Source organism: Triturus cristatus, chromosome 3_2, assembly GCF_964204655.1.
Source record: "Triturus cristatus chromosome 3_2, aTriCri1.1, whole genome shotgun sequence".
Classification (NCBI taxonomy): domain Eukaryota; kingdom Metazoa; phylum Chordata; class Amphibia; order Caudata; family Salamandridae; genus Triturus; species Triturus cristatus.
This window is the reverse complement of record NC_140584.1, coordinates 254,920,425-255,497,140: the sequence shown is the minus strand read 5'-3', so window position 1 is coordinate 255,497,140 and position 576,716 is coordinate 254,920,425.

Below are 576,716 nucleotides of genomic sequence, written 5' to 3'. Positions count from 1 at the left end.
ACTTGTTTGTTAGTAAATGGCATGCCCTGAACCATACATAGTAAATGCCTCTTCTGTCTAACACAGAACGAATCCTTAATAAATATTTTATTTGTATGCCCAGTTTACAAAATCCCTAGGAACAAATGGCTCAAACCAATTTGTTTGATTTTGGGCATTAGTTCTAGCAACGAAGCATTCAGGATCCTAAAAACAGACACCAATGAATCCATAGTGATTGCTGTTGCCAAATTTCTATGTTGGATATGGGCCATACGAGCTAAGAAGATGAGGCTACGATAACACGTTTTTAGGGTACACACCTGGTTATTTATTTTACATATATGCTGATATTACTGCTACTGATTTTTGCGGCACAATCTTTGTGGATCTACTTTCTACCTTTTGATCGCTATTTTAATGTATAATTTTGCAAACACCTACGTAAATGAATTTGACTATTATGTTTTAAATGTAAATGATTTTTAATCGAAATAAAGACTTGTTGAATTGAATTGTAAACTTACCATATTTATATATTTTTTTAAAACACAAAAATTATTTCAGCGGAGCTGCTGTGTGGTTGTATACAATAGTAAAAACATTTTCATCTTCATTACATTTTGTTCTAATGTTATATGCTCAAATTTTGGCATGTTATGTTGGCTGAGAGCCTTATTATTGTAGAACCAATCATTTCATTTTATACAATTTTCAAATATCATTCTAAACAACCATATAAACTGCAAGATATTATATCTGGTATGTTCAAGAGGTGAGCACCCAATTTATGAATTGCAAAGTTTTTACTTCCTGTAAATGAATGGTTTCATGGTTCACTGTAATCCCAATTAAAAAGAATGTTGCAGTCTTTTTTACAGATGTACATACATTTCTTAATTTCCATTAAGAACAAAAGTAAACTTGGTATGTAGTCTCGTTATAAACTTTGATTCCAGATGGCAGAGTTTATGTACCCTGTCTCCCCCTCTCTCATTTTTCAAAGATGCTAGCCATGCCATATTATGTCGTTATCTGCTAATTGTTGGTGTGGTTTCGGCTGTAATGTTTTGCTATTGCATTGCTCATGTCATTATTCTGGACAGCTTTTATATGTTCCAATATTCTCTTTTTAAGAGAGCATATGGTGCTCCCCGCATATTTTGAGCCGCACTCACATTCAATACCATAGACTACAAATTGGGTGTTGTATGTTATTTGTTTGTTGATAATAAACATTTTATTCTTGAAATCACAAAACCTTTTGGTGTTCTTGCCAATTTTTCAGGCCTTACATTTAATGCATTTGACAAACCCTGTTCTCTCTTTTTCCAACCAGGATGATTTTGTTTTGTAACTGAAGTGACTCCTGAACAATCTATCTTTGATTGACTGTACTTTCCTGTATGTCACTTGAGGTTTCAACGCAATTTATCTTGAAATGTCAGAGTCATTGCTGGTCAAATTCCAATGTTTGTTGAATACCTTGATGATATCTTTACTTTCCTTACTGTATGTTAGTATAAATCTGATCATATAATTCTTTTCAGTGTGGACATTCTTATTTTTTTCCAGCTAGAATTTCTGTTGGTGTTTTTAACTTAGTTCTTTCTTCACCTTGTTTAAGGTACGACCCAAAATATTATCTATTACAGAATCTTTGTTGGATCTTTTCAAATTGTTGTTCCATGTCTGAGTCAGCAGAATAGTTTTTTCTTGTCGTACATGTGATCAAACAAAAGTTTTTAAATCTGGGGTTTGCTCTATTGTGGTGTGTATCCCATTGTGTACTTTCAGCTCTCTCCTTATTGTGTTTCTGTTTGGAGAAATGTAGGGCCAATTTGATCATACATACACATTTATATGTATCTATTTTGGTCTCAAAGTGCTATTCTGGACAGAAAGAATTAATTTTGTGCAATTTCATTATTAGATAGGTTCACTACTAGATTCTCATCAAAGTTTGCACCTACATTTATGTTGTTTGTTGTCTGCAGAGGGGGTATATTCTTTTTCCAACTACCTATTCTGATTTTCCAGTTTGTTTTTTGGCCTCGGCTACAACCACATCTTCAATCCCTTGTTTTTAATGTTCTTTTATCGATATATATCTCCTCTAGAAAAGTAGTTTTAACTTGGTCCTCTGACGTACCTTCACCTTCACTAATAACAGTGTCTGATTCACTTACATACTTATTATATGGTGGCAGCCTCACCTTTTCACCTGTTGAATATTGTTTTTTAGAGGACCAAAATGTTTTGCAAAAGTAGATATGGTACAGTTATTGTAATCTTTTTCATCTCTAATTATTTTTCTCGTTTGCACACCTCTATTTCGGCCTCATGTTTTGCCAACCATCTTATCCATATTTTTTCTCAATGTATCAATCTCTTCTTTTGGGGTCATTGTTAGAATTTTATTTTCCAGTTCTTTGATTGATTCCAATAGATTATCAATACCTATCTTCACATATTTTATAACAATGAGCATCATATTTTTTGAACATCACATGCAATTATCCCATCATTCAACAAGTATTTCATTTCATGCTTGGTATCAGGATGATTTGGCAATGTAAATAGAAACAGAACCCTTGTGACTCTTCCTACTTTGATGTATTTTTCAAGTGCTAGACTTTCCCAGATTTTGGTGATGTCTTTATGATGTATTTTTTCAAGTTGATGAAACAACTATATTAATGTCTGTTCACTTTATTACTGTTTGTGATTTCTCTTATCTTTGCAAAACTTGCATTTGGACCAATAGAAAAGAGTTCCTCTGATTTTTGCATACTTTTTGCTGCTCTCGCTTCTATTGTTAGTTTTAATTATACAACTCACACATTTTCCAGAAATCTGCTTGCTGTTATTTCTTAGCCTAGAGTTCACTGGCCTTTAATGAATTATTCAAATTTGGGCTGCATGGATACTAATTGTTGTTCTAACAAAGCTGAAACCCAAATCTGTTACCTTGGGAAGAGTCCTGAGTGGGCAGCGTCCTCCAACTCCATTCATTTGGTGCTCAACGCGCCACATGGCTTACTGGTTTTTATAAGCGTTAGCGATTTCACTTTTATGTGGCACAGCTGAATGCATTCAATCTTGTCTCATTCCCATTGTCATTGTTGTTGGTGATACTGCTGGAGCAGGATTTTCTAAATGAAATCTATAGGGTTTTGAAGCTCTGGTTTGCCTATTTGTCATAATTTAATCTATTAATTATTAATTATTTGTTTTGTGTAAGTGTTTTTATACTGATCAACATGTGTGTTTTAACAAGAGAGAAATACACGTGGGAATGCATATGTGTGCTAACTAATAATGATGTGCATGTTTTATTAAATAAACGTTGCTGAGTGCTGTTTATTTTTAAGCACGAAACGCTTTTGAATTAATGTTTTTTCTGTGTTGCTAAAGCTAGATAATTACATACACATAAGGGTATTAGTGGGGTTAACACTGTTCAATCACTATGCTGTGGTAACGTTGTTTTTGTCTCTTTCAATTAAGATGGTCTATTGTGGCCTATTGTGGCCTAATCAAAGATGGCTGACTTTTGAAGCCAGGTTTCGAGTGAGAATTTGTGATGGAAAAGGCCTTGCTGAATATGGATGCGAGTCATCTGTCCACAGTCCTTGCCTGGTTAAAACTTTCCGTGAGGACAGCAGCAGATCTGGGCAAGTCTCCAGATGCATTGGGACAGCAGCCTTGGCAGCCTTGGAAAACAAAGGAGCTTTAAAGAAAGACTCTAAACTCTGAGCTCACCAGAGGAAATGTGTGGAAGTTGAGAAGATACATTTAATATTTAGTTCCTGTTCTGTTTTTTTATTTTTGTGACTTTTTCTGAGCGGAGATTTTTCAAAATGTAGCGATGCTACATCCTTTTCCTTCTCGCTCTGCTCAGCGGTTCGGCGGATGAAGTAATATTAAATGTTTCTTTCTTTTGTTTGAATTATTATAAATATACTAGACTAGAGAGGGTTTCCATCCATTGCGTTTTTGCCACTTTGCCATTTTTCTTCCCAAACCTGCGTTGGTGAGGATCGATGCTGTGAAGACGGTGACTTGGGAGATTTCTACTGAGAGACTTGTCCTGATGACCCATTCTGACATTTAGCTAGAATAGGTAATTATGAGAAAATGATTTATTCTGATTAATTTCTTTTGACTAATTTAGATAAAGAATCATAATTTTAAATACGGTGTTGGTGATTATTCCTTGTCAATTATTGAGTACTCTATTTGATTATTGATGTATAGATTGTTTAGATTATGACAATTGCAATAGCTAGGTCTTATCGACCTCGGTGTAGGTGTGGGGTTTAGGAGTTTAAGAAGGTTTCTTTCCACAGGTTCAGTGCTGATAGAGTATTTGAGTGTATGTTAGTGAAATGGGCCCTAGTGTATGGTGAGTGTATGTGCGTGTAACTGTGAAATTACTCTATCCGTGGAAGTAGGGAGATTTTGTACACCCCAATCTGCATCAAGTTCCTGGTAGCAGAGGATGGTTATTGATGATTGTCTTGATCTGATTAGATTGCTTGTACATTAAGCTTATTGATTATTGATTATTGATTGATGTTGGTATATGTACTAATACTATATGTTGGAGTTGTCATGTTGAGTTATATGTAGTGCTTCTGGAACTTGGGAGCTAGTAGCAGTTCCGTAGTAGGGCAGAGGGAAGTATATGCTGCTCTCGGGAAAGACGGGATTGTTGGTCCTGTACGTATGCAGGAAAATTCACATTGTCTGGATTCGGAATCAGTGACATTGTTATATGTTACTATTAGAGATATTTCTGGTATATAAGGAGTGCGTATGGTAGTGAAGGTTATCTATGAAACTCTGGTTTTAAGTCCCAGGGATCCGTAAGGTTCGCCGTTAAAGCTTATCGCGGGAGAAGTAATAGGTATTCTCTGAGCTTGTTTGAGAAACTGGGTAGAAGTAAGCTGCTTGGTTGATGTGTGTTATAATTCTGTAGTGGAGCAGATTGTTCGCTGTTCTCGGGAAAAGCAGGATTCTGTGTGTATGTATTATATTTTCTTGTATGAATGTGCGTGAATGTTTGTATACATTTAGTTGATTGTAAGACTCTTTGGACAAGTCCTAGAGGAAACAGTTAATGAATGTATGTTAGAAGGGCAGAGTAGAGGGATGTGCTACTGTGTCAACGAGAGGTTTCTTGTGAAATAGATTTTCTTTATTATTCTTTGGTTAGCGAAGCAGACAATGGAGATGTTTATATGTTGTAACTAATAGATTTTGTAGAAATTTGACACGGAGTCTACTGAGAAATTTTGTAAAGGAGGGGTAGACGACTGACAGGAGACAGGAGCGAGAAACTGCAGCGACTGCTGACGTCAAACAGACCGCGCTCTCATTGGATATTAGATCAGAATAGTGCTCGCGCTGAGATTGGTGCGTTGGTGTGAGCCGCGCAAGGATTGGTGGAGCTATTCTAGTGACGTAACGTTCCAGGATTGGTGCGTTAGTGTGAGTCGCGCTGTTATTGGTTGAAAAATCATATTGTGTAGTTGTATTACGGAAGGGATTAGAAAGTTTTGGTAAGCGTTAAAATGTATTACCAAGAGGAGAAAAAGAAAAAATCTTTGTTCAGAGAGGGTGAATTGTTACCTCCATCGAAAACGCCTGCATCCTTCATGGCTGCGAGATATGGGTATCATACCTGTATATGGTTGGAGAATTGGGTTAGGTATACCAAAGAAGATGGAGTTTTGGCATTTCCAGAACATGGTTCATTTAATCTGGCCGTGTTGAAAAATTTACGGGAAAAGATGTTATGTCTTGACCCAAGACCAAGGCCGACACAATTCGAGGCTTTAGTGGAATGGGAAGAGGAAGTACATGAGCGAGAGAAACAGAGGTCTGGAGGCAACTATAGGTATATGTTCGGGAGGAGACATGGTCGTGAAACTCATCATGATCGAATGACGAGCTGGCGAGATGCTAGTATGTCAGAGGGATTATATCCTGTGAGAACAGTTGAAGAGGGAGCAGAAAGGGTTCCTGAGGCAGAAGTGAGAAGATATGGAGTTAATGAATATGAGGATGAGGTCTTAAATGACATGATTTACAAAAGACCACCTCCATATAGACCGGAACCAGAAGAGAGTACACCAATTGTTTCTCCGATAAGAGATACGCATCGTATCATTGAGACAGAAAATGTGACACCTGAGTTAAGAAGTGGTAATCCTTTCAGGGAGAGAGAGAATAGAAGCAGTGGCGAAAATATGAGAGAATTAGCCAGAACTACATCGGAGTTGACTGAAAAGATCAAGGAGCTGACAAAAAATCTAGACGCTGTTACGGTACCCGTAACCATAGGTCCGGTTATGCCTGTTTTTGATAAGCAGAGGAAGGGTGAGAATGGTTTGGTTATTCCATATGTTGGGAATAGATTGACAAGTTTGGCTGGTCCTTCAGGAGATTCAGGAAAAAGGGCAGGAAAATTCAGACATGACACCTGTAATGAAGGATTAGAGGAGTCTAATTCAGGACTGGATGCTGGTGAAGCTAGTTGTTCAGGGATGCCGATTTTAGAACCGCAGAAGAAAGTGGTTCCAGTGAGAAAATCTACTGAAATAACAGCTGAGGATCTGAATGAATGGATGAAAGTTCAAAAGAGGGATAAAGATTCACAAGCAATTGATGTTGCTAGGTTACGTGTAGAATTAGAAGAGCTTGTTGCAGGGACAGTTCCAACCGAAATTCTAAAAAATCATCATGATGGTGAATTATTGTTTATGTGTAAGAACATCACCTGGAGAGCGAGAAATACTCATGACAGATTAAGAGCGATAGCAAATGACTATGGAGTTGACATTGATAAAGTGAAAGTTTTGCAGAAGTCTTACAGGATGGATTTCACAGACAAGGATATTGAAAATTTGAATGGTACTGGTAGAACAGGACAGATTAAAGAGATGATCGCTTTATTGCGAAAATGGGGTGATGTTGAAAAGTGGAAGGATAGATGGTACAAAAAGAGAGAAGAATCAGGGGATAGGACTTATTCAGCATTTCCTGTGAGAGAAAAGGAAAAACCAGTGGATATTTATCCTATGAGAGAAATACCTGGAGGAGGATATGTACATGTTCCATGGACCAGACAGGATATTTTATCATTTACGAATGATTTCCCTCGATTGAGAGAAAAGCCCGTCGAGTGGTACAGGCAGGTAGACAGGTTTGTGAAATTGTCAAAAGTGCTGTGGATTGACCTGAATAGTCTGTTTGATATAATTGTTCCAGCAGACTTGTGGGCTGAGTGTAAAATAGTTGTGAGTTGGCCTACTGAGGAATATCCAAGAGATCAGAGAACAGGAGCACCAGATCCAGAAGTAATGAGAAAGTATGAGCAGGTGATTGTATACCTGAAAAATAAAGTACCTCCAAAAGAAACAGACTGGGTTAAAATAGATCGAACACATCAGGAAGCAAAAGAATCAGTTCATGCTTTTTACGAGAGGCTGATACTGGCATTTAAACAATTCAGTGGAGATGAACATCTGGGTGACAAGGATTTGAGTCATTTTGTATACAGATTTGTATATGGCCTGAGACCTGAGATTAGTGAAAGAATTCGTGAGCATACTGTGGATTGGCAGAGTAAGAAAATAGATGAGATTCTGAGACATGCAAAATACTTCAGTGATGAGATTGAAGCAAAACAGAGAAAGCTGAAAGAGAAAGCAATGTGGGCACAGGTGAAAGTTGCGGAAAGACAAGAAGCACAGTTGGTGGAACAGGCGAATAATCCAGGAAATAATGCAGGGAATAGACCTAGGTATGCAGGGAAAGGAAAGGGGAATCTTGAGGAAGCTAAGAAAAAGTTCCCATGTCACAACTGTGGCCAACTGGGACATTGGAGATCAGAATGTACCAATCCACCATTAGTGAATAATGAGGGAAACTCCTTAAATCAACAGGTGCAGAACGAGGGGAAAAATCAACAGCAGCAACAGCAGAAAGTTGTGAGACAGCAGAGTCAAGAGCCAAAACCGCCCTTGCCTCAGAATAGAGGAGCACAAAAGTATAATCCGGATTCGGGATTCTACAATGATGAGCAGGTAAACAAACCAAGGCGTTCTAACCAGGTACAACAGTACTTGTTAAAGAATGAAGGGAGTGAGTCTGAGGGTGATTATTGACGGTGCCGAAGAGAGGAGGAAGAGTGCATACTTGGTGCAACTCTAGAAATAGACCAGGCAGGACCATTTGTGGATGGAAAAATAAATGAAGAAGGTGTTACTTTTTTAGTAGACACAGGTGCGACAAGATCAACTGTCAGGTCAACAGATATTAGAAATCTTCCTCTCTCGGATGAAGCAATCCAAGTAGTTGGTGTAGCCAATACACAAATCAGAACACGTCTTACTGAACCAGTAAGAGTACAAATAGGGAAATTTTCAGATATGCACAGATTTATCGTCTGTGACACAAGTCCAGTGAACCTGTTAGGTAGGGATCTACTCTGTAAAATGAACTGTACAATTTTTTGTACACCAGATGGAATAGCTTTTGAAACACCAGATGAGGATGTTTTGTACCGAATGACTCTAGAAAATAGAGAAAGTGAGTTAATTGGTGCATATGCTGTGTTTGATCCAGAGGATTTGCCTCAAGAGCTGAGAGACACAGTGAAAAGGACAGTTTGGGATTTTACTGGAGAGGATGTGGGATTGATGAATAATGTGGATCCTGTGAAAATTTCAGTGAAAGAGGGAATTACTTATCCTAACATTCCTCAGTACAAAATGACACCAGAAATAATTGAGGGAATAACTCCTATAATTGAGAAAATGATTCAGCAGGGAGTTCTGAGAGAACTACTGAGTAGTCCGTGTAATTCACCGATAATGGGGCTAAAGAAGCCTAATGGGAAATTCAGGATCGTACAGGATTTGAGAAAAGTTAATCAAATTGTGGTGGCATGTTGTCCTATTGTGCCAAATCCATCAGTGATTTTGTATCAGATTCCACATGATGCTGAGTGGTATACAGTGATTGATTTGTGTCATGTTTTCTTTTCAATTCCATTGCATCATGACAGCCAGCCGATTTTTGCATTTAGATTTGGCCAGCGTATTTTAGCATGGTGTCGTATCCCACAGGGGTATACAGAGAGTCCTTCAATATTCAATCAGTTATTGAAAAAGTCATTGGAGAGTTTGATCATGCCTGAAAACTCAGTATTAGTGCAGTATATTGATGACCTACTTGTGGCATCAAAGACACGTGAAGCTTGTGAAGTAGATACTATAGCTTTACTGAAACATCTGGCAGATGGAGGGTTAAAAGTATCTCCAGCTAAATTACAATTCTGCAAGAAAGAAGTGCATTATCTTGGACACAATATTGAGAAAGGTCTGAGAAAAGTGACTGGTGACAGAATCAAAATTATCAGGGAAATGAAAGCCCCAAAGACCCAGAGGGAAGTGAGAATGTTCCTGGGAATGGTGGGTTATTGTCGTCAGTGGATAATTAATTTTTCGCTGATAGCAAAGCCATTGATTAAGCTGACTAAAAGTGAGATGACAGACCCATTGGAACTAGATGGAGAACAAATGGCAGCATTCGAAGAGCTGAAAAGCAGAATGTGTGAAGCCCCTGCTTTGGGTATGCCAGATTATGAAAAAGAGTTTGAATTGTACTGTAGTGAGAGAAATGGATGTGCACTTTCAGTGTTAATTCAGAAGCATGGATTACTGAGAAGGCCTATTGCGTACTTCTCATCGACACTTGACCCTGTAGCTGTGGGTTTACCAGGTTGTCTGAAATCTGTGGCTGCAACATGCAGAAGCCTAGAACAGAATGAGGGAATCATAATGGGATATCCTGTAAGGGTATTCGTACCTCATAATGTGGCAATTCTTTTGACAAGAAGCAGAACTCAGTACATGTCACATAGTCGGTTGACTAAATATGAAAAAGTCATTCTGGGAGCATCAAATGTGACTCTTGAGAGATGTGTGAATGTGAATCCAGCGACATTGTTGCCGGATATTGAAAATGTAGGTGTGAAAACAGAAGATGATCACAATTGTTTGGATGTGCTTGATTACTGTACAAAACCGAGACCAGACATAAGGGATCTTCCCTTGCATGAGAGTGATCATGTGTTGTTTGTGGATGGATCATGCCTGAGGAATGATGAGGGTGTGCTATGTGCAGCATATGCAGTGTGTAAGGTTTCAGAAGTAATGGAAGCATCATCATTGAAAGGAGTGAAATCTGCGCAAGTTGCTGAATTAATTGCATTGACAAAAGCTTGTGAAATTGGGAAAGATTTGAGAACGACTGTGATGACTGATAGTCAGTATGGATTTGCAATTGTGTATGACTTTGGCCAACTTTGGCTACAAAGAGGTTTCTTGACGTCGAGTGGGACTCCAATAAAGAATGCTGAAGTGATTGGGAAATTGCTTGAGGCGATACAGCTGCCTAAAGAATTAGCAGTTGTGAAATGTGCTGCTCATGGACAAGGAGATGATTTTGTGACAGTTGGCAACCGATATGCTAACGACATTGCACAATATTGTGCAAAGAATAACCAATCTATTAATCGGGAACGAGAGAGTGAAATGTCTTTTTGTTCTGTGATGTTTACTAATGTCTTAGAGACATGGGATGAAGGGAAACAGTTGCAGGATGAGGCAGAGGAGGAAGAAAAGAAAGATTGGATTAAGGCAGGTTGTGCCCCGAGAGAGACAGACCATGTTTGGGTCTATAGAGATGGCAGACCAGTAATGCCGAACTCCATGCTGTCAGCAATGGCAAGAATGTATCATGGCCAGGGACATTTGGGAAGGGATTCAATGATTAGGTCTTTTAAGCAGACCTGGTACAATGCAAAGTTCAGGACAATTGCAGAAAGTATCTGTCAAAGATGTTTGATTTGCCAGCAATTTAACACTGGGAAGAAGACAGTGGTGAGTCTGGGAACAATAGGCAGAGAAGGAGGTCCTTTTACAAGAATGCAGATTGATTTCATTGAAATGCCCCAAGTGAACAGACTGAGATATGTACTAGTGGTAGTCTGTTTGTTTTCAAGATGGGTTGAGGCCTATCCGACTAGGAGAAATGATGGAGTAACAGTGGCAAAGTTACTGTTAAGAGAGTTGATTCCTAGGTACGGGTTTCCAGTAACGATTGAGTCTGATAGAGGTGGACACTTCTATAATGAACTCATGAGTTTGATTTGTGAAGCATTAAGCATACAGCAGAAGCTACATTGTGCATACAGACCAGAGGCTTCTGGTGTTGTTGAGCAGATAAACGGCACAATTAAGAACAGGATTGGTAAGATGTGCTTAGCCACTAGCATGAAATGGCCAGATGTCTTGCCTCTAGTGCTAATGACTATTAGATCTACTCCAGATAGAACTACTGGTTTAAGTCCGCACGAAATCATAATGGGACGTGCAATGCGACATGCATATGCACCTGTCAATAAGTTGATGACAATAACTGATGACATGATTTTGGATTACTGTAAAGGCCTGGCTGACGCAGTTCATTCTGTGTTTCACCAGATTGGAGAAGAAGCTACTACACTTGAGAAGAAGCAAGCTCATGATCTGAGTCCAGGGGACTGGGTGAGGATTAAAGTGCACAGAAGAAGAAATTGCTTGGTTCCAAGGTGGGGAAGACCAAGACAAGTCATTCTAACTACGACGACTGCAGTGAAGTGTGCTGGTGTGAAAAACTGGGTGCACACGAGTCATACTCTGAGAGTTCCAAACCCAAAGGATGGGACTGGTAGAGAGTATTTTGAAGAGTCAGATTCCAGTGATGATGAAGACCCAGAACCAGTGAGAAAGAATCAAAGTTCAGGAAAAGAAGCAGAAAAGGCTTCAAGTTCAAGAGAATCATTGAGAATTTCAGAAAGGAGATCTGATTCTGAAAGAGAGCCTGAAGTTCCAAAAAGCAGTGGAGGAAAAAGAAAAGAAAAGAGCAGTTCCACAGAAATTACTCCTGAATCAGAAGAGGAGGAGATTGCAGAACCACTTGAGATTATATCTGAAGAAGTAGGGTCAGAAGAAGATAGAGAGGGACAGATTGCGGAAGACCCCCGAGGAGGTGTAGGGAACACTTCTAATAAGCTAGGTGAAGGGACAAGTAGACAGCAAGAAGATTGCGTGTCGGAGACCCGAGGAGGGAAAGAAGTAGGGAAGTCTCAAATAGTGGTGAAAAAGACTGTGGAGCGAAAGAAAACTGCTGAAGAACAAGAGGCATTTGAAACAGAATCGGATGAAAGTGAAAGTGAAAAATCAAAGGGTCGAGTTCTGAGAAAGAGAACTTGGATTGGAGAAAGAAATAATACAGAAATAAGACCGAAAAAGGTCGAAAGAGGAGATTTTTGGCCTAACAAGAGAGTAAAGAGGCTGAGATACAGACTGATAAGAGGAAATACATCGAAAGCTGAACAAGTAAATGAAGTATCGAGTCAAAACGAAGTAAAAAGGAAAAGAGCAAAAGGAGTCAAGAGAACCTGAGGCAATAAAGAGAATTAGAAGACCCAACCAAAAGTACAGATCACCGGAATGGTCTTATGTGGCACTGTCTGAAGAAGGAGAAGAAGAAACAGTGACTCGAGATAATCCGGAGGGGATCTTGAGAAAAGTGGTTGAGGAAAAGGAAGAATCTGTTGGAATCTTAAAAGTTATTCTGACTGACATTGGAGAAGAGTCAGATGCACAGGATGTTGTTGATGATCTGATACAATTTGATGTTGCTGAAGAAGAAGGAGTGAAAAGTGATGAATATCCAAATTGAGTGAACTGAAGAAATCACTTGGAAAAAGTGAAAAGGAGAAAGTCTGAAATTCAGCTGTCTGAAGTAATCCAAAGTTGGAGAAATGACAGTAGTGGAGTAGTAGAGGCTAAGTCAAAAGACAAGGTCAAAGTAGTAAAATGGCTAACATAGAGAATAATCTAAGTAGATGTGCTTTCTTAAGAAGATGGTGTAGAATGTGCTGCTGCTGTACTGGATTATTAATGCTACTATGGGGTATTTTAGCTTTATTAGTTACATTTAGAGTTTCAATAGGTACATTTGAAATACATACTGAGAATGAGACAAATGTAGAAAAGAATTCGCAAAAAGTAGTTCCAACTAGAATTAGTAATACTTACATGCATAAAGATAGGTCAATTAATGATTTTTCTAGTAATGTTTTTTCAAAGTTGTTATACGAATATGTGAAAACAATGGAAGTAAGGGATTGCTACGTTTGTATGCAATTACCTGCATCCGTTTCAGAGGGTGTTACTTATCACCATTTACCAGCTACGTATGGAATTTTTTGTAGTGTATTAAGTAGTGTTTTTTATTTGTTAGGGAAAATAGATTATAAGATGTCTAACAAAGATAGTATTTTTGGGCACTTGCCAATGAACAAAGAGCTGAATCCAGCTAAAGAAGCTAACATTTTTGGTGAGATTTTTATTGAAAAAGAAGAATTAACATTAGATTACATTTTTAAGAATAATTTAACTTGTAGTTTGGAAGAAGAGGAGAAAGCTTTCCTGAACATGGTGGAGGAAAGGAGATTGAGTATGCATGAAAAGGCAGGGAAATATAAAGTGAGTGAGACAATTTGGGACATTGAGATGGGAAAAGAATTGAGAAATGGAGCTAGTCCAACTTTAGCTTTAGATGCACCACAGAAGGGTAAGCTGTGCATTACAAGAGGGAAATCCCAATATGATACATATTTTGTTGGGACTAGTGAATGTCATGATACATACTTCATTGCAACAGGATGGGGTTTCAGAGGTGGAGAAGATACAATTTTTCCAGGAGTGTATTATGTTTGTGGGAACAAGGCTTATTACAAGTTGCCTGACCATTGGTATGGCACGTGTTATGTGGGCCTGGTTTTTCCAAAGATTTTTCATATAGATAGAATAGAAGATGTAGAACATATTAATTTACTAATGCGCTTCAAGAGGGAAACTTGGTTTGAAATTGTGGGTGACATTTTTGGAGCTTTAATTCCAGCAGTGGGAATTTCTTTAAATGCTAATGGGATTCGGAAACTGTCAACAGTGGTGGATCGCTTATCGACAAATACCGCTGGAGGGTTTCTTTTGGTGAATACGGAATTAATTGCCGTGCGTGCTATGTCTATGCAAAATAGACTTGCTCTTGATATATTATTGGCTAAGGAGGGTGGAGTTTGTGGAATGCTGAAAGTTCAACATTGTTGCACTTACATTCCAGACGAAAGCAAAGACCTGAAGGTCTATATCAAAAATATTACTGATTTGCATGAAGAATTAGTACCACTTGAAGCTGAAAGTATCTGGACTAAAATAGCTAATAAGGTGATAGCTGTTAAGAGTTTTATTGCAAAAATAGGTAGTACTATTATAGGTAAGATATTGTTTCCTTTAACTTGTATAATTGTTGCTTTATTGATATTGAGATTAGTGTGTTTGTGTTGTAAAAACAGGGGAGGGAAAAAGAAGTTAATTAAAAGAAATAATGAAAAGAGAAATAAAAGGTTGAAAAGAGAACCACAAGAAATTGAATTAGAAGAATTAAGGGAGAGTGTCTACTTAGAAACAAAGAGGGATGATGAAAGAGTGTCTGGTGTGTAGTGTTGTGTAAGGAGGAAAAAGACATTTCAAATTTCTCCTAAAATGGGACTAAATTTCACTAAAAAATTTTTTTGGGGTTATTTGGTGATACAATCACCAAAGGGGGGATTGCTGGAGCAGGATTTTCTAAATGAAATCTATAGGGTTTTGAAGCTCTGGTTTGTCTATTTGTCATAATTTAATCTATTAATTATTAATTATTAATTATTTGTTTTGTGTAAGTGTTTTTATACTGATCAACATGTGTGTTTTAACAAGAGAGAAATACACGTGGGAATGCATATGTGTGCTAACTAATAATGATGTGCATGTTTTATTAAATAAACGTTGCTGAGTGCTGTTTATTTTTAAGCACGAAACGCTTTTGAATTAATGTTTTTTCTGTGTTGCTAAAGCTAGATAATTACATACACATAAGGGTATTAGTGGGGTTAACACTGTTCAATCACTATGCTGTGGTAACGTTGTTTTTGTCTCTTTCAATTAAGATGGTCTATTGTGGCCTATTGTGGCCTAATCAAAGATGGCTGACTTTTGAAGCCAGGTTTCGAGTGAGAATTTGTGATGGAAAAGGCCTTGCTGAATATGGATGCGAGTCATCTGTCCACAGTCCTTGCCTGGTTAAAACTTTCCGTGAGGACAGCAGCAGATCTGGGCAAGTCTCCAGATGCATTGGGACAGCAGCCTTGGCAGCCTTGGAAAACAAAGGAGCTTTAAAGAAAGACTCTAAACTCTGAGCTCACCAGAGGAAATGTGTGGAAGTTGAGAAGATACATTTAATATTTAGTTCCTGTTCTGTTTTTTTATTTTTGTGACTTTTTCTGAGCGGAGATTTTTCAAAATGTAGCGATGTTACATCCTTTTCCTTCTCGCTCTGCTCAGCGGTTCGGCGGATGAAGTAATATTAAATGTTTCTTTCTTTTGTTTGAATTATTATAAATATACTAGACTAGAGAGGGTTTCCATCCATTGCGTTTTTGCCACTTTGCCATTTTTCTTCCCAAACCTGCGTTGGTGAGGATCGATGCTGTGAAGACGGTGACTTGGGAGATTTCTACTGAGAGACTTGTCCTGATGACCCATTCTGACATTTAGCTAGAATAGGTAATTATGAGAAAATGATTTATTCTGATTAATTTCTTTTGACTAATTTAGATAAAGAATCATAATTTTAAATACGGTGTTGGTGATTATTCCTTGTCAATTATTGAGTACTCTATTTGATTATTGATGTATAGATTGTTTAGATTATGACAATTGCAATAGCTAGGTCTTATCGACCTCGGTGTAGGTGTGGGGTTTAGGAGTTTAAGAAGGTTTCTTTCCACAGGTTCAGTGCTGATAGAGTATTTGAGTGTATGTTAGTGAAATGGGCCCTAGTGTATGGTGAGTGTATGTGCGTGTAACTGTGAAATTACTCTATCCGTGGAAGTAGGGAGATTTTGTACACCCCAATCTGCATCAATACCACTTCATGGGACATGCCTTTTCGGTGTCAGCACATTCACTTAAATGCCTTTGGAAACAATTCAAACATGTCTGCTCCACATGCGGACCACAACCATAGCCGGTATCTTAAAGCGAACACTGCTGCAGGACTTCAAACATGGCTGTTCGCTATTGTGTATACTGTTTAGCAGTTTTTAATATTAGAAAGTATTCCTTCCCAACAGCTATCTTTGGTGGCACAAGCTGCATATAAGACGAAGTTGATTATAGTTCTTGACACATATAGTTATTATCAAGCGGGATATCACGTTTTCCACTTGAAGTGTCTTTGAAGGTTTGATACAGAGTAGCGGTGTCTTTCAAGATGAGTAAGGCTGTTGGATATCCACTCCACGAGACACGTCTTTGGGATATAAAAGTTCACTTTTACAACTTCAGAAACAGTTTAAACATATCCGCTCCACATGCTGTCCACAATCATAGTCGGTGTATTTTAAAGCAAACAAAGCTGTGGGAGCTGATGCAACTGTTCGCTATCGTGAACAGTGCTCCACAGTTTAAGGCATTAATAAGGATTCCTTCACAGCTTCATAACAAAAACTGAATATAAAACATAGTCGCTTGTAATCTGCGACACATATGGTCCTCATCATACGGGTAATAACTGTTACCGCTCAAAGTATCTTTGCTGGTTTGATATAATGTATTGGGTGCTGCCACTTTCAATGTAATTTCAAAAGCACAGCGGTCGAAGGATATGTAGTGCCATCGTAGAGGAGCACTGATCCTCTCTATATATCTCCAAGTCTTTCTCATTGTAAACGAGTACTTCTTTACTTTCACTTATATGCATACTGCCCATACTGCAAATCATAAAGCAATCTGGGCAGTATATATAGTTGTGTAGAATGATATCTGAAAAATGTATAAAATGAAATGATCGGTTCTACAATAATATGGCATTGAGCCAATTTAACATGCCAAAATTCAAGCTTATAATATTAGAACAAAATGTATATGAGATGAAAATGTTGTTTGCTATTGTATTTAATCACACAGCAGCTCCGCTGAAATAATTAGTTTTCTTCCAATATAAACTTTAAGTTTACCAGTGGCGGCTTGCATAGGGCGTGCTGCATTCCACCCCCAAATGTGACTGAAATAAAAGTAAGGTAAATATTGCAGGATATAAGAGAGGAAAGCACTTACTCCCAGGAACCCAGAACCAAAATCCTTAAAGATATAGGGCCAGATGTACGAGCATTAGCTTTTGTGACTCGCAAATTGCGTAAAATTGCGAATCGCAATTTGCGAGTCGCAAAAGCCAATGTACAACAGTGTCAGAGATTAGGGACAGTTAGGGATTCCCAATGGGGATTCCCAATGGGGTCGCAAAATGCGAGGCTCATGAATATTAATGAGCCACTCACAATTTGCGACCCCATTGGGAATTGCTGGGCCTCCCAGGAAAGGTTGTTTCATTTTTTAAGGGCAGGCAGTGGTCCCTGGGACTCCTGCCTGCCCTTAAAAAATATTTTCCCATGCATTCTCAAAGGGGAAGGGTTCTCCTGGGGACCCCTTCCCGTTTGCGACTGCTTTACTACCTACTTGAAGTAGGTGGTAAATTGTGACTGTTTTGCAACCGTAATTGCGGTCACAAAACAGTCATGCATAGGGCTCTAACTCAATATTAGGAAGGGACGCCATTGAAATGCCCCTTCCTAATAGCGAGTCGTAAATCTTAATTAGCGAGTCACAAATAAATTGCGACTCGCTAATTAGGGTTTGTACATGGCCCTTAGGTATTTTTGCATGCGCTAACGGGTCGCAAACCCATTTGCGCATGCAAAAATACGTCGTACATCTGGCCCATAGTACCTTAAGTCCCTGAACACATAAGAGGGCAACTACCACCTATCCCCACTTTAAAACGTTTAATTGCATGAACTGAAAAGTCCACCAGTGATATCCCACCTGCCCCTAGAAGATATACTCATACCCGAGCATTTAACAATCACACATTATGAGAAACCTTTCCTTTTACATGCTAACCTAATGAATGAAAAACAAATCCTAATATTCTCTACAGCAGACTCTTAGTAAAACTTAGCCAATGTCAAACATGGATTATGGATGGGACCTTTAAAATGTGTCCCAAACCTTAGACTCAGATATACACCTGACATGGTGAATATCAAAACACAAATATCCCTTTTAAATATTCCCTACTACCAAATAAACAAAGCAACACTTACTATGGCTTCTTAAAACATATAAAACATAAAACAAATAATTTCTACCTCCCAAAAAACAGGAAATGTATTAAATATTATTCTAATGCATGCTATGGGAGGACAACTACAAAAGATGGTGTAATTTACCTAAGGGAGCACAACCACCCCCAAATGTGACAGAAATAGGAGTAAAGGATATATTGCAGGATGTAATAGAGGCAAGCACTAGCTCCCAGGAGCCCTCAACCAAATGATATATTACCTACAGTCCTCAAACACATAATAGGGCAGCTTCCACCTATTCCCACTTTAAAACGTTTGATTGCATGAACTAAAAAAGCCACCAGAGATACCCCACCTGCCCCAGAAGATACTAAGACATACACATACATGATCGTTTAACAGTTACACAGAATGAGGAACCTTTCCTTTTAGATGACAACTTAAATAATGAGAAACAAATCCTAATATTGTCTAAGGCAGATAACGTAGTAAAACGCAGTCAATGTCAAACATGGATGATGGATGGGAGCTTCAAAATGTGTCACAAACCATTAACTCAGAGATACACCATACATGGTGATTATCAAAACACAAACATTCCTTTTATATATGCTTTACTACTAAATAAAGCAGCACTAACTACAATCTCTGAAACCATATAAAACATAAAACAAATAACTACTACCCCCCAGAAATATTCATAGACTTTGACCATGCCACGATCCAAACCATTCTAAAATGTATCCTCACACAGCCAGACAAGGCTGTTACTATCATTTCAATTAAAGTATATACAGACAGCTCCAAAAATTGCACTAAGGGCCTAATTATGAGTAAGATGGTCTGGAAACTGCTGTGCCTGCGGTGGCAGTTCAACTGCCGCTACTTCGACTGACTGACCGCTGTATTACAAGCCACGTAGTTATGTGAACGAAACTCCGCTGCGGTCCCGCCACCACAGCCAGCCAAATCCAGGCATGGCAGCCACGGAATAGGCCAATGAGCCAGTGGAACCTCCGGCCCAATTACAAGTTGCTTAACAGCTGGTGTGACCATAGCGGTCCAACAACCACATCTGAGCTGGCGGTAAGGGAGGTATCTAAGGGCGAATCTCACCTCTACTCGCCTATACACATCCTGTGCCACTATGGAGCCGATCGTACACATCCTGCTTTATCACATCCAAAACTCACACCGTAATGGACACAACTGGCAATAAGTCATACTACAACCTGTTTCCATACACTTCTCAACAAAACGATGTTCCGCCATGGTCCAGGAAAGGGTTGTGGGGTAGCATGATCAAGCATATTTACTGGGGCACTGTGTGGGATTCATTTTAATGTATTACTCAAACACATCTGTATGATGTCCTCTGTCCCCAAATCACTGTTACAGCACATGCACATTGGACTCAGCTATGGTGATGTGTGCAATTAATTGTGTCACACAACAGCACCTCCTCATCAATATCACACCTATCAATCTCCCTAACACCTTCACCTTTCACACATCCTAGGTCCTGTTGTGATATCAACTATACAACTTTATGGATGTGTCACTAAACTGAAATACACCTTCTCTGCTACAACTTGGTATTGTACTCTCACACAGCACTCACATGAAAAGGCAATCTCAGTGAATGGGATTACACAGAAGCAGTGTGAGAAGCATCCTGAGGGCACAATGGAATCATTTGCTGCAGTATAGGTGTGCCTCTATCATGGGGAACCGTGAAAGGCTGGGGCCCTGGTGCACAGACCATTTTGCACATGCCTGAAAAGCTTAATGCGCACAGGACCTGGGGATTGAAGTATATCAGGGACAGACAATAGCATAACCAAGTGTCAAGCATGTGTCGGGAATGTGTAAGTGCAAGTCGTGAAAGCACACACAGCACTAACAGAGGTTGTCATACATCTAGATAAAGTAGGTGTAAGGTACACCCTGGAAAATGGACACATTTCCAGACAAAACTCAACAAGTGTATGACCATTCTATCTATCTACCTATCTAAGATATTTAACCAAATGATAGAGCAAGGATCCTTTCCCATTGTGTGGAAGCAGGCTTGTATCTTGCCCCTACTAAAAAAAAGCAACTTGGATGCAACTGATACAGCCAACTATCGGCCCATTGCGAGAATTCCACTTACGGCCAAGATAATTGAGAAACCCATGAATGCGGAACTCTCCACTTTTATTGCAACTAATCAGATTCTAGATCACTGCCTATTGGACCCGGCCCTTCTGGCAGGTTCACCCCGAAACATTTTGCTTTTTATTGGTGACTTGATGTAGTGATTTTTGGTTTCTGCACACTTTACCACTGTATCCCAGGGTAAAGTGCGTGCGTGTTGTGAGGTTGGCCTGCCCTCCCATAGGAATGCATGGGGGAATGTATGTGTCCTGGTAGTTCCTGATGCGTGGGGTGTGCAGGCCCGAGTTTGGTATGTGCGGACTCGTGTGATTGAATGCTGCGCGATGATGTGTGCGGCGTGCATGTACCTAGTGTGGAAGTGCCACTTCTAGAAGTGGGCACTTCAGTGTGCAGTATGAAATGTGTGGCTTGTCTGGCGATTGGCTGGTGGAGGTCATGTGACGGACTAGGGAAATCCCCAGAGTCAGGAGGAGTCACCCAGTGGTGAATGGGGAGTTTAGCATACTGATGGCTGGGGAGGAGTACACCTGGGCCCTGAATTGGACAGGGCTTTCCCCACACAATGCTGGCTCCGGCCCCTGTGGTGCGTCTAATGACCCTAGCCCTGCCAGTGAATAGGGAGAGGGGCTGAGCAAAACAAAGTGCTCAGGAACCTGTTGTAACTGGTTCGCCCCTTCCCTGCACCTTCAGACAAAGACTTTTACTGTATAAAAAGGGGCTGTGTCCCCTTACAATTTGTTCTCTTGCAGGATCCACCGGAGGGGGGGCCTGCTGCTGCTGGGCGCCAGGAGAGACCGCCACTGGGGACTGCCTCCCTGCTGGAGGGCCCTGTGAGCTGGCTCTGGGTCCAGTCTTGGCCCCCCTGCTCTTTGAAGACTTTGGCTGGACTTGCTTTCTTGCCCAAGGGCCTGGAAGCGCTTTTTACATATAGCACTAGGAGCGCTCCATTTGTGGCCCCAGCAGCGCTGAGCTGCGATCCCTGCCAGGGGAACCCCGACGTAGGGATTCCCCCGCTTGCCGATTTGAAGCGGGTGCCCACCCCGCATTGCCGTGGTCGTTGGCGGGTGCCCACCCCGCTTATTGGTTTATTTCGTTGGCGGGTGCCCACCCCGCTTATTCGTTTTGCTTGCGAGGGAGCCTGCCCCTCTGACGGCCGAGAATCACCGCTGCAGCCCGGACCGGAAGTAAGGCGGATGAGGACGGGCCTCCGGGACAACCGGAACTGAGAATAGGAGGGCGGGAGCCTACCCCGCCTCCTACGAAGTGTCGCGGCTGCTCAGGGCCCCGGATAAGGCAGGAGCCTACCCTGCGCCCCAGGGCGCTCGGCCCAAGAGAGGAGTGCGGGAGGAGCTGGTGCGGAGGGGGCGCGAGGCACATTGTCGGTGCCTGCCCCTCCGCGTTAAGAGGAAGCCTTCCCCCCTCCCCTGGAGCGGAGAGAGAAGACGACGCGGGAGTCCCCAGAGGCAGCCCGGTAAGTGCAAAGGGCTGGGGGACTCCGCGCATGTGTTGAGGGGGCATTGTCTGGTGCTCAGAGCCCCGAGGCTCCAACGTGGGGGACATTGTAGTTTTTGGGCGCGTGGCGCTCCAACGTGGGGGACATTGTTCTTGGTTTCTGAGCGCGAGACGCTCCAACGTGCTGACAGTGGTTCCGAGCCCACGAGGCTCCAACGAGGCCAGCAGTGGTTGCGCAGAGCGCTCGGAGCGCTCCAACGATGGGGCAAATATTTGTTCAGAGCCACGAAGGCCCAGGAGAGGCTCCACGAGAGCAGCAGATTGGTCTTGAGGGGCACAGTGGTGCCCACGCTCAGTTCTACAGCTGCCCAGCACTTAGTGGGCAGCTGCAACGTTTAGGTTGGGAACCTTTTACGCTTTTTGCTTGCGCAGCTTGACTGGGACAGAGCGTCCTAGCCTGGACAAGGCCAGTTGGCCTAGGGACTGCCACAGGTGGTGGCGTATGTGAGTTATTGCTCATGTGTTTTCCTTCCTTGCACCTCTGAATGTGTTTTTATGCGTCATGTGCCATTGCTTTACACCTCTGAATGTGTTTTTATGCATCATGTGTTTTCCTTCCTTGCACCTCTGAATGTGTTTTTATGCGTCATGTGCCATTGCTTTACACCTTCTGAATGTGTTTTTATGCATCATGTGTTTTCCTTCCTTGCACCTCTGAATGTGTTTTTATGCGTCATGTGCCATTGCTTTACACCTCTGAATGTGTTTTTATGCATCATGTGTTTTCCTTCCCTACACCTCTGAATGTGATGCATCATGTGTAATGTGCTTATACCCCTACAGGTATTGTGATACTTAGGTGGTTGTTTGCTTTCTCCTAGTACAGGTGGTGCTAGTGAGGTTCTAGTTCCCTGCGTGACATTCTCCTAAGGTGGTTAGGGTTGCGTAGGTGGTACTTACCTGATACCAGTAAGTACTGGTTGTGTGCTATATATGTTTTTGTACTACAATTTTATTCCTATGTTCTAAGTGTATTTCTAAAAAGTGCTAATTCCTGACAGTGGTCCATGTGGCCCTGTCCCCTGTACATATAATCCCTTGTAAATTCTGCCCGTGCCTGTTGGCACATTGTAAAGTGTGTGTTTTTATCTAATGTGTTGTGTATAATACAAAGGCTATTTTTATAGAATACCTTGTGTGGAGTTTCCTTTGTGGTGGGCCTTGGGTGTTGTTGCTGGGTGTGCGCAAAAACGCTTTACACCTTGCCTCAGAGATAAGCCTGACTGCTCGTGCCAAGCTACCAAGGGGGTGAGCAGGGGTTATCTTTGGCGTGTAACTTCCTTGCCCTGACTAGAGTGGTGGTTTCTGCCTGACTTTGGCGCAAGCCTTAGCCAACCAGAAATCCCAGTTCTAACACTGCCAGTTTGGCTTCAGAGCTAACCATAGTACAGAGTCAGCTCTGATTAAGACTACAGAAGAAATCCGTTCCTCATTAGACAGCAGTGGGTCAGCAGCCTTGGTGCTGCTTGACCTCTCCGCTGCATTTGATATGGTAGACCATACTCTTCTGGTCTATCGTCTACAAGCAATTGGGATAAAAGGTAAAGCCCTCGCCCTGCTAGCATCGTTTTTATCAGAGAGGACCCAATCAGTTCATCTGAGCAAATTTAAGTCGGCACCTTTTACCCTTCAATGCGGTGTTCCGCAGGGCTCATCGTTGAGCCCCACACTTTTTAATATTTATGTAGCAGAATTAGCACCACTGATAATTTGATTCCCACTTCCTATGCTGACGACACCCAGCTGGTGATCTCGACAGTAGACAAGGACATCAACTACTCATCAAAACTTTATGACTGCATGCTTTCCTTGAGTCATTGGATGAGTACTCACTGCTTGAGGTTAAACTCGAGCAAAACTGAGGTGATTATGTTCGGAAACCTCTTTCCACCTTGGTCCCCAGCTTGGTGGCCAGATAATCTTGGTCCTCCTCCTACCCCGGTGGATAAAGCTAAAACTGTCGGGGTTATCATAGACGAGAAACTCAGTTTTAAAGCTCAAGTCTCTAAGGTTGTGTCTTCTTCGTATTTTACGATTAAGACCATAAGGAAAATGTTACATTTTATTCCTAAATCCTGCAGAAAGTTGGTTGTAACCTCCTTAGTCTTGTCTAAACTTGACTACTGTAATGGACTGTACATTAATGTGCAATCCACCCTCCTCAGGAAGTTACTGGCAGTACAAAGTGCTGCCGCAAGACTAATTCTGGACACACCTAAATATCAGTCTGTCAGATCAGCATTGCGAGACCTCCACTGGCTGCCAGCTGGTAAGCGGATAAAGTTCAAGGCACTTTGCATGGCCCATAAGTCTTTGCACAAAGAAGGGCCAAAATTTCTAAAGGACCTCTTCAGATGTTATTCTCCAAATAGACCTCTGCGTTCGGCTAATGCCCATCTGATGCCGGTGGTCAGGAGAAAAAAGATGAACTGGGGGGGGGGAGGAGTTTCACAGATAACACCACCAAAGAATGGAATTCCCTTCCACTATATCTTAGAAATATTTCCTCCCTTCTTGAGTTCAGAAAACAACTGAAGACTTGGCTCTTTTAGTAGTAGTAGCACTGAGTACAGTATGTAGAACTGGTAGCGCCAAGACACCCGAGGGTATTAGTGCGCTGTATACATTTTATTAACATAACATAACCATTTAACACCCTCCATGTGTAGATAAACAAATATCTAACTTTAACACTTCAAACACATATCCAAACTCCATCATAGAGAGAAGCGCAACCTAAATGAGGTAGACAGTTGCCAGGCCAAGCTGAAATACTTACCACATAACATGTCACTCAATGCAATGTCTGCCCCGTTTGCTTTAACATCCCACATGGGCATCCATCCAACATTTCTCCCTTGTACTGTGTAACTCCTGCACTGGGTCCAAGGTCACATCATACTAACCTCAACAACTGTAGCAGCAGTCAAGGATGAAAGAAACACAACTGTTGTCACAAATCACTAACTGTACAATATCAGTAAGTCATCAGAAAATAAATGGCAGGTTTAATGAACATTATTAGCAAAACATATTGCACAACTAAGTCCAATGGCCAGTCCATGATATTATAAAGTGCCACAGCACAATGCTGTGCCAACACACTTGCCCTGTCTGACACTACCAGGGAACCGCCTCACAAAAGGGGATCAATTGAGCATAGCAGACACCTCGAAGCTGATATTTCGGAGGGAGATTCTAGGTTAGGGAGGGTGGGTTAGTCTTTGGGAGGATTTATCTTTTTATTTTTGTGGCTCTTGGGCTGGTATCAGTGGGGTGGGGTGGGAAGGCACTTTCTCTGGGATGAAGTGGGATGTGGAAGGGATCGGTTGGGTTGGTCTTTGCGAGGAGTTTTTTTTGGCTTTGGGGCTGGGATCAGTGTGGTGAGGAGGCACTTTCTCTGCAGTGGAGTGGGATTTGTAGGGCTTGGGTAGTTTTTTTGTAATTTTGGCTTTAGGGCTGGGATCAGTGGGGGGTGGCCCTTTCTCTGGGGTGGAGTGGGATGTGGAAGGGCTTTGGGAGTTTTTTTTTTTACTATGGAAGTGGTGTGCTGGGGTGTCACAGGGCTAAGGGCAAGGGCAAACAAGTTATCTGCCCAGGGAAACTGGGTAGGATGTTCAGGATGGAGTTCGGGTTGGGATGTACAGGGAGTGAAAGTATGAGCAGTGTCCGCTGTTTGAACTATGTGTTGTGTGGGTGACTGTGAATTTTTATGTTTCTGGCCTGTGTGCTGTGGACATCTTGGGTGTTGTGGAGGGGTCCGGGTCTGTTGCTGTGCTGCCTGGAGCTATGGTTGTGGGTGTGGAGTGGTCTGGGTCTGTTGCTGTGGTGCCTGGGTGTATGGTTGTGGGTGTGGAGGGATCTGGGTCTGTTGCTTTGGTGCCTGGCAGTATAGTTGTGGGTGTGGAGGGTTCTGTCTCTGCTGCCGTGGCGCCTGGAGGTATGCTAAGGGTGGTGGGGTGATGAGTGTGTCTGGTGAGTACTTGCATGTCTGTGTTTTTATGTGATTTTTGTTTGTGTGTAGTACTTGGGACTGTTGAAGAGTGTGCTTGTTTAGGTGTGCTTGGGACAGGGATGGGAATTTGGAAGGGGAAGGGGCAGGAGGTGGGATGGAAGGTTGGGATGGGTGGAAAGCTGCTGAGAGGAAGAAGGTCAGAGCATGAAAAGATCTATGTAGGCCAAACACTGCAGTGTGAATGCCTTCCAGGTAGGCCACCATCTGTGTCAGCTGGTGGCATTGCTCCTGGATGGCATTCAGGACTGTTTTCTGACACACAGAGATGGTCCTTAGGAAGTCAATAGCCTCCTCACTCAGAGCAGCAGGGATGATAGGGGCAGGAGCGATGGAGACTGTTCCTCTCTTAGGGGAGTGGGATTAGGCAACGTAGTTGGCGGACAACGGAGGCACCCTCTCTGTTGTCTACTGTTATGAAACTGGGCGTTGCGGACAAGGATGAAAGTGGTAATGATCCTTTGGGGTCCACCACCACTCAGGATGGTCCACCGAAGGATGATTCACACCTGACCATCACAAACAGAAAACATAGGAGAATTCCACACAGCACACCACCTTCATGATTCACTTTATAGGCTTCAAATTTAGCATGAGCACATGCGTGCATGCTACATAACCAGAAAAGTATTGGATCAACTCATGTCATAATCCCAGTCAGGGCCAAATGCATTGATGGAGTTGGATATACTACACCCTTATGTCCATGTTAGGATAATTGATCACCTTGCATACTTTGGCACGTGTATTATAACATTGTAAAATGATGTAACCAAGTAGGATGGATACAAATCTGAGATTTACCCTAGAGTCTAACAGATCCACATATCCCTCATAGCACATCATGATGTCATGAAGGTCAAGTTGAACACCGAAGTAGCGTCAATTTGTTTTGTGACACACATCATGTCACATGCAGCACACATGGAAAAAGGAAAATACGGGGAAAAATTAAAACAGTTCTCCTCGTTGCGCCTCCTTAACACCACTCCTGGGGTGGCGTTAGATTCTGACGCATTTCCAAGGTTTATGATTTCTTGGAAATCTGGGAATGTTTCAGATTCCATGAGTGTTGTGTGGAAACATCCACTGCAACACCTATGAAACTCCTCTTTCATGTAGAGTTCTGCATGAAAGGGTCACATATTTAAAAGGCCAGGAGAAGCCACATAGAGTGGCTTTAAATGGCCTTGTAAATATACTTGGGTGCATTGTGCCACCAAAACGTAAATAAAGTGACGTTACGGTGTCACCAGGGGCCTCATAAATGAAGTCCTCAGAATTCACACAGCACAAGTCTTCATATAGCCATATGAACATCCACAATCCTGCTTGGTACAGGTGAGAACACCATTCATAGATTGTAAACCTACAAGCCAATGCACCTTTGAAGGGATTGGGTGTCCCTGAATATCAATATCAATGACATGAAGATGTAGGATCACTACAGTCCCAATGGGCTGGCATATCACAGCACTCCTTTGTATTCCAAACTCACACTTCCTTGTAAAGATCAGTGTAGACACTCACAAATTATCTATACAGTTCTACATCATACTCTCTTATGCATGTCACCAGTCAGTGATTGAGAATTTGTGAAACACTATTACAGATGATCCATCAACTGGCAAATGCACAGTGGTCAACATGTAGGCACTAATTCAGATGGCATCAGTAATGTTTGCACACTCATTTCACTGGATTGCCAGTTCTTACCAATGGGAACTGTTGTACTGTCACTGGGCCCGATTCACAGAACTAACTTAAGACAAAATCCTAAACTTACTACCATTTTGGTATTCACAGAAGGCACTTACTCATTTGGGTATTCACAGAAGTTAGGAGTCCTAACTTTAGGACTCCTAAATGCCTTCTGTGAATACCGAAAGTCTTAAAGTTAGGATTTTTCTCAGTTTAGGAGTAGTAAAGTTAGGACTCCTAACTTTAGGACTCCTAAATGCCTTCTGTGAATACCGAAAGTCTTAAAGATAGGATTTTTCTCAGTTTAGGAGTAGTAAAGTTAGGACTCCTAACTTTAGGACTCCTAAACTGAGAAAAATTCTAACTTTAAGACTTTCGGTATTCACAGAAGGCATTTAGGAGTCCTAAAGTTAGGACTTCTAACTTCTGTGAATACCGAAATGAGAAAGTGCCATCTGTGAATACCAAAATGAGTAAGTGCCTTCTGTGAATACCAAAATGAGAAAGTGCCTTCTGTGAATACCAAAATGGTAGTAAGTTTAGGATTTTGTTTTAAGTTAGTCCTGTGAATCAGTCCCACTGTATATACAGTACACTCACGTCATGGTACATGTAATAGTGCCACCACCACATGAGAGACAGTAGTTATGGAACAGCACTCTTCACACACTGAAAACAAGGTGTCTGTGTGGTATCATTGTCACCCAGAACAACTTACAACATGAGATGATCCCTCACTTTACTCAGCCAGGTGTCTGCTCCAAAAATAGAAATTGAAATTGGATGTGGACTGGGCTCAGCCATGTTCCTTGTCAGACAGACAATAAGGACTGCACTGCAGCAAACACCTACTACCAGACCTACACACACAATGACTCATCTTGTGTGTGGTATATGGTTCACCTCCAATCTTGGTTTGGAAATGCCTGCCGGTAACTAGGCCTGGGTGTGAAATCCTGCTCCCCTCGAAGAGCTTGCGGAGTTTTTCCCACTCCCTGCTCCACATAGCGTGTGGAGTTCTGAAAAACATCTGCAGAGCAGAGTGTTTTCCTCACTCGCGATCACCAAAGTTAAGTTGGCGAATGCGAGCAAGGAAAATCTTACTCCAGACCACGTCCCGGGTGGTCGTAGATGGTCGCTACCTCTCATGTTGAGAAAGCTTCCTTTCACATACAAAGTTGGCAGAAGTTACATGTATTCCTCTGGCCAGGACTCACTCCTGTGTAGCTGCTGTTGGGCCCTTAATGGCCCATCAAGCTCTGGGTAGGCCACCGCCAGTATGCGGGCCTATAGGGGGTCAGGGTCCAGCACGTGCCCCTTCCACATTGGGAGGACTTCCCCAGCAGGATCTCCACGATCTTCCAGATCCAGTGCCTCAGGTCGTCCCACCTCTTCCTGCAGTGGATGCTACGCTGGTTGATGACTTACAGGGTCCGCACCTTCTGAGAGATGACTCTCAAAATGGCTTTCTTCTGATGGGTGTTGACTTGTATAGATGCAAAAGATGTAGAAACAGATTGTAACTGGAAGTTTAAGGATATCAGTATGGCTGATATACATATTGTTAACACCTAGCACATATATTCATCAAGAGTCAGCACAATACATGTGTAAATTTCACATGCTAAGCACTACTAAAGCAATAATACACACTTTTGTAGTCATCTTCTGACTCACCTCTACCCTGGCCATCACCTACACTGAGCCAGCCCACTAACATCATGTAGGCCAGGGCCATTTTACATGTAATGTAATGTGAGGTACCATTACAGACAACACATCATTTTTGCCTTCTGAAGGATGAACTACTTGTGCATGACTGTACACACACCTTCACTGCCAGAATCATTGACTTGATGTAGATGGTCCAAAGAGCCCAGTACCATAAGGGCTGCAATGTGTGTCCCTGAGAGATTCCTCTCTGGGGGATGTGTGGACAAGTGGACTACTCTTTGGGAAATCTAACTCTGTCACAATAGGTTTGTGTGGTATGTACTGCCATCACAGGACACACCTTTTGACATATGTGGCAATGTAACAGGGATGACATTCAATATGCCATTGTATGTGTTGTGTGAGTGGATGTAATCTGACAAAGCTGAGGAATCGCATTTTTAAAATATATTCAGAACTTACAATCTATGTATACTGTTCATGTTTCAGATGTGCAATAGGCCTGTACAGTGGAAGCATGACTTATGGAAAAGTCAAAACAGACCTGTGTGAGTTAGGGGAGTGCCGTAAGTGAACACTACACACTGACAAAGTGAGTCATTGATAAGTATCAGGTCAGGGGGTTATCTCAATCACCATTCCAAATAGGGTTCATGGAACAGCTGTCAGGGCTTCTAGTGCTTAAGAAAACTCCATTTAGGAACATCCATGGATCTGCAGGGACATTTATATGTATGTCTTGCCACACTCCACAGAGTAATGTGACTCATAATTCATTGCATGATTGGTCTATGTAGGGACTACTTCATTTCACCAAACAACACAATATGGTTTCAGCCTGGAACTCAGAGCCACATTGTAGCCTAGGTGAACAGAAAGGAATTATTTGAACATAGTAAATAACTTTGAGATAGTTACCTGTTCCTCGGGTGAGCCATAGAACTGGCCATACAGGGGAAGGACCTCATCAACCAAGGTATCCAGCTCTTCTAGACAGAAATGATGGGCCCTCACACATGCTTGGCCTGGCATGATTACCCACAGAGGTGGCAAACAGCAGCTAAAGTGGAGGAGGTGTTGATGGCAGCAGTGTCAGGAGGCAAGTACGTTTTTTTCAAACTGCGGCCATCAACGTAGGTGCACACAGCCATCGGACCATGACTGTCATTGTCACCAACGTTAGCCTATGGCTGTGTCCACTATGGTGGAAACTGCCCACTGTGCAGTCGGCTTCCGCCGGTGGCGACCGTCCCCAATGTCCGAAATGTGAGGTCAGGCATCCACCATTTTAGCGGTAGGAAAGACAGTAGTTGTTACTGTTAAGAGTGTCGCCACCTCTACAAATCAGGTCTAACATTTTGACATTTGAAATACTCCCTTCACATGTCATGTCCAATACAAGTCATCATCTGTGTAGTGCATTGCTGGTCATATGCCAAAATGTGCACTGAGTACTGTACACTGCGGTCAACGGTTTTTTCACATGAAATGTCAAGAAAACCTTGGTATTGTGCAAATTTAACTTGTCTGAAGTGATGACGTACACAGTTCTGTTACAGACAAGCTACATCCTGTTCCTCATACATGAGGATTTGGCCACTGTGAAGGCTGATTTCTATAGTTTTGTTGCATCCCACATGTTATTGGATTCATTGATGGCACTCATATTGCCTTAGTACCACCGCAAACCAGGGAACAAGTGTACCGCAACAGGAAGCACTTCCATTCTAGCAACGTGCAAGTTGTCTGCTTACTGGATTTGTACATCTCAAATGTCTGGGCCCTGTTCCCAGGATCTGCACATGATTCCTTCATACTGCAGCACCATACCCTAGCTAATGTCACAACTACTGGCTTGTAGGTAAGTGCGATCTGTCTTAACTTTGTGTGGATAATGTCAGGTAGAATCATCTGAAAGTGTGTAACACTTTGTTGCACTTCTGTCTGTCTCCCATCTAGGAGACTAAGCGTTTCCCAACTGGCCAGGTTGTTGGTACTGCTAAGGAATCATACTACGCCAGGGGAAATTCGATTCAATAGGGCCCAGAGAAGAACACAGCAGCCAGTGGAGCGTGCTTTTGGGCTCCTGAAAGACAGATTCAGATGTCTGGACAAGACTGGGGAGCCCTCCTCTACTCACCGATGAAGGTGTGTAAGATCACCATGGCCTGCTGCATGCGGCACAACATTGCTGTGCAACGGAACATCACTTACATTACAGAGGATACAGGCCATGAAGATCCACTGGGTGTGGAAGCTGAAATGCCAAATAATGATTATGATGATAGTGGTGAAGAGGAATGAATGGACTTGCCTCAAAATGTCATCGGAAACTTCTTCTCCTGAGTGTGAAATGAGATGACATTGACTATTAGTGCAACTGTTGTTGTGATGTTGTGAGAAGGATGATAATGCTACATACTAGGAATATATGGCTCTGACGATATGTGGGAAAAGGTGTCTGTTTTGTAAGTGTAGCTTTGTTTAGCTGTATATGTTTTCTGGGACTGTGTTCTCTAGGAGTTGACAATGTGATGTATGCCATATGTATGGTGTCTTAGCAAATCTCTCTGTGTTGGTCTGTGTTAGATTCCTTCAACCTGGTATCTTCATTTGGACATTTCAGAGTTGTGACATTAGCAGGTATATGATGCCGTTCAGACATACAAAGTGGGAATGTCTGTCAAAGAGTTTGGATGTACAAAGCCAGTACCAAGACAGCTTGTACAGTGATAGGATGGAAGCTACATGGCTTCCATTGGACGCGTTCCATGTGGTGTGTTGGTCCTAATGCAATATGTGTGCCATCCTCTGATCCAACGCAATGTTGTCTTGGGCCCAATTCAAGCTAGTCTCCCTTCACATTGGCTAAATCCTCAATGTGTATGAACTGTATGTAGCTGCTGATATGTCTCCTGATGTTGGCACATCACTGGCATTTGCTTGCAACATTCCACCAGATGCAAGCAACACTGGATTGGAATGACCCTTTGGTCAGAAACTGCTGCACTGACATGTGTCTCTTTCTTTGTTTATTCGATGTGGGATTCCTTTTGTGAGGTAAGTAATATGGCTCCGGCTGATGATGTAGACCTGATTTAATCTTTGTCTATTGTAGAGGATATTGTCAGATTTATTTCCTCCTCCCATGTTGTGAAAGTGTTCAACTGAATATGTGATTACTGACACAGAAGAATTAAGTCATGTCTTATTTGCTAAGTTTCTGACATTATGTCAGCCTATGATTTGAACAATGGAATAAATATGTTGTCAGACCAGACACTGGAATGTATGTGGTGTTGTGACATGGTAGTGATCCTGCATTGAACATTGTTTACATACAACATACCCATGCTTCCAGAAGTACCTCGTTTTGACATTGCAAAGTTCACATGGTAGTACATTTACATTGTTAGATGAGAGAATTGCAACAGGAGACAATGTTTTTGGTGATGTGTAGTTAATGAAGTGAACAAGGATAAAATTAAGAAATACACTATAAATTACACAATGAAAACTAAAAGTGAAGTATTCAGTCCTGGTGAAGGAAACCATCGCTGTAGAGTCCCAATTGACTGGAGTACAAAAGTCCAACATACTACTCCCATCAGATATGGAAACGTGTGCAGGAATAGCCTACAAAGTGAATGTGTTGCACACACAAGAAGAAATTTGGGTTGAGGTCTCTTACTAGCAGTGGTGGGAGTCTTGCCGTCCTCACCTTCTGGATATTTGCATGGATTCCCCTTCGTTTTGCCAGAGGGGGGATCCGCAGCTGCTGAAACTGGCGTGTATGCAGCCATGTTCTCCTCTGACAGGGATACCTTCCACTGGCAGTGGCAGATGTAGATGGCCTTGGTGTATTTTAACCACAGGAAGGGGTAGATGCAGAGGGTGGTGTTCCTGCCTCGCAGCTCCGGAACCAGGGAAGCCATATTCGGGTTGATGCCGGACACCTCGGTGTGGATGCCAGCAACCTCCTGGTATTCCTCTCCAGTTGCTTAATTTTCCAGATTTTAGTAAGTACCTGGCCCATCACAATTTGGGAATCCTGGTAGACTAACAGGATTTGGGTGATGGCAGCCTAGGTGTCCGTGGCTGTGATGGGTTCACTCTGTGGGCCCACAGTTACCCTCCTGTGACCCCTAGCTCACGGGCCTGTGCCCTTGGCACAGACTGTACCCTCTCACTGGGTCCTGGTTACTCAGTTACTGGGGTGGTGATAGCCACCTCAGAATCCAGGACTGGGGGTGGCACAGGATGGTACTGACTGTGCTAGGAACACAGGTTGGGGGTGCAGGGGTTGGCTGTGTTTTTGCAGTGGGGTGGGAGGTGTTATTATGGGTATAGTGAGCCCACTCCTGCCATCTGCCCAGGCTGATCAGGTGGGCCAGAACCGTCATTCACATCCACATCTTCAGGAGTATTGTCATCGCTGAGGGGTTCATCCTAGGGTATAGCGGAACTCTGTTCGGTGTCTAACCTCTGGACAAGTGCTGTGGTCGATCAATCTGTTGAAAAATAGAGAACATTGTTATTGATTGAAGTGAGGTGTCTACATCCACATTATTTGTGTCAAAGAAAATAGGGACCTAGAATAGAACAAAATAGATAGAGATTAGTATCGTCATCTATCTCCGTAGAGTTGATGTTGGTTACTAGACATTTGAAGGCATTCAATACATATAGTAGATTTCATCAGCTCATTAGATGAACTGATATATGACATTCTGGTTTTAGGAATAAACATGACATCTCCAAAACATTCCAACCAACACAGTGTAGTGGTAATGTGTGTAGTTGACCATTCCAAGGCCTAGTTGTGAATAATAGAGAAAAACACAGACCTTGGTTATATATTTAGAATTGTTCATCATGTGAGGAGTGCAGAGTCAACGGGTCACCTGCCTCTGCTAATCAGCTAAGTTTCCTACATGGCATACATATACTAGCGGTGCACAGTTGGTATGGTGTCACTCATGCCATCAGTAGTTTCAGTTGATGAGACCAGGACACCATCAAGCAAAGTCTTCAGTCATATATCTGAGTGGAGCATTGTATGTACATTGCACAGTCCATGATGAGGGAACATCAAGTGAGCAGGGGCAAAAGGAGTCTTGCATCTTGGTTAGAGTTCCAGTCACAGGGCCTCATGGTAGTAGATGTAGTGCAATCTATCGAAACATATCAACACTTGGCAAGTGGTAACCTGCATGGTGAGTGAACATCAATTATGACATTGCACACAAGTGAGAAGGGGCAAAAGGAGTCTAGCATCTTGGTTAGAGTTCCTGTCACAGGGCCTCATGGTAGATGTAGTTACTTCACTCTCACTTTACCAACACTTGACAAATGGTTAGTGTAACATACATGTTGGCAACTTGCATTTGGGATGGACCATGGATTTACATATTCACACATATCATGCGTCTTGGGATGATATTTGTATGGTAATCCACTTACCGACACTATTCCAACATCTGGCATGTCATGGAGTTTAATACATGTGCTCTTATATGCAACAATATACATTGACACAGACAAACCAACATCTCTGTTAGTTTGAATATTGCATGTTAGGAAAGTAGATAGACAACACAATAGCAAAAGCAGAGTTGAGAGCAAACAGGACATTGTGGTATTGTGACAGTTATTGTAGTGTAACTTACCAGAATCCACTCCCCTAGGTATTCCTGTCAAGCTCCCAGAATGTAGGATTGCCAAGACCTTCTCCTTCCAGGGAAAGAATTGTAATGGGGCACTGGGAAGGCAACCGCAAGTCCTGTGGACCTCCAGGTGGTGATTTATGTGTCAGGTTCGCACCCTAAACCTGAGTTCGGTCAACCTCCTTCTAATTTCCAGTTGTGTGCACAGGGTGGTACCAACAGCAATCACTCTGTTGAGTATCCTGTCTCACAATTTCGTTTTACTATTGAGAGGATTATGCTGGAATTGGGAACCAAAAATTTGGGGCTGTACTCTAATGATTTTATCCACCATGACTGTCAACTCTGAGTGACCATATGAAAGGAAAAACAAACAAGTGGTACTGGTAAAAGCATGCAAAAATAAAATTACAGGTGGTGGAGAGTACTAAATGGTGAGATGGAAAATGAAAGGGGGCTGCCTTCGGTCACAATGGTGTCTCCTAACTTTTGTGCTGTCGGTAAGAAGCATGGGATCCTGGTCAGGGATGTTGTGTGTTTTTTATTGTGATTTGCAGGCCTGTCCACTTGGCAAAAACACATCAGCTGTGTATTTTTTAAATCATTCAGTGGTCACTTTTGCAGTGATTTGTTGCACACGACTGCGGCGGTCTACTGCCATTGGATAACCACCGCTGTGAGACCACCAGTATGACTGTGTAGTTTTAATACGCTTGGTAGGTTCACCGCAGGCCTGATGGCGTTGCAGACCGCCGTGGTCCCAGAGGGAACAGCACCATCACTACGGTCGGCATTTCAGACAGCACAGCTTGTAATATGGTGGGCAATAATCGGCCCCTAAGTATAGAATATGCTACAAACCGACAAGTGGCCTTTGAAATTTAAAACAAATATAGTGCTAGCCTATGTCCCTGTTACCCTACATTTACTAATAGAAAACTTCTCTACCAACAAAATTAAGACAAACTTAGTCCCCTAATGAACTACTTTGAAGACACTTGGTTTGGCAGACTGTATTGCTCCAGACACAGACGCCAACCAAATTCCAAATACCTTGGTGGAATGTCTATGACAGCACCTTGTCACCGGATGCCAAAACAAACAACACAGTGGAAGGATGGCTTAACAGCTTCCAACCCACACCAGGCAGAACCCAACCTACACTCTACAAAATTATAGAAGCATTACAAAAAGAGCAAAGCTACCAAGAACTACGAATAAACTACGAGTGGAACAATCTATTAGTCAAACTGCCCCTAAACTTAGTAAACAAACCAAAACAATGTATAAGATGTTACAGTTTAAACACACTCTTCATAAATGACAAAGGAGTAGATTATTTTGAAATCATACCCAAAAGCATTTTATAAAATACATAGTAAACTACCAAAGTCCAAAAACCTATGACAAATTCTAAACCAACACACCAAATCTTTTTTATTTGAAAAAATAAATACATTATTTCATTACATCAGTCAAAAGATTAATTTAAATGACAATGCCAATTTTTTTGCCAATTAGAAACTTTATTGCATGATTTGTTAAAAACCTTTGCAAACACTTCAGATAACAATTTTACAATATTAAAATTTTATAAAAATCCCCGGTTCCTGTGGGTAAAAGCACCAGACAAACCAATTTATAAAACTCTCTTGTAGGTGCACTGTCCATAATTCCTATAATACTGTTCCCTTAATAAAAACAAACTATAGTCCAAGATTAAAATAGCGTTTGAGACCCGGATTAGCTAACCTATAGGCTGCTCCCCTTCTGCTGAACATTCTATTTTATTTTTCGAAAAACTGTCCATGTGCCTAACTGCTCGAAAAAGGAGTTTGTCCAACCGCTATTACGGTAAGCAGGGGGTCTGAGTCTCAGGCCAAGAAAGCGTTGAACAGTTCCCCTCCGCTAGTTTTTTTACAGAGCCATCCATGAACCTAACCAGTACACAATATAGGGTAATTTTCCGGGGATCAAAGCAGGCCAACACAGTGCCTCTACACGATCGGACCTCCTTGTCGATCCACCCCCTTCGTAGAAGAGCCCTTCTTTCCTTCATGAGGTTTGGGCACAAACACAGTACATGCAGTAGATCTTCCCTATGTCGGCCGCAAAGCCGGCATGTTTTCAGTGCACAATCTCTTTTCCATTTGGGCAGATGGCAAATAAATGGAATCACCCCCATTCTCAATTTTAAAAAGCGGAGCTTGGTGCGTGCACTGAAAGTAACAGTTAAATAACTCTGAGGTTTAAGCTGTGCATAGGTGCTGAGAGACATCTAACTGTGACTTTTAACTGAGAGGTTAGCCCTGTCTTCTGCTGAGGAAAGCCTTTTCGCGCTGAGTTTTGCTAGCCTCTTGAATTCACTTTGGCTTGCATGTAAGTCCCAGAGCTCACTCAGGCCTAGGATGCTGAGCCCACTGGACAAATAGCGGTATCCCACAGCCATCGTCTTGTGTTCAGCTGTGCCCATAGATGGTGTGCCAGGCTGACCCTTCTTTGACGCTCTCAGCTTGTGACAGCTTATTAAAAAAGTCATCCTTCAGCCCAAATGACGATGCTAAAAAAAGTGATCTAATAAAATAATATATTAATTATTATTTTTTCAAATGTAACCGTCACTAACCAAGAAAGTTAACAACAAACTCAATCCATCACATCAAATATTTACAACACAAAAACCAAACAATTCCAGATGACAAGCGCATGATGTTTGATCTGCAGATCTTTCTCTGTATCCACGAAGAAAAGAACTCCACCAAAAATGGGAAAAATCTTTACAAAAAACCCCCCCAAAATGCAAAAATAAAGTGAATCCAATAGAAATCCCTCGGAGCAATCCAAAGTACATAGGAACCATAAAAAACCCCAAACATTGCTTGAAAAACAGAAACGCTCCAGGAAACCCGAAAAAAAGGAAATAAAAATAAAAATAAAAAATATTGGTTTATAAACCAAAAATGCTATCCTTAAAAAAATGTAAACCCCCAATGCCCATAAGACACACTCATAGACAAAAACCTGTAAAGTAAATAATAAACACCACGCACAAAATGCATTACATGTCCAAAAATACATATACTTAACAGTTAATAATCAAAATATAGCTAACCTAACACAATTTCACACAACATAGTGATACCAGACTAAAACAGTGAGCGAAAAGCCAAAACGGCAAGATAGTGAAAAACAGTAAGGGTTTGTGATTGGTGAAAGGCAGCGGCTATAGGGCACTACAGGGTAGCTGCACTGCAGTGTGTATTAGAAGTTGCCTGTTCCTCGAGCGGACCATGGCAGTCCAAACACCTGCTTCAAGGTGGGGGTGACAAAGGTTTTGGGGTGTGTACTTACCCCTTTCTTCTTCTCCCAGGCATATTCCAATGTGGATCACTTTCTCCAGGTTCCCCCTTCCTCATCCAGTGGATTACGACCCTGTGTGCGGTTGTGTCTACAGGTGAGTTCTTTTCGTACCATATACCCTTTACCAGGACTGCCCACATCTGGGCCAAACACAAGTAATGGGTATATGGTATTGTCCCACATTTATTTTGTATATGTGTGCATATGACACATATGCAGTTGAAATGCACACACAGGCATCAATATATTTGGTTATAGTACTCACTACCATTGAAAGATTGCTGCCTCCACACCACCGGCCTGTGGTCGACTTGCAATACAGCGGTTTTTGGTCCGCCAGCTCAATGGGTTGATGGCAGCGGTGGACATGGTCCTACAGCGATTGGACGGCCAAACTTGTAATTAAGTCCTTAATATATACTGGAAAGTTGTATGTTAACATAATGTTAAAAAAATGCATTGAAAAAAGTTAAGAAATGGTGAGAATCTGTTAAACAATGGAAAATAAATGTTGAAAATATACAACATACAATAATATTGAAATATAATCTACATGCTTTTTATTAAAAAAATTAAATGTTGCATTTACTGAACTTTATATGAATGATGATTTTTAACTTGAAGCATGTATGATTAGAAACGTAAAAATATACAATAAATGAGCTTTGAAAGCATAAATAAAATTAGACAAATGTGTCAAAAATATAATTAATATTATTGGCTATAGACATACAATACTATTTTTTTATTACAATTTTAATCACCAACAGTACTGCTAAAATAACACAAACTATTTATACTATAGAAATATTAAAGTAAGAATAAGTTTCAGGAAATAAATCTAAACTTAAATAATCCCTCTCCAACATGAATCAATCTAAGAAAATGTTAGCCACTAAAGGGGTGACATTTAGTAGTTTCACTCCAATCAAAACCAATTTAAGGAAGGTGCCGGACACTAGGGGGGCATTTACTTCCCACTCTATTATAAAACAATTTGGGTAAGGTGTTGGACACTACAAGCGTTGACATTCACTATTCCTCCTCCTATCCCAACCAATTTGGGGAAGGTGTGGGACACTAAAGGGATGACATTTACCATACCTACCCTAATCTAAACCAATTTTAAAAAGTTGTTGGACCCTAAACGGGTGACATTTACTATTCGCACACTCCAATTTAAACCAATTTGGTGAATGCATTGGTGACTAAAGGGTTGACAATTATTATTCGCACTCCAATCTAAACCAATTTTTGGAAGGTGTTGGACACTAAAGAGTTGTAATTTACTACTCCCACTCTAAAGTAACTAATTTGGGGAAGGTGTTAGACACTAAAGGGATGACATTTACTGTTTCCACTCCAATCTAAACCAATTTGGGAAAGGTGTTGGACACTAAAGGGGGGACATTTACTATTCCCACTCCAATCTAAAACAATTTGGGGAATAAGTTGGACACTACAAGGGCAACCTTTACTATGTCCACTCCATTCTAAACCATATTGAGAGATAACGGACACTAAAGGGTGAAGATTACAATATCCACTTAAAAATATAACATTTTACACAAGATAATACAAATCAAACATTTCAAATATGCAATCAATACTCCATACTCGCAAACACTTTTTTTACTATAAAATTAAAAAACATTTCTCTATAATCCCACTACCCAAAACTACAAACCCGTGTATACATATTTAAATATCAAAATATAATTTTTTTTAATTATTAATAGTATTTCATATAATTTTCAAAATATTACTGCCATGAAATTTAAATCATAAAATAACAAACAAAATTTGAATACAAAATTTACAAGCATGAAAGAAAATCTATTTAAATAAAGTTTATAATTTAAAAAAATTACAAAATAGTTATTAATTAAAATTAAAATCTTAAAACTCAAAAAAATAAGATATTTATACAAAATTAAGAAATAGAAATTGAATATAAAAGTATTCTTAAAATTATCCATCTAAAATGTATTTTTAAATCTAGATTTTCTTTTTTAATCTCACCACCTTTATTCCCTACAAACCCAATAGCTCGCTACTAAAAAATAATTATACCATTATTTATGTGCATTATTAAAATAAAAAAATACACATTTCAACAGATTCAAAATAATTAAATACCATCATCAAATTATATGACTAAAAACACAATTTAATAAAACTAATATACATATAAAATTGTTATATATACATATAAATCAAACACATTACATGACATAATTTACTAATTAGAACTTACAAATTTTATTACATACAACAATATTTTCTACATCGATATTTATTACAACAACAATAAAAACAACAGTAAAAACTAAATATTTTTGCCTTCGATATTCCAGTTGATGATATCTTTGAAACTCTGATATTCTTGACACAATATTTTTGTCTCACAGTAATTTTTTTCCTGATATTTTGTCCAACTACCAAAGTACACATCTGCTCACGCATCCCAGGCAGATAATAAATCAATATTTGGCAGAGCAAATAAAGTAAAATCTTTGTATGATTTACTGTATTCTAAAAGCTTTAAACTAAATCTAGCAAGAGGACCTTGATTATATACCTCAAAATGGCATAAGCAGAAGGTATAATATAAGGGCATTAATTCTGAAAGCTTCCTTGAATTGCCCCTGCATAAACATCTCTTTGCCCATGGATCACACTTACAATTGGTGTGATAAAATTCCTATCCTCTGGAGATTTTCTGTTTTAAAATCTGGTCTGTCAAACCTGCTAAAATGTAAAAGATGAAAAAGGCCTGGTAAGTACTGTAACATGGACTTTGGTATTTCTACACTAATATGCACCTGTAATTTCCCATTGTCAGGTCCAAATTTATAATTGCTGCTTTTAGACACACCTGGTGAATTACGAAGCCTCGATATAGAATTTCACCATCTGCGAAAAATAGCACCAAATCCTCTGAGCACTGTAATCAATGCTGTTGTCAAAGGACTACATCCCTAGACAGAATGCATGTAGAAAATAAACTACATGAACCGCAGAAGCCTAAAACAACAACTTTAGCATACTGGATGAAGTCTGTTACCTAAAGTAAAACTAAAATAACGATTTACAGTTTAGGTGTACAAAGACAATACACTGAGTGGCATTAATTAGCTTAAAATAACACCTCTTAATACAACACTTTGAAGCATCAAAAATATGTCAGTAAACATTGTGTAAAACATTTTTTTAAAGAAGAAAACTATTGAACACACAACCAAAGACACCAATTTAGGAAACATATTCAACACCTTTGGAAAGCTTACTTAAACAATGAAGCAATGAAAAACCTCTAAGAAAAAGCTATGATAGGTCAACAGTGTTATGATAAAACCACAAAACTGGGGACTCCACACACTTAGGGCTTCATCAAGTGGTACACAAAACACAACAGAAAGCATGCACCCATTTTTCTGTAATTAAGTGCTGAAGGCCCAAATGAATGCTCACAACAACACCCTTCAAGCACAACAGCCACTTTCCACTTTGTCTCCAAATAGGATTTTCAAATGTATTTCTTCACCAGCACCAAGTCATCAAGCTGGATCTCCTGACATAGACCTTTTTTTGCTGGTGGTGCCAAATTCACATGATGAGAATCAGATCAGTACGTGAACAAGACCTTTGTAGTAATCTAACACAATGTCATCACCTAGTGACACAAGAACGGCTGAGGGAATGCAAAGAGTTCTCATAATCTTTCCAATGAGCACCCATTGGAGAAAGGTCAGTCTTTCTATCTAGGGTACTCAAAATGTTCATTAGAAATAGTGGAAGTGCATCTGGCTATTTTAAAGACATTGATGCACACACATTGACCAGCTTTGATTTTATAGTGCTGGTAATTCTTTTAACCACCCCTCATACTTTTGGTCTCTAACTGCACTGGAACTTCTATTCAGTTTGAAAAGCTGTGCTGAACAACTTTATTAACTCATTTAAAAATGAGGTCCCATGTCTGTCTCAATAGAAGTAGGCATATCAAATCTAGGGATAAATTCCTTTGGTAGTAGTTTGGCCACTGTCATGCTGTCGCACCTCCTAGTTCCGTAAGCTTCCAGCTACCTTGCGAACAAGCAATCAATTACTAAACTGTACATAAGACCATTATGAATAGGTATCTCGTTTCAATTCAATTCAATTAATCTTTATTCAATTTTTCAAAAAAACAAAACAGAATGCTGTACCATTTTCACAACAGCAGCATAAAAGCAGCAACCGTGCTAGCAATAATGTAAGAAAGATTAAGATACATACTAAAAAAAAACATCTTCGTAATTCTGCTATAAATAACAAACTGGGATACTAACAATCAAGCAGATAAAGTGCAGCAAGGCAGATGATTCCATGCCCTTCATCCCAAAGAACCAGATTTCATAATGTGCACTCTAAATAGGGGCTACTATAAAATAAAAGAAATATAAATCATAAAGCAATGCTCAGATAACATAAAAAATATATAAGGTCTAGACTGCACATGACTCATACTTGGAATAAACTGTTGGTCCCATGACTCATTTCTCCATCGATTTTCAACACCTTACTGTCACTTTGAGAAATGAAAAGACTATGCATCAGGCATCAGGGCCAGTGGCGGCTGCTTCCTTTAGACAGTGGTAAGGCACTAAATTACTTTCAAACTATTAAAATTATAAATAAACGTACCTCTCTGCCGGCTGCAGCACACTTTCGGCTCATGCCTTGCGCTGCTTGCTGGATAAAAGCATTGAGCCAAACCAAGCACTGCTCCCTTGGTGCTTACAATGCTAAGCAGCACAGTAGAAGTGCTAGGACTGGCTAGATCCTGCGATCCCTGCTGAAGGAAAAGCCTGAATTGTGCATGTCAGGCTGGTGAGTGTGAAAACACTGGCCAATCTGACATGCGCAGTTCAGTTAAAACAGCTTGAACTGCTGCAGTCACTTAGAGAGAGAGGGCTCTGTCATAGCCCTGCCCCCTAAGAAGGTGAGAGTGGAAAGCGTGAGAAGGGACATGTGTGTGTGTCCCACTTGCTGCTTTTTCAGCCATGTCTGAATTAGCTGAATCATCACCCCTTTGATAGACTGAATCCACTCTCAGGGGAGGCAATTGTGAGCCGGAAAGTAAGTCAGGCCCCTGCGCCTGATATACAAGACTAATGCAAATCCTTCACAACAACAGTGTTCCCCTGGGCTCTCCAGAAAAATTGGAGGAAGGGGGTTAGGCTGTCAACCAAATGTAGGATGGGTGACCTCAGAAGCAGCTTTCATCACATAGGAATTTTGGGATATCTTTCAGGGAAGGACCACAAGCTGTAGCACAATGGCACCTAGTCAGTTCATAAGGGGAGTTCAGCCTGTAAAAACTCCTTAAATTTAATGAGACAGATCTCCATAAAGCGCTCACAACTAATGGAGCTTGATTTTAGTTCACCCAAGGCACCTACAGTGGTTGAGGGAGGAACATGCATCAATACCTGATTTGTGGGTTGACATGTTTAGCTAGAAGCCTCTTTCTGTTTTTTGCGAGGTCCCCACTTAACACCCTTGTTGACTGGGACCTGACAGTATCAGTAAGGGCTGCATTCACTGTATATGTGGCATCTGTAAATGATGTATGAGGGGTAGAGTCTTATATCAGGCCAAGAGGCAATGTTTCCACAGAGGAGGCGGTAGCAGGACCAGTGCTCAAGGAAAGTCTTCTTTTAGTTAGGGCAATTTCAGTACTGATAACCCTCATGCCCCTTTCCAGCATCCTATCGATATAGGTACATTTCCCAGGGGGAGTAGGTGTTAGTTGATCACCAGCAATTTTCTTTTACCCCATTTGAATAATACATATGCAGCCAAAATGAAATCAAATTGCCCCAGTTGCACCCAGAAGGAGCCTGGTAACACACAAGCCTTAAAAGAACAAGACCAGCTTTGAAAAATGAAACCAAGGGGGGTGGCCCAGCCCAGCCTCCTTTGTGCTCTGAGGGGCACAAACCAGCCATCCCTTGGTCCGGGCACGGTTCATGCATGCTCTGCATAGTGGGTAGAGTAGTAGCCTTAGATAGAGCCTGCTCAGCATGCTGTAGAAGCTCCCTACCTCGAGTGAGCAAAGCACTCTGGGTCTTCACTCCCACTGATTGATCCAAGTTTGTTTCCCACTCTGCGGGGAGAGTAGTAGCCTTAAATAGTGCCCTCCCGGAGCTCTGCAGATGCCCCCGCCTACTCTGAACAAGGTACTCTGGGGCTTGAAGCACTAGCCCCCACCAAGTTCATGTTCTGTGCTGTGGAGAGAGTAATAGCCTTAAATAGCACCACCTAGCACACTGTAGAGGCTCTCTGCCTCCTGTGAGCAAGGCACTCTGGGGTTGGAAGTCCTAGATTCACCAAGAGCTCAAAGTTCATGTCCGGCGCCGTGGGGAGAGTAGCAGCCTTAAATAGCGCCCACCTGGCACAATATAGATATTCCCCACCTACTGTCAGCAGGGCACTGTGGGACTTGAAGTCCTCACCTTCACCAAGAGATCCAAGTTTGTGTCCCGTGGGGAGAGTATTAGTCTTAAATAATGCCCACCTAGTGTGCTGTAGAAGCTCCCTACCTTCTGTCAGCAAGGCACTCTGGGGCTTGAGGTCCTTGCCCCCACAAAGATATTCAAGTTTGTGTCCCAATGTAATCAGCCTGAATTCTGGTAAATGGACCCTCATGGTTACCATTGTTCTCTTCCCGGACTTGATCTTCTAAGAAGTAATGTAGCACTGATATAAATCTTTGGCTAAAGCCCTGAAGTATTTTGATAATATTTTTTAACCATAGCATCTCTGCTTACATGAGTGGAGCCGTGAATCAACCTACCCACTCCTGGTAATGTTGAGTTAGCAAGATCATATTGATTATTAGCAATTAACCACACATCACTGAAATCCTTTCTACAAGCAATTCCAATTTCTTTCTTTCATTTTCTGGTACATCTATCTAAATCTCTGAGCTCACTCAATGTTGTCTGAACTGGATTTGACAAAAAACAGTTTACATTGTCAGTCTGATCAGTTTCAGTTTCACATTGTTTTTGCTTTTTTGATTTATTGTTACAGTTCAAAGAGCACAATATCTTGCAACCTTGACATCATAACAGTTGCCATGGTAGCCATGTTATCATTACTTACTTTAATGATAAACACACTTTATAACTGACATTTCTTTAGGTTGCTGCAAGGCCTCCAATAAATTCAAAATGTATGTACGTTTACGTATATGGCTACAATAAGATGTCATAAACCAGTTTGCGACCATAATTTCCCACAATCATGGACCACACTAAATCATACTGGTTGTCTGTGTAGGTTGTGACACTCATTTTATTGGCTAGACAACATGCTCTTGTGAGGGCAATTAACTCTGCTACTTGTGCTGAGTTTACATTGCCCAAGTATGATGCTTTAACAATTTCTGAAATGGACTGCAAATACTGCTTTCAACTTTCTATCACGTCCTCACAGACATGAACAATCCACAAAGTTTAGTACACAATCAGATCACATCTATACAGGCATAGTCACAATTCTCATGTTCCTAATCTTTACTTGGAATTGGCAGCAGTGCTACTGGGTTCAATGTATTGCACCTACTAATTGAAATGTTGTCAACCACCAATAATGTTGGCTCACTTAGTCAGGTGACTGTTTATCATGTGATGATTTTGTGCACGAGTCATCAAAATTTCAACTGAACCAATAACCCATCACTCAATATTTTCAACACAATTCATAAAACTTCAACCTTTTAAGGATAGCACACAGATATATTCAAATTGAGCATTGACTGTCTAACTCACAAGTATAACAAAATTGTCAAAATCACAGTAATCGCCCGCTCTAAATAAACCACAAATCAAAGCACATAACAACAAAGCTTGCACACAGTATAATTCATGTCACCACATTAATCTACACTCTCCAACTACAAATCCCACAATGCACTAGCATTGGCACTAGCATTGTCACTCTGCTCAGGAATGCCATAATCAATAACAACTAATTCTGCTCTACTAATACACACACTCCTTCATTCAGGAGCAGCTCTGGGATGCCAGAACTCTCAAAATAATCCAAGTTGTCCAGACCATGGAAACAGACGGATCAGATCGCAGATTGAGGAAAATATCAACTCTGGTTAGATCTTTTATTTTATCTTGAATCTGACCACATTCTCCACCAAAACTGTTCACACTATCTCAGATAAGAGATAACAGACCTACGCAGTATTGGGGAATGATGTTGTCCTCACGAATAGATGAGGAAATGTGCCCCTGAACATAAAAGTCAAAACAGCATTTCAAACAGCAGTTAGTAAACTTTGAGACTCAAAAAGCTCAAGATCAGTAAGTTATAAACCATGAAGGTTTATAAATCCTATTAAAGTGCAATACAGAAAGCAAAATATTGTTAGTCAGTCAAAAGGCATAATTAGCAATGATAGTGAATTTGCAAAAAGTCTCCAAAATCATATGCCTTCAATAACTGGCAGCAATAAAAATAGATGCAGCATGGGCAAAATCTTGAAAATAGTCTACGTCCAAAATATGCAGCAAACCAGTAAGATATTAGTCAGCATGCCTAGAGGTCACCCAGGAGCTTTTATAGACAAATTCACAATTTAAAAAAATGGAAACTGAACAGTCAGCATAAGGTGAGCAATTGTATCACATGTTGATTAATCAAAATAAAGAATAAACACACATCATATAAGGCCACCATCTTAGTACTACCCCCTAAATGAATTATTATAAATTCCACTCTGACGTAATGTCATCAGAAGCAACAGTACAAATCTGGTTACATAAACAATGAAAGTTACATAAATTAATGAATACAATGTGTTTAAGGCAGAAAGAGACTTTAGAGAGAAATAAATAAACAAAAGAACTTCCTTCGAGGCTCTCAAAGTGTCACTACACATTTTGCTGCATGTGGTGTCAATGAAAAATAAAAACATGATGAAAACATGGCTATTCTAAAAATTAATATGGAGACAAGGCTTAATTGAGGCCTAGTTCAGACTAAGCCACGAAAACATAGTTATGTACATTGTAGCATTATTGTTTCAAAATCAAAATGTTAATTTCCCTAAGCAAATATGATTTTAACCTAAGATAACTCCATCAGGTGCTTGTGGAACCATGGTGGGGATAACACCCATGACTCCAAAAATAATCATTGTACTTCTCAATGTATGAACTACATATCAAATTGGTCCAATTACTGTGTTGCATTGGCATACAGGGTTTGGCCACACACAGTGAATACTTGGTTTGCACTTTATCTGACGATAATACATTACTGGTTAACTTGGATCGGGGCAAGTGAAGTAAGAAATTCCCACTTTGAAATTGCAGTGCTCCTATCAGAGGAAACTTTAGAGGGACCCTGAGGGAGACTATACAGACTTCTGTCAAGGAAAATAAAAGTATTGATTTGAATTTGTCATGGAAATGGGAGTCTTTCAAGGTGGTAGTTAGAGGTCGCTGCATTATGTCATTACCAATGTCTGGAAGATGCTGGAATCCAATCTGAATAAAGTAGATGAATCGATTAGGGCTCTGGACCTATCGTTGATCAGTAATGCCACTGCACGTCAATGACTTCTGTCTAAAAGGGAAAAATATCCCATGATACTGGAACATCATTGGAGCCTTAATTATATGATAAGCACATACTAATAAGTACTTATTATAATTGAATACTTAGTTAGACCACAATCAATGGGGGTAAGGCAGGGGTACTAGCATGGTTGACAATTTCTATCCAAATGGGTTATCCAGTAGAACAGGTCAAGTATGCGAGGGGGGAAATGATTTTTACCCAGGCAGAAATTAATGATGCATTTTTTAATAGTACACTGGCCTATTCAGACATACAGCTTCAGTATCTCACACAACCATAGATGCTTAATTGAACAGAATGGCATTGCACCATGCATTGTCAGGCCACATGAAAGAAACTAAGAAACCTGTATCAGAAGCTGAAGTCACAGAAGCCATTATAGATATGGCCCTAGGTAAAATCTCAGGTTTACAGGGACTTTTGGCATATTATTGTTTAGCCTAAGGGTCCTGCAATTGGCAAGCCTGTATATAGAGGCACTAGCGAAGTGAAACATTCCCGAAGCAACCAAAGAGGTATTACTTGTTTTCCCCCTAAACCTAGATCGGACCCCTTGGAAAGTTTATCAAAAAGAGAAACTTAATGTTGAACTTGGAAAAAAAGTGAGTAAACTCTTATAGAAGAGGCTGTACCCCTTATTGCCACTATTGGTTTATCCAGACCAACATGGGTTCATACATAAATGTAATATGATGCTGATCATCAAACACCTGTTTAGGATTCTAGTAGAGGCTCACAGAACCTTACAATTCCCCATAGTCCTGTTTATTGACCTTGAGAAGACATTTGGCATGCTTAGATGGTAGTATTTGTTGCCAGTACTGGGGCAGATGGGCTTATGAGAAGGGGGGCTCCTTTGAATTTCCTTACTGTAGTTCACTCCCACAGCAAGGGTCCATACAGGCAAGCTAATCTCCATCTTGTTTGGTATAAAAAGAGGAACATGAAAGGGGTATCCTGAGTTCACAATGCTATTTGCACTGGTTATAGAAAAGGTATCTGACATTATGAGGGCAGAGGTCAGGGAAAGGGGCATAGCTCCTGAGGATAATATACATGTCATATCCATGTACTACCTCACTCAAGGACTCTTCCACGAAGTTCTCAAGACTTCCCAGATCCACCCACTCCTAAGAAACCTACACTAGATGCTGATGACCATGCCAGCTAGCGGCCCATCCCTCACCTACCATTCATTGGCAAGATCATTGAAAAAGCAGTCTATGTTCAAGTCCAAGACCACATCAATGCTAACCATCTCCTGCATGGCTATCATTCTGGCTTAAGTTCATGCTGCAGCAGAGATCATCACCTTACAGATCATGAACGATGCCCTCTTGACCACGAATGAAGTTGACCCCTACCTCTTGATATTGCTGGACCTCTCAGGTGTCTTCCACACAGTCGACCATCCCACTGTCTTACGCACCCTTGATTCGTGAATGGGATTCCTCAATAATGTCCTTAACTTGTTCTCCTCCTACCTTTCCAACCAATACCTTTCAAACCTCCAGCTCAAAAAGATTCCTATCACAAGTAGAGTCCCCCAGGGTTCCAAACTTTCTCCTGTCATCTTCAGTCTTTACATGGAGCCACTTGGGGCACTACTCACAGATAACAGCATCAAGATTCACCAATATGTCAATGACACACAACTCTGCTTAAAAGTCTCCTCTGCTTCAGACATCCAATGCCGCAAACACAGAATGTCCAGTGTCTAACTAAAGTTCAACGTAACCAAGGCGAAATTACTTTTATTTGATAAGAACAACAACAAGATACAGTACAAACCTGGTTCAATGACATGATGCTTGTTTCCGGTTCAGGAAAGACCTGGCTTGGCAGTTCGGGCTGGACTGTTCCCATGAGGCACAGGGTCAAGATTGATTTGCATAAAGCTGGGTCTGAACTGAGGTGGCAAAGTGAGCCAAAGAAGGATGATGGATTCAAACCAGATCTGTGACTGGGGGTGAGTGTTTGAAAAGTTTCAGCACTCTGTCCATCATCTCTTTGTGTTTGCTTTCTTCGCCCTAAGTTGGCAGGGTATGCCCAGACGTGGGTCCCCTGCTCACTTTGCCACTGGATTCAAGCTAGCCTGGCTGAAGAGGGGTGTTACCCAGAAACCGGTCCCAGGATGCTTGTTTCCGGTTCAGGGAAGGCCTGGATTGGCAGTTCGGGCTGGACTGTTCCCATGAGGCACTGGGTCAAGACTGATTTGCATATAGCTGGGTCTGAATTGAGGGGGTGAAGTGAGCTAAAGAAGGATGCTGGATTCAACCCAGATCTGTGACTGGGGGTGAGTGTTTGAAAAGTTTCAGCACTCCGTGCATCATCTCTTTGTGGTTGCTTCATTCAAGGAACGTTTGGGGCCTGAGGAGGAAGCCATTCATAGATCTTACTTATCATAACTGACAAAGAAGTGCTGGCACTCCGTACCGGACAGTACCGGCCCATTTAAAGCACTGGTCAAGAACAATGATGACGTTCAGTCATACCTGGGCTCCATGCACTCAACACAGTCATAGCACCTGACAACACACAAGACGGCACAAAAATGGTCCATACAAGGAGAGATTAGAATTGCAGCAGGACAAAAAGTTACTTCTGCTGAACCTCCCACTCTAAAAATTGGTGAAAGACTTTTCTCCAGGAATTATATTTCTCCCCTACCGAGCGGGAGATATAATTCTGCTCTATATCCCCTATATTTAAGCACTGCTTTTGATATACACAGTAGGAAGGTTTATTGTATACATTGAGGTTGATTGTTGTATGCAATATTCAGTTCCTTCAGAACAACATTGAGGTTGATTGTGTTATACCATATTCGGCTCCATGTGTTTGTCCCACGCATGGCTATATCCTGAAATATATAGAAATCACTTTAACCTTTGGTATACACTGAGACCTAGGGGGTACTGGCAGGGCTTTAATTGGGATGAAAAAACTGGGGGGGTCTTTCAAAGGGGCTTGACCGATGTAATTAAGGGCGTGTTTTAAAAGCATCTAACCTGAAAATCTAAGCTTAGCCTAGTGTGCCGCCCGACTGGTATTGTGCTACTTCTGTCATTAGATCCAGATATATTATACAGTAAGTGACATTACACTTACAACAATCGAGTACTATTGGCTTTGTCAATGGGAGTTAGTTGCATAACATGAATAAGCAACATCCATGGCTTCGAAATATAGCATATTGAAAATGCTTCAGTTCTGAAATGGTGAGACTGTGAAAGAACTGTAACAAGTGTCTTTTGAAGCTACACCAAATAGGCAGTGAAGGGTGGCACTGCTGCAGAGTTAAGTATTCCTGCAAATTGGCCGAAAACCGGTTTTAAAGAGCACAAAGTCGCCTTTTACGGAAAGTTATGCACCTTCAGCTTAACCCTGCCTAATCTCCTCCAGCTCTTCCAATAACCCCACCAAACATCTCTGAGAACTCAAATATCCCTCTTTCCCCACTAATTTCACCTAACTTCAATTACTTTAATCTGCCACAAAGAAACTGAAGTGAATGCAAGGACTGGTTTGCTTGAGTGCACAAGACTAATCCCTGTAACCAACAATACTGTGTAACACTGGACTAACCACTAACCTTGGATCCCGATGTATTGTGCTCCCTGTTCTAAAGCCCTTCAACTCCTTGTCAGAGGTGGTAAGTGGCATATACATGCAACATAAATGGAATTGCATTACACTACAATGCCAGTCCCATGTGCGTTTACCATTGCCCACTGCAGTCTGAGGGGAGCTATTTTTAACATTTAATGGTGACTTTTTAAATACTGCAGACACCTTATACAGTTTAGCTGTTCTTGTGAGCCAGGACATAGAGGCAGCTTTATTCCCAAAGTTGCACGACCAAATCAGCAAACAGTGCTTCCTTTTTAAAACTAAAAATACCTTGTTTGTCACCATGCAGTGAGTGACAGCTGAGTCATTGATACCGACCACATCCTGCTGAGGTGTCCTCTGGAGGTCATGTGACTGGCAGCCGAACGAGAGGAAAACAATGAACAGTAACCAATGCTGTGTGGTAGGATTACTGTGTTTGTTTGGAAATAATTCTTTCAATTGAACGTCTAGCAATGCTAAGAGAGATGGTTGACCCGGAAGGCATTCCTGGGGCTGTGCCTGTGATTAGGCAGCAACTGGGATCAGGTGCTGTGCAGATACACAGTACCATCATTGAATTTGACCTATAATGTAGTTCAGATTGTCACTGCCATTTCAAGGCCAATTCTCAATACGATTATGATAAATAATAAACTCAGAAAAATTGCATTCATGAAATCGACTCACACAGGTAGTGCGATCAGGAAATCGAAATGGAGGTGGTGAGTATTACGGATCCTCGTAAGGCTCTGCGTGCTCCTGTTTGCAGTCACAAACCTTGCAGTTGCTGTGGCTGACACACCAGTAGTATTCGTTGCTTAACGCTGAGTGGTGACCTGAGAGTGGGCACGCCTGTTTGACTTTGTGGATCAGTAAACAGCTGGAGAAGACATCGTTCTGCATTCACTCGAGGGCCACAGACCGGTGGGCGTTGTAGTCTCCCGACGCCCTGTTGCAGCGGCTGTGTGTGCCACCCTTACGCAGTGGAGGTCAGGAATAAAGCGTGTTAGGTGCTGAAAGTAGCCAAAACACTCATTTGCAGAGGATTTTTCCACTTATGGAACCGAAAATATTGACGTCGGGTTCGCTAAAGTTTGCACCTTCCCTACGGAACTGCTCCCTACCGGAATCCACAGCACAACCCACCCTGACCTTCCTCAGCAGAACACGTATGTTCCTCCCCACCCCCAAGTAACTCAACTACCTTGTTAATTCTTTCCATCTCCGCATGGCCCCTCTAATCTGAATCCCAGAACAGTTCAGATTGTAGTTTGCTCATTATAAACCGCATACATAGAATACATGTATTTACATAGTTACGAGTTGTTTATAGCTCTGTTGTGTTGTTCAATGTTCTGGTACCTCACCGGGGCAACCTTTCAGCATCAAGAAATGCTTGTGTTCGACTGCCTACGTGCATGACGTAGCTTGTAATTGGAACACGTCTGTGTTCATTGATGTATCTAATGTGCCGGAACAACTACCTTTTCATTGCTGATTTATCTATTTTTGCTTAGAAATTGCGCGCTGTTTAGATGCCCGAAGCCGACTATAAAGTGACTGGTAATCACTAATCACCCTTGCTCTCTCGTTTTGCCTTGCTGTCCTGATAATAAGTCGTGGCATTTGCAGGTTTTTTGTTCACAAAGTGAAAATGCGTGGCCAGATAGGCTTTCTTAAAGAAGCAAAGAAAACACTGTCCCCTTTTCGCAAGAAGGCTCTGCAGTCGAGTGGGAGAACTCAGCACATATAATGATAGGACATGCCTATCTTTCTTTGTGCAGAATCTCCGCCAGAAGGGTGGACTCTCTGCAGTCTATTAGTAAAATTAAATTCGTAGCTTATGAATATAAAAAAAATAGTAAACTTACACAAAAGTGTAAGTTTACCTCTGTGAACCAGCCCCTTAATCTTCTAACTCATTTTCTTAACATTTTTCTTTGAGAGTTCAGCCTAACTCTGTCAATGCTGCTTGCTTTAATAGCTGCATGTGTGGGACTTTGGCGTGCCAATGTTTTTTTGGAGACTCTGCTATGTTCTGGTGGCTCTCATGTTGAATTATACCAGGAAAATATGCATATGATGAGGATGTGCCTGCTATTGTCGGGAGTGGCTCTGCGCTTCTACTCTGCCAGCTGGTAAAAGGAATGAGAGATCAGGTGCATTGTATTGTTTTGTGTCTTGTAATGGTGTGATGTGCAGGCCCAGTGACCAGTGATGTCATCAGTGATGTCCTTTGAGATGTCATTAGAGATGCCATGAATGATGTCATTTAACATGTCATGAATATTGTAATATGTGAGTTCATAAGCAGTGTAAGTTATAGTTAGGTCAGTAAAGTATAACTAGTGAATTTCAATTTGTTTTCTTTTTAAATGTTAGCTTTTACATTATTGCAAGACCTAACTATGATGCCACTTTAACCTTTGTGTTTTTTAGAGTGTATATCTTGTTTTTTTTTAAATATAAGCTAAAATCTTATTATCTCACCTAAGTATAACCCCACTTTAACCTTTGTTTTTCTTCAGTGTTTTTCTGTTTTTGTATACATTCCCACCCAAACTCCAGCACTAAGCATAGCTTTAAGCCATGCATGGCATGGGGTTGGCCACAGGGCCAGGCCTGTGGCAGTCCCTATGTCCAATACCCCTAAAAGGATCAACCCACCCTTCTGTGTATGGCCTTTGGCCAGGCAGCATGGGGTTGGCTGCAGGGTCTGGCCTATGACCAGTGGAGTTGTGAACCCTCCCCCCCTTTATCAGCTGAAACAGGGATGGTGTTAATTGGTCTCACTGGTTTGAAGACAGTGGGTGACAAACTGACCAGTACTCATTTGTCAGATTTCAGACTAACAGACAGCACTGGCTCGGTTTGCTCATAACTGGTAACTTCTTGGGATGGCAGTCCATAGGCCCATTCTTCTTTGTGATGATCGCCCACCCTTGGACTGCAACCACTACAGAGACAGTAGCAGTAGCGGCTGGTAGGGAACAGTGGTGGGGGGAAGGGAGTATTGGGGGGTAAAAAAAAGAAGAGAAAAAATAAACTTATCTGCTCGTCCTGCCGGTCGCCAGCCGACACCTTTACTCCACACAGGAACCAGGAGGCAAGCATCCAGGCTCCCAGCCAATCACAACACTGCAATGCAGCATTGTGATTGGTTTGAGCGCCATGGTTCAGATAGGGGATGGAAGCCTGGGCATGTTCTCCACCCAGGTTGTAATGCAGATTGAGTGGTGAACATGCAAAATGCGCATGTAGGTTTGGCCAACCCGTGAGGGCCGGCCAAACCTACATGTGCACTTAAGGTGTAGCCACCAGTCCTCCCTGTGACACGGGAAGCCCAGCACTGCCACCTGAACTGCGAACACAATACAAACAATAAAATGATAACAGAGCGCTAGTAGCATTTCATTTTTTGTATCGAGATCGCACTTAAAGAAGTGGGGCGACGTTCCTCTGTCTTAGCGGTGGGGCGCCGCTGTACAGAGCATTTCCAGGCCTTGTTTCTTAAGCATATGATTCAAGGCACTGACGTTTATTAGACGCTCATCGGATGCAGTCTCAGTCAATGTTACAAGGAGAGGCTCAGTCACTCTGGACCATTTGTCATCATGATCTTCTCTGTATTTCTTTGAGTTATGGACACCAGAGCAGTATTTACAAACCATAAGCATTTAGCACAGAGCAGGACAAGTCAACAAATTAACAGAGAAAGCTGAGCCATGGGTCTGCTCTAGTTGTAAGAGTTCATGCGAGAGCTGAGCCCTAAAATATTTGGTACAGAAATCATGCAACAAACATCATGTTACAATATGGTAAGGTGTCTTCAAATTTCAAAAACCTGTTTTTCTGAAGCTTGTGAAAGATTGGATTTCTGCATTAGAAACGTTAATAAAAACAAGAATTTTTAAACATGAACTGAGAAACATTCCTTTCCGTTATGACAATGCTATCAGTGAACTAAGAAGCAAGTTAGTTTTCCTGTGAACCCTATATGTGGGCTACATTCTTTTTATACACAGAGCAACATGATAGTTTTTTAACTCAACCATGATAGGTTTTTGAGCAGCACACATCTCGAACTCATGTATGTGAAGATGCTCTTATATGTGAAAAAGAACAAAAAAGAGACTGGATGAAATAAAGTGTTTATCTACGATTCAACAATTTGTTAAAGCAGGGGATCACACAATTTGGTAAAGCAGATTTTCCAGTTTCATACTGCGCATTTGGGCCATTAGATAGTATTTTTGTTCGTTTAATGGCAGTGATATATATGACCAGAGTATGTAGGATTAAGGGTTTTTTGAGATGAGGACAGTTCTGGTGGTTCAGGGCGGTTACTGGTGCTTTTCCTTCTTCTTCTAGGTCATTCCTGAGGTCCTCGCACTGGCACCCTCAAAAGGAAAAAAACAAGCCACAGGTAAGTTCACAACCAATACATTATTCTTTTCCTTCTCTATGACTGGTAGAACATTCTTTCTTCCAGCCTCTTCCTTCTGCCTTTTCTGCCTATGAGATCCACTTCCTCCCTTCTTGTTCTTGGTTTATGATTCTTTACATAAAAGAAACTAGTCTTACCATTGTCATAGGAAATTACCAGAGAATTAATATCCAAATTAAAATAAATCACTCAGCGATGACTACGTCCTTGGCTGAACACCAAATAAAAACCATTATGGAAACATACTAAATCGCCGTGGTCCTCATGCAGAGAAGATTAGCTAATACTTCACTCCTTAAGGTCAAACACTACAACCCTTTGGGCATTGTTGGTGTTATTCTATTCCCACTGTCAAAACGGCATAAGTTCACGCACCAGGGTATAACATGTATCCGGCAGGTCTCTCGGTTCTCCTATTGTATTGTAGCCTGGTCCTTCCCTCCCAGATGTCAGGATCTCTTGACAGGTTCTCTCTGCTGTTCTGGGTTGTGGTGCTGGTCCTCCTCATAAGTCTATTTCCCTCCCCAGTCTCAGAGTCTTCTGTGCAGGTACCTCTAGGTGGCTCACTCTCCTCCTCCTTCCTCGGGTTGGACTCAAGTCCGTATTCACTTTCTTCAGCTTCCTTCTTATCTCCATATCCTGGGCCTATCCTTCTTCTGTCTCTGCATCTTTTGGTATGGTGCCCTGCAAAATTCCCTTAGTTGCGGATCCTACCCAAGAACTCCTGAGTATCATTTACGAGTTGGTCGAGGACGCAGAACTCCAGGGTTTTATCACTAAACAGGAAGCAACTTTCCTCCTAACTAGTGAGGGCACCATCCCTTACTTCTATACGCTACCAAAAACGCACAAGAACAGAATACCCCCTCCTGGACGTCCCATAGTGTCTGGGATTGGTTCACTGCTGGAACCCCTGTCACGTTACTGTGATTTTTTCTTAAAACCGCTTATCCAGTCAACTAGTACCTACCTCAAGGATACAAAAAGTTTATTGGCACTTCTCCAGGAGATCACACTCCCTGATGGAGTCGTTTTCCTGGTGACCATGGACATTGAAAGTCTCTATATCTGCATTCCCCAGGACGACACCATTGATGTAATCAGGAGCACTCTAGAGTCTAGCACTTGGAACCACACAACTCCACGTGAATTTGTGATTGCATGTGCTGCCCTCGCATTAAAAAGGAATTTCTTTGAATACAAGGGCGATCTGTTCTTACAGTCAACTGGCACATCGATGGGCAGCACTTTTGCGCCTTCGGTAGCCGGGTTGTATGTGTTCAATTTCGAATGCAAATTCATCCTAGCTCCACAAAACCCTTTTTCGTCAAATATCTTCTTTTGGAAAAGATATATTGATGATGTCTTGATCATTTGGCAGGGTTCAGAGGAATCCCTCCTGGAATTTTTCAACTGGGTGAACGCATGCGATCCTCACCTCAAGTTCACACATACTCATGACAAAGATGAGATGATTTTCCTGGATGTGGTCATCACTAGGGTAGGCAATACTCTCCAAACCAAAACCCACCATAAACCGACGGCAAAAAACAACCTGCTACATTTCACAAGTTACCACCCACGGCCACTGAGGGAAAACCTCCCTTTTGGCCAATACCTTCGTCTCCGTCGTAATTGCAGTGATGTCTCTACATACAAAAAACAAGCCAATGAACTTACTGGGAAATTGAAAGATCGTGGCTACCCTGATAAAATACTTTCAAGGAGTAACAAACGAGCACGCAACCAAAACAGGGAGGCTCTTTTGGAAGTTCATGTGAAAGACGATCAGGACTCTATACCTCTCACTTGCATTACAACCTACAACGCAGCATCCAACGCAGTAAGCAAGTCCATCAGGAAACATTGGAATATCCTGACAAGCAACAAACATGACTGGGAGAAACCCTTGTTTTCTTATAAAAGAGCAAGAAGCCTTAAGGACTCTTTGGTACATACCCGTCCGAAAGTCCAGGATAAGAATCAAGACCAGTCCATTGTCAGTGCGTGGGGCCTTCCCCCCATTGTTGGCCACTACCCCTGTGGCTCATGTGGTGTCTGCCATCTGACATCCCCCTCGAAATATCTAATACTCGAACAAGGTAAACAATGGATGCAGAAAATGCACACTAATTGCAATTCCACTGATGTGGTTTACTTAATCACTTGCCCATGCGGACTGAAATACGTCGGCATGACAAGTAGAAAAATCAAACAGCGCATCTGCGAACATCGCAGCACCAAATTGAGCACAAAACTGACGGAACACTTTTTGCTGTTAAACCACACAACAAATGACATGAAGTGGTCAATCATTGAAAAACTGAAGCCTGGACCAAATACCCAACAGTTACTATTCGAAAAAGAACAACGTTGGGTTTATCGTTTATCTACTCATCTTATTGGTCTGAATGACAGTATCCCATGGGGTTCCATATTAATACACTGATTTGCTGACCCAGCCTAGCCAGTTTGGCTAAATACCTAAATAGCCTCCGTGTAGCTTAATTCTTAACAGTTTCTGATTTGCCACTTTCCCTTGTCAACCCCCAACATCAGGGTGACAAGGTTTGCCTTTGATTGAGACTCTCCATAGACAGGTAAAATATTTGGCATATGCACCTTGCGTATCATGTTCCCTTCTAAACGGCGTGTTTTCTTATAAATGCACCTCCACTAACCTAACGCACTATTTAGTTCTCTCGTGCAAACACCATGGTTATCCCGAGCAATGTAAGCTCGTTGGATAAAGCACGCCAGTTCAAATTCCCCATTACGAAGGTAGAACCAATACGAACGCACACACTAACTTTCTAAACACACGCCCCTTTGGACTGCATCACACGCATACGCGCGTCGAAACAATCACGTGACGGGAATCACGGAGTATTTACTTCCGCGTTCCCCATTCACTCACTAATATCCGGGCCGAGGAGGACAGATCGAGGTTGATCGCGGGAGTGTGCGAGCATGGAAGTAAGTTGGCGAACCATTCCTTGATACAGCACTAGGTTCCTTTCAACTTGTGTTGATTATCTTAACAGATTAAAACAATTTATTGTTTGTCTTCCATCCTGGCAGATACTATAGCTCACTACCCACCTCTCGGACCCATGATGTTAGTAGCACCAAGTACATAAGTAAGAGGATCAAATCGTTTATCCATGCAGCTGCTTTTAACAATTGTTAATGCTAGACATGCTCTGGAGCAACGGCGCCTGGCAAACACCTCAGACGCTTGTTTATAGCATGCCTACCACCTCACGAGTCCGCTATTTCTTCGGCATACACAGCGGCTAAATAGCCACTACGATTGCACTTTGTCTGCTGACTTGACACCACACAATGTAATCGAACGCAGGCACAATGAGTGTATAGGGTCTTATGGAAACACCTTGATATTTCTATAAGTCCTTTGCTTGCGACGAGTAATTACTCGTGTTTGGACGTTTTGGCTATAATTGCTATTTTGACACCCACTCCCGCTCCACAGCACGGGATTATCAAATTATTTGTTCACTCAATCACGTAAAGAAGAATAAATGCAATCAACAAAGTTATGTCTCTTTATGTGTGTTATGTCTGTTTTTTTCTCTTACAGACATTCTTAGCCCCGGAATAATAGGATGGCTTTTCGGTAGAACTGTGAGTTTTACCATTTGATCTCCACAGGTTAGGGTGCGCCTTAGCGTGCGCATACCGCCGTGGAGGCTCTTGTGGTCCTGATGAAAGCTTAGCCAACTGGGCATGATAAGCAGAAACATGTCGACCTTATTGCAAATTGGTTGAGCTCTGGTTAACCTAACCAACCGGCTCTTGTCCAACTCACGCTTTTATTGGTCTTTGGTTTGCCATGATTAAATTTGTTGTTGGTTAAAATCATTTACCTTTTAACTTCACTTCCTTTCACATTCAAAAACCAGCTCCGCTGTAATTCAGGCGTCGCAGCACACCAGAGAGGCACTCGGCCTCTCTGGTGGGAACCCGATGATGAAGCATGTCACCAACTAGGTTGGTGAGTGAGGGTTCTTTTAACAAATCTTTTTGGTTTTTGCCCGTGCTCTTTTGCTCCTTTTTCCCTTGTCACTCTTTTGTTATTTAACTGCCCTGCAAAATTGAACATCTTTTTTTTCTTTCTGTTGCAGGCATAGTGTTCGGATCGGCCCAGCAACGGATGTCAGGTAGGTGTTCCCCCAAGTATAGGTCTTACCTCGAGTCTTGCTCAACCCCTTCAGGGGGGCAGATAGGTATCTATTTCTGACATCAGAGGTTAATTAATGCGTTGTCCTTGATTGTTGGAAGAGGAGATTGGAGTGACAGGCAGAATCCACATTTTATTTTTGTCAGTTTTACATAGTGCAGACCATGCCCAGTGCCCTATGAGCACTTCACAGTAAGTGCAGACTACTTTACATCCTCACATGCATGCACTCCCATTTCTTTCGCCACTCTATCTCTCCCCAAGTGTCTGCTTTTTTATCAAAGTTTTTAATCATAGGATTAGCACATTGCCATCCAAACTAGATAGAAAGGGACAAAGTCTTTTGTCACTTTACTGCTCATCATGGATGGCACTGTGGTAATCCTGTTCTTAAAGATGCTGCTGTAGAAATGGCAAAAGGCATTGTTCCTTGGTACCTCAGCATGGATGGCAATTTGCTAATCCTGTGCTTAAAAACTTTGACAGAAAAGCAGACATTTGAGGTGAGCAAATTCAAAGTGTCGTTGGTGTTGTAGTAGGGTGCTCTATACAGGAGCTGCTCTATACCTAAACTTGGGAACTTCCCAGAGTTCTCTGCTTCCTTTTTACGAAGGAGCCCCATTAAAGATTGTTTTGGCATACCAGATAATTAGTTTTAGCTCACTTACATTTCCTGTCTTACTCCCGCCACACCCTGCTCATTTTAAGGTTTTAGGATACCTCTCCTCTACACAAAATAATTCCATGAACTCCTCCCTCTCAGAAAGGGGGTTGTAGCCTGCATGGTGACTAGGTTTACAGCGCGAGGAGGTTCCTCTCTGATGAAGCATGCCACCTATGGGTGGGTGAGGGAAACCATCCTATGAAAAGGACTCCCCAGTACTCTCTCTGCTATTTAGACCCAGGGGCCTATTTTTGTGTTGTCTGATAGTGATAGAGTGGAGTCACTCCCTGCTGGTCTCTAAACCTCCTCAGGACTCCTTTGTGTGTTTTGTTATTCCTGTGTGCACTGTGTTACTGCAACCAAGCTATACCCAACTGGTGAACCCTAATAAGGGCTAAAATGGTCTTGGGTTGCTTGACGTCTGGTTCAGGGAGGACCTGGACTGTCAGTTATGGCTGGACTGCTCCTATTGGAGCAGAGTCATGACTGATTTGCATATCACTGGGTCTAAACTGAGGAGGCATGGTGTGAAAAGTAACGTCGGTCTGGGATGTGGCCCTGAGTAATTACCAGAGACTGAGATTTTTTCAAGCATTCCTTCCATTACCTTTAAAAGTCAGAAGCAAATATGCAAGATCCAACTTTATCCAACAAACTTTTTTCAAAGAAAGTCAAAACCATTTCTTCCAGTAGACAATCTTGTTTGGTCTCTCAGAGTTTGTCCAATACTTTGGCCAAAGTCTCCAAGAACCTGACAATTCCTGTTACACTTATTCTGTGCCCTTCAGCGAAGATAATGCTTGACTCGGGATGACAGGGAATTTATTGGATATGTCATTAGCTAAAGATCTAGAAATCTCACTGAGTAAAAAGCAAATCCCAGAACATGTGAGGTCAGTTGATGGTTCAGAATTATTTCCTGGACTGCTCACCTACCAAACTGAAAACATAACCATGCTGTGTGACAATGGTCATCCTGAGATTGTCAGCTTTGATTTGATTGACTCTTCCTTATTTGGGGCCATTTTAGTATTTTCTTTGCTCCAATTAAATAATCCTTGGGTAGATTGGCGAAGAAGTTCTACCTATTGTGTTCATTCTTGTTATCAAGGGTCACCTAGCATTTCCTTGCCCATGTCGTGTGCTGTGGTTGATCACTGCACTTAGGGTCAACTCCAAGACTGTTACCACAAGTACATTGATGTTTTGACCTAGTCCAAGCTTCCATTCTCCTACCTCATCGAATCTACGACTGTTGAATAGACCTGTTGCGAGGGCAAATTTGCCATGCAGTATAATTTATGGTCTAACCAAACAGGAAATGCAACACTTCAAGAATTACCTAAAAGCACTAAATAGAATTTATTAGGCTCTTGATAGATCCTGTTTCGTTTCCACTCTTCTTCATGCCTAAGAAGAGTGGAGAGCTCAGGGTGTACATCAAATATTGTGCCTTGAATCAGGAATCAGGAGGGCCTGAGGAAGTTTCTTGACGACTGTGTAGTAGTATATATTGACAACATTCTGATTTACTGCTGCAAAAAGGAAAAACATTTAAAAGACATACAAGCAGTCCTTCAGTGTCTATGTGACAACCATTTATTAGCCAAATTAGAGCAGTGCATTTGCCATCCTACTTCAGTAGAGGTTTTTGGATTCCATTTGATGTCTGAGGGAATTAAAATGGATAGTTGCAGGGTAGAAACAATCCTGAACTGGCCCACTCCAACCAATATTATAGAAATCCAGAGCTTTCTGGGTTTCGCTAACTTCTACATGTGACTTATTTCTCGATTCTCAGAAATATTCACCATAATTAACTCTTTACTCGAAAAAGTTATGGTCTTTGCTTTTAGCAATGAAACCGGGAATGCCCATGTTTCCTAAAAAAAGAGTTTCATGTCTGCTCCCGTCTTACGACATCCGGACCCAACTATACCTTCCGAGGTAGAAGTTGATGCTTCTCAAATTACCGTTTGGGAAGCTCTCTCTGAAATAAATATTGATTCGGGACAGATTAATCCATTAGCATTCTTCTAAAAAACCCAGCCTGCAGATCAGAATTTACAATAGCTGAATGTGGGTTGCTAGCAATTAATAAGGCTTTTCAAGAGTGGTGCTGCTATTTGCTTGGCTTACCATACTGTCACCATTTACTCTGATGATAGGAACCTACAGTTTTTACAATCTCCAAGAGACTTGACCCCTTGTTAAATGAGTTGGATGCCATTTTTTGATTTTGTCATTACCTTTCAACCACTAAGAACGCCAAAGTTGATGCTCTGTCCTGAACTGGGGTTCCTGATGTGATTGACTCCGAAATTAATCCACTCAAAAGAATTCCAGATGATAAGATTGTAGCTCTAGGAGATATTTCTATGTACAGAAGTGAACACACTAATGGTTGTAGATTGGTTAAAACAAGAAAAGCTATGTGTTCTAGGAATTAGGGGGTCATTATGATGGCGGTCGGACTTTTTCCGGCCGCCACCGTAGCGGTGATAGGGTCCGACCGCCATGCATGTGGCGGTCCCGACCATGGTATTATGATGTGATACGCATTGCGGTGATTGGGTCCATCCGCCATGCTTCCAGCGGTCTCAACCGTTGTATTATGATGGGTCCGCCACCGCAGCGGTTGGATTCCGCAGCTTTAACATTGTGATGAGCGGTTCTGGCAGCAGCACCACTGCAACGCAAAAACGAGCATGTTGTGCACTTCACTGCTCTACGTGGCAGGCACTGCACTGTGCCTGCCACTTGGTGCAGTGAAATGCCCCAGTGCCAACACACCCCCAACACAAGGGGGGCCCGCAACGGGCCCCCAAACGCAATCCCCACCAGCCTTTCCATTGCAGAGAGCCCGCCGTGGAAAAACTTGCTTCCGCATGCATCCTAATCCGGACGGCGGAGAAAGCTAGGCCCGGCACCATTTTGGCAGTCCAGCTCTGCCCGCAAGGCCAGCGGGTGGATTGATACCGGCGGGAAAGCGGTGGACGGATTTTCACACCGCCGCGGTCACCACCGCCATCATAATCTGACCGGCACTTTTCAAGGTTACGATCGCGGTGCGTTTCCCATTTGTGCCCAGTAGGGCAACTACGACTGATACCCATCCAAACTACCGCCAAGCATATGATCGTTCAGGGTATTATCACAGACATGCCCCCAAATAAAGACTACATCACCATTTTAGCTAATCATAGAATTGTGACCAAAATGGCTCATTTTATGGCACTGAAAAAGATCCCAACTGCCCTAAAGTAGTGGAAATCTTAATTCATAATGTGCTAATATTACACAGACTCCCCTTCTGTGATCATCTCCGATAGACGTCCACAACTTGTCTCTATTTCATGGCATCATTTTTGTGTAGCCCTGGAAATGGACACTGGTTTTTCACCTTTTTTTCAATTTTTTTTTTTAACTGTAAACAAAAATTAAACCAATTAAAATTAACTCTATACATAAAGTGTAATAACATGTAATACATAGTAAATAAATATTAGCATTTTACTTTAGGTAGGTATTTCTTTTTAAGTAAATTCTTAAAAAAGAACTTTGCTTTAACTGTAATATACCTAAATATTGTTAATAGTGCAGTAGCATTTTATTTTACAAATTATTCAACATTTAAAAAAATTCATATATAAAATGTATTACATACACTTTAATTAACTTTTCAGAATGTATCTGTACTTTATAGAGAGATTTCCAGACCAATATCTGAGGTCTCCGCCAGGTGTGAGGAATTCCAAATACGTTTGTAAAATCACTACTAGTAGTAACTTTAACTTTATTGATGTTAATGTTGTTTTTACTGACCACACTCCCTATTTCAGAGGGTGGGGACATGCACGTCTACACTTTTAGACTTTTAGACTTTTACCACATGTAAATGGTGAATAGTAAAGTTACAGAAATGTGGAAAAGTAAACTTACATGGGTAGATTTAGTCACTTGAAAGTTTACCTTTGTGAGTGGGCCTCATCATCTGTCCAGAGCAGCAACATGTGCATGCTGCCAGCTATGTATTCCCATTATAAAATAAGCAATTCTTGACAACACTGATAGGTTTTGCTAGAAGTGCTTCTCTTATTGGCTGGTCAGTGAGTGTGTGTGGGAAGGGTGGGTTTGTGAATCAATGTGAGACTGGGTCATTTAATTCATGAAATGATGATGGGTGAGTGAGGGCACAGATGGGTGAATTAATGTGTGGGTGAGTTTTTTGGAGTGGATAAATGAATGAGTAGATGATTAATGGCTAAAGCTCTCTCTCCCTTACGAGCAATTGATGGATGCCTGCAGATGAAAAGTGTTTCCTACAGGTAAAGTACAATAAACTCTTTGCAACAGACCCATCACAAATGGAGAATGGTGGTGGCATCTGATAGAGGCTCAGTTTTAGGGTGCACACCAAATGCCCAGCGCACAGCGGGATGAACAATGTCAGATAAGGAAAGACAAAGCACAACACTACAGAAGGGTTCAAGGCAGTGCAGCAGCTTACTCCTGCATAGAGCTCAAACAATCACTATGTTTGTAGTTATTGCTGCAGTTTTCTCTTCTCCTGAGGGCTTGCACACCCTTTGAGTGCTCTCACTGCTGTAGGTTCATGTAACTCACTCTGTTTACTGCTACTGCTGTAGCCATCCAAAGTACACACACTCATTCTATATGGTGCCATTGGGATAGGTTTCTTTTTTTGAAAGCGAGTAATGTGCACACACTCTGTGTGCTGTCACTGCTGCAGTTATTTCTGGTTGAGAGCATCGAATGTGCACATACTCTGTGTACTGTCATGCTGCAGCTTCAGAGTAGTACCACACATGATGCACTTGCACACATTCTGGATGCAGAGTATTTCCTCCTGTCAAGCTTACTTGAACACACTGCCTTCTGTCATTCCAGAAGTTCCTCTTGTTCCGATAACTTGCTCACACTGCATACTGTCACTGCACCAGTTCCATAGTGCTTACACACACTGCATACTGTCACTGCAACACATTTCTGTAGTTCAAAGCAATTGCTCATTTTTGCACACTGCAGTAATGTCCTCCAGTGCAAAGTAATTACACATTCAGTGTGTTGTCATTTCAGCAGTTTCATAGTACTTGCACATATAGTGTGTGCTGTCTCCTCTGCAGGTTCCTACTGTCCAGAGTCCTTGCATTCACTGCATGCTGTCAGTGCAGCAGCTTCCCCAGTCCAGAGCCCATGTACACACTGTGTGCTGCCACTGCATCAGTTTCCTCCAACTTCCGCCTGTCCCAATCCCTTGAATGCACTGTGTGCTGTCACTGCATTAGCTTTCTCCTATCCAGGACCCTTGCACACAATGCATGCTGTCACTGTAGCAGTTTCCTCCTGACCAGAGCACTTGCACACACTGTGAGCTGACACTGTAGTAGTTTCCCCTGTCAAGAGCATTTATACACACTGCGTGCTGTCACTGCAGCAGTTTCCTCCTGTCCAGAGACCTTACACACTCTGTGTACAGTCACAAGTCCCCTTGTCCAGAGCACTCGCACATATTATATGCTGTTGCAGCAACAGTTTAATTCTATCCAAAGCACTTGCATGCAGTTACTGGTCAAGATCATTCGCATGCACTGTGTGCTGTCACTGCAGCAGTTTCGTCCTGTACACAGCACTTGCACACACTGCGTGCTGTCACTTCAGCAGTTTCCCTCAGTCCAGAGCACTTGCACACACTGTGTGCTGTCACTGCAGTAGTTTCCCTATGTCCAGGGCCCTTGCACACACTATGTGTTGTCACTGAAGCGTTTTCCTCCTGTCCAGAGCCCTTACACACATTGATTGCTGTCACTGAAACAGTTTCCCATTCTGAGCACTTGCACACACTGCGTGCTGTAACCTATCCAGTTTCCTCCTGTCCAGAGCACTTGCACACATTGAGCGGTCACTTGTCAAGAACCCTTGCACACACTGTGCACTGTCACTGCAGCCATTTCCTCCTATCTAGAGCTGTTGCACACACTGTGTGCAGTAATTTCCTCCATCCAAAGCATTTAAAGACACTGCTCACTATCACTGAGGCAGTTTACTCCTGTCCATAGCACTTACACATATTATGTGTGTTGTCAATGTAGCAGTTTCCCCCATCCAGAGTACTTGCACACACAGCTTGCTGTCACTGCTGCAGTTTCTCCATGAGGAACACTTTCACACACTGCATGCAGTCAGTTGTTGTGGGCATTTGCACGCACTGAGATGTCACTGCAGCATTTTCCGCATTCCTAGCACTTGCACACACTGCGTGCTGTCACCTCTGCAGTTTCCTCCTGTCCAGAGCACGTGCACACATTGTGCAGTCACTTGTCGAGAACACTTGCACAGACTGTGTGCAGTCACTGCAGCAGTTTCCTCCTATCCAGAGCTCTTGCACACACTGCTCACTGTCACTGAAGCAGTTTACTCCTGTCCATAGCACTTACAGATAAACTGCGTGCTGTCAATGTAGCAGTTTCCCCCGTCCAGAGCACTTGCACACACTGCTTGCTATCACTGCTGCAGTTTCTCCATGCAGAGCACTTGCACACTCTGCATGCAGTCATGTGTTGAGAGCACTTGCACACTCTGCATGTTGTAACTGCAGCACTTCCCCCTCCCAGAACACTTGCACTCACTGTGTGCTGTCACTTGTCGAGAGCACTTGCACACACTGCATGCAGTCACTTGTTGGGAGTACTTGTACACACTGAGTTGTCACTGCAGCATTTTCCCCATCTGGAGCACTTGCACACACTGCATGCAGTCAAGTGTCGAGAGCACTTGCACAATGTGCGTGCTGTCACTGCAGCATTTCCCTCCATCTAGGCACTTGCCCATACTGTGGGGAGTCACTTGTTGAGAGCACTTGCACATGCTGCGTGCTGTTACTGAAGCAGTGTCCCCCATCCAGAGCACTTATACACATTGTGTGCTGTGAATGCAGCAGTTTTCTGTTCCAGAACACTTGCACACACTGCATGCTGTCACTGCAGTAGTTTCCCTGTCCAGAGCACTTGCACACACTGCATGCAGTCACTTATCGAGAGCACTTGCACACACTGTGTGGTTACTGCAGCATTTTTTCCCTATTTCCCTATCCAGAGCAATGCAGACACTGCTTGCAATAACTTGTCAAGAGCACGTACACACACTGTGTGCTGTCAGTGCAGCAGATTCCCCTAGTCCAGAGCCTTTGTACACACTGCACGCTGTCACTGCAGCAGGTTCCTCCTGTCCAGAGTACTTACACACACTGCGTGCAGTCACAAGTCCCCTTGTCCAGAGCACTCACACATATTATATGCTGTCACAGCTACAGTTAATTCTATAGAAAGCACTTGAATGCAGTTACTGGCTGAGATCATTCCCTGCACTGTCTGCTGTCACTGCAGCAGTTTAGTCCTGTACACAGCACTTGCACACACTGCATGCTGTCACTTCAGGAGTTCCCCTCAGTCCAGGGCACTTGCACACACTGTGCACTGTCACTGCAGCAGTTTCCTCCTATCCAGAGCTGTTGCACATCTGTGTGCTGTCACTCAGCAATTTCCTCCATCCAGAGCATTTACAGACACTGCTCACTGTCACTGAAGCAGTTTATTCCTGTCCATAGCACTTACACATAAACTGTGTGCTGTCAATGTAGCAGTTTCTCTCATCCAGAGCACTTGCGCACACAGCTTGCTGTCACTGCTTCAGTTTCTCCATGCAGAGCACTTTCACACACTAGATGCAGTCACTTGTTGAGGGCATTTGCACGCACTGAGATGTCACTGCAGCATTTTCCCCATTCAGAGCACTTGCACACACTGAGTGCTGTCACCTCTGCAGTTTCCTCCTGTCCAGAGCACTTGTACACATTGTGCAGTCACTGATCGAGAACACTTGCACACACGGTGCGCTGTCACTGCAGCAGATTTCCCCCGTCCAGAGCACTTGCACACACTGCTTGCTGTCACTGCTGCAGTTTCTCCATTCAGAGCACTTGCACACACTGCATGCAGTCATGTGTTGAGAGCACATGCACACTCTGCGTGTTGTACCTGCAGCACTTCCACCACCCAGAACACTTGCACACACTGTGTGCAGTCACTTGTCAAGAGCACTTGCACACACCACATGTCACTGCAGCATTTTCCCCATCCAGAGCACTTGCAGACACTGCGTGCAGTCGTGTCGAGAGCACTTGCACAATGTGCCTGCTGTCACTGCAGCATTTCCATCCATCTAGAGCACTTGCCCACACTGTGGGCAGTCACTTGTCGAGAGCACTCGCACATGCTGCGTGCTGTTACTGAAGCAGTTTCCCTGTCCAGAGCACTTGAACACACTGCATGCAGTCACTTATCGAGAGCACTTGCACACACTGCGTGGTTACTGCAGCATTTATTCCCTATCCAGAGCACTTGCACACACTGCTTGCAATAACTTGTCAAGGGCACTTGTACACATTGTGTGTTATCACTGCAGCAGTTTTTACTTGTCTAGAGCTCTTGTACACACTGCGGGCAGTCATATGTTAAGAGCAATTGTACGCTGTGCGTGCTGTCACTGTAGCATTTCCCTCTGTCTAGAGCACTTGTACACACTGTGTGCAGTCCCTTGTTGAGAGCACTTACACGTACAGCGCGCCCTGTCCTGAACACTTGCACACACTGCTTGCTGTTACCGCAGCAGTTCCCCTCGTCCAGAGCACTTGCACACACTATATGATGTCACTGCAGCATTTTACCCCGTCCAAAGCACTGCATACACTGCATACAGTTACTTGTCAAGAGTACTTGCATGCACTCCGTGCTGTTACTACAGAAGTTTTCCCCTGTCCAGAGCACTTACACACACTGCATGCAGTCACTTGTCGAGAGCACTTGTACACACTGCTTGTTGTCGCTGCAGCATTTTCCGCCGTCCAGAGCACTTGCACACACTCGGTGCAGTCACTTATCGAGAGCACTTGCATGTAGTTACTGCAGCAATTTCCAGCATCCAGATCACTAGCACACACTGCGTGCAGTCACTTGTTGAGAGCACTTGCACACACTGCATGCAGTCACTTATCGAGAGCACTTGCACACACTGCATGCAGTCACTTGTTGAGAGCACTTGCACACACTGCGTGCAGTCACTTGTTGAGAGCACTTGCACACACTGCATGCATTCTCTTGTCCAGAGCACTTGCACACACTGCGTGCAGTCATTTGTCGAGAGCACTTGCACACACTGGGTGTAGTCACTTGTCGAGAGCACTTGCACACACTGCGTGCACTCACTTGTTGAGAGCACTTGCACACACTGCGTGCAGTCACTTGCCGAGAGCACTTGCACACACTGCGTGCAGTCTCTTGTCGAGAGCACTTGCACACACTGCGTGTAGTCACTTGTCAAGAGCACTTGCACACACTGCGTGCACTCACTTGTTGAGAGCACTTGCACACACTGCGTGCAGTCACTTGCTGAGAGCACTTGCACACACTGCGTGCAGTCTCTTGTCGAGAGCACTTGCACACACTGCGTGCAGTCACTTGTCAAGAGCACTTGCACACTGCGTGGTGTTACTGCAGCAATTTCCAGCATCCAGAACACTTGCACACTCTCTAAATGTGTCAGTCGCAGTCACGGTAGATCTGGGATGGGAAACGAGAGCTTTATTTTGGCATTGTTTGACCGAAGGGCTAAAGTGATTTCCATGAATATTTGAAGGGCTCTGAATAATTTATAGCCTTCCAGCAGTACAAAAGAAGAATAAAATCAGCCATGTCTTCCTTGAATTTTCCAGATGAGTTAGTTAAAAAACGCTCCAGGTTATTTACTCGGGTCAGGTTTCTTTTAGTGCTGGAAATATCCAAGCAGGCAGTCGATACACAAATCCCCCTGTTTATCTGTCTTCATCTCCAAGGCAGTAAGTGAGCATTCTCTGCTGGAGATTACCCAGGAGCACTGTAATTGGAATTCTTTGTCATGCAAATTGTGGCAGGCAGAGAAGAATAGGAGGAGAGGGGAAGCTCAGCGTTTGGTTCACAGAGGATGCTGTTGCTAATTCATATATAATGCTCAGCAAAGAATGGATGGAGCTTCTGAATATTTTGTTACATACTTTCCACGAGCAAGACATAGAATTTTGCATTGCATGGCGAATATTGTCTGCTCCTGCCAATAGAAAAAAACTCTCTGTAGGAAATTTAATAATGCAGAATTTAAAAAAAAATGTAAGTTTTCATAAGAAACAATCTTCTGATGTTTATTCAAGAGTTACTGAGGTGAAAAAAACCGACAGATCAGTAATATTAGTGGAGATTTTAAAATGAAGAAGGTGTCTGATTGTAGGCAGTGATAGGAGAACGCCAGGACCCCGGGAACTGCTTAGATATCTTCATAAGCACCAAGTGGGGAAAGCATTTTGTGCCATCTTAAACTGAAATAAGAGCGTTCTTGATAGGCGTTTCTATGATTTGTTTGGTTAGGTTTTTCTGTGGTTTTAATATGTTCTCAATAGGCACAGCTCACTTACATGAGACGTATGTCAAATAGGTGATTACCATTAGATGCAATTCTGATTTAGCCGAACATATTGAATGTTGGAAAATGTCAATTAAAGATTTAAACTATAAAAATAAAGACGTCCTACCCAGTAGCCAAATGGAATTCCTGACCAGCCACAGAACAAGAGAACTCATTTACATGCCGTATTAATGACCTTTGACTAAATATTTTCCCTCATTTTATCTTAACTCTCCAACTAACAGGCGCACATGTCAACCACCCCCAATAACATCTCACTTCTTTCCTTTACTAATCCGCTTCCATTAATCTATTCCTATTCATAACACATCAGGAAATTCACGAAATCTCAGAGCACAGACTGACCACAACTAATCCCCAGGGAAAACGGAAGCGCATGTTACTAATCTACCACCTATTTACCTGTAATCTTGGGCCCCGGAGTAGCGTACCACGTGTTGCAAAGTGCTTCAACAGCTCATCGCGGTTAATACGCGCTATATAAATATAGTTTACAATTGCAATAACAATCTGACATGCAGGAGTCTTCCTAAAATAAAAGTGGTGCACTTAGAATATTACGTTCCAACACCAGCCCAGTGCTGGTTTGCGGTGTGGCAAAATTCTTTGGGTGGACTTCGAACATTAGGGCTAAATCTTTACGTCTACCAATATGAATTCTTCTTTATTAATTTTTCTTTTTTTTTTTTATATGTTCTTATTGCACAAAAGTTTTAGGGAAACTGTCTTTTTATCATTGAAATATAACATCTTTTTTTAGCAATTTTTAATGAATATACTTCAAATTGATTTTTAATGCACATTCTTAAAACTGTTATATTCTGCACGTTGGTGTTAAGAAGACTAGTTGACCAGCCTACACTTCTGTTTTTATCTATAGTTCTTTATATCCTAAATTCAATGTTTCCACTTCGATATATTGTATCTTGTATGTTTGTATGTCAATGCTTTTATGATGCAATCTTTATCGAAATAAAGCTTTTTGACTGACTGACTAAAAGTGGTGCAGGGAAAGGGCACACAACATAATTAAAGCACGTGCCTTCAAATAAAATGGTGCATGGAAATTCGAAACAATACAAGGCAGTTTCAAACGTGAGCGAGGAACGGGAAAGGGATGCTGCCCAAGGCCAATTTTAGCTAACATGCTCATAACATAGAATCGCATTAAAAGAACCACAGGCTTCTGAATTACACACTGATGATACAAAGACAAGCTGCGTGCTGTATGCAAATAGCTTTCACCAGCAGAATGAGGTCTACAAAAAATACTCAGGATACTGTACACACTACTGTGACCCCATAGAACATGAAAACAAACAAAACAAGAGCTAAATAGTAAATACACGGGGGCAGATTCACAGAACTAACTTAAGACAAAATCCTAAACGTACTGCATGTGGTCTTCACAGAAGTTAGGATTTTGTCTTAAGTTTGTCTTAAGACAAACTTAAGTTGTCTTAAGAAAAACTTAAGACAAAATCCTAACTTCCGTGAATACCAAAAGTAGTAAGTTTAGGATTTTGTCTTAAGTTAGTTCTGTGAATCGGGCCCACGATCTTCCAGAACAACTCCAATGTAAGACAGCACTAACAACAGTTTATGATACAATGAGAGTTTATCAGACACACAAGTACAGCTATCTATTTAGGAATAGTATTCAACAGATCTGGGCTATACAGTCGAGAAATACCTCCAAGAGAAGGTCCTGCGAGCGTCCTACACTGTGAAATCCAAGCCCTCAGGTATGAATGTGCTACTGAAACTCTGGAGGAAGGTATTTGAGGACATTTTCAAACCAATACTTCTGTGCGACAGTAATGTACTCACAGCTATTACACCAGGTGATAACTTAGTCCAACAGATTCCATGCACGTTCTGTTCTGTTGACAGTTAATGCTGGCCAACAGGAATGTCCCAGTTATGGCCGCCAAGCAGAATTAGGAAAATACCAGTACTTCTTAACATGTAAAATTAGCCTGCAAAATCCATGAAAACACCTCAAAAGAAAAAACAAACATTTCCATTGCAAAACCCTAGGTAGAAAATTGAAAAATAAAGGGGCATATTTACAAAGAAGTTACGGAGCGCGATGTTAGCCTTATTGTCTTAACGCCGCGCTGTGCCACTTCTGAAACGCAGGGCTGTTTCGTATTTACAACAATGTGGTGCAGCCCTGGGTTTCCCCCTGTGCAGGCGCTAATTTCAGCTGCCTAGCTCCATAGTGCAAGGGTGCCTGTGTTGGGGGGAATTATTGTTCATGTGCAGGAAGGTGTCCCTTACAGCACATAAACAATCTAAAATGGCGATTTGTGACTTCTATGTGTGCTGCTTTGTGCAGCACACATAGAAGTTGCAACTCGTCCTTTTCAAAATTATTGTTCATGTGCAGGAAGGGACACCCTCCTGTACCTAAACCATCATGCGTTTTGCTGTTTCTATGTGATAGAAACAGCAAAAACGAGGAGAAATAAAGCATGAAAGGATATGCCGTAATTCTTACACTAACGATTAGCAGGAAATTCTTGTCATTGATCAGTTGCTTCAATATTGCCATCACAATACCAAAGATACAATCTGACCCTCCAACAAATCTTTCCAGCAAATGTAAAATAGAGGATAGGAGTGTCTCTAAGCAGAGTAAAGAGACAGAGACTTTTACTTCTTGAGCTGTGGGATGACACAGCAGATTGTCACTTCCTTCCAAATTGGGCGCCTCAGACAGGTGAGATAACAGAGATGGATGATTTGAGGGTGTACTACTGAAAAGCTGGAGCCCCGCAGGTAAAATACGGGGAGGAGTCACCACGGCTGCAATTTATGATCCTTGTCTTGTGGCCCATATCTCCTGCATAGATCTATATCCAGATCTTGCAATGTGAAATCCTCATACCGAGACCATGAATCTACTCTTTGGGGGAAACCCTCGAGAGGTGCTATAGGAAACCCGCAACATCAGACGCTAGTACTGGAATATACAAAATAAGGTGGAAGGTAGAACAGAGCATAGAAGGAAGTACGGGGATCGCCCTATGAGGACCACGTGAAGCATTGTAGTTACCATGTCCTCCTCACACGGTATTGTGGTTAAGATAATTCCCAAAGATCTTGTCCCACATGGCTTTCAGTCCGTGTAGCTCTGTTTGACACCCCTACCCCCCCTCCATGGGAGTTTGTGTTAGTTTACGGATCCTCTTGAATTACCTTCCCTTTTCCCCTACAATAAAGATTAGATTTTTGCCTGTCAATGCTGTGACTAAAGGGTCTCTGTTCCGTAAAGGGTTGGATTTGTTTTTTGCATATGCCCTCCCCAAAAGCAGATGCCCAGATCTCAGCTTCTTTGCTGTGATTGTGCTCCTCTGGAGCCTCAGTTGCCTGTATTTAAAGCATGTTTCTTATATTCGACATGATACATGACTCCTCATGTCCCTTTATAACTTAGGGCCTTGGGCAGAATACCAGCTGGGGAGCGCCCTGTTCCATCCTCTTTCTATTCCAGCTGCTGCCACTTGCAACCTCCACTGATCTCAGGAATGCATCTCCAACCTGCAGATCCCCATACAGGTGTGTTACAATGTCTTCCAGACAGGGGGCATAGGCACAATTACTTCAAAATGCCCAAGATATAGGAACAACTTTAGCCTTTTGGAGAGTTACCACCTCACAAATGGCTCAAGTTTAATTGATAGTCTGCTATCTATACTGCCCCTTTACACAGTTTTATTTCTAGCTGATGCAGGATCAAGACTGATTTGCATATGCATGGGTCTGACCTAGGGTTGCGAAGTGAGCAAACGAACGATGGTGGATTCAACCCAGATCTACTAGTGACTGGGGGTGAGTGCCTAAACAATTTCGCTCCGTCCATCATCTTATTGTGTTTGCTTTGAGCACTCATACTGTCAGAGCTGTCCCAGGCAAATTTATAACTCAATGTCAGTTTCCAACTTTACAGAAATCCAAGTCTTTTTTTTCCCATAACTGAGTTCAGACTTACATCTAAAACAAACAATTTGATAGCGATTTCTCAAATGTTGCAATGCATGCCAAGCTATATCATTCTCCATATATAAGAAAGTATCATAGCCTATCTCTGTGTTGAAGATTGGCTTGGGCAACATGCGTGTAACTATCAGGTCTCCAATATATTTCTAGCTAGTCATTGTAAAAGTTGGCAGAAAATTACAGTGAGAGGAAGTGGTGGTTATATAAATAGTTAATATTGTTAGCTGTAAATAAGGTTGTAAAACAACTGAGACCAATTTTCCTACAAGTGTTTCACAATTTGCTCTTCAGCAGATGCTTAGTGGTAAAGAGTAATTTTGAGTGGATGCCAGTCCTTACCAAACTGACTATAACTCAAGAATGCCTGTTTCAGCAAATGTTCACCAATTGTTTGAGCTTTGATTGCTTTAATGTATTGCTACTTATCTGAATGATAGATCTAACTCTCAGTGTATCAAAATTGAAGGATCTCCTTTTCCTGATGTTTATTATTCAAGACTATATTATGGATCCACACAATTTTAGCTGGAGGTACTATTAAAATATATAATTTTAGTGCTCATTTTAAAAATGTCTTCTAGGTCTTAATTGTGGGGCACTGGCATCACTGGCCATGTGTTATTTGAATTTAGAAATCTCTGTATCCAATGCCATAACACTGTTAATAAGGATCATTTTAGCAAAGATTCTAATGATATTTAAAATTTGATGTTTTCCACTTCTATCAGTTCAGTAATAGAGAGAATAAAATGTTTCTGCCTAGTAAAAACCATTTCCGGTAGTTAGCCTCATGCAATTTGGTCCTAGCACAAGTTCAATAACCTGGCTGACCCAGATTTTCAAGAAAATCATATGGTCCACATTCACTATATATGTACCATGTATATAAATCTGTGAGCAGAAAGGTTTTTGCTGTTTTCTTTTTTATTATTTATCTCACCAGGAGAGCAATAATAAGCCATCCTCTATAACGTTTTGCATTTTTAAAACAAATGGGAATAGACTTTTCAAAAATTGTTTGTAAAATTCAAGTAGCAAGCCATTGCAACCCCCTGTTTTACTGTTTACTAGTTTATTGATGAAACTTCAAACAACCAAAAGGAAATTGGTGTTAACATAGATATCGCCTGACCCAAAGTCAGCTGGGTATAGCATTATTGAGGGCTTTCAATGATATTTTTATAGAGTAATATTCTTTGAATTTTCATTGCACTTATTATGATTTTCACTCTGATAAACTCATAAAAAGTCTCATGAAGTTCTTTGTGTATTTTCAAGAGCTACTCATATCTCACTTCTTTCTTCATGTACGTACATTGAAGGAAGGTATTGTTGTATCCCATGGGTACTATCTTTGTTCATTTGTGTTATTTTGTGTAGTTTACACATTTTGGTGGCTAGTTGGTATGTTTTCTTTGGTTCATGTTGTTCCCTTGTCATAAGACTTGCTTCGTATTAATTTTTCAAGTTTCAGTGTTTCAGGTTCAATCTTCACAGGTTAGGCAATTAGGACAATTGGACCTGTGTGAAGGATGCTGCGTGCATTCTCATTTATATATTAAGCTTGGAGTAAAATAATTTCTGATCGAGTCTCTGATTCAACGCTGTATATCAATAGAATGCTACAATGAACAATCAGAAATTAGGCAACAAAAGGTGATTTTAAGGGGAGGGAGGTCTCACCACTTATGTTTGGAGCATAGACAGTCTACTACATAAGGTGCTTCTGTGATTGAAAAGGTTTCTGATATTAATTTTTGTGAACGTTGTATGATCATCAGCTTACAGAAGCAACAGGCAAATTGACCATGTAGTTTTTACATATTAATCATGGTAATAGGGAAAATAAAAAACAGTGGAAACAAAAAGACAGATTTGGGCTTGGACCATGCTGTACATGTGGTTCCAAATCACATTTAGGAAATAATTGCGAGTGCCTAACTCTGGGTATGAAGTGCAACAAATGAAAAATACTTGCTCAATTTTATAAAAGTATGTAAACATGCAGACTATCTTTGGTGGGTTAGTACTATGGTTGAGAGTAACTAAGATGGTTGGGATAGTTGGGATTGATGTTGACAATAGAGTAGAATAATAACAAAGGGGTTGTTGACAGTAAGGCAAGACTTTATGTAATTTAGAAATAGCCAAGTAAATGTTAATATTATGGCTATTTTAGAGTCATCCATTATATTTTGTTATTTGTAACATTTTACAAGTTGTCTTCTAAAAGACATTTGCTAGTAATCCATTGCCTTTTGAAGGAAACAGAATGAATACATTAGGCTACTGATTTATGGATTGTTTAAAGTTTAAATATACAGTTATTTTCAAATAGGATTTTTGAGCTAGAGTAGGGGAGTGATATCATAGTTAGACAAAGACATGTTTGGCATTAGACTAAGACCTGGTGCTGACAGGACCAGTTGTGCTTGTGAGTGTGATGGACGTAAGTGCATAATTTTCGAGGAGTATGAATACATTTATAAAAGTAGAGTGGGGTGTGTGCATAGTTTCAAACACAAAATTCTTTAAAAAGTTTCAATTGCGGAAAAGGTTAAACAGGTGCTGCTCAGTAAATGGAATGATTTATAACTGTTGGTGGGTGAATTGTGCTGTGATAACAGTATTGAACCGGGGAACTCGTCATAATGGATTGTATTGTAGAAAGTTGAGGAGCTTTGTTTGTGTGTGTATCTTTGATATTTGAACAGAATCCCTGCAGTGGATTGCCATTCATCACCCAAAAATCAGGAAATGCTTGGAAAAGCAAAGTTCTTTACCACAATTAATCTCTAGGCAGAAAACAATTAGGTTGCATTGGGCGGGCCACGTTCTCAGGCACTAACCACTGGTGTAACACATTTTGTAGCATATAAGTATTTGAGATTCATGTATGTTCTAGCTCCTGCTGCTAATATGGTTCAGAGGCTTATATTTCAGAAATTCAGGATGACATCTTGATTTATGTTTTGAAACTGGAAAAACATGATGTTATATTGACAAAAGTCTTGCCTGTGTTGATAGAGAAGGGTCTGACAGGAACAGAAGACAAGTCTAATTGTCTTACTATGACATCACACCCCAAGGTAATAGATCAATCAATGATCTTGTCAAAGTTAATGTACAAGCTTGACCACCTTCTGAGAGAGATAAATGTATACTTTGTGAGATTTGTTGAGGGGCATGCATTGTTGACAGAACTTCTTAAGAATCACTTAAAAATGTGAAAACTTCCTGGGTGTGGGCAGTAACAAAGTATTGTAAAGAAAAACATTTTAGCAGCTTCTGGTTTGTAAATGTTTGTGGCTGGTGTCAAGAGTATGGTAGCTGCTGATGCCTGAGCTATTGATATGGGTAACATGTCCACTCAAAAGATCAATGAGAAGGAAAAAATAGTTGCATTTATTTGACCTATTTTGACAGAGGCTAAGAAACACTATCACACCATTGTGACAGAAATGCTTGCATGTTTATAGTCTGTGGATGTTGAGAATTTCCTGATGGGGCACGTCATTCATCTTGTGTGTATATTACAAACCTTTGATCTAAATGTTGGAACAAAATTAAATGGACAAGGCTATTTCGAAAATACTCAGACTAATCTCACATCTGTCAGAATATTATGCAGATAGTTTGCTAAGGATACTTAATCTTGAATCATTAGGTGAAGGTATGAATTGGAAGTGGTTGCGTGTGCAGATGCTGTGGAATCTGTTAATCTTAATCTCACTTCACAGGAATGGATTGGGAAATATTTTGGAATGTTTTGTATTTTCTGATTGGGCAATATTCTAAACCTAAAAAGTGAAGAGAAATGTTTAAGCCATGTGACTGATGAACTAAGTGTGGCAGGGAGGGTTTTATTAAGATTGTATAAATGGATTCTACCCTGGTTTTGTGAGAGAGATTGATCTGAAAGTTTTAAAGTTGCATTTCTGGTGGACTGGAGTGTATGGTCTATTGGAGAATTATATCAATATGCATGAAGAGAGTTTGTTTTCAGATAATTGTTGGAAATTCAAAAGGACTTATACTTAAATGGTCCCTCTGCCTGGTGTTCATGAGTGAAAATTGCTATAGACTTCGTTGTACTATTGATTATCTTACAAGAACTTTGATATAGACTCCTTTGACTATTGGTAAGGATCTTGTGTCTTCAGTGCTTCTCAAGATGTGAAGTTGTCCTAAAACTCCTCATGCACCTACAAGGGGAAACACCTATTCAATAAAAACAGGGGTTGATTTATAAGCTGGTGCATTGAAGGTTCTTCGATGTCATGGGTCATTTTGAAAAAAAAGAGAGTTGAGTACATTGTATTGTAATTGCATTTACATAGCGCTTACTACCCCTGACGAGGCTACTCCGGAACCCATAAAGGATTAGTGGTGAATTAGTATAGTGAAATATGAAAATAATTTGAGTGGTGAATATGTTAGTCAGTTATTTGGATTGAGAAGGATAGTGGAGGGATAGAAGAGGGAAGACTTTAGAAGTCTTTTTTTGGGTGCTAATAGCATTAGGAGGAGGCTTAGGATGAGTGAAAGGGAGGTGTAGGGGGCAGAGTCAGAGGGAAGGGTTTAGAAAGGCTTGTTTTGGAGATCAGAATTGAAAAAGAGGAATGAGATGATGCAAGGAGGGGTAGATTAGCGAAGAGTCTAGAAAGGGCTATTTTGGGGTTCATAGTAGTGGTATGGGGTTTGGTATGAATAAGAGAGTGGAGGTAGAAGATATAGTGATAGAGATATAAGGGGTGAGAAATAGGGTAGTGCATTGGAAAGAGTAGTAGAAAGAGGTTTGCGATGAGTCAGAGAGCTGAGGTAGAGGATATATTTAGAGTGGTATAGGGTGAAAAATAGGGTAGTGCATTGGATATGCTGAATTAGAAGAAAAGTAATAAATATATAGATACATAAGTACATGGAAGGTATATAGATGCATAAGGAAGGTAGTATATGTAGATTAAAGATGCATGTAATAAACTCTGGCTTCCAAGTGTTGTTGTAATTTTAATTTATTTATTTTGTAATTTAATAGTAAAGCAATTGTAGATAAATAGTTCTGATAATAGATTTACTTATTTATGCAGTCACTTATGCACATATTAAAAAAACATAGCATAATGTAACTATCAGTAATATGTATATTTGTCAAGCAGAACTAATGAATATATTTTTCCAGGTACATATCTATAGTACAAATAAATGCTTATATACAGAGGGATATGCTGTATATTTCTGTTTGTGTATGGTGGTTATTTGGGGAAGAGCTACTTTTTTGAAGAAAACAAGTGGTTATCCGTGGATCTTATGTTGGGGATAAAGCGTACCATAGTTTGGCTTCTTGAACAGAGAAGGATGTGCCACCCATGCTTTTTTCTTGTATGGTAGGATTTTGAGGTGGGTGCCACTCTAGACCGAAGGTACCTTTGTTGAATGTGTTGGGTGATTTTATTCCTGATGAAGAGCGGTCCTGTTCCATGTATTGGTTTATGGGTGATACAAAGCAGCTTGAATGTGGATCTTCTGGCAATCAGTAACCAATGCAGGGCTTTCAAGGCAGGGTAGAAGTGGTTTTGTGGTTCTATATGTAAAAGCAGTCTGGCAGCCGAGTTCTAAATCCGTTGTTATCTTTTCATAGTTGTTAAAGGTGATCCGTGGTAGAGGCTATTGGCCTAATCGAGTTTGGACAAACCAAGAGAGATAGTAGCCTGGATCTTGCATGGAAATCACAAATGGGGGAAGATTTGTTGCAGAGTTTTTGTAGTAACAAAGTTTGATCTTGCTAGTTTGTTGACTTGGGCATTCATTGATAGCTTGGAGTCTATTGTCATTCCGAGGTTTCTTACTTCCTTCGGTACTTTAGGTGGTGTTCCCAGATCATTAGGCCACACGGTGAGCTGGTCATAATGTTTCCAATTGCCACACGTGAGTATTTCCATTTTGGAGGCATCCACGTCATCCATTGATCCACGGCTCTTGAGACAACTGAAAATTGGCAAGTTTCTAATGTCTTTGGGGCATTCCAGATGTATTAGTTTGTCATCTGCATAGTTATAGCATGTGAGGTGAAATTGATTGATCAGTTCCGGTAATTACTTTATGTAGATGTTGAAAAGCATGGGCAAGATGATAGAGCCTGAGGGACCTCTGTGTTTGTGAAGTACGGTTTGGACGAGAAAGGGGGGTTAGGGATGACATTAGTTCTGTCGCGAAGGTAGGATGAGATCCAGTCTAGAGTAGTCCCCTCTATGCCGGATTCATAGAGCATTTGTATCAGAGTGTCATGGTCAACCATTTCAAATGCAGCTGAGAGATCCAAGAGAAGTAGTGCAGCAACCCCGTTGTGGTCAAGTGTGTTCTTCAGGTAATCCCAGATGGCAACAAGGGCAGATTCTGTGCCTCTTCCTGGACCAAATTCCGTTTGGAAGTCTGAAAGTATGGCATTATCTTCAATGAATTGTGGCATCTGGGGCAATGCTGCTCTTTCTATCAGTTTGCCCAGGAAAGGTCCATTTGTAAGCGGTCTGTAGTTGTCAGGGTTCAACAGGTTCACGTTTTTTTTCTTCAGTAATGGGCATATGTATGACTTTTTGAGTCCTTATGGAAATATTCCGGTAGTTAGGAATTGTTGATGATTCTTCTTACTGGTGTGGCAGCAGAGGTTGTTTTTTTGGATTGTGGTTTTGGAAAAGGGTCAGTGTTGGTGCTTTGTCTATGTTTTAGGTATGAGTCTAACGTGTCTGCTTTGGCCATGTAATGATTTTCCAGTTTATCTGTGAAATCTTGTGTAACGGGATGAGCTCCTTCTAGACAATTTGGTTTCTGAAATGCATTGTAAATTTTATAGAATTCTTTATTTGCACTTTCAACATTTTGCGTGGTATGGGAAGCTTTTACCAAAAATAGCATTTGTTTGTCAAGTTGACAAACAAATGCTTTTTTTTGTAACAGCGCCCCATGCCACGTTTCACTTTAATAGCAGCCGCGGACCTTTCTTTAAACAAGGCTCGTTTAAATAAAGGGGCGTAGCCTCTATTAATGTGAAAGCGCAGCATGGGGTGCTTGAACACAACGAAAAAGTGAATAGTAGAAAAAAAACATGCCGCTGCATTCAGCGTGGCAAATAAACCAAAGGCTCAGCCGCCAATGTGGTGTGCCGTGCTATAAAAAAAATACATTACTAATAAAATAGAAGCATGCAAGTGCTGCGATGTCATGGGTGGAATAGGGTTTAGATCATTATAGAAAATAGTGCTCACCTACCACATAACGCAGACCGTGTACCAACACAAATAAAAAGTACAGTCATTATGGAAGGTTACAAATGCAGAAAAGGATGTACCAAGGAGGAACTACTAAGCCTATTCACAAAGCAACAGCATTGATTTCGCAAAGACAGTAACAGGAGCCAATTGAAAAGATGGGCAGGAAATGGGCGGGTTTCTATGCCCTACCTCAATACAACATGCCTCGCAGCGCATGCGCTGCCCACGCTCAACCTAAAAATTAAATAATACCACATTGTAAACAACTTATCATTTTTCATTACCTTCACTATATTAAAAAGTACCTACTTTGAACAGAACCAACACGTTTGTGCTTAGCAACAGTGACAATGTCTTTAAAGTTATCATAAATCAAAACGATTTTAGAATGAGGAGGAACACTGTAAGTCAATAGCATATTTCATTTTAAACATATGGCCATTATAAGTTAATGGCTGTGGACATAATAATTCAGCATATCGTTTTAAAACAATTCCTGTGATGAATTGATATATTTCTACCTTTTTGGTGTACACTACAAAAACAATTTCATCATGGCCGTTTGTGGCCGAAATAATTTTGCTTCCTAGGTTTTGTTCTATGTTTCGTGACCCTTTAGTGTTCAAATGAAAATACATGCTTAGGGGCAGATCTATGTTGCAGATGCGCCACTTTTACGCCGCCGTTGCGTCACTTTTGTGATGCAGCGGCGGCGTAAACCCTGCGCCGCGTTGCGCCCAATTTACATCGTGACGCATCTATGGAGATGCGTCACGGTGTAAAGCCCTGCGCCACGTAAAACCTGCGTCAGGTTTCACGTGGGCGTGTCGACATAGGGGGGGGCGTTCCGTCGAAGGAACGCCCCTGAAAAGTGACTCAGTCAAATCTATAAGATTTGACTGAGTCACTTTCCCAACGCTGATGCGCCAAAACCCTGCGCCTGCTTGAAGCAGGCGTAAGGCTTGACGCACCATGTGAGGGATAGGGTTGGTTGGAACAGTGCTGGAGTTGCGTCGCGCTTGCGACGCAACTGAAGCACTGTGCCAACCTTACGCCATTAGATGCGTCACGCATCTGTTTATTCCTGCGCCATGATGCGCCGCATATAAATGCGGCGCATCATGTGTGGCGCAAGGGTAAACTTGCGTGACGCATCATTCCTGGCGCATCCTTGCTGATTTGCAGGGATGCGCCAGGCAACATAAATCTGCCCCAGAGTGTTTAATTAACACATCATGTCAGCATTCTTATTAAAATGCAGGTGGTATCAAAAATAGATATTTATTTGTGTTAGCAGTAATATTATAGTAACTCCGCTATTACAGTGGCGTCAAAGGTCATATGGCAATTCCTTGTGATGTCATTGAGGTTGAAGTATATGTGATGTCACTTCCTCTGTAGCAGTCATTTTGGTAAATCGACATCTGCTGGGACGATGTCAAGTATTTTTGTTAGTTGATAGCAGTTTTATAATTGAGATATTTCTGTGAACAATATGTATGGTTTCTTTGACTTGTGGTATTCCATTTTGAAAAGAGATGCTTTGTATTCATGGCTTACTTATGAATGCTCTCTGTACTACAGTCCCCAGTTCTGAAACCAGGCAGTTAGGTTAGTTGGTACTTGGAGCCATGTGTGGAGGATGCTGTGTGGGAAGCCCTTTTCATTTACTCATTAAATGTGGGGTAAAAGATTTTTTTAAATTAGCTTACAGGGTGTTACAACAAGCACACAGTTATGCCCGAGAAGTAGTCTTAAAAGCTTTTGAAAACTACTATTGGTTTCAAATATGATGCATTATAAAAAATAAACTCCTTGTCCATACTTTACCAAAATCACTACATAGAGATCTTTACAAGATCTAATGGAAAGCTCCTTTTGTTTAATTAATGATGCTCTGATCATAACTGTTAGTGATGCAACAAGAAACTATATAGCATCTCTGCTTCATACTCCACTTCCATTTGCATAGGCCCAGCATTCAACCAATCAACAAAATTGTACTCGTTTTCATGAAATTTTGTTCCAGCGGTGATCTTCAATACATCCTTTTTGCAGCATTTATTTAGAACTACTTAAGATATTTTCTTCCACGGGGATTGCTCAGGTATAACATGTTTTGTACTAGCTTTATCTATCTTAACATTTGGGGAATGGTTAAAATGATAACATGTGGTTTACAACATTTTAAAGAAAGTACCTGGTTGAACAATAAAGACATCATAATTAAATTACATTTCTCCACGTTTTGCAAGATGATCTTGAGGTATGCTAGGTCAAGCTGTCACTGCTCTTAAAAAACAAAGTTAGGAATATTAGTAATACTGATATTGAAAATCTCTAATTTTCATGCATTGTTTATGGAAGTAGAGTGTAAAGTAAATGGTTGTCTAACTTCAAGGCATCAATACGATTCTACAAATATCATTCGACAAATCAAGTACACATTCAATATTTATATATACTTTATTTTATGTCTCTTAATTAATCCCAGCCTTTTCACTCTTGGTTACAAAAGGCACAACTCATTTTGCAATTTTTTGTCTATTCACAGCTTTTGAATACAATCCTACTTTAAGACATCCTAATCTGGTGAAAGCACACAAAATAAAAAACTAAACTTTTAAACATACAAACTGAAAAAATGCAACAAAAACTCCAACAAACTAAAGCTAATTCCATATTGTAAGGCAATCTGAATGTTTGAAAGACCAGAATATACTGTTATGTAATTGATACAAAGTAATGAGAATCTGAAAAAACTGGCAAGGAAACTTAAACTAAGCTATTTGTGCTAGAGATGTTAACATTTTGAAGACTCATAAAGTACCCTTTAAAACGAATACTAAATTGAAAACACAAACCATAAGAACACCTTACAGACTTAAACTGATATCTTATTTTCCTTGGTAATAGGCACTCAGTGAACATTTGGCGAGTGACGAGGTTGCATATGTTAGGCAGTGATGCATGCCAATTTTGATTTGCGCTATGACAAAGTATACATAAGGCAATAATCTAGCAAACAGGCGCTTTAGTCATGAGTGGGGAGTGAGACTTGGGATTGGCCACAAAGAAAGTGTGCAATAATAGTGAATGGGAAATAGCTGTGCTGGGTGTGATAGCTGGGAGAGGTCACACCGGCAGCCAGGTGCCCAAGAAGTGGCAGAGAAAAACAGCGCAGAAGGGGGACACCAGTACCAATGATGGAAAGAGGGGTCCTTGGCAAGCCATATGTGGCTATTGTACACACTGTTGAGGTGGCATTCATCATATATGGCCGTAAGAAGGAAAATGTATTTTAGTATTTCAAGACCACTGCCAGCTGACCTTGAACAGGCATAGTCAGTTTGTCTAAGAATGACCCACAGGCAGAGTAAGTCATCAATCAGATTCTAAGAGCATCCATAGCAATTCAGGCCATTATTACAGTGTTCATTGGCCTGTCCCAGCCTTCAGACCATGACTTACTAAGACCCTTAAACACTTATGCCCCAAATACGAGGTGACCGGATTTATGTTAGGGGATGCTATGGGGCTAGAAATAATGTTTTTGGACAGTATTCCCACACATTAATTCAGCTACTATGAGTAGGGTGTCCCTGAAATGGGGAATAACATATGGACATGAAATTACAAGGTCCAAATCTCAATTTGCCAGGTGGTAAATGGAAGCAGGAGTTTGGTCTGGGGCAAGAGTGCGGAGAGTGCCAAAGACACCAGATACTATGGGCCAGCAAGGGTAGGTTCTATCCTTCCATTTGCTATGGGAGAGGTTTGGGTAGGAATCCGGGTCAAGGCCGAGCTGTGTTTGCAGCCTGAGCATCATGTGACTTTACAGACTGGAATTTCCAGCTTGTACTATTGGCTTTTGTGTTCTCGCACCCCAAGAATTTCTGGTGCAGGAAAAATAGGCTGATCATAATTGAACAAAGCAGCTTCCGATCTGGGAATTCCGCTCTGCCCAACTTATAAGTGGGTCCTTAGACTTTTAATCTTACACCGTTGTTCCATGGTTAGTAATGTGGTGGGACTTGCAGTTTTAATGTTATTTAGTTAACACTAATTTATTTCAGCCTTTATCTGAACCTTACAATATAAGGGATATCTTAAAGAGTCTTTGACCCACTTTTTACAGAAACTAGCTGATTCTGGTGTTGCAGAAGCTTGGCACCAGCACCTTAAGCCCCTCTGTGTGAGTGGCTGGACTTAGGTATGATGGAGGCTTGGCTGCAGCCAATAACACCTCTAGTTCTTCCTTTCTTACTCTCTCAAAAGGTAAGTTTGAGTACCTTAAAGGCTCTTCTAAATCACCTTTAGCCTCTCTTAGTTAAATGATCTATTTCTGTACTGTGGAAGCTCTCCTGCAGAGCTTTATGTAATTAGTTAATCCACACCTCTCGCTGTGAATAGCTAGATGTGAGGATTGTGGAGGCTTGGTGGCAACAAACTATGTCTCTAATTAATTTTCACATCATATGTAATTAGTTGGATTTGGGTTCTGTGGGGGCTTGGATGCAGCTCATTACACCTCAAGCTAACCTTCATCGCTCTCTGTGAATCGATGGCCTTAGATACTATGGGAGCTCGATCGATATGTATTTGTTCACTCTCTGTGAATAGCTGGATCATCTGGTGCTGTGTAAGGTTGGCACCTTTAATTTCTCACCACCTCTCACAGCGAATGGCTGGATTTGGTGCTTTGTGAAGAACGGCAGAAGCAGATAAAAACTCTGTTCTCCCCACTGCGAATAAATGAATTTGGTTAAATTATTCTGGTGACACAACCTTTCCTACCTGTGGCACCCTCACTCTAGCAAATACTATGTAACTGGAAAAAGTCACAAAAAATGTGGAATTGGAGTAGCAAAACATAATGGTATCACATCAGTGACAACCTTACAAATGTAAACTGGGGGGCTTATTTACAAGCCCATTGTGCTGCTGGTGCGTCAAAAAAAGTGTGCCTGCCCATATTTAAAAGGCCATGTAAAGCCACCCTGCATAGCTTTTTCTGGCCTTGTAAAAATGCCCCCCTTTCATGCATTACTCTGCGTGAAAGGGGCGTTCAGAGGGTGTTGATGTGGGTGTTCCCATGCAACATCCTTCGAACCTGACGCATTCCCAGATTTACAAGTATTCGTAAACCTGGGAATGTGTCAGATTCCTATGCCACCCCAGAAGAGACGTAAGGGAGGTGCAACAAGGAGAAATACATTTATTTCTCCTCATTTTTCCTTTTTCTATGTGCGCTACATTATGCAGACACCCTTGCACCTTGGCACAAGGGTGCCTGCACTAGTGCATGGCAGCCCGTTGTGCAACAGAACAGGGGAAAAGGACAGGAAGGTGCCATATCTTGTAGATATGGTGCATTCCTGCCCTTTTCTTTTGACGTACAGCAGCGCACAAGGAAGGCTTGCTGTGCTGCTGTGCATCAAAATATTGTAAATGAGGCCCTGGGGGCCTAACTACTCACTATGATTCACGAAGAACTGACCTTGACTCCTAGTTTCACAACTTGACCAAGTTTTGAACCTGGACAAATCTGTTATATTCCATAACTTGTTTTAGTGAACGAAATCATCTACCTATACTTTTGTCAGATGCATGAGGGTGTTTGATGCGCCTCTACGTACCACACATGCACAGCAAGGCTTTCCCAGTGATTTATCTATAAGGGGGTTTAACTGAGCCAGATGTATTTGTAGGTCCTAGTGTGCCTGCAGGCTTTTGAGTGTCAAGTGTGTCTAAAGAGAATGTGCTCCCACTGGTAAGATTTCTGAGACCGTTGAATCTCAGTGGTTGTGCGATTGGTTGAGCTGTGTGGTGAATTTCCTGCAGCAGTGAGACTTTGTTCATGGCCTGACTGGAATACCTGAAAATGAAATATTTAGCCTAGGAATGAGGTGGGCCAGTCTTTTTTGTCTGTGATGTTATGGTTTGTTGTTCTTAAAATATTTTTTCATGAGCAGATTTGTTCTGCTGGGGTCATTTGCTGCCGCAAGGCTGACCCACTACAGCCCCTTTTGAATGTTTTTTGATCTGTCCCATAGCTCAGGTAGGTTACTGACTCATCTCCAGCACTGGCACTGCCAAACAAGATGTCCACATACAGTCTGGTACTCTTTCTCTGATTTATCGGACAGTAGGGGCGCAAACCCACTGGCTTCATTTAAGCTACAGAAACATGAAGATGTTGAGGTGATCACATGCTGCTCCACACTTTCTTTTGATTGGCTCCTGCAAGCTTTAGGAGGCTACACATGTTTATCACCTTGCTGTCACCTTGGGCTTGATGGAGAGTGGTATTTAGCTTATTTATGCATGGTAGGCTTTGCATCTCACCAGTTAGTACATTGTTAAAGTATCTTCCCTGATCAGAAGCACCCTTTTACTTAATCATTACCTTTTTTGGAACATATTCTACATTACCCATTATTCCTAAGTTCGCTACTTAACGGGGAATTACAATACTCCTGTGAAAACTGAGACTCCAAACACTTTTGCCCACTGATACTTTCACAGCTAACAGCAAGTGATCTGTGCAGGTGATAAAAGGCCAATGAATCGGAAAAAACATGCAGGAAATGGTCCAGAAATATTGTTATTCCTATAACACCTGTGTTTAGAGCAGTGCTGAGAACTTTCCAGTGACTATATGCACTGAGGCACGGACGGAATGTTCCATTGCACTTCTGGGCAGCATGTGGGTGGATGCCACATTCAGATGAAGCAGGAATGGGCCACAAACTGCTAGGGAACAGCATGTAGGTAAACACTATGCTTGTGTCCACCTGAAGGGGTGTTCCATGAGCTGCTTGGAGTGTCATGCATAAAGGGTGGTGACAGGAATACAGTGCTGGGCAAAAAATGTAAAAATTGGGATTATTCCTTACTAAACTAATGCCAATACTTTCAAGAATACCGCGTGGTCAAGCCATATGCCTTGCCCTGCCCTTCCCAAGATAGTAGCCTGTGTATAGGATGTTATAAGAGGTTCTCAATCCAAGATGAAGTACAGCCTTTCCTTTGATGTCAGTTCCTGATTAAATAATATGGGGCAGATTTACAAGCCCCTTGCGCCTCTTTTACGCCGCCGTTGCGTCACTTTTGTGACGCAGCGGCGGCGCAAATCCTGCGCCATGGTGCGGGATACTTACAACGTGACGCATCTGGGAGATGCGTCAAGTTGTAAAGCCCTGCGCCACATGTAGGCGTTCCACCGCAGGAACGCCTCCTAAAAGTGGCTGAGTGAAATCTACAAGATTTCACTCAGTCACTTTTAGGCCCATGCTGCGTCAAAATCCTGCACCTGCCTGAAGCAGGCGTAAGGATTGACGCAGCATTAACAAGATAGGGCCCCCCAGAGCATTGCTGGAGCTGCGTCGCGCTTGCGACGCAACTCCAGCAATGCGCCACTTTTACAGCACAGATGCGTCACGCATCTGTGCCGTTTTTGCCCCATGGTGCGCCGCATTGTAAATCCGGCGCATCCATGGTGACGGAGCCGTGACGCACAATAACTGGCGCATCCCTGCTGAAATGCAGGGATGCGCCAGTTATTGTAAATATGCCCCTATGTGAGGAGGCATTTCCAAGTAAAGGATACTTTCAGCAACGACTCTTTATCAGGGGCTAAGGGTGTAGCCCTACCTTTTGTGAAGCGCCTCTTGTTGCCCTTTGCCACTACTGCTAAGTATTTAACTGAACAGCGTTCATGAAAACACATGTGTTTTCAACACCACTGTCAGTGCACAGGTCAGCCCTTTCGTCCACCTCTCCAGGCCCCTGATTACAGAGGAGAAGGGGGGCTGAGTGAATTGAGGCATGATCCAGCTACAGAGTGGTGTTTCTAGCAGGACTAGAAACACCACTCTGAACTCCACAAAGTGCTGAAAATACTCTGCCGTGCTCTGTGAAGTTCTGCAAGCGTGTGATAAGTCATGTTGCTCACACAGTTTTTTTGCGCAAGGAGTTTGTCCTGTGCTGTAAAATCACCATGAAAGGCACTAAGCAGAAAATTCTTTTTGCTGCTCGAGTATATATTTTACTTGAGCGGCAGCTTCCTCAACGTGTGTGGCAGATTTCTCAACTGGCGCGACCACCCTTGTTGAGAAATCTCGTTGGGAGGAGGTCTAGCGCATTATTTTTCTTGCTCTGCAACTTAACGTTGGTGAGCCACAAGAGAAAAAAAAACTCCACTCCACATCACCTTGTAGAGTTTTGCTAAACTCTGTGCTGCTCCGCGCACTCCGCCGTCAGAGCGGAATTCTTCGCCCACTCCTAGTTGTTTCAAAATACAGCACTCTGTACCTGGATGTCTGGATTGCGCATGTGAAGGATGTAGTTTAACTACAATCCCCCACACAGGTGAAATCCATTTTATTTAGCAGACCTATTGCGCATTCCTCAGGCAGTATGGTATATCTGCTAAAATGTAGCTTTCGGTGCACACCAGTGCATCTCAGAGGCCAATGAGCAGCCACGCAGAGCAGCAGCGGCAGGGTCCCAAGCTCTGTCCCAGCTTCTTAGAGGGGTGTGTTTGTAGTCCTTTCAAGAAGCTGGCAGAGGGATTGAGATTGGTCTTTTCTTTTCAAACCTGGCCTTGCTGCTGTGTCTGGTTCCTCGTTAGAAATCATGGCTTGCTTGTTCTATTGCTCCTCACCAGAATCCTGCTCTGGTATTGGCATGGAGCCTCTGAGTTGCCATCTAAGGAAGCAAGGTAAGTAAAACAAAAAATATGGTTTCTCTGTGGATGTGTGAGTGTGTTTGTGAGTGACTGAGTTTAAATTAGAGTGTGTGAGTGGGTGTGTTTAAGAGTGTCAATAAGAGTGATAGTAAGTTGTAATCTGAGGTTAGGAGAGTGAATGAATAAGTGTAAGTTAGTGCAGGGGAGTAGGTGAAGGAGCGTGAGTGACTTATCAGGAGTGATTAATTAGATATTGTGAGAGGGTGTGGAAAGGCATTAGGCATGTTGCTTTCCATAGTGCAGTAGGTGCTTTTGCACTGGGCCCCGGTATCAGTGAGTGTTAATGGGTGAGTGTGTGTGTTTGTGAGAGTGAGAACCAGTGACTATAAGTACATTTGTGTGTGAGTAACTGGGAGTGAGTATGAGTGAGAGAGTATGAGTTACAGTATGAGAGGGGAAATAAAGTAATTGTGAGATGGAATGAGTATAAGTGAGAGAGAGTGAGTGAGTATGAGTGTGTTTGTTTGCGTGCTTATGATTGGGAGTCTCCTGTTGGCCATGGCTTTCTCAAAATAATTCTGGGCTTATGGCGACACACACGTTAAAATGCTGCTGCTGGCCTATCGGAGATAATTCTTGCTATAAGAAAGGGCACCCGCGACAAAATGCAGGGCCTGACATACTTGAAGTAATTCTTGGCATGACCCCTGTGTAAAAATGCTGGTGCTTGCATACTGGAAGAAATTCTTGGCATTGGTGCACCTGTGAAAAAATACTTTTCCCGGGAATGTAGAGGTAACTCTTGGCATAAGGGAGGGCACATAAAACAAAATGCAGACCCTCAAATACTGAAATAAGTTCTTCACATAAAGGGAGATATATGGCAAAATGCTGGTGCTAGCACAGTGTAGACAATTCTCTGCCTTAGAGATGGCAGCTATGGCATATTGAGGCCAAGGAGGATGGTTGGAGGAAGCAAACCATGACAAAATGCAGCCTCTGAAATACTGGTGGATAATTTTTGACATACAGGCCATCCGTGGCATTTGGGCAATACCAGTGGCAAGAGTCTGGTACTGGGATATGTTATGTAATTATTGGCACAAGGGGTATCCACAACATAATACTACTATTGGCACATTTTTCCTTGCATTCTTCACCTGATTTTTACTATTTTTCTTCATGAGTTTTAGGTCTCACCTGGGACAGTTCATGTGCTGTTGCTTGCAAGACATTTTGCCAACTTACAGTGGGCTTAGAGCCCACCTATTGCTTACCATTGGGTGGCTTTATTATCACTGTCATCTGCTTGCTTCTTGTTTGTCAGCACATGCAGGCTTCACTTGTATGTGGCTCTACCCAGTGGCATAACAATTGCCCCTGCAGGATCCACAGTGCGGGTGGGCCCAGGTTTCAGGGGGCCTCCTTTGGCACTCTGCACGGGAGGTGGCTGAGAGCTCCTGACTGGATCTGGAGCATGGGGGCCCCATCTATGTACTTTGCAGGGGGGCCCCCCCAAGATTCGTTACGACACTGGCCCTCCCCTGGAGCATGGATCAAGTAATTGTGTCCTTCCATTTCATTTTAGGAGTTACTTTTTCTGTTTTCGTGGAGTGCATGTGTTCGCAAGCTACCTTCCAAATGGCGTCATCTCTACCCACTCTGTGTCACTCTCCCTTACCTTAGTCCTTTTGTCCCATCTACTGGATTCCACTCCTGGATACTTTTGCTTGAATTGATCCTGAATTTAGAGTGCTTAGCACTTTCCATAGAAACGTTGTTGCAACAACATGAACATTCACAGGGCAGAAGTATACCTGGCTATGCACAGTAACTGTAACTAGTAACAGTGAATACTGACCACATCTGAAACCTGTGAACATAATTATTGTACATACATTTTCAATCCAATCTTGCGGCAGCCCTGCACACAAAGTTTCTGTAGCACCCAGTCTTCAGAAAAACCCATGGGGGTTGACTTTTTTTGTCTATAGCCTATCACATTTTGCAAAAGAACTCATATCTAAGAAAAAATCTAAATTCTGTTGACTCTAGAATTCATACTGAATATAAATAATCTAAAAGAATCAGCAACTCTACAGCTCAAGCACTAGTATCTCCTACAGTGGGAATAGTACTGCTTATTTGTTTAACCAAATTAAAAAAAAGTAATAAGGGGGCCATTTTCATAGAATTCTAGCCATAATATTGAGGTGTTTTATAGTAAAAGCTTTGGGCAAAGATACTTTCAGCTGTGAATTAAAATGATTTCCTCGTGCACCACAAACGTTCACCATAAAGTGCAATAATATGATTCAGCTTTTTTCACCATTTGACGTTTACTCTTCATAATTTCCATTGTTTGATATGTTTTGTTTATTTATACTGTAGCGTAAATGTGTTGGGCCCCAAATGACCTTTTACTACTGAATACATTTTCCCAATACAACCTCGGCTACCAATTTCTGCTCCCCTTAGGTCCTCCGATTAATCTAGTTCTGTGCCGAAAGAGACTAGATTATTTAGAAGATTAACTATTATCATGTGAGGACCTGACATAAGATAATAGTTAGCATTTATTCATTACCAAATGGACATGTTCAGACAGAAACTGTTCAGGTCAAATGAATTTGGAAACGGATAAAATTACCACAACAAATTAATGAAACAGAATTAGCAGAATAGTTATCCAGTTGCTATCTTTATCACATCTAAAGAAATTCTCATGCCAAAATTATCTTATGATCTATAGAATTTTAATAAGCATTTATAAAACTGTAAGAATCAAGCTAAAAGGAAATTCTTCCTCTGCTGAGGGAGATTGTATCATGAGAAATGAGTCTTTTAAAACATATAACCCTCATACAAACCATATAGATGTAAGTTCAGAAATCACCAAAATGTTCAGTTCCAGTACATGAACAGGTTTGGCCACCCCTGTCCGCATTGCAGCATCAAATGCCACAGCTGTTGTCGGTAAACTTTTCAGCCGAAAAGGTCTCACTCATGCAAGCATGACAGCTGGCAGCCAACGTAGTAATATGTCCCAGTTCGCGTTAGTCTCTAGAACTCCAAATCATCAGTCTCTGAACCACAAGATGGGTTGAGAAGGTGGGCAAAATAGGACCCCTGTCCTTACTTTAGGAAATTATACTCCATCAATTTCAAGTTGACACCCCTTGACATCACAAATTTGATCGTACCATTCTGTCCCCTTGTTCAGTTTCAATAGGATGAGATGATGTAGTAGGTAGGAAGATTAAGTAATCCATTACTTTGCATTTTCCATAAAACCACTGATTTTTATTCATCCGATTTGTTATGACATCTAGAAAGTAGGCGAGTCCATGCTGTCATACTTTGTCAGTCCTTTCCCAAGCAGGGAAGTAACACATTTGTTGTAAATCTGGTCAAGTAAGCTACAAGCGTGAAAGGAATTTTTGAGTGTTAGAGCACAAGCAGAAACTTTACAAAAAGTTCTCATAGGCTTCAGACTATTCAGTTCATTAGTTCATGCTAGGATGGAAAAGAAGCTTGAGGCCCGTACAAAACGCAGCCTATGCGCACTGAGTTGTGCTAAATTATGAACATCACATTATTGAATACAATCCATTAGTTCTTCATTTATGTTAATTAATAATTGCATCTACATTATGTAAATAGAGAAATGCCTATAAAAAAGTTTTATAACACTTTATAGCTAGCTCGTATATTTATTTTTCAATACTCTTTTTATGTTACAACCTTATTACATTATTCAGTAATTATAAGCATCAATTAATTTTAACCTTTACAAAGTACAAATTATTGTAGCATTTTTCTTCTCATCAATATCAGTGCTTCATGTTACACATTCTAATGTTAATGTCCCTTTTCTTAATAACTAAAACAACTTTGTTCAAACACGTTTAAGGAAATTCATGTTATCGTTTCTCTGTTATTGTTAATTTATGCATAAAGTAAATATACACCAATAGCTTAATTTACTTCTCATTAGTTTTATCTGTGGTTAGGTATCATTACTAATCTACGTCTAACATTCTGCATGCTTTTACGATGCAGTATCTAAATCAAATTTCATTTTGTGCATGTTCTCAAAACATGATAACTCGACACTCATTTGTCATATCAGTAAATTACTGTCACAATCAATTTTCCCAGGGTGAATTTATAGAGATCAGATGAGCAATCGAATCCAGGCTCTATCATTTAATTGCATTATTACTTAAATCGCAACCTGCATTTGAGAAATAGATGAACAGTATTAAAAAATGGGTTTACAAAACATTAAAGTAGTATCACAAACATAAAATCATCCTGAAATATCTCCTTACCTGTTGAACTAAGTTAATATTTTGACATGAAACAGCACCATTAAATAGTCCTGCCTGTGGAATGCAAATATTCAACAGATAACCCTCGTGATAGGATTTCACAGTAGCAGAGAGTTTTGAATGAAGGTGATAGCAACTGTCATCAGACCTTCTTATATGCTCATCTCTTAAATACTGATTTTGATTTGTTTACACTTTCAAAAACAGAGCAGAAATCTATACATACAAGGTACATGGAAATGCTTTTGCAGACCGTGTACTTAACCACTGGAAGACAGAGATCAATATACAGCATGGCCACTCAGGCTCTCTATGTAACAGTCTGCTTTTGTGACATCCATGCCTCCAGGAGGTACAGCAGTATGCTACAGAAAACCTTAGAGTCAGAGGGAACAAGTGCCTTTTTAAGTAAGTGCCTTACTTAAAAATCAGTATGATTGCTGCCTTTCAACAGTTCAATGAGAGCCTGGAAAATTCAAGCAGGACATTGAAACCCCTAGTTAGCACTCATTCATGTCTCTTTCAGTTCCTTAAATACATCGATCAACACGCTACGCATGCCTGGGACTTTTTAGCGTTCTGCTGCATTTTGTTATGCGTTGTCTTGTAAGTAGTATGCATATCCTTTTTGTGACCATAATATATGCTGAACAATTAGTCTTCCTAAATGTCACCAATTTTATTCAGGCCCTAAAATAATAATTGAACCAATGTTTCCTCGCTCTCAGATATATATATATATATATTTTCAATTTTTTATTTTTGCAGCACAATTATTACAGTTACAATTGATGCATGAGGAATTATCATTCGCTCTCATATTTGTAGAGCTCCTTGCCTAGGGTGAAGATGACTTTAGAAGTGAAGAAGGGGTCCGCTGCACCCCAGTTATGGGTGTCTTTTACTACTTAATTGGGGGACACACCGGGCATATTCCTTGCTTTCATTGTGACCTATGCCACCAGTTCTGGTAAATAAGGAATGGTGAACTTGCTTTAGATATTTAGGATTCCAAATGCCTTAAAATTTTTCCAGTTAATAGCTGTCTGAGACGAATAAACTCTGATGTCATTCAAGGCACCCAATGTGATCCAGAGAACAAAGCCAGCAGCTCACCCACATGATTCAAAGCAACACCTGCTGCAGACTAGGCAATCAAAAGACACACAGATGATGGACGGAATGCATAGCAAATCAAACAATCACCCCCAGTCAATAGATATGGGTTAAATCCATTGTTCTCTTCCTCACCATGCCACCCCAGTTTAGACCCAGCCATATGCAAATCAGTCTTGACCCTGTGCCTCGTGGGAACAGTCTAGCCCGAACTCTCAAGCCAGGTCCTCCTTGGACCAGAAACAAGCATCTGTGGGGCAGCCTACATGAAGAGAGTTATAATAATCAATCCTAAATAGAACTGTTACCATAATAAGGGCCAAATGTTCATGCAAGTTAAACAAATGGAAAGGTGCTCTTGGCCAAGAGCAGAAGTTACATAAATTCTGAAATGCTCACACATGAGTAGAATTCATGTTTGATGGAAAAATCCAGGTTTTTCAGATTCTTAGACGTGGTAATGCAGACCTCGGCAAGGGATGTTACAGAAAGAGTGAATGAGTATCACCTTTGTCTGTTACTCATTCAAGGACAGAATGTGGTGCAGCACAAATCTCTGGATTTAGCCCTGTCTTTTTTTATGTTACCTATGTCACCCTGATCACCCAAACCACCATTTAGGGATCTCCTCTGCTAGGGATCAGTCACATATATGCTTTGCACACTGGACCAGTGGGTGTGGGATATTTTCTTCTGCTGTTTTTTCATAGGATGGGTGTTATGGTTGTAAACTTTAAGTGCATATGTGATGTGTCAGGTTACATGTATTGCCAGGGTAGGCATGACATGGGCAAGGTTCTACTGTCCAGCATTCTGTGTTGAGAGTTGCTGATGCAGTGGAGCTGAGCAGACCTGTTTCCTGGTTGAGCGGAGCTTGAATACATCTGATTATTCCCACAACACTCCGTTGGTGTTTCTGTATGGAGAACTGAGGCACACTACAATGGGGCTCCGAGTAAAGTTGTTTTTCTCTGGTACTTAAACCATTTTTCTTCATTGTTTCCGTCTCTGTAGATGATGCTGCTGTTATGGACTGCAGGGTTGTCCTGCTAGTCCAGAGTGTCTCTATCACTAACTAGTAGTTCCTTCCTTGTCATAGCTCTGAAGAGGAGCTAGGACTGGTTTGGAGATGACAGATGCATAACATTTTTTTTTGATGAGTTGAGAATAACAAATAAAAAAAAAAGCAATTTACCAATCACAAAATAGTATATACAAAAGTTAACCATTTTGAAACAGTTATTTATCATTATATTCTGTTTCTAAATAACGAGTTCCCAATTACAATGTGGTGTTCATCACAAATACTTAAGCATCATACAAATTGCAAACTTCACTGTGGCGGGGAAACACGACATTACGCACCCTGGAAGTGTCTTAGAACCATTCATTGAGAGCCTCGGACAGGATGAGACCTTCTGATTTCACCTAATATCTCTGAAGGAAAAAGAAAATGTCAACCCAGGAGCAACAGGAGGATTTTTCAAGGAAGAGGAAAAGAAAATGTTATGACAAGAAACTGGAAGTCTTAGTGGAGGAGTATGTGGCAGAAAATGGTTCATTTTTTGGAAAGACATCCCTAGCATTACCTGAAGTAAAAAAAAAGACACATTTGGCGAAAAATTTAAATTAGAATCAATGCCATTGGAGGAAATTACAGAAAGGTGGAATACCTTTGGTCGAGAACAAAGGAATATCTGCTGTAACAGGTGGAGGACTAGCTCACGGAAAATAGTGTCACCTTTGGAACAATAATTTTAATCCACTCTCCAGCCTGAGGCTGTGGCAGCAGCTTCATCTCTAGACTCATCTTCTCCAAGAAGGCAAGCAGAGATATATTTTTATTGAATTATTGTTATCAGTGGTGGCCGGTAATTTTAACAGGGATCGGGGTGGGTGGGCAGGCCACACACCCACATATACACTCACTCACATGCACCCATCCATTCACAAACCCACACACACACCCATTCACAATACTCACTAACAGCAAATATTACATTTACACAGCTAAAAACATAGGGCCTCATTTACAATAAAATTGTGCTGCCCTGCAAGCCATTTTGCTGCGCCGACATTTTAAAAGCGCAAGGAAGCATCGTATTTACAACAATACGACACATCCCTTTGCTTTCCCCTGCGCTGGCGTACAATTGGCTGTCATGCGCCAACACAGGCATCCTTGCACCATGGTGCAAGGGTGCCTGTGTAGCGGGAATTTTTGTTGTGCAGGTAGGGACACCTTCCTGCACAAAAACAATTGTTTAATGGTGTTTTCCTCTTTCAACGTGTGCTGCAGAATGCAGCATGCATAGAAAGAGGAAAAAACTAGGAGAACAAAAAGTATTTCTCCTCGTTGCGCCTACTTACGCCTCCCCTGGGAAGGCGTAGGATTCTGATGCATTCTCCGGTTTATAAAACATTGTAAATCTGGGAATGAGGCAGAATCCATGCGTTTTACATGGGAACACCCACAGCAACACCCATGGCATGCCCCTGTCACGCAAAGTAAAGCATGAAAAGGGGCCGTATTTACAAGGTCATGAAAAGCCATGCAGTGTGACTTTACGTGACCTTGTAAATATGGGCCAGCACACAGTGCCCCTTGTGCATCAAAATAAATGACTCACTGGGGGCACAAGGGGCTTGTAAATCAGCACTATAAAACTTACCTGCCCTGTACTTTCCAGAGAGGGTAGCCTCGGAGGTCCCAGAAAGGATGGAACTGCTGCCTTCTCTCATTGCCAATGAGGGGAGGCAGCAGTCTCTCACTCATTACAGAGTGGGATGGGGTCAGTAAAACTACTGACCCCCACCCCACTCTGTGATGATGTGTCACTGATTGACACTCAGCATTGGGTACTTCAGGGCTCAAAACTGAACCTTTCAGGTCCGAGGCAATCAGAGACGCTCTCCCTCATCATGAGGGGCAGGAGCTCAAAGCACTTTTGCCAGGCTGAGGAGGTCACACACATAGGGCTGTGAAATCCTCAGTCTGGCAAAGTTCAGCTCAGGCAGGCTGAAGCCTATGCATTTAGCTCATGTATATCTCCTGGCTGCCTGATGTGAACAATTAGAGTGTCTGTCAGGCTGACATTTGTTCAGCCTGGCAGACACTCTTTTTTTCGGTAGGTAGATGAGGGGGAGTGACCCCTTCACCCATATGGACGGGACATGGCTGATTGGTATTAAAATTTAAAAAAATAGTAGATGTCAGGTTTTACATCAACCTCAAACAAGAAATTATGGGGATTGCAATCCAGCTAATTTTTGTATTGAAAAACCACAAATAAAATTATCGAAGGCATCAGAAAAATATAGTAAATAATGTACAAATATTTAAAATCCTTTGAGCATTTTTTTAAATTACCAGTTTAAAATGGAATTTTGTTTTTTTGAACTTGATAAATCCATGAGCATTCATTCTGAAGCACTACACTTATTAAAATCATATAGGTCCACATCCCCAGACAACACAAACGCAATGTCAGCTCTCACCTTAGTTTCTGCAGGAGCTATAGCATTTCCACGAGATACATTCCCAACGTTCCCCACAACCCAGACAGCCCAACAGTAGTCAAAGCCAATCCAGGTGAAATGGGGGAAGAGGGGATGGAAAGAAAAAAAACACAGGTCCCACAGACTCAGTGCAGTGAAGAATGTGGTACCCAGATATGAATTCTATACGTCTCCAGAGCAAAACAGAAAAGAAAGAAGGAATCAATGACTCTGGTGTTATGTGTAGGCAATGATAGTGCATATATTAATGACTAATAGTAGTGGATGAATTCCTGAGTAGCTCCCCTCTTCCATTTATGTGGAGTGATGGACTGCATTTGCCGATATATAATGCAATCTAAGGAAGTAATAGAGAGTGAAAGGATTATGTAGCGATAGAAGTTCTAAAGATCTCAGGTGATGCATATACCTATGTGAGTGTAGCACCCACCTTATACTTTAGGGTACTGGACTGAAGGCTCACTATAGATTAGACTAGTAAATATCAGGAAACAAAGTTACAATATCCAATTGTATATCGATACTAGTCGAGAAATTAGATTAACAAAATAAAAGTTGAAGAAAAATTAACTATGTCCTTATTTCTTAAAATCAGCAGATACAAGATTTACATATTTTTACATTTGTCCATAGGTATGTCAACACAAAGCATCAAAAGGCAAATAATTCAATCATCAGTCTATATCAGATAAGTATAGCCTTTAAGCAGAGGCACATATCACACAAGCGCAGAGCGTGTTGCCACCAATATGATTGTCAACTTTGGTCCTTTAAATATTCATGTTTTCTCCTTGTTTATCTATGCAAGAATATCAGAAGCAGGAACACAGACTGCAGGACGCCAAGAAAGCCATGAAGATCAAAGGAGGGCTGATGATGCAAACGACTAAAATGCCAAATCGTGTAGAGAACAGTGACCCGGAAACGGAAGTTAGGTAGTTTGACGGCAGCAAGCTGCAGGCACGAAGACAGCTTCCTGCCGGGTGAGCCGAGCTTTATGCTGGAAGCACTCCGCACGCTACATCCAGCAGTGAGGTCCCCGCAGGTACAATACTCAAAGAATCATCAAACATAGATGATCCTTATGTTGCTGAACCTGTGTTAATGCTCCAACCTAATTTACATTTCGGAAGGTCACTTTGCGGGAAAGGGAGAATCCTGTATTCAAATGTATTGCCAAGACCATTAAAGAAAAGCGTACACAACTGTGCTTTTCCAGTTCTCGATTTTGTAGATGTATTCAAATATCATTACTGGAAAGTAAAAAGTTAATTAGAATCAACCAACTCATCAATAATGCTAAAGCAAAATGCCATTAGAAATTTTTTTACCCACAGAGCACTGCTAGCAAAATAATAGAAAAGGACCATGTGTGGGGGCAAAAGAGCAAACAAGCAAAAATGATCTAAATGCCTGACAACCTGAATTAGAGTTTGGCAGAGAGGGTACTCAATTGCAACGGTGGCAGAGTACGCTCTCCACCAAACTGAAGTTCTACCGCCCTCATTTAGAGAAGAAAAGAACTTAAGTATGTCAGCAATGGAGATTACTCTATCTCCACTGCTGTCATCTTCGGCAGCCTGATAGAGGAAGGGCAGTTTGAGGTTTGGCCATTTGTCCGCCTGCCCAATTTAGAGAGGTGCTGCCAGCGCCATGCAGTGCACAGCGGAGGGTCGGCCGGCCTCGCCACGCACTGCTTATGATTTCACATATTACAAAACTCATGACATGTTCTATGACATCATTAATAACATCAATAATGACAACTAAAATGACATCATTGAAGACATCACTGTGCATGGCTAGGGTGCAAGTTATAATTACTTGAGTTAAATGTAACTGGTGAATGTTTCTTATTTTTTTAGTTCAAAATGTTATGTTGTAACTGAAATTTTAATCTGCCTTTAACATACCTTTAACCTTCATTTATATATATATACAAATATATGTATTTTACCCAGTGGCTGTCTCCATTGTGTAGTTATAGTTAGGCTTGTGTTTTGATGTAGAAATGCCTTTTTTGTGGCTCTAATAACTTTGGTGGCGTTTGACGAATATCAACAAAACTGGTTTGCGCCTGGAAAGTTTTGGGGTGATCCATCTTTTAAGAATTATGATGCTTCAAGCGATATATGTGAAGTACTTCCATTTGTTTTAGAAGACGTGATCAACCCATGGCAAAGCTCCTCACAACTGCCCCTCCCTGAACCCTTGTACTACATTCTGATGTCAGATGGCAACCATGAGCATCTGTCATCAGATAGGAACATTACAACATATCTCCTTTTCATACTAAAATTTAAAAGAACAGGGTTATGAAGAATAAACTCTGAATCACAAGAAGACATACGGAATATACAAAACAATAATAATACAGGAGAAATCGAATAATGCCCGAGAAATGTTATGCACATTACACAACTATATACATCCAGAATTGAGAAACTAGGTAATGGCATAATCCTCCAAATACTTGGGTGATCTTCTGGTGCGTCTATGAAGATCTCTAGTAGTGTACTGAATGGCCGTCGACTAACCTCCACTCCTAGTTTGACTATTGTCTTGGGGTTCCTCATTATGACAATCAATACCATTCTTGGTCTGACTATCCTTTCCACACAAACCAGATTCCACACCATGACACTTTACCAACATCCTTCCATTCAACCATTTATCACCAACCAGAACCTGCATCCATTTCACATCATTGGCAACTTCTGGACAAGGCCATCTGGAAGAACCCTTTTTATGGCTTTCCCTAAGAGTTCTGAGCCATTCTCCCTTCCTAAAAACCAGTGACTTGGATATCCTATCATTATGTCTATGTATATATATCGAACTTGGTAATCACTGACTTTATTTATCAATGACTTCAAGTCCACCTTATGCTTTGTCGTCTTTTCCATCCATTCAAAAAACACACATGGGGGCAGGGTAGGAATACCAAGACCCCTAAGCCTGGTAGTAGGGTAAAAAATGTTGTTGTTTTTTAATATTGCCACAAATTCAAGGAGGATCCGTGAGTACGTGGCAACATTTAAAAAAACAAAACAAGCACGGTCTTCCACGCTTGTTTTTAAAAAGCCTACTGGGTGGGTCAGGTCCCAGGGAAAATCAATATTATTATTTTGGGGTTGGCGGTGCAAGTGGCCCCCTCCCCAGGCCGATTATTTTTTGCCCTCAGGACCCCATCTCCTTGGCCTCAACTGTGTTGTAAAGAGGGAGAGAGCAGGCACCTACCCTTCCCCAGGCCAATTTGGGCCCCAAGGATCCATTATACCGCGTCCAGCCAAATATGCAGAGAAGACTCCATCCTCAGTGCCTGGACGTATTTGGAAAAGGGACCACATCCCCCAGGGCCAGCACATATGCTATTTCCCAGGACGCCCACCCCCGGTACATAGCAGTTTCCCTGCCTGTGCGGGCAGAGAAACCTGTGTTGGAACAATTTAAAATCTCCTGCCAAGTGGGGGCAAACACCAAATCTGCTACCAGTGGGCAGGTGCTTGAAAAATGCTCCTACCAGCTGGGAGCCGACTGTAGATCTGTTTCCCTGCTCCCAGCGATGTGGGCAGAGAAATAGATCCGAATATTGCTCCCGCCCACTGGGAGCAGCATTTTTAGATACTCCCTGTGGGCGAGAGCAATGCTGACTCCTGCTTGATACAGGAGCCGGCTGGGGCCATGGGGGCCTTGGGCCACCCCTGTGGCCCCCAATGAAATTGTGGTGGATGCCCTGGGTTGTTGGCCAGGCCCCAGGGCGTGTGGCTTCAGGGCAGAAATTGACCCAGGAAGGGGGGCTGGGTGCCCCTTCACCTTCACATATGCAGCCAGGCTTCGCAGGATGGAGTCCCTGGAGTCAAAATCGGCCCAGGGAGGAGGGCCGTGTGCCTCCTCCCCCTTAAATATGTTGGCAGGACCTGAGGGAATAGGGTCCCTGAAGCCACAAAAGGCCAGTGGATGGGGGCCCCGTGCCCCCTCCCCTCAAAAGATGCACTGGGCCCTGGGGGGGGGCACATGCAGGCCAGGCTTGTAGACAATGCCCACAGGCCACGGCCAAAGGTTGTGTGCAGCGTATGCTTGGCTGCATGCAGGGTATTGGCCACATGGCCTGGCTGCAGACCAGGCCCTGTGGCCAACCCTCGCTATGCATGACCACCTGTGAGCAGTGGGGATTGGATTAACGTATGGTAATTAAATATTACTTTGAGTTAAAAAAGCACTAAAAATTCACTGAAAAAACGAAGGTTAAAGCAAATTAATAGGTCAAATGTTCAGATTTATACAAAAAAACCCACTGAAATTCAACAGTTCAAGTTAGAGGTATCTCAAGTAACTACAACTTGTGCCCTAAGGTAACTAGGTGATATGGGTGATTTAAGAAAATAGAAAACAATGTCACAGATGTTACTACAGATATATTAAATACATTCTCAACATTTATTTTATATTTGGCGACTGCCACTGGGTAGTTATAGGTAGGACCACATTTCCACAGGAAAAGCATTTTTTGGTTTGCATTATAACTTTGGCGCTATTTGACGAATCTTCACAAACCTGTTCAACAAATGTCTCATCCACCTCAGCTTGTTCCTAGAAATTTTTGGAGCTTTGTCTATTTCACTCTACAGCTACCTGATATATAGAGAAGATCAGATTGGTTGAGTGGCACCACATCAAGAAAGATGCAGTGGCAGCCATTTTAGGACTCGGGGACTCAGTCCCCTGTCCAAGGAAAAAGTTAAAAAACATTTAGGGGGCAGGATACAGATACCCTGGGACTAGGACTGGGGGCCACCAGATGGACCACCATGGGGTCAACTGGGGCCAAAAAGAACTATTGTTTTTTACTGCAACGTGGATCCGCAGCTCCAAAGAAAACAAAAATGGCAGTCTCCCGCCTTGTATTAAAATACAAGCTGGGGTGGTACAGGGCCTGGGGTGGCGCATACCTGTTTTTGGGAGGAGTGGCCACACGGCCCCTTTCCCAAGCCTTTTAGAGTCCTCGGAGACCCCATCCTCTAGTTGTTCAAAACTTGGGGAGTGAGACCACATCCTCTTGTCCGGATTCAAACAGTGTTAAACAATGTCACGGGGACCCCATCCCCTGGGACACTGGAGTTTCCTGTCCAGGAGAATGCAGGCATTCCTTGCTCTCACTCTCCTGGGCAGGAAACACAAGTGTGCGTTCGCCCAGGCAGGAGCGGTGAAATCAGTGGGTGCTCATTGGGGAGCCAGCTGGTGGCTGAGCACTAGTAGCTGATTAGCGCAGGGCCAGGCTGCAGGCCAGGCCCTGCACCGAAATCCACGCTGCACACAGCCAAAGGCCATAGGTGCGGGGGTTGGGTACCAGCAGGGTTTGAGGGCCGGGCTGAAGGGCAAGGCCTGCGCCAGGCCACACGCTGCACATGGCAATGAACATCTTACTCTATGTTAAAAGTTCACTGAAAAAAACAAAGCTCAAAGTGGCATTATAGGAAGGACATAATATTTAACTTTACAATTTAAAAATCCTTAGAAATTAACTGAAAAAAACCAAAGGTTAAAGGGGCATTATATTTGGGTAAAAATGTCAGTTAGAACATACTGTTTCAAACTAGAAAACCACTGAAATTCACCAGTTATAGTTATCTCAAGTAACTATAACTCATGCCCTAAAGTAACTATAAATGACGCCCTCGCCATGCATTGATAATTACCTCCCATATTACATCACGCATGACATGTTCTAAGACATCATTGATAACATCCCTACACATTTGAAATGACATCATTGATGACAACACTGAGTATGAACATTTTCTTACCATGCCTTTCATTCATTTTTTATAACACATTAAAATGATGATTTAGATGTTAAATTTTCGCTTGAGAAATAAAATATTTTATGTTTCAAAATTTACTACTGTTCAGGCAGTAGACAGAAACAGCAATGCATACCTACTTCGCCCCCAGCTATGCAAATCTTTTCATGGGCTTGGGGAGGAGTAGGTGGTTTGTGCTGAGGAATTGTCTAGGTATACCTATGTCCCTGGTATTAATCAAATCAAATATTCTTTATTCGATGAAATTTCATCATAAAAGAGCAAAATAACAACACAATACAATGTAAAATTCCAAGCATAAGATTAAATAAAAACACAATTGATCACTACACCACTTAAGGGTAAACACAGTCACATATCAACATGGTAGAAATCCTAACCAAGTACTCTTAACTAGTAAGTGGACCAGAGTAGGTTTTGCAACGCCTCATGCGGGATCGCCAGGCACTGCCCAAAAATTTTGCGACTCCACAAACCATAGCAATCGAGGAAGTATCAGTGCTAAGTATCCGCAGGGCCGATACGTGACATCTAAGGCCCAAATTCTTACATAACGGCTTTAACCAGATCCTCCTGGCAACCCTGTAAGCTGGGCAAGCAAAAAAGAAATGTGCCACTGACTCTGTAGGGGCTGCACAGCCCGGACATGTATTCATTTTGCCGACATGCTTTTTCCACCCCGAGGTATAATCGTTTACTGGGAGGATCCCGAGCCTAACCTTTAAGTAAAGAGCTCTATCCAAAGGCTGCTCAATGTAGTCCAAGAATGGTTCAAAGCTCCTAATCCACTTAAAGGACAAGAATCGCTCAGTGAGTGAGCCCACAGAACTACTAGAAAATGTCTTCTGCTGTACTAGATCCCAGTAGAGCTGTTTAATCACCGTCTTGGGCGGAGGTGATTGGTTTGCCCAAGAGTCGCTCAAACCCAAGAGTACCACCAACCGCTTCAAGTTGCTCAGCCACTTAATCCTATTATTGGTATTTAGCTGGATTAATTCATCTAGGGCAGCGGCATAATCCTGAAGCTCCCTTGTCCTACGCATGCGAACCCAGAAAAGTAACGGGCGTAAGCGCACTAGATCCTTAAGAGGGCGCCTACCCATGTCAGCCCGTAAAGGAATTAGGGGGGTGGAGACTGGGAGGGCTACTGCATCTCTCAAGAACTTATTTTCAGCTCTGTCCAGCTCTACAGTATTTTCAAACCCCCATAATTCTGAGCCATATAGAGCGGATGGGAGAACTTGGCCTTCATAAATAGTTAGGAGCGGTGAGAGGGGCTTGCTCTTAGATTTGCGGTATTCTCTCATAACCGCCCCCGAAGTTCTTTTATAATTTAACATCATTTTAGCCAAGTGATCCTTCCAGCTCATGCGATTATTGACCCTAATACCCAAATAGTCATATGAGTCTACCAGCTCCAAGGGCTCTCCATTAAGTAAAAGGTTGTTTCTAAATCTGGGTGAAGGCGCTAGAACCATGAGCTTGGTTTTTAGAGTGTTGATAGTGAGACCTCTGTCAGAGCAAAATGCACTGAAGCGATTCAAAAGCTTTTGTAAGCCAGACGGCGACTTAGAAATCAAAATGGTGTCGTCCGCGAAGAGGAGTGTGGGGATTTTTACACCTGCCAGGGATGGAGCATCAGCTGGTTCTTCTCTTAAGTAATCCACCACTCCATTCACAAAAAGAGAGAACAGCGTTGGAGCCATGACACATCCCTGGCGTACACCCCTCTTCACGGGGATCTTCTCAGTTAATTCCCCTTGGGTACCCCACCTGATCCTGGCATAGTTCCCCTCATGGAGATGCACAATTAAACTCAAGAGGGGACCAGGAAACCCCATATTCTCCAAAACCTCCCACAGCCTCTCACGAGGGACCAGGTCGAAGGCCATCCTAAGATCTATGAAAGCCAGGTATAAGCTACCTTTGTTGATAGTAACCGACTTCTAATAGATCGCGGAAAAGCGAAAGACCTGGTCCATCGTGCCCACCTTTTGTCGGAACCCTGCTTGGAGATGAGACAACACATGCATCTCTTCCATCCAGGTGCCAACCCTAGATATAATTACCCTGCCAACCACCTTCTGCAGCACATCAATCAAACTGATTGGTCTATAGTTGGCAGGGTCGTCTCTGGCACCCTTCTTAAAGACCGTGATTACCTCCGCTCCCTTCCACGAAACTGGGACAGGGTATCCATGGGAGATGAGGTTCATTATTTTTGCAATGAGTTTAGCCCATAACTCTGGGGCCTCCATAAGGAGATCTCCAGGTATCCCATCTGGGCCTGCTGCTTTCTTTGGGGTAAGATGACTAATAGCTAGCATCACCTCAGATGGCAAAAAGGGTTCCCTGACCGGGAGTATGGGATGGACGCTGGGGGCATAAACAGAAGGGGCAAGAGGCATTTCTGACCCACCATAAATTGAAGAAAAATGGGATTGCCATTGCTGACCTGTTATGTGGCTATCCAATGGGCGAGAACTAGTCAACCTGGCTTTGTTAATCAGATCCCAAAACAGCGAAGAATTCTTTCCTTTGGAAGCTGTCTTGAGGTCTTGCCAGCGTTGTTCTTCCCATTCACGTTTTGCTTGCTCCAAGGCCCTTGCGTATTCTTTCCTGGCTACACTAACCCGGAATTGGTTCTTTTGACGCAAGGCAATTCTAATCTCGTTTCTTGTAGCTTTACAATGGGCCGTATACCAGGGATTGTTTGTTATAGCTGTATTGTTAACCCTACCACCACTCTTGTCCTTATTGTTTCCTTTTAAAAGGAAAAATTCCCCAACTTTCTCCGTTAAGCTATTGTACGCCTGTACAAAAAACGTACCCTGTACAGATGCTAGATCCTGATCAAACACCACCATTTCTGTACTCAGGTCTTCGACAATCGCCCTGATCTTTGTCAAATTATGAGCCTGCGGTTGGACCTTCTCCCACTTCAGTCTGCGATTTCCCTGAAAAGGTATCACCTCCTTAGTAGATCTCGGGTGCGATATCCTCCCTGCGTTATTCCGCTGCCCCCATCTTATCGACATGCATAAGGGATTGTGGTCACTATCCTGTAAAGGAGTCACCACCATATCTACTAAATCGCACCATAGTGTCACGTCTAATAAGATGTAATCGATTCTTGACGGGCTGCTTAACCTATTAAAGGTCATTGCCCCATCAGGGTCAGAAGGAGTCCTACCATTGAGAGCTCTAAGGTTATGTTCCACAGTAAGGGAGTTAATCTGTATAACCTTGGATGACCATTTCTTAATTGGGGCCAAAGACAAAGTCGGAATACCCCATCTAGAGTCCACCTCCTCTAGGCCCAAGGGGTCGTCGCCTTCCAATGGTTCGAAAGTACAATTAAAATCCCCTCCCACTATAATTTTGGAGGAGGGGGGGGCAAATAGCCAATGCCTGGTCTAAAATAGATATGGTACTTGAGTTTAAGTCCCCTGTGATACCTCTTGCGTAAACGTTAAATAGATCTATCCTACTGTGTCCCCCCTCAAATGAGATATGTTGGATGTCACAACATTCAGAGTCATGAGAGGTTACTTTCCAGTTCAGGGCAATCTTAATCCATACATGCAGACCCCCAGCTGGTCTACCCCTACCCTTACTCAGGGCTGGTATGGAAAAAGTAGTATATCCCGATTTATATAATGGGGAAATACTCCAAGTTTCTTGAAATAAACATACATCGAATTGATCGATGAAGACATTCCATTCAGGTGAGACCAACTTTCTTTGCAGACCCGCCACATTCCAAGAAACTAGGTGTAAGACTTTATTATCTATCAAGTGCAGATCTGGGGGGGTCGCTGCAGGCCTATCCAAATCCAACCTGGTTTGGGTACCTATAGGTTCTAGTTGGACTGGGTGGTCTATCGTCCTGGGGATTGCAACACTGTTGTCCAAGGGAGTAGAGAGGGGGGTGGATACAATCCCGCCACTAACAGATCCGATTATAGTTGGTAGTCCTGTAATTACAGGAACAGCTCCATTGGCTTCCAAACTCCTCTCACGAGCGGTGTACTTGGGGCTAAATGAACCTAGTGGCCCCCCTCGGCCCTGATGAGGCTTTAACCTTCAATCACAATCAGCCAAGCTAGAGAGGGCTTCGAACCGATTCATTAACATTAAAGGAGTAGAAGGCTTCACATTGGCACCTCCTCTAATAAGGTTCCTAGTAGATCTAGGAGGAATATAGTTCCACCTTAAAAGATCAGCAGCATAGGAGGTGTGTGAGGGGCCTGACAAATGGTTCGGCCTAAATATACCTGGTGGGATAGGCAGCAGAGAGGCTTGCTTGGATATATCGAAAAGGGGGAACACCGATGATCTAGGGTAAAAGTAGGTTAGCGCATGTGGAATAATGCCATTAGTACCTATTTCAGGAGGCCACTCCAGAATATACTTAACTACACGTGGGTCTCTAAAATTTACTACCACGATGTCTCCCACGATGTTTTTCGACGTACCACCCAACCATGGGAGACGTCTCACATGTAAAATCTCACCATTGATGTTCTCCTCAATAGGTCTATAACTACTGAGCCAGAACATGGTTTTGTTTTTTAACTCGGTAAACCCTTCTCTTTTGTTAACCGATAAAGGTGGGACCCCCGTCAAAACAACCACCAAGGGTACAGCTTCGGGGGGCAGATCAACTTGTGGCATGTACTTTGATACAGGCTGTCCATTACTGGAACTTTCCCTATTTTCCCGCAAAGTGGTTGGGGCAAGGTTAATCCCCCCTCCCTCTGCGTCGTCCCGTATATGCACACTCTGAGAACCCCCAGTCGACAACGGCACAGACACACACTGAGACGCCGCTAGCTGATTAGACGGCTCACCTGTAGCCTGTGGAAAAGTAGAAAGGTGAGGATAGCAGATAGGTACCACCGCTGTAAAGTCAGTACCACTACCAACACCCGCCTTCCCCTGTCCTGTTATTAGGTCAGTTTTCTTACTTATTATAACTTCTAGGTCCGCGAGTTTTTTCTCTACTCTTAATAAGCCTTCAATTAGTGGAGAAATGAGGGACTTAATCACCTGGCCCAAAACCTCCTGACAAGCAACCGAAAGGGAAAGTGATGGCAAAGGGACGACAGGAATAAAGCCTGATGTTGTGAGGGGCAATTCAGGTTCAGGAGCAACAGATGTCGTTGGAGGAGGAGGGTTAGGAGTAATAGTTGGTTCAACTCCTGACCCTTTAGATAAATTTAAACCTTTCAGTGCGTGTTTCCCAAACTCAGAATGATTATACTTAGGTTTAGCTATGACTCCCCCTTTCTTACATCTTCTCTTAATCGGGGGGGGCCCATAAATCTTAACTGCTTTAAGCGGCTTAATGAACTTCTTAACCTGTTTACCAAGTACTGGCACACTTTTAGTTATGTCTATAGGAGGACCAGGATGAGCACTAGCATTGTTCTCTTGAATGGCCTGCTCTATAGGTGAAGAAGCTGGAATAAGAGCAGGTTCCCTTAGCAAGCGAGAATCACACGGTGGTGCAGAAAGATCAACTATGGCACCACCGCTATCGGCAATCCGGGGAGCAACCTGCAAATTCAGGTTATCAGAAGACCTAAGCTTCAAGCTTTCTATTGAGCGGCGACTCTCAGACCTCCGTTTGTCCATGTTATTATCCGTTACCTCCACTCTTAGCGCCTTTTTAAAGTAGGTGTCCAGTGGGCCAGCTGTCATAACTCTCGTCTTCTCCTCTACGGTGTTAATAGGGATATTAGACATATTGGTTATTAAACATTAAGCGCACGCGTGTACAAGCGCTACCAGAACCAACAGGTCAATAGCCGAGCCCAGCCCGGCCTCACTCGGCCTCTGAGGGCCTAAGAGGGCCCACCCTTTGCCCAGGCTTAGCCCCGGGCTACGCCCCGCGCGCGTCCCGCTTGCGCGTGGATGGGGGTTACAACTTTATGGGTGGAGGATGTTGAGGGGGAGGGGCCGGGAAGAGGAGACAGCTGCTGAGGCCGCCAAGCAGCCTGGTCCTCGCAGTCCCGGACTAGAAAGTACGAAGATAAAAATCACCCCCACTCAGCACAGCGTCCACAATGTCCACGGTAAGATATGCAGGATAGCCTCCAGTGATCAGCAGCAAGAGCCCAGGTGTGGTGAAGACAAAGGCGAGCCTACGAGCGGCTCCCGCGAAGCGGGGGCCGCGAGGCGTTATATGCCTGCGGGGGGAGGGGCCGGGAAGAGGAGACAGCTGCTGAGGCCGCCAAGCAGCCTGGTCCTCGCAGTCCCGGACTAGAAAGTACGAAGATAAAAGTCACCCCCACTCAGCACAGCGTCCACAATGTCCACGGTAAGATATTCAGGATAGCCTCCAGTGATCAGCAGCAAGAGCCCAGGTGTGGTGAAGACAAAGGCGAGCCTACGAGCGGCACCTGCGAAGCGGGGGCCGCGAGGCGTTATGTGCCTGCGGGGGGAGGGGCCGGGAAGAGGAGACAGCTGCTGAGGCCACCAAGCAGCCTGGTCCTCGCAGTCCCGGACTAGAAAGTACGAAGATAAAAATCACCCCCACTCAGCACAGCGTCCACAATGTCCACGGTAAGATATGCAGGATAGCCTCCAGTGATCAGCAGCAAGAGCCCAGGTGTGGTGAAGACAAAGGCGAGCCTACGAGTGGTATTATGACTCTGGGATATCTGGTATATCAATGACATTTTTGTCTTATGAAGTGGAGGTATACAGAAGGCTAAGGAGTACATGTGGAGAATGAATATCAATGAATTCCAACTACAACTGCAATATCAGATTCGCACTTCAGCTGTTACCTATTTGAATATCAGGCTGAAGGTGGAGGGGGATAGATTGAGCACTAGCCTTTTCTGAATACCTACAGCAGGAAATAGTATACTGCATGCTAAGAGCTTCCATACCACCTGCACCAAATGGAGTATTACTTATGGTGAATTTGGTAGAATTAGACACAATTGTAGTGATGATGGTGACTTTCAGAAAGAAAGAACTACCTTTGTCTAGATTCAGATGGAAGCCAGAAGGAAGATCCGTTCTGTGAAGAGAGAGCATTTGTTGGTACCCAAAGGTCAGAATAAAAGAGCAGACAGAGTGAGGTTTATAATTAAGTAAAGTTCTCAGGTGCCCAGTATTAGATGCATTCTGAGGAAACATGGAGGTTTGTTGAAAGCAGATTTGAGGTTGAGTGAGCTAGTGGGTTGTGAACCGGCTGGTATGTAGAAGAGATGCATCACTCTGAAGGACAGAATGGTTCACATCTATCTGCAATGTGACAAAGTGAGAAATACAGTTGCTAATATGTATATCTTTAAAAGATGCAGTAATTGTAAGGCTTGTAGGGGCACACGTGATAAAAAATGCTTCATTACACCAGATACCAAGGAGAAAAGTAAGGTCCTACAACTAATCACATGCACTACAATGTATGTGGTGCATTTTTCAGTATATCTGTGTGGCTTATGGTATGTGGACAGTACCACATTTCCAGGTTAAAAAAAGGATCTTGGAGGATAGAAGAGCTATAATATAGAATAAAAAATCTTAACTAGCTACCAGACACTTTCATGAAAAACACATGGAATAGAGTGATGGGTTATCATATTTTGGCATTGACCATGTTAAGTTGAACCCTAGGAATGGGAACTGACTTTACAAATATTAGAATACATATAAATCATAGATTTAGGGACCTGTGGAAGTATGGCCTGAGTACTGATGAAGAGTTGGTTACCCACTGGAAATTAAATTGTATGTAATGTACGCATGTTGCCTTTATCAAAATGCTTCACTTGCAGTGGCTTTTTAATTGGTTTTAGAGTGATAGTTAAGGGGGACTTAAAACCAATAATGATTCTTGTACTTTTCATTTTCAGATAGCATAGAAATCTTCTCTTTGGAATATATTAAACACCCAAATGGGTTAATAGTTTAGTTGAGATATTTGGTACATGCAAATTAACGATGCGACTATGAGCCATGAAGAAGATGTTATGTGATTTCTCATTAGGATCATCTGAAGGAGTTCTTTTTGATCTCATATTCAGTGGATATAAATTGGTTTATTAATTCACAATGTCCACTGGGCTCAATTTTGGATTATGAAATACTTGATTTTTGTGTCATTGAGATGAATCTGGCTATTATGATTTATTATGTTTGCATGCAATAGTGGATCAGTAAGTATGACAGAATGAGAGATTGCCAGTGGATGAGAAAGAAGGAAAGGAAGCATCACTTTCTTATCTAATGTACATAAATGATTGCCCATTTGTGCCTTACTAGGAGGAAAAATGTTTATTTTTTTAAAATATGATATTATCTGATAGGTTGATTTTCATCCACCCGTGATGTAGAATTTGAATGGCACAATGGTATGTTTCTGGTAAATGATCTTTATTACAATGGTTCAAATCTCTCAGTTGAATGGAACTATTATTTCAATTGTACTTTTTTCTTCTTTTTCACATTTTCACTCTTTGATATTGTCTGTTTTCAGTGTATAAAATAAATGACGTTCTGCTGTGACACTTGTTTGAGAAAGGCAAGTTTTTCCTAAACACGTTACCACTGTGTATGTTTATGCCATAATAAATCAAATATGAAGCAAATTCAGCCACAGAGAAGTGGCGACTTATTTATCTGTTGAGGAGACGGAGGTTTTCTTTGTAATATTTGCATACCTGGACGCTGCCGTGCACTGGGTGTGAGAGGGCAACACGGAAATGATTACTAAACATTTATTTACTACTCTGTACTAAAAATATGAAGGTCTTGCCTAGGCTGTTCATGCACTGTCTTCTCGAGACATGCTCTATCTGGAAAATGGGCTTCAAGCACCGCCCTTCTTTCTAATTGGCTCCCTTTACTGTCCTTCTTAAATGGGTGCTTTACATTGGTTAATAAGCTCAGTAGTCCCTCCTTTTCTATGTTTGTAACCTCTCATGATGACTGCCCCTGTTACATGTGCTATTACTCGTTATGTTATTTAATAGTTTCGAAGCACTCTTTTTTCCTTGTTTAAGCTCAGGACCTGCACGCACCCACGCTTGCTCTCTCTCCCTGGTGGCAGCTAACTTCTCATTCTACCCGTTCACTCCCTCTTTGGCTTCAGCTGCCTCCTCCTCCCTGCTGATTTTCAAAAGCACGGTCATCAATACGCTTATGTTTAGGATTTACGGCTTTTTATTTTGTGGCTTGCACTTCTGCTCTTTAAATGCATGGTCAACAATAAGCTGATCATCTTTAGTCATATTTGGTATCTACAGCTTTTTATTTTGTGGGTTGACAGCTTGTTATGGCTGCTATGGGTGCCACTCCACGCTGCTCCCCCCACCACCTCGCAGCACACGTGTACATAAGGCAGGACCAGAAACACTGTACGCACACCGAGGGGGATCAACTGCCATCACATGGCATAAACATCATGTGTCCCGCCGCCTCCCTGCGCAATGCCGCGCTTTAACATTAACAATGGTGGCCGCAAGCCTTTCTTTTCTTCTGCACGGCTTGCCAAACTCAACTTTCTCCACCATCCATTTAACTTGTGTCGTGTCCTCTCACCTGCTTCTCCAATTGGCCGGTGCCTGCACCTTTCCACACCCACCATCCAGCCTCCAGAGAGCACAGCTCATCAAGACGTGTATAGAGACCTGTGTCTACTCAACCAGCCTTGCCGCGCACTGGCATGGTGGCACCTGCTGTGGGGCAGTATCCATGCCCGCTGCTCCTGGACATGGATCAGCAGTGTTTCCTTCAGAACCAGGTGCTAAATAGCTTCCTCGTCTTTTAAGCAGTGCTGCACGCCACAGGTTATCTTATTTTTTTTAAGCAGCTTCAGCTTCAGCTTCAAAATGGCTGCCACACCCTTATTTTCTTCTGCGTGGCTCGCCCATGTCACAGCCCTCATTCCCCAAGTCATCCCCATCTGACCCCATTCCCTGTCCTGCTCCCTTACCCTGACCCCCACCCATGCACTAATCATGATTCCTTGCAAGTTTCCTTGCACAGCTTTTTTTTGCCATCTCCATTTCAGTGGAGCTGGGTTGTGCTGTACTCCGGCTACAGGTCCAGACATGGTCAGAGCACTCCCCCCGGGCTTTCATATCGTGCATCTTGATAGACCTAAGGGGAGGGGAGGAGGTATTGCAGTTCTCTATAGAGACACTCTTGCCTGTAAGATTCAGAATGGAGGGGTGACTGACTGTGAGAGCTTACAGTTCTCCCTTCGGTTGTCACCGACAGTGTCCCTGGTAGGTTTGCTGATTTACCGTCCTCCTGGACCCCTGGGTAGCTTCTCCAATTCTCTCCTCGAAACGACTGCACTCCTTGCCTCCTCAACTGCTAACTTTGTTGTCCTCGGGGACTTCAATATGCATCTTGAGGACCTCACCTATGCCGCGGGAGTGGATCTGCTCGATGATTTTAAATCCTTTGGAATTAACTTGGCCAACTTGGGCATGACACATGAGAAGGGCCACTTGCTTGATCCCATACTTTCCAATTTGGATCACCTTATTTCATCTCCGGCACTCGCCTTGCCTTGGACAGACCACTTTTTGGTGTCCGCGGCATGGCAATTCAATAGCCCAACCGCTGTGGCCTCACGGGTGTACACTCTGGAGAGAGCTTGGTCGAGGCTCCCAGTCGACACCTGGGTGGCTCACTTAGAGGCCACGCAGCCCCCTTTGGGAGTTAATCCAATAGCTGCCGATGCTATTTTTCACACCTGGCTCGTGGAATCTTTGGATACTCTCTTACCCAGAAAGAAACAACTTACGAAGGGGAAGCGAATGGGCTCTGCACCCTGGTATTCGCCTGAACTCAGAACCCTGAGGAAGGGATGCAAGAGGCTAGAGCGGTCCTGGAGGAGAGACTGGAGTGAAGCAAGTCGTACAGAATATCGTGTGGCCCTGAGCAGTTATAAAGCCGCTATTCGGGCCGCAAAATCAAGATTCTTTGAAGAGCGCATAGGCTCGGCGGCTAACTCGTCTAAAGAGTCATTCAGGGTCATTAAGGAGCTACTGAATGCCCCCGACCCTCAGGTTATCCACGAGGACCCTCGGAAAAAATGTACAGAACTGGCCTCGTTTTTCAAAAGCAAAATTGACAGTATACTGGCCTCCCTTCCCCGGCTAGACGAGGTCACATCCTCGGGGGATAATTCTAATTCTACCTCCCAACTTAGGTTGCAATCGGCGGAGCTGGCCTCCCTGGGTCCGGTCACTGAGGAGGAAGTCTTGATGGCTTTGGGGTCTATGAAGAGTGGCTCTCCGAAAGACCCAGTACCTATTAAATATCTTAAACTGGTGTCACCTGTAATAGGTGGCCCTGTGACGGACCTGATAAATTTGTCTCTTGTTCAGGGGGTAGTTCCCCCTAGTTGGAAAGGGGCGGTGGTTAAGGCCCTTTTGAAAAAACCTAACCTTGATCCCGCCGACCTCGCCAACTTTCGGCCTATCTCCTTGCTACCGGGTATCAGTAAGGTGGCTGAGAAGCTGGTGAACCGCCGCCTTTCTGACTTCTTGGAAACCAACTCCCTTCTGGGCGACTCCCAAACGGGTTTTCGCCCTGGCCAGGGGACTGACACCGCCCTGCTGGCCGTTGTGGAGAATGCTAGGAGCATGCTGGATTCGGGAGGCTCAGTGGCAGTGATCCTCCTGGATCTCAGCGCTGCTTTTGACACCGTGGACCATCAGGTGCTTCTCCAACGGCTTTCGGGGGTAGGGATTACGGGTTTGGCCCTCAAGTGGTTCGCCTCCTTTTTGGAAGGTCGCTCATTTGAGGTCTGGGAAGGCCAGGAAAAATCATCTCCATCACCTCTCCAGTGTGGTGTGCCACAGGGCTCTTCATTGAGCCCCACCTTATTTAACGTCTATATGGCCCCCCTGGAGAGTGTGGTACTGCCGCTGGGTATTAAAATCATCAGCTATGCTGATGATACTCAGCTGGTGGTCGGCCTCTCCCAGTTGGCGCACCATCCCGACCGGCTGCACACGTGTCTTGGTAAGATCTACACGTGGATGTGCAGCTCAGCCCTAAAGTTAAATGGTTCCAAGACGGAACTGATGCTGCTCGGGAACTCTTCTCCATCTTTGTCCCCCAGCAGCTGGCCTGACTGTCTGGGACCGGTACCCCCCCCCAAGCAGGAGATCAAGAGCCTGGGGGTATGGCTGGAGCAGGACCTGTCGTTTAAAACCCATGCCAAAAAAACTGCTGGCGTGTGCTTCGGCCTGCTCCGCTCAGCCCAGAAGATTCTGCCTTTGCTCCCAGTAGCCACTCGTAGGCTTCTCATCCAGGGACTTATCATCTCGCGACTGGATTTCAGTAATGCGCTCTTCCTGGGTGCTCCCGAGGCTACTCTGAACAAACTTCAGCAAGTGCAGAACGCGGCTGCTAGGCTCCTGACGGGTCTCCCTAGACGTCAATCTGCCCGCCCGGCGTTGAGGGCATTGCATTGGCTCCCGGTGAGGGACAGGGTAAAATTTAAGTCACTCTGTATTGCCCATAAAGTTCTGCATGGGGTAGGCCCACCGATTCTGGAGGAATTGGTCCAGCCCTACAAAGCCCCTCGTTCTCTCCGCTCTGATCATCAGCATCTCCTCCAGGTTGGCAGAGTGAAAAAGGCAAGAACCGGTGGCAGAAGATTTTCTATAAATGTGGCCTCTCTGTGGAACTCATTGCCCCTACAGCTCCGCTCGGAAGCCAGTCTCCTTCGGTTCCGTAAACTTCTAAAAACTTTTCTGTTTGCTGTGTAATCCCCTCTTCTTTGCGGTAGCATCATGTGCTGGCAAGCGCTGGGATGCCGTTTGGTAACCAGGCGCTATATAAAACTCGGTAATAAATAATAATAATAAATAATAATAACATGACTGTGCCGTGCTGTGTGGGACATGTAAGGAGAAACAGGGCTGCTGTATTTATAAACAACAAGTGTGGACAACTTGGAGTGGCTGAGCAGCCACTCTCAGCTTTGCCTAATGGTGGAGTCAGCTAGCGTTCCCACCCACTGGTGTCTCCCTGATTCCAGCTTTTGCACCCACTTAAGTCTCCTGATTCCACAGCGATCATACATAGTATGAAGGAAAAAGGCAGCCTATGATGCTGTGCAGCTACCTCCATATCTGTAAGGGCCCTGCATGCCCTCTGACTGCAGCGTTGCTTTGCAGGGTTTTCAGGGGCCATTCCTGTAGGCTTCTGACCATTTCCTTCCTATAATTACACTGCTGATGCTCTGCCAGAATGATTGAGCTTTGCAGACCCTTTATCGCATTGAACAACTGATTGGACGATTCAGCAGCTGCAGTACAGCTTTAAAGACACAGGCCGGAATTTTGAATTTCTACGTAGTTCACATAAAGCCCATGGTGTCTGCCCTCACTTTGTGTAGCACCTGACTTTCGACACTGTGCTCCCTGGTCGGGAGCTGGTGTGCGAGTGCAGGGACGTGTGTTTGTGTAGGTTTGAAAGGGTTTGTTTCTTTCTCGTCACTTTAGGTACTAGACTTTGTGCACATCGTTAAAGAAAAACCCGTTGCACTGACACATATTTCTGCTATGATGCATTGATACGTAATATAGTGTATTTTAAGAATGCATTTCGAAGATTCCCAAAACAACTGTCTTGTTTACAAGGACCAATTGCTTGGTGGTATAAACGTGTTGACCCGGTGCCAACCGATCAGAGACCTAAGATCTACTGCCCAGAGCAGCCTGTCACTCCACATGAACTGTTCTTGTGACTGTGGGTCTCATGATGGCTTAGGTAAGTGCCTTGATGATTTTTTAAGTGCTAAGCTGATACAGTGAGCTTCCTTTCCAGTGGTGCTACATGACTCACTAAGTAATGATCACAATGGAGTTCTTTATTTTAATAAGGTGGGGATGGTATATCCTTACCAAGTGCATTAATGTTTGCCCGTTTACATCATATATTTAAAAAGTATTATTTATAGGCATTTGTGTGCCATGGAAGGAAGCCTTCAACAGTTCACCACGTCATTAAACTCCACTACATACCACTCCTCAACACAAAATACCATTCCACATAATTACACACCAAAACACACAGTCCCACTCCACATAATTCCAGTGCACACAATACAACATAATTAATGTCCACATAATTCCACAGCACACAATGCCACATTATTTCAAAACACAAATCCACTCCACACCACACAATTCCAATCCACAAAATTACACAACTAACTAATCCAATCTAACCCACATAATTACAGAACACACCACATACATACAGTTGATAATACATAAGTAAACAACATTGCATTTACAATGCCAATAGCTCCAACAAATACAAGGCCTATTGCATAAGTAAAATAAAAAACCTTGCCAATTACAATGCCAATAGCTCCAACTCCAACAAATGTGTGACCTATTGCATTTACAATGCTTGTTAATTTTGAAATGTATATACTTGACTAAAAGATTCAACCTAACCAAGCAACTGTCCATCTCCAAACTCTCCTGTATCTTGTTAATTATACAAAGCACAATGTCTAAAAATGTAGGAGACGTGTTTCCTAGAAAGCGTGCTACGAATTTCGCAGTGAGGTTTGATGCATGACAAACCACCTGGATATTTAGAGAGAGGTCACTTTGCATATCCTATAAATGCACTCTGCCTCTGAAAGTGAACAAATGAGAATATGTGACACAGCAACAAATCCAATTGCAGTTAGAAAATGGGCAATTAAATGAAATGCTTATTTGTAAATCAGCTGGGGTGTTAGAAAAAATATGGGCATGTAATCTGTAAAACATGACAGCTAAAATGTTTTTGAAAATTCCAGACTGAGCACTCTGTGATATTCCCCTCCCTCCCTCACCCCACAACTGCAGTGCAGTGGCAAGTACAAGTTGTAAGGAGATAAAGGCTGCGAAAAACGTTAATACATGTAGGTATAGTCACACTTTCTAAAACAAGCTCCAACTCTAAAATTTAATTTTAAATTACCTCCTTACTTAATCTGTAGCTACCATAAACCTCTTCACTTGTTGCTTCAAACAAAATCCCCTTCCAGCAAAACTTTTTCCTCCTCCTCCTTTGCTAGGCTAGGCTCCTAGGATGCACATATTCGTCTCCATATCATAGAATGATGCCATTGTGCATTTTGGGTGAGCTTTTATATTCAATTCAATTCAATTCAATAGATCTTTATTCGATTCACAGAATCATAAAAGCATTACACATAAAAAACAAAAGAAATATAAAAAATATAAGATCTATTTACAATAATAGGGGAGATCCTTCGTGGGAAAACGCCTATTGACAATTTAAAAGCCCATGATAATACAAGGTACAATGAACTGGGACCCTAACATGACTTATAAGATACTTATTACCTGCTTCTAGGCTTAGCGTTAATATATAAACAGGATTAACTTTCATAGAATGCAGAGTGCAAAGTGCAAAGTGCTTTATCATAAAGTGCAAAGTTTTTTTTAAAAGAGAGTGTAAACATGACTTCCCTAAAAATAATTACATTCAGTCGAAAACTTTAAATACACACTAGTTACAAAATTTAAAAAAATCCCATAGATCACAATAAAATAATTTAAAAATCTAAGTCCCCTTTTAGTCCTAATGAAGTAGGCTGACAATAAAAATCTGCTAATACCAAACACAATGAGTCTTGAAGAGTCAGTTTTTAGAATACGCAACATTTCGAGGTATCTTCCAACACATAATTTTCTGGCCAGGGGTTTTATCCATTTGGATCTAGGTGTTCTGTAAAGAGGGCAGAAAAATAAAACATGTGCATCATCCTCTTTAGTCCCTGCATTGCATTGAGAACACCTATCTTCCGCTACTCCTCTCTCTCTCTGGACAGGCCCCCATTTAGATGTGAACGACTTAATTTGAAGAGTTCCATACCTAAATTTAAGGTATAGCACTTTAGCGAGCTGTGGCTCGATCTCGTCCAAAAATTGCTCAAAACGGGGGATTGTTTTAAACATCATAAATTGGGAGGTGAGGGGACCAGCATCACAGTTCAGGCTGACATTGTGCGTGATAAAGTTCCAATAGATACTTTTTATTTCCTGTTTTGAGTCAGAATTGAGCAGGCTTGGGTTAGCCCAGAACCTGCTCAGACCCAAATCCAGCAGCCATTTGCGAATATGTCCCAACCACGGGAAACTGAGGTTAGTATCTAGGGCCAAAAGTTCAGTTAAAGATTGTTTATACATGTAGAGTTCCTCTGTCGTCCAAATTCTTATCCAATAAGACAGGGACATCCACACAGCTCTGTGGCCCAGGCGTTTAATACCTAAATCCATCATAAGGGGGGTTAATGGTGTGTTTTGTGGGAGGGTAACAAATCTCCTCAGTATCTTATTTTCCCCCTTAGTTAAGGCATTAAGCGGGGCCCCCCCCCAAAGCTCTGATCCATACAGCGCAGCAGATTGGGCCCTTGCCTTGTAGACTTCCAGTGCTGGGGTAATTGCCCTGGACGTGGTTGCGTGCAATTTTTTTAAGATTGGGGCTGAATTTTGCATTAAAATTGTACTTGATTTAGTGATCTGTGGCTTCCAAGAAAGTTTGGAGTCAATGTTCACACCCAGATAAATAAAATTGTGGACACACTCTAAACTCATTCCATTTAATTTAAGATTACGCTTAAAACATTTGTGGGGTCTAATTGACATGTATTTTGTCTTTGCGGGATTAATTTCCAGACCCTTTAATGTGCAAGTTCAAAAGATTTTGCAGGCCCTTTGGAGTTTGCGATAGTAATATTGTATCATCTGCAAATGTTAAAGCGCAAACATGATTCCCCCCCCAGCTTCGGGGCATCGTGACTAGATTTTAGGAGGAACTCAACCATGTCATTGACATAAAGAAGAAAGAGTGTTGGCGCCAGGACGCATCCCTGGCGCACTCCTCTGTTCACTACTATTTCTTCGGTGAGTTCACCCGCCTGGCCCCAGCGTACTCTGGCATAATTGTTCTCATGGAGCCTGATCAACTGGATTAGAATATTTTTAGGGACTCCCTGTTGCAACAAGTTTGACCACAAGAGCTCTCTGGGGATTGAGTCAAAAGCGGCCTTTAGATCTATAAAGGCCACGTATAGATGGCCATCTCTTAGCCTGGTGTATTTCCAGGCTATTACTATCAGACGAAACACCTGGTCTATAGTGCTTGTCCGTTCCCTGAATCCTGCTTGATAAGGAGAAATAATATTATTTGCAGATATCCAATCTTTTAAACTTTCCAAAATTTGTTTTGCGTACAGTTTTTGTAGTATGTCCAACAAGCTAATTGGCCTATAATTAGCCGGGTCGTCCCTACCGCCCTTTTTGTATATTGGCACAATCTCTGCCCCCTTCCAGGAATCAGGGATTGGCTGGCCTCCTGCGATTGCATTGCTTAGCAGATTGATGTATGGGACCCATACCTCTGGTGCGTGTTTAAAAAGGTCACCTGGTATTTTGTCAGGTCCCGGAGCTTTTGAGGGCTTGATTGAGTTCAGGGCCAGTCTAGTGTCTTCGATGCTAAAACACAATGGGGCAATCGTGGTTGATGATATAAAACTACCAGTAGCACTACTCTGGCCATCCATCACAGGGACTTGTGAGGCGTATAGATGGGTGAAATGTCTGTGCCAGGTGCCTGGGTCCAAGTTAAGATCAGGAGCCGGGGCACCTGGATTCTTACTCTTTGCAATAATCTGCCAAAATGTAAATTGGTCGCCCAATTTTGCTGCCTTTACTAATTCTCCCCAGCTTGAATCTTCCCAACTTCTACGGGCTACATTCAAAGTTTTGTTGTATGATATCCTTGCTTCTCTAATGAGCAAGGGATCCTTAGCGTGGAGAGCCTTCATTAGGAGTTGTTTTTTTCCACACAATCATTATCAAACCAGGGATTTGGTTTCACAGCCTTTGCGCGGTTTTTTAACTTGGCATGCCCAGGTTTTGTCAGGTCTGATTCAATTCTTTTTACCAGTTTTGAATGGATCTGTGTTATCAGGATTGACCCTGAAGGTTCATTTAAATACAACGACACAAGATCACTAAAGCTGTTGTAAATGTGGGTAAGTGATTGGACGTTACCCATTATGGACGGCCATTTTACTGCCCTTCTGTTATTGCTTACTGTGGGCTGGATCAATTCGTGGCCAGATCGCAAGTGTATAGTTGGATGTTTTTGAAATGATTCTTCTGCGAGTTCTAAACAGAGTGGGAAGTGGTCACTTTCTCTTCTGGTATCTATTTTAAAATCTTTAACGTAAGCCCAGTAAGTCGTGCTTAACATTATATAGTCGATCCTGGATGTCGCGGACCCCCTTGAGAAAGTATTTGATCCATGGGGGTCCGAAGGTGTTCGACCATTGCAAGATCTCAACCCATTTGTTATGGTAAAATTCAGTAACTGTAATGCAGATTGGGAACTTCTACAGGAATTAACTATTCCCAGAAGAGGTATACCCATAGCAGTATCTTCATCTTCAAAGATGTCTTTCAGGCCTGGCAGGGGTTCATAGCAGCAATTGAAATCACCGGCAATTAGAATGGGGCCAACAGGGAGTAAGGGGGCTAGGACTTCTTCCAATAACTGTACTATCATTGATTCTTTGGTATTGTCTCTGGGCCTGATATAAACATTAAATAATGATAGCCTCAAGTCATTTTTAAATTTTAAGCTTAAGCCCAGGATGTCCTCTGAGTCTGATTGTATTATTCCTATGGACGCGTAGATGCTATTTGCAACCCAAATAAGGAGACCTCCTGATGGTCTACCCCTAGCTGATTGCCGCGCCTCTACACTGTAAGTTCTATAGCCCACCTTATACAAAGGTTCCCTGGCCCACGTTTCTTGAAACAGACAAAGATCGAAAGTGTCTATATATTCATGCCAGTCTGGTTCCTGCAACTTCCTTGTGAGGCCGGCTATGTTCCAGCTTACTATCTTCACAGCATTTGAGGTGGTATGAGTGATGGTGGGGGGGCTACAGACTACTACTGGTTGGGTTGTCTGAATATGGCACAATAGTGTCTCAATGGTGTTGTCCAAGTTGCCCCCTTCCTCTACTTCTGAGCCTAGTCCTCCCACCGAATGGGATTTTTCACAGTGTTTATCGTTCTCAGGTACGGGAGGGGATGCAGTGGGAATTTTTTGTGCCAGATGTAATAAGTTGCCAGTCCATTCTTGAGTCAGTCAGTCCGGATCTGATAAATTCGAGAGGCCCCCGATGTGTGGTGTACTGTGTCCCTACCAACTAGACAGGTTCTTTTCTGTCTAATGCCAATGCTGGAGTTGAAAAAGGAGTGAGATCTCAGGTTCATAGTTATTAAATTTTCTGCGATGTTTTTATAGTGGAAGGTTAGCTTGATATCGTCCAGGTCACCCCTGTCTTGTTGGATCCTTTCAACGTTTTTTAAGTCAGATCTTATTATGGATAAACACTGCCTATCCTTTCTGATCCAATGGATTGCTTTATTTAGTAGGGAATCCTTGTCTTCCCTTTTGCCCTCCTTTAGTCTTGGAACATTTGTAAGGAATACACAGTGTAGCTCTGGGTCTTCCCTTGTTACAGTATAATTGGCCTGATCTAGGTATCGGTTGTGCACTGGCGCATTATCCATGGTCCCTCTCCAGGAGGTAGTGTGGGGAGGTGTGTCTTTATGGTAGGTACTCGGATTTGCCTGGGTGTGTCTAGCCTGGTGTTGGGGGATAAAGTTATTGGGATTTTCAATGTAATTGGGCTGTGCTCTATCCTCATTGGTCTGGACGAATGTATGTGTACTTGGGTTTTTACACTGCAAAGGTTTCTGATGCTCACACTGGCTATAGGGTGCTCGCGGCAATGATTGTGCAATTTGGCTACCCCTGGGCGTGTCTACTAGTTTGGTTCCGGGAGCATCGATTTCGCCCGTAGTTGGGGATGAGGCCCCTTTGTAAATCGGTGAATGGGACATTAAGATCTCGAGCATTTTTTTAATTGAGCTGACCTCCTCTTGGAGAACATCCAGTTTGGTATGTAAAGTGGTTACCAAACGGTGTGTATCCAGTACTGTTGGGTTTGTTGGTAAGTGTCCCTGGGAATTATCCCCCGTCACATCTGGATGTTTAGGAATTATTTCATCGCTACTTCTCGCGGAGGACCAAATGTCAGGGACCGTGTTCTCACACAGGGGTGCAAATCTATTAGAGCACTCAACTGTGATTACCTCTCTACATATAGGACTGTTTGTCTGCCTAGCCACGACCTCAGGTATCAGGTATTTCAGGGCCGGAGGGAGGCTTTGTAGTGGGCCCCCTTCCTTGCTTTGGGGATAGGGGAGTTAAGGATTGGGATTGTGTCTGGAACTGTGGGGGGGAATGGGGTTCATGTACTATGACGATGGGTTCTGGGGGCGTTGCCCTTGGCGCCTTCTCTTTTTTGGCGTAGTAGGAAGAGATTTTATTACCCTTGCTACTAACCACCTTGTCGCTAGACAACATAATCTCTACCTCTTCTATTAAATTATCGATCTCAGCCAATGTACAATTATTTACTACTGTTTTAGCTTGTTTGTGCATTTTGGCTAATTTCTTTTTGCCAGTCATGGGTTCAGTAGCTTTCCGCTTACCCATCGCCGCCCTGATAATCGAGCTACACTGTTTGCCCCTCAGCGACAGTGACTCTTTGACCAGTTTCCAAGGGATTAATAAAGCCACAGGATATAGGGGAAAGCTGGGCAAACACTTTATCTTGTATAACAGTTTACTCCGTGAGTCCCGGGCAATTGTTAGGTGTCCACTCAGTTTCTCAGGACTCCCGATTGCGCACACCACCTAGGAAGGAGTGACTACCTTTGGTTACAAGTCAGGTCGCTACAATCATCAAGGGTACAGGCATGGCAAAACATAGACACATGAAGATTGCACACTTCTGCAATTGATTTCTCCCAGAATCTTACTTGAAGTGCAAGGGGGGTGGTCCAGTCCAGTCTTGTCCGGTCTTTGACGGGCAAGGACGGGCCCGCCCTTGGCCCGGGCTTCGCCCGGGCGCGTCCCGCGCTGCGGTAGGCGCGCTGCGTTGATGTAGGCAGGTGACGCCTGCCACTGACGTCACCTGCGAGCGCCGACCAGGGGAGTCTGGGTGCTGTAGTTTTGATTTATGCCGTTGCCCTCACGGCGGACCTGAGGGTCGATTAGGCTGATGGGTGCTGGCTGTGTGGGCCCCTTCTGAAGATTGCGAGCCTGCCGTTGCCCTCACGGCGCTGGTAAGGTAGCCTGCCTCGAGTCCCCTCCAAGAGCTTTTATACTGTGCATCTGGTTACCACTTACTTCAGTTTGATGATAATGTGCATGTGTTATTTGCTGTTTTTGCGACTATTTGAAATTTGTGAATGTTTGTTACATTCAATTTGAGATTTAGTCATTAGAAATCACAAAAAACAATTAAATTTCAATTCAATTTTATTTATTATTTACGTTTCTGAACTCAACTGAGATCCACATAAAAATACAGAATTACAGAAATACATCCTTAAAACAATCATAATTACATCCCAATTAAAACATTTTCAAGAAGAGCAAAATCACAGTGTAGTTTAATGCACGCCATAATAAAATTCCGAACCTTACAATGTGCAAATGCGCAAAACCAGTACAAAATGCAGTACACTCTAAAATAAAGTGCTAAAGACCTAAAGAGTGTAAATGGACAGAACAGTGTAATTGAGACAGATAAATGCGTAAATGCACAACAACAATGCCAAATACAGTACACTTTATGTTAAACTACAGAAGGCCTAAAGAGCGCAATTGTGGCAAGCTATCTAATTGAGGTACATAAGACAAATGACTGCAGGAAAGAAATATAGGGGCAGATTTATAACGGACTTGCGCCACTTTTACGCCACTTTTGCGTCACTTTTGTGACGCAACGGCGGCGTAAACCCTGCGCCATGTTGCGCCCCATTTACAACGTGACGCATCTAGGGAGATGCGTCACGTTGTAAAGCTTGCGCCACATGTGGGCGTACCTGCACAGGGGGGGGGCATTCCGACGCAGGAATGCCTCCGAAAAGTGGCTGAGTGAAATCTACAAGATTTCACTCAGTCACTTTTCCGGCCATGCTGCGTCAAAACCCTGCGCCTGCTTGTAGCAGGCGTAAGGATTGACGCAGCATTGTAACGATAGGGCACCCCCGAGCCTAGCTGGAGCTGCGTCGCGCTTGCGACGCAACTCCAGCAATGCGCCAACCTTCCGCCATCAGATGCGTCACGCATCTGTTTATCCTTGCGCCACGATGCGCTGCATTGTAAATGCGGCGCATCTATTGTGGCGCAAGGGTAAACTTTTGTGACGCATCTTCCCTGGCGCATCCATGCTGATTTGCAGGGATGCGCCAGGGAACATAAATCTGCCCCATACAGTTTAGTCAACTCAAAAAGTGGAGTGCAATAAACTAATATATGTGGCAAACATCCAAAAAAGTCACAGCCTATAGACTGCATAATAGAATGTACAATTCCCTGCAAATCAAAAATAGAGCGAAGGGCTATTGCACATATACATGGAAAATTAAAACACATTTAAAAACATTTTTAAAAGTTGAACATTGATGCTTAAGCCATTTCAGTTGGGGGTACGAACAAACATGGCAAGCATCAACTGCCAAAGTTATATTATGTTTCATAAAGATTGTCGGTCTCAAAAAGTGGCTTACAGAATGAAGGTATGGGCATGCAAAAATCACATGATTTAAATCATGAACATGGTTAAAACACAGATCACAAAACAGCTCATCCTCGGGATACCTTCACATGTTCCTGCGATAAATCGTAAGGGGACCAATTTAACCTTAATAACAAGATGATTCTCCGTACACCATGTGGGAGATTCCAGAGGAGATAGGGTTGGGTTTTTTTACAGATGCTACTTTCCATTATAATCTCATTCTTACCATACTGTACACTGAGCAAAATATCCCTTTTCCTACTCACTATGTACAGTGATTTTTAAATTAAACATTTTAAGGAAGGTTATGGAAACGTAGAATCCACATTCTAGACATCTCCTAAGCTTTTGTGTATGTGGAATAAAGAGCACTTCTTTCTTTCATGCAATGAAAAATTTCGTTCCCAGCAAACTGTTCTCCCTTCTCAAAACAGCTGCCATAGAGAGCACAACTGTAGAAGGTACCCCAAATTCAAGTGGAAGAGCTGGTAGGGAAGCAAAAGAATTTAAATTACAAATTTGATGCCATATATGCCCGTCTACTATCTCAAGGTAAGATCAATGCCCCACGTCCATCACTTCACAGGCATAACTCATTGTGAAGTGTTTTTTTTTCTTGTAAACCAATACAACAGGTGCAAAATGCCTTTTCCTATCAGTCAGTCAGTCAGTCATACAAAAGTTTATTTGGACTAGTTAGTCCTTAAACATTTAAAACCTCCATACATACAGACTCTTATAATCTCAAATCTTGAATAAAATCTATCATAAAGTATTCATACATTTAAAATTCATTAAACCTTTTGTTGATCCATATAAAATACTGTATATCTGTTAATATTTAAAAACAAGTATTTCAGTACTATTCACATTTAAGGATTTGTTTTTACTTTTTAAATTAACTTCCCCATAGCGCAAGCTATATCTAAGTTACTCATTTCAGTTAAAAGATGTGCTGCGTGTACCCTATTCTTAATACCATACTTTTTAAAAATTGGACATAAAAACACTTTCTGTATATCCAACATTTTCTGACAGACCAATAAAATATGTAACATGTCGCAAGTGGTACCCAGCATGCAAACACACCTTACTGTCAATCATAGCTTTCTTTACCCCGTTGTTTGCATAGCAAGGGTTAACACCGATTCTTAGTCTTAGCAATTCTCTTCTTATCTGCTGACACAGTAGTCTATCAATATATAGGAAATATTGCACATTTTGTCACGTGTTGGCCATAAAGCGTACTGATTTTTTCCCCTTAAGATAATCTTAATCATTAGCTCGAGAGATTTCTTTCCCCCGGGCCTTGAGTTCCCTCTTATCAGCCTCAATTTGTAAGGTCTGAGGCCACAGCTTAATCCTCATTAATCTACAAGCTTTATTTAAAGTTTCTCTTATCACTTTTGCCCATCTTAACTCGCTATTCAATATCTACACCACTGCAAGATTTTGAGTATTTCTCCATCGCCCAGGCACTGCCAAAATCTTAATAGCGCTGTACATGCAAGGTATCCCAAGACGTCATTCCTGTTTCTAATCTTATTGCTTGGACCATTGAGGACATGGGCAGCGATAATACGTTTTTCAAACATTTCCCCTCTTCCACATGCCAACTGTTTTTGCTACTTAAATATAACAATTCGACTCCAGATACGAATTGTGGTGGTACCATGGCTGCATAGGCTTTTTGAACCGGTCTGTCAGACTTTTTACCGTATACTCTATTACATTTTTTTAGACCACTAACTGAGGCTGATGCCCTCAGTTTGAATGCATCCAAATGCGTACGCCAATTAAAAATTTTCTCAAACCACATTCCTAGGTACCTATATTCATTTACATTTTCCAGCTTTGTGGAGCCCAAATACCAGTTAAACTTTATTTTCCTTCTACCAAAGCTTAATACCTTTGTCTTGTCTATATTTACTACTAGTTTTTTATGATTGCAATATTCATTGAACATATTCATCTTTCTTTGCAGACCGATCTCTGTTTCATCTATTATTACAAGATCGTCTGCATATAATAGACAAGCAATGTGTTTTCCGTTTAGCTTTGGGCTAGCCACTCTTGCAGTGCCTAAGACTGAAGGTAAGTCTGCTATGAATAGGGAAAAAAGTAGGGGGGCCAATACACACCACTGTCTTAACCCGTTTTCAATTAGGATTTTCTGCGATAGGCTCCCCTCTATATCCAAAATTATCTGCGCCCACTTATAAGTATGTAGAGTTTGTATTAACCTTAGCAGATCCACTGGGATGTTATAACCGAGCAACGTCTCCCAAAGTGTTTCACGGTCTCCCAGGTCAATCGCTGCGCGGATGTCTACGAAGCAGCAGAACAAACTGCTCCTCTGCACAATATACTTCTACGCGACGGTGGTCGACTGTAGAGTGCCCCTCCTTAAACCACCCTGTTCCGGGGGCACCACTTGGTTTACTTCAGCCCAGTCCTTGAGTCTTTCCAGAATTATTTTTGCAAATACTTTTTCTCCTACATCTAGTGGGTTGATTAATCTATAGTTCTTTGGGGCTTTGATGTCACCTCGTTTATGGATGGGCCTTATAATTGCTCCTTTCCAATTTTCTGGTATAAGGCCAGTATTAAGGATCCCAAGGAACTTTTTAGAAAAAAATTCTGCCCACCACTCTGGCCTATTTTTATGATCACTGCAGGGAGGTTGTCTGGTCATGCAGCTCTAGACAAGATATGGTTAGATATGATTTCTTTTAAATATTTCTCGGTGTGAAGTATTCCTTGATCTCCTCTCTCACACCTGGTCACAATATAGTTCACAATCTCTCTTTTGCTGGCCATTTCCCATAAATTTCCTCCAAATACCTTACCCAATCATCTTCTGGTACTACACAGTTCAAGAACCCTAATGTTTTTCTGAACTCTCTTGGACCAGCTTCCAATATCCTTTTATGTCTTTGGATTTTATTGCAGACAGTAGTTTTATCCAGCAGCTCTCTTTATATATTATTTTTTTATATCTGATCATCATTTTATATTTTATCCTTAATTTCTGGAGGTTGTGGAGTGATTCTACATTATACTTTCCCCTGAGTCTTCTTTCTCTTTGTCTGATGTTTGCTTTATTTTACGACATTCTTCTTTGAACTAGGTCTTTTCTTTGAATTGGGTTCTATTTTTCCTACCCTCACCAGATCTTCTTTATTTTATTTTAACCCTTAGGCAATCAACCACTTGGCTAATCATATTTTCATACCAGTCATTATCCTCATTATTCGGAGTGTTTCCTAATGTTTGATTCTGTTGTGCCGCCGATAATTTTACAATATGCTCCTCAGATATACGTGTTGTTAGGCGCCTTTTTTTAGTCAATATTGACCTGGAGAGCTTTATCTCCTTGTTTTTTCCTTGCTCCACATATTTCGAGCTTTAGTGGATAATGATCACTTCCCTCCACTCTTGCCACTTCAAAGTTCGTAATTCATTAGAAATACTAAGCCTGTAGAAAGACATAGTCAATTGGACAGGGTTGCTGGCCTATTTTAAATGTACGATTTGCTGGTAGATCTGACTCCACTCTGCCATTCATACAGACTAACCCCATTGAGCCCATAATTTGCCCTAGGACCATATCTTGTGTTGACATATCCACCATCGGGAAGATGGCATGATTTATTTACATCATGGGTCAATCCTCCGAGGATCTAATTTATGAGTGTAATCACCCAGCACAATAAGTACATGCTTATAATAATTGTCAGTTAAGGACAGCACATCTTCTTTAAATTTGGCCAGTTCTGACTTGTAGTCATTCTCTTTACCCCTTTGTATATACACATTTATTATGACAATGCCTTCGTATCGTGGGTCTGGGTTCATCAACAACACTCACAACCCATTACCCATTTGCATTTTACTTCCAAGGGGATTACCTTCCTGGGGATTTTTGTAGAAACCAACGTCATTTGCCCACCCGAGGGACAGTCGGTTGGATAAACCCTTCAATCAATGGGGGTTGGTGCCACAGCCAGGTCTCCTGCAAACACACAATCTCGTTACTGTCGATGACTTCTTTAAAACTTTCCAAGTTCGATATTCTATTATACCCATTTATATTCCAGGATAATATAGCCAGGCTGTGCGACGACCCTAACTCCTATTCGATGTCACTTAGCCCTCCATCTTCCTCCTATGCCGGGGATGGGAGAGCTCTTTATCTATTTCTCGCCAGTATATCTTCCTTAGCTCTCTCTGTTTCCTTACATCTTATTGTGATTTTAAGATCTTCCTTAGTATATCTCAGGTCACTCAGCCTAACCTGTCTTAGTCCCAACCCTGCATAATTCATCAGAAATGGTCTTGTACTCTGACATTTCTGTCCACTGTACTAATCTTATACCTTTGTTATGTAACTCCTGCTCTGCCTTTACTAATGCTTTTACTAACCAAGAGTATAGGAGAACATTGGTTACTTCATTCCCTCTAATATTTACAGTAAATCCGACTTCTCTGAGGTCCTCTGTGCCAATATTTTGTAGACCTATACATTGAGAAGAACAATTGTGATCGATTTAGTGGGTTTAATTTCCTCCGTGTTTTTCCTCCTAAACCTTGTTCAACAGGTTCAGAGTATAGCCACAGATCCTGTCTATCTTTATTTTCTACATTTTGGGGTCCCCCCTGTAAGTCCTCCTCCCATCTTTCTAGATGTTCTGTTTCTTTACCTTTCTCCATATGCCCTATATACCTTGTTGTTGCTCCTTGCACTCTCTTCTCCATCCTTGTTTCCTCGCCACCCTCTTCTTTTTTCGTAGAATTTTTGAACAAATGACTAAGTCCAACATCTTTGAAATTGAACCAATTTCAGTACCCTTCAGGCCGTCTTTTGGATTCTTGGGCTTTACCTCGGGCCCATACGGAAGATTCTGCAACTGAGGAAAAAAGGTTGTGCCTCCTAATTAAGGGGTCTATCAGGCCTTAGTTCATGTCGTTTAGGCATTTCCCCGGAAGGAATGACTAATGGTAGCAATTCTGAATTCCACCTCACCACTTGGGAACCCATGTGTTTTACTTTGGCCCCCAAGGAGCCATGATTCCCAAGCTCTCTCCCACAACCAACATCTTGACAAACCTCATCTTTAAAATCATTTTTTTCTCAGAGTTTTATATAGCGTGAACTTGACCCGAAGGTGTCGTGTAGCGCTTTACATAGCAACAGTTGCGTTACATGAGGACACCTTTTTTTGTTTTTGTTTTTAGGCACGGGGAGATTAAGTGATTTGCCCAGAATCACAGGATGTTTAGCGTCATTGCCGAGACTCAAACCCAGTTACCCAAATCCGAGGACGACCGCCCTAGCCATTCGGCCAACTCCTCTCCCATCATAAGGCTCATAAGTAATTTCTCCATTATGGGGAACGGGTCCCAATTCTGAAATGAGATGTTGGAGCCTTGCTTCTCTAACGCATTAAATATTGTAGGTATGATGGGAATTTCCTGGATGTGAAGGACCATTATTCAACATTTCAGTATTAATAGGATCAGGAAGTACAGATTCCACATGAATACTTGCAAACCATAGATTTTTAACTGATATTTCATAATGCAACAGTTCTTTTTCCTCTTCTCCTTGGGCAAACTTATGCTGGGACTCCCTGAGGTGGCTCCTTTGTTAAAAATCAGAAAGACAGGACTTTTTTTCCCCTTCAACTTGGACTCCAGTTTGCACACTTGAAATAAAGACTTTAATGAATACACATTATCCTCCGCTTGTTATACTATTGATTTTTGAATGGATGTTTTAGAAGGTGAGTTTCCTAGCAAGAAGGGCTTCCCACTTGGATACCGCTGTCTTTAGATCCATCATTGGCCATATTGACAACTTGAGTAACCTGTGATTTCAACTCTTTTGCCTTTTGCCCCTGCATTGGACACAAAAGAATTGGAGACAGTACATCCGTACATCCATCACATAATCAGAATTAGAAACTGATCTTTAGAACAAAGATAAAATAGAAGACAAAACTTTCTCAGTACATGGCAGAACTTCAGATGAGGCACCTCCCCAATCGTCCCCTTCTAAATTAAGCAGCTGCACAGTCCATAGTGCCTTTAGGGACATAAATGATTCACAGGTCATTGACTTCAACGATGTTAACAAGCCCCTTAAGGAGTGTGTACTACTGTACAAAGCAGGCATAGACAGACAAGCATTGTGAGTGCAGGGCTGGCCCAAATTGCCCCCAACCAAGGCAGCAGACGATTTAAAAAATACCACCCTCAACCGATTCTTATTGTTGAACAAACCTAAGTCTGGCAAGGGGAAGTACTCCAACAAAGTGGGCATCTCACCATAGGACTCGGGAATATTTTGCATAGAAATCATATTGTTTAAACCTGGAGAAACATCCACTGGCCCAGTAACCAAGTAAAGAATTCATAGGATCTTCCAGAGCTGGACTTAAGTCCTGCCCCTGACTATCAAGTAGGTCGCTTGCAGGGTTCGATGCAATGTAGTTGTTTGGTACAGGACCCGATGGAGCAACATCCTACTCCATGGGGCCCAACTTTAGGTCAATGCTTTCATATTTTGAAGCACTCATCTGAGAATCATCCTCTTTAGGGCCACCACCTGCTTCTTCTAAGCTGAGAGAACTACATACTGGACTTAACTTTGATGAAGAGCGACCCTTGACCCTGTTCTCAGGCATGTCGCTCCCACGCCGCACAGCTTCACTTGTGTGCCCGTGTCCCGCTCGCTGCTGCTGCCGTGAGTTCGAGGCCCTCCTCCACCCGCAGGCTTCCACCTGTGCCTCATCCCTGGTGGCCCAGTAGGGAGCCGAAAGTGTCTGTGTGACCCCTGTGCCCCCTTCTGCCTGTCTGCCTCTGTTATTGCCTGTCTGCCTCTGTTTTTATTTTCTGTATTTCGGTTTTCTGGTGTAATTCTTCTGTTGTAGCATTGTATTGTGCCTCGCACTTCCCGCCCGTTTCTGCTCTCCCTTTCCAGCCGCTGCATCCCCTGCAGTTCCACCCCGCGCGCCCATTCGTCCCGCTCCCACCTCCCAGCTGCTCCTCCCTCCCACCTCTCCTTCTTATGCCAGCCGCTGCGCGGTGAGGAGAGTGACCCTTGACTCTGTTTTCAGACAGGCCGCTCCTTACGCCGCACAGCACCACCTGTGTGCCCGTGTCCCGCTCGCTGCTGCTGCTGTGAGTTCGAGGCCCTCCTCCACCCACAGGCTTCCACCTGCGCCTCATCCCTGGTGGCCCAGTGGGGAGCCGTAAGTATCTGTGTGCCCTCTGTGCCCCCTTAGCCTGTTTGCCTCTGTTATTGCCTGTCTGCCTTCTGTTTTATTTTCTGTATTTCGGTTTTCTGGTGTAATTCTTCTGTTTTAGCATTATATTGTGCCTCGCATTTCCCGCCTGTTTCCGCTCTCCCTTTCCCGCCGCTGCGTCCCCAGTGGCTCCACCCCCCGCGTGCCCATTCGTCCCGCTCCCGCCTCCCAGCTGCTCCTCCCTCCCACCTCCCCTTCTTATGGAAGGCGCTGCGCGGCCGGTGCACCTAAGTCAAAGCCCATCTGCGTCCGTCCACGCCTGGACAACGCCCAGTGCCAGACCCCCTGGCCCTCGAAAACACCACGACACCCGACCCTGCTACGATGCCAGCACCCTCCATGCACTGGCCGATCACACACCTGCTTCCGGGCCACCCCGTAACGCACCCATGCACCCTTCTCCTGCCAGAACTGCAGCTACACCAGCCTCCAAACCACCACCACGTCCACTGGTGTAGGACGCAACAGCCTCTGATGCATTCTACTCAACGCCCGCTCCACCCGCAAGCACGACATCAAACTCTGGGACCAACTCGACTCCTCCTCCCCAAACGTCGCCTTCCTGATGGAGACCTGGATGAACCCCTACTCGGCACCCGACATCGCCATAGCCATCCCTGACGGCTACAAGATCACTCGCAGGGACCGCACCAATGGAACAGGAGGCGGAATCGCCATCATCCACAGAAACACCCTCAGAATCTCGACCAGCACCGACAACATGCTTTTCGCCGCCAAACACCTGCACTTTCAGATCCACACCGACCCCAACATCACCCTCAGAGGAACCCTCATCTACAGACCACCCGGCTGCAGTTCAGCGACTCCATCGTCGACGTCGTCAGCATGCATTCATCCACAGATTACATCCTCCTCGGAGACCTGAACTTCCACCTCAAGAACACCAACAATAGCAACTCCACCACCCTGCTCGACAACCTCGCCAACCTCGGACTCAAACAGCTTGTCACGACTCCCACCCACTCCGCCGGACACACGCTCGACCCCATCTTCTCCACCAGTAACTACGTCACCTTCAGCCACACCACCGAACTCCACTGGATTGACCACAGCTGCGTCCACTTCACCTTCGAGAAGCCTACCACGAGCCACCGCACACAACGGGCCCCCCACCGCAGCTGGAGCAACGTCACCAAAGACCAGCTAGCCACCACCCTGGCCCGAAACCCACCAGCAGACACTACCGACACCGACTCCGCCGCCCTCAACCTCAGGCAATAGATCGACGACTGCGCCAACACTCTCGCCCTGATCAAGAAACCCTCGAACAGCCGCACCGACAGAAAAGCCATCTGGTTCACTGCTGAAATCCAGGCATCCAAGCAGGCCTGCCGTAGGCTCGAGAAGAAGTGGCACCACGAACAGACACCAGACAGCAACACAGCCTACAAGAGCGCCATCCGCAGACACCACCAAATCATCCAAACCACCAAAAGGACCTCCTTCAAAGAGCGCATTGACAATAACGCACACAACAGCAAGGAGCTCTTCAACATCGTGAAGGAACTCTCCAACCCCCGCTCCAACTCCAACGGCATCCAGCCATCACAAGACCTCTGCGACTCCCTAGCCACCTTCTTCCACCGCAAGATCGCAGACATCCACGACAGCTTCAGCAACCAGGCCCCCCCGACAGAAACAGATACCTCAGACTCTCCGCCCCCCAGCCACATTGACCCCCTGCTCTCCTGGACCCACGTCAACGATGAAGACACCATCAAAATCATGAACACCATCCACTCCGGCTCACCATCTGACCCCTGCCCGCACCACATCTTCAACAAAGCAAGCTCCACCATCACACCCCATCTGCGCAAGATCATCAAAAGCTCCTTCGAGACTACCACCTTCCCGGAGAGCAGGAAGCACTCCGAGATCAACGCCCTACTCAAGAAACCCAAGGCAGACCCCAAGGACCTCAAGAACTTCCGGCCCATCTCCCTCCTCCCGTTCCTGGCGAAAGTCATCGAGAAGATTGTCAACAGGCAACTGACCTCCTTCCTCGAAAAGAACAACATCCTGGACCCATCCCAATCTGGATTCCGCAGCAACCACAGCACCGAAACAGCCCTCATCGCCACCACCGACGAGATCAGGGCCATGCTGGACAACGGAAAAAACGCGACCCTCATCCTCCTGGACCTCTCGGCCGCCTTCGACACCGTCTGCCACCACACCCTCCGCACACGCCTCCACAACGCAGGGATCTGCGACTAAGCACAGGACTGAACCACCTCCTTCCTCACCAGCAGAACCCAGAGTGTCCGCCTCCCCCCATTCCGCTCTAAGGATACCAAGATCATCTGCGGCGTACCCCAAGGATCGTCCCTCAGCCCGACACTCTTCAACGTCTACATGGCACCGCTTGCCAACATCATTCGATCGCACAACCTCAACATCATCTCCTATGCCGACGACACCCAGCTGATCCTCTCCCTCACCAAGGCCCCCACCACTGCCAAATCCAACCTCCACGAAGGGATGAAGGCCATCGCTGAATGGATGAAGAACAGCTCCCTGAAACTGAACTCGGACAAGATGGAGGTCCTCATCATCGGATCCACCCCCTCTGTCTGAGACAACTCATGCTTCAATGCCCTCTGCATACTCTGCAAGATCTACAGATGGATCCCCACCGGAACCAGAAGAACGGTCACCCAGGCCCTCGTCAGCAGCAGACTGGACTACGGCAACGCTCTCTACGCAGGAACCTCAGCCAAACTCCAGAAACGACTACAACGCATACAGAACGCCTCTGCACGCCTCATCCTCGACATCATCCGCCACAGCCACATCACAGCCCACCTCAAAGACCTGCACTGGCTCCGTGTCAAGAAGAGGATCACCTTAAAGCTCCTCACCCATGTTCACAAAGCACTCCACAACACCGGACCAGCGTACCTCAACAAACGACTCACCTTCTACACCCCTAACCGCCAGCTTCACTCCACTGACCTCGCCCTTGCCACTGTCTCCCGTATCCGTCGAGCGACCGCCGGCGACAGATCGTTCTCCCACCTCGCCGCAAAAACCTGGAACACCCTCCCCATCCGCCTACGACAGAGCCAGCACCTGCTGGCCTTCAGGAGACTCCTCAAGACCTGGCTGTTCGAGCAGTAGCAGCACCCCCACCCCCCCAGCGCCATGAGACCCTCACGGGTAAGTAGTGCACTCTAAAAATTATCTGAGTGATTGATTGATTGAAGAGAGAGAGCTTTGGCCAGCATGAACTCCCTGGCATATGGAGACAGAGGTAGAGGGTAAAAGATCCATGTGTTCATCGAAGGCCTGATCCATGTTGGTAGTCGCCTTCATTTTATCCCAGTCTTTGCCACTCGTAGAAAATAAAAGTTCAAAATGAGAGGATGAGACTTCAGATGAGACAACTGGGACTTCTGCCGACAAATACATTTTTTTTTATTTCAGGAGGTTATTGGGTGGATTAGTTGCAGCAATCAATTGACCAGAGTGTAATTTCCTTAATGCCATTTTTACCAGCCCAACCATTAAAGAAAATCTATGCGCTCTCAGCGTTCTCCTCAACTCGTCTCCAGTTTGCTTTCTCTAATATGTGACGACAGCTGGGACTGCAACTGCTACCTCAAAGGCATGGTGGCATGGGGCTGCTCCGGAGGTGCTCCGGCATCCGATGCTCCAGCATCGTCGCCTCACAAGTATCCTTGACTTCTGCATGCCTTAGCGTGCATTAAATTAGCATCCTCCCCCTCCGGTCACTCTGTCTTAAAAGGTACATAGAACATTAAAAAAAACAATTACTAAATAAGATATTGATAAAATTTCAATAAATTATGCTGTTAGGGGACCTACGTTTACAGACACAATAGATACATCGCAGTAGGCCCATTTAATAGTTGCAAACCATTTTGGAAATTTCGCTGCTTGCGAAACTTTTGGCCATCAGGCCAACTGTATGATGGAAGTTCACCAACAAAAATCAACAACAAAAATATAGCCAAATATCAACTTTAAATACAGAGGGCATGATTCAGAAACTGCACTTTTTTTTACTATTGCAGTTCTAATGTAGTACTATATTAGTGCTACGTTACTAATGTACTACAAAATATTATTGCTTGAAAACAAAATTGGAAATATTTGCATGTTAAATATTAATGTAGATTAATTGTATATATTAATTTCTAAATATAGAACAAAAGCACTATTAACATACTTTTGAATGTATTATTTAATTAATTTAAATATATTAATTTAAAATTATTTTTATTTAGTTGAAATTTAATTATGATTTTGAACCTAAAGAAAAAATATATCATTTTTATTATGCTTAAATAATTATTAAAAAAGATATATAGAATTGAAAGTAATTTAATTATATTTTAATAAAATGTTTTACATTAATGTTTAAAGTCAAAAAAGATTGTTAAAATATATTTTAAGTACATAATAGATACAAGTACTATTTAATATTTTGTCTTAAAATTAAATTAAATGTATTTATAGTTATAACTACTTTAAAAGACTCTTCCTCCATTATTGACTATGAAAGGGTATGCAGGACCAGTGGTTGGCCATGTGTAGTGCTGGACTTACTATGGGTGTACAGTTATACTTGCATTTGGTGAATAGTAATAGCATATTCTAGTACTACAATAGCACTGCAAAGTAGAGCGGTTATATGTAATATTTCCACTCCACCTTAAGAAATAGCTGGAAAAGTAAAGGACTTTGATTTGGTTAGATTTTGTATTCTCACACTCATGTGAGCAGCTGAGTAGCAGTAGAGGGAGTGTTGGACTTTGCTATTCCCACTCGAAAATAAGCAAAGATAGGGAAGCTATCAGACCATGGACACATCAGATTTACTATTTTCACTCCAACCTGAGCAACACTAGGTAAAGTGTCAGACTTTGGAGGGATCAAATGTACTATACTCACACTCTAACATAAGCAACGATAAAGAAAGTGTTTGTTTTTGGAGGGATTACATTTACTATTTTCACTCCAACTTGACCATCAGTAGGGAAAGTTGTTGGATTTTTTAGGGATCTCATTACTGTTCCTACTCCAATGTAAGCAACATTAGGGAAGGTGTTAGAATTTGAAGGGGTCCTATTTACTATTCCCACTCCAATCTGAGCAACAGTCGGGAAAGTTTTGGAATTTGGATGGATTAGAATTACTATTCTAACTCCAGTCTGAGCAACAGTAGGGAAAATGTTGGACTTTGGGGGATTCAGATTTACTATTCCCACTTCAACCTGAGCAATAGGAGGGGAAAAGTGTAGGATTTTGAATGGGGTCAGATATGCTATTCATACTCCAGCATAAGCATCAGTAGGGAACATATTAAACTTTATAAAGGCCAGAAGAAATATTTCCTATCCCAAAGTACTACAATATAAATTACATATATATAACTTAAATAAACATAAAATATTTACCTAAAAACTTTTAAACATTATATAATTTATATATGGTAAAAACACAAAATGAACATATCAAATGATACACAGAATTACATTTAAATGTAATTCAAAAAATTTCCAACGCTGTTAACCTTAACTTCCATTAGTCACTAAATTAAATTAAGAACAGAAAAAATAACTTCACACATTGTTTAAAATATAATAATCCTATCAAATTACTTATGATACAAAAAACTTAAGCAAGATATAATGAACTAATCCTCAACTTATTGAAAGCAGTTGAACAATTATCACTATCAACTATCTAATTAACCAATTAACAACATTATTTTACCATAGTGTTAAAATTATATATTAAATAACTAAACAAAATTACATACTTATCTAATAACCAAATTAAAACTTGTAAAAATAAAATGTTATAATCCAAAAAAATTATAAAACTTCCCTCCCTTTTCCCCTACAAACCCAAATACCTGCAAGGAAATTGACATAAACAAAAAATAATTACTACATCAAAACAAAAACACACTAAAAAATAATTAAACATGTACAACTATACTTTAAAAAAAAGAGACAACTCACACAGACTGGCTATATAAACTTTGGGACCTCTTTGGTATAGAGAAATTGACGGCCTTTGTGGAAAATAAGATTCCCTTATTTGAGAAAATATTGGGTCTGTGCCTTCGGTTGCTGACGCTGAGCTCTTGGGAGTTGACTTACCCGGCATACCAGCGAGTTCTACTTCTTACAACGGTGACCCCCAACTAGACTTGATCGTCCCATGTTGTGATTTCCTGCCTAGAATATGTTGGGAGAGAACAGTCATTGCGAGCATCTACCCCTCCTCCTTTCCTCTTCCCCCCACTTTTTACTGTCCCTAAGGACACTTGATTTCACCCCCTGCTTCCCACCTCTCTCCTCCCTCATTTCCCCTCCTAATTGTGAGTCATTTTGGTTAATTTTTCTCACCGGCTGGTGGATGTAGGCTAGGTTACATGTATATGAAAAACAATAGAAGCAATTTCATCCTAAAAAAAGATACAAAGGACTTAACAAATGACATTCTTACCTTCTATATTCTGTCACTCTACATTTTGTCAGAAAAGCCGTCAGGCCTGTGGTGCCTTATATGGTGCTTTTACTGAGCCATCTACATGCAAAACGATCAGCTACCAGACTCCGCAGCATGAATGTGATAATTCAGATTGTATTTCTTCAGTGGCCCATCCATCTGCTGTGCATAGAAGTTGAACCACAGCAGAGTAATCGCCGACCCCTGGGGCATACCATGCTTCTACTCTCTAAGGAAAGTATACTGTTGCCCAAGAAAGGCCTACTGTTCCATACCCATTGGGACCTTAGGAGTTTTTAAAAGTTAAACCCCTCTCACTAGTCTTTCAAGCAAGCAAAAGTTAGTGTTCCATAGCATCAAAAATAGCCAAAAGTGGGGGTGGCTTCTGCACCGAAGGAACTTGAGGCACAGAGCGTGAGCTTCCGCTGGTAAAGGTAAAGGTTGTTCTCAGAAGTAACCCTGTGCTCCCGGGGATAGATTTGAAAGCCTGCCAGTTGTTGATGCTGTGGGGAGGCAATTGGCATGGTGGGGAGCCCCGGGAGCAGCAGCCCCATCGTGATCAGCTGCCTGATAATGTAATTGGTGACGTGGCCAAGATGGCGACCACCATCAGACAGGGGCACCGACCCCTGTAATTATCTCCCACCCCCCAAGGTGACACAAACAATCTGACACTGTGCACTTACCCTGAGTGGATTGAGTGCAGGCATTTCGGGACTCTGTGGTTTTGAGCTGGCGAGCCCCGCTCTGGGGCAGAGCTCCTGAGACAACTCTGACAGCTGTGGAGGACATTGAGCAGCACGCTGACCCATGGCTGCCCCGATGAGTGCGTGGCTGGCTTGACCTCAACTGCACTGACCCACATTACAGGAGATGTCATCCCTCCCAATTCAGACAGTTCCAGAGAGTAAAGGAAGAAAAGGTCAGTCATTTGCAAAAGCAGTGCACTCAAAGATACGCATCTGTTCGAAGGAGCATTGGTTAGAGGTCATGGAGCCCGCCACCCACTTTTCCCACCTCTTCTTGGTACATTCTGAGGAGTGGAGGAGCCATCTGTGACTTGCAGACATCTTGAAAAGACCCAGAGGTGATGCCTGGTGGAGAGAGCACACATAGCTCACTATGGTGCGGGAAAAAAGTCACAAGATGACTTCATCCAACGAGCTAGAGAAGTATGTCTTCAGAATGACAGGGGAAGCTAGTGGAGGGGATCCACGACTGGGATGTGCCAACCCGGAGACTAAGGACCCACCCTTAAAGAACTTATCCAAGCCATTATGGATTCTTGCATGATGTTAGAAAAAGAAATTTGCATGGTGGCAGTCAATGTCATTTTAATTTGTAATCACAAAGAGAAACTTAATGAGAATGTCTACTGCTGAGGCAACATTGCAGGACCATGAGACCTCCATCAAAACCCTTTAAGACGAACTCCGTCAACTTAAAAATACTATGCATTTGTTACATGCCAGGGCAGAAGACGCTGAAGGCAGATCTCACCACAACAACTTATGCTTTGTGGCCATCCCTGAAAAAGCTGAGGGATCTAAGGTGGAGAAATTCATCGAAGAATTTGTGATGTCCTATTTACCAGCTAGTGAACTATCTTCAGTAGATACTATGCGCAGCGGTTGAAGCTGCTGTTGGGGTGTGGAGCACGAAGGTACACATGCTGCAATACTGCAGCTTTTAAAGGGAAATAATTTTTGAGAGGCTTTTATCTTTTTAAAAACTATCAGTTACCTTGCGCCGGGGCGGTTGCATACTGCTCCTGCAGCCTTCTGTCAGTTGAGGCTTGAGTTTACGACTCCCCGGTCTGCCACAATTTCGTTTGAGCAGAGGGAGCTGGAACTCACTTGCCTCCATCAGGGCACTTCCTGGCACTTCTGGCTAGGTTAGCAGCCTAGTGCACTGCCCATAAATGCCACCAATGGGCCGGACGCGCGCAATGGGAAGGCCGCTGGCACGCTGAAGGTGCCAGAAACCCTGGCTCTCACCACCTAAAACAATCCCAAGCCCTCAGCTAAACGAAAAGACAACTTCTTGCTTCGAGGGAACGTGAATAAAGAATGCACACTTCCCATGAACTTTGATACACCTACTAAAGAGGGTAGGTTTACTTGTACGGGCTGCCGTCATCAATTTACCTCCTCTCAGTTAGATAACCCTCATGTTTTGATCCCCCCTCTCTCCAAATCAATGTGAGACAACACACACATGGTTCCTGGTTAATGTCAGATCATTAATTAAAATGAAATTGAATTCTTTGAATTCGTCTCCCAACATATGCCAGACTGGGTATTCATCACAGAAACCTGGGCCAAGGAGTCCTTTGGTCCTGGCCTGGTTGAAGCAGTCCCACCGAATAATAACCTTTTGAGGCTTGATAGATTAGGGGAAATTAGAGGGGATTTGGCAATAATTTTTAAGGATTTTTTCCCCTCCATATAAAAGCCCTGTCAACAGCCTCTGACGTGTGCAAAGCATTAACCTTTACTATTAAAATTTATTTTACTGAATCTTTTGCAGGAATTTTAACCTATCGACCTACAGGGCCTAGATCTGCCTTTATCATGGAATTTGCTGACCTCATTGAGCCCTATTTGGCCAAAAATAATTTTACCTTACTGGGAGACTTTAACTATCACATTGATAATGATTCTTGCAAGGTTTCTCAGACATTCAAAGAGGCTATGTCGAGTTATAGTTACTCTCAATTAGTAGATTCTGCCACCCACTGTGCTGGACATATTTTGTATTGTATCTTCACCAACGATCTGCATATTAGGGTAGGGAAATCCCTTCCTTTGTTGTGGTCAGATCATCATGCCATACAGTTCTTTTTAATGCTCCCAATAACAAAAAAGCTGCTTTAAATGGAAACAATAAGGTGTTCAAAAGAAGCCTTAAAAACATCAACACAGAAACCTTCATTCAGGCCCCAAAACAAAAACAGTGGACAGAATGTAGTGAACCCAATCAGGTGGCAATATAGTATTTCAACTGGTTAGATGCAGCCTTTGACTCTCTAGCCCCCCCTTAAAGAAACTTATGTGGGAAGAAAAAAAAAACACGTCCCCCTGGTTCTTGGAAAGACTCAAGCTACTTAAGCAATCCTGTAATCACCAAGAACGCATCTCGCATAAACAGTATGCCATAGCAGAAAAAACAAAGTACAAAGCCAAGCTTGCAGAATATAAATTAGCCATCAGAGTAGAAAAAACAGCCTTCTATACCCAGGTGACATCAACTCTCAAGTCCACTAGAGACCTCTTCAGGATGGTCGACAAATTATCAATCCCCTTCTCCTCGAGCCATCAGGAGAGCACACAGGCTTCCTGTGATGGTTTGGCTGACTACTTTAACACTAAGATTGCTAAAATATACTCCTCATTGAAGAAGAGTAATGCCATGGCCCCCATCGAGGACCAACATACTAACCCTTCATCTGCTAGCCTTCCCCAGTGTCTGGGAAGCGACCACCCCCATATGGGCTTTCTTCCCCTCTCTAATGACCAGACCGACCATCTTCTGGAAGGGATTAAATCTGGCTCCCCTCTAGAGTCATGCTCTCCCAAGTGGATGAGGAAAGGTAGGGAGATTATTATTCTCCATCTAACAGAAACTCTAAACCTAGCCATTAATTCGGGATGCTTCCCACTTGCTTGGAGAACTGCAGTCATTAAGCCTTTATTAAAAAAAGACAATCTTGACCCCACAGACTTTAAAAACTGTCGACCAATCTCCCTACTCCCTGTACCAGCTAAGATTTGGGAGAAACATCTTAACTCCCAATTAAATACATACTTGGAGCAACATCATCTTCTTGATCCTTCCCAGTATGAATTTAGATCCTGCCATGGAGCGGAAACAGCCTTAATAACTGCAATCAATAACATACGCATGCTTGTCAATGCTGAACAATCCGCCATGTTGATCCTTTTGGATCTGTCCTCAGCCTTTGATACCATCGCCCCCAATAAGTTGATCAATAGGCTGCAACAAATAGCTATCTCTGGATGTGCACTGAAGATGCTGTACTCCTTCTTGGCTGACAAATCTCAAAGGGTTAAGATGGATCAATTTATTTCTGACCCTGTCTTAAACTATTGTGGGGTTCCTCAGGGGTCCTCCCTGAGCCCCACACTGTTTAATATATATGTCTCCCCTCTTGCACAATTGGTCAGATCATTCGGGCTTGAGGTAATATCTTAGTCAGATGACACACAGCTAATAGTGTCATTCACTCAAGATGTGGAAGCCTCACCCACCAACTTTAATAACTGTATAAAGTCAGTGGCTCTCTAGATGAGGGAAAACTATCTTCAATTAAATAGCGATAAGACAGAGGTTCTGAGGTTTGGTAATCATCACTCGGAATGGACCCACTCTCGGTGGCCAGAAACACTGGGATCATGCCCCGCGCCGGTTCAATCTGCAAGAAACCTTGGTGTCATAGTTGACACCAGTTTATCCTTCAACCTCCAGGTTAATAGGACGTTATCCTCTTGCTTTTGGGTCATAAGGACCCTTAGGAAGATATTTCCATTTCTTTCCCTTGATTCACGGAAACAAGTTGCTGTCTCACTAATTCTATCTAAGTTGGATTATTGTAATGCCCTCCTTCTGGCATCCAACAGGGCTACTGTCAATAAACTCCAGCTGGTACAGAATGCTACAACTAGACTAATACTGGGCATTCCTAAGTACCACTCAATTTCTGCCACCATCAAGAATTTGCATTGGCTGTCAGCACGAAAAAGAATTCTATTAAAAACATTGTGCATTGTTCATATGGCACTACTCAATATAGGATCAGCAGGAATCAGAAACATCTTCGACCGGTATGTCCCTAATAGACAATTACGATCAACCAATAAAAATCTGCCTGTAGTTCCGAGATACAGAAGAGCAGGATGGGGAGGAAGAGCCTTCTAGGTCGCGGCAGCTAAGCTCTGGAATACTCTTCCTTTATCCATATCCGGTTTAGAGTTACACCTTCCTTTCCGTAAAGCTTTGAAGACCTGGCTTTTTGCCTTGGAAATCTAACCTTTATAATCTGCCCACCAGTTAGCTACAACTGCACCAGCGCCTAGACTCCTTAGGGTATATGTACGCGCTTTAAAAATACCTCATTCATTCATTTAGAAATACCTCATTCATTCATCATAGTACTTCTTGGTGGAGATTGCCCATAGGGTGCCGGAGTTAAAACCGAAACTGGACAGAAGATCTAGACCAATTGTAGCCTGATTCCTACACTTCTGAGACCATGATGCTGTCCTTAGAGGGGCATGACAACACACACCACTGCATTTTGAAAACTAGTCAGTAATAATCTTCCTGGACTGGGAAAATCCTTGTTCTGATCATCTTCAGAACAGACATGGAACTGGTTGGAGTATTGGTGATTGGCGATGGCCCACAGCCCCAGGGTGCCTCTGATCTTCTCTAGTGCGAACGACTGGAGACCGGCACCATCGCCGGGTGGCAAGTGGCCTGGGGATGCGATGGAGCAACCTGAGTTGGACATGGAGGACAATAGCTGTGGCGTCCGGAGGTGAGGGTCATGCTGAGACTGGAGATTGCACAGACAACATTGGACTACTAATCCCCCCCTATGAGGCGTAAGGAGTGAATAAAGTAATCAAAACAGGTTTTTGATGTTGGGTGTGGGAGGCAACAGGCCCCAGGCATTGAGGAGGCAGGCCGTTCTACTTTCGCAGCCTGAGGGGGGATGAGAGTTGGGTAGGGAATTCCAACACTTCAGCAGACACACAGAAGGGTATGCAGAGTAGCACATAGACCGAATAAATACAAGGGCCCAAATGATCTACATAGGGACAGACCCAATCATGTCTCGTCAGGAGCTCACAATCCTCAGTGGAACGTGAGTGGCGTGGAGAGCAAATTGAAGCGAGAGGTGGTATCACGGTTTTTAAACTGACCCAACCTAGACATAATCCTGCATCAGGAGATTCACCTATTGGGGAATAACTGTTCCTTTCTGTGGAGAAGTAGGTACATAGTCCTTCTACACTTGGGATTAACGACTAGCTCAAGGGAAGTGGGGATTCTGGTTCAAAGATCTCTCAGCTGATGGTGCTCCGTTGCTCTTGCAACACCTGGACCACATATTCCAATACTGGGATTTTTGGTTCATTCCTGGAGCTGTAGACTTTACTTTATCTGGTTTAACCTTGCAGAAAAGAATGATATGTAAAGGTTAATGACTACAATATGTTGTTCCTAGTGAGGGACGAAACTTCCACTGTTGCAGCAGGTGCATTGCCCCCTAACCCAAAGGCCGGATTTATTGTTGTACTTCACAGTACAAACAGCAGCCAGGAGGCCCATTCCTTTCTTGCACTAGGGCCCATGACACATTGGCTGCAACACAGCTCCCAGTGAGAGTGTATTTCTTGTAATAGGACAAGGGATGGAGGTCAGGAATTGCTGTTCATTGAAAGAGTTGTTTGTGAGGGAAGCGGATTTTCATTATTTTGCTGGCTGTCCCTTGGCTATGTGTGATATTAGGCATGTGAGCAATTAAATGTGTGTGAACATGAAGGTTGTGTCTCAGTGTCTCAACAGAGGCATGTATGCAAATAGTTATTCCGTCTGTTCTTTCGGGACAATAAACCATTAGACTGAAAAAATGGTAGGGTGGCAATTTATCTGGTTCTCTTTCATTTAGAAAACAAAAAAAAAAAGAAAGAAAACAAAACAGGTCACATATTTTTAGGTAAGTGAGTGCTCTGTTGGGGTGGGAATTGAGTGCTTGATGGTAAATTGGTGGCGGTATAGAGTCTATTGCACTGTTGAACTAACAATTGTCCCTCCTATGGAGGAGACAATACAATCTATTTGTTCGTTTCCTATTCGCTGTTCCACTTGGTTTATTCAAAATGCCTTATGTTATTGCTTGTTCCATGGGTGCGCATCATGCCCGTCTTATCTTCCCTTCCAGGTGGCCGCTGATTAATTTTGCCCCAACTAGTCAATCTCTTGGTAGGAACCTTGGTCCTTATGTACAAAACTTCAAATCGCAAAGCAAAGCAGTCAGTATTTCTGCACAATGCCTGATTTACACCTCAAGGCTTGTTTTGATCTGCGAAGGAAGTACTAATCCATGGGAGTGCAAAAATGGACTTTAGGCAGGATTTGAAACTATCCTGCCTCATGTACATAAATGAGGTAATACCTCCTTTGTTTGTCCCAGCGAAAGGACCGTGAATGGAGTGATGGAGGCCTTTGAGAAGTAGCAGACAGCTACTACTGCATATAAATTCATAAGATGCTGAAATTACAGCTCCTGTCCTATAAAGGAACAGTGGTCGTGATTTAAGCAAGCATTGGCAAAGCCAGTAGGTCTCACCTGTAGGTGAGTGCTGAGCTATTGGATTTGCCAATGCTTGTTTGCATAGGCACTCACATTTTTCTGGTGCGAAGTGATACATAGTGCACATGGTTTGCTTCCCATACATACTCTGATGCATGCACACACATGTGTGTACAAGGTGTCCATCTTATAAATCATTCCGAGATGTGTGGGCATATGTGCATGCATGAGCCATGTTGTATGTGCATGTATAAGTCACAATGCCTGTGCATGTATAAGTCCTGCTATAAAGGCAGCAAAGTAAGTACCTTAAGCTAAAACCTTTTCAAACTGCATGGGAGCACTTAGGAGTAAAGCAAGTGGCTCCATAGCAGTTTGTAGCCACTGAAATCACAACGAAATAAAAAAAAATAAAGGTAAGGCAACCAGGGAATGTGGTGAATTAGTATAGCGAAATATGAAAGTAATCTGAGTGGTGGATATCAGTTATTTGGAGTTAGAAGAATAGTGGAGGGATAGAAGAGGGAGAAAGGTTTTGCATTTATATAGTGCTTGCTACCCCTGAAGGGGTGTTGAAGTGCTTTTTCGGCGAGTAGCACGCTACTCCGGATCCCATAAAGGATTAGTGGTGAATTAGTATAGTGAAATATGAAAGTCATTTGAGTGGTGGATAGGTTAGTCAGTTATTTGGATTGAGAGGAATAGCGGAGGGACTGAAGAGTGAAAAAGATTTGCATTTGTATAGCGCTTGCTATCCCTGATGAGGTGTTGAAGCGCTTTTTTTGCAAGTATCACGTTACTTCAGAACCCATAAAGGATTAGTGGGGAATAAGTATAGTGAAATATGAAATTATTTTGAGAGGTGGACATGTTAGTCTGTTATTTGGAGGAAGGATAGAAGAAGGAAGCATTTTGAATTTTTTTTCGTTCTGGAGGTCATAGCAGTAGAAGGAGGCTTGGGATGAGTAAAAGGAATGTGGAGGTGAAGATTCAGAGGGAAGGGTTTCGAAAGGCTTGTTTTGTGGGATCAGAATTGTGAAAGAGGTATGAGATGATGCAAGGAGGGGTAGAGTAGGGAAGCGTCTAGAAAGGTTTATTTGGGGATCATAGTAACTTTTCCAAAGTATTCATATTTGTGAAATTCTATGGCTGATACCAATGCTGTTGGACAACCCGGTAAGCTAATATTAAAAGGCAGCTGAACAACAGTAGTGGGTGACTGAAAGGGACTGATCACAATCCTCTTTTTGTATGTATATGCATGTATATGTTGTTTGTGGTGTGTGTTGAGTGCGTGTGTAGATGTGTAGTGTGTGACATGAGCTCTCTTGCAGACCGCTAAAACTAGCCGTTGGCGAGACCCACAAATACATAAAATTGCCATGATGTGAATGACATTTTGGGAGTGTACAGTAGTTCCTTGGTCCACTGTGTGCTGCCTGATGCCAATTGCCCATTTCATACAATGAAGCTTCCACTTTGTGAAACATGGAGATGTCAGGTGGGAACTTATCACGGTTTTGGATATTGACTGCCTTCAACAATCGAAACTCTATTATAATTTCAAATGGAGAACAGATCATTGTCTGAGTTTATTATTATATAAAGCAAAACGTGTGTTAAACTGGATTATGCTCTAAAGAAAAAGGAAGGCTAGTAGAATACTTATTCAGAAATTATAACAGGTTTGTCACCACAGCGGCATTTATCAGAAATTATCCCATGGGATTTACGATAACTTGTGCTAAGATAATTGAAGCATTAGATGGGTAGTAAATTGCATGGAATTGCTTAGAGATTTGTGTGTTAAACAGTAACAGGTATGGAAATTGGGAAAAAAGTATGCAAGCCCCCATTTTAAGGCGATCACTCATGAGACCGGTTTTTAAGCCCCATTAGGTCCCATGTGCATCCCATCGCAATGATGTTGCGCAGTCACGCAGACTTGCAGATGGGCCTGGCAGCATTGCCCCCTAGTGATGCCCTCCGATGCACTGTGTTTTTGCTGGAGTAGTGGTTCCCTCTACATGGTAGAATACCTGTTTCCACGCTGATGCCCGCCTTCCCCGGCCCAGGTGTTGGACCACCGGTTTTGAGTTACAATTGGCACACTGAAGCCAACCCTATGCCAGACCCGGATGTGGGAAATGGTTTTGGGAACTATTTTTCTTTTCTTGTGCTTGGCATTTTACAGCAGCAGGTGCATCTTGGGCAGAAGGTCTCTGTCAGGTCTGGATCCTGCCTTTGGCAATAATTGCATTGATAGACAGTCTAATTAATGCATTTCTAAAAAGTGCAGCTGTGTATGTAATTATATTGCAGGTCTGCAGAAGTGGCTGAATTCCGTCACCTGACAGCATGTGAGGGGTCTAGTTACCTTTTGCTCTCCCTTCAATCATGCTCAAAGAAGGGGTGTCCTCCCCCCTTTCTTCCTCTTCTTGTGACGAGAAAACGATTCCTCAGCCTCCCTTTGTGAAGAGGCATGAGCAGGCCACAAACTAACTGCAAGCTGTGCTATTAAACTAAATTCATTAAAAGCGAATTACATATCCTGCACATAGGAAAAAACAGACAAGGGATGTAATTTCCAAACCCCTAAGCACATAAAATAACCAGGCTATGTAAATAAACATTTCCCAGAACAAGGGTCATAAAACACAGATATGCACCTCAACAGGATAAAGCAGGGAGATTCTCCCTTGTTTCAAAACATGTGTCACTGTTGATTAACATTGTGGAATATGTTCGCTGGGAGCATCAGTAAATTCTTGTTGAAGCGTTGCTGGGTTTTTTTCTCTCTTGTTGTTTTTAAACGCCAACCTGTACTGTGCACTTTTGCCTAATATCCTCGACCAGAAGGTCAGTCAGTACGTATTATGTTATTGGGTTCCTTGAGAAGAGCTAAGAATCATTTTTTGGCTTTAGGAACGTTGTGGAAAAGCAGGCCTTCATTGAAAGTTAAAACCCTTTCTAAGCAGGTGATAGGCTGGCAGCATCCTAACATTTAACACCATTTCCAATCATTCTTATGTTACTTTTATACTTCTTTATGTTTTTTAGTATTAGGCCCTCTGTCCTTGCCATTAAATGTTCATTCTAGCGTCATTCTCAAGTGTCATTAGCAAGGGAGTGGAGATGTAATGGCCATTATAACTTGTTCGTGTCAGCTATATGGCTCTTGCACTGTCCCAACATGCCAGGGCAGAATGCCCCTTTACCACAAAAGCCTGGCCATGAGACTCCAGATATGTAAAATACTACTATGGCTCTGCGGGAGTCTCACCCCCTCTGTTCCTCCTCTTGCAGCTCGTGCTGTGAATGAATGACAGCTCTCAGAGTAGCCAAGCATGCATGCTGGTATCACCCCCCCCCCCCCACCACCACCACAGACTATCCTTCAGTCACATAGGGGAACAGTGAAGTAAGCAGCTACAGTTATGTTATCACGCTCAGTAGGCTGAAATGTAGAGTGGATCTGCTGCGACTCAAACCTTGGACCAGGAGAGTCAACATTGCAGCGATAAGTCAATGCCCCCACCACTTCAGGGTTCGCGACGGCTTCATTCATGATAATGCAGAAATCTGAATTAACCTCTTCTCTACACACCAAGAAGAGATTCAGCTGCCTAATATTTACATACTGTTTGATAGGTCACACCACCAACACCACTTGACATAGAATAAAGAGCTACCCGCACTGTTCCATACACGCTAACCATCCCTTCGGTCCTCTCTTTATTAAAATTGACTTGTAGGCTTTCCTTTGTCTGTCATGAGTTGAAATTGGCATTAATGTCCCACCATTAGACTATACATGAGTGCACAACCTCTTGTAAATTGAACCTGTGCTTCTATGCTACTCTGACCAGTTGATGAATCTTTTGTCTAAAAGCTGGTATCTGAAAATATCTATATCGTATCTTTATTGATGATAGAATTTCTCCTGCGAAAGTCACTAAGTTGTATATTACAGCCTCTTCGAATGCAGATGGCTGACCACCTTTTTAAATTACAATTTTGTAAGGAAATAGTTGCACTCAATTTATCATGCTATGTAGCTATTACTTTGACAATTTTATAATATGTGTCCTTTGCTGACCTCCACATAGGTTATGAAACAAATACACTGAAATGGAACTTGAATCTTTTTGCAGTTCTCTGCTTAGATTGCTGATTTGCCAAGGCTTTCTCATGAAACTGTGATCTCTGTCTCTTAGTGCACCTTTTTTTTTTTTAGTTTAAGTTTATTGAGACCAACAAGAAAATACAATATACAATCAAAATCCGTTCAGAAAACATAAGTAATTATGATATATTCAATAGAGGATATTAAGCATATTGGTGGCAATAAACACGGTAACCTAGAACAAGAAAAGGAAAAAAAGGAAAAATGGGGTGGGGGAGGGAAGCAATATAAAGATCATTGGGAAGAGTTCAGAGCAAACTATGACAATAAAAGAGATAAAATGGAGCACTGCATTGCATGTAACTTAAGACTAAAAAGAATATAATGATATAATTGTACGAATATAGTATGTAAAGCAGTAGAAGATTATTCAAACAAAAGACAACGAAAACCAGATCAAGGTGGTTTACGAACATCATCCGACGTTCTCACAGTAGGAGTAATTGAAGTACTTGAAGAGGCAGAGGCAGATAAATATGTAGTAAGAGGGAGCCATAACAAATCCCTTTTGATTGCTAATGATACAGGGGTAACATAATTAGTATCAAGGCTTTGATGAAAGCAGATGGCGTTCCACCAGGCTCTGTAAGTAACTTTATCTGCATGTTTCCAATTCGAGGTGATTAGATGTAAGGCTATAGCAAGTAACAAATCAATTAACTGAAAATGTGACGGAGGTTGAGGCCATGAAGGGGATAAAGAACCTAGAAAAATATTTGAGAGGGAAAACGGAACTTTAGTGTTAAAAATTTTGTTAATTTGAGACCAAACTAAATGCCAAAATTTAGCAATATTGGGACACTCAAATAACATGTGTTTTAAGTCAGCCTTTAAACATGGACAGGACCAGCAGTGTGATGAAGTGGTAGAAGAGAAGGAAGCTAAGTGTGCGGGTGAATATAATGAGCGTTGATATACAAAATATAGAGTCTGAGTAGTATTGGCCGCCCGTGAAGTTTTATGGATCTTTAACCATAATTTATCCCACAAAGAGATAGGCCAGGATTGTAATAAGTCATTCTCCCATGCCAATTCAGTCTTTGTTTTGCACCGCGTCGAAAGATATAAAAGACCTTTGTATAGGGAAGATGCAGAAGGGGAGGCGTTTAATAATGCAAATAATGTAGAACATGTTGTAGGAAAATTTGGAGAAGGTGGAAGTAATGAAAGATATTGGTGAAGAGAAGGGAGTAGAAGGTCATATTGTTTCTTAAAGGAATTAGGAAGGGCAAAGTTAGATTTGAGGACTGGGAAGGATAAAGGTTTATTATCAATCAAGAGTTGAGAAATCCACTTCAACCCCTTGGAGTGCCACGCCTTCCAATAGAAAGAACGATTTTTAATGCGCAGTAATTTGTTATGCCAAATAGGCTGTTGAGAAAGTGAGTTAAGCGAAGGGTAGGAAGATGGTAGAAGAGGAGTTAAGAGCTTACAAGTATAAGAAATAACATGATGACGTAAAGAAGAGGTGTGTGCAGAGAAAGCAAGGGATACCATAAAGGCGAAGGGGGAAGTAAAAGACTTTTCGACACTGAGCCAAATCGGAGGATAAGTAGGAGAATCTAAGGAGAGCCAAGAAGAGGCTTGTTTTAGGGAAAACGCATGATGATAAGATTTAAAGTCAGGAAACTTAAGCCCACCATTTGACTTATCTTTTTTGAGAGTAGTAAAAGCTATCCGAGGGGGTTTACCTTTCCAGGGAAATTTTAATAAAATGCAATCTAATCTCTTAAAATAATAATCTGGAATATGTACAGAAATCATTGAAAGAGAATATAAAATAATGGGAGCAAGCATCATCTTAATAGAGTCTAATCTACCCCACCAAGAGAGAAAAAGAGGGTGCCACTTAGTAATAGAATCATTTAGTTTCTTAGCAATGTAATCAAAATTTTGTTTTAAAGTTTCGGAAATAGACGGGGAGAACCATAATCCTAAATATTTTAATTTGGAGGATTGCCAGGAAAAACCGGTGTGAACAAAATAGTGTTTAAGACATAAGACATTAAGGGGCAAAACTTCACATTTATCGCGATTTAGGCGATACCCTGAAGGTTTCGAAAACGTATCTACCTGGGAGAAGAAAGGGGGAAGAGAAGTATCTGGATTGGAACAATATAAAAGAATATCATCTGCATAAACAGACATTTTGACTTGACAGGGACCCAAATGGAACCCTGTAATTTGAGAATCCTGTCTAATTTTGGTGAGGAAAGGCTCTAATGCCACTACAAATAGGAGAGTGGAGAGGGGATAGGGCGCAACCCTGACGTACCCCTCTAGAGAGAGAGAAATAATCGGAAGCCTTACCATTAGCAAAAATAGATGCTTTGGGACCAGAATACAAGAGGGAAATCAAGGAAATTAATTTAGAGGGGAACCCTATCCACTTAAGAGCATGGAACATAAAGTCCCAAACAATCCTATCAAAAGCTTTCTCAGCGTCTAAAGCTATGGCAGCAAGCGGGTAATCCAAGGAAGAGGCCTTACTGAGAATGTTAAAAAAGACTCTAGAATTATCAGAAGATAAACAACCTTTTACAAAGCCCGATTGCTCCGAACCAAGAATCTCAGGTAAGATTGGTTCAATACGTAAGGCAAGGATTTTAGCAAAAATTTTGTAATCCGTATTCACTAAAGATATCGGGCGATAATTTTTACAAAAAGAAGGGTCTTTGCCTTCTTTAGGAATTAAGCAAATCATAGCATCCTGAAAGGTGCCTTGAGACGCTCCATTATTGATAAAAGAGGTAAATAAAAGAAGAAGTTGTGGAAGAAGAAGTTTCGAAAAGTGTTCATAAAATTCAATGGTAAATCCGTCAGGGCCAGGAGTTTTTCCTCGTCTTAAAACCGATACGGCATGGGAAATTTCTGGCAATGTAATATCTAGCTGTAGTGAATCTAAATCAATGTGTTTGCGAGGGGGGAGGAGTAATGGATTGGAAGTAGGAAGAAATATCAGAGTGAAGTGGTTGGGTCTCAGGAGTATAAAGAGTTTTATAGAAGGAGAAAAACTCATTTAAGATATCTTCATCTTTGAGAAGAACATCACCATTAGAATCAGTCAAAGAATCTATCCTAATTCTATCCCAACGTGTTTTTAGATAATTAGCCAATAATTTCCCCATTTTATTCTGACCTCCATAGTAACTACTCTTCAGAAGATAAGAAGAAGCCGCTTCCGTGGATACTTTGTTAAAGGTGATCTTAGCAGTAATAAGATCTTTCAAAGAAGCTTCATAGTACGAATGGTAAGAAGCGTATTCTAATTTTTTAATTTTGGCAAGCAATTCAGCCGAGTGTTTCTCAAAAGCTTTTTTCTTCTGAGAAACAAAATTAACAATGAAGCCTCTGGCAGCTGCTTTAAAAGAATCCCAAACCATAGCAGAAGAGGAATCGTGAGTTGTATTTATGGTGAAGAATTCCGAAGCAAAAGAACTGAACTGGCCAGAAAAATTAGGATCCACGAGCAATGAGTTATTAAAACGCCAACGTCCAGTAAACGGGGTATAAGGAAGTAGGTCAAAGTCAACAGAAACCGGGGCATGGTCAGAAATTAAAATGGACCCTATTTCTGAGTGGAGTACATGTTGCGTTAAGGGTTTACTTAAAAAGGGATAGTCAATACAAGATTGTGATTTATGTGGGGGAGAGAAAAAGCTGTATTTTCGAAGATCAGGATGACACAGTCTCCAAATGTTAACTAAAGATTTTTGACGAATGGTGGAAGTAAATTGTGAGTGCATTTTGTTGTTTACAAATCTGACTGGGGAGTTCCTACCTAAAATGGAGTCACAAATTTGATTACAATCACCACCAAAAACAATATAATAGTCTTCAAGTGAGAGCAAATTATCAGAGATATGCAACCAAAAAACATCATCAACAGAAACTGGAGCATAAACATTAAAGAAAACCAATGGTATTTTGTCAAAAAGTAATTTAACAATTATCCATCGACCCTCAGAGTCAGTCTCTTGAGAAATCACCGAGACATTAAACTTTTTATGAGAAAGAATGAGAACACCATTCTTCTTGCCTAAAGCTGGAGAAAAAAACACATTGCCCACCCAACATTTTTTTAATTTAGATGCTTCAGCCTCAGAAAGGTGGGTTTCCTGAAGAAAAGCAACATCAGTTTTTAATCTTGCTAAATGGGATAGAACTCGTTGTCTTTTAATAGGGTTGTTCAATCCTTTAACGTTCCATGTGATAATTCTGAACTTGACTGGATGAGTTTAAAATCAAAAAACCATGAACATACAATGCGATAAACAGAGCTGAGATTGAGAAGAGCAAATAATTGAGAATTTAAGAATGTACTAAGAAAAAGATAAAAGAGGAGAAAATTAAAAACAGTAATTTTAAAAAATTCGATAGGGGAAAAGAACAATAAACAAGGAGTATGAATTTGCGAATGATCAAAGAGAGGAAAAAGAGACTAGAATGAGGGAAGCGTAGGGGGGAAGAAAAGAAAGGGAGAAAAGGAAAAGAAAAAGAAAAAGAGGAAAAGAGGAACAATGGTAAAAAACAGCAAAAAAGACATAAAAAGAAAGTGTGAACAGGAGACATACTTACATGAAGAGGATCCAAGGGAACAAGGGGGTAGGGTTGAGGCCACACGAGACAGACAGCTCATCCAGGCTGACCAGACGGAGGACGAGGGGCTGAACGCCAAAAATATAGGATATTTACGAATGCTAGAGGGAACAAAAACATAAAAACTATTTAGCACACTGAGTGATGAAAAATAGGAGATGTAAAATAAAACAAAACGATTAGATATCAACTCAAACTAAGAGACAAACCAAGCCGGGAAAGAACACCAGAAATTACATGAAGAACGATAATGAAGAGAAGCAGTGAATGAAAGAACCATCAGAAAAAACATCATAACATCAAGTAGCATTTGAAGACAAAGGTCCTGAAGCTTCCATGGTCTCCGTCCTGTGAAAGTTTATGAAACTCTGTAACTGCTGCGGATCTTCATAGGATGTCGTCTTGTTATTGAACGTGACCTTAAATAGGCAGGGGTGAAAGAGTCCATAGCGTGCACCCATGGAGCAGAGAGTAGGTCTCATATCAAGAAAGGCCTTACGTCTGTTAGCAGTAGACTTGGCATAATCTTGAGCAAAAAACAAAGTGGAACCGGACCAGGTGATGCCCTGAGAGGATTTAGCCGCTGACAAAACCTTTAGTAAATTCGTGTACTCCAAGAAGTACAAAATACCACCTCTCGGTCTCTGTGAAGATGACGCATTCGAAGGGAGACGTCCTAACCTATGGGCCCGTTGAATGTTAAGAGTAGTACCCTCTGGCATGTGGAGAATCTTGGGTAGAAAAGTTTTAAAGAAGGCAGGAGGATCCGATCCCTCCGATCCCTCCACCAGACCATAAATGCGCAGATTGTTCCGCCTATTACGATTTTCAAGATCCTCGACTTGGCGCTGGAGGACAGATACTTGAGAATGAAGGTGAGATACATTGGCGTTAGTATCTGTAAAAGAAGACATGTGACTTTCAACTGCAGTAATTTGTGAGTCAAGTTGAGCCCAAGTATCAGTGAGGACTTGTAATGTATTATTTGTTTCCTACATAAAGGGACAAAGGGCCCTAATCTCTTCCAGGAGTGTCTCCATGGAAACAGGCGAGGTAGATTTAGGTGGAGAAGGCGGGTTTTGCTTTAAACGCTTGGTAACAGATTTCGCAGGAGGCACTGGTGAGGGAGAGGGATCCATATTCACCGCGGGATCTTGTGATGGTGACAAAGAATCCTCTAGTTTGGAAAAGGCAGCAAAAATTTGTGAATTTTTAATGAGGATATGCTTAGGCGCGGGCTGTTTAGAAAGAGAGCCTTTCGTCTCCCCATAGGTGGCAAGTCCAACACTCTAAGTGAGAGGGGGGGCGTAGAAACGTGGCCCATAAGTAGAATAACACTGGTTAAATGTTTAACATCATAGTCAGATCCAGTAAGTATCAAGCGAACATAGCAGGCATCATTGAAGCGGGTGCTCAAAACAGAATTGAAAATTTAGCCATCAAATTTACATATCCGAAAAAAAATGAGGCAGGACCATAAAAACAAGTTCAATATCCGAAACGAAAATACTTGTGAAGAATAATCATCAGTGAAAGGAGAACTGTTTCATGTGAGGAAAACAGCATAGGAGAGCACTCCTGTGAGGTGCATGCATAAAATGGCGGCTGATTCAGTGGAAAAAACGCTGTACAATTAACGCACCTTCCATAATTTACAGGGATGCAGCAATGAAATATCAGAAGTTGGTGAGTAACTGAAGAAAAAGTGCCAACAGGAAAAGCCAGAAATACCCCAGGGGGTAAAAAAACACTTTTGTAGCACGTCTCTTCAATTGCACCTTTTTGATAACAGATGAAGGGGCATATTTACAAGCCACTATCGCCACAGGAACATCACTTTTAGTGACGTTCCTGTGGCGATATGGGCTTCGCCTTATTTACAGGGCAGCGTTAAGCCACTTAACGTGGCTTAAAGCTGCCTTGTAAATAAGGCCCCCTTTCACGCTATACTTAGCGTGGAAGGGGCAGGCAATGGGTGTTGTGGTGGGTGTTCCACCGCAGGACCCATTGATTTTGACGCTGCCCCATATTTACAAGGCTAGCGTAAATATGGGGCAGCACCAAAATTAAGACCAGGGAAAATCTGGTCTTAAACAGGTGCAACGACGAGAAATGTTTCATTTTTCTTCATTTTTGCTGTTTCTATGTGTGCTATGTTGTGCAGCACACATAGAAACAGCAAAAGGCCATTGATTGTTTATGTGCAGGAAGGTGAACCTTCCTGCACATAAATAATCAATGAAATAAATTATGTTTTGCAACTTCTATGTGTGCTGCACTAAGCAGCACACATAGAAGTTTAAAAAAATGTTATGTGCAGGAACAACACCTTAATGCACTTAAGCAATCCCCCCTTACAACGCTGGCACCCTTGCACTATGGTGCAGGGTGTCTGCCTTGGCGCTAGGAAGCTAAAATTAGCACCAGTGCAGGGGGAAAAGCAGGGCTACACTATATCCTTGTAAATATGGTGCAGCCCTGCATTTTGGAAGTGGAGGAGCACGGCGTTAAGCCAAGGTGGCTAACGCCGCGCTTCGCCACTTCCTAGTAAATATGCCCCATAGTTCCATAATATACTGATCTGTTAGTATGTCAGCCAATAGTCTGGACAACTGGTGACCCAATTGTCTATTGGTGCAGCTATCCTTCAAGGTGGAACCATTCACGATCTCCAAGACCACAAGAAGATCACAGAAAATCCTCCATAGTAGTCAATTAGGCTTTAAACATGACAGATACAACACACCCACTGGAGATGACAGAGAAGAGGACATACCATCGTTATAGGGTAACCTAAAGGCTTTATTCTCCATAACCAGTCATCAACATATTTTATATATGTAAGAAACGTTTCCCCTCTTTATACTTAATCAAGGAGGGACCCTTTTCTATTAGGCATACTCTTTCTGTAAAAAAGTCTGTTAGTGTGAGCAAAGGTGTCTCGCTCTCTTAGCTACCTGATGCTAAGATGATCTGAGTTCTTGTTGACCCTAATACCTAGAAAAAAAGAACCTTTTTAATGCAATGTGACACATTTTTCAAATTTCCCTAGTAACGGATCAATATAACTTCCAAACTGCTTAATTACAGAGGCTGGGTGTGACAAGCTGAGATATTTACATGTTTCCCTTTAAAGTTAAAAAAACTGTCTGGGCAAATTGGTTGATAAGCAGTATAATATATCAATTGATAGTACGTGCATTAGCAACCGTTAAAGTAAAACTAAAACATAAATATGTAACTAAAGGATACGTTTAAATCGTTTAGTTCTTGACAGTTCGATTTAAAAGAAAAATACTTGCGTGAACGAAGTGTGGTTTAATAGTTTATTCTACCATGAATATTATCCATGCACATCATGTTCCTAAAACCAAGTTTCTCGTTTAGTCTCATTAAGTAAACCAGCTCTGTGGTGTCTCCGGCGGTGTGTGTTTGAACTTTGAACGTGCAGCATTATACCTGATTCTGCAGGTGCAATGTGACTTATTGGCAGTTAATGTTTCCAAATGTTTATTTAGCTCCTCTAATAAAGTTTGGTGGGCAGTGTGGCAGCTCACCAGAGTAGCAGAGGCTAAGGCCTCTTCTGGTGGAGGACTGAGTCAATCAATCAATCAATCAATCAATCAATCAATAAGGGGTTTGTAAAGCACGGCTACTCACCCGTGAGGGTCTCAAAGCGCTGACGTGGGGGGGAGTGGTGCTGCTGATCCATCTGGGTGTCTACGTTCAGTGGAAGAGCTAGGCCTTGAGGTCCTTCCTGAACTGGGTCAATGACATGGATTGCCTTAGGTGGCGGGCCAGGGTGTTCCAGGTCATGGCTGCGAGGTAGGAGAAGGATCTTCCTTCGGTTCTAGTCTGGTTGATCCGTGGGACGGAGGCCAAGGTAAGTTGGGCAGAGCGGAGTTGTCTGGCTGGTGTCTGGTAAACAAGGCGAGGAGATATTCCGGTTCTGTGTCGTGGAGGGCCTTGTAGGCATGTGTGAGGAGATTGAAGGTGATTCTCTTGTTGATAGGGAGCCAGTAGAGTTGTTGGAGGTGTTGTGTCATGTGGCTACGGCAGGGAATGTCGAGGACCAGTCGGGCTGTGGCTTTTTGGACATTCTGTAGTTTCCTGAGCTGTTTCCGGGTGACGCCGACCAAATACCACCAGCCTGGCAGTGATCTCTGAGCTTTCAGTGGAATCGCTGCTAAGGCAGCTTCACTGAGGTAACACTCCTTGTTGACCAAGCACATTGTTTGATGCACCCACTCAGCAATGTATTTTGTTCTGCAAGAGCAAACTCCAAAGGAAGAGTATGGGGCACAGCGGACAGAGCTGCTGAGTTGGGAGCTGGGGATCCGTGTTCGAGTCTCGGCGTCGGGTAAACAACCTGTGATTCTGCCCAAATCACTTAATCTCCCCGTGCCCAAGGACAGCTTCTGGATACCCTCATGGGTGATAAGCAGCGTGCTATATAAATCTACAAATTTAATTAAGCCCTGGAGATTGTGCTTGCAGATCAAAATAGCAATATCCTGATGCAAAAGAGCATCCTGCAATTTCCCTACATGACTGATTTGTCGCGCCTGATGCTTCCGGTATGGAAAATGAGTGATGGGTCATTATGTCTAAATGGGAGGGACAAACTTATAGCCCTGTGCTGGATGGGCCATCAGGCTTCGGACAGCAAAGCCAGCTGAGGCTCCACCACCGGAAACCCATCAGTTCCCCCACCTCTTAATAGGTTGTGGCAAATGCAAGATTTCTGAAACAGCGCATCCACCGTTGTACGTGCACCATTACAACAAATGCTAAAGGATCACCTTAGTCTAAAGAAACATTAATGCTATCTGCACACAAATACTTTTGTACCGTAAAACGATCTTTGAGTTTGAAATATGTAAAACAATAATACCATCTCTCTTCTTGTAGCTTTAAATAAGTTAATTACACTTTTGAAAAATAGATAGCTTGAAACTAAAATCAATGCTTCGAGAATTTAGGATCAAATCTACTTCCTTGCTGTTGCAATATGGTATTGTTGTGACATATATTTCAGGCGTCTGAGCGGCTAAAAATGTATACTCAACCTATGCACTCAACTTGTAAATCCCTTTTGCCGCTCACTACGATACCATCTAGTCTGAAGACCTATTCAAATTTCCAAATGTATGCCACAAGAGGGAGATGGAATTATAGCCCTCAAAGCATTGATCATGTGCTATCTTCTCTATGGCTCGTAATCACTTTTGTTTAATCTTACAGTGGGGTGATTAAACACCTCTTGTGCACATCTGTCACTGTTGGTTACTATTCCACTCACACCTGCTCACTACTGGATACATCTTTCTGAAGCATGGAGTGCCATACAATTCTATCTGCTCTCTTACTGGTAATCCTCTGCATTCTTCCACATTTCTCTTTACATTGCCACTTTTCTATAGCAACCTTTATCCAATGTGTTATGTCACTAGGAACAGTCAAAATTGAAGGGCAACCCCACTTTCCACTCGGCCTTTCTACTCTAAACTGCTACTAATGCCATGGTAAAGCCTATGAGCCTAGTGAATCCTTATGATTTTTTTTTATTTCAAATGACAATATCTCAGTATAGACTTTACCCTGACATACAATACACGTATCTCTGTTCAGCAAGGCCAGAAAACTGCAAAATTATGCATGGACCATTACAAAAACTGCTGTGTTAGAATACATGTAACAATATATAAAGGCCTGAAAACATAGCCACTAACTCTAGAACATGCATACTGCAGTAACACTTTATATATTGTGTGTAGGTGCTGTATATTTATGATGCTACACAGAGAACCACAACATTCTTCTAGATCACCATAAAAAAGAAGTAAGGGTCTCGGGCCCAGCTGTATGTAACTATCACCTCAATGTCTACTGTCTAAATACATCCCTCTGTGGATGCAATTGTGATACACCAACTACCTTTTCAAATGCATGTGGGTTATGCACAAGTCTAAACACAGCTAAGGGCAACCTCGCAACACAGACAACAAAATCATGAGGTGGCTAATGCACAGAATTTAGCTGTATAAAATAGGTTAAAACTGATATAAACGTTACCAGTGAGCCCTCCAAACAAGCTCCCATGGTCATGGCTCCAAAACTGATTTGGTCTGTGGAAGACAAAATAGATGGACTGGGATGCAGACAGAGTAATTACCAGAGGCAGAGATTATTCCAAGCATTCCATCCATTACTTTCCTGTAGTCTTTATTGTGATGCCCCAAGTGGGACCGGTAGGCCAAGACATGGATCCAGGGTTCACTGTGTCACTGGAACCAAGCTGCACCCTACTGAAGAGGCCTATATCTGATTTTAGGTGTCTCATTCTGGTTCAGAGAGGACCGGACTTGGCAATAATTCAGACTAGACTGTTCCTACTGGAGCAGGACCAAGGCTGATTCGTATATGGCTGGGTCTAATCTGAGGTGACATGGTGGCCAAAAAAACAAACGATGGACTAGGAAGCTCCCCTGAGTAATTGCCAGTGACTGTAATTAACTCAAGTATTACAACCATCATTTGTTTGTATTCTTTAAAAACATGAGCATCTCTCCCCCCTGCATCATAAGTAAACATTTTGGGTCAGATCAATCTGGGTTTCTCCTCCCCAAAACCGACTACAGATGAAAAAAAATAAATGCTCCAGCATCCAACTCAGAATTACAGATTGGACCACTTACTTGTTTTGACAAGACAATGAATCAAAGTCACCAAAGAGCAGGTGCTCTCCAGGTTGCATTATGGCAACATGGTCTCACCATACGAAGAAAGAGATCCTGAAGCCACAGAGGATCCAAAATTAATCAGCGTGTTTATGGATAACCCTAAAGAAGTTGTGCACCATATGGACCATAGACAGACAATATGGATGGAAATTTCCACAAAATCTAGAGAAGCTCATGTCCCATTACATCCTCGACCAAAACATAAGATCAGTTGCCATTCAATCAAATTTACCTACACGAATCACAGGGGGAAACTGTCAAAGTACTCAGCTCACAGCTTGCAACTGCTCTAATCCAGTCTGAGGGAATTGCCCAGCCTGTTGTATTTTAAGGGAACCTTAAAATGAAGGCCCCTACCCATGATTGGGGCAAGTACCTTCTTGAAGAAATCACTTTACTTCATATTCAAGACAACTCCTTTCTGTATTGAGACCAAGACCAGGCTTGCATACTCATTCTTCCAGATCCCACAGCAGCATTCAACATCAATGATCACACATTTTTGGTCATACTACTTAAATCTTATGTTGTTGTGAATACCAGAAATCATCCACACCAGGTTTGTATTGCTTCCAGATCCTATACAATAGGTTATTTTATCTCTTCTGTTTATTACTCCTGACTTGTTTGCCGCTGCTGACCATGTCTGGCAACCCCTATTCAAGAATTCATATCAGGACTTCCAACATGCATTCTGAAATGACTCAAACATTTCATCTCCCCTGGTCCACTCAACACTCATCGCTTTCTCTCATTGTGTCATCAGTTCTACCATATATTTCTTCATGTCCCCACTCCTTCTACCAATCTCATCATACTCCTATTCCACTGTTGCCATCCCCGTTACTGGGCTCTCTGCCCACCTCGCTCTCTTCTCAGTAACCTCTCTCCTCTCTAGTACTCTTCTGTGTGACAGCTTCCTCTTCTCTCTTCCCTGCACTACTCCATACCTCTGCAGGCTATGCCTCACCACCTTTCTCCCTCTTCTGTCTCTCCTAACCTCTGGTGCCTCCTCGACATTGCACCTACCCGTCCACCATGGGACTGCCACTTCCCATGACATCACTCCTTTTCTTTTACACTACTTTATACTCCTCTGATTGGTTCTCTTCCTCCACTGAGGACACCTCCAGGTCCTCAAGTCTGTGAATCTCCATTGCCTCGCAGCCCATTCACTGCCTTTTGGATCATCCAATGTTAATTGGCCCCTGACCTAGGTCTTGCAGTCCATCCAGTATTTCTCCACCTGTCTGCCCTCCCCATCTTGTCTCTTCCTCCCACATCCAGTCACAAACTTGACACCCTGTCCCCTGTCTTTCAGAACCAAACTTCTTGTAACTAGGGGTGCTCTATCCACCTCCTCCCTTTCTTTCCCTTCCTGGATTACTGTTGTTTGCCTCACCTCTATTCCCCTCGCACTGGAAGAAGACATTGTGGTAAATCTGCCTCTCCTAACTGGTATACTGAACCTAAACAGAGTGCATTCTTGCCCAGAAGAACCTGGCCTTACCATTTTCACTTCAGTCCCATCAGTCTACCCGTCACTGGGATTCATGGCTGCCATGCCACTTGTCCCTGTTTAAAGTGAGGCCAAAGACATTTACTGGAGCTGCAGATGCTATGCATTACTCTGGCAGTATCATGTCATCTTTGCTGATATTCTCTTGAGAGCACACTATTCTTGTTCTCCTCTTACATCTTTGGCCCCTGTCCGTGTGACTGTTACCACCTTTGAGGCCCATAGCCTTTTCTGTTTTGGGACCAGCATGCTCTGGGCCTCTACTGCCTTGTATGAGCTGACATTGAGGGTCTATGGCTACCAAAATTCAGAGCCGGAGCTGAATTTCCTGTTATCACTGAAGTGGATCCATCTCCTGCCCTAGAGGCATCCCCACTTCTCGTCCTTTTTGAAAGAGAAGCAGACACTGGCACCACAGCTGAGAACCCTGTAGACACTGCCCTACTTGACCTACATCTCTCTTCAGGCATCAAAGTGATCTGCTTCAGCAAAGGCGATAGTGTCCAGCTGCCCGCAGCCCTAAAACCAAGCTATCCCTTTCATCCTATTAACGAACACTGGCAGGAGCCACCATTTTGTTATCAACATGTGTGGGGATTTTCATGCAAATGCGCAGCTTTAAGATGACGTGCGGCTCTATGGGCACCAGCAGCTGATGTTGCCATGTGCCCATATTTCAACGCATTGAGAGGGTAGGTTCTTCCCTTCTGTGTGGAGCCGACCATTGTCTGTTCCCGTTCAACTGACTACCATCCATTAGGAATGTGATCTTTGGGGCACGATTCAAGATTTGCTGTGACTCTCTCCATGCATGAAGCATTTGCACTGTCCAACCAGTGAAAAATGTTTCATTTGTGCATGCTCACATAGGTTACTCCAAATCTAATTTTGCAGTGATCTGTCAATACAAAAGCCGGCATAAAACTGCCTGATTGCCACTGGACAATTGCTTGCCCACTGATGCTATGCATGTAATCCATTCCATTGTGTCCATCACATGCTGACCAAACAATAGCATATTGCGTCTCATACTGCACATTTGTGCATTTTAATCTTGCTGAGCTCATCCTGGCCAGTGGGTCTCACATTTTGTAACATATGGAGTGAAAATCTGAGGGCCTGATTTCGAGTGTGGCAGTCTTACCGCCACACTGCCGTGATGGCGGTCCCAAGTACTCTGTGGAGTGGGCAATATTTTGCCCGCCCTATTACGATGCATTCATCCCTTTTACCACTCTCCACACACTTTTGCAGCACATTTTCTTGTCAGCCCTTGGTGTATTTTTGGTTGTATTGCCACTGACTTTAATTTGGGGATATGGCCAGACAAAATAAACTCACAAGAGTAGAGTCACAATTCTTTGGAGACCAAGACCAACATACTACTATTAGACAGAAAAGGGCCATGTGGTCCAGAATAGTAGACAAAGTGAATGCTATAGGTATCACCCTGCACACACAGAAGGAAATTAGGAAGAGATGGAATGACCCGAGGAGGAAGGTGCTTGCCCTGGCCTCCAAGCAACATCTGGAGGCACAGAGGATTGGTGGCTGTCCTCCCAGTACCCCCATCAGAAATTTCCCTGCGAGTAGATGGTATTGCAGATTCTGATGGCTTGACAGGCGTACCTGGGGGAGTGGAGTCTGGTAGGTTACACCTCACAAACTGCTGCAATATCTCAATGTCCTGTTTGCTCTCAACTCAGCTTTTGCCATTGTGTTGAGTACCTAGTTTCCTAATGTGCAATCCTCAAAGTATCATAGAAGTTGGATTGTCTGTGTTAATGTGTATTGTTGCATATAAGATCCCATGTATTATTCTCCATTACATACCATATGTTGTAATGGTGTCTGCAATTGCATGTCTATGAAAATGTCATTCCAGGACACAGGATATGTAAATGTATGGTCCATCCCAATTATATTTTATCAACAGTTACTTTCAACTAACCATTTTGCAAGTGTTGGCAAGTAGAGACTGAAAAAACAAGATACAATTGTGATGTTGCCCACTCTCACTTGTCTGACCTAACAACTGATGTTCATTTCTCATGGAGTGAGCAATCTACATACACTGCTCTACTCAGTGACATTTCTGCCTACTTTGCTTTATGTTGTCCTGGTTTCCTCAGCTGAAACAGTTAATAGAATGAGTGACAACATACCAAGTGTTTGGCTCAAATATTTGTCAAATATCTTTAAGGCATGAAGTTGACTCAGCTGATTGGAAGTGGCAGGTGACCCATCTAATCTGCACTGATCACATGATGACTAATGCTAAATATACAAACAAGTTGTGTGGTCGCCGGTTTTGTACACATGTAGGCATTGGAATGGTTAAATACACATGCTACATCTCCACAGGGTTGACTTGAATAATTGGGAGATGTCATGTTTATTCCTTAATCTAAAATGCAACATCTCAGGAAATCTAATGAGCTGCTTAATTCAAGTACATGTATTTAAAGTCTACAAATGTCTTGTTAACAAGTTCAATACAACTGAAGTAATTCACATTAGTAATCTCTACCTATTTTGTTTTTCCTAGGTTTCTACTTACTGTGTCACAAAAGATTTGGATGTACACACCACACTTCCACCAATAACAATGTTCTGTATTTCACTACAGGGCTATCTAGCAGAGCTCCTGCGAAGAGCTGGGCCACAGAAGAGACACAAAGGGCACTGATTTTTGGTGTGCTGGATTCACCAGCAAATTTTGATCAATAAAGTTTTCCAAACTTGAAGTTGCTCTTCATTGCAGTGTTTTATTCATACTTATGAAGATATATTCATGGAAGTATTCAATAGTTTATACTTGGTATTCAATTCCTTTTACAACAATCCATATGTTCCCAACAATCCTTATATTCCTATTCCAGTGCATTTCGGCCTGCTGGCCTTCATCTGGGAAATCTATGAAACAAAGAGTGGTATCTATCACTAATAATTCTTCAAAAACAAACAATGTTTAACTCACTAAATCTTTGTCACATATTATCTGACACCATCAAGTGATGTACATACTATGCTACGTTCGACAATTGAAGTAGCCATTTACATTTACGCGTGCGGATTATTTTCCGATGTTAAAACCAAATGCATGCGTGTTTTTTCTGCTGTTAACTGGAGCCTAGTAACATTACAAATTAATCTCGCAGTCAGATTGGCTAGCGCAGCGCGTTAACTAACAAGCGTTCGTTGACGCTTTAAACCAATGTTAGCAGTTCTAATGTTAAAAAGATTCAAGTTGCCTCGAGTGGGCTGCAAGCATTAAACGTAACGTGGTAACGTTACTATTTCAACTTACAGGCAGGTTAAGTGGCGTGGCACATTAGCCGACAAATGTTTGTAAGGGCTTAAAGCAAATGCTCGCGGTTCCGATATTAAATGAGTGCAAGCTGCTTCGGGTGGGTTACAAGCATTTAAACGTAATTCCTTCTTACCGAATATGCAGGAGACTGAATTCTATCAGCGCTGTAAGCAGAACGTTCTCAGCGCGATGCAAGTTGGCGTGTGACGCGTGTGGGCTGTACTACGATGTTTTAAAGTCGCGCATGTATCAGTTAAAGGGCCAGTGTCTATATGTGTGTTTCATACTAAGCAATACTAACACTTAATGGCAATGATGATAGTTACAATATATTATACCACGGAAACAGTGTATCATAATGTACAATTAACATAATCATGACAGAATATTAATAGATTTATAAATAACAACTAAATTCAGTTCTTTCATTTATCCCCTGAGGACGCAGGGTTTGCAAGTGGAATATCCAGTGATTTTCACGTGTCAATAAAGTCTTTCTATTATCTCTCTCTTCATTTTTTTCCACAATTTCCAATATACATGCTCTGATCTGGTTAATCTGATGATTTTGTTCAATGAAATGGTTGGCAACCGCTGATTTAAACACTTTTGTTCTTATATTACTTTTGTGTTCAGTTAATCTTGTTTTTAGTTTACGTTCAGTTTGTCCCACATAGGCTTTTCCGCATGGGCATTTTAGCATATAAATAATGTTTTTTGTGTCGCAGGTACCATTAACCTGTAGCTTGATTTTGTTGCCCCGCATGGGGTGAGTGATGGTGAGTGATGGTGTTACCCTCCATGATATTGTTGCAATTACTACAGTTACTACAGTTTCTGCATGGGATAGTGCCTTTAAAGGTTATTAAAGGTTTTGTGAGAGTAGGTTTCTTTATGATTTCACCGAGATTTTTAGCTCTGGTAAATGCAAATGTGGGTTCATCCTGGAAGATGTTATTGAAGTCCAGTTCTGTTTTGAGCATACACCAATGTCTTTTGATGATTTTCTTGAATTGTGGAGTGATAGTAGAATATTTACTCACGCATGTAATTTTAGTTGTTTTTACACTTTTTTGAGAAGAGAGTAACATCTGCCTGTTCTTGGCTGTGGCTCTTTTGTGGGCATCCTGTAACACCTCATTTGGGTATCCTCGTTTCTTAAATTTGTCAATCATGATTAATGCTTGTGTCTTTGATTCCTTCGGGTCTGAGACAATCCTTTGTACGCGGAGTAATTGTGAATATGGTAAGTGTTGTTTGAGAGGGGTAGGGTGGAAACTTTGGTAGGCAAGCAAATTGTTTCGATCAGTTGTCTTGGTGTATAGAGTAGTTTCAAACTTATCACCTATTTTAAGGATGGTTACATCCAGGTAATTAATTTGTTTCTCATGCACTACATGAGTAAATTGAATCCTTGGATCAATCAGGTTTAGTAGTTGGATGTTGTTGATCAATTGGTCTTCTGTATCTTTCCACAAGATAAAGATATCGTCTATATATCGCAGATATAGACGTAACCCTTGTTGCCATTGGGGATTTTGTAGAATGTATTTATTCTCATACTGGTGCATGAAAATGTTCGCGTATGCTGGGGCTGCTGGATTTCCCATGGCGGTGCCAGACTTTTGTAGGAACCATTTATCCTCCCATTTAAAGAAGCTGTGCATCAATGTGAAATTGAGTAATTCCAGTAGAAATATTTTCATATTTTCGTCATATTCCATCTGAAGTAAGGCAGTTTCCACGGCCTCTATCCCTAATGTGTGGGGTATAGAGGTGTACAGTGCTTGTACATCAATGGTACACATGAGTATCTTTTCGTTGGAGTCCAATTTCACGTTATCCAACTTATTTAAAAAATCTGTAGTGTCTTTAATGAAAGAGTTCATGTTGATGACGTAAGGTTGGAGGTATTTGTCAATTAGTTTGCCAATAGGTTCCTGTATGCTGCCACAGGTTGATACTATGGGGCGACAAGGTGGTTGTAGGGGGTTCTTGTGGATTTTTGGTGTGAGGTAAAACCTTGGTGTTTTAGGATGATCCATAGTCAGATATTTTTTCATCTTGTCATCCACGCGTCCTTTATTGATGCCTTCTATGATGATGGTTTGTAGTACCACTTGTATTTCCTTGGTGGGGTTTTTATCGAGTTCCATGTAGGTATTCTCATCATTAAGATGAGCTTGAGCTTGTGAAATGTAGTAATCTTTATTCATGATGACCAGAGCGCCACCCTTGTCCGCTCTCTGACAAATGATATTGGGATTGGATGCTATGTTTTTGAGAATAGCTAGTTCTTTCTGGGTAAGGTTTTTACTTTTAGTTTTTTTGCGATAGTTGATCTTACCTAAGTCTTGTTTAACCAGTTGTTCGAACAAATCCAAAGTCTTATGGCTGATGGGAGCCATGTAGGTGCTGGTGGTAGTGAGACCTTTAAGGGAATCCTCCTTACTTTGTTGTTGGTCCTGTTGTTCTCCTACTATGTTAGAGAAAAAATGACGCAATCTGAGTTTTCTCATCAGTTTAAAAAGGCTTATATTGACTTCTAGGTGGTTAGTATGGGCAGTGGGGACGAATGACGTACCTTTTTGCAGAATTTTCATTTGTAATCTGTTTAGGTGGATATCAGAAATATTGATGACTAGGTTGTCTTGGTCTTCTTCTTGTCTTTCTTGGACATCATATGTCTGGTCTGTGGGGGGTCTTTCTCCTTCACTTGTTCTAGATTTTCGTCTTGACCTCCTCGGTCGTCCCCTTCGCTGGGGCCTTCTCCTAAAAAAGGCTGAGCTGAAGTGATTGCAGTAGCTGTAGGTGCTGCTCTAGTAGGTCTTTTTCCGGACGCATCTGATGTGCCATCTGTATCAGAGGAAGAAGTATCAGTTTGTTGTGTATATGGGCGGTTTTGTCTTTTTCTAGCATATACCTCTGCCCAATTATATACTTCATTTAACTTATAGTCGATGGTATCGCGGCGGTATTTGCGCAGTTTTCTTTCATTGACCTCCTCAGTGTGTTTTGCCAGTTGTGTTTTGGTGTCCTCTAGTATTTTATTGAGTTCCTCAGTTGTCATCATTTTACCTAATTCTTCTTTTACTGTGGTTAAATCATTCTCAAGCTCCTCCAGTATTTGAGACAATTCTTCAATAACATCTTCCAGGATGAACCCACATTTGCATTTACCAGAGCTAAAAATCTCGGTGAAATCATAAAGAAACCTACTCTCACAAAACCTTTAATAACCTTTAAAGGCACTATCCCATGCAGAAACTGTAGTAATTGCAACAATATCATGGAGGGTAACACCATCACTCACCCCATGCGGGGCAACAAAATCAAGCTACAGGTTAATGGTACCTGCGACACAAAAAACATTATTTATATGCTAAAATGCCCATGCGGAAAAGCCTATGTGGGACAAACTGAACGTAAACTAAAAACAAGATTAACTGAACACAAAAGTAATATAAGAACAAAAGTGTTTAAATCAGCGGTTGCCAACCATTTCATTGAACAAAATCATCAGATTAACCAGATCAGAGCATGTATATTGGAAATTGTGGAAAAAAATGAAGAGAGAGATAATAGAAAGACTTTATTGACACGTGAAAATCACTGGATATTCCACTTGCAAACCCTGCGTCCTCAGGGGATAAATGAAAGAACTGAATTTAGTTGTTATTTATAAATCTATTAATATTCTGTCATGATTATGTTAATTGTACATTATGATACACTGTTTCCGTGGTATAATATATTGTAACTATCATCATTGCCATTAAGTGTTAGTATTGCTTAGTATGAAACACACATATAGACACTGGCCCTTTAACTGATACATGCGCGACTTTAAAACATCGTAGTACTGCCCACACGCGTCACACGCCAACTTGCATCGCGCTGAGAACGTTCTGCTTACAGCGCTGATAGAATTCAGTCTCCTGCATATTCGGTAAGAAGGAATTACGTTTAAATGCTTGTAACCCACCCGAAGCAGCTTGCACTCATTTAATATCGGAACCGCGAGCATTTGCTTTAAGCGCTTACAAACATTTGTCGGCTAATGTGCCACGCCACTTAACCTGCCTGTAAGTTGAAATAGTAACGTTACCACGTTACGTTTAATGCTTGCAGCCCACTCGAGGCAACTTGAATCTTTTTAACATTAGAACTGCTAACATTGGTTTAAAGAGTCAACGAACGCTTGTTAGTTAACGCGCTGCGCTAGCCAATCTGACTGCGAGATTAATTTGTAATGTTACTAGGCTCCAGTTAACAGCAGAAAAAACACGCATGCATTTGGTTTTAACATCGGAAAATAATCCGCACGCGTAAATGTAAATGGCTACTTCAATTGTCGAACGTAGCATAGTATGTACATCACTTGATGGTGTCAGATAATATGTGACAAAGATTTAGTGAGTTAAACATTGTTTGTTTTTGAAGAATTATTAGTGATAGATACCACTCTTTGTTTCATAGATTTCCCAGATGAAGGCCAGCAGGCCGAAATGCATTGGAATAGGAATATAAGGATTGTTGGGAACATATGGATTGTTGTAAAATGAATTGAATACCAAGTATAAACTATTGAATACTTCCATGAATATATCTTCATAAGTATGAATAAAACACTGCAATGAAGAGCAACTTCAAGTTTGGAAAACTTTATTGATCAAAATTTGCTGGTGAATCCAGCACACCAAAAATCAGTGCCCTTTGTGACACTAGCACTGATCAGCGCTAGTGCTTTCCTCAGTTCATAGCACATACTCCAAAGCAGGGAGTAAACGAAGGAGCACGATTTACGCCTTTAACCTAAAGATTACCTTGGAGCTGTGCACGACTATCATCTAAACCACAGAAGAGACACCCACTCTACCCCAGGACCAAGCCTTCAGTGATGACAACACTCCTTGTGATCTGGATGAGGATGGCAGTGCTGTCCATCTAGTTTGCCTGGGCAGACGGCAACAGTTAGTCTCATTTGGCCCAAAACACCTCCCACCCAAGCTGCAACACCTCAGCCAAATTTAGGATCCTCACTCAGTGCCACTTCATGGTCTCCATCTTCTGCAATATAAGGGGGTTCTGTCAGAGGACGCTATTGTGGCGCATGCAGTAGGTCACAGTAATTTGACACACCTTCCCGGGTGAGTGGAGAAAGGCTCCCACAGTTTTGTTCAGATATCTAAATCTGGCCTTTAGGTGTTCAAAAGTCCGCTCTATTGACCACTGTGTCCTTCCATGGGCCTCACTGAAGCGGACTTCCCTGGTGTTTTTGCATTCCTCAGCAGTGCCAACAACCATGGCCGGTTGGGATAGGCTGAGTCTCATAGATGAAAGACAGACGTAAGTGCAGCAATAAGTTGCACACTTTCTGATTATGCTACCTGACACTATCCACACAAAGTTAAGATAGCTCATACTTACAAACAAGCCAGGCCCTCTCCGGTAGTAGTTGTGGCATTAGGTGGGGTATGGTGCTGTTCCGCAGTACAAAGGAATCATGGGCTGATCAAGAGAAACAGGCACAGATGTTTGAGATTTACAAATCTGGTAAGCAGGTGACCGGCACCTCGATAGAATGGAAGTGCTTCCTGTTACTGTAAACTTATACTCTGGCTCTTGCGGTGGTACTAAGGCAATATGGGAGCCAAAAATGGCTCTAATCACATCTGGGAGCAGAGAAAATCCATAGAAGTCAACCTTCACATTGGCGAAATCCACACTTCTTGAGAACTGGATGTAGCTGTCAATGTGTCTCGTCATTGCTGAAAGCAAGTTTTGTAGTTCCCCACTGAACACTGGTTGTGAATTACCTCCAGATATTGCCACAGTGTATTGAAAGGAACTTGTGGCCAGAAAATGCTTTACAGCCATATGTTTCACAATCGGTGGGTGACATATGGGATTAGTGTTGTGAGGAAGTCAATCAGGCTCCAACTGATTACATGAATCAAGTATAGTTTGCCTATTCAAATGAAACTTCTTGATGATATCCCTATCTTCCATGATCTGAAGGTCTGGAAATGAGTGCTATACTGGAGGCTGTTGTCTCCTCCCTCTCCTAGGGTACCTATGTGTGAATTTAAAACTGTTTTTGAACGTTGGTCACAATGTCCACAGTAACATATGGGAAGAGTAAGCCAGAGGTCATATGACAGTGCATAAATGTTTCAGATTGCAGTATACACATATTACTTTAAAATAGTATATTGTGCAACATCCATCACAAATCCCAATTGTGGCCTTTACATGTGTCTTAACCATTAATGTGTAAATAATACATCTGAGATGATGCTGTGATGTGCCATCCCATTAGGACTAAAGTGATCCCACCTCTTCATGTCATAGATAGTCACTGACACACAACAACCTTCAAAGGTGTATTGGTGTTTAGGAATGTAATCTAAGAATGGTGTTGTCACCTGCACCAAGCAGGATTGGGGATGTTCATAGGGCTATATGCACTCTTATGCTGTGTGCATTAGGATTATCTATCTTCCAATACTTTGGCCATGAATATCTCGAGGCTACTTTTCTGTGCTACATTTGATACGTAGCAAAGCTACTTCAGTACTGCTTTCATTTCTTTTTTTGACAGAGGACATATGATGACGTTTCAAGTAAAAAGTGACATCAGTGTGAAATGAGCATTTGCATGTGACAAGAGTGCTCTTTAACTTAACCTTCATGACATCATGATGTTGTTTAAGGCAAATGAACATTTGCTGAATTCTGTGGCTTATGTGAACACTGTGTAAATGTATATGTTGTAGCCATCCTATTTGGGGACATCAGTTTACTATGGTATACTACAAGGGCCAAAGTATACAAAGAAAATCAATTATCCTAGTATAGACATAAGGATGGAGTGTAGAGAAGTTCATTAATGGTATTGGAGCTGTCTGGGTTTATGACATCACTGTGACCAACTGTTTTCAGGTAATGTCCCATATATGCACATGCTCATGCTAATGTTGAAGTCTATATAGTGAACCATGAATCTGGTATAATCTGTGCACTTTTGAAATGTTTTGTATTGAAATCTGATGGTCAGGTGTGTTAACAGTTACAATAAAGCAATTTTATATGTCATTTCAGATTCATTCCGGGCAAGTGAAGGAGAAAGGGCCAACATTGTTGGAGAGGCAGCTGGTCACAGTGGTTCCGGTCATGACAGTATGGACATGAAAGGACCCAGTGACCGAGAGGGTGTAGGGAGTGCCACGGAGGACGTAAGCTCTACTTTGTCATCCTCCAGTGGACACTCCTGAGTGGTGGCAGACCCCACAGGATTTGTTTCAACTTCATCCTTGTATGCCCCCTGGTTCCACCACCACCCTCCCTGTTGCTCCCCAACCAGTTGGCCGGACCCGCTTCCCTAAGAGGGGAGCCATCTCCTTCCCTCCAGGCACCACAGCCCCTGCCCCTGTCCCTGTCCCCCGCTGCTCATAGTGAGGAGGCTATTCAACCCCCTGAGAAACATCTCTGTGGGTCAGATTGCACTACTGAATGCCATCCTGGGACAAGGCAGCCATCACCAGCAGATGGTGGCCTATCTGGAAGGAATTCACAGTGCAATGTCTGTCCTTCAGAGATCATTTCAGGCTCTGGCCTCCTACATCAGCTCAGCCTCCCATCCCCCCTAACCTACTTGTCACTCCGCAAGTCCCTTACCCATACCAATACCCCATTCCCAAACCTATCCAAAGCACATGCAAACATTTGCACACACACACTTATACAGACCCAAGCAGCACATTCACACATAAGTAAAAACCTTACAAAAAAGCAGGCATTCATCCAAACAGACATATACCGCACCCACCACCACAACCACAGGAACCACCACCACCATCACATCCACAACTACCACTGACAACACCACACCCACATACTCACATCACTGCCCCATCATATCCACACACAGCACAGATGACAGCACACATGCATGCACACACCACACCCCCACCACCACACCCACAGCCAGCTCAGACTACACCACACACCACCCCAACCACCATCACTTCCATACATTCACCACAACCACACACACTGTCACCACCAGAACAGCATCCACAACATCCACACTAAGCACTTCCACTGCAGCAACATCTACAGATACACCAGTCACATTCTACACACATAAGACATACACACACACACAATCAAGCACCCAACAGACACCAGCGAAGCAAGACACACCCCTACTTGCAGCACATACACCTGACACATATGCGCCTGTACCCACAACAGACTCAAGCATATCACACACAGTCACTACCTCTACCTCCAAGATCCCACTCCTTACCATTCCCACAACTAAGTACCCTATTGAAGATCCCTCATTTTCCCACTTCCAAGGATCTTACTACCCCTACCACACTCAACACCACCCCTTCCACCTCCAAATCCACCCCCCTTTCTGACCCATCCACCCCTTCTACTTCCCAAGGCACCCCTGCCAAACACTCTTCAACTTCACATTCCCAAAGCCCTCCTTCTAAACGTAAGTCTCCCCTTTCCTCTTCAAAAGCCACCACTTCCCAACCCAAGGACACCCCTCCCATAACCAAATGTCCCCATCCCAAATAACATCTTTGAGGGGCTTGCTCTGCCTAATGGATCCCCCTTTGTGAGGAGGTTACCCTAACAGTGTAATTCGGGGCAGGTTTTGTGGTATTGCAGTGTGCTAAGCCACACCATTTCTCTATGGACTGGCCATTGGCTTTTTGTTATGTTTTGACCCTGTAGTCTATTTGTACAAATTAAAATCTGATTTTACATTAGTCCTGGCATTACTTTTCCCTAGCTATTTTTGGGAACCTATCAATGTTGCAGAGGTTAAATTTTGACACAATGTTGCTGTGTTTACACATTATGGCAGGTTATACTACATATATTATAGTGTGCTTTGTTTTGTACATGCATAATTTGAAATGGTATGTAATGGTGATTAATTTTTATGGGCAGGCCTTCATCATGGTGTTGACCACTTGCACCACCTAATCGATTTGATTTATACGTTTGAATATATAACTAAAGGTGTGTTTGTTTCACCCTGATCGGTGATCCATATGAACAGGTTTGCATATTTACAGCTTGAAACCAGTGCAGGAGTCACACAGGACAAGGGGGAAATGTTCCATGGATGGCTATGTGGAATGAATCCTAATTGGGCCAGAAATTGATTTGGGTGGTATTTCATATGGCAAAGTTTTCAGCTTGTCTTGAGCAATGTCAACATCATTTTGCTTGCTCTTCTCTCTATGATGTATGTTGGATATGTGTTTAATGTGAGCAAGTTCGTTATTTGTTTATTCACACCTGGAGGCTGGTTAGTTGTCATACATTTTTGTGTTATGTTTTTGGACATGTGTCCATTATTTTGTGTGTACCTTACACCTACTTTGGTTATATGAGAAGAATGCTGTTACTGTTGTGTTTGTTTTTATATCTTGCACTTACACTACACACACATCCATTTCACTTGGTTATGCTATTGTTTGTTCCTAATACACTTAAAATCAGGGGGCCTTTACACAGAGATGTTTAGAGACATGGATAAAGTGGCCTCTGGCCGAGGGAGCCATACTTTCAGGGTGTCCCCTGATCGAGTCAACCCTGCTGTATTTAGAGACTTTCCATAATGACTTTGAAATACTTCTTGGACAGATTGTTTAAATTAACATTTTCTAAAAATCATTTTTTATGTTGTTGCTGTGTGAGAGTCTATTAAAGAAATTTTGCAGAGAAGGTGTGTTGGCGGGCGGGTTATCTGATACCGCTTCGATGGTGGGACTCTTTCTGCCAAACTAGCAATCAGGCCTTTAGACTTTCAAATCTTGTGACTGGGTCAATGGACAGCGCCTATGAAAGAGAAACATTGAAGCCTCCATTGTTCCACTTACCAGTCTATCTTAAGATTCCCAACTGAGGTGTGGAGGTTTTGCTGCCAAATTCACGTCAGCAGGAATGGTCATTGTGATTGGGCCAGTGGGGATACTGGCGGTCCCACCTCTGACAGACACATTGGCCTATACCGCCGCAGTCAAGATTTCCTGGTGACAACAGCAGTGCTGCAGCAGTTTTTAGTCTAGGAACCCACTTGCTGGGTCAGTGGACAGCACCTATGAAAGAAAACATTGAGGCCTCCATTGTTCTGCTTACCAGTCTAGCTTAGGATTCCCAGATGTCCTTCCCAGATTTTACCCATCTAGCAATCTTGTCTGTGCCAAAATAGTTCCATCTTTGCCTTTTTCTGAGAGATTAAGGGGGGCAGCAAGGAATCTCCATTGTGATATTCTATTAAATGGAAAGGCAACATAAAGTGACTTCTTTCCAGGGGGTGTGCTGCTTGCATAATACTACCACTGGACACAGGAAGGGCTCAAATGGCCATAATGGTAGGTGTAAGACCTGCTCACTACATGTGATCATTCTTAATAGTGGAGACCGTCTCCAAATCGGTCACTGAAAATCTGCTGAAATATTTTCCAATGTCCGCCATAATATAGCTATAAAATATACGGGCAAGCATGAGAACTCTACGGAATCAGTAGTGAAAAATCATACTAATGCTTCACAGGTAAAATCCAAAATAAAATAAAACATCAAACTGCACTCAAGGTATTCATTTTCAACATTGCTGAATGTTTAGAAGGCAAAACACATTAAATACGAAGGGTCTCTGCTCCAATTGTACACATCTCTCTTCAACTACAGCCATCATACAGCACACAACCCTCAATAACCTCATTGCTGCAGAGAATCTGAAGCCAAGATATTGTCACCCTCACATTTTCCTCGGGATCCTTTTGCAAAGCTGCCAATTTTTCAATTTGCTTATCTGTGATATGTTGCTTCTGCAGTGTGATTGTTTGACATTTCAATACTCTAAGTGTGATACTTTGAGTGACATCCATGGCGAATAAAGTAGTTGTGCCCATGTATATTTTCAAAAATATCGTGACATGAATATTGTGTCACAAAATGGTTGAACAAAATATCTAAGGTAGCAATATTGATTTTTGTATACAAAATATATTTTAGGAATATCATTGTATTCAATATAGTTTACTTTAATAAATTGTAATACATATTGTTATTAATTAATTTAATATATTTTAGTTACTATGCTAATTTTATGTGCTAGTATTCTTGGTATAATTGTTATATATATTTTTTTAAGATAGTTTATAATTTAAATATGTACTTTTTAAAGTTAATTATTAATATATAATATAGTAAAGTTATTAATTATGTACAGTTTATTTTATATGCTTATTTTATTTAACTTTAATTGAATTTTAATACATATTTTATTTTTTGTGGTTCAATTAGTGAATTGTATTTCAGTAACGGGTTATTGGGTTTTTAGGGGAATAGGAAGGGATATTATTTAAGTATAATTGTTTTTATTAATTTATATTTATGCAATTACATTATTTATACAAAATTAGTCATGAAATGTTTTAATTGATTATTTATTGTCTGAAGTATGTGTTGAAATGTTTAATAATTTATTACTAAATACTATTTAGTAATATTTATAAAACGTAATATATTTATTATTGTTTTTTATGATATGTGTTTTATTTAGGTAATTATTGTTTATATATTTTATTTTTAGGTATCAGGAGGGTAGCAAATTTTATTTACATTTATTTAAATATGTAATTTGTTGGATAACTTATTTCACATTTTTTTAAATGTAAATTTGCTAACATATATATAGTTTGTATTTTTTTTTATTCAAGCATGATTTCATCACTGTAGGTTGCTAGGTATTTCAATCTTTTTAGAAAACTGTTCTGAATTGGAATGGTATATGGAACCCATTCCGTACCTTTACTTAGATTGGGGTGGTAATAGTGAATAGTGAATCTAACGCCTCTAAAGTCCAGCGCTTTCCCTACATTTGCTTAGATGGGAGCGGTAATAGTGAATCTAAATTTTCCAAAGTCTAACTTCCTTGCTTTTGGAGTCAGAGTCATAAATGTAATGCATGCAAGGTGTGACACTTTTCCTATTTTTGCTTAAATTGGAGTTATATTAATTATTTTTACTGCTGTTGTTCAATTTTAATTGTAAGATTTTTTTCAATATTTAGTTATATATAATGTTTATATCATTTGTAGATAGATTAACTTTATTTAAAATTATTTTTATATTAATTTTGTTTATATTTAAATTAGGTTAGATATTTTTGTTGGTTATAAAGGAGGTTTTTTAATTTTAATTTTATGTTATTAATAATGTTTTACATTTGATGTATCTTCAAGTTGTTTAATTATTGTTTTTATATTTTTTAAATAATTTATATTTAAGTATTTATATATCTTTTTAATATACCTTTTCAAAACTATTTATATTTTTTTCTAATGTATTATATTAATTATAAGTCAACATTTATTAAATATTACGGTATTCTAGCTGGATATTCTGTTACACAATATTTTGACACAATGATTTAGCAGTTTACAAACAAAATATTAAAATACTTTGGGCCTCATTTCGATGTCGGTCTGTAAACCTCCGACTGCTCGTCGGAGGCTTACCGGCTGACATTGTAAGTTTACATTCCGATCGCCGAATTACATTGTCGGTGGTTGGAGTGTAAACCGGCTGGCCAATCCGTCACAGTTCCAACGGGCTCAAGGAGCCCATCGGCCAGTCCGAAACGGCTCATAATCTTTTAAGGAGCGCTGTTCCGCCATCGCGTATATGATGACTGTTTCAGACATTCTTTCCATGTTAGACTTTCTGACATGGGAAGTCTGTCGAAAAGCCACATTGGGGGGCCCTAGTAGGCCCCTACGGTTTTGGTCCTGCCCCCCTGAAAGTACCTGCACCGTGTTGCAGGCACCATGAGGTGCCTGCAACACGGTGCAGGGATTTACACACACTCCCATTTCTCAATGGGAGCTTGTGCTGCGGTCTGTTCAGGGAAATGGGAGTTTGCGACCGCACCATGTGCGGTCACATCCTAATTAGATGTGCGGAACTGCCGACCTATGGTCATACGGTTCGTGCACCGAGATGGTGTTGGTCGGAGGCAACTCTGACCAACATCGAAATTAGGCCCTTTATTTTTAGGCAATATTTTTGACGTGATATTCATGACAAGACAGTTTTAGAATCATCTGTGGTGCCACAGAAAATAACACTTGTCATTTGTAGGCATTATGACCAAGGTGTAAAGACAGACCCTGTCACACTAGCATTACCTTCTCCCACTTTGCAGTCTAAGGTGAGACCATTTGTGAAATGATCTCCTCAAACATTGTCTGTCCTTTTCACAGAGACCTTTGGTCTATTTCAGGTACTTACTGTATCAGCACTTGTCTGGCTTATCATATCAAAAGCACCTCTTGGACTGTACTGGAATTTCCGCCAGAGATAGGTCAGTGACATGGTATCCTATCTACCATTCTTACAAACCATGCCTCTTTCTATACAGATGCCTCTGACACTTTCTACCAAAATGCACACATTTTTTGCATATCCTCTGTCCTCCCCACATCTGTAAAGATGACTAGCATGCATCTTCTTCCTTGCCTCCTGCTCCACAGACTATTGACATGTCCTCTAATTTCAAATCTGAAACTATTTAAGTTTAGAGGGCAAAACATTTACACACAAAGGGGCATATTAACAAAGAAGTGACAGAGCGTGGCGTTAGCCTTCTTGGCTTAACGCCACCCTCCGCCACTTGTGAAACGCAGGGCCGCACTGTATTTACAAAAATACAGTGCAGTCCTGCGTTTCCCCCTGCGCTGGCACTAATTTCAGCTGCCTAGCGTCAATTTGTATTAAACCATAAAGGCAGATAAAAAATAAATAAATAATAATACAAAGGTAGGCCCAGACGTGGGTCCCTTGCTCACTTTGCCACTGGATTCAAGATAGCCTTGCTGATGAGGGGTGTTACCCCGAAACTGGTCCCAGGATGCTTGTTTCCGGTCCAGGGAAGACCTGGTTAGGCAGTTCAGGCTGGATTGTTCCCATGAGGTGCAGGATCAAGACTGATTTGAATATAACCGGGTCTGAACTGGGGTGGCGAAGTGAGCTACAGAAGGATGATGGATCTGTGACTGGGGGTGAGTGTCTGAAAAGTTTGTGCGCTCTGTCCATGATCTCCTGGTGTTTGCTCTGGGCAACTGAATAGACATTATATATACTTTAATTAACATCTTTATTCGATTTCTATTAAACCATAAAGACAGATACAAAATAAATAAATGATAATAAAAAATAATGAAGATACAGTCAATTGCCAGAAGTGAAATCTTTCAAACTCGAGCAATTAAAAGTAAAGTGGCCCTGTGCATACAAAAAGAATCAGTGCAAATGTGTTCATTCCCTAGTTACATATATCATATAGCAGTTGAACAGTAAATATTAATCATAAACATCTGTAAAAAATATAAAACAATTCATTTGCCCACCCCTCGAAACCCAAGAAACATCATACAGATATGCACCTATGTATACAGTTTGAATATTTATAAATAAACTACATATTCATGCCTGTATGTTTCCTGTCGCTGTACTTAATGTCTTAGTCAACGCAAAGCCTAGATGTTAATGTAATCCATTAATTTTTAAGTATTAATTTAGCAACATAATCTAACGAACAAGATGTAATACCCATCATGCAATGAAACACGAATTATGGAATGCAGAGATTGCTGTACACTGTCTTGTAATTATGTTTTATAATTAATTTGGAAGGCTTCAACTTGGGATCAGGAATAACTTAGGAAGGTAAAATCAATTTCTTTTAATGTACTAAAATTGTGACATGAGACATAAAGTGAATCAATCATAAAGTGTCCAATTAAACTGGAGTGCAATAGCTTGGTGATACATTTAAGATTACAAAGGGCTATTTTCATGAACTATATATAAAGAGATGAGAGTTTCTAAAGCTCTGAATTGGCGCTATCAATTTTGGTGTGGTGTTAGCTAAGACCTTTTGATTTATATATATACACATAATGTATATTACATATAGAAAAGCCGCAATAGGAAAAGGGATGTTTTTGAACATCCATGCACCGTGTGCCAGGGACAATGTGGTGCCTGCCACACAGTGCATGGATGTTTGGGGGTGGGCACCACATGTGCCCACCAGGCCACATCACGGAGGCCTACAAGGGACCAGAGCCCTGCTAGGGACCCCCAAAGACCATTTCTGACAGTCTCTCCATGGTGGTCGGACAGCCATGAAAAGGCTGTCGAAAACTGACATCCTAATCCCTACATCGGTGCCTCTGCAGGCACTGCCTCTATTGTAGGAATTAGGCTCTGACCGCCGCCCCAAAGGGCTCCTTGAGCGTGCCAGAGGAGGCAGTGTTTTACCATCGCCCGCTGCGGTCTGACAACTAGTAACATAATCCGTCAGTCGGACCACTGCCCTAGATATTGGGCGGACTGCCACCAACGGCTTGTCGGTGACGATCCGCCCGACATTGTAATCGGGACCTAAGTTTTCTTTATTAAATCAGGATTTTCAGAATGGAGTGAGTAATGCATTAGAATAAGAGGCCACTGTAAAGGTTAGAGGCGCCCCAGACTGGAGTTATTGTATGCTGGTGGGGGGTGAGGGGTGAGATTTCATTTGATTTTCCATTCTTTGTTTACTTGAAAATTGAGACATTTCAGGAAATGGTGAGGATTATATAGTCATCTAACAGATTAATGTAGCATACTTATTGATTAATTTTGTATGGTGTATTGTGCATGAATGCCAATAAAAAATAACGTATCCCCAAAAAAGATGCAGAGGTTCCATTTCCTCTTTTTTATGAATTGTTTGAAGCTTTTTTATCTATTTTTCAAAATGTTTCATTTTCTTCGAGATTGAGAATATGATCCCAGTACCAAGATTTGTTTAGCATTTTAATTTCAATTGTGTGACTTCTCAGTAACAGATTTCCCAACAAAACAACTTTTGTCTTTTTGAATTCTCAAATGTGTGTTCACAAAGCATTTTTGTCTATCAAATCAGCTGGCATGAGTCTGAGCTTCAATCCGATTCTGCAATGCAAGCGCTTCATTCACTTTCCTAATGAGAAAGGCAGGATCATTTCAATCGCACTCTTAGGGCCATATTTCGATGTCAGTCAGACCGCCACTGACAGGCTGTCGGTGGCGGTCCAACCAACCAACAGGCCATCTGTCCAAACACCGCATTATAATGTAGGGGGTCGGGTGCAGAAGTCGGTGGGAAAAACCGGCCCTCCAACAGGATCTAGGATCTTGTTGTGCCAGCGGTCAAATCGTATCTCTTAGATGGAGGCGGGGCCTGTGCAGACCCCGCCATAGGGATTTCAATCTCCCTTTCCGATAGCCTTTTCATGGTGGTCTGACAGCCATTGAAAGGCTGTCAGAAATGAACTTTGGGGGCCCAAAGCACGGTACCTGTCCCTCGTGGGCCACTGTAAAGTGGAGGTGCACAAAGTGCTCTTTTACACTTCAGCTTGTGCTGCAGTCCCTTTCCTGAGCTGCAGTGCAAGCGTAATGTAAAAGAGCACTTTTCCGACTGCCAGCACGGCAGTCTCATCCTAATTGGATGGTTCTTTTTAAAGTGCACATTGTTTCACCTGCTGCAGCAATCTATGTGAAATCAGCACATGGCAGGTTTGAAACCAGACAGTTCATGCCATTGCAAATTCATTCACTGAGACCCCTTACGTTAATATTTACAGATATTAGGGGGCATATTTACAAGCCCCTTGTATCGTTTGTGCGCCGCCATTGTGTCACTTTTTGTGACGCAGCGGCGGCGTAAAATTGCGGCCCATATACTAAGTGATGCATCTAGGGAGATGCATCACGTTGCGAAGCCCTGCGTCACTTCATACCTGCATCAGGTATGATGCATGCAGGGTAGGCATTCCCATGCAGGAAAGCCTTGTGAAAGTGACACAGTAAAATCTACAAGATTTCACTGCACCACTTCTAGGACACCACTGCATCAAAACCTGACGTCGGCTTGAAGCAGGCGTAAGGAGTGATGCAGCACAATGAGGATAGGCCTCCCCATGCATTGCTGGAGTTGCGTCATGCTTGCCACACAACTCCAGCAATGCGTGACTTTTGCGCCAAAAGATGCGTCAGAATTTCTGACGCATCTGTCAATCCTTGCGCCATGGTGTGCCGTATTATAAATACGGCACATCCATGGTGACGCAAGGGTTTCTCAGGGTGATGCAGGGAAAATTACGCATCTGTACAGATGCGTCACTTTCTTGTAAATCTGCCTCATGGTGTATCAAGAGACATTCAATTGTCCAAACTCTTTAAATGGCCTGCAGATTGCAGGCAGGGTTCAGCAGCATGTGTTTATTCCATCCAGCTATTCGAAGCATTCTTCTTTCCTGGAAAATGAGAATAAAGTATTTTTGGCACTTAGTTTCATTTCTTGAATGTTTCAACATTTATAGTGATCTCCTTCCTGTAAACAGCTCCAGGCAGGAACTGTTGTGTACTTTCCACCTCATGTTCTGTAGAACTCTCAAACTCGGGCCAAATGCCGGGAATCTGTCTCCGGAGCGCCCACTCTCAGCTCCAGAAACAAGAGGAATAACTCTAGAGGAAGAGAAAGATTGGAGACAAGAACTAGCAAGGAAAGAGAATAAGGAAGTTAGAACTGTTAGGGGAAATAAATGGGGAAGAAGAAATGAGAAAGAAATGAAACAGTAGGAAAAAGGAGAACATTGAGAAGCTTAACGCAAGAAAGTACAAGAAAGAAGCTTTTATGGTGAAAGGAAAAAAAGGCAAATGAATGAAGATGTCAGGAAAATATGGAAAGCTCCTCAGGTCTTTTCTTCTCACTCCACTTGTCCTTCTTCCCACTACTTTTGAAAGTCCACAAGGTGCAGACACTTTTCTGGTGTGTAATGTAAAGTGCACTGTCACACACCTGGGTAAGACCAGCTCCGTATCCCTACGAGAGGTGTGTAAAATTTGTAGGTCTTATTTATTAGGCCCTATGTCACTTTTATGTCGCCGGTGCGTCACTTTTTATGACGCACCAGCGACGTAAAAATACGCCATGCTGCGCCCTATTTACAAAGTCCCTTTGTAAACCCCTGAGCCACATTATACCTGTGTCAGGTATAATGTATGCAGAGTGGGCTTGCCCCATGTGACAGGAACATTGCTGGAGTTGCGTCACGCTTTCGACACAACTCCAGCAGTGCGTCAGTTTTGCGCCAACAGATACGTCAGTAATTCTGACGTATCTGTCATTCCTTGCGACATTATGCATCATACAGTAAATATGACAAATCCATCATGTTGCAAGGAAGGCGCACTGAGAAGTAACGCATCGCTGTTTTTATGCAGCGATGTGTCACTTCTCATAAATAAGGCCCTGTGTTTATTGCTTGCGAATGCTTACGCAAAAGTGAAACCCAAAACCAGCACTTGGGACTATATTTTAGCATGTAAAGCGTCCTCTTGTCTAGTTTGGACGCTGGGTATGTTTTGTTCTAAAAAAACAAAAATATCAAATACCACAAGCCCAGCAAACAGCAGCTCCTCACTTCGGGCCCGATTCACAGAACTAACTTAAGACAAAATCCTAAACTTACTACCATTTTGGTATTCACAGAAGACACTTACTCATTTTGGTATTCACAGAAGGCACTTACTCATTTCGGTATTCACAGAAGTTAGGAATCCTAACTTTAGGACTCCTAAATGCCTTCTGTGAATACCGAAAGTCTTAAAATTAGGATTTTTCTCAGTTTAGTAGTAGTATAGTTGGGACACCTAACTTTAGGACTCCTAAATGCCTTCTGCGAATACCGAAAGTCTTAAAATTAGGATTTTTCTCAATTTAGTAGTAGTAAAGTTAGGACTCCTAACTTTAGGACTCCTAAATGCCTTCTGTGAATACCGAAAGCCTTAAAATTAGGATTTTTCTCAGTTTAGTAGTAGTATAGTTAGGACACCTAACTTTAGGACTCCTAAATGCCTTTTGCGAATACCGAAAGTCTTAAAATTAGGATTGTTCTCAATTTAGTAGTAGTAAAGTTAGGACTCCTAACTTTAGGACTCCTAAATGCCTTCTGTGAATACCGAAAGCCTTAAAATTAGGATTTTTCTGAGTTTAGTAGTAGTAAAGTTAGGAGTCCTAACTTTAGGACTCCTAAACTGAGAAAAATCCTAATTTTAAGACTTTCGGTATTCACAGAAGGCATTTAGGAGTCCTAAAGTTAGGACTCTTAACTTCTGTGAATACCGAAGTGAGTAAGTGTCTTCTGTGAATACCAAAATGAGTAAGTGCCTTCTGTGAATACGAAAATGGTAGTAAGTTTAGGATTTTTTCTTAAGTTAGTTCTGTGAATCGGGCCCTTCTAGTTATTTGCGTTCTTTCCATGCACGCATGTTAATATTTGCTGCAAACGGTATGTAATTATGCAACATGGCTTAATAGCACAAGTTCAGGAATTTCACATAACAATCATAATGCAAAATTAGACTAATTGAGAAATAAAGTGTTGTAGAACTTTGAATGGTGTCTTTTAGGGGAAGAGAGAAGGTAAAAGGAATGTGACAACACAAAACCACTGTTAAAGGGACCGTGTTAATTGTACAATGGCATAAATGTTTTCCCTGGTGTATTCCCAATGGAGTAAAAGAATATCCATGTTCATACCGCATTCATTCACGTACATCATTTCGGCCCTGATAGTCCTCTATGATATCGTAAATGCTGTTACCTTTATGCCATTGTTGTCCTGATCATTGTCACTATCTGTGAAAGAAATGTAACATTTTTGCTGTGCATCGTCCTCAGGCTTGGTTGCGTCCTGTGGCATCCAAAAGCGGAGAGAAAACAGCATTTGAGGTACATGGAGCAGAGGCCATCTAGTGCAAGATATTTTGCTTACATTTACAATTACGTATATATAACTATAAAGATATATCTTAATGCATTAATATACAGCCAAACACCATTTATTTGATACTGATCAATTAAAGATCCCAATTCTTTACATTTTGCTTATTTCATGAGACGCTCCATGGAAAATCGCAACATCCATCTCCAAGGTCATCCAACCACCTTGAAGCTTACCAGATGCCTAAGCACAGCTACCCTGAACCATGTAGCCATCCAGACATTATGATACAATTGGTCAATTAGAACGTCATTTCACACAGAAATTTCCACCCTCTAGAACTTCTTCCCACTTCTCTACGACTCAAATTATATTTCCTGGGCTTCCCTTTGGGCCTGAAAACTCACCAGATCATCCTTATCCACTTCCTATGTATCCTGTAATAGGATAAAGAACATGCACTCTTTGAACAGCGCTTCATCAGTACAGCCACCGCTTATCTTGCAACGCTTTGAAATGGATGCTTATTGGATCTAGCAACCATCATACCAGAAAGTGACATTAATGCATTTCTCAGGATCCACTTCAACAGGATATATTTTATGTCTACTATCTACATCAATCAACTCCATGTGAGTCTATTTAGGACAGGAAGAGCCAGAGGCAAGAATCCCTTCTTCACTGAAAACTATAAGATGAAATATAATCATGTGCCTCACAAAGAACACCACACAAATTTCCCCCACAATGACCCACACCTACACCACATGGACACTTAGATAGCATTCTCAAAACACATATACCCAACACCTCAGAATTCCCATAACCACTATGCTCACTCAAACTAACAAACAAAAGCTCATATGCTCATTAATGCACATTCTGTAGTACTCAATGATCTAGACATTATAGACCACATCACCTATCACAACTTCGATGTACTCTTCATCACAGAAATGTGTCTAACTCCTACATTCTAGACATCTTTATTCCTATAGATTACAACATCTAGCATGCAGACATTGCTCATAAGAAGGGAAGGGACCTCACTATAATCCACAAGTCCTCTGGGTCTTTCATTGTAGGCAAGGAAGCAACACTCCGCTCCCTGAAGAACATTGCATACCACTTCCCACTCTCCACAGCAAAATCAGTAACCTTTCACCTCATCTGCAGGCCTCCTTGGCAGAACAAGGACCTCAAAGAAGTATTCTCTGAACTTCTCACCACCTCATTCATCCAATACACCAACATCACCATCCTCAGTGACTTCAACATTCCAGACAACTCAAGCATGAAAACACACACACCTCAACCTCATCAACACACTGAACGTGATACAGCATGTAATCCAATCAACACATGGTAAAGGACATATCCCGGACCTGGTCTTGTCAACATCACCAACCATCTCGACAACCTTATCACCATGCTCAGTATCCAACCAACAAGTTGAGCTCAAACCACAGGAGTACAACAAAGCTTCACATTGCTCTAAGACTTCTCCATGGACAACCTAAAGCTTGTGCTCATCTCCCACCCTGCCACCTCCACATTTCAAGTCAAAACCCTTCTAAACAACTTCACCAAATTTATGGAAAACCATGTGAACATCCATGCTCCAACTAAAACACGAAGGTTCAAGTCAAACTTTTCAGCACCCTAGGACTCACCAGACCTCACCAACAACAAACATTCCATCCATAGAGAGAAAATTATATGTAAGAAAACCAGGGCCACTCATGTGTTCAGGCCGCCGCTGAAGTTTCTCGACTCAACACGCAGTCAATTCATCAAATCAGCCACACCAAGTACTTTACCAACACCATCGCCGAGGTTACCAATAAAAGCAGAATCACCCCCATCCTTGACTCTAACATACCACACTACATGGGCAAATACAATGTCATCAATCCCTTCTTCAATGAATGTAAACTATCCAACAGCACTGACAATACCAAAATATTTTCTGTCACACCCACTCCTCTGCATTGAATCACACAATGGTAATCCAACAAACCCCTGTCTCTCAAAGACCTTGCCAACATTCTCAACTCTGTGTAAGCCACCACCTATGAGAATGAAGTCTTATCCTCATACTTTATCAAAGCTCACTCTGGAGAAGGTCTCTCCCCTGTATGCTCTGGAGAAGGTCTCTCCACCCTACTAACAATCGTCAAAGGTTTCCTCACACCAGGTATCTTCCCGGATCTCTCAAGATAGGACAGGTCCTCCCACTCCTGAAGAGACCCTGGTGGCCTCACCAACTGCAGGCCAATAACTCATTAATTCTTCATATGCATGACCTTCTAAAAAGAAGCCTATGCACAACTTCAAGATCACATCAATGCCAATAATATCCGGCAGGATTATCAATCTTGCTTCAGATCACACTGCACCCCAGAAACCGATATATTACAAACCTTTTACAGTGCCCTCTTGCATACAGATAAAGATTAACCCTGCCCTTTGATATTACTGGACCTCTCAGCCTCATTCCTCATGGTTGACCACACCACCTTCACTCACGCCCTGAAGTCCTGAAAGAGATTCAGTGGAAATGTCCTTCACTGGTTCACCTCATTTCCATTCAACCAACATCAGTCCATTCCTAACGTCATGTCTAGGTCCCAACAGATCCCAATTATCTGTAGAGATCCCCAGGGTACCATTTCCCCCCCATAATCTTCAAACTTACCAAAGAGCACTTCAGGTCTGTTTCACAGATAACATAAAAATTCACAAATATGTAACTATATGTGAAAGTTTCCTCTGCTTCAGACTTGCGATGCTTCAAATACTGCCTGCACCTCACCCAGACCTGGATGCTCAGCAGCTAACTGAATCTTACCCACACCAAAACCGAATTCCTGCCGTTTGTCACTGTAAGAAATTGAGCTATTGGTTGAGGGAGGTGGAAGCACCACTAAGGCAACAACCACAATCCTTGTCAAGGTGAGCCACAAAAATCACAAAATAAACCGGTGCTTATCCTTGCGGTAGTTTGGCACAAAGCAGTCAGGCTTAACTTCGAGGTAATTCGTAACATATTTATGCAGCACACAAACAGCAATAAAGTAAAAACACAACACCAGAAAAGCCTAAATCCAATTTAGAAAGTAAAGTAAATTTTAATAAATAAAATGATACTATAATGACAAAAATTCAATCATTAGAACCGGAGATATGCAATTTCAAAGTTTTAATTAGATATAGGCTCTAAAAGCACAAAGCACCGGTCGTGGTTATCAGGTCATGCTAGACTGGGGAAATGTCACAAGTTAAGGCCGGCCACAACAGATTGCAAGCCAAATACAAGGACCAGGTTAGACACACCGAAAAAATTACATTCTCAAAGTCCATGGCAAAGAGTTCTATTTGGGGTGGAGGAGACCGCGTGGAACAGGGATAGCATTACAGATGGTTGTCGCAGTACCACAAAAAGCAGTCCAGGGGGTGCAGGCTGTTGACGCTGTAGCATGAAGAGCCAGTCGGGCATCGGGGTGGTCTTTGCTAGAGATTCACATTGATGGTCACCTCAGGTTGTCGTTGCTGTAGTGCGAAGTGCAGATCCCATGTTGCCAATTGATGACTGCAATCGCTGCAGTGAAACAGTCAGTTTCCCAGGGGCTTCATGTTGGCAGCGGTGGCGGGCGTGGAGTCCCAGCATGAATGGGCCTGTTCACAGTTGTAAAGAGCCAAAATGTAAGGATTTCACCTTTCTTCACAAGAGGAACTCAACTGATGCCAGTCAAGGGTCCAGGACCTGGGGAGGCACCTCTTGGGATCCAGACCACACTCCAGCTTAGGCTGCAGCGTTCAGGCAGGTCCAGTTGCAGGTGCAGACATGTCCCTTGCTGCAGGTCAGCTGGGCAGTTGCAAGGAGGTCTACGGAGCTTGTGTCCCTATAGCTAAGACAGGAGGTCAGACAACTGACTCTTGGAGTCGCTCAAGTTAGCCTCGGATGAAAGGATCAAGTCCAGTCTTCCTTCTCAAAGAACAAGGCAGTCCTCAATCATCAGGACAGTCCTCTGGTAGCAGCAGGGCAGTCCTCTGGGGGGGGGGGGGGGGGGGTCAGGCAGTCTTTCTTCTGCAGTTGCCATAGGTTTGAATTGAACTAATGAGTGGCTCTGGAGGTCCGATATTGATACATGATGCCAGCCTCCGAAGTGGGGTTTCCCTATACTACCCCCACATCTGGTTCTGGAAAGGTCTTCCTTTCCCCTGTACAATCTCCAAGATGTCTGTGTTGACAAAAGATTAGTGTATGATTCCTTTGTGTGTCAGTTTCCTTTGTGTTTCCGCCCCCAACCATCCTGGCAGAAAGGCTCATCCTGTCTGCATCTAGTCCCCTTTGTGTCACTGTCTGGAAAGAATATACAAACCCAAACAGCAGAGCCATTCACTGTCATATGAACCAGGACACTGCAAGTAGGCACAAATTGTTAGGACAAGAAAATGCCAACTTTATAAAGTGGCATTTTCAGAATTGTGACTTAAAATCTGATTTAATCATTAAAGAGGATTTTAAATTACAATTCATTGGAGTGTGTACAGCATATCTTTCTCTGCTCCTCATCAAACGTTATCACTTATTAAATGTATTAAGGTAACACAGTCTTAGTCAATAGGAGAGACAGGCCTTACAGCATTAAAAAACTATTTTAGGCGTTATTAACTACCAGTCAATAAATCAATCAAGTGTTTATTGAGTGCAGCTACTCACCCGGAAGGGTCTCAAGGTGCTAGGGGGGGCGTGCGCAGCTCCTTGGCACTAACAGGGATGCATCAAGAGGCCAAGCAGGTCCTGAGGCCTTCCAGGGCTCGTGCCAGTCCACCAGGGTTCGTGCTGTTGTCGGATGCTCCTGGTGATTCTTCGTAGAGCCGGGTCTTGGGCCCTCCAGGAACTTGGAGAGGGATGTTGTCTGGCGGAGGTGTAGAGGGAGGGTGTTCCATGCCTTGGCTGTGAGGAGGGAGAAGGAGCGGCCTCCTGTCCTGGTCTTCTTGAGGCGCAGCACCATCGTGTGGAAGAGCTGGGCTGAATGGAGAGATCTTTGGGGTGTGTTGAATGAGAGGTGGTGGTTCATGTAGGCAGGGCTGGTGTTGTGGAGGGCTTTGTGGGCGTGGGTGAGAAGCTTGAAGGTGATTCTCTTCTCGACGGGGAGACAGTGTGGTTCCCGCAGGTGTTAGGTGATGTGGCAGTGGGGCAGTAGCTTAAAGAACTGGTTGGCAGAGGCATTCTGGATGTCCTGGAGTTTGCGGGTGAGGTTCTTGTTGATTCCAGCATAGAGCCCGTTGCTGTAGTCCAACCTGCTGCTGATGAGGGTGTGGGTTACGGTTTTCCTGTGTTCGAGGGGAATCCAGTTGACAGTTTTTCATAGGAGACAGAGGGTGAGGAAACAGGAAGAGGTGATGGCATTGATGGCATTGATCTGATGGTCCATTTTGAGTTCTGAGTCCAGGATGTTTCTGAGGTTGCGTGCATGGTCCGTGGGTGGGGGTGGGTTTCTGAGGCGGAGGGCCACCAGGAGTCGTTCCAGGCTTCGGGGTGTGGGCCTATGATGAGTACTTCGGTTTTGGCTGTATTCAGTTGTAGGCAGCTGTTCTTCATCCACCTGACAACAGTTTCCATTCCTTCTTGAAATTTGTGTTTCAAGGTGTTGGGTTCCGTTGTTAGGGAGAGGATGAGTTGAGTGTCGTCTGCGTACGCTACGATGTTGAGTCTGTGTCATCTGACGATGGATGCGAGCAGGGCCATGTAGACGTTGAACTGAGTGGGGCTGATGGAGGATTCATGGGGTACTCCACAGGTGGTTGGTGTGGGTTACGAGAGGAAAGGAGGGAGTCTGACCCCCTGTGTTCTGCCGGAGATGAAAGAGCGGATCCAGTTGAGGGCTTTGTTCCAGATTCCTGCATTGTGGAGTCTGGGGGCTAGGGTGCGGTGTGAGACTGTGTCGAAGGGTTCAGAGAGGTCCAGGAGGATGAAGGTCACAGTCTCTCCTCTGTTGATGCAGTCCGTCGCGGCGATGAGCGCGGTTTGGTGCTGTGGTTGTTCTTGAAGTCTGATTGGGAGGGGTCGAGGATGTTGTCCTCATCGATGAAGGAGGCAAGTTGGCAGTTGACAGCTTTTTCAATTACTTTTTCCGGGTACGAAAGTTAGGAGATTGGTCTGAAGTTCTTGAGGTCGGTGGGGTCTGCTGAGGGGTTTTTCAGGAGGGGGTTGAACTCGGCATGTTTCCAGTCATCGGGGAAGGAGGCGGTCTCGAAGGAGTGGTTGATGATTTTCTGTAGCTCAGGGACAATGATGTCTGTGGCTCTGTGGTAGATGTGGTGGGAGCAGGGGTCCATTGGGGCCCAGGAGTGGGTGGTCTTCATAGTCTTTAGGGTGTCTTCGCAGCTGAGGGCTGTCCAGTGTCAGCTGTGTGGTGCAAGTAGCGGTGGAGGTTGTTGTCGTTGAAGTTGTCATAGATGGTCTTGATTTTGTGATGGCAGAAGGTGCTAAGTTTGTCGCAGGGGTCCTGGGAGTGTGGGATGTCGATGGTCTCACTGTTGGGTTGGGCGAACTCTTTGATGATGCTGAAGAGTTCTTTGCTGTTGTGTGCGTGGGTGGGGATTCTGTCCTGGAGTGCTCTCTTCCTTGAGTGTCTGATGAGTTTGTGGTGGGCGGTGGTGGCTGTTTTGTAGTTGTCAATGTCCGCTGGGGTTTTGGATTTCCTCCTTAGTTTTTCGAGCCGTCTGCAGGTTCGTCTGGATTCCCGGAGTTCTGTGGAGAACCAGCTGGGCTTCTTGGCATGGAGGTTGGAGGATTTCTTGAGGGAGGTGACTGTGTTAGCGCAGTCGGTGATCAATTTGTGTAGGGTGCGGGCGGCGGTGGTGGGGTTGTCGGAGCTGCTGAAGGTGAGGTGAGCTTGTCTTCGGAGATCTTGTTCCAATTCCTGCATTGGAGTGGGGGCGGGCGTCTGTGGGAGATGTTTGCCATGAAGGTGAAGTGTATGTAGCGGTGGTCCGTCCATGGGTGTTCGGAGGTGTGGCTGAAGGAGATGCTGTTTCCTGCTGTGAAGATTGGGTCGAGTGTGTCCTGCTGAGTGCGTTGGTCCTGGTATGATCTGAGTGAGTCCGATGATGTGGAAGCTTTGCCAGGAAGGAGGTGGAGTTGGGGTCCTGGCTGTTGTCCAGGTGGAAGTTGAGATCTCCCAGTATGGTGTAGTCGGTGGAGGTGATGATGTCTGTGATGGAGTCGGAGAAATGTGCGTGGGGTCTGGGAGGTATGTAGATGAGAGTGCCTCGGAAGGTGGTGGTTGGGTTGACCTGTATCTTGAAGTGGAGTTGTTCCATTAGGTCTGTGGTCCCATCAATGTAGGTGCTCAGGCGAAGGCTAACTTTGTGGCCGATGGCGATGCTGCCTCCGGGGCGGTTTGGGCGGTCTTTCCGCATGATTTTGGATCCTTCAGGGATGGCGATTGCGATGTCAGGTCCCGAGGTGGCGCTTGTCCAGGTTTCGGTGAGAAAGGCGATGCCAGGCGTGGTACTGTCGAGGAGCTCCCAGATTTTGGTGGCATGACTGTGGAGGGAGCAGACGTTGAGGAGGATGCATTGCAGGGTTTGGGCTGCGGTGGGGTTGTTGCTGGACGGTGGAGGTGGGTCCTGGTCTCAGCGAGGTTGAAGGAGTGGCGGCAAATTCAGGAGGTGAAAGGACCGTGGGTGTCGAGAGGTGAGGAGAGATTGCAGTTGTTATTCTTGCCGCCGTTGAGTGCGTGGAGAGCTGCTGAGCTGTAGCGTTGGCAGATCGGAGGACCAAGACTCCTGGTGCTGTTTGCAGTCGAGTCACTGATGGGCGCAGACGGGCTTGCAGTTGGCGCTGCTTTGGCGCGCTGCCGGCGCCGCCACGCAGCGACCTCCATTAAGCAGAGGTCAGGGAGGGTAGGACAGCTGGGAGGCGGGCGCGGGTAAAACGCTGGAGCGGGAGGGGCCGCAGGGGCAGCAGCGGCGGGAAAGCAGCAGAAGGGGCTGGCCGCAGGGAATTAAGAATTAAGAAAAGAAGACCCCAGAGGACCGAGAGGCTAAACTTAAAAAATGACTAAACTAAACTTAAAGGCAAGATCAAAGCTGACTAAACTAAACTTAAAGGCAAGAGCAGTCCAGGGGCGAGGGACCGGGCCATGAACTGTGGTCTATAGCTTTCAGGCTGCTAACAGAGGCAGAGCACTGCCTGGGTGAGCTGCAGAGCTACGCACTGGGAGAGCAGGAACCCAAGGGGTACAGTACATGTAAAACTTAAACCCACATGTGCTGTTTTTTAAATACTATGCACCCTGCCTTAAGGGCTTTAAGTGCCTACCTTAGAGATGACTTATAAGTATAAAAAAAGGAAAGGTTTACTCCTGGTAAAAGGTTTATTTGATAACAGCCACAAACAACAAGTAAAGACTAGTGTAAATATATCAAAAAACACCTACTTTCACCCCACGCCAAGTCACTCGATTTAATCCTGAAAACCAATCTTCTCTTTATGGAAAACACATCACCAACTAAACCAAAATGGCCTGGTATAGTAATCCATTCATCCCAAAAAGTGACTTCAGCATTGCCATCCAAGCCCTCATACTCTTGCATGAGAATGGTAGCAAGGTCCTACTCCATGCCTCGCAGGCACCAAGGAGGCCTCTGCTAAGAGACCCTACATGGTACAGCATGCCTCATTAGGGGCCTGAAGAAATGTGATCACATCACCCCCACGATGATGGAACTCCACTGGGTCTACTTGCAGCTCACATCATCCTCAAAACCAGCTGCATCATATACAAACCTGTCACAACTAGCACCTCCGCCTATCTGGCTGACAAACTTGCCATCTCTGGTGGCTCCAGGTGCACCTGCAGCCAGAACACCATCAGAATCGAGGCTAATTAGTGCAAAAAAAAAAAAATCAACAGGCCTTGCCTGTCTATGCACCAAAGATCTGCAACAATATCCCTGTACACACCAGCAACAAACCAAACCTGTTCCAATTTAGGAAAGAGCGGACAACTCACTTCTTTAAAGAACATGAAGGAGAAACAATCCATAAACCAGCTACCAATTCCTATGGTATGTTGATTGCACTTTGCCTTTGACCCTGTACAGAGTTCTGCTGCGTTTTGGCTAGATATGCTCCATGTAAATACCACATACATATACACATCTCAGCAGCCTGTACACTAACCCACTAGATTCAAATCTGTGATTTCTAAACAAGGCTCACATGTTGAGACGATCCACCGAATTAAATCTGAGCCACAGAGGAAGGGGGCAGAAGGGTACAAAAGGCTTTGCAGTTTTAAGAAATAATCCCATACAAAGCAGCCTAACAGAATTGCCATAGCAATAGAAAAAAGCACTCAGAGCAAATGCACTACCCTTCTTACCCACACAATTATCAAATTCACAGCAAGTGCACTATTCTCTTCACAAAAAATAGCCATCTTTTCTTCTCATTAAAAACACTTCATTGCAATCAAACCCTCGTGGAAAACGCACTGCCCCTCTTCAACATACACAGCATTAGAAAGCAATTCACATCCCCAAATCACACCCAAAAAAACCTTTTAACATTAAAACAGCCAGACCTACTGGCCTTGTAAATGCTTTTTCAGCTTTTTATAAAAATTAAAAGAGACAAAAGGGCGAATAATTTTAAAGCCCCCATGACTGAACAATATATTAATTAAATCAGACAGAAGGCACAGATTAGCCATCAATAGAAGAACAGATGGGTGAAGGAGAGGTGTTTTACCTAATATCTTTGGAAATGTTGTTTATCTACTGTAGGGCGATTGTGTGTTCTTGAGATGAATGCAAACCACTCAGATGCCCTCATTAAAGGTGCGGCGATAATTGGAAAGCTGTGCTATGGTGGATTACTGCGTATTTATCCCGTTCCGCTCATGTACAGTAAGGCGGCACTGCCACATCAATTTTATGCGTTAATATTCGCGTCGTATCACTGGAAAAATGAAAGTTGGCACCAACAAAAAGCTGACACCAACTACTCTGCACATTAGTGAGTGAAGCTAGCAGGGTCTGACTGGCCTATAAGGCACTCAGACAGGGCTCGGCGGGCCGGTCTGGAAGGCCTGTGTGGGCACATTTATTGGCTGCCTTTGGGGGTGTTTTACGGTCGGCTGGGCCGGTTTTTAATGTTAATTTCCCTGACATTAAAACAAACATTGGCTGCAGCAAGATTAAACTCATGCAGTCTTCCATACCTTGCAAAACAGTTCTACAACATGGGGCAGATTTATGTTGCACTTGCGCCACTTTTGCGCCGCCGTTGCGTCACTTTTGTGACGCAGCAGCGGCGCAAATCCTGCGCCATGGTGCGGGGTATTTACAACGTGACGCATCTGGGAGATGCGTCACATTGTAAAGCCCTGCGCCACATGTAGGCGTTCCAGGGCAGGTGGGGGCGTTCCGGCGCAGGAACGCCTCCTAAAAGTGGCTGAGTGAAATCTACAAGATTTCACTCAGTCACTTTTAGGCCCATGCTGCGTCAAAACCCTGCGCCTGCTTGAAGCAGGCGTAAGGATTGACGCAGCATTGTACAGATAGGGCCCCCCAGAACATTGCTGGAGCTGCGTCGCGCTTGCGACGCAACTCCAGCAATGCGCCACTTTTACGGCACAGATGCGTCACGCATCTGTGCCGTTTTTGCCTCATGGTGTGCCGCATTATAAATGCGGCGCATCCATGGTGGCGCAGCTGTGGCGCTTAATAATTGGCGCATCCCTGCTGATATGCAGGGATGCGCCAGTTAACATAAATCTGACCCCATGTTTTTAAAAGTTCAAAACAGCCTCAATCTGCAAACTTTTGCCACTTTTTGTAGCTATCAAATGCACGAATGGGGACCATTTTTTGGGTCCGGGCCTATATTCTGTCCCAGTCCGACACTAGAATCTAGCATTGCTGCTAAGACCCTCTATCCTAAATTGGGAGTAAACAGTGCCTCTCAACAACAATAGCAAATTTCCTTCTTTTGGGTAGTACCCCGGCTTTAGCAACACCCAGTGAATGAGGGCCAAAAGAGAAATATTTGAACAATATGAAATTCAGTTTAAAATAAGGAAAAGGGGCAGCTGATCTTAACAGTGCTTAAATTGGAACATTATCAAGTACAGGTGCGCAATTCTTTTAGGAGGCCACACCCATTTCCTCTACTGACCCCACACACTCTATTGGCTCCACCCACATCCTCAACTGGCACTGCTGAAAGTCAGATGTAATAGCCGCAAGGGAGACTTCCTCAAGTAAGGTTTTGATAGGCGTTTCCCCCCGCCCCCAAAAGCAATATTGAAATAAATAAAAGCAAAAGTGCATTTAAACGACAAATCTGGAGTAAATTGGCTAAAATGACTAATGCAACGAATGCAACTTCTGCAACATAACACAGTGGTTGGGGTTGACTTTACCAATACCAATATATTTATACCCATACAAACCCTTTTTAGTAAAATGTCGATAGTCAAAGACTGGGAAAAGAACATACATTTCTAACCTGTACCATGCTGTTTGCATCTAACGCTTTGATGGCAGTTCATAGCTCATTGTGCTAGATTGTGATTGTAACTTACGAACTGCATAGTAACAAAAGGATCTCTGTGACAAAAGCAGCATTGCACATGAAATACTGTTCTGTAGTCTGCATATTGCAGGTTCTTTGCAGCTGGCATATTAACCCTCTGTGCTACCTTAGATGAGTCAAAACTGCCACTAGATGAAACTCCGATCTCTCTCCAGCAGGTTCATGAATCAGCAGAGTTATTATGGCACATTTATTCTTTCCTGAACACTGATGGATATTCAAGGAACTCTGCAGTGCTTTTAAAACTGCTGCACTGCTACAAAAGATCCCCCCCCCACCCTTCCATCCTCCCGGTAGGGCCTCTCCGGCCTTGATGTACATGTAGTGTTTGTTTCTGTAGCATGAAGCTCTTTCACTAAGGTCATGTTTCACATTGAGGGAATGTGATGTGAGCGCACCTGTAATACAAATATAACCTCAGAAACACGTATGCAGTATTTAAACATTCTGGGGCTCATTTATGAGCCCCTGCGTCACTTTTGCGCCATTGGTGCGTCACTTTTTGTGACGCACCAGTGGCGTAAAACATGCGCCATGATGCGCCATATTTACAAAGTGACGCATCTACCTAGATGCGTCACTTTGTAAACCCCTGCGCTACATCATACCTGCGTCAGGTATAATGTATGCAGGGTGGGCGTTCACACGTAAGTAAGCATCGTAGAAGTGACGCAGTGAAATCTACGAGATCGCACTGCGCCACTTCTAGGGTGCAAATGCGTCAATATCTTGCGCCTGCCTCACAGCAGGCGTAAGACTGACGCAGGCCCTTTCACATGGGGCTTGCCCCATGTGAAAGGACATATTGCTGGAGTTGCGTCACTTTTGTTACACACTCCAGCAATGCGTCACTTTTGCGCCTACAGATACGTCAGAAATACTGACGTATCTGTGACTCCTTGCGACATGATGCGTCATACTGTAAATATGACGCATCATTGGAGTTGCAGGGAGGGCGCAGTGAAAAGTGACGCATCACTGTTTTCACGCAGTGATGCGTCACTTTTCATAAATGAGGCCCTCTGTGTCTTCCCAACAATTCTGTTTTGCTGAACTATGTACACAAAATGTCATTTTCATGGGCCTAAAGGGTAATTAGTATGATCATATTCGCAGATTGATCATCTGTTTTTATCAGAAAACTGCACTGCTCCTTAATGAATACATCAATCTCTGCCTGTCACGGTGCAAAGGTTGTGAATAAAACGTACCTTTTCGTTCTATGCTCGTCCCTTGCTTGGTGGGAACGAGAAGATAAGTCTGCTTAATCAAGACACCTGTCTGGCTGTGGCAACCCTAAATACCTAAACGCAGCAGCCTCTACCCCACCACAGTGAAGAGCGAACAAGACGTCATTGTGATATAGCGAGTACTTCTCGTCTCGTTTCACTCTCATCTGTGACCTGCAGCTTCCTGAGCTGCGGTGGCAGGTGCACTGCGCAGACGGCAGACAGCTGGAAAATGATGGTCCCACACGGGCCGCGGTATGTGCAGTTTACACTGCGCAAGTGTGTATGACACAATGCAGTTGCACCCGTCCTGCCCCAGCAAGTGCCCCTCCCTGAAGACCATGCAGCGGCGCACGCAGCATGCATGCACCATGTGTAATATGGTGAACATTCACGCAAGCGTATCTATAAAACTAACCAGTCCCAGACCCGGTTAGTGAGTCAGTGAGTGTACTAAGCTAAGGGGGCCCTGGAGCCCGGGCCCCTCCCCACCGCGAGGATTGCGGTCCCAGGGCTTATGTTACACCTGTGTGTGTGCATTCATCTTTGAAAAATTAGCTGTACTGCATGAAGAAAGCTGTAGTGCCAGCCCTATAAAATCAGTGCCAGTGCTGAGCACAAGAAACCACCTACACAAATTAAGCACTGGATGTTAATGCACTTGGGGCCTACTTCAACATGCCTACAGATGCTGGTGCACCGAGATTTTACATCACTGACCAACTTTAACCCTTTCTATTCAGATTGCTTTTTATGGCCATTTGCCAGCAATTCATGTGACACCAATGTGCAGCTAGATTTTTACCTCAAATTAGGTCCTTTACACACAGATGTGTATAACGTTGTGCATGTTTTGAGATTACATATTTTAATTATGTTTATTTAGTGTGTAGATTGTGATGCTTAATATGTCTTTTGTACAGCATAAAACATATCTGAATATCAAGTAAAGATGTAATCTTTATTTGGGCAAGAAGATGAGTAGTTGACAAGCATCTTTTAGAGTTGAGCCCTTAGTACCTCTGCCTCCCTTGTCCTCAATCAAGCCATTACTCATGAAGCGATTGCACTAGGGGTGGGCAACGAACTCTACTCTGACGGCGGAGTGTCCAGAGTTTTGCTCACTCCACGCGGAGTTCAGCAAAACTCCACGAAGTGGCTCTGAGTTTTTCCTCTTGAGTGACTCGCCAATATTAAGTTGGCGAGCACGAGCAAGAAAGATTATATGCTAGACCACCTCCCGATGAGATTTCCCAACATGGGCAGTCGCAGCAAATTGCTACCGATCATGTTGAGAAACCTGCCGCTTGCATTGAGGAAGCTGCTGCTCGAGTAGAACATCTACTTGAGCTGCAGAAAGAAGCAGGGCCCTCTTGTGCTGCACACGGGCCAAACTCCTGATGCTAAAGAGCAGCACAACTTAGCGCACTCTGCCGCTCGCAGAACTCCGCGGAGCACGGCTGGGTTTTCCGGCACTTTGCAGAACTCTGCAAACTCGTTCAGGCCTGAATCACATATTGAAATAGGAATAAAATGTAAAGGCATAGTAAAAGGCAAGCCTAACCCACCCTGCTAGGAGCTGCGATAGGTGAGGGTTCCCATCATTCTGTTTTTTCTTCTCTCTTGGACTGTGACGAGTCAGCCTAGTTTGGGCTGCATCTCTGTAGTCCATTGGTCCTACTGCGCAGGGCGTGGGGGTCAGGTTGTATTCAGAGGGATTCTGGAGAGGAGCAGTGAAGTCATTCCTATTTTATGGAGTGTTGGATGCCCAGAGCTTGCTGCTTTGTGTCCACCCTTGGTTGTGGTAAGGTATGGAGAGGCGTTTCAAAAATATCGAAAAATAAGGGTACATAATGTGCAAAGCTAATGAGACTTTAAACATAAATTTAGTGCAAAATTGCACTAGACATTCATACTTAAAAGTGCTAGGCCTAATGCGCTGAGACACTGCCTTATTAAAGTTAGCATAGCTAAGAAATTGTAAATTCAGCATTTAAACTTGATCTTGATCATTTTAACATACTTGTTTTTTTCCGATGAATGGTTGTTGTGCAAAAAAAAAATCTTTTCGCTTACACAGATGTTTCAACTTCTATATAGGCCATTGTTAGCAAATTAATAGACTTATTATTTAGACGGTTAGAACTGTTGTTTCGCACATAGAAACGTAGACTTGAATTGGAGAATGACTCATGAAAAAAGTATATATAAATGAAAAAACTTAGTTGCAGTCTTAGAAGTTGTTGTCTGAAGAATGCTGTGTTCCTGTGAAAAGACGGGGAGTTAATGCGTTTCCATATGTGCATCAGGAGTGATTGGTCCACAGAAGAAAGAAGAAGCTACATGAAGATTGAAACCATATTTTTGTTTGTCTATAATAGTGCGTGTTCCTAGAGTAGGCTACCACTGCCACTAACACTCCATCCTTCTTACCTTATACCATTCTATGCTGCTCTGAGATTCTACTGAGTTTCTTGAGCTTCTCTTTATGAGAAGTTCTGCTTTGATTGATTATTGATTTATTGAGCTGACTTTTGATGCTGAAGCTTTATGCTTTTGATACGATATCAGAACTCCTTATGGGTTGCTGAGACTGGCACCTTTTTCTTCCCATTCATAGATTAAGGATTTTCTTTCCGTTATGGAACATGCCTAATACATTTTATTGTGATTTATTGATTACTTATTGGTTACTTGACTTCTAATGAGATTCTAATGATTGAGATTGATAAATCTAACATGTGATTTAATAAGGATAACTTAGTGAAGATTTTGGAAACCCTTTTAACTCATAAGAAATTCTCTTTATTGAAAAAATCCAGTATTTGTAAAGCATAAACAATTACCCAAGGGTGTCAAGGCGCTGGGGGCCATCGGAAGATTAAGATTAAGCGAGCTAGTGCCCAGAGTCACATGGTGCTGGGCTTACCTGCCGCCGGGGATCGAAGCGTGAGCCCCTGTGGTCCGGAGTCAGGCGCCCTGGCTGCTGCGACACACCTCTCCCCTCCCCTTGACTGTTATAGATAGTGATTGTGATAATTTAATGTGATGTATAGCTCTGATCTTCTCTAAAACAAAGGCAAACATCCATCAACCTGAGCTGAGAAAAAGTAGCAGGGATTAGCCGTTGATAGAAAGCCGCAACTTTGTTATACCACCCCTGCTACAGCAGGTGTTTTCTCCTTGTCATTTCTGCCCCTGTCTTCTCCCATGGGGCAGGATGTTGGTCCTTGGTGCCTCTGCAGATCTTTGATGGATGTGTGTCCTCCAATGTGTTTTCATTTTCAGCTAGTGGTCAACGGCCACTCTTTGCACATGTTCGGTTAGCTCCTGGTAGGGGCTTTATGGTGGTGCCGCGTCTGATGTATTTACTGGTCAGGGCAAAACTTACCCAAAAGCATGTCTTTTAGAGGATTCCTCCTCCTCAGGCCTGTGGTCTCCTGCACCAGCAAGCTTGCTAGGAGGCCTTTTGGAAGTGATGATGATGCTCTGGAGCCCCAGCTCTGTCACCTGCTAGTTGAAGCAGTAGTAGCTTTCCATGCTCCTACTTCCCTCCTCCTTTTTCCGATAAAGCTGCTTATCCTGAGGAGAACTCTGTTGCTGGCTCTTCTACTGAGGCTGGAGGAGGCTGGATTGAGGAGGTTATGCCTACAGATCAGAAAGGCAAAATGCTGGGAACATGGGAGCTGCTGCCTATGATTCTGGCCAGGATTCAAATGAACATGATATTTTCTGTCTCTGCAGCTATGGCCGTTCTCCAATCCAGTTCTTATGTCTTCCAGTGCTCTCCTCATCAGAGGATTCGCCCTTCTTAAGCAGGTACATATGGTTTTTCTGAGGGAATCGAAGGATCCTGACCACATTGATCTGCCCTGGTTCATGGAAAGGCTGTACCTCACTGGAGCATAAAGAAGACTGATCTGACTCTACCTGTAGATTCACTGGAGGCCAGTCTAATGGGTGAGAACGCCATTCTCAAAGATCCGGCAGAAAGGAAGAAGATCTAGAGCGGCTCTCGTCTGGCACTACATGCTGGGATCTATGGCACTTACAGCTTGCAAACTTTGTTTTGAGGCTATAAATCACACTTTCAACATGCGAAAGAGAGGTATGAAGGCTATACTCTATTGGAGTACATGGAGCTTTAGTTTGAATTCTGTGTTTAATTTCTTTCAATGTGGTCTACACTGCTGACTGGCAGTGGCTGTACTGCATTTTGTTTTTAAGAACTGGCAAGCTGATACTTCCCAGAACTAGAAGTCTGCTGTTTCCTGCCACCATTTTGAAGGTACTAGATTGTCTAGAACTTAACAAGAAGATAAGCTGCATTGGCTGTTTAAGGAGCAAGTAGTCCTCATTCTTATACCAGCAGCACTTGTCACCATCTTTTCTGGTGCTTAATCTTAAGTCTCCTTTCCTCAGCCTTCCAAGGGACCCCCTCCTCTGATGAGATGGCAACAAGAAAGGGTTTCCCTGGACTCTATGCACTGGAAGCCAAAATCACTGATTGGAGAAAGAATACTACATTTTGTGGCAGCTTGAAAACTGGCTAATTCAGATGTTGGGGCCAATTATGTGATGAAGGGGGTATAGTGTGTTTACGTCTGACAGACTCTAAAGTAATTCCAACTTCTTTGCCTCATTGTCTAGTCAAGAAGTGGGCAGTGTCACAAGCTGTCCAGTCTTTGTGCAGAAACTGTTGGATTGCAGTTTGAAAGGAGAGCAGAGGGCTGGCGCTTTACTTCATTGTAGTTCTGGTGTCTAGAGTGACAAGGGGAATCTTTGATTTGAGCGGAGTCAACCACTGAATCCAGAAAATCCTCTGTAACATGGAGACTCTGCAGTTGATCATTCCACTGCTTGTGGAGGGGGTGTAGATGATGACCATCAACCTCCTGGATGCCTGCTTTAATATCCTTCTTCTACTTTCTTGTCAGACATTCTGCGAAATCTGTACCCAGAGGGCCACATTGAATTCATGGCAACGCCATTTGGATACCGATTTCCCCCAAGCCTCATCACTAAAATGGTGGAATTCCCTATTGCCCTTTTTCCTGAGTATGTCTGGCTGCTGTTCTCTTGCCTGGGTGAATGGCTGCTTCATACCTCCTCTAAATAAAGACGCCTTGAGAGTGTTAGAGGTTCCATTCATTTCTGACTTAGTATGGGGTTCTTCTCTTCCTTCAAAAATCAGCTGGCACCTTCCCTGGAGAGGAATTTAATGGGGACGCATTTCTGGACCTTTCTGGATATGGTGTTTCTGCCTGAAGATCCAAGTAATTATATGGGGTAAACTTTGTCTTCAAGGTTGTCTTACCCTCGATGCTGGCCCACCTAAGCTTGTGAGTTGATGGCCACATGCCCCTATGTCTTAAAGGTCTCTTGGGGATCTCTTAGGGGACCTTGGTCTAGGTCTCTCAGCTTAGAGGAACTGTAGATGGGACATTTTGATATTGTTCCATGTGTGGTAACTCAGGTGTCACACTTTAGAGGCTAGAGTAATGCATGGTTGGATATGTATTTCTCACCTCTAAGGTCTGGCCTTGTGTCACACCACTTCCTGGTGCTCACACTTCCTTGTTCTGGTGTTTAGATGTTAGATGTTTTGGCATAACCTTGGCTGCATAGCATTTTGGATGCATTTCCTCATTTACCCTGATCCCTCGATTGGGGTTGTGGATTGAGATGAGGCAGTAGGAGGCAACCAACATGATTGGGGCCTTATGGCTTCACCGGTTACTGTTGCCTCTTCTTCATTACATCAATTTGTAGCCATTTTGGTGGCTTCCCCTGGTTCCCTCCCTGCACCTGTCTTTGGGTTGCCTACCAATAGGGTGGTTCTTCCTCTCTGTAGTTAGTTGAATTAGTCAGGTTGCAGAATCGGCTTAAAAACATGTTGAGAATATCCAGAAATATTGGCACCCCTCAACATTGAATTCCTATTTTAGCCATTGGGGAGGTCTTTCACTTGTGGTGCACAGGCCATTCTGCTCACCTATGGAGTATGGTTTTCATGTTAAGCTTCAGTTTCTCTGAGTGTTTGTAAGATGAACTTTCTGTGTCAACCTTCTGGGCGCAGTGGGGGTGAATTAGGATTTTAGGATTTTAGGATTTTTGCTCTAAGCAACCTTGGTGCGGGTGACCTGCTTGCTTCTTCCCTTCTGAGGTGTTTTTCCTTGTCTCAACATGTAGGTTTACCTCTTATACTCTTGTGGAGAATGCCTTTTGTTCTGCTTCCTCTGTAGGTTTCTCCCTTAGAACCAATCAATTCAGTGAGCTTTAACTTCTTCACCCTTAAGGTTGCATGTTTGGGTCACAGTTACTTTGAATAGTCATATTGGCAAGCTAAGAGCCCAGTTGTGCATGCCTCTTTTTGTTAGGATCCTTGCAGATGTGGTAGCATTGCAGCCCGAATTCCTGCACACGGCTACCACTATGGTTCATAGAGATCAAGAGACTGTTTGCCTGTGTTTGACCCATCGCTTTTTTCCCCGGAAGAAGGTTTGTTGCATTTTTTGGATGTGTGGGAGGCAATCTTTGTTTATCTGAACTGTTCTCAGCACTTTTGTAATTCTGAGCATTTGCTTGTCACATTTGGGGAAGCTGAGCAGGGTTGCATGACCACTGCTTTGATGAACAGTAATTGGATTCACTCCATGATTGCCCTGGTGTAGTCCTTGTTTCTAATCCATTTCCTGAGGGAATTTAGTGTACCTCCTATTAGGGTCTGGCTGATTCCTGAGCAGGGACCATGGGAGTTCCTCTAGCTGAGATTTATAGAACAGCAACTTGGGCTTTCGCTCATAATTTGGTGCACCTTTACATGCTTAAGAGTCTGGAGTCAAAAGGTCTTTCATGTGTTCAGAGAGTGCTAGGTTTCAACAGTGATGGCTTCTTGGCGTGATCTGTTTGGTGTTGAAAGGCCAGTGTAAGGTATTGGTATTTCTCAAGAAAAATGGCTGAGATAAGGAGATCTGGGTAAAGTCCTGATTGCTTACAATCTTGATTACAATGAATCCTACTCGTCCTCATCGCAGTCATTACAACTATCCAGGCCTTCCTTGACTGTCAGCCTTTAAGGTGGCTGGAATATGTCAGGAAGAACTATGGGAATGCTGGCATAAATTAGTGCTAGAGCAGGGGTGGCAAGTCTGCATTTTAGCATGCCTTTAAGTTTTCTTCCTGTCCCAAGGTGCTCACCTGATTAGTAATTACTATGACGAGGACAAATAGCACAAACAGTAGTCAGAGGTTAAGCGACGAAAACACAGCTGGCTTACAGTGATACATTCCCCATTCAGGGCCAGGGATGTAATATATGATCATGCACTATGGGGCTTATTTACAAGCCCCTTGCGCCGCCGGTGCGTCACTTTTAAAATGGGAAAAAGTGACGTAACAGCGGCGCAATGGGCTTGTAAATAAGCCCCTATGTTTTCAAATAATACATGGTGAAATGTTTCATTTTTCGATTACAAGTTCGTCGGGGTCAAAATTTATACATGAAGTATTTTCTTCCAGCTAAAGGTTAGGGTTCACTTATCTGACTTACACTGATCACATGCCTGGCCAGATAAGCAGTTGTTTTACTGGCACACCCTTTCCGATTCACACATAACTCTTGCACCTCGCCCACTCCAAACATTTCCATTATGTAGCACCTTAATGTTATGGAGACATGAGGCTTGCTACTGTTTAGCTTTATTGGTCACAGTTTTTATTATCATGTATGATTGTCAACTCCTTGCCCTACATCTGGAAGTCATAAATTACTTTGACAAGCACATAAATCATCTCTGACATGGGTCATACATCACGCCCAGTCATAAACCAATCACAGTTGACGATAAACATGTCATAGTTGTCACAATTCATATCACACTTCAATTGTTGCTATGTCATTGATCATACATGTTACTTGGGAGTAAAATCGAGTTTCTGTGTTGGAATTGTCCTCTGACTGCGAGGAGAGTAGCCTCTCACTGCTGTTAGGCTCAACTCGCTACCTTGTCTGTCAATTTGTGCCCGGCTGTCCGGCAGGTCTGGGCTGCAAGTACCTTGCTCCATGTACCCCCCCTGTTGGCCAACTTACCCTGCCATAAGCCATCCCCAGGTAAGAAGCCTCCATCCGCTACCCCGCCATGCCGGGGTGTGTCCTTTTACCAACACTTGTTCCTTGCTTATCACCATGCCGCCTGTGGGGCTCACGTCCTCAGGTCGCTGTGTAGCGCGCTGTACCCGCTCCATGTAGCGATCCGGGCAAAGGGGGCAGGACTATTTAGAACCCCTTCTAACACCATTCTTTGGGGCGGGGCTGAAGCAGACCCCCATGGGTAGATTTGTAACACAACTTGGCCCTGATTGGCCCTTGGGTATGGCGCCCTTACACCTCATTTTTGGTGCTCAATTGCTGACCCCAACCCTCCATTACTTGGACAGTTGGTGAAGGAGCGCCTTTTCCTGTTGCACACTGGTGCGAGAAAAAAAAATCACCACCTTAGGTGGCAGTTTATGCACTCTACAAGGGCGGCCTCTGCCATTTTTACTCCACTGTGGATTAGGAACATGGAATGCCAACTGCCTTTCGCTGTGGTAGCTGCCGCTTGTTGTTTTCGAGTCGACCTATGTCTCTGCTTTTACAAAAGGTAAACCAGTGTTTAGCCATCTCTCATGCTGTCCAACAGGCTGGTGGTGGGTGTTTTCAAGTCTAACGCCCTAATGAAAGTCAATTTCATGTGCAGTAGATTGAGGGGGTCATTGCCACAGCTCTACCAACCTCATCTTAATGTAGAGGGCTATCCTTCTTCCTCCATCACACACACAGGATTAGAAGAGGGGCGTCAGCTATCGTTATCTATAAAGTGCCTGTGCACCAAGATGTCCTATCTTGCTGACCACTGCTTTCGACATTTTGGGGTAGATTTATGATCATGTCGTGCAGCGCAGCAAGTCACCATGGGGCACCGCACTGCGTGACATGGAAAGGGCAGGACTGCACCACATTTAAGTTAGTACAGCGCATTCCTGCCTTTCCCCCTGTGCTGGCGACCTTTTGGCAGCCTAGCGCGAATGCATGCATCCTTGCAGCATGGTGCAAGGGTGTCTGCATTGCATGCAGGATTGTTTTTGTGCAGCAAGGGGCACCTTCCTGCACAAAAGAACAATCCTGAGAAGCGTATTCCTCTTTCTATGTATGTTGCAGAGTACAGCACACGTAGAAAGAGGACGTAACGAGAAGAAATACATTTATTTTCCCATGTTACGCTTCCCCTGGGAAGGCGTATCTTTTTGGCACATTCCCAGGTTTACCAGTTCTGGCATATCTGGGAATGCGGAATGCTGCGTAATCCATCCCAAGAGATAAAAGAAAAGAGAAAGAGAAGGACCTATGTATAAATGGGGACTCTGGCGGATGCGTGGACAGGGCAGGTACTCCAAGGCCCGCTCCCTACATTACTTTTGAGAAGGAGCGGGTGTCCATCGTCGTAGGCCATAGGAGTGACCCTCCCAAAAATGTAGGGTATTCCTCAGGAGCTTTCATTATCTTTAGCCACCCTGTATGGGAAACAGGATGTTGGCGGGCCCTGACTGATCATGAGGGTATTTGTTTTTAACAATTCACTTCACGTGCACTTCACCACATTCCATCTTTTGATCCTGAATAAGCGCCAATGACCATAGTGGCAAAAGGGGCGCGAAACATGTTGGTCTATCGCAGACATATTTATGACTGCTGGGGTAACTTCGCATCCTAGGGGTTCTAATTCCATTTTAGATGGGCATAATTCCCGCCTCAGTTTCCCGGTTTAGTAACCCCTGATTGAATTTTCACTATCTTGCACGCACTTTTTTACCCTCCCTAAGGGTCTCATACCCCACACACCCACAGGCACCATCCGGCATTTCCCCAAAAAGATCTCCGCTAAAGTGACCCTTCGGGGGACCCATAGGGCATTGCAGCGCTGGGCTAAACGAGGAGCAAATGCCCGATGATGAAGCATGACACCCTTCGGGTGTGTGAGGGCAGCAGGGGATAAGACCTGTTCTTTCTCCTTCATGGGGAGTCCCCATTTATACCTAGGTCCTTCTCTTTCTCTTTTCTTTTATCTCTTGGTATGGATTACGCGGCTGTCCTCGTTACCCTACCTTTGGAACAGTGTCCCTTTTTTGTTAGTTTAGGTAATGCTAGAGGAGCATGGACACTGGACCATAACTCGCTCCTCGGTCCCCCCCTCTCTTATGTTGATTTAATATCTGGGAATGCATCAAAAACCGGAACCCACGCAAATCCCATGGAACTCCACCCTTGCACAGAGTAAGGCAACGCAGCGATTTGCGCTGCATTTCTTTACTTCAGATTTAGTGAGCCACTCAGGCTACCCAAAGTGCCCTTTATAAATCTCATTTAGGATTTGCGTCAGTCTTGCACCACCTCACTGGGTGCAAGAGCAACGCAACTCCGCTTGTAAATATGCAGCTTCTTTGTTGCCGTTACCGGACCTGGCTGTCCTTACCTGGCGTTTGGCACCCGTTGCTGGCTGTCTTGCAGGAGCTTCCCTTTCCGCCGTCGCCGTCGCTGTAGTGGTGTGGGCGGCCGCTGTGTGGAGGGACCGGTGGGCCGCGGCTGCCGGGCTCCTTTGCCACTGCACCCGGAACCGGACACCGGACCCGACATTTCGCGCCCGAAGGCGCTTTAAAAATCACCCCGCCCTCGGCTGAGCGGGCTTCTTTGTTGCCGTTACCGGACCTGGCTGTCCTTACCTGGCGTTTGGCACCCGTTGCTGGCTGTCTTGCAGGAGCTTCCCCTTCCGCCGTCGCCGTCGCTGTAGTGGTGTGGGCGGCCGCTGTGTGGAGGGACTGGTGGACCACAACTACCAGGCTCCTTTGCCACTGCACCCGGAACCGGACACCGGACACCTGACATTTCGCGCCCGAAGGCGCTTTAAAAATCACCCCGCCCTCGGCTGAGCGGGCTTCTTTGTTGCCGTTACCGGACCTGGCTGTCCTTACCTGGCGTTTGGCACCCGTTGCTGGCTGTCTTGCAGGAGCTTCCCCTTCCGCCGTCACCGTCGCTGTAGTGGTGTGGGCGGCCGCTGTGTGGAGGGACTGGTGGACCACAACTACCAGGCTCCTTTGCCACTGCACCCGGAACCGGACATCGGACACCTGACATTTCGCGCCCGAAGGCGCTTTAAAAATCACCCCGCCCTCGGCTGAGCGGGCTTCTTTGTTGCCGTTACCGGACCTGGCTGTCCTTACCTGGCGTTTGGCACCCGTTGCTGGCTGTCTTGCAGGAGCGTCCCCTTCCGCCGTCGCCGTCGCTGTAGTGGTGTGGGCGGCCGCTGTGTGGAGGGACTGGTGGGCCGCGGCTGCCGGGCTCCTTTGCCACTGCACCCGGAACCGGACACCGGACACCTGACATTTCGCACCCGAAGGCGCTTTAAAAATCACGCCGCCCTCGGCTGAGCGGGCTTCTTTGTTGCCGTTACCGGACCTGGCTGTCCTTACTTGGCGTTTGGCACCCGTTGCTGGCTGTCTTGCAGGAGCTTCCCCTTCCGCCGTCGCCGTCGCTGTAGTGGTGTGGGCGGCCGCTGTGTGGAGGGACTGGTGGACCACAACTACCAGGCTCCTTTGCCACTGCACCCGGAACCGGACACCGGACACCTGACATTTAGCGCCCGAAGGCGCTTTAAAAATCACCCCGCCCTCCGCATCGCGGGACCGCGCGCGGGCGGCGCCGGGCTAAGCCCGGGCAAAGGGCGGGCCGTCTGTGGCCGACGAGGGCCGGGCTGGGCCAGCCCCCTAACTGGCACACCAAACTGTGAGTATCGCTATACTTAACCTCGAAATATAACATCTGTGCATTATGACCGCTAGAAGGGGAGCCAAACCGACACCTATAGGAATGGTTGCAGGGACTCTCGATCAATTTATAACGAGAGCGTCATCGGTCCTTGAAAGAGAAATTGCACTGACTCAGCGTCATTTGTCTCAAGACCCTATCTTTTCGAGGAGATCCTCTCTGGGCCGTATTGCTCAGGTATGCTCACCAGCTCCTATTCAGCCAAAGAGAGCTACTTTGGATTCTCTCGCAGTTGAGGTTGAGAGCGGTTTGGGTACCCAGGGCGACGCTCCAAATCGATTGAACCAATCATTATCTAGCCAGGGTACAAACACACCTCCTGTTATAACGGTAACGAGCCCAAATAAACAGAAGAACCTACGATCCAAGGAAGGTGCAATTCCTAAAAAGAAGAAGGCTGCCACTGCCCCTCGGGTCAGAAAATCTAAACTGCCTAAACAGCCTAAATCCAATAGTTCTCTGGTACCTCAGCCCACAGAACAATGCACCTTTGAGCTCTTAATAGACACTCCTCCTAAGGCCGGCGGAGACCCTGAAATTATATGCCCCCCCTATTTAGACTCCTTGGTGGGGAAATTGAGTCGGGCCTTATCCTCTTTTATTCAGCCTGTTTAGATGAAATATGCCCTTGCATTTGTAACACGCCTGGAGTCAGTCGAGGGAGGGGCCTAGAGGACTTGCCGGGGCCTGGGTAATGAAAAGCAGAATGTGTGACAAGTCATGGAAGTAGGGGGCAGATAATGCAAACTTCATAACCCTCTTGGACACTGTTTCTCAACACTGCGCGCTGGGGCGCTGCAAAGCGTGGTGCTCTTTGGGGAGCCGTGTGTTTACAGGGAGGTTTACTACTGCAGCAGGCTGCTGAGACACCTCACACATGAGTCAGCAGTTATTTATAGCTGCGCTCCACGTCCCAGTAAACAGGGTGGAAATGAGCTGTGTGTTTGGCTGTGAATGCTCTCGACGGGAGGCCGAAAACAGGCCACTTGCCTCGGAGCTGGTGCAATGTCACAAGGGCCTCTGGAGCTGCTTTCTGCTTTTAATGCTGCGTCGTGGGAAGGGTTTCTTTTTTCTCAAGAGGCCCGTTCTCTCCTCCTTCGCGTGAATGCATACGGCTGCCGTCTGTCCCCAGTCTCCCACTATACAATGCAAACCGTGCAAATCGAAAGTCTGCCGGGGGTTGCTGCCTCCCAGAGGAAGGGAACAGGCCATTCCCACTGCAGTCTCATGTTTTCTGACTTTTCAAAATATGATGAGCAATTACCACAGGCCACAGACCCATCACTGTTGATAACTACATCCTTGAAATCATGAAGTGCATGGCACTTCCTAAGGACTCTGTCCTAAAGCCCTCTGGTACCCTCTGTGGTGAAATGAGAAATACTTTTCCCGCCAAGATGCCTCAGTGAATTAAATGCTCAATGCTGTCAGCTAGTACTTTGCTGGTAATTAATTTGAATCCAGTCAGGGCAATCCAGGCTTCACCACCTCCTAAATCGGTAAAATGAGGACCATTAAATTGGATAATACCTACACCTGTTTTTCCATCGCAGAGAATTTACAGCAGTGTGGTACGAATCACTACATAAAAAGGCTATTATTTTCAGTTAACACGCGCAGAAACAAATTTTCTTCGGTCCACGTTATGAAAAGGTTTCTTCATAATGGCGAATTCGAGGTAATTGATAAATTAATTGTTGAATAGGAAAACGAAACGTTTTCTGCCTATATATCGCTCGTTTAAGAAATACATCAATGTCACAAACAATCTTTGGTCCGAAATATTGAGAAAAAATGTATTTGCGCTATTTTTGTTAGCGAATACAGCAAAGTTGTAGAATGTTAGTTCACTGTTAAAAGTGACAAAATGATGTACCCATTTCTTGTTATGCAAGAACATTGTTTAATTTTTGAGAGAAGCTTGTGTGTGTCCCATTCCAATCTGTGGAAGCACCAGCAACCATGCATCATGGGAAGATGATGTGGGGTAACAACCAGAGCTCCGACTTTTAGGAATTGGGGAACAGGGTCTCGAGTCGGCGTCGGCTCAACATCCTGATATTTTGGGCAAATCACTTAGGGGCATATTATCAAGCCAGGCGATAAAATTATCGCCGCTTTAGCGGCAGAAAACTGCCGCTTAAACGGTGATAATGGGCTTGATAATATGCTCTATGGAATTCCAATTGAAGCCCATGTTAGATGTCCTTCACATCTAACATGGGCTTCAATTGGAATTCCATAGAGGATATTATCAAGCCCATTATCGCCGTTTCGCTAAAGCGGCGATAATTTTATCGCCTGGCTTGATAATATGCCCCTAAATCTCCCCGTGCCTACAAAATATGAATCTGTTATTGTGTAATGTAACTGGTGCTGTGCTCATGCAAAGCGCTCCAATACCTGCGGGTCGAGATCCTGCCAATTTTAAACTGCAAAAAACAGTCTCAGTTGCATTCAAACACATGGATGCGTCATAGCAAGGCTTTTCTTCACCCTGGTCATTTCTGAAGATGATTTGTAATTTGTGACCTCCCCCCCCCACCTCCCCCCTCCACACACAAACGCCCCGCCCGCCCGCCCCGTACAACTTCTGAGAGGTGTTGTTATGCAAATCGTAAACGGGTATAGCGAGCCGCTGAGCGTGGCATATTGACTAGCAAAGGCGTCACAGCATACCCATTGGTAATTCCAAACATCATTAGTAAGGACAGACTGGTTACTCTAGCGACAACGCCTTGAATACAAACACACAACGTCATTCGCCACCTGTCTTATCGTGGCAGCACTGGGAGGATGGCAGGCGCGTGCAAACAGAAACACACATCGATGAGACTAGGCAGATAGCGCCACTATTCAGGCTCCTAAAAAGAGACATGCAAGTCACACCCTGAAGATTGTCAAAATTCCAAAGCTGGACCAACCTATTTGCTTGAAGATCTGTATTTACATCTGATTTACTTTTCAGAGGCCATTTTGGCAATCCGTGACTTTGGCCAGTTAACACCCAGCAGAGTCCAGAGCCTGATTACCCACACTAGGCAGGTGGCGCTGTTTTTGTTTGGTCTGAGCTGAATTGCACAGTTTTTATATTTAGCAGTATATTACATATTTGAAACTGTGAGCTATTTTGTTCTCTTTTTATCTCCAATGATCAGTGCTGGGAAGCAGCAGAAAAAATAGTGCTCGTATTTGGTCTATGGTTCATCAAATATAAGAATAATGTATTATGCAACCGCAAAAAGACGGTGTCCTAAAACTAGCTGGTATCTTTAAAATGAATAAATGAACAGTAAAAGGAAGGACATTGTCAGTCACCTCATTTAGAAGGAGGCAGAGAGAAGAAGGGACGGAGAATGATGGAAAGTAGATTAAAAAGGCCTTCTATGCTCTGGCTATATACCTGAAGGCTGAACATGCCTATGGAGAGCCATTTTGAATTATGCTACCTATGCGCCTGGTCCGGATCACAATGTATATTTGCACTCTAGTGTTAGCTACCTGGCCAACATTGTCTAAATAGGTAGATATGGCTTTAAAAAAATCTATTTTTCATTGCCTGCATTTCAAAATGTCTGCATACTTTCTGCACCAGTTAGAAAATGACAACAAAGTAATGCCCAGGAGTATGATGGCCTGCTCTTATAAGTGGAAATAACTCTTCTGATGGCCATGGATAAAAGTCTGTTTCTTCCTAAAGTTACTTCCCCAACTTTTCAAACAAGACACTTGTTGCATTTTGTAAATTCAGTAATAGCTTTCGTTGTCTTAGGATAATTGGTGCTAGGGTATGTGAAACATTTAACTCGGATCACAAACCAGTGACAAATACATTGTTGTCTGACTGATGTAGGTGAGGAATTATCTGGGCATCGACCACATTTATGAATATTCGATTTCAGAAAATACCACAGATATAAATTCACCAGACCCACAACTCTGGAGACTGCAGCTTGATATCTCGTTAGCAGGTGGAGGCTAAAACGTGTTAGATTTTGTTATGCTCCTCTTCATACTAAGAGGGTCAGGCAAATAAAGCGCCTAAGACTTGCAGATGCCAAACTTGCTGAATTTGACCAAAATCTGGTACTGCCCACAAATGAAATCACATGGCAGTTTAGTCTTTTATTTCTTATGCTTAAAATCCTGGATTTAGCATTTCACATTTTTTACAGCTGATAATTCTGCAAATATGAGGGGATGACCTGGAAATTAGCCCCGGCAAAAATGGTCAGACCACCCCCACCACTCAGGATTCCACAGCTAAAGTGGGAGGAATGTGGGCATGGGGGCATGTGTCAGTTATTAGAGTCCCCCCTGCACTGAAACCAGCCACTAGCCAGCAGCCCACAGACTGCCAGCGTTGCCAGTCCTGATTACCATATCTACGAGTATTGGCATAGCCAATAGGTCTCGCCTTTGGGACCTTATAAGTGCTTAGTTATCCAGCACAATAGCCTTCGTGCAACAACATCAACTGTTGCATGGCTAAACACTTATGAGGTCCCAAAGGCGAGACCTATTGGCTATGCGAATGCTTGTTTTTAATGCTGAAGTCGATTTATGTATTTGGTCTGAATTAACCGGACGCTCAACTATTAATTCTGAAACATTCATTTAATAAATAAATAAGCTGCTTGGAGGGAAGGCATCAATCACACACTGATGAACACCACAGGCCTGAGCTCAAGTGGGTTGTAAACTATCTGTAATTGGAGACGCCTGTCCGAGGCTTGATGAAAAGGCCAGCTGGGGCTCCAATTGTCTTTCATTGACAACAGGGGGCTGCTTAGAGTGTTTTAATTGCCCCTCTCTGACTGCTGCCGCGAACACCCGCTCCTGCTTTGTACAAAAACATTAGGCCATTAAGGGACAACAAAAGGTTAATGCGGTGAAATAGCGCCTTCAAAGGTGGTCGTAAATGACGCTTCTCCACAGTGAAGGATCGGCCTACTAATTTGGCAGGAAACGCAAAGTAAGCACCCTGTGACGTCATCGCAATATTTTTTTCACTGGAAAACATTGGTTCACACCAAACCACACAGCGTCTAGAGACCAGACAGATGGTCCAATGCGCTATATATTGTATGTTAGCATGTCGCACGGCAAAGATGTAGCATTGGTAATTGGCGTGCTAATGGCCAGGAAATAATTAACCTTGACAAACACTCGGGTATTCCGATTTACTGAAAGATAAAACAGCCTGTGAACGCCACTGAATGCGTAACTTACAATGCTTTGTGATGGAGTAATAAAAACTCAGAAGTGCATTTTGCACTTGGGACTGTTTAGGATTTTAAAGTCGGCCATTGCTATAGTTCAAAAAGCCTCCCGCCGAAACACAAATGTTTTGCATCTAAATGCGAGAATACGTGTATACAGCTAGGGCTTAAAACGGAGGAGTGAATTACGTCTGCCTAATACATCAAAGGATTCCTTCTCCTACATGAGAGCAGAGGCGAGCAATATGTTTTTCGCTGCAGGCACGCGATGCTGGGAAGATGTCTGGCAGCAGGGCCCTCCAGGCTACCATAAAATCAGGTAACGTGCACTGGCGTGGCGGCCGAAAGGCAAATAACACATGTTAAGGGAAACAATGGACTTCAAAAAAGGAACTCACTGCCATTTAATTTACAGTCCTACTGATCAAAAAGTAGAGAACTATCAATGCATCCTTAAAATCACCACTGATATCACAGCTTGTACAGTTGTTGGAACACAATAGAGGTGTTTATGACAGCCCCTTGCACTAAACATTGCACTAAAACCTTAAGTGTCTGTTAAAAAGATAAAACAAAACCAAACGGACAACCTGGGGACTAAAACATAAAGGAAGTCTAAAACAAGCAGGAAGTGGGATAAGGGAGGGGGGTAGGGCACGTCGCGCGCACTAAGGCGGAGAGAGGCACGCAGGCTGGCAAATGGTGTGCACTTTCGCGGCCGCTTTGATGTTCTCAGTGGCCGCGCGGCTCACTGAGAACATCAAAGCGGCCGCCAACGTGAGCACGCAGTATGACAAATGGTGCGCGCGCCTGGCGCACATGCACTGTAGCTGGAGTTAGCACTTCCAAAACCGGCTTACTAAAACTCTTGCCAGGGCAGCGCTAAAGCGCTGGCTTAGGCGAGACCTAAAAAGGGCAGACATGCCTACGAAAATCTTAACTTTATGTATTAACTGAGAGCCAAATTTATGAAAACTGTTGCATCGATGTGTGAAAACAGTGACGCAACTGTATTCACTGTGCCCTCCTTGCGACAGGATGGATGCGCCGTGTTTAAAATACAGAAAAACCACAGGAGTTTTACCCATAGACCAAACTGAGATCTGGGTGAGTACAGTATAAAAGCAACAATATCTCAGCAGGATATAATGTAATTACTTAAATCTGTATGTACAAGACATTACAGTTTAGCGAACAAAAGAGAGGAGACTTCAAATAGTTCAATCCATGCGCCCGTAGGCGTCATATATTATATGAAGATCAGTAAACATACAGATTTAAGTAATTACATTATATCCTGCTGTGTTTAAAATACAGCACTCAATGTCACAACGAGTTACAGATATGTCAGTATTTCTGACGTATCTGTAGGCGCAAAAGTGGTGCATTGCTGGGGTGTGTCGGAAAACAAACGCAACTCCAGCAAGGTGTCCTTTCACATGGAGCAAGCCCCATGTGAAAGGGCCTACGTCAGTCTTACGCCTGCTGTGAGGCAGGTGTAAGATATTGATGCAGTAGCGTCCTAGAAGTGGCAACTGAAATCTTATAGATTTCAATGCGCCACTTCTACGAGGCTTTTTGCGGGTTAACGCCCACCCTGCATACATTATACCTGGCTCAGGTATAATGTGGCGCAGGAGTTTCCAAAGTGACTCATCTGCCTAGAAGCGTCACTTTGTAAATAGGGCGCAACATGGCACATTTTTTATGCAACCACTGCATCACAAACAGTGACGCAACGGGGGTGGAAAAGTGTCACAAGGCCTCATAAATAAGGCCCTGAAAATTCAGTATCATAATGCAGTGCATCTTTGACACCTGTATTCAAGTTAAAAAAAAAAACTTCACCCTAGCCCATTTTGTTGAAAGTAGTCCAAACTAAGAGACAGTGCACCCTATGAATGGACTTCTCCTCAACATAGCTACAGGTCATAAATGGGATAGTCATACAGGATATACCTCAAACGTGTTAGGGAGAAAGAGTCCCTTCTTAGTAAGAATCCTTAACATATTGAATGTATTGAAGCCTGGATAATGTTTCTCAGCCCACTTGCCAATACTTTCTTTGATAGCTTAAGGGCAACATTGAACAATTAAGTCAGTTGATATGAGAGCAGTGGACCTATCTATATTTATGGTCTCCCTTCCTGCACATAAACAATCATTAAAAAAAAAAGTTTAGCAACTTCTATGTGTGATGCACTAAGCAGAACACATAGAAGTTACAGACCAGCATTTAAATATTGTTTATGTGCAGGAAGGGGGACCATCAAATAAGTTATATTAAACACCCAATGCATCATCTGAAAGGCAAGACATCCTAAAGCCCCCACATACCTCTCAGACATATTTACTCAGGACAGGTCTGGAAGAAAGCTTGTTCTGGAAAGGACAGTAAGATCACCAAGGACAATAAGATCTCCATCACCAAATGGAGATGATAAAGACTAAGAGGGAAACAGCTCACCAGAGTGGCTATTGAGCTATGGAACAAACCACATACCTCACACAAAAACACCTGACTCTACCAACCTTCAAAACCAACTAAAAAAAGCTTCTGAAGAGCGGACTCTCACCGGATGCCCCCTAAACTCCCGGTCAGTTGTAATGTTCGTTCTTGCATTGTGTTACTCACTGCACGTGTCATTACTTCCTTCACCTCCCATGTTTGCCTTTTGCTCCCCTGTTGTTTCAAACTAGATTATTCAGTGTTCCACATGATAAATACATACAATCCGATTCTATGAAAATGCAATAATTATTTCTAGCTCACATATAATCTGTTCCAAATCTGTCTTGGTTACTGTTGCCTTCATATTTTAAGTAACACCATTCACCACCTCCTTCCTTATAAAGCCCCACCACTTGTCATTCACATTCCCATGGGAAGCCTTTAATTAATTCAGCTGTACAAGTACTCCTTATTTTGTCCTTAGACTCCTCTTTACCCCTTTTGATTTCAATTATTGTAAAAGACGTGTTAAAAATATATGAAGTACATATTTGAAGTTTCTACTAAACAAAGGAAAATGTTTAATGATATTATGTATGCTTTTTCCCTAGATTAGTGTCTGTAAATCTTACACATTAATAACATAACTGGATTTAAGCTAGCCTGGCTGATGAGGGGGTTTTACCCCGAAACCGGTCCTTGGATGCTTGATTCCTGTCCAGGGAAGACATGGCCTGGCAGTTCGGTCTGGACTGTTCCCATGAGGCACAGGGTCAAGACTTATTTGCATATGGCTATGTCTGAACTGGGGTGGCGGAGTGAGCAATATAACGATGGATTAAACCCAGATCTGTGACTGGGGGTGAATGTTTGACAATGTTCAACAATCTGTCCATCATCTTTTTGTGTTGCATTTTCACCCTAAGTGGGAAGGGTATGCCCAGACGTGGGTCCCGTGCTCACTACACCACTGGAGTCAAGCTATCCTGGCTGATGAGGGCTGCAAGCCCGAAACCGGTCCTAGGATGCTTGATTCCTGTCCAGGGAAGACATGGCCTGGCAGTTCGGTCTGGACTGTTCCCATGAGGCACAGGGTCAAGACTGATTTGCATATGGCTATGTCTGAACTGGGGTGGTGTAGTAAGCAAAATAACAATGGATTAAACCCAGATCTGTGACTCGGGGTGAATGTGTGACAATATTCAACATTCCGGCCATCATCTTTTTGTGTTGTCTTTTTGTGTTGCATAACTAAATTTGAGCCACAGTCAAGCCTTTCAGTTTTGCTGAATGAAGAAGAAATACTCTTGCAGCAGGTGCCTCGAATATAGAGATTCATTATAAATCTCAAAGCTAAACAATTCCCATACAGATAATACAACTTGTGGTGGCTGCATACCAGAACACCACCTAATAGAGGTCACATATGAAATCACTTCTCATTGGTGGGTAGTGACTTCTATGACATCTTCAGACGTATCTTGATTGGCTAGTCATAGTTGCACTGGCCCTCCACACCCATAGGATGTCCATACCCAGCAGCAACATAGTGAGAGTGCAGACACTCTGGAGCATCTTTCTTCCACCACTTGTCATCAGCCAACTTCACTACACTCTCTTAAACTTCCACAACCTTTCTAGGGGAATACACATTGTCAATGCACAGAGACCAGAAAGGGGCCAGATTTATTTTGACAAACTCCTCAGGTAGAACCCATAACCATTGTCCAGGCAAACATGAATATTTCTGTTGGGCATGATAGCATTTACCTGTAACATCTGACAACCTACTTTCTGGTACAGTCTTATTTCCCATCCACAGTCTTTTCAGTTTGTAACTGGGGGCTCTGCGCCAGAACAAAACAAAAGGAGGCACACTTTTGACCAGTCTAAACCACTTGCATGGGAAAGCTGGATATCCTCTTTAAAAATGTGTGCACCTCTCCATCAGACTGTTACTCCTAGGGTTGTATAAAGAAGTACTCACATGTTTTATGCCAAATTAGAATGGACCCAGCACGTTCACCAGAGATGTATTGAGAAACACTGTCAGTAACAATCTCATTAGGACCTACTTTTCTTCCAAACCAGCCTTGCAGAACGTTTTTAACACTAACATTGTCAGCATCAGACACAAATTTAGCCTCTGGCCAACTAGAATAATAATCTATGCCCACAATACCAAATTTCATAGAACCCTTCAATGTTTTAAGGGTTCTGATCACATCCAAGCCCAACTTGGGTCATGTTTTATCTAGTACATGACCCAATTCAGCGGGACCGGACACAGTCACCTTTGACTTGCTATTACCTGGACATGAGGCACACAGGCTAACATGTTGTCAACTGCCTTCTCTGAAACCCACCACCAAAAGTGCTTCCTGATTTTCTCCTCATTGCCCTTATGCCAATGTGGCCTTCCTGTGCCACCTATATCAATTTACTGCTCAAGTTGTAAAGCACAACGAAAATATTCAGCCCCCACCAATGTTCCCTCCCAGAATGTTTGCGTGCACACGTTTCGAGCTTGTGTGCGCAAACGAGTGATGAGATGTGCAACTAGGAAAATCGACTAGCTACCACTGGATGGTTGATAAGCACTGACAATGTCAATAGGTCTGGCATATATATAAAAGGGCCTCCTTAGTCATGGATGAGTTTAGGTACAAAGTAAGTTATCATACATGCATTCTGATACTCATGCATCTATTGATCACTGAGTAACTCTTATATTCACTCATTTACACGACCACAATAAAGTGCATGGACAAACTCAGCAACAGGAAATTAAAAGAATAAAAACAGAAAAAAGAAAACTTAATATCGCCTAATCATGACAGACGTATGCTCAGTGTAACAAAATTAAACAAAGCAGCAAGAGGTCATCTTGCAATGATACTGTACATAGTGTATTGTTTTATAGTTGCATCGCATTGCCACATTTAGTACCAACATGTTGACCATTTTGCAATGTTAAAAGCAATGAAACCCGTCAATATTCTTCCAGTGTGGTCAGCTGGTTTAGATGCAGTGGTTGTACATGCTGCAGTACACTGCACTGAGTTTCAAGCAAGCTGCGAGTTAGAACTATTTCTGGAGGTGTAGCAGGCTTTAATCATGAAAATAAAGAGAAGAGGGAAAGAAATGAAAGGGCCATATAACTAGAACATGGAAAACGAAAGGACTGGCCCACCATCCTTGGCACTTAAATGCACTCATTTTCAGGTGGCTGTGCACATGTGGTCAAACAAATGCCACTCACAGGGCAAGAGAGTCAATGACTGAAGTGGTTTATAAACCATTGGTATATATAGCAGTGGTATATATGTTTTTATTACATGGTCCTGGCAGACAATTAAGCCTGTCAAACCTTCTGAAGAAATTCTAGAAAGAATTATTTCAGTGCAAATTGTGTACCTTTTAAGGTTTGTCCAAAGGGTAATAAACACAAAGTCTTGCCTGAAAATGATTCTGTGAGATTTCATGTAACAAATTTTTTCTACAGCCTTTAACAGGGTGCAATAACAATTCACCCATAAAGGCCTATTGTCTTTCATAGGTGTGTTTCATAATAAATAGATCAGGCCTATAATCTATGTCAGAACTTTTCCTAAGAGATAGATCTGACCTATGGCATATGAAATAACTTTTCCCATTGAACCAATCAGGTCTATAGCATTTGTCATTGGCTCATCACTGTAATAGAGGCAGGCTTACTGTACTGTGCCTAAAACTTTACTACAAGCCGACCATCAGTAAAATTGCAAATATATACAACATTTAAACTGTCTAGAATTTTTTTTAAATCCCCCCAAAGAAGGCCTCACAAGGATTATTTTAGTGCAAATCTTCTATGCCCACAGTTTATTCGAGTAAGTCACGAATACCAAAACCCTTGCCTACTACAGTATTCTGTGAAATTCCATGTAAGTGCCATAACAATCCCCAGTATAGTCCTATTGACTTTAAAACATGCTTTTCACAATAATCAAGATGGGCTACTGCCTTTGTCATATCTTTTTATAATAAACAGATCAGACGTATTGCATCAAGACATAACTTTTCCCAGTAAGTGAATCAGGTGTATAGTCATTGTCCTTGGCTTCACACCATTTTCGATACAGTGTGCAAAGGCTCATAACCAGTGTGCATAAAGTTATAGAATTACAAATGTGATTAAAATATCCGATTCTCTCTCACAGTAGTCAATTTTATTAGAAATCAGAAAGACCACTGCAAAGGATTCTGGTACTTTGGGTTTTCCTAAGCATTTGCAGACTACAAGCAGGGCCACTGAAATTATGCAATTTTACGGTTGTAGCATTTTCTGAATATTTATGGATTTTCCACATTTGCTACATAATCCATCATCTGCTGCATAATTTGCAGAGTTTAGCAAAATAAATTGTTTATTGCGCAAACAGATAATAAGTTACTAGAAATGCGACGACGTATGTTGTCACACAGCGTAAGGCCCTTTAGGTTGATGGTCCTCTTCTGTTGTTTATTGCTGTATTTTGGTGTTGAACTGGTACTGATAAGGTGATCCCTTTTTCAAGACAGTGTTAACCTGTGCAAAAATGCCAAAATAAAGGAAGCAATACTATCACGAAATGTGCTGCATTGTGCAGAATAATTTGCCTTTTATTGCTGCATAATTTAGTCCACCCTGACACATAATTTGTACTTGGCCACAATTCCAGTGGCCCTGACTATAAGAAAATAGTTATGTGGTACTCCTCCCTGTAACCTATCTGTTAGTTTGGATAGAAGGCCATGAAAACAATATTGCCTAAGAAATAGGATTGTGAGGGTTAATTTTACGGATTCTTTTTTAAAGTATGAAAATCTGCAGCAGTGAAAATCAGAGGAGTTTTAAATCGCAAATTAAATTAGGAGCTACCAGATGTTACTTTGCAGACTTGATACCTTGTGCCACTGCACCTGCTGCACAATTTCTATCAATGTCACTCTTTAAAACAAGAGAAGTTTGAGCAATGAAAATACACAGTCCTGTCAGCTAGTGAGGTTAAAAAGTATAAGCGTCCAAAACTGATGGCTCTCATTTAGTTATGAAGTTTCAGCCTCTGGAATGTTACCGGTGGCTAACACCTGAAAGGTGAATGTGTGCCCCAACTTCCAGAGTATGTTAATATCTGAGAACTGCCACAATTCCACATGAATACTTCAGACTGAACTCTTGGGCTGCAGTGAAGGCTCTGTGCCTGCTCTCCTGCTGCTTCTGGACTGCCCGACATTGCAGGTGTTGAAACTTTTCTATTAGCATTTTTAAAGACAAAAACATGTCATTAAAAATGCATTGAGCAGCGCAGCTTAATCACTACGGCCGCATTTCAAAGGCTTGGATTAAGCACTTTACAAGTGCAGAGGAATCCTTTATGGTGCGCGGTGTTTGAAGGTCTCTGCACGGAGCAAAATGTAAGTGTGCCCGCTCAGGCACGCAGCTTATAGTGAACTATGGCCCCCATACAAACCAACCACCAAGAGAGGCCTCACCTGCAAGATGACGATAACCCTGTACACCTTTGTCAGCATCCTTGGACAATGCCTAACCCATGTGCACATGGTCTAACACTTTCTTGAGGACTTGCAACCACTCAGACTCAGACATGGTATTCTGAGTGGCACTCAACCCCAGACTGACAAGCACTTCATTTTCAAATTGACCCGCCTTGTGTTCATTTGAATGTTACAAAGGTAGTAAACACAAAAAGCCTACAGTGACATTTGGTTTACCCGAAATGTATGCCATCTGACACCTGAATTCCTGTGGTTTATACTGCCACATTTCAATTCTGGTGTCACCCTAGTAGCCACGGTAAATAAATGTAAATGTTGTAGACTTGTAAAGCACACAGCTGCCCCAGCAACGGGGCGTCCCGGCGCTGTAGACCGCTGGGGAACCCGTCCTGGCTATCCCTGTGAGATGGTCCCTTTTTGGGTATCTCCAAGGTGAAACCAGGCATCCCCAGCGTCTGTGGGGGGCTGTTGTAGAGATGAGGCAAGCTTATTGCCCAGAGTTGCAGAGTGTGTTCCTGGTTAGAGTAGGTACCGAGGCGAGAATTATCGAGTCCATTTTGACCCTGGTCCACGACCCTGCCGCGTCGGGAATTGAACCCTGGTCCCTGGCCGATTCTCTGCTTACGGGTCTGCTGCCTCTAACTAGTGAGCCACACCTCTCCACTCTCAACTAGTCGTTTGTGATCTACCTACCCCTGAACTCAGTACTCTAAAGGTAATACTGGAAATGATCCACTCTTCACCAACATACTAACGCTTCATGCTTCACCACAGAATATGTGACCTCAGCTCCCCTTAAACTTCATGATGCAAAGACCACCACCTCTTCTCTACCTTTGTGGCTTTCAGTAAAACCACACCAAGTCCATGTAGACTGGCATCAGTGATCCATATGCTGGGATCCCATGTATCAAAAGGTTTGAGTAGAATGGCACCAGAAATGTCCCTCTTTGCCTGACCAAATTCCTCCTCGTTGCCAACTGAAAAGATCCACCACCAGCTGGATATTTCTAGGTAGCTTATTCAGTACAAACTCACACAACTGGCAGAGTCTCAGGGCTCAGAGCAACCACCCTGCGGAACCATAACTATTCAAATCTGCACATTCTAAAACCTTGATACCTCCACTAAGGATCCGCAGGCATGAGGTGAACGAGACGTGAAACCCAACAGTTCTCAATGCAATAACTCTGTCTTCTAACTTAATTACCCAGGCAGTCATATGACCAATTTGACTTGAGATCCCTGGAGATTATAATAGTTCTTTTCATGTATGGTTTGCTCACACATAGATTCTTTTTGCATATTAGCTAGCAAGGGCCAGATGTGTGTAGCTTTATTAAGCTTGCAAACGGCCCGATTTGCCACCACAAAAAAAGCATTTTTATATGTGCCAAACCCTATTCAGCGATTCGGTAACCTATTGCCAAATTGCAAAATGGCTTTGCGATTTGGTATTAGAAAGGGGTGTTAAGGGCGCCCCTTCCTAATAGCGACTAGCAGTGGTATGTGTGAATGTTTTGTGACCGAAATGCGGTCGCAGAACATTCGCATTTTATCGTCAACTCCGAGTTGGTGGTAACCCATTCGCAAACAGGATGGAGTCTGTAAGGGACCCCTTCCTCTTTGTAAATATAAGCAAAAAAAATTTAAGAGCAGGCAGTGGTCCTACGGACCACTGCATACTCTTTAAAAAATGAAAATAAAACTTTTCATTTTACATTTTGAAACTCATCCCAGTTTCCTTTAAAGAAAACAGGCTGCATAAAAAATGCTTTATTTAAATGCAATCACAGACATTGAGGTCTGTAGACCCCAACAGTCCACCATCCCTGTGATTTTAGCAGTTCCCAATAAGTCACAAACTGAGGCCTACCTCATGAATATTAATGAGATAGGTCTTTTTGTGACCCACTGACGATCACAAACAGTATAAAATACACTTTAGTACATTACTATTTGCGATTGCCAAAGAGCGATTCGCAAAAATTCGCTATTTGGTAATCACAAACAGTAAAGTTAGTGCATCTGGCCCCTAAATTCTTACAGAGGTGGCTCCACATATCTTGATCTTATGAAGTTTGAATGGCATGCTTTAATTGACATATTTTAAGGTTCAGTTAGTACCCTTTAGCTCCTATTCAGAATCTCATCCTAATTTGAAATGGAGGGCTCCAACTTTTCACACTAGGTTAAATATTGCTATCAATTTGGGAAGCCCTTACTTATCTGTCTTTAATTACTAAGAATTGATTTTATCTGAGGTTACTGTTGCCCTCTGAAGCTCATGATGTTCCTTTATTAACCATAACCCATAACTAAATGGATTACAGTGATCTCAATAGCTATTCAGCTTGTGCATTTAATGTTGCTGAAGAACACTTTAGGTAGGTTATGCTGTTCATTGAGTGTCTATGAATGAGATATGTTTAAGCGCTTTCATTTGACTTCTATCCCAGTCATCATTAGAGTCGCATCAAGAGTATCACACAACCTGTCAATGTCATTGATGCTGCTATACAGGACTTGTTTTTGTTGATTGGAACAAATCAATCACTAAGCATACTAACTTTTACCGCCTCCCCTTCCACCCCCTTGTGTCTCTGCTCAGGGTGATAAATGCATCTATTTGTAGTAATGGCATTGCTGGTGTGTTGTCCATTCTATGTGTTACTACTTGTTTGAAGTTTAACTCTGTTGTGTTTTTCACCTGGTAGGTGTTTTTTGTTGGTTCTTGGCAGAAGTTAATCTCTGATGTGGTTTTGCTTCAGTACTGGCATGGTATTTCTATCAGTAGTGGTGACAATGCTTATTTATTTTACACTCTTTGTAATGTGTTCCTTTAATCAGTAGTGATAATATTGCTAGTACATTTTCCCATATGTTTGTCATTGCTCAGGGACATATACCTATTGGTCGTTATGACAATGCCGGTGTGGTTTCCATTCTTTTTTGTTTGAAACAATACTTTATTGGTATTTCAATGATATTTCAATGGTGCCAAGCGCCTAGAACACTTTATGTTGAACAGAAACAAAGCACACATTTTAGCAGAAGTATATTACAAAGCATCATACACTCGACCCAAAGAGCTGCAAGTAGCGTCAAGATTACAGTAAAACAATATACAGCATTCTAACAGGGCAAAAACAGGTGAAGGCTGTCACCTATTTTACAGAGTGTCAGCTGTGAGATGTGTAGTTCAATGAGCTATAATCCCAGTGTAATCAGTAAACTCCACTCTCCATCATGGCGTGAAATGGTAACCACGATCCCCTTCTATATGAGTCCCGGGACACCCGAGACAACCACGTGTGATGATGTATAGCAGTCGAGTGAGTTCCTGCTGGCAGTCTCAGTGTGTGCTGTGGGTGAAGAAAGGGTTCCAGGCCTTGGAATATGTGTTGATTTGATCATTCCTCTTGTATATAATGCATTTATTCACATTTTGCAATTTTAGCCATTTCAGAGAGCCAGTCGGTTCCACTAGGCACCAAAGCTTTCCTCCAATGGTGGAAAATTCAGAGTTTGGCTGTAGCCAGACCTCTCGCCAGCCCCAGTTTCATTTGCTTTGTCGGGATTTCACAGCCAAACATGTTGTGTAGAAGGGCCAACCAGGATGTGGGTATCAGATGGACCATCCTTGAGAAACCGAGAGCTACCTATACCGCAGTAGCTGGTGAGTACCCGGCAGGACCACAAGATGTGTACCATGTCACCCCCTCCATCCGGTTCTCCAGAAGTCGTGGTGCACCAACAGACCCATCCTGTGCAGTCACACTGGGGACCAGTACCAATTGTACAGCAGTCTAAAATAAGACTGTTTCAACCTGGCTTTGCAGAGAAGTTAATCATGGGTCTCAAGAACTGAAGTCCTGGCTTTTAGGGAGTATGACCCTTCTTTCTACACGTGTTGGCTATGACATCCTCAACTTCCTTTAGGGAAATGTCCCCTGCTGACAGGGCTCTCCTTTTCATCCCACAACACCAGAAGGCAAACAGAAGCCATGAACTGTTCCTCTGGAGGTGTGGGATCGATAGGTGTACAAAGAAGGGTCATCAAAACTACCCATACTTTCTACATTTATTCCTTTTTTAACCATACCGTCTGGAGGACGGAATAAAGCATAGCTTTCCTACCAGGCAGGTATTTTAAATTCACATGAAAATAAACCATCAACTCCTATTCTACCTTCTTCTACTGTATACCATTCAGTGCTCCCACGTATTTTGCAGGTAGCAGCATGCCAAGTTCCTCAGTGGAAAGGAAAGGACCCTATTATGAAGCACTCCACCAAAGGGCAACCCTGGTGAATGAGGGTTATGTAAGAAAGCCCAGTGCTATTTTCTCCCTGTAGGAGGTTTAGCACACACTATGGAGTAGGACTCTATTTTTCTTGATATATATTCAACTAGGAGGACGAGTCCCTCTGGGAAACTCCTCTTATCTCCCCATTTATTTTTATATGAACATTTGACCACTGAGCCACAGACTTGCATCTCTGCATTATTCCAGATAGGGGCCACTGTATGGATCCACGGTTCCACCTTGAAGGACATGTGTACCTGCTTCCAGTCATGGTACATGTGTGCAATGATACGGTTGGTAATCACCCGTGTCTCTGGTTGTGTAGCATAAAGGGCATCAACGGTGGGCCCAGCACTGCAGTGTAGTACTTTCAATCCTGTGCCAGATTGGGGGATCCGCATTCGTCCCCTTCCAGCTAGCCATTTGCGAGAGTTGGTTAGCCGTGTAGTATGTGCTAATGTGTGGCAGGCGTAGTCCAGCTGCTTCTCTACAGGCGTATGTTTGCAAATTCAAAGATTTGACTGTCCCCCATTTGAAGCCCTCCATCGCGAGTCCATGGAGTCCAAGAGTGGGCTGCGTACGCGGATTAGTAGCAACTCCACCATGGAGTTGAACTGTGCAGCCATTACCATCTTCAAGGCCTGTATGTGGCCTCACAGGGACAGTGGACATGAGACCATTTTGCAAAGTCCAGGCGGGTAGAGGCCAATAAAAAGGACAGATTCTCCTGTGCCAGATGGCAGTCCCCTAGATGGGAAACAGCCATTACAACGCGGCATTTTCCCCTCAATGCCATTACATCGCAAGCATAACAACGCATGCGATGTAACAACGTGTAGCCATTACTACGTGTGTTTTTACATCGCATGTGCTATTACAACGCATGCGATGTAATGCCGATCCACCTCGTTGTGAGGAAACAGAGGCTCTTCCGTTTCCTCACAATGACGTGCACTGCCCCTCGACGTGAAGCAGGAAGCAGGAACCGGGAGCAGAGACCTCGATGCTGGAGAGGAACCACGAGGAAAGAGAGGTAAGGGTGATTGTGCTTGGGGTTGGAGTAGTGTGGGTAGTGGTTTAGGGTAGTGTTGTAGTGTCATAGTACTTTAGGGTTTAGGGTAGTGTAGTGGTGTTTGGGTAGTGTAGGGGGTCGTGCTAGGGGTAGTGTTTTAGGGTTAGCGGTGGTGTAGGGGTGGGAGTAGTGTGGGTAGTGGTTTAGGGTAGTGTTGTAGTGTTTTAGGGTTTAGGGTAGTGTAGGGGTGGGAGTAGTGTGGGTTGTGGTTTAGGGTAGTGTTGTAGTGTTTGTGTAGTGTAGTGGTTTAGGGTTTAGTGTAGTGTTGTAGTGTAGTGTTTTAGGGTTTAGGGTAGTGTTTATGTGTGTAGTGTTTTAGGGTTTAGGCTAGGTTTGTTTGTGCAGTGTTTTATGGTTTAGGGTAGTTTTGTAGTGTTTGTTTGTGTAGTGTTTTAGGTTTTAGGGTAGTGTTGTAGTGTTTGTGTAGTGTAGTGTTTTAGGGTTTAGGGTAGTGTTTGTTTGTGTAGTGTTTTAGGGTTTAGGGTAGTGTTGTAGTGTTTGTGTAGTGTAGTGTTTTAGGGTTTAGGGTAGTGTTGTAGTGTTTGTGTAGTGTAGTGTTTTAGGGTTTAGGGTAGTGTTGTAGTGTTTGTGTAGTGTTTTAGGTTTTAGGGTACTGTTGTAGTGTTTGTGTTGTGTAGTGTTTTAGGGTAGTGTTGTAGTGTTTGTGTAGTGTTTTAGGTTTTAGGGTAGTGTTGTAGTGTTTGTGTTGTGTAGTGTAGTGTTTTAGGGTTTAGTGTAGTGTTTGTATAGTGTAGTGTTTTAGGGTTTAGGGTAGTTTTGTAGTGTTTGTGTAGTGTAGTGTAGTCTTTTAGGTTTTAGGGTAGTGTTGTAGTGTTTGTGTAGTGTAGTGTTTAAGGATTTAGGGTAGTGTTGTAGTGTTTGTGTAGTGCAGTGTCTTAGGGTTTAGGGTAGTGTTGTAGTGTTTGTGTAGTGTTTTAGGGTTTCGGGTAGTGTTGTAGTGTTTGTGTAGTGTAGTGATTTAGGGTTTAGGGTAGTGTTGTAGTGTTTGTGTAGTGTTTGTGTAGTGTAGTGATTTAGGGTTTAGGGTAGTGTTGTAGTGTTTGTGTAGTGTAGTGTTTTAGGGTTTAGGGTAGTGTTGGGGGTCATGCAGGGTAGTGTAGTGATATTGTAAGGAGAGGACTGGGGGTCGGGGAAGGGTTGTGCAGGGATAGGGTAGAGTCACTTACCTTGCAAACTTTAACCACGAGTATAGCTTTACCACGCATGCCTTTGCGTTGTAATGGCATGCGTGGCAAAAGCATAGTTGTGGTAAAATTTTGCGATGTAATGGGATGTCGTTGTCATTAACATCGCGTAGTAATACCCACGTTGTAATGGCACACGTGGTATTGGTATGTGATGTAATGACATACATCCCCCTAGATTGATATATGCTTAGGTATTTCAGTATCTATTTCCCTTCCACTCCCTGTATGCCGGCTTAGGTTGTGACTACCGACATTAGCATTGCCTCACATTTACCCCAAGTTACCCAGTAGCAGGGATGGACGTCTGTGGTTGGGAAACCATTGTTAAAATGTCATTCGCATAGAGGAATGAGTTGATGAGCCCGCCGTGGTTGATACACCCTGTATGAAGGGTAATGCCCTGGCGGCGATGGCTAACGGCTCAAGGGCCAGGACAAAGAGTAAGGGGGAAAGCGGGCAGCCCCGTCATGTACAAAGCTTAATTCGAATCGTGCAGGCTAGGTGGCCTCCAGAATGACCTTACTCAGGTTACCCTGTCATCGAGCGACTCAACTTTAGTGATAAATTCTCAGCACAGACCAAAGTATTACATGACTCGGAAGAGATAGGGCCATTTGACGCAATCAAACACTTTCTTTACGCCCAATGACAGTGTCACCCGTTCATCATCTGCATACTGTGAATCCCACAGAAGATGGGCCAATGTACCCATGTGATTCCGAGAGGAACGTCCCTCATGCAGTTCACCTGTGATGTGTGGATCAGGGAGGGTATCACCCTCCGAAGCCTGTTAGCAAAGATCTTGGCCAGAATCTTATTATCCACATTCAATAAGGAAGTGGGACAGTAGGATCCACATTCAAGAGGATCCTTACTATCTTTAGTTAGTAAAGTAATGATAGCCTTAATACCAACCATTGGCATAGCCAATAGGTCTTGCTTTTGGGACCTTATTAGTGTTTAGCCATGCAACAGTTGATGTTGTTGCACCAAGGATATTGTGCTGCATAACTAAATACTGAATTACTTCATTCATATATATCTTAACATGACATCATGGTGCTTCACCCTAGCTGCGTTCCTCGCTGAATTACCACGCGCACAGATGTCGCCCAAAATTGGCAGTTGATAGTAAGAACAACAAAATCAAATGTATCATGTTAGTGTTTGTAACATGCTTTGCGAAGAACATTTTTGCATGTGATGCAGGGCCAAAGTGCCATTTAATCTTGCCTGGGTTGATAAAAGTACTACCTTTAAGGCAGGTGGTGGTAATGCAACTACAAAACTGCAGATGCAAGCACTGTATGAAAACAAACAATTATTCTTGTGCACCTAGATTTGCGCTACAAAAAAGACCCCGCACACAAGTACAATAGGTGAGGAAAACCAGGGGCATATGTAAACCAACAAATGTTAGAGCTTCGTGTTTGGTCCTGCGGTAAGGTGTGAAATTCAACGCAAACTCTCGAGGTTTTTACATGTGAAATTTTATCCAGGTAGTACTTGCAGGAAATTGTGTAAAGGTGACAGTGTGCAAAAACGACAAATGTGTCCTTGTGTAACGTAACTGGTGCTCATGTAAAGCGCTCCAATACCTTCGGGTCGAGTTTGCGCTATATAAATCAGCAAAAAAAAAATGATAATCCGCAGCGGGCCACATAATTCCCCATTGCATAATGCAAAAGTTGGAGCCAGATACAAAAAATGACCATAAAATGAATTGACGCAACAATTTTTGTACTTGAAAATACCTGTGCACGTGAAACACTAGTCTAAACGTGTAAATGTGGAAGCAGAAGTTGAGTGCAGGAGTGGCGAGACCTTGGCCAAGGGGCGCTGAGTCTGACCATGACCAGAAGAGCTTGTTTGCCAGAGAGGTGAGAAGTGAAACCTGGAGTTGGAACAGTTTGAGTGAGGTGCATGGTCGGAGTTAAAAAAAAGAAAAAAAGTAAGAGGTGATTGGGAGCTCTGTCGGGCTACATTTAAAAGTGGAGTTTGTGGGAAAGAGCGACACGAATGAAGAAAGGGCTGAAAGGGTTAATGGGAAGGTCACTGAGGTGGAAAAGGGGAGGGGGCAAAGGGTAAAGAGAATGTGGGGGGAAGGGTATGGGAGAGGCGAGAGCTGGGGGAGCCCTGCAAGGAAGGACGGAGATGGGGGTAAAGGGAAGGTGGAGTAAGTGGTAAATAATATTAACTCTTTTTTTACATTGGGCTTCAAACAGTACCTCCGCAGTTTCGAAGCTCTAAACAGAGAGGATATAAACGTTACCCAAAGTAAGGTACCTCACTTACCGCCCACTGGAGGCTAGAAGAGATTCGAACTTGTGACGTGCCGTTCACCAGAGGAAGGGATGAGGTGGCAAATTAAAACGGCAGGTTTAAGGTCGAGGGTGGCATAGAGGAAACGCGAAAAACCAGATCGCCCCCGTGTTTTGCATATGTGCAGTGCAGAGCAGCGCTACGCACAAGCCTAACGTGTGAGTTTATAAAACTTCAAAAAGTTGTTTCATTCATTTTCCATCTCTATATTGTTTTAGTTATATCACTTGCCTCTGCAAAATGCCACATTGAAGCGTGATGAAAAGAAGGGCCCGTGCGTGGCTGTGAAAGCAAAAGTGATGGCAGGGACGCGCTCTGTGGTGGGGGAGGGGCAGAGCAAGGTGCTTGGGAGAGCAAGGCTTAATGAGCTATGAAAGCCACATGGCGGCTGCGCGCGTACACACGCTCGTGAACGCAAGCTTGAGGCCAGGAAAACCCTCTGGTAGCACTTTAAAAATCCACTAACTAAATGTCTTGCAGGGCAGGGAATGCGCTAGCTCAGGCGAGACCTAAAAAGGGGACCCGAATTCCCAAACATGGACACCTCCTGGAAGGTTTGGTGTAACATCTGCACCAGTTGTGATTTACAGGCCTTATAAAATTCCCCGGGGAAGCCGTCTTCACTTGGCATTTAGAATATTGGCAGGTTGACTATGGCATCCTCAACTTCTTCTAGGGAAATGCCCCCTTGCCAACAACACCAGAAGGTGAACGGAAGCCATGGACCGTTCCTCTGCAGGTGTGGGCTTGCTGCAGTCAGATTTAGAATGTTGCCTGTAGAAAGAGGCAAATGCCTCCGTAATAATAGTGCGGTGTGTAAGAAGGCGGTCCATAGGGTTACGGATAGCCAGTATGGAGAGTTAAGCCTCCTGTTGATGAAGCTGAAAGGCTAAAAAGCGGCCTGCTTTTTCACCCTACTCATAGTGTCTCCATTTGAGCTTTGTGAGTGCCTTTTCCGCTGCAGAATTGTAAAGATTGTTAGATTCTAATTTAGCCGCTTCTAGCTTCAGACAGTTAGTGAGCATTATGGCATTGTTATATTCCAGTGCGAGGTGGATAGCATAGTCTCCATACGTGTCCTCTCAGTGGTGTGGGGACTCTTTGTTAGCATGCTGTCTTTCATCACGAGACACCTCCAGGTGGCCTTCCTGTCCACCCAAACTAGCTGTAGTGAGGTGACTGAGTGTTCATTCTCCACACGGTACACTCTGACAGGAGCATTCAGCGTTACCTTGTTCTCCTAGAGGCTAGTTTTTTTAGGCTTGCATGCACCACAGACCAGTTGTTGGGGTCTAGTCCCTAATAACCCAGGGCTAAGCACTACGCTACGCTCGCGTAGTTTGCGAAGTTTACACTACTTCGCACTACGCGAATTGCACGTAGCACAGTGCAAACATGCGTTGCATAGCGTTGCGTAGTGCAGCGGTCATTTTTTGCTTGCTCGCGGTCCTCAACATCAAGTTGGCAACTGCGAGCAATGACATCCCGGCAAGACTTTTTCCCCGTTCGCGATCAGCAACATCAAGTTGCCGATCGCGAGCGTGGTAAATAAACATCCCGGCGAAATTCTCAATGCGGGGAGGTCAAGTTTCTCATTGCGAGTGGTCGCGTATGCTCGCGACCGCTCGCGATGAGAAACTACCAGTCCGCGTTGAGAAAGCTGCCGCTCGAGTAAAAATCTACTCGAGCGGCAGAAAACTACAGCTCGCACTGTGCAAGATGCCGTTTTCAATGATTGCACAGTGCCGGATGCTTGTCCGCACTGTGCAATCATTGAAAACGGCATCTTGCACAGTGCGAACAGGGTATTACGCAGTTCGCGAAGTGCTACGCGTAGCTCACGTAGTGCGAAGTGCACTTTGCGCAGCTTCGCGTAGTGCTACTTTGCGAACTACGCCCAGGGTTAGTTCCTAATGTCACCTTCAGAAGTATGGATAAGTGATCGGAAATGCCCCCAACATAATTTCTGAGTGGAATGGGAGGGAAATAAGAGAGCGGCTCAGTATGAAATAGTTGAGTCTAGAGGAGCTATTGTAGATCGTCGAGGTGTATGTATAATCATTATCTGAGGGGTGGTCGAGGCACCAGACATCTGCTAGGCCATTGTCAGTCAACAGGTCTGCAAGCTGTACACTGCCTAAGCAGGGGCAGCTCCTTCAATTGAGTGGAGGCGTGTCCCTCCACTTAAATCCCCCAGAAAAGCCCAGGAGACGAAAAATATAAATTTTATTTTCCGTTAACCCGTCGTGACACAGGAAGGGGCAGGCCTGCTGAGGGGTAGCAGTGGTGGGCTGCCTGTGTACTAGTTTATAGTGTGCATGTCCCTTTGGCCAGCCGTCTTGCGGGTTGAGAGCTTGCACAGGCCTCTACTATCCTTGGGAGCTCTGAGAGACTCTGCTCCTTCCAATCTTGGTGCTTCTCTCATTCTGAGAGCAGTGCCAGGATTGGTTAAGTAGGTTAGCTGGGGCCCTGGATGTGTTGTCGGAACAGAAGAGTACCAGAGTGAGGACGTGTCTGCATGAGCAGGTGGGTGCTTTTTTAAATTTATTTCATGTATTTATGTTGTGTATTTATTTAATGCACCCACCCATTTGCCCTCCCCTCCAATCAGCCTACTTGTTAGCCACCACTGTGTCCGAGGCATTATGACAGTCAGGTGGCCAAGTCCAGTCAAGGACGAGTCAGGCACTACATTTCAGTCGCCCCCCACTATCAGTCTAACCGCATCAAATTCACTAATTTTTCTGTTCTGTCCACTGAAGTAGGCGGTCTTACTCCCCACAGGTGCATTTAACGAACCCAGAATGACAATGTGAGGTCCAAGTTTCACAATGGCATACCTGCCCTCAGGGTCTGTCCAAGTCTTCAGCAAGGTATGTGGGAGTGACGTATGTATCAAGATGGCAACCAAGCACTTTCTATGCAGATGGGAAGAGGTCAAACAGTCAGCGAACCCAAAATTCATGGCTATTGTGTGATTGCTCCCCACCACCCATCCTACCCAGTCCCTACTCAATTTGTCCTCCTTGCTGATGGGTGAGTCTTATTCCTTTAGGAATCCTACATTTGCTTTAAAGTGACAAAGGCAGTTAAGGACCTTGTTATGATTGATAAAGCTAGACAAGCTATTTACATTCAAGGACACAATATGGAGGGGTTGGCTCAGGGTCTGCGAGGGAGGCCTTACTATGGAAAAGGGAGGTGGCCCTTGCGAATGCTATGAAAGTGAAGGTAGACACCATCACTCTAAAAGTGGGTACACAAGGAAATACCCTCCATAAGGTGTTGTGTCTGGAGACTGCTAATCGGGTATGAGGAATGTAGTGTCTGTGGTGTGAGTGAATGAAACAGTGAGGTGGGTGTGTTTTTGGTTAATGTGCACAAAAAGGCAACAACAGCTAACAACTGTGATCTGCGGAACCCTCCCCTGACCCTCAGCACCGTGGGATCTCATTGGCCTATATATTAGCATAGGGTGGGAGTCACTAGAATATATTTGAGATAGGTGGGGGGTGGCCAGACATGAATTGCATCTCTCAGCTCTATACGGACCTGCGGCGGGAAGGGAAACAATGCCCATATCCAGCAAGCATCAACCACCCTGCTCCACCAATAGCAGATGATCCCCCCTCCCAGAAGCCGGCGATATTTTGTTGTTTCAACTGAGTATGACAAATAACAATAATGCAAGCAGCTGGCAAGCAGTAAAACAGTAATCCAGAAAACTTAGTAAAGGATATAAGACAATAGGAAGAACCACCTTGAACATCTCTGGGGAGCAGTAAAAGAAGTGTCCAGGTCTTGCAATTTTAAAATCATAAACAGGGGGCTGCTATAGTCCTCCGGGGAGGCAGCAAGTCTGTCTTTCTGTTATCCTTGCCTCGGTCCTGGCTCAGGATGTCAATGACCCGGTCCAGACCCTCTCTGTCCAAATGACAGTGCAGAGTGGAACTAGGCTTGCCATGGTGATTAGCGAGTTTCTGACTAGAGGCCCTTGCGGAGGCAGTGCCTCTCTCCTCCTGGATTGAAAATGAGTCAGAGGTAGAGCGTATATGCATTGAGTCATCTAAAGTAGGCCGCCAACTGGTCTGGGTCATCGTAGTCCCAGGGACGTCTTAAGGATTGTGGGGGCCCTGGGCCAAAGATATTGTGTGGGCCCCTTTTCAAATAGCTTTGAATTTATGATCCAGTTTAGCTCTTTTATGCCCTCTTTGGCCAGGTCACTCACAATGCACACACACACTGGTCCAAATTCTAAACCTGTCTACATTCTAATATTTAGGATAGTGATGCGTTTTCAATACTGTAACACAGCAGTAGCTCACTAATATTACTGCAAATGATCTCTGTGACATACGAATATCTAAGGTCCTTTTTTGATCTAAAATAAACTTTTTAGGTATGTTGTATGAGACAAAAACACATTTATCTACAAAATGTTTCTAATAGACTCTCACACATCACCCACATTAAAAGTAAATGAAAGGAAAACGGTATTTGAAACAATCTGTTGAAGAAGTATTCAAGGTCATCCGGGAATGAACAGAGCTGGCTCTCTCAGGGGGCCCCCTGACAGGCTGGGGCCCTGGGCCAGAGCCCACTTTGCCCATGCCTTAAAGCGTCTCTGCGTAGTCCGTGGTATGGCCTTGCACATTCACAATCTTCATGGCCGGGTCCAGGAGGTTGAATTTGATGTGTGCATCTTGCAGGCGGGGACGGAGTGCCAGCAGATTTTTCCATATGACAGCCGTCTCATGTGAAAAATCTGCTGTGACGTGAATCGTAGCTCTGTCATAATGAAATGGTACCCCATTATTTTTGGCCGCCTGTAGTATAGCCCTGGTATGTTGGTGGTGCAGGAGATAAGCTTTGATGACTCTGGGGGTACTAGGGGAGCGTGCTGAGTTGGCTCGTAGTTTGTGTGCCCGTTGGAACTCCAAGGGCTCCAAGGGCACAGGCTTCCAAGTCTGATACTTTACTTTTTAGTCTCAGGATATGAACCCCATAGTCCGACTTTAGGCAGTATAGTCTATCAAATTCATCCACCTTCTTATCCGCGGAGCTGAGACACAGGTGCATTTGCGAGAGGTTAGCCTGCAGGGATTTGATATGTGATGGTGGTGTCAAAAGTGGACAATTTGGCTCTCATGACAGTGAGCTCCTTAAGGATTGTTGCTATATTATTTTTGGCCATGGCGTCAGATTTGGCAGGGGTGCGGGACGCCCCCCTGGATATGGTGGCCTTTGTGACCAACATGGGAAGGAAGAATGGGAGATAGCCAATGCCCCTGAGGGGGAACAACCTTTACAACGCAACTTTTACAACGCACTACACTTACAACGCATTTTTTACAACGCACAATCCATTACAACGCATGACATTACAACGCATGACACTACAACGCATTTTTAAAAACTACCTTTACAACGCATTCCATTACAACGCATACTACCATTACAACGCATACCATTACAACGCATAATATAGTAATTTTTACCCCTATACTATCCAACACTTACCCTACTATTGCACCCCCTGTAGTTAGAATAGTAATTTTTACCCCTATACTATCCAACACTTACCCTACTATGGCACCCCCTGGAGTTAGAATAGTAATTTTTACCCCTATACTATCCAACACTTACCCTACTGTTGCACCCCCTGGAGTTAGAATAGTAATTTTTACCCCTATACTATCCAACACTTACCCTACTGTTGCACCCCCTGGAGTTAGAATAGTAATTTTTACCCCTATACTATCCAACACTTACCCTACTGTTGCACCCCCTGGAGTTAGCATAGTAATTTTTACCCCTATACTATCCAACACTTACCCTACTGTTGCACCCCCTGGAGTTAGAATAGTAATTTTTACCCCTATACTATCCAACACTTACCCTACTGTTGCACCCCCTGGAGTTAGAATAGTAATTTTTACCCCTATACTATCCAACACTTACCCTACTGTTGCACCCCCTGGAGTTAGAATAGTAATTTTTACCCCTATACTATCCAACACCTACCCTACTGTTGCACCCCCTGGAGTTAGAATAGTAATTTTTACCCCTATACTATCCAACACTTACCCTACTGTTGCACCCCCTGGAGTTAGAATAGTAATTTTTACCCCTATACTATCTAATACTTACCTTAAATGCAATTTAATATTATGCGTTGTAATGGTATGCGTTGTAAAGGTAGTATGCGTTGTAATGGAAATGCGTTGTAAAGGTAGTTTTTAAAAATGCGTTGTAGTGTCCTGCGTTGTAATGTCATGCGTTGTAATGGATTGTGCGTTGTAAAAAATGCGTTGTAAGTGCATGCGTTGTAAAAGTGTGCGTTGTAACGACATACATCCACCCCTGAGTACTAACTCGCACAGTGATATCCACAGTGTGCCCTTATAGTGGTGGGGCAGCTAGTTCAGAGGAGATCTGGTCTAAGGAAGTTCCCAAGTGCAAGCCCCATTCTGTCGTGGAAGGTCTGGGTCACCTGTGAAGCAATGGATAGCAGGGTGATGGCCAGCAGGCACCTGCTGTGTAGATTGCCACAGGGCCCATTCCATGAGCAAGTCTGGTGAAGCTGTGCAGTATAAGGCCAGTCACCCCACAAACCAGAAAGCAGGGGTTGTGTCCCAGGGGACCAGGATGTCAATGACAAATCAACCCTATCATAGGCTTATACTCTGCTAGGCAGTCCCAGATAGCGCTGGTGGTGGAGGTGGGGTCTCCAGTGTCGGAAGAGCATGCGGGGGCAACAGGCTACCATGGATGTTAGTATGGGGCTGTGAAACCTAGGTTCCCAGAGACAGATGCTCCTTACCTCTGGCATATGCCCAAGATTCATTGTGCCTTCTAAATCCCTTCCCCCCACGGGCCACCACTGTGGAAGGAGCATCGAGAGTCGAAAGCCTTAAAGCACTGAGGGCCCTCTGCTATCATTCCTCTGCTCCCGCTGTGTCTTTAAATGTCGGGTGGAGTAGACCAGGCCTCGAGGGGTTACCGGAGTCTCCTGAAGTAGCATACACTGAGCAGGGTGTACAGCACCAGAGGAATATGAGGTGGGATGGCCTCGAGCGGAACAGTTCCTTCAGAAGCAGATTGCGCGAATAGAAAAAGAAAGTTCTCTGGGCAGTAGGTGAAGTGGCGGTGGGGAGATGGACCCTGGGAGCTACCACAATCATAAGGTTCTAGGGGCAACAAAACAGTATTTTTTCATGGTGCTCCCTTGTAGTCCAAACCCAGCTCTGGATATCTAGCAGAAGACCATCTCTGCAGCAGGGAAAACAGTCTCGGAGCTCTCTCGGTGCCAGACTCTTTCAGTGATCCTCCATATTGCTCTGTGGGGTAGCTCCACCCCTTCGTGGTTTCCATCCTGTGTGCTGATGTCCTCTGCTGGTTATATAAATCTTTTGGCGGTGCTGATACTATTGGTGTCCTTCCCCTCATTAGTGTACAAAAAACCTTGGCAACTTCTTACTTTCCAGGCAGTTTCCTCACTAATTTCAAGGCCCAAAAAACATGAATCTGGTATTAGTTCGAATTTTTATTACCAATCAACATAAAAAAGTTTATAAAAAATACAGAAAAATTGAATTTCATTGTTTTACAACTATGCATTAGACATTTCTACAGTAGTGAACATTGGTACATTCTTCACTCCAGTCACACAACCATTCATTTGTGTCATTCATAATAGTCAACAATACATACTGAATGTTTACAATGACAACACATGACGCCTCACATAAAAGGTACTTGATTTGGATTTCTTGTTTTTCAACCATACAGCATTATAATTCATTACGTTTTGGATATAAATTACACAATGCTATTAATTTGTGTCTATACGATACACTTATTTGAATCAATACTCTTTGTAGATATACCAACTGTGGCTAGTATTCTTAATCGTCCTGTGTCATCTATCTACACACGTTTCGGCGACTCAATGCCTTCATCAGGAAAGTCACGTCTAATGGAAAATCTTGTAGATATCCTATTATTAAAGATTCACAGGACCGAAAGGTAAATGATGATGGACAAAGGGGTGTGTCAGCACAATTGACACGCTTGTACAGGTACGCATAGGGTATCCGAGGTTGGCTTAGAAAATCGATGACTGCCTGCAGTCAATTGAAACCAGGGAGACTTCTATGTGGGGTTAATCAGAAGCTGCATTGTCCACAACTACCGGGCCCGCCTACTCACGCTACTCTGTCGTCCTCCAAATTATCGACACCTACCTACCTATGCTTCCACCCATTACCTCCTCATACATCTTCCTCATCCAGTCCTTATGGTATGAACAGCCCTCTGCTCTCCCAGATATTGATTACCTTAGCCAGCCAAAAACATACCCCCAATATGGCCACCCCTAACCCAATAGGCCATATAACAGGAAGCCTCACCTGACCACGTTCTGGTTTTTGATTTTGTGAAGTTATGTTGATGTCTGCAGCCCAGCCGGAAGTAAGAGGATTGTTGGGGTTTCTTTCCTTACTTCATTTACTTTACGTTTTATTGAATCATTTACTTCAATTGTTTCTTATTCTGTTTGTAAAATCCTGCTTAGGGAGTTGATACTGAATTACTTGGCATTTAGGACTTGCCGTACAGATGGCAGAACTCACTGGGTGGCCCAGCAATGCATTTAGTGGTGCAATCGCGTCTCAGCTTTCCTTTGGCAGGGTTTCTCGACATACCGGGTCACGAATTAGGGATAGCAGTGCCCTCATCAAAAATGGCCACCTCACATCATCTTGTGAGATTTTGTCGTGATTAGAGCCTTGTTGCTGGGCAACAATGGTTCTAACCCAGGAAGTACTGGTGAGTGAGTGTGGTTGTGCTAATAGCACAATGGAGTTAAGCCAGGCATAGAGCTGTGAAGAGCAGGCTGGGCCCTCCTCTGGACTTCCTTCTATGGAGACAATTTAGTCCATGATCATGGCAGCAGTGAAGACTGCCATGAGGGCAAGAAAGTCTCCTGTCCCGGCTAAAGTACCTTGCATCGACCCAGATCTGTTGCCAGATTCAAAGGATGATAATGTTAAAGGTTGGTTTGTTCAGGGAGCAGACTTCATGGACATTTTGGCACACTTCAAGAGAACTTGGGGTTTTCTCCTACTGAGGTGGCTTCAACAGAGGAAGATTTCCTTGCACATTATGAGTGCGCAGAACCTAAGTGTCTTCCTTAACACAGCCCTGTCAGGAAGGTGTTGTCCAATGAATGGAAGGATTTGGAGCGCCAGCCTTTTCCCTGTTTCCTGCTAAAAAGACCAACTTTGGATGGATTTACTGAGGAATTTCCCTCAAATGTGAAAGTGGATAATCTGATATCAGGATTTTCTACTCAAGGATCAATGGTGTCGGAGGATGCTCTTCCCTCAGACCAGATGGACAGGAAGATAGAGACTGTTGTAAACAGGGCTTATTCAGCCTCTGATTTTTTCTGTCAGCGCGAATGCTTATTCCATGTATATTTTCCAGTCCCTGTTGCGTGATTTTCATGCTTTGTCTGACAAGATGTGTGAAGGGGTTAATTGCTCTTCCCTTCTGAATGCAATGGAATGGCAGGTCTATTACCTTTCAGATGTTTCATTTGACAGCTTGTGTACCTTTGCTGCCACCTCTGGGGCAGATGTTTCGGCATTCAGGACTATCTGGATGTGATCTTGGATGCCTCTCAAAAGGCAGTACTTTTAAAGTTACCTTTCACTGGTTCTAAAGTCTTTGGTCAAGATCTTGAAGGTCTGGTTAAGAAAAAGGTGGAGAATAACAAGTTGCTTGCTCTACCGAAGCCTTTGGGAAGGAGTCGTGGATTTGGTTTTCGTAGGGCCTTTGGGCATGTTGGTTCCAGGGATAGTTCCCAACACTTTTGAGGCAGGGGTTGCAGCTGGGGCACCCCTGGATTCAGCAAATCCAGGTTACAGCACCAAGCTGGTTTTAGTGACTCCAACCTTCCACCTTCCCCACCAAAAGCATGACTGTGCTACCACCCTGCCAGTGGGGGCGGGGGGGCATCTCCAGCTTTGCAGTCATATTTGGCAGATGACAGTTTTGGAGTCATGGGCTTTGGAGGTCGTTTCTTGTGGTTACAGGATTACATTTGTGTCTCCTCCCCTACAGCTTTTCAGAGAGACTCCAGTTCCTCGAGACCCACTGAAGAGACTCAGTTTACTGGAGGGCATTCAGTTGCTCTTGGACAAGGTGGTAATTTCAGTAGTTCCCCCAGGGAAGAGGGCCAGGGCTACTACTCCATCCTGTTTTAGTACAGAAATCCTCAAAGGATCCTGTCCAGTGCTGGATTTGAAGGGCTTGAACATATCATGTTGTTGATCAAACCAGGGGACTTCTTGTGTTCCTTGGACATGCAGGACACCTACCTGCACATTCCCATCCATCCAAGTTCCCACAAGTTCCTCCGGTTTGCAGTAAATTACATCCATTAACAATTTCGGGTCCTTTTCTCCATACCAAGGGTATTCAACAAAGTGGTTGCTCCTCTGGTGGGTATTATTTATTCGACTGGTATCCAGGTTTACCCATATATAGAAAATTTGCTCATTGCTTCTCCTTCTTCATTTAAGGCAAAAGGAGATATCTGACGCATCTGTGTAGTCCTGGAGAAACACGGGTTCCTGCTCGTCCTGGCCAAGTCCCGTCTGGTCCCTTCCCAATGACTCCTGTTCATTGGGGCTCCTTTTCAAACAGACTCGGGCAGGTAGTTTTGTCAGACGATTGGAGGTACAGGTTAATGACTCACTTGTGCTCTCTGTTGGCCAAGGAAGCAGTCCCTGTGAGAACTTGGTTGCGAAGTCAGGGGGAGATGGCTTCTACTCTGGCCATAATCCCTTGAAGTCGATGCATTCCTATCCTCTGGTCCACCACATTCTTCTGCATTGGAATCCAATGTCACAGACTACGCCTGCCTAGTTCCAGTTACACTGGAGATCAGGCGGGATCTCTACTGGTGGTTGATGGAAGGTCACCTGTCTGTGGGGTTCCTTCAGACTCCCTCTCCAGATTGCATCATGACTACAGATGCCAGCAGGGTAGGCTGGATTGCCAGCTGCCACCAACAGTCAGCACATGAGAGGTGGTATCCTGCTCCGTCCCTACGTTCCTCCAATGGGAGGGAACTGGCAGCTGTTTGAATGGCTCTCTTCAGGTCTACATCATTGATCAGGGAGTGGGCAGTTTGCGTCCAGACAGACAACCTGGTTGTTCCTCATTACATCAAGAGACAGGGAAGAATGGGGTCCCTGGATCTTGCTTTCCTAACCCCGAGAATTTGCAGTTAAGCAGGGCAGAATCTCCTGACTCTGTCAGCAGTATATCTTCTGGGGAAGGAGAATGGGCCTGCTGATCATTTGAGCCATCATGTCCCACCCTCGATATCCCTTTGTCTGTCTCATCACCTGTTTCACCAGATCCCTGGTTGGATATGTTTGCCAAATAGGGCAACACTCCTCCCCTCCTTTTGTTCCCTGATTCCTTCTCAGAGGGCATGGGCGATGGATGTGCTATCTGTCCTGTGTCCAGCAGGTCTCTTCTATTGTTTCCCCCCCTTCCAGTTGATCTTCAAGGTGGTGAGAGTGATTAGGTTGCATCATGTGGAGGTTCTCCTGATGGCTCCCAGATGTACAAAGAGGTCTTTGTATCCCCTGCTCAATCAGTCAGTGTCTCTCCAGTGGCAGTTTCCTTATTTCCCCTCTCCACTGAGTTCTCCCCGCCTGTCACTGGAGTCTGCTCGGAGGCTGAAATTGGGGGCTGGCATTTGGGAGGCTGATTTAGCAGGGTTCTTCTGTGGTGGTGGCTGACACTATTCGGCAGTCACGGCATCCATCTACTTTGAAAACTCATGGGCTGCACTGGAAAATCTTTGAGAAGTGGTGCATATCTATGTCTTTGTCTCATTATGTGTGCAATCCCAATTGCATCTTGGATTCTTTGTGAGTTGCGTTTTTGATGGGTCTGACAATTTCCACCATTCGCAACCAGTGGGCACCGATCCAGGCAATTAGGGGTCCAGAGCTTGTGACTGTTTTGATTCTGGCTTTGCTCCGTTTGAGAAGTTTCTTTCTTAAAAGGCCAGTTTTGCACTCCCTGGTTCGCTCATTGAATCTTCCTCTGTTGCTGTACAGTCCACAGGACCCTCCGTTTGAACCCCTGAAAACTTCTGAGTTGAAATTCTTGTCTGCCAAGTTAGTGTTTGTTGTGGCCATCTGTTCGTGTAGGCGAATTGGGGAAATTGGGGCATTATTGGCTTCTCCTCCATTTACTCGATTTTGTCTGATCGAGTTATTTTACTGCCCAGTTCATCTTTCCTGACTAAGGTGTCTACATCTTTTCATTGTTCAGAGGACATCGTCCTTCTATTTTTTTTTCCTGAATCCTTCCTCAGAGTAACAGGCCAGGTTACACACTTTGGATGTGCATTGGGCTCTGTCTATATACTTGTCTAGTATGGAGTCTTTCCGTAAGGATGATTCATTGATTGTTACTGTTGGCCTGTCTACTAAGGGTCTTCGCCCTTCTTCTGCTACCTTATCCAGGTGGGTTAAGTTGGAAATCATAGGTACCAATCCTATGACTCAGTGGGTGAAATGTTGCTTTCATCTGCACAAGGCAGATCTACAAGGGGTATGTCTGCCTTTTGGGCAGCTTTCAGGGGAGCATCGCATTTTGATATGTGTCATGCTGCTATTTGGGTGTATCCTCATACCTTTATGTCTCACTATTGCTTGCAGGTTGGGGGTTCATCATCCTCATCTTTTGCTGATCTTGTGTTAGCTGTGGTTCATGCTGTCTGGATTTCTTCCGCCATTTTTTTCTTTAATAAATACTGGTGTTGAATTCTGTTTCCTGGTTGCTATTTCTTCTTTTCTGAGTCTTCAACCAAAATATGTCTACTTGGGTATTGGTTCATACAGTAAGGACTGGATGAGGAAGACGTATGAGAAAACAAGGCCCAGTCACTCACTGGAAAACTTCATTACTCCGAGTACAGGTCTTCCTCGTCTCAGCCCTGAATCCCTCCTTCTCTGCTCCCAATCTGTATTGTGGTTCAGCTAGCTTGGATATTATCAGGATGTTTTCAGGTTTGATATGGCATGCTGGAATAGGGTGGCCATCTTGGGGGTATGTTTTTGGCTGGCTCAGGTGATTAATATCTGTGGTAGCAGAGGACTGGTCATATCGCAGTGACTGAGAGGAGGAAGACCTGTACTTGGAGTAAAGAAGTTTACTGTGAGTAACCGGGCATGTGCCACTGCTCAGGTATCATTTCTGTTGGTCACAGGTAATGTGTTTTCCTTCCATCTGGCATTTCCTGGATAGTTCATCTTTTGGCAAAGTTGGCATTGCTGATGTGTTGTCTGCACTGTGTTTAAAAAACAAGTGCTGAGTTAAGATTTCTCTACTAACATTTTTTGTATAACCCCCTCCCCCCCCCCCCCCCCCCCCCTTTGTGTTCGTACTAGAGAAGGCCTGTCTGCGTTGTTATTGTAATAGTACGTCCATGGGGTGTACATTTTGTGGTGGGTAGCATTGTGGGCATCACTGTTGAAACGTTTTTATGTCTTTGTTGACTCTTGTAAATTTGATTAATCACCGCAGGGACTTTTAAATTGCATCTGTGGCTGTAGAATCGATAATATCCTCTGGAATTCTGTGCAAGTTGGGCTTGTCCTGCATCAACGTATTTTGTCCTTTATTTCTAGCAGCCTTTGTGCGCTGGTTGTGCCGTTAGCTTTGACGCCCATTCTATTGTGTTCTTTGTGTGAACATCTGTCTCTATTTTCGGTGCTATTTTAGCAAGCCTGCTTCTGTTTCTAGATCTGAGCCACGAACTGACGGATGTGCTCGTGAACAAACACGATGAGGCGATGGAAATGTATTAGTGAATGTAAAAATTGTTTTTTTTTCACGCCACAATTTCGCTTACATTAAAATAACTCACTGAGGTAATATCAGTTCAGGAACATGGTGTGTTGCCATCGACTGAAGAAAGGAAGGAAGCGAGGTGCTTCCAGCTGGAGCAGACTGAGCTCAAGCGTAATTAAGAAAGTATATGCAAATGTAAATGCAAATGTGAGAACAATTATACAGTACAGCTATACTGTACGATAAGGTCACCCCAGGTACCGATAGCATGATATGGATTATTCTCCATCTGTGCCTTGCCGGTGCATACGACAGAAACCTCCTAGTAAAGTACGAATTATATGTATTATTAATATTATTAAGATATTTATTATCATTATTGTTATTGTTATTATTACCGTGATTGTTGTTGATATGTAATTAATAAAACGTGTAATAATAATATTAATATTAATAATGCTAATGATGATAAGAACAATATTGTTGGCATGTTATGTCATAATGGACCCCGCCGCCCTGACGGATGGCGCTCTGCCCACCAATCCCCAGTGGGTCATTTACCTTTTTCACTGTAAACGGAAGTATGCCATGCAATAAATATACAGAAGACGTTATGTGAGTTACGGTCCAATAATGCCTTAATTACCGTCTTTGACCCGGTGGTTTATGCTATTTTAGTCTTTATTTAATGCTGACGCAGTTTGTTTCTGCTTTGGATTTTCTCAGCCGTCATTCACGTCAGCAGTCATTCACTGACGCATAGCACGTTAAAGTATAATTCGCGGCTAGAGTTTGTTATTCTGCCTCTACTCTCGAGTCTGCACGTGTGTTTAAACACGGCCTTTTAACGGTGTCCCTAAGAAGAGGGTCAGAGGAAATGAACCTTTGAGGAATAGTGCTGATTAGGGAGGGCATAAGGTGGGGCCTGGCGCTGCTGTGCCTTACAAAGCCCACAGACGCACAAAGACGCTGGGTTCCAATCACACGCCTGCACCTTCTGGAATGGCTCCATTGTCAGGTTTGTTCTCGCAGTGCACGCGTGCATTGCTTTTTAAGTGTTTCCTTCGTTGAAGTAGCATTTAAGAAGCTAGGTTTTAGCTCATCCATTCCTCAAGGTGGGAGTGGAGAAGTTCCTGCCTCCCTTTGTTTGCACGAGCTTTGCTTCCGTGTTGCAAACAGGTGGATCGGTAGAGATTGGGCGATAAAAGGAGGCTTGGCTGCGACACGGCCCCACAATGAAGCCATTGTCACGCGCGCATCTTCCTTCTGCTGCAGCCCTCGGGAGGCTTTCCCCGCGCGAGGGAGGAGAACAAGAAAAGGTCCTGTATCATTGGGTTTTATTCTCCCCTTGCACTCGAATCCCCTTTTGATGCGGTCACGAGGGGTGAACTGCTCTGAGGAACTCCCTCCCCCAGACTGCCCCAGTTTCTTGGAATGTCGGGGAGGCTGGGCCGGCCCCACAGCGCACACTGTCAGTGTGCCATGTGCCGCTCTTTGTTATGTTCATCAAATGAAAGTCTGTCCGCCATAGACCACGAGCCACCCGTCAGAGGCAGATGTCACCAAAGTGCCCTCCTGGAAGCCTGCTCTCCCCAAACCCCCACCCCTTTCTTCACCAGTGAAGAAAGGAAAGCTTTTAGCTTTTGAAATGGTATCCAATGCCACCAAGGTCTGTTCTTTCAGTGAATGTGGCAAGATTTTTTTTTCTCTTTGAATGAGAGCAGCCTTTATTGTAAAGGGTTTCAATAACCGATGCATTGTGCCCGAGACTGGGTTACAAGTGGGCCTTTGTGCTGTGTGAGAAGCAGCGTGCCTGTGAGCCGAGCACTGACATGCTGCTGGCAATCTGCAGTCCCACTGTCTGTGCCCTGCGCTCCTGGAGATGGATGCCAAGTCCCTGCCCGAGGTTCTTTCACCAGACGGCCCTGGCTCTTTCCCTCATGACAGACCTTGATTATAAATTAGCAATGTCTCACAAACATTCTGCAGTTCTCACAAAGACCGCTATTAATACCTGTAGTTCGCAAATCCTCCCGCATGTAAATTTCACATTAAAATAGGCAACTTTACACCCCTTTTAAGGTGTTGAGAAAATATTACCAACATTCATCAATTTTCAAAGTCATGAGGAAAACAGTGTTCAAGTTAACTCAAAAGGAAAGGGCATTCAATGCCAAGTATCCCATGCAAAGGAAATATTGGCACTGGCGAGAAAATGCTGTCAGTTCTCGGGGAAGAACCACACAAGTGCGCAGACATAGGGAAGGAAGGCTGGGAACTCTGGAAATTAAGGGTAGACCAGTAATCGAGATCTGTGCCAGACATCACTTGCTTAATAACTCAGGGCCAGATGTACGGGCATTCAATTTTTTGAGAAACAAATTGCGTCGTTTTGCGACTCGCAAAATGGAATGTACAACTGTTTGCGATTCCAAATGGGGTCGCAAATGACCTGCCTCATCAATGTTCATGAGGCAGGTCGCAATTTGCGACTCATTGGGAATGGCCAGCACTCACAGGGATGGTGGCCTGCTGGGATCAGCAGACCACCATGTCTGTGACTGTTTCAATGCAGATGCAATTAAATAAAACAGATAAATGAGAGTTTCTGTTAAATTCTTTTTAAGAGTAGGCAGTGGTCTGTGGGGACCACTGGCTGTTCTTGAAAAATATTTTTGCCTCCATTCACAAAGGAGAAGGGGTCCCCTGGGCACCCCTTGCCGTTTGCGAGTGGCTTACCACCAACTTGAAGTAGGTGGTAAACTGCAAGTGTTTTGCGACCGCAATTGCGGTCGCAAAACAATCATACACACAAGTGCGACTCGCTATTAGAAAGGGACGCCCTTGGCACGCCCTTTCCTAATAGCGACTCGCAAACCCTGTTTTGCAAGTCAGTAATTGGTTACCGATTCGCCAAACAGGGTTTGTACATACCACCACAATTGTTAGCGGACACAAATGGGCCAATTTCCCATTTGCAAGCGCTAAAAAGGGTCGTCCATCTGGCTCTCAGTTATTTGTATCAAATATTCTCATGATAGTGTACAGCATTCAGAAAACCATCAACTAAATTGTGAACAAATCAAAGAGAAATATGAAATGTGTTCAGTCACTGGAATATATTATAATAGGCTGCTGTCATCTGTTAAAAAAGCGTGGAGGCAATGTAAAAACATTTATTTGGATGGGCGTGTGAAGGGTGCGGTGCGAGTGAAAATAAAAAGAGAAAAATGTGTTTGATCAATTTGTTAAGGGCCTTTTCATACAAGCCATTGGAGCTTGCGTACTATCAGAGAGATGGGGCTGGTCAGTGGTGCTTCAGCTTACTCTCAGCGTAGAAATTCTGAGCACATTTACTTTCTGCTACTAATGGATCTTTGACTGCATGAGAGGCAAAACGGAGGAATTTCATCTCTCGAGGTCTCACTATGTAACTTATTTGGACGCTTAAAAACCCAGTCCAGAACTGGAAAAGGTTTAGTGGGATTTATTACAAATTCAAAAATAAGCTCACATAAACCACTCTTAGCATGTTAAATTCAATAGCAGAGTTTCCCGGGCACACAGATATCAAAAAGTTGATATCAACAGGTCCTATTTCTATTGTTCCAACATACACCGTTTGCCAACAAGTGTTTTGTCTCTTGTTGTTACAGTCACAGCAGACTTCATCAGGGCCAATTCCAAGTATTTATGGCTGATGTCTTTTTTGAGTATAAAATCTGGGCGAGTAGGCCATATTATCAGTCTTGAGTTGTCCCAATCCTGTGTGTGGGACTCTACAATTTGCAGTAGGGCTGGTAATTTGTTAGTCCATGTCTTTGATGTGCAAGTTCATGCTGCATCAGGTCGCGTACGAATTACCACATTCTCTCTCAGACTAAACCTCTCTAAAAAAACACCCCTCTGGTCCATCAGTGCCTTTCAGATCCTTATTGACCTAGGCTTCACACCAACATCTGTTCCCTAAGCTAAACCCTTAGGATTCATATCAACCATAACATAGCCATGACAGTACCAAACTGACCAAAACTGATTCCTTCCAGCTCCACCTCCTGTAGAAAATTCAAACCTCTATTCCACTTGATGACATCTCATCCGCAGTTTAAACCATGGTGCTTTCATACCTCAAAAACAGCCTTGCAAACAGACCTCCCTCAGACTGCCCTCAGGTATGTCCTGTTGGGCAACTGCCTTCCTTGTCAAAGAAGCAAAGAAACACCTCCATCCTGAAAGACCCCCACTGGGTACCCCATAGATGCTAGGATACGGTTCAAAGTAGACTGCAACACTTAGACAGCCATGCCCTTAAAACTGGCCAATTACCTGAAAAATAACTCAACCACTCAAGAGGTAAGAGGAGTACTAGGAACTAATCATGACTAATTCTTAGAACCCCAAAGTAAGAAAATCTGTGACCCTGAACCAGGCCTTCTTGTTTCTGGCCCTGGGGCTCTGCAAAAACCTGCATGAAGACCTGAGGAAGAATGCCAATCTTCTGCATATCAGAAGAAACCTGAAAACTCACCTATTCCGAGCTATTTATAATCCCTACCAACCCCCTGTACTTTGACTACTGCACCTTCATTGTTAATCTTTCTTTTCCACACTTTGTATTTCTGGTTATATGTAAACACTCTGCTGCCTATGTGGCTAGATAAGTACTAAAATAAATACATTAAATAATTATAAGTACATAAGTATGGTACATACAGAAATCAGTGGCACATATAATAAATCACTTATAAAAGATGAGCATTGTAGTGTCAGAAAGTAGAAGCATTAAAAAGTATGATGTACAGGATTATATAAAGTTTACGAAGCAAAAACATATGCAGCAGTATTTAATGGAGATAGCGTCTCAGGGTTATGCTATAATCAGCCATAGTGGGTAGGCTATACATGGCCTTTTAGGTGCGATTTGCACCCTTTTAAGCTGTTCCAAGGCAAATGTGTGTTTGGAGAGAGTTCCACATCTTAGAGGCCTTGCCCACCAAGGAGTGCTTTAAGATAGTGCTTTTCTTGAATTTGTGGGTTTCAGGTTGGAGAATATATTAACTTTGTACTTGTTGATGATCTGTTCCTTCCATAGATGGTCAGATCGTGAGACCGGCATACAGGAATGCCCTTGTGCTGTGCCTTATCATTGCTGCAAGCATGCAACGAGCAGGCGCTTTAATGAGGCTACATTTTATTTTATTTGAGGTTCTGTGCAGCACAAGCCAGTCTCATTTTGCATCAGAGAACCTTGCATAGTTTCATGTGATCAGAAATAATAAATATGTAGAGTAAACTATAGATTACTAAAGAGGATTACTGCTAGGAACTCCTCTATTTCAAGGAGAGTTGGTTAATCGTTGGGGAGTCAGTGGCCATAAAGGGTGTTGTGAGACTAGTGGGATTAGGTGGCACTCATAAATAGAGTGTTAATAGAGATCAGAGTTCCCTCTTGCAGTGTGGGAGCCACCCCGCCCGCACCATACTTTTTCTTACTGTACAGCACCCTGGAGGGCGGTCGCGCCCAAAGGGTATACATAAATAGGCACATCTTTTGTAATTTCTACTGAAATTTTATATGGATTTTTCTTATGTGTTTGTGCTTTTATGATTGGTACAATAACAATCGAATAAAGCTTTCCTTGACTTGACTTGAAACAGGCGCATGGCCGCTCGAGGTCTTGGCCCTTACATCCCCAGTATCTGGTGTGTATACTTGCATTATTTGTTTAGGAATCACCACGTGGCACCGGAAGGAGCGTTACCCGCGGGCCGTTACACCTCTTACACTTGAAAGCTATAATGCAGCAGCATGTGATCTGATGTAAAACATCTCTCTTGTTCTAAATCTTGACATCCATCTACAGCTGCTTTGTGTGATATCGTCTTTGAACGGTATTGAAACAGCAGAACTTCAAGCCCTTTCTTTCAAGTGAATTAAGAAGTGTTTGTTCTTAAATCTGGAGGGATGAAGTTCCAGATTTTGGGAGCAGCAGCCACGGTCGGTAGTAGGAGTAGCTGCAGGGTGGTGACGTGGGGAGGGGCAGGGTGGGGGGTAGTAAACTATGGATTACGGAGGTTTACAGGTAAATTAACATATAAATTAATAAAACAAATTTCGTTGCGTGCACTGCATCGCATTTGGGGATGCAGTGCACGCAACAAAATTCGTTTTATTAATTTATATGTTAATTTACCTGTAAATCTCCGTAATCCATAGTTTACTACCCCTCACCCTGCCCCTTCCCCTCCCCACGTCACCGCCCTGCAGTTACTCCTACTAACGACCTCGGCTGCTGAGAAGGTTTGTTTCAGAGGTCTTGCGTTCTTGAATGATGAGGTTTCCAGACAGATAGATTCTGTGCTTTGAAGCGAACCGGAGCCGCCTGTGATGACTAATGTGTATGTTAGCAGTTCTGGTGTCTCCTATTTAAGGCCTAATTGACTATACAGGTTAAAGGCCTATTTTTCAATGTTTTACATAAGACTTAGTCCATCTGGTCTGGCTTTTTCAAATATTTAACCTCAGAATTATTATTTGCAACTTGGTTATTGTTTATGATTTTGTCCTAGATGACATTTTTTAATCTATGTTTTTTCATTTATACGTGTGCTCTTATGGCTTTTGACTGAATAAAGTTTACTTTGACTTGACTACACAGGTCACTTTGAATAAATTCTGGCCTATAATGCAGCCATTGTAAGCCCACAAACCCACACGGCCATGTGTTTTGACACTCGGTTTTTGAGATGTGGGAACACCAGGCCTGATTTTACTGGACACCAATCACTTTAAGCTTCGACTGCAAGTGCAGCCACTGCTCGCCTCTTGGCTTCCCTTGACCTCCTTCTCAGGTAAGGAGGGGGAGGGCATACAATGCTGCGACCTGCAAGGGCACTTCTTCTCCTTCTCTCAACCTGCCCTCACCACACCCTCCCCCTGATCCCGTCTCACACAAAAGCAGCTGCTCTCACTTACCACCTGCTTAAGCAGCGTTAAGAGTGTAAACCACATAGAATTTGGAATGTTCTGCAGTTTTACACCTTGTCAAAGAGGGTCCTCAAGTTATTCCTGTTCCATAGCAGTTTAAATCTCACTTGCAGAGTACTGTAGGGGTTTTACCACAAGTACTGGTAATTATGGGTGCAAAGTTATGGGTGCAAAGTTTAGACCCCGCAAATACTATGCTCTTGCAATGAGGACCTCAGAGTGACAAGCGTGATAAGGATATGGAAAATGTGGTCTGATCTTCTGAGGTCAGACATTACCTAAGCTTCAGCATTGAGGGATGCTTTTAAAGAGGCCATATTGTATTCTATTGTATTGTAATTGCATTTGTATAGCACTTACTACCCCTGACGAGGCGTCAAAGCGCTTTTCGGCGAGTAGCCATCGAGGATTAGTGTTGAATTAGTAAACATGCAAGTACATTTTAAGTGGTGGATATGTTAGTCAGCGATTTGGATTCAGAAGGATAGCAGCAGGATAGAGGAGGAAAAAAGGTTTGTATTTTTATAGCACTTCTTACCCTGATGGGGTGTTGAAGTGCTGTTTTTGGCGAGTAGCACGCTACTCCGGAAGCCCATAAAGGTTTAGTGGTGAATTAGTATGGTGAAAATATGAAAGTAATTTGAGTGGTGGATATTAGTCAGTTATTTGGAGTGAGAAGGATAGCGGAGGGATAGAAGGGAAAGAAAGGTTTACATTCATATAGCGCCTGTTACCCCTGATGGGGTGTTGAAGAGCTTTTCTGGTGAGTAGCAGGCTACTCCGGAAACCATAAAGGATTAGGGTTGAAAAATAGTATAGTGAAATATGAAGTAATTTGAGTGGTGGATATGTTAGTCAGTTATTTGGATTGAGAAGGGTTTGGGAGGGGTAAAAAAGAGAGAAAGGTTTGCATTTATATAGCACTTGTAACTCTGATGAGGTGTTAAAACGTTTTGTTGGCGAGTAGCATGCTACTCTGGAACCCATAAAGGATTAGTGGGGAATTAGTATAGTGGAATATGAAATTAGAGAAGCGAACATGTTAGTCTGTTGTTTTGATTGAAAAGGATAGTGGAGGGATAGAAGAGTGAAGGATTTCTTTTTTTAGGTCATAACAGTCGGAGGAGGCTTTTGGATGAGTAAAAAGGGTTTTTGGAGGGGAGGAGTCGGAGGGAAGAGTTTAGAAAGGTTTGTTGTGGGGGATCGGTATAGTAAAAGAAGTGTCAGATGATACAAGGAGGGGTAGAGTAGGAGAGAGTCAAGAAAGGATTATTTTGGGGAACATAGTAGTGGTATGGGGTTTGGGATAAATGAGAGAGTGGGTGTAGAGGATGTAATGATAGATGTATTGGGTGAGAGAAAGGGTAGTGCACTGGAAAGAGTAGTAGAAAGAAGTTTGAGATGAGTCAGAAAGTTGGACTAGAAGATATATTGAGAGAAGTATAGGCTGAGAAATAGGGTAGTGGATTGGAAATGCTGAATTAGAAGAAAGTGATAAATATATAGATCCATAAGTACATTGAAAGTATATAGATGCATAAATGAGGTAAGTATATGCAGATTAAAGATATTGATAGAGGTACAGGATGAGAAATAGGGTAGTGCATTGGATATGCTTTTTCAGGAGAAAAGTAACAGACACACAGATCCAAGTACAAGGAGGTACATAAATGCACAATGGAAGCAAGTACATGTAGACCAAAGATGATTTTTTTAAAAACAAATGAATTATTCTACATGTTTATACAAAGCAATACACAAAGATACGTACATATCTTTTGTGAAATTAATGCTTATATACAGAGGGACACTAACATAGGGTGGGTATTAATGAATGGGAAAATGGACAGCATTTCTGGCCCAGGTCCCGACCAGTCTCGAACAGGCTCAAACAGGCACTCACCCATGTCCTCTCTGCCCTTAGCCTCGACGCCCGGGCTGAGACGCCCTAAGCCTTGGCTGTTTATAGCCCTAGTAGTCAGGTGACCCCTTCAACCAATGGGAACCCTAGCCCTATCCAATCACAACACTAGCCCTAAAATCTAGAACCAATAGGAGACCAGGACCTTACAGCCAATCTTTGCCTTAGTCCAAGTACCCAATCAGTTTAACAAACCTTGATCTCTACGTCCAATAGAGTCCCAGGCCCTACCAGTAGTCCCAACCCTAGTCCAAGCAACCAATGGCACAGGAAACACTAGTTTCTACTTCCAATAGAAAGCCTCACCCTACTCTTAGTCCCACACCTAGTCCAGCAACCAATCACACCAGAAGTCCTGATCGCTACTTCCAATTAAAGGCCTAACTCTAGCCCTAGTCCCAACCCTACATTGATTGAATCACAGACCCAGAAACCAATCAGAAACCTCAAATACCCAACCAATGAGGACACTGATCCAATAGAAACATCAGAAACAACTACCAATCAGTGTACACATGTACCAAACAATATCAGACTACATAAGGTCCCAGCTACCTCAGACAAGGTTTGCTGGCCAGGGAGTTGGAAGTTGCTCCTCTATTCAGAGATCTCCTAGGAGGGAGGCAGGTTCAATCCACACGTTGGGAAGGCCCTAACAAACGTTTCCTCTAACAACACTATTTGTATAAAGCTTTACTCTCTCTCCTTGCCAAAAAACGAAGGGCACAGTCCCTATTAAATACAGTTTAAACAGCTTACAGCAGATTACTGCTGTCTCAGGGGGGAAGTGGGGGGGCTTTTTTCCCTCACTTGTGGCCATAGTTGAACTTCAGAAGGACAAGTGGCTGCACTGCTGTTTAGAACTCAGGGCCTCATTTACGAGGTTTTGCAGCACTACAAGCCTTCCTGTTTCCCTGCGGCAAAAGAAAAGGGCAGGAATGCACAGTTTCTATCATATAAGGGGAGAGGATGTGGTCCGTCGGCTGCGCTGCCGCCTCTGGTGCAGGAAACCAGGGTTCGAGCCTCGAGGTCGCGTCCACATCCTGTGATTCTGGGCAAATCACTTAATCTCCCCGTGCCTGAATGTGTAATGTAAATACGGTGCTATGTAAAGCGCTCCAATACCTTCGGGTCGAGTTCGCGCTATATAAAAAAAAAAAAATGGCGTATTCCTGTCTTTTTCCTCTGCGCCGGCCTACAATGGGCTGCTGTGCACCAACGCTGGCACCTTTGCACCATGGTGTAAGGGTTCCTGCATTGCGGGGATGGTTTTTTTTGTGCAGGAAGAGAAACCTTCCTGCACAAAAACAATCACAAGAGGCTTTTCACTATTTCTATGTGTGCTGCAGAATGTAGCACACATAGAAAAAGAAAAACTAGGGGAAATAAAGATATTTCTCCTCATGCATCCCTTACGCCTCCCCTGGGGATGCATACATTTTTGGCACTGCCTCAGATTTATGATTTCTCGTAAATATGGGACAGTGTCAAAAGGCCATGGATGTTGCTGGGAATGCCCCCAGCAACATCCATTGCATGTCCCTTTGATGCAGAAAACTGCATTACAGGGAACAATATTTATGAGGCAACATTAAGCCAAAAAAAGTGGCTCAGTGCTGCCTCGTAAATATGGAGCAGGTACCTGTGCCATGGAACGTCCCAAAAAATGACATTCCGGCAGTGCAAGAAGCCTCATAAATAAGGCCCTCAGTTGGAATGAGTGACATGATTCTCAAAGTAGTGTGATTTGATGTTGGGCACCTTTTGCTAACACGCTGTGCTGAGCTTGAAAATGTAAGTTCTTGTCTGGTAGAAATTCCAGATATTTTGCACTTTTGACAGTGGGTGGCTTGCATCTGAGTATTTTTATTGCATTAAGCCATTCTTGCACTCGTGCCGCAATCAATCTAATGATTTACATTGCGATAATGAACAGCCATCCATGCCTTATTGCCTCCAAGAGTGTTTAAAAGATAAGATATGGCCTTTACAGAAGAGACTTTCATATACAGCTGAGTGTTATCAGCATATAAATGAAATGAGATGCTGGATTATAACAGGAGAGAGCCGAGGGATTCCATGTACAAATTGGAGAAAATGTGGACGCTTCTGGAACTCCTTGTTGGTGCGGCAAGGGATGTGACCGGGGGTTTGACAGGGTTACTCGTTGAAAGCAATTCTCAAGGTATATTTCAGACTATTTCAGCACTGATCCCCATTCTTTCTTCCAAGATTCTTAGAAAGGAGGCATGGTAGGTTGTGGGATGTGTCATATTCTTCTGCCAGGTCCAGACAAACCTGAAGGTACTGTTCTCTATTGTCTACTATGTGCAGTGCAACAACAGTGCTGCAGCTAGGTGTAAAACCTTACTGATACAAATATACGAGTTGGTGATATTCCTGCCTTTTACACAATTTTCAAAGAAGTTTTCCATGAGGAGTTGGTTAGATATGGGTTGAAAGTTGATAAGGAATTTGGGGTCTGCTTTTTGAGAAGAGGATTTAGGTATCTAATTTTTAGGCAGTGGCGTCCGACCTCTTTTACCAGAGAAGTGTTTATTGCATTGGTCATCAAGGAGTTGGGGTCTTTTTTTGTTAAGTGAAATGAAGGCCTGAGGCCTTTGAGCTTTGGTAAGATATGGCTAAATATCTGGTTATGTAATCGAGCAGCTGAGTAAAGTTCAGTTTTGAGTTGTTCAGTCTAGATCTTGGGGAAACCAGTAAGTAATGAATTTCCAAATTGAATTCTTGAGATAAACCCTTGCAAGGATGATAGTCTTTCTCTTGAGAGGAATTGTCTAAAGTTTCTCAAACTGATAATTGGCATTATTTGCTATGGGCAACGAGGCACAGTTTTGAATTCAGGGTGAGACTCAGGGTATTAGCTAAGTTGACAATTTTGGGGACAGTGTCAATGTAGGTTGTAGGCAGGTCACAGTTTTACTTGGAGAAGAAAATTAGGAATCCAGTTTGTTGTACACTTAGCTTCCATTTCATCATCTTCATACAAGCCTGTGCCTTGGAAATACAATGTCTGTGTGCTTCCTTCTTAAACACAGTTGGATATTGTATCCAAGAGACCCCACCACCAAGATGGCTGCATTGTGAAGAGTACAGTTGGCCGCATTCATTTTCCTTGAACATCCTACTCTCTACACCCCATCTTGACCATCCAGAGCATGTAAAATGTAGTGGCTGTTTATGGTTACAGGTGGGAAAACAGCAACCTGAAAAGCACATACTGCTTGAAATTACCCTCCCAAAACTGCCACCCTCTCACTGCCAGACCTGTGGATTCCTGGCGGGGAGACTGTCCTCTCATGAGTCAGCAGTTTGGGCACCATGCCAATGTCACCATGTTAGCCAGACCTGAGTGGTGGACTTGTAGGTCAGCAGTGATGTGCTCTTATAGTTCTTGAACTGCACTCCGTCTGATAGTCAATATCTTAGGAACTTTGCGGTATCTCATCATGGCGGTATCTAGGTGTGTTGCTGCCTGTGATATATGTTGTGGACCAGTGTCGCTCCCTGTTCCGGTATTACCACTGCGGAGTGCTGATATTGATCCAAGTGGTGCTTCCTCTCTTTCTCTCTTTTCTGAGTCTAGTTGTGTGGTCTCTAAGCAGCTATTGCAAAGGTGCCACCAGGTGGGCCATTTTTTTAGGACCAGTAGCATTGGTCTGCCAAGTTCCTCTTGGATGTGATGAGCCATAGACAATCCTTGTAGTGAATAGAGCCGCAAATGGAGGCTGGCTCAGGTACTTGTGTTTAGTACCAGTAAAATGTGTCTGATACCTTGTGCAGTCACCGTTCTTTTTGTCTCTCACTACATAGGGCGTCTCTGTGTGAGGCTGTTGTGGACTTGGCAACTTTGGAAAAGTATTTATATTTAAAATGAAACAGCGCTTTGACCATAAGCTATGCTTTGCCTTTCTCATCTACATTTCTTTACATTTCTGGTGCTTGGGTGTTGGTCAGTTTGTGTTTGGGTGTTTTGTCTACTATTATGGTGACTTTTCCCGCCTGCCAGGTAGGTGTTGCAGGCATGGCGCTGCTTATCGCTGATTTCCTCATCACGCTTTGGCCCATTGCAGGTTTTTTGGTTTTGTGGTTTGTATTTTTATCTCCGTCGAGGTGGTTGTATCGATGACATTGTCCGCGGTTTCAGCAGACTATCGCATGGACTTTTGCGTGAACTTTTTTTTGGTGATGTTTAGCACATGTTCTTTACATTTCTATTTTACCTAAGCTGTTAGAAAGACATGCCATGACTTTAGCTCCTCATGTCAGTATGCCTACGTATTTTGTATTTTGAAGCAGATGTCAAGCGTATGAATCAGGGTATGCTGAATATTTGCACAGTTTATATAGTAAGACCCTGGAAAGCCTAATTGCTTCTTACCACACTAGTTATATTTTTTGTTCAATATTATCCTCCTTTTTGTTTTAGTTTATGAACAGTGAGCCTTTTTCCTTACCTTTTTTCTGTTCTCAATTAATGTGCAGAACAAGAATGGAAAAGAACAATAATAAAGCCTCTACTTTTTGCTATAAGAATCCTGATCTTCTGCCTCCTAAGAAAAACACCTCACCTGTCACCACTGCCCTAATTGAGTCCTTCTTTCTGACTGCATGGACAGTAATCTGGATTTATGTTTGGCAAATCAATCCGTAGAATACCCCACCTGTTACATTTGGCCCAACTGATTCCTTAATTTCTGAAGTATGAAGAGGGATCTGGATTCATCAAGGCATATCAACTCTCTCATGACTTGGGTGTGATTCTTTAAATGGATTCCCTCTCAGTTCCTGCCAAGAGATCTAAAAAGACCTGCTAAAGTTGCTTCCATGTCTAAGGAAGTTGATGTTTTCAACAGCAATGTAGAGGAGTTGGAAAAAAGGTCTAGAAGTAAAGGAATAAAACAACTGATATTGTCAGGCCATATAGTTTCCATTTCTCAGGACGTTTCCAGAACCACTGCTAATAGAATGAAGGACTTTCTTGCTTTATGTCCAATTATTAAAGAAATGAATGCTAGATATGAACTTGTCCACCCTGTTACTTACAGAGATAAAAACAGTTACTTTTGAAGATCCTGGAATGCTTAAAACATTTATCAATCCCCAGAAAGGACATGGAGATTAGAAGAAATGGGAACCTATGATCTGACTTGTTTCCAAGTTTTAACTTGTTTATTTTAATACGTTTCTTGTTAACTGTAATTTCTATGGCTATCTTCTCGTAATTATTTTCCTTTAATAACATGTTCTTTCTCTCCACTCTATACCTCTCCCTCCCTCATGTGCAGTCCTATGGTGATACTCATTGCTCCCTCATATGTTTGTGCCTGAGGAAGTTGATCCTTATATTCTATCTTCTATACTTGTGTATTCTCTCTAGAGTAGGGTTTTGTCAATTAAACTTATGTTTTTTGCAACTTTGGTTATATTTTTGCCCTTGTCATGGATGCATTTATGTCTCCTATATGTCTCATTTCTATGCTGTCCTTCATAAAGATAATCTTTTATGTTCAAATTATACTGTCTTCATTTTCCCAGATATATCCTATTCTGTTTGCGGTGCATGCAATCTGTTCCAGTTCTTTTTTAAATTAGTTGGAGAACCAATGATCTTATTTTGCTTTATGTAGCGAACTAGAAAAGGCTGCCATCTCACTTTCCTAGTATTCATACTTGCCTTAGAACCTTTTTTAGAATGGCTTGTAACAGTGGTTCTTGACCTTTCAACTACTTTGGACCCCCACTGAATCATTACTGGAATCCAGGGAACCCCACTGAGTCATTATTGGAAGCAGAGAACCCCAAGTCTAAGTAATTTCTATGATTTGAACTTCAAAACAATACAGAAAAATACAGAAAATGTATATACACCGAACAAATGTCCAAATATTGGAATATTTAAGTTAATTCACCTTCAAATTTGGAAAAGTTTGCACATTTTCAGTTTTGATTTTTTATTTGGATATACTATATTCATTTTTGTTTAATTAATTTTAATATTTAATTTTGTAAAACAGTTGCAGACCTCTAAAGGGGCCTCTCGGAACCCCAGGGGTCTCCAGACCACAGGTTAAAAACCACTGGCTTAGAAGATCTGATGATTACCGGTTTGATTACCAAGGAAGAATAAAGGCATCAGATTCACAATGTATGCGGATTACACTTTGCTTTTTATCTTTAGACCTGAACAATCTCTGCCTGTTTTTAATGAACTTACCTCATTTTCTGCTGCCTCAGGCTATGAGATAAATGTTGATAAATCTGTAGTCTTACCATTAAATACATTTTGTATTAAAGATGCTTTTAAGAAATACAGCTTGTGCTGGAACTCTTTAAACTAAGGGGCATATTTGCAAGGGGAAGTTTGCACCACAGGAACGTCACTTTTCCGACGTTTCGGTGGCACAATGCCCTGCACCATATTTAAAAAGTGCCGTCAAGCCACTTTTTGTGGCTTAATGCCGCTTTGTAAATATGCTACCTTTTCACATAGGTGCCTGTGTGAAAGTGGCGTGCAGTGCGTGTTGCTGTGGGAGTGGCTCCTAAGTGTCGGAATTAGCCAGGATAGATTGCTGCTTTACTGTGGTCTACCTAGTGTGAGTCGGATTGATTAGCAGCAGCTTTTTTGCAGCCACTCTTGTTTGTATTGGTTTTGAGATTTGCTTACTTGTAAACTTGCTTATTCCTTCATATTTAGGTTGAGCAGGCAAGTTTTATTATTTAGTTTAGTTTAATTGAAAAGGGCTTTGCAATTGTTTTCCTCAATCACATAGAAGCCATGCTGTGATTGATTAATCAGGCAGGGAGCCACACTTGGATTGGAAAGATGTCCCTACAAAGCACCACAATCATTGGTTGCTTGCTGACAGAGCAGCACTGTGATAGGGTGACCTTGACAGAGGCATGATAGGATTGGTTGTTGTTTTCTGGTTAAATTTACATGATTTGTAGATCATTTTGAGTGAAATTAATGGGTGTTGTGTTGAAATAGCCTAAAGTTTCTGTTGTACCTAGTACTGAGGTTCAGATATTACCTGTCGAGGGAACAGCTGCATACGAAATGATGACTGACATTGGGATTTATCCATTTACCTGGACTTCAGAATGGCATGAGTATACCTCTTCAGATAAAGATTTGCAGTTTCCTTTAAAAGATACTTTTAACATTAGAAAGCTAGATTTTCTGAGACAAAATATGAATGACCGAAAATCGTTACCTAAAGGTACACAGTATAAGGCACTGAACAAAGGAGTTACTAAGAAAGAGATAAAGAAAATGATTAAATAAGCGAAATTCTCATTTAAACAATGGCTAGAAAATTAAGGGGGTCGACAGCAGAAATACTGGAGGTAGGATATGATGGAGGGTGTGAGAGTTTTCCTGCAATAGTCAAAGAGACAGATGACATAAAGAAATTCAGTGCGGGAGAAAAACTGAATCCTAATTCATATGCTGGGGATTATTTTCTAAATGATCTTTTAAATTATAGACCTCCTCCATAGGGGCAGGGAACTGGTCTTGGTCTTAGTAAAGTACCTACTGTGGGTGCAGCAGGAGATAGGACAGTGTTTCAGACACAGGTACCAGCTACATCTGTGGTTGTGAGTACAATAGCGAGTGCCCCACCTGAGACTGCAATGACTAGATTACAGAGTAGTGGCATAGATAGCCCAGCTGTTTCTAAAACTCATATTAATCCACCTGTTAATATAGTTGTGGTTGAGGAGCTTTCTAAGGAGAGCGTTATTAGTGTCAGACTTTACTAGGGACAATTGATTTAAACAGATTATTGACCTACAATGCTGATGAAATGAGGTACTTGAACATAGAAGCAGCCAGATGTGCTGATGAAGCTCACAATGATGAATGTACGTTTGACAGCAGCAAAATGAAAAATGTGAGAACGAGTTATAAAATGGATTTTACTCATGATGAAATAAAGGAATTAGCTTTAATGACTTTGAAAGCTGAAATTAAGAATTTTATTGAGAAAACAAGAGAATGGGGTGACAAAGAAATATGAAGAAATCTGGAAGAGAGGGGCAGCAAGTAATAAAAGCTACGGGAAGGGATGTGAAGGGATCTAATAGTGATTGAGAAGCAGGAACAATTTTAGAGTTTACGTTAAGAGAAGTGCGTAGAGGGAATTTGGAGCATGTACCTTGGACAAGAGCTGCTTTTTATGCCTTTACTACAAATTTCTGAAATTGTGAGATGAGCCAGAAAGATGTAGAAAGAAGTTCATAGGTTGGCCACGATTTCTTAAATGTTGTGGACTGATTTGATTGTATTGTTTCAAATTGTAGCTCCTAGTGATTTGTGGTCTGAATGTAAGGTTGCTGTTGCTTGACCCACTGAAGAACCAGCTAGAGTTGCACGTAATAGTGCTTCTTCTGAAGGGGCAGCTAATAAATGTAGACCGGTGATTGAGCATTTGATAAAGAAGTTGCCTGAGAAGGATATTAGTTGAACAAAGGTTTTGAGAACTTTCATGAACCAAGAGTCAGTGAATGCTTATTTTGAGAGGTTTCTACAGATTTTCAAGAAGCACAGTATAGTCAAAGATTCACAGTAAGATGATGTTAGTGGTTTAATTTCTGCCTTCATTATGGGTTTGATTCCGAAACTTTGTAATCACACACTGCAAAGTGAAATGTCCTGGCAGATAAAGAGCATAGATGGAATTTTTGTACTTGCCAAATACAGTAGTTATTGGTTTGATGCAAAACAAAAGAAAATCAAGGAGACGTTGATGGTTGCCAATATGAAATAATTCGAGAGGAGTGCTCTGAATCAATTTATGGGTTCAGATTTGGGTTATAGGCAACCTGGAAATGGTGGAATGGATAGGATGTCTCAATTGCAAGGTGCGAGAATGGAAAACTGGTCAATGCAAATGCAAGTTGGTGGATGAGAGATGGTGAATAATTCTGGAATGAATGTAAATGTTGAATTGGTGAAGAAGAACACTGCTTGTCATTTCTGTGGTAGATTCAGGCACTGGCATCAGGAGTGTAGACAAAATCCAGATAGAATTCAGAATGAATTTGTTCCCCAGATGCAGAAAAATACACTGCCAATGGTCTCAGTTCAACGACTTCTCGGGATAGTATGCATGATCAAAAACAGTTTCGCATGACAATGCCTTGCAGCTAAATATTAAAAACAAAATGCCACACAGTCAGGGTACCAACAGAATACATTGATTCTGATAAATGATTCTCCTCAGTTTTCTTTAGGCATTAAGTTACTATGACGGTGCCTGAGAGAGGAAGGAGGATTGCATACTTGGAGCAGTCCTAGATGTAGATTAAAGAGGCCTATATATTGATGGTGAAGTCAATGTCCCTTACATATTTTTTTTAATAAATACAGGAGCTACCTACGGTGCTAGATCATCAGGGGCAATGGGACCAGATAAGATTGCAATTTGCATAATTAAGAAGGAAGCATCTTTCAGGTCTATCTTTTTAAATCCTTTGTTTCACTTCTCTTATTACAATGGAGCCATTCCAGAATAGGGGTCTGAGAGGATTATTATTTCACAAAAAAGTCTCACGTAATCTCCTGAATAATTATTGGCAGATAGCCTAATTCAATTCTGTTGGGAAGATATTTGCTAAAAGAATTCTTGAAAATATGCAGGTTTGTGTGGCTGAGAAAAATATAATCCCCATTGAACAAGCCGGCTTTAGGAACAAGTTTTGCACCTTGGGCAATATAGCCATGTTATAATCGATCATAGAAAAATATGTTACTATTTGACGTCAATTTTTATGCTGGCTTTATAACTTTTATCTATTTCTTAGAATTTATTACAGCTATTTATAGCATTACATTCCTTTATTTGGTGCCAGGTGCTACTAAGTGGAGATCAGGGCCTCCCAAATTCCCCCACATAATAGTCTTAAACTGGGTTGCATGTTGGCACCTTTACTGCTTTTTCACTTTTATCTATGTTCTGCCTCAGGCTTTATCTAATTGTGGGTGAGGATCCAAAATAGTTGATCATATGAGTCAATGTTCAATATACGTAGACTACATTGTAATTGTTGATCTCACTCCAAGGAGCATAATGAACAACTTTTCTGCCTTCAACAGTAAACAATTTGTACGTTTTTTAAAAATGAATACGTCAAAAAGTGAAGTCCTAGTTTTCAAAGGCAGAGGCCATGGGAACGAACGTAAGTTTAAATGGGAAGTAGGTAATGAAAGTCTGGGAAAATTTTCCATCAGCAATTTAAATGCTAAGGAATACATTCAATATATTTCCAGTAAGGACATTTCTCATGCCAATGGCCTACGAGCATTTTATAATGCCATAGGATGTAACCATTTTATCCACTTATTATTGGTTTATTGCTTATGCCACAGAAATAATTGAAGTGGAAAAATGGGCTTTTATAACTGTACTTGAGAGCCAAATTTTCTGCAACCTTTGCAATCTGAACAGTGAAGCAGCCATCCAGGCACTTACATTGGAATTCGTTTTGACGCCCACATTTGTGCGGGCGCTAGCTGCAGTGCTTCATCAGGGTCATCGATTGCTTATGAGATCACATGTTAAGGAATTTAAAGCGTTTCAAAATTACTATTTGGAAAGAGTCAACACATTTTTCCCCAAACTTTCCTATGCACTAATGACATTCCAAATAAAATTATGTTTTAAAGTATATGTCTATGCTGCAATTAAAACGTGTGTTAAAAGAGTTGATGGGCAGCACTAGCTATTGGCTTTTGGTCCAAAAAAGTAAAAGCATAAATGAACTGTTGCATCCTATATGTTGAAAAGACAACAGCCGTTTTTTTTTTTTTTTTTTTTTTTTTTTTTTTTTTTTTAAAAACCTTTATTTGTGCATAGTAAAAGAACAAATACGGGCCTACAACCATCAGGCCGGCCACAATACGGTTGAGCACAGAGACAAACAATACATCCCCTGTGCGTCAAGGTCAAGGTTAGCAACGATTCAGGATTCATACACTGGAGGGATCCTTGACACCGGGGGAAGGAGAAGTGAAGGTTAATTTTAAGGTTTTCAAAAAAAAAATTTTCGGGAAAAAAGTCAGTAAAGGATAGAAACAAGGAGATTCGAGTCCGCAAGTCGGCTTCATACACTGGAGAGCAGCAGCATCATTAAAACAGCCATAGAAAATCTCATACAGTAAGGCGATGCAATTAGATAACAGGATCATCACAGTAGTAAATACGCACCCCCTAAAAGCCGCCCCCACTCAATCCACCCCACACCCGGACCCCGAATCGAAACAAGTATAGCGCAGAGACATGAAAGAAAGAGGCCCATAGAACTAAAAAAGAAACAGTAAATTACCCCCCCACCCTACACCAATGCGGAGGCTATGGCCTACCCCCCCCCCCAGCATAGTGCCTGTCGCCCAATGAACCCGAAATATAGACGAGAGAGAAAGTAGGAATAGAGTAAAGAAACTAAGAGAAGAAAGAAGAAAGGAGGCGGGGAGGAGCCCACGTATCCTCAGGAGCGCCCGACACCACCGGCCAACCAAGCCTCCACACACTGAAACCCCACTACACCCAAAGGCGGTCGTGGGAAGATAGCATGTAACACCACGGAAATGAAGGCAGACAGATCGCGACGAGTGCGCACAACATAAGTAGATAATTCCAGTCCCAGTCCAGCCCGGCCGTGAAGCCATGATGATAGAGAGTAATCTAGCCCTGGCCCGATCGCGGGCGTACGATTAGACCCGCCCCCTCGTGAATGCCCCGCATCCCGAACAGACAAAGACAATATGGCCACTTGGGAGAAGATGGAGAAGTAGAGTCACAAAATGGCCGCCGATCATCTATTGAGGTCCCCTTGCACACCATATAAAATCCAGACCTGGCTTGTAAAGTACATGAGTTCCACATAAAAGGAGTCGTAGGCCACCGTGAACAGTTCCTCGAGGTCGCCAGGTGTAGTTCAGCTGGAAACTCCTGCGGGCACGGTGAGGCAGGCAACAACAAAGCAGGCAGCAATGACCGGGGAAACAAAGTATCTGCCATTGAGCAGGAGAGCGATTGATCCTGAGCGCCGGGAAAGCCAAATGCAGACACCAGTGTAGCACCGTTATACCCAGTCGTAGCTTCCCCGCAGGAGGACCACAGCACTGGCAGACTCACGTCTTGTTGATCACAAACGGGGCGCTCACGGCCCGCAGCAGACAGTGTAGAGTCGAACCGCTCACTCAGCGTTTGCAAGCCGACACACAATTGCAGACGAAAGTCCCGCAGGGCAGCCAGAACGGAGCCGTATGTCAGCGGAAGCTGCGTCCCCCCAACGGCAGCCATCCGGGACGGCACTGGGGAGCAGGAGTCTGGTAGAGGGAGGGCGAAGCGGGCAGCGGGCGAGACCGGAGCGTCACCCCCCAGCAGCGAGCAGGCAATCAGCGCCATGTTTTACCGTTGAACGGTACCGTGGCCAGGGGGGGGATCGTGACAAGGAGGCAATTCCCAACAGGTCTGCGCCGCAACAGGTGAAAGCCAGCAGTCTCTTCCCCTCCCTCAGGCTCTCTTTGCAGCCGACTAGACCATAGAAGAAGGGGGTCTGCAGCCTTCTACAGCGTGGTCCACAGAGCGGGGTAGGAGACCCGCCACACCGGGGCTTACCCTCTGGCTCCAGCCCATCAGATGCAGGGTACAGGAGGTGTCCGGGCGTCTCTCTCCCGGCTCTTCTGGCGACCGTGCGTGGCGTGAGGCGGGATCGGGACCTCGGGCTCAGATTTGTACCAGCGGGTCCGGTGACTGCAACGATTCCAGGGGGCCGGCCGAGGCCACAGTAGAGCAAGGGTCCAGGGCGGGGAACAAAGGCACCAAAAACTCCGGCATCCGGGCGGGCTAAGACTTCGGGAAAGCGGCGGCGCAGTCAGCGCGTCGTCGCACGCGTTGCACCTCGAAAATCGGCAAGGATAGGAATCAGGATGATAGTCCGAGGCCAAGGGCCGACGGAGCCGGGCGCTCAAGCGACTGCTCCGGTCGCCATCTTGGCTCCTCCCCCACAACAGCCGTTTTTAACTTGGAATTTGGAACATGTGCTAAACATCACCAAAAAAAGTTCACGCAAAAGTCCATGCGATAGTCTGCTGAAACCGCGGACAATGTCATCGATACAACCACCTCGACGGAGAAAAAAATACAAACCACAAAACCAAAAAACCTGCAATGGGCCAAAGCGTGATGAGGAAATCAGCGATAAGCAGAGCCAGGCCTGCAACACACACCTGGCAGGCGGGAAAAGTCACCATAATAGTAGACAAAACACCCAAACACAAACTGACCAACACCCAAGCACCATGGAGGCAACCGGAGCAGGCGAAGAGGACAAGCGCAACCCCACAAGCACCCCGGACCACCAGCCCGGGACCTCGGGGACAGGGAAGGGCAAGGACAAGAAGAAGAGGAAGACGAAGTTCAGTCCGCAGAAAGCAGGATCATAGTCACAGAGGTGATGGAACACCATCAACAACTGTTCGTCATCTCCAACGTATCATTGGGCACCAAAACAGGAATATGGCGGGACATCGTGGACAGGGTGAATGCCGTCGGAGAGCACAAGAGGGCAATGGACGAGGTCTAGAGGCGATGGAATGATATCAAATGGAAGACCAAGGAGAAACTCGCAGCTAACCAGAAGGCAGCAACGCAGACTGGAGGTGGGGGCCCAGCGCCACAGTTCGAGCTGGATGACATGGAGGAGCTGGTCTCGACAGTCATCAGTGTGGATACTGTGGCCGGAGTCTGGGGCACAACCGCAACAGGGTGAGTGACCACCAGGTACTGGGGGGACGGTTGGAGATGGCCACGATGGCACATATGCCCAATCAAGCAGAGCACAGTGCACACCCTCAATGCCTCTGGGTCATCGCCCAGACCCATAGACTGTCACAATGTACAATGCCATGCTGTCTGAATGTCAACATGTCCCATGCGGCTACATACATGTGGACACATTGCAATACACCATCTCCCCTTTACATTGCAGGGCCAGTGTCAACACCCCCTGCAGAGCAATCCCAGCCATTCTTCACTGATGACGAGGAGGACAACCCCACCATCGACACCCAAACCCTCCGACACATCTTTGACATCATCTGTGACTCACCCCCAGGATCAGGGCAGGGCTGACCAGCTGCATCAAGGAAACCCCACCCACCACCCAAACCACCCAGCAGGAGGCACCCATGGCCCGCCAGTCTCCCAAGATCCCCAGGAACAACACATGGCTTTCCAACGCCGTGTGCTGGAGGCCCAGAGGGAGAGGGCTGAGCAGGTGTGTGTGGGGTTCGACTTCAGGGCTACCAAACTGGATGCCATCCATGGGTGTCTAGATCCACTCCATGGCCTCCAACGAACCCTGACTAACATTGATGGAGTCCTGACGTGGAGAGTAGAACACACGTCCGCTCAGAGTGGCTCCAGCGATACCAGCCGTGAGCTGGCACACATGCGGAGGCTCATGGAGGACATGGTGCATATGGAGGCGGAAAGGATGGCAGCCACCGTTGCACACCAGAGTAATATTGCTGGGATCAACCATGCCCTGCAGATCATCATCATGGCATTGGTGCCACAAGGCATGGCGCAGATGAATGCTGCTGACCCCACACCATCCACATCTCCACCCCCTGGCGTGTCAGTTCCCCACAGTGCGGCAGGTGTATCCACTCCGGCACCTGATGTGTCACTGCCACACAGTGCAGCCGACAACCCTCTTCCGGCCCCTGATGTGTCAGTGGCACATAGTGCCTCAGCCAGTACTGCAACACCCACAGGTGGGGCAGAGCACACATTCGGGGATGAGGACGTGGATGGGTTTGTGATCAGGAGGCACTTGCTTTAATTTCCGCCACCAGGCCTGTTCCAGCTTGGTGCCGCACATGGCCCCATGACCTTCCACTGACCCCTGATACACTCCGATGCACTCACCTTGGGCAGCGACATGGAGTGCCATATCCTGTTTGATGACCAATGACACGGCGACTTGAATGCGGGCTTTACCCTTCCTCTTCCGCAGTACTTGTCATCCCCGGATGGACTCTTGCTGGCCCTCCACAGGCCCATATTGTGTAGTGTGCTCGGCATTGCCCTGTACCACTCCAGCTGCAGAACTGCACTGGATGTGCAATAAACATCCAGTGACACACTGCTGTGTTATGTGTTTCATCATTTATATATGAATGTGTGGATGAATGTCGGGACAGTGATTTCCCTTGCGTCAATGATGCTCATCCTGTGGGATGCCATTCAGAGGGTGCTACATTGCATATTGTGTACCGGGTCCCGTGAACACTACAACAAGGACACATGCATCCGTCACTTCCATGTCCGGACAGAGACTGAACCACGCCCAGATCCCACGAGTCATTGTTGCAAGCCCTGCGCTCGTCCGGCGTATGGCAAGCCAGACCACTCCGCTTACGCTCAGAGGGGGGGTCCTCATTGCTACCCGTCGCAGGCGTACTCATTGGTGGAGTGCAGGTCACTGGTCTAGTTGTCAGCATGTCATAGCCACTCCCTGAGGGCAGGTTTGCAAGCACACCACACCCATCCAGCACAGGCGTCACAGGCCATGCGACCCCACCAACATAAGGGGCCGACGATGTCACATTCCCCTCTGCTGGTGGTGACTGGATGACGGGCGCTCCACGGTTCTCAATCATAAATGGCCCATGAGTTGTTTGCACAGGGTTAGTGGCACCCGAGGCCTTGCGGCCATCACGGGCCTACCACCATGTGGCGCTGACTGGGGTTGCACAGGGTTAGTGGCACCCGAGACCTTGCGGCTGTCACAGGCCTACTACCACGTGGCGCTGACTAGGGTTGCACAGGGTTAGTGCCACCCGAGGCCTTGCAGCCGTCATGGGCCTACCACCACATGGTGCTGACTGGGGTTGCACAGGGTTAGTGGCACCCGGGGCCTTGGGGCCATCACCGGCCTACCACCACATGGCACTGACCGGGGTTGCACAGGGTTAGTGGCGCCTGGAGCATTGCGGCCGGCACAGGCACCCCGCCACGGGACGGTGACTTTGGGTGCACTGAGTTAGGGGCACCTTGAGTTGCTGAGCGGTTGTGCAACCTGCGATGATGCCCATACCGGCGGTCCGGAGAGCTCAGGTTTTGTGTGCCCTGATGGACTGCAGTGTAGGCCAGAGCCAGCGGGCAGCGCGGGCCTACCGCCACGTGGCGTGGCCTCGTGGGTCACAGAGTTAGTGGAACCTATTGGGTTGAGCGGGTGTGCAGCCTGTGATGATGCCCTGTGCACTGGTATGTCATCTGCCATGAAGTAATCAAGAGCCAGCACCAAACGTGAGACCTGGTGGCCTGCGGAGCGGGGCAGCATGGTGTGGAGTGTGCCATGTCCGCGGGCCCCAGGCTTGTGGCTTTAAGCGGCACATGGTGGGACCTCCTGTGTGCACGCCAGTGGTGGAAGGTGAGCAGTGCGGCCTGGGTGTGCATGGGCGTGCATGCTCCGATGGGTGGAGGGAGGGGCTTGGGTGCCTCTGTCTGGGTGTGTGCATGGGCGGGCAGGCTAGGTTGTCTTGTGCAATTGTGTGTACTGTGCCAATCATGTATCTGGACTCTGTTTCAGATGATGGGTCTGTCTCAGATGTGTGACCTAATGAACTGCACTACATACCGGCAAGTGGTTGGAGACACATCGGTGGCAGCAGGTGAGCAGTGTGGCCTGGGTGCGCAGGGGCGGCACTCTCTCTCTCCCCTCTCTTCTTCCTCTCTCTCTCTATCTCTCTCTCTCTCTCTCTCTCTCTCTCCCCTTTGCTCTCTCCCTGTCCTTTGATGTGCGCAGGACACACCTTCTCATCATGATTTTTGTCTTGCAGGCAGTGACCTACGAATTGTCACGAGAGGAGCCGCAATGTGTCTTCATTTCATTTCAGTGTTCATTTTAATAAAGTTTGATTTGTTGCTTCGGAAATGAATGTGTGATGCTCATTTTTGTGATGACACATGCATGTCACCAGTTGTGATTCTGCGACATCAGGCAGATTATTTTGTACGTGTTTGGGTGTAGCTGATGTGGCATGTCTTTGGTCGGGGAGGGTGCTGGGGAGGTGGGTCGTTGGGGTGGTTGCGGTGGGTGTTGTTTCCCTTTCGGTCCTCCGGACTGCATGTTCAGTTGCCCAGGTGCATATGTTGTTCTTCAGGTGTGGCTCTGGGCTGGTCTCCCTTTTGTGGTCCAGGCTGCGGTCCGACTTAGCACCAGGGCGGAGCAGGTGTTATTTTCCTGGTGCTAACGTGCCTAATCGCCTGTTTTGTGTTCTTATCGCAGTTCTGGCTGTTCGTTGTGAATGTTGTGGAGTGGTGTTGTCGTGGCTTTTGGCACGGGAACGCCTACTCTGCATCTCATTAGCGATAGTTGCGAGGGTCATCCGTTGCGATGTTTGTTGCGGCTGCTATCGGGGGTAAACTGGTGCTGTGGGCTGGTAACACCAGCTTGTGATTGGGGCGATAAGTTTATCGCAACTGTGGCTGCGATAAAGTGCCGTTAAGTCGGCGATAGTTCCTTGTGAATATGGCCCTTAATATTTTACCATTGACGTGTAACAGGTGCTTGGGAAAACATATACTCCGAGGAAAGAGTTTGTGATTTATGCAATAATGGTATTCAAGTTTTAAACCATCCAATGTTTATATTTCCTGCATTGTACTTTCCTCATCACAGATTTTTAAAGCCTCCTTTTATAAAATGTAATGCACGTGCTATCGATGAAGCACGACAGCTGTTATTTTTTCCAGTAAATGGAATATACTGTTTTAAACTATGTTATTTTTTAAAAAGTTTTATCCATTAGTATTGAATTGTATTAATTGATATATGTATGTTCTGTGGACTTCTTATGAGGTTCAAATATTATAATTATGAACTTGAAAACTAGAGAACTACCCATGCTACAGTTTGTTCTGTGGAATCCCAAACCTACGTCTCCTGGCTGGAGAAGTCAAACATGGAGGAATCAATAATAACCAGATTGTGAACCAGGTTATAGCAGGAGTCCAAGTTAAAATAGGGCCAATGGAGAATAAACATCAATTCATTTTGTGTGAGTCAAGACCTGTAAATCTTTCGGACATGGTGTGCATTATCGATTCTTACTGAAAAGCATGTGGGAGCCATGAGACCAGTGGCTTATCTCTCAGCTGAAATAGTAGCTGTACATCTTCTAGCTTGTTTAAAAAATTGGTTGCTGCTGTTTCCAGTGCCATCGCCATCGACCAAAGTGAAGTGATAGTGATGGGCCATACTTTAAATGCATATGTCTTACACGCAGTTGAGATCCCGTTGACGCTTAAAGGAGCACTGCATATGAAAAACAGCTGATTAACTAGATATGGATTCACTGGCCGTGAGGCTGTTAGTTCCAAGCCCTTCTGGCTCATCGGAGTCACTGTCTTGACGATGTGAAGGAATCTAGGGTGTCTCAGAGGCACTAGATCTCTCCATGACTCTACTTCAGCTCGACCGGCAGCTTAAAACAGGGTGTCCAACAAAGGTACAGAAGGGCCAGTTCCATGCCTGATTTCCCAGATGACTACAGACAACATACAAACATATTTAGATGCAATGATGTGTTTTTATTTTGAAACTTACAGAGCGCACCACCTACTTCTGGGGAACTGATCGCTATACAAAGTAAAAATAAAAATGAAACTAGCAGAAATAGGTACTCAAGACGACCCTAAGGAACAGCCAGAAGCCGGGTGGTGACGGTGAAAGATTGAGAAACAAGCACTGGCATACCCAATTAAGTTGCTTTCATCTATGATTTTATGGTAATGGTGGTGTGGACTGTTGAGTGGGTGGATGTGAGGATGAGTCAAAGGCTATATAAATGAATTGACTACTGTATGTACAAATAAATGGATGAGTGACTGAGTGTTAGATGGGCTACAGGTTGAGTAACTAGAGGCAAAGATGATTTTTTTGTTGTTGCAGATTTATGTAGCGCTACCTCGACTTTAAGGTATTGGAGCACTTTACATGAGCACCAGTTACATTACACAAGGACACATTCATTTAAGGGAGGCATGGAGAGATTAAGTGATTTGCCCCAAATCACAGAATGCTAAGCCAACACGAGGCTCGAACCTGGTTCACCAGCGCCAAAGTCAGCCGCTCTGGCCGTGAGGCCACATCCTCTCCCAATTTATTTATGTTTAGGTGATTGAATGACTGCATTGACAAGTAAGTGCACGGATGAATGTGTGAGTTCATGGATAGATGAATGAGACTGTGAACACCCTGACTGAAGGTAGGTATGTGCATGGATGAATGAAAGGCAGACTAATGAATGACCACATCAGGGTCAGACAGGCCTATAGAGCAATTAGTGTTCGAAGGGCTGGTCTGACAGATCAGTATAAGAGCTATTTTTTGGCTGTTTGTGGGCCTGCTTTATGGGGCTGTATTACAATAAGTGCCCCGGGGGCACAATGGGTGTTTACTTTGCGCCCGCTTTGCACGCCCCTGGGGCACTTTGGTACTATAGAAGGGGGTGCAGATGCTTGTGCGTCCCCTTTACTAATACCGATAGCGCTGGCGCACTTAAAGCGCCAGCGCGACCTTCAGAAGGTGTTCCCTCATTTGCATAGGGGCGTGCCCTATGGAAATGAGGGAATTCCTTTGACTCTGAGCAGCACTATTGTACCTTTATATATTATTATTATATATATTTTATATGTTGCGGGCGCAGAGTCAAAGACACCCTCAGGAGGCGCACTGACAGTGCGTCATTTAAAAGGTGGCACACTGTCAGTGCACCTCCTGAGAGCAGCCCTCTGCAGGGGATAAAGGGGGTCCCATGGACCCCCCAGACATCCCCTTGCAGGCGGGTGCAGTCACTGACTGCACCCGCCTGCAAGGGGATCTCTATTCAGATGCCGCCTGCACTGTGAAAACACAGAGCAGATGCATAATACGGCCCAGGGTCTCCTTTGCCGGTGTTTACTGTTGATTTTTCTCACATTACCACAAACATTGCCTGCAGGTAGCTCAAATGCATGCAGCTTCCAATCCCTTTATAAATAGCCATACAGCTTGTCTGTACAATTTTTAAAAAAGCCCTGATTTGCAAATGTAAGTAACTAATTTAGCTTTTGGGGGTCACTTTTATGTTGGTGCCTAGGCCAATGTTCTGTCCCTGTCCAACCCATGAGCACATAGATGGATGAATGGGTGAGATGATGACTGAGTGCTCTGATTGCCGAGGCCAGGATGGTGGAGGTTGTCCCATCCCTCTTGATAGCATGAGGCTGCTCTCCATCCTGATGTTGCTTCTCACTCAGTCACAGTCATCCATTCATGTGCACAATTACTCACACATTCATCTACCTATTGACTCATTCTCATGTTCATCCACTCTTTTAACCACAAATGTAAACTGTGCTTTCAGATATATTTTTAAAAGACAAGGGCTTTAGTCTGAAAGCCCATTTTGCCCTCTGATAGCTCAACACTGGCTCCCTGTTTAATCTAGAATTGAATCTGAGGGTTTGGGCATTGTGTAGGGGTGCATTTCTGTACTCCGTCCATTTCACTGAGACATTGTTCCTTTCTCAGTTGCTCCTCTGTGTAATTGTTATAGGCAACCTTAGTTCTAATGCAAAGGGTGAAGCTGCCCTGTAACAAGGTCCCACCTATATGAGTGCCTATCACAAATAACACAGAGAACAGTGCAGAACGCTAATTGTTAAACAAATGCTCTGCTAAGTGACAAATACAACTGGAAAAAGGCCCAGCATTCCCAATCGGAATAACAACACAACAGGCGGCCCGAATCAGGCTACCTGAATCTGAACATGGTGTAGGGAGAATTAAGGCATTTGTGAATCTGGTTTAATTGTGTCTACAAGGACCGATTGCACCCATCCATTAAGAATTAAAAGTGATATGCTGTTTTTCCAGATTATCCCCTTTGTTTGTTTAATACTAGCAATTTCTGCAAATGTTGAATTGCCCTAGCCACAACCAAGTGGTTAAAATCAACTGCTACTTTATACACTGCACCGACCTTCCACAAACTGCACTGCACAGCAATACTGCCAAATGTTTGGCCGGATTTATCGGCAGCGAGCACAATAGATCTACTCAAGTGAATCACATGAGAGCAAGTCTGAGATTTAATTTCCTCTAAATGAAAGGCTGCGGTCTCTGGGGGTCTTAAAAATAACAAAGCCCAGTGTAAATGCAAACTCTCCCATAACAAGTGACTTTTGCTGCAAGGATTGGAATCTGAACGATTTTCCCAAATCGGCATTCTTTTCTCAAAGCACTTGAATGAGATTGTGTTGACCTTTCTCGTGAATGGATTAAAGTAATTCTTGTTGTCTCTAGAATGTGTGCTGAAACGCAGCCCACATGACTTTCAGGCTGCTTTATATAAATGTGTTATGTGGATTTATTTTGATAAGTTTGCTTTCACTCAGAAACCACGGCTAACCTTTACTTCCAAGAACAGATGAAAGCAGAGCGTGATGAAAAGTGACAGAAGCCGCATTTCAGCAGTTAAATCGAGTAACTTCTACCCTGATGGAATGTGAAGGCCTAGAAAATGGCCGGCTAATATAGAAGAAACTACAAGGCATATTTACAAGGGGATGTTGCCATCAGAAAGTCACTTTTAGTGACGTTCTGGTGGCGATATCCCCTTCTTCTCATTTACAAAATGGCATTAATGCCACCTTGTAAATAAGGCCTCTTTTCACGTTTCACTTAGCTTGCTTTTTGACGCTGCCCCATATTTAAAAAAGTGGGGCAGCACCAAATCTAAGACCTTGAAATACCTGGTATTAGACAGGCAATACGAGGAGAAATTATCAATTTCTCCTTGTTTTTGGCTCTTTCCATGTGTACTGCATTCTGCAGCACACATAGAAAGAGCAAATCACTTTTCAAGATTGTTTATATGTAGGAAGGTGTCCCTTCCTACACATAAACAATCACCCCTGCAGCGCAGGCACCCTTGCAACATGGCCTTGCAACATGGCCATGCAGCACTAGGCAGCTTTATTAGCGCCAGTTCTAGGGAAAGCACAGGGGCGCACCATATTTTTGTAAATATGGCGCATCCCTGTGTTTTAAAAATGTTGAAGCGTAGCTTACCTATTTTGGCATAACTCAGCGCTCTGACATTTTGTTGTGAATATCCCCCTACGTATCACTCCTCCATTTTGTATAAATATTGCACCTGAATTCTGCATGGGGAAAACAATTCAATTCGCACCAAAGTCGGATGTGTATAGTAGGGTATCATCATTGAAATAGATTTGTTGAGACATGAATATTATTAGTTAGAAAACTATATATTATATTAAGTTGAATATTACTATAACTGACAATGTAGTGCAGAGCATATGCGAGGATTAGCAAGCTACTCTTTGTTGGGAGTGCTTTGGTGAAAGTGTGTGTGTGTGTGTATGTGTGTTTGTAATGTGACCTACACAATTAGCATTTTCTTGTCTGTGAAGAATGAATTAGGATGTGTAAGCTTTACTCTACGACACCCCACTCCACTCTACGACAGTGCACTCCACTCTGTAACACTCCATGACACTCCATTGTATGACACACCACTCCACTGTATGACACACCACTCTACTCTAGCACACGCCATTCCACAGTACGCACCTGTACTCTAAAACACTGTACCATACATCACTCAATGACACACCACTCTCCTCTACTGTACGACACGCCACTCCACTCAATGCAACACCACTTTACAATATGCTACCCCACTCTACAACAATCCAATCTACTCTACAACACTACACAGCACTCCATTCTATGACATGCCACTCCACTGTATGACACCCCAATGTACTCTACCACATGCCAATACACTCTATGACATGCCATGCCGCTCCACTCAACAACAGCCCCCTTCACTCTATGCTACTCCAATCTACGCCCTTCCACTCTAAGACACTGTACGACATGCCACTGTAAGACATGCCACTCTACTCTACTGTACAACATAGCACTACAGTGTATGCCACTTCACAACACTCTGCTCCATTCTATAATCTCCAAAGCACGCCACTCTACTCCACTGTATGCCACGGCATGGCATTCCACTCCACTCTATGGCACACCACTTCACTCTAAAACACTCCACTCTACATATGACATTTCACGCCACTCCACTCTATGACACACCATTCCACTCTACAACACACCACTCCACTCTACTACTCCCCAGTCTACTCTACAACATGCCACTCCACCGTATGCCACTCCACTCTATGCTACTATATGAAACTCTACTCTACCATGCAACACTTTATGCAGCTCCCCTCTACAACACTACTTCAGTCTATAACACTCTACTCTGCCCCACTCAACTCTATGCCACTCCACTCTATGCCTCCCCACAGTATGATATGACACTCTACACTACCACACTGTACTCCACCACACTGTATGTCTCGATACTGTATCACATGGCACTCTACGACACAACACTCTATGCCACTCCACTCTACACTATTCCACTCTACACCACTCCACTTCATGCACTCCAATGTACGTCACTCCTTTATACACAACTTCACTCTACGGCACTCCCCTTTATGCCACTCCACTTTAGGCCAGCCCACTCTTCGCCACTGCACTCTGCAGCACTCTACTGTACACCACTCCACTCTACGTCACTCCACTGTACTCTACGACACGTCACACCACTCTGCGCCCCTCCACTCTACAGTACTCCACTCTACGCTATTCCACTCTATGCCACTCCACTCTACAACACTCCACTGTACCCCAATCCACTCTACCCCACTCCACTCTACCCTACAACACTCTATGCCACTCCATGACATGACACTCCACTGTAATCTATGATGCCACCCCACTCCTTGACATTCCACTCTATGCCACTCCACTCTACGCTTTTGCACTCTATGGCACTCCACTCTATGTCACTCCACTCTACGCCACTCCACTCTATGCCACTCCACTTTACACCAGCCCACTTTATACCACTCCACTCTACACTATTCCACTCTACAACAATGCACTCTGCACCACTCTACTGTATGCCACTCCACTCTATGCCAGTTCACTGTACTCTACAACACACCACTCCACTCCACTGTATACTATTCCACTCTATGCCACTCCACATGCCTTTTTGTGATGCTAATAACTTTGGCACTGCTTGATGAATCTCCACAAAACCTTTTTTTTTAAAGTACAACTTTTTGACTAGTTACACATGGAATGTTTCAGGCTGATCTGTCAAATGAGGGCCAAGAAAAAAGGGGATACTAAAACATGTTTGCCTATTCATTTTTCCATTGGAACTTTTTGACACAGCTACAGCTCAACCTGCTGAATGGATTTACACCAAATTTAGCAGAAGGCTAGAGCTAGATCTTGGGCGAGAAAGAGTGGTTTTTGTATTTTGATGCAAATCTGTTTAGTAGTTGTGGAAACATTAAGGTTCAATTTTTTTAATATATCATGGGCTTGGAACTCAGTCCAGAGTCCTACAAAATGCAAAAAAAGATAGAAAAGGGCAGGGTAGAGATACCCTGACCCCCTAAACCTGCCTGGAACCCCACTGGGGGCCAAACATGTTTTTTATTTTAATTTTGACACAAATGTGCAGAGGCATGTGGTAGAGTGGAGTGTCAGAGCATAGAGTAGATTTGTCGTATGGTGGAGTGGAGTGGTGTGTCATACAGTGGAGTGGCATGTAATACAGTGAGAACCACATCCAACAGATACCTCTGTGGATTTGCTACATCAATGACCTTTTCATTGTTTGGAATAGCAGTATGGTGGAGGCTGAAGAATGTAAGAATGAGTTACAAAATAATAATATAAATTTAAATCTTGTAGTAATGATAAGCAAGTTGAAGTCTTAGATTGAAAAGTTTCTGTCCCAGAGGGTATTGTAACCAATCTTTTTCACAAAAAGACAGCAGGCAATATTGTTCTCCATGGCACAAGTCATCACCCCAATAACCTCAAGTGTAGCATCCCCTACGGGGAATTCCTAAGAGGACAACTGCAATACAGAGAAGGGCATCCAAGAAGAACTGTTAGTATAAAAAGGTGTTTTAGACAAATAGATTATCCTGAGGGTGTATTCCACAAGGTGGAACTGAAAGGATCAACTGTTACCAGGGTTCTTAGAAGATATGTACCCCACTTCATTGCCCCCTGTGTGCAGGCCAACTGAAAAAGCATATCAACTAGTTTTTGGGACATTTCAGTCTTAACCGTAACAGGTTAAAAGTTTGTTTCACATTCGTTTCACACACTAATGCAGGAACTTAATTCTCTCTCTTTTAAGGTATATTGAGTTAGCCTCCATTGGTTGAGGAAATATAGCACAATTGAGCTTGGAGAAAACTTCCTGAGCCAACAGATTGGCTGTTGAGGTAGGACTTCATAGGAAGGCATGATTATCTGTGATGGGACCAAAGGTGTTAAAGACGATGTCAGAAATGTGGTGTGGAACACGCTGGTATGGAATATGAACTGGGTCTTCGGATAAACGCAAGAGAGATTCTGAAGGGAATTCAGAGGTTTTCAGGGCAGAGTGGTTTGTGCCTGTATCAGTAAGGCAAGTGATGGGTTTACCATTTATCATACAATCAAAATAGGGACCTTTATGGTCTACAATAGGTGTGGGTGTTAGTTGGTAATTTACCCTAGTGTAATTAAGTGAAATTACAGCAATATTGCTAGGGGTGGGCGGAATTTGCGAAATTAACTTTCGCAAATTATCGCGAAAATGTTAAAAATTATCGCAAACAAGCGGAAATATCGCGAAGATGCAGAAGTTTTTTTCCGGCATGTTCGCGAGATTTTCTGCATGGTTGCGGGTCGCCAACTTACCCATGTGGTTGCTTGCGGGCGCGGCCATCTTGTTTTGAGTTGTCTCGCGGTGCATGATCGCGAGAAGAAAGACGTGATCGCGCGACGCATGACGTCACTGCGGGCGCGAACTGTCGCGAGACAGCGCAAATGGCTAAAAACAATACAACATCTCATGGAGAACGTGACCGGATCAAGAAAACTTGTCGGCGAACACAGGGATTCAGGTAAGGCGATCGCGCGCGCGCGCGAGAATGTATTATTTTACAGCGCGAGCAAGAAACAAATTATCGCCAAGCTGCGGAAACCGGAATTTTTGACATTTTCGCGCTCTCCGCGGAACGCAAAAATGTCAAATTATCGCAATTTCCGCGAACGGAACGAAATTTTCGCCCAGGCCTAACTATTGCTCGAGATTACGCAGAATTATGAGAGGAGTGCAACCCTGCATTTAACCCTATTTCTTTAGTGCAAAATGCACCCTTGCGTCCAAAATAAATGCTTTTGAGCTAAGAAAATAGTGCTAACTGCAACAACATGAAAAGCTCGAGCCCGCAGCCAGGCGCACTCTGCTACTGTGTTATTGCGGTTGGCATTTTTAGCCCAATCACTCTAAATTCTGTTAGTGGTTGTATTCAAACGTTTCTGTTTTTTTGCATCACAAGAGTAAAGCATATTTACTGAAATCAGTCTGATTACTCCGGCGTAATTAAAATTTCATCCTGGCCTAGTCCGTGGGAATCAGTATATTTCTGGCACAGTCACCACATTTCGAGTTGTTCTAATATTCAGGGTAAGGGTTCAGCATAATTTGGTTAAATGCGGATGGGTAGGTAAGACCAGGCACATTTGAAGCAGAATTAAGACAATCCCTCTTTCGATGCCAAAGCTACCGGCAGAAAAAATATAACCCTCCTGCACCAAGGGTATCACTTGTGCCTCTCCCATGTCAGGAGTGACATCACACATACTAGCATAAGCATATTACAACACCATGTCACCTTGCCGTCTCCTTCTCCAGTTTCCACCTCTCCTTCATCCCTTATTGGGGGGGGGGGGGGTCCTCTCCCATTCATGTTTTATTGCATATTTTGTAATTTTACAAACAGATTCAACATCGTCTCTTTTTTTTCTCTTGTGAGGCAACACAGTGGTTTGCAGCACACACTATCTTAACCAGCTTCTTGATTTGCCATCTGGTACAAAAAGTGGTTAATACTTTTCGCACATTCGGTAACACTCCCAGCACAAAGGCAGTCTCTACAGCTTCCTGAGTCATCTCCATTGGACAAGCAATGCTCGAATACCTCTCAAATACATCCTTAAACCTTTCTAGTTAATCCGCTGGTGATTCACCTTTATTTTGTTTGCGATTTGAACATTTAGTCCAATCTGTTTTCACTGGGCATACAGCTGCTGCAGCATTCGACAACACTTTCCTCACTTCACCCTGCATCAGTAGGTGCAGCAGTTGGTTCACATCATTCAACTTCCGTCTGTACATTTCAAACACACTTTGCAATTCTTCGCAGAACCGGGTGGGGTTTTCTCCAATGTTACGGAACTGTTTCTTAAAGCTCGATATATCAGAAGGGGTTCAAGGCACGTGAATGTGGACTGTACCTCCAGGGGCCATGTAGTGCCTTGATGGGAGGAGGGCTTTGCAAACTGGCAAGATAGGGCCACTACCTGCATCACTAGAGTGAGGGGGAGTATCTCTATGAATCCTGTTCCTGTCCAGTCGGTCTACCCTTTTCCTTAGATTCTCTCAGGTAATTGTGGGGCTGCGCTCATGGTGATCTGTACGCCCAGCTGGGACTGGATCCACTCTCAGTCTAGATCGCTCTACATTAGTGGAGTCTAAGCCTTGTCTTGGTATTCGCATTCTTCTGTCTGGCGCTCAACTGTCCATCACTCACATCGTAGAGCTTGCTTATGCATTGCCTCCTTGTGCTCTATCCACCGGCAATCCAGCTGGGGCTGCTACGTTTCCCGGTGCATCTGCAGGTGCCCTCCAGGCCCCATCAGGCAGCATGGGGGAAATATATCCAGTAAATCCTCTGCCCTTGTGCCTTCATTTTCCTTCACTAAATCTTGCAGAATAAATGGGGAGAAGGCATAGCAGTAGGAGTACAAGCCCTAACTCAGCCCCTAAGGTGGCTTATTTGCTGTTTGTCTTGGGTCTGTTTCATACCACATACTAGCTATTCATGTTTGCGTATGTTGGCTTCCTCATGCCACTGTAGACATGCTTCCCATTGTTCAGCCTCTATCATATTTTAGGATTGTTCATCTTCTTTTGTAAGTTTCCTAAATGCCTTAGATTGAAAGCACTGTGTTCAGGAAAGGATTTCTTCCCATCCTTGTTAGTAAGTCCCACCCCTGATTCAGAAGTTTGCACATGACTTTACTGAACAGGCGTTGCATAGTGTGACAAGGAGTCATTTTGGGTAAGGGTTCACTTTGTTTAGATTTTTCTGATCCCTTCACTGCTCCTTCAATCACTGTAAACAAAACAAGCATTGGCATAGCCAATAGGTCTCGCCTTTGGGACCTTATAAGTGTTTAGCCATGCAACAGTTGCATAACTAAATACTTATAAGGTCCCAAAAGCGAGACCTATTGGCTATGCCAATGCTTGTTTTTCATTGGATTGAGCAAGGAGCTGTTTGTTTTGACACACCGCGTTAAATGATTTGTGATGTTTACCCAGAGGTCGAAGTGCAGTAAAAACAAGAAGGACTGGGCTAGAAGGGAGAGGGGAATGCGAGCAGCCTGAATACAAGTGACGAAAAAAGAGGAGGAGAAGGGAGGAGGGAGATGCGAGCAGAGTATCAAAGGGCTGGGTGAGAAGGGAGGGGGGAATGCAAGGAGCAGAGGAGCAGCTGTGCACGTGCACACCATTGTGCACAAAAGCTCTAGGCCAGCAAAACCATGTGGGTAGCACTTTTGAAAACCCACTTACAAAATGTCTCAAAGAGACAGCTTGCGCTGTCTCAGCGAGACCTAAAAAGGGTCTGCTGGCCTTGTGCCCAAAGCTCATCCCATAGATGGGGGCAGGAAGTAAATGGAAAGTGGAGTAAGGAGGTTCCGCAAACTAACTTCGTTGATGGAGGAAGGGAAAGTATGGTACACTCACTGACCTTGTTGATGGAAGAAAGGAATGTAAGGTACCCTCCCACCCAAAGACCCCCTCACCTTCGTTCGCAAATGTGAATCCAAACAGAATGACATAAAATGTCACAACCTCAACAGGAATTGCAAAGAACTGGCAGAGCAGGATACGCCTCTCCTATCATTCCTTGATTTTAGTTCTTTGCCAGGGAAGACAATAGAGAAAAAGACAAAAGGGAAGCACCATTTACAACTTTCCTTTGGATCAAGGCTTACTTGAATTTAGATTTAAGAAGAATTAGAGAGCTGTTCTTTTACTGCATCTATAATACCATATTGATTCTCGGCTTTTTATTCAAAATCTTTTGCGCCTTTATGTCTTTGTAGACAACCCCTCGTGCAGTTTTTAAATGAATGGATGCATTCATATTTCAGATTTTTTTTACCATATGTTTGTATTGATGGATCTCTACGTGCACTATTTGGTCATCGGTTCATCTCTGTTCGAGGCTCAGGGTCTGATTCATTCAATTTCTCCCATCCATTGCTACTCACTAAAATAGCACATCTCACAATGACCCCACTTAGCATTCATGTTGATGCCACAGCTGCTAGTTGCGGTGTTTCAGATGCCATTTAGCTTCCGCCAATGCGGACTTCAAGTGCTTATTTTGTCCATCTAGAGGGGGTGAGTTTTGCACTTATGCCTTCCGGTCTTGGATCGTGGCACTTGCAGGATGTGGTTGAACTATGCCAAAATCCAGCATTAATCGCACTGCAACCGGTGATACCTTGCTGATAGGGCAGGGTGGATTTATCCATGTAATCCACCTCTCATTGGATTACATGGCTAAATCAGAATAAAAGCAGGTGTAAGGAAAGTAGCGATAACCGCGGTTAGCGCTACTTTTCTTATCGCTCTGTATGTTAGCGCACACCTTGATAATTGGAGAAATGTCGGTTAGCGACATTTCTCCAGTTATTTTGGGGAGGAACGCCCACTTTGCATCTCATTAGAGATGCAAAGTTGGGCGTTCAGGAAACAGGCGCTAAGGCATGGATTCACACGTTATCGTGTCCATGCTGATAGGGCGATAAAATGATCGCCGCTTTTCGTCCGAAAATGGACGCTAAAGCGGCGATAATTTTATCACATCGCCTTGCTGATATGCCCTTTGGACATTCTGGGGCACCGATCTCCTCTTTATTTTTAAATACTACAATATGACGTAACTGCTTGATGCAGCTAACAACCCACAACCACTAGGTGCCTCCACTGCTATGTTTTATATTTTCCCAGAGAAAATATCGTCTTTATTATCAGTTGCTCCTCGTAAAACGAGGTACTGCAAAGGTTTTTGACCCTGGCCCTGCAAAATCATTTGAAAAGCCCGCTCAGGGTATCAAGATGTGACACAGGAGTGACGTATAAACAGAAATATCGGATGCAGTGCATATGTGCATCTGAACATGGCTTGACTCTTTAGTATATCATACAATTGACATAGGGTTTGTCAGGACTCTCTTGTTCAGCACTACTGGTGTTACTTTCTTTCTAATGGGGCCCTCTGAAACTACTCATGGCATTGCATTTCTGTTAGAACCAGGGAAACACACCTAAGATCACTCTTTACCCTAAGTAAACTTTTTGAATAGTTCATTCAAAATATTATTCTTTTTTTTCAAATTCTTTTTTTATTTTTAAAGTTGTGGTAGTTTAAACGTTTTCAGCCAATACCTGTATAATGACCCAAAGCTTGTGTTTTTCCAGCCCGTAGAGTGCAACAAGAATCACAGAAATAACCATGCACTGAGAGATATATCATTGAATATGTTTGAAGTTCAAATAGATAATTAACAGTATACATTTATATGGTAGACCGAATTTAGAGTAATCATAGCTCTGTCCTGTTTTTTTGTCATATTCAGAACTGCTTGGCAATTGATTTTAATTTGTGAAAGCCAGCATCCAACTGTGATGTGAAGCAATCTTCAATATACATAAGTTTGATAATGCTAATATACATTGCGGGTCTTGACACTTATTAACCTGGTCAGTGTTTGTGTGTCTCAGTGTAGTTAGTGTCCTAGTTAGTATTAGGACATGAGATGGGGCTGGTAATCTTAGCACCAGTTCTTGTCCCCAGCTATTACCTTGCAATGACTAATCGTTGGAAACAAGCACATCTTAATTTCCCTGAGATATAATCGAAATGAAACCTAATTCAAACCAATCTTGGTCAAATTATTCAATAATTAAACCATTGATACTTTAAAGCAAAATCATTCAAGAATATCTGGACACTAAAAGGCATCTGTACAAGTCAAAGAAAAAATGGAAACACACCTACTCAGTGGCGGCTGGTGAGATTTTAAAGTGGTGGGCTGAAAATTTTGGGTGTCGAATGGCGCGCGAGCGAGCGCAGCGAGCGAGCCCGAACCACCTACGGAGGGTTCGGGGGGGTTACCCCCCCGAGAAAATTTTGAAAAATTAGCAGCCAAATGGTGGATTTTCAAGACTTTCGGAAGCCATTGTGCTTCAGTAGTAGCTTCTTCCCTATCGTGTTTTCCATTAACATACACCTATCACAAAATGAACAGTTTCACTAAGTTAAAAACCATGGCCTAGATGTATCAAGCAGTTTGCAATTCGCAAATGCCGGAATTCGCAGAATTCTGGCGTTTGTGAACCGCAATCGATCTTTTTGCACGTTTTGGCATGCAACAACAATTCGCACAATAAGGAATCGCAAAAATGTGCGATTCCTTATTTTGCTTTAGCATTTAAGGAATCGCAATTTTGTGATTCCTTAAATGCTATGTATGTAGCATTTTGGACTTGCGAATTTAGGTCAAGAAATCGCAAATTACCACCAACTTGTAGTGTTAAAAATGCACAATTTGGCATTTGTGAAGGTGGCATGAGGTGCACATACATGCTCATCAGCATGCTTCCAGAAATCCAACTTATGTACGTTTAGACAGAGACCGCCCAACTCTTTCAACAGGAACTGCAATGAGGCTCAAGCACAACACCTTAAATAACATCAAACCTATCTATCTAATCTTTTAATACACCCAGCACATGCCCTGCCACTTGTAGTTTGGAGATTAGTGGGCCTTTTCTGAGCGCAGTTTAGTTGGAAGAAGGGATGCTACTGTAGAGAGATATGCAGTGAGACAATACATAAAAGGCAACATGCAAACACATGTGGTTGTCAATGGATGCTCTGATGGCTGTTAAGAGGAATACATAGTTAAAGAGACTGTTGGCTGACTGTATGTGCATATTAGGGTGGATCGGTGTTAATCACATAAGTAGCTTGATGCACATGCGAACATATGGGTGAACACCCGGGTGTTACATGACCAGTCTATTGAAAATACAATTCCCATAATGCAGGCAAAAGTCTCATTACAATCCAGGTAAGGAAATCTTTCTCTTTGTTTTCGCCTGCACAGAGTTAGTGTCGAAATAAAAATCAACTGGCCAGGTGCATTTAAAGTAATTACAAAATGCTCAAATGTTAATTTAGTGTCCTGAAAAGTGCCCGTCTCCAGCACGATCGAAAAAGGAAGTGCTCCTTTCCGAATCCCTTCCTTAGCGCTCTCGGTGTTCGCTTCATTAGCATAACCTTTGTAGGTCCCGGGAGAGCCAATGGCACGCTAACTTAGCACAGTGTGAATATGCAGTTTGTGGTATAATATTTTCTAGTATCACCACTGCGTTCAGCTTAATAAATATAACAGTTAATGGGCCGCATTCCCAAAAGAACTAATGGACTATCGGCAGATTGTCTTTAAGAACAATATTTCTGTGTGTCAAAGTCTACTCAATCATCGCCAACTGCTTTCACAAATTCATTTTCTCTGGCAATTTCACATTCAGTCGATCACCTTCACTGCTCGTATCTCTATTTATTTTCAGACTTCCCCATACAGCATGTGTTGAAAGAACAACAATTATATTTTCCAAGCAAGTTCAATGGCCGTGATTGCTAATTTCAAACCGGCCATCTGTGTTATCGCGGATCATTCTTTATCTAATGCAGGCCTGTCACACAATGTCTGCCTGCTTCCTTGGAGTAATAAATACTCAACACCCAGTTGCTTAAAATTCTGTCTTGCTCCCGATGGAAAGTTGAAAACAAAAGTTTGCTCATTTTTTACCCTCCATCTTGTAGGCTGGCTTCTGAAATGGGATGTGCGTAATTAAATTCGCATTGCGTCGTGGTTTACATTTCGTTTACATTCTCTTCACTCATTGTTCTCTCGCTGAAGGATAAATACCCGTCGAGGACGTTCGTAGGACGGAGTGCAGCAAATGTCTGAAGTGAATTGCGCGCACTGCATTATCTGTTCTGGCGCGGCTGGCCTGTACTAACACTATTGCCACAGATAAGAAAGATTACATAATAAGCCAAACTATCTCCCCTTATTCCTCCGCTCCACCATCAGAGAGAGTAGACTAACACACGCAGGCCTATAAGTTAAAAACTGCCCGCCTGGGGGCCTTACCTGGTGAACTGCCCGAGTTCACAAGTCTACTCCGGACAGCAACCTGGCAGCCTGCTACCACATGGACTAGCTGCTGCTGCAGGGCACGACCGGTCCGCTTCCTTCAGGACAGACTGACTGAGGCTCCTCGACCCCGGCTTTCCGCTCCGCTCTAATGCAGTCTGTGACCGTCCGTCTGGATAAAATGGCTGCCACTCCTCCAACTGCCGACTCACGCGCGCGGGAAGCAGTCTGAGCCTGCGCAGACGGTCACTCGACTCCTTGGCTGCCCGCCTGCCACACCCTTTCCCAACTCGTCACAGGGTGGGTCCCACCACGCCCTGTGACGAGTTGGGAAGGGGTGGGGTGACACCATGGCAAGCTCTCCTCCACTCTCTGATTGACGTGGAGAGTTAGCGATCCCGGGCTTGTATTAAAAACGCCCGGGGCTAACTTAACCTCCACGCCATCAGGGGGTGGAGACTGGGCCTTGCAGCTAGGTCTTTGCCGAGCTGATGACATCACAGCCTTCAGGGCTGTGAGGTTGTCGGCCCGGAAAACACATAGCAGGCTCCTTTGGGCCCGGGAGCAGCAAAGCAATCACTCAGTCACGTGATGTGACGTAGTGTGAACAGCGGAGCTGGCACGGAGGTATTGGTGAGTGGGCAGACTACTGCAGACTCTGAGACCGTGCCCTGTGTTCTTCGGGATTTTTTTTTTATTAAATAAATGTGATCTCTATTCTTCTCTTGCAAATGAAAAAATTTACCTGGGGCGGAGCCCCGACGCCCTCAAAGAGAAACCGCCACTGCACCTACTCAAAATATACGAAATGTTAAAATGTTTGACAATTCTAAAATATAACAGCTAACCTGAAATGTAAACATATAACAACATTGCCATCACTATAACTCAAACCCCATCCCGGAAGATGCCCTAAAATGACCATTCAAATATACTAAAGATCCATGGGCACCTGATAGCGCAGGCTCTTAGAAAGGAGGATGCGCATTACTAATTGCATATACAAACTCAGGGGCATATCAACAAGGGCATGGATACAACATACAAGATTGGTGTTCCTGGTTGATTAGCTTACCACGAGGCATCCAACCATTAGGTTTGGTGATATAATTTCCTCATTGAATGCAGATTAAAGCTTTGAAAATTACCCTAATAAAGAGGAACCGTCAGTGCAGTCCCTAACGCCGAAGGATGTATGTAGAATATATCAATGGATCCTGGCCAACTATTACCATGATAATGTGGGGAGCAGGCTTGCACTCACAAAATGGACGATTTCCATCAGATAAGACACCAAAGAAAGCCGGAGAGGCAAGTAATTCATTAAAAAAAATCTACTTTTTCCTGCTTGGCAGTGGTGGGAATTATCTCCCATCTCAGTGATAGGACATGTGCCTTTAGATAAATGGCAGAACAAGGTTCTACAGGGATATTTTGGCTTTCAGGTTTTGAACTGCTTTTCATATATCCTTGGGATTTGTTACACATAAGGGTACAGGACGTTGAACAGATTCCATACTTTGATTTCTTGGGGTGTGAGTGGCAAAGAGGGGACTAAGTAATGAACAACATGAGGTATGCTATGGTGCCGTAGTCCAACATTTGCATTGTAATTGAATTTATATAGTGCTTGCCACTCATAATGAGACACTGAAGTGCTTTATGGCAGGTAGCATGCTACTCTGTAACCCCAGGATAATGTTTAACCCAGTGGTCATTAGTTACTTTTGTAAATGTGATGATTATTGGGTTACCTTTGTGCTCTGAGAACACTGAAACATTTCCTCCAGTTTCAAATGGTGGATTAAGTTAATAGGAGTTTGGTGTGAATATTAGATTGAGTTCATGCAAGTGGGAACGTTGGATAAGATAATGTGGTGGTGCAGAGTTAGAAGGAGAACTGGAGATGTTGGAGAGGGGGATGTGTAGATTGGCTAGAAAAGGTTCATTATTGCAGGAATGGTTACTGAGAAGGAGAGTTTATGATTTGTAGGAAGCGGCATGGTTAGTTTACTGAAGTGTAGAAAGTGAGGCAGGCAGGCATTTGATAGAGTAGGGAACACTCAGAGGCACTAAGGCAGGCAGAGGATTGAGTATAAGGAGAGTATAATTCAAATAGAAAGGTAGGAGTCAGAATAATCCCTAGCTATAACTCAGGTTATTTTCGTACACAGATTTTAGGAATATTGAGATAGGATGCAACCTAAGCCTAAACATAACAAGATGAAAGAAAGGTTGAAAGTTGATTACCTGTGGGTTGGTGATATATATTATTGTGTCTTTAGTTGTTCCATTTGTTTTTTGTTGTACGATACAGTGTGTCCATTTTTATATAAATATTGAACATTATCGAAATTGTTTGACTTAGACCTTGCTTAATATCAATCAATCAATCAGGGTTTTTGAAGCATTTTACTCATCCGTGAGGGGCTCAAGGTGCTGGGGGAGGGGGATGGGGTTCGAGTAGCTCTGTGGTCATCCGAAGAGCCAGGTCTTGAGATACCTTCTGAATAGGTACAGTGTTGGGCTTCGTCTGATAAGGAGGGGGAGTTCGTTCCAGGTCTTGGCCGCAATGTAGATCTGCCACCTGCTCTGGCCCTGTGGATGCGGGGACCGTGGCTCGGGCTAGGTTGGCAGAGCAGAGGTTTCTCTTGGGGGCGTGTAAGAAGATTTTCTTGTTGAGGTAATATGTTTCGGTGTTGTGGAGGGCTTTGTAGGCGTGTGTGAACAGTTTAAAGGTTATTCTTTTTTCGACGGGGAGCCAGTGGAGGTCGCAGAGGTGTTGGATGATGTGATCATGTCATGGGATGTAGAGGATGAGTCTGGCTGCGGCTTTCTGGACAGTCTGGAGTTTGTGCAGGAGTGTTTTGTTGATTCCGGCGTAGAGCGCGTTTCCGTATTCAAGACTGCTGGTATAGAGTGCGTGGGTGACGGTCGTTCTGGAGTCAGGGTGGATCCATTTGAAGGTCTTGCGAAGTATGCGAAGGGTGTTGAAGCATGTGGAGGACACTGTGTTGATCTGGTGGTTCATGGTGAGCGAAGAGTCGAGTATGATGCTGAGATTGCGAGCGTTGTCCGTAAAGGTGGGGGAGTTTCTGAGGCCACCAGGTGTTGTCCCATGCGGAGGGGATGGAGCCGAGGATGAGAACTTCTGTTTTCTCTGAGTTGAGCTTCAGGCAGCTGTTGCTCATCCAGGTTGTGACATCCTTCATCCCTTCTTGGAAACTGTGCCTGGTGACGTCGATTTGCTTGGTGAGGGAGAGGGTGTTTTCTACAATGGTTGCAAGGAGGGCCATGTATACTTTGAAGAGTGTGGGTCTGAGGGAGGATTCCTGGGGTACTCTGCATTTGATGTCTGTAGGTTCAGAGAGGAAGGGCTGGAGTCTTGTTCTTTGTGTTCTGCCTGAGAGGAAAGATCGAATCCAGTCTAATGCAGTTTCCTGGATACTGGAGTCTTGGAGTCTGGCGGCTAGTGTGGGGTGGGAGACGGTGTCGAAGGCTGCTGAGAGGTCTAGGAGGATGAGGGCTGCTGTGTGACCTTGGTCGAGGAGGCAGCGGATGTGATCGGTGGCGGCTATAAGGGCGATCTCAGTGCTGTGGTTGCTGCGGAATCTGGATTGAGAGGTGTCGAGGATTTTTTTTGTTTCTATGAAGTGAACAAGCTGGGTGTTGATGACTTTCTTGATGACTTTGGCGGCAAAGGAGAGTAGAGGGATGGGCCTGAAGTTCTTAAGGTCTGTCGGGTCTACGGAGAGCTTCTTAAGGAGTGGTTTGACTTTGGCGTGTTTCCAGTCTTCGGGGAATGTGGCAGTCTTGAGAGAGAAGTTGATCGTTCTTCGTAGTTCAGGTGCGATGGCAGCCCTGCGGAGGATGTGTGGCAGGCGGGCATCAGTGGGTGCTCCAGAGTGGAGGCTTTTCATAGTCTTTGCAGTGTCTTCTGTGGCGAGAGGGATCCAGGTGAGGAGGGTCGGCTGGATGGCGTCGCTGGTGGGGGGTGTTGGGTCAGTTCCGTGGTCTTGGTCATCGAAGATGTCGTAGATCATCTTGATCTTGTGGTGGAAGAAGAAGCTGAGTTTGTTGCAGAGGTCTTGTAAGGGAGGGATGTCAGCAGTTTCGCTGTTGGATCTGGTGAATTCTTGTATGATGGTGAAGAGTTCTTTGGAGTTGGATAGGATTCTGTCTTCGATGAAGGTTCTCTTAGTTGATTTGGTGAGTTGTTGGTATGCCATGGTTGCGGCCTTGTAGGCGGAGCGTGCTTCCGGGGTTCAACTGTTTCTCCATTTTTTCTCCAGTCTTTGGCAAGAGCACTTGGATTCTAGGAGGTCTGTGATGAACCAATCGGTTTTAACATTGTGTCGTCTGGCGGAAATCTGGAGGGGGCGAGAGTGTTGGTGCAGTTGGCGATCCATTAGTGGAGGTTATTTGCTGCTGTGTTGGCCTCTGTCGTGGTAGGGGGAGGAGTGCAGATGAGGGCAGAGGTGAGGTGTTCTTCAGTGATTTTGTTCCAGTTTCTGTGTGAGAGGTGTGGCTTGCGCTTGTGTGTGTGGTGGGTTTTGAGAAAGTGAAATGGACGCAGTGGTGGTCAGTCCAGAGCGGTTCCATGGTGTGACTGAAGCAAATGTTGTTTCCTTTGGTGAAGATGGGGTCAAGAGTATGTCCTGCCGTGTGAGTGGGGGTGGAGAAAAGTTGCCTCAGACCAGTGTTGGTGAGGTGCTCTAGGAGGGCAGTGGTGTTGGGATCGCTGGGGTTGTCTAGGTGGAGGTTCAGGTCTCTGAGCAGTATGTAGTCCATGGAGGCAATGTAGTCTGCGATGATACTGAGTTATATGGTATGTCTGGATGGCAGATACATTATGTTTGGTAGGATTTTGAAGAATTCCTGGGATTTGCATTCAACGTTTATTTGAGGCTGGTGTTTGGGTGATATCTTTTTATGAGGGTTTTGTACTCCCTGATATTAGGTTTGTTTGTAAAGGGATTCTGCTGATTTAGCTATTCTTCTTTGATCTTAGACACCTCTGGATGGTATCACTCTGTAGCCAGAAACTGAGCTCATGTGGATTCTTTGTTGGATTGCAATAGAAATAACTAGGTGTAAGAAATTGGGGTATTAGTTGAGAGGTGAGTAATCACCTTGAGTAATAACTACAACCCTTCGCAGGGTGAACCCTTAATGTCACCAAATTAACCTGAGCTCAACCTCCTGTTAGCTATGGTACAGAGCAGACTTGTTTAACTGAGAGACAATGTGTAAATCAGTTATGCAGTACTCAAACAGTAACAACATCACAACATAACACAAGAAAAATCCCTAACCAATTTATAAATATAGAGTAAATTTTAATAAATAAAATGACACTAAAATGACAAAAATCCAAAAAGGGGAATTGGAGCTATGCATTTTAAAAGTATATGGTTAAAAATAGCACAAAAAATGTTAAGTGGTCACATGGTTGCGTTTGACCGGTACCTAGACACAAGTTAAGGCCGACCACAATGGAGCATGAGTCAGATACAGATCCAGGTTCGATTGGGTTAGGAGTTTCACCTTCTGACTTCGTCTCTGAAATGGAACTCAGAGATCCTCTGTATGGAAAGGCAGCAGACTGTGGCTTAAGAGGACTACATGTTGTCGGATAGCTGCTAGACAAATTCTTGATGAAGCCGTTGATTTTTGGCATAAAAGCTCGCAGTGGAAGAAATTTGATTTTCATGCCCAGAAAAGGTCAATTGCCAGCCTGAAACTTTTCTTTGTGCCTTTGCCCAGTGAAGAATTATCCGCTGTGATCTTTGCTGCTGCCGCTGTGCTAACTTCATTGCCCTCATACCTGCACTTAAAATTTTTATCAGAGGAACCTTGTTCCTTATTTCATTTAACTCGCCTAAGAAACGCGCCAATTGTGTGGGGCTGTGGGGACTTACTTGGAAACATTTGCTGTGTTGTACGGTGTAGCCGCCCACAATCACTCGCTCCTAACTTGCGAAGGTGATTGGTGGGTCGCTTCCGTATTGGGCCACGCCCCCGCTACACCGGCTGTTATTTATTTCAGCTGATGCAAGCGCGCAGCGCGCGCGCAGCGGGCGCGCCGATGGCGCGCCAGAGGCGCGCCAGAGGCAAGCCCGTCTGCGCCCGTCCGCGCCTTCGAGCGCCCAGCGGCCAGAGACTATGTCTCTGGCGAGGGGGATGGTAGTCTTCGCCGCATGTACTCTGCTGGGCAGCTGTACCACTTACGGGGTAAGGAATGTGTTGGCAGGCCATTTGACTTGTCAGCCAGACCATTGACTAATTGCACAGGCTGTAACTTTACATTTAATCACAAAAGAGATAAAATACAAGCTGTACCCTCCGTAGCAATAGCCCCACGGGGGACAGTAAATACCACTTTTAAATTCTGGAGCATTAATTGCAGGTCCCTCCCAAAACACAAGGAACATATATTCGACCTCCTAAGCACCGCTCTCCCGGACGCTCTATTTCTCACAGAAACTTGGCTTCATGCCAGTTCCTGTGCAGATGTGGCCAGTGCTCTTCCACCAGGCTATGTTATATTGAGAATAGACCGCAGTTCCGGGAGAGGTGGGGGGGTTGCAATTATATTTAAAGATACCTACACATGTCGGCTAGAATTCCTACCATTCCCAGACTGCGAAGCTGGGCTGTTTAAATTAGCACTGTCACCTCACATGACTATGTCAGGGATTCTCCTTTATCGTCCCCCAGATAAATCCACTCAGTGGCTTTTTTCTTTTTCAGAGCTGATTGCTCCTTATGTGCTGAAGGCGGCAAACTTTGTTATTGTGGGTGATCTTAATCTTCATTTAGAAGACACCAATGATAAATTGTGCAAAGTGTTCCTTGTCGACTGTGAGGCAATTAATTTAGTGCTACGCAATCAGGGACCCACCCACCAGGCAGGGCATTTACTTGATCCAATTTTATCTAATATCTCGCTGGATTGCAGTATTTCACCCCTCCCCCTTACTTGGTCCGATCATTTTGCTGTTCAGTTTAGTCTTATTTCAGTTGGCGGTGTTTCACCAGTTCCTCCTTCTAATGCCACCAAATTTAGAGTTTGGTCTAAACTGAACTTGGATAAGTTCAACGCCGAGCTGTCATCCACCTGTCCGGATACTTCTGGCCCTTTATCCTCTCTGAACCTGGAGGTGGCACAGTGGTTGTCATCTGCCATCGAGCATCATCTCCCTCTTCGCACTAAGCGTCCTCTTGTACACTTGCCTCCCGCGCCATGGTTTACGCAGGATCTTAAAATTATGAAGGCCAAGTGCAAACACCTGGAAAGGTGTTGGAGGAAAACTTATTCTGCAGAGAGTAAATTAACCTATAGGGCAGCTTTAAAACTATATCATCTCGCCTGCAGGAAGACAAAAGGGACTTTCGTCTCGGAATCCATTTCCAAGGCCACTAATCGTCCTAAGGCCCTTTTTTCTATGGTAAAAAAGTTGGCAGGGGCAGATACTTCTCCAGCCCCTCCAATACTTGATGAAGCCCAATGTAATGAGACCGCTGACTTCTTTGTTACTAAAGTTGAAACTATTCACAATTCCTTGGCAGTCAATACACCACTGCCTGGGAGCAGGTCTTCTCTCATTATGTACGATGAGAGCCCTCCTCCCAAAGAAGTGATCTCTGCATGGCCGCTACTGGACCAGGAGTCACTACGCCTGTGCTTTTCGAAGGTGAAATCTGGCTCCCCTTTAGATCCCATGCCCCCTACTATTCTTGAACTACTCGCATCAGCTCCTCTGCTGGTGATTCAAGAATTGCTTAATGCTTCCCTTCGGGAGTCCACTGTCCCTGTTGACTGGAAGAGGGCGATGGTGATCCCCCTTTTGAAAAAACCAGGGGTGGACCCCAAAATCTTTGCAAATTTTCGGCCCATATCCCTATTACCTATGTTTTCAAAAATTTTGGAGAAGCATGTTAATACTCATCTAACTGCACACATAGAGGCAACAGGTTATCTGCATTCCTCTCAGTCAGGCTTCCGTGCTAATTGTTCCACTGAAACCACTCTATTGGGGGTTACTGAGACTCTGCGTAGTCATCTGGATCGAGGTGAAACCATGGCACTGATACTTCTAGACTTGAGCGCCGCTTTTGATACGGTGTCCCATTCCATTCTTATCACCGCATTAAAAAAGGCGGGGGTGGTTGGGCCAGCTTTGGCTTGGCTAGCCTTGTTCTTGTGTCAGCGCTCATTTCGGGTCTATTCATCAAGCTGCTCCTCCTCCATTCGTACAACTGCTTATGGGGTTCCTCAGGGGTCCACACTAAGCCCTATGCTTTTTAACATCTATGTACGACCCCTGGCCTCAATAGTGGAGGAGGCTGGTTTATCCCTTTACTCTTATGCAGATGACACGCAGATCATTTTCTCTCTTTCCTCCAATAAGGAGTGCCCCTCTTCAACACTTCAAGAGGGACTTGGTCATGTTGCGGAGTGGATGCAGGCTAACCTGTTAAAGCTTAATGGGGATAAAACCGAGTTAGTCATTCTGGGCAAGGATAAACATCTCTGGGGCCCTAATCACTGGCCCTTGGTAATGGGTCCGTTACCTCAACCAGCCACACATATACGCAACCTGGGCTTCTTGCTGGACGACTCGTTATCTATGCGCCAACAAGTGGTCAGCATTTCAGCCACCTGTTTCACCATCTTAAGGTGGCTTCGTAAAATTCTTTGGCTTCTTCCTGTTCCAACAAGACGTACCGTGGTCCAAGCTCTGGTAACTTCTCGCCTTGATTACGGCAATGTGCTCTACTTGGGGTGCACACAAGAGGTACGCAAGAAGCTTCAGTTGGTGCAGAACTCCGCAGCTCGGCTCTTATGTAAGGTCCCGAAGAGATCCTCTATTACCGCTGGTTTGCGGGACTTACATTGGCTGCGCATAGAGAGCCGTATTAAATTTAAGGCTCTGTGCGTCATGTTTAAAATCAAACATGGTTCGGCACCTCAATCCTTGCGTTCCAGGGTCCATCCCTATGTCCCTTCGCGTGCTCTTAGATCTGCCTCTCAGGGTAATTACGTGATCCCCAGATTCAAATTGGCAAGAATGGGGGGTTGCTCCTTCTCTTATCTGGCCCCTAGGCTTTGGAATTCCCTTCCTGTTTCCTTAAAATGTCAATCCATCTTTACACAGTTTCGCAGGGATCTGAAAACTTGGCTCTTTGCGCAGTAGACAATTATTCCAGTAAGCCTCCCTATTGTTGGCGCCGGGAGACCCCATGGTGGGTAGCTGTGCGCCTTATAAATTTACCTACAATACAATACAATTTCTATCTTCGGACATAGACACTTTTTTGGAGCTTGGGTCGTTGAAGCATGGCTAGGCATTCCTCTGTAACCGAAGAGGGCTTGATGAGGCTGGATACCTTCTCTGGAGGTCCAGCCGAATTGGATTTGGTCCTGTGGAAAATCTCAGAGAGTAAGCAGCTTGAATCTCTGGTCCTGCAGTAATGCACCTTTGTTGGATTAGCTTGGCAGGTTGAACTTAGTCCTCCGGAGGTATTTGGAGCCAAAAAGCGTTTCTAAGGCACGGGTTTCAGGAAAAGTTAGGGGTATACTTTGACACCAGCCAAGTGTCCAGGACCTTGATGACAGCAGATAGGGGTTAAGACTTACGTGAGCAGACGCCAGCAGCAGGGTCCAGGACAGGTCTAGTTGGAACTGACCAGCTGGGCACTTGCAGGAAAGCTCTCTTGTAGCATGTTGTGTCCCTGTACCCTTACCACGAGGTCAGCCGTATGCCCCTTGGAGTCCACTTATTTGTTCTGGATACAAGTGGTAGAACAGGTCCAGTTTTCTAGGCTCTTCTCAGGTCACAGACAGCAGGCCCAGCCCTCTTCTGTTCTACCACAAGTACAGAAAGTTTTCTGAGGAGGGTACTGTTGGAGCCACATTTATGCCTGACACTAGCCTTTGGGTGGGACAAACCTCTGACTACTCCCTAACCAATGAGCTAAAAGTTTCCAGTGGTGACTGTGCCCACGTGTGCTGCATTTCATGTATGTCCTACTGCAAACAACTGCACAGCACCCCTCTCTATCTAAAACCAATGTGGCAAAGTCTTTCTTCCCCTATTCAGAGTTTCTGTACCCACCCTAGAGGTGTGGCCACAGAAATTAGCAACCCTGAATCAGTTGTAACTCAAAATCAGTTCTAAGGCCATCTTCTCAATCATTGGGATAGTTGCCTGGCTGACTAGAGGGGCTAAGGAATAGACAGGCCTAGGTGCTAGCTACATCCGCTTGTGATAGGATGGGCCTCTTTGGAGTTAATTAATTTCCTGGGCATAGCCCAGATGGTCGTCCTGCCAGAGGACCATAACAACAACACCTTCACACACCCTAGGCCTTTGTCTCAGTCATGGGAGCAAGTTCATGTCTCCTTGGAGGAGCAATTCAGCTGCATGGTAGCAGCTGGGTGCATGCAAATGGGCACCAAGAGAATTTAGGCAGGGAAAATTTAACTTCCTAAGAGTACATTTTAAAAAATGTGTCTTACATGACTTCACCAATTAATGTGGCTTGTAATAAATATTTCAAAAAGTCAAAAAATGGACTTTGTAGCTGCTTCCCAGCCAGAACTAATAATATTAAATGTAATATTGCATCCCTATGCCTTCCTATGGCGCAGCCTACCCTGCTACAATAAAAATAGCTTTTAGGACCTATTCACTGTAGTATATGCTGATCATGGTGTTGGGGCCTGGAAATCTCTTCCGCAAAGCCTGATTGCCATCTCAGAGCTATTGCCTTTTAGAAAGGCACTTAAAACCTGGCTCTACACTCTTTAGGTTGTTTCTCTTTTTTCTAGTGTGACTTTGCTAGGGTTTCTTCTGGACCACTGGCTATAGCACCTTCATGCCTTTGGGTAATTGCTGCGCTTTATAAAATCAAATCATTTAAACACCATGCTCCCTGCCATATGGGCAGCAAGAGCTACTTAGTATTGACTTAATAATCTTAAAATGAAAGGTTTGGGCCTATCAAAGGGATTATGTGACAGGTTGAATCTTTAGTTTAAACCTGCACAACCAGACTACAGGATGCAGGCCTGCAGTCATGTTTACACAGTCACAAATTTGGGCGCTGTAGTCCACTTGTGATGTTTAATTTGCAGGCCCTGTGCACATTTTTGTACCACGGATTAGGGACCTATCGGTAAATTAAATTTCACTTCAGGAGTATAATAATCTAATCATGTTGAACGGGAGACCACTGGCACTTACCAGTAGTTAGCAGAGGTAAAGGGCAGACAATTCTATAGCCAGCAAAAACAGTGAAGCAAAAAATCTGGGGGTATTCGATGCAAAAGATTGTTATTTTCAACAGCAGGCTTAAACCATTCTTCTAAACTCTCTGTTGCTCTTATCTTTGCAGGTAGGGAATTGCATAGATGTGCAGCTTGAACTAAGAAAGGAATGCCCCAATGTTTTTCGTTCTGTAAGCAGGAATTATTAAGCATGGTAATCGCCTGGAACACTAATTCCTGGGTTTGGAGCATTCTGTAATTTTTTTTTGAATTCCATATGCTGGAGTCAAGACCAGAAAAGGATTGATTATAAGTTTTCTTTTTTTTGAACTTCTGTGGCTTCAACAATAGAGAATTAGAGCTTTCTAGGGTGCGGCGGGTGGGTCAAGTGTTTTAGCAAAATAGACAGGAATGTTGTGATGAAGAGTCTTATGGGTCATGCAGGCTATCTTTAACTGAATTCTAGCTTCATTTGAAATGTTTCAGGTCAAGTGTGATGTGGTTGCATTTGCTGCACAGTAAAACCAAAGGGGATGATGGACGGAGTGTTGAACATTGCAAGCACTCACCCCCAGTCAACTGATCTGGGTTTAATCCATCATCATTCTTTAGCTCACTCCGCCACCCCAGTTCAGACATGGCCATATGCAAATCAGTCTGACCCTGTGCCTCATGGGAACAGTCCAGCCCGAACTACCAAGCCATGTCTTCCGTGGACCGGAAACAAGCATCCTGGGACCGGTTTCTGGCTAATCAGCCGTCATAAACCAGGCTAGCTTGAATCTAGTGGCAAAGTGAGCAAGGGACCCACGTCTGGGCTTACCCTGCCAAATTAGGGCGAACAAAGTAAAACCAAAGGAGATGATGGACGGAGTATTGAACATTGCAAGCACTCACCCCCAGTCAACCGATCTGGGTTTAATCCATCATCATTCTTTAGCTCACTCCGCCATCCAAGTTCAGACATGGCCATATGCAAATCAGTCTGATCCTGTGCCTCATGGGAACAGTCCAGCCCGAACTGCCAAGCCATGTCTTCCCTGGACCGGAAACAAGCATCCTGGGATCGGTTCCTGGCTAATCAGCCATCATCAGCCAGGCTAGCAGCACCCCATGATGAGCCTAGGAGCTGAGTTTAGTGTGGCCCTTAATGGAGCCAGCCTGCCTTTAGGTAGTCCTGCAGTACGAGGCAGTTAAGAGTTTTGATATCTTCAGGTGAAGACATTTTTAAGTATAATTGCATGTTATCCGCGTACATGTGGTACGGTATATTTGACTGTGTAAGAATTTCGGTAAGTGGTTCCATGAACAAGTTGAATAGTGTGGGCAAGAGTGTGGATCATTGAGGTACTTCAGTTGAGACTGGAGCAAAGTCAGATAGTGTTTGATTGACTTTGATTCATTGAGATCTATTAGGGAGGAACGAGGAAACCCAACTTCAGACGAAGGCAGATAAACCCATCTTTTTCTACAAAAGGACATGTCATGTTTATCAATATCAAACACAGAGGAGAGATCAAGGAGTATAAGCAGGCAGGGTTCGTTTTGATCAAGTAGTCTCAAGACATCATCTACAATGTGAGTCAGAGCCGTTTCAATGCTATGGCCTGTTGTGAAGCCAGATTGGCAATGGTCAAGGAGCTGAAACTGTTCGATGTGGTTGGAGAGTGTAAGTGTATGCATTTCCCTAGTAGTTTTACTAGTGTCATGGTGTTAGTAATAGGACAGAAAATGTTGAGGTCAGGCGAGTCAACACTGGGCTTTTTTGGGGATTGGGGTAATCTGCCCTATCTTTAGACAATCAGGAGAGTGGAATGCAATGGTATAGTCAGTTAGCACTGTCAAATTTGGGGAGGATGAGTGATGCTCCTGCCTGAATCTTTTGAGGAAATCAAACATGTAGAAAGAACTGTCTAAGTCTTCTCAGTGTGTAGAAAGTTGATTGAAACAGCCTTTCCATTTGAGTATTCATGCAGACTGTAGAGTCAAAGACAATTCCAAGATTTCTCACATTTTTGTTTAAATCTTTATTTTATTGATTTTTTTCCATTCTAATGAAAGGCAACAGACATTTGAATAGCTGTCTATACATTTAACCATCCGTCAACAACTTGGTATACATTTCTCTTTGTGTGGATGCTGGGCGCACCGTTAATAACATAAGGTTTCTTCTGTATAGAATCAAATATGGCCCCGATGCTCAGTCCATGTTACAAATTGCAAAGGGTACTGCTTAACGATATTGTATTACCGTAATGACGTTCTACAAAGTCCTTCCAGTTCATTCACCATGGGCTTCCAAACAGAGGATATGACAAAGAACTAAAAAAAACAACAACAACAACATTGACCAGTTTATGTGCATTTTACCCCCCCACTGCCTCCTCGTACCCATCTCCTCAGCGTTTACTAATCAGCTTGATAGTTGTCCCCCCTTACTAGTGGAGTCTGCTTTGATGTAGGCAAGTGATTAATTCATATGTGTTCCTGGAATTTCACGGCATTTCACTGACAGTGTGCGCGCCTCCCTCTGTTTGCTCACGCTCCTCTCACTCAGGTTGTCCCCCAGAACCTTCCTCCTCCGTCTGTTATAGTGCATGGAGGAGTCCCTCCTATTGGGTTGCTATGGGTTCTTTACGCAGTCCCAGTGTTTCTTCCCGCTGAATGGCAATACCCTCCACTTTAGCCCATGCTAACAGAGAGCAAAGCCACGCTCGCATGTGTGGTGGGTCCTGTGCTTTCCACTGTTTAGTTAAAAGGCGCTTAATGACCACTATTCCCAGGTCTAGAAACCGGGATGTTACTTTTGTGACGGGGGTCCTCCTAAAGTGGTGCAATAGGTATACAGTCCATTCAAAGGGCATGTCGCGGCCTGTGCATACATGTAACAATCTGCTTATTGTTTGCCAATATGTGTATATTCTAGTACAGCTCCATAACATGTGTATCAACTCAGCCCCTTGTTCGGTACATCTCGGACATGTCGCATCCAGTGCAGTGAAAGTACCTGTTGATCATCGCAGGCGTGAGATATGCTCTGTTAACAATGAATAATTGTATTTGTCGGAATCTCATATTTCTAGGTATGCGCACTGGACTTTTAAGCATCCTCTCCCACTCTTTATCTGCCAATTGTCGCCCCAAGTCCAGTTCCCATTTACGGCAGAGGGGATATAAACTTATCACTGCATGGGTTCGGAGTGAAGCCGCAAACCAGCGTATAAGGTGTCTGCCTCGCCCCATGACATGTAAATACTGTATGGTAAGGTGTGGACTCAGTTCTGTGATTATGTCCCCCCATCTGGCTGTCAGTGTCGCTACTAGCGAGCGGTGTGTTATGAATTGCCCCGGTGGGAGCCCCTCATCTGCTACCAATGACTCATACGGTATGAGTGCACCATCTCAGTACAGGTCCCCTAGTGTCTGTATGTCGGCTTCTCGCCATTCTGTGAGCGAAAGAGATGTAAGCACCTCAGGCCCACTAGGGGGTCCTTCTAGTGTTATTGCTGGCACGTAAGAGACAGTATTTCTAGTTATGTATAGGCACCTGCGATAGCATTTGTATGCCACTGCTAGTAGAAGTGACGTTGGCGGGGCAACTCTAGCGGTGGGGTGAAAGAGTCTGACTATTTACTCTAGCGAGTACGGTGGTAACGTGTTCGCCGTGTCTTCGCGGCCCCCTATCCACGAGCGCGGGCTATTCACTGCAATTGGGCAGCCAAATAATAGTGTTCAAAACAAGGTGTGACAAGGCCTCCCTAGTCAGTGGGCAAATATAGTTTTGTTGGCGCCATTCTATGGCGGGCGTTCCCCCAGAGAAAATCCCTGTGTAATTTAGTGAGCATAGTGAAGAAGGTTGCCGAAACATATAGGGGCAGATTAACAAAATAGTACAGGAGTTGGGGGAGGATCACCATCTTGGCCAACGCTACCCTGCCAGTGACCGTCAGTGGAAGTGTGTTCCAGAATCGCATCTGCGACCTGATTGCTGTCAAGGCCCTCCCCAGGTTTCCGTCTAACAAGTCTTTCGGTTGGCGATATATCTGAATCCCTAGGTAGCGGATGGTGCACTCTCTCCGTTGTACCCCTGTGCCATTCAGAGTGTATCTTGGGTCGCGGCTTCCCTCATTGAACGCATAAATTCAGGATTTGTCAGCATTCACCCAGAGTCCCGAAATGGCAGCGAAGTCCTCCAGTAGGCCTGCTAGTTGATCAGGTATGTTTTCTATGTCCTTCACATAGACCAGTAGGTCATCTGCATATAGCAAAATACACAAATAACCTCTTGGGTCTAAGCGACCTTCAAACATGAGCAAGGAAAAAAGAGAAGAGAATACTGTAATTAATCTGTGTCTAGAATGACAGTGCCCTGAACAAAGAAAGGAATCCCTTTATAGGATGAATGCCCTCACTCACCAAAAGGTGACATGCTTCATCATTTGGGCTTTCTCCTCTCAGTGGGAAAACCTAGTCCCACTGAGGGCAACGACCACCGCACTTAGAGGTGGGAGCTCAGGGATGTTTTCAATGATGTGGAGAACTAGGATGCTAAAATCCCAAAGAAGAGCACTTATGTGATGTGAGGGTGCAGTGCAAAAATATAGAAGAGAGGTGAATGTGATCTAAAACTGGCTAGTGCTAGTGAAAAATGATTTTTATTGACTCATTCGCCCTGCCAGAGATAAAAAACAGTGCAAGGCAGTAACTATTGAAAACTGCTTGGTGACAAAGGTCGACATGTTTCAGCCAATAACCATCTCAAGAGTATGTGTGGCTTTCATCAGGACCAAAACAAAGCTGCTGCTAAGAAGTGTAACATATGTGCAAATAAAGTTTGAAAAGACCAAACCAGTTAATGCTCTTGCGGATACAATCTCGCTGGAACTTGTCTAAAAGCAAAGACACAGAAACACAGAAACACAGAAAAGAAACAGTGTAAGTATTCAAATCCTTTTTCAAATTTCTGGTAATGTTTAAGACAATAGTGTAACTGTCTCAAACATAGTTCATTGACGAGTCCTCTTAGGAGCTCAAAGAATAAAGACTCACCCAATTTGTAGGACAAGTAGGCCCACCTCAACCTGGTTACAACTCAGGAAAGGGAGCCCCGCTCTGAAAAGATAAGCAAACGTAAGCTAATCAGTACGTTTTGCTGTATCATAGTGCAAGGAAATGTGAGTAATGTGAAAATTCACCAACAGAACTGATCAAGAAAAGAGACACAAAATCTGGCACAAATAACATTAATTGACCCCAAAAGATCATGGTTGAGAATACCCAATTGAGCAAACCACGATGTAAACTTATGGCGTAATGGTCAAAAGGAAAAACTAATAGTAATGAGCTGGACACTTCATGATTGTCCTCAGCTGAGGTTTACCAATGTTAGTGCAAATGACTGAAGATTAAGGATAAAATTCATAAGGAATATACAACCCGAAAGAAGCGTATTCTAAAATATACATCTCTTCAAAACCGGGAAAAAGTGCCCACAGGTGTGTATTTGTGAAGCGCACACGACAGGCAGTCTTTAAAAGCAGTGTTGCGTCGCGCTAGTACTCCTAAACTCATCTCTCCGTCGGTACTCCATCGTAGTACAGAAATTGCAACCGGAGGTGCCGACGGAGTGGTGGAAATGATGTTAAATACCCAGCTGTCATCGGCTCCGTGAAGGTTAATCAGGACCCCATGGGTATCAACCCGTAGTGCCTGTCTCGATTCACACGCTAACTCGTGGGGATAGTGTTCCGAGGTCGCGCATGCGTATTCCAAAGGCATATCGTGGTCAGGATACAAACAGCCAATACCAAACGGCAATAATGTTAGTCCTGCATGAACAAATAATCATTGGATAAGGCCAGATTGCTCAGATGAAAGTGTCATTTTTTTTTTAAAAAGTCAGAGCGCTAACTTTATAGAACTTTGACAATGTTCCTAGGTGACAGCAAGGGACTAATAGCCACTCGTGTTTAAAGAATGGAAAAGTTCGCAATGTTGGCAAAAGTCAAAATCAAATTAAAGAATTATTCTGATCACAGCGAACTCAATTGATGAACAAAAGGAGGTCCCATATTGTAAAGAATATATAATATGTATGGAGATCAAGACCCTCTAATGTCATTAAGGATAAATTCCCAATTTGAGAGCGGAGGAATAGTTAACCCTCAGTTCTTTTGATTTATCAGATGAACTATCTGAAATGAAAGGCACACAGCCTTATAGGGACAACCAGGGAATATCCTCATTCAACCCTGATGTATCACTTTTTAAACGGAACACCCACCGCTGTTCTTTTCTAAACAAGAATTTGGAGATGTCTGTGATGTGTTGGGAAATGGAAGGTTGCTCCAAAATTGTCCAACGGAGGTCATCTGCTTGATGGTTAAAATCCCAAAAATAATTTGTCATTTTAGTTGCTCTCCTTTTGCACCGAATGTTGCTCTTGTGTTCAAGGATTCTTGTTTTTACCTTTCGTGTAGTCATACCCACATATCGCATGGGACAGGGGCACGTAATAAGATAAATAACATTATCACTATTACAGTTAGTGTGTTTTTTTAGAAACCAAGGTCTAGCGGTACCAATGTCGACTTCTGTCATATGTGAAGTCTGTGGGCAGGCTGCACAAGAACCACAGGGGTAATGTCCTATCACAGGCGGCAACCCCCATAATGACTGTTGTTCTCTAACGTTGTGCGTAGTTCTAGGTCTGGTGTGTACAATCTGATCTTTGATGTTCGCAGATCTTTTGAAAGCAAAGAGTGGAGGAGCTAAGACCTCAGTGCCAATATTAAGAATCTTCCAGTGTTTGAGAATACTGCTCTTGATTTTGTTAGAATGAGTATTGTAAGTGTTCACACAGGTAAGTCTATCTGAAGGTTCTTTGGGACTGGGTAAGTCAATCAAGGCTTCCCGATTGTTGTTGGCAGCTCTTTTTCGGGACATGCGGATAACTTTGTTAGGGTAATTCCGCACTTTGAGCTGAATACTCAAAAGTTTGGCATGTTCATTGTACTTGTCAATAGACGAACAATTCCTCCTTATTCTTAAAAATTGGCCGAATGGAAGGTTCTCCCTGAGGGATTTGGGATGAAAGCTTTCGAAGGACAATAACGAGTTTGGGCTGTTGGTTTACGATACAGTTCTGTGCCAAGCCCACCGTTCTCAGGAAAAATTCGAATATCCAAAAATGGTAAGGTGATGTTTGAGTATTCAACTGCGAATCTCAAGAAATGGTTCTGTGTGTTCATCAAGGTATGGAAAGCCACGATGGTGTCTGGGGATCCCCTCCAAACAACAAACATATCGTCGATGTAACGTTTCCAGGTGCGTGTATGGCTTCTGAAGGGATTGTCTTCTTTCAGCACACAAGACTGTTCAAAGGCGTGTACAAATAGATTTGCCAGACTCGGCGCAAAAATGCTGCCCATGGATGTTCCAGATGTTTGCAAGAACAGGTCCTTTTCAAATCTGAAGAAATTCTCCTTCATTGCCATTCGTGCACACGTCATAATGAAGTGAACTGGAGTGATGCTATCTCTTGGTTTTGATTGCAACAGCTTCTCCACTGTTGATAGCGTTTCATCTTGTGGTATAGACGTATACAGAGCCTCTACATCGAAGGAGACCAAAAATTCTTGCTCAGGGTCAAAAGTAATCTCACTCAGGAGGCGCAATAGATGTTTGCTGTCCTGAAGATACGTCGGCATCTCCAATACCAACGGTTGTAAAAAGAAGTCGACAAAGGTTGATAAGGGTTCTAGCAAGGAACCTATCCCAGAGATGATGGGTCTCCCTGGAGGCGGTGATTGTCCTTTATGCACTTTGGGAAGCACATAGAAATAAGGTACAACCGGATGGGACACTGCTAGAAAAGCTGCCTCATGGTCAGTAATTCAGCCGTTGTCTTTGGCTTCATTTATCATCGCTTTGATTTCACTTGTTAGAGGTTTGGTGGGATCCAGTTTGAGAGGTCTATAGGCATCTCTGTTGTCAAGTTGTCGCATACACTCTGCTCTGTATGTGGTACTATCCAAAATCACACCTTATCTGCAGCATTAATCACGATGGTTTCATCTTTAGCCAGATCTTGTAATGCGTGTTGTTCAAGTTTAGGGAGATTGTGATAATGCCTCATGTCATCTTGGAACAATTCCTCAACATCTTTAAGGACCGCCTTTTCAAAAGTCATGACCTGCACAGGTATCAGATGTGATGGAGGATTGAAAGTTGAACGTGGTCTCAGACCAGTGTTTGTTGCTGCTTCGGGTAGATCGATGGTATCTTTTTTAGAAAAAAAGTGACGTAACCGTATCTTACGGAAGAAGCCAGCCAGCTCCTGTCTGATCAGAAAGGCATCTCCAGTATTCGTGGGGACAAACCCCAAACCTTTCTTCAGTACAGACATTTCCGTGCGATTTAGATGACGCTTACTTAAATTCATAATCAAGTCGTTTCCTTGCTGGTCCCCGGTTGCACCGGTGGCTGGACCATGCTGCGCAATGTCCTGGGTGCCAATGGTGCATCCCAGTGAACTGATGCCCGTTGATTTCTTCTGCGGCCCCTTGATCTTCTTGGGCCAAACCCTAAAAAAGGCTGAGGAGGAATCATGCTATTGAATGGTTGGAATGGGTACATAGGTGGTTGAAATGGTGGTTGTGGTGAATACCCAAAAGGGCCTGGTGGCCACCATTGTTGTTGCCCATGGCCATATTGGCCACCTCTTTGTCCTCTATTCCTCTTATTAGTGTTACTGGGTCTAGAATCCTCAAACAGGGCTGTATCTGAATCCGTTGACCCATCTTCACTGGCCGATGTAGAATAGTTTGATCCATATCGCCTGCCTCTGTGATTAAACTGGGGAGGGACATAGGTGTCACTGGCATATGGGTATACTTTCTCAAATTTAAACTTTTCAAGATCTTTTTTGAATTTAGCTATTTTGCTAGCCAGAACTGAATCTTTAAATTCTTTGTTGTTTTTGTTTGTTTCCTCAGCCTGTTTTTTGTAGACAGAGGAAACCAAAACTGACTTAATCTGTGTCTCCAATGTTTGTATTTCAATTAGTATGGTGTCCGCAATGCGTTTTGCGGTACTAATTATCAGAATAAGCCAATCTCTGGTACAACGCCAGGCAATCAGTCTTTAAGAAATTGCTTATCTTGTAGGAATAAGCGAGGAGTATTAGTCACAATCAGACCTGTTGGCGCGCAATTTGCTCTAAGATACTCCGTCATGATTGCCCCGTGGATGTATGTGCGTGAATGTGATCGTTTGAGGACCAATAAATTGGCCCATTCATCAGTGGAAGTTGTCCCAATGTTAGGTGTAATTTCCAGAATGCTAGGTGTCGATAGTATATCTCTAGCCATGGCTTCATCAAAAGCCAAACCTAAAAGTTCTGCCATTATGTACATTTTTTCGCCCCTTCTAGTGATCTAACTGTCAGGAAAGCACAATAAAACACAAAACCAAATAACTACAAACGGTGCACCGGTGTGGTGAACCAAAAAGATGAAGGACCCACGGCCGTGGCCGTACTTGACTGGATAACACACAAAGAAAGGGGAATGGGGGGTCCAAGGGAATAAGTTTAAAGACCTGCAAGAAGTTTTACCCCTATAAGTAATCACAAAATACACAAATAACCTCTTGGGTCTAAGCGACCTTCAAACATGAGCAAGGAAAAAAGAGAAGAGAATACTGTAATTAATCTGTGTCTAGAATGACAGTGCCCTGAACAAAGAAAGGAATCCCTTTATAGGATGAATGCCCTCACTCACCAAAAGGTCACCATTTGGGCTTTCTCCACTCAGTGGGAAAACCTAGTCCCACTGAGGGCTACGACCACCGCACTAAGAGGTGGGAGCTCAGGAAAGTTTTCAATGATGTGGAGAACTAGGATGCTAAAATCCCAAAGAAGAGCACTTATGTGATGTGAGGGTGCAGCGCAAAAATATAGAAGAGAGGTGAATGTGATCTAAAACTGGCTAGTGCTAGTGAAAAATCATTTTTATTGACTCATTAGCCCTGCCAGAGATAAAAAACAGTGCAAGGCAGTAACTATTGAAAACTGCTTGGTGACAAAGGTCGACATGTTTCAGCCAATAACCATCTCAAGAGTATGTGTGGCTTTCATCAGGACCAAAACAAAGCTGCTGCTAAGAAGTGTAACATATGTGCAAATAAAGTTTGAAAAGACCAAACCAGTTAATGCTCTTGCGGATACAATCTCGCTGGAACTTGTCTAAAAGCAAAGACACAGAAACACAGAAAAGAAACAGTGTACGTATTCAAATCCTTTTTCAAATTTCTGGTAATGTTTAAGACAATAGTGTAAATGTCTCAAACATAGTTCATTGACGAGTCCTCTTAGGAGCTCAAAGAATAAAGACTCACCCAATTTGTAGGACAAGTAGGCCCACCTCAACCTGGTTACAACTCAGGAAAGGGAGCCCCGCTCTGAAAAGATAAGCAAACGTAGGCTAATCAGTACGTTTTGCTGTATCATAGTGCAAGGAAATGTGAGTAATGTGAAAATTCACCAACAGAACTGATCAAGAAAAGAGGCACAAAATCTGGCACAAATAACATTAATTGACCCCAAAAGATCATGGTTGAGAATACCCAATTGAGCAAACCATGATGTAAACTTATGGCGTAATGGTCAAAAGGAAAAACTGATAGTAATGAGCTGGACACTTCATGATTGTCCTCAACTGAGGTTTACCAATGTTAGTGCAAATGACTGAAGATTAAGGATAAAATTCATACGGAATATACACCCAGAGAGAAGCGTATTCTAAAATATACATCTCTTTAAAACCGGGAAAAAGTGCCCACAGGTGTGTATTTGTGAAGCGCACACGACAGGCAGTCTTTAAAAGCAGTGTTGCGTCGCGTTAGTACTCCTAAACTCACCTCTCCGTCGGTACTCCGTCGTAGTACAGAAATTGCAACCGGAGGTGCCGACGGAGTGGTGGAAATGATGTTAAATACCCAGCTGTCATCGGCTCCCTGAAGGTTAATCAGAACCCCATGGGTATCAACCCGTAGTGCCTGTCTCGATTCACACGCTAACTCGTGGGGATAGTGTTCCGAGGTAGCGCATGCGTATTCCAAAGGCATATCGTGGTCAGGATACAAACAGCCAATACCAAACGGCAATAATGGTAGGCCTGCATGAACAAATAATCATTGGATAAGGCCAGATTGCTCAGATGAAAGTGTCATTTTTTTTAAAAAAGTCAGAGCGCTAACTTTATAGAACTTTGACAATGTCCCTAGGTGACAGCAAGGGACTAATAACCACTCGTGTTTAAAGAATGGAAAAGTTTGCAATGTTGGCAAAAGTCAAAATCAAATTAAAGCATTATTCTGATCACAGCGAACTCAATTAATGAACAAAAGGAGGTCCCATATTGTAAAGAATATATAATATGTATGGAGATCAAGACCCTCTAATGTCATTAAAGATAAATTCCCAATTTGAGAGCGGAGGAATAGTTAACCCTCAGTTCTTTTGATTTATCAGATGAACTATCTGAAATGAAAGGCACACAACCTTATAGGGACAACCAGGGAATATCCTCATTCAACCCTGATGTATCACTTTTTAAACGGAACACCCACCGCTGTTCTTTTCTAAACAAGAATTTGGAGATGTCTGTGATGTGTTGGGAAATGGAAGGTTGCTCCAAAATTGTCCAACGGAGGTCATCTGCTTGATGGTTAAAATCCCAAAAATTATTTGTCATTTTAGTTGCTCTCCTTTTGAACCGAATGGTGCTCTTGTGTTCAAGGATTCTTGTTTTTACCTTTCGTGTAGTCATACCCACATATCGCATGGGATAGGGGCACGTAATAAGATAAATAACATTATCACTATTACAGTTAGTGTGTTTTTTTAGAAACCAAGGTCTAGCGGTACCAATGTCGACTTCTGTCATATGTGAAGTCTGTGGGCAGGCTGCACAAGAACCACAGGGGTAATGTCCTATCACAGGCGGCAACCCCCATAATGACTGTTGTTCTCTAACGTTGTGCGTAGTTCTAGGTCTGGTGTGTACAATCTGATCTTTGATGTTCGCAGATCTTTTGAAAGCAAAGATTGGAGGAGCTAAGACCTCAGTGCCAATATTAAGAATCTTCCAGTGTTTGAGAATACTGCTCTTGATCTTGTTAGAATGAGTATTTTAAGTGTTCACACAGGTAAGTCTATCTGAAGGTTCTTTGGGACTGGGTAAGTCAATCAAGGCTTCCCGAATGTTGTTGGCAGCTCTTTTTCGGGACATGCGGATAACTTTGTTAGGGTAATTCTGCTCTTTGAGCTGAATACTCAAAAGTTTGGCATGTTCATTGTACTTGTCAATAGACGAACAATTCCTCCTTATTCTTAAAAATTGGCCGAATGGAAGGTTCTCCCTGAGGGATTTGGGATGAAAGCTTTCGAAGGACAATAACGAGTTCCGGGCTGTTGGTTTACGATACAGTTCTGCGCCAAGCCCACCGTTCTCAGGAAAAATTCGAATATCCAAAAATGGTAAGGTGATGTTTGAGTATTCAACTGTGAATCTCAAGAAATGGTTCTGTGTGTTCATCCAGGTATGGAAAGCCACGATGGTGTCTGGGGATCCCCTCCAAACAACAAACACATCGTCGATGTACCGTTTCCAGGTGCGTATATGGCTTCTGAAGGGATTGTCTTCTTTCAGCACACAAGACTGTTCAAAGGCGTGTACATATAGATTTGCCAGACTCGGCGCAAAAATGCTGCCCATAGATGTTCCAGATGTTTGCAAGAACAGGTCCTTTTCAAATCTGAAGAAATTCTTCTTCATTGCCATTCGTGCACACGTCATAATGAAGTGAACTGGAGTGATGCTATCTCTTGGTTTTGATTGTAACAGCTTCTCCACTGTTGATAGCGTTTCATCTTGTGGTATAGACGTATACAGAGCCTCTACATCGAAGAAGACCAAAAATTCTTGCTCAGGGTCAAAAGTAATCTCATTCAGGAGGCGCAATAGATATTTAGTGTCCTGAAGATACGTCGGCATCTCCAATACCAACGGTTGTAAAAAGAAGTCGACAAAGGTTGATAAGGGTTCTAGCAAGGAACCTATCCCAGAGATGATGGGTCTCCCTGGAGGTGGTGATTGTCCTTTATGCACTTTGGGAAGCACATTGAAATAAGGTACAACCGGATGGGACACTGCTAGAAAAGCTGCCTCATGGTCGGTAATCCAGCCGTTGTCTTCGGCTTCATTTATCATTGCTTTGATTTCACTTGTTAGAGGTTTGGTGGGATCCAGTTTGAGAGGTCTATAGGCATCTCTGTTGTCAAGTTGTCACATACACTCTGCTCTGTATGTGGTACTATCCAAAATCACAATGGCACCCCCCCTTATCTGCAGCTTTAATCACGATGGTTTCATCTTTAGCCAGATCTTGTAATGCGTGTTGTTCAAGTTTAGGGAGATTGTGATAATGCCTCATGTCATCTTGGAACAATTCCTCAACATCTTTAAGGACCGCCTTTTCAAAAGTCATGACCTGCACAGGTATCAGATGTGATGGAGGATTGAAAGTTGAACGTGGTCTCAGACCAGTGTTTGTTGCTGCTTCGGGTAGATCGATGGTATCTTTTTAGAAAAAAAGTGACGTAACCGTATCTTACGGAAGAAGCCAGCCAGCTCCTGTCTGATCAGAAAGGCATCTCCAGTATTCGTGGGGACAAACCCCAAGCCTTTCTTCAGTACAGACATTTCCGTGCGATTTAGATGACGCTTACTTAAATTCATAATCAAGTCGTTTCCTTGCTGGTCCCCGGTTGCACCGGTGGCTGGACCATGCTGCACAATGTCCTGGGTGCCAATGGTGCATCCCAGTGAACTGATGCCCGTTGATTTCTTCTGCGGCCCCTTGATCTTCTTGGGCCAAACCCTAAAAAAGGCTGAGGAGGATTCATGCTATTGAATGGTTGGAATGGGTACATAGGTAGTTGAAATGGTGGTTGTGGTGAATACTCAAAAGGGCCTGGTGGCCACCATTGTTGTTGCCCATGGCCATATTGGCCACCTCTTTGGCCTCTATTCCTCTTATTAGTGTTACTGGGTCTAAAATCCTCAAACAGGGCTGTATCTGAATCCGTTGACCCATCTTCACTGGCCGATGTAGAATAGTTTGACCCATATCGCCTGCCTCTGTGATTAAAGTGGAGAGGGACATAGGTGTCACTGGTATATGGGTATACTTTCTCAAATTTAAACTTTTCAAGATCTTTTTTTAATTTAGCTATTTTGCTAGCCAGAACTGAATCTTTAAATTCTTTGTTGATTTTGTTTGTTTCCTCAGCCTGTTTTTTGTAGACAGAGGAAACCAAAACTGACTTAATCTGTGTCTCCAATGTTTGTATTTCAATTAGTATGGTGTCCGCAATGCGTTTTGCGGTACTAATTATCAGAATAAGCCAATCTCTGGTAAAACGCCAGGCAATCAGTCTTTAAGAAATTGCTTATCTTGTAGGAATAAGCGAGGAGTATTAGTCACAATCAGACCTGTTGGCGCGCAATTTGCTCTAAGATACTCCGTCATGATTGCCCCGTGGATGTATGTGCGTGAATGTGATCGTTTGAGGACCAATAAATTGGCCCATTCATCAGTGGAAGTTGTCCCAATGTTAGGTGTAATTTCCAGAATTCTAGGTGTCGATAGTATATCTCTAGCCATGGCTTCATCAAAAGCCAAACCTAAAAGTTCTGCCATTATGTACATTTTTTCGCCCCTTCTAGTGATCTAACTGTCAGGAAAGCACAATAAAACACAAAACCAAATAACTACAAACGGTGCACCGGTGTGGTGAACCAAAAAGATGAAGGACCCACGGCCGTGGCCGTACTTGACTGGATAACACACAAAGAAAGGGGAATGGGGGGTCCAAGGGAATAAGTTTAAAGACCTGCAAGAAGATATATTCTTTGAGCTCCTAAGAGGACTCGTCAATGAACTATGTTTGAGACATTTACACTATTATCTTAAACATTACCAGAAATTTGAAAAAGGATTTGAATACTTACACTGTTTCTTTTCTGTGTTTCTGTGTCTTTGCTTTTAGACAAGTTCCAGCGAGATTGTATCCGCAAGAGCATTAACTGGTTTGGTCTTTTCAAACTTTATTTGCACATATGTTACACTTCTTAGCAGCAGCTTTGTTTTGGTTCTGATGAAAGCCACACATACTCTTGAGATGGTTATTGGCTGAAACATGTCGACCTTTGTCAACAAGCAGTTTTCAATAGTTACTGCCTTGCACTGTTTTTTATCTCTGGCAGGGCTAATGAGTCAATAAAAATCATTTTTCACTAGCACTAGCCAGTTTTAGATCACATTCACCTCTCTTCTATATTTTTGCGCTGCACCCTCACATCACATAAGTGCTCTTCTTTGGGATTTTAGCATCCTAGTCCTCCACATCATTGAAAACATCCCTGAGCTCCAACCTCTTAGTGCGGTGGTCGTAGCCCTCAGTGGGACTAGGTTTTCCCACTGAGAGGAGAAAGCCCAAATGATGAAGCATGTCACCTTTTGGTGAGTGAGGGCATTCATCCTATAAAGGGATTCCTTTCTTTGTTCAGGGCACTGTCATTCTAGACACAGATTAATTACAGTATTCTCTTCTCTTTTTTCCTTGCTCATGTTTGAAGGTCGCTTAGACCCAAGAGGTTATTGGTGTATTTTGTGATTACTTATAGGGGTAAAACTTCTTGCAGGGCTTTAAACTTATTTCCTTGGACCCCCATTCCCCTTTCTTTGTGTGTTATCCATCTGTATATAGCGACACTTGCTGAACCGCATCCCCCAGAGGTATACGATCTTCCAGTGTTGCACGTATCGCTGCCGCTAGGGGCTCTATCACCAGCGCGTACAAGAGGGGAGACAGGGGGAACCCCTGTCTAGTACCTCTGCGCACCGGTATGGCATCGGAAATGTGAGGGCCCAGTCGCACCCGGACCATGGGATTTTTGTATAGTAAGTCTACCATCTGAAGGAACCCCAGGCCCAGTTCATACCAAAACAACACTGCTGACAGATAGCCCCATTCTAAGCAATCAAATGCCTTTTCCAGGTCTACTATGAGACATCCCGCCCTGGGCCATTCCTGCATGGCATCTTTCGCCACCCTGAAAAACCTGAGCAGATTCAGTGATGTGCTCCGTGCCGGTACAAATCCATTTTGGTCGGTGTGGACCAGCTCAGGGACTACCAGCGCCAGTCTTTCCCCCAGCACCTTAGCGAGTATTTTATAGTCAGTATTGAGTAGGTCTAAGGGTCTATATGAACCCTGGGCTGTGGGGTCCCTATCTGGCTTTAGCAGGGATACCAGGTATGCTTCTCGCATCGAGGGGGGCAATGCTTGCTCTTCCAGTGCTGTAGTGTATAGTGTGTGGAGGTGTTGCACAAGAGACTCGCGGTAGGCTTTGTAACATTCGGCTGGCAGGCCATCTGGTCCAGGAATTTTCCCGGATGCCATGGACCCAATCGCATCCCCAATCTCTTCTAAAGTGAGGGGGCTGTTAAGTGCCTCCTGATGTGTCCCTGAGGCTATGGGTAGTTGGGCGGAGTCTAAGAATCTCTCTAGCACATGACCTGGGCAGCGCCCCCTAGATTGGTACAATGGGGTGTAGTGGTCCATCATAACCCTGTGTATCTTGCGTTTTGTGTACATTAGGGTCCCCTCTGATGTGCGTATGGCCCCAATCAGGGCGTGGTTGCTCTCCTGCCTCAGTAGCCAGGCAAGTAGTCGGCCTGCTCTATCAGCCATAGCGTGCCTGCAAGCTGTATGAGCTGCGTAGTTGTGGCATCGCAGTTGCTCCAGGAGCTCTGCATGTTGGGCGCGGAGCCTCTCCAGGCGGCCCAAGTCTTTGCTTTCCCTTCTCCATCACGCTCGTACTGTAGTAGCTGGGACTCTAGTTTCATAAGTGAGGTTGATAGCTGCTTACGTATATTCCACATGGGCCCCAAACAGTGCCCCCTTATCGCTATTTTGAAGGCGTTCCATTCTACTAATGCATTACTTGCTGTACCCTCGTTAAGGTCAAATTATGTGAGGATGGCCGTCCCTAGTGACGAACAAAACTCTGGGTCTTCTAGTGCAGTCATTTGGGGACACCATGTGGGAATGGGGGGCGATCGGCCTCCCAGCCGAGTTGGATCCATAGGGTATTATGATCGTAGTGTGTCCGCCCAAGGTATTCTGATTTCGTGACCAGTGGGAGCAGGGATTGGGAACCCACTACCCTATCAAGTCATACATGTAGGTTATGTACCGCGGAGTAGTAGGAGTAGATACACTCAGTAGGGTTAGGTACACACCACACGTCCAACAACTCCCAGTGTGAGAGCCAGTCTGTGAGTGCCTGAGCATGAGACACAGCAGAGGTTTTGTGAAGAAGGGGGAATGATCTATAGGTGTTAACATTAAGTACCAAATTGAAATCCCCTCCCAGCAGCCAGGAAAGCCCAGCGTAAGGGGTCAAATCTTGTGATAACCGTATTAGGAATGATGGTGATAACAGTAGTAGGAATGATGGCTGGTCTACATTTGGAGCGTATATCGATTCCAGCAGTATTGTTTGACCATTGAGTCTCCCACGCACTAAGGTGCATCTGACCTCGTGATTTGTTACCACCTTTTCACAGATAAACAGGGTGCCCGCCCTTACCCAGATTAATGTGCCTCTCGCATGCGCTGAGTATACCGTACCGTATACCTGCCCTCTCCAGCGCCTACGTAGTCTGTCTAGTTCTGTCTGTGTCATGTGTGTTTCTTGCAATAGGGCAATACCTACCGAATGCCTCTGGAGGTAGGCGAATATGGAGTAGTGCCGCACGGGTGTGTGCATGCCACATGTATTCCGTGGTAATACATTAGCTTGTGCCATTACCAGAGCATTTAGCCATCCAGGGTTGCGGGAGTGGGTTTCGCGCTAGTGAGTGTGCGTCAGGGGCAGGCAGTTGTGTACCGGTCTGTTGTAATGAAAACACTATGTTAACTTTGAACATCATAACAGCTGGGGCGAACTCTGCGGAGATGTCCGTCCAAACGTCTTTAACAAATTATAATAATAAACTAGCCCAGTATAGGAAGAGGTGTGACGCCGCGGCCAGGGCGACTGACTACGGAATCTGGGGATCATAGTTCGATCCCTGGCGCCGGCGGCAGATTAGCCCAGCACCATGTGACTCTGGGCAATTGCTTGCTTAATATTCCCGACGGCCCCCACCGCCTAGAGACCCTTCTGGGTGATTGTTCGCGCTTTACAAATGTGGATTATTATTATTATATTGCCTGGTGGGGTCGCATGCACAAACGGTGCTCTACCATGACTATCCCCTCCCCTTTATGGCCAGGAGATGTGCCATCCTATCAATTAGCTAGTTCAGTGTGTGGGACCACTGTAAATGATGTTTGAGTGTTGCAGCGTATGCGCCTAGTCTTCACAGTTGGCCCTGAACCTAGTGGAGACCCGGCTATCGTGTGATGCACCTTGTGTGACTGTTGACCCAGCAGTGCCACCCCTTATCCCTAGCACGCACTGAGGTACATAAACAAACATCATAAACAAGGCTCTACTTGCGTGAGCTGCCTGTGACAGAGTTCAACGCGACAGTGTTCTATCATATGATGCCATCAGCAGTCTGTGGGGTTACCACTGGCAGGCACATGTCTTCAGATTCTTCTGTTGACGGAGACGAAGATCCACGAGCCACTGCCGAGTCACTGAAGCAGGCTTCCAAACGCTCTCTACTTTGTGTGGTTCCAAGAGTCGCAACCGCCTCCAGGATGTCACATGCTTTTTAAACTACGGGTTGGATGAGGACATAGTGCACTTTTTAGCATATTTACACAGGGACCTAAGGGCACGGGTGAGAATTAGCACAGACGGGGAAGTTTCAGAGGACATAGTGGTTGGAAGAGGGGTAAGACAAGGGTGCGTCTTAGCCCCTCCCTTGTTTATTTTATATATTAATGAGTTACATAATGTATTGTCTGACCTGACCACAGATGTCCCAATGATTAATGGTAATAAACTGCCTGTCCTTTTATATGCGGACGACGCGGTTTTAATGGGCCGTACACCTAATGCACTGCGTATATTATTTAGGGGTTTTGTTGATTTTATGAATGGACTAAACCTTTGTACGAATTTTAAGAAATCTTTTTTAATGTGTTGTGATCCGAAAAAATGTCTTATTAATGCTATTACTTCTGGTTCTGAAACTTTGCTACGCACACGCACTTTTCCATATTTGGGCCTACAATTTTCAGACAATGGATCCTGGGCATCCCACTTGGCATGCAGGCGAAGTAAATTCTTAAAGGCAGTTAATTTGATTCTAAATCTCCCCCAACCGAAAAGAATTGAGGTAGTGTTGTCCCTACTCAAAATCCATAGAACACAGCGTGTACCCACTATAACATATGGGGCTGAAATCTGGAGCTTTATAAATTCTAAAAGCATCCAGGTCGAAGAAAATAGATTTTGTAGGAGAATTTTGGAGATACCTATCTCCTCTTCATCCTTTGTCTGTAATAACGAGATAAATTATCTTTATGTAGAAGATTATAATCAGGTCTCGCCCTGCCCTGTTTTAGTTGAAGGTTTGGCAAAATCCGGCAGCCTCGCTAACCAGGGAAATTATAGTCGACTGTTTAAAATGCGACAAAGGCGGAGATATACCGTGGCTTGCAGAAGTAAGGGCAAGTTTAACTAGAGTAAATCTTGGTCACATTTTTCATAACCCAGACCAGTTAGAGGGTATTAACAAAAATACTATCCGAGAAGCTATATATAAATACTATGGGGACATAAGACTCGCACAAGAGCTCTCCAAAGTATCCGTCGCACGTTGTATATCAATGGTGGACGACGGAGGCTCCCCCTCCTATTTACCAGTTAGTTATCTTTTAAGAGATATTACCCGCTGGGATCGAAGCTTGCTCTTTCGCCTTAGATCGGGCACATTAAAATATTTGTTGTGCTTCCCCTTAGGCTTCCAGCCCAATATTGAGGAATTGCCTTGCCCTTGCGGCAACTTAGGTAAGCAATCCATGTTACATTTCCTGTTCTTCTGTAATTTCTATCAAAGGTACAGCAAACAAGTTTTGATTCCCTTCTTTAGGGCCAGTGGAATAGCAGACTTCAAGGTTGCTTGCGGAACTATCCTTCAGCTTAATGGGGAAAACTTAACATTCCGTGTCTCTACCTTTTTGAAAATGGCTATTCGTTCACGTGCCTCTGTGAACCCCTGATAAGTGGATTTGATTGTATCAAATGCACCTCTTGGTTTTACGCTGATAAAGAATATGCTTTTTGTTTCTTGACCTATGTCCAACATTTGTGAAGTTTTATGTATGGGGTTGCTTATTTTCCCCTGCTGCTACTCCCCCCCAAAACCATTTGCACTTTGTACTTTATTATATGACGCTGCTATATAACTTGATACATTTTTTGGCCTCTGTGTCAATTTCATGACGATTCATCGCCCTGTTCTTATATATGCTATAAACTCAGATGATGTTTTTTATGCAAATGTTTAAGTGATTAACTTTGTGAGAATTGTTTGTGCTTTCATGGACATTTTTTATCCGAATAAAGATTATTGAATTGAATTGAATTGAAGTTCCTTGAGTGTCTGGCTGTGGAGGGTGACTTTCTCAGCTAGTTTACGGTGGTCTGTGTGCAATAGGGTGAAGTCAGAGGTGACCTTATCGATCCGCGTTTCCAGAGAGGTTCTGGTATGTTCCAGTGCGGTACCGATCTTCTCTACTGCTGCAAGCACTGAATCCAGTTTGGCTGCCAGGGCCGTGGTCGGCGGATCCGTCTCCTCTTCTTCTCTCATGCGTGGGGGGGTCTAAACTTCCCTCACGTAGCGGTCCTTGCTGCATCTTGGTGCGCATACGGCCCATCACAAGTTGCTGCGCCATTGGCATTCGCAATCAGCCTTGAGTGGGAATGGTCTTGTCTGATGTTCAGCCACTATGTGAGTTCCGGGGGCCGCCCAGCGTACTTGCAGTGGTAAGGCACTTGAGCTGCACATTTGGCTCTGTGTAGGGAAGGCGCTCTGAGCAGGATGGTAGGTTTCAGTGTCTCTCGGTGGTGGGCCGCCACCCCCTCTGCTAATGTCTCTCCTCAGCAGCAGGGTGCTCATGCCTCTGCCTCTACAGGCCTCAGGTTCACGGGGGGACAGGTCAGGCGGATTCCTCCCGCTCCCACTGCCTCTGTCACCCCCTCCCATGACGCACAGCAGCCGCTGTGTCAACACTTTTGTTGTTTAGGCCGGCTTTACCTAGGCCCTGAGGTTCACTGCTGCACCAGTTACCTTATCGGTCTCGGGGCGCTCCCTCTTCCACGTCGTCACTTCTAAGGCAGACCACCCCTAGCACCTCACCTCTGCCGTTTATCACCCGCTCCACTGGCACGGTGACTACAGATCCTCCACACTCACCGGGCTGCACTCCAGTTGGGGTGACGACCGCCGCTTTCAGCCTCCGTGCCCGGAGTGGAGAGTGCGGTCCTCAAATGCGGGCCAACGCACCCAAACCCAGTTACCAGCTGCAAGTGCCGGTGACGCGCCCGCGTTGCTCCACGTATTTCTGCTCCGGTGGTGGCCCCCCCTGAGGTCAGTGTTGTTGTGCCCACTCTTATTGCCGCAGCCCCTTCTTCGTATGATGTTGTCCCGCTGGTGAGCAATCCGTGTCCTTATATGGCTGCTGCGGTCATTTTTGCAGCATGTCGCCTACCAGGCACCCCAGGGGCTGGGCCTTTCCAGTGCTGCTCCCCAGCCCGCCACCACCAGCTACCTCGGGTCTCCCTCGGCGGTCCGGAACTGCTCCGAGGAATCACGGCCTTCTGTCCGATAGCTGCCTACCTCTTCTGCCGGCAGGGCCACGGCGAAGATCTGCTTCGCTGGGAGCTAGGAGTCTGACTATCCGGGAGGCCCTCACCTCAGCAATCGATTACGGTAGGCGCTGCTCCAGATCTAGCTCATGCACACACCCCCACGGCCGCAGTCGCTGCGGTCATACAACCCGCACTCCCAGGGTTCCTGCAGAGAGTCAGTCGTCCCTCCGCTGCTTTAGTCAAAGGTCGCAGCTCCGGTGCGGGTGGCTGCCTCCTGCCGTGCGCTGCCTCCACGCGCCTGCTCTTCGTGCAGGCCGCGCTCCTCACCTCGGCCGCGGCTGCGGTTGTAGCTGGCGAAATGGCGTTCATTGGGTCTTTCTGGCATCAGCGCCTCTTCCCTTTCCGGTCCGGCGTGTTTCCAAAGTGGATGGCACGATTTTAGGATGATTATGCCGGATAATTAGGGGATGTCGGTCGGATTGTTAGGGAGTCGCATCCGCCATGGTGGCTGGCTAGCCACGCCCCCCCCCAAGATTTCTCACATTAATAGCTGTTTTTGGTGGGGGTCCCAGTTTATCTGGCCAGAAATATATACATTAATACTTTTTCCATTTTCCGTAGGTCAGTATCACAGTTATTCAAGCATTGTGCACGCTGATCTATGGCTATGAGGCAGGTGTAAGTTCAAGTTAAGAAGGGCACCGGTGTGGGCTGCATGCTTTGCATAGGTGTTCAAATTTTGCGTTTGAAATTTCAAGGAGGATTGATTTAGATCAGCATTATGTATTTGCTGTGATTGCTTTTACCTATATAATAGGGGAGCAGTTGTTTTTCTTGGTTGTACGAATCCAGTTGTGTTTGCTATGTTTGGCTAATACGCTGCTGGTTTACTGCAGAAGCCTTGTGAAAGTGGTGTGGCGATTTGATAGCTCTCTGAATCGCGAAATTCTGATAACACTTTATGGAGTTCCTTGGCAGGTCATTCACCACTGATGATTTTGCTTGAGTAATAAGCACTAGTCACCTACTTCTCTTGGGTAGCATACGCTGTAGATCTGCCAGGAAGGGTCTTGTTCGTTAATTGAGAACGGGACGTTGGTGAAAGTATCTATCCTGTAATTGTTTGTTGAAAAGAGGCCATCTCAGTACCGACAGGGCCATAGTTGAGAAAGAGCAGGTTAGTTTTATGAAAGTCTTTAGCTCTATCTAAATAATATCTGAAAGCTGTTTGACATCTAGACAGTGGAGAGATTTTTCTGCTGGAGACAGATTACTGTAAAATACCAGCAGAGATATTGTTTGTTTTATGTAAAATTCTGACAGAACTTTTGGTAGAGCAGTAGGAAGTGACCTGAAAACTACCTTGTTATGATAAAAAACTGCGCAAATCTGTACTGTCGAAAGAGCGTGAAACTCACTAACTATCTTCACAGAAGTAATTGCCACTGAGCTGCTTTCCAGGAAAGGTGCTGCAATGAGGCATCATAGACAGAACCAGATTACATTCCTATGTGGTAGAAGGTTGTCTCATTGGAAGGAATGCCTTTCTTAAGCGTTCCAAAAAGGTTTTTTGTTACAGTAATTGTTAAGAAAGATATCTGAGCGAACCCGTTCTGTACTCTATGACTGCAGCCAAATTAATGTTTATAGATGAAAACGGAAGATTGATTTTTTCAGGACAAGGAGGCAAGGAATAATTACAAGTTATAGATGTTAGATTGTGTCATGGCTATTTCTTAGGCACCATATAATAAATCTTTTCCATTTAAAAGTGCACGAATGTCTGGTGTAAAGATGTTTAGCCTCCTTGAATATATTCATACAATTCTGAAATAGAATCAGATGGCATTCGTGCTATATTGTATGACCTTAGGAGCCACACTTCCAAATTAAAGGAATGCACGTTGGAGTAATGTAGTTACCCTTAAGTCTTGGACATCAGGTTAGGGTTGCACATCAGTTGCCTGTGAGGTCTTGTAGACATTTGTAATTGTTCTGATATCCACTATTGTCTAGAGATTTTTGGGGAAATAAGTAACAGTCTTGTGTTGTACTGGAGTGTTTCTTATTTTCAATAACACTGACAGGATCAGTGGAATCGAGAAATCTGTTTGACCAATTTATCAAAATTGCTCACCAATTCTGGCTCCCATACTCTTGATGAGAAGCCTGGGCATTTTGTATTTTGGCCAGTGGAAAACAGGTCTATTTAGGGTGAAAACCCAGTGTTGAAAAATGTCTTGCAATATGTCATCGAGAATCCACTAGAGGCTGTCTATGAAGTACCATCTCAGAAGGTCTGTTTGACATTTTACACACCCAGGAGATGTACAGCCAAATTGCTTGTGCCTCGAGAGATAGAACTTTGAATCTGGTGCCACCCTGCTTGTTGAGATGGTGAATTGCGGTTGCCTGTAAGAAGAAGTATTCTGTCCATTGGTAAGGAAGGTAGAAAGCCAATTAGCGCCAGATGGACAGCCTTCAATTCCAGACCATTGATATAAGTTGCAGTATTTGCAACTGTCAGATCCCATATGTGTGTTCCCCATCCCTGCAGGGACACATCTGTTGCAATGATCTAAGTAGGAAGGTTCATATACAAAAGAATTCCTCTCAAAAGATTGTTTTTCTTGCACCACCACTTGAGAGATTCCTTGACCTGGATCGACAATACCGGGTTTTCTTCCTAATTGGTTTCCATTGAGATCATTGCTGGTCCTCCCAGCAATTTTGAAGGAGATTCACATAAAGCTGTGCCAGGAAAATGCAAGAGGACATTGTTTCCAGGACAGACGAGATCTGGTTCACTGTTGGTTACCAGTCTACCAAAACAATGTGAGGCTCTTCACTCACTACAGTAGCCATTTTAGGGCCATATATATAAAGGTTTCCGACAGGTTTCCTCTTATTTAGAACCATCAAACTCATATATGGGCTACAAGGTCCAGAACGTCTGGAGGTGGCAGCCATTTTGGGCAGCTCCCACTTACAAAAGAGAGCTGTGACCAAGGAAAAACGCTCAGTATTATGTTTCAGGCAATGCGTATGGAGCCCCTGAAGCATGCTGGAGAGAAGTCCTGTTTTTCACCTCAGGAGGGGAGTCCTGATTGAGCTAGAGTTTCTAGAGAAACTAGAGAGGGATGATATTTGCAATGAATCCTCTGGTATGGTATGTTTTTTGAAGTATCTCCATGACTACAAACATAGGGACATATCAGCAGCAACCGGCGATAATTATCGCTAAGCGCACCTAGCGCTAGGATAATTATCGCTGGCTAGCGTGGATTTTTATCGCTGAGATAGCGTGCTATTAGCAACGCTTATCTCAAAAGCGATAAAAATCCTAGCGCTAACTGCCTAACGTGAGATTATCGCTGGAAACCCACGAAATGTGGCGTTAGCTTGTTGATAGGGCCTCACAAACTTAGCCATGATATCCACCTTCCATAGGATATCATGGCTAAGTCAGTCCTGAAGCAGGCGTAAGGAAAGTAGCGATAACAAGTGTTATCTCTACTTTTCTTGCCGCTATGCTTCATAGCGTGGGGCTTGATGATAGGAGAAATGTCACTTAGCGACATTTCTCCTGTCATGTTAGGTCAAGAACGCCCACTTTGCATCTCATTAGAGATACAAAGCTGGGCGTTAAGATTTTGTGCGCTAAAGCAAGGTTTCACGCGTTAGCGTGGCCTTGCTAATTAGGCGATAAAATTATTGCCGCTTTTCCGCTGAAAAAGGCCGCAAAAGCGGCGATAATTTTTTATCGCCGCCTTGTTAATATGCCCCATAGTATTCTGTTCATTTGTTATGTGGAAAACAGTCAGTTTCTTAACAAGTTGAATGAAAGAAGGCAGAGTATGTGGAAAAATACTATAAAGGTTCGTTGTACAAAATTGTGAAACTGCACTTTAAGTGCTGAAGTAACTCTAGAACTTAGTAATGGTATGCTAAGTTATGAGAAGTGAAACGAGAACTAAAAAGAATGATTTGTTTCGATTGAACTCGGAGTGTGTTAATCTTGTGTTCTGTTTAAATCCTGAAACTGTAGTCACACATATCCCAGATGAATCCCTAACAAAATAGCAGGCTGCGGGAGAACCCCACTCATAAGGCATACATCAAAATATGAGATCTTGTTGCACAAAATGTATTTAGGTTAGTGGAAAGGGCGAATACCTTGGAATAACATTGTAGCTTGTTGTTATCTGTCTCCCTCCCTGCTGTTCCTTACCTTAAAACCCTTTCCCCTCACCCGGCCACATTTGGTTTCTGTGTAAAAATCAAACAGAGGCAGGAGGTGGACCGTCGAGGGCATTGTGTCACCCCTGAGGAATGCTCCTATTGGTGACAGCAGTTTGATTGTTGTGCAATTTGTAATGTTATTTATTTATTGTATAATTACTTAAAATTATTACAACTTTATGCAATTCAGATTAAAAATAGCATACTGTAAAATGCAACGTAGTTAAAATCTTTGCAAAGTAAATACAATTCCTAGTGAACACATCTAAAAAAATGTAAACGGTTGTTAGAGTCTTTGGTGCATCATGACAGTGGCTAAAATGCAGAATGCAAAATGATACAGGACATAGTGATTTCCAGGTTGAGACTGTCGAGTGGATTCGGATTTGTCTCCTTCAGTTCATGGCTGGTTGGGATCTATATGAAAAGTGTGCAAATATCATGCTGTAGAATATGACATCGTTAAAATCCTTACAAAAGTATATGCAATTCGTAGTGAACACATATAATAAAGTGCTAACAGTTGTTAAAGGCATTGATGCATACTGATGGTGGTTATAATATGAGATACTAAATGATGCAGCACTTAGTCATTTCCTGGTTGAGCTTGCAAGTGGGATTCGGGTTTGTACCCTCTAGTTCACGGTTAGTTAAAATCTGAATGAAAAGTCTGCAGTCTGAGGGACACATCCAGTAAAGTGCTAACAGCACTTTACATCGTTGGTGAGGATAGCAGCAAACCTAATTTTTGGTGAAGAATGTGCGGTCTGAGGGACACATAAAAAAAAGTGCAGACAACACTTAGCATCTTTGGTGCGAGATAGCAACAATAATAGATTTTGGTGCAAAGTGACAAGAATTAAAATATTTAGCACTTTGCTAGAATCTGTGGGTTCGTGCCAGTTCAGGCAGTGGGCTGTGCTTTTTCTTAAGGGGAAGGGCTGAGGCAAACTGTTGGGCATTTCTTTCCTTTAGCAGTGAGCATGCGTAGTGTATGAATTCCCTAAACCTGGCCTTGTCTGCTACAATTTCCAGAGTGTATAAGAGGTGAACAGCCTCTTGGATTGAGCAGGTGCCCTGTTGTAGAATGATTGTCCTCAGTGGCGTTCAGCAGGCATGTAGGAGCATCGGACAGCAGAGTAGTATGTGAGCCTGTTATTCCCTTCTGTAATTGCACAGTCTGCATTGTTCGATAGTTTCAAGGGTTTTCCAAGTCAGGTTTAATTCTCTGATTGGGAGTGGCACTAGTCTTGCTGATAGAATTTGATTTAGAACTCGTTTTCCCACTGCCTGATGTGGAGGAAGCTGGGCTGTATGGTTCCCTAAGGCATTGTTAAGCAATCATGTAAGATCTTGGCCAGGAGGACTTCAATGTCCAGTTCACGTGAGCAAAGATTTAGTTGTTTTTTTATTGCTGATTTAATGCTTGTGTAGTTGATTGTCTGTGCCCCAGTTTTCCAAAGTGAGTTGCAGAAATTCCCTTGCGGCTATGAGATTTGTTGACTGGGGATTATTGGCTCTTGTGAAGATTGTTTTTTGTTGTTGTCAAAAATCTGTTTATTGACAGTTTATTATAAACATTTCCATAACCAGTTTGGTACCTGGCCACAGCATTCCGTAAGCGATACATCACTAATTTAATCACAGTATCTTATATTGCAGGAATGACTCTTTTTTAGATCTCCACATGAGTCCTTATTGCTGTGGCAATTGCAGCAAATAGGAGAAAATATCAAAGAACTAAAACCCCCAGACCCCTTCCCTCCCCTTCACCCCCCTCCCCGTGGTGGAAAAACAGCCCCCCCTTCCCTAGCTACTACCCGGGTAGTCGGAATGTCAGCATTCTGCTTGGTGTCTGATGAGTGTCACAGTATCCCTCGTGAGTGAACTTCTAAGATAGAGACACTACCAGTTCTAAAATTGGAATAGATGGAGCCCTCTTAATGTGGGTGGACATACTGCAAGCGGAAAACCTTTCGTAAGGTAGGATACCAGTGGACCTCACTTAAATTAAAAAATGTTATATTCGCCTCTGAAAAGGTCCGCCATGCGTTCCATCGCTAGTATTTTCAATAGGCAAGAGTGCCACTGCGCCAGAATCGGCGCTTCTTTTTTTTCCCAGTTAGCCGCTACCGCCTTTTTCGCTGCCCCTAGGCGGATCCATGTGAAAATATCGATGTAAAAAATATTGTTGACAAACATATCGATGTAAAAATATCGATGTAAAAAATATCGACTCCCTATACTTAAACAGGTAAGTACAATAATATTGACACAACAATAGCGATGTAAAAAATATAGAAGTAAAAAATATCGACTTTAAAAAATGACATAACTTAAATAAAATTAATTAAATAATAAATAATTTTATTAACAAAATTAATTTAAATTTAATATATATTTTAACTAATTATAACAAACAAACTTAATTTTTTTTTTTTTGTTTAAGAAGTTTTTATTGAATTTTCAGAGAAAAAGAAAAAGAAAAACAAATGATACAATAAACAAATATTCCAATATAGCGCCATAAAGAGATAGTATATAAACGAAGTTGGTTTACAATAACTGGGCAGACAAAAAAGGATCAATAATAGGGCAATTTAAAGAAAAGGCACTGATAAATGGGATAGGAGGAAAAGGGGGGAAGAAAAGAGGAAAGACCAAAGAGAAGAGAGGGAAAGAGAAAAGAGAAAGCCAGAGAGAGAAGAAAATGAAAAGAAAATGAATTATCACATGGGAGGGTGCGAGGAGAGATAAGTAGTAAAAGGGAGCCAAAGAAGATCAGCTTTGATTTTTTAGGAAACAGAAGAGGAGGAAACGGAAGCAATCCTATGTTCATCACAAATAAAATTCCACCAAGTAATTGACGACAGTTTAGAATTGTCTTTCCATGCAGACAGGATCACTTTAAATGCTAATGCAATAAAAAGATCAAATAACCTAGAACTAGGTAAAACAGTTTCCATATCAGGAGCTAAAGAACCTAAAAAGATATTTACAAAAGTTAAGGTTGCATTAAAGTTGAAAACTGACATGCATACATTCCAAATTGAATTCCAAAAAGATAGAACAGATGCACATTCATATAGCTGATGAACTAATGTACCAGTTTCGGTAGAGCAGGACCAGCAAAGGGGAGAGGATGTAGGGGAAAACTTACAAATAGCAACAGGAGTAATAATGGCTCTATGATATAGAAAAAACAGAGATTGGGTTATCCTGGCTGCAGCCGAAACTTTAAATAATTTCGACCATAATTTGTCCCAACTATCAATAGAAAGAGAGATGGATAGGTCCATTTCCCATGCACTTTCAATGTTGGATTTAGAGCGAACATTGGCATTAGATAACAATAACTTATAAACAGTGGCAGCTTTAAGTTTATGCGCCGGGAATAGAGAATATAATGGTGAAGAGGGTATTAAAGAGGGTGAAACTGATGGGAGAGAGTAAGTGGCTAATTGGGTTTGTATAGCATTAGAGATAATAATGTATTCCTTGTAAAAGGAGTCAGGGAGCTGATATCGTGTCTGTAGTTCTTGGAAGGAGATGATAGAAAACCCATTCAAAAACTGATGCACAAAAAAGATCTCCTTTTCCTTCCAGTATTTGTAATAGAAAGATCTACCTTTATATTTAAGAAATTTGTTATACCATAGGATGGAGGTTAAAAAACATTGGATAGGGGATAGGTCTTTAAGAAATGTATTGCACAGCAATTCACGGGAGTATTTTAATACAGGGCTTTTAGACAAAAAGGTGCAGTTAGACATAAATGTAACATGCTGAAACTGAAACTCTTTTAGAAGCGACCGCTCAAAGATAATCCAACGAGGAATAGGCGTATCCCCAAAATCGAAGGCCAATGAGAAAGATTGTTTAATCAAGAAAGCAGAGTGGTATACTTTAAAATTAGGAAAGCGCACTCCCCCCTCTTCTTTGGGGCGAATAAGTTTGTTCAAAGCAATGCGGGAGCGTTTATTGTTCCATAAAAATTTAATACATAGAGAGTTTAATTGGGAAAAAAACGTGTTAGGGATTTTGACAGGGAGCATAGAAACCGTGTAAAGGATATGAGGAGTGACCATCATCTTAATAGTATCTAGTCTACCCCACCATGATAAAAATAAGGGGGACCACACGAGGAGAAGAGATTTCAATTTAGTCATTAGTGCGTTAAAAGTGAATTTAATAGTATCCGCTATATTGGAGGCAAACCAAATGCCAAGGTATTTAATTTTGGAAGCACACCATGCAAAGGCAGTATCCGCAAACATAAATTGATAACATATCGAATTTAAAGGGAGAACCTCCGTTTTGGATAGGTTAAGTTTGTACCCAGAAATGGAAGAGTAAAGGCGGACTTCCTCTAAAAAAGGGGAAAGGGATTCACTAGGATTGGACATGTATACCAATATATCATCCGCGTAGGCAGATATTTTAGTTTCAACAGAAGCAGAGGCAAAACCTTTAATTTTGGGATTGGTTCGAATACGCTCAAGGAAGGGTTCCAAACACAGGATAAAAAGTAATGGGGAGAGAGGACAACCTTGTCTGGTGCCTCTAGATAGGGGAAAAAAATTGAGAAAATTGGTTATTAACAAAAATACTAGCCCTCGGACATGAGTATAACAATTTGATAAAAGAAATAAAATTAGGGCCAAAACCAAACCATTGTAGTGTATGAAACATAAACTGCCAATTTATACGATCGAATGCTTTTTCAGCGTCTAGAGACAAAGCAGCCAGAGGATCTTTATAATTTTTACCATGGGACAGGATGTTCATGAACATTCTAGCATTATCGGAAGCCAATCTACCTTTGACAAAACCCACCTGGTCCGTCTTGATCAGAAGGGGTATGATAGAATCAAGCCGAGACGCAATAATCTTAGCGAAGATCTTGCAGTCGTAATTGATTAGGGAGATTGGGCGAAAATTTTTACAAAAAGAGTGGTCCTTATCAGGCTTAGGGATAATGACGATCAGGGCATCCATAAAGGAGCCAGATGCTTTCGCATCAGTAATGAAGGAATTAAACAGCTGCAATAATTTAGGGGCAAACAAAGATTTGAAAGTACAATAAAACTCCACCGGTAATCCGTCCGGACCAGGGGCTTTTGACTTCTTTAAAGCTTGTAGGGCAGTAAGTATCTCTTGTAAAGTAATATCCGCCACTAAAGCGGAAAACTCAGCATTCAGAGACGGGGGAGCAGGGAGTCCAGAAAAAAACTTATCAAGATTATGAGAGGAGGGGAATGTATCATCTGAATAAAGAGATCGATAGTAGTCATGAAAGACCGCTGCAATTTCTTCATCAGAGGACACCAGATTATTGGTGGATTCATCCATGATCGGACCAATGGTCTTACGTTCAGAGCGAATTTTTAAGTAATTCGCTAGCATTTTACCTGCTTTATTTTGCCCTCCGTGAAATTTAGACTTAATTCTAAGTAAAACATTGCAGGCATCAACAGTCGCAATTTTGTTAAGGTTGGTTTTGGCTGTAATTAAATTCTTAAGTGAGTCAGCATTTTTGGAGGAGAAATAGTCATGCTCTAATTTTTTCAGCTGTTGTAATTGGTCCTCATACTTTTTCACATTGGCCTTCTTTTTCCGGGACACAAAGGAAATAGTGAAAGCACGGAGAGCCGCCTTAAAAGCATCCCAGTTGTTAGGAATGGAAGTGTCTGATGGGTTGTTAAAGGTAAAAAATTCATTAATAAAGGAGGTGGCTTCTGTAAGATAAGCTGTATCCGATAACAGGTGAGTGTTAAACTTCCAGCGATTAAATTTGGTGGAGGTAAGTGAAAGGTCAAAAACAGCATAGACAGGGGCATGATCTGAGATAAAGATAGAGCCAATTTCAGATTTTTGGATAGATGGAAGAAGGGATTTGCTAACCAAGATATAATCAATTCTGGAGCTGGTTTGGTGTACATTAGAAAAGAACGTATATTCCAACAAATCAGGGTTACAGGTTCTCCAGACATCATACATTGGGCGAGAGGCAATGGCCGATTGAAAGGATTTATGGGTCTTATCCGGTTGAAATTTGTACTTTGATAAGCGATCCGAAAAAGGATCCAACCACTGATTAAAGTCGCCTGCTACAATAATATTAGGACAGTCAGCGGTGGAGAGGAGAATTTTGATATCATTCCAGAATTTTGGATCCGGTTTCACAGGGCCATAAATGTTTAACAAAACTAGCGTTTTATTGTATAAAACAATCTTGGCCATTACCCATCGACCTGCATCATCATTTTGAGAAGAAATAATTTGCACAGATAAAGTTTTGTGGAACAATATGGCAACCCCCCCTTTTTTGTTAACAGCAGGGGAAAAAACAACTTGGCCTACCCACTGCCTTTTAAATTTCAGCGACTCGACATCATTACAATGAGTTTCTTGAAGAAAGGAAATTTGAGAGTTGAGTTTAGATAAATGAGAAATTACCTTTTGTCTTTTAACAGGATTTCCAAGACCACGGACGTTCCACGTAACAAAATTACACATACGCGAGGGTCAGGGGAATGTGATACACATGGTGTGGAAATACTTCAAAGACAAAACGACACTGGAAGACAAAATGCGCATAGAGGTTACAAAAGGAAGCAACAAAACATAAAACCACATTACTAAGAAAAATCAACAAGCCTTTGGCAATGTAATAAATAAAGAGAGGTCTAAAAGCGCCACAACCAAGGAGAAATGAAGGGAAAAAAGCAAAGAGGAAACATGGGAAATCTCGAAAGAGGAAAAGAGTGACGCACCAACCAAAGGAAGACTGAAGTAAGAAAGTGTGAGAAAGAGCAGGGGAAGGAAAGAAGGTAAGCAGACGTAGAGAGTATAGGAAAGCAGAGAAAGAAAACAGGTCAAGGAAAAGAGTCCAGACCTGAAAGACATCAATAAAAAAGTGAAGTTGGAGCGTGATGAGACCGGAGAGAAGACAGCGGTATAAACCACATGGATAAGATTGGAAGCAGGAATAAACCTGGTAATTGTAAGAAAGGAGCAAAGAAAAGACGATATGAGGGAAAGAAGAAAGAATTGAACAGGAAGAGCCAATAACAAAGAAGAAGAAACGTGATTAACAAACATACAATAAGCAATAGAGCATATGGAAAGCTATATATACGAAGTATCTAAGTTAACCAGAAAAAAGCTGTTGAGAACACCACACTAAGCAGCAATAAGAAGAAGCACTCAATGATTTGTGTCCATATTCCGAGAGGAGATGTTATTAAGAAACAGTTTCAATTTTCCCGGGTCATCAAAGGACCTTGTCTGGCCGTCGTGGGTGATCTTGCAGATGGAGGGATGGAGAATGCCATACTGGACGTTCAAGTGTCTCATTTGTGGACGCAGTGCAAGGAATTCTTTGCGTCGAGCGTTGGTCGCATTGGAGACATCTTGTGAGATAAAGATATTGTGTCCAGACCACGATAGGTGACGTTTAAGTTTAGCTGCTTTAAGTACAGTCATAAGTTCTGTGAACTCCAAAAAAAGCATGATAATACCACGGGGTTTGGTGGAATTCGGTTGAAGGCGACCTAAGCGGTGAGCTCTCTGTATATTCAAGGGTGTAGATGACTGAAGGCCCAAGAGATCATGAAGGAATTTTCGAAGGAAAAGCAACATATCAGGACCCTCAATATTCTCTGGCAAGCCAAAAAGACGGAGGTTATTCCTTCGATTACGATTCTCCAAGTCCTCAGTATGGAGCTTTAGTTTGTGAATCTCTTGTTCCAATAACGGTATTTTTGTGGCAACATCCTGAACGTCACTGACGCGCTGTTCTAACTCAGTCACCCTACCTTCCATGACAATCCATCGGTCCTCTATTTGTTGCAATTTTTCGTTCGTGGCGACCATAAAGGGTTGAAGACCACGCACTTCCTCTAGTATATTATCTAGAACTGGACTTTGTGACGAAAGAATAGGTGAAGGTGGGTCATTCTTCTGCCTTTTGGGCTTTGCGCCAGAAAAAGACGGTTTACTTGGAGGATGGGAGTCACTAGACATCTTGGCAATTTGACTAGACACCTTCTTGGCGGGAAAAAGTATGCGGAATTCTCTCATACGTTGTAAAATTTGACGAAGAGTCTCATAAAGCCATTACAGCATCACCTTAGAACAAATAAAATAAATAAAGCTGTATCGCATCCAGCCTGTAGCTCTGAAAATACCGGAACATAGGGGTTAATCACGGCTCCTCTGAGGAAAAGACAAAATTATGAGACCTTCTCCTGAGAGAAAAACGGTACAGAACAAGCATGGCCAGGGGATAGTGGCAACTGTTGAACTTAGAACAGACTCCCTCTCGGAGAAAAATGAAGCAGTAAAGCATCAAAGCATGACTGGATCCAGGAAATGCGTGCGCGGTGCTGCAGGAATAAGATACGGGCGCCTCGATACAAAATGGCCGCCGTCGAGTATTACCTCAGGAAATCAAACCGCCACGTCTCCGGGTGATAGGAATGATAAAAACAGCCGACGAAGGGCAATTCCGAATCACGACATGTTCCGCTGGCAAATTCTTCTGGAGACAGCAACCGCAGCTCGCTGGGAAGCCTTCCACACAGCTACATAGCACCGCGTCCAAGCGGAGATAACGGAGATCCGCCATCTTCCCTCGGCGTCCAAGCCACGCCCCCCCAAACAAACTTAATTTAATACATATAAACACAAAAAAGTGTACATGTACATATAGTTACGTAAATACATTTTATTAACTATTATCTTTATTTAATTTATAAACTTTTTAAATTATCTAAAAATAAAATATACACATATAAATAATTTAATATAAAATATTCTATATTTAATTAACATAAAACGATTAAAAAAGAATAAAACATACATTTAATAACAAAATAAACACAATAGTAGTGAAAACGTTGGATAGAGGAGGGGTACAAATTACTATTCCCACTCCAGTAACTGCAACAGTAGGGAAAGCATTGGATAGCAAAGGGGTAAAAATTACTATTCCCACTCCAGTGAGTGCAACTGTAAGGAAAGAGCTGGATAGCCGAGGGGTAAAAATTACTATTCCCACTTCGGTGAGTGCACCAGTAGGGAAAGCGATGGATAGCGGAGGAGTAACAATTACTATTCCCACTCCAGTGACTGCAACAGTAGGGAAAGCGTTGGATAGCGGAGGGGTGAAAATTACTATTCCAACTCCAGTGAGAGCAACAGTAGGGAAAGCGTTGGATAGCGGAGGGGTAAAAATTACTATTCCCAGTCCAGTGAGTGCAACAGTAGGGAAAGCGTTGGATAGCGGACGGGTAAAAATTACTATTCCCACTCCAGTGAGTGCAACAGTAGGGAAAGCGCTGGATAGCGGAGGGGTATAAATTACTATTCCCAGTCTAGTGAGTGCAACAGTAGGGAAGCGTTGGATAGCAGAGGGGTAAAAATTACTATTCCCACTCCAATGAGTGCAACAGTAGGGAAAGTGCTGGATAGCGGAGGGTAAAAATTACTAATCCCACTGCAGTGAGCACAACAGTAGGGAAAGCGTTGGATAGCGGAGGGGTAAAATTTACTATTCCCACTCCAGTGAGTGCAACAGGAAGGAAAGTGCAGGATAGCGGAGGGGTAACAATTACTATTCCCACTCCAGTGAGTGCAACAGTAGGGAAAGTGCTGGATCCCTCAACAATAAAAAACAAAAACATCAACATTTTTATTAAATTTTATTTCCAATATTAACATAATTAATATTTAAATTTAAATATATTATTATTAACAAAGATAATAAAAAATCATTAATTACACATTATTTAACAATATAATATCCACAACACACACCTAAAATTAATTACACAATTACAATTAATAATTACTCATTAATTAATGGAAATTAATTGACAAATAATTAATAATTTACTTACCACCCTTCCCACCATTTACACCTATAAACACCACAACACACACCTAAAATTAATTAAACAATTAACATAATTAATTATTAATGTATTAATTGAAATTCATTAAGAAATAATTATCAAACAATTATTAATTAATTAATTAATACCTTTAACTCTATATCATCACAATTATACATTTTAATTATTTAATACATTTTATATAAGTAAATTACTTCCCACCCTATTCCCCTATAAACTCACAACCCGCTACGGAACTAAAAACGCAAAATTAAACGTAAAACAAATTATTAAATACTATAAATAATAAATTAAATCTATATAAATAAATTACTTCCCACCCTATTACCCTAAAAACCCACAACCCGCTATTGAACTAAAAACGCAAAATTAAACGTAAATGAAAATTAATAACCAGTAAAATGTTAACACATATAATAAAATGACAGACAATTCTCATTAAAAATACTAAAATACATGGCATTATTAATAATTCGATATTTTTAATAACTATATTTTTGTAAACGATATTTAACATGTCGATATTTTTGTAATCGATTTTACTTACCTGACAATCGATATTCTTGTCAACGATATTTTTGTTTTCGATATTTCTGCCCCACAATATTTTTGCGGCGATATTTATGTATTTCGATTTTTATACATCGATATTCCTGCTCTGTACCCCCTAGGCATGCCCGCATAATTGCTTTTTCCGCCTTGGCTTGGTGTTCTAATGTGTTGTCTCTAAAGCCCAAGAGGATCCCTTTTAAGGAACTCTGGATGGGGTAACCGAACATATCCTTTGTTTGTGCCAAGATCTCCTCCCAAAAAGGCTTGATCGTTGGGCAGTCCCACCAAATGTGGCGAAAATCCCCAAGGACCCCGCAACCTCTCCAGCAGAGATCCGAAGTGAGGGGGAAAATCTTTCTTAGTTTGGCAGGGAATAGGTACCAGTCAAACAATATTTTGTAATGTGCCTCCCTCAAGTCAAGCGAATGATTACATTTTGCGATGTCTGTCCATAGGTGTTTCCACTCCCCCTCAGTCGTTTCCCTTCCCAGGACTTGGTCCCATGTTGTTCTGTAACGGGGTAGAGCAGCACCTGCAGTAAAATCTAATAGTTTGTATAAAAAAGAGATTGTGCCCCTGGTCAAGCTCGCCTTCCCTACCAGTGTTTCTATCGGGGTCAATGTCAAAGTCGCCGTCTCCCTGACGGGCGGAAGAATAGCCCAATGTTTAAGTTGCAAATAATGAAAGTGTTCTGAAGCCCGAACCCCAAAATCCCGTTGGCAATTCTCGAAAGATAGAAAATCATATTTGTGGAAGAGATCGTAGCGGACCTTGCATCCACCCTCTCTCCATGCGTCAAAGGGCCCCTCTTTAAGTGCAGGCAGAAACTCCGGATTAAAGTGTATGGGTGTGTAGGGGGACAGAAAGGAGGTCCAGCCCCGCTTTTTATTTACCTCATCCCAGATCCTCAGCGTGGTCCTCGCAGGGGTGCTTAGGTAGGCATTAGCTGGTCTATCCTTCACTCGCTTACAAAGGACATTCCAAATTGTCCTGCCCACGATAGCCCGGTCCATGTAGAGCCAGTGCTTATCTGAAGCTCGCATAGACCATTCAGTGATAACTCTTAACTGTGCTGCCTTAAAGTATAGCTCTAAGTCAGGGAGAGCAACTCCTCCCTCTGCTCTAGGTCTCCTCAAGACATGAAAGGGTAACCTTGCGCTTCCGTCCTGCCACACGTAGCAAAGTACTAGAGATCTCACCTCTTTCAGGTATGCCTTATCTACATCTATCGTGAGAGTCTGGAAGAGATAGAGCAACTTAGGGAGCAGGGTCATCTTGACCGCATGGATCCTACCCAACCATGAGATAAACGGGGGCTTCCAGCGCTGTAACTCTTGTTTTACCTGTGTAACTAGGGGAGGGAAATTCGCCCGAAACAAACCTTCTGTAGAGGAAGTGATCTGAATGCCCAAATACGTTAACCCATGTTTAGCCCACGCACATGGGGATTCCCCCTGAATTACATGCTTCTCCTTCTCCGATAGAGTAAGGTTCAGAATGGAATATTTAGAGAGGTTGACCCGAAAGCCCGCTATGTGCTCAAATGCTCTCAGTTCTGGTTTAGTGCCCGGAGGGAAGAGACAGGACTCGTGAGGGACAGCAGAATATCGTCCGTGAATAACGATACCTCATGCTCCTCACCCCCAAATCTGAGTCCTTGAATGTCTGGGTTCGGTCAAAGCTGCACTGCCAGTGGCTCGATGCTCAGGGCGAACAATAGTGGGGATAAGGGGGCACCCCTGCCGAGTCCCCCGTCCCAGCTCAAAGAATGGTCAGCTAACCACGTTAACCTGGGCTCTAGATCTCGGGTTCAAATAGTTGGCTCGTATCATCTGTAAGAATCTATTCCCGAAGCCAAACTTCTCCAGGGTAAGAAACAAGAAGTTCCAGTCCAGCCAGTGAATGCTTTTTACGCATCTAAGCCCAGCAGTATTGCCTGGATTTTAAACTTGTTTGCTTTTTCGACAAGGTGGAATGTCCTGATGTTGTCGTGCGTCTGCCTCCCTTTAATAAAACCGGACTGATCCGGGTGAACAATGTTGTGCATCAAAAGCTATTGGCCTATAAGAGGCGCACAACTGAGGGTCCTTCCCAGGTTTGGGGATTACCGTGATGAGCACTTCTGCCATGGTGGGTGTGATCACCTGCCACGACTCTATATCATTAAAAAGGGTAGTCAGATGTGGCACTAGTTCGGGTGTGTATGTTTTGTAGAAAAGGGCTGTCAGACCGTCCGTTCCTGGGGATTTATGGAGTTTAAGTGCCTCAATCGCCAGGCGCACCTCATCGTCAGAGATCGGAGCGTCCAATTGGTCCCTCCAGGAGCCTGGTATCTTAGGGAGAGCAAGGCCGTCTAGGTAAGCCCTCTGTGCATCGCCATCAGGAAGTGTTGCTTTGTAGAGATCTTGGTAAAATACACAAAACAGCGAGGCTTTACCCCCGTTGTCTAGCTCTAGGTCCCCCCCTTTGCGTATCCCTCAGTATACTACCTAATCATCTTCTCCCTAAGCTGTCACACCAGGCGGGAGCCCACCTTGTTCCCCTGGGCATATGCGTTTCGCCGAAGTCGGAGCAATGTGAATTCAGCTCTGTTCGTATAAATTGCCCCCAGTTTCCCTTTAAGAGCACTCAGTTGGCGTTTTAGACTACGGGTGGGGTTCTTCTTAAGCTCCGGTTCCACTTGTACCAGAGCTGTCTCCAGCCCTTCCCTTTCTTTAGCCCTTTCCCTATTGAGGGCCGATACCAGAGCCATACATTTCCCCCTAATGACCGCCTTAAAGGCGTTCCAATTGTTCTGGGGGGAGATGACCTTGTCGCGCGTCAACGAAGCAGAAAAGTACCATTTTGAGAGCCCCTGCACGTTCCTCCCCCAGTTTAGGCCAACCGTTACTGGACTATGGTCAGATATGGTGATAGGAAGAATCTTAGTTCCCTGGAGAGCGCCCTGCAGTTCTTGTGACATAAAAATGTAGTCCAATCTGGAGTATATTTGGTGGGTATTTGAGTAGTAGATGTAATCTTTGGTGGAAGGATTGAAAAGTCTCCATGCATCAAAGAGCCCAGATTAAGAAATGCTCGGTGCAGTGATTTGGGGAATCTACCTCCTATGTACTTATGTGGTTGCGAGCTACTGTCTGTCGGGTGCCAGGTGAGATTAAAGTCCCCCATCATGATTATTTGTCCTTCTGCGAACTCACTTGTCATGTTTGATAGGGAGCTTACAAAGGCCGCTTGCCCAGTGTTGGGAACATAGGCCGAGACCAGAGTCACTCCTCTATCCCTAAGCTTCCCTTTTACCATTACCACTTTCCCGTCTTTGTCTGTCTGAATGCCTGGAATTTCGTACTGTTGTGGAAAAGAAGCGCCACCCGCTGTGTTTTGTTTTGGTGGAGGAGCTGTATATAAGTGAGTAGTTTTTGTGCCTAAGCCGCCGCTCGTCCACTCTCTTAAGATGTGTCTCTTGAAGCGCCACCACATCAAATTGGTGGTCGTCCTGATACTTCCAAAATTTTTGCTGCTTGATCGGCGAGTTTAGGCCTTTCACATTCCATGTCATGACAGATATCATATTATGTGGTGTCCCTGTGTCCGCGCTGCGTGACCCCCTTGAGTGTGTCGTATCCTTCCCCCGTGCCGATTACCTCTCATCAGGATTCTCTCGCTGCTTTCCCCAGGGGAGCGACCTGTGTTGTAGCCCTCTCCCAATCCCCCTCTCCCTCTGTTTCTCCACCTCCCTCCTCCCCCCTCCCTAAACTGTAAAACAGAACCATAGAAAAGAACAATGCTTGGCCGCAGGACCCTCACATGTCCTGCTATTGTGAGAGTTAGTGTTGAGTGTGTCGAGCTGGGATCACATCCCTCACCCGTCACCTTACTGTCTGTATTTCAGTGTCCAATGTAGCTGATTATACGTTGCAGTGTAAGTGTCTTCTGTTCATCACTTGAAGTTGTCTGTGTCGAGTGGGACAAACCGTTGCCATCGCTGACCTGAGGAGCCCCCCGACAGCTGAAGTTGTAGCCCTCCATAATGCTAGCATACTAAACGGCTCCCAGAATTGCCCATAGCTGGGGTAAGGTGTCCTCACATGCTGCTCGCCTACTTGCATGCCTCCATATATCTCTTTCAGTCACAATGTCTTTCTCTATCCCCGCTTTCCCAGTGGTCTATGGGCTGGTGTCGGTTGAGTGTAGGTCGTGCTGCCAGCCTCCAGCATCCTGTTACATATTGCTCGGTATGGAAGTCCATCCAGGTGTCCTCGTAGACCTCCAGGACTTGTCCTGTGCGACCCATCCAGGTGAGCCATCTTTGCTAACCGGTAGCTATTCCTCAGGTCCTTGAGGATCGACCCTTGGTGATTGTTTCCCACTGTGCATAACTGGACCGCGACTGATCTCGTTGCCCCGACTGGGACCCAGAAGCCTCGCCGTCCGGCAGGGGAATCCCAATCAGCTCCATACCTTCTCTGAGGTCTGTGACGTGGTGTTGTTTATTTTTATACTCAAACGCTATTCCAAAGGGATACGTCCAGCGGTAACTGATTTGGTCTTTACGAAGGTGTTCTTTGAGGGGTCTAAAGGATTGTCTCCTCTGAAGGGTCGCTTGCGCCAGGTCCTGAATGTCACACAGCAAAAGCCTTGAAAAGAGATGGAGTCTTTCTTTCTGGATTCTTGAAGAATAGTGTCCTTGACTTTATAGGAGTGCAACTTGACCAGGACATCTCAGGTACGACATTTTCCCCCCGGCAGCAGCGGTCTTACCTTGTGCGCTCTGTCAATTTCGATCTTGAGTCGTCTGGGCCCCAGGATCTCTGCAAAGAGGCCCTCCACAAATGCCTCTAGATCAGGACCTTCCACCCCCTCCTCCAGGTCCCGAATGCATACGTTCTCCCATCGGGACCTGTTTTCAAGATCTTCATTCTTCAACAGAGCCGTTTGGACTTGCGAGTGTAGAAGGTGCACCTTGTCATTCTTTTCCTTTGTGCGTCGGTCTAATTCCTGCGTTTGCGTCTCCGTGTCCAGCACTCTTGTACCAATGGAGTCTACATCTTGCCGTAGGGAAGTTATCTTTTCTGAAAGATCAGCTTGCAGTTGGGCCATGGAGGCTTGGAGGTCTCCCTTCAGTTCGGTGCGCGGTTCAGTTTTAAAGTCGTTCAAGGAGCTGAGCATGTCTTTGGTCAGGTCCATGGTTGCATCGGGGGTCTCTTTCTCTTGAGAATGTGGTTTCTCCGCCATCGTAAAATAGCTGGTCACTTTAGATGCTGTCTTCTTGGGTGGCATAGGTGCGGCACTGTTGTGGGCCTGTGCTGCTACAAAGTGCGGGCCTGTTCTGTGCTCAAAGCCCTTGCTGCCTAAGTCGTTGGGGTGGAGGCCCCCGTGTCACCAAGCTCGCAGTCAGCTCTTGTACTCTGGTTGCGTGCAGGATGGCCAATTGAGGCTCAGACTATGGTAGCCATCTTAAAGTCAGACATTTTTGCATGGATTTAACTTCCCAGCAGAAGTGCCCTGGCCGATATTCCCCAGTACCTTCAAGTGTTTGGGGCCTGTTACTGTTGTCGCTGGAGATCAGCCCTGGAATATGGGTGCTGCCGGTGTAAGTCCCCAGTATGGCTCACCGCCGCCATTTTAAGGTCAGGCACTCGCGGATGGGGGGCATCTCTTCACTGTCTCCCCTGCTCACTGGGCCCCCAGGGGATGCTTCACAGATTCTGTGGGCGTCCCATCACCAGTGTAGGCCTCCGTCGCCCCCCAAGGCTCTTGGGCCGCACTCAGTGCCCCGTACCTCTTCGCCGCTTCCCGCCGGCTGCCATAATCTCGAGCCCTCCAGCGGCATATGCGTCCAAGCATCCTCCGTGCTGGCTCACTCCATATCACAGCGAGCGGATGCACCAGGGATCCCGAGCCGACGCTGGTGGCTGCTTCTCCCGTTTCCTTCCTCGCGGGACTCCAGCTCAATTACAGTGGCCGCAGGCCGCCATCTTACCTCCCACCGAAAACCTTCCTGTTTTGTGTGTTTTCTCGGTCACCGCTGGCTCCTCGCCGGATCCCCTTGTCACCTTCAGGTCTACACTGCAACTAGCTTCAAATAAGCATAATTTGAGCTACATTGGGGCTAGCAAAGTGTCTCCGACAGCCCCGTGGTGACGGAGCCAACCTGGATCACATCCGATCGGCCATCTTGCGTGGCCACGCCCCCCTGAAGATTGTTTTTATCAGTGCTTTCATGGTGTTGTCGGGAGCAATTGTGGTCTGGAAGAAGTAATTTGCCAGGGCAGCCATGCATTCAAGATTTTGCTGGATAAGGCCGAATTCAAGCCTGATCAATGTGTTCCTTGTGTGGGAGGGAAGGGGGAACAGTTTCCTGTAGGCTGTGCATTGTATTTTGTTGAGTTCGGTTGCTAACTTGCTGTGGAATGCTTGATGTGCATAGTTGACTGAGGGGGTCAACTTTGCCCGAATCACCCTCTGTATAGCCACAATTGTAGAGCTGTCGAGAGTGGTGTTTAATTTGCAGCGTGCATAAGGGACCATCCTCCCTTTTTTCTTCATATTTTGTTGATGCAATCTGGATCTTTCGGTTTTGCATAACCATACTCCCAGGTAGTTATTATTTTGTACACATTCTAGACTCTGTGCCCCTAACCACCATCTCATGGACCATTTTTAGACTATCGTCCGAAGATCACTATTTTAATTTTGCTTGCTTTAGCTACAAGGTCATTCTTTATGTTGTATGTATTCAGGGCGTTGAGGGCTTTTTGTAGTCCAACTTTCATGTGGTCAAAAAGCAATAAATCATCTGCGTATTTCATTAAAATGATATTCTTGTCTCTGATTCTTGAGGTGACTAAGGTTGCACCGGATAGGGCCAGGCCAGGGTCAGCCGTGTATAGATTGAATAAAAGTGGGTCCACCACACAGTCCTGTTTTAGCCCTCGATCCATGAGGATTTTAGATGTGACTATCTCCCCTGAGAGCTTGAACTGCATGTCCTCTCTGAATATTGCCCAGGTAGGCCAATGGGGCCAGGGGCACCGTCCTTTCTGATCCTCTTTAGGACATTTCAGAGCGCAAGTTTGCTCGGTGCTGTGGGTTCTGTTGAAGCCACAATCATCTCTGCGTCAGTTTCTTCTACTTCCCTCCCGTTATCTGGTTTGTCCTGGGGCTCAGTGTAGAGGGATATGATGTGTGCAATCCATTTTCCTGCTTAAACCGAGTTCCCTCTGTTGTAGTCCCCGGGGCTTAGGGTGTTGAGATGTAGCCAAAATTGTTGGTGTTTGTTGGCGGCTAGCAAATCAAAGATTTTAATCCACTTGGCCTCCTGTGCTTTTCTTTTATGCTCTTATGCAAGATGTTTGTGTTTCTTGGCTGCTATCCTTATCTGCTCCTTTGTGGAAGTAGTTTTCATTTTTCTGTGAGCCCTTTGTCTTGCCCTTAAGTGCTGTGTGCTTTTTTCGATCCCTGCGGCTGGACCCTGCATACGAGTTGCATTGTTTTTTGCAGCGATCAAGGGTTTTTCTTGCAGGAGTGCACACAGTTCCGAATACAGCCGGTCCAGCCCTCGATGATAGCTGTTTTTTTGCCCTAGGGGCCAACCATCCCAATTTGCTTTCCATCTTTCAAACTTCCCTTTGTCCATGTTTGACCATTTAATCCTCTGCAGGAGTTTGTAATGCTCTTCGCCATTAGTACTTCCCAGTGTGCATAGAGGGTTGCGGGTTCTAGCTGATACATTCAGGAAGACCAGCAGGACAGCATGCTCACTTTTGTTTCATTGGATCACCTCTATTTGCTTAAACCCTTACTCAGGAAGATATAATCTGTTGTGGTTTGATTTTTAAAGGAGGGTGAAAAAGTAGACTCTGGGTTCTTCCTTTTAGTTATCACCTGCACTGATCAAAATGGTATGTCTGCAGGAAGGTGTTAAATCTCACTGTTTCACTGAGCACCCTGGGACTTGCATCATCCTCTCCCAAGTCTTGCATGTTGAAGTCTCCCAATAAGACGATTTCCGAGGCTGGGTGCTGGGTTATTAGGGGCATATCAATAAGCAGGCGATAAAAAATTATCGCCACTTTTGCGTCCGTTTTCGGACGAAAAGCGGCGATAATTTTATCGCCTTATCAGGAAGGTCACGCTATCGCGTGAAACCTTGCCTGATCGCCATTTCCCTTAACGCCCATCTTTGCATCTCTAATGAGATGCAAAGTGGGCCTTCCTGCCCAGGATAACGGGAGAAATGTCGCTAAGCGATATTTCTCCTATTATCAAGCCTCACGCAAAGCAGCATAGCGACAAGAAAAGTAGCGATAACCTCTGTTATCGCTACTTTCCTTACGCCTGCTTTGAAACTGACTTAGCCATGATATCCTATGTAAGGTGGATATCATGGCTAAGTATGTGAGGCCCCAGCAAGCTTTCGCCAAAAGTTGTGTGATTATCGCTGGATTTCCAGCGATAATCGCACATTTGGCTGTTAAAGCTCTGAATTTTATCGCTTTGGAGATAAGCGTTGCTAATAGCACGCTATCTCCGCGATAAAATTCAGAGTTGGCCGGCGATAATTATCCTCAAGCTAAGAGCGCTGAGCGATAATTATCGCTGGCCCTTGCTGATATGCCCCTTAGTTTTTCCAAATGCCGTCAACTGGTGCAGTTTTTCTAGTGTGCCCCTGCCATGGACATTGAAGTAAACGTTAATAATTAATGAAGACAGGTGGCCGACGGGACCTATGGGGCCTTTTAAAATACCTGCTTGAAACATTCCTGAGGTGCTATTTAGATTGAAAAGAGCCAAGTTTGTTGAATCTTTGATGTATGTGGAGATCCCTACCGAGGGCCTCCCAAACAGGTGTGTTTTTTTAGCAGCCTTGTGAAGTTTTGTCGGGTAGCAGCAGTTGGTGTTAATGACCATGTCTCCTGTAGGCAGACGGTGTCTGCTTCATCTAGAAGTGCGAGAGCGGCCCTGCTCCAAACGATCTTGGTAATTCCTGCCACGTTCCATGCCATGATGTTGCTGGTTTTGATTTGGCTTTCTGCACCCACATTTTGAATGCTGGATACTTGCCAAGCCCCATCCTGACCGTCTAGCCTACACTGGATGTTAGAGTTTTCGAAGCCACGGCGGGTCTCGTCCCTCTTTGTCCCCTTTGAGATGCTCTTATTGGGGCTGCTTTGAGGCTGGAGACGTAGCATATATGGATATTATTCTTTTTTCATTGTTCGTACTTGGATATTCCAGTCTGCAAACTGCCCCTTTTCATTGAGCACCTTTGTGGATGTGCTGGCGTCGCACCATGCTACAATGGTTGACTCTCTGCCTGTATCCGGGAGGATGACATCAAACTGTACCTGGGTTAAGTCTTCGCTAGTGATGAATGACAGTGATGGGATGTGCTGTCGGAGTTTTAAATTACTGGCCTTGTTGAGAGTATCCGTGTTGCCTCTAGATGTATACTGCAGGATGAATATTATTTTTTTGGCAGCAGCCACCTCCTGCCGCATTATGACTGGATGTTGGATGTGTTTTGCGATGGGCACCAGTTTGAGATGATTGAATTGAAGATGTGTTTGGTGATTCCCCGGTGTGGCTTCTCAGGAGGCGGGGGTTTTGAGACCATGAGAGAGTTTCTGTTGTAGGTGATTCTATGTTCCTTGTACCTGATCAATGACAGTTCCACTCTCTTGCTGCTATTTCTCCGACCGCAGGGTCTCTCTGATGTTCTGCTGGCCTCCCTGTGTTGTCTACTTTGCTGGGTCCTGTTATCTTGGTTCCTATCTGTTTAGGGACCTGGTTTTGGTTGGACTTTGCCAGGTATGTACTGATCAAGTGGGTACCTGGTGGTGTGGCAGGATGGCTATTCAACTTTGACCCAGGGCCACTGCCCTTATCATGCAGTGTGCTACCTAGGTGGGTACATCCCTACCTTGCATGCAATGAGGTGCCTTGGGGTTTTTGCCAGCCCTTTGAGACCCACAAGTGATAGGCGTGCTTAGTGAAATACTACAACTGGGCATCCTGCCTGATCTGTCTGAGTACAAATGTTGTTTCTCCAGAAATCGCTGAATGAGCTGGCGGCTGGTCTGGCCTTGGACCGCCTGTGCATATGTCATCTTGTTTGGTGACGTGAGGGCTGCAATGGCTTCCTTTGGCGTGGCCGGTTGTCGCGGCCCCATTTGAAATATTGGCTACAGGGGTAAGGTAGGTCTAGTGGTTGTTGGTGGATAGATCACATTTACTGCAGTATTGTTACGGGCTTCATTGCGGGCTTTCAGGGAGGCCATTCTCATTGTCTGTTTTTTGTGTGCTTCTGATGTTTCCTTAATTGCTTCTTTGCTCTCTGGGTGAGTGGTGCCATTGTGAAGGGGATGTCCCCCATCTCGTTACTATTCCGTGCTAGATTGTCTGCGTTTGGCACCATTTTTGGTTGGTTTGTGACACTATGTAAAGTGGCTTGGGTTGACAATTTCTCTTCTTTTTCTATGAGTGCGGTTGTTTGGGTTTTTGAGTGGACTACAATTGGTGTAAGCCCTGTACCCTTCTTGTGTGCACTACCTGTAATTGCACATGGGTTGCGCGGGCCAAGTCGCGTGTTATTTATGGCTTTCAGCTCTGTGATCAATGTGGTGAGTACTGATGGAAGTGAGGCCAGTTTGTCCACAATGTCTGGGCATAGACAGTCCGATTTTGAGTTCACTCTTTTAATGGCCCCGTTGATTTTTAAAATCTTTTTGGCCATGTCTGCCATGGTAACTGCCATTACCTGGAATGTTTCCATCTGTATTACGAGCTTCTGTGATTGCATGATAGGGCATTTGTGGCCGCTGTCTGGCAGGCCGTGATGGATCTTAACAGGTTGTACTGTACGTAGGAGCGTTCAAATGGAGGGAAGACGGGGCATCTTTGCAGGGAGACGATTTACTCTATCTGGGATGAAACTACTGGGCCTGTTTCATTGCCCAAAGGATGATCGTCCAATATATGGTGGGATCCTCTTTGCTTCGGGTTCGTCTAGTTGCACCTAGTCCCCTGGGGGGGTTTGCCCTCTTTTATTTCAACCATGCAAGTGGAGCATGTGGTGGAGCTGGGCGGTGATTAATTCCCTGCGATGGGCTGGTCTGCAAGCAAGGATCGCTGGTTGATCCAGTGATGCATTGCTTGCATCCTCACTCATCTGAGGTGTTTTCAGGGATCTGACGAAGCTGAAGAGAGCTCATTCATTGAGATTATTCCACTGAGTTCTAAGAATTTTGGACATGAGCATGACCTTTATCTTCCTCTGAGTGACCGGCCAAACTAGCATGCCTTTGTGTTGATTGTGTGTGATCTGGGGGTGTGCCTTGGGCCCCGACGCTCTTAGGCCCCGACTAGGTTTATGTCTTTGTCCCTGCCCAATTTTTGTGAAATAGTCCAAAATCCCTACTTTTTCTTTTATATCATTGCTTGGGCTACTTCTCTTCCAGAGTTTGGCCGAGTTGGACCTTGTTTCCCTCCTGGCCCAGCTCATTCTGCCCTGTTCCCTGGCTTGATTGAGGGGGGCTTCTTCCTGCATGTTTCTGTGCCCTTGCCTTTGTCACTGTTGCTGTTTTCTGTGCTTTTTTTCCCCCTTGGCATTACAACAGTGCCCTTGTGTTTTAAGATCCTAAATGGTCGTTTCCAAGTTCCGGGGCAAAGTGCCCTGATGGCCCCAGGGGTCCTAGTGTTTCCTGAGGTGGCTTTAGGGTAGGCACCAAGGGCCCTTGGTGTTTGTCTCATAAAAGACGCCCTGGTGCCCTGCACTTTTAGTGTGCCGTTTAGTTTGCCCCTCTCTGTTTGCCACTTTACCTGCCCTCTCATCTGGACAAACCTGCCCATTTTTAATAGTGGGCTGTGGTACTGTTGGCACCTTGTTGGCACCTCCTTCAGGCACGCAAAATTGGTGGAAAAAATCACAATAGTGCACCTTTTGACGCTGGAACCTTTGCCTCCCATTATGAGTGTTTTAGCAGGATTTGAGAGTAAAATTAGGAGAGGGGAATGAGCATGACTTGTTTGTGTAAATGTAAAGAAGTTTTTTTTGCGGGGGCAGGCTCCAGAGCTTGCTCCTGCACAACCAGCTTATGTAGGCAAAGCGGGAGAGCACACCCAGGCTGCAAGTCACACCTACATCTAGGTGGCCCGCTTCCACAGACCACAGGGCTCAGCCAAGGCTGTGGGAACTAGACCGCAGCATCGCTCTTGCTTGCATGCTATATAACTTTCGTGTAGTACCAAGGGGGCCCCCTGCCGCTCCTTCTATGCGGCCAAAGGGCCTACGGGACCTCTTAAATCTTGCTGTGTCATCGGCCGGGCAGTGTTGGTTGAAGAGTGGAGCGATAGCAGTTAGTCAACAGTTGGTAATGAATTAAGCACAAATTGAGCAGGGAGGGAGGGTTCGATCGACCCCTGCTTTGCTGCAAAGTTTACCTGGCCTTTCTTGGCTAGCGGCCCATTGAGGCCCATTGATTTGGTCAAGAAGAGACGATAGTGGAAGAGTCCGACTAGCCCCTCCCTTGTTCAGAAGATGTGAGCTAGGGGTGAGGGTGGGAGCAGCGCTTTCAGCCACGGCAAAGACTGCCCGGGCCCCAACGCACAAACGTACACGCTACCCTGCTGACTTGTACTGCCGCGCTACTCCTCATCCCAAGTGCCAGTGCCTGTCCAATGCAATCATCAAGTATTGTTTTCAGCAGGTGATGGCAGCAGCTGCAAGGTTGCCAAGGCAGCAAGGGCCCAACGGAGATCCGGCAGCCGGCTTATGAGAAGCTGGCCTGGTATATGATGTACACCTATGTAAGTGGACACCCTGCACCAGTCCACACAACCATTATGGTAATTTAGGAGGTCTTAGACAGCCATAGAAAGCTCACTAAGTGGTAGCTGAGAAGAGAGCAGCCTTCAGGCTTAGTCCAGAAGGAGTGTAAAGCAGCTTGTTTTACCAGAACACAATCTTATATGTATTGGTTAAGTGAAAAAGAACCACACAAGGTTTATAAAAATATGTATTTATTATATAATACTCTCTAACATGTTTAGATATCTCCTACCCAGAGATATGCACAATGCACATAGTACTTTGCACAGAAATCACAGTAAATAGCACGAAATACACAGTGGACCCCGGGGGGACCAAACCATATACTAAGAAAGTGGTGTAAGAACCACGACTCGTGTCAAGAAAATGTTGAGAGCACGTAGAAGGGCTGGGGACCCAAGAAACCAGCCGAGGTGAGTGACTAGGAACCCCACAGAGAACATGTGCAGTGTGAGAATACGACCGTATGCTCTGGACAAGTCTACGTGTAAGTCGCGGTTGGTTTTTCAAAGATTAAGGACCCTTCTCAGTGGACCCTGAAGAAACCCTGTGGAAGACAGAAGGTTGGAAAGCCACCCCACCCATGGATATCCTAGTACCCATGTTACCTACACCAGGGAAGCCAGGTGCATAGGTGTGAAGTGGTGTCGGAAAACCGCTGTCAAACCCAATGGAGGACTTCAGGAAAGTGCCGCTGCTGAAGAAGGAGGAAGTGTCCGTTGGAATCCAAAGGTGGAATATAGTTGAGAGGTACCTGCATGCAGATGGGACAGAGTCTATGTCACTCAGGAGTGACAAGGAGATCTGGAAGACGAATGCCCACCAATGTCGGGAGTTGCAGGAGAGTTGACGAGGACCTTGACTCTGCATCTGTGAGAACCAAGCGATGCTGAGGAAGACCAGGAGCTGTGTACGAGCTGTGTACGAGCTGTCCCATGTCGGTTGTCGATTGCTAAGGGGTAGGTGTCCGGTGGGAGCACCAAAAAGTCATGGCAAATGCAACCCACACAGAAGATAAAAGAAGGTGCAATGTTGGGACCAGCAAGGTCCAGGGGACTCACCACAAGCAGGGGAGTCAGGGCAGGACCCAAGCAATCAGGGGAACCCAAAAGAAGTAAAGGTGACCCTCAAATGGACCCACAGGCTGGAGGTTCTGAAGTCGCGAGAGGCACTCAAGCAGCTTACCAAAAGACGCAGGCCACGCTGCACAAGATGTGGTGTCGCTAAAGATTCTGGTCACAGGAGATACTCGAGGTTGGGGCTTCTTGGAGCCCAAAGATCTTCTTCAAGTTGATGCAGTGCACTGGGGTTTGGTTATTGCAGCCCCCACGAGGGATTCTGGCCTCAAACTTGATGAGAGGGCAGAGCAGGCCTCGGGAGCTGTGGAAAACCACCAACTATGTTGCAGAACTTTTCAGAGTCCGGGGAGCTAAGGATCAGCAGACTGATCGACTTATTTGCGGTGCCTGCGAATGCAGGGGAGTGATTCCTTCACTCCAAGGTAGATTCCTTCAGGTGCCTTTGATGCCCACAGGCCTTGGAAGGTTTGTGTATAGTGCACAAGCACAGATGATGCAGCAGACTGGAAGGTAGACAAAGTGAAGTCCAGCGAAGTCCAGAGTGCCCAGACAGTACAAGAAGAAGTGATGTCTGATCTGAATCTTATCTATCCTACGAAGTATCTAGGGCCCCACCCACAGATAAGCCTTTAGGTACCCTAGGGAAAGGGTTTGGATGATTCAGGGGACCCTCCCAGGGGAGGGTTTGGACAGTGGGGAGGTTAATCCCATGTCCTTTGTCCAGTTTTGTGCCAGGGTGGGAGCCAACACCTCCCTGGACTGGTTTGAACTGGACTATGCACGGGGAGACCCAATGTGCCCCTCATGCAGACTGAGTGGCGCTGGCAAGCACACCCACCCACCCTGCCCCAATACATTAAATCCTGTCTGGGAGGTGGTCACACCTCCCTGTGACAGGATGCCTATTGTTCTGCCTTCCCCTGCTCGAGCTTGGCTCAGCAGCAGGAGGGCAGAATCGTGTCTCTGGTCGGCAACAGCCATGTTGTGCTGTCTGGGTCTGGAAGACTGGTACAGGGGACATGGAGAGCCTACCGGAGGGCTCGTCCAGTACTGGGAATCATTTTCCCACACCGTTTATGGTGTGGGGGTATGATTCCAACATGTTTGATACCAAACATATTAGAACTTGTTGCAGCCAGTTTTGAGATGGTAATCACATAATTACGCGGTGCCCCTCTATATGGTATATGGCTGCTGCACTGACAACCCGGGAAAATGGACTCCGTAGGCTGTAGGGGTGTCTTGCTCATGCAGGGGCACCCTCTCACTTAGAACCAAGCACTCTGCCTTCAGGATTGCAAAAACCTGCTATGGGGTGACTTATAGGTTTTCAAGTGCAGTGACCTTAGATATAGGAAGCCTATATATTTAGTAAGTGGTGCCAGCATCAGCTTACACAGGATGCAATGGCAGGCCTGTAGTTCTATTTTGAATGGTTTCTCGTGGCATAATGCATACTTCGGCCCATGGAGGACCCCTAGGGTACCTATGCCCTGGGTACCTTAGTACCACATACTAGGGACTTAAAAGGGTACCCCAGTATCCAATCTGGGATGTACCTAAGTACTGAACATAACAATTTAGGGAGCAAGCAGATAGACTAAGGTCCTGATTAGCAGGATCCCAGTCAGACTAGTCAATATATAACAACTTAGCACAAGGAAAAAAGTGGGGGTAACCATAGAAGCAGATCCTATGTTCCTACACTCCTACTCGCTGCGACCTTCGACACTGGCTTGTCCCTCGCACACACAACACTGAGCACAATGCTGAGCACAAATCACTTAATTAAAAGCCCATTTGGTGACAGTAGGAAAGCGAGTTATCAACAGCCAGAGGTATTTCTCTAAAATAGTAAACACTCACACCTCCTAATGATACACTTTTCTTTGCTCTGTATTCAATGTTGCACCTAGATAGTCAATAATTTGTACAGTAGTAGACGTTGCTTGTTCATAGTTAATGTGAAATTCCAAGTGATGAAATTATATCTTGGTTAAGATAAAATCCTGCTGCGTCTTTTCTTCTGAATGTGCTTTTATCAGCCAGTCGTTGAGGCGGGAGTAAATTGAAATCCTTTGCTTACAAAGATTAGCTGCCACTACAACCATTCACTTTGAAAAGGCTCTTGGAGCCAATTTCAAACTAAAGGGAAGTACTGTATACTGGTAAAGAAATTCACCTACTGCGAATCTTAGGCATTTCCTGTGCTTCTTCATCACTAGAATGTGGAAATAAGCAACTAGCAAACCCAAAGTGCACACCCAGCCCCCATTCTTTAGTTGCAGGTAGATCTTGTGTAAAGCCGGAATTCTGAACTTCTGTTTCTTTGTCCTTCTGTAGGCTTGTTTTAGGTACAGTATTAGTCTGAATTCTTGTTTGAGGTCTTTTGTGGGGAGTTATCAAGAAACATCTTGAAAAAGGGCCTTTTCCTCTTAGATAGAGGGAATAACCTCTATTGCACTCTTTTGAAGAAGAGATGTAACTTCCATGAGGTGAATACAGCAGATGAAGTAGAAAACTCATTGTTTTGACTGATGTAGACATTTCCCCAAAGAAGAAGGCTGCTGGTGGTACTTCTGACCTCTATCTCTGCTAGGTAGCTTTTGGTATGGGGACTGCTACCGCCCTTGTGATTGCAGATGGTAGGGCCAGTGATTGACCCTCTAGTAATGGTTTTTGCTGAGCCTGTAGAGAGATCTGTTGAATCTCTCTCTCTCTGCTCCAATGCTAACATTTGCAAGGTTTCAGATTTTTTTTTCATTCTCTCTATCTCATCATCTGCATGAAATAGAAAGAGAACAGAACCTTTGAGTGTGAGTTTCATGATTTTTAATTGTACATCTGTCTTCAGAGATGTTAGATGCTTGCAGGACGCACATCAGAGGGAAATACCATAGTAAACTTCAAAGACAGAGATTCTGCAGAGTCAATGGCAGCACTAATTACTTAGTTGGACACCATATGTCCTTCTTGCATGATCTCCAAAAGTTCTTGCCTTCAGTCTCTTGAGAGGTTATCTTCAAATGGAACTAGAGATCCCCATAGGGCCCTGTCACAGCCCCCAGTAGGGCAGAGACACTAGCCATTCTGGCCGCTGATGATAAAGATCCACAAACCTGCGTCAATGCACTTGATATATTTGTCTAGTGATGCTAACTTCTCTAGAGCATAAGCATGCTTTTTCCTGACTACCAAGATTATGACACAGTCTGGTTTAGGCTCCTGTTGTGAGTGTACTGGGCCTTATCCTGATGGTCTATTCATGATCTTAGGGTCACCATTTTCATCGTGGCTGGAGAAATGAATTGTTTGTCTCTAAGTTCGTCAAAACCTGTTACTATTGGCAAAACACCCTTGGTGTACTCCTGAGCTTTAAACTCTCCATGATTGCTGATGCAGGGGGCTGAGGAACGTCCATCTATATATTTATATGTATATTTAGCTTTGCCGTTCCCTACAGAAGTAAATCATTAAAGGCAATGATGTCATCAATGGGCAAATTTGTTTTGGGAGAGCATGGCATTTGCAGTTGGCTGCAATGCAAATATTTGAGGAGAGGAAGGCGGGGTGGGGCTACCTCCCACTATTTGTCTAGAAGACAGGCTGAGTGGTATCAAGATAGACACAGGACGGGGAAGCCTGTTCCTGCCTTGTTGTGTCACCGAAGGGGAGAAGAGTGGAGCAAGGACTACAGCCCCAGCCTCCCGTGCGGCCGTCACCACCAGCACCATTATCCCGCACCAGGAGGTGCTTTAAAAGTGCTTGCGGGCTCCCGCACTGCAGGAAGCCTTTTCCTGCCTGACCTGCCTTGTTGTGTCACCGGAGGGGAGAGGAGGGGAGCCAGGACTACCGCCCCCGCCTCCCGTGTGGACATCACCACCAGCACCATCATCCCACACCAGGAGGCGCTTTAAAAGTGCTCGCGGGTTCCCGCACCGTGGGAAGCCTGTTCCTGCCTGACCTGCCTTGTTGTGTCACCGGAGGGGAGAGGAGGGGAGCCAGGACTACCGCCCCAGCCTCCTGTGCAGCCGTCGCCACCAACACCATCATTCCGCGCCAGGAGGCACTTTAAAAGTGCTTGCGGGCTCCCGCACCGCACGAAGCCCGTTCCTGCCGGACCTGCTTGTTGTGTCACCCATTGAAGGGAAGAGGAGGGGAGCCAGGACTCCTGCCCCCAGCCTTCCATGTGGCTGTCGCCACCAGCACCATCATCCTACGCCATGAGGCGCTTTAAAAGTGCTTACGGGCTCCCACACAGCTGGAAGCCCGTTCCTGCCTGACCCGCCTAGTTGTGTCACCAGAGGGGAGAGGAGGGGAGCCAGGACTACTGCTCCCAGCCTCCCGTGCAGCCATCGCCGCCAGTACCATCATCCCGCGCCAGGAGGTGCTTTAAAAGTGCTTGCGGGCTTCCGCACAGCGGGACGCCCGTTCTTGCCTGACCTGCCTAGTTGTGTCACAGGAGGGAAGAGGAGGGAAGCCAGGACTACCGCCCCCAGCCTTCCATGCGGCTGTCGCCGTCAGCACCATCATCCCGCGCCAGGAGGCGCTTTAAAAGTGCTTGCAGGCTCTCGTACCGCGGTACGCACGCGGGCGGGCCCGTCCTTGCCCATCATTGACAGGAACAGACAGGGCAGGGCCACCCCCCCTTACATCCAGTGGACAGTTTTTGGGATCGATCTGCCTACATGTGTACATGTTGACAGGTTAGTCTAACTGTGCTGCCAACTTTGAAAAACTCTGGAATCTTATAAACCACGTGTTCGTAGAGCTTGTATGCAAGAGACTGCAGACTAATTATTGTTGACCGTTAATATTTGCCCTTGTTAACTGTGAAGTTGTTTGGTTGATTTTTCAATTGCTAAAGTTCCGGGCATGGGAAAAAGGAAAACAATAGAGGAGAGTGAAGGAGGGGGTGGCAAGGGCAGTGTTGGGAGGGACAACAGGGGGAAAAGGTTAGAAAGATACAGAAACAGAAACATCCAGAAAGTAACTGTGTCCTGGACAGAATAGATACATTAGCGAGTGCTTGGGTATTTTAGATGGTGATACATCTGTACAGGTTCCTACTACTGAACAATCCCAATGCCCGCGCGCACGGCAAATCATAGCTCAGGAGGACAGCTAACTATCCCTGCAATGTTTCATATGCCGGCAGGATGAGGAAGCCCAGCAACAAAAATGAGTGGGACTATAGATACGGGGAGGGAAGACTGGCTCCCAAAAAGGAATATAAGTGATCATTTTCAGCTCCTGGGAGCTGCAGTCGCTTGTACCAACAGGTTTTCCCCCCTGGGAGATCCTCTGGTTGGAGACGGGCTGGACACCTTGTCGTGTACTCCCTCTTCACTGTTCTGCAGTCGCTCTCCCCAACCTAACCTACGGTTAAGTATCAGTCCAACCACAGATCCCCAGGGAACGCATTCTCCTATCAATGAACTAAGGTTGGAAATAACATCTACGCGATCAATGATTGTGGAATTAACATCTATGGTTAAACTGTTAGTACAAAAGGCCCCTTCTAATTTAGAAGCCATAAAGACCAAATCAAGGCAGGATGGTCAGTCTAGTCAGATGAACCACTACACACACAAGTCTGTTTAAAATATTTATTTCGGTTGTAAAACCATAAAAGATACACACAATCTCTTCCTTGGCAGTGGAGCCCAGGATACAGTTATCACAAATGAGAGTATTTAATACTCCAGGTTCTAAAAGTCAAGTATCTCATAATCAATTTGTAAACACAAAGAAGATCACAAGAAAACATTATTTACAGTACGTTATCTCTATTAGAACCAAGTAGAAATAGATAAAACATGAGTGAAGTGCAAGTGCATTGGTATCTAACAATCTCCACAATAAACACTCTAAAACTGTCCATAGAGACACTTTTGCCTTTAGAATTTTAAGTAAAAATGGTAAAAATAATTTTAAAAGACTTTTAGGAGGAAAATTATAAACAGGATCCTGAAAATTAAAACGCCCTCAACCACAGAATTTTTACTGCAGCTAGACCATGGCACAAGGTGGAGTAGACAGTAGCCTTCGCCTAATGGCTCAAAACTGTCCAAGAAATTTTGCAACAGCGCATACAAAAGATGGTCTTGTGTCTGATCTTAGGATCCGTAAGGCTTCGAGGTGGCTACGGGTCCCCAACTGTCTACATAATGGAACCAACCAATTCCTTCTTGATCTAGCATATGCGGGGCATACAAAGAAAACGTGGCCCACAGTTTAATTTGGGTCTAAGCAAGACGGGCATCCCTTAGGCTGGCTGTTTTTGTTTAGCCAAAGATTGGTAAAAGCATTAATAGGTAAGAAGCCGTACTTAAACTGCGTATATAGTTTCCTGTTCCCAGGCACTTTAATGGTAGCAAAAAATTTCTCAAGATGTTTAGAGGATTTTATATCTAAAAAAAACATCAGTTAGACTACCATGGTGAATCCTCGAGTAAGTGGTCTGTTCTACCCATAACCAATATTGGTGCTTTAATAGGTCCTTTGAATACAGTGGTGGGGAGCTAACAGACACATTTTGGAGATCAATTGCTGCCCGGGAGGTATTAACATATTTTATCCACCCAATTCTTTTGTTCCTGTCTAAAGCAGAAACTTCATTAAAAGCAGCAGCATAAGGGCCCAGGTCGGGAGTGGTGACCAACCTATACCAAAAAAGCAAGGGGCGCAAACTCGCTTGATCGTGTATTGACCTAACTCTCAGGTCCGAATTCAGAGGAAGGAGGGGGGTAGTTTGAGACAGGGATACAAGACTCCTAAGAAACTTATTTTCCACTATTGTTAATTTCCTAGCATCCACTACACCCCACAATTCTGCCCCATAGAGCACACTACTCACAACCTTTGAGCTATAAAGTTTAAGGGCTGGGGCTACGGGCTTAGTACATGATAAGCTGATCTTGCGCCGCTAGGCCCCTGATAGCTGGGAGAATTTTAGGGACGCCTTGTTCAAGTGGCTATTCCAAGTCATGCTGTCAGACAACGTTATGCTCAGATACTCAAAGGTACTAACCCTCTCTAATGGGACATTATCTAGGACCAAATTTGGTTTAAAAGTTTTACGAGGGTTCATTATCATCAACACACACAAGTCAAGTTCCACAATCAAGGGCTCCCTCAGTAAGGTTCTTACCCAGTCCCACTGCAATTCTACATCAGGAATGGAAACTACCCCTTCAGCATGGACAGATCACCCAAACGTGACTAGTTCAAACACGGATCCAGTACAAACACACATTAGGCGTCCCTCTTTGATAGGATCAGAAAATTCCCCACCCAACCCCCAACACCGTAGGTCTACACCCAGTTTTAATTTGTCACAGGCCTCTCCAATCTATATGGTAAATGTACCCCAATATTATAATAGGAATGGTTTAGAAAGCGCAGACTCCCTTATTAATAAAGCAATACATTGAATCCGTCATGTGAGGGGGTGCCGCTTGATTATTCGAGAAGAAATCATCAGAGCACGAAGACTTACCTTGCGAACTGATCCACTAGATTGTATTGAGCTAAAGCTTGAGGGTCAAGACCTTGCAGAAAATATGTTAGCGCTGGAATTTCGTACATCTTCCCCAGATTACTCTTCCATCCAATTTAGACGTCTCCCACTAACCGATAGCTGTGGATGCTCATCCGGGCAACAAAATCCCCTTCCAGTAGGGTTCTCTACTATGGAGGTTAATGATTGACTCTCGAATATGTCCTGTAAAGATCAGGAAACCCATGATGTTCCGTTATTAGGTAGAGAACCCCCGCTCTGTATTCCTTCCAATAGCAAGACACCATGTATCATTAGCGATTTACCTTTATTTAATGAACTGGTAACATCAAACTCTCAGGAAGAGCCGGGTATCTCTGGAGAAAGCTCACTGAATAGTTCTAATGACCAAAGTCCAGGCTGTAACTTGACTGCTGGACTGTCTGTGCTATCTTGGAATATAGCTGGGTTAAGTTCTAAGATTCCTTCTCCTGACTGGCATATTTTTATGGACCAATATGATATCTGCCTCTTACAGGAAACCTGGACGGTGGATCCTTACTACTGCGCAGGCTACTTACATTATTATACACTTCCCATTGGGGGGGGAAGGTATTGCCTCGGGAGGTCTAATAATCTGGGCTCGCCAAGAAATTGGCTTTGTTGTTCAGATACTTGAGTCCCATAGCAAGGACATCCTAGTAATCGGGGTGAAGTGGGGTCAACGAGAAACTGTTCATCTATACAAGGGGGACAAATGGGAAAAAATCAGAAGTTATAGCGGCTCTTGATATTTTGCTAGACCTGCACTCCAGGGGTAGAATGTAATAATGCGGGCGATTTTAATGTGAGCTTTGATCCTCTTACATACGAGAAATGTAATTTTACCAATGAGGAAGACGATCAGTGGGGAATACCTAAATTAGACCTAGCTCCCATAAAAAAATGGTCAGATGTGGCAATCCAAATAAATTCAATTTGCTTGGAGAAAGGTCTAAGTGCAGCAAACTGTAGATCCCCATCTGATAAATATGAGGCTTGTATATTTAATAACGGCATAAGTGCTAGCCACATTGTTTATTTTCTGATTAATTTCCAGTTATGGAAAGTGCTCATGGTCATGGTGGTAAGAGAGCAGCTAGAGAGTGATCACAACCCCCTGTGTTCAGTCATTGATTTATTGACGAAGGAAGAAATTAACCCTTCATACAGTGAAATAATTACTCTGACCGTGGCCCCTACAAATGACATGAGGCGATTAAAATGGGTAAACCTACTCGAGAATTCTGATGTTCTCAAAAAAATCTCCCGAGACACTATTAGTGCTATAACTACACTAGAAGCACTCTTGGCCAATTCTGCAACCCCTGCGTCTATAATAGAATTTCATGAAGAATTCTTTGTTCAGCTTCGTACACATTTTTATAAGCATTGTAAGACCAGGGGTAATTACTCTAGGAATACCTGTAAATGGTTTAATGCTGAATGTAAGGAGGCACGTGGATCCCTAGGGAGTGCAATCAGAGAAGCGGATCCTATCAAAGTGCGCACTCCAAGGCAAATGTATAGGAAAGTACAGCAGAAGGCGAAGAAAACTTGGGATGAGAATAGATGGTTGGACCTCAAACATGTTTGTGAAAGCAAAAATCCTAAACAATTCTGGGATGTCGTAAAGTGGGGCAGAGGTGGTCGGCCGCTAGAACCGATAAATCATGTAAGTCAGGATCAATGGGTTAGCCATTTTAAACCCCAATGTGCCCATAGCCCAGTGGACTACCAGACGGCTGAGATTTCGTATTCTTATTTTTGTGGTCCGGCTTTTGGCGAGGCCGATGTCAGCCTTGTTCTGGGAGCTGTAATGGGAGGCAAAGCTCCGGGTTCCGATGGAATCCCAGCTGACATATTCCTTTTCGACAAACTGGAGCCAGTACATCATGATTCTAGCAAATGAAATCGCTAAGGGTGCACCAGTCCCGGCCTCATGGAAAGAGGCTGAGGTAATCCCTGTTTTTAAAAAGGGGGATAAATCTCAGCCTGGAAACTACAGACCAATCAGTTTAATAGATTCCTTCCAAAAGGTCATGGGACGACTTGTACTAAATAAGGTGCAAGATTGGGTGGATGAGTAGGGCATTCTTTCACCACTTCAGGCGGGGTTTCGGGCACGCACAAGTACTATCGATCAGATATTTCGCTTTACAATGTTGTACTGAAAGACGATGGTCCTGGACAAGGGCAGCTTATATGCTGCCTTTGCGGACCTTAAGTCAGCTTTTGACCTCGTCTCCCGTTGCAAATTATGGGTAGTACTGCAAGACCTGGGCAAGCCCCATGAATTATTATCTCTCATAGCTAGACTCCATGAGGGAAATTATGCAAGAATAAGGTGGGCACACAGGGACAGACCCCTAATCCTTTCCCCATAGAAAGAGGTGTACGACAAGGTTGCGTAATGGCACCTACTCTATTCTCCCTTTTTCATCAACGGGATCACAAAATTCCTGGAAGCTACGCCCACTGATACCCTTGCCCTAGCTGGTGTGAGAATTCCAATCCTAATGTTCGCGGATGACACGTTGATAATCGCAAAAACACCGAGCGGTCTGCAACATGCCCTGTTACTCTTTGAACAGTTTTGCCATCTGCGGGGCTTGGAAATCAACGTGTCAAAAACAAAATTTATGACTTTTAACCCTCATAGATCATTTAGAGGAGGTGTGGTCTTGACCAACCGGTCTTTAGAACAGATAAAAGACTTCACATATTTAGGGGTTATAATGCAAGGAGATATGAAGTGGAACAAGCAACTGGACATGGCCACATTTAAGCATCACCAATTGGCAGGAACTCTGCAAACTGAGTTTAATGCATCTTTAACTAAACCAGTTAGTCCCGTTTTGCAAATATATAATATGAAAGTTGTTAGTTACGTGTTATACGGGGCAGAGCTTTGTGGATTCAAGAACCTTTCTAAATTAACTATAGCGGAAAATAGGTTCCTACGGAATATTACTAACCTTCCACAAAGTACCCCGGTATGTCTGCTGCTCCATGACGTAGGTTGGAAGTCAATGGCTGATATAGCCAGATTGCGACCCCTGCTATATTGGAGGAGAATTTGGTCCACACCGGAACTGAGAGCTTATGCTGTTGGCCTTAAGGATCTAATTAGAGCAGATCGCCATAAAAAAAATTGCATGGTTGCAGGAAATTGGACTTATTTTAATAAGTGTTGGTATGGTACACTATGGGAGAACCCAGAAAGTACCCCGTTTTCAGCTAAAGCTCTGTTGAAGGAAAGATATTGGGGCTGGGTGACCGATAACATCGTCAGGAATAGTGACTCTTCAACACTAACGGGTCACTTTCTAAATGTGAAGCCACTACAAAAGCTGGAACCATACTGGGATATTATAACCAAGCCACATGACAGAAAGCTATATTTCCAATTTAGAGTTGACTCATTACCAGTAAGGTCTTTCTCGGCTAGATGGGAAACGCAAGCTAATATTTCCCGCTTACCATGCTCATTCGGAGTCTGTAGCCCATCTATTATTTGCTTGCCCAGCTTATACGGAATGCGTCGCATGTGGTTGTCTCCAATCTGCAGAACATTGGTAACTAGAAGTAATGATAAGGCGCTCAGACTACTGCGCTCAGAAACAATGATACTTATTGTCATTGCCCTGAGAAAGTTCTTAGGTTGGGCATGGTCTATTAGATCTCAAGCAATCTCTGTTGTGTAGTGGCCTGATTGAGAGTTTACTACGAGCTTTTAGTTTCTTGGTTGTCATTTTGATTTTATAGATTTAATCTCTTTATACTGTTGTCAAGAAATAATATGGCATGGTAAAGGCTGATATAATGAATTTGTCTGTATATTGTACATTAAGTGGCATAATGTACCTTATATTTAACTAGCAGCTATAAGTGTTTAATTCTCTGATGCTTTTTAACTGTCTTTTTTAACGGATTTTACACTTTTATTAGAAAGTCTTATTTTAATGTTCTATTAATCAACGGTCATGTGCTTTTTAAGCTTTTGTACACCTGCTTTGATGACTAAAACTGTCGAATAAAGCTAATATGACTGATCGACACATCAATCTGGCATTTCTGAAGGTAAGAATCTGCATGAATGTGGCTGGAAGAATCAGTTGTGACTCTGTTGAACAGCTGCTACAGGAGATTGGCAGTAGGCAACATCAGTGGCTAATGTATGTGAAGGATATGCTTACAGAAATTCCTATGGAGTAATCTGGGACAATACAGAGTTATTACAAAACCGTGAAAGGGTAGATTAAAGAAAGCTGAGCCCGAGGGCAAAAAATTATTCTATACACATGAGTCTGCATTTCTATTCTTTTTATGAAAACAACTGAATCTTGGTCAAGAAAAATACTTATACTACTGTAAATCCTAACTAATTATGGTATTTTTCAATCATATCTCTGCAAAAAACCCTAACCTTCCTTATAGTGAATAGGGAGTTTGGGATCTTTTTCTACCTTCCCTAAACGTCTGAGGCAACTTGATGGATTTGAGGTGACCTTAAATTACAATAATTTCAAAAGAGAGAATTGCAAATCTCTCATTACCTTTACAGTGACAGATATTCTAAGTCCTAGACACATCGCTTCATTTAGATTTTGGATTTAAAAACAGGTTTCACGCGTATTGCCATCAAGGATATAGTTGACCAGCTAGTTACCCCTGAGGCGGAAGCCGGGGGTGGTGTTACTCAACTTTTAAATTGTACTTACTTGCACTGTCTTTTGCTGTTTTTAACGTTCATTATTGGTCAAATTGCTGCACTTTCTCGAGCGCTGTCTGTGGGCTGATCAGTTTCCCTGTGAACGTCACCACCCACGTGACTCGGGGCCACGCCCCTCCCTAGTAGCCACGCCCCCTCCCGGAGGCTTCAAAACGCCGCGCTGTATTGCAGCCGGTGTTGACCAGCTAGTTACCCCTGAGGCGGAAGCCGGGGGTGGTGTTACTCAACTTTTAAATTGTACTTACTTGCACTGTCTTTTGCTGTTTTTAACGTTCATTATTGGTCAAATTGCTGCACTTTCTCGAGCGCTGTCTGTGGGCTGATCAGTTTCCCTGTGAACGTCACCACCCACGTGACTCGGGGCCACGCCCCTCCCTAGTAGCCACGCCCCCTCCCGGAGGCTTCAAAACGCCGCGCTGAATTGCAGCCGGTGTTGACCAGCTAGTTACCCCTGAGGCGGAAGCCGGGGGTGGTGTTACTCAACTTTTAAATTGTACTTACTTGCACTGTCTTTTGCTGTTTTTAACGTTCATTATTGGTCAAATTGCTGCACTTTCTCGAGCGCTGTCTGTGGGCTGATCAGTTTCCCTGTGAACGTCACCACCCACGTGACTCGGGGCCACGCCCCTCCCTAGTAGCCACGCCCCCTCCCGGAGGCTTCAAAACGCCGCGCTGAATTGCAGCCGGTGTTGACCAGCTAGTTACCCCTGAGGCGGAAGCCGGGGGTGGTGTTACTCAACTTTTAAATTGTACTTACTTGCACTGTCTTTTGCTGTTTTTAACGTTCATTATTGGTCAAATTGCTGCACTTTCTCGAGCGCTGTCTGTGGGCTGATCAGTTTCCCTGTGAACGTCACCACCCACGTGACTCGGGGCCACGCCCCTCCCTAGTAGCCACGCCCCCTCCCGGAGGCTTCAAAACGCCGCGCTGAATTGCAGCCGGTGTTGACCAGCTAGTTACCCCTGAGGCGGAAGCCGGGGGTGGTGTTACTCAACTTTTAAATTGTACTTACTTGCACTGTCTTTTGCTGTTTTTAACGTTCATTATTGGTCAAATTGCTGCACTTTCTCGAGCGCTGTCTGTGGGCTGATCAGTTTCCCTGTGAACGTCACCACCCACGTGACTCGGGGCCACGCCCCTCCCTAGTAGCCACGCCCCATCCTCTTCCTTATTATCATGCTCACCTCTCGGAAGCGCAGCGGACGAGCGCAGCGGGCACTCCCTCGGCACGCCGAAGACACGCCAAAGACTAGCCCGTCTGTGCCCGTCCGTGTCAGGACGGGGCACGAGGCCGAGGCTCTTTCTCCCACTGCACCTCCCAGATTGGTTAGAACTTCCTCCGCTTTGAGAGCGCTGCGCCCTACCCCTAAGCTGAACTGCTCTCTGTCCAACCTTCACAAAGTCGGAACCCATGTTTGCTCCGAGTGTAAACTATCCACTGACGTTCTTCAACCCTACTCCGACCCATCTAGGAGACACAGGAAATGTAAAATTTTACGTAAAAATGTACAGCCAACATACGTATTTTACAGCACAAACTGTAGATCACTGCCCAAGCATAAGCATGAAATTTTTAATCTCCTCACCGAAGAATGTCCTAGCGCCGTCTTCCTAACCGAAACATGGCTACATGACAGCGCTGGCCCAGATGTTGCCATTGCCCTCCCTGACAACTACGCCATTGCCAGACTTGACAGGGAAAAACAGGTAGGGGGCGGGATAGCCATCATTTTTAACAGAGAGTTTAAATGTACATTGGAATCTGTGCAAATTCCAGATTGTGAAGCGGGTCTTTTTAAAATTACCTTGAACCCCAATTTCACAATGTCAGGCCTTCTGATCTATCGTCCACCAGGTAACCCCTCTCAATGGGTATCTAACTTTGCAAACCTTATTATCCCCTACTATATGTCATCTAGCAATTTCTCTCTGCTGGGTGATCTAAATCTACACTTGGAAGATCCCACCATCCCCTCATGCTATAATTTTCTGGAAGATCTAGCTGCACTGAACTTACCTATTATCAACTCCAGCCCTACTCATATAGCTGGCCATTTGTTGGACCCCATAATATCTAACGTCAGTGAACTCACGCACATCGCCACCGTACCTTCTGGCTGGTCCGACCATCATCTCATCAGCTTTAGCATTTCTCTTCCACCCTCCCCTAGTGTGAAACAAAACACTATTGCCACTAATAGAAGGAACTGGAAGTCAGTCGACATCGATGCTTTAAATGCGGCACTCAAACAAAACCCTCCTAGCCCTAACTCCAACATGGACCACGTAGCAATTGTGACCCAAAATTGGCTAACAAATGCAGCAAATAGCTGCCTGCCTTCTACTCACACCAAAGGGAGTAGGCATCGTCCCTCGGCCCCATGGTTTAACGACAGCCTTAAAACCGAAAAATCAAAATGTAAAGCATTAGAACGTAAATGGCGTAAAAAGTACGACCCTAATGCCAAAAAATGCTATCATGAAGCCAGAAACCACTATCATGCGGCGTGTACAAAGGCAAGAGCTGCCTTCGTCTCAAAAACAATTACCGAAGCAACTAACATGCCCAAAACTCTTTTTTCTAAAGTTAAGGAATTGGCGGGCGCACATACTACAGCCGCTGCTCCCCCCCTAAGCACTCAACAATGTCAGGCGTTAGCTTGCTTCTTTACAGAGAAAATCGACAAAATTATCTCAGACATCAATACTAAAATATCTGACGCTGACCCACCCCCTCCATTTAACTCTATCCTGCCTCAACCCACTGCTTTAGGCAAAAACCTGCTGGAATCCTGGCCGAGTCTCTCATTAGAGAATCTCAAAGGAATCCTAAAATCAGTTAAATCTGGCTCCCCTAGGGACCCCATCCCTATTAAAATTATAAAAAAACTGGATGACCAGTCCTTGAATATCATAGCCAACCTCCTAAACTTGTCCCTCGACCTCGCCACTGTCCCGGCCTTATGGAAGCACGCTATGGTGACACCCCTCTTGAAAAAGCCAAATGCTAACCCAGAAATACTGGCCAACTATAGGCCTATATCTCTGCTTCCTGCTTTTTCAAAGTGCCTCGAGAAACACGTTCACTCCACGTTAGCCACTTTTGCAGAGGGAAACTCCTTACTCCATCCTTCGCAATCTGGTTTCAGGGCTGGTTTCTCGACGGAGACCGCCCTGTTAGGTGTCACTGAAAATATCAGAAAACTTCTTGACCAAGGCCAGACGGTAGCACTTGTGCTATTGGATCTAAGTGCGGCGTTCGATACCATCTCCCACGAAACGCTCATTAGAGAACTACACGCAAATGGCATCAGAGGAAAGGCTCTGGAGTGGATCAAATCCTTCCTGGCAAACAGAACCTTTCAGATCGCATCAGCACAGGCCGAGTCAGACACCTTACCTGCAGCTCATGGAGTGCCGCAGGGGTCCATCCTGAGCCCTCTGTTTTTTAATATCTATCTCAAACCACTGGTAGAACTTGTTGAAAAGCTAGGGCTAACGCTCATGAACTACGCCGATGACACCCAAATCATTTTTTCCCTGTCGAATTCTTGTCCCCACTCCCCGTCGTTACTCAAGGAAGGATTACTAAAAATATTGAACTGGATGACAGCAAACCAGTTAAAACTGAACGGCGACAAGACGGAAATTCTGATTTTGGGAAAAGACAAAGATCTCTGGAACCCCGCGCATTGGCCAGAACAGATGGGCATCCTTCCTACCCCGGTGTCCCATGCTCGAAATCTGGGCTTTGTACTAGACAACGCCTTATCCATGGACAAGCAGGCCAGTAAAGTTACTGGATTGTGTCTCACCATAGCTAGATGGTTGAGGAAAATCCTGTGGATGTTGCCTATGTCAACACAGAAGACCGTAGTCAATGCCCTTATCACATCAAGGCTTGACTACGGCAACATCCTATATTTAGGCGCAAATAAATCTGTCATTGGACGACTACAAGTAGCGCAAAACGCTGCGGTCAGACTCCTGTGTAAGATTCCTAGGAACGCTGGAGTCTCGAACCATCGCCGGGACCTTCATTGGCTCAGGATAGAGAGCAGAGTCCGTTTCAAGGCCTTGAACTACATGTTCAAAATAAAAACAGGAGGAGCCCCAAAATACCTCCAATCCCTTGCTTGCCTCTACACGCCAAAGAGAAACCTCCGGTCCCAGACAGCAGCATGCTTCTGTATACCAAGGTTTAAACGTGCAAGATCAGGGGGCAGATCTTTTGCCTATCTTGGACCCTCCCTGTGGAACACGCTTCCACCAGGCATTCGGAAGGAAGATAACTACCATAATTTTAGAAAGCTTGTAAAGACCTGGCTGTACGAACAATAACCACCCCTAATCTCCCTCCGTTTCTGTCTCTTTCTAGCTGTGTCTAGGCGCCGGGAAACCCTTTTTGGGTAGCTGTTGCGCCCTATAAATTGACAAAATAAAATAATATAAAATAAATGTATTGTGACTGCTTTCCCTGCCTGCGTGCTCCTTCATACATCTCTTTGGGAAGGAAACGTGGAGTCGCAGAAGCTGCTGTTTACAACTCTCACATTTCAGCCGTGAATGATGGAGTCTCAATGTTTCTGTGATTTATCCATTCTCCAACTCAAACTCACTCACTCGGCTCTCTAGTGAGAAGAGCAGACTGTGTGGTAGAAACAAGAAAAGGTGATTAAGGTGAAGAATGGTGTCAGGAGGAGCCAAGTCTTATTTGTTTTGGGGGAAGTAGAGAGTTTAGGGAAGATTTGGGGAGCTGGGAAAGGAGGTGGGAGACTTTACCATCTACACTGCTTCTCTATGCTAACAGCATCCCTCCCAATAAATTCCCTTCACTATAATGCTTTTTTAAATTTAAAACACGGCTCCGTCAACATGACATAGACGTCTGCCAAATGTATTTTTTTTTATTTACAAAAAAAAACGAAAATTGAATTTTCTTGCTGAAAATAAATTCAAGCATTGAAAATGCAATAGGTCTTGCCTTTTATTAAGTTAAAGACATTTGCTTTGCTAATGGTATTGTATAGCAAAGCAAATGGCTTTAACTTAATTAAAGCCGAGACCTATTGCATTTTTAATGCTTGTTTTAAATATTGCCTTTGAGAGGGCAAACATTGAAATAACAGGTGCATAAGTATCCTTTGTTTAAGAAGCATCTCAGGAAGCACACGCCAGGACACTGGCAGGCAGCAACTGGGAGTGCCTGTGAAAACAGTCAAGCCACATTCTTTAATCGTGGAGAGTACGCAGCCCAGTGGAGCAATTTGGTGAGCCAAACACCATTGCCATAACTTGGTGCATTCTATCTCTGAGATGCAGCTCTTCCCGGCCGGTCAATTTCATCCTTAGCTGCACTAGCGCAGGCCTGACGTTAAGGCTACAGGGCAGAGCAGGAGAGGTGAGAGGCGCATGACGGCAAACGTACAGAGAAGCACTCACAGCGGGTTGTGAAGAGCCTATAGCTGGTCGGTGTTCAGCCTGTACGCACGGGAACACTCGCGGCGAGGCGGGCTATGAAGCGGGAGGGAATGTCTGAGACCCAACAAGCAACGTGTGCAGACGAGACCGGGGGCAGCAGGAGATGATGTCCCATGATGTAGGTAGAGGCCGCGTGGCTCCGATCAGGGAAAAGTGTCAGGGAGGCTGCTGCGAAGCCGGGTTTGAAAAGAAGACTGACCGAGTTTGCCTCTCATACCAGTCACAGTTGTCTTCCTGTTGGCTTGAAGACTGTCACACTGACGGACAGGCTAGATTTCGGGCCCTCAGTTAACAACCTAGAATAGATTAGTTATTCAGTACCGAGCGCCCCCGCACAGGCTTAGTTCAGCCAACCCGCTCTCGGGAGGCGGGGCAGCGTTTTAAAAGGACTGCAATTCTAAAGGAGCACAATTTTGTTCTGCGCACATCGAGCAGTGATGCACCCAAGTGCCGTGGGTGCGTCTGTTGTAAATTAAGGCAGAATGTGATTAAGCATTTACTGAAAACATTAATGCTTTCCCTTGCGATCATGTTTTCTTCGTTATGTTGACCGAAGTCCGGACTCCATTTTGTATTGACATGCTGCCATGTGTTCGTCACGAGGAGAGTCCGACCTCTGTGTTAGTTGCTCTTGTAATCTGCCTAGTAACAGTTATAAATAGCTCTCTCCTGTCCATCTGGCGCATGCCCAGACTTGACCACATCTGTTATAATTAGCCTTGCTTGACCATGTGTTTCGCGGGCTCAAGGAGTGTGTTGGCTCCGCCCATGTATTGATTCAGTATCGAGAATGACCATAAATGGTAATGTTCTTCGGCCTCATGTTGTATCCACCCACTTATGAGCCCCTCTGTTGTGTATAAAAGGGGACTGTGTACGAATGTTCTTTGTGCTACTCCATGCAATACTGAAGAGTGTTGTGTGGATTGTAGGACCACCCTTAAGGGTTAATAAACGTTGTCTTTGTACTTTGCAGTTTCCGTGCCAACTTCCTTATAGATTCCGTTACAGGAGAGCGAACCCTTGTTCTTGCGGGCCTAGCTGGGGCCTGTATTCATCAATTGGCGCCCGTCACGTGGGGCTCATCGGCGACTCGGATGCTCGAAGGACTGGTCGCGATGAAGGTGAGGAGTTTGGCCGGGGACGTGATCACTGCCAGCGGCGTCTTAGCCCTGGCATCTCGAGGTTTTTCTTCCTTCCCTTCCGAGCTGACCGTCTGGGTGGCGCCGGTCATCGACTGAGACCTCTTCTGTCGGTCCTGCCGTGAGAGCCGTTTGGGCGATTGTGGAGCTTGGCAGTTGGAACCTGGACTCTTGATTGGTAAGAACCGTTGTACGGTACTTGCTCCGAGTTTTTGAAGCCTGGGTTGGCTATTTGAGTTTGATTGATGATGACTAGTCATATTTTGAATTTGTCTTTGTGAAAATATATGCGTTGCAACACATATAGGCAGGCAATGTGGAGAGATTTCTCCAGAGCTGTGTAAACTTTGAACGGCGCAACGATTAAGTGCCATTTTTCCTTATAATATTGCATATTTTGCATTATTCCTAGCATGCCTGCTTTTAGCGCACTCCGTAAGTGGTGCTGCTGTTTTGGAAATCGGTTGAACCTCGAGGAATCTGCTCCAGCTCCCCCAGAGGGGACTCCTAATAGGGATATGTACGTGAAGCATGGTCTTTCTTCCATAATGTACAGCACGTTATGGAGGAAATACACGAGGAAGGATCCTGAGTTGCGATGGCCTTTGTATGGATCGTTTGATATACGTAAGATTGAGTATGTGGAACAGTGTATGTGTAAGCGGCGTGCTCGTCAGGATATGTTTGAGTGTGTGCGATTATGGGTGAAGGAAGTGCGTGAGCGAGAGAAGCGTGAGAAAGCGCTGTTTGATAAAGAACAACGGAAGAATGATCATGTGCGAGCGCAGGAAGCGAAGCGTCGGGAGGACAAAGAGCAAACGGACAGACAAGAGAAAGAGCGTAGGCTACAGGTTTCGGGTCAATATGTTGTTCGTCAGCCACTTTATCCTGTCCTTAATAATCCTGATGATGATTTTTATTTACTAGATCGCTCTCCGCCCCCTTATGTTGGCGCATCCGCTCCGCGGCCGCAAGATTCTGGCCCGGCTTCGGGTAAGGTAGACACACGATCCATGTTATCGGCCGAGCATATGGCTGAGCTTCGGAAACTTTCCCTCCGTGCACTTAAGGGCAAGATGTCTAAGGAGGAGTTGTTCCATACTTGGGGGTCGTGGCAAGATAGAGAGAGGGTGTATTTTCTGTCTCATTTCGCGGATGAAGTAATTGCTGCTTTCCGAAAATATTCCAGTGTCCTTGAGCCTGACGAAGTGTCTTCGGATGCCGGAGCATTACGTAATGGTGTTTTTTCTCCCCCTAAGGCGCCTGAGGCGGCTCGGCGGCTGTTCGCTTTGCGGGACGAGGTGCTGGCCCTTAGAGAGAAAGCACGCCAACAAACGGAGGAGGAGAAGCAGTCGGATTCGTCTGCAGCAGGGGGCCACCCATCCGCCTCCCAGTCAGATAAGGATGACATAGTGCATGCTAAACCAATGCGAGAGGCGGCGCCTTTGTATGTTCCTCCTAAGGGAGCAGGGACTAGCTCGGATATTAACTCCGCCGATGCAAGGGGATATTTTGTATATAATTGGGTTTACACTCCATGGCATAGGGCCGATGTTATGGCATTAAAGAATGCGTTGCCTGACCCCCGCAAGAATCCAGCGGCCTTCTATGAGGAAGTCGAGGGGGCCTTGAATTCTTGCATTATGACCTTAGCGGATATAGACCTGTTCTTTGGCCTTATCCTACCGCCGGATACGTGGCGCTCTGTCCGAAAGGTAGATGATGCGGTTGCCTTCAAGGCCCGGTGGTCCGACCTTGAGGATGAGGATAGGGAACGGAAGCCCGCACAGAAACCACCCCAGAATATTTTAGATCTCCCTGCGGCTATTGTGGCTAAGTTGAAGACGATTATCCCCCCTAAAAAGATTGACTGGAATATGTTAGCTGCATGTAAACAGAAAGTTGACGAGTCAGTTGCGGACTTCTTTACGCGCTTTGAGGAGACGTTTCATGATTTTAGTGGCCAGTCGCTTACTGACGACACGGGCCGCCACCTTTTCGCGGACAAATATGTGGCTAATCTGCTACCGGCAGTTGCGGCCCGGTTAAAAGCGAGCGAGAGTTCCTGGTCCTCCGCGACGCCGACGGCCCTTCTGATTATCGCTCAGTATTATGAGCGTCAGGAGCACGAGGCGAAGGGCCAGGAGGAGAAGAAATCGAAAGATCTCAAAACCAAGGTGATGTTAGCACAAGTATATAGCCCGCCCCGACGGGGTAATAATAATAGAGGAAGGGGCGGATCTTATAGTCCCCCTTCGGGCCGATCTGATTTGAATAGGAACCAGTGTGCGTACTGCAAGCAGTTGGGCCATTGGGCCAGGGATTGCCCAGCGTTGCGTGCTTCGCGTCCGGGGCACACTCCGGGTGGCCCGAGAGGTAGAGGGGGCTTCTCGAACTTTAGAGGGAATTCTAACGATAATGTCCGTTTCGATACTGCCGGGCGGCACCGAGATAGCTCAAATGTTTTCGATCGCCAGCACCAGTATCATGTATCGGACATCGATCAATCGGGATATCATGATTCTCAGCATGCATAGGAATGCGTTGGATGGGGGTCCGAATCAGTTGAGGTGCCGGTCGATCAGGCGGGTCCTTATGTATCGGCTGAGGTTTTAGGTTCTACTGATCAGTTCCTAGTGGATACAGGAGCGACACGTAGTGCATTGTCTAGGTACTTGGTTCCGGGGGCTCCCCCATCCGGCTCAATAGTTACATCGGTAGGGTTTGACGGTACACTTTCCCGAAGCCCTCTTTCACAGCCCCTTGCATTTAAAGTTGATTGTTTTTCTGCGCCCTGTCCGTTTCTGCTTGCTCCGTATACACCGGATAACATTATGGGCCTTGATATGTTAAAGTATTTTAGGGCTACAATCCGCTGCTCCCCTGAGGGTGTGAGGGTGATATTAAATGACAACTACCCCCGGTCTGGGCGGATGTGTACGATATCAGAGGATGCATTGTTGGCTACCCTCCCCCGAGCTTTATGGGCGACTTCGGACACAGATGTGGGACAAATGGTGATTCCTCCGGTCCACATTAGCGTCCAGGAGGGGGCGGTGTTACCACGCCTCCCGCAGTATCGTATTTCCCAGGAGGGCGAGGAGGCTCTCATACAGATTGTGCAAGACTTGATCGCAGTAGGGGTAGTGGAAGAAGTTCCCTATAATATCTGTAACAGTCCGATTCTCCCAATTTTGAAAAAGGACACGGATGCAAAGGTCTATCGGTTCATAATTGATTTGAGGGAGGTAAACAAGATCGTGATACCTCAGTACCCGGTGGTTTCCGATATCACGACGTTGCTTACCTTGGTCCCGCCTACGGCGACCATGTTTTCAGTGATTGATTTGAAGAATGCCTTCTTTTCCATTCCCATTCACCCTGATAGCCGATTTCTTTTTGGGTTCGCATTAAACAATAGATCTTATCGTTTTTGTAGAATTCCCCAAGGCTATACAGAAAGCCCTAGTATTTACAGTCAGGCTTTGAAACGGCAATTGGATTCCTTTGTTTTACTCGAGGGGGTCGCCCTCATTCAATATGTCGACGACATCTTGTTGGCGGCTGACACCCTGGAGTTGTGTGAGAAAAGCACGTTATCCTTACTTTCCTTTTTAGCATCCCACAATCATAAGGTATCTAGGAAGAAATTGCAATTCTGTAGACCAAAGGTGACTTATTTGGGTCACCTTTTGTCTAAGGAGGGACGTGCACTCACATCAGACCGTATCCAAGTAATTTTGGACACACCGAGACCATCCACGCAGAAGGATGTGCGTGCATTTTTGGGCCTTGTTTCTTTTTGTAGACAGTGGATATTGGGGTTTTCACACATAGCTAAGCCATTACTAGCTCTTTTGACAAAAGACACGCCTATCCCAATCCCTTGGTCAGATGAGTGTGATGCTGCTTTTCAGCAACTGCGACAGGCCCTTTGTTCAGCACCAGTGTTAGGGACCCCTGATTATGCAAAACCCTTTTCGTTGTATGTGCATGAGAAAGATGGATGTGCATTGTCAGTTTTAGTGCAGATGCACGGCGATAAGCAGCGCCCTTGTGCATATTTTTCGGCTGTGCTTGATCCTGTCGCCCGAGCATTACCAGGGTGTTTTCGCTCGGTAGCGGCGACAGCTGTGTCAATACGCCAAAGTGAAGGAATTGTGTTGTCCCATAAATTGTTGGTGTTAGTTCCCCATGCTGTGGATGCCCTGCTTAATCAAACAAAGACGCAGCATTTGACCAGTGCCCGTTTAACGGGATATGAGCTGACGCTTTTGGCTCCTCATATTACGTTGAAAAGGTGCGTAACGTTAAACCCGGCCACATTGTTGCCATACCCCGAGACCCAGCCTGAGGCGCAGAAAGCGCATGATTGTATTCTTGTGACTGAGGAACAAACAAAGGGTCGTATTGATCTCCAGGATACGCCCTTTTCAGATGTAGATGGAGAGTTGTGGGTAGACGGATCATGCCTGAAGCTACCAGATGGTACGACTTCAGCAGCGTATGCAATTACCACATTACACACGATAGTGGAGACAGCACGCATACCACAGAAATCAGCTCAAGCAGCGGAACTGATAGCATTAACACGAGCATGTGAGCTTAGTACAGGATTGTGTGTGAATGTTTACACAGATAGCCGCTATGCCTTCGGAGTAGCGCATGACTTCGGCCTACTCTGGAAGGAGAGAGGGTTTTTAACGTCACATGGAGTACAGATAATGCATGGGGAGTTAGTCCACAATCTCTTAACCGCATTGACATACCCGAAGAAAATTGCCATTGTTAAGTGTAGTGCCCATAGGAAAGTAGTTGATAAAGTTGGAGAAGGGAATGCGTTAGCAGACCGGGTAGCACGGGAGACTGCGATGCAGCCCGGCGCTACTGCCATGTATGTAGTAAAGTCACAGGTGGAAAGATGGCGTGATGCGAAGGAGGAAGTGCGAGAAATGCAAAGGACCGCTTCTGATAAAGAGCGGGAGCAATGGGCTAGCGAGGGAGAGTTGGATGATGAGGGCTGTTGGAGAAATAAGCAGATGGATAGATGGAAGTTACCCACGGCTTTCGTACAACCTATGGTTCAAATGGCACATGGGCTAGCACATGTTGGAGCTTCCGCAATTGTGAAATTGCTTACCCAAGTCTGGGAGCATCCAGAGATTGCTAGCACAGCAAAGAGGGTGGTGCAGACCTGTATGATCTGCCTGAAGTATAACCCAGGGAAAGGCACTCGAACTCCAGCAGGAGGATTTGCGACGCCCACTGCACCCTTTGAGGTTCTGCAGATGGACTACATCCAGCTTGAGCGCTGTAACAATTTGAAGTATGTTCTAGTAGTGGTCTGCGCCTTCAGTAAATGGGTTGAGGCGTACCCTACGAAGGACAATACTGCAATGACCACGGCGAAGCTACTGCTAAAAGAGTTTTTCCCTCGATACGGCGTCTGTAGACTTCTGTGGAGTGATAATGGCCCTCACTTTGTAGCGGATGTTATAAAGTATGTCTTGAAGGGCCTAGGCATCACCCAGAAGTTCCACGCCGTATTCCACCCCCAGTCTGCAGGACTAGTCGAGAAGTATAATGGTACACTGAAGCTTAAGATCGCCAAAATCCAAGCTTCAACATCTTTGACTTGGCCAGACGCCCTGCCACTGGCGTTATTGTCAATTAGATCAGTGCCACACTCTCGAACCGGCCTTACGCCGTACGAGATTGTTTTTGGACGCCCAATGAATATTTGGGGTCCACCAAGGCCTAAGGCTGTGTATGATGTACCTTGTGTAATGATGAGCGATTATCTGGCACAGTTAACGGATAACTTGGTTTCTATTCATCAACAGGTCCGAGAGGCGCTCCCTGATCGGTCTACCGGCGAAGGACATGGTCTCCGACCCGGAGATCATGTTATGGTGAAGGTCTTCGACAGAACGAACAGTTTGGAGCCGAGATGGGTAGGACCTGAGCAGGTCCTCCTTGCAACGAGGACGGCAGTGCGAGTCTCGAACAGGAAGAATTGGATCCATTCCTTACACTGTCGAAAGGTACCGCCCGGATTGGTGGAGTCTGCCGTGCTGACCGATCAACGAGAAATCCTAGCAGCAGAGACAGGCCGTGCTGCGGAGCCAAACGACACTGAGGAGCTCTTTCCGGACCACGCGACTTCTGGAGGAAGGCGATATCATCTGCGACCAAGGAAGTGAGGTTTCCAGTACCGGGACATACTGTCAGAACGGCCCTTGGGTTAGTGAAACGGAGAGCCGATGTGGCAAGGGGGGGGGATCAGCCCTGCATTAGTGTAGCGACACCCGTCTTGGCCCGCTGGTGAAGAAATCAACCGCTGCCCAAGGGGAAGAGTTCTGACAGACTTTTTAGTTTCAGGAAGATATCAGGGTATTGTTTCTTTTGACATGGAGAAGAAGAAAATCCTTTGTGCGTTGGGGTTCATGCTAACAGTAGCTATTGTTGGGATAACCACATGGTTTGTGGAGGAGGTGACTCCTGCTCGGAAAACACTTGTGTTGACAACTCCGGTGCCCGAGGAGCACTACTTTTATACATTACCGTATCAAGAGTTGAAGCATCGACAATCCTATTTGAATAACACTTTCATTCAGATGCTGCATCACACCCACGTTGCTACGAACGCTACGAACTGTTGGATATGTGGGATGATGCCAGCCCATCAGAAGAAAGGAGGTACGCCATTCATACCACTTCCTTTCTCTCATAATGGCTCTTGTAGAGCATGGTACACTTTGCTGTTTGCCACTCGGAAACCGACAGTGGGACGATTGCTTTTCAGACTCAATAAAGAATGTCATCAGGACAAAAATGGATATCCACAAGCAAATGGGACAATTTGGGAATGGGAAGAGTACCGACCGGACAATGAATCCATTCCCTATATCTTCACGAACACCAGAGACACTGTGGGGAAGGACAAATTCGTAATCCAAGTAGCACAAGCTCAAGCGGACTTGTGTGTCCAGAGTGTGGGTTTTATCCCTGTTGGTGTCAGTGATTGCATAACCGTATTGAACATTGACGGGTTGAATAACAGTACCTTCCTAGCGTCCCATAATACCTATTTTGTGTGCGGAAATAAAGGTTATTACCGTTTGCCGGCTGGGTAGTCTGGGGTATGCTATGTATCATTCCTATTACCTCCTGTATTCTTAGCACCTGCGTCATATCATAAGGATTTGAAACTGTTGAATAATGTGACTGTAAATAGATATAAACCTACTCTATCGATTGATGATGTGGATCAGACCGATACCAGCCTGCAACAGTATATTGATTTTAACTTAGGACTGTTTTTCTTTGTTGGAGCCGCTTTGAATAGTAGGAAGATCCGAAGATTAACAAGAGTGGTAGAAGCTGTGACCAATCAGACTGCCGCTGCTCTTGGGAATCTTACGGAAGAGTTACAAATAACTAGGATTGTTGCATTACAGAATCGTATGGTATTGGATGTAATGCTAGCTGATCGAGGAGGAGCCTGTAAAATTATTGGAAGTAGCTGCTGTGTGTTCATTCCTGATCATACGCCATCCGTTTATAACGCCATTAACAAGCTGCATAAAATAGCAGCTGAAATCCACACAGAAAACGGCACTTGGTCCTTTTCTGAATGGTTTTGGGCGTTGGTTACTGCCTGGGGATGGAAGGTCTTAACTGGTCTCTGCATTATTATAGCAGTTCTGTTCCTTTTCTGTATGTGTATTCAATGTGGACCATTGTGCTGTTCCGTATGCATTTCATTCTGCATTCCAGATAAGAAAGCTATTGCCGATGTTGCTCGCCAGAAGGGTCTAGCTAAAGAGGTTAAGGGAATGATGATAATTGATATATATGATGATTATTCTTGGAAACCGGATGTCTTCAGTAAATGCTGAAAGGGTCGTCTGTTGTAAATTAAGGCAGAATGTGAATAAGCATTTACTGAAAACATTAATGCTTTCCCTTGCGATCATGTTTTCTTCGTTATGTTGACCGAAGTCCGGACTCCATTTTGTATTGACATGCTGCCATGTGTTCGTCACGAGGAGAGTCCGACCTCTGTGTTAGTTGCTCTTGTAATCTGCCTAGTAACAGTTATAAATAGCTCTCTCCTGTCCATCTGGCGCATGCCCAGACTTGACCACATCTGTTATAATTAGCCTTGCTTGACCATGTGTTTCGCGGGCTCAAGGAGTGTGTTGGCTCCGCCCATGTATTGATTCAGTATCGAGAATGACCATAAATGGTAATGTTCTTCGGCCTCATGTTGTATCCACCCACTTATGAGCCCCTCTGTTGTGTATAAAAGGGGACTGTGTACGAATGTTCTTTGTGCTACTCCATGCAATACTGAAGAGTGTTGTGTGGATTGTAGGACCACCCTTAAGGGTTAATAAACGTTGTCTTTGTACTTTGCAGTTTCCGTGCCAACTTCCTTATAGATTCCGTTACAGGAGAGCGAACCCTTGTTCTTGCGGGCCTAGCTGGGGCCTGTATTCATCACGTCATGGGAGCGCACCGTTGCCATAGCTGTCGGTCAGAGGAGGCCACGAGGGTGACTGTTCTATGGATTTTTGTGAAGCAAGCAGCATACACGAAGCGGCATTTTCGTTGCTATGACAACAAAAGCTTCTTCGCAAGATGGCGTCGGACTGTCCACAGTCCGTACGGACACGCGTATGCTGTCTGCTATGGACAAATGTCAAGAGCAGCCATGTTTGTCCATGCAGATGCGTGCACGAAAGCCCTTGCCAGAATCGATTACAAAAGGTACTCGCAATAGCGAGAGCAGTTCATGCGCTACTTTCGCCAGGCGAGACCTAAAAACTGACCCCCCTCGCCATGAGAGTTATCTGTCACAGCGATTTGTATTTGTATTTGTTTTTGTAAAGCGCGACATTCATCCTGACGGATATCACGGCGCTGTTTAGCAGAACAAAGGTAGGTTATGGCGGGGGCCTTCAGCTACTTGTCTTTATGACTTTGGAAAAAGATGTGATTTTAATTGCTTCCTGAATGATATATCGTTTTCAGAGAGGCGTAAATACAGAGGAAGTTTGTTCCAATGTTTTGCTGCCAGGTGCGAGAATGACCGACCACCAGCTCTAACTCTTTTTATACGTTTGGGTCTGGCTAATGCTTGGTGTCTTGATCTAAGGCATCTAGTGGGGACATAGAATTCAATTTTGCTCTGAAGAACTTTAGGTCCGGCGTTGTGCAGTGCCCTATGCGCATTACTCAACAGTTTGAACCGTGCTCTCTGGCGATAGGGGGCAGTAGGCATTTTTCACTGCCCCTTACTGCCAGGGTTTTCCTGGCAGTGATGAGCAATTAAAACTGACCTGTATGTCTGCCCACCTGAATTGATGGGCGGGCATAGAGGTCAACCTCCAATGGCTTTTACTCCGTCAGGCAGCCGGTGAGGTGTAACCATGGCGGGGGCGGAGAAGTCTCTGCCGTCGTTTCACCTAATTTCTGCCCACATTTAATTCAGGTAGGTGAACCATTATGTAGGCTGTAAGGATACTGTTACAATCTGTACTATGTCTCTTTAAGTGCATGTGCCAGTCAATCTGTATGGCAGCATGCGCTGTGTTATGTTTCACATTACATTCTTTATTCTGAATTGGAATGTAGTATGTTGATTCCAGTGGAAGCTCAGTTGTACTGGAGATCTTCATCTGGGAACAACATACTGCCGTGCTGTGTTTAATAAACACCATTTGAAGTTAATTTGGATTGCGGAGTTTTAATATTGGCGACGAGTTGGGATCATCTCCTGTCAGTTTCAGCACGGGTACGGAGAGGAAAAGAATCCAGAAGTTGAAGATATATATATATTTTTTTTTCATCGTGTGGAATCTACGTTTTTATTCGCTGGAAAAGAAGGAAGAAAAGGATTTGTCCGATTTCCAGTGTACATGAGCAGAAAGAAGTTTTGTTGTTCATACCTTCCCATTTGAGATATTTTTATCGCAAGACATTTGAGGAGACCGGCTCAGTTTAAAAAAAAAATAATTCTTACCGGCATCAAGTCTTCAGGAGCGAGCGCCGTATCCTGGCAACGTTTTGCAGTGACACTATGCAAGGTGCGTCATCAAGTAGAGAGAGCGCGCTTGTACCGTAGTCTAGCAGCGTTGAAAAGGGGTGTGGCTACTGGAGATACGTCATCCCGTTTTGGACGCAGGATCGTAACTGAGTTTTCTGCGTTTGGAAGCGTCAGCTACAGGAGGTTCGTCATCACGTACGGACGCAGTATCATCACAGATGACGTGCAGAACGCTGCGAGAGAATCACCATCTCAGAAGAAAACAACTCGTACGGAGAGTCGGCACACAGCATTAAAGCGTCATCAGTTCCTAGGCAACTGGGAAGGAACTCTGAGACGTTGTTTTCGTTGAGGATTATAATGCGTCAGGAGAACCATTACGCATGTAGTAAAATCCATTAGGTTGCAGGTACGGAGGGTAAAAGTGTGCGCATTTGTTTTGAAAGGTAACATTCAAGTGTTCCCAATTTGACAATTTGGTAAATAGGATATAATATTTGCTAGACTTTCGTTTTGTGTGTAATTTAAAGGAAAACAACGCGTGAGACATTTGGAATTTAAGTCTGGAGTTTGACATTTTAAAGGAGATGTATACACATTTTTAATTATTTTTTTTTTTCTTCATATTCTGTTTTTAAGCGAGCGTTTTTACCAAGAAGACTGTTTGGGAAATATTTCAACTGTTTAAAATTTGTAGAGGTCTTAGTGATTAATAACTTTATAAAAGAAGCATGCAGTTTGATCCCCCAGCTAAATTTTTACAAAATAAGGGAGATCCGCCTTTACCTTGGACAAGGTGGAAGGAAGAGTTCTTAACATACATGAAGGCGATTGATGGAGAGAGAATGGGGGCAGAGAGGAAAAAGAGCATTTTACTTCATTGTTTAGGGTCAGAAGGACAAGATGTTTTCAGGGCATTACCGCAAGTCACAACATTAGTTGGGGAAGAAAATCTGAATGTGTATAATGAGGCTTTACAAAGACTTGAAAAGCGATTTAAACCAACAACCAGCATTGCTTTGAACAGATTCAAATTCTACACAAGGGCGCAAAAAGAAGAAGAATCTTTTGATGATTTTTTAACAGCGTTAAGATCATTGTGTGTGCATTGCAAGTTTGGGATGATGGCAGATGAAATGATTAGAGATCAGATAATTGTTCATGTAAGAAACAAAAAAGTACAGGAAAATTTATGGGTGATGGGTAACCCTACTTTGACGGAAGCAATAGCTAATGCAAAAGCAGTGGAACAATCTGAGAGCTGGATGCAAACAGTTAGACAAAGTACGAAAAAGAATGATTGTGTGGAAGAAGTATGTGTTTTAAAGAACAATGTAGGAAATGGTATACAAGCACAAAGTAACAAGCAGGAAGTTGGTCAGAAAAAGGCCATAATCAACAGATACAACAGCGGGAATACTTTTAGAAGTAATGTGAATTTTGGTGGTCAAAGTGCGTGTTACAGATGTGGTAATAAAACTCATTTAGCTACGTTTACAGGGTGTCCTGCTATTAATAGACAATGCAGGAAGTGTGGTAGGTTTGGTCATTTTAGTAGTGTCTGCAGAGATAACAGAAGGAGTAATTCGTTCAATGTCTCTGCAAGGCCAGTGTCTACAGTGAGTGGTAAGGAAAATGTTACTGAGAATTTTCAAAGCGAAGGAAATGTTGATAATTCAGAATTTGAGAGAGGTTTTGTTGTATCTATTGTTGGGAAAAGTGAATACAACGAGATGTTGTTAATGTCTCCAAAGTGTTTGGTTTGCGTGTTAGGTGTTGAGCTGCAACTTATGGCTGATTCAGGATCACCATGGACGATAATTACTAAGGAGTATTTCAAAGAAAAATTGGAAGTGGTTTGTAAAAATGAGAAATTACACGCCAGTGATATCATTGCAGAAAGTTTTGATGGAACAAGGATTGATATGGAGGGTTTTTTTTATGTTTCGTTGAGTTTTAAAGAAAGGTGTGTGGAGATAAAATTGTATATTGCAGTGAAAGGAGTAAATGTTCTCGGTTGGCGTGACCAATGGAAGCTAGGAGTTATTCTTAATCCACGTGCCACAGAACCAGTAGGGTTAGGAAATGATTTCACAAAAGGAAATGTGTCTGTTTTAGACCATAGCGTCAGAGTGAGGGATTTAGTTTGTAAATACAGTAATGTGTTCAGTGATAAGTTGGGAAGATTAAAAGATTTCGAGCACAAAATTGTGTTGAAAGGGGATGCATGTCCTGTTGTACAAAAATTGAGAGGTGTGCCTATAAATATTCAAGAGGAACTCAGGGATAAGTTGAAAGAGCTCACTGATGAAGGCGTTATTGAAGAGATTGAGTCGTCTGAATGGGTTTCACCCATAGTTTTAGTACGGAAATCAGATAAAAATTTGAGAGTATGTGTGGAACTCAGAGCGTTAAATTCAAACATTGTAATTGACTGTCATCCTCTCCCTAATATCAACGAAGTTGTATCTATGTTGGAAGGAGCAAAAATATTTTCTACCTTAGATTTAAGGTCTGCGTATCACCAGATTTGTTTGTCGGAAGAATCAAAAAATCTCACCGCATTCATAACTCCTCAAGGCCTATATCGCTATACAATGATGCCGTTTGGTTTGGCATCGGCAGCAGCTGTGTTTCAAAGGATTATGTTTAAAATGTTTCGAGATGTTGACCAATTTGTGAAGTGCTTCCAAGATGACATTTTGTTTTTTTCAAAAAACGAGGTAGAACACAGTTTACACCTTAAGGAAGTGTGTGGAAGGTTGGAGAAGAATGGTTTGACGCTCAAAGAAAGCAAGTGCAAGTTGTATAAGAAATCCGTGGAGTATTTAGGTCACATGTTGTCGGGGGATGGTGTGGTACCAAAAAAATCCAATGTAGATGCCATCATTAATGCCCCGTCTCCCACAAACAAAGATCAGTTGTTAAGTTTTGCAGGGATGTGTGAATATTACAGTAAATTTGTAAATAATTTTGCATGTAAGATGGAACCATTGAGGGAGCTACTCAGGAAAAATGCAGTGTACATTTGGGGTGAAAAACAACAGAAAGCTTTTGAAAGTATAAAAAAAGAAATTGTTTGTGCCCCCACTCTGAAACCTTTTTGTGTAAAGAAGAATTGCATCATCACAGTAGATGCAAGTTTGTATGGTATTGGTGGAGTACTTTCGCAGAAATATGGAAGAGAGGAGTGGAATGTTGCTTTTGCGTCAAGAACGTTAAATGAGACTGAGAGGAAATATGCGGTAATCGAAAGAGAGTTACTTGCTTGTGTGTGGGCGATTGAGCATTTTAGATTGTATGTTTGGGGTAATAAGTTCACCCTAAGAACGGATCACAAGCCTTTAGTAAATATACTTTCTTCTGGTGGAGGGTGGAATTCGACTGCAAGAATTGCCAGACTTGCTTCTAGACTTCAAGAGTATAATTTTAACACAGAGTATGTTCCAGGCAAAAATAATGTAACAGCTGATTTTCTGTCAAGATTACCTTGTGGTCATGGTGGGGTGAATATTGTTACTGAAAAGGAGTTTGTTTTTGCTATCAGGGATATTATTCCCCCACAGTTTCAAGAAATAAGTGAAACATTTGGGAAGAGTGTGTTGGAAGAGACAAGGATTGGTCAGAAGTTAAAAAATATGTTATGGAAGGTTGGCCAAAGAAGGACCAAATTAGACCCGAGTTGTTATCTTTTTTCAAGGTTGCAGATGAACTAGGATGTGAAGGAGATTTCCTGTTCAAGAGTTATAAGTGTATTCCTCCTAAAGAAATGCAAGAAACCATTCTTAAGCTTGCTCATAAGACACATCCTGGGATTTCATCCATGAAACGTCTTGTCAGGAATTATTTTCGGTGGCCTGGTATGGATAGGTTTATTGACAGAGTAGTCAGAGATTGCGAATTGTGTGCTTCAAGTGAAAAAATGTTGTTTACCAAAACTCCTCCTTTGAGAATGGTAGAATGGCCGAAAGCTCCTTGGCAAAAATTAGCGTTGGACATTTCTGGTCCGTTCAGCATGCTTCCAGAAAAATGTAGGTTTGCTATTGTTTTAGTAGATTATCATTCTAAGTGGCCAGAAGTAAAGTTTGTAAGTAAAATCACGACTGAAGTTGTTTTAAATTTTTTGAGAGAGATTTTTGCAAGGGAAGGGTGTCCGTCGTACCTTGTCACCGACAATGGAGTTCAATTTACTTCCTCTGTTATGAAAGATTTTGTGAAGGAGTGTGGCATAAAGCATGTTTTAACGTCTCTTTATGGTCCACATGAAAATGGTCAGGTAGAGAGGTTCAACAGAGTTTTGAAGGAGTACGTTGTGGAGTCTGTTAAACTAGGTGGAGATTGGTTAAGTAGTGTGAGGGAGAGGTTATGGCTTTATAGAATCACCCCTCATTCGACAACTGAAGTCAGTCCTTTCAAGTTGTTGAAGGGTAGGGAACCAGCTTCTAAAATCTGCCCTTGGTGGTTTCATCAGAAGTGTGTCAAGCAACATTTGAGCAGCGAAGGTGTTAATGACATTGCGGTTAGAGTGGGGAACAAGCAGCAGAAAACTTGTTCTTGGTTTGATAAGAAGTGGAAAACTCAGTTTCCTTCTTTTCATGTTGGAGATTGGGTCAGGATATTAAAACCTGGCATTGTCTGTAAGGGTTCTAACAGATATGGTAAACCTATGCAGATAATGAGAGTTTTTAGGAATTCTGTTGCAACACAAGATGGGAAGATTTGGAATGTTAGGAGAGTGGCTAAGTGTCCTTCCATTTTACAAAGTTTTGCTCAAACAGATTCACCCAATGGAACTGATGTAGAGGTTGGTATGGGAAGTGGGTCTGACAAGCAAAGTGATAAGTTGTCTAGTTTTCCCAATGTTAGAATTTCTAACCGTGTGAAATATTTTCCTAAGAAATTAAATGATTATGTTTAGTTTTTATTTGTTTAATTTTTGATGCAGTTTTTTAGGTGTTGCTTTGTATTTTCTTGTTCACTGTATTTTATTTGAATAAGGGAGATGTGTTACAATCTGTACTATGTCTCTTTAAGTGCATGTGCCAGTCAATCTGTATGGCAGCATGCGCTGTGTTATGTTTCACATTACATTCTTTATTCTGAATTGGAATGTAGTATGTTGATTCCAGTGGAAGCTCAGTTGTACTGGAGATCTTCATCTGGGAACAACATACTGCCGTGCTGTGTTTAATAAACACCATTTGAAGTTAATTTGGATTGCGGAGTTTTAATAGATACTCCGTCATCGTTGCAGTGGGGTATTCTTACCACCAACATATAAACCAGCCCCTAAGTCTAAAACACATAATTGACACATTTTGTGGAAGATATAAAATGTTCAGAATTAACGTAAGCCAATAGCAAATTCATACAGTCACCGATTGTTCATAATTTGCAGAACTTTAAGATAACAAACTATAATATAAATTACAGCTCACTTTTGACACAAATTCAGCAATATTCTAGCACCTACATTTCAAGCATAGCATGTGTGCTTTGGATAAATCTCCCATTTCCCTGTGTTCTTCTGTTTACTGAACACTAGTTGAGCAATGCAAAAAAGCACGCCGACGTGTACGTGTTTCATAAATGCATAAAGTATTTCCAGTGTTTATTACCCGCATGTACCAACCCCACCTACTACTATACACATAAACAAGGAAATATGCAAATATTCAGACAGACGTGCTGAGATGCAGGAACAGTTTGATTACTCAGCACGGTGGAGATCAGCTGCAGATCAGGGGCATCTCAAACAGGTTGGACAGGATCAGCAAGGTAAATAGAAACACGTTTTACAATGTAAAGGTGCCATATCGGTGTGAAATACCAAACATACATGGCCTCTTTTAAAGGAGTTTGGGTATGACATAGTCAGCAAAGTCAGAATCACGCCCTCGCTAAACCTCATGACGGACCGTCGGGGCCTCATGACCCCCCTTTTTAGCAGTGGGGCATTCCGGGGAGGTGCTACTGGGCAGTTCTGTGTAATAAAACATATTTAAACTGTTGTTTATGGGTTCTTTAACTTTTTATCGGAAGTTCGGGTCTCGGAATAGAGGTTTATAAAGATTTCTGTTACAGTATACTCCGATGGATCTGGAGACGAGGAACAAATGGAACAAGGAGCATGGAATGAAGTGAGAGGGATCTTAGAGAGGGATAGAGCTGGATGGATAAATGAATGGATGAATGGATGAATGGATATGGAGCAGTTTGTGGGATGGTGTAAGAGAAGGTTGGAGGCAAGGAAGGATGGATGATGGTCAGAAGTTGGGACGGTCGAAGAACAGACGGATGCAAGAAAGGACGTAAAAACAGATGGATGGATCAATGGATGGTGGATGGATGGATGGAATAATGAGCGGTTGGATAAATGACAGAGGAAGGATGCAGGGGACGTCGCTTGGCCCAAGGCACAATGGCTACTGATTATTAATGCTCTGCATGACAACCTTCCTGCAGTGACAGTGAAGGAACATGGCGCTGCTGGACACTGCCGCCCAGACTGGACTGGAGTTTGTTGGACCCGCCACCATGGGATCAGACCGCTCCCTCTCATCCTCAAGAGTGCAATGAATGGAAATCATGTGTAGCCCCTGCACCGTACCCACTAGGTGCCTGAGTGAGGTGACCGTGTGGGCCGCAGCCTAGGATAGACGCTGGGAAGGTAACAGGGCCTAGAGATCTGGCATGAGGAGCACACACATCGAGCATATACCAAGTCCTCCCAGAACAGAGACAAGGTCATTGTTTTTCATCAGAAAATTGATTTTCTGGACTATAAAAAAAGATTGAAAATGTCATATGGATTGTGCCTCATGTTGAATAACCACTTTTTAAGGCCTAACAGTGACCAAAATTGCCATTTTTAAGGCTTTTCCAGCTACTCAGAAACTTCTATTTTGACTGATTTCTGGCAGGAAAATTACTCTAAACACACTTATTTTAGTTTCAAAAGTGATAATTCACATGCAATAGTTATTTACAGTCAAAAGACTAAACATAAAAAAAAATCACCATTACTGACCATCGGGAGGGTAGGTTGAACTAAAAAACAAAATAATAGCTGTAACATTCCTCACCCCCCATATCCTCCTCTCCCAGGAGATGAAATTTACCATGCTGGCATGTTTATTGGTGAAGATATAGGATCACCTGCGTCCAGCGTCTCATTTGCGACGGCAATTTGATTGTGCGATCCCAATATGACTGAGAAACATAACATGCCAAGACCTCCATAGATGATGTGTTACCAGTGCATAACTTACCAGAGACGCTCCATTTGTTTGCACCATGAGGTTTTCGCGCAGGGCAGCGCTGCAAGGAATCTTGCTGCACTGCCCTGCATCAAAACAAAAGGGGAGGAATGCTCTGTATCTATGATACGGCGCATTCCTGTCTTTTTCACTTGTGCTGGCACACAATGGGCTGCCATGTGCCTACGCAGGCCCCCTTGCACCACGGTGCAAGGGTGCCTGCGTGGCAGGGCTGATTCATGTTGTGCAGGAAAGGACACATTCCTGCACAAAATCAATCAATTCAGGCGATTACCTCTTTCTGTGTGTGCTGTAGAAAAAGGAAAGGATGAGGAGAAATTAAAACAATTCTCCTCATTGCACCTCCCTAACGCCACCCCTGGGGTGGCATTAGATTCTGACGCATTCCAGGTTTACGATTTCTCGGAAATCTGGGAATGCTTCAGATTCCATGGGTGTTGCATGGGAACACCCACAGCAACACCCATGGAACGCCCCTTTTATGCAATGTTCTGCGTGAAAGAGGCAAATATTCACTGCACTCTAGAATCTTGCCCCATAATGCTTTGCTGGACCTTTGGTTGGCATTGTGATGGGCCACAGAAGCAAAAGCCTGCGAAATCCCCCAATCTCCCACCCCGCTTCAACGGCTGAATGACGATGAAAAAAATTAGAAAATATGGTCACCACCCTGCTGAACCCTCTTCTACTCAAATTAATTCAGATTGAAGAGAGACTATCTCGTATTGAGGATCAGGGCACTAAAACGTACGTCTTTCCGTGCCTTCAAGCCCTGGGGCAGGTCCCGGGACTGCCCTACAATCGAACATGGGGAGCCACTTACTGGAAACCGTGAAACACCATTTACATAGCAACTCGGTCATACACCCAAGAGACCGTCCTGAATCTGGCCCCTCAAATGCCTCCTTTACAAAATAATGTGGGGCTTATTTATGAGCTCTTGTGTCACTTTTGTGCCACCGGTGCGTAACTTTTTGTGACGCACCAGCAGGGTAAAAAATGCACCATGTTGCGTCATATTTACAAAGTGACGCATCTAGGTAGATGCGTCACTTTGTAAACCCCTGCACCACATTATACCTGCGCCAGGTATAATGTATGCAAGGTGGGCGTTCTGACGCAAGAAAGCCTCGTAGAAGTGACACAGTGAAATCTATGAGATTTCACTGAGTCACTTCTAGGACGCAAATGTGTCAATATCTTACACCTGCCTCACAGCAGGCGTAAGACTGATGCAGGCACATTTGAAATGGGACTTGCCCATGTGAAATGACCCATTGATGGAGTTGCGTCACTTTCGTGACACACTCCAGCAATGCATCATTTTTGCGCCTACAGATATGTCATAAATACTGACGTATCTGTAACTCCTTGCAACATGATGTGTCATACTGTAAATATGACACATCCAGCATGCCGCAAGGAAGGTGCAATGAAAAGTGACGCATCGCTGGTTTCACGCAGCGATGCGTCACTTTTCATAAATGAGGCCCTGTCTATCTTGTGAAGCCAAGCGAAGATTTAATTACAAATTCACATGCCACAAACATTGCAAATAGACAGGTGGCCCCATCGATGGGGGACGGGGAAGGGACAATCCTGCGAGACCAGAAATATCTAAGATGGGGGAGATCGCTGATTCATACCAGTCCCTGCACCTTCCACCAGCAGCTTCCCCACTCATACTGATTTTGGCAAATGTACCGATCTTGCAGGAGGATCATCAAGAAACAACAAACCAATTAATGGACTAGTGCCTGCATTGGCTATCATGCCATTCAATGTATGTGGGAGGAGGGGTTGATCCTTTGCCAAACCAAATTATCATGGCTAGGAGAATAGGGTGGTTGGGCCCATCCAGTAAAGTAATACCGGGTGATTGTGTGGTGATAAATTTTAACAACCAAGCAGCAGTTACATCTCTCTTAGCCCAGCTATTTAGAGTTCCCCCCCAAGGGCACACAGACTATTGACCCCCAGAATAAGGCACACACACATTCAATTAAGTTAGCATCCTAGAATGTGGCGGGTATTGTCCACAAGTTAGGCAACGAGAATTGGCAAAAACTCTGGCAAAACCAGGATATCTCATGCCTACAGGAGACATGGGCAACCAAATCTATTTCTGTAAATGGTTACCGCTCATTCCAGACACTGGCAATACCATCAGTATCAGGAAGAGCTAAGGGGGAACTTGTAGCGCTAATCCCTAAATCGATAAAAGTAAAGAAGTTTGAATCCCAGAGTGTGTATTTCCACCTGCTGCTCCTAGAGGTCGCAACTGAGGGCAACTGGCTTTTAATTAATTATTATAACAACGCTTTTGGAAGAAACATGCACTCAGTGGTAGATGAGCTGAATAGAGCGATAGATAATTTCATAAGGTTTGATATTAATGGTACACGTAGTATTATCTGGGTGGGTGACTTTAACATACATTTCTGTAAGTACTACCAAGACTGCGTTTGTGGCCTGGAAGATCTGATGGGTAATACCATTTATCATTTTGCTCATAGTGAATACGGAAATAGCTTAAATAGGACGCTATACACCAGGAATATGACCATAGCTAATAATATGAATTCACTATTAGGCCATCCAGGGAAAACCTTTCAACATAATGGTTACAAATCTGCAATTGATTTTAAGTTAGCCACCTTTCCTCTAAATAATGTTACTCAGTGGCGGCTGGTGATATTTGAAAGTGGTGAGGCGTAAAACAATTGTCGTAGTTCACTGCGGTGAGCGAGAGTAGCGAGCGAGCCTGAACCACCTACAGGGGTTTGGGGGGGGGTTCTCCCACCGAGAAATATTTGAAAAAAGAGCAGGCAAATGGTGCATTTTCAAGCACATTTGAGAGTGCAATCCCACTATTCGGACTCCTGCCTCATATTCTCCACACGTCTAACTCGGAAGCTGTATGTAACAACACAGGATGGTCACCACCTATTGCATGGGTGAGTTTATTGGCAGTGTTTCTTAGAGAAATGACACCGTCCTTTAATCAACACAGCCCAGAATAACAGCAACCTACCACACACCAACACAAACCTCCAGCCTCTAGTATTCGGCAGCACCTAATTTGTGCCAGTGCTTGTAGGTGATGGCCAATGGCAGTCATTTCTGGGGACCAAGAGTTAATTCTTTCATCATCATACGTTGACCCTGGGAAAGAAAAACTAATGGAGAAAGGGAGTGAATGAGGGGGAGAAAGACAATGAAACAGCAATAGAGAGAGAAAGCAGGCCACGCGAGTGAGATAAAGGCACAGAAAGTGGAGGTGGAAGAAGCGGGCATCAGGTGGAATCGGGTCTAGGCAGCCCTGGTACTAGGAAATCACAGCATACGTATCACCCGTTACCACAAATGGCATTTATGCAGGGGAATGATCACGCCTACTGTCCTTGAACATGCGATTCAGTAAAGCCCAGTAGTTTTTTTTTTTTGTTTGTTTTTTTTTTAGCTTTTATTCGATATGCAAGATATCTTATAAGCATAATAGAATACAATCATTACAGTGTACAAAAAGAAGCATTGCTACAAGAAGCCAGTATAAAATTCATTAAAAAGATAAAAGGACATGAAATGCCCGTTACTAAATTAGCTAAAAAGGAATTAAACAGCTACTGACAATCTCTTACAACGAATAAGCCAAAACTGCTTTAAAAATTTTGCTGTTCCACACACTATAGGGGGGGGAAGTGTCCGTGGTTAGGATACGCAAGGCTACTCGGTGGCTACGTGTGCCCATATTTCGACAAAGAGGTTTCAACCAAAAACTCCTAGTCCTTGCATAATCCGGACATTCAAATAGGACATGCGCAATGGACTCAACCCTACTCGGGCAACATGCACAGTTGGGAGAAGTACGGGCCGCTGATGTCCAATTCGATACCACAGCACCTAGGGGGAGGGATCCAACTCTAAATTTAAAATAAAGGGCTCGGTCAAAGGGGAGGGTGATCAGGTCCAGGTAGGGTTCAAAAGCCACAATGTCTTTGATTTGTAAAAAGGCGACAGTGGACTTGCAGTGGTTAGAGTTTGTAATTAGATGCTCCGCAGTCCATTTCCAGTAAAGCGCCTTGACAACTTCTTTTGGAGGGGCTGAACGTGATGACCAATAGTCTCCTAGTCCGATCTTCTCCAGAAGCTTTTTAGTTTCTCTTAACCATCTTATCTTAGCCCAACCCCCCAGACTCATTATTTCCCCCAGAGCATCAGCATAGGATTTTAGTTCTTCACCCCTCCAGATTCGTTTCCATAGCAGGAGCGGGCGAAGCTGGGCCTGGTCTTTGATGTTTTTACAGCCCGTGTCCAACCACACTGGTACAGATGGTGTGCTCAGTGGAATGGAGATAATGGATTTCAATAGCTTGCTCTCCGCTGTCACTAGGGCGTCCAATCGGCAGTGGCCCCACAGTTCTGCCCCATACAAGGCTGATGACACTACTTTGGCCTTGTAGATATCGATTACTGGGGTAAGTGATCTCCTAGGTGAGGCCCTGAACTCCCTCATGAGAGCTCCTCCTACTCTCCTATGGTTGAGGACCATTTTGTCAATATGATTTGCCCAAGACATCCTATCCGTAATCCGAATACCGAGGTAATCGAATTCGGCTACTTTCTCTAAGGGAATCGAATTAAGTGTAGGTGGACGGCCCAGTTTCTTAGGAGGATTTAGGACTAGATATTTTGTTTTGTCCACATTTATTATTAAGCCTTTTGCAGCACAGAACTCCTGGAATCGCGTTAGCAATTTCTGGAGGCCTTGTGGGGTCTTCGAGATCAGGAGCGTGTCATCCGCAAAAAGCAGGGTGGGGATACGTACTCCTCCAAGACAGGGGGCGTCGGCTGGTTCTTGTTGAAGATGTTTTACCACCCCATTCACATATAGTGAAAATAGGGTGGGTGCCAAGACACAGCCCTGTCTTACGCCCCTGGACACTGGTATCTTCTCAGTGAGCTCTCCATTTTTACCCCATCGGACCTGGGCAAAGGTATGGGCATGAAGGCTAATGAGTAGGGACAAGATGTAAGGGGGTAATCCCAACTCATAAAGCACCCTCCAAAGCTCTTCCCGGGGGACTAGGTCAAAGGCAGTCTTCAGGTCTATAAAGGCCAAATAAAGACTACCCTTGCCTAGTTCCACCACCTTCCACCCCAGTAGTGCCAGCCTAAACACCTGCTCTATTGTCCCCATACCAGCCCGAAAACCTGCCTGAAAGTCTGATAGGATTTTATTCTCCTCCACCCAATGGAGAATCCTTCCAAGGATAGCTTTACCAGCTATCTTTTGGGTGGAGTCTATCAGACTTATAGGGCGATAGTTCCCCGGTGTTTCCCTGCACCCTTTTTTATAAATCGGGACCACCACCGCCCCTTTCCAGGATTCTGGCACTGCCCCTCCCATCATGATATCGTTTAGGAGAGCTGCTATGACCCTTGCCCATTCCGCTGGGTATGCCCTCATAAGGTCCCCCGGAAGGCCGTCGGGGCCCGCTGCCTTGCGAGGCGCTACCCACCTCAATCTCTAAGGGAGTGAAGAGATCATAGGCATGAGGTTCAATTGCTCGTGTAAGGTCCATCCCCACGTTCAATTCCCCATCTGGGGGGAGGTATAGGGTCCCAAAGTGTTTTACCCAACTTTGAGGCGGGATGTTGCAGGGTCTCACAGATGCATCGGGTTTATTCCGTGTGCTTATGAGATTCCAAAAGGCCCTTGAATCCCTGATTTTACTAGCCTGGAGCAGGTCTTCCCAGAATTTGTCTTCCCATTCCCTCCTGGCAATTTTAAGGGACTTATTATAGGCCTTCCTTGCTTCCTGTATCACACTACGGGACTTGAGTTTAACCGCCTCAACTAACTTGGCCTTGTAAACCCTACATGTTTGGGTATACCAACCATCGGCTGGTTTTTTAGATTCTTTATTGCCCGACTTGTTAGGGTATAAGGTAAACACATTAGTTAAGGCTTCAACCAGGGAGACAAAAAGCCCACTCGCTCTACCCACCCCTTCTAAGGAGGTTCCGTGGGTTGTTACCGCATGGTTTAAATGGGATTGAATTTCCCCTACCTTTGCCTCGGATAAAACCAATTTCGCCCATTTTATTCGTCTACCACAAGGGGAGACTTCAGACTCATCCGGGGGTGCGGCTACCAGGTTAATGTTGTCATTCCTTAAGGGGCGCCACCACTGGTCCATACTTAAGGAGAGTGAATTGTGGTCACTTTCAGTCGTGGGGACCACCTGCATGTCCCTTACATAAGTCCATAAGTATACATCTATTAGGAAATAATCTAGCCTAGAGGTGTGTCCTGGTCTATTGTACGTGTGGGCACCCCCCCTATCCGAGGATGTCCTCCCATTAGCTGCCCTTAAGTTGAATTCGAGGCTCAGGGAATATATCTGGAGCGCCACTTCTGTCCACCTTCTGATGGGTGGGATTTCCAATGCCGGGATCCCCAACCTGGTATCCTCCTCGTCTTGGTCGAGGGAAACGTCCGAGCCCAAGGGCTCGAACGTACAGTTCATATCACCTGCAACCAATGTACGAGTCTTATATGGGGTATTATTTAGCAAAGTCTCGAGGAGAGATATTACAGGAGACTTTCTCCCGCCCTTGGTTCCCCGGGCATAAACATTATAAACATTTAAGACAATTCTTCCCCTTTGATCTATTAGGGTGATGTTTTGTATGTCAGGGGAACCTGTGGGAAACTCCACTACTCTGCAGTCTAAAGAAGCCGCGACCCAGATGAGAAGGCCGCCCGAAGGTCGCCCTCTCCCTGTTTCCGAGACTTGCGCAGGGGAGGAATAGGAAGAAAAACCCACCCTATGGACCGGCACCAAGCTCCATGTCTCTTGGAAAAGGCACAGGGAGTGCTCATCAACCCAAGCAGCAAAATCCGGTAGAGCCAGTTTTCTTGCAATCCCTGCGACATTCCAGCTGAAAACCTTGAAGACTAGGTCCGTCACAGCTGAAGTGTCGCTGGGCGCCAGAATGCCCCTGTCTATGGACCCCCTCGGAGGTATCTGAGGGGAACAGGGATCTTGTGGGGTGGCTATAGGGTCTCCTATCCCACTTGCAAGGTTTGATTGGGTGGGTGATACTCCTGCTGGCTCTACTCTACTCCCAGTTTCCAGTCAGTAAGGCCCTGGTGCCCACAATTGGTTCTCCCTAGTACCCCCCGAAACCCCAGCCCAGTTTTGACCAAAAACAGGGGAACTTAAGCTTCCTCCTGTTGGGCTAACAATTTGCCTGGGGTAAAAATAAGAAAGATCTACCACTTTAACCCCCGGAGCCCCCATACTTTTAATAGGAGTGCAAATCGATGGTACTACTCTTGGGTCTTGGAAATTTATAATTATGCAATCCCCCTCCTGCGTTTTTTTCCCCTGCCCTACCCAACCCACTCTGCGGACACTTAGAATAATACCATCCACACCCAACGGGATTGGCTTGTTAGGCCAGTAATGTCACTTATAAAACAGACACAGGTCACTGAAGTTCACAAATTCACCTAACGCAGCAATGTTAATATAAAGATTCACACTACTGTGACTGTCGCACACATTCACAAATTGAATCAGCCATTGGAAACCTTGGCACTGTGTGGGTGGGCAGTCCTGCAATGCCGGTAGCGTTGTCATACCACACTTGAGACAAATCTTGCAGAATATCAAAAGAACATAACATATTAATGGCCATGCCAAAATACACATTTTAGAACAAATTTATAAACACATGCTGCCCTACTTCGAAACAAGGCAAGTCTAAAAACAAATAAAGAAACATTTGAAAAACATGCAATTTCTGCCTTTGCCAGAGCATGCGGTCATGTGATTAAACTCGGCTCACTCGGCGAACCCAAATAAAGGAAAGACCGATAACTCGAGTGTGAGGGAGCTGCTGGTACAAGTTGATGACAAATTCTGTAGGAAGCGAGAGACAAAGTGAAAGGGAAAGCGAGGAGACCTAAAGTACGAGAAAGAGAAAGAAAGAGAAAGAGAAAGTGAGACACAGGAAGGTCGGTGGCAGCATGCCCTGGTATTCTTTGAAGTTTAGACATGTTATGCAAAATCGATTCGTTCTTGACGCTAGCAGCATTTTGTAAAAATAATTAGAAAAGGCACAGGTTATACAATAAAATTAAATTCTGGACAGTTGTTCGGCATGCTGGGGGCATTCAACATACGTACTACTTGTTATTTCACATCTAAAATAGGGTCGCAAATGCACGCATAGGCGCGTGCTCGCATACAAATGTTTGGCTTTTGTTGTTGCACAAAAACAACACTCGTATTTCAAGAGAATGATGTATTTCCATATCTGTCGTAAATTACATTGCACCCATAAATTGAGTATTTCATCCAGTGGGAAGCCGGCAAGTTAGTTTAGCTCTCCGAATTCCTTCTCGCCAGCTAATCAGTTTTCACACATGGCAGTGCTTAAAATAAGGACAACATCACAACACACCACACAGCTTCCTCTTTGCCATTTTTTAAATCATCGTTCTCTTGAAAGTAAATAAAGTCAGAATCTGCAGTGATTGATTGACCCATTGTTACGGAAACATCCGAGCATGTTCTAAACATTTAACTTCTACAGATAACATGCATCTCTTTGTTAGGAAACAATGGGGCATATCAACAACAACCGGCGATAATTATCGCTCAGCGCTCTTAGCGTGAGGATAATTATCGCCGGCTAGCGTGAATTTTTATCGCTGAGATAGCGTGCTATTAGCAACGCTTATCTCAATAGCGATAGAAATCCTCACGCTAACAGGCTAACGTGAGATTATCGCTGGAAACCCAGCGATAATCACACGTTACCTTGTTGATAGGGACAGGCAAACTTAGCCATGATATCCTCCTTCCATAGGATATCATGGCTAAGTCTGAAAATTAGCAGACGTAAAAAAGCAGCGTTAACCGCGGTTAGCGCTGCTTTTTTTGTCTCTAACAGGGTTAGCGACATTCTTGATAATAGGAGAAATGTCGCTTAGCGACATTTCTCCTATTATTTTACTCTGGAACGCCCCCTTTGCATCTCATTAGAGATGCAAGGGGAAGCGTAGAGTAAAAGGGTGCTAACATGCAAATTTGCGTGTTAGCACCCTGTTGTTGATAGGGCGCTAGTTTTATCTCTGCTTTTTTGGCTTTTAAAGCCAAAAAAGCAGAGATAAAGCCCTTGTTGATATGCCCCAATGTCCGTAGAGCCCCACTAATTGGAAAACAAAAAGATTTTTTTTTTTTTTAGACATATCGGGTAGTGTGTGGTCCAACAAACTCTTCTCAGAATTAGGGCACTATTTCCAAAGTACTTAGCCTGTGGCATTGTTTGCAAGTGGGTGGGTTTGCAGGACAGAGGGAGAGGCATGACACGGTGTGAATGGTTCTAAAAGTTGCATATGAATTTCAGATTCCTGTATGGATTTTTTCTCATCGAATCACAAAATTTATATCAGTCGTGGCAGGACGTGGACGTATGACCAGGTCCGGCCGGCAAAATGGGCAGGTGGGTTTGCGTGGGTAGGTAAGAGAGGGGGAAGGGAAGTGGGATGGTCACGGACGGTAATCTTATCTATAAAATTAAAAACGTACCTTCCTCCGAGACCGCATCACGCGGCGCCACCACCTCAGCTCTAGCTTGCTCTGGAGTCCTGGCGCGTTTTAGGCAGCCTCCCTCCTCCTGCTCCCCTAAGCCAATCACATCGCTGCAATGGCAACATTGTGATTGGTGCGGTGCAGCGGAGAGCTCCCCAGCTGGTCCATTTTCTCTATGTAGGCTGCATGCAGCAGCCTACATAGAGAAAAAAGGAGAGTGCGCATGACTGGGTTGGTCGGCCCTGGGGCCGACGAAACAGTCAGTACCCACAACAGTGGGTAAGCCACTCCCACCTGCCCTCGAGCAGGACCGCCCACTTACCCACCCCCAACCAGGCACATAAATGGTAGATTTTACCGTTTATATTTCTGCCTTCTTGCACCACGAGAAAAGCAGTGGGGGGATGCCCCAATGCCCCAATGGGGGAGCCGCTACTGAGGTTACTCATGTAGATAACTTTTTTACGTCCTTTAGTGACAATGCCATCTTAACTATCCAGCTAGCCTCGAATACCAGGGACGTAAGGCAGTACCAGAAAATAGAAACCCCAACCCTGTCGCGCAAAATTGCTGTCAATTAAAGTGGGCCCAAATTGAGAAGATCAAATTAGTCCCCAAAATTAATTTGATTGTGCGGGATGATATTTATAACTGCCTAGAACTAGACTCTTGCCCAGCAGAACTAGTATCACATTTTAAGGATCTTTTAGAGAGAGTAAAAGTGGCTCTTACCCGGTATAAACCAGGAAAGAGTCAGACAGGCAAGCGCTGGTTCGACTCCCCCTGCTCAAAAACCAGAAAAGCTCTCACTAAAGCCCTAAAAGTCCAACCAAGAAATGTGGAGCAAATAAGATCACTACGTAGTGACTACAAGTCAGCAAGAAGGAAAAGAGAAAGGGTTATGAGGGAGGAGGCTTGGGTTGAAATTGATCATACAGTCAAGATGGGAAATAGCAGAGATTTTTGGAAGATAGTTAGCGCACCTTGCTTTAAAAATATTAAGGATCCTAAGTTGGACTCTCATGTAGGCGAAAAAGTATGGGTGGTAAACTTTGAAAATATCTTTGCAGCCAGCATTTTCCCTCTCCCACCTCCTACTAACCTAGACTTTAACCAGCAGGGTACCCTGTCTTTCTCACTCATAGAAGTAAGAAGAGGGTTGGCAGCTTGTAGTGCCGGGAAGGCTCCGGGCCCGGATGGGGTACCAATTGATTTCTTCCAGGAGCACTAAGATCTGTGGGTCCCACTGTTAACAAATGTCTTCAACAACATAGCCACAGTTGGACCCCCTCCTTCCTTGAAAACTAGTTTAATTGTCACGATTTTGAAAAAAGGGGTTAAGGGAAGCCCAAAGAAGTATGGGCCAATTTCCTTGTTGGATACAACCGCCAAACTCATGGGTTGAATCCTTCTATTTAGGCTGGAGGGGTGGGCCCAGAAGAATAATATCCTAATGCAGTCACAGTATGGGTTCCAATGGGGAAAGGGAACCATTGACCAGTGCCTGAATCTATCACTAAACATAGACAAATACACCAGAGCAAAGAGGGGCAAAATTAATATGGCCTTTATGGACCTGTCAGCAGCATTTGACTGCGTTGCCCACTCCAAGCTCTGGCAGATAATGGAGGTGATGGGGATCGAGCCAGCCATAACTAAGTTAATTCGCCAATTGTATTCAAATGCCACCGCATGTGTCTGATAGGAGAAAAATGGGGAATGCACCCGCCCCTTTAAGATCGCATGGGGAGTTAGGCAGGGTTGCGTCCTCGCCCGTTTCTTGTTTCCATCGATACAAACGGCATTGAGGAAGCCCTTCTGGGTGCATCCCCGGATGTCCCCATATTCGACACTCACCCTTACCAATATTAGCCTATGCGGACGATGCAGTGTTGATTGCCAGACAGGGTTAGCCCTTCAACACCTTATAACATCATATGTGTCCTTTATGGCTTCATTGGATTTAAAAGTTATTCAAATGAAATCATTCGTCATCAGAGCAGGTGCTGGCAAACGTGATAAAGTCCATCTTATTGTTTAATAATTGTCTTAAAACAGTTCCTTATTTATGGTCTTATTTTTGTACTTGTATATATTTTATTGTACTTTTATGGTCTGATGACCGAAATAAAGTTATTCATGATAAAGTCCATCAATTTCATATGGCATCTGGTAAAATTGAAGTGGTAGACACCTTTCCTTATTTGGGGGTTCTCTTCGATAAAAATCTAACATGGTCAAACCTAGTGGAGGAGGGTAGAGTTGTAGGCATGGAGAGAAATCTGAAAGTCATTACGTCTTTTTCTAAAAAGCTGGGCGCTAGACCACTAGTTCATATAAAAAATATATACCAGGCGAAGACAATGTCAACAGCTATATATGGGACAGGAGTCTGGGGCATGGCGTCAATAGACCCGCAGCAAATACTTGAAGACAGATTTTTTTAAGACTTTAGTGTCCCTACCGTCTTCTTATTCTAATTATATTTTACATACAGAACTGGGCTTGGCCTATATATCAGACACAATCAGATTAGCCCCAATCTTATTGTGGATTTCTATTTGGTGTAGGGGCACAGTAAATCTAACGCAACACATAATAAAAAACTGATTAAAAATGGAAAAATACACTAAGATTCTTAGGCTGAACTACGTAGAATCAGAGCTGACCGCTATTGGCCTTGTAGAGCTATTCAAGGACCCAACTGCGTTTAGGAAGTCCCCTAAACAGAAATTGATTAACACCTTTTTGCTGAGGGCACATTACAATCGAATGGAAAAGAATCAAAATAAACAGGCAGTCCTCGCATATCATTCAATCCCTCCCCTGTTGGAGGGTGGACATTCCTACTTGATGGGCACAAGTATAGCTCAGCACAGATTCATATTACTGAGATTCCGCACTAGCCTGATTCCATTGATGCTAGGCTATCCAGAGAGAATGTTTAAACACTCCGACCTGACCTTGTGTCCTTGTGATAATCACTATCCCCAAACTGACTTGCATCTAGTGTTGTTCAGGGGGCTCTACAAGAAACAAAGGAATTATTATATTCTCCCAATTTTGAAGTGTTATAATTTCAACCAATGTCGGGTTGCAATTTATTTTCTAAAATCATTGCCTGACCCTTTGGTATGTTTCTCGGTAACCACATTTTTGTGGGCCTGCATAAAAAAGAGGAAGCAGCGGGGATTATAAATGATGTGGAGTTTTACTTGGCAATTAATAGAAGACAATACGTAACCAAACGTATATCGTATGTGGGCAATACAATACTAAAATATCCTGGTCTTCCTTTTATTGTACATTTGTAGATTTCTAACAATATCTATTTTAATTCTTTTGATTCAGAATTTTAACTTTCATATGGATTTTATTTTATATCAATTGGAGTTGTATGTTGAATACTGGATTGTTTATTTGTGCTTTTATAATCTGTATTTAATGGATCGAATAAAGATTCTACTGATTGATTGATTGAGGGAAAAGTTACGTCCCCTGAAAAGGTATCGAGTGTGAATGGAGGGTGTAGGTTACTCTCTTGGAACATCGCGGGCTGCAAATAAGATCGAGAATTCAGAATGGTTGGCTTTTATGATGTTATGATGTGATATGCCTCCAGGAAACATGGGCTTTAGAGAATAACTATCACCTGGATGGTTATAATACCCTCTTTGTTCCAGCCATCCTGTCCAGGTTAGGCAGAGTGAAGGGGGGACTCATTACCTTTGTCTCACTAGCTATCCTCAGCATCTCTGTTACCTCATTATATACCTATTCCAACCTGCAAGTGATGCTGATGTCCAGTGGTAAGAGCAAGCTCCTTCTGGTAAATTTTTACAATGCGGGAGCTATACAACAGGATGAGGGCAATCTAATTCAGCTGGCGTCCGTTTTACGGGCTAGTATCTCGAAAGGTTTGAGCTGCCATTATATTTTTTAACAGGGGATTTTAATATCCATATGTATGGGGATATCACGCAAAGAGGAGTGGAAGCTATGGGTAGTGCACGACAAGCTGGTCTGCATTTGGAACACACCCCGCAGGGTACTGAGCTAAACTCCATCCTGCTTGATTTTGATTTAATATCAGTGATGAACAAGCTGCCCCCGGGGAAAACAGATATTAATCCCACTTTTATCGGGAGAGGGTGTGAGACCTTCATAGATTTCACTTTTGTATCTACCCTTTTTTTTCCTTTGGTCACTGATTTCTCGATCCAGACCAGTGAATGGAGTGACCCTAACCCCATCTATGTTTTAACTGGAAGGTCCAGATTACATGGTCGTATTAAGGTGGGTGGGGGGGTGAGTGTCCCTCTCAAAGTGGTGGAAGCAGGAAGGAGTATAAAGTGAGGGTGTATCGTCTCAGAGCTATTCCACGAGTCTCTTTTAACTCAGTGTCGCAGGGAGTTCGCAACCTGTCTGGATGGTGAGGCAAGTGCCGCGGACATCATGGGTGAATTTGGTAACATGTCTACTGTTATAAGGAGGCTGCTACGGGCCCCGGGTGGGGGCCATGAGCAACCAGGCCAATGATGGTTTGACTCTGCGTGTTCCCAGGCTTCCAGGAACTTGAGACAGGCCTTGAGTATTAAGCCCCGAGACCTGGGAGCGGTTAAAGGTTTACGTAGAGCATACAAGGCTGCGATTGCAACTCGCAAGTCTATCCTGAAGGAGGAGGCAAGGTCTAACTTAGTAGAGGCACGCACATTGCGTAATAGTTCTAAGTTCTGGGGCATTATCAATAGCCCACTTTTATCTGGAGATAACGTTAACTCCCTGGATGCCCACATCACAGAGGATGATTGGGTACACCATTTAGAGGGTATCTTTCAGTCAGTTACCCTGTCAATTGAGGGACAGGAAAGGGTGGAAGCCAAGGCAGAACTCGTTTTCACCACTCAAGACGCGAGAGCTGGTACATTGGGACTGTCTAAAAACAAGGCCCCGGGGGTTTCTACGTGGACCTCTACATTGTCCACGTAGAAACCTGGGTGCCTGTTCTCACAGCTGTCATCAATGCTACAGTTCAGATTGGTCATACGGATTTGTGGGCTTTATCGACTATAGTCCCGGTATTTAAAAAGGGAGATAGGGACAGCACCTCTTGTTATAGGCCAATCTTCCTTTTGGATTCCGTGGTGAAGGTGGTGGGTCCCCTGTTGCTTGACAGACTTGTTTCCTAGGCTGAAGAAAACAAATTTTTAGCAGAGATTCAATATGGCTTTCGCCCAGGTCGCTCTACTTTGAACAGTGTTTAAATCTATACGGCTTTCGCCCAGGTCGCTCTACTTTGGAACAGTGTTTAAATCTATAAATGGATCTGAATAAGTATGCTGTGGCTCGCTCTAGCCCCATACACTTAGCCTTCATGGCCCTGTCCTCAGCATTCATCTGTGTTAACAGGTCCAAGCTGTGGCAGTCGATGTCCTCCATCGGCATTGACAGCAATATTATTTTATTCCTAAGGGACCTTCACCAAGACTCGAGGGTGGATGTCCGATATACAAAGGATTTGAAAGTGTCCCGTCAGTTTAGCATTAATAGGGGGGTGCGCTAGGGGTGCATTTTAGCACCCTTCCTTTTTAATTTATATATAAACTCCCTAGAGAAGGCCCTTTTGGCGACAAAAGCTGACTGTCCCCAGGTAGGCAAGCGTAGCCTGCCGGTCCTCTTGTATGCGGACGACGCAGTCCTCCTGAACTCCTTTGTCCTATTTATGGAGGACTTGGACCTTTCGGTTAATCACTCTAAATCGTATATTAGGCAGGTGGGACCCCGTAAGGCTAAGCAGTCTACGTTTAAACTGGGTCTCTCGTCTATACCTCAGACTAACGTCTTCTCCTATTTGGGAGTAGTGTTTGGTGACTCCTTGAGTTGGTGCCCCCTGCTTACTTATAAGAAAGGGGATTTAGTGAAAGCTTCTGCAGCTGTTTTTAACTTTGCCAGCAGAGTGTGAGGTAAACCATTAGGAGCTCCACTGAAGATCTACCAAGTCAAATGTATTTCTAAGGCCTGTTACAGGAGCGAGATCTGGGGCCATATCGAGGCAGGGACCGTGCAAAGTGCTGAAAACTCCTTTTTGTAACGAGTCCTTTCGGTCCCTCAAAGCACCCCTTCTTACATTGTGCACGAAGAGCTAGGGATATCTTTCATTTCAGATGAACTGGACTTTCGTCCCCTGGCCTTGCGGCTTAAGATTTGGGCTAAGCAAGAGAACACACTTAGCAAAGACGTCCTACGGGATTGTCTTTCCCTTGACCATGTCTCGTGTATTGGATAGCTTCAGTACATAAGAGTTGCCCTCTCCAGGCTAGGCAGAACAGAACTATTTACCAACCCCGAGCTTACATGTAAGAGTGCTTTTTAAGAAGGTGCCGCGGCAATAGAGAGGGAATAGAGCTGAAAACAGTGCCAACCACCGAGCCTTAACTTTTAGGGTTTAAAAGTATTCATGACTGCTTTTTATTGATGAGGTTTCGGCTCGACTTCTTCCACTATCTTTTGGCACATCCTCGTGGTTCCCACAGAGGTCAGTGCCTCATATGGCTGCGATGGTGAGTCTCCTCAGGACATGATGCACTTATTAATGTTCTGCGCCTTTTATACTGTTCCTAGAAAGTAATTTATTATCCCCATTCTCAAAAAGTGGGTTTTAGGAGGGTGAGACCAGCTTTTATCTTATTACAACTTTTATCTAAGGAAATTGTTTTGTACACCCTTAACTTTGTATGGGTCGCTGTCAGACTTAGGGCAAGCTGCGATTAATTCTTGGAATGTATTTCAGTACTTTTAGCTTGTGTTTTGATGATATGGGATGTATTTTAATTGTCATTCTGGAAGCTGTTTTATTGATGTCTGTATGACCTTTATGGTTTTATGTATATAACCGAATAAAGCTTATTTGATGATGATGATTGATTATTAATTACATATTTGTTTAATTTGTATGTTATTTATTCAGGTTTATTTGCCATTTTCTTGTAATTTTAAAATGTAAGTTACTAACCATATTTTAGTAGCAGTTTGATGGATTTGTAGGGGAACAGCATGGGATGTTAATTAAATTATAATTAAATTAGACATATGGTAATTAAGTATTCACCATAAAGTAAACATTTAATTGATTTATACTTTATTTAATTGTTTGATTATTTAATTATTATTTCATTTATTTCAGTTATTTTTTCAGGTTATTAGGCATATTTACATGTTTATACTTTTGTTGGAAATTAATATTTTAGTAGAAGGTGTTTGGGTTAGTAGGGAAATAGTGTGGGAAGTTATTAACATTATATTTGTTTGCAATTACAAAGTTAATCTTAATTTATTATTGCTAATTAATAATGTACATTTTAATGGTTTTTTCTTATTTACATATTTTGTTTTATTTATTTATTATTTTTGCTATGTTTTTATTATTAATTTTAAGATGAATTTGTTTTTTTTGTTAGTAATATCTTCATTGAAATACCTTTTATTTTTTGGTATTTATGTTTTTGGGGACATAGTGAGTGAAGTGAATTTAATTTTGCTTAATTGTTTTTTCAATTATTTTGCAGTTTTTAATTTATTGTTTAAGGTTATATTGTAGGCCATTTATATAAAATATGATTGACAAAAAGTATTGTTGTTAGGTATTTCAATGTTTTCTAGAAAATAATTATGAGTTGGAATGGTGTATGTGATCCTTGTGAAGTTCAACACTTTCCCTGCTACTGCATACATTGTAGTGGGAATAATAAATCTAACCCCGCTGAAGTCCAACACTTAATCTACTTTTGTTTAGACTGGAGGGAGAATAGTATAGTTAACCCACTGAAGTCCACCACCTTCCCTACTGTTGCTTAGACTGGAGTGGGAGTTGTAAGTGTAACCACTCCGAAGTCCAACATTTTACCTACTGTTGCATGCATTGGAGTGGGAAATCCAACACTCTCCCTACTGTTGCTTAGGAGTAGGAGAAGTAAGGAATAGTAAATGTAACCCATTCGAAGAGGGATTAGTAAATGTAACCCCTCCAAACTCTAGAAGTTTCCCTAATGTTGGTTAAAGTGAATTTACATTATTTGTAATATTGTTGTTTCATTTTATTTTATTTTGTAATATTTTGTTTTTTTAAATGTTTACACATTTTTAGAGAAGTGTTTTGAAATTTTATATATTTATTATATTACTTTGAACATTATTTGTTATATTTACATTTGTAATTTTTTTTGCTTCTGTTAATATTATGTTTTCAATTTTTTGAATTGTTAAAATATTGTTATATATTTTAAAAATAAAGATATGGATGTGTTCTGTATTTTTATTATTTGTAGATTTAGAGTAACATACTAAATACAATTATTTGTGTTTTTATTTTAATATTAAAATTATGTTACATATTACTGATGGTTGTATATATGTTTATATATGTTTGCTAATTTTCACTGTTAATACTAAAATTAATAAATGGTTTACTTTTAACATTTTTAAAGTATGTATATTTATATATATATTAAATATATATGTATGCAAATATTAGGACCTCAGGACATATAGGATAATATGATCCTTGTATGTCATTAATTTTGTGAAACATATAAAGAAGGGCAAATTGTAATGTTTATATTTATGATATTATTGCACTGATTACAGTACCTCTTCGCTACATTGCAAATGTTTCTTTTATGTCCATTAATTGTTGCCACCTGCACTTGCACTTTAAATAGTGCGGTTACTAGCTAATGAGTTGTCATGTGATCAAGGGCGGGATCGCCCGAAACGCGTAATGGCGGAATTTGGCTAAATAAATAAAGCACAAGAATTACTGGGTCTGCGCTCGTTTGTTTCTACCGAAAGAAAGTGAAGGCGAGTTGCTGCAGATTATTACCGGACTGACTGTCTCCGGTTCGCAGACCTCCTTTCCGGTGGTGGCTTCGCTCGTGGCAAGTCTTGTCCCGGAGCATCCGGCTGCAGCCAGCACTACGGGTTCGTGGTGCGTGCTGGCGGGGACCCCCGGGGCACTCAAGGAATCTCTGGTTTGGAAGAAAGCGAAACCCCCTGTGAGCCTGAAGTGGAAGCGCTAGTACGAGGATTTGCCAGTGAGGCTTGCTGAGGAGCTTTCCCTGCTCCGGTGTTCTCTTGAAGGCCGGTGGAGGAAGATCGGCGGGGAAGCGGCAGCGGCAGCGGTCGTGGCTGGCAGTTCCAAAAAGGTACAGCGCGTGGGGGCAAAGAACAAGTGGAAAGGTGTGCAACGCGGAGTGAAACCCCTTCAAGCATATACCAGTAAGGGAGGTAGCTCGCGATTTAAATATCTTAAAAAAGCCATAAAAATGTCCGCAGACATACTCAAGGACCGCAAATTGGTAGCTGAGGGGATGTTCTCAGACTCCCCGGAAGATAGTCAAGGGGCTAGTAAGGTGACCAATAAGGAACCCAGCAAGGGTATGGGGCTCAGGGAAAGTTTCCGAGCACTAGAAAAATTGAAGCGTCAAGAGCAAGCAAAATGGTGGGAGGCTCGTTCACTCCAAAGATATCTGGATGTCGGGAGGATTCCGAGGGGTCTCCACATAATGATTGCCCCCAGTTATGAATCCCCAAACCCCCTTTTGATGGCAGAGTGGGGGGCATGTAATTTAGAGTCATCCAGACGCCTCGTTGCAATATTAGTAAAATACGCGGACATTGATAGAGGGGCGCTTCAAGAGAAAATAGAGCTCCTGGAAAAGGAAATTGAACCACAAGGTGATCCACAATTTAAGCAGAAAATGGTGGAAGAAATGAATGTGCGCCTTAAGAAAGAGGAAGAAAAATAAAGAATCGTAAAACATACAAGTTTAGACGTGATCGGGATGACTATGCAAATGGACAGATATTCACGTTCGCAAGGAGATATGACTCCATGCGAGTTGACACTGCAAGAAAACGCATGGGCAACAAAGAGGACAGAAGAAATTACCAAGCGAATATTAATGCTTCCCCTCAGCCTCTGAGTTAAGCTCAGCCGTGGAGAGCGGATCCAAATCAGAAAATGTGGGAATGAGATCAGAGGCAAGCAATATCAAATTAACATTGGGGGAAGAGCTAGAGATTTTAAAATGCAGCAGGAGAGAAACTTTGAGGCCACGCACCCAGGCACCCGGAAAAGCAGGGCAACCAAATGGAGAAGGGAGCGTAGGAAAGCAAGGAGAAAACGTCAAGAGACGTGGGAGAGGCAGGGCTTGTCGATAGTGGGCCAGGCAACATAAAATCCAAATGTTGATCCCTCCACCTTAGAAAACAACAATACTATTGTTAACCTTGCGGGAATAGATCTCTCCGATGCAGAAAGCCAACTTTTATCATTGGGACTTTCTTACTGCCCAGAGTCCAACTTTAATTACACTCAGACCCGTGCGGACATTTATAAATTTATACGCAAACTCAAATTGCAAAAGTATCACCATCAGCGTAATACCAAGGAAGGATTTGAGCGAGCTGAAGGAGCAGCTCAGACCTCTGAGATGCATGGCCTGCTGGGGTCCGACTATGAGATATTTAAGGATTTGCGTAGTTTAGAAAGAGGAGACCTAGAGGACACAAATGTCAATAATCAGTCCCAAGGAGTAGCGGTGTCAACTAATGTGCAAACATCTCAGATCCTAGGCACAGATATTAAACCATGGACTCCGTTTAAACCTAAATCTAAATTTGTACCTATCATGGCGAGAGACTCCATAGATGTTTTTAATGAACAGATTGTGGCACAAATTAAAAGACTTAACATCGCTATCAATGAGGCCAATAAAAAGAAATTTACTAATCAAGAGAGAAGATATTGGCAACTCATTAAAAAATTAAGAGAAAATCATGAGATCATCATACGAAACTCGGACAAAGGAGGCAATTTGGTGTTGTGGCCACTAAAAGAATATTTGGAAGAAGCACACAGCCAATTGAACAATACAGAGTGCTATAAAAGAGTCACACCTGTTAAATTCAAGGACACACAAGAGATGCTGTTTTCTCAGCTCGTAGCATGGAGAAGTATGGGTTTACTCAGTTGGGATGAATTTAAATACCTCAAAAAGGAGCATGCTATCATTCCTGTGATTTATTTCATACCCAAACTGCACAAAGACATGAATAAACCCCCAGGACGCCCCATAATTGCTGCGTGTGATGGCCTATTGGAGAATCTATCTAGATACATCGATTTTTTCTTGCAAGATTTTGTAAGAAATTTAAAATCATTTGTACAGGATACAAGTGACTTTTTAAGAAAAGTGCAGAACATCACTTGGAAAACTTCTTATTTAATGATAGCACTTGATGTGTCCTCATTATATACTTGTATTAGGAATAATGATGGTATGAGGGCTGTTTAATATTTTTTGATGAATAGACCAATTGATTTTTTTCACCATAACAAAATGCTCCTTAAACTGCTTTTATTCGGTCTAGAGAACAATTTGTTTCTGTTTAATGGTAAAATGTACCAACAGATACAGGGAATTGCTATGGGGGCCAGCTTCTCTCCCAGTTATGCCTGTTTATTTATGGGATGGTGGGAGGAGCTGGTCCTCATGCAACAGCACGAGCAGATTTTCAACAAGAGAGTAGTCACTTGGCTCCACTATATTGATGATCTTTTTATAGTATGGGACGGTGATGTTGAAAGTGCCACATCTTTCATTTTAATGTTGAATGACAATTCGCTCAATTTGAATTTTACTTCAGACATAGAGCAAAGAAAAGATCACATTTCTGGATGTAGAAATCCAGATAATTATTAACAGGTTATCCACTACCCTCTTCAGGAAACCGACGGCAGGAAATACATTACTGCATGCCTCTAGTGCACATCCTTCACACTTGATTAAGAGCATCCCCTATGGGGAGATGCTCCGTATCAGACGCATATGCAGTGAGGAGGAAGAATGCAATATTAAACAGGGGGAAAGCCGTATTAGGTTCATGAACAGGGGATATAGCTCAGAAATTATTGAGTCTGCCATTATCAAATCTAAGTCTTTGGCTAGACATGATTTGCTGAAACAGAAGGATATTTCAGCTAGCCAAAAAAGAGGGGAAGAACCCATCCGGTTGATTTTAGGATTCTCACGTCAAGAAAAGCAAATAAGGAATATAGTGAGAAAAAGCTGGCCCATTGTGAAAGATGACCCCATAATTGGAGAACTATTACCTAATAGTCCCTCAGTCACTTTCAGGAAAACTAATAGTATGGGTATGGCACTAGTCAGAAGCAATCTGGAGATGGGAAGTAAAGGCTCATGGCTGACAATGAGAAAGGGATTCTTTAAGTGTGCATCATGTAAGGCATGCAAATATGCAACTAATACCAAGGCCTATATTACAGCATTTGGGTCTAAATTATGTGAAATTGGGGATTTTCTCACATGTAAGACAGAATACGCTGTCTATGTGCTTATATGTAGTTGCAATTTAAGATATGTAGGAAGCACAAAACTGCCAGTACATAAAAGAATCCTCCAACATATACGAGCAATATGCAACAATGATGAGAACTATCCAGTTGCAAGACACTTTAAGAGTAACCACAACAGTGACGCCAAACATCTGAAATATTATGTTATTGACACTGTTATCACACAAAAAAGAAGAGGGGATAGGGAATCTAAACTGAGAAGGCTGGAAACAACATATATCTTGCAGTTTGATTCTAAACACCCCATGGGATTAAACAACAGTGAAGATCTTTATACGTTTTTATAACAGTTGAGCGATTGGCAAAAATAAAAATAAAAATAAATATCTATGTATTGGGGAGTCTAAATATAATATATAGGATACATAAGGACAGTCCTTTTCTTTATTGTTGGATCTTCTGAACAGGGTGTGCAATATTGATCTTCATCACTGAAAAAGTTTTAGGAAAAGATATTTTAAGGCAAATTTTAGGATGATATTTATATATTTATATATTTATAATGTTTTAGGATTGATTTTAGAAATTGGTAATGGAAAGTATATTTTATACTTCCATCGATTTTTGCACAATTTCTGAATGGGTCTACTTAATATATTTAAGTATTTATTTATTGTCATTCTGAGCCTATTTGTACCTTATAAATACTCTTGCGGTTTGCACTTTATTCCGACCCACAATGAGAGCTGATACTATGCCAATATGGGTTTGGAAAGCCTTTGAGATCTGAATTGGTCACCTTCTAACAACCTGCAATTTTATATGTTTATCACATTGGTATAGGGCTATTTGCATTTTAATTATATTTTATTTGGATAAGCACTTTTGTCAAATATTAATTCTGGACACAATGAAACGCGAAACTTTTTTTGCATTTATGCAAATATTAGGACCTCAGGACATATAGGAATTATGTTACATATTACTGATGGTTGTATATATGTTTATATATGTTTGCTAATTTTCACTGTTAATACTAACATTAATAAATGGTTTACTTTTAACATTTTTAAAGTATGTATATTTATATATATATTAAATATATATGTATGCAAATATTAGGACCTCAGGACATATAGGATAATATGATTCTTGTATGTCATTAATTTTGTGAAACATGTAAAGAAGGGCAAATTGTAATGTTTACATTTATGTGATTATTGCACTGATTACAGTACCTCTTCGCTACATTGCAAATGTTTCTTTTATGTCCATTAATTGTTGCCACCTGCACTTGCACTTTAAATAGTGCGGTTACTAGCTAATGAGTTGTCATGTGATGAAGGGCGGGATCGCCCGAAACGCGTAATGGCGGAATTTGGCTAAATAAATAAAGCACAACAATTACTGGGTCTGCGCTCGTTTGTTTCTACCGAAAGAAAGTGAAGGCGAGTTGCTGCAGATATATTTTTATATATATAATTTAAAAAACGAGAACAACTATATATTTAATATCATATTACTTTTAACTAATTAACTACATTAAATAAATTACTTTAAAGTTGAGATTTATTGGAAAAACGATATACCTACCTGTTTTGGTCGATATTTTTGACACAATATTTTTGACACAATATTTTTGTTATTCACATTATGAGTATAGGAACAGGCTATTATTGTAAATAATATGTTTGATACAATAATTGTTTCTCTCTCTATTTTTTGGTCATGATATTCTGTCAGACAACCGAACAAAAAGTTAATGGAGATTTTTCAGAAACGTGTTGGAATTAGTAGAAGACATATTTCAGTGTTGAAAGTTCAAGGCTGAAGGTTGAAAGATCAAGAAGTAGGCGTTTGGCCTTTTTCAGTTAAATTATGACAAAGTGGACACAGGAATGCTGTTTGGATGGACAGTGGCTGATATGTGTATGTGACTGTTTAGCTCACTCTCACAAGATATGATTTTTCAGTGCATAGTCATGTGTTCACTTTTGCTATGCCTGTATCTGTGCTAGCACAGCTATGGTCATATGGAATTGGTGATTGATGTGTTCCCTACTTCAAAATTACCTACCCCGTAAGCCTGATTTATGTATTTTTGTCATTGAGTAGACCATGACAACAAGTTTCTGGTCTTTCATTTTTATGGATGTCAATTGATGTCAGACAAGAGTGCAGGAGTACTACAATAGTCTGTTTGGAGACTTCAGGGATGGGGTTCTTGTACCCTGTAGACTTGAGCTGTTTGGGTGGTATGTTTCCATATTATTTGGAAGTCAGCTGTGCCTCAAGATCAATGAGGTGTAAGTGGCTCCTGGAAATCAGACAGAGTAGTGGGTTGCTAGCAGATCTTCAATGCACACCTGTGGTATGCAGTTTCCAGGAGAGAAGGCACATCCAGCAGGAAAAAGGAGAAAGGCAATCCTGGGTTTTAAAAGTATTTAAGTATTTCTTTTTAAGTATAAGTACAAGGATCCCACAGCAGCAGGTCTGGCAGCAACAAGATCCACAGTCAACTGACTCAACTGATAGTCTGAACAGTATCAATAAAGCTCAGTGAGATTTGAAAGGCACCATGCATCCACACACAGAACAAAGTTGTTCAGCATGCTGATGCCAGTTTTGAAGATAAACAGAATGTCATAGTCATGGACATTCTGGAAAGAGCGGAATGCTCTGCACGTGAGTGAGTCAGGGAAAGGAACACTCACGGGCGTGCACCAGCTGCCTGCGAGAATGCTTACAATGCCTCAATAATGATTAAGAATCACAGTACAACAATGCCTCAATAATGATTAAGTATCACAGTACAACACCTTCCCCGTTATAAAACAAACAAAAGAAAGAGAAGTAACAATAGGGTATCTTACGTACAATACAGCTAACCAACATAAACATCTTTAAATTTGGCAGGCATACCTACATTGTTTTCACACCTTTCAGAAACAGTTGAGGAGGATGCCTCTCCTGAAATGTCATTCTGAGAAGAGACTGAAGTGGACACACCAGAACCATAGTTGACCTCGTTGGTGGATGAATCTGAATTACATGAAGAAGGTTCTCCAAAGTCAGACGCTGTAAAGTCTAAAAAATCAGAATCGTCCTTCTTTCTTATGCGGGATATTTTGCATGCCTGCTCTTTATTAACATGTACTAAATCTCTCTTCTTCCACCAACCTATTCCATTCAATAATATCGATCCTTTCGACATTTTTTCCACACGGAAAGGCCATTTGGATTCTCCTTTTCTTTCCCTCCTAGGAACTTTAACTAAAACAAAATCTCCCACTTTCAATTTACTTTCACAAACTCTATGCTTGAGATCAAAAGCTGCTTTACTTTGCTGTTGCTTTCTTTCAACTTTGTCAGCTACAGCTTCCAACTAATGACTTGAACCATCTTTATTCATGCTTCTGACCCAATATGGGCAAAATGAACACCTTGGCAACCTTTTTCTTAATAAAAGAAACGGTGACACACCAGTTGTGCTGTAGGTGTGAGTAAATATGACCAGACCTTTTTAACTAAAAAGTCTTTCACATCCCACCCCATTGTCAAAGCTGTCTGAACTCCTTCTTTCAGAAAGCGATTCATTCTTTCCACGAGTCCATTTACAGAAGGAGAATAGAAAGCCATGGTTAGATGTCTAATGGAATGCTCATCTAAAAATGCACACAATTTCTTAGACACTAGGGGGTCCATTAGGATGTAGGGCGCTGGGACCACCGCTGCGTCGGCGGTGTGGAAAAATGCCTTTTTCTGCCCGCTAGCAGCAGACATCACGCCCGCCATATTAGTATGGTCAAACATAGGCCAATTTCCGACCGCCGGCCGCCATCAAAGTGCACCCGCCACCGCGGCGGTGGGAGCCAATGTGGAATGACGTCTGCCCCGCTCCACAAATTAGGATGACTCAAGCAAGCAGACGCACCGCAGCGGAGACACCGCCCAACCAGAGATGGCAGAAACTCGGCAGCAGAGCGCGAAACCAGAGTCCCGGTCCACACCACCCGGACACGACCGCAATGGACCCAGCTCTACACGTCTTTCCGGTGCTGTACCTGCTACATCACCTGGAATCATGGACCGCCGCGGATGCCGCCGCATGTACGCAATAACACAACACACAACACACAGGGTCCAAATCCACATCAGGCACCCTAGGGGGGACAGGGACACATCCACAAGGATACCCACACATCACCCACCTGCCACAAAGTCACCCCGCTGGATCCTGGACACACAGCTACCGCCACCAAGCAACAATGTCCCGGTCACGTCACCCCAGCGGCGAACACAAGCAAATACATGCACACAATGCAGAAGGCAGGGCCAGTGCCAGGCATGGGCAGGGCACTAAGACCACAGGGACACACCCACTCCCACCACAAACTAGCACACCCCATGAAGGCACATGCTATGTGCCCCCCCTGTGCACCCCATGCACAACAACAAGCCAGGGCAATAAATACCCTGCACCACACAACAAACAATCATGGAGACACACAGTGCAGGATAGCTGCACAGGAACACACAACACACAGCACAGTAGCACAGGGCCAGGGAAACACACACTACACCACACTCAGGGAAAACGCAATGAGGACAAGCAACACATGAACACACACAAGGAATCAACATCCAAATGGACACACAGCCTGCACATACATATCACAGACTGACACACACACACATACATACCCCACATGCCAACAGCAATGGAGCACAACAAATAGGGAAACCAAAGTGGGCTGCACACAAATGGAAGGCCACGGAGACACACAAAAAGCATGTGTACATCACATCAACACAAGGAACAGAGCACAACACCCTCACACCATCAAAGCACACATGGCTGGCACAGTCAGTGAAATCAAACCACAGACAGCTCAGTGCAACAGCACAGGGAGACAGCAAGGCAATCCATGTATAGGCACAAGGATGAAAGGAGGAAAGGAAGGCTCTGAAGTCAAACTAGGAACAGCCACACATCCATACAACTACTTCACAGGAGTACACCAGCAGCACTACACATAGGGACCATCTACACACCTTAGGACTGACAAACACCAGTAAGAATCTACACACATACCCCCCTCGCACCAGCAGCACACAACACCAGTGCCAAACACACCGAAGGCTGCCAATACTTGACAGGCAATACACACACAAACAACCACACACCCTGGGCTCAGCCACAAACATCACACACACACACACACAGGGATGCCACCACAAATGTGGAAACAAATACAACAGACAAACACATAACCCAAGAGAAACACACACAGAGCCACAACAACAACAGACATGCCCTGTGCAGCTAAACTGTGGAAAGGCAATGGGAGCACAGACACAACAGGCGTGCACAACCTCATCACTCAGGAACAATGCACATACAATTTACCACAACACACACAAGAAGTGCACCATCACAGAATAACACAGCCACAGCAAACAAACAACAGATGCACAGGCAGAGTAATCACATAGCAAACATAGTACGACATCAGGGGATGCACACCAGGCAATCACAAGGCAACATACACACACAACACTGCATGCACAACAAGCTGTGTGTGCACACCAAGCATACCAGACACACACAGACATCAGTGACAGAACAGCAACCCACACAACACCAAACAGCACAGCACAAAGACAACAGCACACCCAGGAAGTGAAGCAATAACACAAACAACACACATACATCCAACACAACACCCAGTAGATGCACAAGTCTGGGACACCAAGGTGGAAACAACTTGACCACAGGACTGGGCAGCACACACAGTTGAACTGCATATCAGCAACCATGACTGACAAACAGCACCAGAACATCACACATGACCCATTGAGGAAATGCACTGAGTGACACATTGCCCCTGACCAAAGAACTGCATCACAAAGCACAGTGGCACAAATGAAGTCATGGGGAGGCGCAAACACATACAAACCAAGGGGACAGCTCACACCAAAGTGAAGTGTACTGCATGTCAGTAGGGGACATGGCAGGAGTGTACCATACACAAAGAGAGAGAGTGCAGACCCACCATGGGTAGGCAGCTGAAGCACAGATAGGGGATGGCATGACAACACACACAACATGCCACACTGGAGGCAAGAAGGCACCATGGGACAGCAAGGCATGAGAAAACACAACCACAATGGCAGTGTGGAGCAGCAGGTCTGCACAGACCCCGCAAACAGCCACCAGACACACGGATGTGCAACAAAACACAACACTGAATTGCCAGTAACACCCTCTGCATACTCACAAGTGACAAAACAAAACAACAAGTAGGAGTCAGACAGAACTGCAAGGACACACCAACACACTGCACAGTGCACAACATACAATTCACACATGGGCATACAACCACATCCACAGGGATGAACAATCAAAACAACAGGCACACAACTCCTGGGTGACATGTGTGTAGTTGACATTGCATAGGCATGCACACATCAACACTCCCCACAAAATCACCCCCTTTACACTGCACACTACATGGCCATCCAAGAGCCCACATGGAAAGTAAGCCATGGGACTAGGGTGACTGGCCATCACAAGATGACCACACACATACACCACTGGGCACACATATAGGAAGAACACACACATGATGACCCTGGACAGCCTGCCTGCAATACTGTGTGCAGGAACCCACCCTGTGCTGACAGTGCCCCCCAACCTGACATGTGTACAATAAAGCCAACATGAACTAATGAAATAAATGACAACTGCAAACCATTCAAAATTGACACAGTTGCTACCACAAGCATCTGTGCCAAGAAGAACTGAAGACCCTGTCACCCCTGTAAAAAAAAGAGAGCAAGTGAGCCCAAACATTGACCATGTTGAAGTGCCACACAGACCATGTGGCACAGTAAACCATTTACACGCAGCAAAATAACTTTATTCAGTAAGGACACTGACAAAATAGACAACTGGAGAAACTGTCTTTATTCACAAATTGCACAGATAGTCACCATGAGAAGAGAAGAGTAAGGCACAAAATGCAGAGCATGTCCATGAGAAGCTGCTCTGGCAAGGGCAAAACAGCAGTGAACAACATAGCCGGTGGCCAGGGCAGAGTGCAGAGCATGTCCATGAGAAGCTGCACAGGCAAGGGCAAAACAACAAGGCCAGTGGCCAGGGCAGCGTGCAGAGCATGTCCATGAGAAGCTGCACAGGCAAGGGCAAAACAGCAGTGAACAACAAGGCCAGTGGCCAGGGCAGAGTGCAGAGCATGTCCATGAGCAGCTGCACAGACAAGAGGGCAAAGCAGCAGTGAACAACAAAGCCAGCGGCCAGGGCAGAGTGCAGAGCATTTCCATGAGAAGCTGCACAGGCAAGGGCAAAACAGCAGTGAACAACAAGGCCAGCAGCCAGGGCAGAGTGCAGATCATGTCCATGAGAAGCTGCACAGGCAAGGGCAAAACAGCAGTGAACAACAAGGCCAGCGGTCAGGGCAGAGTGCAGAGCATGTCCATGAGAAGCTGCACAGGCAAGGGCAAAACAGCAGTGAACAAAAAGGCCAGTGGCCAGGGCAGAGTGCAGAGCATGTCCATGAGAAGCTGCACCAGGAAGGGTCCAACACAGCAGTGAACGGCAAGGCCAGTGGGCATGACAAACTGAAGACTGAGTCCATGAGAAGCTGCACAGGGAATGTGTATGACTGTACCTTTCCATGGTCAGCAACACAGTCAGGGGGCAACAATGTGCAGTACAGGCCCACCTGTGTGAGACACAGGTGTGTGAGGGTGACTAACACTCAGACTTGGCTGTCAGGCGGACTGGGAGCTGGCTGTGTCTCGGGGACTGTCGGGGCACTTAAAGGGGGAGAGAGCGGAACAGCTAAGGTAGAGCTATCAGTGGCTTGGCAAGCTGGAGGGCTGTTTGGACCAGGTGGTGTAGTGGCACGTGGAGGTGGAGTCATGCAGACGGGAGTCACGGTGTGGCTGGGAGATTGTGGAGGGGTGCCCTTCCACTTCTTGGGGATCCAAATTGGCTTGCCTGACTTGGGATCAATGGGAATTGGTGTGGGCACAACAGGCACACACACCACCACTGCTGCAGCAGGTGCAGGTGCTGGCATCCCCTCTGGTGATGTGCTGGACCCAGCAGAACGCTTTGCCTTGCTTTGCCTCTGCCCCTCTTCCCCTGTTTACTAGGTGTTACCGCTACAGTGCCCTCCGGCCCCTGCTTCACTGGGCTTGGAATGGGAGTCGAGGTGGTTGGTGATACTGCCTTTGAGCCCTTCCTAGGTGTACCCTTGGCATGTACCACCTCCTTGGTGGGCACAGACACTGTACGATTATCTTTGCACAATGCTTTAGGGGCAGGAGAGTCCTTGGATGGGGATGCCACTGAGGCATGTGTGCCTGAGGTCTGCTGCTTTGCTAATTGTCCACTGGTGTCACCTGACCGGCTTTTCTCCCTGCGCTCTGGGGTGCCTTTGGTCTTCTGTGGGGATGGTGTCTGCGCACGGGACCGCTTGGGTTGCTGCTGCTGTGTGCTCTGTGTACTGTATCGTGACTTTAATGTATGTGGACCGTGGTCACTATCGTCAGACGTGGCCACTGCCCGGGGGAGACAAAGGGACTGGAGCTGGACTGTGAGAATGTGCCTGTTGCAGGGCAGACGTCACTGTTGATGACAAAGCCTGGACTGTCCGGTGCAGCCCACCCACGTCAGAATGTATGCCCTCCATGAAAGCAACGACCTGGGCCAATTTCTTGTCGTGGTCAATGAAGGCATTGAGGAGAGCTGTCTGGCCTACACACAGCTGGTGCAAAAGGTCCATAGACTCAGCACTGATGGCAGCAGGGGGGACAGCGGCAGGGACAGCGGTGCCAGGGGTGAAGGACAATCTTCCCGTCTTACTGAGGCAGACACGGACAGCACCAGAGGAAGTGGCTGGGAGGGTGGGCGATGGCCACTGTGTGGTGGAATTCGATGCTGAGTCCCCGTTCCCTGTGCCCTCCAACATGGACCCATCCCCGCTGGCATCGGATGATGTGGTGCTTTGCATCTCAGGCTGGGACTCCTCCAGCAGATTCCTGTCCCCCTCTGATGTGCTGGTGACATCTGTGTCACTGGGCTCCTGGGCAGCTGTGGTGCTAGTTTCACCCCCACTGGTGCCCGTCTCCTGTCCCTCCGTAACCACAGGTGATGCTGCATGGGAGATGGAGATGTAGGATCAGGTCAGTCGCAAAACAGAACAAACATATGCAAGCAATGCATGACAAAAGTAGAGCAAATCTACATGTTGCACACTACCCTGTGCAATCACATCGAGCCAGCTCACTACATATACTCAAGCAGTGGTGGAAACTGGAAACTCAGGCATGAGTGAGCCATGTGATGACCACACAGCACAACACCCTGCTTCTGGCTCTGTTCAAACAAACACACAACTAGTTCTGAGCACATCTAGGGACATGATGGGGGCACAGTACTTGTTGCCAATGACAGAACTGCATGGAACAGGAGGGGACAACACAGACCCAGACTACAACATGACAGTCCACAATGGACATTAGCCCATGCCACCCACCATGTCGTACCTTGGGGACAATAGAATGCTGCACATTGCTGTAAGATGTCTAGCCCTCCCCAATATGGATGCCTGCAATGGACGCATTGATGTACGCACAGTCAGATTGGGCACACTGCAGTTCCCTCCCATGTGATTCACAAGACTACACCAATGCAGAAGGAACCTGAAGAGCACAACTGAGAATGTAATGTGAAGGCACAGCATCCAAATCTACTTTGCAAGTACAGGTAGGGCAAATGCATGCCACAGGCACCCAGGCCAGCAGCCACTTACATGCCACAGCATCACACTACCAACATCACAGAGGCCAGCGCTGGCACAGGCTCTGTACACATGCAGCCAATCCCATTCAAAGTCAGACTCCCCAAATGCTCACACGTGGCTTGCTGATGATGCTCCTTCAAACGTGCATCCAGCTCAGGCTGTGTCACCGCCAAGATGCACTCAATTAGTGGTGTCATGCTGCGCCGGGCCAGACGCCCAGTGCGAGGAAGCAGCCCCAGGGTCTTCTCCGCCACATTCTTTGCCAGCCGGCTGATGTCATCCCATCTCTTGTGGCAGTGGGTGCGCCGTCGGTTTGAGACCCCCAGGGCTCACACCTTTGCTGCAATGGCCCTCCACACGGCCTTACGCTGGTGTACCTTGAGCTGCAGGCATGGGAGGCAAGAGGGAGAAATGATCAGGGACACAGTGCCATGTACCGACATCTATCAGTATGGCAGCAACATACAATATCATCACATATCCAACGATAGGTCAATCAGAGACTATAGTACAGCCCACATAGGACCCCTGCATGGGAAAAGCTGCTGTTAAAGCATGCAGGTGTGAGGGGTAACACAGTCCCTGCACATCTCACACACATGCAGGATACCAGCACTGAAACAACCATATAGCCTGCCCACATCTCCAGTCCAACACATACATCACATGTCAACCTGTGTTTGTGGGTGGACTCACTGTGTCCAAGACAGCGCAGCCATCAAAGTCCCTGTCTTGTGAATATTTGAATGTGTCATGGTGGTCACATGGATGGACATGAGATCACAAATCCAATATGTCAATCACAAGGGCAGTTGTGTGCAAACCACAGTGCTGAGATGGACCATAGCTGGAGTGATATGTGACAAGACTGAAGTCATACTCTGTAAGTTGAGTGAGTTGTCCTTGTCTTTGTAGGCAGGGACTGTGCAGGCCAGCTGGGCTCACACTGAGATGGACTACAGGGGCACACAACAGACATGCAGCCAAGCAATCACTGTCCTGACTACAGCATGAACACCCTTCTATGTCACTGTATGGCTGACAACACAACACAGGTCCCTCATACATACATGTGCAGGGAGGGAAAGCTGTGGCATTGGGTACACACACCCTCCCACTGGAGACAGCATGTCAGGCAGTGCATGACACTACCCCACACTCCCAGGCACATACTGCACCAGTCCACTACATGTGGGGCCCCCCTGCCCTACCACACCACTGTTGAAGACTTACCACATTTGGGGCACCATATAGCCTTGGGTACTGTGTGAGCCAGGACCTCCAGCTCCTCGCTCGTGAAGGGACTGGCATGGATCTTCTCTGTCCTTGCCATCACTGTTGATGTGAGACAACAGCAGGGGGTTCTGGTGGCGAGGGTTCCCAGGCAGCAGTCCCTGGAGGCAACAGCAGGTGGGTGGTCTCAGGCAGCAGTCCCTGGAGGCAGCAGCAGGTGAGGGGTCTCAGGCAGCAGTCCCTGGAGGCAGCAGCAGGTGAGGGGTCTCAGGCAGCAGGCTCTGTGAGCAGTGGCAATGTGAGGCTCACTCCCACATATATAGGCCCCTGGGGTCGTTTCAAAGGTGCCAAGCTGCAGTAATTGGTGGTCCAGTTCTGCCCCTTTCACATGCATCCAATGACCGCCTCCATGGTGGCGGAGCACGCCTACAGCGATCTTCAAAATTGCATTATGTCACCACAATCATGGCTCCCATTGGCTGTAAGAGCATGCTCCATGGCGGTGATAGAACGCTGGGGCCCGGGGTGCGCTACCGCGATGGTTCATCTTTCAAATGCAGCCAATGACCGCCTCCGCGGTGGCGGAGCACGCCTAGTGCGATCTTCAAAATTGCATTATGTCACCACAATCATGGCTCCCATTGGCTGTAAGGGCATGCTTCATGGTGGTGATACAATGCTGGGGCTCGGGGTGCGCTACCGCGATGGTTCATCTTTCAAATGCAGCCAATGACCACCTCCACGGTGGCGGAGCACGCCTACCGCGATCTTCAAAATTGCATCATGCCACCGCTATCGAGCTTCGCATTGGCTCTAGGGTGAGCTCCATGGCGGTGTAACACCGCAGGGCCTGGTGTGCGCTGCTGCGATTTTAGTGGCGGGGCATGCCAACCGCCATTTCTACATGTCTCCATGCCTATGACTACCACACTTGTGTGAATGGGGGTGCTGGTGACACACCGCCATTGCCAGGCGGTAGCTACCTCGATATGGGTGCCATGCATTGACACAAGGCACTGCCATTCTGGCGGCGGAGCATGCCAACCGCCATTTCCACATGTCTCCATGCCTATGACTACCACACTTGTGTGAATGGGGGTGCTGGTGACACACCGCCGGTGCCAGGTGGTAGCGACTGCGATATGGGTGCCATACAATGGCGATGACCATCTGTCAAACATCAACAGTGCACAGTGCCAACATGTTCAATGGCACATCATTGTGCACACGATGCCAATGTTCAATTTACTCCACTGATGGCTACACATGCCATGTCTGTTTGTGAGTAACATAGATGTGTCTGTACCCACTCACATGTCACTTAAGGATTTGATGTTGTGTAGGCAGGACAGCGTAGTCCTGGACTGTACAATGTGTACACATGTCAATGTGTTGAGGTAGGGTGACAATCACAGCAATGCCCGTCTCGATGAATGTTGATCTATTTAGCATTGCCTCTCATGTCTGCTCATGAACACATTCATCATTCCAGCGCCAACAGTGGTCATTGTGTGGTGGATGTGTGCCAGGTTGTAATGACGCATTAAGGTGTGACCGGTACAGCAGCTAGGTATGAGACAGTGGGTTTGATTAGTTACACATATGCTGGGTGCTAGACTCCCAGGCATACACATGTGTACTGTGGCCATATCCCTATGTGCATTCACATATCCAAAGGTGGTGTTTGAGGTACTTGTCTTGTGTAAGTTGACACGTGTGCCCTTTGTGTAGATGAAGGTGTCCCTCCATGTAAGCTGGTCTGTTAGTCACTTAGGATGTCAGTCATTGTTGTCATTGTGTCATCCAGAACGTGATATGCTGTGCACATCTCATGATGTATTGTATAGACATGTGCCCACTATCATCTCCAATAGGAGGAGGCCAAATTTGACTTGTCACTTGACGGTGCTGGAGGACATGGAGGATGTTGCGATCATACGCAAATGCCACCTGGACAGAGCCACCCTGAAAACCCTTTGTGATCTGTTGGAGCCCCACCTGCAGCCACAGAGGACATATCCAACAGCTTTCACCCCTACTTATAAGGTGATGGCAGCCCTGCATTTTTTTGCCACCGGATCGTTCCAGGAGACTGTGGTCAGCGCTAGTCGGATGTCACAACCGATGTTCAGCATGGTGCTGCGTGATGTACTGTCCGCCATGATGCTATACAAGGACAGATACATCCATTTCCCCAGGGGTGCTGAATTGCCAGCTGTGAAGGGAGACTTCTATCCCCTTGGACACATCCCCAATGTTGTTGGGGCCATTGATTGCACCCATGTCACTCTTGTGCCGCCACAGGCAAGTGAGCACATTTACCGCAATCGCAAGCATTACCACTCCGTCAATGTGCAGGTGGTGTGCTTGGCAGATATGACCATCTCGCAGGTGTGTGCCAAATTCCCAGGCTCGGCCCACGACTGCTACATCCTGCGGATCAGCATAGTGCCCCAGCTGATGGCTAATCTTCTTCCAGAGCATGCATGGATTGTGGGTGAGTATGCGTAGTCGTGTGGCATGCTGTGTGTGTGACCTGCTCCCCTGAGACTCTGCGACGTTGCAATGTCTATTTGTGTTTGTCATACCTAGGTGACTCTGCATATCCCAACCGTCCCTGGTTGCTGAGCCCACTGCGGAATCCCAGGTCCCCGGCTGAAGTCCGCTACAATGAGGCCCATGGGAGTACACGTCGTGTGGTGGAGCGTACTTTTGGCCTGCTCAAGTCACGTTTCCGGTGCCTGGACAAGACCGAAGCTGCACTGGAATACTCGCCCGGGAAGGTGTGTCAGATTGTTGTGGCATGCTGCATGCTCCACAACCTAGCCATTCACAAGGAGATTCCACTGCTCCTGGATGATGGTGAGAACCCAAGGCCCCAGCCTGCAAAGCAAGCTGTGTCCAGTGATGAGGACAGTGGAGAGTAGGAAGGTGTTGACCTGCGTGAACAGCTCATCACCCGCTACTTCACTTGACGGAGGGTGTCAATGTGCAACATACCCATTGTCTGATGATATTGCTGTTGCCATGAAGGGGCATGTGAGAATTGTAGCATCAGCCAGTTGTAGACTCAGTGGTGGTTGGAAATGTTTCTAGGACATGTCATTTTGGATCATCAACGGGACATTTATTTTGACACTTGGGGGCCATTGTGACATGTGCATGTTGGGTTATCCTGGTGTTAGGGCTTGTGTGATGTGTGTGATGCCACACCCAGACCAGTGACAGTTGTTCTGTTGTGTTTCCATAGGTGCCTTCGACTTCTCCTTGCCTACATACAGCCCATGGTCCTGGTACATTGTGATCATGTTGAAGAGAGTACACCCTGCAATAAAGACGTAGCAGACACAACAACATGTGTGTGAGGATATTTTATTTACTATGGTGAGATGCGAGGGGGGTGTACATTTACATTGGGGGGAGCAGTGAGTTGACAGTCGTGGTAGATGAGATGGTCGAGTAGTCACCACATTGCTGTGGTGAAACAGTCCAACAGACAGATGCCATTCACAAGGCAGTGTGGGGAAGGACAGTTCAAAGAGTAAATGCAGTGGTGGAGAGAGTTGCCATCATGGCTGTCTCCGTGACTGGCGTCTGGCAGGTGCTTGGCCTCCAGATACTCCCAGGGTCTTCTTGGGACGGCCCCTTCATCGTTTGGCAGGGGGGACCCTGCTGCAGGGCCAGTGGGGTCTGAGGACTCACCCCTCTCTGTGGGCGCAGGGGAGGATGGTGAACTGTCATTGTGCAGCCCACCAGAGGGAGGCGGAGGTGTTGTCTGGGGCGCATGCCTGTCCCTCAGTACTGCCACTTGTTGGCCCAAGAGATCCACGATTTGTCCCATGCGTCTGTCGATGGACCTCATCAGCAGGATGAGCTCGTGCAACAGATCGTCCGACCGGCCCGTTCGTCCCTGGGCCTGTTCCTATGCGCCCAGGACTCTGGTGATGTGTTCCAGGGAGTGGGTCCCAGCCTCCTGGTGTCCCTGGGTGACCCTGCCCCTCCCACCTGCCCTGCTGCCACGGACCTGTTGCCTAACCACTGTGGGCACCCACATCCTCTCCCTGCCCTCCTCCATGGGAGGTGTGTGCTGGGCATCCTCTGGGGCAGGGAGGGTGTGCAGGCAGCACTGGTGGTGGTGGCGGTGGCCACACAGGCCGTGACAGCAGGGGTCTGCTGTGGAGTTGTTGTTACCGCAGATGTGGTGGGGGGACTCTGGGGTCATCGGACCTGTTGCTCCCTGGCACACCGGATGGGCCGGCCTCGAGCTCATCGTCCACAGAATCCTGGAAGTCAACATCCGAGAGTCCTTGTACCGGGGGTGGAGACTAGCTCTGCAGGTTGCTGATGTTGTCCTCGGCAGTGAGTTCTTGGTCACCTGTGGGTCAGATGTGAAATGGTCATTGCAGTACACCCGGCAAGTTTTGTGTTAGCTCTGTGTCATTCACTTTTTCTACACAGCACAATTGACATATCATCACATTGTTGACTGTGTGCAGTACTGTGCTTCGTGACATGATGCAGTGGTACAAGCATTACTTGTCCATGGTGCGAGGTGTCATGGCATATCATGCGAACCGTGTACAATTGAGGTTTACTGGGACTTGTTGCCATCTAGGGCCTGGCACAACATGTGTTTAATTGTGGACTCATGGTTTATTTGTCTGACTTAGCGGCCCTCACATCTGGCCATGGACTGGCCATTGTCATCTCCTGCATCCCTTTGTCCTGTCCTGTGCATATCTTGATTTGTACCACCACACATGCTTCCATAATTTTAGAATGGTCCTTGTTGCACTTGCCCCATGGTGATGCACATGTAACTTGTTGCTGTGCATGAATGTGCCCAGGCTTTCTTCTACTTGTGCATTGGTGTGTCACACTTTGGTGGTTGTGGGGTAGGTATGCCTCTTTGTGCAATGAGAGGGCTGGTTTTGTCATATGGCACCATTTAATTTGAGAAAAATGAGTGGGTGCACGTACTGGCTGCCTACCTGTAAGTTTGTTTGGTGTACTGCAATGGCTTCCAAGTGCTCCTGGGTGGGGTGGGGGAGGGCTCCATCCTGCTGAGGTGTGGGACAGAGGGAATGTTGGGAGTAGTAGTGCAGCCCTCCCAGACACAAACACCCTCCCAGGGAAGATGGATACCTACCTGTAAGTTTGATATGGGTTGTGTAATGGCTGACACATGCTTTTGGGTGGGGGAGGGCTCCATCCTGCTGAGGTGTGGGACAGGGGACATGGTGGGAGTAGTGGTGCAGGCCCCCACCCCCAGACACCCTCATTGTGAAGATGGCTACCTACCTGTGAGTTTGTTTGGTGTACTGCAATGGCATCCAACTGCTCCTGGGTGGGGTGGTGGAGGGCTCCATCCTACTGAGGTATGGGACAGAGGGAATGTTGGGAGTAGTAGTGCAGCCCTCCCAGACACAAACACCCTCCCAGGGAAGATGGCTACCTACCTGTAAGTTTGATACGGGTTGTGTAATGGCTGACACATGCTTCTGGGTGAGGTGGTGGGAGGGCTCCATCCTGCTGAGGTGTGGGACAGGGGGCATGGTGGTTGTTGTAGTGCTGTCTGCCTGTACACATGCCCCCATGGTTATGTTGTTAGCTATGTTTGAGGTGAATGGGAGTGGGTGAATGTTGGATCTGTGAGCCATGTTTTTGTGAGTGTGTGGTGCAGATGGATGGTATGTGTCCTAGGTGGTGTAGCTTTGTAGTTATGCAAGGCAGTACATTGCAGAGTGGCGGTAGTAATTTGTTTGTACTTACCAGCCTCCACACCCCCGGCTACTCCTGTGAGACTCTCTGGATGCAGTATGGCAAGCACCTTCTCCTCCCATTGTGTGAATGGTTTTGGTGGAATGGGAGGGCCACCGCCAGTCCTCTGAGCCAGCTCACAGTTCTTGCTCCTCCTCTCCTTGACCACCCTCTTCAGATCATGCCAACGCTTCATGATCTCCTTTTCTGATCTTGGGGTGGTCCCTACTGCATTGACCCTTTGGACTATTCTAGTCCACATATGTCCTTGTGGCTAATGGTGTCTGTTGGACCAGGGTACCAAAAAGCTGTGGTTCCACTCTGACTATCTCATCTACCATGACCTTCAAATCACTCTCAGTGAATGTGGGCATTTTCTGTGTGGCCATGGTGTGTGGAGTGCAAAGTGATTATGGGTGCAGGAGTGTGAGTGGTGGTTGTGGTTGTGCTGTGTATGGCGTGTGTTGTGCAGAGGGATTAGTTGTGCTGGTTTGGAGGTGGTGGTGGTGCTGTGTGTGGTGCGGCTGGTGATGTTGTGTCCTTTGCCTCTCCTGTCAGCTGGGGTATGTGTCCCTTCTTGCCTGGAGTTTTGCAAGGGATTGTGGTCAGGGAAGGGGCTGGTCTTATAATCAGCTATGTGGGTGTGTCCAATTGGGGTGTTGCTGACAGGTGTGTTGTCCTGGGATCAGTTGTTTTCGTTTTGCCATATGGTTGTGTCATTGGGGTGTGTTTTGTGTATTTATGAGGCATGTCTAGTTTTCTGTGTGCACTTTTTGGCCTTCTTGTGGGGTTTTGGCTTCGTCCGCCATATTTTTGACGCTTCCACTGGCTCTCCCATTCATCCCATTGTACGTACCACAGGACCGTCGGGGATATACTAATTTCCGGGGCAGTGTCTCCACTATACTTGCGGCGGGTTGTTGTTTTTCCGCCGCGATTCCGACCGACGCGGATGGATTTTGGCCACCTCCGCCCGCTAGGGGCGGTTATTCTGGGCCTCGTACCGACGAGGTTGGATTTTTGGGGCGGTTAATGCTAATTTGGCCACCAGTTTTCCCACGGGGCCAGCGGGCGGTTGTTTACCGCTTCCATGGCGGTCGGGGTGTTTTTCCGCCCTACATCCTAATGGACCTCAAAGTGTGTGCCATTATCAGAAACTAATTCCTTTGGAATACCTTCAATAAAATATATACGCCTCACAAAGTTTATGACTGAATCAGTATTGGGTTGTGATGTGAATTTGAAGTAATCCCATTTACTAAAATAATCTACAAATACAATAAAATAGCGTTGACCTGAAGGCAATAATCCAAACGGTCCTGCAAAATCCAATGCAATTTTACACCATGCTTCCTCGGGCAAAGGAACAGGCATAAGGGGTGTTTCATGTCTTTTCCAATGTTTATCTGACACCAAACAAATGGGACAATCCTCAACAAACTTCTCTACTTGAGATTCCAAAGATGGCCACCCAAAAAATTGCTTCAATGCCTTACATGTGCTTGAAATACCTAAGGGACCAGCATGAGCTTATTTGATAAGAGACATTCCTAGAGAAACAGGTGGGACACAACGATCTCCCCTCACTAATACTCCTTGCACCATCGCTAGTAAAAAAGGTTGCAAGGAGGTTTCCACACTTTTGATTGTTGGCCATCCTTTTTTTGTGAAATAAGCCACCATAACTAAAGCAGGATCTAAGGTGATGGAGCAAGGTTTCATAAAGAAGAAACTTGCTTGGATGCAATCCTCTTAAATAAAGTGTAAAACTATAATCAACCTGTTTGTAAATACTAATATTGCATTACATACAATATATTGTATCTAGGAGATGCTTGCCTATGTGTATTACTAACCAGTAACCCGAATGTCACTAAAAATGGCCGACAAAATGCGGGAATTTCACTGTGCATGCGTCTACTGCATCTACGTAGTATGATGTTTTCTATGCTTGGAGGGAAACTTTTGCAGCTGCACAATAGCTTCTAAAATGGCCGCTTGAAACTCACATGTTAATGTGCATGCTTTGCTTAAACTAAACCTTGAAAGTTCCACTAAATTGCTAATGTGAAAGATATATTTAAGTAAATGGGATTGGAGTAGTGATAAGTGGTATACAGTGAATTCATTTATTTCCGTATTCTAACATGTCTTTCTCTGACTTTATTATTAGTTCGTATTTGGGCCTCGAAGGGTGACTGAATTCTCTACCCCACCTGACCTATGCGCAAGCGTACTAAACCCTGCCCAGAACTATGATTACACTGTTGATACCCAGCCAAGGTCAAGCTGGCAAGAATCACATGAGAACTTAACCCATTGACCCGGACAGAGGAACAAGAAATTACAATTTTTGCATACAATGTATTGAGCATAATGTTAAATGCGGGTGGGAATAAAGCTTTGGGAAAGTATATTAAGGGGCGGGAACATTGAACAATGAACCTAAAGTAAAATATTACATTTAGAATGGTGTGATGAACTCACCTCCCTGCCTTGACCAATCAGAAATAGGGGATTCACGATATTGAAACATTTGGGGGTGGTACATGAACACAGAATAGTATAATTGAGGTAGGCTAGTTAGTTAGATGTCACAGATCCGTCAATGACTCTATGCAGTCGGAGACGCTGTCACTGACCCGTCAGAACAGACCTGACACAGATGCTGCCACAGACTCTGTCAATCCTCATGTGAAAGAGAGGCAGAATTAGAAATGTCTTAATCAACCATTGCAACAACACATTCATTAGAGTTCAAATCCGCCTTAACATCCTCCAAAATGGGTAACCTGGAAAGGCAGTCAGCTCTTACGTTTTTCAACCTGCTATATATTTCAATATAAAGATATGCTCTTGTAACTTTGACAAAATCCTTACGAAACGAGAAGAAGCTTTACCTGACCCATTGTAACAATGGCCTGTGATGTGTGAACATAGTAAAGTGCTGTCCCCACAAAAACATTTTAAACTTCTCCACAGCCCATGAAGACGCTAGTGCCTCTAGCTCTATAGTACTCTACCGTGATTCCTCTAAAGACACAGAGCGAGATGCAAATGCGTCTGTGTGTTCTTTACCTTGAATGGTCTGTGAAAGGAATGCACCCCACCCAACCTGACTTTCGTCGACTGTAAGAATGCATTCCTTATCTGGTTGAAAAGGGGAAAGTGATGGCGCTGAAATAATTAATTGTTTCACATTCTCAAAAGTAGTCTGTGTCTCATCATTCCAAATACATTTCTGCCCCTTTTTAAGTAACTCTCTAAAAGGCTGTACCACAATTGAATATCCCTCCACAAATCTTGAATATACTCACTCAAACCCTAAAATGAACGTAATTAATCCTTATCTCTTGGAACAGGTGCATCCTTAAAAGCTTTAACCAGACAAAGTTTAGGAGAAATACCATTGCCACTATTGGAATGCCCCGACTAATCAAATTCCTTAACATTAAATTGACACATGTCCAACCTGAGAGTGATTCCCTATTCAGTGAATTTGCTAAGAACCTTGTCCAAAATGTTGTCATGTTCAGTAATGGTTCCAGCAAATATCAGAACATCATCTTGATATGATAAGCCTGCACGCCAAATATATCCTCAAAAATGGTGTCCATTAGTCTCCGGAATACACAGGCGTCAGACGCTAGGCCAAAAGGTAGTCTAGTGAATTTGTAAGCACCAAAGGGTGTAACAAACGTGGTGAAACTCTGAGAATTAGGATGAAGAGGAATTTAATGGTATGCAGATTTGAGATCCAATAATGAAAAGTGTTGTGCATCACCTATTTTAGCTAACAATTCCGGAATTCTGGGTAAAGGATGGCTTTCAATGATGTTAAAACTGCGCAAGTCTGCACACAATCTGATGCTTTTGTCCTTTTTGCGCACAATATCTATGGGACTGACCCACTCAGAAGCCTCTGCAGTGGCGATTACCCCATCAAGTAACATTTTATCAAGAAGGGTTGTAAGTTCATCCCTGACACTTAAAGGCATGGGGCGTGCATTCTGAGTGACAGGAACTGATTTTTTTTTAACACAATGTTGTGTAAGTATTTTTAACACAACCTAGCTAGTTGCTAAAGACAAGCGGAAATGTATTTTTCCACACCACTACGTTAGAGTCCTCAAGTGTGCACAAGGATGTATTAGCAAGATCACGAATCTTGACAGGGGATCACCACCAGGAACTAGGTAGATACCTAATTTAGCTAGATCCTTCCACCCCACAATCGCTTTACCTTTTTTTGCAGCATATATTTTAGTAGGTGCGGTCCTACCCAAGCAAGTGATTCTGTCGTTGAAGAAACCTAACATATCAATATCTTGGTCTCCATACGCTTTTGGACGTACATCAAAGCAATGTAATTTTGCATCCTTACTGCATTTAGAGAAAAATAGAACATCAGATATAATTGTGATAGGTGCACCTGAGTCACACATCATGTCTAAAGTTAAGAATCCAGCTAAGGTAACCTGACATATAGGATCCTTAATATCATTGTCAGCAACTTGAAGTACACTAAGATTGAGTACAATATCTGAACTATCAGTATTTTCACTTTCTATGGATGAAATCACATTGCTGACTCCTGACTGATTTCTGCTCATTCTGCATACTGTATTAAAATGTCCAATCTTTTTACATTTAATACACCGCTTACCAATGGCCGGACAATGAGGCGAGTTGCCTATGTGAGATTTTGAACTGCACCTGTAACAAAAAGTTCCTGTTTTGTTAAAATACTTATTCACCTTTGGTTTTTGTTTAACAGCATGTACATCCACTACGTTATCAATAACATGTACAGGAGTTGAACTAACTGAACGTTCAATGCCTTTTGCCATAGTTATAATTTCACTGACTGAAGGATCTCTGAAGCATAGTAGTTTTTCTTGTATCTTCTTTGAAGTGCATCCATAGACAAATTGATCAAGTAAATATACATCCAAAGTCACACCAAAATTGCAATTAGTGGCTAAAAGATGCAAACCAGATAAGTAATCCTCCACAGATTCATCAGAGTTTTGTTTTCTTTTAACAAAGTTACAACGTTCCAACAGAATACTTGGCTCTTCGCTGAATTTCTTTTGTATGCGAGCTTTAGCTTCCAGAAATGCATCCCATTCATCCTGCTCATCTGTTGGAGCTGGTATTCTGGGCAAATTGCCAAAGACTTGTTGTCCCTCATGACCCATGTGACTGAAGAGAATGGCAGTTTTGCGTTTTGCCACATTTTCATCAGCCCCAACAGCAATCAAATAATTCTCAAATGCTCTAATCCACAGGACCCATTTCACTGGTGGTTTTCCAGGAAGTTCCAGAAAGGAAGGCAAGTGAGCCAATGAATTAAGTGCCGTATTAGCATCAGCCATGGGTTCCCCAAAGTTAAAAGAAGTAATATAATGAAAGTACTTACAGGGTGTGCCTGTCACCGTTGAAGACAAGCAGTAAAGGTGATACACAATCAGAGCAAGGCAGCAACTTGTACACTGCAGGAGCTCTTGTTTAGATTTGTAATCCAACAGTTTAAAGATGAAGCTCTTTGTGGAAAATCCTTTTTTATTCACGAAATTGAAATATCCAAAATAATTCCAGGGTAAACCACACAGTAAACTGAATAAAGGTTAATATCTTCAGCAAAGAGAGGCTGAGAAATAGCTCTTTGGGCTCCAAACGCGTGTTTTCAGTCCAAACCGTCACCAGAATGTGGTATGCAGTTTCCAGGAGAGAAGGCACATCCAGCAGGAAAAAGGCAATCCTGGGTTTAAAAGTATGTGAGTATGAACAGTATCAATAAAGCGCAGTGAGATTTGAAAAGCACCATGCATCCGCACGCAGAACAAAGTTGTTCTGCATGCTGATGCCAGTTTTGAAGATAAACAGAATGTCCTAGTCATGGACATTCTGGCAAGAGCGGAATGCCCTGCGTGTGAGTGAGTCAGGGAAAGGAACACACGCGCATGTACGAGCTGCCTGTGAGAATGCTTACAATGCCTCTATAATGATTAAGAATCACAGTACAACAAATGCCACAATAATGATTAAGAATCACAGTACAACAAATGCCACAATAATGATTAAGAATCACAGTACAACAACACCATCTGGCGATTGATGGCATGTTGCATCTGATGGTCCGTGTAGATTAGCTCAGAAGCCTGTGGAGGATCTACTGTGACCTGGGAGCAGTTCATTGTCCCAGTTCTATTAGGGAAACCCCAAGTGGTATAAAAACTTAATCTTCACAGTATTCACTATCTGGGAATCTGTTGGAAAGCAATGTTTTGGGGGACTAATGGAAGTAGTGCAGTTATCACCTGCCTCACAACCTATCACAAGGTGGTATGGAGTTGTTCTCCAGTGTTTCTGTATCCAACAGTGGTGAGGAAATGTAGCACAGCCATATATTTGCTAACGGAGCGATCGCATTTTCAATGGTGATGTTTCACTCTAGTCCATTCCTTATGGAATCGAGGAAGTTCTGGATGGTGTTTATGTCCAGGATCTGTTTTGAGTATGTTTCAGATGATGCATTTAGGGAGTTCAGGCAAGTCCTGACCAGTCTGACCCTTTCCTGCATCTAGGGTCTGGCATATGTGGTTTTTCACTGGCCTACTCCCTCTTCCTGCATCTACATTTGGACATGCTAGATGATTATTTGTACTTCATGTAGCTGCCCGAAATGGGCGATGTGTGCTTTCACAATGGTTCACGCTATGAGTGCTTTGAGAGGTGTTGTGGATAATGGTATGTCTTTGGATTGTGACAATGATTAGCACCTGATTACAACTTTGCAGGTAATCACTCATGTGTTCGGGAGCTTCTATACAACTCAAAATTGCTCTTCTTTAGTTGCCGCATGAAGTATTATCACTTGCCATTACTAGGGCTCTAAGTACAGGGCTGATACTGCTTGAGGAAACTACAGTTGTTTTTTTTTAGAAGTCTTTATTGCTCAGTTAATTAAAAACATTGCAATTGTTAGCATATAAAAACCATAAATTAAATACAATTGGTGTTTAAAAAAGAAAATGACAAATATATATATAAAACAAGATTAGCTTCGAGTGATAAAAAGAAAATAATTATAATGAATACAGAAATTTATGCCTATTTCGGACTGATCATAGAATTTAAAAGAAGGACTGTCTGTTGTTTTGCGCCTGGGTGTTAGGCCGAGCTATGGTATTTATTGCTGGGTCTGTTGGATCATAACAGTCCCCTGCAGTGTTATTGTGTCCTATTTTACCATTCGGGTGTCAGGCCATTACCCGTATCGAATGAGATGATTCCTTATCAATTTTGGATTTCACTTCGTTAGTTGGCGTCGGCCTATTTTGGCCCTCTGTCATTCTTGTTTCTTTTCTGCTTTCTCCAAGAATTTGACGACGTGGCTTGCTAATTGAATGTTCGTTCTGTCCAAGCAAGCCTTTACTGCCTGCCGGCGTGTTCTTATGCCCAGCCTGTTGAAGTGCTTTTTTAGAAGGGATCTGCGCTCTGCGTCCAGACCTTTGCAGGTGCATAGTAGATGCAGGATGTCTTCCTTTGAGTTCCCACAAACTCGGCAGTTGATTGTTTCTTTGGGCCTTGTCCATGGGGGGAGATGGTTTTGTATTGGAAGTTGGCCCAGCCGTAGGTGTAGGAACTTCTCCTTTGTGCGCCTGGTGAACCCGACTCCTAAGTAGCTTTGGCAGAGGCTGGTTGTATAGCTTTGGATAACTGTCCAGCCATGGGCCCGGGTTGCTAGGCTTGCTTCGTCCTCGATTAACGACATGGATCTAACTGATTTGTTAACTGATTGTTTAAAGATGTTGTGAGATCCACTGCTCATCCAGGCTTCTTGTAGGCTCAGGGAATTTAAGGAGTGGTTGAGATATAGCGCAGCCGCACTCTTACTCTTACTTTCCATCTCTTTCCATAGGTGGTGATTTAGGCTTGTGGTTTCCCCTCTCTGTATCTTGTGCCATCTTTTGGCATAGGCACCCATTCGCTCTAGAGTTTGATTTCTCAGGCCAAATTCCAGCCTAATTTGTGCCTGGGAGGTGTAATTGGGCAGACTGGAGATTATTCTCATGGCCTTCGCTATTGTGCTGTTCAGTTGCTGGGCGTCCCTTCCTCGGAGGCATTCGCTTCCGTAGGTCAGGGCCGATGTTAGTTTTGCCTGTAGCACTTGAAGCAGGGGTGTGAAGCTTTGGCCGAATGCTTTTGTTTTGAGATTCCTTAGGGCAATCCCTATGCTGGTGCCCCTCCATTTTATTGCTTCCTTTTGCTGGTTGAATGAGCCCTTTCTATGAAGAATTACCCCCAGGTACCTGTACTCCTCTACTGTTTCCAGTGTAGTCCCTCCCATGTGCCAGTGAAATCCTGCTGATGATCTTTTTGCGTTGATCCTCATTGTTTTGGTTTTTGAGAGGTTGATGGTAAGGTTGTTGTCTGTTGAGTACTTAAACGTGGTGCTGATCAGATGTTGTAGCCCTATCGGTGTTCTGCTTATTAGGACAATGTCATCAGCATACATTAGGTTGGAAATAGTAAGGCCACCTAGGCTAGGGGCGTGAGAGTTAGTTTCGTCCAGCAGCTGTGCCAGGTCGGACATAAAGATGTTGAAAAGTGTTGGAGCTAGGACGCAGCCTTGTTTTAATCCTTTCGTGGTCGTTATTTTTCTTGAAAGGAAGTCTCCTGGCCCTAGCTTTACTTGGACCCATGTGTCCGTGTGAAGTAGAATCAGCTGTGTGAGAAGGCCTGATGGGATGTTCCTTTTTTCCAGTTTTGACCATAGTAAGTTTCTGTTGACAGTGTCAAACGCTGAGGTGAAGTGAATGAAGCATACGTACAGGGGGAGATTAGCTGCCTTTGTGGCGTCAATGAGGAGCGAGAGAGCTAGCATGTTTGATGTTGTGCCCATTTGTTTGCGGAATCCTGACTGGGTAATAGGAATTACTGCATTTTCTTCTGTCCAGTCCAGAAGCTCCTCTAATAGGAGACCAGCGTAATATTTGGCTTCGTTGTCGATTAGGGCTATTAGTCTGTAGTTTTTTGGGTCCTTTACGTTGCCCTTCTTGTGTATTGGAGCTATAATAGAGCCTTTCCATGACTCTGGGATTGTTGCCGTGTCTGTTATCTGTTTGAAGAGTGGCGCTAGGGCTGCTGCCCAGTAATCCGGGTTTTGTTTATACAGTATTGGGGAAATCCCATTAGGGCCTGGCGCCCCCTCCGCTTTCCCCATCGCGATCCTGCTTTTTATTTGTTTTTCTGTAGGGTCAAATGCGTTACTGCCCAATTGTAACGTCCGTGCTGGACTTTTTCTTGGCCTTGTCCGGTCGACTAGTAGTTATGGGCTGTGGCACTATGTTGAAATGTGCCTGAAGATGGTTGGCCCAGGCTTCCTCGGATACGTACAGGTTTTCCGGTATCTCCAGGCCTCAAACGCTGGACCTGATAGTTTCAGGCCCAAGAGCACTGGACCTGTGAGGAGCAGGGGAGGCAGCTGGTAGCTGCGTTGCATGGCCAACCCCCCCTGCTCTCATACATCTGGGTGAGGGAGTCAGAAAGAGCAACCCCCTCCACCTAAAGGAAAATAAACTCTGCCCTCCTGCCACCACTGCCTCTTCACTCCCCAGGGCCAAGACAAAAAAGCCACCACCAATATTTACCACTTACTCCAAGAAAGTGATAAATGTTTGCAGATTTGGGCCTGTCATTTCCCCTGGAAGTGCTAAAAACATGAGAAATTGGACCTGGTACACTTTTCGTGTGTTAGTTCCAATTTTATGCAAATAACTTTAAATTTTGGGACAGGGGCAAAGTGTGATTCTGCTTGTGAAATCATCAAATACTGTAATCACACTACTTATTACAGGGAGACATTACCACGTGTAATGTTACTGGAAAACTAGCAATCAGCCAGATCGGAATTACCCTATGAAATTTGTTGCCGTTTTGCTTTACTCAAAACGTATTTGGGCCCTTATCTCTCTAATAAAATAAACATAGTTGTCATTAAAATTTTTGGTGACAGGCTAAGCTATAAACAACATTGAAATCTGTTAGAATTTTCAATTGACGGAAGCCCCAATAAACTCCTAAGAGAAAGATCACAAAAAATAAAGAGAACTGTGAACGTATGCAAACAGCATACAAGCAAGTAAAAGATAAAACTACCTTAACTGGATCACGGCCAAATTCTTGTTATTGTGATGCCACAGAAATTAACAAACAAGAACAGTCAACAAACTGTATAAAAAGGTACTGGGATTCCCTACTTCAACCTTATCTCTTTCTAAATGGGAAACGTTTGGAACCAGGAAAAGGAGATAATACATGCAAACAAGAGCAGCAAAATACGGAAGTAGAAGCTCAGAAGAGTTTAGCAATTCCCTGTGCAAAACTGCAAATATAAAATAAGGAAGGTGAGGAATGGGAGGAGGCCTCGTTAGAGGACTTTTGTAACCTTCAAGGATTACCACAAGGACATTAGAGATGAGTGACCGTTGTTTGACCCTTAGTTCACGATGGTGGTACACTCCTGCTGTCTGGCAGAGGGTTTGACTTTCATTGCGGCATCCCATGCAGATCAGCCGCAAATCCCTCACAGTGTCTGTTCTGTAAACGCTTGCAATATTATCACACATGCCTGGTAAGCCATTGCAAAGCACATATTTAAACCTAATGTAAGTAGTGCATGCAGGGGTGCACTATCAAGTCTTCTTAGGACATTCCAGTTTTTGAAGAAATATCACAAGACCACATCCTTCCATAGGGAGAGAAGTACGGGGTGTCACGTCTCCCTTTCAGCATCCCACATGCCTCTATATCTGGGGGCCTTATTATGGCTTTTGCGGTGAGGGAGCAGGGCTGCTATGCTGCCGCTCCACCAAAGCCAAAACAGACCACCAGATCATGACTTTTTAAGTTGCTGGCTGGCAGCTCTTTGGTGTTCCCATAGCAGTGCCTTTAAAATAGACACTGCAATGAGAACGTCAAAGCATGGGCCTGCACGGACCTAAATGCATAATGTTGTGCATTTTGTACCATGCAGGAACATGGGGGTGCATGCAGGTGGGAGGTGCCCACCTGCATGCACCCCATGGTGCAGTGGCACTAGGGGGGACTGTAATGCCCCCCCGCCTCCACTGCCACACTTTTGATGTCGGTCGCACTGCCAAGAAGAGAATGACATTGAGGAAACTCGTGATTTGGTTGCTGGAGCGACAGCGGCCCCGCCAAGAGAATTGCGGCCTCATGACTGCTGAACAAGGCGGTGGGTCCCAGGGTGGCCCGACCGCCCTGGTTACAATAGGGCAGCTGGAAGACTGCCACCGCCTCGCCCCGCGAGTCCGGCGATCCGTGGAACACCAGACTCGTAATTAGCCCCTAAGTGTCTGTGTCTCACTTCCCAGTGTCCGTGCCTTTTTTGATCACAGTGCCTTCCTGAACCAGAATTTCCCTGTACCATTCTCTGCAGTCCTATGTTCCGCTGTGCATGTCTTCCAGTCCTGTAAGCAGGTGACCATAGGTGATAGCGAGAGTATGGGTCAGTGAAGTTGCACAGTGGCTGCTGTGTGGGATCATTTTCATCTCATAGTCAGTTATTCTATTCAGGGCAAGTGGGGATGGATGTGGTGTGGTACCTACTTGCATGTTGTGGGTTTCTGCACAGAGAGTAATGGCAGTTGCTATGGAGGGCAATGGTAGTTATGCAAGCCCACTGGAAGTGCTTGCGCCTCTCTGGGAGTGGGTGCAGATGGTTCTGCTGTGTGTGAAACAGTGATAGAAAACCATGCATTCCTGCAGTTTCCAGGTCACTACGAGATTCCTCGGCCAGGCTGACCAGTGATGTGGAGAGGTGCTGTGGGAAGCAGAGCAGGGCTGTATGCATAGATGAAATGTAGATCAAGGAGGAAGGTGGTATTTCTTTGTGTGTGCATGCGTGTGGGAATGAGTGATGCAGCACGCAAATACATTTCACAAACGGAGAACAGAGTTCATTAAAAATAAATGCCATGTAATGTCACAACAACAATCAGCAGCATCTTAAATAATTTAAGCTAGTGATCAACAATCCAATAACACTGTCTGGTTACCTCTTATTCTAGTTGACCCTCAAAATTAAAAATTAAAAGGGAAATAAAAGGTTTTCTAAGAAACATGCAAAAATATAAAACACTAAAGGAGAGAGTTGATTGTTTCCGTTTTTTCTTACAACTTGAACAATGCTACCCTAGTCTAAAGCACATACATTATTTACTCTGATATTGTTTGAATAAATTAATTATCAGCTGGCATTAAAATATCTTTAGGAGCTTCTCTGTTTTGTTGTTGTTTTTTTTGCAGTTTTATATTGCACGAACTAGACCCGCAAGTATTAGAGCACTCTTGCACGGCTGTACAGCTTAGAGGAGAACCAGTGGAACAGACGTCTTGTGTTTTCTACTACTCAGCTTTTTCACAGTGATAAAGAGTGGCACATATGTGTATGAGCCTTTATATTACTATTCACTGAAACTGAGTAGTAATTACCACCACGAGAGCCCGGTATTGTGTGTTCTCATGTTCCTACCTTGAGTCTCTGGTCCCGAAATGAGAATATCTAGTTCAGTTCCTCCCTTTTTCCCCTCTAGGTTATCTCATTTCATTTTTAGGGCTCGCGCCTGCCTTTCAGTGCGTAACACTGCTCGGGCAGCGAGAGTCCTTTTATATGGGGTGTGTAAAGCTGCTCACACGCTCGTGCGTGTGTTTTTTCTTCCCGCGGCTCTATTGGCTTTTGTGTGCTTTTTAAAACAAAAGCCAGCACGCAATTGGGAAAAGGCAGGCGCATGTCCCGCCTTTGCTCTGCCCATTCCCGACGGTGGCCAGCATGCGCAGCAGCGCGCGCTTGCCTCGCAGCCGCGCTCCCTTTCCTCGCTCCTCTGTGGTGCGTGCACACCACTGGTTCACTCCTCAGGTTGTTTACAGTGCTAGGGTTTCAGAGCATACCGGATCTAAAACAAGCACACACAGCCACGCGCGTGTGCCAGATGAGGGAACGCGCAGCTGGAGGAGGGCTGCCAGATTTCTGCATTGTTTCCAAACTCCAGAGTGGAAAGAGAGCGCGAGCAGCAGGAGAAGGAATTGAAACTTGCTGGGATTTGGTCTGACACATATATCGACACCAGCTGCCCCTGTAACGTGGAACAAGAAGTGTTCCGTGGCTATTTTTGCCTCATCAGGAGTGGGGAAAGTGCGAAAGTCAGACAGACACGAATAAGCAGAGGACGCCCAGCGGCAGCTTCCATTCCCAGTAAGTAATCAAGGAGAAAATAAAGATTTGCCCTGTGTAAATAAATAAATAAGTCCAAACTACAAGGAGGGCATTTTCATTTTTCAGCATGGGCAAATTTTTGATGCAATGTGTGTTATTTTACCAGAAACTTCTCAATCAGTTGTTGCAGTATGTGCAGGTCATATAGGCAGGCGCCCCTGGAATGGGAGCTACACGGTTTGTTTTGAACAGTCACAGCGCACCGACAGGCGTGTGTTTCTGGGAGTCAGAAAGCCTAACCTGGCCAGCGTCTTTGTTGGCGAATAGGCTAGTTCAAAGACACAGCCGTGGCAGTCACTTTGGAGGGGGGCGGGGTGTGCTCACCGTACTAGCGATCATACAGCAGGGGTGACATTGTGCACAACGATTCCTTCCCGGAGAAGGTCCCGGTTCTCTTTTGTTTCCTGTTCAGAGAGTAAGTGTTGCACTCCGAGGCCTAGCCCTGTCACATAGTATTCCCAAATCCACTAAGTTCATTGTCGGGAAATCCGAAATGGTTGAAGTCTTTGGCCACTAGAATCGTCGGAACAAATATTCATTTAAATACACGTGGGCACCATTGCACGGCATCGGGGCGAAGCAGACAGTAAACGTATCTGGTATCTTTTAAACTATTTATTATTACTTTTTTCTTATTTTCTTCCTCCTGAAAGAAACCTCACTACTACAGCACACGTATATGGTGAAAGCAATTCTCACGCTTTTGTCCCTCTTGGGTGTTCCCAGATGCAGGCATGGAAAATCCTGTGACGATAAGAAGTGCCCAGATAGGGGTAACACCACAGCAGGAAGCGTAGCAGGGGCACGTGCCCCTCCCCTCCGGGAGGCAGGCTGCGGCTGCTGCAACTGGGATTTAACCCCGTGAGCACTGGTACTTTGTTTCCGAGATCAAAGCATGGGGCACGCATTTACAAACAACCCCGGTAAACGGAAGCTTATACTAATACTCGTCTGTTTAAAAAAAAAACCATAAATAAAAGGCATTGTCATTTAAAATGCCAATAGCTCAAACTCTAGTAAATGCAAGACTATTGCATTGCAAATGCTTGTTCATTTATGTATTTGTCACATCAGATAAACTAAATTGTCAAAAACAGATAAAACCCCATATTTAAAATATCATTCCGTGCCATCTATAGACATGCTCTCTCTTGTATTACTTCAATTAGCTCTATTATAAGGAATTATTAAAGGCACACATCCCTATACCTTCTTGTTTTAACAGATGTCTTTATTTATTTGTCAGTGCCACTTATGTCTGTCTTCCATATTTTCCGCATTATGTTGTACTTTGATAAGATGATGTACTATTACACATATTTTATTCTTTGTAATGTAATACAATGAATTATTTTGTACTATGACTACATCTTGTTTGATGCAAGGCCTATGCATCTTTGTACTGTACTTTGGTTATTTAAATGGCAATAAAATTATTGAACACTAAAACCACATATTTAAAAGAGTACTTGCAAAAAAACATTATTTCTTCTATTTCTATTTTTTCTATTTCTAGATTTGGTGAAGCGCAACAGCTACCCCGGCAAAGAGGTGTCCCGGCGCTAAGAGACAGGCGCGCAGACAGAGGGAAAGAAGGGGGGGGGGAGAGAGGGGGAGAAAACTAGGGAGTGGGGAAAAGGTGAGTCTTGATTGCCTTACGGAAGGCTGGGAGGGAATCAATGGAGCGAATGCTGAGGGGGAGATCATTCCATAATTTAGGGCCGAGGACGCTAAAGGAGCGGCCTCCAGATCGACAAAGTCGAATCCTGGGGATTGTGAGGAGGAGTTGATTGGTAGAGCGCAAAACACGGCCAGGGACGTAAGGTTGGACAAGGCTACGAAGCAGAGGGGGGTTTCCTTGTTTGACGATTTTAAAGATTGTGACTAAGGCCTTGAATTTAACTCGGTGTTCCACCGGCAGCCAGTGGAGTTTACGGATGGTAGCTCTGGCTGAGCATCTGCGTGGGAGACCAACCAGCGTTCTGGCTGCCGCGTTTTGAATGCGTTGGAACCTTGCTGTTTCCGCTTTGTTGGCTCCCAGAAGGAGAACGTTAGCGTAGTCCAGGCGCGATAAAATGGTGGCCTGGACGATAAGCTGGCGGGCCTTAGAATCGAAGAGCCCAAGTATGGGCCTGAGGTTCCTTAAAAGGCCTATGCAGGTGGCTGCTACCTTTTTAGTGTGGGATTGGAAGCTTAGGTTGGCATCCACCCAGACTCCCAGGTTTTTAACACAATTTTTGGGGAGTGGAGTGGCGCCTAGGGATGACGGCCACCAGTGCTCATTCCAGAGGCTGATATTCCGGCCTAGGAGGAGTACCTCGGTTTTTCCGGCATTGAGTTGGAGGTAATTGTCCGTCATCCAGCGGGCCACTGCAGTCATACCCTCTTTAAACCTGGATGCCGCGAGAGACGGGCTTTCCGAGAGGGTGACCACCAGCTGGGTGTCATCAGCGTAAGAGACCAGCGTGAGTCCCCACTCTCTAGCCACGTCCGTAAGTGGCTGAACATAAAGGTTAAAGAGGGAGGGACTCAACGCTGAGCCCTGGGGGACACCTTGAGCGATGGGGTGGGGTTTAGAGAGGAAAGGAGGAGCCGAGACCTTGAAGGATCTATCCTTAAGAAAGGATTGGAACCATGCAAGAGCGAGGCCAGTCACACCGGTTGTCTCCAGACGTTTCAGAAGGATGTCATGGGATACCGTGTCAAAGGCTGCGCTGAGATCAAGAAGAATCAGCGCAGCACTATGACCGGCATCTAGAATCGTCCGAAGATGCTCCGTAGTGGCCAGCAGGGCAGACTCCGTACTATGACCTGCACGGAAGCCGTTTTGGGAGGGGTCCAAGATTCCGTGACTTTCCACATGTTTCGAAAGGATGTTGTTAACATGTGTTTCGGCTATTTTGGAGATCCAGGGAAGAAGGGATATAGGCCGGAAGTGTTCTGGTTTGGAGGGGTCGAGGGAAGGTTTCTTGATTATCGGTGAAACCCATGCTTGTTTCCAGGCTATGGGCACAAATCCTGTTGAGAGGGAAAGATTGAGAATTTTCAGCAAGGGGAATAGAAAAAAGTCAATCGAGTCCAGGAAATGAGAGGGACTCATGGGGTCAGCTGGGGAGCCAGACTTCACTTTCTTTCCTAGTCTGAGCAAATCTGCTGCAGTAATGGCAGAAATTTGGGACAGAGGTAGGATGTGAGGGGCTGTGGTCTTAGAGACTCCACAGAGAGGAGCGATCTGTGGAAAGGTCGCGTAAATTTTCTGGACTTTTTCAATGAAATATGATGCGAGCTGCTCACATTGCTCGTGGGAAGAAATCTTTGGTGGGGGCGCCCTAGGGTTTTGAAGCTCTTTCACTAATTTGAATATGATTTTAGATGGGTTCGCATTGGAGTTAATTTTGTTGGAATAAAAAGAAGCACGGGAAGATCTGATAGCTTTATGGTAGGTTTTAAGGCTAGATAGATATTTTGCCTTATCCTGGTTGTCATAGTGTTTCCTCCATCGGCGTTCTGCTTTTTTGCACTCCTTGCGCATAGCCCTAAGGGTGTCGTCGTACCACGGGTTGGAAGGTGTGTTGCGCCCTTTAGTCAGTTTAGCCGGAATGAGAGTGTCGAGGCCATTGCTGATCCATTTGGAAAACGAGGAATAGATCGCGTCTATATCCTGGTTAGCATCGTATTGGAACTCTCCAAGAGTTTCATGTAAGGCGAGGGGGGAGAGTTTGTGCCAGGGTCTTTTCAGACGCTGTAAGGATTCAGTTTTAATCTGACGTTGAGGTGCCGGAACATTCAGTGTAATAAGGTGATGATCCGTCCATCCCATAGGGGTGGGAGCTTCTGTAACTACCTCTTGTATATTGGAAAAGATCGGGTCTAGGGTGTGTCCAGCTATATGAGTAGGAGCATGGACAAGGGGGTTAAGTTGCAGTGCCGAGAGGTCTGCAAGAAGATTAGTAATGGTGTGATCGCCAGCAGCATCAAAGTGCAGGTTTAAATCACCTAGGATGGTGAAATTAGCGGATTTAGTGATGAGCACAGTGGCAGTTTCGAGGAGGGCATTAATAAATCTTGTGGCCTGGCCTGGAGGGCGATAGATATATAGGCCGGATAGCGTAAATTGGGGGGTCACGCTAATTTTAAATTGGGCGCATTCGCAGTCATGGAGGGGTTCCTTGAGGAAAGAGCAAGTCAGGTGTTTTTTGTAGATCATTGCGATGCCGCCGCCGCGAGATTCACGGTTAAAGGTGATTAGGTGGTACTCCTCTGGGAGCGACAGGTTAGGGATGGTAGTAATGCCGTCTCGGAGCCATGTTTCGCAGAGAAACAATACGTCAGGATTTTCCTCCTGGAGAAGCGTGTTCACCTCTGGGTGATGTTTGACGAGGGATCTACAATTGAGTTGGAGTATCGTCAGTGGCGGGTTAGTGGTATTAAGGGGGTTACTCCGCACCCTAGTAGGGGTGTTGGTAGAGAAGTGGCAGCGGTTGCAGTGGAGATGCGTGAGACCAAGAATGCCCGTGGCGTTGGAACATTTTTGGTACCGGTTTAGAAGTAGGAGTTCCTTACCGTCATAACGTATGCGTGGACAGGGCCTAGCTGGACCAGGGGGACTGGCGAGAGGCGATGGTCTGGCGATGACGGGCGCAGACGGGCTTGCCTTAGGTGCGCCTTCGGCGCGCAAACGGCGCTCCCGCTGCGCTCGTCCGCTGCGCTTCCGGAGGTAGCACATATTATAGGGGAAAGGGGGGCGTGGCCTTCAGGGGGCGTGGCCTCGGTTCTCGCCGAGAATGGCGATTTTGCTGGTAGTTGTGCAACGAGTCAGCGCTGGTTCCGCTGCTCGCTCTCTGTGAGGGTAAGTGCCCTGGCGCTTCGCTGGCGCGTTCGTGAGTGTTTTTTAAAAAAACAACAACAAGAAATTAGTGACACGTTACAGGTTTAAAAAGCCTCCCGGCTTCCGCCTCAGGAGTGCGTGATGTCTCTGATTAGGCGCTAGAACTCAGCGCTTATATACAGCGACGGGGGGGCGTGGCCTTCAGGGGGCGTGGCCTCGGTTCTCGCCGAGAATGGCGATTTTGCTGGTAGTTGTGCAACGAGTCAGCGCTGGTTCCGCTGCTCGCTCTCTGTGAGGGTAAGTGCCCTGGCGCTTCGCTGGCGCGTTCGTGAGTGTTTTTAAAAAAACAACAACAAGAAATTAGTGACACGTTACAGGTTTATAAATTAACACATTCTTAAATCATTTTACAACTAACATTAGTAGTATTTACAAATAAAATTAACACAGGGAACCACTTCTGTCTCAGACAATCTGATCTGATATCCCTAGATCACACATGCAAGCTGGTGCTAAAGAATTCGAGATAGAGATTTTTACGTGAGGAGTAGAACTAGATTTACATATCCTCAAAGCTCCTTTGTATCATCTAGTTCCCTTCAAGCAACAAAGGGATAGAATCTACTTTGCTGCCTAAAATAGGCTGTGCAAAACAACAATATCGGGCTGATTATTAGTCTGGTGGTCCACGGACTGCCACACTCCGGTGGGCACAGTGGTGGCGGTCTCCCAACTGCCCTATTATGGAGTGGGTGGTGGGACCTCCACAGCCCTGTCGCAGCCCCCAGGGAACGGCCATTCCCTGGTGGTGCTGCAGCTGTGTGTAAGCATCCATATGCCTGGTGGGACCTCCGTGGTCCCGCCAAGCATATTAGGAGTTTCCTCTTTGCCAGGGTTTTTATGGCGGTTTCTCCTCCATGTAAACTCTGGTGGAGAGGAAACAGAGGGAGCCCTACAGGCCCCCCTGGTGCCTCTGTGCCCCGTGGATGCAGACGGGGGACACAACATGTGCCCCCCTGTGTGCATGCACACCAGTTCCTGCATGGCATGGACTTTCAGTCCATGCCGTACAAGAACTGTTTTTGGCATTCCCATTGTGGTGCTGTAATTGGGCCCTAAGTGTTACTCAGGTCATTGGCATGCATGACACTGATTATGTTAGATTGATTATGTCTGTAGCCTGCTAGTAAAAGAGTCTCCCAGAATAATTCCCAACCTTAATTTAATGTACAAACATCTTGCTAAAGGAGGACTGAAGTAATTCACAAAACTCCTTGAATCTTGGTTCGCATTTCAGTGCCAGAATGTGCACGACCAACTACCCAAGTATGGGTCTGATTGCAAACTTAACCATTTGTGATACCAGCATCTTTCTTTCGCTGTATTACACGTGCTGAGAGAAATTAAGGAACCCAAAACATAGGGCTCCCAGGGAGGTCTTAATGTAATTCAGTGAAGAAAAGATATGTCCCTTGAAGAGGAGAGAAAACTTAAATTCACACAGATACAGCTTCACTCACACTCATGGACCCCTACTAATGGGGAGTGCACATATATTAGAATCATTCAACTAAAATACCACCAGGCCCAAAAATGTAGCGTCAGAGGCTTTAGTCAAATATATAAAAAAACTAGGTGCATATTTAAAACATTATAATTTACATTTAAAAACCTTAATTGTCTTACAATTCCTAAAAAACACGATAAATCTCATGTGCAATAAAAACAATTCATACAGAACACAATAAATCCAATGTGCATTTAAAACCAACTCGTTGCATTGATTTTGACAAACATATAGACCATAAAAACAGTATGTTGATTTTTAATCAAAAAACATTTTACACAAAAATATACATTGAAAGTGAAAAAAACATCAACACCTAACAGGAAGACCCTATTGCACAGTCAAGGAGGTACTGTTACAAAACCTGATCCAACTTTGTATGTTGAATTCATGTAATTATTGCTGTCCATCATTGTTTCTTCCAATAATCTCTCTTGTGGTTGAATTCAATAATTTTACTACGTCAACACGTTTCGGTGGTGTTGGAACTATAAATCACACCTTCCTCAGGACAAAAAGGTGTATCAGGGATTAAAACTTCCCTCTTGGAGAAACAGCAGGTCAGATCTAAAAAAAGAAAGATTAGGGGAATATAAAAAAATACATTGTTAGTATTATACCCCATTTCATAAACTCACATCCCTATTAAAACATATTCTTCAATTTCTATAAAAGAATCAAAGAACTGATCCCAACGAAGCAGACATAAATCTTCCGCCTAGGGCATCTGTCAGTACTATAATCAGGTATGGTGGATCATAATTAATAAATCCATTACTATTTCACTCACACACTACTTTCATACGCAATTAATCAAACCAGGTTTGATTAATTGCGTATGAAAGTAGTGTGTGAGTGAAATAACTATTTAGTAGTGCCCTGGTCCCTTTGGTTGGTGGGGCCACCTCTCTCCTTTACTCACTTAATGTAATTCAGCCAAGGTATCTTAAATGCTTGGGGTCTTAGTGCAATATCACATAAGGCCTTTGTGTATGGGTCTAGCTCATCTGTGGTCCAAATGTGAAACCAAAAAAGAATGGACCTCATTGTGAAAAACCCAATAATTGGTTTCAATGCTAGGTTGACTCTCACTGAGCGTAGCGGTGTACTTTTTGTGAATCTCGCCTCAGTAAGGAACTTCAAAAACTATTTTCAGTGGACCCACGAATATCAGCATTATAACGCCCCCATAATTCTCAACCATAAAGGGTGCCACACTAACTGCTTGCGGTTTATAGATTTTGAGGGCCGGGGAAACTAGATGAAATTAAGAGCACCTGCCAAACCTGGTCATAACAGAAGGTTTATGATTCAACAAAGTTATGCTCTTCAAGACTTTTGAAATCCATGACTGGGAGTCAGATAGTCTGACTCCAAGGTAGTAAAATTATGTCACTGTCTTCAAAAAGTGGTACAAAATAAAGCAAACCTCTCTAATAAGATCTGGAGCCCTGTTTGTGTTTTTTAAATGAATAGGGTATTATTCGCGAACAGTATAGCAGGTATTTTCATTCCGGCCAAAGTGGGTGAACCATTCTCGTGGTTAGTTAATTAAACAATGCAAACATTTATAAAAATGGAGGGAATGGGGTGCACAACCTTGTAGTACTCCTTTGCTAACTGCAATTCTCTCAGTGAGTTCCCCATTTGGTCCTGATCGTACCTTCCACAAAAGTATCTGTATGCAAGCAGCTAATTATATGTGAAAGATCAGACAAGCTTCTCTCTTGGGACCATATCAAAAGCAGCCCTCAATTCAACAAAAGCAACATAATGCAGCCCTAATCAATATCCACCATTTTCCATCTACTCATCTGGAAGCAGAAGAGCAGGACCACTGTACCTGTTCTTGATCTAAACTACATCTAGAAATGACTGTGTCTCTTTCTCAGACATGCATGTTATCAGTTTGTCAAGGATTTGTTTGCAGAAAGTCTTCTGGATGTTATCAATTAAACTAATAGGGTCATAGTTACCAGATACATTACGACACCCCTTTGTATAACTTAAGTTTATCTCCATGATTGAGGAATTGGAGCAAGGGTTGGTAAGATTTGGAAGTGCATTGATATATCGTACCCATACAGAGGGTTCTGCACGGCTGGGATTTTATCTAAACCAGGTACCTTCCCATTTGCTGGGTTTACACAGCTAGATGAGTGTCAGGCATAGAGAATGCAAGAAGGCACACTGTGGTAGACCTGGGAGTACCATATGGGCTTTTAAGAGAGCCATCAGTGGTAGTTCCTTTAAAAGGCTTGGAGGAGCACACTTTAATTAACTTGAGGGCATCACCAGAGTTTTTAGTGGAGGTGTCAGTAGTTTTTCCCCCAGCAGGCACTGTACACAAACACCTGAAGTATGCAACCGACTCAAAGTGCTGAATGTGGGACCAGTTTCAAAGGGCTGTTATAGGTCCTTGGGCAACTATGTACCACTAAGTTTTAGGGTTTTGAGATATGGCTGCTTCCGATAAATCCTCCCACAATCCCGTTTCCCAAGCTGCTCTTGCCTCTTTTAACCTCTTTTTATTGACACACCTAACATCTTCTGTTCCGCTTTTATCTCCCTGTTTGATAGTGGTAATGGGCGTGGTCTTTGCTACCTGGTAATCGCTGTTAAACCACTCCTTTGCTCCAAATGTCCCTTTGTTCCCCTTTTTAAGATCTTTAGGAAGAAATCTTTTTGTTCAAGAAACAAATGGTTATAGGTTTCAAGTAAAAGCAAAGCATTGTCTAAATTGAAAAAGGAGCAGTACTAGAATTAGACTATTATGCATTGATTCTTTGATGAGTGGACATTTTATTATATCCCCCACTTTACATTCCTTCTGTTGTTAACAATAATTAAGTCTTCATCTACATTTTTAGATGGATCAAATGCATCACTATTGGTCCCCAAATACCAACTGGATAGTTTCCCTTTGCCCCGTGTAGCAGGGCTGGTCTCTGTGCCTTATAGTCCTAGGCAGGGGTTGTTGGGACGATTCTTCCTTCCCTTCCTGCTGACTACTTAGAATTATGGAACTCTTAGTCCCCAAACAACAACTGGACAGCTTCTCTTTGCGCCGTGTAGCTGGCCTACTCTGATTGCTCTATAGCGCCAAGCAGGGGTTGCTAGGCCCACTGTTCTTCCCCTTCCTGCTGGCTCCTTTGGATTATGGGACTCGTAGACTCCAGAAAACAACTAGACAACATCCCTTTGTCCCGAGCAGTGGGGCTGGTCGCCCCCACACTCCTCACCTCTCCTGCTCCTGAGCCTCCTGCTGCCTGAGCACATCGCCGCTGCGAGCCCTACGCCGATTGCAACGCCCCAGCCGCCGCTGGGCCGCCCGCTTAGCCTGCACCCGTTTGGCTACCACGATCCCGCCTCCCAGCTGACCCGCCCTCCCGGCTCCCTTCTTATGACGCCCCCTCAGCGACCGCGCAGCGGACGCGCGCAGCGGGAGCACCGACTGAGCGCCGAAGGTGCGCCAAAGGTAAGCCCGTCTGCGCCCGTCCGCGCCTGGACCGCGCCCAGTGCCAGGACCCCTGGCCCCCGCAGACTCCAGCCCTCCCGCCGGACCTACGACACCACCGAACTCTACGCACTCAACGCCGGCCGAACCCCGGGTTGCTACCGAGCCACCCCGAGACGCACCCACGGACCCTTCTGCTGCCACTCCTGCAAGTTCACCTGCATCCGGACCTGCACTACTCCTGCACCGACCAAGACCAAGACGAGCAACAGCAGCAGCCACCTAAAGTGCATCCTACTCAACACCCGCTCCATCCACAGACACGCCATCGAGCTCTGGAACCTGCTCGACACTACTTCACCAGACGTCGCCTTCCTCACGGAAACCTGGATGAACGCATCTTCAGCGCCCGACATCGCCATCGCCATCCCAGACGGCTATAAGATCATCCAAAGGGACCGCATCGCCATCATCCACAGGAACACCATCCGCATCACGACCAACACCGACGACACCCTCGCACCCGCCAAGCACCTGCACTTCCAGGTCCACATCAACCCCAAGACCACCCTCAGAGGCACCCTCATCTACAGACCCCCGGGACCACGCACACAATTCAGCGAAGACATCGCCGACTTCATCAGCCCGCACGCCCTCCCCTCCGCTGACTACATCCTCCTCGGGGACCTCAACTTCCACCTGGAGAACAACAACGACCGCAACACCACCACCCTGCTGGACAACCTCGCAAACCTCGGACTCAAGCAGCTGGTGACCACCCCCACCCACTACGCCGGACACACACTCGACCCAGTCTTCTCATCCAGCAAGAACATCACCTTCAGCCACGCCACCGGACTCCACTGGACGGACCACAGCTGCATCCACTTCAGCTTCAAAAGGACCACGATCCACTACCAACAGCAACAGGTTGCACGCAGAAGCTGGAACAAGATCACAGCCGACCAGCTCGCGACTTCCCTGAGCAAGAACCTACCCACCAGCGCAACGAACCCCAGCCAAGCGGCCACCAACCTCACAAAATGGATCAGCGACTGCGCAGATGACCTCGCCCCCCTGAGGACCCCGCCTAGCAGACCCGGCAGCAAGAAAGCCCCATGGTTCACCGACAAACTCAAGAGCTCCAAGAAGGACTGCCGAGCCCTCGAGAGAACCTGGCGCAGAGACCCAACACCGGACAACATGACTGCCCTCAAGCTCGCCACCCGAAAACACCACCAACTCATCCACGCAACCAAGAAAACTGCATTCAAGGAACGACTGGACAAAAACGCACACAACAGCAAGGAACTCTTCAACATCGTCAAAGAGCTCTCCAACCCCAACGCAGGAAACAACGACATCACCCCTTCGCAAGACCTCTGCAACTCCCTCGCCTCCTACTTCCACAACAAGATCGCGGACATACACAACAGCTTCAGCACTCAACCGACGCACGCCACGACCGAACCACCGCCCCCCACCACCACCCTCCGCGCCTGGACCCCGATCAGCGCCGAAGATACCGTCCGCACGATGAACTCCATCCACTCCGGATCTCCGACCGACCCCTGCCCTCACCACTTCTTCAACAAGGCCGACGCTGTCATCGCACCCCACCTGCGGGACATCATCAACACCTCCTTCGACACCGCGACCTTCCTGGAGAGCTGGAAGCACGCCGAACTCAGCGCTCTACTAAAGAAGCCATCAGCCGACCCCACCGACCTCAAGAACTACCGCCCCATCTCGCTGCTCTCGTTCCCTGCAAAAGTCATTGAGAAGACCGTCAACAAGCAGCTGGCCGCCTTCCTCGAGACAAACGGTTCCCTCGACCTCTCGCAGTCTGGCTTCCGAGCCAACCACAGCACCGAGACCGCCCTGATCGCAGCCACCGATGACATCCGAGCACTGCTTGACAACGGAGACACAGCGGCCCTCATCCTCCTAGACCTCTCTGCGGCCTTCGACACTGTCTGCCACCGTACACTAGTGCAGCGACTCAGCAACGTCGGAATCCAGGAAAAGGCACTGGAATGGATCATCTCCTTCCTCGCCGGAAGGACACAGAGAGTCCGCCTCCCCCGTTCAGATCTGAAGCCACCGAAGTCATCTGCGGCGTTCCTCAAGGGTCCTCGTTCAGTCCAACCCTCTTCAACGTCTACATGAGCCCCCTCGCAGACATCGCACGCCAGCACAACCTCAACATCATCTCCTACGCCGACGATACCCAGCTGATCCTCTCCCTCACCAACGACCCCGCCACCGCCAAAGCCAACCTTCACGAAGGGATGAAAGAGGTAGCCGAATGGATGAAGAACAGTCGCCTGAAACTGAACTCGGACAAGACGGAAGTCCTCATCCTGGGATCCTCACCCTCCGCCTGGGACGACTCCTGGTGGCCCCCCACCCTAGGCAGCGCACCCCAACCAACAGACCACGCACGCAACCTGGGCTTCATCCTGGACTCCTCCCTCTCCATGACCAGACAAGTCAACGCCGTCTCCTCGTCGTGCTTCAACATCCTGCGCATGCTATGTAAGATCTTCCGGTGGATCCCCACCGAGACCAGGAAGACGGTCACCCAGGCCCTCGTCACCAGCCGTCTGGACTACGGCAACTCCCTTTACGCCGGAACCACCGCCAAACTCCAGAAGAGACTCCAGCGGATCCAGAACGCCTCAGCACGACTCATCCTGGACATCCCCCGTCACAGCCACATCTCCGGACACCTGAGAGACCTGCACTGGCTCCCGGTCAACAAGAGAATCACCTTCCGTCTCCTCACCCACGCACACAAAGCCCTACACAACCAAGGCCCAGGATACCTCAACAGCCGCCTCAACTTCTACGCTCCCAAACGCCAGCTTCGATCGACCGGCCACGCCCTCGCCACCGTCCCCCGCATCCGAAGAGCCACCACAGGGGGACGGTCCTTCTCCTACCTCGCCGCCAAGACATGGAACTCCCTCCCGACCCACCTCCGCCTGACCCAGGACCACCTCGCCTTCAGGAAACAACTCAAGACCTGGCTGTTCGAGCAGTAGCAGACCCCCCTCCCCTAGTGCCTTGAGACCCTCTGGGTGAGTAGTGCGCTATATAAATGCCTTGATTGATTGATTGAAGTGTTGCTGGGCCCACTCCTCTTCACCTTCCCTCTAGCTCCTTGGGATTATGGGACTCGTGGTTCCCAAACAACAACTAGACAGCATCCATTTTCTCTTTATCTCTAGGCCCTCTCGATATAGAACAAAATTAGATTACAGACACCAAGTTGATAGCCACATAAAGGTTCCAGTATGCCTGTGGACATGATGGCGAGAGACCTTAGAAACTGAGGAACACCTTGAGGCAAATCTACTAAAATATAGCTCTGTTGTTCACTCCCTCATGCACTGGTGCACTTTAGGCTGCCTTATGCCACACACTCCCATCCTTGCATGGCTGTGCAAGTGCAAGGGTGTCTGCATGATGTCTAAACTGCTTTTCTGTTTGTGTATTGTACATCACAGCACATGTGTAAAGTTGGAAAAGTTTTGAAGTTTTGAGAAAATTATATTTTTATCAAACATTAATCCTGCCTCTCTTTTGCTGCTACAAGATTGGAATGGCTGCCTTCTTTTACCCTGGGAACCTACACCTACACCACCCCTATACTAAACCTTGATCCCAACCTTGCCTTCCCCAACACAGCACTTATCACTACTTTCCCTACAGATCAATCTCTTCATATAAATGAAAGGCTTTGCACTGGTTTGTGTCTCTTTTAGGGACTTAGCACTTCACGCCACACAGTGCATCTGTAGAGTCAAAATAACATTAATTTCAGTTAAATGTAAAGTGAGTGACAAATTAGCTCACACCCTCCTGCCGCAGAGGACTCCTCAATGCATATCAGGGAGTTTGGATTGTTCATACTTGGCTTATGTCATACACAACATCAAGGTTACTACCAAAGGGGTGACAATCCAGTCATGTAAATACATGTCCTCCACACGTGAAACATGCCACACTCAGAGACCTATGACAGTACATCTCGGCAAGATCTCCCTTTTCAGAAGGCAGAAAGTTATGGATGAACAGTGATGACACATTCTATGCATACCCCAAAGAATGATTTATTTGATGATCATATGATTGATTTTCTGAATCAAGCCTTGAAAAATTGCGTCATATTTAAGAAAACATAAATATTTGGCAATGAGGCACTGTGAAACTGCTAATTAAGAATAAAACCACTCCTGTAGTGAGATCATTTTATAGATGTGTTGGATCCTTATTTGTCTAAAATAGAGCTGCAACTGTGGTTGTACAATTAATGCCGAACTTAGAGATAGTTCATTAGTTCAGGCAACCTGTTACACTTGGCTTTTTCAGCGGGTTTACCTCTAGACCTTCTACTTTTTGGCCTCCTGTTTTTGACCCTGTTTTGTTGGTGTTATGACTCTAGGCACTTTACCATTGCTATTCAGTGCTAAAGTGCATATGCTCTCCATATAAATTGTGTTTATAAATTAGTGTTTTCATGTTTGGCTTGTTTGATTTACCTTTAAGTGTCTAGTATAGTGCACTGTGTGTGCCCATTACCTGTAAATCAAATGCTGCTGCTGAGCCTGCAGCACTAGTTGTGCCACCCACCCAAGCAGCCCTTCAAAGGGTTCTCAGACCTGCCACTGCAGTGTCTGTGCACAGTTGTGACTGCCATGATGACCTGGCAAGTGCGCCCACTTGCCAGGCTCCAAACCTTCCCTTTTCCTATATGTAAGGCACCCCTCCGTTAGGCCCAGGGTACCCCCCTGGGCAGTGTGCAGTATATGTGAAAGGTAGTACATATACTCATGTGTCTGACATGTCCTAATAGTGATGACAGCCCCATCGACCACCAATCTTCAGCAGACCCCACCGCTTGCACCATAACCGTCAGCACCGCGATGAGCACTGACCCGCTTTGCACCACCTCCGCGGTCTCACCGGTGCCGCTGGATGACTGCTGCCAAGTCGCTGCCTGAACCGAAACCTGAGGGAAAGAGGAGCTACAAAAGGCGCTGAGGGCCTGGGTAGCAGCCAGACATGCTAGTGAGCAATCTGGGGATCTTGATGGGGAGGAGGCGGTTCCAAGAGTTGATGTGCTTTTGGGAGGGAGGCACACCCCAGGTCAGGCAGCAGCGGCTTGTCCCCAGAGGAGCTGGAGGACAGACAGGAAGCAAGGAGAGATGCAATGGAGCTGGAGAGCCTCAAGTTGACAATGGAAGAGAAAAGGATGATGCAAGACCACAAGCGTAGAGAAAAGGTGCTGGATCTGAGGAGTAAATCCAGTAGAGATGGTGGCAGCAGTTCCTTAGTGCACTCAGAGAGGGCATATTCCTAAAAATTTAGGCAAGGAGCATAAGAAGGGTGATGATATTTAAAAGGTGGTTTCAGGGTAACTCCCTTATCCTAACTAAGAAGAAGGGTCCCTACTTGGACAGGGTACTAACCTGCCAACTAGAGACCCACATTTCTAACACAACCCAATCACAATTCTTTATTATTTGAGTTATACATGCATTAACACACAAGATGTTATTCTTGTCTGTGGGGTTCCTTTCTTGAACAAAGAGCATAGCAGGCACAGAGCAATATAAATTACGTACAATGCCAAGAGATGACCAACCTGCTTTCATCATTAGATTCTTGCTTCATCTCTTTCAATGTGTAGGTGGCATTGCATGCACTACAAAGGGGTGACAGAGTGAGTGACTATATCTGACTACAGAGGACATCTGGGGGCGTTTATGGGACCACTTTTCTCACTTCCAGAGGGCTGCCTTCATGAGCTCACTGAGTGTGCCGCATTTGTGGGGGACAGTTAGTGCACCTCCTGAAGGACTTTTTGCTTATGTACCTGTGACCTTAATACAATATAGGTGCATAGGCAACATATTTCCCTCATTTGCATGTAGCAACACCCTCATTCAAATGAGAAAATGCCCTCTTAAGTTACCATCAGCACTGAATGTGCACCCGTACTATCTTTATTAAGAAGAGGCCGCACCATTGTCTGTGGCCCCTCCTGTAATGTTAGAGTGCTGCACAGCACAAAAATAACATGCTCATTGAAGCACCAGGTCCACCTTTGTCAATGTAGTGAGCTCCCGAGTACAGAATTCCCCATGCAGGCAAGTGCAATGAGTGACTGAATCCATTTGCAGAGGGATGTTTGGGTGCATAATAAGGTATGGGTGCAGAATTAAAGTGCTTCCTATATTTGCATATGGTTCCTTCCCTTATGCAAATGAGGGAAGGCTCTCTTAAGATGGTACGGGCACTAACTGTATTACAGAAGGGGCAGTACAAGCATCTGCGACTTCTTTTATAATACAACAGTGGCCCGGGGGTGCATAAAATGGTTGCACATGGGGCAGTGGAGCACTGATTGCAATACAGGCCCTAGTGCGCAATTTGCACAACATTATGAGTTATGTAAACCATGCGTTTCCCCCATTCTGAGGTGAATAAACAAAATTTTTACAAAAATTACCTGAAACATTTGCAACAGTTTTTAACTGGCGAAACGCTTGTTGGCACACATCTTTTCTTGCACCCCAAAAATGATTAGTAACTGCAGAGGAGTGAGATCAACATTGACAGCAAAGATGATGATTCAAAAATAAAGACTGCCAACATGTTTACATTATATTAAAATCTCTCTGCAAACACTACAACCGGATTCACATTGTTTCATCTATGAAAAGTCACTTCCATCTGTTAAACCTTGCATCCTTGGCATGGTTTTCCCCCTAACTTTTTGCCTTCAATCCTCCTGTTTTTCTGACTTTGTTTTTCCTGGCTTTTGGACTCAGCACACATTATCACTGCTTACCAGTGCTAAAGTGCTTCTGCTCTCTTCCTAAAACGGAGTAGAATTGGATTATACCCAATTGGCATATTTAATTTACTTGTACGTCCCTCATAATGTGTCACTTCCTATGCCCAGGGCCTACAAATTAAATGCTATTAGTGGGCCTGTAGCACTGATTGTGCCACCCACTTCAGTAGCACTTTAACCATGTCTCAGGTCTGCCATTGCAGCCTGTGTAAGCAGTTTTTAAACTGCCATGTCAAACTAGCAAAAGAGCAAAATAAGTTTTCTTCTCAAGCCCAAACCTTTTTAATATATATAAATCACCCCTTGCGTAAGCCCTAAATAGCCCACAGGGCAGGGTGCAGTGTACTTAAAAAGTGGGGCATGTAATTTTAGGTTTTACCTATCATAGTAGTGTAAAACTCTTACAATAATTCTTCACTACCTTACATTTGTTTTTCACTGCTGCAAGGTCTATCTCTCTAATAGGATGATATTGGAGTTACCTTATTACATCTAATACATGACAATTTCCAAATGGGAGCAGGTAACCAGTTCATGATTGTTGTCTTTGGTAGTGAAATGAAAAATCCTCTCTCATGGTAAAGGCGGATCTTAAGTTACAATTTTGAAAATGACACTTTTAGAAAGTTACCTTTTTCCTGTCTTAGCCATTCGGTGCCTACAGTCTGTTTCTGGGTCACATGACCAGGTGTAGCTGACAGCTGGGCTTTATGTATTCTTCCTAGACAGCCACACACAATAGAGTGCTTATGTGTGAGTGGATGGGCCACCACTGGCAGGATGGGAGGGCGGAGCTTGGCGCAGCCCTACTTACACTTGAATAGGCTGTGTCCTGTCTCCACACAACAGTTTGCATACCCCCTGTAGTTAGTCTGGAGCGAGGACACTTCTGGACCTGTGGATACTCTGCCAGGAGGAAGGACTGCTGTGCTGCTGAAAGTACTGCCACTCTGCTAGACTGCTTCTATGTAGGACTATTGCCCTGCTGTGCTGACCTGCTGCCCTCTTGCTTGGGTAAGAAACCCTGGACTAAATCTATCAAAACTAAGGGGCATATTAGCAAGGGCTGGAGATATAATTATAGCTACTTTAGCGTCCGTTTTCGGGCGATAAGCGGCGATAATTATATCACAATGTCATAAAGGACACGCTAGCACGTGTTTCTTTGATGTAGAGCACGTTTTTTCACAGCCTCGCCTCGCATCGCTAATGAGATGCAAAGAAGGCGTGGCTGTGAAAACAACACATGAAAATATCGCGATATTAACAAGGAGGTGCAGCGATAAAAAAAATCGCGCTACCTCGGCCTTAATGCTGGAATTTAACGTCTGTTAAGTTGCAGACTAAGGCATACTAATAATGGTAGGTGGATTATGCTTATATGACCACAGGGTCGTATCAGCAATGTTATCGCTGTTTTCCATGGAACATCGCTGGAAAACCAGCGATGTTCCATGGTAAACACCGCTATCACTGAAATATTATCGCCATAGCGCTAGGTATTGTTAATATAGCATTATCATGGCGATAATTTTCAGCGATAACCGGCGATAATATTTCTACCGCTATGTGGGGCCAGCGATAATTATCGCTGGCCCTTGTTAATATGCCCCAAGGACCCTAGAGTGAATGTAAGGGCTAGCTGGCTGGCGTCCTGCCTCGACATCAGGGACAGAAGACTCCAACAACCTTGAACCCAGCACTTGGACTCTGCCATCTTTGAGCCCTACCCTGCCAAGTGGTGCCACCCCAGGTCTGGACCCTTGAACGTTGGCCTGAAAGTGCTCTGCCTGCTCATCTCTGGATCTGAGAGAACCAATGTATCTCCTCTGCTGTGCGGCGCAATCCTGAGCAGAACCAATGCATCGCCTCGGCTGCTAGGGTTCTCCCACTGCAAAGACTTCGCATTGAGCTCGCAGACCACTTCAGAACAGCTGCTGTGCAAAACTTCACTGACCCAGGCCACCGCATCACAAATCTGTTGTCTACGACAGCCTCAATTATGATGCAGGCTCTTTCACTGCAGCCTCGCAGCTTTTCAGAACTGATGCACAACTCATCCACGTTGCGTGACCTCACAATGCTCGGCAACCAGGATTTAAGGTACTCTTGTTCACGAGTCTAACTGGGTCCTTGTCTAAGGCCCATGTTCCATCGCAATCAGCCTGAACTGATGACTTTGTCCTGGTCCGGCACGTCTATATATCCACAGCTGGCGCTTTGTGCTTTTTGGCACTATTTTCACTGAAATCTGTTAACCTGCATATCTTCAGTTGTACTGATCGGACTTTTTGTCATTTTAGTCTTATATTATTTATTGATATTTACTCTATTTCTCTGAATTGGTGTGAGATTTCTTGCGGTGTGTTTTAACTTTAATACTATTTGAAGTGCTACATAAACACTTCATACATTGCCTTCAAGTTAAGCTTGACTGCTCTGTGCCAAACTACCAGAGGTTTGAACACAGGTTAATTTGGGGTCTGATTGTGCCTCACCCTGCCAAGGATTGTGGTTGCTGCTTGAATAGGGTTTCACCCCGCTCAACCAGTAACTCAATTTCTCACACCATCTATTCCAGAACTTGCTTAATTTACTATTCTAAATCCGGTCCTAGTGTGTATGGAGACGAGTGCTTGTTAGCTGAGTTAGTTGCATTTCGAAATTTTTGTAGGGAGATATTTCAGTATTTTTCATATTTTTTAGTCAGTATTTATAAGTCTGTTTTTTTGCAGTATGTGTGCCTAGTCACCGCATGTTTTCATATTGTACAAACCTCTGCTCAACTTTGCACTGCCCCAAGCAAGTAGGTCATACTACCTTGTAATTGGGGTTATAGTACTTCAGCCACCAGCACCAAGCAAAATGCCAGAGCTGGTGACCTTCAAGTGGGAGTGCGAGTCCGGGCGTCTGCTTTCCTAACAAATGGTGGGGCAGGGGGGCGGGCAGTGGTGTGGGGGTAGGGGGAATATGATAAATATATTCAAAAAACAGTTATCTGCTGCTGCGGTGCCGGGCGGGATTCTTCTCCTCAGGGTCCCTGCGCACTGCGCAGGATCCTAGACGCTAATCAAGAAGCTGCTCTAATGAGAGCAGCGCCGTGATTGCCTTGAGCGGGCTTGTTTAACGTTTGCTCAGGACCTAGGAGGCTGTGCCTATACTCCACCCAGCTGTATAACACAGCTCGGGTGGAGAGAGATCAAAGTGCGCATGATGGTTTGGATGGCATTGAACAGCCGGACAAACCCTCATGCGCACTTTACAGTGTGCACTACTCCCCCTGAACTTCTCATGGCCCCGCCCCGTCCAGACTTGGCTGCCTGAATCTGGAAGAAAAATAAAATGATAATAAAATAGTTTTATTATCATTTTATTTTTCCCGTTTCTGTCTGCTGCCTGGCACTCAAGCAGGGGTGGCGACGCTCCTCTGACATAGCGGAGAAGCCGCCGCTGCTGTAATTCTAGGCAAATCATGTAATCACCCCATGTCTAGGAATCTGACCTTGTGTAATGTAATCTGGTGCTCATGTAAAGAGCTCTTATACCCTTGGGACAAGTTTGGGCAATTTAAAACCTGCAAAATATAGTAGCAAAGGTAAAATTACAGTCTTGACAATGTTAATAGGTGTGTGGCTGAAAAAAAGAGAACTGACTGAAAGACCTCCTAACTTGAAATTAGCTCACACCTCCGTCGCGCTGCCTGCCATGAATGTACCTACTGTGATTTTTAAAAGAGAACATAAGGGTGCACCTGTAGAAGAATTCAATTGGTCACTTTTGTTGTTAGTTCTCACCTACTAGACAGTGCATGTGCTGTGTGTTGTGGGACATATTGTTAGCTTCCAGTGGGCTTAGAGCCCAGTCCTCTGCTAACTAGTGGTGATTTTCATTGTCACTCCCATTTGCTTGCTTCTTGTTTGTTATAGCGTGTGTGGGCTTTCCTTCCTCTTCTTGTGTTTGTCGCTCCCCTCCAGCATTGACACATTATTGTATCCTTGCGCTGCTAACTTCTTTTTAGGTGTTACCTTTTTCTTTTCGTTTAAACACTCCACAAGAGTGTGTGTGTGTTTTCCAGCTGTCTCCCTAGTGTGTTCCTCTTCCCCTCTCCTTGCCGCTCTCTGTTGCCCGGCTGCTTCTCCACCAACCCTTCTGTTATGCACTTGGCCTCTTGTGCTTCACCCACCTGTGTTGCTTTCTCGCACATGAATTTATGTTTCCACAAATGCCCTCTCTCGCTTGCCATTTGCTTTAATCTCCTGTCCGCACGCCGCTTCACGTTGCTCGCCTATTTGGTCCCACTGCGCCCTCTGTGTTGATTATCTCCAACCGCACCCTAAGTGTAGCTTCTTTAACCCTGTGTTGCTTCAACCCCCTTCAAGCCGCTGTGTTGCTACTGCACCACCCACTCATATTACTACCCCCACCTACCTTGCCCCATGTTGCTCCCCCACCTGCGTTGCTTCCCCCACCCGTTTTGCATGTTGAAGTACTGGGTATTTTAGACCCAGCGGTGCAGGGGCACACACCCTATGACTTCTGGGTTCACCCTGTTCCAGACCTACAGAAACACAGAGTCTTCTGGGTGAAGTCAAAGATTCGTTTATTGGCTGCAGACCAATTACAGGTATCCTAGAAGTACAACAGCGTGTATGTTCTCAGGAGACTGCTGAAAATCATAGGAACGGACTTCATCTTAAATACCCTTTTTCTTGCCTCAAGCATACATTCCTAGGTTTATGATATGGCCATTACATGTATACATTTCAAACGAAAAAGCAGAGTCATGATGACCATCCCACATTCCAGTTCGGCCAGCCCACAATGATTTACACAGTAAGGTTCAGATCCCACATTTGATGTCAATAGACCCCCCAATAAACATGAGCATCTCCTGTTTTGGGAAACAAGTCATAAAGCAGGAACAAGCAGGTGTGAAAGAGATTAGCCGGAGGATTGTGTAGAATGAAAGGGTTTTATGACGGGTCAAGCCCTGATGCTAATCACAGGTGGACGGAGGAAGGGGAGCTCGTGAGACCAGTTTGACCCGGGGCAGCAGAGCCAGCTGCCCAGGTCACAGAGAAGTCAGAGGAGAAGCCCATGTACTGTGAGGCCCGTATTTACTCCATTATAGCCTATGTGAGGGCAATGACAAGATGGCCACTGCTTCCAAAATGGAACCCGCGTAGTGAAGCAGAATAGCGTGTACACAGTGCATTCATAGCTAGAACGATATATAAAGCACTCGTATATACCGCATTTACCATTTGCGGTTTGCTAATACCAAGATAGACAGGGGTAGGGCCCTGTTCCCTACGCGGTCACAGAGATTAAAGTACGACAGACCCTCCTTTTGCCCTTACATAGGCAATCACTATACTCATCTTAATCCGAGTCTAGGTCGATGTTCACGAAGTCATGGAGATGTTGCTGTAGCATCATCCTATTACTTAGCTTGTCCCTCGATACAGGTTTCCTTACACATAAGGTAGCACAGAGGCCACATATCGTAGGAGCACACTGTATACACAGACAGAACAGGAAAAGAATGGCTAAGATCATTCCAATGACCATCAGAACTTTCCAACCCCAGGCAGATATCAATTCCCAGAACCACCCCACCAGTGACCAATCTCCCTTATCCACGTGTATGGATTCAGATATTTTATGGAGTTTGGAGATGGCCTGATACACTGTTGGAGCGTTGTCTGGTATGAAAATGCAACAACTGGATTGGATAACCTTACATACCCCACCGCGGTCTGCAAGAATAACGTCTAGAACCATGCGGTTCTGCAAAGTCATAAGGCGATCCGCTTGGAGCTCAGCTGTCAGATTACCAAGGGCACCAGCCGTTACATTTATAGTGGATTCAACCACACGTGTCAGCTGTCTCAGGTTCCTACTATTGACCATAGGTCCCCAAAACGGCAGGAAACCCAAGAAGAAGTCTCCCGCTTCCTGACCGGCAGTATCCTCCTTACTAATTACACCTCTCACAACTCTGGTCTTGTGATAGTCAGAGGCAGCAGTAAATGTCGGCGGTAGCAAGTTCGCAATATAACATGTGCCCGAGAAATCAGGGGGCAGCCATGTATATGCTCGGTCATTACAGATGAAATATGTGCCTTTGGCAGCCAAAAACGCAGGGGAGAACTGTGACGGGAAAGTGTACGTTTCAGTACAGTCACTTCTTCCCAGTTGAGCTCTAGGATTCTGACCATTACCCTGTAAGCAGAACCGACCCATGTGGGGTACGACCCAGATTGGGGATGAGATTTTTCGCTGTCTTTCACCCAGACTAATACTATACCCCGTCGCGTTCCATCCTACATAAGGTCTCAGCTCTTCTTTGGGAATGGATGAGTATGCATCAATATCTCTACTCATATCGGCAACTCCTTTCATCAAAGCCTTATTATTGGTGATAGGTCTGATGGAACGCGGTTGGCGAGGGGAGTACGTATCTAGAGCATAGAGAAACATGGTCTGGAATGCCCATGACGATCCATTGTAACTATACGGCAGCACCAAATAAGGAATACCCTTGTTAATGGTATGTGGCATTAACCCACACACCCAGCAATTGGTCGTGTTCATTACTAGTTGGTGCTGGTGCAAGAGCTGGATAAACGAGTTATTTACAAACTCTGATCGTCTAGTCTGTTCGTGATCAGGCAAAGGGTGAAAAGAGTGAGAGGAGGCAGTAGAAAGAGGTATAGGCTGTTCAGTAGGTGCAATGGGCTTTTGAGCGGAGAAGAACACAAATCCTACAATAAACATCATGATACTACACAGTGTAAAAAGGCACAAAAATACAAAACATTTAGTGTTTACAATTCTACACATCCTTGCTTTGAAGTTCATTTCCTCAATGGGTCTCTCCATCTTAAAAAACTCCATCCTCTAATCGGGCCGCTCGCGGCGGATGAGTTTCTTCTGCTAAGGAGTACGCCTGTCAGTCCAGGGAAACGCCCTAGACCAACCAGAACCGTTGACCTAGCGTCTTCGGCCTGTACCCCAAAGTCTTGGCACCGCGACCCTGCGGCAGAACCCGGATGGTGGTTCGAAAAACAAAAATCAAGAAAGTCCTTCAGATGGGAGAGCAAAAAATTTCAAAAAGGAAATAGTAAGGAAATCTTTATTTGTCCATGGGTCTTGGTCTCAAATTATAGCGGAGACGGCCAGGTGCTGTTTGGTCTTGAAACAAAAGTTCAGGCTGTGTGGTGTCCAGTCGATTTGATGGTGGCACAGCTTCCTGCAGAATATTGTCACTCTCTTGGTTTGAAACTGTGTCTTTTAGGCGTGCGTCACTGAATGGTATAAAACGAGGCACAGTGTCTGTCTGGCGATACCCTCCTGGACCCACCGGTCATATGGCAGAGGCAAGGGGACTACTTTGCAGTGGGTACCATGGATCCAGTGTTTCTTCCCTTTTACTCGTACCGCTGATCTCGTCGACAGAAGCACAAGGTCAGGGCCGATCCAGCGAGGCTCGTCGTTGCTCTTATGCTGGAAATTTCGGACCAGGACCCACGAGCCAGGGTTGATAGGGTGTCCGGGAGGTTCAGAAGCTTGGGGAAGAGTATCATGTACCTGTTGGTGCAAAACACGCAGTTTAACAGTCAAATCATACAGGTAATCGAGTAGTACTGGATGCTCAATCTCACTAAACTTCGTAGGCCTCGGTACACCCCAGACGTTGGCCGGGCGGCCAAAAACGACCTCGTAAGGACTAAGTCCCACTCGTGAGTGTATGGTCATTCTGGTGGACAGGAGTGCTAAAGGCAGAGCGTCAGGCCATTTAAGACCGGTGCTCGCCTGGATTTTGGCCAGCTTGAGCTTTAAGGCTCCATTGTAGCGTTCTACTAGTCCAGCTGATTGGGGGTGATTTGCAGCATGGAACTTCTGCTTTATCCCTAGCCCTTCACATACATTCTTCATCACTTTACCCACAAACTCACTTCCATTATCACACCACACCATTCTTGGCATCCCAAACCTAGGGAAAAATTCCTTCACAAGGGCTTTGGCTGTGGATAGGGCAGTGTTATCTTTCAGAGGATAAGCCTCTATCCATTTTGAGAAAGCACAAACAACCACCAGTACATATTTCAGGTTGTTGCATCTTTCCATGTGAATAAAGTCCAACTGCAAGACTTCGAATGGACATGATGGGGGTGCAAAGTGACCAGCTGGAGTTGGGGTTCCCCTACCAGGGTTATACTTGAAGCATACCATGCAATTCTTGACCACATTCTTTGCACACTTGCGAATCCCAGCATTCTGCCATACTGGAGCCAACAACTTACAAATTCCTTTCGTACTGATGTGTGCCATTCCATGTGCCATAGTAACCACTGGGAGCACATATGCGTCAGGCAACAACCATCGCCTATGTTCTGTCAGATCAATCCAACAACCATTCTCATCCAACTTACCCATACTTTCTCTCCACTTGCTTAACTCTTTCTCTGTGGCTTCAGCTTGAAGCGACTTCACACTCTCTATTGTGTTCTCACACATCCCAACATCGTCAACCCATCTTGCGGGGCCTGCAACATACATTCTAGTCTTCACATTCTGTGCTGTTTCTTTCGCAGTCTCATCAGCAAACGCATTCCCACGTCCAACATCATCTGTGACTTTCCTGTGCACACTGCATTTCATGATCGCAACTTGCAACGGTAGGGTCAGTGACTCAAGGAGATCATTCACCAACTTGCCATTCTGAATTTTAGCTCCATGCGAAGTCAGGAACCCACGCTCTTTCCACAATCGCCCAAAATTATGAGCCACGCCAAAGGCGTACTGGCTATCTGTGTATATATTCACTCTCATTCCTTCAGACAACACACATGCTCTCGTGAGGGCGATTAATTCTGCTGCTTGGGCCGAATTATGTGGCACTCGTGCAGTTTCCACGACCGTGCGTAAAGTCGTGATAGCATATGCAGCAGTCGTGTCACCATTAGGGAGTTTGAAACATGAACCATCCACCCATAAAGTACCATCACACTCAGTCAGGGGAGTATCTTTTAGATCTACTCTCCCTTTCGTCTCTTCTTCTGTTCTGAACAGGCAGTCATGTTGCTCAATCTCGTCTGAGTCTGCTGGGACTGGCAATAACGTAGCTGGATTCAGCGTATTACATCTCTTTATGTGTATGTGATTTGCTAACAGTGTAAGCTCATAGCCTGATAATCGCGCACTAGTCAAGTGTTGTGTCTTGGTCCTATTTAATAATGTGTCTACAGCATGTGGAACCATAACGATCAATGTGTTGTCCATTACCAAACCAGCAGATTGTCGGATAGACATTGCTGCAGCAGCTGTCGCTCTCAGACAGCTTGGCAATGCCCTCGCTACAGGGTCCAAGGTTGATGAGAAATATGCGCATGGGCGCGGTCTGTCGCCAAAAGGCTGTGTTAACACTGACAACGCACATCCATCTTTCTCGTGAACATACAATGTAAAAGGCTTACTGTAGTCAGGGGTACCCAACACAGGTGCTGAACACAATGCATTACGCAATTCCACAAAACTTCTCTGGCACTCTTCAGACCATGGGATAGGATTCGGTGTGTCTTTGCATGTTAAGGCCACCAAAGGTTTTGCCAACAAAGAAAAACTAGGGATCCAATGCCTACAGTATGAAGTGATGCCCAAGAAAGCACGCACTTCTCTCTGTGTTTTCGGCACACTCAACTGTGCAATGGCTTGAATTCTTTCTGGGGTCAGTTTCCTTCCCTCCTTCGATAAGAGATGACCTAAGTAGGTCACTTCTTGTCGACAATATTGCAGCTTAGAGAGAGACACTTTGTGATGGAAAGCAGATAAATGGCGCAACAATGACAATGTGGCTTCTTTACAAATCTTTTCAGTATCCGCAGCGATTAGTAAATCGTCCACGTACTGAATCAGGATAGCGCCACTAGGTAAAACAAGTGCATCAAGCTGTGCTTTCAAAGCTTGACTGTATATTGATGGACTTTCACAGTAGCCCTGGGGAGCGCATTTGAAGCGGAAGCTTCGGCCTCCCAGACTAAAGCCAAAAATATCTCTGCTCTCTTCTGCAATTGGGATACTAAAGAAAGCATTCTTTAAATCAATCACTGAAAACCATGCAGCAGAGGCTGGAATCATCGTTAACAAGGCAGTTATATCAGGGACAACCGGAAACTGTGGCACAACAATCTTATTAACCTCTCTAAGATCAATCACAAATCTGTAAACAGGTGGCTGTGAAGGGTCCGTTCGTTTTAAAACAGGTAAAATCGGACTATTGCAAACGTTGCCTCTTGTCTCCTCAATCACACCTTTATTAATCAAGTCGCTGACTATGTCTAACAATGCTTTCTGCCCTTCATTAGAGATCTTGTACTGGGGAATACGTGGCAGTCTGACATTAGCCTTTAAAGTCACCACATATGGCGGTATCTCCAAGAGGCCCACATCATTGGGACCAGTAGCCCAAAGGGCATCCGGAAGGGATGACAATTCAGGCGGCATTGTGTTTTTAGACAAGTACATTGGGGAAATCACTTTCTTGCCTAATGTAAGTTGTACTCCTGAAGGAGAACAATACAGTGTAGCATGCAATCTTTTCAACAAATCTAATCCCAACAAATTCTCACCACAACCTGTTGTCAGAATCAGGGGTGCTTTCAGCTCGCAAGGTCCAACAGAAAGTGACATGGGACTAGAAATCGGGTTCCTAACTGGGGCGCCAGAAAAACCTACTGAAACATTTATATCGCCAGACAAAGGTGCGCCAGGGAGTTTTGAATGCATGATTGAACTCTTTGCAGCACCAGTGTCTAGCAGAAAAGGCTCCGTTACATTTGCTGTAGTCACCTCAACATACGGTCCACTCTGATCCACTGGCACTGAAACAACTCCCTCTCTCTGTCTATGGCTGTCCTAGTAATCATTATTTTCTGCATCGCCATCCTCTGCATAATAATCATTATTATAATACTGGGCCGTATTACTAATCGTGTTAGCTTGCTGATCAAAGCTATTAATGGCGCTTTGGGGCGGAAAAGGACGCGCGTTCTGGGGAACACTTCCACGCCCTCTGCCTCTAGGAGCTTGCTGACCACCCCTACCTCTTACGCCATACGCATTACCGTTCCGCTGCATTAATTTAGGGCAACTATATTTATAATGACCTTCCTCTTTGCAGTATGAACATTGGTTGGGACCTACAGGGACACGTGGTTGATAATCCCCATTCATTTGCTGGCTGTTCTGAAACTGTTGGGGTTGGTGATAGACACCTTGGGGTTGTCTATAATTGTTCTGACCTCCTCGTGGTGGGTAAGCCTGCTGTAAAAGGACTTTTGTCTTTAGCTCCTTCGTTTTCTTCTCTGTTCTATCTTTCTCGTCCTTAGCTCTATTTTCATAATACTGTGCAGTAGCCAGTATTTGCGCTGAAGAAGAAACAGCCCAAGAACTCTCTGAGTCTTTCAACTTTTTACACAGGTCAGGAAGTAAATTCTGCACAAACTTTTCCACAAATAACTGTTGGCCACCCTCAGTACTCATATCCTGCCCACTGTGGTCAATAAATGTTTCTTCAAACCTAGTAAAGAAGTCTGACACTGTCTCATCTTTCTTCTGCTTGCATGCAGATAACTTGTCCCAATTTACGCGCATCGCGGGCATTATTGTCTTCATATACGTGATGATTCTACCAGGCAGTTCAGCTACTAAAGGTTTTGGTTTCGCGCCACCAGTTTGTCTAGCATCAGCAGCAACGATGTTAGCCCATGTATCCCCTAGTTCTGCATCGTGATCTGCATTACGAATTGATCCCCATAGAGGCTGTGGAACAACATTACCAAATAACATGTCTATGTCGGCCAGATTCATAACGCATGACCCTGCCGTCTGTGACAACTCTTTATAATAACCTGCTGGATTTTTACGGGGATCAGGCAATGACTGCTTAAGCGCTAACACCTCAGAGCGCTTCCATGGAACATGCACCCAAACACGCTGGAAATGCGCTGGCGCAGCGGCGATACCGGCGTTAGCATCAGCTGCAACTGCTTCCTTCCATACCGGGGGAACTTCTCTCATGGGGTATTGTCGCGCTTTTACCTTTTTCCCCACAAGGACATCTTGTTCAAACAATGACTGTTGACAATCATCATTTCTGAAAGACAATACAACCGCAACTGCTTTATCTACTTCGCGGTCCACAATTATACCAGTTCCAAAATCGAACCTCACTCTACACAACTCCTGCGGGTTCGGATTTTTACCACTATCTTCCAATTCTTCACAGAGAATTTCGCACATTTTCTCGAACACATATCTCTGTTTTGGGGCATCCCACTGATGGAAAACGTTGACAACTGATTCCACATCATACAATGAAGGAAAAACAATCCATCTACGCGCCATGCTGTCTATTACCTTTTTCTCATCAGGGTTAGGCAATTGGCTACGCAATTGCTTACGCTGTAAACCAGGAGTCGCACCAGACGACTCAAAGAGAGGCGACATTAATGTAGTAACCACATTAGCTAAGCGCTGTCGCGCTGAAGGAGAAGTTGAGGCGGAAACAGGGGGAAAAACAGAGGGAAGAAAAGAGGATGTAGAAACAGGTACTGGAGTGGTGGAAGGAAGAGTGTCAGAAGAGGCAGCTGCTGAATTAGGCAAAGTCGCAGGAAGTGCGGGGGCAGTTGGAAGCACAACTGGCGGCCCTTGAGAGGGCTGCGCTACATGGATAAGAGCCGGCTGCAAAGCAGCTGGCGGTTGCGGCAAGGCTTGCAGTATATTCACTGGAGGTGGCATATTCACAAGCTGGGGAGGTGCCATGGCATTTTGAGCATATGGGGGTGGCGAACTCATCAAATGCGACATCAGGGGATCTTTCTCCTTTTCTTCTAACTCATTCTGCTTAGAGTGTGGTAAAGCTGGGTAACATTTGTCAATCCCTAACTTACGCTGTCTGTGCAATTGCTCATTCATCTGTTCCTCCTCATTGTCTTTAAATTGTACAGCTGCTTGCATTACTGTCATACCTCTCTCTCTTTTATTCTTTTTCGCTAACTTAATTTCCTTTTGTTTGGCTTCTTTTCGCCATAAGCGGAAAGAGTCAAACATCGCCGGCCGGGCTTTCTTCTTAAACAATTTAATTTCCAAATTATCTAAAATATCGGTATCGAAACTACTATTTTGGGGCCATTTTAAAACACCGTCTTTCCTAGTGTAGTGGATCCACACTTTGTTATATGCAATGGGGCCTACGCCATGTTTTACATAGAGCTCATAAGTTGGAGTTCCAACCGGAGGAACCGGACATGATTCCTCTAGCTGGAAATCTTTTCCACAACCCAAACAGAATAATCTACCAAATATTCTAGAACCAGGCATCTTCGCTCACTAGTCTAGATCCAAACGTCAAAGGATTATCGATTACGATAGTCTCGTGAATACACGAGTCCTCTGGCTTTGGCGTTTGCAAACTCCAAATTACCAAATTACCAAATCAAACGATCCCGAAGGATACCAAAAACAAATGGGAGACGCTCCACTTATACTTAACTGAATATTGTCGATCGATGACGTCACCAGAAGACTCTCTCGATTGTTTCGCTCTCTCAAACTCGTCAAGGGTCCAAAACAGGTCGATTAATCAGGGCAGCAGTCCTTCGTAGCCGTCGGGACGCGGAGAACCTCGCAGAAAAGACTTTCGGACCACGTCGACATGCAGGGGTCGATGAAGTGGCGGCCTTCCTCCAGAATTTCCACACGAAGCTCCTCACGAACCTCTGGCTTGGACTGGTACCGCTGAAATCGCCCCACGTTGGGCGCCAAACTGAAGTACTGGGTATTTTAGACCCAGCGGTGCAGGGGCACACACCCTATGACTTCTGGGTTCACCCTGTTCCAGACCTACAGAAACACAGAGTCTTCTGGGTGAAGTCAAAGATTCGTTTATTGGCTGCAGACCAATTACAGGTATCCTAGAAGTACAACAGCGTGTATGTTCTCAGGAGACTGCTGAAAATCATAGGAACGGACTTCATCTTAAATACCCTTTTTCTTGCCTCAAGCATACATTCCTAGGTTTATGATATGGCCATTACATGTATACATTTCAAACGAAAAAGCAGAGTCATGATGACCATCCCACATTCCAGTTCGGCCAGCCCACAATGATTTACACAGTAAGGTTCAGATCCCACATTTGATGTCAATAGACCCCCCAATAAACATGAGCATCTCCTGTTTTGGGAAACAAGTCATAAAGCAGGAACAAGCAGGTGTGAAAGAGATTAGCCGGAGGATTGTGTAGAATGAAAGGGTTTTATGACGGGTCAAGCCCTGATGCTAATCACAGGTGGACGGAGGAAGGGGAGCTCGTGAGACCAGTTTGACCCGGGGCAGCAGAGCCAGCTGCCCAGGTCACAGAGAAGTCAGAGGAGAAGCCCATGTACTGTGAGGCCCGTATTTACTCCATTATAGCCTATGTGAGGGCAATGACAAGATGGCCACTGCTTCCAAAATGGAACCCGCGTAGTGAAGCAGAATAGCGTGTACACAGTGCATTCATAGCTAGAACGATATATAAAGCACTCGTATATACCGCATTTACCATTTGCGGTTTGCTAATACCAAGATAGACAGGGGTAGGGCCCTGTTCCCTACGCGGTCACAGAGATTAAAGTACGACAATGTTTTTTAGTTTTTTATTTGCTAATCGAGTTTGATCGGCAAATAGAAATGAATAAAAGTGTCTGTGACATTTTATAGGAGTGAGCATGCATGGTACGTGTGCCTACAAAATTATGTTTTGTATTTAAATGTAGGCATGCTGCATAGCATCGGGGATGCTGTTTGGCATAGCTCAAAACAACTGAGAACGCCAAAAGGTCGCAAAGGTGAGACCTACTGCTTTGCCAATTCTTGCTTCGAATTATGGGGCATGTTATCAAGACAGGCAATATAATTATCTCTGCTTTAGCGGCAGAAAACTGCTGCTAAAACGGCGATAATGGGCTTGATAATATGCTCTATCGAATTCCAATTGAAGCCCATGTTAGATGTCCTTCTCATCTAACATGGGCTTCCATTGGAATTCTATAGAGCATATTATCAAGCCCATTATCGCCATTTTAGCGGCAGTTTTCTGCCGCTAAGCATGAAAAATGGCGGCGATAGACTCTAACACATAACTTACATCAAAAATAAATGAAAGGAAAAAGGTATTTGAAACAATCTGTTTAAGAATTATTCAAGGTCATCAGGGCAAGACTCTCTGCAGAACAGAGCTAGCTGTATCAGAGGGCCCCCTGAAAGTCTGGGGCCCTGGGCCAGGGCCCACTTAGCCAATTATTTAAATATCTCTGATATTTCCTGTTACTGTCTAGCCCCTGAGATTCAACCAACCTATTTCTCTTGATCTGCAAACAGACTACCCCTGTCTATCTCTATTTGTCTACTCATGATCTACCAGACTGTCTTCCTCTTGATTGAGCTGTCTATCCAGTTGGCTGAGAGCCAGTCGACCTGTCAGTAAGTGATCTATTCAGAGTTTGCCTGCTTGTCTCCTTGTTGATCATGAGAGTCTCCCATTCTGTCTGTTCCTGTACTGGGCCACACATTCTAGCCCTCTCTTTCTTGATCCATATATTCTGTGAGCATGCCCGTCTCTCTGATGATCCACTCAAAGTCTTCCTCCTGTGTCTCTCACTCTACACAGAGCGCACTGCATACCTCTCAAACATTTGAGCCTCCTAGAGGGTGAGATTGAGCAGGGGCAGATTTGAAGCAACAGAGAGATGACACATGGAGGCATATTTACAATAAAGTGGTGAAGCATGTCGTTAAGCCTAGAAGGCTAACAACACGTTTCCTCACTTTAGAAATACAGGGCTGCATCATATTTACTAGAAAATGGTGCAGCCCTGTGTTTCCATCTGCGCTACCTTTAGCTGGCTAGTGCCAACGCAGGCACCCTTGCACACCTGTGTTGAGGGGAAGATTGCTTATGTGCAGAAAGCTGTCCCTTCCTGCACATAAACAATCTTTAAATGCCGTTTTGTAACTTCTATGTGCGCTGCTTAATGTAGCACGCATAAAAGTTGCAAAACAGCATTTTTTTTAAAATGATTTTTTTATGTGCAGGAAGGGGGAAGAAGGGTTCCCCTTTCTGCACACAAACAATCATTAAAAAAACAAAACAATGTTTGACATATTTACAAGCCAAGGAAGGCTTGCAAATATGCCCCATGGTGTCTAATGCCTGTCTGTCTTTACTCATTGTCTGCCTGTCTATCTGTCTCTTTAATGATCCGCACAGTCCACGGTCTTCCTATGTACCTGTCTTATTGATCCACTTAAGGCCCAGCTGCCGGCCTCCTTATTAATCCACCCAGAGTTTGCTTGTTTGGTTGTCTCTTTACTAGTCCACACGGTCCTCCTGCCTGTCTTTTTAATAATCCACAAAGAGACTTCCTGTCGGACTGTCCCTTTACTCGTCACAACCGAATGTGCCTGTCTGCCTGTCTCAAATCAACGGATCTTATCTGCCCGTTTGTCTCTTTATTTTCATCCACTCGGAGTTTACCTGTCTGTCTCTCTAGATCCCCACAGCCTGCTGTCTCTTGGGGATGCACTCAGAGGGGACCTGCCCATCTGTCTGCACGGCCCAACTTCCTCTTCTGCCTGCAGCTGCTCGGGTCCTGCAGTGGTGACATGCTGCCGTTGTTCCGCACAGTGCAATGAATAGACAGGCCTAGGCTAAGGTTTAAATCCCATTTCAATTGTCTTTTTTCAATCTAGCTCACTTTCCATCTGCAGAGCCCTTTATCGCACTTGACTCTTCGCTGATGCAGCCCCTGCATTTTCACTGTTATGAAAATTACCTCTCCTCCAAACCCCTCCTTCCCAAGTCTCTCTGGGCTGAAAATTACCATATTCCTTTGTTGCCAGACACACTTCTGCCTGTCTGGTTGAGCAGCTGAAGCAAGTGGAAATGTGGCATTCCTTTCACGGCCTTCAGCCTGGGTGCATTGTAAACCTGAAAAGAATGCTTAAGGAATCTGCATAAAAATGTGCCTAAAACAGTTAAAACGTCAGTCATGTGCATGCATGTGTGTGAGGGATATGTCGGAGATGGGTGGGGAGGCCAAAGGCATGTCTGGGGGTCGCTCTCTCCCCTTCTCCTCTCGTCTCATTAATCAAAACGAAAACAGAAAGGGGTTGAATGGAGATTGGAGCTTAATTAGTATTTCAGGGACCCATCTGCTGAATATTAAGAACTATTTTGTGAGGTTAAACAAACCAGGTTGTTGTGATGTCTGATCCACATCTGTTATTGCCAGTGTGTGTGTGTGGGGTGGGGGGTGTTTCTGTGATTGAGTGGTTCATACAAGTTTAGTGGTGCCATGTTTACAAGGGAATCACATGATCATCCACAGTGAGGCTGAGGTCTGGCACACGGCACATGTTATTAATAGCAAAAGTCACAAAAAGGCACCATATCTAATCATAAAATGTCATTTGCATTATCTGCAAATAATGCTGCAGCACCTTGACTCTCTATATAGTGCACTAAAATGAAGTGCACTGTGCAGAGAGTCCAGTGACCCGGATTGATATTCAGGGCAAAGTAGATAATACTAACGCTATATTTGTGGTAGTTTGGGCGAGCAGTTAGGCTTATCAGAGGGCAGTGCTAAGTATTTGTTGTACTCTCAGAGGCAATAAATGAGACCCACACTCAAGAATAAATCAAAGACCTATGTATAAAAATAACATCAATTCTTATGAAACTTTTCAGACCAAGAACTTTGTTCTATAGCAAGTAGTACCTTTTAGGATATGAATTTTCAAAGTTTGCAAAATGAATTACTTTTGTGCGCAATTAGGAACAGATCAAGTCAATGGGAATAAAAAAGAAAATGCATATAAAATCATACAGTTGGATTTCAAGGTTCAACTTCAGGATTTAAGTAAGTAGCAAGGCAAGGCTCAATGTTCCACCAGCAGTTTCTCGGGTGTGTCGCGGATTCTGCCAGGAGCTGGGTGCTGAGGTCACCTGTAGCTGTGCGCTACGAAGAAGTGGACCAACTGAAAACAGACTGCACAAGGGGACTTACAGGTAAGTCCGAGGGGTCCCACTCAAGGAAGTGGATCACAAGGGCCTCAGGACCACAGGAGCACAGCTGGGTCAGTGGTACCCATGCCAGGCGGTGTGGGTGCAGAGTAGATACGTCAGCCGGGTGGCACATGTCAAGATGTCCTCGTGGTCAGGAGCAGGAAGCTTGGAGAGGCAATTCCGGGACAGCTGGGCCACGCATAAAGTGTATCTCAGGGGTCTTGATGTCCCTCAATGGGTGCTTGCTTCCTGGACAGTTGGAATCCAGATTGGACTATTCGTCTTGGTGAATGCTGCAGAGGGTCTTGGGGCTGGTGTGCAGATAACATCAACCACATGCAGCTGGTCATCCAAGGCTTTAAATGTGATTCAACCCAGTACTTAACTCGAGCCGGGCACTGCCACATGGGCCACCAACAATTTTTTGGTGACCGGCACTTATTTTCCTGCTTCAGACATGAACAACAGAGGGAAAAACAAAGTGGAAAGTTGGAGTCAAATCAATGATAATGGAGGAAAACAGGAACTTGCAAGGATAAGACAAAGAGACAGGGAGTGTATAAGAGTGGATTAAACGGCATGAGGTGGATTTAAGACGTTTCAGCCTTGGCATTGGGCATACTGACATCTTGTTGCACTGGCCGGAAATTTTTGAGCAGGGCTTCGAGCACCAACACTTATTATTTTACAAATGAAGCAGTGAAAACCAAGCTGCAGAAAGGAGCACACACACAAAGTGGTGCTTTTTTAGGGTTCCATTCTACCCAATCATCATCATAGAAGGCATAGAAAACTCGATGAAGAAGGTGAGAGCACCCAGAATAAATAGAGCTTTTTTTAGGGCTAACTACATGTAGACAACCACATACTGCAGATGCACCAAATTACTACCGTAAAATTTTGAGTTAAAACAGGGCAGTTCCAAGTTAAAATAAAATGTTGCACCTGCCCAAAAGATGAAATGGCCGACAGGATATGTCAATTCAATGGATTTTATTAGACTGAGAGGCCAAACAAGAGATCAAACAGATTCTTAAAGTCATCATTGTCCCATCAGCCCGCATCAGATACTGGTAGCCATAATTGGATGACGACAAGGTACTGCAATATTTGCTGTTAATTTTACAAGTAGATATCCCGTCGGTCAGGTCCATTTGTACAGTAATGGGTGGACTTGTGGTGGTCCCTATTGAAAAGTACATCAAAGGCTAGCACAGCTATATTATTAAAACTGAATACCGTAGTTCTCACACAAGCTTTAAGAAAATATAATCGCTGACCATAGTAGTGTCTAGTATTGAAGCTGAGGAAGCACCCAACTCACTAGAAGTTTATGGTCTTTTGCTGAGAGGTCTGTGGATGATACCAAAACATGGGTGCTAGACCTTAAGTGTTCATCCTGTCCCCCAATCACACAGGGATCCTTCCACATTTCAGTGTGTGTGTGGCGTATTTGAAATCAGTATAAAATCATTGGAGAGGTGTAAGTAACTGCACGAATTGGAGAGGGTACATAAAGAAGGCATGAAAGCAATGAGTTAGAGGAGAAAATAAGAGACCTTCACAGAAAGCTAAGGCAATTGATGAAGACTAATGGCACCAAACAATTGGAGGAATCAATAACTAAGAGTGAAATAATTAGTAAGGTCCTTGTGCAAAAATATAGGGGAAGATCTACAAGAAAATTGTGAAACGCTGCACAGCAAATAAGTTGATATGCTGTCCTTCGGGAAGAGAGTAGCTCAAACCCATATTTACTATTTATTAAATATAACCTGCTTCACTCTTGCCCTCTGCTGGCAAATCTTAAGGCTACCTAGTACCAACTGGAAGGGTACCCTTCCAGTACAAAATGTTTTGCCTGAACACTCAAAAGCAATTCAAAATACTTACAAGCCAATTCTGCTCTGGCACAACTAATTGTGAAAAATCAACCACACATCAACCTTTAACATAAACTGTTAAAAAAGACGGGTCATTGTGTGACATTATTCTAATGACAATTCTGATAATTAATACACCTATGCGGTGCTATTTTAGTAAAGATAAAAATCAGTGAGGATAATTTAAGACCCCAAATACAGATTGGTATCTTCAAGATAAAACATGAAGAAGTGAATTAAGAGGAGACATTATGGAATTCTTCATACAGAGTAAGATCAACACGCTTCAAAAAGATATAAACAATCTCTATTGAATCTCCCTATATACAACAAAAAATTTTTTTTAAAAGACAAAGATAACTCAGAAGCAGAGTGGTTGGTCCACAAATTCTAACTCTGAGAACTGGGCCAGTGATGGCTCAAACAATAGCACAAGTAGCAATACTAAAAATAAAAGAGGATCACAGGTGAGGAAAAGAATGATAGATTAAACCCAGATCTGTGACTGGTTGTGAGTGGTTGAAAAGTTTCAGCACTCCGTCCATCATCTTGTTGTGGATGCTTACAACCAGTGCAGCCACCCCAGATGTACTATTGGCCAGGTCCCTATGGACCTGCCCTCACTATATTTATACCAGGCAACCCATCCTTTGGTAGGCAGAGTTGGGTGGAGAGGAAAGAGAGGATACCAATGGTACATTGGGAAGAGCCAGAACAAGAAGGAGTGACAACTCTGGGCACAACAAAAGAACCAGAACTAGAGATGAGACACAGTTAGATTTAATAGTTAACCTCAGGTTTGGGATACTAACAAGGTGAAATTCAGGTCCTGAAAACAGACTAAGTCTTGGCCCTAGTAAGAGTATGGGAAAGTTTAAATTATTATACAAATTAGCCAAATTGTTCAGAAAAATTGGAGTGGAGGCTTTCTTTCCTAGGTCCTCAGAACCAACATTGGAACCTTCAATTACATGATTAAAAAGTAAATCCTTTTTTAACCCATCGACATCTGTGGTTCCAACTGAGGTTATGGCATTAATTAAGCAATAACAAAAGACATTAAGACCATGAAAATGAACAAACAACTCTACCATAATCTAACAGCAAAGGTACAACAGAACAGAAATCCAAAGTAAAAAGATAAAGATCGAGCAATAGTCATCCAAAGTAGAGATCATTATCATGAAGCCTGCAAAATCATTACTCTCCTAAGAGATGAGAGAAACTATAGATAGACCCACAAAGAAACTCCAAAGAAAATCCCTCAACTTTGTGGATAATGCTAGTCAAGAAAACTGAGGTCATATAAGAAAGATGCAAAATTCCTAATAGAAGAAAATCCTCGAATTCCCTATTTCAACAATTTTTCAGTCTGGTTCCTATGAACTTTAGTGAGCCAGATGACTTCATACATTAAAGACACGAAACACCTTCTAAACAAACAAAAAGACATCCTGTTCGAGCCTAACTCAGATCTGATGATAAGCCTGGAAGTAGAAGGAAGCATTGTACACAAGTATTCCACAAGAGGAAAGCCTGTGGGTTATTAAGGACCTCTTTAAGGCAAAAAAGTGGGAATTTGCAGCCTTAATACATTTTGTATTAAAACTAGTAAGACTAGCTTTAACAAAAAAATTCTTTGAATTTGAAGACATTTTGTATCTCCAATAGCATGGTACGCCACTGGCAAGTACCTTTGCGTACTGTCTGTATGTTTTTATGCCCACTACTTTCTTAAGGCACATATATGGGCAAATAACCCTTATCAAAGCCAAATGTGCTTATGGCTCCGCTATATTGATGATATTTTCATAATATGGCACAGTATAAAAAACTTGGCTACAGAGTTTCTGAACTGGTACAACACACTCAATGAGTATCTCAAATAGACCCTAACCATGAGTAACTAAGAAATCTCCTCTCTAAATGTCCTAATCAGAACAGACAAGGGCACCCTAAAGACAAATGTTTTTTCAAAATCCGCAAATAATCTCTTACGCTTCATAAGTGCACATCCATGTTCATTAAGAGAAAGCCTACTATTAGTTCAGTTTTTGAAGTTATGAAAAAACTGTTCAAGTTTGAGTGAATATAAAACTGGAGCTGAAAAATTCACAAAAAAGCTGACTGGTAATCTGTAGTAGTCCAAATATGCCAGGAGCTGGGTGCTGAGGTCACCTGTAGCTGTGCGCTACGAAGAAGTGGACCAACTGAAAACAGACTGCACAAGGGGACTTACAGGTAAGTCCGAGGGGTCCCACTCAAGGAAGTGGATCACAAGGGCCTCAGGACCACAGGAGCACAGCTGGGTCAGTGGTACCCATGCCAGGCGGTGTGGGTGCAGAGTAGATACGTCAGCCGGGTGGCACATGTCAAGATGTCCTCGTGGTCAAGAGCAGGAAGCTTGGAGAGGCAATTCCGGGACAGCTGGGCCACGCATAAAGTGTATCTCAGGGGTCTTGATGTCCCTCAATGGGTGCTTGCTTCCTGGACAGTTGGAATCCAGATTGGACTATTCGTCTTGGTGAATGCTGCAGAGGGTCTTGGGGCTGGTGTGCAGATAACATCAACCACATGCAGCTGGTCATCCAAGGCTTTAAATGTGATTCAACCCAGTACTTAACTCGAGCCGGGCACTGCCACATGGGCCACCAACAATTTTTTGGTGACCGGCACTTATTTTCCTGCTTCAGACATGAACAACAGAGGGAAAAACAAAGTGGAAAGTTGGAGTCAAATCAATGATAATGGAGGGAAACAGGAACTTGCAAGGATAAGACAAAGAGACAGGGAGTGTATAAGAGTGGATTAAACGGCATGAGGTGGATTTAAGACGTTTCAGCCTTGGCATTGGGCATACTGACATCTTGTTGCACTGGCCGGAAATTTTTGAGCAGGGCTTCGAGCACCAACACTTATTATTTTACAAATGAAGCAGTGAAAACCAAGCTGCAGAAAGGAGCACACACACAAAGTGGTGCTTTTTTAGGGTTCCATTCTACCCAATCATCATCATAGAAGGCATAGAAAACTCGATGAAGAAGGTGAGAGCACCCAGAATAAATAGAGCTTTTTTTAGGGCTAACTACATGTAGACAACCACATACTGCAGATGCACCAAATTACTACCGTAAAATTTTGAGTTAAAACAGGGCAGTTCCAAGTTAAAATAAAATGTTGCACCGGCCCAAAAGATGAAATGGCCGACAGGATATGTCAATTCAATGGATTTTATTAGACTGAGAGGCCAAACAAGAGATCAAACAGATTCTTAAAGTCATCATTGTCCCATCAGCCCGCATCAGATACTGGTAGCCATAATTGGATGACGACAAGGTACTGCAATATTTGCTGTTAATTTTACAAGTAGATATCCCGTCGGTCAGGTCCATTTGTACAGTAATGGGTGGACTTGTGGTGGTCCCTATTGAAAAGTACATCAAAGGCTAGCACAGCTATATTATTAAAACTGAATACCGTAGTTCTCACACAAGCTTTAAGAAAATATAATCGCTGACCATAGTAGTGTCTAGTATTGAAGCTGAGGAAGCACCCAACTCACTAGAAGTTTATGGTCTTTTGCTGAGAGGTCTGTGGATGATACCAAAACATGGGTGCTAGACCTTAAGTGTTCATCCTGTCCCCCAATCACACAGGGATCCTTCCACATTTCAGTGTGTGTGTGGCGTATTTGAAATCAGTATAAAATCATTGGAGAGGTGTAAGTAACTGCACGAATTGGAGAGGGTACATAAAGAAGGCATGAAAGCAATGAGTTAGAGGAGAAAATAAGAGACCTTCACAGAAAGCTAAGGCAATTGATGAAGACTAATGGCACCAAACAATTGGAGGAATCAATAACTAAGAGTGAAATAATTAGTAAGGTCCTTGTGCAAAAATATAGGGGAAGATCTACAAGAAAATTGTGAAACGCTGCACAGCAAATAAGTTGATATGCTGTCCTTCGGGAAGAGAGTAGCTCAAACCCATATTTACTATTTATTAAATATAACCTGCTTCACTCTTGCCCTCTGCTGGCAAATCTTAAGGCTACCTAGTACCAACTGGAAGGGTACCCTTCCAGTACAAAATGTTTTGCCTGAACACTCAAAAGCAATTCAAAATACTTACAAGCCAATTCTGCTCTGGCACAACTAATTGTGAAAAATCAACCACACATCAACCTTTAACATAAACTGTTAAAAAAGACGGGTCATTGTGTGACATTATTCTAATGACAATTCTGATAATTAATACACCTATGAGGTGCTATTTTAGTAAAGATAAAAATCAGTGAGGATAATTTAAGACCCCAAATACAGATTGGTATCTTCAAGATAAAACATGAAGAAGTGAATTAAGAGGAGACATTATGGAATTCTTCATACAGAGTAAGATCAACAAGCTTCAAAAAGATATAAACAATCTCTATTGAATCTCCCTATATACAACAAAAATTTGTTTTTAAAAGACAAAGATAACTCAGAAGCAGAGTGGTTGGTCCACAAATTCTAACTCTGAGAACTGGGCCAGTGATGGCTCAAACAATAGCACAAGTAGCAATACTAAAAATAAAAGAGGTTCACAGGTGAGGAAAAGAATGATAGATTAAACCCAGATCTGTGACTGGTTGTGAGTGGTTGAAAAGTTTCAGCACTCCGTCCATCATCTTGTTGTGGATGCTTACAACCAGTGCAGCCACCCCAGATGTACTATTGGCCAGGTCCCTATGGACCTGCCCTCACTATATTTATACCAGGAAACCCATCCTTTGGTAGGCAGAGTTGGGTGGAGAGGAAAGAGAGGATACCAATGGTACATTGGGAAGAGCCAGAACAAGAAGAAGTGACAACTCTGGGCACAACAAAAGAACCAGAACTAGAGATGAGACACAGTTAGATTTAATAGTTAACCTCAGGTTTGGGATACTAACAAGGTGAAATTCAGGTCCTGAAAACAGACTAAGTCTTGGCCCTAGTAAGAGTATGGGAAAGTTTAAATTATTATACAAATTAGCCAAATTGTTCAGAAAAATTGGAGTGGAGGCTTTCTTTTCTAGGTCCTCAGAACCAACATTGGAACCTTCAATTACATGATTAAAAAGTAAATCCTTTTTTAACCCATCGACATCTGTGGTTCCAACTGAGGTTATGGCATTAAATAAGCAATAACAAAAGACATTAAGACCATGAAAATGAACAAACAACTCTACCATAATCTAACAGCAAAGGTACAACAGAACAGAAATCCATAGTAAAAAGATGAAGATCGAGCAATAGTCATCCAAAGTAGAGATCATTATCATGAAGCCTGCAAAATCATTACTCTCCTAAGAGATGAGAGAAACTATAGATAGACCCACAAAGAAACTCCAAAGAAAATCCCTCAACTTTGTGGATAATGCTAGTCAAGAAAACTGGGTCATATAAGAAAGATGCAAAATTCCTAATAGAAGAAAATCCTCGAATTCCCTATTTCAACAATTTTTCAGTCTGGTTCCTATGAACTTTAGTGAGCCAGATGACTTCATACATTAAAGACACGAAACACCTTCTAAACAAACAAAAAGACATCCTGTTCGAGCCTAACTCAGATCTGATGATAAGCCTGGAAGTAGAAGGAAGCATTGTACACAAGTATTCCACAAGAGGAAAGCCTGTGGGTTATTAAGGACCTCTTTAAGGCAAAAAAGTGGGAATTTGCAGCCTTAATAGATTTTGTATTAAAACTAGTAAGACTAGCTTTAACAAAAAAATTCTTTGAATTTGAAGACATTTTGTATCTCCAATAGCATGGTACGCCACTGGCAAGTACCTTTGCGTACTGTCTGTATGTTTTTATGCCCACTACTTTCTTAAGGCACATATATGGGCAAATAACCCTTATCAAAGCCAAATGTGCTTATGGCTCCGCTATATTGATGATATTTTCATAATATGGCACAGTATAAAAAACTTGGCTACAGAGTTTCTGAACTGGTACAACACACTCAATGAGTATCTCAAATAGACCCTAACCACGAGTAACTAAGAAATCTCCTCTCTAAATGTCCTAATCAGAACAGACAAGGGCACCCTAAAGACAAATGTTTTTTCAAAATCCGCAAATAATCTCTTACGTTTCATAAGTGCACATCCATGTTCATTAAGAGAAAGCCTACTATTAGTTCAGTTTTTGAAGTTATGAAAAAACTGTTCAAGTTCGAGTGAATATAAAACTGGAGCTGAAAAATTCACAAAAAAGCTGACTGGTAATCTGTAGTAGTCCAAATATGCCAGGAGCTGGGTGCTGAGGTCACCTGTAGCTGTGCGCTACGAAGAAGTGGACCAACTGAAAACAGACTGCACAAGGGGACTTACAGGTAAGTCCGAGGGGTCCCACTCAAGGAAGTGGATCACAAGGGCCTCAGGACCACAGGAGCACAGCTGGGTCAGTGGTACCCATGCCAGGCGGTGTGGGTGCAGAGTAGATACGTCAGCCGGGTAGCACATGTCAAGATGTCCTCGTGGTCAGGAGCAGGAAGCTTGGAGAGGCAATTCCGAGACAGCTGGGCCACGCATAAAGTGTATCTCAGGAGTCTTGATGTCCCTCAATGGGTGCTTGCTTCCTGGACAGTTGGAATCCAGATTGGACTATTCGTCTTGGTGAATGCTGCAGAGGGTCTTGGGGCTGGTGTGCAGATAACATCAACCACATGCAGCTGGTCATCCAAGGCTTTAAATGTGATTCAACCCAGTACTTAACTCGAGCCGGGCACTGCCACATGGGCCACCAACAATTTTTTGGTGACCGGCACTTATTTTCCTGCTTCAGACATGAACAACAGAGGGAAAAACAAAGTGGAAAGTTGGAGTCAAATCAATGATAATGGAGGAAAACAGGAACTTGCAAGGATAAGACAAAGAGACAGGGAGTGTATAAGAGTGGATTAAACGGCATGAGGTGGATTTAAGACGTTTCAGCCTTGGCATTGGGCATACTGACATCTTGTTGCACTGGCCGGAAATTTTTGAGCAGGGCTTCGAGCACCAACACTTATTATTTTACAAATGAAGCAGTGAAAACCAAGCTGCAGAAAGGAGCACACACACAAAGTGGTGCTTTTTTAGGGTTCCATTCTACCCAATCATCATCATAGAAGGCATAGAAAACTCGATGAAGAAGGTGAGAGCACCCAGAATAAATAGAGCTTTTTTTAGGGCTAACTACATGTAGACAACCACATACTGCAGATGCACCAAATTACTACCGTAAAATTTTGAGTTAAAACAGGGCAGTTCCAAGTTAAAATAAAATGTTGCACCGGCCCAAAAGATGAAATGGCCGACAGGATATGTCAATTCAATGGATTTTATTAGACTGAGAGGCCAAACAAGAGATCAAACAGATTCTTAAAGTCATTATTGTCCCATCAGCCCGCATCAGATACTGGTAGCCATAATTGGATGACGACAAGGTACTGCAATATTTGCTGTTAATTTTACAAGTAGACATCCCGTCGGTCAGGTCCATTTGTACAGTAATGGGTGGACTTGTGGTGGTCCCCATTGAAAAGTACATCAAAGGCTAGCACAGCTATATTATTAAAACTGAATACCCTAGTTCTCACACAATCTTTAAGAAAATATAATCGCTGACCATAGTAGTGTCTAGTATTGAAGCTGAGGAAGCACCCAACTCACTAGAAGTTTATGGTCTTTTGCTGAGAGGTCTGTGGATGATACCAAAACATGGGTGCTAGACCTTAAGTGTTCATCCTGTCCCCCAATCACACAGGGATCCTTCCACATTTCAGTGTGTGTGTGGCGTATTTGAAATCAGTATAAAATCATTGGAGAGGTGTAAGTAACTGCACGAATTGGAGAGGGTACATAAAGAAGGCATGAAAGCAATGAGTTAGAGGAGAAAATAAGAGACCTTCACAGAAAGCTAAGGCAATTGATGAAGACTAATGGCACCAAACAATTGGAGGAATCAATAACTAAGAGTGAAATAATTAGTAAGGTCCTTGTGCAAAAATATAGGGGAAGATCTACAAGAAAATTGTGAAACGCTGCACAGCAAATAAGTTGATATGCTGTCCTTCGGGAAGAGAGTAGCTCAAACCCATATTTACTATTTATTAAATATAACCTGCTTCACTCTTGCCCTCTGCTGGCAAATCTTAAGGCTACCTAGTACCAACTGGAAGGGTACCCTTCCAGTACAAAATGTTTTGCCTGAACACTCAAAAGCAATTCAAAATACTTACAAGCCAATTCTGCTCTGGCACAACTAATTGTGAAAAATCAACCACACATCAACCTTTAATATAAACTGTTAAAAAAGACGGGTCATTGTGTGACATTATTCTAATGACAATTCTGATAATTAATACACCTATGCGGTGCTATTTTAGTAAAGATAAAAATCAGTGAGGATAATTTAAGACCCCAAATACAGATTGGTATCTTCAAGATAAAACATGAAGAAGTGAATTAAGAGGAGACATTATGGAATTCTTCATACAGAGTAAGATCAACAAGCTTCAAAAAGACTTAAACAATCTCTATTGAATCTCCCTATATACAACAAAAAAATTTTTTTAAAAGACAAAGATAACTCAGAAGCAGAGTGGTTGGTCCACAAATTCTAACTCTGAGAACTGGGCCGGTGATGGCTCAAACAATAGCACAAGTAGCAATACTAAAAATAAAAGAGGATCACAGGTGAGGAAAAGAATGATAGATTAAACCCAGATCTGTGACTGGTTGTGAGTGGTTGAAAAGTTTCAGCACTCCGTCCATCATCTTGTTGTGGATGCTTACAACCAGTGCAGCCACCCCAGATGTACTATTGGCCAGGTCCCTATGGACCTGCCCTCACTATATTTATACCAGGAAACCCATCCTTTGGTAGGCAGAGTTGGGTGGAGAGGAAAGAGAGGATACCAATGGTACATTGGGAAGAGCCAGAACAAGAAGGAGTGACAACTCTGGGCAAAACAAAAGAACCAGAACTAGAGATGAGACACAGTTAGATTTAATAGTTAACCTCAGGTTTGGGATACTAACAAGGTGAAATTCAGGTCCTGAAAACAGACTAAGTCTTGGCCCTATTAAGAGTATGGGAAAGTTTAAATTATTATACAAATTAGCCAAATTGTTCAGAAAAATTGGAGTGGAGGCTTTCTTTTCTAGGTCCTCAGAACCAACATTGGAACCTTCAATTACATGATTAAAAAGTAAATCCTTTTTTAACCCATCAACATCTGTGGTTCCAACGGAGGTTATGGCATTAAATAAGCAATAACAAAAGACATTAAGACCATGAAAATGAACAAACAACTCTACCATAATCTAACAGCAAAGGTACAACAGAACAGAAATCCATAGTAAAAAGATAAAGATCGAGCAATAGTCATCCAAAGTAGAGATCATTATCATGAAGCCTGCAAAATCATTACTCTCCTAAGAGATGAGAGAAACTATAGATAGACCCACAAAGAAACTCCAAAGAAAATCCCTCAACTTTGTGGATAATGCTAGTCAAGAAAACTGGGTCATATAAGAAAGATGCAAAATTCCTAATAGAAGAAAATCCTCGAATTCCCTATTTCAACAATTTTTCAGTCTGGTTCCTATGAACTTTAGTGAGCCAGATGACTTCATACATTAAAGACACGAAACACCTTCTAAACAAACAAAAAGACATCCTGTTCGAGCCTAACTCAGATCTGATGATAAGCCTGGAAGTAGAAGGAAGCATTGTACACAAGTATTCCACAAGAGGAAAGCCTGTGGGTTATTAAGGACCTCCTTAAGGTAAAAAAGTGGGAATTTGCAGCCTTAATACATTTTGTATTAAAACTAGTAAGACTAGCTTTAACAAAAAAATTCTTTGAATTTGAAGACATTTTGTATCTCCAATAGCATGGTACGCCACTGGCAAGTACCTTTGCGTACTGTCTGTATGTTTTTATGCCCACTACTTTCTTAAGGCACATATATGGGCAAATAACCCTTATCAAAGCCAAATGGGCTTATTGCTCCGCTATATTGATGACATTTTCATAATATTGCACAGTATAAAAAACTTGGCTACAGAGTTTCTGAACTGGTACAACACACTCAATGAGTATCTCAAATAGACCCTAACCATGAGTAACTAAGAAATCTCCTCTCTAAATGTCCTAATCAGAACAGACAAGGGCACCCTAAAGACAAATGTTTTTTCAAAATCCGCAAATAATCTCTTACGTTTCATAAGTGCACATCCGTGTTCATTAAGAGAAAGCCTACTATTAGTTCAGTTTTTGAAGTTATGAAAAAACTGTTCAAGTTCGAGTGAATATAAAACTGGAGCTGAAAAATTCACAAAAAAGCTGACTGGTAATCTGTAGTAGTCCAAATATGCAAAGAACACTGTTAGAACTTTAACAACTATGGCTATATAGGTTCCGTGCATATCAGAAAGGTCTAAACAATGAAGGAACCATGTTAGATCAAGGAAGTATGCTCTATTGGAAGTATGCTTCCAATGGTTCCAGATAACTTGATTAGACAACAGTATGCGTACATGTTGCAAGTATAGACACACATTCCATGACTACCTGATAAGGACACTTAGCGTAGTTGCGACATGATCCGATAAGGAACCAATACGTACTATACATCAGTGGGTAGTGTAATACGTTTCCATAAGACCCTTTATTTCTCCTGTAGACATAAGAGGCCAAGATGAAACACAATGAGGTCCCCTACAGAGCTGAAAGATATCATAATGAATATTATTATGACTGATCATTTAAAACTGACAGTATATTCTAATGTAACCCTAATGGTAGGAAACAAAAGCCATCTTAAAAGAGAAACAATTACATTTGTATTGAAGATTACCATTGATTATGCCCAATAAATAAATAATAAACAAAATGTGATGAAAGGTTGGTTGCAATCAGCCTAATCACTAGCAATCGTTCTGAGTAGCACGCCAACCCATCAATTTTTTTGCTCACCATGCCATCTCAGTTTGGATCCAGCCATATGCAAATCAATTTTGAACCTGTTCCTCATGGGAATAGTCCAACCGAACTGCCAAGTCAGATCCTCCCTGAACCGGAATGCAAGCAACCTAGGACTAACTAATTTTGAAATTCCTTTGTTTTTGTTCTTTCCACCCTTTTTAACATTATACGGGTGACATCAACACAGTGTGTGTATAGGGTCATATCCCTCATTCCTCTCATGATAATGTAAAATTTCCCACTCAAGTTGAGGACAAAAGCCTTTTGTCGAATGAGTGATCCACTCACCTTCTATGTGTTTCTGTGTGCATCGCAGTGCACCACAATGTTTTGCCAACACTGTCTATAACATTCACGTGTAATCCTGATGAGGATATTACATTGCAATGTCTCACATGTGACTGTGCTATGTAACATGTAAGGATTATACTAACTATTTCCTCTGATGCCTATGATATATGAATACCTGAGAATGGGACCAAAATATGTTTTTTTGCATGATTCAATAAATCAGTATAAGGTAGGGTGAGTGAAACCCTAAGCATGTTTAGTGTTGCATGTTGTTTGTGTTCACTATTAGAGATACTATCTCATAATTGCAGTCCCATTAAAAAGCCCATTTGGGGCAAAAACACTAGGTTAAAAAAGCCTAGGATCCATAGAGTCCACTCAAAGTAAGGATGACAATTGTTGACTAATTTGAGGGTGCAAGGACACTATATCCCTCACATACCCAGAACCTGATATTATTATGCCTTTTATGCCTTGGGCAAGTACATTAAAGGTGTACCTGGGTGACCAAAGGTATTTTTTATCTTTTAAAGACCCTGAAAGAAGAAACAAAATATCTAAAAGTGCTCCCCTGAATATGATTGAGTCCACCCTGGTTTATAGGGACCAGGGTGAGATCCGATGAAGAAGCATACCACTAATAGAGTGGCTGAGGGTTTAACAACAAGAGTGATGAGCATCCCTTGCATTTTTTCAGATAAACTTAGTCACACGTGTGCCTTGTGTCAAGAGAAAGGTGTTGGATACCTGTTGTGGTTATAGTATTATTTAGAGTGATAGTATCCTATCCCCAGAACATGTATACCACAACTCCCTGTAAGCGAACTTTGGGGCATATTTATAAGCCCCTCTCACCACAGGAATGTCACCCATTGATTTTGATAATGCCCCTATTAACACAAGAGCAGTGTAAATAGGAGGCAGTGTCACAATTAAGACCATGGAAAACCTGATCTAAAACAGGCAAACCAAGGAGAAATGCTTTATTTCTCCTCCGTTTTGCTGTTTCCATGTGTGCTGCGTTGTGCAGCACACATAGACACACCAAAAGGTCATTGGTTGTTTATGTGCAGGAAGGTGACCCTTCCTACACATAAATAATCTTTCAAAAAATGACATTTTGTAACTTCTAAATGTGCTGCAATGAGCAGCACACATAGAAGTGACAAAACTCAGTTTAAAGATTGTTAATGTGTGGAAGGGAGGAAACAACCTTTGCAACGTGGTCATTACACCCCAATACCTTTACAACGCGGTTGTTACAACGACCACATTGTTACAACGTAGTAATATGCTCTAGATGGCGCTCTAACCTAAGGAATAGTATTATTTATTATTCCAACACCTTCCCTACTGTTGCACACACTGGACTTGGAATAGTAAGTTATACTATTCCTAAATCCAGCACGCCATCTAGAGCAAGTCGTTGTAACAACTTGCGTTGTGATGGTACTGCGTTATAACAACAATGCAGTTGTTGTAACGACTGCGTTGTAAAAGAACGTGATATAATGGCTGCGTTGTAAAGAGTCATATTTGTGGACTGAACACCTTCCTGCACATAAACAATATTTCCCTCAGCGCAGACACCCTTGCACTATGGTGCAAGGGTGCCTGCGTTGGCGCTAGGCTGTTAAATTTAGTGCCAGCACAGGGGGAAACGCAGGGATACACGATATTGTTGTAAATATGGTGCAGCCCTGCATTTCAGAAGTGACGGAGGGTGGCGTTAAGCAAAGGAGGCTAACGCCACGCTCCGCCACTTTGTTGTAAATATGCCCCTTTTACATGATTATGTATCTCTTTAAATATTTTTAAAAACATTTTACACATTGGTTGTGTGGTGTACAGAGCAGCACCCATGCAATGTGTGAAATGTAACAAGAAATAAAAACATTTCTCTTACTTTGCGTCGGCCTCAAGGAGGCATTATTTTTTTGATGCAAAGCACAGTCTAACAATATTAGTAGAAACCAGGGTAGTTACCCTGTAAAGCCAAAATATTGCACAATGAACACCCGCTTGATGCAAAGTAACCGATAGCAGCACAAAGAGCTATTTGTGGCACAAAAAGGGCACTTTCCTAATGTAAAAAACAGGGGCGGCTCCTCCACTAGGGTGGAGGAGCGTCTCCCAACTGTTTTCTCGCATTGCAAGAAAGCCAAAACATAAAATGGTACTAACTTTCAGTTATTATCATTTTATTTTTGCTTTGCGCATTGCAGGCGGGTCGGTGGGTGAATCCTGGAGGAGTCGTTTTCCCACTTTTTTTTTAAAGTTTGAGTTTATTAAAGAGTAACAAGAAAAAGAACAGTAATACAATGAATAGAACAAATCCTATTTAGCATAAAGATATATAGTAGAATAAGAAAATATAAGGATAAGCTTGCCAAGCTGTGTACTAAAAAAAATATATACACATTATAAATTATAAAGAAAGAGGGCAAGGGGAGGGAAACAATATGCAATCACAATATAACAATTAAGAGCAATAATGTAAGCATACCAATGACTGAATAGGAATAACTTATTATAAACATAGGAGAGTTACGAAACTATTAATCATCTAGGAGTAAAGCGGCACAGGGAGAATTCAAGGTGGTTTACATTGCCAGAGATGATGGCAAATTTAACACTAGAAGACGCAGACAGAGATAGATACGTTGTTAATGGGAGCTATAATAAATCTCTTTTAATTGCTAGGGAAATAGTGGAAACATAATTAGTGTCTAATCGGTGATGGAAACAAACAGCGTTCCACCAGGATCTGAAGGTAACTCTGTCTGCCTGCTTCCAGTTTGAGGTTATTAGATGAAAGATAATAGCTAGCAATAAATCTAAAAGCTTAAAATCAATGGAGATGGGGCCATTGGGTTGCAAGTGTGCCCAAGAATAAATTTGTGAAAGAAAAAGGGATCTGAACTTTGAAAATTATCTTAATTTGGGACCAAACCAGCTGCCAAAATTGATGAATAGGGGGACATTCAAACAGCATGTGTTTTAAATTGGCAGACGGGCATGGGCAGGAGCAACAAATAGAGGACATGTCTGATGAAAAAGATGCTAGGACTAATGAAGAAAATAATACTCGGGATAAATAAAATTAGTGTTTGTGTGGTGTTTGCGGCACCAAAAGTTTTGTGAAGCTTAAACCATATTTTGTCCCATAAAGTGATTGGCCAGACCTGTGAGAAATCCTTCTCCCAAGCCGATTCAGTCTTAGATTTGTGTCTGTCCGAGGGAAATTGTGGCAATTTATATATATTGGAAGCGGGGGGGGGGAAGTGTCCAGTATTGAAGATAGTTTTTTATAATTTACAGGAAAATTTGTATCTGTTGGTAAAGTTAGAAGATATTGATTTAGGGAAGAACATGAAAGATTATATTGCAATCTAGAGGACGATGGTAAAGTGAATTTAGTTTGGAGATCAGAAAAAGAGAGGGGTTGATCATTATGTACTAGCTGAGATATGCAATGCAAACCCTTAGAATGCCAAGTTTTCCAGTATATAGAACGATTATGAGTTTGTAATGATTTACTATGCCAAATAGGTTGTTGATGATAGGAGCTAATTGAGGGACAAGATGATGCTAAATGAGGGATCAAAAGTTTGCGGGTGTGGGAAATGACAGGGGAGCGTACGGATGCGATATTGGTGGTAAAAGTGATGAACTCTGGAAAATCGAAAGGGGCAATAAGATATTTCTCTATTTTAATCCATAATGGAGGATATAGAGAAAGGTTTGTAGAGATCCAACGAGAAGCTTGCTTTAAGGAGAAAGCAGAATGATATATTTTAAAGCCAGAAAACCTAATACCTCTATTAGGTCTATCTTTTTTTAAAGAAGACAAAGCTACATGAGGAGGCTTAGCTTTCCATAGAAATTTTGACAAGGTAGATTCAATTTTCTTAAAGTAGTATCCAGGAATGTGTATTGGGATCATATAAATAATATATAAAAGAAGAGGAGAAAGCATCATTTTAATGGAGCCTAGAAGACCCCACCAAGATAGAAAAAGGAGATGCCAACGTGTGATAGTGTCATTTAATTTTTTGGTGATATAATCAAAGTTTAACCTTATTGTTACAGGAATTAAGGGAGCAAACCATAAGCCCAAGTATTTTATTTTAGATGGTTGTCAAGAAAATCCAGATTGGTCAAAGAGATGTTTCTGACATAAAACATTTAAAGGCAAAACTTCACATTTGTCATTATTACGACAATATCCTGATAACTGGGAAAAAGAGTTAACCTGTTGAAGAAAAGGGGGAAGAGAAGATTCAGGATTGGAACAATATAAAAGGATGTTGTCAGAGTAAACTGACATTTTAAACTGATGTAGACCAAATTGAAATCCTGAAATACGATCATCCTGTCTAATCTTAGTTAGAAAAGGTTCTAATGCAATGATGAATAACAATGGTGACAAGGGACATCCTTGTCGCTCACCTCTATGCAATGGAAGATAATCATAATTTTTACAGTTGACAAATATTGAGCATTGGGATCTGAGTATAACAAAGAGATTAAGGCAATCAGTTTAAGAGGAAAACCCGCCCAACATAATGCATGAAACATAAACTCCCATCCAATCCTATCAAAGGCCTCTTCTGTATCTAAAGCAATAGCAGCCATTGGGTGATCTAAGGATGAGACCTTGCTTACGACATTAAAAAAGACTCGAGAATTGTCAGAGGCCAGTCTTCCCTTAACAAAACCGGATTGTTCAGGCCCAATCAGATCCGGTAAGCTTGTCAAAAATCTTATAATCATTATTAACTAGGGAAATACGGCGAAAAAATGTACATAAAGAATTATCCTTATCCTCCTTGGGAATTAAGCCAATCAAGGCATCCTGAAACATGCCTTGAGATGAACCATTGTCGGAGAAAGATTTAAACAAGAGTAAAAGATTAGGCAAAATCATTTTTGCAAAATGGTCATAAAACTCAATAGTAAAACCGTCTGGTCCGGGTTCTTTTCAACTATGTAAAACCAAGACAGCATGGGAGATATCTGCTAAAGAAATATTAATTCCCATGGAATCAAAATCAGTGTGATTAGAAGGAGGAGAAGGAATGGATTGAAAGTAGGAAGAAAGATGAAACAGTTCTGGGAGGGATTCAGGTGTATATAAGTTTTTATAAAATTTAACAAATTAATTTAAAATATCATTATCTTTAAAAATAGGAGAACCAGAAGAACTCTGCAGAGATTCTATTCTCGTTCTTTCCTTTCTAATTTTTAAATAGTTAGCCAATAATTTCCCCATTTTTTTTTACCCCCATAATAGCGAGACCTGCATTTTAGTAGATAATTGGAGGCAGCATCTGTGGATCATCTATTAAAGGTAAGTTTGGCATCAATAAGATTTTTTAAAGAAGATTCATTATTAGATTGATAATACGTATATTCTAACTGTCTAATTTTATTAAGTAGTTGAGTGGATTGGTTTCTAGAGATTTTTTCTTTTGTGATACGAAATTTATAATAAAGTCCATGGCGGCAGCTTTAAAATAGTCCCAAATCATGACAAAGGGAGATTCCGGAGTTGTTTTAATTAAGAAGAGGCAAAGGAATTAAATTGTTGACAGAAATTAAGATCAAGAAGTAGGGAATTATAAAACGCCATTTCCTGAGAGGGGAGAAAAAGGGATAAGATCTATATCTACAAGTACAGGGGCATGATCTGAGATTAAAATTGAACCAATTTCAGACTGAATGGCATTTTGGGCAAGGGACTTGCGCAGGAAAACATCATCAATACAGGACTGTGAATGATGTGCAGCTGAGTAAAAACTATATTCTCGAAAGTCAGGGTGACAAAGTGTCCAAATATCCATAAACAATTTCCGATTGTGGATGTAAATTGTGAGTGCATTTTGGAGGAAAAAAATTTAACTCTAGAGTGTCTATCTAATATAGGATCGTGAATTTGGTTACAATCAACCCCAAAAATAATATAATCATCGTCGTATAGAAGCAGTTTGCCAGATATATTTGTCCAGAGAAACGTATCAACCGTAGTAGATACATACACATTAAAAATGACCAAAGGGATCCTATCTATGAGGAGCTTAACAATAACCCAAAGCCTTCAGTATCAGATTCCTGTTGAACAAGGGAAACATGTAATTTTTTGTGACATAGAATCACAACCCCATTTTTCTTGCCTAAAGCAGGAGAATTGAACACATGACCCACCCAACATCTTTTCACCTTGGAAGCTTCATCCACAGAAATATGGAATTCTTGAAGTAGAGCAATGCCAGTTTTTAATTTCGCTAGATGAGATAGCACCCATTGCTTTTTGATAGGGTTGCTTAACCCTTTAATGTTCCATGTAGTAACCTGAAATGTAACCTGATTATAAAAGCATGAACAAGTAATATGCTTACAAGAGCAGAACCAAAATTAGAATAAGAGCGATATGAGGAAAGAGAGTAGAAGAAATATAGCATATGGTTTAATAAAGAAGGCAGAAGGAAGGAAAGAATGAAGAAGACAAAATACAAAGGAAAGTGGAGAGAAGAGACCTTAAAAAAGAATACCAAAGAAAGAGTTATAAGATGGAGAACAAAAAGACAGTACATGTCATACAAATTACGACTGAAAAACATACCTACAACACAAGATGAAATGGGGGATGGCTACACCAGAAGAAGACGATGACGACACCAGCAGAGCTCCACCGAACCCTCTGAGGGACAATAGGTAAGACTTCGACAAAAGGGGGGAGACCATAAGGGAAGCGATAACGGGAGAAAGAACTACACCTGTATAAGAAAGGGATAAAACATATAGATGAGATAAAACATTCGAAGAAAGGGAAAAGAGAGAAAATATGTAGGTAAAACATCTTAATACAGTAAGCATAACAGAAATACATGCAAAACAATGATCAAGGAATAACATACGTGAGAAACAATCAGACAAGGTGAAGCAAAATAATAAATCAAGTAGATTTTGAAGTATCCATGGCGACAGCTCCATGTTGACGAAGGAATTCCTGCAATTCAGCTGGATCATCAAATATGGTAGTCTTTTCCTTATAGGTGACCTTGATAAGGCAGGGATGAATAAGTCCAAATCTGGCATTTATAGAACACAGTCGAGGGCGTAGATCAAGGAATTTTTTCTGACTATCGGCTGTAATTTTAGCCACATCTTGAGAGAAAAATAGGCGTTGACTCTCCCCAAAAATTTGTTTTTTGGACTTGACTGCAGACATAGCTTGGAGAAGGTCTGTATATTGCAAGAAAAACATGATGACTCAGCAACTTTTTGGAGAGATCTTGGGACCATGTCTATGAGCTCTTTGAATATTAAGAGGAGAAGTAGTAGATAGATCCAAGAGTTTAAGTAAGAATGTTTGAAAAAAGACGGTTGGGTTGGAACCCTCTGAATTCTCGGGAAGACCATAAATTCAAATTTCTAAGTTCTCTGATTGCTTCTTAAGCATAGATATCTCAGACTCCGGAAAGGAAATGCGAGAGCACGAGACCTGAAGAGAATCTGTTCTCTGTTCCACAACGAGCATATGCGAATCCAGCGAAGACCATTTATCATCCAGATAATGCAAAGTTTTATAGGTTTCCTCAATGAAGGGTTTCAGAGCACGAATTTCCTCAAGGATTATATCCATGGAGGCTGAAGATGAGTTCACTGGAGAAGGTTTTTTTTTTCGGTAGCTTGGTGGAAATTGCAGGTAGTTTACGTGAGAGATGTGATTTGGGAATGGTGCCTGTTGCATGATCAGGGTTCTGAGGAGAAATGCCTTCCATTTAGTTGAGAGCAGAGTCAGAGTCTGATTGTGCAGTAGGTTTGGAGGAAGTAGTAAGCTTAATGTTTCTTGGTCTTCCCATAGAAAAAACAGAGGGAACTTAGTAAACAATACTTGACTTTGATCATCCAAAGAACAGTAAAGTAGAGTCAAATGTACTGTGAGAAGATGGAAGTTTCAGTTCTATAAAGAGATCGCAGGGTCCACCTTCTTAGTCAACTAAATCACCATTTAAGTGAGGAATAGTGATAAAATAGTGACGTAATGAGGGTACCTAAGCTCTTCACAAGTAATGAGGAAAATCAATCCATAAGAACAGGAAAATCTGAATAATGAGGGAACAAAAACATCTTTGCTCTTACTAGAATGGGTGTGCCTATTGCGCACAAGTAGAGATACTGCAGAAAAAGGGGCTTCAAAAACATCTTGAGCAAGGGTATCATCATTTGAGGTATATATAGTGAAAAACAGAAAATACCCAAAGATTTTTACAGCGCTAGCAGAGCAGCAATATGATGGACACCCAAAGGTACAGGGTAAAAGTTGAAGAAAAAGTCAGTTGTTATTCAGATGGCATGAAGTTTGAAGAAAGAGTCACAAAATGGCGGCCATTAATAAATAAATGGCATAAAACCTCTTGAAGTAGCAGGAAAACTTCAAGGAAGTTAATAAACGAGGAAGCCACTTGCCCATAATGAGAAGCCAGCCGTCATTTGTTCTCAGGAATTGAGAGTTGAGCGCTCCTGAGGAGATTCTTCAGCGTGATGCAGAGAGTTCAAAGCTCAAAATGGTGGCCGTTATACGTGAAACACAGCTCCCCTCACCGAAAATGCTGAAAAACGGGAGGAGTCCACATTTGAAGAGACTGGAAGCTTCCTACAGCAGAACTAAGTCAGACACTTGTATCTAAGCTCCAGAAAAAAGGTGTTCTGCGCTCAAAACGGAGCCATGCGAGGACCCTCGGCGCGGAGCTCTGTAATCACGCCGCCATCCTGCCTGGCGTCCAAGCCACGCCCCCACGTTTGCCCACTCCTGATATGCACAAAGACTGGTTTGCCCTCTCAGGCCGTCCAAACTAGTCATGCACACTCTGCCCTTCTCCATGCAGGCTGCGTTGCAGCCTGCATGGAAAATATGTCCACCCCATTAGCACCTGGTATGGGGCCGTCCCGACCAATTTGAGGGGAGGGAGCCTGGCTGCCTGCTTTCTGCTCCTGTCGGAGGCAGGAGAGCCAGAGAGCAGGAGAGGAGCAGAAAAGACTCGGGACCCGGCGAAAGCTATGTTTTAATTTATTTATTAATGACCCCCCTCCCTGCCCAACCTCCCCCCCTGCACAACCTCCACCCGCGTCCGCCCCCTTACCCATGAGCCATGCTGGTCACTACTGTTAAAAAAGGTTTGTGCTGGAAAGTAAATATCAATACTTGGTGCCACTTTGCCTTACTTTGTATGACTTTGCCAAGGCGCAGTCATCATAAATCCTTCCTGCAAAGAGCAAGTTTCAGATATCTGAACAGAATCAAAAAGTGTTATAGACAAATTGCTCAGTTTTTTTAAGAAACTCGCTGAATTATCTAAGAGAATAAAGGTGTCGGAGGATCGGGTAGGTGTGTCAAGAAATAACATTTTGAAAAATGAACAAGCAATCCTACAATTGGGGTAGAGTGAAAAATTAATATTTAATATACTCCAGAATAAGACAAGATGGGGGAATGTTGGCATTTTAAATGTGGGAGAAGCAGCAGAAGACGATGTGATGACTAGTGATGTGAGGACTTTCTTATTAAAATATTATATAACGGTGTTTTCAACAATATTAGCTTTATCAATAATGAAAGTGAAATTAAGAGTACATAGAGACCCATTTATTAATAAAGGAAGTTATCCTGTGGGACTCATTTCTAAATGGGAACCTTGTTTGTATCTAAGAGGGATCCCCTTAATTATTTCAATATTGCACATAAACCAAATGTAATTTGCATAATAAAGCGCAGGGCACAAAGGATTTCCATCCTAAATGCACTGTATTTAATCATATAGAACAGAATACAACATTTGTGATCATAGTGCAGACGACCTAGTGCTCAAAACGTTATTCTATTTACATCATATATGAACAAAGACATTTCATAATTGTTTACGATTGGGCCATGAAAAACTACACTGGGTTTTCAATTATTCAATCCTTACTTACAAGTGTGTCACTACTTATATGGTTGGTAGTTAGATGACTCGCCCTGATGAGACCCTCACATTCACACAGTCGAAACTTCAACCCTACCCTACCAATTAATGCAACCTTGTTTAGGAGTTTTTTGAGTATTGAAGACAACCATTGGGAACTGTACAGTGTCTTAGTTCATATATGTAGTAAACAAAATCACTTTTGGAGCACTGCATCTTCTGTACTGAGATCACTAATGTTGCATTTTGTTATATATGATTGGATTCAATGTATTAAAGATGGAAATCTTTGTGTCCTGTGCTTTATTATGCAAATCACATTTGTTTTATGATTGATATTGAAATAAGTAGGGGAATTCCTCTTAGATACAAACAAGGTTCATATTCACGGGATAATTGTTTTTATCGATACCTACTTACCCTCGTCCACGTGGGAGTATAGGGTTATTCTTTTGCTTCCTTACACTAGAGACCCATATAGGCTTATTTCAAACAGGAACAAATTGGGAAAGATTCTGGTAACCTTTCAGACATACTCAGACATACTCAGTAAAAGATTGAATATTAGCGGACCCCTTCAAGCATGTTTCGGACGGTCTGACATATACAAAGCAAAAAAACATAGACAATGGGAGCTTGGATCAAGAGTGGATAGTTTAAAGAAGTTTGGGGCCACAACCCAGAAGTCCCCAAAAATGCTCTGGATAACATGGCATAATAAGACACTTAATTTTCATCCTGCTCAAAAGGAGGATGAAGTGCTTAAAGAGATTCGGTGGAGATAACATGAATGAATAGAGATCTAGGCAGAGCATAACTATAAGGTGAATCAACACATCGTATTGCTAAAGAAATGGGATGGTTCTCCAGAAGTGGGCGTTCTTGGTAGGTGGATCGGTGTCTAGGGGTGGGCGGAGCTCACAGAGTTGCACTATGCAGATTCCGGTGAGTTGCATAGAAACTCCATGGAATTCTGCAGAGTTTCGCTAACGGGCAAAGTTGCTCCACGACTCAGTGCACAAATACACAGCAACTGTTGCAGAGGTTTGCAGAGCTGAAAGAATGGATGAAGCGCTAGATGGAGTTGGGCTTGTGGGAGTTATTTCTGTAAGCCATCATTTTAATCAGTTACCTCTCTCCCTGTATTGCCTTTTGTCAAAAGGACCTCTGAATGACCCGTTAAGGTATCTCAGTTATGCCTGAGTATTGAGAGGCCTGCCCTGCTCCTTAGGTGGTGTCTGCTGTGAGAAACCGGACCATCGAAACTGTTGCAAACTAAATAATTTTACCTGTCAGCTCCAATGTCAAGAGACACCACTGGTGATTACTGAGCAGCACACGACATAGACGGTACACCATGCCTCACTGTACGATACACCAAAGAATGCTCAGGACAACCTGACAGGCCCAACCAACAACTTTTGTGACTACGACTACTACTTACCCCGATGCCATGGGTCTTCTCAGACAGACACATTGCCTTCAACCACCATGAGGAGGAAGCTCTTGGTGCACGGAAGACATGGCCTAAAATGTACACCTTTTTAACACATTTGCCAAAAGCGCCAGGAAAGCAAAGCTAAAGACCAGAGCTTTGACCCGGACACGCAAAGTGCTGGCCTTCTGCAGCTATCAGAACACGCTCTTGCTGCAGACATGCTCTGCTTCCTGTCACCTTGCTGTGCCTTCCTTGAGCTTTGAAACCCCACACTCTCCATCAGTAGCACCCTCCGTGGACTCCACGGTGAAGTTGCTTCTCAAATCTCGGGCGTAGGGTAGCAACACCATGGGGATGTTCAGCTTGGAGGCCAGGGAGAGTAGCAGGAGTATATAAAAAAGTCAGCGATGTGGAGTGCTTCTCGGTGGGAAAATGTTGCTCCCAGTGATGGAGCACCCAAACCCACTATCTTCGGATCACAGGAGCCCTGTGTGGTGGAGGGGGAGCCACATCCACTCTTGGACTGGTACAGGACACAGGACATAGATGGAAGCTGCCACACATTGCACTTTTCTTACAGTGGTTGCTCCTGGGACTTGTAAGGACAGTACAGTGGGAGAGAGGGTTCAGGGGAACCAGACCAGGAGCCACTATAATATTTTTAAAGCTGTTTCTACAGGAGATGCGGCTGCCTCGAGAAAAGAAAATACCCACCTTTTGCCGCTATTAGAGTGACGTCAGGACTAAGGCAGGGGCAGAAAGCGGGGAGGCAGAGCGGGGTTAGAAAGGGGGAGGTGCCTGTTGGAGGAGGCTGGGCCTTCCTGAGACTGTGCACAGCTTATAGAGCAGGAGGGAGTCGGACGCCATTATAGCCGGAGATAACAATGTACCCGCAGCCTTAGGCAGGGCAGCTTTAAGGTCTATTGTAAACAGGTCAGGGCTGGCTGCTCAGCGCATGAGACTCATATGGGAATCGAAGTACAGATATAACTATGAAAACTGTAGCAGCGTTGTCCTTTTTGTCTGACAGAAGCAGCGTCTACTTGCAGAATATAGTGGTAGGTGCCAGTAAACTCCGCTCAGCTACATAGGTGGAGTTTTTGCCAAACTCTGCCCTCCAAGAGGAGTGTGAAGTGCCCAAAACTATGTGAACTCCACCGGCGGAGCGGAGTTTACTGTCTACCCTTACCGGTGTCCAGGGCCTTTTTGGGTTTGGATGCAAGAGAGGGAGAAAATAAAAAAACATCCTCATGTGAACTTTCAGTCGCATATAAGGATGAGATATTCTCCGGTACCTCTTGAGAGAGATGAACCAGAATGACGGGATGAGTGAGGAGATAAAAATCCTTTCATATAGCCTAAATGGGTTGCGAGGAAGGTTGAATAGAGGAGCATAATCGAATACTTGTGGATTCTAAAGCAAGATATCCTGCTCCTTCAGGAGACATTCCTCCTCAAAGTAGAAATTAAGACATACGATTCAGGTAGATGGTCCAAAACTGTTTTATGCTCAACTCGGTCTTGCAATTCCAAACGTTAGCTATCTTGATTATGGAGTCTTCATGGTTGGAGTTTATAGACACTGAAGCGAACCATATATGAACAGTGGTAACAGCTTTGTTTAAATATAGCAGGCAAAATATTTTTGAAGCCACTCAAAAATATGACTTAAGGTTTGCATCACGCATGTAACACATTGCGTGGTGCAAGCATGACACAAATTGCTCATAAATATGCCCCATAGAGACAACTTGGAGAATGGAGCATAGTGATAGAATTGAAGCAGCCTTTCTTCAGCATTTCAGAATTTATATGAAGATTTCTTATGCATGGATTTAGGTAATATCATGAGATTGTTCAATAGTTTAAAGTACCTTACAACTGAGAAAGAGATAGAGAACAGCATAAGGAAACTACAGGACAATAAAGCTGCTCAGCCAGATGTACTTCCAGGTGAAGTCTTCAAATTGTTACTGATCAAATTGGACTGGTTATGGAAAAAAACAGAATCTGCACCACCTACCATCTGGTCTCGAGCAACTTTAAGCTACATTTTGAGGTCAGATTGTGGTAAATAAAAATTCCTTTACCGGGACTGAATTTGATACAGAAACATTATAAAATAGCTCGGTAAAATGAGAGGCAGAATCCGTGATATTAGAGTTTCGGAATGGGCTTTATTCCAATAATCGATTATAATCGGATGCTTCAAGTTCCATCACCACGGGGGTTCAGGAAGTGAAGTACATACTTTATTGACAAGAAGTAACTTTTATAGTACATACATTATAATGAAGTGAATACAGTAGGCGTAACAATTGATAAGGACATTGACGTTTGGTCTGCGTAACCGAAAATGGGTGTAATAATGAGTAAAAAGAAACATGATTGGTTATGATGTAATACATAGGTGGATCTATAAGATAATACTTGGCATAGATGCGCGCGCAGCAGTATGACGTGTAATTGACGTGTAACTAGGGGGTGACGGGGACTTGACATTTAGCTCTATATGTGGAGACGAGAAGTCTGGGGGGTCAAGTCAACCTAATCCCAAATCATATCTAACATCCTATGTTTAAAGAACTATGTTATCCACAAAAGAAGGACTCTCGGACAGAATCTATTCTATACTGACTGTGCGTGCGTGTACAAGCGTCTAAGTGTCTACACTGAATGCGAGGGGGTAGGAATATTCCATGGTGACAGGGCTATGAATTACTTGCATGAGGACAGAGAAGTTGGGCCTTTTTGCTTGGTAACTGGAAGAATGTTTACTTAAACTACTAGGCAGGAATGCATCGGCTGAGGGGGAAGCAGATAATTCGAAGGTGAAATACAGTTCTTGGCAGAGAGTAGGCTGATGTCAGGCTTCGTGAGCCGCGCAGAGAATGAGACAAAGTTCATGGTCACAGATGCAGGCTCGGACTGGAGCTTTCAGAGGCAGAAGGCAAGAGGAGTTTTGATGACAGAATCAGGGCCTACTTGCCTGGACTGTAAAGTGGCATAAGTGAACCATATAAAGCCGGTGGCCTTTCATTTTTAGGAATGGAATATCCGGCCTATTCATGGTGGATCTGTCAAAGGACATGTTGACGGTGGACGCACATGTGTTTGCGTCTTCATAACTGGAACTGGAGGGAAACATACATGTACTTGTGACATGCACATGGGACCGTTGGGGTCCAAGATAGGGGACATAACTGACCAGAAAAATCCATATTTCCACATTCCCTCCTTGTCCCCTACTTGCCCTTCAAGAGATATCAATCTTCATTAATCCATTGATCTGTTCATATAGCATCATTTGTTCTTCTTTCTTCTTCCGGGATCTTGAATGAAAATCTTGATGTGGAATGCACGATGTGGCACACAGACCACAAATCGCTGGTCCACATTGTAGACATAGACAGCAACTGAATAGTATGAGAAGGCCAATACCTAGGAAGGATAAAACTCTCCATCCCCAGGCTGATACCGCATTCCAAAACCAACTGGACCAAGTCCAAGTGCCTGGGTTCTGGTGTATCTGGCTTACAATCTTATGAAGGCGAGTGATGGCTTTATATACAGATGGCGAATTTTCTGGTATGAATACGCAGCAGCTTGATCCGATGACCCTACAAGCTCCGCCCCTATCAGCCAGGATGACGTCAAGGACAAGACGATTTTGAAGCACAACAATCCGCATAGCAGACTGCTCTTCCGTTAAATTGCCTAAGGCGGAAATAGTCTCATTCACTACTGCTTCAAGGGTTCTAGTTAATCTACGTATCAGCTTACTGTTAGTAACAGTACCTATATAGGGAAAGATGCCTTTATTAAAATCTACATACTTGTCCCATGCCGTCTCAGTGTAATCGACAATGGGGAGATCTCTCCGTTCTCTGTTGTGTACTAAATGAATATTTCTGTAATAATCAGGAGGAGCTAGTAAAACAGGTGGCAAAAGGAATGCAATGTAGCAGGTACCATCCCAATCTAGGGGTAGACGCATATATGCAGTCTGACCACATATAAAGTAGGAGTGGCGAGAAGCTCTAAATGAAGATTTTCCTTGATCACTGAATTCTACTATAGTAGTGCATTTACTATGGCCCATATGTATGGAACCAACCTTTCTTACACACAATTCACCCTTCGCTGGAAATACTGACATGGTGGGTAAGACTAGTTCAATTTCAGATACGACATTTAGAATCATGAGATTAGGTGTAAAATTACCTAATCCATATACTTCATTTTCTAGATCAGTTCCTGTTCTTTTGGGGCGACCCTCCTTGTCAGGGTAACAGACCTTGAGTAAAGCTAGGTTCAGATTTCCCCATACCCAATGATCTCGGTAAACTGCTGTGTCTGAGTCTATGGAATTAATTAAGCTAAACCATGCTCCACAGGAGCCATTATGTGTAAATGGATGTGGAAAGAAAGGCAGGACTCCTTCATAATTCTGATAGGGAGGGAGTCGGCCACACACCCAACAATTGGTGGCATTACTAATCTGATGGGAATGATGTAACATACTAATGAAAGTGTTATTGCGCAGCGCAAGTCTATAAGACAATTCATGCGGAGGTAAGTCACTAAAAGAATGTTCAGCAGCAACATTATAAACATGTCTAGAAATAGGGTAATATATGTGCAACAACATACTTGTAATAATTATTAAAAGACTCAATAAAAACAAAATTAATAATGTCACTATGCAGTGGCTACGCAGTGATTTACAATACGCCTGTCGTTTCAACATTTTTCGGGTATTTTCTCTACTCAGGTCCAAGGGATACATGTCAGAGACAATTCAACCGCTTCACCTTGGAGAGGACTTAAACAATCAAATTGCTCGACTTGGTGGGCCTAAGCTTTAGTTTGTAATTTTCAGATTTGTTCGGTTCAACAAAAGGGAGTTTTGTATCAGTCTGTGAGGGGGTGCAGGGCACAATGTCTATATCCGAAGATAGTCCATGAAATTTCTTGATGTGGTTTGAATGAATCCAGCCCTTGCGGCCCTCGATCTTCACGGCTGTTCTTGTGGTCAACAGGACCAACTTGGGTGCTTTCCACCTGGGCTCCAGCTGAGTCTTTCGGTCGAAATTCCTCACAAATACAAGATTACCCGGAACAACGTCATGGGGTTTCACCTCAGTGTTGTCGGGAAAGGCTGCAGCTACCTGTGAACGAGAAGATTGTAGTGCAGACATCAAGGAAGCCAAGTAATCTGTCAGCATATTACAGTCAATATCAGTTATTTTGCGTGGTATAGGCGTCCCCCACATATTTGGTGGTCTGCCGAAGATCACTTCATACGGGGATAGCCCTGTTCGAGAGTGTGCTACCATTCTCATGTAAAAGAGTGCAACTGGTAACGCTACTACCCAGTCGACACCTTTCTCTCTGCATATTTTGGACATTCTAATTTTCAGTATCTGGTTATGTCTTTCTACGAGACCTGCTGCCTCGGGATGTCGGACACAGTGGAATTTCCACTGATATCCTAACAGAAGTGAAACGTGTTTCATTAATTCGGATGAGAACGGCTGGCCGTTATCTGAGTAAACAGCACGTGGTAAACCGTATCGTGGGAAGAATTCTCGAACCAACTGTTTGGCAGTAGTCGGGGCAGTGTAATCTGAAACCGGGTATGCCTCCGTCCAACGGGACAGAGCGCAGACAACTACGAGAACATATTTGAATCCTCGACATCGTTCCATCTGGATATAGTCCATCTGGAGTACTTCAAAAGGATGATTAGGAGTATGAAATCCACCCTGTTCTACGGGAACGCTTTTTCCTGGGTTGAACTGACAACAGATCATACAGGTACGGACCTTTTGTTTTGCTGCTGCTCGTAAATGTTTATTGAACCAAATGTGTTGAATGCTGTCTAGCATAGCTTTTTCTCCTAGATGTGCTGGACTATGTATAGTGTTAATTATAACTTGGACCATTGAATCAGGAAGGAACCATACAGACTTTTCCTTCATCATCCATCCTTGGTCCGTTTGGATCCCTCCTAATTCAGTCCATTTCTTTATTTCGTCTGGTGTAGCATGTGTCTGTATGTCAATTACGTCAAGAGTAGGATCTTTAACTGTCATACAATGTGTCGGTGTCGGGACTATTGTCTTTGTCATGTCGGGGGTTTGAGTTTGAGCAGTCAGTTTAGCTGTTCTGTCGGCTAGATCATTGCCTTGGGAAATGATATCAGTAACCTTCGTATGGGCCTTACATTTCATAATTGATATTTCAGTGGGTAGATGTATTGCATCTAATAATGCATGAATGAGGGGTCCGTGCTGAATGTGGGCACCGTGGGAAGTTAAATAACCTCTCTCTCGCCACAGCACGCCGAAGTCATGTACAACTCCGAATGCATAACGTGAGTCAGTGTATATGTTGACTTTTTTATTCGTGGCTTGAATACAGGCTTGTGTCAGAGCGATAAGTTCTGCGGCTTGAGCTGACAAAGTATTTATACGATTAGTTGCAATGACTTCAGTATCTGTTGTGACTGCGTAGGCGGCTACTAACTCTCCTGTACTTGTTCTCCTGCATGAACCATCTACATACAAGGTCAGGTCTGGATCTGACAATGGGACATCTGTCAAGTCTTGTCTGGGTTTTGTCGTTATAGTAATAACTTCAATACAGTCGTGGGCTAGTGGGTCTGTTCCGACTACTGGTAAAAGTGTGGCAGGATTCAATGTGTTACAGCGTCTGATTTCTATATGTGGCTGAAACAATGTAAGCTCGTATCCTGTAAGTCGCGCTATAGTCAAGTGTTGTGTTTGCGTTCTATTTACAAGAACCTCTACTGCGTGTGGTACTTGAACTGTCAATGGATGTCCTAAAACTATGGCATCGCTTTGTCTGATTGCTAAAGCTGTTGCTGCTACTGATTTTAGGCATGCAGGCAAAGCCTGAGCTACGGGATCTAATGTACTAGAAAAATAAGCACATGGTTTGTGTGCTCCTGCTTGTTCCTGTGTGAGTACTGACAAGGCAGTACCTTCGCGCTCTGTAACAAAAAGTGTAAACTGTTTTCTGTAACATGGCGTTGCTAAAACGGGTGCTTGACATAAAGCTTTCTTTAAGCTTTCAAAAGCTTGTGTGTGTTCCTGAGTCCAAGGGAGAACAGTCGATGTGGCTGCCTCCTGTGTGGTTAACTGAATGAGGGGTTTTGCTAGAAATGCATACTGAGGGATCCACTGCCTACAATATGAAGTGAGGCCTATGAAAGCCCGCACCTCCTTTTGTGTCTTGGGTATTGACATGATAGCTATCAACTGAATGCGGTCGGGTGTAAGCTGCCTTCCCTCCTTGTCCAGCGAGTGTCCAAGATAAACAACTCGCTGGACACAGAATTGCAGCTTAGAAGGGGACACCTTGTGCCCTTTTTCGGCTAGAAATTGTAAAACTGTCAGTGATGCTTTTTCACATTCGGGTTCGCTTCGGGCGGTGATCAGCAGATCATCGACGTATTGAAGCAAGGCGGTGTTAACTGGCATGTGGATACTGTCAAGTTCTCGTTTCAGTGCTTGGCTATAGATGCTGGGGCTTTCTGTAAATCCTTGAGGTGCGCGGGAGAATTTAAAGCTACGCCCATTTAAACTAAATCCGAACAAATATTGACTTTCCGGATCTATTGGGACGCTGAAAAAGGCATTTTTGAGATCAATTACAGTAAAGAATGTTGCTTCGGAATCAATAGCTGTCAATAATGACGAGATATCTGGGACCACAGGAAATTGTGGCACAATGCATTTGTTTAACTCGCGCAGATCAATAACCAATCGATATACTGGCGGCGCTGTAGGATCTGTTCGTTTAAGAATCAGAATTATCGGTGAATTACATACATTGGAGTCTGTTTCTACAACTACTCCTTGGGCAATGAGCTCGTCAATGATTTGTAGTAAAGCCGCTACAGCATCTGGTGGTAGCTTGTATTGTCGCATTCGTGGTAGCACCACTCCTGCCTTTAGCGTGACTCGATATGGTGTAATATTCATGCAACCAACATCAGTAGGGCCTTGTGCCCATAGATGTGTAGGTAAAGTCTGCAGTCGGGGATCCATGTCTCTAGATACATAGTGACCTTTAAAATCACGTAAAAACAACCTTACTCCTTCCGGAGAACAACATATTATGGCTCCTAGGGCTTTCAACGTTTTTATTCCTAACAAGTTTTCTGGACATGATTTAGTAAGCAATAGATCTGTAGTTCGGGTCAGAGGTCCTATCGTAAGTGGAAGAGGCTGTGACACTTCATTAACAATAGGTTTTCCTGAAAAACCAAGGGAAATATTCTGTGAGCCTGAGAGGGGTGCCCCTGGAACTTCACTACGTTTTATAGTTGTTCGACTTGCCCCTGTATCGAGTAAAAATTTTCTATCTTGACCTAATAATTTACTATGTACATAAGGTCCTTCTTGATCTACAGGAATCTCGATAAGGGGTAAGTCAACTTCCCTCTCTAGGCTAGTTCATGCGTAACGCTGATACTCGGGATATTCATACTGTGCGGTCTGATACATTTGTCGTGTTGTTGTCTGTGTGGCAGCAACAGGCAACGGTGGTGCAGCTGGCACAAACTGTATTGGCTGTTGTGCGGCTGGCATGGCCTGGGCATGCTGCGGAGCTCCTTGTTCATTCTGATCTTGTCTTAGTGGCCGTGATCTTTCTTGTGTTTTACCTATGGCGATATTATGTTTTAGCACTGGACAATCGTGTACGTAATGACCTGGCTTTTTACAATAATTGCATGTCCCTTTTACAGGTCCTGCTGAATCGGAATGTGTCATACCCTTTTTATGTCCTTCAGCTGGAACTGTCTGGGAAACTAGCATTTTCATTTTCGTGTCTTTCATGCGTCTGTGTTCATGTTCTTGTTCCTCTCTAATTCTATTGTGGTGGTACTGTAACATTTGTAACATTTGTGTTGGAGTGTTACCTTGCCAGGTACTCTCGAATTTTAATACTCTATTCTTTACTGGGGGCAGGGCATTTTCCACTAATTTTGTTACAAACAGATGCGGGTATGATTCGCTACTTGCTTTTATGCCACTATTTATACCAAAACATTTCTCGAATCGGGCATAGTAATCGCTAGTGTCTTCATCTTGCTTCTGTTTACAGGCTGAAATTGTACCCCAATCTTCCTTTTTCGTAGTTAATAAACGTGGCAGTACCTGTACTAGTAGACCTGGTAGTGCTTTAGTTTTGTCCCCAAGCCCCGAACCTGGACCTCGGGCCCTTTCTTCTGCTTCTAATGCTGACCATTCTATCTTTTGGTCACCTACCTCCCACTCTTTTTCCTTGAGTTTCTCATAAATGCCAGCAGGCATCAACACCTTTAATATTGTCATGATGTCGGGGTAGGTATACTCTCCCATGAGTAACATGTCTTTAATTTCTCGGTGAAAACCCGCTGGGTCTTTGTCATGACTGGGTACCACTTTCTTCATTTCTAACAATTCTATTTTCGATATGGGCGTATATACGAATACGCGTTTAAACTGATTGTCCTCGCCTTTTATTGGGTGTACTTCTCGTAAGGGATTCTGTCTATCCAGGTGATACGTAGTTCTTTCCTTGACAGGCAATGAGACATGTTCTGAGCATACAAAAAGAATATACTGCTTTCTTGATACTAGAATTTCTTTAATTAATTTAGTACCTGGACCTCTCCATTTATTCATAAGCAATTCAGTCAATATGTCAGGTAAGGGACCAGGGTCCGAATGCTGACTCTGATATAGTATAATGAGTTGTTGAATCATATAAATCCCAGCTAACCTCTGCTCATCTGGGGTGAGATTCAAAAATGTGCGTACTACTGTCTCATCACTATATTTTCCGGGACTGTCCACCCAATGAACAGCTGCCCTTGCTAAATCTTGTTCATCCATAGAATCGAGAAAATGATAACCCCTTCGTTCTCGGAGTAGTTTGTCGGCGGTTTGGAACGAATGCTCGTTAGACCTTATGTTAATTATAGGTATTTGGAAATTCCTGTCATTATCTGGACATATTGGACGTATTTGGTCAGTATGCCATCTAGTCTGATTCCTATTACAAGATCTTCCTCTACCTACATAGGCTATGGTGTCCGACTGTCCTGCGGGCAGTCCTGACCCTTCTTCCTCGCTTTGCTCGAACTCGTCTGTCTCTAATCTCTCTTCGTGTAGGCGTTCTATTTCTTTACGGATCTTTCGGCACATGGCTATTATACAATTTTGCTTATCGTGTCTCCCTTCTGATATATTCTGGCTCCATTTTGTAAGAATTTTCATTGCTTCCGGATCTACCCCCGGTCGGTCTTGATTTCTGATCACACAGTTTATGAGGAAACGTAACAGTTCCCCCTGTATCTCTACTTTCTGGTATTCCATAGCTCTGTTAATACATTCTGGATCTCGCCCTGTTTGAACAAAATGATATATTTTATCTAGATGCGCAGTCATTCCTGGTAGCTTCGCTAAATACACTGCGGCTCGTCTGATACGTAATGATGCCAGGATCATTTCGTCCTCTTTACCGAGCACCGGGTCATATCTACAATCTATAAGAAGTTCCTTAAGCGTACGATCACTTACGAATTTGGGTGTACGTGAATGCGCTGACTCTTGAAAAATAAGTTTATTTATTCTAGGTGACGTAGAAAAAATATTGGTAGCACCTCCCGTGGCCCCGTCTGGGGCGTCGGGTGTGAAAGGATTCGTCGAACGTGACACAGCAACTATAGGCGTGGACTCAGCTATAGAAGTACCTGTAGGAACAGATGCAGAAACAGATGTGCTTGCCGGAACTTGTGACTCGATTTGTTGCTGTAGGGATACGGGTGCTGGATCTTGGCGTTGGACCTCCCTGGTATGTGGTCTACGTGGGGCGGAATTAGCATACTCGGGAGCTGCGTCATCTAAATATGAGGAAAGAAAAACATCCTCTGCGGTTCTAGGATGCCCCTTAGGATGTACCTTGATTGGGAATAATGGGGGTGGCAAGTCTTTCGGTATCTCTGGAGTAGCCTTAGGTAATCCTTCGGCCAGAAGGGGATACATACCATTCATAAGGGCATTTCTTTGTCTGTCTACTTGCTCTGATTTCACTCGGATACCTTCCTCAATTAATAGATTCTCTCGAACTTTGCTTGAACTTTCTTTACTCTTCTCTTCCTGTCTACGTGCTTTTTCTGTACGTCTATGAGATTCTTTACGCCATAACTCAACGGCGTCTTTCTGTGACTGTCTGACTTTCCTTTTCCATAACTCCTCCTCGACTTTCATGATGCACTCTGCATCCCAGGTCCCCGCTGTGGGCCACCTCTGACTTTCTGGTAATCCCTTGGTGTAGTCTACCCATAAATCAAGAAATAATATAGCGTCTAAGCCATGTTTGTGATACATAAAGTGCCCTGGAGTGTCCCTAGGAGGAATAGGGACGGCTTCTTCGAGAACCCCTTTTCTGGTAGTGATCTGTCTTAATTTCGAAAAGAGCGGCATATTGAGAACTGACCTTATACTTGATTTTGACCTGATACTTGAATTTGAACAGACTTAATACAATAAACACGATAATGAACAGTCATTCATACCACGATATACAGAACATACTTAAACACTTTAAACATTAAACATTAAACCTTTAACTGAAACAACAATGATGATCGTCTGCATAACTAAATCACCATGCTTAATTCTTGACACTTACTAGATACTTCGGAACACTTGATATACTGCTAAACAGTACAGATACACTGCTAAAACAGTGCAGACCGGATTTGTGTACCCAAACCCGTCTTGACCGGCACAACCTATGTGCACGTCAGAAATGCCTCCCCAGCAATGGTACTCACCGGGTAGCTTCGGAAACGGAAGGCCTCAGTAACTTGAACTTGAACCGGACTGGACTCGACTCGACTCGACTCGTCGGACACTGGGCTTGACTTCGGACTGGTGGGTCTCTGTATACCTCGGATCTTGCTCTCTCAGCTAGGCTCTGGTCGGGATACTTCGCACTTCTCACCGCCTCGTCTGGGTGTTGATCGCAGTCTCAGTCGCCCCCGCTTGACCGGAGGGAGATACAGGAAATCCTGCTGGTACGCGTTATTGTCCGTCCAGCTGTGGCAGGAGACCGGGCCTGCAACTCACCGCCGGCGCGTGAGATGAGAAAGTGTCCCTGTTCGGGCGCCATCTTGTGGTAAATAAAAATTCCTTTACCGGGACTGAATTTGATACAGAAACATTATAAAATAGCTCGGTAAAATGAGAGGCAGAATCCGTGATATTAGAGTTTCGGAATGGGCTTTATTCCAATAATCGATTATAATCGGATGCTTCAAGTTCCATCACCACAGGGGTTCAGGAAGTGAAGTACATACTTTATTGACAAGAAGTAACTTTTATAGTACATACATTATAATGAAGTGAATACAGTAGGCGTAACAATTGATAAGGACATTGACGTTTGGTCTGCGTAACCGAAAATGGGTGTAATAATGAGTAAAAAGAAACATGATTGGTTATGATGTAATACATAGGTGGATCTATAAGATAATACTTGGCATAGATGCGCGCGCAGCAGTATGACGTGTAATTGACGTGTAACTAGGGGGTGACGGGGACTTGACATTTAGCTCTATATGTGGAGACGAGAAGTCTGGGGGGTCAAGTCAACCTAATCCCAAATCATATCTAACATCCTATGTTTAAAGAACTATGTTATCCACAAAAGAAGGACTCTCGGACAGAATCTATTCTATACTGACTGTGCGTGCGTGTACAAGCGTCTAAGTGTCTACACTGAATGCGAGGGGGTAGGAATATTCCATGGTGACAGGGCTATGAATTACTTGCATGAGGACAGAGAAGTTGGGCCTTTTTGCTTGGTAACTGGAAGAATGTTTACTTAAACTACTAGGCAGGAATGCATCGGCTGAGGGGGAAGCAGATAATTCGAAGGTGAAATACAGTTCTTGGCAGAGAGTAGGCTGATGTCAGGCTTCGTGAGCCGCGCAGAGAATGAGACAAAGTTCATGGTCACAGATGCAGGCTCGGACTGGAGCTTTCAGAGGCAGAAGGCAAGAGGAGTTTTGATGACAGAATCAGGGCCTACTTGCCTGGACTGTAAAGTGGCATAAGTGAACCATATAAAGCCGGTGGCCTTTCATATTTAGGAATGGAATATCCGGCCTATTCATGGCGGATCTGTCAAAGGACATGTTGACGGTGGACGCACATGTGTTTGCGTCTTCATAACTGGAACTGGAGGGAAACATACATGTACTTGTGACATGCACATGGGACCGTTGGGGTCCAAGATAGGGGACATAACTGACCAGAAAAATCCATATTTCCACAAGATAAAGATCTAGCTACTTGGTATGGGTATTGGTGTATATAGTGCCTTTTATTTGTGATTACAAGTGCTTCACAGGCATAACAGTTAATAGACTAAAAGGAAAATATAAGGGGGTATATTTACTAGAAAGTCACCTATCATAGCTGCGTGGTAGGGAAAGGGCAGTGATGAATCATATTTAAAAGAATACGGTGCATTCCTGTATTTGTCCCTGCATTGGTGCCGTTTTGACTGCCTAACACCAATGCAGGCACCCTATGGTGAAACATTGTAAAGAGGATTGTTTTGTGCAGGAAGGAGCACGTTCCTACACACAAACAATCCCCTGAGGCATATTTCTCTTTCTATGTGTGCTGCAGTGTGCATAGAAAAAGGAAGTAACAAGGAGAAATAAAAATATTTTTCCTCATTACACCTCTCCTGAAAAGGTGGCTCATCCCGAGGCCTCCTACTTTCAGTAAATCTACGAATACATCAAAATCCATGGGGAAGCATGGTAACACCCATTTGAATTTGAAACAAATTCTCTATGATGTGTAAATGATTTTCTAATATTTATTAACTGGTCCTCAATTTGGACATTAAATCCATCACGTCTAAGATGAATGTCGCTCATCACTCATGTCTCTTCCCCCCTTTCGCCTGCCACCTTCCCCGACCACCTTTTCTCCTCACTAATTCTACAGCATGCAGTCAGGCTGAAATGCACTAGTTTTTTTCCCACTGTTATTGTTGCTGCTCTCTCAATGAATTTTCAGTAAAACCCTGATACATTACCAAGGTCCTTCTCTGGTTCACTGTGGCCATTTATTCATATAACACATTACTCTTCATGTATATAGTTTTGTTCCAGCATCTCTGGACAACAGTAGCTTAGCGGGTGCGGAAGAATTATTCATATAACCGGATAGTGCTTGAGTATTAGGCCTATGTGGCATTTATTTTTCATGTGCTCTGATCTGCTGATGAAATGTTACATTTGCTCATTTCATGGTGAGTCTGCAGATTCAGTAATTTTATATGCAAAAACGTATGCATAAAAAACGTAGATTTTGAGGGTAAGCCAGAAAACTTTACTCTTCTACTAGGGATGCTCAGTCCATTTCTTTCTCAATTATGCTGCCATTTCGGACTTAGGAAGCTGTCAGATTTTTGCATTCTCTGTATAACTTACATTGAGAGCCTTGATGTAATTGATTCCTAAATACTGCTTTATTTTTTAATTCTTTAATAAAACCTTTAGTTTTCCATCGATCTCGGACTCAATTATTGAGTGGGCCTGTTTTAATTATTCCTTTTGCTGATTTTAGTTGCATTTTCATGATTTTTATGTTTTGAGAGGTGCCTTAATGTGGGACACATTGCCCCATCAGACCCAAATACCTCAACGATCGAGTCTGTTTCCACGCACCCAAAAGAACTCTCCGATCCGCCGACCTCGCCCTACCGGAGACCCCCCCGCATCCGCAGAAGCAGAGCAGGAGGAAGGGCCTTCTCCTACATCGCAGCCAAAACCTGGAACAAGCTCCCGGTCAGCATCAGACGCTCCCCTAACCTGCACATCCTCAGGAAGGAAGGACCTCAAGTCCTTGCTCTTCAACTGTGCCAGAGCTGCCTCCCCCCCTCCCCCCAGCACCTTGAGACCTGGTGAGTAGCACGCTTTATAAACCCCTGATCGATTGACTGATTGATTGCCCCATGAAATTCAGTTTTAAAACTTTCTCCGATCCAGTAAATGTGGGCATTCTGGTTGAGTTAATATGTTGGGGTTTTTAATCGTTTGGTGTTCCCTGCGCCCACAATGGCAAACTACTAACTTAGGTTATGCTGGCCCATAGAGTAGGCAGCAGGCTCTAAATATCTTCAGTGGGTAAATTGGTAGACTTCACTTAGCATGGAACACTATGAGGGAAAGGGAGAAAATAGTCTGTGGGAAGAGATGGTATTGTGTTAAAATCTGAAGCATGGAATTGCAGAGTAAAATTCAAAGCCATCTGGGAAAGTCTGGGAGCGATGCTAGCCAATGACAGAGCTACAGTATGTATAGCAAGTATCTGTTGATCATCTATCCAAAGTTGTGAAAGCTGTACTACTCAGCAGGATCCATTATGTTACAGTCCACAGTCAATGTTGGATTCCATAGAGGTGATGAGGTTTAGAATCTTGTGATGAACTGAAGTTACTAATTTAAACACCTTCCTGGGTTGCCTGGTCCTTCATGATTATTGGCAAGCTATAAGTACCACTGGTTAAAGGACAATACTTTTTGCCCAGTAATAGAAATAAACATTTCTTCTATATGTTAGTATTGACGACATGGCCGGACTAGGAAACCAAAACCAAGCAGGGCAAAATTGCTCCACACATAAAAAGATAGGACAGGTCTATTTTTCTATGTGCAGAGTTCTCTGCCCCGAATGTGGAATTTCCCCAGTCGGAAAGTTACTATTAAATTGCAGTTTGTGAATACCGAAAAAGAGAAAACTTGCTCAAAGGGTAAGTTTACCTTTGTAAATCAGGCCGATACATTGTAACAGAAGTACATTAAAAGGCAAAAATTATATGCAGAGACGTTGTGGTACAAGAGTTAAAAATATCCAAAAGCTTTCCATGGGTCACATGTATCATTATTTCAAATAGCAATTACCTAATTGTGATTCACTGGGAATCGCAAGTAGGTCATCGCTATTTAAATATATGAAACTCCATGAGTTTCATTTAGCATTTCCTAATGGGTCTCAAATTGACCTACCTCATTAATATTAATGCAGCCGGTTGAAATTTGCAACCCATTAGGAATTGCTAAAATCACACGGATGGTGGCATGTTGGGGTAAGCAGACCATTATGTTTGTGATTGCTTTTAAACAAAGCAATCTTTTTTTTAAAATGCAACCCGTTTTAGTCCATAGGACCACTGGCTGCTCTTAATTTTTTTTTAATGAACATTGACCAAGGAGAAGAGGACCCCTTCTTGTTTGCCAATGGGTTACCACCTACTTGAAGTAGAATAAAATGCAAATGTTTTACGGCCTTATTTCGGTCGCAAAACATGCCTACATCCCACAGCGATTCTGTATTAGGAAGTGAAGCCCTAAACATGCCTCTTCCTAATACCAAATCGGTATGTAGTCACAATTCAAAATTGCGATTTGGTTACATGTTACCGAATCGAAAATTGGAATTCATACATACCAAAATGCATTTTACCAGTTGCACACGGCTGTTTGCGATGGGTAAAATGCGTGACACATGTAGCCCAATGAAATGAGTCTTGAAAAAGAGGGTCTGAATGTGATACGAGGAACAAAAAAGCTTGCAGATAGGAAAACGTATCTGATGCGGTCCCTGTTAATTGGTTGCTGTTCAGTAATTCATTTGTTTGTTTTCATAAAACTGTAGTTCATTTAGACCAACAACATCATCAATTGAATTCTTTTGGGAGTCATTACTCATTGGACTGACGATATAAGGCCATTACTGTGTGAATTAATTGACTTGTAAATAAGTGGATACCAGGTGATACCCATCATCTAATTAGAAGTTCATGCCCGAGGAAAGCAATTTGTATGGGATGGCATTAAGAGGAGCTTTTAAAATTAAAATCAATGTAATTAATTCAAATTGTGTGGCTCAATTTTGCAGCACACCGTCCACCTTTCATTGGAAGAAGGGATCCTGGAGGTTTTTCATGTGATGGTATAAGGGCTTGCTGTATTATTTCTGTTTTTTTCAAAGTTGTGAAACCTATCCGAATACAGGTTTTAATTGATCTTTATATAACTTGAGTAAAATGTGTGTGTTGTATAAAATGTACATTATTGCGGATACAGAATTCATTTTAATTAGCCAATTATCTGCTATGAGCTCGAAATTAGTCTTTTGCTAGAGTTGTGTGCTCGGAAAATTTTAAATCCTATAAAAAAAAAATATTTTATAATTAGGTTAAGTTTGAGTTCATTTCATTGGGGCAGTTTATGGGATTTGTCCACTTCTAGAATTTATTTCAAATAATATCCCCGTTTCAAGGGCGCAACTAGGCCCCAACTGGGGTGAAGACTCCCGCCAAGCGCCGGCTCGAGTATTGGTGGCAGCTGTTACGGCGGTCTTTTTTGGCACCCCCTCCCCATGCATTTCCCACTACCCTTCTCCAACAGTGCACCTTATCTCTCCAGAGCCTTTCTCTGACGCACATTTAATTTTTGTATAGTGCTAATCATAGTTCACTGACACTCAGTTCTGTGATCTGCATGGTGCAAGTTTTTGCAGCAGGCACATTAACCCTCCGTGCGATTTTATGATGAGCCAAAACTGCAACTGCAACTGCAACAAAATTCTGAACTCTCACTAGTAGGAACATTAATCAAATCAAATCACTAGAGTTACCTTGATCGTTTTATTGTTGCCTGACTACCTGATGCATAAGGAAGTTCAGGTGCTTTTAAAACAAATTTTTGTTAAACAAAACACCCCCCACCACAGTCCACACCAGGTGCGACTGCACCAGTCGCACTGCCCAAAGCCAGTCCTGCTCCCAGCAATGGGACAGGACAGGCATTTCCAGAAATGGGGTGAGAGATAACCTCATACCCATTATATGAGGAAAAATATCTATGTAAGTAGTATAGTGTGAAACCCCAAATTCCAGCAAGCAAAACAAGTTGTTAGATTTCTTGTAGATGATTGAAGGGAAAGTAGACTTCCCCTTGAGAATTTTTTGAAACTTTTGGGATCTAATTTTCTAAAACGCCACAGACCCTTATGGGCATTCATGAAATATTCCAGTACTTCCGTGGTGCACCACAGAAGCCTTCCTTCCCTAGGAGTAGACTGCCACGGCCCGTATAAGGCGTGCCACCGGGCGGTGACGTGGGGCGGGGGAGGGGCAGGGTGGGGGGTTGTAAAATGCAGCATATGGACGATTTCAGATAAGTAATGGAAAAAAAAATTACTTTTGTTGCGCGCGCTGCATCGCCAAATGCGATGCAGCGCACGCAACAAAATTCGTCTTTTTTTTTTGTTACTTACCTGAAATCATCCGTATGCCGCATTTTACAACCCCCCCATCCTGCACCTCCCCCGCCCCACGTCACCGCCCAGTGGTATTCCCTATACGGGCCGTGGCTGGGAGTAGATCTAATTTTTTTTCAAATATCTTAGCTCCGAAATAATTTCCACTATACCATTATCATAATTTTTTCATAGGTAAGCTCCTTATGCCAAGAAGTACATTCAGTATATGACAGTGCCAGAAATCTACCATGGATACTTCAACCACAGCCATGGATACCTCTAAAAATTGCCTCTGGTATACAAGGGTCAGCGTTTTACCATTTGCAAGAGTTACCTCAAATATCAGTTCCAACATTTTGCTATGGATCCACCACATATGTTAAGAAATACGTGTATCATGTCTGGGTCTTTGGCCAGGTGTGGTGCTCTCTGTTCTGTGTCCCTCCCATTGGGTGAGATTGGGCTAGTGGCTTTCTCAGTTAGAGAGTTTGAGTCCCCAAAGCCAATGATGGTGTCTTAATAGAAGCACATAAGGGCCTGACATTTGCCTTAGGTAACACCTCCCTTCCATTTTCTATTAGTGCCATTGTCCATATGGCAAGAATAACCTCCAGTATGCCAGATCAGCAGTACACTTGCACGCATAACACACATACACTAACAAACACATATTCTCTCACACACACATTCTCACTATGTCTCTTGCACTATTTCATACATTTTTACTCTGTCATGCTCTCACACAGACAATCACACTTCCATTAGTCAATCTGCTTTTATTGCATTAGAAAAGCTTGCCCTGCTGCTTCTGCTATACCTTTTTAGTGAAGCTTAATAAACACATATTCTCTATGTGCTAGTCAAAAATAATATTATATTGCCTTGGTAATGTTTGTTATAAGTATGATGTGAATGAAAAGTACACTTCCTTAAAATAGCTGCACAAGGCTTATATTTGGTTTCACATGTGGATCAAGCAGTTAAAGTATAGGAACTGAACTAATCCACGTTCTAACATGTAATATCACAGCATCCAACTGATCTTATGAAATGCTTCTCTTCCATGGCAACCATGGATTTTATACAGTAACACTTTCATTTTTGGATGTTTGAGACCCAACTTATAATGTAAAAAAAAGTCCAAGAAGGAAGCATTATGGTGAATGGAAAATCAGGAATGGCTGAAGGTCTCGCATGATTCTCAAGCCAGCACCATACCCCAAAGCCTCGGTCCTAATCTTCCTTCTCGCCCCATCTCAAATTCTCAGTCCATTCTCCCCTCTTGCACCACCTCCATTGTTGAGATGGAATTAAGTAGCCATCTTGTACTACAGAGAGAGCAGGGATTCTGCGGGTGCCTTTGTAGAAATACGTTTTTATTCATGAGAGTTGTGTAATTTTTATATGTGCAGTTTAGGAGGTGTTCTCATATAAGTGATGGGTGATGATGAATAGTGTGAGTGACTGCAGCATTAGTGGTGCAAGTGTAGGGTAAAAAATATGCAACTGTGAGTGTCGGGTGAGCTGCATGAATGCAATGTGAGAGGAGGGTCCATGTGAGAGTCGGATAAGAGGAGTGAGTGGTGAGCGGCAAGAGTGAACTGTGATCTGTGAGAGTGATTGGTGAGTGCATGGTGAGAGGAGTTAGTGCAGAGTGAGTGGTGTCTCCATGAGTTCTGGCAGACTGTGGTCCCTGTGTGCAGGCAGGATGAACAGAGTGCCTGCATGAATGCTGGCTTAGAGGTTTGTCTGTGGGAGTACAGGGTGAGAGGAGGAAGTGCAGGGTGAGTGGTGTGACTCCAGGGAGAGTACTGTGCTTGTTTGTGTGGTGTGAGTGCAGGGTGAGTTCTGTGCCCATGTGAGTGAAGGGTGAGCCTATGTGAGTGCACAGTGAGAGATATGACTGTGTGAGAGTAGGGTGAGAGGAGTGACTGCAGGGTGAGTGATGTGACATATGAGTATGGGTGTGGGAAACTCCAGCAATGCGCCATTTTAGCGTATCTGTCAGTCCTTGCTACATGGAGCATCGTACAGTAAATACGGCGCATCCATGTTGTTGCAAGGAGGGCACACTGAAAAGTGTTGTATCACTGTTTTACAGCAGCAATACAACGCTTTTCATAAATGAGACCCTCAGTTCTTATGCCACCATTGGCAACACAGATGGCTCACCAGATATAAAGGGGTCTTAATCTTTGGAGCCATTACTACACAGCTTCCAGCTGGAATGAACACAATGTGGTTCTGCATCACTACAGAATTGTTCAAGCCAACAAAATAGATGTGTGTCGCACTGACTGTGTAAATATTTTACATGGTGATGTTACGTTTGTTTTCAGTGAGGAAATGTTGTAGTTTTAATTGCTCATTAATAAAACCGAATTTGTTAAAAATATTAAAAGTATTCCTTTTCTTACATGGCAGAGTGGAGACCATAGGCATTAGAGGATATTGTGAATGACAGCGCTTTAAACAGCATAAAAATGAAGCAGGAAACACATTGATTATCAGTAGTCAGCCGTACTGACTTTGCAGGACTTACCTAGCATTGGCTAACTATGACAAGGGGCATTGCTCAGTGGTTTGAGATATTGACAAGCTTTGGTAAAGACAACAGTCCTGGCTTTTTATAAGTAAAAGTACTTCATTGTTTACTGAGCTTGGATGAGTAAGTGGCTGAATGTGAGAATGAATCAACGGTTGCCTGGATGAGTGAATACAGGGATGGATGAATGAGTGACTGACAGAAAATGGGTTAGTTAACGGCTGGATGGAGAAATGGATTAGTGTTTGGTTGAATGGTTAAGAAAAAGGTTAATGAATTTCCAAATGAATGGCTGAGAATATAAGCAATAAATGGATAAGTGACTGCATGGATAGAGGCAGAAGTATTACACAAATCATACAGTCCAGGTATTAGTGTGTCAATAATACCCGGAGTAAATAAAGGATTACCACCATTGGTTGTATGTCAATGTAGAACATCAAAAATATCATATATTGTTTACGAAAATATCATGCTATTGGGTCTAGATTTCTGTTGGACCTGGCCCTTTTTTCAGCATCTACCCCAGATTTTTGCCTTCTGTTGCTGAACCGGTTTTCATTTACATTAGGACTCAGTGCCCTTTTTCCCTTTCTAACCATTGTCAAAGTGCTTGTGCTCTCTCCTTAAAACGTAGTAAAATTGGCTGACATCTACCTGACACATTTAATTTACTTGTACCTCCCTAGTAAATGGCACTACATTTATCAAGGGCTAGGAAAATTAAATGCTATTAGTAGGGCTGCAGCACTCATTGTGCCAATCTCTACAGTAGCCGTTTAATACATGTCTCAGGCCTCTCACTGCAATATGGAGTGCAGTTTTAAACTGCCATTTTGACCTGGCAAAATAAATCTTTTGAGAGACTTAAACCATCTGTTGCATTTCATATACGTCACCCCTAGATAGGCCCTAAAGACTCACCGTGCAGGGTACATTGTATTTAAATTATAGGACATATGAGTTTGTTTTACCTGCCTTGGCAGTGCAAAACAAACTGCAAAATCGTTTTTTACTGTTATGAGGCCTATATCTCCCATTGACTAACACGAGGTTACCTTATTACATTTAATAAGTAATAACCTTGGATTGGGAACTGAAAGATGTCGGGCCCGATTCACAGAATTAACTTAAGACAAAATCCTAAAGTTACTACTTTTGGTATTCACAGAATGCACTTACTACTTTTGGTATTCACAGATTGCACTTACTACTTTTGGTATTCACAGAATGGATTTACGACTACAAACTTTACTTCCGCACTCGGGCCGGAAATTCTGGCCCGGAGGCGGGGCTACCGGCCCGGAGGCGGAGCTTTCGGCCCGGAGGCTGGGCTTCCGGTCCGGAGGTGGGGCTTCCAGGCCGGAGGCGGGGCTTCCAGGCCAGAGGCGGAGCTTCCGGCCCGGAGGTGGGGATTGCGGCCAGTGGCAGAGATTTAGCCATGGCCAAAATCTCCACCTCTGGGCCGGAAGCTTCGCCTCCGGCCTGGAAGCCCCGCCTCTGGCCCGGAAGCCCCGCCTCCGGGCCGGAAGCTCCGCCTCCGGGCCGGAAGCCCCGCCTCCAGGCCGGAATTTCCGGCCCGAGTGCGGACGTAAAGTTAGTAGTCGTAAATCCATTCTGTGAATAGCAAAAGTAGTAAGTTTATTCTGTGAATCACAAAAGTAGTAAGTTCATTCTGTGAATACCAAAATGGTACTAAGTTTAGGATTTTGTCTTAAGTTTGTTCTGTGAATCGGGCCCGTCATGTTTAGACTCAAATGAATTGTAATTTAAAATAATCTTCAATGGTATAGTCGAATTTGAAGTTACAATTCTGAAAATGGCACTTTTAAAACATTCAACAAAAAATTGGGCAAACCAATCTACCCATGTGGGCATGGATAAAAAAGTCAAACAGGTAAAGGTGCCTACAAGGAATTCATTCAAAAAGAATACTTTCTATACATAACTTAATCTTAAATGTAGTGACAATATATGACACCAAAGAAATTAATTCAATTCCAATTTGCACAATTCCATCAGTAAATAAATTGCAATAGCCAGGTGAATTAAAGATAATTTGATCTATATTCAAAATACAAAAAGCACAAAGAACAATGTTTGAAACAAACACTTTTCACATGCATTGATCAGAAAACACAATCCAAACAGATATAAAAAGTTATGTTCCTCATCAATGTATAGCTGCCCATCTCCATACAATCAATCATGAGTCCATTCTATAGATAGAATTCTAGACTCAATGTAAATCCTTTAACAAAAACTGAAGTGAAGAATGGGTTATAAATCAACATTTCGGACTAAGTCGAAATATGTCAATGAGACCATCTTCAGAACAAAAGTAGATCTTGTGAGATTCTTTGACCCCTTGGTTGATAGTTTCAAGGTTGACACAGTATATCGTATTGAGGTTTCTTCAGTAATATATACAAGTAAACACTTTTTATAAATCAATAAACCTCACATGGAGAAAATTAAGTTCTTCACAAAGTCGCTGAAGCATGAATCAAACATACCCGCTCTGAACGCCACAAATTGGCATTGTCTTGTCCTAACATTTGTGCTTTTTGCCAGGGTCCTGGGCCACATGTCTGTGAATAGCTCTGCTGTTGGGGTTTGTGTATTACGCCCAGACAGTGACACAAAGGAGATTAGGTGTAGACAGGATGGTTGGGGATGGAGCTGTGCAAAGGCCCACTTACTTTTCAAATGGCTTTACTTCTTCCACACACAAAGCAATATGAGACTAGTCTTTTTTTGTCACCACGACTTCTTGGAGCTTTGGCAGGGGAAGGGAAGAAATTTTCAGAACCAGATTTGGGGGAAGCGAAACAACCTTTACCACACAGTCATTATTACATATTACCATTACCATGCAGTCATTACCACACAATTAATTTATTTATTCCTTGTTTTCTATAGCGCGAACGTGACCCGCAAGTGCGTGTCAGAGGCTTCTCTTCAAAAGCATTCAATTTCCGTAGTCATACATGAACTTAAGTGGACTACCACATTTAAATGATCATTCTAAAAGTGGCAATCAAATTGCTTTTACGATTAATACACATATTGATTAATACATATCAATTATTGCTACAATATTACATGATCAGACAAATACTCCGTGAGGCTGTTTAGCTTCGATTGTCAATCAATGATAGCGACCTGGAGTGCGATGTCCCAAAATTCCAATGTCAAAAATGGCGGGACTATTATCCTGTAACATGTATCCTACAGGAGCAGCCAATAGACGGAAAAGGAGAGATTGACTGTTGGATTCAAATAAACTCCCAGCAGTGACTGCTTATAGTTGAGGGAGGAATTTGCTCCTAAGGAAGGACTTAGCTTCTTTTTTGAATAAGGCAGTGGATGTGATTCTACTAATGTATGGTGGAAGTGAATTTCAGATTCTTGAAGCAGCACCAGAGAGAGCTCTATCATATGTTCTCTTCTTGCGGAAGAATGCAGGTTTCAGTAAAAGATCTCCAGTGCTCTGAGAGAATCTGCTGCCTCCGAATAACGTAATTTTATGGGCCAGGTAAAGTGGTGTTTTGTAGTGTAGTACTTTTTGAGTGATCCATGCCATCTTTAGATGGATTCTAGCTTCGATTAGAAGCCAATGGATTGCTTTCAGATGTGGAGTGATGTGGTCAAATTTCCTAGAGCCTGTTATGAGTCTAGCTGCTTCTTTGAGGCAGGCTTTTAGGGGAACTGTTGAGATCTTGGGAAGACCTGAAAGAGTTGTGCATCCGTACTCAATTCTAGAGATGACAAAAGCCTGGACTGCCGTTTTGAGGTCAGCTGTATCAACAAATGGTTCCAGTTTTCTAAGATAGCTTAGATGGAAGCGGGCATTTTTTGCCATCGTGTTGATGTGTGAACGCATGTTTAAAGCCTTGTCCAGAGTAATTCCTAGGGATTTGGTAGACTCCACTAGGATCAAGGTACAGTTTAGTGCAACGATCGTCTTAGTCCATTCCTTTATCACACTGGAGCTTTTAGGGTGGAAAATCATAAGGAATTGGGTTTTCTGCGAGTTAAGCTTGAGTTTATTGCTAGATAACCATTGAACGGTCATCTTTAATGCCTGGTTCATAGTGTTGATCTCTTCCAACGATGTAATCTTCATATACAGCTGTGTGTCATCTGCACACATGTGGTAGGAGATGGTTGCCTGCTGTAATATTTCTGACAGTGGTTCGACATACAGATTGAATAGTGATTGGGAGAGGGTTGAACCTTGTGGTTCTCCAATTTGAATCGGGGATGTTAGAGACAGTTTTTGGTTCACCAGAAATCTTTGCGATCTGTTCCCTAAGAAGGATTTGAACCAATTTAGGACTGTTCCCGCTAATCCCATTCTTTTCTCAAGATGGTTCAGTAATTTGACATGGTTTACAGTGTCAAACACAGATGATAGGTCAAGAAGAACTAGAAGACTAGTTTCATTACGGTCTAGAGCGAGTAGAGCGTCATCCACAATGTGCAGAATTGCAGTTTCTGTATTGTGAACTGGTCTGAACCCTGATTGGCAGCCATCTAGTAGCTTGAATTTGGCAATAGGTTTGCTCAGTTGTTGTTGAGCACATTTTTCCAAAACTTTGGCTAGCATGGGAATGTTTGAAACCGGTCGAAAGTTATTAGGGTCCGAGAGGTTCTCAGTAGGTTTTTTCAAGAAAGCGATGGCCTGGCCGATTCTTTAGGCAGTCTGGTAAGGAACCTTGGGCTAGTGATGCATTAATAATCTTAGTCCAGCTGAGGATGAGCATGTGATTGATTGTAGGCCAACATTTTGATGGGATAGGATAATTGTATTGGTTGTTTGGTTTTATGGACAGTAAGGTTTTGGCAATGTCCTGATGGTTATAAAGCTTGAAGGTTGACCAACAGGCATTATTTTTTGTCGTTGATATTGCGGGTTGCAAAGGAAGTTTGGCAAGAGTACTATTTAGGTTTGAGGGAGTTTCTGCGGCTTTCTTGAGTTCACTCTCCAGGGAGCAGACTTTAGCTGTAAAGAATGAAGAGAATTCTTCACAGGTTATTTCCGGTTTAGATGTTGATAAAATGGATTTAACCATTTTGTTAGATTGATCTTTAAACAATTCAAAAAGTTTGCCTGGTCTGATTTTTGCATTATCGAGTTCCCTTCTAAAAAAGGCTTTTTTTTAATACTAGCACGCTTTTATTGGAGGCATTCCTGGTCTTTCTTAGCAAGTTTAACTGCGTGGATGGTGGCTGTTGTCTCCATTTCCTTTCTGTTAGCCTGAGTTTATGTCTTTCTTCTTTCAGGGATCCGTTGAACCATGGTTTTGTAAGTGTCAGCTGTATTCTTTTGAGTTTTAAAAGGGCTACGGAATCAATTATTTTTGTCATTGAGAGGTGGTAGTGATCCGTGAGTTTGTTGACGTCATCCAGGTTATTAGGCGGTTGAAGATCTTCCTTGCAGCGTGCAGCCAGTTTCTCCATGTTCAGGCCTTTAATGTCAGGAACCCAATGCTTCTGTTTGATTGATTGCACAACAGGTTTATAAACTGTGAAAGGAATTTTGAAAGTAATGATGTGGTGATATGACCAGTCGCAAGGAACAATAGAGATAGTATGAACAGCGTTTTCTTTGGAAATGATCCAATCTAGAGTAGATCCTTTAGTGTGGGTTGGTAGCGCACACGTTTGAACCAATGATTGGTCTGCTAGGAAATCTTAAGTAATGTTGGCCTGATTATTCTTTGGGTCGTTTCAGTGAAGATTTTAGTCCCCTAGGAAAATATAATTGGAGTGAGGTGCAGAATTGGCTGTAATAATTTCCATTAGCTGGTCAATGAATGAGACAATATTACCTGGAGGATGGTAGAATGCATGTACTCTGTAGAGCTTGTTTTCTAAAGGGCTTGAGACCAAGGTACTCACATGTTTTGAGGGGGTCCTCGCGAACTTTCGAGATGGGGATGTTGGATCTATGGATACAGGCCACGCGTCCCCTGCTTTTGTTTAGCCTATCTATTCTCACAATACCAATATATCTAGGCACGGTGAGTCACGATTCCGTTAGGATAGCCACAACATTTTCCTGGCTCAAGATTAGGTCAGCGATTTTTGCGGCATGTTTCTTTGCTGAGCGACAGTTGAGTAGTAGGCAAGTTATCGATTTTGGTGGGTTAGCCAAGTTAGTAACTTTTTGGGGGGGGATTAGGTTACTTTTTTCAGGTTACTGAGGTTAAGTTTTCTGTGATTTGACCGTGTAGTTCTGTAAGTGTTGATTGGGAGAGCTTGGATTTTATGTTCATCTAGCTTAAGGGGGAGACTGGATGTCGATTCATAGGATAGCAGTAGGGTTTGTATTTCAATATCCGACAGATATCTTAGGTGGTTGCGTGGCCGGTAACACCGATTAGTCAGGGTAAGTGGAGTAGTGTTTCGCTTGGTGTGTAGTGCAACTACTGATTTATGAACATGATTAATTTTGGAGCGATAGCTTTCTGAGAGGAGTACAATATTCTTCAAGTCTCTGATAGCGATTTGTAAGTCCCAAGCTGTTCTCTTGGTTTGGGAACTTGGGGGCCTATTAGGATGGCGGGCTGATCGCCCTGCCGGCGGTAGCCACCGCAGGCACGGCAGGGGCGATCCACCCGCCATCATTCCATGATTGACCCCCCGCCACATTAGGATGGCTGGGGGGTCCGCGACGGACGGGAAGACCGTCCGCCGCTTTTCCCACCGGTCAACTCGTTGACTGGGTGGAAAACTGCCACAACATGGTGGCGGTGTCTTACAGACACCGCCAACCATATTAGGATGCCAGCGGAGAGCAGCCTTTCCATGGCGGCGTTGCTGCCATGGAAAGGCATACGGTGTTCGCTGTTGGGGATCTGTAGCGGGTGTCCAGGCTGTTGGGGGGGTGGGTGCATGCACAAGGTGGGAGGTACCATGCGGTGCCTGTCACGTTGTGCATGCAAATGCACTACATGCATTTTTTACATTGCGGCGGGTGCTGCTTACAGCACCACCTGACGCAATGTAAAAAATGCGTGAGGTGCCCGCCAGTGTGGCGGGCGCATCCTAATTTGAATGGCGGGACCGCCGCACCTATGGCGGGCACTCCCTTTTGCCGTTGCATTGGCGGGCGGACAATCGTAATAGAGCCCTTAGTATTTCTGGCTCTGTTGTGGACATAGGAGAGAGATATGGATGTTGTAGTTTGCATGCTAGTCCGGGATTAGGTTTGCTGAATGGTTCCCAGTCTGTGTGATTGTGGAAAAATGTTGTTTCTTCTGTAGAAGTTATGGTATTCATTGAGAATAAACCTGGGATTATTAGTGATGTTGTGAGTTAACCTCCGGTTGTTCTGGGCCTTGGATGCTGAGACCGAGAGTTGGAAGAATTGTAAAGTTTTAGGTGTATTCGCCTGTGATATGTGTGGTTTAGCCAGATGGCTAGTGATTAGCTGTTTAGCATCTAGGGTAATAATGTTGCTTGACTTGTCTGTGCCGGATATACGGTACCTGGAGTATGGCCTTGCCTTGTGACTAGCAATGGGGCTTAGAGTAGCAAGGCTATTGGTGTGAGGTAGTGATACTATTTCCTAGTGATGGAGGCTCAAGTACCTATCTACTGAATTTATGTGCGTATGAGTCGGTTGATGGGACTCTGTAGAGATCACGCTTTCACTCTTAGCCGATTGACTCAAGGGTGCTTGGTTGGGTGATCGTGTTTGACATCGTGAGTTGCTGGAATTTTGAGTGAGGGATGTTACGAGTGGGATCTTTTAAATTGACAAAAAAGTTGTCAAATAGTTCCAGATCCTTATTGGCTGCTTGGATGAGTACTGTGCCATTTTTATAGTAAGTTGTATGCAGCGCAGCTCTTAGCATTTTTGAGGGTGATATCAGTGATTTGGTTCTGTAAGAAATGTTTCTTAATTCCTGGATGTTTAGCAAATTAGCCACAGCAGTACGCCATTTGGCCAGAGATCTAGTGAAGAATATAAGGTTGTTAATAATGACGTTTTTTAAGTTGAAGGAGGGGTCTGAGATAAGTGTCTCTGGGTATTTCCTGAGTAGGTTATTTTTAAAGGCTTTGCTTGCATTTCTTGAAAGATTGGAAAGAATTACTTTTTGCAGGTTTCAGAATGGACCCTGTCATCGTTGTTGGCATTGTGAACAATTCCTGCATAAACCTCCCAATGCTCCCTTCGTTGGTTGAAAGCCACTCCAAAATGGCCACCACTATGTGAGCATCTTACATTGGCAAGCCCATTTCAATTGTGCTTTGTTGCCTAGTTCCCTGGGAGTCTGACCTCATGAAGTATCAATTATGAAGGTGTTAGTCCTCTTTCTGTTATTATTGATTCCACTTCACTTGGGCTGTTCCTCTTTCAGTGTCTATTAAGAGGTGGGCTTGCTAGGTTCCTTGCCATTTTACATCTACAATGGGGGAATGCATGGAAAAGTAATAATAGAAGGATAAAAACATCAGGGATGATACCATAGAGTTCAATAACCGTCTCACTGTGGTCTTACACAACCGCTGCTGACCACATTACCCTGGTCACTAACTCTCTTGGAGAGTCAGCACTGCTCCCACGCTGGCAGCTCTCACCTCTGCTAACCTCTGTGCACTAGTGGGGTGCCTTTTCTTTGCCGCTCTGGCTCACTCGCAATTCCTGATGGCAGCCACCGAGCCTGTGCCTCAGTCAGCACCAAGCCATGTGGAGCAAGTAGAAGGAACCCTTTCTCCTTGTCTCTGGGTCACTTTTCATGCACTGCTGCTGGTGGCCCCAGCGCTCCAGGCAAGTCTGGATTCCTCTCAGTGCACCGGTGCTCCACGACTGCTATGTTTTTAAAATTATCTCTGCCACTGCATTCAGTTTCAGCAATCAGCTTTGTCTTTCAATCTTTATTTGATTTATCAATGCTTTTTCCTTATGAATTCATTTTTTAATAAGCAATAGCGTCAGTTTGTTTTATTCAGTTCCGTTTGCTTCCCTTCAAAATTGAACTGTGTTCTATTGACACCAGTCGATACTGCTCCGGTGTACGCCAACTGCGGGGAAGTCACGCCCTTGTCTGCTCCCCACCCATCCAAACAACTTGTTCCCGGGGAATGCGAGGGGGAAGGGGCGATCAGAACCCCTACTCCAAATGGCTCCAGTAATCGTGAGGCATGACTCCACTGACCTGTGCTGCGTCCCAGCCACCTCCGACCGGACTCGGATCCAGGACCTGGGCAGCCATCCCATCTATCGCTCCTCACCTCACTGGCTCTACTGCTTACCACCAGTGCTGGTTCGTCCCTCGAACCAATGGACCGCTCCTGATTCTCACAGGGAGGACTTCTAGGCAGTGAGTCAACCTAGCTCATGGTTCCATTGTTCAGCCAGGTCAGAATGATTGGGTGAGTGTTTGTGTATAAGCGGGATTTCTAGGGATTACAGCTACAAAGCTATCCCCAGCCCCGGAGCTCCTTCCTCAAGCTCCGCACCGTCAGTCAGCCATTTTGCCTTTTACCAGTTTCCCTTAACCACGCGTTGCCTATACCACTCACATGTCTTTACCACACATGGCTTTAACAAAAATGTAAGTATATATCAGGTGGGTGAAAACCCTTTTGACCTACTGGCGGTCACCAGTAGGTAGTTATAGTTAGGATATAGTTTGCATAGGAAAAGCATTTTTCGACTTGCCTATAACTTTGGTGTTGTTTCATCAATCTTCATGAAATTTATCAAAAAAACATGTCAAGGGTAGGTTTTGGCTGTCAAGGAAAAATTGTGGGTGATCCATGCAGTGGGGACCAAGAATTTGGGGCACAAAATAAGGTTGCTGAATGGACTTACACAAAATTTGGCAGGGAGGTAGATGTTGGATCAAGGAAGTGCCTTTTGCCTATTTGGTGTAAATGTGTTCTGTAGTTTTTTTGAAATTTTCGCCAAAAATTTATAGTGCTATCTCTGGTCGCGGATATTTCGCAACCATTTCCTGAGTAATCACGAATACACGCGCCAACAGGATTGCTCTGATTGGCTGGACAGGACCTGAACAGAAAGTTGCGGCCATTAGAATTGAGGTACCCTGACCCAATATTTGAGAAATGACTCAACCACCAGCGTGGCCCCCAATGTGCCATTGCGAGAACATCGGTTCACTGATAGAATATAGGTATTAAAAATATTTATAGTAAGAATATCAATTTAGAAATATAAATGAAATAAAATAATATATATTAAAAATACTAAATAATATTGTCTTTATTACAAAATAAATTAAATGTAATATCTATTTTAACTAAATATAAAAAATAAACTTAAAATAAACTTAATTAAAAAAAATATGAACACACAAACATAATAATTTTACATATACACATAGCTACTTCAAAATAATGTATTAACTAATATCTTTATTTATTTTTTAAACTTTTGAATTATATGAAAATAAAATATATACATGCATCAATAATTTAAAATTAAAAAGATTCTATAATTAATTAAAACATTAAACTATTAAAATAAAAATAAAATGTACATTTTGCAACACAATAAATACAACAGTAGGGAAAATGTTGGATAGCGGAGGGGTAAAAATTACTATTCCCACTCCAGTGAGTGAAACAGTAGGAAAAGTGCTGGATAGCGGAAGGGTAAAAATTACTGTTCCCACTCCAGTGAGCGCAACAGTGGGGGAAGTATTGGATAGCGGAGGGGCAAACATTACTATTCCCACTCCAGTGAGTGCAACGGCAGGGAAAGTATTGGATAGCAGAGGGGTAAAAATTACTATTCCCACTCCAGTGAGTGAAACAGTAGGGAAAGTGCTGGATAGTGGAGGGGTAAGAATTACTATTCCCACTCCAGTGTGTGCAACAGTGGGGAAAGTGCTGGATAGCAGAAAAACAAAAATTACTAATAACATTTCAACAATTAAAAAAAAGATATTCTTAAAAATAAATAAATAGTATTTTAAAAAATGCCATTAAACATATCAAAATAACAAATATTATAATGTTAATTACATATTATAAAAACCTGCGAAAATGATATTAAAAAAATAATAAATACATTTATAAACAATATTTATTTAAATGAAACACATATTCACAAGCAAATTATTTAAAACGTAAGTGTATTTATTTTATTTTATACCCTATAACACCACACCAATAAAAAAAGACATCAAAATTGTTATTAAAATGTATTTCCATAATTAACATAATTAATAAATAATGAATATAAAATATATTATTATTAAAAAAGATAATAAACATTTCTTGATTACACATCCTTTAACACTATAATATCCATAACACACACCTAAAATTAATCATACAATTACGGTTAAAAATTAATTAATTTAAATTAATTAACAAATAATTATAATTCAGCAATAAAAAATAAATTACTTCCCACCCTTCCCACCACAACACACACCTGAATTAATTACACATTTACCATAATTAACTACTAAATACCTAATTTAAATTAATTAAAAATTAAATACTAATTCATCAATACACTTTAAACTACTTCCCACCCTTCCCACAATTTACACCTATAAATACCACAACACACACATAAAATTAATTACACAATTACCATAATTAATTACTAATTAATTAATTTAAAATAATTAACTCAATAATTCATCAACAAAAATTAAATTACTTCGCAGCCTTCCCACCATTTACACCCATAAACACAACACACACCTAAAATTAATTATGCGTTTACCATAATTAAATACTAATTCATTAATTTAAATGAATTAACAACTAATTATCAAACAATCACTAATAAATTAATTAACACATGTAACACTATAACATCATAATTATACAAATATTAATAAATATTTATACAAATATTAATAAATACAAATTATTCAATACATTGGTGCCGATTACGATCCGGTAAAAAAATTGCCCGTACGACTCGTATCCGGTCTTTTTACCGTACGAATCGTACAAGTGCCGTACAAACTGCCAATTACGATTCGCATGGGAAAAAGTCCATACGAATCGCATTGGGAATTCTTCCCCACACGTCCTCGGGTCGGAAAATGTGTCCGACACGTCCACGGACGATTTACCGTACAAATGTGAAAAGTGAAGTCCGACCGCGGAATTACGATCCATCCCGTGCGTCCGATGTTACAACCGTATGGAAAAAACACCGTCCGCACCGAACTCCCATAGCAACCATGGAGACATGTGCCCGCATACGCGCCGATCCCCCCCAGCCCCCGTATGTACGCGCTGACCCCCCCAGCCCCCGTACATTCGAGTCGTACCCCCCAGTGTATGTACACCCGTGTACGTGTCGAACCCCCTCGTGTATGTACACCCGTGTACGTGTCGTACCCCCCGTGTATGTACACCCGTGTACGTGTCGAACCCCCTCGTGTATGTACACCCGTGTACGTGTCGTACCCCCCGTGTATGTACACCCGTGTATGTGTTGAACCCCCTCGTGTATGTACACCCGTGTACGTGTCGTACCCCCTCGTGTATGTACACCCGTGTACGTGTCGTACCCCCTCGTATATGTACACCCATGTACGTGTCGTACCCCCCGTGTATGTACACCCGTGTACGTGTCAAACCCCCCCGTGTATGTACACCCGTGTACGTTCGAGTCGTACCCCCACCCGTGTCTGTACACCCGTGTACGTGTCGAACCCCCTCGTGTATGTACACCCGTGTATGTGTCAAACCCCCACGTGTATGTACACCCGTGTACGTGTCGTACCCCCCGTGTATGTACACCCGTGTACGTGTCGAACCCCCTCGTGTATGTACACCCGTGTACGTGTCGTACCCCCCCGTGTATGTACACCCGTGTATGTGTCGAACCCCCCGTGTATGTACGGTGTGTACACGAGGGGGTTCGACACATACACGGGTGTACATACACGGGGGGGTACGACTCGAACGTACACGGGTGTACATACACTGGGGGTACGACACGTACACGGGTGGGTACGACACGGACATGGGTGTACATACAAGGGTGGGTACGACACGTACACGGGTGTACATACATGGGGGTACGACTCAAACGTACAGGGGCTGGGGGGTCTGCGCGTACATACGGGGGTTGGGGGGGGTCGGCGTGTACATACGGGGGCTGGGCGGGGGTACGGCGCGTACCGGGCCACCTACTCTGGTCGTTTCGCGCACTTTTTGGGTGCCGTGAATATATTGCCATCCAGACTGCTGTCGGTTCGAATCGTACTTCCTGCCTGAAAGCGTCCCGACGTCACGTCGCAGCATTCCCGGATCACATTCGTATGTATATTTTCGTCGGTCGGTGTTTTTTACGATTCGTACGGAAATGGTGTTTCCGTGCGAATCGTAATTCCATGTTTGTAAAGTTTTCCGACCGGGTACGAGTCAGACGGAGAAAACTCTCCGACCGACAGTTCGTACCCGGTTTTTACCGGATCGTAATCGGCACCATTATATATAATTAAATTACGTTCCACCCTATTCCTCTGTAAACCCACAACCCGCTACGGAACTAAAAATGCAAAATTCAATATAAAACAAAATAATACATACAATAAATAATTAATAAAATATGTATAATTAAATTACTTCCCACCCTATTCCCCTAAAAACCAATAACCCGCTACGGAATTAATAATGCAAAAATCCATAAAATAAATAAAATGATAACTACTATAAATAATCAATCACATTTATATAATTAAATTACTTCACACCCTATTCCTCTATAAACCCACAACCTGCTACGGAACTAAAAACGCAAAACTCAATTAAAAAAAATTAGTAACTGCTAAGGGGCCGATTCCAATCCGGGTCGGAAAGCACTCCGACCAAGCCGGATCCGGAGTGTTTTCGGACCGAGCCGGAGGCCTGCAATCCAACCGAGTGAGTACGATGCGGCTGTATGCTGCCGGACTCGGTTCGGTCGGACTCCTATTGACTGAATGGGTACGTCGCGGACAAGTGCACCCCCTACAGTGGGTATGCGCCGGTGCCATCCGCACCGTACATGCCTGTGTTGGGGAGACCCATGGGTCCGAGTCGTAGGGCTGCGGGTGTCAGGGGGTCCGACGCGGACCCCCAAAGGCAACCACCCGGACGTATTGCGAGCCGGACACTCCAGCTCGCACCGGCTGTCCGACGCGTGTATCGTACTGGCTCGGTCGTAAATCGCATCCATTGCACGCCACGGTTAGCTTCTGACCGAGACCTACGGAGCGTTTCGGACCCAGAAACGACTCGGTCGGTGAATTTCACGTAGCTCGCATCGTACTTTCTCGCTCGTACAGCTGTACGAGTCGGCCGGAAAACACGCCTATGGCTTGTAGTTTTTCCAGCCGGATCGCATTCGGTGCACTTCCAACCCGTATTGGAATCGGCCCCTAAATGTTAAGATATAATAAAAATACAAACAATTCTTATACAAAAGAACAAACATCACACACATATAAAATATATACTAAAATACATAACATTTATAGAAAATCGATATTTTTTATACTATGGGCCCCATTACAATCTGCCCGCCACCGTGACGGAAAATGGACTGACCGCCAGAGGTGCGACGGTCCCAAAAGGCCAATTAGGACGCACCCGCCACACTGAGGGGTGAATTCTGTCCTTTAACATTGCGGATGGTGCTGCTGGGTGCAGCTCCGTCCACAATGTTAAAAGTGCATGGTTTGCATTGCCATGCACAACGTGACAAGCACAGCACGGTGCCTGTCACCTTGTGTATGGGCAATGTAGGGGGGTACCATAGATACCTTCAAGTGCAGCCCCCCACCTCCCCACCTCCCCAGAGGCCCATAACTGGCCCTCAAAGCAATTTCCGTCAGCCCTTACATGGTGGCATCGCCGCCGTGGAAAGGCCTTGAAATGTGATAGCATAATATGGATGGTGGTGCCTGCTCGGCACCGCCACCATATTATGCCCCAGATCCGCACGACATGCCAATTGCCTGCCAGCGGAAAAGCGGCAGAGGGTCTTTCCATCCGCTGTGGTACCCCCCGCCATACTAGTATGGCGGGGGGTAAATCAGGTACAGATGGCCAGCGGATCGATCCGCCCGCCATCATAATAGGCCCCTATGTTTTTACAAGTGATATTTAACACTTCGATATTTTTTTAAATCGATATTACTTACCTAAAATTGATATTCTTGACTATGATTGTTTTTTCTGTCGATATTTCCCACCCACTATATTTTTACCTCGATATTTGTGCAAATAGATATTTTTACATCAATATTTTGTCTCTGCACCGGGGACATAGAGAATACTGTGGCAACATCGAGAATATTGAGGAAAATATTAAAAAATATATAAATATTTGTACACACTCACCAGTCACTGTCACACACTCATGTACGCCTTCACAAACTCACTTAGACACTTATATACCCATTCACATATCTACTCGGACACTCATACATCCAGTCACATACCTACTCAGATTCTGATAAACTCACTCACATACCCTTTCAGTATTTATGCACCCACTTACAGACTTACTCAGAGAGTGACACACCTACGTACAGACCCACTCAAAGACTCATGCACCCACTTACAGACCCACTCACACACTCACTTATGTTCTCACCAACTCACTGAGACCCACATACACCCACTCACAGATGCACTGAAACACTCATATATCCACTCACACACCCATACAGTCACTCCCACACTCAGTCGCAGACTGGCTCAGAGACTTATGTAATCAGTCAGTCACTCATACACTCAGAAACTCACACACCCACTCACCACTCACTCAGATATACACGCACCCACTCAAGGCTCATGCATCCACTCACAGAACCACCCAGACACTCGCCCCTCAGACACATACCCACTTAGACACTCATGCATGCACCCATTCACCCACGCATAGACCTACTCAGAGACGTATGCACCCAGTTAGTTATACACTCAGAGACTCATGCACCCATGCACAGTTGCACTCACAGACCCATGTAAACACTAACAATACCACTTAGACACTCACACTGCTAGTCATAGACCCACTGAGAGACTCATGCACTCACAGATCCACTCAGACACTCATGCACCCACTCACTCACCCATTCAGACACCCACTTAGACACTCATTTATCCACTCATAGATCCAGTCAGACAGTCATATGCTTACTTACAAAGGCACTCATGTACCTACTCACAGATTGAGTGAGAGACTTACACAACCAATCACAGGCCCATTGTGACACTGATGCACTCACTCATAGATGAACTGGGACAGTCACACATTTCGTTACAGAAGTATTGATAGACTGATGCATCATCTCACAGATCCCCTCAAATATTTATACAGTGAATGAGAGACTTAGTGATACAGTGATGCATGCAGTCATAGATTAAACTGAAAAAGTTATGCACTGTGTTATAGAGATATTAAGGGAGTTGTTTATGCTACTATACATTAGTTTAGATAGCAATGTGTTTAGTGTCTTAGTTATAATTCATTTTGCAGTTATAAGTTTTTAATGTGGTGGTAGCTACTGAATGCAGGTATGCATGGCTGCTCTAATTGGGGGAGGGGAGATTGGAGGTATGGGAGTTATCTTTAAAAAGCTTGGGGATCGGCACCATGAGTGGAAACCCTAAATGCCTGAATCAGATCAGTTTCTTTTTTTAATAAGCTGGGCAACCTGTACTCTTATTGTTACAACCTATTTCATAGTTTGCAACCTTGTTAAATGATGATGTGGTAATATATACTCCATAATCACATTGGCCCACTAGTAGAAGCATGAATCAAATGGGATGCATGGTCCTTAATCATTCTCCCATCAAGGGGCCGATTCCGATCTCGCTCGGAAGGGCTTCAAATGTGATCCGGCCGTAAAAAGTACAAGCCGTTTGCGTGTTTACCGACCAACTCGTACAGCTGTATGAGCGAGCAAGTACGATGCGAGAAACGCAAAATCGCCGACTGACTCATTTCCGGGTCCGAACCACTCCGTACGCTTCGTCCGTAAGCAAACCGTGCCATGCAATTTAGGCGAAGTCCGACCTAGCCAATACGATGCACGCGTCGGACAGCCTGATCGAGCCAAAGTTTCCGGCTCGTAAAATGTCCGGGAAAATGCCTTTTGGCGCTTGTCCCTCCAACCTGGTGTCCGGGGTACCGCCGCTGCTACAGTTTTCCAGTTTTGTTTGATTACTATCTCATTTCATCTCCCACTTGATATCCCGCCTGGGTAATACCATCACCCGGTCCTAGCCAGCACCAGCCCCAGCCAGAGCCAGTATCATACCCGTCATGGTTAGACACAAAGCGACACTAACCCCAGGAGGGGCTTCAGCTGGTGCTATCGCCCCAGTAACCACCATGGACTTGTTTCTCCAACGGGCTGCAGCTGTATTGGACAAGGAGATCGAGTTAGTTAATCAACGTCTTTCTAGCTCACCGGTTGCTGGTAGAACTGTCTTGCACACAGACATACCTGAATGGACCATCTCTCCCTATTTTAATTCCACATTTCCCTACACACCACCTTCACCTACACTGTTCTAGGACCCCCACACGCACATCACCCAACGGCTTCAGGAATAAAGATCTCCGCTAAGTAGGCCCCATCACTGGCGCCTGATCAGGTATTGCAGCGCCGACCCGAGTAGGAGCAGACCCGATGATGAAGCAAGACACCTAGCTGGCTGGGTGTGTGAGGGCTTTTTTCCGAAAAAAGAGACTACTTTCCTTAGTTTCTACTCCTTTTGGAGTATCTCAATTTTCACCAACAACCTGTTCTTACATTAGGAACTGCATACCAGTATTGTTTAGACATGATAGTAATGTCATATCCTGGAATGTCGTAGGTTTGGCTAAAAAGTTCTCTGACCCCCTATGGATAGCTTTTATAAGACGATTCCAAGTGATTTGTTTGCAAGAAACTTGGCTGGTAGATTGCAGTTTATTTATAGAGGGTTATAAGTCTTTTTAGTCCAGGCTTCACCCTCTATGGTTGGAAGAGCCGGGGGTGGTCTAGGCATTTTTATTTCTGTCGCATTGGACTGTCAGATTCAGGTTTCACCCTCACATAGTCCCTGTATACAACACCTGACTCTAAGAAAGGGTTCCAGAAAATTAGCCATCATTAACTTTTATAAATCAGCATCAAGTAAGCTTGGTGAGTGTAACATTAGCCTATTGGGCTCCATTATAAGGCATCATCGTACAATTGAACATCAAAACCTTATGATCACAGGAGAATTTAATGTACACCTTTGTGGAGATCCTATGCTGACTTGACTGGGTGATTTAGGTTGCCCTCGGGTGAGGGGGCCGCACTTTGAGCATAAATCCCAGGGGGACACCCTGAATATACTCCTTCATGAATTCGACTTGATATCTCTTCTGTCACTGGGTGACCCCCGTAGCAAGGCAGCTGTTCCCTCCTTTTAAGGAAGAGGGTGTGGTACAATTATTGATTTCATATTAATTTCATCATTTTTTAAATCGTCATTTTGGGGTTTCCACATAAAAGAAAGTGCCCACTGTGACCATAACCCATAATGTGTTGAACTGCGAAATCTAATGATGTTTTGTAAAAGGGGTATTGTGGAAAAGGGGTCATTAAGAACGACAGATGGTAAACGAAGGCTTAAATGGACACAGATCGCTCCAGATGTTTTTCATAAATCTGTCATAGATCAATGTGCCAGTGAACTGGCCATATGTACCTCGCCACATACTTCATCAGGGGAGATCATCAGTGCCTTTAATATCGTTTCCTCCAGAGTCAGTGATCTGTTAAGTGCCCCCGGCGTGCAGAATAGTCTCCCCTACCCCTAGGTGGTTTGTTTCCTCATGTTCAAAGGCGGCAAGATCCTTGCGGGATGCACTTGAGAGGAGTCCTAGAAATCAGACCTTAGTCAGGGCTTACCATAAGGATTATAAGCAGAAACTGGCCAATCACAAGTCTACCCTGAAGGAGGAGGCCTGGAGGGAGTTGGTCGAGGCTTGTACCCTTAAGAATTGCTCGAGATTTTGCAGCAATATCAATAGCCCGTTCCTGGAGAGTGTTGAAGGTAGCGCCATATGCGCACACATTACAGAGGATGATTGGGTATCTCATTTTAAAGTAATGTTTGAGAGCCCCCCTGAACTGATTTGCGAGTCCAGTCCGGAAGTAGCCTCTACTACATTGACCTTTGGGTTGGGGTAGATAGAGGAGGGCATTGCAGGGCTGACAAGTAATAAAGCGCCAGGCCCTGACGGTATTCCTCCAGATCTTTTTAAATCTGACCCCTCTTTTTGGGCCCTGGTACTCACGGCCCTAATTAATGCGGTGGCCAGGACCGGTTGCCCTGAGTCTTGGGCCACCTTGACCATAGTGCCAGTTTTTAAAAAGGGGGATCGCAGCAACACACACTGTTACAGACCAATATCACTATTGGACTCGGTGGTTAAGGTGGTGGGTCCTGTATAGATTGACTGGATGGGCAGAGGAACACGATATCTTATCAAATGTTCAATATGGGTTCCGCCCAGGCCAGTCCACCGTGGCCCAGTGTCTTAACCTCACCTTGATCCTTGGCAGTCCATGAAAGATATACGGGTAGATGGTAACATCGTTTACTTTCTAGAGGATCGCCATTGTGATACCAAGGCTAACGTCAGGTTTTAGCAAGATTTGCGGGTGTCCCGTGACTTTGACATTAAAAGAGGCGTTCGTAAGGCTGCATTATGGCCCCCTTCCTGTTTAATTTATATATTAATGATCTGAACAAACTTCTTCTGTCCACAGGGGTTGATTACACATACGTAGGCAGATGTGGCCTCCCTGTATTACTTTACGCGGACGCCACAGTCCTTATCTCGAGGACTGCGAGGGGGCTACAAACACTTCTTGATCCTTTTTCCACCGTCATGCAAGTAGGGACCCGCCCGAAAAAACAGTTTCAATTCAGATTTGGCCTGTCAAAGGTTACCTGGGGGTCGGTCTGGATATGCGTGGAAAGTGGGGCCCACTTAAACAAAGAAAGAAGGGGGATCTGATGCGGGTGAACGCGGCTATTTTTAACTTTGCATCCAAGTTAGTAAGGGAACCTATTGCAGCCTTGTTGAAGCTCTACCAGGCAAAGAGTGTTGCTACTGCCTCCTATGGAAGCAAAATTTGGGGGCATATCCCCTTAGATGACATCCAGGTAGTTGAGAACAGTTTCCTGAAACGTCTATTGGGTGTTCCTCGTGGCACACCGAATATGGTGGTACACGAGGAACTTGGGGTGCCTTTTTTAAATGATACATTGGCCCTCCACCCCTTAACATTTTGGTTAAAAACCTGGCTGAATAGGGGCCTTACGGTGAGTCACATGATCTTAAAGGAGTGTATGACACTCCACTGTGCGCTTAGCATCCCATGGCTTAAATACATTAAGGATAGCTTTGAACGGTTGGTCTGAGGTGAATTGTAACCTAATCCTGTCTTAATAACTAAACAGGACGTGGGGACAATAAAGGAATCCTTCGGTAATCTCGTGAGATTGGAAAGGGAAGAGCTGGTACTATGTAAACCCAGCGTAAGTAAATTTATAATGATAAAGACTACATTATTAATCGAGCCTTATCTTTTGGGACCTTTTAGCACTTATGAACGGTTTTTATTGTCATGGTTCCGATTGGGCCTTTTTCACCTCCTGCTCACTGTACCTAGGGGGAGTAGTAGAGGACAAGTGTTAGCACACTGTGGCTGCGATGGAGAGTCTCCACAGGATCTGCTACACTTTGTTTTATTTTGTAGTTTTTATGCGTCCCTCAGAAGTTTTTTATTGTGCCGATTTTGAAAAGGATGGATTTTAAACAGGCTCGTCCAGCTCTTCTGTTTTTACAAATATTGAAGGAGGAGTGTATTCCTTTTGTCCTTGGGTACTTGAAATCCGTGGTAAAATCCAGGGCCTGTCTTGATTGAATATTAACTGTTGCTAGGGGTCGAGGTTGTTTTTAAACTTAGTTATAGGTACGGGACGGTGAAATCATGCTGCTAGATAATTAACTTACTGCTTCTGTATAATGATATATGAATTTTTTTAATCTAATTTAGTGATCTTTTATGGAATGTCGTGGAATGTGTTTCATTTGTGACAGGTAAAAAGATGTGATTTTATGCTTTAATATGTAAAGATAACTTTTATGGTTTTATATTTATGAAACCGAAAAAAGTTGAATTGAATTGAATTGAACTGCTTTAGGGGATCCGCGTCGGACCCCCCGTCACCCGCAGCCTTATGACTCGGACACAGGGGGAGACCCAAGGGTCTCCCCAACACAGGCATGTACAGTACGGATGGCACCGACGTGTACCCACTGTAGGGGGTGCCATTGTGCGAGACGTACCCATTCAGTCAATGGGAGCCCATGTACGCGTCGTACGACCGGCTCCTATTGACTTCAATGGGAGTCCGACCGAACCGAGTACGGCAGCATGAGGCCGCATCGTGCTCGCTCAGTCGGTCTGCATGAGTCTGGCTCGGTCAGAAAACACTCCGGATCCGGCTCGGTCGGAGAGCTTTCCGACCCAGATCGGAATCGGCCCCTTAGTGGTTGGAAGTACAGTCCAGATTACATTTACCCAAGCCTGTCAATGCAAGTATTGTTATTCTTTAGATTCCTAACCATTGGTGGAAACCCCAGACATCAGTCTTCCTCACAAGGAACAGATGTGCCCAAAAGCTTTTTTGTTTCTATTTTTTTTAATTTTGCAAATTCGTCGCCAACAGTTGTGATACATACATTCCAGTACCGCAGACATTCTTGAAACTGGCATGATTTTTATAAACACATAAAAACATATATACACCATATCAGATTATTGTTTGAGGTCAGTGCTTTACTAATATCATATAAAAACTTAGATTTAAATATGTAACTCTATGTTACAAGACTTTTTAATTACATTTTACCGAAATTAAGATCAATTCAGTGTTCGCGAATTCCCTGTGGATATAGAATATAGGGATTTCATTGGATAAAACACTTTATTGAGTCTGGAAAAGAAGTCCCCACCCAGTTTTCATCTCTTTTTGCTGTTAATGCTGAAATTGGAGGGTATATTTCCTGGAGCTCCAGTTTTGGTTTGAAAATAACTTTCTTTAACATTTTTCACCTTTTTTACTTTCAAATGGCAACTGGAGGAAATTCAGAATAACACCAGGAGGAGAAAGATGTCGGTTCTTCAGAGGAGGTATGCCCTGCAAAAAGGCAGTCAATAGCTTGGGTGATTTTTAGCATTTCCTCTGGAGAGAAGAATGTAGCCGTGAAAAATGAAAAATGTAATCTGTGCGATAAGGTGCCCTTTTGAGAACCACCCAAAAAATATTCACATGGCAAAACAAGAATGATGAAACATTTGAAAATTATACACCCAAGGTACCTGGCAAGGGCGTGCATCACAACCCTTCTACTTCATCTGCAATGCCAAGTGCACCTGGAGACACCCTTCCAGTACAGGTACAACATCTCCCAGAAAGAGCCCCAGAAATAGGAAAAAAAAATAGCACATTTTGCACTGATTGCAAAAAGGTTTTGGCTGTTGGTGAACAGTCTGTAGCCACAGTTCTAGAAGCAGCCAGAAATCACAAGTGTTTTTCCCCAATGACACTTTAGAGTATTTTGTTTTAAAGGGGATTTTGTTCTAGTTGCCATTTTAAGCTAAAAAAACACCTAAAAAACTACGGGACCATTAGGCTGGCGGTCGGAAAACCTCCTCGACCGCCATGGTAGCAGAAAACAACCGCCCGCCGATACCGCGGCAAAACCGGTGGTACGATTAGGATCTACTGCTCAAAAAACCAATCGCGGCAGTAAGAGCTGCCGAAAAAACACCCGTAGCGGGCAGAGAAGGCAAAAACCAGTCCGCGGCGGTCAGATTTGCGCCGGAAACACACAAACCCACCGCCAGGACAGCAGAGACACCGGCCGTAAAATTAGGATATCCCTGATGTGACCGTGGTACGTTCCGCTGTTTCCAACCACCACGGTCGAAAACAGTGATGAATGGGAGAGACAGAGGAAGGGCTGCAGCATAGCCACCACTGCAAATGCTCCGTGAAAAAACATGGCGGTCGAAATTAAAATACACAACAAGGCCACCAAGTGCACACAGCAAACTAGTCCTGCCGCCAAAAACACCTAACACATCCCAAAGACACATCCCCAGGGCAATATCAAAAAGTACAAATCCCAGAACAACCCACACAACACACCTGACAGCAATACCTCATTTTGACACACCCACATAGCAGAGTATAAACACCAGCCCCTTTCCTGACCACAATCCTTTGCAATACTCCAGAAGTGAAGTGACAAACTCCACAGCTGAAAGGAGAGGCAAATCATCACACCACACACACATCACCACCACCACCACTTCCACCCCTGCACCTCTAACCCCTTTGCACATCACACACCATACACATCACCACCACAACCACCACTTCCACACCTGCACCTCTAACCCATTGGCACATCACACATCATGGCACCACAGAAAATTCCAAAATTCACAGAGAGTAATTTGAAGGTTATGATAGATGAGATAATCAGAGTTGAACCACAATTGTTTGGTAACCTGGTCCAACAGACACCATTAGCCACCAGAAATCAAATGTGGGCAAGGATAGTTGACAAGGTCAATGCAGTAGGCACCACCCCGCGAAACAGAAATGAAATCATGAAGCGGTGGCATGACCTGAAGACAGTCATGAAGAAGAAGAGGAGCAAGAACCGTGAGCTGGCTCAGAGGACTGACGGTGACCCTCCCATTCCACTAAAAACATTCACTTCATGGGAGGAGAAGGTACTTTCCATACTGCATCCAGAGAGTCTCACAGGAATAGCCGGGGGAGTGCAGGCTGGTAAGTACCAACAAATGTATAACATTACACTGCTATGTACTGTCTTGCACAACTACAAAGCTACACCTCCTAGGCCCAACTCCATCCATCTGCACCACAATACCCAACACAGGTCTCACAGATGTAACATTCACTCCATCTGATTCACACCAAAGCCACTCAACATTTACAGGGTGGCATGTGTCCAGGCAACCAGCACTACAACTCCCACCAGGCACCCCTGTCCCACCCCTGAGCAGGTTGGAGCACTCCCTCCCACCCAGTAGAATGTGGCAGCCATTGTATCTCATCAACCAAACTCACAGGTAGCCATCGTCCCAGGGAGGGCTGTTTGGGGGTGGGAGGCCTGCACTACAACTCCCACCAGGCACTTCTGTCCCATCCCTGAGCAGGATTGAGCACTCCCTCCCACCCGGAAGCATGTGGCAGTCATTGTCTCTCATCAAACAAACTGACAGGTAGGTAGCCATCTTCACAGGGAGGGATGTTTGGGGGTGGGAGGCCTGCACCAACAATACCCCATTTTGACACACCCACATAGCAGAGTAAAAAACCAGCCCCTTCCCTGACCACAATCCTTTGCAATACTCCAGAAGTGAAGGGACAAACTCCACAGCTGAAAGGAGAGGCAAATCATCACACCATACACACATCACCACCACCACTTCCAAACCTGCACCTCTAACTCCTTTGCACATCACACACCATACACATCACCACAACAACCACCACTTCCACACCTGCACCTCTAACCCACTGGCACATCACACACGATGGCACCACAGAAAATGCCAAAATTCACAGAGAGTGAGTTGAAGGTTATGGTAGATGAGATAATCAGAGTTGAACCACAATTGTTTGGTAAACTGGTCCAACAGACACCATTAGCCACCATAAATCAAATATGGGCAAATATAGTTGACAAGGACAATGCAGTAGGGACCACCCCCCGCAACAGAAATGAAATCATGAAGCGGTGGCATAACCTGAAGACAGTCTTGAAGAAGAAGAAGAGGAGCAAAAACCATGAGCTGGCTCAGAGGACTGGCGGTGGCCCTCCCATTCCACAAAAAATATTCACTTCATGGGATGAGAAGGTGCTTTCCATTCTGCATTCAGAGAGTCTCACAGGAATAGCTGGGGGAGTGCAGGCTGGTAAGTACAAACAAATGTATAAAATCACACTGCTATGTACTGTCTTGCACAACTACACAGCTACACCTCCTAGGCCCAAGTCCATCCATCTTCACCACAATACCCAACACAGGTCTCACAGATGTAACATTCACTCCATCTGATTCACACCAAAGCCACACAACAGTTACAGGGTGACATGTGTTCAGGCAACCAGCACCACAACTCCCACCAGGCACCCCTGTCCCCCCCCTGAGCAGGATGGAGCACTCTCTCTCACCCAGAATCATGTGGCAGCCATTGTATCTCATCAAACAAACTCACAGGTAGGTAGCCATCTTCCCAGGGAGGGCTGTTTGGGGGGTGGGACGCCTGCACTACAACTCCCACCAGGCACTCCTGTTCCACCCCTGAGCAGGATGGAGCACTCCCTCCCACCCAGAAGCATGTGTCAGCCATTGTATCTCATCAAACAAACTCACAGGTAGGTAGCCATCTTCCCAGGGAGGGCTGTTTGGGGGTGGGAGGCCTGCACCACAACTCCCACCAGGCACCCCTGTCCCACCCCTGAGCAGGATGGAGCACTCCCGCACACCCAGTGGCATGTGCCAGAAAGTCCACCACAATGTGACAACAGGACAGGTAAGTAGACAGTGCATGCACCCCAGCATTCATCAAGAAAAGCATGGAGACATATGACAACACAAGGCCCCACATAACACAAACACTGACACAGATACAATCCCAATTTACAGTGTGCATACAGCTAAGCGTATGTAACTGTCACAGCAACAGAAGTGTGACTCACCAAATCGCAGGTTGAAGAAATCAGGGATCAAACATCCACAGCAACGAATCCTCTCTGTAACTTACATGGGGGCTGAGCATGAAGGACCATAGGAAAAGTAAACAAGCATCGTCTTTTGAACAAAGAAATCAAAGCACAGGACAGGACAAAGATATGCATGAGATGACAATGGCTAGTTCATGTGCAGATGTAACGGCTGCCAGTCAGAGTAATCAGCAAAGATGCTTCACATCAAGTTGTATATCCTCCAGTTGTCAGATGACAACCTTTCATCGTAATCCTAAAATCTGCACGTGGGGCCTGGTATCCATTGACATGTCACACCAGTGAAAAATAATGTATGTGCACCCACATCATGTCATGCTGTACATCACTGTGCAGATATACAATGTGTGAAATAGTTAAATGTGTGTTGCATAACCTGTAAATAAGAGACATTGAACAGTAAGCTTGAGGGGTGCACGTCAATGACCATCTCCCCTCTGTCCCACAAGTGACCAAGAACTGGCTGCAGAGGACGACAACATCAACGTGCAGAGCCAGTCTCCTCCCCCGGAACATGGACTCTCTGATGAGGATTCCCTGGATTTTGAAGATTTTGAGTTCCATGCCGGCCTATCTGGTATGCCAGGGCACAACAGGTCCCAGGACACCACTGCCACCCCAGCCCCCTCAGCAACAACAACAACGCTGACCCCTGCTGGAATGACCTGTGCGGCCACCAGCACCAAAACCTCTACCAGCAACACCAGAAGCACCACCAGCACCACCAGCACCACCACCAGTGCTGGCTGCAACACTCGCACTGCCCCAGGGAATGACCACCCCACACCAACAACTGCAGAGGGCAGGGAGAGTAGGTGTGTGCATACAGTGGTGCGGCAACAGGTCGGTGATAGCAGGTCAGGTGGGAGGCCAAGAAAAAGTCAAAGGCAACAGGACCCTGGGACCGTAGCCCTGGCAAACATCCCCAGAGTCCTTGGGGCCTATGAACAGGTCCAGGGACAAATGGGCCAGGGTCATCAAGATGCCTGTGAGCTCCAACAGCTGATGAGGTCCATAGACAACCACATGGGCCAAATCGTGGACATCTTAGCCCAGCTAGTGGCAATACTGAGGGTCAGGCCTGCGGCACAGATAACACCTCCACCTCCCTCCGTTGTCATGCAGGATGCCAGTTACCTCTCCTCCTCTGCGGACACGGAGAGGAGTGACTCCTCAGACCCCACTGGCCCAGCAGCTGTGGCTGCCCCTGCCAAAAAACCAAGGGACCGTCCGAAGAAATCCTTGGGAGTAACCCGTGGCAAAGCACCTGCAAACGCCATCCAAGGAGCCAGCCATGATGCCACACCTCTTCACCCTGCCATTGACTTTGTCAACTGTCCTTCCCCACACAGCCATGTCAATGGCATCCGTCTGTTGGACTGGGTCACCACATCAATGTGGTGAGGAATCAATTTTCTCATCTACCATCACTGACAACTCATTGTTCCACCCTTCACAATACTGTAAAAATTCATTCCCCTGTCACATATACCCATTGTAAATAAACACTCCTTACACACCAATGTCGTTGTGTCTGCTCCATGTTTATCACAGTATGTGCAATGTTCACCATGATTACAATGTCACAGGAGCACAGATTGTCCCTAGGCAAGGAGAGGCTGAAGGGACCTAGGAAAACACAACAGAACAATAGTCACTAGTCAGGTGGTGACATCACAGCCATCACACTTGTCATCAAGGTACTCCACACATTACAATGAGCAACAGTACCGACATAGACATCCTGTAGCTGTGCCTAACTACCCTGTTTCCTAAACATTGTCAGCCAGCACTGAGTCAACCACATGCTGCAGTCACAAAGCTCACATCGACCTTTTGAACAACAACATCAGCAGACAATAGCCCCATTGCACATTGCCACTCACCTTCAAGTGAGGTAGCGGTTGATGAGCTGTTGTCGCAGGTCGACACCTTCCTCCTTTCCACTATCCTTGTCACTGAACATGGGTTGGTTTGCAGGCGGCGGCCTCGGCTGCTCATCACTGTCCAGGAGCAGTGGCATCTCCTTGCACAAGGCCAGGTTGTGGAGCATGCAGCATGCGACAACGTCCTGACACACCTTTTTGAGCGAGTACATCAGCGCACCTCCGGTCTTGTCCAGGCAGCGAAACCGTGACTCGAGGAGACCAAAAGTACGCTCCACCACACAACGGGTCCTCCCAAGGGCATCATTGTAGCGGACGTCAGCTGGTGTCTGGGGATTACGCAGTGGGCTCAGCAACCAAGGACGGTTGGGATATGCAGAGTCACCTAGGTGTGAGATACACAGACCTACTTTGAAATACAGCTGTGGCAGAGAACAGCATGTCACACACACAGCACTCTAATTGACTCAGCATAATCACCCACAATCCATGCACAATCAGGAAGCAGATTAGCCATCAACTGTGGTACAATGCTGTTACGCATGATGCATGAGTCATGTGTTGAGCCTGGAAATTTGGCACACATGTGAGAGATGATCATATCCGCCTGGCACACCACTTGCACATTTATGGAGTGGAAGTGTTTACGATTCCTATAGATGTGCTCACGTGCCTGTGGTGGAACAAGCCCAACATGGGTGCAATCATTGGCACCAACAACATGGGGGATGTGTCCAATGGCATAAAAATCTCCTTTCACAGCCGCCTATTCAGGCCCCCTGGGGAAATGGATATATCTGTCCTTGTAGATCATCATAGCGGACAGCACATCATGCAGCACCATGCTGAACATAGGTTGCGACATCCGACCTGCGCTGCCACCGTGTTCTGGAATGATCCAGTGGAAAAGAAATGCAGAGCCACCATCACCATAGACGTTGATGGGAAAGCTGTTGGATATGTTCTGCAAGGATGCAGGTGGGGCTCCAACATAGCACATAGGTTCTGTAGGGTGGCTCTATCCAGACGGAATTTCCGGATGATCTCCTCATTCTCCATGTCTGCCAGCACTGTGAAGGGACGATACAGATTTGGTCTCCTCCTAGTTGAGGTGAAAGTGGACACATGTCAATGCAATACACCATGAGATGTGCACAACGCCAACAATGACTGTCATCACAATTGAGTTACAGAGCAGTTCACATGTAGGGACGCCTTCAGCTACACTACTCGTACACTTGTCCCCTTTCACACAACTAGTACCTCCGAAACAACATCTGACCATGGTAATGCACATAGCTATATGGCCCCATCTAGCATGAGCATGCCTGAGAGTATTTCATTCAGCATATGTGTAAAACAGCAACACTATTGTCTCATACCTAGCTGCTGTACCTGACAAACCATAAGGCAGAAGTTAAACATGGCACACATCAACAACACAATGACCACAGGCTGAGCGTAAACAACATGTGTGTGCATGATCCAAGAAAAGAAGACAGTCAAATATGCACATTGTGCATTAAGACATACATCACTGTGAGTTTCACAGCACTTTCACACATTGACATGTGTACACATTGGAGAGTCCATAACAACACTGTTCTGTGTGCATGCCCATCAATGTACAAGTGACATGTGAGGGAGTACATGCCAATGTACAAAATCACATACAGAAACATGGCCTGTGTAGTCAGCAGTGGGTTAAATGTGACATTGGCATTGTGAGCACAATGATGTGCCATTAATCATGTGGCCACTGTGCACTGTTGATGACTGCCCATTGGCCATTGACACAGCATGATGTGTCAATAGGTGCTGTCAAAGTGCTCCACCACCCAAATGATGGTCACACATATCAATGTATGGCACCCAAATTGTGGTAGCTAACGCCTGGCAGCAGCGGTGTATCACCGCCAATGCCCAAGACACAATCGTGGTAGTGATAGGCATATACACATGCTCAAATGGCAGTTGGCATGCTCCGCCACCCAAATTACAGTCACACATATCAATGTATGGCACACAAATCGCAGTAGCTACTGCCTGGCAGCAGCGGTGTGTACCCCCAATGCCCAAGACACAATTGCTGTAGTGATAGGCATATACACATGATCAAATGGCGGTTGGCATGCTCCGCCACCCAAATCGCGGTCACACATATCAATGTATGGCACCCAAATCGCGATAACTACCGCCAGGCCCCTGCGATGTGTCACCGCCATGGACCATGCCCTTACAGCCAAAGGGAACCGCAATCACTGTAGCCTAATGCAATTTCGAAAATCGCGGTTGGCGTGCTCCACCACCGCGGAGCCGGTCATTGGATGCATTTGAAAAAGGCTGACCTGGAACACCAATTGCAGCTGCTTGGAACCACTGAAACTGCCCCAGGGGGCTATATATGTGTGGGAGAGATCCTCACATTTCCACAGCTTCCAGAGCATCCTGCCTGAGACCCCTCACCTGCTGCTGTCACCTGCCCACAGTGATGGCGAGGAATGAGAAGATCCGGGCCAGTCCCTTCACCAGCGAGGAGCTGGAGGTCCTGGTGGACGAGGTGCCCACACAGTATCCAAGGCAATATGGTGCCCCAAATGTCATGGTAAATCTTCAACAGTGTGAGTGAGAGTCCAGGGGGGGCACACATGAAGTTGAGCTGCTGCAGTATGTGCCTGAGAGTGTAGGGTTTTGTCATGTACTGCCTACCATGCATGATCCACGGGGAAGGGGTATGTAGCCTATTTCACATGTTTTCCTGCCTGCACATCAAGATTTGAGGGACATGTATTGTCTTGTCAGCCATACAGTGACGCAACAAGTTGCAGGAGTCAGGACAGTGATTGCTTGTGTGAATGGCTGTGTGGGTACCTGTTGTCCTTCTCAGTGTGAGCCCACCTTGCCTGCACAGTCTCCGCCCAATCTGACAAGGACACATCACTGAATGTACAGAGTGTTACATGTGTCTTTTTTTCCTTACTCTCCATCAATGAGCCATCTCAGTCCTATGGATTGCACATGACATGGCTTGTGAGAAGGGTGTGTGTTTGTGAGATCATGTCTCTCAATGTGACATCCATGACACAGTGAGACATTCACAGGGCAAGGACATTGAGGGCTGCGCAGTGTTGGACACAGTAAGTCTACCCCCAAACATATGTTGATAAGTAATGTATGTTTGCTCTACCTAAAAATGAACAGTAGATGTGGGCAGAATACACATGGCTTTATGTGCTGGCATCCTGCATGTGTATGAGATGGGCAGGTACTGTGTCCACCCACACACCGGCATGCATTTACGTGTGGTTCTCCCATGCTGATGTACCATGTGAGATGCATTCATGTCTCTGTTAGCTATATCTGTGGATTTTGGATGAGTCAGTATCAAGCTACTGTACTGCGAGATACTGGTACATAATACTGTGTCACTGATGTTTTTCCCCTCTTGTCTCCCATGCCTGCAGCTCAAAGTACACCAGCGTAAGGCCGTGTGGAGGGCCATTGCATGCAAGGTGTGGGCTCTGGGTGTCTCAAACCGACGGCGCACCCACTCTCACAAGAGGTGGGTTGACATCTGCCAGCTGAGCAAGAAAGTGGATGAGATGACACTGGGGCTGATCCCGCGGACTGGCAGGTTGGCGTGGCACAGCATGACACCACTAAAATCCCTGCATCTTGGCCGTGACACAGCCTGAGCTGGATGAACATTTGAAGGAGCATCAGCAGCAATCTAGGTGTGAGTATTCTGGGAAGGGTGACTTTGGCTGTGAGTGGCTGCATGTGTACACAGCCTGGACCAGCGCTGGGCTATGTGATGTTGGTAGTGTGATGCAGTGGCTTGTAATTGGCCTATGTGCTCGGTGCAGCTTTCATGCATTTGCCCTACCTGTACTCCCTAATGTAATTTGAGTTCTGGGCATTTACATAGCATTCTGAGTCGTGGGCTTCAGGTAATGTCAGATTTGTAAGGCTTAGACATCTAACGCCAATGTGCAACAGTAGTTGTGCCCCAAAGTACAACATGGTGGATGGCATGAGCTCATGGCCATTGTGGAATGTTATGTTGGAGTCTGTATCTGTGTTTTCACCTTCTGCTCCATCCAGATCTGACAGTGGCATCATGTTGTGGGGTTCATCCTGGACCCCATCAGGGCCCTAGGTGTGCTCAGCACTATTTCTGTGTGTGGTTAAATGGTGCCACCGGCAGAATATTGTGCTGTGTGGTCATCACATGGCTCACTTACGCCTGGTTTGCTTGTTGACACTCACTGTTCGAGTTAAAAATTGAGGTCGCACAATGTTATTGCATAGGGTGGTGTGCAACATGTAGATTTCATCATCATCAGTGATGTTTTGCTTGCATGTTTGTTCTGTTGATCCCAATGAACTGACCCTACATCTCTCTCTCATGCAGCATCCCCTGTGGGCACGGAAGGACAGGGGACGGACACCAGTGATGAGGCATCAAGCACAATAGCTGCACACCAGCACAGTGACACAGATGTGACCAGCGCCTCGGGGGGGGACAGGAGTCTGCTACAGGAATCACAGCCAGAGAAGCAAAGCTCAACGTCATCTGACGCCAGCGGTGACGCATCCATGTTGGTGGGCACAGGGAACGGGGACTCTGCCTCCTACTCCACCACACAGCGTACAGTGCCCACCTTCCCAGCTACTTCCACTAGTGCTGCCCGTGTTCGCACCAGTAAGAAGGGAAGAGTGTCCTTCACCCCAGGCACCACTGCCCCTGCCCCAGTCCCCCCTGCTGCCATCAGTGCTGAGTCTGTGGACCTTTTGCACCAGCTGTGTGTGGGCCAGACAGCTCTCCTCAATGCCTTCACACACCATGACAAAAAGTTGGCACAAGTGGTTGCTTTCATGGAGAGCATACATTCAGACGTGGGAGGGCTACACCGGACGGTCCAGTCTTTGTCCTCCGAAGTGACGGAAGCCCTTCAACTGGCACAGTCTCGGAGTCCATCTCCAGCCCCTTTGTCCACCCCCTTGCCAGTGGCCACATCTGACGATAGTGACCATGCACAACAGACCTTAAGGTCAAGATGCAGCACACGCAGCACACAACAGCAGCAGCCCAAGCGGTCCAGGGCGCAGACACCATCCGCACAGAAAACTAATGCCACCCCAGAGCGGAGAGACAAAAGCCCATCAGGCAACACCAAGGGCCATAAAGCCAAGAAGCAGACCTCAGGGTCACATGCCTCAGAGGCATCCCCAGCCAAGGACTCTCCTGTCCCAAAAGTGTCTCGCAAAGACAAGGAGACAGTTTCCGTGCCCACTGAGAAGGTGGTGCCTGCTAAGAGTACACATAAGAAGAGCTCCAAGGAAGATTCACCCACATCCTCGACTCCCATCCAAAGCCTAGTGAAGCAGGGAAAGGAGGGCACTGTTTGGGGAACACCTGGTAAACAGGGGATGGAGGGGCAAAAGCAAGGCCAGGCCAAGCGTACCGCTAGATCCAGCACGTCCCCAGAGGGAGGGCCACCGTCTGCACCTGTTGCAGCTTTAGTGGTGAGTGTGCCTGTTGTGTCCACACCACTTTCCATTAATCCCAAGACAGGGAAGCCATTTAGAATCCCCAAGAAGTGGAGAGGCACCCCTCCATGATCTCCCACCCACACTGTGTCTCACGGCAGCATGACTCCACCTCCACATGCCACTACACCACCTGGTCCAGGCAGCCCTCTGGCTTCCCAAGCCACTGATGCCTCTACCTCAGCAGGGCCTCTCTCTCCCTGGTCAAGTCCTCCAACTGTCCCCGACACACAGCCAGCTCCCAGTCCGACTGACAGCCAAGTCTGAGTGGTAGTCACCCTCACACACCTGTCTCTCCCACAGTGGTGCCTGTACTGCCCATTGTTACCCAAATGACTGTGTTGCTGACCATGGCAGGGTACAGTCGCACACATTCCCTGTGCAGCTTTTCATGGACTCACTCTGCACATTAGAGAGGCCACTGGCCTTGTTGTTCACTGCTGTTTACCCCTTGCCTGTGCAGCTTCTTATGGACTCACTCTGCACATTAGACTGGCCACTGGCCTTGTTGTTCACTGCTGTTTGCCCCTTGCTTATGCAGCTTCTCATGGACTCACTCTGCACATTGGACTGGCCACTGGCCTTGTTGTTCACTGCTGTTTGCCCCTTGCCTGTGCAGCTTCTCATGGACTCACTCTGCACATTAGACTGGCCCCTGGCCTTGTTGTTCACTGCTGTTTGCCCCTTGCCTGTGCAGCTTCTCATGGACTCACTCTGCACATTAGACTGGCCACTGGCCTTGTTGTTCACTGCTGTTTGCCCCTTGCTTATGCAGCTTCTCATGGACTCACTCTGCACATTGGACTGGCCACTGGCCTTGTTGTTCACTGCTGTTTGCCCCTTGCCTGTGCAGCTTCTCATGGACTCACTCTGCACATTAGACTGGCCACTGGCCTTGTTGTTCACTACTGTTTGCCACTTGCTTGTGCAACTTCTCATGGATTTACTCTGCACTTTGTGCTGGCCACTGGCCTTGCACTTGTCTTATGTTGGTGCCTATCTGTGCAATATTTGAATAAAGACAGTTACTCCTGTTGTCTGTTTTGTCAGTGTCCTTACTGATTAAAGTTTTTTCTGTGTGTGTATGTTTTACTGTGCCACATGCTCTGTATGCCACTTCAACATTGCCAATGGCTTGTCTCACTTTTTCTATTTTTACAGGGGTGACAGGGTCTTCAGTTCTCCCTGACTCTGATGCTTGTGGGTACCACCACGGAGCCGGTCATTGGATGCAATTGAAAGATGCACAACTGCGGTAGCACCCGCCTGGCCCTTGCGGTGTGTAGACCATGCCCTTACAGTCAATGGGAACCACAATCGCGGTAGCCTAATGCAATTTTGAAAACCATGGTAGGTGTGCTCCGCCACCGCAGAGCTGGTCATTGGATGCATTTGAAAAAGGCTGACCTGGAACACCAATTGCAGCTGCTTGGAACCACTGGAACTGCCCAAGGGGGCTATATATGTGTGGGAGAGAGCCTCACATTTTCATAGCTTCCAGAGCATCCTGCCTGAGACCTCTCACCTGCTGCTGCTGCTGCTGTCACCTGCCCACAGTGATGGCGAGGACTGAGACGAACCGGGCCAGTCCCTTCACCAGCGAGGAGCTGGTGGTCCTGGTGGACGAGGTGGTCACACAGTATCCAAGGCTATATGGTGCCCCAAATGTCATGGTAAGTCTTCAACAGTGTGAGTGAGAGTGCAGGGGGGCACACATGAAGTTGAGCTGCTGCAGTATGTGCCTCAGAGTGTGGGGTTTTGTCATGTACTGCCTAGCATGCATCCTCCAGGGGGAAGGGATATGTAGCCTATTTCACACGTTTTCCTGCCTGCACATCAAGATTTGAGGGACATGTATTGTCTTGTCAGCCATACAGTGACGCAGAAAGTTGGTAATGCAGGAGTCAGGACAGTGATTGCTTGTGTGAATGGCTGTGTGGGTCCCTGTTGTCCTTCTCAGTGTGAGCCCACCTGGCCTGCACAGTCACCGCCCAATCTGACAAGGACCCATCAATGAATGTACAGAGTGTTACATGTGTCTTTTTTTCCTTACTCTTCATCAATGAGCCATCTCAGCCCTGTAGATTGCACACGACAGCGCTTGTGAGAAGGGAGTAGGTTTGTGAGATCATGTCCCTCAATGTGATATCCACACCACAGTGAGCCATTCACAAGGGGGAACAACCTTTACAACGCAACTTTTACAACGCACTACACTTACAACGCATTTTTTACAACGCAACATCCACTACAACGCATTCCATTACAACGCAGGACACTACAACGCATTTTTAAAAACTACCTTTACAACGCATTCCATTACAACGCATACTACCTTTACAACGCATACCATTACAATGCATAATATTACATTAAAACCCCTACACTATCCAACACTTGCCCTACTGTTGCACCCCCTGGAGTTAGAATAGTAATTTTTACCCCTATACTATCCAACACTTGCCCTACTGTTGCACCCCCTGGAGTTAGAATAGTAATTTTTACCCCTATACTATCCAACACTTGCCCTACTGTTGCACCCCCTGGAGTTAGAATAGTAATTTTTACCCCTATACTATCCAACACTTGCCCTACTGTTGCACCCCCTGGAGTTAGAATAGTAATTTTTACCCCTATACTATCCAACACTTGCCCTACTGTTGCACCCCCTGGAGTTAGAATAGTAATTTTTACCCCTATACTATCCAACACTTGCCCTACTGTTGCACCCCCTGGAGTTAGAATAGTAATTTTTACCCCTATACTATCCAACACTTACCCTACTGTTGCACCCCCTGGAGTAAGAATAGTAATTGTTACCCCTATACTATGCAACACTTGCCCTACTGTTGCACCCCCTGGAGTTAGAATAGTAATTTTTACCCCTATACTATCCAACACTTGCCCTACTGTTGCACCCCCTGGAGTTATAATAGTAATTTTTACCCCTATACTATCCAACACTTGCCCTACTGTTGCACCCCCTGGAGTTAGAATAGTAATTTTTACCCCTATACTATCCAACACTTACCTTACTGTTGCACCCCCTGGAGTAAGAATAGTAATTTTTACCCCTATACTATCCAATACTTACCTTAAATGCAATGTAATATTATGCGTTGTAATGGTATGCGTTGTAAAGGTAGTATGCGTTGTAATGGAATGCGTTGTAAAGGTAGTTTTTAAAAATGCGTTGTAGTGTCCTGCGTTGTAATGGAATGCGTTGTAGTGGATGTTGCGTTGTAAAAATGCGTTGTAAGTGCATGCGTTGTAAAAGTGTGCGTTGTAACGACATACATCCATTCACAAGACAAGGACATTGAGGGCTGCGCAGTGTTGGACACAGTGAGTCTACCCCCAAACATATGTTGATATGTAATGTATGTCTTGCTCTACCTAAAAATGAACAGTAGATGTGGGCAGACTACACATGGCTTTATGTGCTGGTATCCTACATGTGTATGAGATGGGCAGGTACTGTGTCCACCCTAATACCTGCATGCATTTACATGTGGTTGTCCCATGCTGATGTACCATGTGAGATGCATTCTTGTCTCTGTTAGCTATAGCTGTGGATTTCAGATGAGTCAGTATCATGCTACTGTACTGAGAGATATTGGTACATAACACTGTGTCACTGATGTTTTCCCCCTCTTGTGTCCCATGCCTGCATCTCAAAGTACAGCAGCGTAAGGCTGTGTGGAGGGCCATTGCATGCAAGGTGCGGGCTCTGAGTGCCTCAAACCAACGGCGCACCCACTGTCACAAAAGGTGGGATGACATCTGCCGGCCGAGCAAGAACGTGGCCGAGATGACACTGGGGCTGTTTCCGCGGACTGGCAGGTTGGCGTGGCGCAGCATGACACCACTAATGGCCCACATCTTGGCCGTGACACAGCCTGACCTGGATGCACGTTTGAATCAGCATCAGCAGCAATCTAGGTGTGAGTATTCTGGGAAGGGTGACTTTGGCTCTGAGTGGCTGCATGTGTACACAGCCTGGGCCAGCGCTGGGCTATGTGATGTTGGTAGTGTGATTCAGTGGCTTGCAAGTGGCCTATGTGCTGGGTGCAGCTATCATGCATTTGCCCTACCTGTACTTCCTAATGTAATTTGAGTACTGGGCATTTACATAGCATTCTGAGTCTTGGGCTTCAGGTATCGTCTGCATTGGGGTAGTCTGGTAAATCACATGGAAGGGAATGGCGTTGTGCCTCATCTGAGTGTGCTTTTATCAATTTGTGCATTGCCTGACCTCAGATTTGTGAGGCTTAAATATCTGATGCCAATGTGCAACAGTAGTTGGAGTCTGTATCTGTGTTGTCACCTTCTGCTCCATCCAGATCTGACAGTGGCAACATGTTGTGGGGTTCATCCTTGCCCCCATCAGGGCCCTAGGTGTGCTCAGAGCTATTCGTGTGTCTTGTTGAATGGAGCCACCGGCAGGATATTGTGCTGTGTGGTCATTACATGACTCACTTATGCCTGGTTTGCTTGTTGACACACACTGTTTGAGTTAAAAATTGAGGTCGCACAATGCTATTGCACCAGGTGTTGTGCAACATGTAGATTTCATCATCTTCAGTGATGTTTTGCTTGCAAATGTTTGTTCTATTGATGCCAATGAACTGATCCTACATCTCTCTCTCATGCAGCATCTCCCGTGGGCACGGAAGCACAGGGGAAGGACACCAGTGGTGAGACATCAAGCACAACAGCCAAGCACAACAGCTGCACATGAGCACAGTGACACAGATGTGACCAGCACCTTGAAGGGGGGCAGGAGTCTGCTGGAGGAATCACACCCAGAGAACCAAAGCTCAATGTCATCTGACGCCAGCTGTGACGCATCCATGTTGGCGGGCACATGGAACGGGGACTCTGCCTCCTCCTCCACCACACAGCGTACAGTGCCCACCCTCCCAGCTACTTCCACTAGTGCTGCCCGTGGTTGCACCAGTAAGAAGGGAAGAGTGTCCTTCACCCCAGGCACGGCTGCCCCTGCCCCTGTCCCCCCTGCTGCCACCAGTGCTGAGTCTGTGGACCTTTTGCACCAGATGTGTGTTAGCCAGACAGCTCTTCTCAATGCATTCATAGACCACGACAAAAAGTTGGCACAGGTGGTTGCTTTCATGGAGGGCATACATTCAGACGTGGGTGGGCTACACCGGACTGTCCAGTCCTTGTCCTCCGCAGTGACGGCAGCCCTTCAATTGGCACAGTCTCGGAGTCCAGCTCCAGTCCCTTTGTCCACCCCCTGCCAATGGCCACATCTGACGATAGTGACCACGCACAACAGACCTCAAGGTCAAGATACAGCACACGCAGCACACAGCAGCAGCAGCCCAAGCGGTCCAGGGCGCAGACAACATCCCCACAGAAAACTACCCAGAGCGCAGAGACAAAAGCCCGTCAGGCGACACCAAGGGCCACAAAGCCAAGAAGCTGACCTCAGGGTCACATGCCTCAGAGGCATCCCCAGCCAAGGACTCTCCTGTCCCAAAAGCGTCTCGCAAAGACAAGGAGGCAGTTTCCGTACCCACTGAGAAGGTGGTGCCTGCTAAGAGTACACATAAGAAGAGCGCCAAGGAAGATTCACCCACAACCTCGATTCCCATCCAAAGCCCAGTGAAGCAGGGAAAGGAGGGCACTGTATGGGGAACACCTGGTAAACAGGGGATGGAGTGGCAAAGGCAAGGCTGGCCAAGTGTACCTCTGGATCCAGCACGTCGCCAGAGGGAGGGCCACCGTCTGCACCTGATGCAGCTTTGGTGGTGAGTGTGCCTGTTGTGTCCACACCACTTTCCATTAATCCCAAGACAGGGAAGCCATTTAGAATCCCCAAGAAGTGGAAAGGAACCCCTCCACAATCTTCCACCCACACTGTGTCTCACGGCAGCAAGACTCCACCTCCACATGTCACTGCACCACCTGGTCCAAGCAGCCCTCTGGCTTCCCAAGCCACTGATGCCTCTAGCTCAGCTGGGCCTCTCTCTCCCCGGTCAAGTCCTCCAACCGTCCCCAACACACAGCCAGCTCCCAGTCTGACTGACAGCCAAGTCTGAGTGGTAGTCACCCTCAAACACCTGTCTCTCCCACAGCAGTGCCTGTACTGCCCATTGTTACCCCAATGACTGTGTTGCTGACCATGGCAGGGTACAGTCGCACACATTCCCTCTGTAGCTTCTCATGGACTCTCTCTGCACATTCTACTGGTCACTGTGTTTGTTGTTCACTGCTGTTTGGCCCTTGCCTGTGCAGCTTCTCATGGACTCACTCTGCACATTAAACTGGCCACTGGCCTTGTTGTTCACTGCTGGTTGCCTCTTGCCTGTGCAGCTTCTCATGGACTCACTCTGCGCATTAGACTGGCAACTGGCCTTGTTGTTCACTACTGTTTGCCCCTTGCCTGTGCAGCTTCTTGTGGACTTACTCTGCACATTAGACCGGCTACTGGCTTTGTTGTTCACTGCTGTTTTCCCCTTGCCTGTGCCGCTTCTTGTGGACTCACTCTGCACATTAGACCGGCTACTGGCTTTGTTGTTCACTGCTGTTTTCCCCTTGCCTGTGCAGCTTCTCATGGACTTACTCTGCACATTAGACTAGCCACTGGCCTTGTTGTTCACTGCTGTTTGGCCCTTGCCTTTGCAGCTTCTCATGGACTCACTCTGCACATTAGACTGGCCACTGGCCTTGTTGTTCACTGCTGTTTGCCTCTGGCCTGTGCAGCTTCTCATGGACTCACTCTCCGCATTAGACTGGCAACTGGCCTTGTTGTTCACTGCTGTTTGCCCCTTGCCTGTGCAGCTTCTCGTGGACTCACTCTGCACATTAGACCAGCCACTGGCCTTGTAGTTCACTGCTGTTTGCCCCTTGCCTGTGCCGCTTCTTGAGGACTCACTCTGCACATTAGACCGGCCACTGGCTTTGTTGTTCACTGCTGTTTGCCCCTTGCCTGTGCAGCTTCTCATGGAATTACTCTGCACATTAGACTAGCCACTGGCCTTGTTGTTCACTGCTGTGTGCCCCTTGCTTGTGCACCTTCTCATGAACTCTCTCTGCACATTAGACCGGCCACTGGCTTTGTTGTTCACTGCTGTTTGCCCCTTTCCTGTGCAGCTTCTCATGGACTCACTCTGCACATTGGACCGGCCACTGGCCTTGTTGTTCACTGCTGTTTGCCACTTGCCTGTGCAGCTTCTCATGGACTCACTCTGCACATTAGACTGGCCACTGGCCTTGTTGTTGACTGCTGTTAGCCACTTGCCTGTGCAGCTTCTCATGTAACTACTCTGCACTTGGTGCTGGCCACTGACCTTGTAGTTCACTGCTGTTTGTCACTTGCCTGTGCAGCTTCTCATGTAACTACTCTGCACTTTGTGCTGGCCACTGACCTCGCTCTTGTCTAATATTGGTGCCTATCTGTGCAATATGTGAATGAAGACAGTTGCTCCTGTTGTCTGTTGTGTCAGTGTCCTTACTGATTCAAGTTTTTGCTGAGTGTGTATGGTTTACTGTGCCACATGCTCTGTATGCCACATCAACATTGCCAATGGCTTGTCTCACTTTTTCTAGTTTTTACAGGGGGGACAGGGACTTCAGTTCTTCCTGACTCTGATACCTGTGAGTGTAATGATGGTGGTTTTAGATGAAATCCTGTTGTCATTGTCAGTCTTTGTTCATGTTAGCTATATTGTCAGGTTTTGAGGCACTGCCAGCACAGACTGGGATTCTATCAAGAGGATTGCAGGCAGGCTGGCCAGGGTCATCATGTCTGTGTGATCTTACTTTATGTGTGCCCAGCAGTGCAGGTGTATAGTCATCTTGTGATGGTCAGTCATCCTAGTCACATGGGTTACTTTCAATATGTGCACTAGGGTGGTCAAGAAGTGTGTAGTGTGAAGGGGGTGAATTTGTCGGGAGTGTTGATGTGTTTGTGCCTCTGCAATGTCAACTTCACACATGTGCCACCCAGGAGTAGAGTGACTGTTTGTGTGATTGTTTAGCCCTGTGATTGTGATTGTGTGCACATGTGTGTGTTGTATGTTGTGCACTGTGCAGTGTGTTGGTGTGCCCTTGCAGTTCTGTCTTACTCCTACTTGTTGTTTTTGGCAATTGTGAGTATGCAGAGTATGTGACTGGCAAGTCAGTGTTGTGTTTTGTTGATCATCCATGTGTCTTGATGCTGTTTGTGGTTACTGTGCATACCTGCTCAGCCACACTGACATTGTGGGTGTGTTTTCTCATGCATTGCTGTCACATGGGGCTTTATTGCCTCCAGTATGGCATGTGGTGTGTGGTGTCATACCATTCCCTATCAGTGTTTCAGATGCCTACCCATTGTGTGTCTGCACTCCATCTATTTGTGTATGGTACACTCCTGCCATGTCCACTACTGATGTACACACCACTTCACTTTCATGTCAGCTGTCCCCTTGGGTTGCCTGTGTGTGCGACCCCCCATCACTTCATTTGTGACACTGTGCTTTGTGGTGCAGATCTTTGTGCAGGAGCAATGTGCCATTCAGGACATTTTCCCAATTGGTTATATGTGATTGTCTTGTGCTGTTTAGCAGTCATGATTGTTCATATGCAGTTCAACTGTTTGTGCTGCACAGTCCTCTGGTCAGGTTGTTTCCACTTTGGTGTCCCAGACTTGTGCATCTGTGGGTGTTGGGTTAGGTGAATGTGTGTTTGCTGAGGTACAGCTTCACTTCCTGAGTGTGATGTTATCAGTGTGCTGTTTTGATTGTTGTTGTGGGTGTTCATGGTATGTCACTCATATCTGTGTGGGACTGGTATGTTTGATGTGTACACACTGCTTGGTGTGTATGCAGTGCTGTGGGTTTGTGTTGCCTTGTCCTTGCCTGTTGTGCATCCCCTGATTTCATGCTGTGTTTGCAATGTGAAATATTGGTAAGTGCATCAGTTGTGTGTTTGATATGGCTGTGTGCAGTGTTTGGGCTGTGTTGTCTCTAGGAGCTGACAGATGCTCTGTGTGTGGTGTTCTATTTGCATGTCAGTGTGTTTGTTTTGTTGGTGTGGTGTGTTTCATTCAGATGTGTGTTGCCAGTGTGATGTGCCTTACTTGTGTGTCTATCACATGAACGTAGGTCTATTCTAGTTTCTGTGCTTGTGTTAGGTTCGTCCTTGGTGTTTTCTCCTTTCATATTTGAGCTGCCTCTTGTCATTCTTGTGCATGTTCATGCATGTGGTACACTGTAACATCATGTTGACTTGATGGGTGGTGTGGTATGTCTGTCTGTGTGTCATTGTAGGCCCATTTGTCCTAGTTTGTGTCCATGATTGCTTTGTGATGGTGCACTTCTTGTCTGTGCAGTGGTATGTTGTCTGTGCATTGTTCCTGACTGGTGGGGTTGTGCACTCCTGTTCTGTCTGTGCTCCCACTGCCTTTCCACAGTTTGACTGAACAGGTCATGTCTGGTCTTGCTGTGCTTCTGTGTGTGTCTTTGTTGAGTTATGTGTTTGGCTGTGTTTTTTGTGCAGACATTGGTTCTGGCATCCCTGTGTGTATGTGATATTTGTGGATACCCCCAGGGAGTGTGATTGTTTGTCTGTGTATTGACCAGACATTATTGACACACTTCTGTGTGTCTGACACTGGTGTTGTGTGCTGCAGGCGTGATAGGGGGGTATGTGTGAAGATTCCTACTTGCGTTTGACGGTCGTGGTGTGTGTGTTGTGCTGCTGACATACTCCTGTCAAGTAGTTGGATACATATGTGTGGCTGTTCACTGTTTGACTTCAGGGCCTTCCTTTCATTGCTGTGCCTATACGTGGGTTGCCTTGCTTTCTCCCTGAGTTGTTGCACTGAGGTGACTGTGGTTTAACTTCACTCACTGTGCCAGCCATGTGTGATTTCATGGGCTGAGGGTGTTGTTATATGTTCCTTGTCTTGCATGTGATGTACACATGCTTGGTAGTTAGCTCTTTGGCCTTCCATTTGTGGGCACCTCACTTTAGCTTTCCTATATGTTGTACTCCATTTCTGCTGGCATGTGGTCTGTGTATGTGGCTGTCTGTCAGTGTGGGGTATGTATGTGTGACTTGGCAGGCTGTGTGTCCAGTGGAGAGATTTTTCATTATCTGTGTGCGTGTTCATTTTCTGCTTGACTCAGTTTTCTAGCCATGTGTGTGGTGTTGTTGTGTTGTATGGGTTGCCCTGGCCCTGTGCTTCTCTGCTGTGTTTCCTCTGTAGCCACTCCAGCTGTGGCTGTCTCCCTAGTTGTTTACTGTGTGGTGTAGAGTGTGGGGTCACCTGGCTTGTTGTTGTGCGTGGTGGAGCACAGGAGGGGCACATGGTATGTCCCTTCAGGGCGGGCATAGTGTGTGGAGGGTGGAAGTGTGGCCCTGTGGTCTTTGTGCACTGCCCATGCCTGGCACTGGCCCTGCCTTCTGCATTGTGCACATGTTTTCCCGCGTCTTCACCGCTGCGGTGACATGACCGGGTCATTACTTCATGATCGCGGTAGATGGGTGACCTGGATGCGGAGGGGTGATTTAGTGACAGGTAGGACATGTGTGAGTACACTTGTGGATGTGTTCCTGTCGCCACCAGGGTGTCTGGTGTGGACAGGAACCCTATATAGGCCCATGAGTTGTTTATTTGTGGTTGTTTGCGGAGTTGTGTTATTGCGTACCTGAGGCGTCGTCTGCGACGGTCCATGAGTTGCTGGTAATGTATCAGGTACAGCACCGGGAAGACGTGTAGAGCTGGATCCATTGCAGCCAGGACTGGGTGGAAGGGACCGGGACTCTGGTTTCGTGCTCCGCTGTGGTACTTCCGCCGTCTGGTTGGGTGGTTTCTCTGCTGCGGTGTGACTGGCTGTTTGGGGCATCCTGATTTGTACGGATGTCGGGACGTCATTCCGCACGTCAGTTCGCGTCGCACCGTGGCGGTCAGAAATTGGGCTATTTTTGGCCATACTAATATGGCGGGAGTGAGGACAGCTGCTGGCTTGTGGAAAAAAGCATATCCCGCCACCGCCAGCAACGTGGTGGTGCCTCCGCCCACCATACTTATAGACCCCCTACATCTTACAAAACACAAGACATGTTCAGAAAACTAAAAAAAAACAAAGCTTCTTGATAAAACCACCTTTCTTGATTAAAAAAAAGAAAAACTGTATGTGTCTGGTTGTGTAAGTGAGTGAGGGGCTGTATGGGAACATTTGTATGTCAGTGACGGTATAGCTGACTAAGTGAGTGTCTGGGTGCTTGTGTGGTCTGTCAGTGCGTGTGTGAGTGGCAGTATAGGTGTGTGAGTGTGTGTCTGAGGGGCTGTATGAGTGAGTAAGTGGATGTATCAGTGGCTGTAGGGGTCAATAAGTTGGTGTGTCAGTGGCTGATTGAGTGAGTGAGTAGGTGTGTGAGTATCTGTATGAGTGAGGAAGATGGTGTGTGAGGGGCTGTATAACTGAGTGAGTGGGTGAGTGAGTATCTGTATAAGTGAATGTGAGGGTTTGTGACTGGTTGTATAAGATAGTGAGTGAGTGTTTGAGTGGCTGTGTGGGTGAGGGGGTATGTCAGTGGGTATATGGCTGACTAAGTTGGTGCTGGAGGGCTTGTATGAGCCTGTGAGTGGCTGCATAGGTGGGTGAGTGGGTGTGTCAGGTTTATGGGTTTGTGAGTCAATGTGGGAGTAGCTGTATAGGAGACTGATTGACTTTCAATGGCTGCATGAGCGAGTATGTGGGTGTGTGTGAGTGAGTAAAGAGGTGTGTCGCTGGCTATATGAGCAAGTGTTTGGCTGTATCAGTGACTGTTGGTTCGAGGTCACTTATATTTGTATTGTGTGATCAGAGGAGAACAAAGTCTGCCCTTGCTTCATGTTGTTATGGTTGTCGGTCATTTTGGAAAGATGATCCAATTTTCATCAATAGAATGCTGTCCTTTATGAGGAGCATGTACACCTCTTTACTGATAGTATTCTTTAACACAACTTGGATCAGCACTTATTTTGCTGTCATCAAAAACAACCTAATACAAACCAGACAATGTTCTACTTTGAGGTAACGCTACATTTGACATACTTTCTTAAACACAGTACTACCAATATTTATAAAAGCCTTTCACAAGCATAAAACGCATCTGCTTTACACCATCCACATGATCAAATTATATTGCTAAGTCTTCAACCTCAATCCTAATAGCAAAGTAAATAAATGCAATCACAATACCCATAGCACCATTAACTAATCCTTCCTCAACATTTACATTTTGATGCAAAATTACTCTACAGTTCTTGCAAACACTTAAACATTTCTCTTATCCTGCAGTTCTAGAAACTGATTTTTCCAATGAATCCAATTTAGCTTCTAATTTTTTATTTAGGGGGACTGTCACACGCTGGTGTTCTATTTTCTGGGTTGCTGTAAGTTGGGAAATATCTTCTTTCTTTAATTTTAGCAATTGTTCATTGAAAGAGGCCCAATCCTGAAGCATAGACATTAGGCACACAATGGATTTTCCTGGATAAAAGTGAACATTAGCTCTGCTGCGGTCTTGTTTGTAGGAAACAGTCTCTTAGGAAACTAACTTTCTAACTGACTTTTCCCCTTTTTTGAGAGACTACCTGTTCTAATATACTTTGGAATATTTGCATATTCAAAGTCAGATGCTTGTCGCATATTTTAAAGTGGTTCTTTGTATTTCCAGGTTATCCAAAAGTTTACATTGCTAATACTTCCCAAAGAATTTTGAGTTTCTTAATGGAGCATTGTTATGAACACAGCTGTCCTTTGACACAGTCATGTGTTTTCCTCCAAATAGCATATCATAGTCTGTCCTTAGAATCTGCTGCATTTTTAAGTGTACCAAGGCAAGCACTAAGTTTGAGACCATGCTCACCTCATCAATGATTAAAAGTTTTAACTTATTCAGTACTTATTCAGTACTCTTGAGACTTAATGACAAGCTTCACTGGATAACTTTTGGTACTCCAGTTTGTTGTTATGTTCCACAGGCAGCATCAGAATTCAATGTAAAGTAATGCCTTTAATGTTGTGTGCAGCTAATCCAGTGAGTGATGTTACTACACATGAAAAGTTACACTCTGTAGTCTTTTGTAGGAAAACAGAGAGAACTTGTATTAAAAAGCATTTACTGGTGCCAGCTTAACTGTTGACATACAACAGTATTGGCTTAAATTATGTATATGTACAAGTCTTCTACTCATGTTGGACTCCATGCTCAACTTTGTCTTTCAACTCCATATAGTTTATTTTTGCTTGTCATTTTATTGTGGAACTAACTCTTCCAAATCAACAATTTTCTGTCTTGTTTGTTGCATTTCAGTCTCCACTTTATTCATTGCAATAGCTGTTTTATTTTCAATGATCGGCTGTACAAGAGGATCTTGCCTTAGGACCATACCTTGACTGCTTTGTGAAATGTCCCTAGCTATCTCAGCAGTGATTCTCTTCCTGTCCAATCTTATCATTTAACATTTTCGAATAGCTAGGAAATGCCGAACACTCAATGGTATCCTTTGCAGCATTAAAAAAATCTTTGTAGCAGTCAAAGTTCCTGAGTAATTCTGATTCAAAACGCCAAGCCTTAAACATCCGCAGAAGTACAAATAGAAAAACTGTCTGGGGCAGATTCACAAAGGTAATCAGAGCTAAAAGTCTAACTTTACGACTTTTGGTATTCACAGAAGTCATTTCCGACTTGTAATTTTACATCCACACTCGGGACGGAATCTTCGCAATTGGGACGGAATCTTCGCACCCGGGCCAGAATCTCTGCATCTGGTCCGAATGGTCATGGTCTTCAATGATAAACACCTGTAAAAGTGCTTACCATTCCCCCCATCCTGCTTCAGATGAAACACTGCAGCCCAACAGCCCATGCCAGCCCTGCAGCAAACAGGAAACGGCCCAAACCCAATCTATTCATACATGAAATGAGATCCAGGAAGTGGTAAGCTAGAAATGCATCACAGGAAGTTGCTGGCAGCCATTTTCTGTTAATTCTGAGTCACCCTCTATCACAGATAGGTTCCTCTGCCATCCTGCTGCTAAGTACATGGCTACGGGACTTGAGGAGAATGCATCCTCTTTCACAGAAAGCAAATTGGATATCTTAGCAGAGGGGTGCTAGAAACATTCCCTCAGCTGTATGGTGGCCCGAGGACCAGTTGAGCAATGTAGCTCTGGTTCACCATTGGGGAGCATTGCAGTGCAGTGGGCTTCTAAGCCCGGCGGGGCAGGGCATGCCATGAGTTCTGGGAGGACCTAAAACTCTGGGTTTGGATCAAGTCCCAGGAAATCTCGGGCCATTCCTCCCAGCGTAATGTGCAATGGCCCACCTCTCGCCACTGTACAGGAGGGTCCTTAAGGCAGTCTAGCTGACCCTCCATGCTCAGCTGGAGAAGCATGAGCAGTAGAGAGATGGTAAGGGAATTAATTGCAATATGTGTCTGAAAGTATGATGTGAGGGATTGCAAAGCTTTACCATCAGGTGTCCCATGCCTCTATTGACCTATTCTGTGCAAATGCAGCAGCCATCATAAAGCCAAAGGCTTGCAGTAGCACATGGAATGCACTGTGCAGAGTGCATTCTAGGAGTGGTCGTTTTTGTATGCCACCGGGAGAATAGAGCCACACACGTGAATTGGTATATTTATTTGTTGTACCTAAGGAGGTGCACCAGGAAGAGAAGTCCAATCTCATAAACTTTGTAATGACATGGTTTATTTTATCAATCGTCAAAACTTTTTTATAAAAAGTACTATCCAGCCAATGCTTTTTGTTCCAAAACACTCCTGGAACTTCGTCAGGGCTGAAACCAATCACATAAAACACACAAAAATATGACATACGATACCACACAACATGTACAACGTTATAAAAAGACCACATTTCAAGTCAAATGCACACATATAAATATATGCATATAAATTAGACCAAAACCATACGACACATTTGCCATGAATGATTACATAGGAAGGCTCAAAGGACAAACATCTGCAATGTCAAAATATTTACACAAATATTGTAAGACAAAAACATGCATATTAAAAACACACTTATGTGACATAGAGATAACTTCATTCAAAGAATAAGGAGAAAAGTCTAACTACCACATATAATGGTAAGGTACTAAGACAAATGAAAAATCCCTATTAAAATAACTTTGTCTGAATACTCTCATATCAAAAAGGGTGAAGGAAAAGAAAGAGAGAATAGAAAAGACAGGGCGAGGATCATGTGAGGACCATATGAAGTTATGTCAAGACGTGCCGCCAAAGATGATTCACCGTACCATTTAGGTAATATTACATATGCTCTCACCTTTGAATTTCAATCAGGCCAATATTCATTAGTTATACCATTATTCCAGCAACATTTGCAAGCTGTTTGTAAGTTCCTATGGGCATCCTTGAGCCCCGTACCTGTCACCTAGTGCAAGAGATACACATATTGTTGGCAATGCAAGGATCCTAATCATCACATGGAATCCCTGCTCCATAGTTCGGAATAAAAATCCCCCCCAAAAACTCACCATAATAAGTGTGTCTCTGTCTTTAGTGTAACTGTGGTCTGAATCAAAAAAACTAAGATTGCAGAGCACCATTAAGAAACCCCGCGTCATGCCGCCGGTGCCGGTCATTACTCCAACAATATTACGAGACCGACATCCAGCCTCCGCAAATTCATTCATCACAACGCCCCCATCTCCACACATCAAGTAATGAACAGTGCATAGTGTGGCCATCTTTGAATGTCCGATATAATAAATCAGAAATTATTTAGAGCTATCCGTCCCGCGGATGCGGCCAGTAATTAACACACATAACTTTCCTGAATTTTAATGCAACACACCACCAAATTTCAAAATGAAATGACAAGGATTAACCCCAAATTTATATTAAACAAAAGAACAAAACTAAAATCATGTTGAAAGGAATTCATTTAGATAGTGTTACGATTGCCATGGGACCCTCATCCTACGCCCCATACCTTAGTTGGAAAGTGACAATGCCGTCACTCCCGTGCTCACAAAACATTAAACCGCTGGACATGCAGACAACACAAGTAGGAAAGATCAGTTAAAACGGCGGCCCTCTTGAAACATATGCCTAGCTACCAAAACTAAGCAGGTCGTCCCCCATGAAATCGTAAATGATAGTCAAAAGTCGACTTAAACAAGCCAAGAGATTACCCTACAACATTTTTAAGATCAGAGTGTGTGAGAATATTATTCTCCTAACGCCAGGGGTTGGCTGTATTGTTCTTTTTATAAAAAAGTTTTAAAGATTGATAAAATAAAGGATGTCATTACAACATTTATTGGATTGAACTCCTCTTCCTGGCGCACATCCCTACGTACCACAAGTTTGTAATCTGTCGAACAGTGGCACTAAACGGCAACAAGTGCCGGAGTAATTGTGCACAGGACATCTCTACTATTAGTGATTAATATGTGAGGTGCAGCCTGGACAGTCCGCCACCTGGCTTTATTTTTTGTGTTCTGGTATATATGTTTGCACTGTCAGCACCATTACTAGTGAACCAAGGGCCTTATAACTGATGTGAGCATTGGGTGAGGAATGGTATAGACACTGTCCAGTGTGTGGATGAGAGGCCTATGGGTGTTGGATGCTGTGACTTGCATTGCCTTTGGTGAGATTGGGTTCTGATTAAGACAGATCATCATGTGCCATGGAGTTAAGACAGATTTTGAGATCTTTGCCTCACTCTTAAGGGATCCCAACTTCTCTGTTGGGGTTCACATTCACACGTCTCCCCAACAGTGGCATGTTTGTCATTTGTCCAGTCATGGTAGCAGTAACAACTAGCCAAAACTGTTCACCAGGTTACGGCACTCCCTGAGCAGTCTTCGAAGGCAAAATGTGGCATGAGACTGTCTGCTGTTGTGAGGGAATGTCAAAATGTTAGACTCCCCACTTAGAAAATATCTTAGCCCCTATTTGGATATGTACACCCAAATCTACATTTGTGTTGTCTCATACAATGCCACACAGCATATGACATTTGTTAGGAAGTGTAAGAGTGCAGAGACTCCATATCACAGGATCATTCCAATACCATATGGACTGTCTCCGATCTCCTTTTGTAGACTGGCATTGGAAGATGCCTATTTAACAATGACAGGAAACAGATTACAAGAATGCAGAAGATGAGGGTTAGTCAGTGCAAAAGTGTAAGCCATCAAAATTCAAGTAAGATGTCTATGTGTGAGTCAAATCTGGACATCACAGTGAACATACATGTTTTTAGGTTCCAGGTCACTTATATTTGTATTGTGTGATCAGAGGAGAACAAAGTCTGCCCTTGCTTCATGTTGTTATGTTTGTCGGTCTGACGTGTACATCCACTACATTATGATGTATCTTCCATTTCAGTGGGCCCAGCTGGCCAAAAGGACCAGGACTCAGGTCAGAGCAGGACATTGTTGTGACACCAGCAGCCACAACCTCTATCCACAACTGAATAGGAAGAGAAGGAGGAGGGACCTTCAACAGCAGAGGGCAGGGGAATAGTGCCCACCGGGACTAAGCAAGACCACACCTCAAATGCTGCGGACTGGTTCAAGGCTGAGGACATTGTAGGGAGGTGTAGAACTAGACACCTCTGACCAGGGGGGAGATTGAATCCCTTCCCTGACAATTCACAGCTTTTATTTGGCGAGGTGTCCCCGGGGCAGGCCATACCACAACCTGGGCCTGCCATCAGCCCCTCTCTGACGCTAGAGGCTCCCATTCCATTGAGGTCTCCATCTGCATCCCCTACCACTATTCCCCCTCCAAGTGGGTGCCAGGAAGACCCTAACATAGGCTCTGACCCCGAAACACCACACCCCTGATGTTCAAACCAAACCCCTCCTTGTATTGTAACTCATGTGGCTGCATCCCAGGAAGTGATTGGGGCATGTGAGGGTCAGCCAGACATGTCCTCTCGCATCAGGCTGCAGATCTGTGATGAGGTGTGTATGATGCGATAGGTGCAGCCATGTTGTCTGTCCTAGCACAGCGCCCCTCCCAAACCACCCTAAATGTTTACCCCTGTACATTGCCCCACACGGTTTTTCCCCATACTCCTCGTGTGTTCCAACCCAGTGTGGTGCCTGATCCTGTACCCGCCAACCAGGAGCCTGCATCAGATTCAGAGAATCTGAACATTGTTAAGATTGAGGATGACCAGAAGGACTGTTGACTTGTTGGACTATGACTTTGTTTTGGACGTTTATTTACTTTGTCCCTTATGTATAGACTGGTTTCCCTGACGTTTCCTTACGTGGTTTACTTATGTTGGCCAACCCCCTCTCAGTCCCCTAGTCCATTCTGTTTAAAGAACATTATTTGCTTTCCTTTCACCCTTCCAAATGGACTGAATTTGTTTTTCCATTCCAGATAATTTACATAAACTTACATTTCTTATCAAACTTTATCTTGTTAACTTCATTGTAAATCTTGTGTTCAAAGTATGGGCATATACCCTGGGAGTATGTATGAATTATATTAAAGTTGCACCACTTTCCAATTGCATATAATTAAATAGTCCATATTATTATTATTATTATTATTATTATTATTATTATTATTATTATTATTATTATTATTATTAAATTAGATTTATATGACGCACAGCTACCCGGAGGTTTCCCGGCACCTGGTACACTGCAGGACAGAGGCAGGGCCATATAAGTATAAACAGGATTACTGATTAAAAAGCCATGTCTTTAGATCCTTGTGAAATTTAAGATACTGCTTTTCATGACGTAGGTGAATAGGAAGGGAGTTCCAGAGCGAAGGAGCTAAGAAGGCAAAGGATCGTCCCCCCATTTTGGCTCGTTTGATTCTAGGCACCTGGAATTTTTTAATTGATTCGAGGATCAAAGTGAGCATGAGGGGCGATAGTGTTGGACCAGGGCGCTAAGGTAGTGGGGCGCTGAGCCCATGTTTATTCTGTGCATGTAACAAAGGGCTTTAAATTTGGTACGATTGTCGATTCTCAGCCAGTGGAGTTCTCGGAGTGCACCAGAGGTTGGGGCTGTTCTGGGAAGTTGGCAGAGCAGTCTAGCCGCGGAATTCTGGACCACTTGAAGTCTGCGGAGCACTTCCTTGCCTGCACCCAAATAGAGCACGTTTCCGTAGTCCAATCTGGAAATTACCAGAGCCTGGACGACAGTTCTTTGGGTGGTCGCTGGAAACATCCACAGGATTTTCCGAAGCCACTTTAAAATAGCAAAGCAAGTTGAAGCTACTTTAATCACCTGCTGCTTCATAGTCAGTTGATCGTCAATGACGATGCCGAAGTTGCGTGCTGATTGGGATGGGAGGGAGAGGTCACCCATCTCAGAGGGCCAATGTTGGGGGACCCAGAGCGATTTTTTATTTCCAAAGATGAGGAGTTCGTTTTTTTCTCCATTTAACTT